Below are 576,716 nucleotides of genomic sequence, written 5' to 3' on the forward strand. Positions count from 1 at the left end.
CTAACGTATTTATGCGCTGCGAAAACACCCTGTCTTTAAGCTCGGCTAAGAATTTTTGGCAACAGCATTTTCAGTGATAACACATAGCAAGGCCTTAACTAATAGCTCTATCTCTTACTAAATCATAGCACAATGTTGGCGAGACCAATGATTGTAGACACCTTCATCATTGTCTCTCAAGGTACATACCAACCCAAGTGTTCACTGAGTATGACCTTCTAAGACTATTCTTATCTTGGGTTCCCAACCCTCAAAGGATATCGGTCCTCTTGCCTACTCGTATATTGGATGCCCTACACATCCTCTAAGAGCGGTGGATTTCTGATGATTACCCAATCCTCCATTCTTTCCTCCAACTAGAAGACAAGAATTTTGTGTCTATCTGTTCACACCTAATCTTCAACGGTTGGGTAAACAGGAACGTGAACAGTCATCCAGAAGATGAACTGATCTGTCCATTTTATGTATATAAACAATAGTTATCTAATGAAATAATCAGTCAGTTTTCTTCTGCCCATTTTGGAGTTACCCTGGCCTGACATGGTATCAGAGCGCAGGTCCCAGATTCCTTGTAACTCCCTTATCTCTGTCCTGAGCGCTCCTCTGTCCTGAGCGCTGCTCTGTCATGAGCGCTGCCTCTGTCCTGCGTGTCATTAATTCTCTGAGCATCGGTTAACAGTCATTGATTGTCCTGCGTTTCATCCGTTTCGCTGCCTCTCCACCGCTGCCTCTCATTGATTGTCCTGCGCATCTGCTGAGTAAACGTTTCCAAGCAAGTCTTTCTTGCTGTCCGAAGAATCCCGCTACCATAGTATCTAAATACATCGACTGTGTGAAATTCCGTCTTTTCCAGTCTCCTGTGGATTATGTGCAGAACCTGTTAGGATCACGGAATTCTGGTTAGGAGCATGGCCTGATCATGTGTTCGTTCATGGCCGCATGCCTTTTTCTCTGTAATTCCGAAATAGCTCTTCGTTTTTCTGCCTCCTGGTCTTAGTTTTCTCTTTCTGTTTCAAGAGAAAGTTATCTAATGTGCTTTTCATGAATTGTATGCGGTCCTCGACTCTGCACTGCAAATATATTCTCCTTTTGCAGCAAAGGCGAACATATAAAAACTCTCAAAGTTTAATATTTGTTTCAGTTAGGTTTTCCGCACTAATCCTGATAAAACCTGAATACCATTTGGGGCGACATGGTAATATTGATGCACAAAGGTGTTTTCAACCGCTGAGTCAGGAGGGACAGCGACAACTGCTGCAGGGTTCACTTGCTGGGTCGTCATGTTTCTGAGCTGATCTGTTGAAGCAACTTTTGGACGCATTTAGTCAATACATTATCTTCAGTTTGGAGATCTTTGAAACCATCTTTTTGCATGCACTCTTGGCGTTGTTGGAGCCGACTTGTCGCGGAAACTTGATACCATCTTTGGAGCGGTATTAAGAGAGCACGTTGGAGCAGTTTTTGAATCATTGTTTGGTATTGTTTTAGTGCCTAATGTAACGAATCTATGGCTATTTTTTTATAAGCTTCAGTGGTGGTAGTTGCCTGATTTGATGCGATCCCCAGCCAGAGACTCAAGAGACTCAATGTGCTGTAACAGTGAAGACTGTGAAGATTAAAACGCGCAGTATCATTCAAAAGTTTTATATATTGCGCTGCTTTCATAATAGTTTTGCATTGATATATATTGAAGTAATATATCCCTTATGCGTTTTGCATTGATATATATATTGAAGTGATATATCCCTTGCGCATTTTTTTTCAATTTCATATATATTGATATATTGAAGTGATATATTAATAGAATGAAGTGATATATTGAAGTGATCCATTGCGCATTTTTCAAAACATAGTAATATTGCAGTGATATAAGAAATGTTGATGCTTCTATCAAACGTTAGAAGAAAATAAAGTGCATAAGGCTGTGGCATAAGGATTTTTTCAGCAGAAGTTTTTTTTTATCAACAAAAGTTTTTTTTTTAGCAGAGACATTCTTTTACAGAAAACATTCAATCATTTCTATGGTAGGAAAAGTTCTCACTGGCAAGGAGAACTATCCTGAATGGTCCCGGATGGTAAAACACACCCTCATCTACAATGAGTTGTGGAAGGGAGTGTGTGTCGGAGAAGAAGACAAAGACCCTGTGCAGCCTACATCAGATAAAGAACTTGTCATTTGGGAAAACAAGAACAGCAAAGCCTATGCATTGATCGCAGCATCTGTAAATGAAGAAGTAAGTCGTCATATTTCATCCTATTCCACTGCCTTTGAAGCTTTACAAAAGCTGAAACAACTCTATGATTCACATTCTGCACTTGAAGTTGTTTAGCTCATGATTAAACTCTTCACTCTTGAACTAAAAAATAATGATCCTCTTGCTCTTGCATCTGAAATAAAGTCTATAATGCATGATATTAAATCCACTAAGGTTGAGCTGGATATCTCTCTTATTGCCTTTCTCAAAGCACTCTATCCTACTTACTCCAATTATCTTGAGTCATTACAAGCAAATGGAAATCTTAAAGATATAACCTTTGACTCTCTTGTGAAAACGTTTGCTGAAAGAGAGAAAGACTTTGGAAAGAAGATAGTCCCTGAATCTTCTGAAGAGACTGTTTGCCTTGCTCATAAAGAAAAGCATCCTGCTCAAGATCCTACAAGAGGAAGAGGTGGACGAAGAGGAAGAGGAAGATACTTCAGAGGCAGGGGGGCAGACATTCTCAAGGAGAAAAGGCAGATCTGCATTGCATTCGCTGCAAACGAAATGGATCACATGATGCTTCTACATGCAAGCTACCATGGGACAAAATTGAGCAGAGAAGAAACCAGCAGAAAGGTAAAACTAATGACACAGACAAAGGTAAAGCACCTGAATCCGCTCAATATATTGAGGCACAATGTAACATTGGAGTAAATGAAGATTTGTTTAATGCTTCACTTGCTTCTTCGAAAAATGATTGGTTGCTTGATTCAAGAGCAACCTGTCATATGACTCATAGGAAAGATTTTTTTGAAGATTTCATTGACAATGTTGATGGAGCAGTATACTTTGCAGATCAGTCAAAAATCAAGCCATCAGGGCTTGGCACAATCAGGCTTAAACTGCCTGGTCTTCCAGACTTTCTTCTGGATCATGTTCTATATCTCCCACAGCTCAAGAGAACTTGTTGTCCCTGGTCCACATCCGCCAGCAAGGTCACTCCATTTATATGTTTGATCGAAAGCTTGAGGTAAGAAAGGCATCTGACCACTCACTTGTCATGAGGGGTATAGAAGAAGAAAGACTTCTTAAACTGCAAGGAACCTCTGCTCATGCACAACATTTCTCATATATTTCTCATCATGAAGAAGGTACACTTCCGTCAAGTTTATTATGGCATGCTAGATTTGGACATTTAAACTATGATAGTCTTCGCTTGTTGAAGAAAAATGGTGTTGTTGGTTTGCCTACAATTCCTAGAAAACATAAGCAATGTGATGCTTGCATTCTAGGAAAGCATAGCAAACAATCTTTTCATGATTCACATTCAAGAGCACATAGGAATCTTGAACTCATTCATTCAGATTTATGTGGTCCAATGCCTGTTCCTTCTGCAAATGGAAATAAATATATCATGAAATTTATTGATGATTACACCATAATGTGTTGGGTTTATTTATTGAAGAACAAATCTGATGCTTTTCAAACATTCAAGAATTTTCATAAGTGGATTGAAAATGATGCACAATCTCATATTGGGTCTATTCGCACTGATAATGGAAAAGAATATACATCAAATGAATTTGAAAACTATCTTCGCCAACATGGGATCAAACATTAAACAACTGTACCTTATAATCCCCAACAGAATGGTGTAGGAGAAAGAATGAATAGAACAATTTTGAATATGGTACGATCCATGCTTTTCTTCAAAAATGTAAAGATAATGTTTTGGGCTGATGTTGTTCTATGTGCTGCATATATAAAGAATAGATTTCCATCTAGTGCTATAAGAAACAAGACTCCTTATGAATTGTGGTATGGACATGTTCCTTCGGTAAAACATCTCAGGATTTTTGGTTCCACCTGTTATGCGTTAATACCAAAGGTACATAGAAACAAACTTGGTGCTAGAAGTCGTAAGTGTATCTTCCTAGGGTATTCAAACACCTCTAAAGCATACCGTCTCTATGATGAAGTAAATAAAAAGTATGTTGTATCTAGAGATGTCATTTTTCTTGAATCATCCAAATCTGACAATGTTGTTGAGTGGCAACTTGATCGCTTGGATAGATTCACAAAAACGAAATCATTTCAAGAGTTTGAAAATCAGATTCCACATCTTGAAGGGGGGATTCCTATACTAGATCAACATGTGGAATCTTCTTCTGATGAACAATCTCCCTTGCATGAAACTCCAACACTGGATGATCCTTTAAGTGATGTAATTGATAGAATTGGGAGACTCAATCTTGATTCAGTCCCAACTCAATCAACAGAGCAGCCTGGACCATCTCAGAAAGGTCCCCCAAAGTGGCTGACAAAGACACTTGAATGTGTTCATCCTGATGAAATTGGAAAAACAGGAACCAGAAATACAAACCGACAAGATGGAGGTGATGTAGATAACTCTAATTCACCTGTTGATATGGATGTTACTTATGATTGTGAATTAAACTTGTCTACAGATTTTGAACCAACTTCCTTCAAAAAAGTTGCTTCTCATGATGAATGGAAAGAAGCGATGCAGAAGGAGTATGATGCCCTCATAAAGAATGGCACTTGGAAGCTGGTTGATCCTCCATTTGGAACAAAACCAATTGGCTGCAAGTGGGTCTACAAGAACAAGTACAAAGCTGATGGCTCACTTGACAAGCACAAAGCTAGGCTTGTGGCAAAAGGTTTTGCACAGAAGGAAGGGGTCGATTATGAGGAAACTTTTGCCCCCACAGCAAAATGGGCCACCATCCGGACACTCTTTGCACTAGCTGCTCAGAACGGTTGGAAAGTCCATAAAATGGATGTAAAAACTGCATTCTTGAATGGAGATCTAAAAGAGAATGTTTTTATGTCCCAGCCTGAAGGATTTGTTGTGAAAGGACATGAACACAAAGTATGCAAACTTGTGAAGTCCTTGTATGGCCTCAAACAAGCACCACGAGCCTGGTATGAAAAACTAACTGAGCATCTTTTGAAACTCAACTTCAAACATTTTGATCTTGATGATGCAACTTTATTTGTCAAGAAATTTGGCAAAACAGTTGTATATCTTGTGGTATATGTAGATGATATTTTAATGATAGGGAACAATGAAAGCTATATTGCATCCATAAAGAAAGAATTAGGAAAAAGTTTTGAAATGACTGATTTGGGCTATGTTCATTACTATCTTGGCATTGAAGTAACCCAACATCCAAAATCCATATTTCTTTCTCAAAAGAAATACATTGGAGATTTGTTAAACAGATTTGGCATGACAGAGTGCAATCCTCTTTCTACTCCAATGGAAAAAAACTTGAAGCTCACATCTATTGAAGGAAAGGAATTTGAAGATGCAACAAAGTATAGACAGCTTGTAGGAAGTCTCATCTACCTCACTACTACCAGACCAGACATTTCATTTGTTGTTGGAATCCTCTCCAGGTTTATGCAAAAGCCTTGTGAGGGACATTGGTCTACTGCAAAAAGAGTTCTAAGGTACTTGAAGGGAACTCAAGACCTTGGAATCAAGTATACACAGGTGGACGACTTCAACTTGATTGGATACTCTGATTCAGACTTCGATGGAGACAAAGAAACTGGGGTATCTATTTCAGGATATGTTATGTGTCTTGGATCAGGAGCTGTCTCCTGGAGATCACGCAAACAATCAGTTCCAACAGATTCCACAACAGAAGCAGAATACGTGGCAGCAGCTGAAGCAACGAAAGAAATTGTGTGGCTCAGGAAAATTCTTGAAGATTTGCAGGTAAAACAAGTACAATCAACTCCACTCATGATTGATAACACCTCTGCAATAAATTTGACCAAGAACCCAAAGTTCCATGATCATACTAAGCACATCAATACTAAATATCATCTGATCCGACATCATGTTGAGGCCAAAACAATCCATCTCTGTCATTGTTCCACAAATGAGCAAATTTCAGACATCTTCACCAAAGCACTTGGAAGAGAAAAGCTTGAAAGATTCAGAACGATGCTTGGACTCACCAACATCCCTTCAGATTAAGGGGGGGAATGTTCACACCTAATCTTCAATGGTTGGGTAAACAGGAACGTGAACAGTCATCCGGAAGATGAATTGATCCGTCCATTTTATGTATATAAACAATAGTTATCTAATGAAATAATCAGTCAGTTTTCTTCTGCCCATTTTGGAGTTACCCTAGACTGACACTATCTATCCCTCTCAACTAGGGAAGATATGCCCAAGTTTCCTCTGACCAAGAACTTTCCCTAGCCCTTTGTAATCAGTAACTTTTTAGAACTCCCTCTTAGCTAGGGACTCATTCATACATCAGAAACTTTTTCTTCGTGGGTCCTTTAGCTGCTCGATCTCCTTCTTTTCTTGATGTCATGAAACTTTTTGTTGAACTTCTTCTTTGTAGGGCATCAACCATCGATCACTTTCCTTCTTAGTTTGTCATGTCATTTCTTCCTTCATGGAAAGTGGCTTTCTTGATACATGTCTAGATCTTTTGTCATCTGGCTACTCCTTTGTCATGTTGCTTCTTTTCTGGAACATTCACCGTGTGAATTGTTGAGATTTTCTGTTTTAATCAAATAGGCAAAAATCTCTGAAGGATGACAACAATAATTATTCAGTTCCTAGATTAGCTCCAGGTTGTTGGGAGGGAGTTAATGCCTCCTATATTTGATGTGATGGAGTTATGAGGCTGTTAGATTGTCTATGCTATATAACAGGCAATCATTCGTGTTAAACTCACATGGACAGCGAGACAGATGGAAAGATAAATCATTGAGTACAATTTTTATTAAAAATAGATGTACATTTATAGTACAATAGGTGACTCTTGGGATTCAGATCCCAAGGTCTCTTGGACTGCTTTGTCCATTCAACTTCCACGCTAACCCTTTAGGATTAGGTGTCCAACATTCCCCCCCTTAATCCAAAGGGTTATGTATGAGTCCAAGAAAAGAGCTGTAATACAAAATGTGCAAAGAATGCATGGCAGCACTAGGCTGATTGTGCTCTATGAAATGTTGGTATAAAGGGCGGTGGTTTAAGGATGACCACCAACACTGGAACGCTTAGTGCAGTTCCCGGAACTCTTCCAAAACTGGCAAGAAACTGAAGTTTTCTGCTAGAGGAAGTGATCCTATTGTTTTAAAGAGGGAAACCTTCAACCATAAAAGGGAGGTCTCACCCCGCATAAAAGGTAAAACTTCAACCTGAAAAGGGAAGTCTCAACCTGTGATAGTTTAAGGATAACCAACAACTCTGGAATGCTTAATGCAATTCCTGGAACTCTTCCAAAACTGGCAAGAAGCTGATGTCTTCTGCTAGAGGAAGTGTTCTCAATCTGTGATGGTTTAAGGATGACCAACAACTCTGGAACTCTTCCAAAACTGGCAAGAAGCTGGAGTCTTCTTCTAGAGGAAGTGTTCTCAATCTGTGTTCACGGGCATCTTTGTCTCTGGCTACAACTCTGAAACTGGTGTGGCAGGTTGTAGCTCAGGCTCGCTTGATGTGACTTTGAAGCTTGTAGATGACCATCATTTCCCCCCCTGTCAGGTACAAGGTGAGAAGATGGAGAAAACTCAGCTGCAATACTGTTCAATACTCTGGAACAGGTTCTGACATGTGTTTGGAATATCTTCTTGGCTGTTGATGCCCATTGCCAAGAAGCGATCCATCCAAGATGAATCTTTGTTCTTGCAGGTCGTTTGTTTTTGAAGCATCTGTGTGAAGAATGGCTGGTTTTATGACAGTGCTTACATGGATGAAGATCAAAACAGTGATCTTTCAAATGGCCAACTCGGTCACAGTGTTGGCATTTCACGATCTGTTGTTTTTTTTGTTGTTGTTGCTGTGGAAGAGGGGCAGAATCTGGAACAGCTGAAGGTGAGCTGCCATGAGAAGCAGGTGAACTGTCATGAGGAGCAGGTGAACTGTCATAAATGAATCCAGCACTCTGAAACTGAATGGGCTTGGCATAGTCTGGAATATGAAAGGACAAGTCCTTGTCATATCCAAGACCGGTTCTGTGCTTGTTGTGGACAAGCTGTTCCCAAGGTCTGATGATGGGCTTGGGAAGTGCAGACTGAACCTCTGCATCTGCATGTAACTTTGCTGCTTTATCTGAATGAACTGTAACATTATTGACTTGTTGTTTATGGGAGTCTGCTTCATTGTTCTGAACATAAACATGTTCAGAATGATGACTCCACTGGTGTAATTCTTCCTGCTATAGCTTTGTTTCAAGCTGCAAAAACTCAATATTCTCATGTGCAGTTTGCAGAGAGGTTTGGATGTCAAAGAGAGTTTCTTTGTTAACTTTGACCATCTCATCAACAGTGGAATGAATTAGGATATTCAATAACTTTAATGCATCTTCAAGTCTGGCCATTTTTCTTCAATGTCACTTAAAAAACACAACTGAGTAAGCTGGATGTTACCAAGAATGAACTGGAGCATAACATCACCAATGCAAAAAAAAATATAAATGTGAAGATGAGCGCTGTCCTCAACTTGAAACTTCAGAGCATCTAGCTGCTATGGAAATCATGCAAAATCTCTACAAGAAACGTCTTCTGCACTTCAGGAATCTAAGTGGTTGAGAATCAATTTGGAAAAATGGTTGGATGATGAGTACTGCCGTGAGATTTCCAGTGAAGAGATCAGCGAGCGGTGTGAAAAAGTCTATTACTACTGCTTAATGGAAAAGCAAGCAGACCTTGGTGAGATTTTGATGCATAACTTAAAAACATTGTCTTTCAAAGAAAGTTTTCATAGAGCGTTTTCAGCATCTAATGCTGCTCTGGTAACACCTTATAATATACCAAAAATATTTTAGAAGTATATTGAGGATAATAAAGAATGGTTTTACATGAGACTAGATTCACAATTTTAAGCTGCGGGACTGCAGAGCATGGCAAACCAGGAATATGGAGAACCCAAAAAAAATGGAAATGCCTCTGGTCAGCCACAACATTTTGCATTGAAGGGATCACCTTTACCAAATCAATCTGAAAGGATGATGTTTTAGCACAACGCCTGACTTATTCTGCATATGTTACTCACAGCATCTTCTGCACATCATAACTGCCGTTGAGGGAGTTCATTGCAAATAATCATTTCTCACAATGATGCATCGATGAACAAATTTCGTTGATTTCTCAGTATATTTATTACTCCACTACGGTACAATGTTTCTGTAGTTTCCAGCCTCGTTCTCCTGAACTGAAATTGAAGGTAAAGAGCTCGAAATGATCATAGACGGTGAAGATATAAAAGCATGCACATGTAAACTCTGTAAACACTATCTGCCTTTAGAGGCATAGCATGCCAAACTGTTTCTTATTGATGTTCAACACTAGACTGATTTTTGACACCTCTGTCAAAAACAACGCTGAAGACGAGATAAAAGCAGCAATTTGATTGTCTCGCACCACAAAACATGGAAAAGATACGAATCGATTTCTCTGTATATCTCGATTTTTTTTTTAATACTTGGCCTCCACACACAGCAATCCCACACAGCTCAGCTTTCGGTAATATGAAGCTGGTCTACAACGATTTCAGCAACATCATCCTAAAGTGGGTTCACAGTATTTGAAGCGGGTTCTGCTGCCGCTGTCGCTGCCTCCAATCTTGGATCAAGTATTGGTGGATACTTTAAAGATATAGCATAATAAAGTTTGAAATTCACAAATCCTATAAGAGTCTCATAAAATTCTACAAATGTCAGCATAACACGAAAATCAACATCCCCGGGGAGAACTTGTTGCAGAACATGTGGTGTGAGCCACGTAATGTTTTGACCCTTGACTTCTGCCTGACGGATACAAATGTCTTACGCAAAGAATGTGTTCTGGAAATGTAGGCCTGCCACTCCAGACTTAATCTTCGACAGCTGTGGACACGCTCAGCAGGAATGTCATGTGTCTTGTCTGCGGGCAAAACTGGATGCGATACGTTCAAGGCATAACTTTCCTCCGATCATAGAAACAACCCTCACGATCTCATTCTTAAAAGCATTGATGTCCTCGGTCTGCCTTCAATAAAATGTAGTCATCATACCATTCAAACACAAGCAGTTTAAATGCACCAGGTCACGACCTTAAAAAGACATTCAACACAACACAATTTCCCTGAAAGACGGCAGATTCCTTTGGCGGTCTTAGAGGCCTCGACTCAAATGGTCGCATGGGGATACCGCAACTTAATGTCTTATCATATTTTCAGAGGACCACAGCCTGGAAAAAGTAGGCCAAAGGATGCCATAGCCACAACTACAAAGATGAGAGGAATACAATGATCCACGTTTAATTTTCTTACCGTATGAGCAGGTCATCGCACAGCAAGGTTATCGGAATCAAGTTTCTCGACATCTTTGGCATCAAAAAAATTCAAAATGCCCACAGTCACTGTTTTCCACTGTAATGGCTGAATTCAACGAACTTCAGGCTAGCGCTCCAATTGAAGGTTCCAAAAGCATTACATGATCTCCAAAAAAGGAGCTCAACGCACCACATAAGCCACCAACAACACATTACCCATTTACGGCCAGCAACATTTGAACATGGCCATCGTACATGGACTTCAATGCACCATTCAAAGATATGTATATAATGTAGGTTCCAACAGATCGTGGACCAGCATACGGCATTCAAAATTATTCAATGCACAAAGCCTTCACAATATTCACAGCATATACGACCTTCAAAAAAACATACACGGTCTTCAAAACACGTCTTGAATGAGCTGCAGAAGTTATGCATTACCAGTCATGATTTGCAGAGATTCCATTCAACAGTGGTTCAAAGCATGTTTCAATGACCAGCCTTTGATAACATAGCAATGACTCATTTAATGCAGCGACATTCCACACATAGAATGAACCATACGCTGCTCCCTTCAACGCATACAAATCAGAGAGAACGTTAACAAATTTCAAATGATGGCAGCAATGCGTTTCAGCTGAGCCTTTGAATAATCTTCAGTGGAGACGGGTTATGGAGCATCCTGAGAACAACGTTTCTGATGCACTGGCTCTTTCAAAGGAAACCGACGCTCAGGTGTGGACAGAGGCAATCAGTGCGCAGAGAATCAGTGTCAGGCAGAGGCAGAGCGGCCCAAGACAGTGCAGCGAAGAGTCACCTACTCGTAGACGTTTATGAACAGTGAACGTTTATGGACAGAGAACGCAGGACAGATGTGTTATATGGCAGAGGGCCAGGACTACTCAGGACAGAGGAATGGCAGCGCTGAAACAGGTGGCTCACAGAAACAGGTGGCTCACAATGGAGCAGGGCAGGAGATCGCCCGCTCTGATACCATGTTAAACTCACATGGACAGCGAGACAGATGGAAAGCTAAATCATTGAGTACAATTTTTATTAACAATAGATGTACATTTATAGTACAATAGGTGACTCTTGGGATTCAGATCCCAAGGTCTCTTGGACTGCTTTGTCCATTCAACTTCCACGCTAACCCTTTAGGATTAGGTGTCCAACAATTCGGATGATTTGCTAAGAGAGAGTGTGAGGATTTCATGATGTAATCTCCTAATTTGATTAATATATTCCTGATGCCTATGTTTGGTGGACGTAGCCCAGATTGGTTGGGTGAACCACGTTAATTCTTGTGTTTATGTGCTAGATAATTGTTGTGTGTATTTATGTTTGTTGTGCACCTGATCCAACAATTGGTATCAGAGCATGTTGGAGGAGCCGCATTGCTGGAGGTGGAGCACTGAGTTGGTTTGGTTGCTGGTGAGTAGATCGATTGCTGCCTAGAGGTGCTGCGTGGCTCAGGCAGCGTATGTCTGCTGAACAAATGTTGCTGGAGTGCTGGTTGACCACCAAAGCACTGGAGATTGCTGCCTGCGTGTTTACAATTGCTGCCTGCGTGGATTAAACATTTGCTGCCTGCGTGGACCTGCGTATGGACAACAGTATGACGCAGTTTTTTTTTGCAAAAACGTAGTCTTGATATGCATTAGAAACGGTGTGTTGAAAATGGTATGACGCAGTTGGAGATAATGCGTTTTTAAAACGATAGTTTTAAACAGAAGATGGTCTGGTTAATGCGTGGGTATGTGTGTAAAACAGTGTGTATATATAACACAAGATGGTCTGGTTAATGCGTGCTGGTGTTTATTTAAAATCTCAGAAAAACGCAGTGTGATTTGTTAAAATCTGTAGTCTCTGTTATAAAACGCAGTGTGATTTGATAAAACACATTTGAATTTTGAGTGGTGCGTGTTTTGAATTGACTTGATTGGTGCTGGCGCATTGGAAAAGGTCGAATCACTTTGAATGTGTGGTTGTTTTGACTGGTGCGGTGACGGTGAATATGTATTGAACCAACAATTGGTAGAGATATATATATACCGTGGATATATCTGTTTGACTGGTTGTGCGTTTTTTTTTTCCATTTCAAAACACTTGCGTGGGTATATATTTATATATTTCCAACACGGTGGATAGTGGTGTGTGGGAATATATGTTAAAAAAAACAGCGAGGTTATATACCATGTTAAGGTCATGGCAAGTGTAAATAGTGGAGTACGTATGATGGTATGACATTATGTTTTTTAAATGGTATGACACTATGTTTTGTAAACAAAAAGGGGAGTTATAAGGGTTATGTCATATGTTTTGCAAATTAAAATGCTTTAAAAATGTAATGGGGTTTTAATATTATTTGTTTTTTGTTTTATTTAAAGACAAAAATCAAAGGCATAGACAGGTTTTTTTTGTGTAAAATCAAAGGCAAAGGCAATTTTTTTTTTTTTTGCTGGTTGGATATTGGAGATTACTGTGTTTTTTGCTGATACAAGATGGCCAAAACACAAAGTGCCCGTTTTGAAATTGAGAAATTTAATGGCAAGAATAATTTTGAGATCTGGAAGGTGAAGATGCACGATCTGCTGGTTCAACAAGGTGTGGTGAAAGCACTGTTGGGGAAGAACAAAAGGCCTCCTTCCATGACGGAGGATGAATGGGATGAGATGGACGATAGAGCTCTGAGCGCAATTCGGTTATGTCTAGCGGACGATGTTCTGTTTAACATTGTGTCAAAGAAAACCGCCGCAGGCTTGTGGTCAAAGCTTGAGAAGCTCTATATGACGAAATCTTTGACAAACCGAATTCTTCTGAAACGGCAACTTTACAGTTTGCAGATAAAAGAAGGTACCTCAATTGCTGATCACCTGAATGTTTTTAATACCTTGTTGGTGCAATTAAACATTCTAGATTTCAAATTTGATTCAGAGGATAAGGCAATAACTTTATTATGTTCTTTGCCTGAATCCTGGGATCACTTTGTTACTTCCATAAGTTTTAGTACATCAGAAATTCTTGAGTTTGACGATGTTTTTGGAGCCTTGTTGGCTGAGGAGACGAGGAAGAGGTCGAATGCAGACACCTATACATCAGAGGTAATGATGGCCAGAGGTCGCTCACGAGAGAGACACTCCGGGGGAAAGCATAGTGACTCTCGCTCAAAATCCAAAGGAAAGAAGCCAAAGGTGAAGTGTTGGCATTGTGGCAAGGCTGGACATCTGAAAAAGGATTACTGGAAGCGAAAGCAAGCTACTATAGAAGGCTCTTCGACAGAAAAGAAGGAAGCCAACACCACGGATACAGGTTCAGTATCAGGTTCAGGTATGAGTGATGAAGTATTGTCAGTTAATGTTTCAAAACATGATCAACATTGGTTGTTAGATTCCGGGGCATCTAACCACATGTGTATACATAAAGATGGTTTAAAACATATAAATCAATTGATGATGGTGTTGTGTACATGGGTAATGATGTAACATGTAATATTGTTGGGATTGGAAGCATACAACTACAAATGTTTGATGGCACAACCAAAAGATTAACTGATGTGAGGCATGTACCATATTTAAGGAAAAATTTGATTTCATTAGGAGCACTTGATTCAAATGGATATAAAACTGTAATTCAAGGTGGAGTTATGAAAATTTACAAAGGCATCTTACTAGTTATGAAAGCTAAGAAAGTAGGAAATCTATTTCAGTTAGAAGGTAGAACTGAGTCAGATCATGTGTCTGTGTCTGAACATGACAGTAGTTCCATTCACTTATGGCATCAAAGATTGGGGCATATGAGTGAAAGAGGATTGAAAATTTTGGTTGACCGAAAGTTACTTCCTAATCTAAGATCTGGAAAATTGGATTTCTGTAAACATTGTCTGTTTGGTAAACAAAGTAAACAAAAGTTTAAAACAGGCAAGCATACTAGTAAAGGGATACTTGATTATATTCATTCAGATGTTTGGGGTCCAGCCCCTACAGCGTCATATGGTGGCTCATCTTATTTTGTATCATTCATTGATGACTTTTCTCGGAAAGTTTGGGTCTTCATGTTGAAAAAGAAGTCTGATGTTTTTACAGTTTTCAAGCAGTTTAGAGCATTGGTAGAAAACAGCACTCGTAGAACAATAAAATGTTTAAGAACTGACAATGGTGGTGAGTTTTCCTCCAAGGAGTTTGACAGCTATTGCAAGGATGCAGGGATCGAGAGACATAAGACCACGGTTTATACTCCTCAGCAGAATGGAGTTGCTGAACGCATGAACAGGACTCTTCTAGAGAGAGCAAGGTGTATGTTGAGTAACGTCGGGTTGCCGAAGGAGTTGTGGACGGAAGCAGTGGCAACTGCTTGTTATGTGATAAACCGATCTCCATCAACGGCAATAGACTGCAAGGTTCCGCAAGAGGTATGGACAGGACACCCTTGTGACTATTCTAAACTCAGAGTGTTTGGTTGTGATTCATATGCTCTAGTGCCTAAACATCAACGAACTAAATTAGATCCGAAATCGAAAAGGTATGTCTTTGTTGGGTATGGTGATGGAACAAAGGGATTTAGATTGTGGGATCCTACTACCCACAAAATCATCATCAACAGAGATGTAAGGTTTAATGAATCCTCTCTTGTACAGTTAGATGTAGATAGAAGATTGAAACAGGATGATGTATCTGATTTCCAGCATATTCAGTTTGACAACATTTCTAATGATAGTCATAACGACCATAGTTCAGATTCTAGACATGAACAGGTTTCATAATCAGATTATGAACAGGGTTCAGATGGAGGACATGAACAGGTCTCAGATGGTGATCATGAAGAAATTCCTACAGTTGATAGACAGCCAGTTGTGGAAGCACCAGAAACATTCTTAAGGAGATCTACAAGGATCAAATGTCGTCTGAGAAGGTATGATGATCATGTTACTTCAGTTGCTTTGATCGCTAATGATGATGAACCTTTATGTTATCAGGAAGATGTAGAAGGTTCAAATAGTGACAAATGGAAAGCAGCCATGAAGGAAGAAATGATGGCCTTAGGTAAGAATCGTACGTGGGATCTGGTTGAACTTCCCAAAGGCAGGAAAACTGTGGGATGCAAGTGGGTGTTCAAGCTGAAACGGGGTGTGAATGATACGGAAGACAAGTACAAAGCGCGACTGGTTGCAAAAGGGTTTTCTCAGAAAGCTGGTATAGACTTTCATGAGATATTTTCACCAGTGGTTAAAATTGTTTCAATTAGAATTGTGTTAGCATTAGTGGCTTTGTTTGATTTGGAGTTGCAGCAGTTAGATGTTAAGACTGCATTTCTACATGGTGATTTAGATGAGGAAATATATATGGAACAACCGGAAGGGTTTGTTCAACATCGCAATGCGAAATTTGTCTGCAGGCTCAAGAAGTCATTATATGGCCTGAAGCAGTCGCCTCGGCAGTGGTATAAGAAGTTTGATTCTTTCATGTTGAGTCAGAAATATGTTAGAAGTGAATATGATCATTGTGTTTATTTCAAACAGTTAAATAATGGCATGTTCATTATCTTAGTGTTGTATGTTGATGATATGCTTTTAGCAAGCAAAAGCATTGAAGAAATCAACAGGTTGAAGACTCAGATGGCAAGGACGTTTGATATGAAAGATCTAGGAGCCGCAAGACAGATTTTGGGCATGGAGATTTTCAGAGACAGGAATAATGGTAAGCTGTGGCTATCACAACAGAAGTATGTTGAGAAAATACTTTTGAGGTTTGGTATGGATAATGTGAAGCCTGTGTCGATCCCTTTAGCTTCCCATTTTAAGCTTTCTTCGAGTTTATGTCCTAATACAGATGAAGAAAAGGACTATATGTCTCGAATTCCTTATGCCAATGTAGTAGGATGTTTGATGTATGCGATGGTGTTTACGTGACCAGATATTTCTCATGCAGTTGGGGTTGTCAGCAGGTACATGGCAAATCCGGGTAAAGAACACTGGTCAGCAGTAAAATGGGTGCTTCGGTACTTGAGAGGCACAAGTAGTTATTGTATTTCTTACAATAAGAGTAGTGAATTTGTTTGCAGATATGTTGATTCTGATTTTGCAGGTGACTTGGATAAGAGAAGGTCAACTTCAGGGTACGTCTTTACTCTTGCAGGTGGAGCTATAAGCTGGATGTCAAAGCTACAGAGCATTGTTGCTTTGTCCACTACTGAAGCAGAATACATTGCTGCTTCTCATGCTTGCAAAGAGGCGGTTTGGTTGAAAGGTTTGCTTGGTGAGTTTGGTAGGTTACAGGATAACATCAGGTTACTTTGTGACAGTCAAAGTGCAATACATTTGGCTAAAAATATGGCCTATCATAGTAAGTCAAAGAATATTCCAATCAAATATCATTTTGTAAGATAGGTTATCACTGAAAGGGGAGTTTCTCTTGAAAAGGTGCATACAAAGGAGAACTGTACAGACATGTTCACGAAACCAGTTTTGTTGGAGAAGCTACGCTGGTGTTTGGCTTCTCTTGGCTTGCAGAAAAGATAAAGTAATAATAACAGGGCATCAGGTGAATTGTTTTCAAGGTGGAGATTGTTGAGATTTTCTGTTTTAGTCAAATAGGCAAAAATCTCTGAAGGATGACAACAATAGGGATTCAGTTCCTAGATTAGCTCCAGGTTGTTGGGAGGGAGTTAATGCCTCCTATATTTGATGTGAGGGAGTTATGAGGCTGTTAGATTGTCTATGCTATATAACAGGCAATCATTCGGATGATTTGCTAAGAGAGAGTGTGAGGATTTCATGATGTAATCTCCTAATTTGATTAATATATTCCTGATGCCTATGTTTGGTGGACGTAGCCCAGATTGGTTGGGTGAACCACGTTAATTCTTGTGTTTATGTGCTAGATAATTGTTGTGTGTATTTATGTTTGCTGTGCACCTGATCCAACATGAATGCTTTGTAGTGCTTGCTCTTTTAATACTTTATTCTAGTAGCCCTTCATGACTTCATCCCGATGTGACTTCAAAACTTAAAAAGTAATTTGTTGGATGAATTTTCATTATGAAATCATGTTGAGTTGAATCAATAACCTATAACTTGATATCTCCAAGGCCTTCCTAAATGTCAAGGGCACTTTGATTTTTTTCTTCCTTTGTCAAATTTCTCGTTCCTTCTTTTGGGATATATCTTCAATGAGTTTGTCAGGTAATGATTCCTAGTGACCATGACCATTTCTTCATATGTTTCTTCATAGATTTTTCAATCAACCACCTCATACTCGTTATGAGGGCACTTCTTCATATTGACCTTCAGTGATGTGTAGTTCATGCCTTTGAGCATGTTATTAGTGAAAGAGATCTTTCTATTCTTGATCATGTTTTTAGAACTATTCCCCATGATTCAATAATACATATGATGACATGACTTAAACATAGATGCATACATACCTCATCTTAGTTCTTCTTTTGATCATCTTAGCTTCCTTTGTTGGTCCTTCTAAATTGAGATTGCCTCAATTTCTTTTGCTTCATCTTTTCTTGCCTGCATATCATCCTTTCTTGAATCCCATGAATGGAACTCCTATTGAGACATCTGCTCCTTTATGAATCTTCTATTGAAGATTCTGTCAGAGGATCTTGATGACCCTTGTCCTGCAAATGCTTCTTCCTTGTTGATGATGGAGGCTTTCTAAGATTTTATCATGATCATTTTCTTTCATCATGGATGAGGTTATTCACTAGCTACATCCTTCCTACATGAATACCTTGAGCTATTTCTATATCATGCTCCTATATTCTAGAAGATGCTACTAAACCATGCATTCTATCCTATTTCTATATGCTCCTATGATACTCAAAACTTTGAAAGAAGATTTATGTAAAGAAGTTGACTTAGTCATAGTAGAGCTCTGGAGGGTCCTCCTTTTTCTTCTTCTTATATTCTTCTTTCACTTCTTGAGTCATGTGAGATTCTTCTCTTTTTCTCTTATTGTTTTCCTTCTTAAGCTTGGGATAATCCCTTTTATAGTGACCATATTCTTGACAACCAAAGCATTTAACTTTGGACATATCTCTGTTGCTTGTCCTTTGTGGACCAAATTTGCCAAATTTTCCCTTTCTCTTGGCCATGAATGCTTGCTCCTCTGATCCCACATCATCTTTGGTTTTGAGTATAGTCTCCTCAATTTTCCATAGGGATCAAAGTTCAGTTAATGGGGTAGATTCCTTCTTGGCATATATACTTGATGTGAATTTTCCCTAATCCTCAAGTAGAGCATTGAGTACCATAGTTGTCATTTCTCTATCAGACATGACTTATCCTAGTTCTTGAAGTTTATCTCTCATCTCAGAGATTTTCATGAAGTAGGGAGTTATTCCTTCCTTTGATATCTTCATCTTGTATAATTCATTGCATAGTGATATCACTTCTCCAGTTGTGTTAACCGAGAATATCTCTATCAATTTATCATAGATTTCTTTTGATGTTTCAAATTTGGAAACATAAGGAATGAGAGAGTCCTTGATGGATTCTATTAGAATCCTTTGAGCTCTTGTTTCATCCTTATTGTACTTTGCTAAGGCTTGAGTTTGTTCCTTAGCAAGGATAGTGATATCCCCTTTGATGTGGTCTAGAAGTTCATTCTCCTTGAGAAGTAAATCAATCCTCTTCTTCCATGCAAGGAAATTAGTAGTCCCAACCAATTTGTTGCTTTCCTTGCAAAAATACATTGAGATATGTTCAGAAGGGGACATAAAAATACTTACTTGATAGTGTTCTTTCTTCCTTCTTGACAATTTGATGATTTTCCTTCTTGGATATTGACGATCTTCAAATTGCCTTCTTCAAAGAGACTTGCTTGATGATGAAGACTTCTTGAAGAGTGAGGCTTGACTTGGAATGCTCTTCTTTTGAAGATGATATAACTTGATGTAGGTCCTTATTTTAATGGATCTTCTTGTAGGTGCCTTTATATGAAAGGATTCTCTTCTTACTTTCTTGATGGATAGTAGATGGTAGACCTCCTTGTCTTTGATGTATTTGATATTTTTGGCTTAATGCTTCAACCTTGTATGTGTTCTTGAAATTCCCTTCCTTAATTTGTCACCTTAGCTCTGATTTCATGTTGAAGAATCTAAAGCAAAGTGGTTATGATAGAATTCTTCTAGCAATAATAACAATTTGTGAAGCACTCGTACTTTTCTTGTTAGCTTGATCTTCTTCTTATTATTAGAGTATGTCCTTTTACTTCATCAAACTGCTACCAAAATACAAAAGATAAGAACACAAGATGTTAGCTCTTTGCTAGGACAAAACCTCTCTCTCTGAGAGAGGCAAGCCCTTTCTCAAATTTCTCTTATTAAAGCCTCTATTGATAAATGCCAAACCCTAGACCCTTGACAAGAATATCCTCCAAGCACAAGTCAAGTCTTTGTCCTTCTTCTTCTGGCACTTTGTTCTCCTTCTTCCGACACTTTGTCCTCCTTCTTTTGGCACTTCGTTCTTCTTCCAGCAACTGATACTAGTTCTAGATATGCTAGCTCTAGAAGAGATATTCCTCTTTTATCCTTAGTGGACTCTTTCTTGGGATATAGTTGCAAGTCTGATATGATAGCGGTGCAACCCTGTTTCTTCGCACGTGTGAGGGGATTCTTTAGGTGAATGTCCTCTTTCTTCTTCACTTGAGTGAGAGGCATTATAGACCTATTTATCTAGCCCAAACAACGATATATATATATATATATATATATATATAGTAGAGGGTTGCTATGACAGTAGAGAGACCCTCTATTTTTGCGCACGTGTGGTTGTAATAGGCCTTAGAATAGCTCTCTAAGGTTCAATGTTCCTTCTCTTTACTTTGCTGCACTAGAGGCTCCTTAATTAGACTTTTCTTCACCCTTAAGTCGTCTTATTTCTCATTGATTTCAGAGGTGATGATACTTGTCATTGGATGAGTAGACAATGTCTATATACAGAGGTTTGTCCCTCCTTTAAGTCAACTTGTAGACTTTGCTTGGAGGAATATCTTAGACTCTAATACATATTTATACATAGGGTAACATGCCCTTACGGGTATTCAATATTTCTTTTCTCTTTGACTTTCCTATATCACTTTGACATGTGTTAGAGAAATCCAATGAGCAAGAAACTCATTGATATAAATAACAAAATTAATATTTCTTTTTCTTTTATAAATACAAAGATCACAAATGCATTTATGAAGACTAATCCTAGTTACATTTTCCTCAACACCTCTTTCATATTTATGTGGTAATATTGCTCTTAATGCTCTGTTGTTTTTATTTGTATTTGCTAGATAATAGGCTTTGATGATTGATCTGTGCACAAGTATCTTATACATATTTCTAGTTTTTAAAATATCATTTTGATTTGATAGAAGTAGCACGTATCTCTATTTCTCAATGATTTTATGATCATTTTGAATCTATGTTAATCTAACAATCAGATCTAAGTGTGCAGAATTTATCATTCAGGATTTGGGCGTTTGGGGAAGTCTTCAGCCAGACCAACTAACTCTCAGATTACAAAATCTAAAGAGCCTACTATTTTTTATTTCTGAAGTCATCTTACAAAATATTTTATTTGCAAGGTTTTTCTTGGGCTTGTGCCTCTTTAAAATTTCCATTTTATTTATAAATTTGTGCAAAATTGTTTATATCTCACTAATAGAGGGCTTCGATCTACAAATACGCTAGATCTATAGAAGATTATTGTAGACTTGTAAATTTCAAAGTTTTTAATTCATTGCGGTTTTGGGTATTTCATATTTTTGAATATACATGTTTTTGGGGTTTTCTATATTTTATTTGTGCAGGGACAGATCTGAAGATTGCAAGCGATTTTTGTGGACTCTGGAGATAGATCTAGGCCCTGGAGGGCATCTCCATTTTATGTGCAAGTTGAAAAGAAATTTCACAAAGATCATGGGCAAATTATTTTTTATGGCCTTGAGGCCCTGTGCTAGCCATCTCTAGCCCCCTTTCTCCCTCCTCTTTCCTTTTCGGCCTCCTTTTCTTCTCCTCCCTATCCCTTTCTCGGTGTCCCTCATTTCCCTCTCGGACTCGTCCTTTTCGATGCCTCATCTCTAACCTCAAGCCACTCTTCTTTCACTCCCTATCACCATAAATTTTTCCCTTAAAAGTCCCAAAAAATTTAGCAAATTTTTAACAAAAAAATCCAAGTTTGGCATTTGGATTTGAAAATTTTGAGTGACTTGGGCAGCTCGTCTCCAAGTGTCTTCAAGCCCCTAAGGGTTGACTGGTGCACATCTTCTACACCCTTACCTTATTTCATTGATCTAATTAAAGCAAGACTAATACTAGCATAGAGATTCAATTCGTTGAAGTTTAACAACAAATTTATTTTGCATCTTTTACTGTAGTACATTTCAGAAATAGAATTAGTTTTGAGAACTTTTGCATGCTAAATTGACAAATTTCTGAACATTGTTTCACTACTTTTTCAGTAATGTATTTCTAAGTTTTAATATCAAATGCATCACTAGATTGGAAATAGTTAGACTCAGAAATTTTCTGAATTATTAGTTATCAATTTGTCATTTGAAGTTTATGTTGTTACACAGAGAAATTATGAATATTGCATGGTAATAAGACCATTGGTTTAAAATATATTGTTGGCATTGTCATTTATTTTAAGAGCAGATTACTAGATTGATATTTCACTGATGTGATTTGAGTTTAAACACTTACTTTAATTTCTAAAGTACATTTGTTTTTTACATGCTCATTTAGGAAGGACTAATCTAGTTTTACTTATGAATCTAATGATCTCTGATTGAGTACCTCATACAAATGGATTTTTGAATATAAAGTGTTTTATTTCCAACATTTTACATTGAGTACCTCATACAAATAGATTTTTGAATACAAAGTGTTTTATTTCCAACATTTTATATTGGTTTCCTATTATGTTTTCAATAATTACTTGTGCAGACTTCTTATTTTACATTGTCAGTATAAGTAGTTGTTTTCACATTAAGATCATTTTTTTGAGCCTCTTAAGTTAAATAACAATCATGACATATTTCAAAAATAACTCTTTTTTTAGGCCCTTCTTCTGCCATCACATCTTTTCACTTTGCATTTGCATACTAAGCTAGTTTTTGCACATTATAATTTTACTTCCAAGCATAAGCTTGATCGATAGAAACATTAAGGAATCAAAATTAGAATAGACATTTAACTAAAATTGACCAAGTTCATGCATTTCACATAGCTTTAAGTTTTGCATTTGCATATAAGATAGTCAAATCATTTAGCAACAATTTCACATCCATTACTTGGACTTTATTTCCTTTGAAGATAGTTGACTCCACAAGGCACTGGTATCATTTTCCTCAAATCAAATTGAATCCTTCAAAATGTATTGGTTTCTTAATTTTCTCCTAGATTGGTTGGTTCCCAACTAATCTTCTCTCATTACATTTCCATAGGTTGTACCCCCCTTAGTCTGCTATTGGGAGACAACTCAAACAAAGAGATCGGGGATCAGTGTGACAACGCCTGATTGTAGTCGTTATCGCGGTGCCCAAACATTGTGTGCGACAACAAGCCTTATACTTTATGAGGATATCTGACATTAGGGATCAACTTCAAGATCTAGGAGAAGTAATGTCTGACAGAGAAATGACTACAATTGTACTAAATGCACTACCGGAGTAGTGGGTATCTTTACTTCAAGTGTTTTTGGGAACAAAGAAGTTACTCCATTCCATGAGTTGTGGTCACTATGCAAGATTGAAGAATCCAGGTCAAAGGAAAACTCTAATGTGGGATCAAGTGAGAAAATGCAAGCATATGTTGCAATGACAAGAAGAAAGGGAAAATTTGGAAAGTTTGGTCCTCACAAAAGAAGAAGAACATGGCTAAATTACAATGATATGGGTGTCAAGAATATGGGAAGTATCAAAGAGATTGTCCTAAGCTCAAGAAGGATAATAAGAAAAGAAGAAGAGAAGCCCATATCACCAAGGAAGTGGAGGAAGTTGAAAAGTAGAAGTCCAAGTAGGAGGAAGTAATAGATCTCCATTGTTGAGATAGTCTTTCTCTCCTAGTTTTTTTCTAGTTTTTGTTTCTAAGTTTTCCTGATGTAAAGTAAAAGCATGATAAGATGCATCCTTGCATCATAAAAGTATTAGAAGCAAGAGCTCGTGACATCATCATAGGGAAACATGAAGGATAATTGGAACAAAAATCTATGGAAATCAACTATGAAGGATATAGCTCTTGGGAACCTCATTAGAAACATAAGTGGCACTTATGGAAAGGGAAAAGTCATCTAGGACAAATCTCATATACATCAGCCAAAATGAAACATCTGTTGGATGGGGATACTCAAGATCCTCAAGATTTTCTAATGGAATCTTCATTGGAAGGTTCATCAATCAAGAGAAGAAGTAAGTTTTTCATCAAGAATTCCCATTTCTAGAATTCATGGATGATGGTATGATGATATAAAAGGTAAAGAAGATCAAGGGATAAAGTTGTTGCAGGAAGTCTGGATGACCCAAAGGAGAATGAGGTGTGTATGCTTTCATTTAAATTTGGAGCCATGTCACATTGTTGCGAGTAATATGGATAAATGTTCTATCTTGAGAGCATGATCAAGGGAAAAAGGATCTCCTCCTCTGAAAGGATGCAAGAAGGCACGGGTCATACATTGTCTAGATTAAATCAACATAATATGTCCTACTCTGAAAAATGAGGTGGCTAACAAAATTGGAGGAACTATGAGCAAAAGTTCTTGCAAGAAAATGTGTCAAGAAATAAAGGAAGATATCGTGGAATGTGCAACTATGAAGGCAATCAACATTCAAGAACTGAAAATTTTGACTATGATATCTGCTAGAAAAATATGAATATTTTGAAGAAAGTCTGAAAAAGATGGAGACCCTTGAAAATGGATATCTTTGATAGATGTGTCAATATGTATGCAGCATGTTGACACAAACTAGAAGATGTCATGATGAAAGACCATCATAAAGGTAATTTTGATTTTATTTCCTATTTTTGAATGATATTTAGATGGGCTTATGCAAGGCCGCCTAGGGAAGAGCTATGAATGTCTTCCAACGATGATGATCGTTTAGTAGGATGAAAGATCCTTGAGGAAACATGGCATGAAGTAAGGCTAGATATGGAATGATGGATCACTTTCCAATGAAAGGAATGATGACATGGCTCAAAGATGAAAGTGATGGATGGTCTATGCCCTATGTAGAAGTCCCAAACATGAAGACTCTTGAAAAACACAAAGAAGTTCATGACATCGTGAGGAATTCTTCAAGCAACTGGTTGTCCCATCATCTATACCTGAGTTGTTGCAGCTAATTAAGAGGGAGCCTAGAAACAAGTTTTTTACTTGGTAGAAACTTGGAAGCAAAATTCCTAAGCCAAGAGGGAGCTTAGGTACATTCCTTCCGAAGGAATGAGTACATACCTTTATTGGAATATATATGTCCTCCCTAATTAATAGGGAGAGATAGACACATAATTCTTTTCTTCACTTGGGAAAACAGAATGAAGGATTGGCTAAACATCTGGCATCCGATGCTCTTTGAGGATGTGTTAGGGTATCCAAGATAGGAGTAGTCGTAGAGAACCAATATTCATTGAGGACTTGGAATCCAAGATAAGAATAGACCTGGTGGAACACACTCCGAGAACCCAGGTAGGATATATTCCGAGAGAGACACTGATGAAGGTGTTTATACATCATTGGTCTCGCCAACATTGTGCTCTGATCTTGTGGAGAGATAGATTTGTTAGTCAAGGCATTGCTATGTGATGTTGTTGGTTGGTATGATGCTATACAAATGGATTAACAATCTGATTCTTCTTATGAGAATTCTTCAGATGAAGAATGACCAAGTACCATTATGAATACCTCCCTAGTTAAGAGTGTGTTGAAAAGTGTAACTAGGTTCAGTGGTCATGACGTGTAATTGTGATTTTATGTAATTGATGAAAAGAAGAAAAATAAAATTATTATTGTAATACTTGTCTCATGGGTTTCATGAACAAGGAATTTTATTTTTTAGTGATGGCTCCCATTGAGCACCTCAAGGATTTGTCATCTAGTCATAAAAGTCAATTTGGATCTATGTCATGTATAAAGGACCCTTCTTGTGCATGCTGCATTATGTATGTCACTAAATAAGTATGAAAGTCTTCCAAGACAAGCATAAGACATCTCCTTCAAGTCGGCTTAAAAAAAGGAATAATGTACACTCTCTAAAGGACATGTCGGCTCATTATAATGGGAAACTACTATTTATAGCTAGCTCAGCTTTCATTCTAGACACTGATTTCGGTCTTGCATCTAAAGTACATCAGGCAGTGCAAGAAAGAGAGACATTAACCTCTCAGCTAGCGTGGGAAGGAGGAGAATACGAGTTGTTTTGGCACTAGTTTTTGGTTATTTTTCCTCACGCGTGTGACTGATATTAAGGGCTCTGCCTTAGGGTTTCCATAGTCAGCAAAGAAGCCAAGAAGATCTCCTTACCAGCATACCTGCTAGCCGAGGTCACAAGATTGAATCTCCTAGTCAAGTGAAGAAGGCAAATGCCTCCAAACAGCCCACACGTGTAAATTATAGGGGTATAGATAGGCCAAGAGTCGTAGATCGGTGGAAGGGACCAAAAATTTCAAAAGTGCAGAAATTTTGACTTGCAATGACTACAGAAGGAGGAAACTGCTACAAGTTTGTTTCAAGAAAGATCTCATAAAGGAAGGTTTATGACTTGGTCTTGGAGTGGCAAATAGGTCAAGGGTCTTTGTCTTGGTATTCGTCAATTGAAGCCTCTATAAGAAGAAGAATTTGTTAAAAGTTTCCTCTCAAGTGGGAGAGGTTTCAGCCCTGTTTGGTAGCCTATATTTTGTGTCTCTTGTCTCTTATGGTTTATGCATTGGTAGTTGTTTGATGAAGAAAACATTATGAAAACATAAGCAAGAGAAGATCCTAATCTAAGAAATTAAAAAGAACTCACAAACAATTATCATAAGAAGAGAAATCACCTAATACTTTATGCTCTAGATTTCTCAACATTTATATCCAAGGTTGTTTCTATTTTTGTTGTTCGTAAGTGTTACCCAAGGTTTAAAGACGGGTTTGGGAAGTGCAAGTTGGACTTTTGTGTCTTCATGTAAATTTACTCTTGAAATGGCCTTATTGACCTTATAAAGGGTTGGTTGTTGATGGGAAGTCTTTCTCTGACTCAAAGAATTGTTTTGAACAAGAACTAGTTCAAAATGATGACTCTTACTTTTGTGTCTTCATGTAAATTTACTCTTGAAATGGCCTTATTGATCTTATAAAGGGTTGGTTGTTGATGGGAAGTCTTTCTCTAACTCAAAGAATTGTTTTGAACAAGAACTAGTTCAGAATGATGACTCTTATGTTGTAGTTCATCTCCTATAGTTGGCATATATGCTAGAGAAATTAAATTTTCTCTTGTTCATCTTGTAAACAAGCTTGAATATTGGAGAGTGGCATTGCTAATCTTGATTGTACTTTCTTCAATAGAATGTATCGGAGTATGCAATAACTCTAATAACCCCTCAATTCTAGCCATTTTACAAAAATTCAAGTTTATCAAATGAAGGTACCAAAAATGCACCCATCACAATGCAATTTAGTGGTTTCTGTGGTTTCTTCTCAAGTCAGCTATCACTTTCTAGATTTTTTTCCCTGTCTTCAAATAAAGATACTCCTATGTTTTTAGAGCACCTTCTAATTGCCACATTCACCTACATTATAAAAATGAACAGGAGCTACACCCCATAACTAACAATACACATAAAGCCATACATATCTTACATATCTTGCACATTGCAACAAAGAAAAGAACCTAAGATTGGGACTAAGATCTCAAAATAGTGTGCAGGTGAGGAAGTTGTATCAAGGAAGCGAGTTGTTGTTGTAAACTTTATCAATTTACTCCTCTTAGACTGGTTGGTTGAGTGAGAATGAAACTAGGTTGAAGCACAATCCAGCAAATGTGGCCAAATATGATGCACAATTAAGGCTATCATAGATTATTCTTCTTTGCTATCCACTTAAAATGGTGAGCAATTTTGAGAGAGGACAACTAGAGTCCACTATATCTCTTTCCTTCATCATGTCCACTAGCTTTGTTAGCTTGCTAAAACAGGGTGCTATATCAATGTTTAACCGTAGAACATGACGGCCAAGGGTTCAATATCAATGGCAATAAGTATCAATATTTTCAATGGAGTCCCATTCAACTTGGTATTGTGTAAGGATATGAAACATCTTAGCGAACAAAGAACTAGTCCATGCCTTTACCTTAAGGAAATATTTAACAAATATGAGTTACGGTACATTGTTGTGGGTATTTACCATGGGCCAAATCTCCAACCTCTATTCATTACTCTGAATGGCCCCCATTTTAGAACAAAGTGAACACCTCATTACTATAATTGAATGGTTGGAATTTGACCAAGACTGAATTTCACACTCAACATGGCTCAATAGATTGTCATGAAAGTTTATGAACAGTTTTGCATGCTTGATAAGAACGTTGCCATGAAGATCTATCACACTTGCTAAAAATGGATACTCTTAATCCTTTACTTAGAGCAAGTAGTAGATGACATCTATTGCTTATATGTGATAAACGCCAATATAAACACAAACGGTAACATGAACAAGTGTGAATAAGTTTTTATTGGGGTACAAAAAAATATATTTCTTTAGACTCGGTCTTCACAACTAAGGACCTTGCAAGTGAAATTATCCTCTTCGAATCTCCCAAGAGACACCACAAGAATTTCTCGTGGATGTTGGACCTACACTCAGAGGATGACCTAAGTGGTCATCTCGATGCCAAAATTGTGGACTTGGTAGCAAAGTGTTGTACTATAGATTCTCAGGTTGACAAAATCTTCAAACTATACCCTTGTCTTCACATCGAACGACAACCTTGCAAGTATTCCCCTTTAAACCATTGCCTTGGGAATGAAGGTAGACTCTAAAAATGAGAATATGTAGTGTCGAGAAATCTTGTCAAGGTCAGGACAACACCAACAATGGACAAATAGCAGAGTAATGTCTCCACAATGATCATATCTTGCAAGAGTTCAAAGAAATGATCAGGGCTTATCTGGATACTGGAAAGGTAACATCAAGGAGATGTTGAGACAATTTCTCCCAACAAGAGGAGCGATGCTCAAAATGGAATCAATAGAGTTGTAATGGAATGAGCAAATGAGATGCTTCAAGAAAGGTAAACAATGAGCAGAGATGGCAAGTCAAAATTAGGCGTAGAGACACTAAGGCACTGAGACACATAGTAACAAATGTTAGAGCTGCATCTAGTTGGCAAGGATGGTGCAAAGCCATTTCTGCTTGACATGGATGGAATAGAGGAATGTTATATCAGGGCAAAATTATCTCTGCGAGTACAACAAACATAATTCCGGCATCTCAAAAAAATTAATTGTGGACAGGGTTGAGGCAATTCCAATCATCTTGAACACTTTAAAGGACCAAAAGATGATAAAAAAATTGGAAGATGTCAACCACACTAGAATAATCTCATTTTTTCTATCTTAGCATCAAACAAAGGCATCCAAGGTTTTGACAAGCCAACAATCCAGTTGCACCAGAAGAAGTAATGCTCAGCCTTGCGCCGCACTTTAACGTTGCCCTAATCATAGGAGTTGCTTGTACGTTACACTATGGAACTAGCATGGTGTGGCTAACGAAATTAAATGTTACAATTTGAAGATACCAATGACACCAGTACACAGAAAGCATGTAACGATTCCTTCAAGGGGAAGTGGTGATAGAGCTCGACGGATAAAGAAACAATTAGAGTTACACTGAGTGAGAAAGATGAGCAAAGATCTCAAATGTAACACATTGGTGATGACACCCAAGTCAAGGACCACAAAACATGTAGTTAAAGAAGGCCACACACCACACTGCAATCTTCAGCAAGGCAAGAATACAACTTGCTTTGTTACTAAATTGAATAGATGAGCAAGTCTCTATAAAGGGGTAGGGGCCCAATAGAGGGTAACGCCACCCTTTCACTCTTGAATTGCCCAGTTTGAGTAGGTAGAATTGATAATTGATACGCCAGGTTTTGGAAATAGCTTATAGTGTAATAAAAAGAGACTAATCATTACATAATCTACCTAATTGAATATCACATATCCATATATTATGGAACAAAGGTAATAGAGCGGCGCAGGTTGGCGCATTAAAGGTGCCTTAATCACCTCTTTCTCCAATTTGTATCGCCTCTTAATCCATCTTTTATTAAGTGGACAAAATAGATAGGCAAAATTTGATAACTCATGTAAGTGCATATTACTCACAAGATGTACATATTAATACAATTCATTGACCCTTGGTTTTCACCTCCCAAGAGGCCTCTTGGACATCTATGATGATTGGCCTTCACTTGAGGCTTTTCACCTTCCATTTAAGTGAATGAGCCAAGTTACCGAAGAGGATTATGCTCCCAAAAATTATAATGATAAATTTAGTGCTTTTTGGCCATAGAAGGGCCCCATCCTTCTTGGCCACTTGAGCAAGCCCACAAAGTCAATATTAGTGCTGAAACATTGTGGAATTGGCCCAAAATGGTCTTGAAACACAACTAGCCATAACACATGGCATTTCCCAAATCATGAAACATCGTATGGTACGGCCAATGACATTTCAAGGCCAGTCCAAGCATGCTTCGGAATTTCATGGGGTTTCGAGTATTGGTATCAGTGTTGATAATATCGGTATCGGGAAAATATCGGCGAGGGTCCAGAAAATATCTTATCGGCAATATCGGCGAAAATATCGGCAAAATATCGGCAAATATCGGCAAGCATAAAAAATGCATAATATATTCAGATTTTTCAGATTTTTAAACATATAAAGCAATAACAACATGAAATAAACACATTGGCACATAAATATGAAGAAAACACTGATATATATGATGTCAAATAGAAATGATATATCAAAGGCGATACCAAATCCTGTTGATCCCTGATAATTGTCCATTCAAGGACTCAAATGTGGAGAACCAATACAAAATAACATCACATATATAAAAGTATCTCATCATCATGAGTTACATGTAGCATAACAAATAAAACTAGCAGTTATCTATCTACTGCCCTCTCCCCCTTTTACGGGAAAACATGATGGGCTGTTTGCCAGGCCTGCCCCTAGTAGTAGAAGGCCCTGACCCTACCTCTGCACCTAATGTCAAATAATGAGCGCTAGGCATGGAGCTATGCTCTCCTATATCTATAGCAGCTGGTGTTGATGCTAATGCTCCCGTAGTGTCCTCCTCCTCCTGCTCCTCCTCTAAGTGTTGCTGCTCCTCTGACTCCGAGTCCTCCTCTTGTTGCCCCTGCTCTAATGGATCATCTGTCACTGGCTCTAACCATGAAGGTGACTCCTCCAATATGGGCTCCTCAGACTCCACCCTCTACGGAGACAATACATCAATATTGTCTAAGGAAATGGCATCTGGATCCATTGGTGATTCTATTTGCCTCACTCGAAGTCGGATGTTGTAATGCACATACACCAAATCGTTGAGGCGTGCGAACTCCAACCTGTAAGAGTGTCAAAAAAAGTAATGAGTCTTGACACTTGAAGGTCATAAATTAAAAATTAAAAATTACAATAAGTGTAATTGCTCAACTAAAGGCTTGAGTTCAAAGTTATACCTGTTGTGCTTTTTGGCGTGTATTTTCTCAAATACACTCCAATTGCGCTCACACCCTGAAGAGCTACATGTTTGACTCAAGATTCGTATAGCCAATTTTTGCAAATTTGGTGCCCTTGCACCATAGCTTCGCCACCAAATATATACAACAAAATAATGAAATAAAAAATTCAAAAAGTTAAAAGTTAAAACATAATTAAATTCAAATTTCTAATTTCTAATGAGTGATGACTTGTCACTTACGTGGCATGAAGAGGGCCCTTTCCCTAATGGCATCATCAAAGCCAAATAGGCCAACACAATCCTGATAACACTGTAACTCGCGATTGATTTTGCTACGAAGCTCAAGATTAGGTACCATCCTCTGAATACAGGAATGGAGCCCTTCCATCACCTCGCCATCAAAATCAAAGTTGCATTTGTATGAAAATGCGGGGTTGAGGAAGAGTGCTGCTGCATGAATGGGTCGATGAAGCATCCATGTCCACCGACTATCGATCACATCCCATAACATCATCTACCTATCAAGGCCAGCAGAACCCTTGTTTGCATAATAGGAACGAATGGCCTCCTTGGCCCTCTCCATGCCCTCATACAAATAAGGCATTGCAGGCTTCTCTTCATCCACCAATCTAAGAACCTTTACTATAGGTTCGCTAACTGCACATGCTTCTTCTACTCCACGCCAAAATGCCTCAGAGTACACCATTTTTGCAATGGCTATCCCATCAGGTCTCCTGTTGTATCTACAATTACGCCAATCATCAGACACAAACATTTGCTTCAACTCGAACTGACATCGAAGCAAAGACTGAAGGGTAATAAAGGTTGTGGCAAAACATGTGATGGCAGGACGCTGCAACTCCTTGTTTCTAGTGAACCTCCTCATAAGGCTAAGAACAAAAGCATGGTTATAAATAAACTTGGGGATGCTCCTAGCCATATCAACTGCCTCCTTGATGAAGGAGAGTTTCCCCATATCCTCAAGCAACAAATCAAGACAATGCGATGCACATGGAGTCCAGAACAATGTGGGATGCCTCTCCATAAGCATTCTGCCGGAAGACACATAATTAGCTGCATTGTCTGTTATGACTTGCACCACATTCTGCACACCAATCTCCCGAATGAACCCATCTAACAACTCACATATCGTTGCTGCATCTTTGATATGTTCTGATGCATCCAACGATTTAATAAACATGGTACCTTTGCGACAATGTACCAAGAAATTTAGAAGGGTCCTACCCTTCCTATCTGTCCAACCATCAGACATCACTGTGCATCCAGTGACTTCCCATGTCTTTTTCAACTCCGCCAATCTAAAGTTGATGTCCTGTTTTTCTGCTTGAAGAATTGGCCCCCGCAACTCCTCATATGTGGCACTTTTGTACCCTGGGCCCACAACAGCAATAGCATCACACGTTGGCTGCCAAAATGGATTGGTTTTCGTGATGCTGAGAGGTAAGTCGCTCCAAAAAATACACCTTCCCATGACTCTATCTGCTTCTTGCTTCTCCTTTTCTTTAACAAGCGATTTTATGCCAAGTTGTGCTCCAGCGCCTGTTCGTGGAACAAAAAATGATGACCTCGCACTCACACTAGCAGTAGCATGTGATGGTGTGCCAATTGTGGAGCCCCTCCCACTAGGACCACTAGGCCCACTACCCTCAACACCAAAATCAGGAGAAGATATCCCGAAAGATCTACCTGCACGTTCAGCTTTGTTTCTTTCCGCCTCTTCCTTCTTTCTGTCCTTTTCTTCAATTGCCCCAAGAGCTTTTTGTATAAGCTTCAGACTAGAAACTGTACAAAGCCCAACATCATGTCCACTGAGTCTAGCAAGATGCTATTTCAGTCGTGTAATCCCACCTGTCATCTTGTCCCCACACAATTTGCATGTAAGATGTGCACGATTTGTCCCACCATCAGGGCTCCCATACTCCCAAAATGGGTCCAAGGCTTTTGGCATATTTGTATTTTGTAGTGGGCTAACTCAAAAGGAAACCTAGAGCACCAAAAAAAAATTGGAATTAGTAACTTAATAAGTAATACGAAATTTTCAAATTACAAATAACCACATCATTTTACAAAACAGTTTTAACTTGACTGTTGAATAGAAGTGTAATACAAGTTGACTGTTGAATACTCTTGAACAAAAGAGTATGAACATGTTGTAACGTGAGGTATCCAAATGGCACATGAAACACATAGCAAATTGGCATGGAATGAGAACAATTTCTTTCAGAATTATGCCAAGCATGGGAAAAATATATAACTGTTATAACTTATAACTTATACGACTGTTGTCACGTTGTGCATAATTATAAATCACAAGAGTCCAATTCCAAAACCACACAATGCAACATTCAGAAATTTTAAAAACATACATCGGGTTATCTTTAAGAAAACATGTTCTCATACATGATCCAGTGCAAAAACAAAAAGAAAACAACACCCACAGAATTCTGACCCATGTAATTATAATTAATAATTATCATGTGTTGCCATATATATTATATGCCAATATGGTAATGGGCCCTATTAGGATTGCAAAACATTTACGGAATCAGCTGAACCCAGAATAGTTGATCACCAAATGGATTCTCAAAAATTAGAATCATCTACATCTTAGAACTGTGGTATCAATAGCACACTGCCACATAGGTAAAAGTGTAAATTTTTCAATCTTAATTTCAATTCACAAAGTTGCACGCATTGGCATTCCTTAAATGACATAACGGTGCCTAGCCATTGTTATAATTCCTTGAAGCAGTTAATCAACAAAATATTGAAAAGGAAACGCAGAGATTGCTACATTTGAATATACAATGGAAGGAGAGTAACATTTATCATCTACAAGGAAAAACAGGACCTTATTCAAATATTTTTTGAAGCAGTTAGTGCAGGATCGTTGGGTACCAGTACCACACGAAGCACATACTCAAGAGTCAAAACGATGCTATTCATCATAAGTGACATTGCCAATGTGTTGGGAACACAGTCTTAAATCGGACTTTTTTCTCATGCGTATTAATTTGAATTACTCTTTCATGGTGCAAGTCAGATTTCTTAAAAATACGTACCTATATTGGCAAATATTGGCTTCAAACCCTCCTTGGCAGCGACCTTCCAGCGCTCAGAAAAAACCAAAATGACTTCAAAAAGACCAAAAATCGATTTATATAGCCCGCGCGTATTGTTTTCAGGGTCACCCGCAATATTTAAGGTCGTCGCGCGATATTTTCAAATATATCGCCGAAATATCGTAAATCTCGCGCGATTTTAAAACTGCAAAATATCGCGATATTTGGTCGGCGATATTTCGTCTGGCCGAAAATATCACGATATTTACGAATATCGCCGATATCTCGGCGATATTATCAACACTAATTGGTATGGAAGCTGAGTTGACATTTCTTGCAACATAGGAAATTAAATCTGACTTCCATGAGCCTTGAAAGTTGTGTTTTCCCCAAATAAATTCAACCACTTGCCTAATTCAGTGAGTATCTAATAACTTGCAGCTTATTATGCCTTTTTCTGAATGTCCGAGTGTTTCGAAACATTGGCTACTGAAATACTCGCCAACACCATAAATCCCAAAGGATAAGTTGAACCTACAAAGTGCAAGCTTTCATGACAAGTATACAATGTCACAGAGATGACAATGACAACACCATAAATCCCAAAGGATAAGTTGAACCTGCAAAGTGCAAACTTTCATGACAAGTATACAATGTCACAGCGATGACAATGACATCAAAACGTTCAATATTGATCCAAAGATTGTCAAATTTCAGTTACAAACACACTTTTATATTCATATGGCAATATGTAAACAAATATATTTCTGAATAGCTATTAGTTTTTCATAGTTATAACCTGTGTGCACTATGAATGCACAAGAGGTACTCATTAAATACAAGATATGATACAATATGACAGAATGTCGCAATCATAAACACCACAGTACTTTGAATGATTTAACATATATATTTTCAAATGAAAAATAAATAAATATCAATATAATAATGATAATTAATGAATCAGCCTGATTAAGATAAAACACCGCATTCAATTTAATCACTAGATGTGACTGCAAAAGCAACTTGTAAATCATTTGAAGTCCCACATATATACATCTTCTGATGAAAATCTCTTTCCAGACTACCATTTCCATACTGTCTATGACCTATATTATCATCGAGTGAAAACACAACTTCCCTCGATAAGGGCTCATGCCCATTCAAGAAATTTCCCATACTCAAAACCTTCCTCCATGATTGACTAGGTGAAGGTGGAGAGAAAAGAGCTGCCACGGAATCTCTTTCATACCTCCCTACAGACTGCTTGATACGGAACTCCTGTAAAGTTTAAACAAAGAAATCACTCACAAAGGATTACTTCAAAAATCATTTAGAACATTTATCAAATTCTACAAATAGAATTTTAAACACACAAAGGCGGCATGTAGGTGTGCTGGTCGGGTGGATACCTCATTAAGATTATTCACTTGAGTAATGCATTTCTTTTGTGTTGAATGCTTAAGGTGCTCGTCGAAGATTACTGTTGCAAGGCGATGGACATGACCAAGTTTTTGGTGAAGTGATGCTGCAAAAATGACGAGTCTTTCTATTTCTTCAAAAACAGAACATAACCGTTGCAGCTGACCATGGAAATCTTCCAATTCTTCACATAATTGTTGTCCTATTACAAAAGTAAAATGACAAATGAAACCTCAGCTTGCACATGAAAAACTTGAAAAATTAGGAAAAAATGGCAACCTGAAAATAATTGGGAAAAAAATCAGAATTTTTTAGGGAAATCGGCGAAATTTGCAGCATGATCATGGCAACTACAAAGAAAATGAACCCATAGCTGCTAACATAGATGACTCAGGTGCATATTGGAATGCTATTAGCACAACCACAACTAAAATGTATTGTTCTTGCATACACAGTTGAAAGAATATGGCAAGGAAAATATTTATGCAACTAGACAATATCTAAATCAATGTTATCAGAACTGTAAGTTGTGAGTTTCAATATATTTTCCAGTTTCATAAATTTTCCCATCATATGTATGTGTATGTGAATATGGTTAGCTAAATATGCGCAGCAGTCTGCACACAAGTTCCAGTTGAAGCCACCATCAAAACCTTCCTTGCTTACCTATATAACTAAAAACATTGATGAGTGTTCTCATGCTTGCAAAGGGAAAGGCAATTATATTAGCCCTATCAATCTATGGATCGAAGAAGCTTGCAATAATACAGGTGAACCATGGTATTCCTTTGATTTTCTTCCACATAACGAAGATTTCCCCGCAGATTTGATTCAAACCATGAAGGAAGTTCCGAAGTACATCTATCTCAAGTTTGGCATTTCATTATTTTGCTTAACAAACAAGCACAAAGATAAAACCAAGGTAATTATGAATTTATTTGTCGGTTGCATTGGTTATATGATTTTACCTGACATTTTTTACTTCTTTTGATTAGATTAAGATAGGATGAATAAGCTCTTTAGCATGTACATTAGATTAGTTTGGATGTTCTTTTTCATTTATCGCAATTCCCTTTTTGATAAGTTAGATTGTGTCTTAGTTTAGATACATTCATTTTGATTTAATCCCATTGCCAGGAAGGGATTTGATTTTATGTCCTACTCCCTCAGTAATTTATCTCTATTTTGTGAAACAATTTCAGGTTACAGGTAGAAGATTCAGGGGTTTTCACATCCTCCCAGATGGAACACTTTTCCTGCACTTGGAGCCAATTGATACCCCTCATTTCAGCAGGGTTACATACAGATATTTTTCATTTTGCATATCACCATTATAAGCTCAAGGATACAAGTCAAAGCCTTGTAGACCATATGAATCTTTGCATTAAGGTGACCTAGGCCTTTTTATGATCATCCATACTCAATCCATTTGGGATAACTACCTAGTCCCTTCATCCCAAATAGGATTGGAGGGCTTTGGATGGATCTCATTGGGACACATGGTTTATGGTGTTTGGCTACAAATGAGGTGATTTCCCTTGGGCTTGATAACTGCTTGTGATGTTCTTTTACTTTTCTTGACTATTAGCTTCTTCTTTTCTTATTATTATGTTATTTTATCATCAAACAGCTACCAAAACATGAAGATAAATAGTACATAAGGACACAAGATATAGGCTACTAGCCAGAGCCAAAACATCCTATCTTGAGAGAAAACCCCACAAATCTCTTCTCTTCTTCTAGATTCTTCAAATGACGAATTCCAAGACCTCTAGACCAAGACCAAGTCAGACCTTCTTGATGATGTGCTTCTTCTATCCAAGTCAAATCAAGTATAATCTCTTCCAACAGCATAACTTTGACCCCCAGCTTCAGATTTTCGGCCCCCACTACAGGTCTGAAATTTTTGGCCCCTTGCAACCAGTTGCAACTTCGCACGTGTGGGAGAGTTAGGGCTTCTAAATCTTCATCCTTCCTTTGCTTGCACTGCTTCTTCTTCTATGCCTTATGAGAGATCAAATTGTGTAATCTTCTTCGAGCATCGACCCTTTCCTTGCTACTTGAGAACTTCGACCTTGATGCTGCAAAAACCCTAGCTTCCCTTCACACGTGTGAAAAAGAGAGAGTGCAAAAACCCAAAAACTTCATATTGTTTCTTCCTTCTTCCTTCGCTTGCCTTCTTCTTGTCCTTTGCTTGAATGACGAGTGAGTGAGTGAGTGAGTCCATAGGTGGTCGAATGCTCTCTTATATATAGGGTTCCAAGGAGGACAGCATGCCCTAATTAGGCTGACTTCTTCTTTGCTAGGCCAACTTGGTCTTGGAGAGGTATTTTGACACTTGTGACTCAAAAAAAATTCTTTTACAAGATGCCCAATGGGGTCTTTTACATATGACAATAATTGTTTGACTTCTTGACACAATAACAAAACCTAGAAGCACTCAATGGGTGCTTTGACCTAAAATAAAATGACCTTGAGTGTGAAACCCATGCTACAAAAATAATAATAGTAATTTCTTTTTTCATTTACAATATACAAGAATCAAGAATACATATGAATACCAAACCTAGTTACATATTTCAATACTCCCTCTTAACTAGGGAGGTAATCATCATGGTACAAAGACATTCTCATACTGAAGAGATCTCATAAGAAGAGTTGGATTTGTAAGCCATCTCATAACTATCTTATCATCTTATATCAGTGCATCTTATCATAACAACCAACATTGTCACATAGCAAGGCCTTGACTAACAACTTTATCTCTCCGCAAGATTAGAGCACAATGCTGGGGAGACAATGATTTATAAACACCATCATCATTGTCTCTCAAGGCACATACCCCATTCGGATGTTCACAAGGTATGTCCTTCTTGGACCATTCCTGTCGTGGATTAACACATCCTCAAGGAATTCCCTCTTCGATTACTCTTACCTATTGGATGTCCTACCTCCTCCTCAAAGATTATTGGAAATCAGATGCTTACCCAATCCTCCATTCTTTCTTCAAAAAGTGAAGACAAGAACAATCTATCTATCTCTCCCTCTCAACTAGGGAGGAGATATCAACCAATCTAAGATTGTGTCTCAAATACACAAGCTTCTTATTAGGAAGATATTTTGTCAAAATATCAACTACCTCCTCATTGGTGGAGATATACTGTAGCTGGAACACCCCATCTTGCACCAATTTTTGCATGTAATGATACTTGTTTATGTGCTTCGCCTTCCCATGGAATATGGGGACTTCTAACAATATGATGCAGTTGGTGTTGTCACAATGTATAACTAGTCCTTCAAACAAATCAAATAATAGCTTCCTCAACCAAATAGCTTCTCTACTAACTTTGCATGTTGCAATGATCAGCACTACTCAAAGCAATTGATTCTTGCTTTCTACTCATCCATGAGATCATTGAGGATCCCAAACTAAAACATCTTCCGGTAGTGCTTCTTCCATCTGTCTCGACTCTCACTGCCTCCCCAATCAAAATCCTTATATCCTATCAATTCGATATCATTTTTCTATCATACTTCAGGCAATAATGTATTGTTCCTTGCAGATATCTCAATATATGCTTGGCCTTTGTCCATTGGTCATGTTTAGTCTCTATCTGAAATTGACTGTGAATATTCACTGCAATGCAAATGTCTAGTCGAGTGTTCACAAGATACATCAGAGAGCCAACCAATTGTATATAACTTGTAGGATCCACAAGGCTTGAATCGGAACTTCTTAACCTCTTCAAATTTGTGATCATGGGGGTTGTCATAGGTTTGCAGTCCATCATGCCAAACCTTTGTAGCATCTTAATTACATACTTTCCTTGACCTAGATATATTTCACCAGGTTTTTGCCAAACTTCCAACCCCAAGTAATAGTGCATCAACCCTAGATCCTTCATATCGAATTTTGTTGCCAATTGTCTCTTGCATTCTTGAATACGACCTTCCACACTTGTTATGAGAAGATCATCCACATATAGAAGAATGATCATTGGTTCATCCTTCACTACTTTGATATAAATATTTGGATTAGCAAAACTCTTTGAAAAGCCCAATATTTGTAGATATGTGTCCATTCCAACATACCAAGCCCTTGGAGCTTGCTTAAGGCCATAAAGTGCCTTCTTCAACCTGCAAACGTGAGTTTCTCTATTATGTACTTCAAATCCCAAGGCTACCAAAGAAACCAATATACACTTCATCATCAATGGTATCGTTCAGGAATGTTGTTTTGACATCCATTTGATGGATGTTCCATCCCATAGATGCTGCCAAAGAGACCAATGATCTTATAGTTGTGTATCTAGATGTAGGTGCAAATGTCTCTTCATAATCAATGCCTTCTTGTTGAGAGAAACCCCTAGCCACAAACCTTGCTTTGTACTTGTCAATGCTTCCATCTGTTGCATGCTTAATCTTGTAGAGCCATTTGGAAGTTACCATAGATTTGTCATTCAGCCTAGGAACGATTTCCCAAACTCCATTTTTCATTATAGATTGATATTCTTCATTCATAGCATCTTTCCATTCTTGATGATTGACAACTTCTTCAAAGGTGGATGGTTTTGCTTCAATTAACTTCGTCATATAAGTTGCATACCCTAACTACCTTTTAGGCTTCTTGCTTTCCCTGAAAGTACCTTTACCTGTAGCACGTCCTTCTGCTTCTTGGAGAGTAGACTTCAACCAAATTGGTCTCTTCTGATTTTCTGGGATTATGACTTGTTGCATGGGTTCACTAGGACCTTCTTCTTCATGTTTGGAATCTTCTTCTTCCCTTGGACATTCTACAAAAATAGGTACTTCTTCATCATCGGAATCAATTGGGAGATCTTTAGACTTCTTATATGCAATGCTTTCATCAAAGATCACATCTCTTCTTACTTCAATTCGATGCCCCTCCTTTATGTAGATCCTATATGCCTTTGAAGAGTTACTATAGCCAACAAATATGCCCTTCAAGCTTGTAGGATCCAATTTCTTCCTTTTATCTTTTCGAATGTGAATGTAGATAGGGCAACCAAATATTCGGAGATGATCTACACATGGGCTCTTTCCAGTAAATGCTTCTTCAGGGGTCATGTTGTCAAGTGTTTTGTGAGGACTTCGATTTCGAATATATACAGTTGTTTGGAGGCCTCTCGCCACAGGAATTGAGGTAAGTCTTGATGATGTAACATAGCTCTAAAACTTTCTTCAATTGTCCAATTCTTCCTTTCTGCTACTCTATTTTTTTCTAGATTATATGGAACTATCAGCTCCCTCTTAATTCCATCCTCCTTACAGAAAGCTATAAGTTCCTTTGATGTGTATTCTCCTCCATTATCGGATCTTATTACCTTTATCTTTATACTTCATCCTTGGACTTAAGTAAATAAATCCAAGTTTTCCTTGAGTTGTCATCAGTGAAAGTTATATAGTATAGATGACCTCCAAGAGATTTGTAGACATAGGACCACAGACATCAAAGTGAATGAGATCTAGGATTTCTTTAGATCTTGAAGCACTGCTTCCAAAAAAATTCTTTACATTTTTCCCTAATGCACATCCCTTACAAATTCTTTCATGATCCTTCTTTAGTTTAGGGATGTCATTCACTATTGTGTTTAGAGTTGGTAATATTTTGTAATGAAGGTGTCCATGAGTCTCATGATTGAAGAAGATCTTGTACTTTGATATTGATTGATTAGAGCAAGAATGATCTCAATAATTTTCTTCTGACGAAAGAGCAACTCATCAGTTAGAGGAAAAGGTATCATCTTCATAGGGAGTTGCAAGCAAAATTTGACATGAAGGATTTTGGATTGATAACTACTACTTGGGACTTGAGGTTTGGTAGAAAACTAATGAAATTTCCTTGGGCAAGGGAAGCATGTGATCAAGATCCTCCAAAAGTTTGGGATGATGAATTGTAGACCTATGGAAACTTCTATTAGGAAAATATGGGGAGTTTTGACATTGTTGATCCATCAATGTACTGGAAACTGATTGGTTCTCTAATGTATTTGATTTGATTACTAGGCTGACAAATGTTGATGATGAGAAAAGTATCACTGATGGTTGTTTCTACTCGAGATCTGCTATGATTTCTTGGAAAAGTTGGAAGCATGATTTTGTTGCACTAAGCACTGCAAAGGCATAATATATGGGAATTTGTGCAGTTAGCAGTAAAGCAATTTGCCTCCGTAAAATGTTTAATGCACAATTTGATGGCATGTTGGATTCAACCACGATACTTTGTAATAAGCAATATGAAGATTGTTAGAGAACCTTGCTTTTCATGGAAGGTCGAAGCACATTCTGATTTGGGATATGACACAGACGAGAGCCGAGAAGCTACAATGGATCTCCAAGAATGAACAGGTAGTTGATGTAGGGAAAGCTTGAGTACTTCCGAGAAAATCTTGGGCTTGTGGATAACTCCTCATAGATTTAGAGGGAGTAAGGATGGACATCTATTTCTCCCTATGTCATGTACTATACTAGGACTAACACCCTAAGTCAAGTACATAGACCTAGATAGGGAAAATGGTAGATTGGATAAGCATCCTGAATTGACATTCTTGTGCCATGTACTCTGGCCAATTAGGATTTACTCCCTAAGTCAAGTAAATTGACCTTGTTTAAGAATGGTCAGGTGCACCGGCATTTCCTTATGACATGTAGGAAATGGTCCTGTGGAGGACATAGTCTAGTGAACCTAGGTGGAGTATGTGCCTCAAAGAGGCAGATGCTTGGTGACCTATTGAATGCAATGTTTTAAGACTCCGACTCCGACTCCGACTCGGCCGAGGATCGACTCCGACTCCGACTCCGAAACGGTAATGACTCAACCGGCTCGATTTCAATGACTCTGCCGTTGTAAAAAATACATTAAATATTTATTTTTTTATAAAAAAAACATAATTTTAAAGATTTTAAACATAATTTTAAAGATTTTCATTCATGTTTCCAAACACACAGCATTATAATATAGATGGAAGACAACATATGATCAAAGTAGGCTCATGAACCAATCCATTATATCAAAATGGTACCCAATGGCAATACATAGTCAACTGTCATACATGATCGAAGACTCAAAACAAAAAACACATAACCAAGGAGGCTAGAAATGGCCTCTACAACAAAAGTAAACTGTGACAGTGACCAGACTCCAGTACTAGTACTACAGTACTACTGGCTAGTAGCTACTGTCAGAGGAGCCAAGATCATGTCGATCAATCTCTAGATCATCATCATCAAAGTCAAACAAGGGGCCCTATGGCTCCTCCTCATCATCATCATCCCCAATTGCAACTGTAGAAGTGGTACCACTAGCAGGCTGTGCAACTACAGCAGATGCAAGCTGAGATAGAGTAGATATGCGGTTGCGCTTCTGTCATCGCTGAGCAGAGGAAGCACCTACAACTGGAGTCCTTGCTGGCTGTGAGACTGAGTCTGGTGGATTGGGATCTGCATTCAACTGAACAGGCTGAAGTTGAACAACATGTTCAAGTTCAACTGATGTCTCCATATCTAAATCTAAATCAAGATCCTCATCAGGATCAAACTCTGCTGGACAACTCTCCACTACCCAATCTGATGTTGGATCAATGTCTTCCAACACAATGGGATCTGAATCAGGTCTTTTGTTCAGCAAATGGTTTCGTCTGAGCCGAAGGTTGTATTGGACATAAACTAGATCATTTAACTGTTTTTGATCCAAACGGTTTCTCTTCTTTGTGTGAATCCTCTCAAAGACAGCCCAATTGTTCTCACACCCAGATGCACTGCAAGTTTGACTCAAAATACGAATTGCAAACCTTGGCAATTCAGGACAATGGCCACCAAAGGCCTCCCACCATTGTGCTGCAAAAAACATAGGAGTGTAATGAGTTAGCTCAACAAAATTACAAATTATATCTAACTTTCAAATTATAAACGATTTAACAAACTTTAAAAAAAAAGTAAAACTATTAAGAATTTGAAAATTGAAATTTTTGTTTACCTGGCTCATCTGCTTCTCTTGCAATCTTTGCTAGGTTCTTCCCAAAGGTACCTGCTGCATTGCTGAAGATATTGGCCTGTCGGTGTATCTCCAGCTGATCAGACTCCAATGGGATCATGCGTTCAATGCAATCAACCAGTCCATCTCTGACCTCCCCCCTCAAAACTCCTGACTCCTTAGCTTTATAATGATACCGTGGGTTCAAAAAATACCCAGCTGCATGTATAGGGCGATGGAGTTGATTGTTCCATCTTTCATCAATGATTGCCCAAATGGGCCCATACTTTGCCACTCTATCCTTGTATATCGTCTTTATTTGCTCCTTTGCTTGATCCATAACCTCATAAATGAAGCCTATAGCCAACCTTTCCCCATCCACCAACCGCAACACCTTAAGTAGTGGCTCAGCAAGCTTCACACTCTCTGCTACCTTTCTCCAAAAAGTTTCTTCATGGACTTTCCTTTTCAATTCTTTGCCTTCTGGTTTGTTAGACAAATTGCTTTGATTCCATTCATCACTGGAAAACATCTTTTGCAAGTTTCTATGTTGGGAAAGCATAGATTGCAATGTCAAAAAATGTGTAGCAAATCTAGTGATGGCAGGCCTAATAATATCCTTGCCCCCAGTGTGTTTCCTCATGAGGCTCAAAACCAATGTATGATTGTAGATAAATTTTGTTATGCTTTTGGCATGATCTATAGTGTTTTTGACCCAATCTAATTTTCCAATATCCTCAAGCATGAGGTCTATGCAATGTGTAGCGCATGGGGTCCAAAAGATGGTCTTGTGTTTTTCCTCTAACAGTTTACCAGCAAGAACATAGTTAGAGGCATTATTTGTGATGATTTGAACAACATTAGCCACCCCCACCTCCTCAACAACCTGATCCAATAGCTGAAACAACAAGTGGCCATCTTTTATCTTATTAGATGCATCAACTGATTTTAAAAACATGGTTCCCTGTGGGCAGAAGACAAGAAAGTTTATGATGGTACGGTTTCTTTGATCAGTCCATCCATCTGACATGATGGTACACCCTTTTCTTGCCCATGAGTCCCTGAACTCTTGCAAATACTCATTAATGGATTGAATTTCTTTATGCAAACGGAACCCCCTTAGCTCATGCATAGTAGGGCCTTTGAAGCCTTTTCCAGCAGCATGTATGGCATCAAACATAGGCTCATAATATGTTGAACGAGCAGCATTAAAGGGGATATCAACATCATGCCACCATCTAGCTATGTAATCACAAGCAGTCTCCCTCAATTCTTTCTTCCAATGGTCATCTAAAGTGGGCTGCATTTGAGTTTTACTAACTTCAGGACCATGTGCATCTGATGGAGAGGAGGGAGTGAAATAACTTTTGATAGTCACATCACCCTTTTTCATTGACATTCTACCCTTTCCCTTATCTTGAACAGAACCAAAAGAGGGAGGAACATGTCGGAAAGGGTTGGATGTATCAGTTTGAGGGATAGAGGAAGAACCCTCAAAATCATAATGGGGGTTGGTAGCCATCATTTTTTGTATCTCCCTCTTCGTCCCAATTTCAGCCTGTATGTCTCTTTGCCTAGCCTTATCTTCTTTAAATTTCTCAAAGCTGGCCAACAAATTCTTCCTAATCTCCCCAATTTCTGGTGAGGTACATGGGGTAATTTGGCCTCTAATCCCTGCTAAGTGTTGTTTCAGCCTATTAATGCCCCCAGGACCTTCCTTAATTTTCCTATGGCAAAATTTGCATTGCATTTGACTATCAACCATTTCAACATATGCCCAAGCAGGATCTCTTGCTCTAGGTGCCATTTTTTGACTAGGAAATGAAAGCAAACAATCTGAAAATGAAAAAAAAAAACAAAAACCTTGATTCAATGTTCATTTATTTGACAAAAAACACTCTCTAAGATTTCTAGATATGCACCTAAAATTTACTAAGCAAAAACAGATTTATAGAGGTGAAAAAAAATACCTCCAGGCACAAACTGCCTCCTCAAGCTTGCTCCAAGAATCAGCTCCTCAATGCTGCTCCAAATGGCTGCCCAAGAAGCTCCTCACTCCAGCTACAATGCTCCTCCAAGACTCCTCACTGCTGCTCCAAAACAAGCTCAAGAACTGCTCACTAACTCTCAAAGAATACTCTCACTCAAATGCATAAGATTGCTGTGAGTGAATGAGAGCACTTGGATGTGTTAAATAGGGTTTGGGGGGGGGGGGGGAATGGACCCCAAAAATCATTTAGCAAATTCATATACCTATTTGGAGTCAAAACCAACCAAAAAACCAATTAAAAATCCATTAAACTTTTATAAATCCGTTGTAATACGTGTTGTTGGGCAGTTTCATGTGACTCGGCCGAGTCATAACGGAAACGGCCACTCAATGACTCGGCCGAGTCATGGCTGACTCGGCCAACCGGACCGTTCCAAAGGTCGTTTCAACGCTGGAGTTTGTGGCTCGGATCAACCCGGCTGTTTCGGTTTCGAAACGGCCGTTTCTTAAAACAGTGATTGAATGCCTCTCAGCATTGTGCTCTAATCTAGTGAAGAGATAGAGCTTACTAGTCAAGACCTTGGTAATTTGACAATGTCAGTTATGATGATGTTATTATTGATGATGATATTCAAATTGGTTTGTTTCTTATAGAAGTCTTCAACTTGAGAATATCCCGATGAGTCAATATGAATACCTTCCTAATTAACAGGCAGTGTTGGAATTATAGCTAGGTTTGGTCTTCATAATTATGATCTTGTAAAGAGTTCTAAAAAAATGTATTCAAACCGACAAAAAAATTAACTTTGTCATGTCCCATTTGGACATTTAAAAGAAAAGAAAAATTAAATTTCATGTGTCTTTCGGTCAAATCCCAGTTGCTAAGTCAAACCTCTGTTACTTTTTGTAGCATCGGATGTGTTCTGACCACGAAATTTGGTGGAGAGGCTATTGAAAAGTGTAACTAGGTCCAGTCTTCGTAATGACATGTAATTGTGACTTTTGTAAATGATGTAAAGAAGAAAATAAAATTATTTTGTAATGCTTTCTTCATGGGTTTCTTGAGCAAGAGATTTTATTTAGATGGCTCGCATTGAGAGCCTTAGGATGTGTCATTAAAGTCAAAGGGTCAATGTCATGTATGAGGAACCCTTCTTAGGGATATAACAATGTATATGAGTCTATAAAAGTGTCTAGAAGCCCTCCAACGACAAGCACAAGTCCTCTTCAAGTCGGCCCCCAAACGAAGTAAATGGCACATGTCGACTCAACTATTTGAAGACACAACCCTTCATAAAGACAGCTTGGCTTATTTATAGGACAACCACTATAAATAGGCATGTAGGCTCTTTGCATTTCCACAGCTCAGTATTCACATCTATCTCTTTAATTCGGTTGAATAGAACAGTGATAAGTTGGGATCACAGTTCGGATGTCAAGGAAGGAATTCAGATAGATAAGGAAGGGACAACGAGGATTTGGTTTGGGCTTACCACAGAAAACAAAAGTTCGGATTTTTTGAGTGAAGGTTTCGGTACTACAGCAGCTCGACCAAGAAGATATATGCTCCAATTCGATGCTAGAGAAGACTACAGTTCGATGATCCAAGGAGGCTACAGTTCAAATCTCTTTGAAGTGCGAATAGGATTACAATCAAGAGGAGTTCGGATCTCTCTGAATTCGATGACAAAGTGCAGAGAACAATCTCAGTAAGGGTCTCACAGAAGTAAGGTCTCGGTTATATGACAGCAAGGAGATCTCACAGTAAAGGAGATCTCAATGTGAAGACAATGATAAGATCTCGGTGATGATAAGAAGGTCGAAGTGGAAGAGGAGACAAGAAGAAGAGTGATTATCAAGAGAACTTGTGTCTTGGTCTTGGAGTGGCAGATAAGTCAAAGGTCTTGGTCTTGGTATTCGTCAATTGGAATCTCTATAAGAAGAATTTGTGCGGGTTTTCCTCTCAAAGGGTGAGATGTTTTGGCCCTGGCTGATACCCTACATTCTGTGTGTCTTGTCTATTTATATTCATGCATTGGTTACTGTTTGATAAAGAAGAACAATACTAATCTAAGAAGAAGATTCTAATCTAAAGAAGTAAAAAGCATTCACAAGTAGTTACTAATCAAAGAGAAATCAACTAATGCTAATGCCCTAGATTTCCAAACATGGTATCAGAGCTAAGGTGACTAAGTCAAGAAAAAGGCATCTAATCAAAGAGGCACTCAAGGATCGAGTTTCAAAAAAGGCATCAAAGCAAGTCGAAGGATATCAAAGTGAAAGTTCAAAGATCTACATTGAAGAATCAAACCCTAGATCAAAGAAGATAGTCTACTTCAAAAGAAGCCTTGGGATCATCAATCAAATAATCAAGGCCCAAGCCTTATTTCTACTCAAGGAAAACAGATCTAGAAATCAAGGCAACTAGAAGTTTACACAAGCAAAAGTGTTGGATCCTATAGTCATCATCAAAAGACCACAAAGACCCTCATCAAGTTGAAGAGATCTACAAAGCAAGGTAGCCCAAAGTACAGACGTCCAAGAGAAGCACTTTAAGGACGAAGATCGCATCATCTTGAATAAATTCGAAACCCTAGAAGAATTTCTGATCTACACTCATTCACCATCGAGGAAACTAAAATATCTTGAAGGTTGTTCATCCATAAAAGGCTAGATCGAAAGGCGTTGTCATAAAAAGGGCAATCTTCTCTTTATTAAAGCAAGGATTTCATTTGGAAGAAGATCATCCAAAAGGAGGCAGTCTCCCCTTGTTGAAGCAAGGACCTCCTTATCCTTAAAGAGTATCCTCTGAGAAGCATCAAGTCATCTGTTGGCCCTCGTTTTTTATCAAATTTTGCTTATTAAAATCCACCTAATTTCCATCATTTTCCACATTATATCATCCAAATACACCTTATTTTGATCATATTATGCATATTCAGGTATATAAATTAAGTTTTGCAATTTTTAGATGTTTTTACAAAAATTGGATTTTAAGTGCATTTTTGGACAGGGTCAGAAATTCCCATAATGGCTTCATTGATGTCATACTTGCAGGACACCTGGGCACGAGTTGAATGCATTTCTAGAAAGCTTGGGAACTAAGATTAAACGAATTCCTATTGGTTCGGTTAAACTAGGCTTAAACAAGCCCGGTCAACTCTGGTCAAACATGACCTGCTATCCAGAAAATCCCTAGGAAATAGGCCAAAATTAGTGATTTTTGGAATTTTTCCAAATTTTGTGTAACTGAATGAGTGGATTCGACCAAGATAGATGGGATTATGATAAATAAAGTTGTTAGAGACTTTTTAGTCAATTTTGTTTATTATTTCTCTATTTAAGCCAAGACTATTGAAGGCTTAAGGAGGTAGACTTTATGTAATCTGATTTTGAGACTCTTTGAAGACTGAAAGTTAATTGAAGAACCTGTTTCATTTCAATTTGTTGTTCATGCTTGGTTGATTTACTGAAGTTGTTGCAGCTAAGATTTCTTCAAGTGTGCAAGGCAAGGGAGGAGGGCCCCCACACCAAGCTAAGTGCACTTCTTAGTTAAATTTTCATAGTTTTCATAAATTAGTTCTTGTTTCAAATGTTTTTAGATGTGTGATGATTGTTGAATGAATATTGGTTTAATTCTAATCTAAATATGAAGGGACACACAGGAATTTAAGTTAAATTCTCCTTCTATTTGATCTTGAACTAAAACTGAATTTCATTCTCCTTTTCTTATTTGAATTTATTTCTACATTTCTAGTTTGAAGCAAGAATTGTGAAGGAGGACAACCTAGTCCTCCTTAGTTAGGAGCCTCTTCTTTTACATCTTCTGCATCATAAACTATTGTTAATTAGTGCTTTTGGATTTCTCTTCATGAAAATAGTATTGTAGGGAAGGACAACCTGGTTCTCCTAAGTTAGGAGCCTCATCACTCACATATTACATAAGTGAATCAGAAATTACTTAATTAGATTTTATATTTGTAATATGCATTTCTTCCAATCTTTATATTTCATCTTCTAACATTAACTATCATTGGAATCCATAGACTTTGGACACGTTTCTAAGTTCTACAAACCCAAATTGATAATTAGATACTTGTGTTAATTTGCATAGTAAATTGACCCAACATTTTGGCACCGTTGCCGGGGAAGCATACTTCAATATAGTCAATTAGGAAGAGTTTAAAAAAAAACAATAACAACATAAAAGCAAAAACACTTTTCATTATGGTTATTTATGTTTAGACATAGAAATTAGAAAAGTAGATTCTCAAAACAAAACCCAAAAAAAAAAAAATACAAAATCCATTTGCAAGACAAGATCTAAAAAAATGATGTTAAAGAAGTCATTTAGAGAAGGAGGGTATGCCACCACAAGGATCTTCTTAAACCCTTGTCCACAATTTAGAATGGTCACTAGGGAAGAATATTCATTTCAACATATAGAAGAGGAACAAAGCATCCATGAAGATGATCCTCAAGAAGAGAATCTAGAACTTTCTTCTAGCTATCTTTGTGAGGAAGTGAATGAGTCATGGATCACATGCAATGAAGATCAAACATTAGAGCCAGAAATTAACGAATTTCTAGCATGTATATCACAAGATCCCTTGTGCATACAAGATTTTGAACAAGTACCACAAGAAAAGTTTTGTGCTATGACAATTAACAAGAGCCAAGCAAACAAAGATCATCTTAAAACTTGGTTTCAACAAGTCATTAGGTCACAACACTACTCCATTTTTCAACATTCTTTAGCATCAAATCTTTATGATCAAATAATTTTTCATGTCCAAACATTCATTAAAGTATATTTTTCAAATTTGGATGTGAGTTTACTTATGATCTTATTACGAAAATGGATGCATTGGAAATTCTCTTATACTTGAGAGAATGATTTATTTTTCTACAATAGAGTAGGATAGAATAACATAAATAAATAAATAGGTAGAATGATTTCACAATAACACTTTTGGTTTAAATTCTTATAAATAAAATTTCACATCATTGTTCAATACTCATTTTGAAAGGACTACATGGCAAAATGCAGTAAAAACAATCCTATTTTGGGTAACCATATAGGATCATTTTGAAATCATGTTTTTTAATATATCTCTTGAAATCTAGTTTTTGAATCCATTTTGAAATTTTCAATTTATATCACAAATAAAAATGTGATCAAAATCAAAACTAGGTCTCAAGTGAAATGTTGATGATAGAGTTAGTACAACCTTGATTTGAGGTGTCTAATGGAAACATTTTACCTAATATTCATAGGGAAGATAGCCCTTGGAATATAGTTTCCAAATCAATTTGAATCACCTCAATCGGGTATCATATGAAAAAATTATTCTTAAAATACTAACTACTTCTCGAAAAATTTGCATGGTGACAATTCTAGGTCTTGACTATTCATTGGCATATTTAACATACCAAATCATCCTCTTTTCAAAACCTGTTTATATGGGAGATAGATATTCAAGTCTAGATTAGTACACAATTTGAATCATCCCATTTGGAGGTCAAATGAAAAAGATGCCACATTTAATGACTGCATGTCTTCAAATCAGCATAGTAAAACTCTGCCTCCTAGGGACGTTCATCACCAATTTTGTGATATCAAGCCTAAGAATTTTTAAAACCTGTTTCTACTGGGAAGACAAAAAAGAATCTACTTTAATCTCCAAGTGGAATCACATCGATCTGATCTTTAACAAAGAAGTTACACTTCAAATAGTGATTGTTGGTCTAGTAAAAAATTCACAAGCAGCTCTATCAAACATGGTACTCTTTATCATTTTTAGCATATCATTTCAAACCATTTTGAAAACCTGTTTATACTGGAAGTAGCTATATGAATTCACTTTAAATTGACTTTGGAATCACTCTAATTAGACAAAAAAGAAGATTTTATGAACGAAATACTGCTAGGAGGTATACGCTGGCCACCATTCCTCAAGGGGTAAACAAATGCAATTTCTTTGAATATCATGTCTGGACTTGCCTTTATGCATTGCTTGTAATTATTATACATATTTCTTGGAACAAGACAAACTGTACACCTCTCTTCCTCCATCATCTAATATTGTATTGCATGTAATAAACCTTAACACACAGTAACTAAAATCTTAAATACACACAGTAACTAAAATCTGAAATACAGAAGCCTGAACATTAAATCGGTACATACCTTAACTGCTGCTGATCCTGCTTCTGTCTGGTGAATCTGCTGCTGGTGATGCTGTGGTTAATTTGATCAAATTTTCGAGAGGCCAATACCTCCCAACCGGACGGAGCAAACCTAGCTGCTCAATCCAGAAAGCTTCTCCACAGAAGCTCTCTGTCCCTCCGTGCCCAGAGCCTCAGACCACTCAAAGCTCTTCAATGGATAATCCCTTTCTCCCAGTTTCCTCTGGTGGATTTATGCTTCTCATCCTCTGCTGCCCCTCTCCCCTTTTTCCCCCCTGCATCGGTCCAAAATAGCGATATATATAGGCAGGCTTGGCGGTGGCCACCCTCCTGCTTTCGGCCACCGCTCTTCTCCCTCTTGACACCCTCTGCATGCAATTCAATTCTCTCATATCCTGTCCTGGCAACGCCGCTCTGCTATAACTTCTCAGCTGGTTGGGCACGCCATCATTAATGGTTTTAGTGATGGTTCTGGTAGGTTATCGCATACATCATGAATCTATTTATTTAGCTTATAGCATATGGACTTTATATATAATCTGTAAGGTTTCAATTATATACTTTATATATATCTCTATTTATAAAGTTTCATTTACACTTTATAATATTTACATTATATAAGGTTCCTTATATATATACTTTATTTATATAAAGTTCCATATATATATATATATATATATATATATAACTTTTACATTATATAAGGTTCCATATATATATATAGATATACTTTATAACTTTTACATTATATAAGGTTCCGTATATATATATATACTTTATAACTTTTATTTATAAAATTCAATTATATATTTTGTAAATTTAATATATATATATATATATATATATATGATAAAGTCTAATTATATATTTTATAAAATTTTAACTTATATATGTTTTAAATTTAAATTGTATTTATAAACTTAACATACTTATAGTTTAAATTTCCTCACAATTGGTTTTATTATAAGTTTAAAACTTTATAAAATGGATTAATTTAGCTGGGTTGTTACATACTCCCCCCCTTCTGAGAACTTCGTCCCGAAGTTTAGAGTTTTAGGGTCAAGGTTTTTGATGGACATGACCTTTTCTATCCCGGTCCCCAAGCTATTCAAAATCATCCTATCCTTCCTAATCTCTTCCACTCCCATCCTATCCGTCCTCTACTGGAGTATGTCGTGGCGTCAGTTTCACTGATCTAACCATTCATAACTCTAAGGTGACAGCGTCGGTTATACCGACCTGATTCTCAGTAGGCATCCGGCAGTCATCATCACACGTCTAGGGGAGCGTGACTCGCACAGTCCTCCCATGACCCCAGGGTTCGAAGGATAAACGGTGGGTAACACCTCCACCCCTCCCAGTAAAATTTGGCTGATACCTTATCATAGAATCACTTTGAGCTTTAACTGATCTGAGGTTCTGTCATCACGTGGTCATCTCGAAAATTGGATCAATTATCTGCAATCTTACACTTACCCAGCATTTGTAAAATGTGCATCAGCATATTCGAAATAACTTATGTATTATCTACATATGATACTACAGCATAACAGAATTTTGTCATTTTCTATGCATGTATTCTGACTTTTCTTTAGGATGTATTCACTTCCTGTCTTCTATTTCAGTTGCTCATTTTTGACATGCATAAATAAAACAAATTTATATTGTTTCAATTTCTACTAGAAGCAAAATCCTTTAACGGCCTTAACTTTACTTCAACATTTATAATTTAGTAAAATAATCACATATATTGTTTTGGTATCCATGTACCAGCAGGAATTAAACACATATTATTTTGGTATCCATGTACCAGCAGGAATTTAAACATATATTATGCCACAAAGTTTCATGTTTATCACTAATCATTCAAATGTTTTTGGGTCTCTGACAGTAGTGAAGTAAATATATACTAAACAGTGTAAAGTTCTTCAAAATGGACATAAACTAGGGTATCTCTGACATATGTCCTCTGTATTCTCCCAAGTTGCTGATCCAGAACTATACTTGTCCCATTGGACCTTAACTTGGTCCACCAGACGGTTCCTTAACTGTCGAACTCTACGTTCCAGTATACGTAAAGGTTCGACCATTATGACTCCCTCGTCCGATACCTGCAATTCTTTCCACTGGATGTTATGAGATAGATCAGCTACATAATGTCTTAATACAGAAACATGAAATACATTATGAATTCTATGCAGGTGGGCTGGCAGGGCAAGACGATAGGCAACAGGTCCAACTCTTTCCACGACTTTAAACGGTCCTATAAATCGGGGTGACAACTTTGTCCCTTTTCCGAATCGAATAGTACTTTTATTTGGTTTGGTGCGGACGAAGACCTGATCCCCTACTTCATACTTCCTATCAGTTCGGTGAGCATCAGCATAACTCTTTTGTCTATCCTGTGCTTCCTTTAATCGTTGTCTAATCTGCCTAACCTGCGCTTCCATTTCATAGATTAATTCTGGTCCTATTATCACTCGATCTTCTAACCTGTCCCAACTTAACGGTGTTCTGCAAGGTCTGCCATATAAAGCTTCAAATGGAGACATCCCAATCGAACTGTGGTAATTGTTGTTGTATGTGAACTTGACTAAGGATAAATACTTCTCCCAGTGAGATTGCTGATCCATTACATACATTCGCAACATGTCTTCAAGTACTTGATTTACTCTTTCAGTTTGCTCGTCAGTCTCAGGATGGTAAGCAGTGCTTAAATTTAGCTGAGTACCTAAGGCTGTCTGCATGCAAGTCCAGAATCTGGAAGTGAATCGCGAATCTCTATCGGATATAATCTTCTTAGGTACTCCATGAAATCTGATAATTTCATTTATGAATACTCGAGCTACGTCGGCAACATCAAAAGTATCTCGCACCGGAATGAAATGGGCGCTTTTTGTTAATTTATCCACCACTACCAGAATGGCATTGTGTCTTTGAGAAGTAAGAGGTAGTCCAGTGATAAAATCCATAGAAATGGTCTCCCATTTAGACATAGGAATGTCGTGAGGTTGTAAGAGACCCGCTGGGTGACGGTGATCTGCCTTTACTTGCTGACATTCCAAACATTTTGCAACAAATTGAGTGATATCACGCTTCATGCCTGCCCAAAAGAAGAGTTTCTTGGTATCCGCATACATCTTCCCTACTCCAGGATGAGCACAATATACTGCTTTGTGAGCTTCCCTAAGGATGGTATCTCGAAGGTCTTTATCCTCAGGAATGTACATCCTTCCATGGAATCGTAGGATCCCATCGCTTTCTAATTCATAACCCGCAAATTTAGATTCTTTTGCCTTAATTCCCTCAAGACTTGCCTTCACCTTTAAATACCAGCTGTCTTTTATAAGGCGGTCCAGTACTCGTTGTCTTAAGTCTACTTTAATGGGTATGAGAGAAAATATCCGAGGTCTTCTGCTTAAAGCATCGGCTACTACATTTTCTTTTCCCTTAATATATGATATTCCGAAGTCATATTCACTTAGGAATTCACTCCATCGCCTTTGCCTGGCATTTAAATCTCTTTGGGTGAACAAATATTGTAGACTTTGATGGTCGCTTTTAAGTGTAAAATTTCGTCCCACCAGATAGTGTCTCCAGATCTTTAAAGCTAGCATTACAGCGGCCAATTCTAAATCGTGAGTAGCATAGAGTTCTTCATGAGGTTTTAGCTTTCTGGAAGCATAAGCTGTCACTCCCTTATCCTGCATCAACACTGCACCCAGTCCTTGCTTGGATGCATCAGTACATACCGTAAAATCTTTGCCCATATCAGGGACCCTTAGGATTGGTGCACTGGTGAGTAGTCTTTTGAGTTCAGAGAATGCTTTATTACATTCCTCGGTCCATTCATACTTAACACCTTTACGCTGAAGGGTTGTGGTTGGCTTTACGATTTTGGAGAATCCCTCCACAAATCTCCGGTAATAACCTGCTAAACCCATAAAGCCTCGTATCTCATGTGCATTTTTCGGTATTGGCCATTCCATGATCGCCTTTACCTTCTCAGGATCTACTGAAATCCCTTCACCTGATATGATGTGACCCAAATAATGAATCTTTTCCTGAAAAAAAGAACACTTGGATAGTTTTCCATATAACTGACGTTCTCTAAGGCAGGACAATACTAGCCGCAAATGCTCTTCATGTTCTTCTTCATTCTTGGAATAGATGAGAATATCATCTAAAAAGACTTGCACAAATTTATCAAGATACTGACGGAAAACACTGTTCATAAGATTCATGAATACGGCTGGCGCATTTGTTAATCCAAATGGTACCACAGTAAATTCATAGTGCCCAAAACGTGTTCGGAATGCTGTCTTGGAGATATCATTTTCAGAAATCCTTAGCTGATGATACCCTGATCGAAGATCAATTTTTGAAAAGACAGAAGCCCCTTTCATTTGATCGAAAAGATCATCGATCCGCGGCATAGGGTATTGATTCTTTACTGTAACTCGATTCAAGTCTCGATAGTCTATGCATAATCTTAAGGACCCATCTTTCTTCTTCACAAAAATTACAGGAGCGCCCCAAGGTGAGGTATTGGGCCGGATAAGCCCTATATCGAGTAGTTCCTTTAACTGGATTTGCAATTCCTGAAGTTCTGGAGCTGTCATTCTATAAGGCGTTTTTGAGATCGGTTGGGTACCTAGCTTTAATTCGATAGTGAGATCCAGTTCTCTTACCGGGGGTAATCCAGGCAGTTCCTTTGGAAATACGTCCGGGAACTCGGCTAACACCGGATATTGTTCTAAGGATGGCCCATTTTCCTGGCTTACTTCGTGAATTACATAAGCCTGACAACCCTTTCTTAAACAACGCTTCACCTGCATTGCCGAAATGTAGCGTAAGGAAACCTCCCTCTTGATTCCTTGAATTTGGATTACTTCGCCTTCATCATTTACACCTAAAATCCTTTTTCCATAACAGTCCACCCAAGCTTGGTGAGCTTCCAGCCAATCCATACCGATGATAAGGTCATACGTCCCTAAGCCTGTGACATAGACTTTTAGTTTAGTCGAACAGACCCCTAGGTCAATTTTGCATTGATCCACACTCAAGCCCACGGTTTGGAGTTCTCCTGAGGCCATTTCCACTTGTTGGAAATCATTTTGTCTACGAGCTGCCAACCCACATTTGTTTAATGCATATGACGAAATGAAACTATTTGTGGCACCAGTATCAAATAAGATTTTGAGTTTTACGCCATTGATAATACCTGAAGATTCCACTACAGTGGATTGATGGGCTGCTTGGTCGTGGTTGACTACTGCGTGAATTCTATGATTACTTCGATTGGCTGATATCGGCTCCTTCCCAGTCCTTTGCAATATATTTGATGAAGCTTCTGGGCAGTTACGCTGGAAATGCGGCCCCCCGCATCCCCAACAATTGAGCTGCGCTGATCCTCTTGAGTCAAGGTGTGAATTTCTAGAGAACGAGCCGCGTCCTCCCATGTTGATTCCTCTCGCACTCCTTCCTCTACCGGTAGTCCCTCGCGATGCCCAAGGTCTGGTGTTGGACGATTCCGCGGCTATAGTGTTTACTGCCATGGGAACTCTTGTCCCCACACTTGGGGTAAACCTGTTACCGTAAGGTGGTCTCGAGCTACCTCCTCTGAAAACGTTCCGGGGAGCCTTCCCTGGAAACCCTGATTGAAAAGGCCCTGCTGGCCCCATATCCTTTTTGATCCCAAGGTGCTCTTCTGCATAACGGCTACATTCGACTGCCTCGGCTACAGATGGTGGTTTCCACATACTTACCAAGGCTCTGATGCGAGGGTTTAACCCAAATATGAAGCGTTCAGCTTGTCGTTCATCAGAGTCTAAGTAGGGAATGTATTTTACCAGCTCCATAAACCTTATTTCGTACTCTTCCACCGTTTTACTTCCCTGAATTAGTGTATGAAAGGCTCTGGCTTGCTGTTGTTGAAAGTATGGAGGTAAATACTTTGCGCGGAACTTTTCCTCAAATAGTTCCCAAGGAACATTATCCGATGTAAGGTGCAGCTGCTTTTCCAGATTTCCCCACCAAATCAAGGCACTTTCCTTTAGTTGAAACACGGCAATTTTTGTTTTTGCTGAAGGTGAATATTCTCTTAACCGGAAGCACCGGTTCATCCCTTCCAACCATGCCTCAGCGCGTTCACCAGCTCGACCTCCCGAAAATTCTGGGAGTCTAATTTTCTGAAGCTCCCTAGAGATGTCTTCTCTCGATCTTCTGGGCTCCAAATTATCTGGTTCCGCTGAACTGGTGGCTACATGCTGAAATTCCTCTTTGTTTTTAGCCTTAGCTGATTCCTTTAGTGTCTCCAATAAGGCTTCCAAAGAGTTCATTATCACAGTCAACTCTGGCGTTGGAGCGTTTGATGTTGACGGTTGCCTTGGTGGTGACGAGGGTGATGGGGATGGCGATGGCGACGGTGGTGGCATTAATGGTGATGATGCTGCCTGGTCACGTCGTCGTCGCTCATACGTCCTTACCATAGTAATGGTCCCTGAACACAAAAATAAAATTTATATATATAAAAAAATTTGAGGCGGATAACCGAATTTTAACACACGATTTTCTTTGCAACTTCACATTTATAAACGGGTATAGTTTTGCTATTTTTACCCGCTAGGCGGATCTTACTGGTACCGAGGTCAAGGAGGGTGGTCTCGCGACCTCCTTGTCCTAATGCAGGGTATTCTATCCTAGTATGAATAATGCAGAAGTATGGTTATAGACTCCTAACAATTGGGACTATTTCTCTGTCTGGGATGTGATTTGCTTCAGTGGAGGACTCACATGAATAATACTGTAATGATTTCCTCAACTTGGATATGGTGAACAAGGCAAGGAGCATTAACATTTTAATGAAACAATAATATTCCTTCTCTTACAACATTATTCTTTCAACTATATTTAGCCGTCATTACCTTAAAACATTTTATTTTGAACCATTGATGCATTCTCGTTAACAAACACTTGTTCGTAATTTATTATCCTTTACTAAACAGATGACTTCAACATGTCTATTTCTTTTATCGAGTGCATATAGCTTTTAAAGTTTCCATACATCTTTGGTGGGTTTAGTGACATTTCTCAACAATTTCATGCTTTAAATGGATGCATTTGAACTAATCTCAATTTGCCAATGTTAACTCGGTTTGTTTCCTGAATTTAACCTCAATGTAAGGTATATTCACTTCTTAGAGCAGTTTTCTATGAGTTTGCTTCTTGCAAAGTTAATCCTTTTCACGCAGAATACCCTCCAGCATTCCCCTCTGCCCACTTCAGCGTATGCTAATTTATAGAAAATTTACACATGAACGGTACTAATTCCACAAGGTATGTGTCCATCTTTGGCAAAAATGTTTGAAATAGGGAAAAACATGTTCAATATAGGACGTCTGATTAATCGATTTGAATATAAAGTAATAGCCGCCAGGTGGGTATATGATGTGAATAACAATTAAATAAGATAGTGAGAGTCTATATTTACAAAGGAAAAATAGTGGCAATAGCAATGTTTTACCGGTAACAAGAGAACAGAGACAACAATAAAGCGATGCTATAATGCTTTAAAAGAAAATTGCTGAATTTGAAACAGAATGGTGTGTCAAGAACATTCTATTCAATGTGAAGAAAGCTCAAATTCAATAAAAAAAGAATGAATAATCTAGGGACGTGTAGTGGAAAGTCTCTGAAACAGATGTGTTAAAGAGTAAATAATTAAGATATCAAATTCCCGCATTCTTTCTCAGTTTTTACTTTTGACAATGAACATTGTTCCTCCAATGGTAAAGTCTAGCTTCAGAATCCAAATCTCTCAGGTTGAAACCAACCTAGATCCCAAAAAAAATTTACCTTCCAACAATGCAATTTACTACTGACATCCGCAATGCAATGAAAGCCTAGTAAAGTACAAAATTTTACCCGAAAGTCCGCAAATAGAAATATTCACTTTCCTTTGCTCAGTCCCCGCAGGTGGTAGTTAATGGTACCCCAAGGCTTCTTCTCCTTAACACATTTATCATCGTTATCGTTATATTGATAGGGTGCTAAGCAAGACAGAAATGATACCATTTCTACTGTGTACGGTGGACGATTTTGGCAGAATTTTTTTGGATTTATATACAACCCTTTCCTTTTCCGGCCCATATCCGATGGAAAATGCTACGCACAGATGTTATAGAACCCTTCCACTAGATCTGTAGCCAAATTTTCCTTTAAATGGGCATATTTTTAAAGCCCCGCGGCCATGGATTCTCTCTGTTGAAGGCTTCTTACGGGCCTACTCCGAATCCCTCTCGAATCTTCGCAGTCCAACGAAATCATCGAGACTTGAATCGCGAGTTTAAAATTTGATAAACCCAGTTTGATATAACTGAGTTAATTACTAACCGTCATGTGTGTATCCCACGAAAATGGATTTGTCAACCAATGCCGCACATGCAAAAGCAAAAGAATCCTCTGGACACGCAAACGTAAAACTACGATTTCATCCACGCCGTATTGAAGCTCTCGCTAGAGAGACGAGAGAAAAAAAAGAAAAAACGAACGAATGTGACGGATGGGGAAACATCTCTTCAACGAAAAGAGGCTAATTTAAGTTTATTGAATGCCGACTGTCGACTCGATTTTTTTTTTCGGCTCCCGTTTATCTGAATTAATCCGGTCCCGGTTTTCGTACAGACGGAAGCCAGGTATGGTGGCTATCATCAAACAACAGCCGCCGGGACAACAAAAGGGTACAGAATCGATGCCAGATACGGATTTGTAAGGGCCGTGATGAGAAATTGCAAGAATTTGAGATTTCAAGAGCGTGTTTTACAGGTGTAGGCCAATAAGGTGCCGCAGAGTTTAAAACTAGCTCTGATACCATCTGTAATAAACCTTAACACACAGTCACTAAAATCTTAAATACACACAGTAACTAAAATCTGAAATACAGAAGCCTGAACATTAAATCGGTACATACCTTAACTGCTGCTGATCCTGCTTCTGTCTGGTGAATCTGCTGCTGGTGATGCTGTGGTTAATTTGATCAAATTTTCGAGAGGCCAATACCTCCCAACCAGACGGAGCAAACCTAGCTGCTCAATCCAGAAAGCTTCTCCACAGAAGCTCTCTGTCCCTCCGTGCCCAGAGCCTCAGACCACTCAAAGCTCTTCAATGGATAATCCCCTTCTCCCAGTTTCCTCTGGTGGATTTATGCTTCTCATCCTCTGCTGCCGCTCTCCCCTTTTTCCCCCCTGCATCGGTCCAGAATAGCGATATATATAGGCAGGCTTGGCGGTGGCCACCCTCCTGCTTCCGGCCACCGCTCTTCTCCCTCTTGACACCCTCCGCATGCAATTCAATTCTCTCATATCCTGTCCTAGTAGCGCCGCTCTGCTATAACTTCTCAGCTGGTTGGGCGCGCCATCATTAATGGTTTCAGTGATGGTTCTGGTAGGTTATCGCATACATCTTCATGAATCTATTTATTTAGCTTATAGCATATGGACTTTATATATAATCTGTAAGGTTTCAATTATATACTTTATAATATCTCTATTTATAAAGTTTCATTTACACTTTATAATATTTACATTATATAAGGTTCCTTATATATATACTTTATTTATATAAAGTTCCATATATATATATATATATATATATATATATATATATATACTTTATAACTTTTACATTATATAAGGTTCCGTATATATATATATATATATATACTTTATAACTTTTATTTATAAAATTCAATTATATATTTTGTAAATTTAATATATATATATATTATAAAGTCTAATTATATATTTTATAAAATTTTAACTTATATATGTTTTAAATTTAAATTGTATTTATAAACTTAACATACTTATAGTTTAAATTTCCTCACAATTGGTTTTATTATAAGTTTAAAACTATATAAAATGGATTAATTTAGCTGGGTTGTTACATTGCAGGCAAGTGCTATGTTTTTGCAAGGTCCCCAGAAAATTTGAGAGGTCAATTTCATAGTGAAGGATTTTCAAAATCAATTTTTAAAAATTCATATCTACGAATATGAAATGAAAGTATTCAAGTGAAAATGAAGTGGGAATTCACGTGATATTGAGTTCATCCAATGAAACTCAAATTTATGAAGCTTGCTCTTAGTTGCTGACCAACAACACCAACAAACCCTACAACATGAACTGAGATCGAGAAAAAGGCATGAAGCTAATCATCAGAAGAAATCAAGTTTTGTACCATGAAAAGTCACATCCATTGCCAAAGAAGACTTTCAGAATCCATATTGTTCATTATTTCATCCATCATCCATATTGTATGTTAAGCTCCGCGATCATGCATGTTGAAGTCCATACTTATTATCTATCCATTTACTACTAGATCATGACTTCAACCTAACCTATTTTCATAAGCTTTTCATACTTCTCTACTCCATTACACCCCACCTCCATCTAGAAAAGAAAAGGATAAAAAAATATAAAAAGATCAAAAATAAGAAAGGAGTTTGGTTGTGAAAATCCAGGAAACTGGCACAATACAAACTCGAATTCATATGGGAAAACCAACTAGTTTGGCCAATATGAATTCCCCAATTTCTTTTACTTTTTCTTCAGTCATTTTGCAAGATCATTCTCCACAAGACTTGAGGACAACTCTCAAGATCAGCAAGGGAGAAGATTCATAAAAAGCAAATCATGCAATGGTTTGATAAGGGACTTGAATAAAGCACCTGCATTCGCATTTATTAGTTAAGGGACATGAATAAAGCACCTGCATTCACATTTATTAGTTAGGGACCTAAATAAAGAAACTGCATCCACATTCATCAGTGAGGGACCTAAACAAAGACAATATAAAAGGGACCTGAATATCAGATGCAGAAACTAGTGTCTACATTCCATCAAAGAATATCCTTGAAGAACCAACAAAGGACATCATCAGTTAGCATTGACATCACGCCATTATGGAAGTACAAGTATAGTAAGCTATTATCAGAAATTGTTTAAAATTAATTTAGCTTGGATATGCATCTTGTCATTCTACATTGACATCCTATAAAGTTCATCATAATCATATCCATAACACCATCATACATCATCATAACCCTACCATTACCTTACCATACATTTCACTTAACCTACATTAACCTACATTAATCCATATATCCCTACATTTTCCTATAAGCATTTTTTATCCAAAATTGAGGACAATATTTTTGCCCTTAAGGAATTCTTTTGTTGCCTACAAAACAAGCAAGGGTTAGTGAATGATGCAATAATATATTTCTTTGATCTACAATGATATGCTTTCTACTCTATTTATAGATTTGAAATGACCTTAAATGGTCATTTCAACAAGAGTCATATTAAAAGAGTAACAAATGCATTATTTGTTAAAAGAACAAAGGGGATGAATAAAATATGACCAAAAAGGACTTGAAAAACCAATGAAGGATTATGCAATGGAAGAAAATGATAATATTCAAAGTGCATTTCAAAGAGCATCATGAAGAAGAAATATGCATAAAAAATAAAAATGATATAAAAAAAGAGAACATTTGTATTCACAAATGGAATGGGGAATTTACAATAACAAAATTATATGCATGAGGGCACATAAAAATGAAAATTATGCATATAACCTAAGATGGTGAATAGAAGACGCATAAGAAAACCAACATATGAAACCTTTGAAAATCGATTTCAAAATCGACTTGGCACAAAGAATGGTCAGAAAAAAACGACAAAAGGTGGATAACTATTAAGCCACGGTGGAATTCAGTTCAGAAGATACAATTCCCAACGTAGAAGCTTAGGGAGGTAACAAAGGCTCAAAATTCAAAATGTTGCACATTTCTGTTCCAAGAGCGCCATTCATCAACACAGAACCAGAAAGGGAGATATAACAAAAAAAAAATCGAAGTTTCTGAGGTATATGGTGTTGAAGAGATCTGGAGCATATCCTTGAAAAACGCTGAGTCTCATTAATTACACTAGCAAAGTCCGAAATTAAGTTGTAAGTTACAAATCTCGTGAATCACGGTGTTTGAATTTAATTGGGAATGAAAATGAGTTAGCTTTTAAACAGCGGTCAGCGTAGATATCAAATCAAAATTGAGGTGTGTTGTTGGCAGCCTAAACTAGAATCTGAAACTCCAAGTTACAACGTTGACAACATAAAAATCGAGCTCTTAAGGTTATGAACAGAGTGTGAGCCAAAACAGAACTCAAGCTACATTGTTGTTGAGCGAATTTGGTGACTCAGCTATGAAATGTTTGAGTGTTGGAGTTAAACCATTGGTAAAAAATAAATCGTAATTTCCAAGAGCAGAGACGGAAAGTTGAGTTTGAATAGGAAATAAAATGCAATCAATTTGATTTTTTTAATAATATCCAAAGTCTGAAATTTGCATTTAAATAACTGGCAGTGTAAAATCTCAGTTGACAATGTAATATACTCTGAGTTGGCAAGTGTTGGTGGCAGTCTGAGTTTCAATTGCATGGTGGCATCAAAGATCTACATTCAAGCTCCAGCACCAGGTGGGTGATAACCAACACAAAACTCCAGTCACATTAATTCAGTTCGAATTGCATGATGACGGTTGCAAAAAGCACCGGAAATTAATTTCTTCCCTAAATCTGATTTTCTGAAGAGGCAGTAAACTCCGAAAATTGATTTCAACTTTGAAAAAAGCCGGTGTGGGTAAATTCAGAAAATTGATTTCAAATTTTTTTTAAAAAGCGAGAGTGGTAGTAATTTTTCCAGAAGATCGATTTCAAGACAAAGAAGATAATAAAAATTATCTTCATTCTCAGAATTTTCAATTCGATTTCAATTTCTGAAGAGACATAAAGGTTAATTGTTCATTTCTAGAACATTCAATTTCTGAAGAGACAGTGTTTGGTAATGTCACCTGTAGATAATTAGTAAAAATTGGAAGCAGTTGTTCAGAACTTTTCAAATTTCATTTCTAGAATTAAACTTCATTTCCAAGAATTCGATTTCATTTTCAGAATTCAGGGGCAGTGATCCAGAGGTCATTTTCTGAAGAAAGAGATGGTATTTTCCAGAACATTAATAGAGGTTTTTTTTTTTTTACAGACATCAAAATAGAGTTTTTGATCCACAAACAGAAAAAACAAAAGTAAAATCTCATAATCAAAACGTCCAGTTCTGAAATTCGAAATTTTTAAGAAGCCACTATTTTTCGTTGTCTTTTTTGAGCAAACTGAAACGAAATTTGAAAAATGAAAACATGGGTTTTCTTCAGAACAAGCCCAATTAGGATAATTGCAGACAATTTTCTCCAATTCATTGTTATTTGGGATATTTTCCTGGTTCTTTCAACCCTCATTTTGTAGATTGTGTGGAGTGTTTGAGTTCAGTTAAAAATCAAGGTCAGAGATTTGATTTAAATTGGTTGTCAATGAAAACTCCAAGTCCAAGTTACAATTACATGGTTTGAAAATCTGAAGACTCCAATTATCTAATTGACAGCATAGCCCAAGTCTGTTGGTGGCAACATAATCAAAGTCTGAATTAACATATGTCTGGTGGTAGCGTAGGTTCAGATCGAAGTTCCAAGTGTAAGATTGGCATTAAAAAAAATTCAAGTACAAGACCCCAGTTTCATTCTTATTTACACAAAATGCCAAAACAAAGCTCGTGCACGATGGTGTTAAGTGGTGTTGGTGAGTGCACAACAGTGAAAAAATTATGAATGAAATTTTTGAAAATAAAGTGTTAGTTGCCAAAGAAAAGAGAGGTGTCAGAAGACTGTAAATTCACTTATATCTCTCCCAGAAATCAATTTTTGAAAGAATTACAACACAGATATTGCTTCTTGTTCCAAAAATCAATTTTTGAAGGCATTATAACACAGAAATTGTCTCATGAATATTCAACAATGAAATTTTCTTAGCATTTCAGCCTAGGAATTTGACAAAACCAAGGGGATTTCAAGGGAATGGTTGAGAGAACCATGAGCAGAACTGGCTCTCATTATTCAGAAATACTTTACCGTGATGGAATATCCACAGGCAAAATAGCAAGAAGGTCAGCATGCAGAGGTAGAAGATCAAAGAGGAGAAAGCAAGCACGAGGACATGCTTGAAGATCAGCAAGGGGGAGATGTTGGCCCTCGTTTTTTATCAAATTTTGCTTATTAAAATCCACCTAATTTCCATCATTTTCCACATTATATCATCCAAATACACCTTATTTTTACCATATTATGCATATTCAAGTATATAAATTAAGTTTTGCAATTTTTAGATACTTTTACAAAAATTGGATTTTAAGTGCATTTTTGGACAGGATCAGAAATTCTCGTAATGGCTTCATTGATGTCATACTTGCAGGACACCAGGGCACGAGCTGAGCACATTTCTAGAAAGCTTGGGAACTAAGATTGAAAGAATTCCTATTGGTTTGGTCAAACTGGGGTTAAACAGGCCCGGTCAACTTTGGTCAAACATGACCTGTTGTCCAGAAAATCCCTAGTAAACAAGGCAAAATTAGTGATTTTGGGGATTTTTCCAAATTTTGTGTAACTGAATGAGTGGATTTGACCAGGATAGATGGGATTGGGATAGATAAGGTTGTTAGATACTTTTTAGTCAAGTTTGTTTATTATTTCTGTCAGGCCAGGGTAACTCCAGACTTTGCAGATAAAACTGATTGATTATTTCATTAGATAGCTATCATTTATATACAAAAATGGGACGGATCAGTTCATCTTCTTGATGACTGTTCACGTTCCAGTTTACCCAACCGTTGAAGATTAGTTGTGAACATTCCCCCCCTTAATCTGAAGGGATGTTGGTGAGTCCAAGCATCGTTCTGAATCTTTCAAGCTTTTCTCTTCCAAGCGCTTTGGTGAAGATGTCTGCAATTTGCTCATTGGTGGAACAATGACGGAGATGGATTGTTTTGGCCTCAACATGATGTCGGATCAGATGATATTTAGTATTGATGTGCTTAGTACGATCATGGAACTTTGGGTTCTTGGCCAACTTTATTGAAGAGGTGTTATCAATCATGAGTGGAGTTGATTGTACTTGTTTTACCTGCAAATCTTCAAGAATTTTCCTGAGCCACACAATTTCTTTCATTGCTTCAGCGGCTGCCACGTATTCTGCTTCTGTTGTGGAATCTGTTGGAAGATTGTTTGCGTGATCTCCAGGAGACAGCTCCTGATCCAAGACTCATAGCATATCCTGAAGTAGATACCCCAGTTTTTTTGTCTCCATCGAAGTCTGAATCAAAGTATCCAATCAAGCTGAAGTCGTCCACCTGTGTATACTTGATTCCAAGGTCTTGAGTTCCCTTCAAGTACCTTAGAACTCTTTTTGCAGCAGACCAATGTCCCTCACAAGGCTTTTGCATAAACCTGAAGAGGATTCCAACAGCAAATGAAATGTCTGGTCTGGTAGTAGTGAGGTAGATGAGACTTCCTATAAGCTGTCTATACTTTGTTGCAACCTCAAATTCCTCTCTTTCAATAGATGTGAGCTTCAAGTTTTGTTCCATTGGAGTAGAAAGAGGATTGCACTCTGTCATGCCAAATCTGTTTAACAAATCTCCAATGTATTTCTTTTGAGAAAGAAATATGGATTTTGGATGTTGGGTTACTTCAATGCCAAGATAGTAATGAACATGGCCCAAATCAGTCATTTCAAAACTTTTTCCTAATTCTTTCTTTATGGATGCAATATAGCTTTCATTGTTCCCTGTCATTAAAAGATCATCTACATATACCACAAGATATACAACTGTTTTGCCAACTTTCTTGACAAATAAAGTTGCATCATCAAGATCAAAATGATTGAAGTTGAGTTTCAGAAGATGCTCAGTTAGTTTTTCATACCAGGCTCGTGGTGCTTGTTTGAGGCCATACAAGGACTTCACAAGTTTGCATACTTTGTGTTCATGTCCTTTCACAGCAAATCCTTCAGGCTGGGACATAAAAACATTCTCTTTTAGATCTCCATTCAAGAATGCAGTTTTTACATACATTTGATGGACTTTCCAACCGTTCTGGGCAGCTAGTGCAAAGAGTGTCCAGATGGTGGCCCATTTTGTTGTGGGGGCAAAATTTTCCTCATAATCGACCCCTTCCTTCTGTGCAAAACCTTTTGCCACAAGCCTAGCTTTGTGCTTGTCAAGTGAGCCATCAGCTTTGTACTTGTTCTTGTAGACCCACTTGCTGCCAATTGGTTTGGTTCCAAATGGAGGATCAACCAGCTTCCAAGTGCCATTCTTTATGAGGGCATCATACTCCTTCTGCATCGCTTCTTTCCATTCATCATGAGAAGCAGCTTCTTTTAAGGAAGTTGGTTCAAAATCTGTAGACAAGTTCAATTCACAATCATAAGTAACATCCATATCAACAGGTGAATTAGAGTTATCTACATCACCTCCATCTTGTCGGTTTGTATTTCTGGTTCCCGTTTTTCCAATTTCATCGGGATGAACACTTTCAAGTGTCTTTGTCAGCCACTTTGGGGGACCTTTCTGAGATGGTCCAGGCTGCTCTGTTGATTGAGTTGGGACTGAATCAAGATTGAGTCTCCCAATTCTATCAACTACATCACTTAAAGGATCATCCGGTGTTGGAGTTTCATGCAAGGGAGATTGTTCTTCAGAAGAATATTCCACATGTTGATCTAGTATAGGAATCCCCCCTTCAAGATGTGGAATCTGATTATCAAACTCTTGAAATGATTTCGTTTTTGTGAATCTATCCAAGCGATCAAGTTGTCGCTCAACAACACTGTCAGATTTGGATGATTCAAGAAAAATGACATCTCTAGATACCACAAACTTTTTATTTACTTCATCATAGAGACGGTATGCTTTAGAGGTGTTTGAATACCCCAGGAAGATACACTTACGACTTCTAGCACCAAGTTTGTTTCTATGTACCTTTGGTATTAAAGCATAACAGGTGGAACCAAAAATCCTGAGATGTTTACCGAAGGAACATGTCCATACCACAATTCATAAGGAGTCTTGTTTCTTATAGCACTAGATGGACATCTATTCTTTATATATGCAGCACATAGAACAGCATCAGCCCAAAACATTCTCTTTACATTTTTGAAGAAAAGCATGGATCGTACCATATTCAAAATTGTTCTATTCATTCTTTCTGCTACACCATTCTGTTGGGGATTATAAGGTACAGTTGTTTGATGTTTCATCCCATGTTGGCGAAGATAGTTTTCAAATTCATTTGATGTATATTCTTTTCCATTATCAGTGCGAATAGACCCAATATGAGATTGTGCATCATTTTCAATCCACTTATGAAAATTCTTGAATGTTTTAAAAGCATCAGATTTGTTCTTCAATAAATAAACCCAACACATTCTGGTGTAATCATCAATAAATGTCATGATATATTTATTTCCATTTGCAGAAGGAACAGGCATTGGACCACATAAATCTGAATGAATGAGTTCAAGCTTCCTATGTGCTCTTGAATGTGAATCATGAAAAGACTGTTTGCTATGCTTTCCTAGAATGCAAGCATCACATTGCTTATGTTTTCTAGGAATTGTAGGCAAACCAGCAACACCATTTTTCTTTAATAAGCGGAGACTGTCATAGTTTAAATGTCCAAATCTAGCATGCCATAATAAACTTGATGGAAGTGTACCTTCTTCATGATGAGAAATATATGAGAAATGTTGTGCATGAGCAGAGGTTCCTTGCAGTTTAAGAAGTCCTTCTTCTTCTATTCCCCTCATGACAAGTGAGTGGTCAGATGCCTTTCTTACCTCAAGCTTTCCATCAAACATATGAATGGAGTGACCTTGCTGGCGGATGTGGACCAAGGACAGCAAGTTTCTCTTGAGCTGTGGGAGATATAGAACATGATCCAGAAGAAAGTCTGGAAGACCAGGCAGTTTAAGCCTGATTGTGCCAAGCCCAGATGGCTTGATTTTTGACTGATCTGCAAAGTATACTGCTCCATCAACATTGTCAGTGAAATCTTCAAAAAAATCTTTCCTATGAGTCATATGACAGGTTGCTCCTGAATCAAGCAACCAATCATTTTTTGAAGAAGCAAGTGAAGCATTAAACAAATCTTCATTTACTCCAATGTTACATTGTGCCTCAATATAGTGAGCGGATTCATGTGCTTTACCTTTGTCTGTATCATCAGTTTTACCTTTATGTTGGTTTCTTCTCTGCTCAATTTTGTCCCATGGTAGCTTGCATGTAGAAGCATCATGTGATCCATTTCGTTTGCAGCGAATGCAATGCAAATCTGCCTTTTCTCCTTGAGAATGTCTGCCCCCCCTGCCTCTGAAGTATCTTCCTCTTCCTCTTCGTCCACCTCTTCCTCTTGTAGACTCTTGAGCAGGATGCTTTTCTTTATGAGCAAGGCACACAGTCTCTTCAGAAGATTCAGGGGCTGTCTTCTTTCCAAAAGCCTTTTCTCTTTCAGTAAACTTTTTCACAAGAGAGTCAAAGGTTATATCTTTAAGATTTCCATTTGCTTGTAAAGACTCAAGACAATTGCAGTAAGTAGGATAGAGTGCCTTGAGGAAAGCAATAAGAGGGATATCCAGCTCAACCTTAGTGGATTTTATATCATGCATTATAGACTTTACTTCAGATGCAAGAGCAAGAGGATCATTATTTTGCAGTTCAAGAGTGAAGAGTTTAATCATGAGTTGGACTACCTCAAGTGCAGAATGTGAGTCATAGAGTTCTTTCAGCTTTTGTAAAGCTTCAAAGGCAGTTGAATATGATGAAATATGGCGACTTACTTCTTCATTTACAGATGTTGCGATTAATGCATATGCTTTGTTGTTCTTGTTATCCCAAATGACGAGCTCTTTGTCTGATGTAGGCTATACTGGGTCATTGTCTCCTTCTCCGACACACACTCCCTTCCACAACTCATTGAAGATGAGGGTGTGTTTTATCATCCGGGACCATTCAGGATAGTTCTCCTTGCCAGTGAGAACTATTCCTACCATAGAGATGATTGAATGCATTCTGTAGAAAAATACTTTTGATAAAAAAAAAACTTCTGGTGATAAAAAAAACTTCTACTGATGTACAGTGAAATTGTACTCAAAAAAAGGGCAAATACTTTACTGTTTCTTCAAAGCCCTCCAAAGATCCTCACCATATTACATATGTACAGACTATGCATTCAAAACTCAAACGCTGGTTGATATATATATGTTGTTCAAAACGTTGGCTAGTTAATATATATATGTCAAGGTACTTTCACAAATAATGCTTTTAGCCGCTAGCACTTTTTGTTACATGGCAATCAACTCAAATTTTCACAACTAACATTCAGTTTTCACATGCCATATGATCAAAGTTTTCTAAACGGCAAAATAGATTATTCTGTAAACGCATACCCCGCATCTCCACCAATATATATATAGTTTAATGGGACAGCGCATCAAAACATATGCTAATCAATGTACATATACCATTGTTCAACATTCTCAATCCTCTGCTTTTCTTTAACGTCTCATTTCCAAGAAAAACAAAAATGTTGGCGGATGCGAGAATGAAAATGCGAAAATGGTGACTGGTAACCAAAAGCTGGTGCCTGATTCTCATGTGCTCCTTCAAGATTATACTAACATCGGAACTGTATTTTTCAAGAAATTTTCTGAAACCCTCGAATCTAAGAATTTGTAGATGGCACGTCAAGCGAAAGAGCACACAGCCCAACAAGAACAAGCCAGCTCTGTAAAGCCAGGAAAAGAGAACAGCTACAAATATAACCCAGTTGCTTAGAAGCCGGCCATGGATAACGGGAATTGAAACAGTTGCAGATGAATACCAGAGACTTTTATGGACGAGTTCAAGGCAAAAAGATGGGAAAAGAATCCAACCCAATAATCTGAAAGCCTTGTCAAGCTCTTTCGTGTATCCTTGTTGAACTTGAGGAGTGTCGTCACAGAGTTGTGTCAGGCCAATCGACTGCGTTTAGCTCTTCCAGCGTTCAGCATAACTCTCCCAGCGCAACTCTTGGTTTCATGCAATAATTGATGAGACCTGCATAAGCCACCAGAAACCAGAAACGTTTCAGGCTACCACCTAATACGTGGAGCAAACTACCAGGACAGCGTTAATAATTTCCATGAAACGCTAGGACAATTAGGACAGTATGGAGGGGCATCGTTGGCAGTGTCAGGTATTCATGTGCGGAGAGGCAGCGAAAAAAAGGGTATAACCGACACATTCATGTGCAGAGAATCAACGTGGTTGAGATGCAGGACAGAGGCAGTGCTCAGGTATTCATGGGCAGAGAATAAATGAGAGGAGTTACAAGGAATCTGGGACCTGTGCTCTGATACCATGTCAGGCCAGGGTAACTCCAGACTTTGCAGATAAGACTGATTGATTATTTCATTAGATAGCTACCATTTATATACAAAAATGGGACGGATCAGTTCATCTTCTTGATGACTGTTCACGTTCCAGTTTACCCAACCGTTGAAGATTAGGTGTGAACAATTTCTCTATTTAAGCCAAGACTATTGAAGGCTTAAGGAGGTAGACTTTATGTAATCTGATTTTGAGACTCTTTGAAGACTGAAAGTTAATTGAAGAACCTATTTCATTTCAATTTGTTGTTCATGCTTGGTCGATTTACTGAAGTTGTTGTAACTAAGATTTCTTCAAGTGTGCAAGGCAAAGGTGGAGGGCCCCCACACCAAGCTAATTGCACTTCTTGGTTAAATTTTCATAGTTTTCATAAATTAGTTCTTGTTTCAAATGTTTTTAGATGTGTGATGATTGTTGAATGAATATTGGTTTAATTCTAATCTACATATGAAGGGACACACCGGAATTTAAGTTAAATTCCCACTTAAATTCCCCTTCTATTTGATCTTAAACTAAAACTGAATTTCATTCTCCTTTTCTTATTTAAAGTTATTTCTGCATTTTTGGTTTGAAGCAAGAATTGTAAAGGAGGACAACCTAGTCCTCCTTAGTTAAGAGCCTCTTCTTTTACATCTTTTGCATCATAAACCATTGTTAATTAGTGTTTTTGGATTTCTCTTCACAAAAGTAGTATTGTAGGGAAGGACAACCTGGTTCTCCTAAGTTAGGAGCCTCATCCCTCACATATTACATAAGTGAATTAGAAATTACTTAATTAGATTTTATATTTTTAATATGCATTTCTTTCAATCTTTATATTTCATCTTCTAACATTGACTACCATTGGAATCCATAGACTTTGGACATGCTTCTAAGTTCTACATACATGGATTGATAATTAAACACTTGTGTTAATTTGCATAGTAAATTGACCCAAAATCATCTTCATCGATCATCATCAATAAAGGAATCAAGTTGAAGATTTCATCTTCACTTAAACAAGTATCTTTTATTCTATAATCTAAATCTGATAAAATGACTTCGTTCTACAAGGAGATCTATAAGCTGGCTGGGTCTGTGAAAATTCGGAAACCTGAATCCTATTGCAGCAACCGGAAATAATTCTCCTAAATGTTAAATTAATTTTTAACAATTTATTTATTGTTTGCTACAACAAACACTGAACCAATCACACTGCAACCTACACAAATAAACTACGGAAGAACTAAACGGTGGAAGAAATATTAGCACACACACAACATGACACAATTATTTTTGGACCGATGTCCCTGGGAAAACCCAACTTGGGAAAACTGGTGCAGCCGCTGAGGGTTTTATTATTATGCAACGATGAAATAATCTGAGTACAACTCGATGCCAAAACTGGAAATCCTATAGAGAAATACTAGCAAGAAAATTCTAGTGAGGAAAATTCCTCACTCCACAGGGAAATCCGAGCTCTGACCTCAGATCAAGTTGAGTCGTCCAAACTGGCTCTATACAGCTACTGCGTCACCCTAGCGCAATCCCTTCTGCACTCAGCTCGAACCAGCGTCTCCTCAAGTCGTATGATCTGTTGTTGTCTAGGAAAATGTCTCGCTTGGCCTCCGGAACCTCTGTCCACCTTCTAGTACTGAAACTCGGCTTTCCCAAGAAAATACTGAATTGCCTCTAGAGGCTACTACAATGCTCTGTGTCAGTCTCACTGTGGCACTCTTGCCTCTCTGCAAATGCACTCACCAGAACTGGAATCCTTCCATTGGCTTCACTGTCCCTTCCCCTCTGTCACTACTTCGATTTTACTGGCTCTCTCTCCAACAATTGATTGTTGTTACTCAGGAAATCGATTTGCTCATGAAATCGAACTGTTGAAGTGACTTCACCAAGCCCCATTGACTTCTTCTTATAATCCTCCGTTGATACTTCAACGACCAAGATTAGATCTTAATCGATGGTTAGGATTAACTTGAAGTCGATCTGTGTGATTTTCTAAAACATTCACAACTTGACTTAATTAATTCTGATTAATTAGTCATATTCCCTAAGTTTAGACGTAGGAAATATTTAAAAACTGACAAATAATCTAATTAATTCATTTCTAGGCGGAATTTACATAAACGATTTCTGGGTTTTGGAGATCTCATGCATTCAAGGCTAGAACACATCTGATGCTACAAAAACTAACAGGGTCATTGAACTTCCTTGTATGGAAAAGAAGGATAGACGTAGTCCTCGAAGAAAGTGAAGTCATTTCAATGGAAAAGCCTCCACACCACTCAAAGGTCAAGCATTGTCTAAATACATGGAAAGGGATCAAAGGGCTCAAGCGACTCTTATGAAATCTGTCAAAGGTACCCTCATTCCCTATATAGCTAGATTGGAGACATCAAAGAGATATATGATAAGCTAGTAAAACTATTCTCAGAAGATACGATAAAGAAGGTCATATTGCTTAGATCTTATCTACACAAATTGAAGGTATCAAAGGATAAAACGTTATCTTCATAAGATCTAAATTACAAAATCTGGGATGAGATAATCTTCATTGTTCTAAATACACTAACTGATGAACAATGTAACAAATGTCTGTAGGATAAGAAAGTTATTCCATTCAACAACTTGCGATTTCTATGCAAGATAGAAGAATATAGTTTAAGGGGAAAAAGTATTCAAACATTTGTCGAAAGGAAAGAAAAACATAACTAAGATTGAATCTGAAGCTTAAGAAGGGCAAGAACAAGGAAGATAGAGAAGAAGTCCATATCACCAAAGAAGTGGAAGAAGTTGAAAGAGGAAAACCATTAGAAGCAACAACTTGTGACATTACCATATGGAAAAATGAAGGACAGTTGGAACAAAATCTATGGCAATCAACTGTTAAGGTTATAACTCTTGGGAACCCCATTAGAATCTTAAGAAAGAAGTCATCCCAGAAGGGCTCATCAAGTCAAAAGGAAACATCTATTGGATAGGGATATGAAAGATCTCCAAGATTCCCTGATAGAATCCTCATCGAAGGGTTCACCGATCTAGAGAGGAAGCATGTGTTTCATCAGAAACTCCAACTTGTGGAATTCACGGGATGATGATATGATGACATAAGAGATGGAGCAAATCAAGTGGTTGAAGGTCATCTCAATCAAGAAAGCAACTGAAAGAAGCCTAGATGACCTAAAGGTAAATGAGAAATGTATGCTTGTATTCAATATTATAAAGTCATGTTATATGGTTGCAAGTAACATGGATCACTACTCTATCTTGAGAAGCATGATCAGAGGAAAGGAATTTCCTCCTATGAAAGGATTCCAGAAGGCATGAGTCGCACTAGATGAAATCAACATAATATGTCCTCATATGATGTATGAGGTGGAACTCTGATTGGAAGCTCCTGAGAATGAAATAAAATGTGTCAAGAAAGGAAGGAAGAGATTGTGAGATATGCAACCATGGTAAAGGCACTCAAAGTGAAAATTTCTAACCCGAAATTCTACTACAACACTGATTTATTTCACCTACTTATTATTCACAATAAGTTATTTACGAAATCCCTTCAGCAAACATTAACAATAAATTCTACTATAGTTATCACATAATTACACAGAGAAAAATACATGCACAAGAACCAATCACATCAACACAGTTGTTTTTGGACAATTATACCGAGAAAACCCCAATGTGGGAAAGTCGATGCAGCAGATGAGGGTTTTATTAATCTTCAACAACAATCGCTTTCCAAGGAATGATTTTAGAGAGAAACTGAGAGAAAACACGAGACTTTCCCCTAGAAACTTTCTAACATCCTAGAGACCCTTCTCCCACTTCAGCTTCACCTCTACATCACTCTACATGGTTCTGCATCCCTTTGTGTCAGCCTACGTGAGAGTTGTGTCGCCCTCTACGTTGTCTCTCAATACCCCTGTGTCACCTCCTCCTCAGTCATTGATTGCTACAAATGCCCTTCTCTTCCTCCAACCTGCAAATCTCCTTCTAAAATCGATCTCCTTTTCTTTGAGAATCGATTTTCCTTGGGATACTGAGTATCTGTCAGTGTCTCTCCAAATGATCCTCGAGTCTTCTCTTATACTTTTCTTGTTGATGAATCAACGACTGAGATTAAGTCTCTAATCAATGGCTAAGATTAAAACAGACTTGATCCTCGTCTCTTAGAAGCTTCTCACCCTTATCTTTATTAATACCCATTAATATTTTTATTTTCCTAAGTTTAGATTTAGGAACCTATTAAAAATATTAATTATTTCAATAACTCCTCATCCGAATGGAATTTCTCCAAACGATCTCTGGGTCTTGGAGATCTCATGTGCCTTAGCCTCTCCACCAAATTTTAAAAGCTAGAGCACATCCGATGCTACTCAAAATCAACACTCCCTCTTAGCGAGGAATCTGCTCTAGCAATGCTTAACCATAGAAGCATCACACTGATCCTCCGCATCGGTCCTTTGTGTTGATGCTTGGATTGCTACCCCACATCTGTTGCATTGTTGCTTCTTGTATTGTTTCCCATGACACTGTCGTTGCCACTGCTACATTTGTACTGCAACTCCCTCTCAACCTGTCGCATCATGTTGCCCATAGCATTGCCACTGCTAACTGCGGCACTGCAACTCCCAATATTTATCCATTTCTGCTACTGAAATGGATTCTCCACCATCCCCATCTTCTCCCTGAAATAAACAAACATTGTTCTTCCTAGAGCCTTGGTAAGGATGTCTGCCACCTGTTCTCTTGTAGGAGTGTACTTCAATTGTACTGTCCCTCATTGGACATAGTGTCTGACAAAGTGACACCTGATATCAATGTGCTTCAACCAATCATGAAATATTGAATTCTCAGATAGCTTGATGCAACTCTGATTATCACACAAAATCTTGGTCGCTTCCATCTTTCTCCTAAATAGATTCACCAGCAATTTCCTATAGCATATGGCTTCATACGAACTTGTGCTAGCTGCCATATATTCTGCTTCAATTGAGCTCAGAGCCACGGATTTTATTTCCTACTACACTAGGAGGTCATTCCTGATCCAATGTTGAAACATTACCCAGTTGTACTTTTTCGATCTACTAAACTTGCAATCCAATCTACGTCAGTGAAGCCACTTAGCTTGATGTCATTGCCTTGGGTGTACAATAGTCCATGCTCGATTGTTCCGTGTATATACTTGAGAACATGTTTGGCTACTGCCCAGTGTGCCCTTTTGGGTTCCACCATGAACTGACTGCGAGTGTTGACAACGTAACAAATGTTTGGCCTGGAATTGGCTAGATACACCAGGGACCCTATAAGTTGTTTGTACAAGGTGGGATGAACGTCTTAATCTTCTGATGCATCAACCTTATTCTAGTTGGTGATCATTGGAGTAGCCATAGGTCTACAGCCCTGCATCTTGAATCTCTTCAAGATCTCTATAGCATATCTCCCTTGTCCAAGGAAGATCTCACCCTTCTGCTGCCAAACTTCCAATTCCAAAAAATAATGCATTTGTCCCAAATCTTTCATGTCGAATTTTGTGGCAATGTTCTTCTTGCAGTCTTTGATGAGCCTGGATGATCCTGTCAGGAAAATATCATCCACATATAACACTTGGATTAGAGGCTCATTCTCTATGACAAGATAGTATAGATTAGGATATGCGTCACTCTTGACAAACCCCATCTTCTGCAAGTAGCCATCAATTCGACTGTACCATGCTCTAGGTGCCTATTTAAGGCCAAACAAGGCTTTCTTTAATCTGCATACACGAGATTTCTTCTCATGTGTCTCAAATTGTTCAATGTATACTTCTTCTATCACGTTGTTCAAGAATGTCGTCCTGACATCCATCTGGTGAATCTCCCACCCCATCTGTGCTGCAAGGGATATCACGGTTCTAATAGAAATATACCTGGCTAATCGGACGAAGGTTTCTTCGTAGTTTATCCCTTCCTTCTGAGCATACCCATTAGCCACAAACCTGGCTTTGTATTTCTCCACACTACCATCTATAACATATTTGACTTTGTAGATCCATCTTGAGCCTACCACTGACCAGTCCTGAGGACTAGGTACCACTTTGTTGATTAGTGGTAGCATCGGATGTGCTCTAGCCATGAAAATTGGTGGAGAGGCTAATAAGGAACATAAGATCTCCAAGACCCAAAAATCATTCTGAGAAATTCCATTTGAATGAGGAGTTATTAAAATAATTAATATTTTTAATGGGCTCCTAAGTCTAAACTTAGAAAAATAAAAATATTAATGGGTATTAATAAAGATAAGGATGAGAAGCTTCTAAGAGATGAGGATCAAGTCTGTTTCAATCTGAGCCGTTGATTATAGACTTAATCTTGGTCGTTGATTCGTCAACAGAAAAGGTATAATAGAAGACTTGAGGGTCACTTGGAGATACACTAGCAGATACTCAGTATCTCAAGAAAAATTGATTTTCAAAGAATGAAATCAATTTCAGAGGGAGAGTTGCAGGGTGGAAGAAGAGGGGGTGATTAGCGGTAGCCTAGGAGCTCAGAAGAGGTGACGCAAGGACTCTGAGAGACAGCACAGAGGGAGATGCAGATCATAGAGATGCAGTGGATGACACAGAGAAGGAAATAGCAGCGCAGAGCCACGCAGAATGACATAGGACTTGACACAGTAGGGAAAGGAAGTCCTCCAGGGTGTCAGAAAGTCTCGGAGAGAAGTCTCAGTGGTTTTCTCCCAGTGTCTATGAAATCTTTTCTGTAAAAGTGATTGTTGCTGAAGATTAATAAAACCCTCCTCTGTTGCACCAGTTTTCTCGCATTGGGTTTTTCCGAGGACAATTGTCCAAAAATAATTTTGTCAATGTGTTTGATTCTTGTGCATATTTTTGTTTCTGTATAATGGTGTGATATCTAAGTCACAGGACACGTCCTCCAAGGTCCCGTGTCCCGTATTTTACGTGCCGGACATGAAAACGACCCTAAAACGTGTCGAAAACGTTTTTCATCGTGTCATGTAAAATGTAAAACGTGTTGTCCTGCATCTGGAAAAAGCGTATTCCGTTGATAGAAAACGTTGCCTGCGTACACTGCAATTTTTTTTTAAAGAAACAAACAATTTTTGAGTGGGGTAGCTTAATGATCAAATCTAGGCCCTAGTATTGATATGTTATTCATGGTAATGTTAAATTCTTAAAGTAAAAGTGACATTCTCCTTAATCTTCATTTTCATCCTTTTACTTAAATTTTTAACATTAGCATGAAATGACTTGGGATGTTTGAGAGTGATTCCGGCCTCATTGGATTTCATATGGAGAAAGTAGAATTTTAGATTTCATTCAAAATGCAGCAGACTTATCAGTTTTTCAGGATTTTAGGATTGGGAGATTGTAATGTTTCCAGGTGACACCACCTGCCCGGTCTACCCCTGCCACCAGTAGAGGACGTGTTATACCTCCTATAGCTCCTACTTCTAGTTCTTCAGCTTCTAGAGTATAGCAAACTCCACTAGCACTAGCATCTACATCTAGAGGGAAAGGGGAAGCTGTGGCATTTTCTCGCAAGAGGGGCAGAGGAAATCAATAGGATTAGACTTTAGTTATTTTCTTATGTGCTTGTAAGTTGTACATGAACAATGAACATTGAAATTCAAGAATCAAGACCAAGCATATCACATTCTAATTTCTAAATGGTAAATTTTGATTCTATTTATTTTATTAAAGTGAACTATGAACTTTGAGAAGTAATTATATTTTAATTTGATTAGATAAGCTGCAACCTGCAATTTAATATGGATAAAAAACTATATTTCGGTATATATATATATATATATATAAAACGTGTCCCCTGTGTCCTGTTTCCAAATCACTGTGTTTCGTATTGAAGACTCGTATTTACGTGTCCTTCGGTCTCGTGTCCTCGTGTTATGTGACTTAGTGTGATATCTGCAGTAGAATTTATTTTAATATTTACTAAAGAGATTTCATAAATAACTTATTGAGAAATAAGTAGGTAAAATAAATCAATTGCTGCAGTAATAGAATTTCTGTTTAGAAATTTTCACATGGTATCAGAGCAAAGATTTGGGGACAGGAAGGGAAAATCAATTATGGGTCAAGGGCATGATGCAGAGGCATCCATGTCAGGAGACTCGTGCAGATTTTCAGAAGAATGCACAAGAGATAGAAATTTTGATTTCTCTATGCTAGCTTCCAGATTGGAAGAAGAAGTTGATTCCGTAGCAAGCTCTACATCATCAGGGGTATGGTATATAGGCAGTGGATCCTCATGGCATATTACAGGAATTCGGGAATGTTTCTCAGATTATCAGAAGGAAAGAATGAATTTTCAGATCACCATGGGGAATAAGGCAAAGTGTACTCCAGTAGGGAAAGGTACTATAGTTTTTCAAACAGAAACAGGTGAGCGGTTCCAAGCTACCAATGTGTTGTGTGTGCCAGGACTGGGGATGAACTTACTTTTCGTATCCCAACTTCAAAGCAAGGGTTATGACGTTTTCTTCATTAAGAAAGTATACGTCAAACACATGAGTTGGAAAAAGAAAGTACAGATTGGAATCAGAAGTAAGAGGTTGTACAAGTTGGAGCTAGAATCACCAATGGCACTGATAGGTAGTAACAGAGACAAGGATTTGAATGAACTATGGCACAGAAGAATGGGACATTTACACCATGGGGCTTTGGGAATTCTCAGGAAAACTGTGATAGGAGTTCCTAGATCTTAGTACTGAACGAGATGATGTATGCAGAGGGTGTGCTCTGGGGCAAGTATGCCAAAGTAGCGTCTCTTAGAAGTAGCAATAAGGCCAAGAGTGTTCTAGGATTGATACACTCAGATATCTGCGGACTGATGTCCACAAAAGCTCTTAGTGGTGCCGAATACTTCGTCTGTTCGTCGCCTTCATCGATGACCATTCCAAAAGGACTTGGATCTATTTTCTAAAAACCAAGGATCAGGTTTTCTATCGATTCAAAGAGTTCAAGGCTCTAGTGGAGAATCTGACAGGAAAGAAAATAAGTGTTTCGCTCAGACAATGTTGCAGAGTATGTCGACAAGGACTTCACCGATTTTTGCGCTAGGGAGGGCATCAGAAGAGAGTGGGCAGCACCCTACAAACCAGATCAAAATGGAGTAGCAGAAAGGAAGAACAAGAAAATTGTAAAAGCAGCTAAGGAAATGATGTATGATCAGGATATGCCAAAATTCCTATGGGCAGAGGCATGCAGCACTGCAGTCTATGTCCAGAATAGAACACCTCATAGGGCATTGGGCAAGATTACTCCAGAGCAGGTCTTCACCAGGAAGACACCTAAAGTTAGTCATTTCAAGGTATTTGAGAGTTTAGCATATTGTCGTATACCCGAAGAGAAGAGGAAGAAGTTAGATCAAATTGCAAAGAAAGGATATCTTCTGGGATATAGCAAGGATGCCAAGGCATATATAATATATCTTTCAAGGAGTAGGAAGTAGTAGTTCGGCGAGATGTGAAGTTCATAGAGGATAGGTCCTTCTGAAAATCTTGAGAAATGCCTTCTGAGGAGCAGCCAAAAGATGAGTCGTTGGTCAAACCACTTCAACCAGCGGAAGCCAATCCCAGAAATTCTCCTTCAAAACAGGAGGAATCACAGGAAGAAGAGCTAACAGATGTACCTACTACCAGAGGAAAAATGAGCTAGGAACTCTGACAGATTCTACAGGATGCAGAAGATTTCATTGGTGCACCTAGGAATAGTAAAAGGAAGTGAAGACAACTAGACACTGAGACAGATATCAGGCCTTAGCAGCTTAGGTTGGGAAACCCTCTAGTTTTCAGAGGCCGTTTAGCATCAAGTTTGGATGGATGCGATGGTGGAGGAATACAGCTCTATAATGGCGAATGATGTCTAGGAAGTAGTACCTAGGCCTTAGGACAAATCAGTGGTAGGTTCGAGATGGATCTACAAGGTCAAATACGCTGTAGATGGCAGTGGAAAAATACAAAGTCGAGTTTGTGGCTAAGGGGTATGCTCAGAAGGAAGGAATAGACTACAAAGAGTCCTTCGCCCCAGTAGCCACGTATACATCTATTAGAACCGTGATATCTCTTGCAGCACAAATGGGGTGGGAGATTCATCAGATGGATGTCAAGATGACATTCTTGAACAGGGTGATAGAAGAGGAAGTATACATTGAACAGCCAGAAGGCTTTGAGACACATGAGAAGAAATCTCATGTATGCAGATTGAAGAAAGCCTTCTATGGGCTCAAACAAGCGCCGAAAGCATGGTAGGGTCGAATTGATGGCTACTTGCAGAAGATGGGATTCATCAAGAGTGATGCAAATCCCAATCTCTACTATCTGGTTGTAGAGAATGAGCCTCTAGTCCTAGTATTATATGTGGATGATCTCTTCCTGACAGGATCATCGAGGCTCATCAAGGACTACAAGAAGAACCTATCCACAAACTTCGACATAAGGATTTGGGGCAGATGCATTATTTCTTATTTCTTGGGGTTGGAAGTTTAGATGCAGAAAGGTGAGATCTTCCTTGGACAAGGGAGATGTTCTATAGAAATCCTGAAGATATTCAGGATGTAGGACTGTAGGCCTATGGCTACTCCAATGATCACCAACTAGAAGAAAATTGATGCATCAGAAGACAAAGATGTTGATCCCACCTTATACAAGCAGCTCATAGGGTCCCCGATGTATCTGGTCAATACCACGCCAAACATTTGTTACGCTGTCAACACCCTCAGTCAGTTCATGGTGGAACCTAAGAGGATGCAAAGGGTAGCAGCGAAACATGTTCTCAGATATATACAAGGAATAGTCGAGTATGGACTGTTGTACACTAGAAGTAATGACATCGGACTGAATGGGTTTACTGATGCAGATTGGGTTGGAAGTTCAGTAGATCGAAAAAGTACCTATGGGTACTGTTTCAACATTGGATCGAGAATCAGCTCCTGGTTTAGTAGGAAACAGAATATATGGTCGCTAGCACAGCTTCGTGCGAAGTCATATGGCTTAGAAAATTTCTTGTTAAACTATTTAGAAGAAGGATGGAGGCGACCGGGATCATGCGTGATAATCAGAGTTGCATCAGGCTCTCTGAGAATCTAGTATTGCATGATCAGTGATAGCACATTGATATTCGATGTCACTTTGTCAAAGACTATGTCCAACAAGGAGCAGCACAGATGAACTACACTCCTACAGGAGAACGGGAGGCGGACATCCTCACCAAGGCCGTAGGAAGAACAAAGCTTGTTTATTTCAGGGAGAAGATGGGGATGGTAAAGAATCCATTTCAGTAGCAGAAATGGATAAGTATCAAAGGATGCAGTGGAGCAGTTAGCAATGGAAGTGCTATGGGCATCATGGACAGCATGTTGAGAGGGAGTTGCAGTCCAGAGGTAGCACTGGCAGTAGAAGAGCCATGGGCAGCAATACAGGAGGAGTAGTGCAGAGGATGTTGGGAAGCAAGCCAAGCATCAGCACAGGTACCAATGCTGGAGGATCAATGTGATGTTCAGTGTTGGAGCATTACTAGAGCACATTCCTCGCTAAGAGGGAGTGCTGATTTGTGGTAGCATCGGATGTGCTCTAGCCATGTAAATTGGTGGAGAGGCTAAGGCACATAAGATCTCCAAGACCTAGAATAGTTTTGAGAAATTCCATCCAGATGAGGAGTTATTAAAATAATTAATATTTTTAATGGGCTCCTAAGTTTAAACTTAGGAAAATAAAAATATTAATGGGTGTTAATAAAGATAAGGATGAGAAGCTTCTAAGCGATGAGGATCAAGTATGTTTTAATCTTAGCCGTTGGTTAGAGTCTTAATCTCGGACGTTGATTCGTCAACAGGAAAAGTATAAGAGAAGACTTGAGGGTCATTTAGAGATACACCAGCGAATACTCAGTATCTCAAGGAAAATCAATTTTCAAAAAGAGTGAAATCGATTTCAGAGGGAGAGTTGTGGGGTGGAGAAAGAGGGGGTGATTAGCGGTAGTTTGGGATCTCAGAAGAAGTGACGCAGGGACTCTGAGAGACAACGCAAAGGAAGACCCAGATCATAGAGACGCAGTGGATGATGCAAAGAAGGACAAAGCAGCAGAGAGCCATGCAGAATGACGCAGGGCTAATGCAGTATGGAAAGGAAGTCCTCCAGGGTGTTAGAAAGTCTCGGAGAGAAGTCTCGGGTGTTTTCTCCTAGTGTCTATGAAAATTTTTCCTATAAAAGCGATTTTTGTTGAAGATTAATAAAACCCTCCTCTGCTGCACCAGTTTTCCTGCATTAGATTTTTCCGGAGACAATTGTCCGATAATAACCATGTTGATGTGTTTGATTCTTGTGCATATATTTGTTTATGTATAATGGTGTGATATCTGTAGTAGAATTTATTTTAATATTTACTGTAAGAGATTTCATAAATAACTTATTAAGAAATAAGTAGGTAAAATAAATCAGTTGCTGCAGTAATAGAATTTCTATTTAGAAATTTTCACGCACTTCCCAGACATCATTGACCATTATAGAACTGTATTCCTCCACCATAGCATCTACCCATACTTGATGTTGAACGGCCTCTTGAAAACTAGAGGGTTCCCCAACCTGAGCTACTAGGGTCTGGTATCTGTCTGGTTGTCTTCGCTCCCTTTTATCATTCCTGGGTGCACCAATGAAGTACTCTGCATCACGTAGAATCTGTCGGAGTTCCTGGCTTGTTCTTCCACTGGTAGTGGGTACATCTAACAGCTCTTCCTCTTCCTGAGTTTCCTCCAGTTCTGAAGCTTTTCCTTTCGCAGAATTGTTGGTACTAGTTTTTGCTGATCGAAGTGGTTGGACCAACGGATCGTCTTTTGACTTCTCCTCGGAAGGCATTTCTCGAGATTTCTTGAAAGCTCTGTCCTCCATGAACTTTACATCCCGCCGAAATACTACCTTCCTACTCCCTGGAAGATAGACTCTATATGCCTTAGCATTCTCATTGTATCCCACAAGTTATCATTTCTCAGCAGTTTGATCTAATTTCTTTCTCTTTTCTTCGGGTATACGACAATACACGAAACTCCATAAATCCTGAAATGACTGACTACAGGAGTCTTCCCGGTGAAGACCCTTTCAGGAGTGATTTTGCCCAATGCCTGTGTTGAGTCCTGTTCTGGACATAAACTGTCGTGCTGCATGCTTCTGCCCACAAGAATTTGGGCATATCCTGATCATACAACATTGCACTAGTTGCATCCACAATAGTCCTATTTTTCCTTTCTGCTACTCCATTTTGCTCCGGATTGTAGGGAGTTGTCAACTCTCTTCTGATGCCTTCCCTAGAGCGAAAATCGGTGAAGTCCTTGTCAATGTACTCTCCACCATTGTCTAAGTGCAACACTTTTATCTTCTTTCCTGATAGATTCTCTACTACAGCCTTGAACTTTTTGAATCGACCAAAAACCTCATCCTCGGTTTTCAGAAAGCAGATCCAAGTCTTCCTAGATCGCAGATGCCTGATTGTATCAATCCTAGAACACTCTGAGTTCTATTGTTACTTCTAGAAAACGCTGCTTTGGCAAACTTGCCTAGAGCGCACCCTCTGCATACATCACCTCGTTCGGTACTTAATTCTGGAACTCCTGATAGTGTTTTCCTGAGAATTCTCAGAGCCCCATGGTGTAAGTGTCCCATCCTCCTGTCCTATAGTTCATTCAAAAATTTATCTCCATTTTACCTATCAATGTCATTGGAGATTCTAGATGTTATCTATATAGCTTTTTACTTCTAATTCCAATCTGGGCCTTCTTTTCCCAACTCAGGTGTTTAACATATACTTTCTCCTTAGTGAAGAAAACGCCATGGCCCTTGTTTTGAAGTTGAGATACAAAGAGTAAGTTCATCCCCAATCATGGCACATGCAACACATTAGTTGCTCGAAGTCGTTCTCCTGCTTCGGTTTCAAAAACTACAATACCTCTTCCTACGGGGGTACACTTTACCTTATTTCCCATGGTGATCTAAAAATTCATTCTTTCTTCCTGATAATTTGAAAAACAATCTCGAATTCCTGTCATATGCCAAGAAGCTACACTACTCAAAGGAGGTAGATCTTGCTAGGCAAGCGACTTCTTTTTCTAGGCTAGAAGCTAACATAGAATAATCATGATCCATGTCCTTCGTGCTTTCTTCTAGAAATTTGCATGAGTCCCTTTGAGTTGATGCCTCTGCATCATGCTCTTGAGCCATAGCCGATTTTTCTCTCTTATTGTTGGATCTCTGCTCTAATACCATGGGAAAATTTCTAACCCGAAATTCTACAGCAACAACTAATTTATTTCACCTACTTATTCTTCACAATAAGTTATTTACGAAATCCCTTCAACAAACATTAAAATAAATTCTACTACAGTTATCACATAATTACATAGAGAAAAATACATGCACAAGAACCAATCACATCAACACAGTTGTTTTTGGACAATTGTCCCCGAAAAACCCAATGTGGGAAAACTGGTGCAACAGATAAGGGTTTTATTAATCTTCAGCAAAAATCGCTTTACAAGGAATGATTTTACAGAGAAACTAAGAAAAAACACCTGAGACTTTCACCTATAAACTTTTTGACACCCTGGAGACCCTTCTCCCACTTCAGCGTCACCTCTGCAACACTCTGTGTGGTTCTGTGTCCCTCTACGACACTCTGCTTGAGAGTTGTGTCTCCCCTGGACTGCATCTCCCTCTGCATTGTCTCTCAATACCCCTGCCTCACCTCCTCCTCAGTCACTGACTGTTGCTGATGCCCTTCTCTTCCTCCACCCCTCAACTATCCCTCTGAAATCGATCTCCTTCTCTTTGAGAATCGATTTTCCTCAGGATACTAAGTATCTGTTGGTGTCTCTCTAAATGATCCTCAGGTCTTCTCTTATATTTTTCCTGTTGATGAATCAACGGTCGAGATTAAGCCTCTAAGCAATGGCTAAGATTAATACAGACTTGATCCTCGTCTCTTAGAAGCTTCTCACCCTTATCTTTATTAATACCCATTAATAATTTTTATTTTTCTAAGTTTAGACTTAAGAACCTATTAAAAATATTAATTACTTTAATAACTCTTCATCCGGGTGGAATTTCTCCAAATGATTTCTGGGTCTTGGAGATCTCATGTGCCTTAGCCTCTCTACCAAATTTCAAGGCTAGAGCACATCTGATGCTACCCAAAATCAACACTCAACATCCACAAGACCAAGGAGATTTGACTAGGAAATCTCGCGGAAAGATATGAAGACTCTAATGGAAGTCTGGAAAAGATGGAGACCCTTGACAATGGATATCTTTGAGAAATATGTCAACATGTATGCAGTATGTTAATGCACATTGGAATATCTCATGATGAAAGACCATCATAAAGGTAATTTTGATTTAAGTGTTCATTTCTTATCTTTGAACAAATATCTGGATGCGATTATGCAGGTATGCCAAGGGAGGAACTGTGGATGTCTTCCAAGAGGACCATGTAAGATCCTTCAGGAAAATATGGCATGAAGAAGGAAGCATGACATGAAGAAGGCCAGATGAAGACTAATGGATCACTTTCTGATGAAAGGAATAATGACATGACTAATCCACGGATGGTTTGTGCCCTATGAAGAAGCAACAAAAGATGAAGGCTCCTTGACAAAGAAATTCATGACATCAAAGGAAGGAACTCTTCAAGCAAATGGTTGAGGAGCTGTTGTAGCTCCTTAATTAAGATGGAGCTTGAAAACAAGTTTCTTACTTGGAAGAAACTATGAAATTCCTAAGCCAAGAGGGAGCTTAGGTACATTCCTTCCGTAGAAATGAGTACATTCCATTATTGGAATTTATATGTCCTCCTTAATTGAGAGGGAGAGATAGACACATCATTCTAGTCTTCACCTAGGAAGACAGAATGGAGGATTGGTTAAACATTTGGCGTCCGACGACTTTGAGGATGAGATAGGGCATCCAAAGATAAGAGGAGTCGTAGAGGACCAAAAATTCTTTGAGGACTAGTTATCCAATATAACAATATTCCAAAGTAGGTCATACTCTGTGAACACCCGGGTGGAGTATGTACCTTGAGAGACAATGATATGGTGTCTATAAATCATTGATCTCGCCGGCATTGTGCTCTGATCATGTGGATAGACTTTTTAGTCAAGGCCTTGCTATCTGAAAATGTTGGTAAAACATGATGCTAAACAGATGGGTTACCAATCCCATTCTTCCTTTCAAAAATTCTTCAAATTGAGAATGACCAAGTACCATTATGAATACCCCCCTAGTTAAGAGGGAGTGTCGAAAAGTGTAATTTGGTTCGGTCTTCATAATGACATGTAATTGTGACTTTTGTAAATTATGTAAGGAAGAAAATAAAATGATTTTGTAATGCTTGCTTCGTGGGTTTCATGAGCAAGAGATTTTATTTAAATGGCTCCCATTGAGAGCCTTAGAATGTGTCATTAAAGTCAAAGAGGCAATGTCATGTATGAAGAACCCTTCTTGGGGATATAACAATGTATATGAGTCTATAAAAGTGTCTAGAAGCCCTCCAACGACAAGCACAAGTCCTCCTCTTCAAGTCGGCCTCCAAATGAACTAAATGGCACATGTCGGCTCAACTATTTGAAGACACAACCCTTCATAAAGGCAGGTCAGCTTATTTATAGGACAACCACTATAAATAGGCATGTAGGCTCTTTTCATTTCCACAGTTCAATATTCGCATCTCTCTCTAAAATTCGGGTGAACAAAACAGTGATAAGTTCGGATCACAGTTCGGACGTCAAGGAAGAAGCTCAGATAGATAAGAAAGGGATAGCAAGGATTTGGTTTGGGCTTATCACAGAAAACAAAAGTTCGGATTTTCTGAGTGAAGGTTTCAGTACTACAACAACTCGAACAAGGACATATATACTCCAATTCGATGCTAGAGAAGACTATAGTTTGGTGATACAAGGAGGCTACAGTTCAGATCTCTCTAAAGTGCGAATAGGATTATAGTCAAGAGGAGTTCGGATCTCTCTGAATTCAATGACAATGTGCAAAGGACAATCCCAGTAGGGGTCTCACAGAAGTAAGGTCTTGTTATTATGACAGTAAAGAGATCTCAGTGTGAAGACAGTGATAAGATCTCGGTGATGATAAGAAGGTCGAAGTGAAAGAGGAGACAAGAAAATGAGTGACTATCAAGGGGACTTGTGTCTTGGTCTTGGGGTGGCAAATAAGTCAAAGGTCTTGCTCTTGGTATTCATTCGTCAATTGGAATCTTTATAAGAAAAATTTGTGCAGATTTTCCTCTCAAAGAGTGAGAGGTTTTGGCCCTGGATGATAGCCTATATTTTGAGTCTCTTGTCTATTTATGTTCATGCATTGGTTAATGTTTGATGAAGAAAACCAATAATAATCTAAGAAAAGGAAGATTCTAATCTAAAGAAGTAAAAAGCATTCACAAGCAGCTACTAATCGAAGAGAAATCACCTAATGTTAATGCCCTAGATTTCTCAACAGAAGCTAGAATACATGAGATCTCCAAAACCTAGAAATCGTTTTTGGAAATTCCACCTAGAAGTGTCTCAAATAGATTATTAACTATTTTTTGAATATTTCCAAAGTCTAAACTTAGGGAATATGGTTAATTAATCAATATAAATTGAGATAAGGTGACAATAGTCTAGAAACTCACACAGATCGATCCAAACATAATCCTAGGCATTAATTGAGTTTTAATCTTGGTCGTTGGTGCTCCAACAGTGGATTATATGAGGAGGTCCATGGGCACTTGGAAAAGATACACCAGAGTCACTTGGAGAATTTGATTTTCCAGAGTAGCAGCAATTAGTTGCCGGAGAGTTCAAGCTTAAATGAGGCAGCAGAGATAGTGAGGGGCAGGGACAGTGATTCATAGGAAGTTTTCCAGATTTGGAGAGGCAACAGCAAGAGGGTCGAGTTATGCAGTTGCTTCGGATTGGCAGTTCAATTTAGCTGAGAGAAATTCGTTCTCAGTTCCAGAGGCTAGCCAGAGATTCCAGAGTGTCAGAGAGACATTTCTCTTAGTAATGGCAAAAAGAATGACTCCATCAAAGGCTGATTGGAGGCTCGACGTCAAAGGGTCTGCGCAAAGCAATGCAAAGGCTGACTCAGAGGGTCCAGGAGGCTGAGCTTTGTAGGGAAGTTGTGCCGAGATTGCTTCTGGAGGAAGGGTAATTCCTTTCAATAATTTCGCCTAAATTTTTCTTGTTGTGGGTTGCAAGCTTCAGGGATCTAGATTGTACTCGGATTTTCATTGTTGTATAATAATAAAAACCCTCACTGCTGCACGGGTTTTTCCAAGGACATTTGTCCAAAAATAATGGTGTCATATTTTGTGTGTGCTAGTATTTTCTCAGTTTCCAACGCTATTAATTTTCTGTGGAATTTTATTTATGAAGGTTGCCGCGTGTTTGTTTCGCTGTTTCCGTAGCAATAAACTGAATGATCAATTTATCAGTTAGAAGAAATAATACCAGTTACGGCAATAGGATTTCAGTAGTGAAATTCTCACAACCTCCAAATGACAAGTCAACTCGGCCTTTAAAGGCACCTTTTTGGACAGGGAAACCATAATATACTAGCATCATTACTCCACCATTTGACAACAAATTCACACTTATCTATAGAAAAAAATTGGGTCTGTGTGTTAATTTTTGTTAACAATGGTATGTTCTACGCTTAGCACAATTACTTCAATGTTCCTTTAGCAGCCCAATGACAATTTCCAATTTAGTTTCTAATAGAAATCACATTGACAGTGAAAGTACATAGAACATGAAACAAAATGCAAAAGACAACCCAAAACAAGAGGACACCAGATTTGGTAGATGCTAGGGAAAAACACCAATGTGGGGAAAACCCTTTGATCAATTCCTCTTATTATTATATCAATTGTTTAGCAGAGAGAGAAAATAAAAGGTCAAAGTTAACTTGCCAAATCACAATCAAAGCAACCCTGTCAAATCTGCAGTTAAATTCAACCCTAACAAGAAAGTTAAAGATGGTGAACGCAACAACAAATCTTCCTCTTTGGAGCTCTATCATACCCAGTCAAACTCGAGCTAATCAGATGGTCAAAGTAAGCCCAAAACAATGTTGAAAATTGCAGTCAAACTTGGTCAACTATGCAATCAGGTCTACAGTCAACCCTGAAGTCAAAGTTCCCAGAAATTCTCGATTCCTGTGCCAAATAATACGGCCTGCCAAAAATGAAATTTTCCCGCAAAAATCGCAGTCAAAGTACCCGGTCAACGCTAGTCAAACCTTGCAATAGTGCTCAAAATTTCGGCCCTACAATCTGTCTGAAATTCGTCCTCCTTTGCCACACGTGAGAGAGAAAGAGAATGCCCAATAGTTGTACGAACCAATGATAGGAGAGAGAAGAATGTGTGAGTGATGATGAGGCCAAATGAGGTGAAAGGTCACTATATTTATACAAGTCATTGAGGGTGAAGAGACACATCGATTGGGCTTCACGAGCTTACATGATGATGTGGCTGACCTGAACAATTTGCACGTCTAGGCATTAATTCAAAAACGCACTTTTTCTTGTCCGAATTGGATGATCTTTATATCAATTTTGGTCCTCTCGTAAAGAGATTTAATGCAATCATCATCTCCATCAAATGAGTTGTATAAAGTGCAATTTGGCCCTAGTTTCCAATTTTAACACTGTAGCATGCGAATCTGTAGCACTATTCTTCTATGACAAGTGAAGTTCCTTAAGTATATTCTTTGTGATTAAGTGAGCTACTTGAAGCACTATTATTCTATGACAAGCAAAGTTCCCGATGTACATGTTTTGTGGTTAAGCAAGCTACCTAAAGCAATATTTTTCTGTGATTATGTAAGCTTCCTTAAGCTATAATCTTCTATGTTCATGCGAGTTTCTAGAGCATATTATTCTATGATTAAGCAAGTACCTGAGGCACTTTATTTTAGTGGTATATGGCATTTTGTGGACAGATTTATGATCAGTCTTGTGAACAAACATAAGGAGGGTTGACATGGCACTTGGTTAATAGGTCTACTAGTCAATTTGTTTATGACTTGGATTTCTCTCTTACTGTTAATGATTCTATAAGGAAAGGATTTTTGGGTTTTCCCCTTGTAGGTTTTGCCCTAGTAGCTGGCCTAATCTCTGGTGTTTTTCGTCTCTTGTGCACTATGATCTCTATTGTCAGACATACATGGAATGTGAACAGAATATGAATGATAAATCAATGAATTTCTTTTCTATTGACAACAATATATATTTATATTACATTCATATGACCCTTGGTTTCATATTCCAAGGTCTCTTGGACTTCCTTAGACTATCTAGCTTCCACACCAACCCTTAGAGGATTAGGTGTCCAACATTCCCCCCTTAATCAGAAGGGTAATGTATGAGTCCAAGAAGAGAGTTGTAATACAAAACGTGCAAAAATGCATGGCAGCACTAGGCTGAATGTGCTCTCTGAAATGTTGGTATAAAGGGAGGTGGTTTAAGGATGACCACCAACACTGGAACGCTTAGTGCAGTTCTCGGAACTCTTCCAGGTATGGCAAGAAGTTGAGGTCTTCTACTAGAGGAAGTGCTCCTAATGTTTTGAAGAGGGAAACCTTCAACCTTAAAAGGGAGGTCTCACCCCGCATAAAAAGAGAGAACCTCAACCTGAAAAAGGGAGGTCTCAACCTGTGATGGTTTAAGGATGACCAACAACTCTGGAATGCTTAATGCAATTCCTAGAACTCTTCCAAAACTGGCAAGAAGTTGAAGTCTTCTGCTAGAGGAAGTGTCCCCAATTCTTTGAAGAGGCATCACCAACTGAAGGCATGCTCAGGGGCATCTTTGTCTCTAGCTACAACTCTGAATCTAGTATGGCAGGTTGTGGCTTAGGCTCACTTGATGTGGCTTTGAAGCTTGTATATGACCATCATTTCCCCCTATCAGATACAAGGTGAGATGATGGAAAAAACTCAACTGCATGGTTGTTCAATATTCGAGAACAAATCCTCGTGTATGAGCGAAATATCTTCTTGGCTGTTGAAGTCCATTGCCAAGAAGGGATCCATCCAAGATGAATCTTTGTTCTTGCAAGATATTTGTTTCTGAAGCATCTGTTTGAAGAATGACTAGTTTTATGACAGTGCTTACATGGATGAAGATCAAAACAGTGACCTTTCACACGTCCTTGTCATATCAAAGACCAGTTTTGTGCTTGTTGTGGACAAGCTCTTCCCAAGGTCTGATGATTGGCTTGGGAAGTGCAAACTGAATTTCTTCTTTTGCATGCAAATTTGTTGTTGCATTAGGCATTGAATGTGAATCTTCCTCAACCTTACTGATTTTATCATTTGCTGGTTGTTGATGGGTGTTTGTTTTAACCTTGAACAGAGAATTGTTTTGAGCAGAAAACAATTTAGAATGACAAATCTGTTCAAGCTCATCTCGCTAGCACTTGGATTCTAGTTGCAAAAAATCAATATTTTCCTATACATTATGTAAGCAAGTTCGAATGTCAACAAGAGAAGCTTTGTTGATTCTTACTATATCATGATCAGAGGAATGTATCAGAGTTTTTAAGAACTCTAATACTTCACCAATTCTGGCTACCTTATCCATTATCAAAATTACACTTAAAACTGATCACAACTGTAGACCCATATAATTCAGCTCATCTTCAATGCACAAATATAGACCAAGACATATGGAGAGCTCGATCAACATACAATATATTCGATGCTGAAATTAGGCACAAACTTCAACGCAGAGAGTAATAATGTAAATATCATATATACTCACATATGAACCAGCAATAGAGGCATATGAATGGACCAGCGCACATATGATGAGGTTTTAATCAACGCACAAAGAAGGAGATGAATCAATAGATTTTTAACGCACCTCCAGGAGTTCGACCCCAACACATTTATAACTTCAATGTTGCTCTGACTCACGGCTTCGAATATGCTAAAGTAGTCATTATTCAACTCAAACTCTCCCCATGGTTGATGAGGTATGACAATCTCCGGATAAGGTTGTGCAAATGAATGAGGGAGGCCAAAAAACACTAACATCTCAAACAATACTGATCAGGTTATGAATGAAGGTATTTGCAAACAAAATATCAACGAACAATCACAACAGCTCCACCTCAATGGTCAAGAGTTGCTTCGAAGGGACACCTGCCCTATTTTGTCCTCAGCCACGTCGTATCACAAATGCATTGGAAGGCGATTGAGAATCAAAGTTGATTTATCCCTGATGATGAAGATTCTTGAAGACAATGCTGCAAAATCCACTGGGCGACAATGTTGGTCCAGGAACGAGTCAGTGCCAAGCCGTCAAAGAGCAGAAGTGCATCTTTCCCTCCACACATCCGAAGCGCTTAACACTTCCAAACTTTGAGTCGCCTCAACCGAAGCAAAATGCTGGGAAAACAATCCCGCCAACGCAATTTACAGGTTCCACAGATTCAACCCCAAGATCTCCAACGGAACAAGAATCTTGCAAGGCAGATCGCCATGGAAAATCCTCAAAACCTGCAAAGTCTTTTTATACCCCCCCCCAGAAGCAATTCGGCGATTTAATCCCTAGTGCAGGGGGGGTAAACGCCCCGAAGGAAACAATGAGGTCAACCTGGACCTACAATAATGAATCCATTGAGCTTGAGGAAGACGAAATGATAGTTTTTAGAGGCAAATTATCTAAACTCAGTACATCAAGATTATCATCAAAGAAAGCCAGGGATAAGTCAAGCTTTTCACAAGAAGACCTCATGAGGCTATAACCCCAAACCAATACAAGGCTTAGATCTACCCCAATTTGGACTCATCATGTATATCTAAGTATAATCGCTCCTCCTGCGCTAGCTGTGGCAATCCAGATTCTCAACTTAATGATACCAATGGAGTAACAAGCTATATGAAGATGATACCTACTTCTTCTCCTGCAGGCTCTTCGCCCATCAGAGTTTTTCCGATACGAGCCGAAACCCATCAACAACCTAAGTCGTGCTTCATGACCCCAGCTGACAGGGTTCAAAACCTTGCTAACAATTTAGCTCGAGACAGTATAATCAAGTCCAGGGGCAATGCAAATTTCAATCCACGTAGTTCTCTTCGAAAGTGGTATGACCCTTCAACGCCAAAGAAACGAATCAGTTTTTATGCATCAAATATCGTTTGTTCTTCTTCTCGGGGCAGGTATTCCGGCAATTACTTTATGAAGATTGCAAGAAGAAGAAGGCCAAGATGGCTGAACCAAAATTAAATCCAAATAAATGCAGGCCTGTGGCTAAACCAGAACTGAATCCAGCACTAATCTAGCTGAGAGAGGTCAGCCGAACAGCGTGCGGCATGAAATAGGCATGCACACAATAATGGCAGTGCGGTATGGGTTAAAACTATTGGTGTGTATGAGGGGAGTCGACTGTGAAATCAACGGTGACAGACTGGACAGGTATTTTCAAATCATAACCATCTGGAAACGCAAATGGTATAGAAAATGTGGCTTCTCAGACGTGGCTATGTTTAGCACCTCCTCCACAAGCATAGCTCTCTCTCCCAACTGCTTAACAAGTCCGGCTCCAATGCATGGAGAGAAACAATGCAGACTTACAACCCATATTTTTTAACTCAATGGTTAATACTAACAGTCTCAATGCACAATTTTCAAGATTCCAACTAACACTCAATGCATACACATTCACAAAGAGTAATGAAACGATCTGCTAGAGCACCCAAGTGCAGCATAGCAGCATTAGAATATTTCTATAAATAGGGAAATGGCAGACAAATTCTGGAAAGAATGCAGCACTGACAATCTCTGAAAATGCCCAGGCCTAACCTACGCTCTGATACCATGTCAGACATACATGGAATGTGAAGAGAATCTGAATGATAAATCAATGAATTGCATTTCTATTGATAGAGATATACATTTATATTACATTCATATGACCCTTGGCTTCTTATTCCAAGGTCTCTTGGACTTCCTTAGACTATTCAGCTTCCACACCAACCCTTAGAGGATTAGGTGTCCAACAGAATGGTTAAATTGATAAATGCTTAATAACTAATAAAGAAAGCCTAAAAAAATCACTAAACATCTTCGCAAGTAATTATCTAGATTAGAAATTCTAGCTTGCAAACAAATTTCAACACAGTGCCACGTGTTGGTAATGGTCAAGTGTTAAGGTTGAAGATTTCCTCTCCACATAGTTGACCTGAAGACTAGCGACACTTGCATAGAAGTCGCTCCTAGTTGGATCCAAAAGCTCGTGGAGTATGTTATACGTAGATGGAGGAGTTAATTTTAGATAACAATGGTATGTTCTATGCTTTAGAGCAATTTACTTCAATTTTTCATATTATCCCAATATCAATTTCCAGATTAGCAATCACATAAACATTGATAGTAAATGTTAATAGAACATAAACAATAAGCAGAAGACAAGCCAAAACAAGATGACACACTATTTGGTGGATTTCAGGGGAAAACCCTTTGATCAAATCTTCTTATTATTCTTCAAAAGTTCAGGAGAGAGAGTACAATATACAAAATTTACTTGCCCAAACACTGTCAAAAATGTCCAATCAAACTGCAGTCAACAGGATGCCCTAACCAAAAAGTCAACACTGGTCAAACCAGCAAAAAATCTCCTCCAATTCAGCTTGGTCAAACCCAGTCAACTCGGCCTCCAAAGATAGTCCAAATCAGCCCAAAACAATCCTGAAAAATTTGGTCAAACCTGATCAATGCACAGTTAACTTCTGTGGTCAAAGGGTTGCAGTCAACGCTAGTCAAATTGCCCAGAAAATCTCGGTTTCTGTGCCAGAATATGCAGCCTGCCCAAACAGAAATTCTCCCACAAAAATTGCAGTCAAATGAAGTCAAACACTACCCGGTCAACATTAGTCAAAGTTGGTTGCAACTCGGTCAACGCAGAGAACAAAAATATCCAGTCAACTCTTCACATGTGTGGAGAAGAACAAACTACCTAAAATTCATGCGACCCAATCAGATGAAGAGAGAAAGATGTGTGATGATGAGTGACCAAATGAGGAAAATGACTCCTCTATATATACACAACATTGAGGGTGAAGAGACACATCGGTTGGGCTTTATGAGCCTACATTTGACTTCTGGCTAACCTTGACAATTTGTCCATAGAAGAAATAAATTCATAATTCCATTAATACTTGTCAGAATGAGATGATCTTTAGATCAATCTTGCACCTCTCGAAAAGAGGAATCCAATAAAAATATCAACTCCATCATATGAGTTGTTCAAGGTGGAGTTTGGCCCTAGTTGCAAATTCTAACACTCCCTCTCAACTAGGGAGAACTCCACCTGCCAAAACATCTGACAATCTGTACCATCTTTGTCATCCTTGCTCTACTCTGCTCTACTAAACCATGAAGAAATAATGAATAAAAAATGGTCGATAATGTATCATACCACTCTCCACTAACCCAAAGTTGGTCTCCATTCATCCCAGATCAACATCAAACATCCTTGCATAGGGAGTACGGTAGTACATGATGTGTCCATCGGTAGTACTATGGTCCCTATCCACATTTCCCAACTCATTGGCCAGATGAGAGGTACTTCCCATGAGTCCCGGACTGCATGGGTAGGATGCATCAGCAGGAGAATGTGAACCACTCAGCCTGCACATATGCCATAGGAGAAGGTGAACCACTCATCCTATGCATATATCAACCATCAGTGGGTATCACAGGGGAAGGTGAACCACTCACCCTGTACACAGCGCACCACTAGGGGAAGGTGAACCACTCACCCTATGGTCACTCGTAGCTCCAAGAAGTACACCAAGCTCCCCGGAGCTCCCAGAGCTCAATATCCAACTCAATCGAGACACTCATAAGAGAATCTCTCCACAACTCCAAGTCGTTCACGGAAGGTTAAGAATTTGACCTTCCCCAAGGGCTTCAGAAGAATATCTGCGATCTGTTCATCAGTCCCAATGTGATGGAGCCTTATTGCTCCTTGTTGTACCATATCCCGGATAAAGTAGTACATAATATCAATATGCTTGGAGCGGTTATGAAACACGGGATTCTCAGAAAGACGAATTCCACTTTGGTTGTCGCAGTAGATCATGATGGTATCCAGCACATGCCCAAATAGCTCTCTAAAGAGCTTTCTCAACCAAACAACTTCAAAGGAGGCCATACTAGCAACAATATATTCGGCTTTGGCGGTGCTCAAAGCAACTGACTTTTGCTTCCTGCTCATCCAAGATGTCGAAGCACAACCAAGTGAGAAGCAACATCCCGATGTGCTCTTACGACCCACCACACTGCCAGCCCAGTCAACATTAGAATAACCATGGATTCTCAAATTCCCGGCAGTGTATCTCAAACCATATGTGATTGTGCCCTGGAGATATCTCAAGAGATTCTTCGCAGCAATCCAATGTATGTGATGAGGCTCAACCATAAATTAACTCAATGTATTCACTGCAAAACATATGTCTAAACAGGAGTTCACCAAGAACATCAAGGCACCCACGAGTTGACAATACTCAGAAGGATTTCCCAAATTGTGACTTGCAGCACTTCCACAAAACTTCTTGAAGTTAAGTTCCATCAGAGTAGTCACAGACTTACAATCCACCATCCCAAATCTTTTAAGTAACTCCACAATGTATTTTCCTTGGGAAAGGAAAATCTCACCTGCCTTTTGCCAGACCTCCAAGCCTAGGAAGTAGTGCATCAATCCTAGGTCCTTCATCTCGAATTCGGAAGCCAACTCCCTCTTGCATTGATAAATAAGAGGGTTTGCACCTATTAGAAAGAGATCGTCCACATAAAGTACCAAGATGAGAGGTCTATCATTTTCAACCTTGAAATAAAGGTTCAAATCAGTTTCACTTCTTGTGAAACCCAGCCCCATTAGATAGTTGTCGATCCTCTCATAGCAAGCCCAGGAGCTTGCTTCAACCCATAAAGGGCTTTCTTCAACCGACATACATGTGTCTTTCGATCTAAAACTTCGAACCCCTCAGGTTGTTCGATATAGACTTCCTCCTTAAGTGAACCATGCAAGAAGGCGGTCTTGACATCCATTTGATGTAAATTCCATCCTTGAGAGGCAACAAGGGAAATGATTGAACAGATGGTGATATATTGAGCAACTGGTACAAATATCTCATCATAGTCCACACCTTCCTTTTGAGAGAAGCCTCGAGCAACAGACCTGGCCTTTAACTTTTCAACACTTCCATTAGCTTCATGATTGAGCTTGTAGAGCGATTTCGAGGTGACAACAGATTCGTCCTTGGGTCAAGGGACCAAATCTCAGACATAATTCTTCATAATCAGCTCATACTCTCCGTTCATAGCATCCTTCCAAACTGGGTGCTTCACAGCGTCTTCGAATGTGCAAGGCCCAATTTGAACAATGGTGCTCATGGCAGCTAAGTACCCTTGGTACCTATTCGGCTTCTTACTTTCACGAAATGTCCCTCGAGGTGCAATATGTCTCTTGGCATCTTCGAGAGTGTCCCTAAGCCATGAGCGTCTCTTTTTTTAAGAGGAGGGCTCATGAGGAGGTGGATCAATGGGATCCATTGGTTCTTCAACATCGGGCATCGACTCATCCTACAGTTCTCCCTACTTTCCTGTATCTGCTTCTTTGTCCTTCCTGGGAATAGGAAGGTTCCTAATCTTCCCAAGGGCAGCATCTTCATGGAAGGTGACATCTGACTTATTCCCACTTCTCTTTGACCAAGCACATAGATTTTATATGCCTTTGAAGTTTCATTGTAGCCCACAAAGGTTCCTTTCTTCCCAGATGCATCTAATTTGCTTCTATTTTCTTTTGGTGCATGAAAATACATGAGGCTACCAAAAATTCTAAAGTGAGAAACATCAGGTTTCTTACCGGTGAAAACTCCTTCAAGAGTTTTGGAGTCCAATGCTTGATGAGGGCATCAATTCTGAACATACACGGCAGTGTTGGCAGCTTCTCCCCATAGGAACTTTGAAAGGCCTTGATCATGAAGCATGGCACGAGTGGCTTCTATAATAGAACGATTCTTTCTTTCAGCAACACCATTTTTCTCAAGAGTATATGCAATAGTAGTCTCCCTCTTAATTACAGCTTCTCTATAATAGTTATTGAACTCATTTGATTCATATTCAGTACCATTATCGTTCCTCAAAATTTTGATATTCCCTGTTTGATTTTCAACCAAGGCTTTGAAAGAGTAGAACCATGTGAACACTTCATCCTTCTTCTTCAAAAAATAAATCCAAGTTTTGCAAGATAAGTCATCCATAAAGATAGCATAATATAAATATCCTCCCAAAGATGTCACAAGCAACATACCAGATGGATCAGAATGAACCAATTGCAAAATGTCAATAGTCTTGCTATCACTTGAGAGGAATAATCCCTTTGTATGTTTTCCTTCGGCACATCCTTTACAAACACCTTCATGTTCTACTTTAAATTCGGGCATACCTGTCACCATTTTCCTTGCATTGGGTAGAACCTTATAATGTAGATGAACAAACCTCTAGTGCCATAATTTTGATTGAAGAGATGTGTCACAAGACATAGCTCCCAATGGACTTCCTCCAACTTGATATAGGTTGTCAACCCTGAATCCAAGAGTAAATGCTTCTTTGAAATTTCTTTTCCAAACACGTACCTTTCCATCAATGAATGCCACCTTGAATCCTTTGTCCTCCATCACCGAGATAGATATCAGGTTCTTCTTTAGATCGGGTACATAGAGTACCTCTTGTAGATGAATGATGTTGTGTTGATTCAATTGAAGAGTAACATTCCCAACTCCTTTCACGAGATAGGTGGCATTGTCTGCAAGAATGATTTCCAAATTTGTATCATTTTCTATCATATTTGAAAGAGCTTCCTTATACCCAATGAAGTGCCTCGAGGCACCACTATCAATTAACCAATTTCCCAAGGTATTTGGAGGGGAGGCAGTAGAGAGGGAAGATATAAGATAAAATTCTTTTTGCTTGTTATCTACAACATTAGACTCATCATACCTGGAGTTTCTTGATCTTTCGGGAGGTCAATCATTTCCATGTTGAGTGGCAGAGTGGCAGGAGCATTCCTTTTTCCTTTGTTGTTGAACCGGCCATTCCTTTGATTGTTGTTGCCCCTGAAATTGTTGTAGTTGTTGTTGTCATCATCCCGAGGTGTATCCCTTCTATTAGGACACTTTCTAGAATAGTGGCCAAACCTGTTACAAATGAAGCATCTACCCTTTCTTCCATCTTTGAATCTCGGTCTTCCTTGACATTGCTTCTTTGAACCTACATTGTTCTTCCTTTTAGCATGAGCGGAGAATGCAGTAGGATCATTCCTATTTGAAGGCATGTCTCTCTCTATCATCCTTGTTTCTTCTTGAGTACATCTAGTCAACAATTCATCAAAACTTGGAATCCAGTCATTGTTGAGGATAGTAGTGTTGAACACATCCCATTCACGAGGGAGACCTCCAAGGGCAATGAGAGTGAGCTCCCTGTCAGCAATAACTTCTCCAATTGATAGAAGATCATTTTTTATTTCAGTAATCCTCATGAAGTAGGATTGGATATCTTCTCCTCTTCCCTTCTTTATGTCCTTCAACTTGTTCTTGAGAAAGAGAACTTGGTTTGCATTGTTAGATGTGCCCAAATCGGAGATGTAAGCAACTAAATGCTTATGAATAGAATCCCTAATGATCTTCTTAGCTTTGACTTCACCTTTCTTGTACTTAGTCTTAGCGGAATCCGACGTATTTGAAGGAGGTTTAGTAATCTTTCCCTGCACATAATCCATAGCGTCATGCTCTTCCAAAGTCAAATCAAGAGACATCTTCCATGCATGATAATCAGACTTATCATTGAGCTTGTCATCATATTTCAACTAAGATGAGGAGGCCATTGAATCTTGTCCTTGTCCAATAAATCTCAGTGATTGATTTTCTCATTTTTGCTTGGTCTTTGTCTTCACCTCAGCTCTGATACCATATTAATTTTAGATAACAATGGTATGTTTTATGCTTTAGAGCAATTTACTTCATTTTTTCTTATTAGCCCAATATCAATTTCTAGATTAGCAATCACATAAACATTGATAGTAAATGTTGATAGAACATAAACAATAAGCAGAAGACAAGCCAAGACAACAGACACAATATTTGGCAGATGCCAGGGACAAACCCCAATGTGGGGAAAACCCTTTCATCAAATCTTCTTATTATTCTTCAAAAGTTCAGCAGAGAGAGTACAATATAAAAAATTTACTTTCCCAAACACTATCAAAGCTGTCCAGTCAAACTGCAGTCAACAAGATGCCCTAGCCAAAAAGTCAACACTGGTTAAACCAATAGAAATTCTCCTCCAATTCAGCTTGGTCAAACCCAGTCAACTCGGCCTCCAAAGATAGTCCAAATCAGCCCAAAACAATCCTGAAAAATCTGGTCAGACCTGGTCAACGCACAGTCAACTTCTGTGGTCAACGGGTTGCAGTCAACGCTGGTCAAACTGCCAGAATATGCGGCCTACACGAACATAAATTTTCCCACAAAAATCGCAGTCAAATGAAGACAAACACTGCCTGGTCAACGTTGGTCAACGCTGGCTGCAACTCGGTCAATGCAGAGAACAAAAATATCGAGTCAACTCTTGGCACATGCGGAGGAGAACAAGTTGCCTGAAATTTGTACAACCCAATCAAATGAAGAGAGAGAGAAATGTGTCATGATGAGTGACCAAATGAGGAAAATGACTCCTCTATATATATACAACGTTGAGGGTGAAGAGACACTTCGATTGGGCTTTATGAGCCTACATTTGACTTCTGGCCAACCTTGACAATTTGTCCATAGAATAAATAAATTCATAATGCCATTTATACTTGTCAAAATGAGATGATCTTTAGATTAATCTTGCGCCTATCAGAAAGTGGAATCCAATAAAAATATCATCTCCATCATATGAGATGTCCAAGGTGCAGTATGGCCCTAGTTCCCAATTTTAACAGGAGGCGACAAAGTCTTCTTAACTCCAAACTCATGTCACTACCTCGATTGCAAGACTGACTTAATAGTGAATGAAATTCACACCCTGACACTTGAGAAGTAAGATTGTAGCCAAGGTAAGCATATCTCAACAACCATTCCCTTATTCAAAAAATCCAAAAACTTTTTTATTTTATGTTTTATTAAATATTTAATAGCTTGAATTTGTTAGATTATATCTCAAGTTTAGCTAGTAACCCTAGGATTTTGAGCATAAATTTTAAGTTTGGTCAAAGGTAATGTTATAGGATCCTTCTCCCACCCTGCACCCCCGGATCTAGAGGCGGATTCTCATCCTGGAAGGATCCACCATTGATCCTCAAGTAGAACCGCAGATCCAAAAATCAGAGCCCCCCGTATGCCTTTTTGTCGCAATTCCTGGAAACATGGAACCACAGTGACCTGATCCACAGTGATGGAACAGATCGGCCAAGAATTGCGAGTAAATCTACTGCAAATCACATGCAGATCTGGGAGAAAGGCAAACAGTTCTACGGACTTGATTTTTTCTCTTTTCTTTTGGACTTGACTTGGGTTTTCAAATTGTTAAGCGAGGAATTATGCTTCCTACACACTCCCAAGGTGTCCCCTTGATGCTCCCTAAAAGCTTCATAAATGCTCCCTAATGGTAATGTTAAATTCTTAAAGTAAAATTGGCATTCTCCTTTATCTTTCATTTTCATCCTTTTACTTAAATTTTTAACATGACCATGAAATGACTCAGGATGTTCGAGAGTGGTTCCAAACTCATAAACTTCATATGGAGAAAATAGAATTTCATATCCCATTCAAAATTCAGTGAACTTAACAATTTTCAGGATTTCAGGATCAATGGGATTGTGGCATTTCCTTAAATTATATCATGTATGAGGGTATGTAATTGGCATTTAACCAGGAGCACCAAGCCCTATATGTACTCTAGTGTTGGTGGTGTTGATTGTTGAACTCCTTTATCATGGCCTTAGCAAAAATGTACCATTCACTCAAGCCAAAATCATTGATCAAGAATGTCAAGCATTCTCTACTAAAGGCTTGGATTAGGTCATTTGATCAAAATTGGGCAATGTTGACTAGTATCCATAAGAGAATCAAAGTAGACGCAAAGGCTAGACAACAGGAGAATAATCTAGATTCTAGATGGTTGATGCTTGAATAATTAATCATTGATTGACATTGGATGCCATATCTATCTTGATTTATGTACAAATATGCATGTTTTCATAGCTTCTACAACTAATTTGGTATTTTGGATGTTGTTTTGAATATTAATGCTAAAAAATATAAAAAAAATATGTATATATAATAGATGCTTCTGAGACACTTTGCTTCCTAGAGTTTTGGAAAATGATGCTTTTGAGATGCTTTGCTTCCAAGAGTTTTGGAAAATGATGCTTCCGACAATTTGCTTCCAAAAAATATCCCCGCTTCATCTTTGTGTAGAAATTTCTGTTTTCCCACCCCGGTTTTCAGTTTCTCCTTATTTCTCCCATGTAGTTAAATGCTCATTCCCATAACCATACATTTAACAGACTGAAAAAAATAAATATTGTTGAAAACACAAATTCCGGAAATTTTTCAGAATGCTGGAAATTGCAGAATTAAAAATCAGCAATCAAAAACAGCCATTAAAACACTGATATTTTTGGTCAACTTGACCCTGGAAAAACCCCCTACAACTCTTGGGGAAAACCAGTTTGAGAGCTCTTCTTTATTTCTGAAAATTGTCTTTTTACAGTGAGAATTATTCAGCAAAAAATCAGCAAGCAAATTTACAACTTATCTCCTTTCCCGTGCCTCATAGCAATCTGGAAATTACAGCAAACAGGACAGCAATAAATGTTGTACGGCCTCCGTTTTGTGTGCAAAAAAATCAGCAAACTGCTCCTCAATTTTTGTGCAAAAATCTGCCTTTCACTATGTGTTGAATCAGCTGTACAAATCAGCTCAACTGCTGCCTTGGAATGTGTGCCAAGCTGTTGTCTCCTTCTCCTCCCTACTCAGAAATCTCTCTTGCTCTCTTGCTCTCCTTCTCCCAATCTGCTCATGAAAGAATGAATGACCTTTTCCTCCTTTTCCTCCTTTAATATAACTCCAAGTGACTTTTGGGTGATCCAAGTGACTTTTGGGTGATCTCTAAATCCAATGGCTGAAATAGATTTAGATCAATGGCTGAGATTAAATGCTCATTTAAATCTCACTTTCTATTTTTTAATTCACTCCACTTTAATAAAGACCCACTTAGTCATTTATTTCCAAAGTCACTTTTCCTTTCTAATTTTTCATTTACTTTATAAAAGTTATTTTAAAATTAGACTTAGTAACTTTATCAATTAAAGTCACTTTTAAATTAGATTTAACTTTATAAAATTATAAAGTCACTTTAGGAGAAAAATTAAATTCTTTTGGACACTTTTCCCTAGGCCAAAGATCAAAGCCCAAGGGAACAACCTGTCCTCCGGTACCAAATTTCAACACTCCCTCTTACCGAGGAAGGTGTTCCTCACCACACCCATCTTGTCTCTGAAGTAGACAAGCTTGCCCCGTGGTAAGGCTTTGGTAAGGATATCTGCAACCTGCTCATCAGTGGAAATATACTCAAGCTTCACAGCTCCCTTCTGAACATAGTCTCTGATGAAATGATATCTGATCCCGATATGCTTTGACCTGTCATGAAATACTGGATTCTCCGTGAGTTTAATGCAACTCTGATTATCACAGTAAATCACTGAAGGTCTCAACGGCTGACCAAATAAGCCAAACAACATCTTGCGAAGCCAGATAGCCTCACAACTAGCTAGACTGGCTGCCATATACTCTGCTTCCGCTGAACTCAGTGCTACTGACTGTTGCTTCCGGCTGAACCATGACACTACTGCTGAACCCAACCCAAAACAGCACCCTGAAGTGCTCTTCCTATCAGAAGCACAACCTGCCCAATCAAAATCAGTGTATCCTGCCAATCTCACTCCATCTCCCTGCCTGTAGTCCAGACCATAATCCATTGTCCCCTGCAAGTACCGCAAAAAGTGTTTTGCAGCCACCCAGTGAACCTTCCTAGGCTCACACATAAACTGACTCATCGTGTTGACTGCAAAACAGATATCTAGTCTAGTGTTGACCAAATACATCAAGGAACCAATCAGCTGCCTGTACAATGTGGGATCCACCAACTCGGAATCCGAAGCATGAAGCTTCTTCCAGTTGGTGATCATCAGTGTCGACATGGGTCTACAATCCTCCATGTGGAATCTGCTAAGGATGTCCACAATATACTTCCCCTGCCCCAGGAAGAAATGCCCCTCCTTCTGCCACACCTCCAAACCCAAAAAGTAATGCATCAAGCCGATGTCCTTCATCTCAAACTCCGCCGCAAGATCTCTCTTGCAGTGCTCTATGAGTCTCTCTGCACCTGTAATGATCAAGTCATCCACATACAGCACCAGAATGAGAGGCTCCTCGCCAATCACAATAAAGTAAAAGTTCGGATCTGCCTCACTCTTTGTGAAACCCATCCCCTGCAAATATGCATCTATCCTGGAGTACCAAGCTCTGGGAGCTTGCTTCAGGCCATAAAGGGCCTTCTTCAATCTGCACACATGGGACTCCTTCCCATGCACCTCAAAGCCCTGTGGCTGCTCAATGTACACCTCCTCCTGTATGAAGCCATTGAGAAATGCAGTCTTCACATCCATCTGGTAGATTTTCCAACCCATCTCTGCTGCTATCGATATAATGGAGCGGATCGAAGTATATCGAGCCACGGGAGCGAAGGTCTCCTCATAATCAACTCCCTCTACCTGGGAGAACCCTCTAGCCACAAACCTCGCTTTGAATTTCTCAATGCTGCCATCTGCAGCATGCTTTACCTTGTAAAGCCATCTGGAAGTAACCACGGATTTGCCCTCAAGCCTCGGCACCACCTCCCAAACATCATTCTTCATGATAGAAGAATACTCCTCCTACATGGCCTCTCTCCAGACCTGCTGGCTAGCTGCCTCCTCATAGCTAGAAGGCTCAAAGTCAAGGATGCTGGAAACCATCGCCATATAGCTACAAAACCTCTCAGGTGATCTACTGTCTCTGACCGGCCTCTTCGGCTCAGCAACAGATGTGGCATCTCTCAAGGTGTCCTGAAGCCACTTGGGCTTCCTCTTCCCTGAGCGCACTTCTCCCACCGGAGAATGAAACTCCTCCTCCTCATCATCATCAGTAGCCTGAACTCCTGACTGTCTGTCTGTTGTCCTCCTGCCTGCACCTGAACCTGTAGAAGCTGAGGTACCGTGTGAACTGTCCATCAATGGACTCCCTAGTGAACTGCTCTGTGAACTGCTCTGCATGCTGCCCGGAGCACCACCCCTCTGGCTCGGCGAGCCACTGCTCACTGACGGACCTGACATCCTCATAGATGTACCTCCGGATCCTCCTGATCCCTACCCACTGGATCCCTGCGACTGACTCAACTGCTGCTGAGGGTCTGGCTGATCCAGATACTCTAACTCCCGTGACCTCCTAAAGGCCCTGTCCTCCTCGAACTTCACATCACGTCTCACAACAACTCTCCTCTGTGCAGGAATGTAAATCCGAAAGGCCTTTGAGGTCTCACTGTAGCCCACAAAGATACCCTTCTCTGCGGTGGGCTCTAGTTTGGTCCTCTTCTCCTTGGGTATATAGGAGTATGTTATGCATCCAAAGATATGAAGATGACCAATATCAGGCTTCTTCCCAGAGAAAGCCTCCTCCGGAGTCATGTGCCCCAAGGCACGATGCGGGCTCCTGTTCTGCAAGTAAACAGCTGTGTTGCAGGCTTCTGCCCACAAGAACAATGGCAACCCCTGATCATGTAACATGGCTTTGGCAGCCCCTATGATGGATCTGTTCTTCCTCTCTGCAACTCCGTTCTGCTGGGGGTTGTAAGGAACAATGAACTCCCTCCTAATGCCTGCCTCCGCACAATAGTCAACAAACTCTCCAAGGGTGTACTCTCCTCCATTGTCCGACCTCAAGGACTTGATCTTTCGACCTGTCTGAGTCTCCACAAGAGCTCTTAACTCCTGAAACCGCTTGAAGACCTCACTCTTGGTCTTCAAAAAATAAATCCAAGTCCTCCTGGAGTGATCATCAATGAATAACACATAGTACTCATATCCACTCAAGGAAACATGAGACATCCGACCGCTCACATCAGAATGAATCAAATCAAGTATCCCCGTCACTCTGCTGTCACTGCTGGGAAAAGGGGATTTGGCAAACTTGCCCATCGCACAACCTGTGCAAGTATCAAAGTGATCAGTACTGAAATCTGGCACACCTGTAGTGATCTCCCGCAATGTCCTCAAGGCTCCATGATACATATGTCCCATCCTGCGGTGCCAAATCTCACACAGCTCAGAACTGCTAGCTCTGCTGTCGGTACTACTGCTCAATGCCAAAAGGGTTTGGAATGCAAACTTGTACACCTTTGCATGGCGTACACCTATCACTCTAGCTGAATCAGCTGGAGTGCCCCTGAGATACATCAACACCTGTCCTCCCTTGAACAGTACCTCATATCCTCTGTCCTCCAAAGCTGAGACGGATATGAGGTTCTTCCTCATCCCTGGCACATAAAGAACCTCTGACACCTTCAAGGGAGGTTTGGACTCCCTCTGAAATGTCACTGTCCTCACCCCGACTGCTCTATCAATCTGTCATCACCGAGTACTACCTCAATATCAGTGCCACTCTCTGAAAGCTCTGAGAAGTACTCACAGACTCCTGTCATATGACGTGAAGCCCCACTGTCCACATACCAGATACCTGAAGATGCTCCGCTAATCGAGGGAAAAGCATGCTCCCTCTGAACCTGTGTGGCAGGTGATCCTGCACTAGAGGACTCACACGTAGTGAACGCAAACTCTCGGTCAAAACGACCAGCAAAGTCCTCAATATCTGCTGAAGCTGCCACGTCCTGGTTCTTCCCCTTCTTCTTCTTCTTCTCCGGACACACAACTGCATAGTGTCCCATCTTTTGACAATTCCAACACTTCACCTTGGAATAGTCCTTCTGTGTGTTCCCCTGTTTACCTTTACCTTTGCCTTTGCCCCCACCACTGCTTGTGGAAGCCTGCTTCTTCCCTTTGCCTTTCTTGCCTCCTACCACCAGTGCTACATCCTCATCCTGCTCAACTGGCTTGGCTGCCCCAAGCTGACCTTTCCTGATCTCTGTCTGAATGCAATCATCCCAAAACCTCTACCATGTGGGAAGGGTCTCACGTGCACAAACCCCATCAGCAAAGTTCAACCATGAACGGGGGAGGCCATTCACTGCAATCTGCACCAACTCAGTGGGTGGAATGGCCTCTCCAATCGCTGCAAACTCATCTCTCACATTAGTAATCTTTGTGAGATATCCAGCTGCACTATCATTACCCATCTTAATGTTCTTCAGCTTCTCCTTCAGGACCATCTTCCGGTTCTCATTGGTACTCGGGTAGAGATTAGACAATGCTGTCCACATCTCATGGGCATTGCTCTTTCCTCTCACATGAGGAATGCAATGGTCTTTGATTCCGTCTAGAATTAGCCTCTTACCCTTATTGTTCTTCTTTTTATACTCAGCCAACTGAGTAACATCAGTAGGCACAACAACAGGGTTCTGTGCGGCATGCACCATGATATCCCAGACTTCTGCCTCCTCAAAGATATTCTGCATTCTCTCTTTCCAAACACTGTAATTTGTATGCCCATCCAACCTATCCTCCACCCTCAATCCCAATGACATCCTGCTATCCTAAAACTGAAAAATAGCACTGCTGTAGTAAAGATAAAACTGTTGTTTATGAAAAAATCAGCTTGCTGGAATTTTCTCAGTGAAAAATCAGCGACTGTAATTTTTCTTTTTGCTGTCCCAAACTGCCCTTCAGCACTCAAGCTCTGATACCATGTAGAAATTTCTGTTTTCCCACCCCGGTTTTCAGTTTCTCCTTATTTCTCCCATGTAGTTAAATGCTCATTCCCATAACCATACATTTAACAGACTAAAAAAAATAAATATTGCTGAAAACACAAATTCTGGAAATTTTTCAAAACGCTAGAAATTGCAGAATTAAAAATCAGCAATCAAAAACAGCCATTAAAATACAATAAAACACTGATATTTTTAGTCAACTTGACCCTGGAAAAACCCCCTACAACTCTTGGGGAAAACCAGTTTGAGAGCTCTTCTTTATTTCTGAAAATTGCCTTTTTACAGTGAGAATTATTCAGCAAAAAATCAGCAAGCAAATTTACAACTTATCTCCTTTCCCGTGTCTCACAGCAATCTGGAAATTACAGCAAACAGGACACCAATAAATGTTGTACGGCCTCCGTTTTGTGCGCAGAAAAATCAGCAAACTGCTCCTCGATTTTTGTGCAAAAATCTGCCTTTCACTATGTGTTGAATCAGCTGTACAAATCTGCTCAACTGCTGCCTTGGAATGTGTGCCAAGTTGCTGTCTCCTTCTCCTCCCTGCTCAGAAATCTCTCTTGCTCTCTTGCTCTCCTTCTCCCAATCTGCTCATGAAAGAACGAATGACCTTTTCCTCCTTTTCCTCCTTTAATATAACTCCAAGTGACTTTTGGGTGATCCAAGTGACTTTTGGGTGATCTCTAAATCCAATGGCTGAAATAGATTTAGATCAATGGCTGAGATTAAATGCTCATTTAAATCTCACTTTCTATTTTTTAATTCACCCCACTTTAATAAAGACCCACTTAGTCATTTATTTCCAAAGTCACTTTTCCTTTCTAATTTTTCATTTACTTTATAAAAGTTACTTTAAAATTAGACTTAGTAACTTTATCACTTAAAGTCACTTTTAAATTAGATTTAACTTTATAAAATTATAAAGTCACTTTAGGAGAAAAATTAAATTCTTTTGGACACTTTTCCCTAGGCCAAAGGTCAAAGCCTAAGGGAACCACGTGTCCTCCGGTACCAAATTTCAACACTTTGAATCTTTCAAACACACATATTTCATTATTCATAGGTATATTGAGCTTGTTTTAGCATATATGCATTAAATTATACTATATAGCCATATATTTTCAGATTTTGCAAAAATCCAAGGTACAAGGGTTTCTCCAAGTAAGTTCCACTTGTGATACTTACCAAATCTGTTATTCAAGTTAATATCATTAATTGAGACTATTTTAAACATATTCCAATAGCTAAAAGCTTAATGTATAAGCTGGAGTTTATTTCTAGGTTTTTATTTGATGGAATTTCATCCCAAACCTTTGCAGATATAAAGCTTAAGCAAGGCCTAAAATGATATAACATTGTCATCCTAGTTTCCCCACCCCTAGATTATCAATCTAGAGTGTTTAGGCACATGTGGGTGGCCCTGTAAAACGATTACCATGTTGTTTTCCTACGTTTTCCTGAAGATTTCAGATTTGCAATCATAGGACAGCAAGCAAAAATACACAGAAAACCTTCTTACCAAATGTCCAATTCAAGAATAACTTATAGATTTGGTAAATAATAAATATATTAAATTTTCACTCATTTGAGCTATTTGCATATTGTCTATCTTCAGTTTTGAGAGAATCATCTTGTTGGTCTATATTATTTTCTTTCATAATTTACATTTTCAGATTACTAAAACAGTGAAAAGTTAACTCCTATTTTCAACCAATACACCAATCAAGGCATTAGTCAATCAGTTGTTAGATGATGTTGTCTCATATATGTAATCCTCCCATAGCCATTCAAGTAGGAGTGGGAATTCATGCCGAGGTGACCATGGACACTTTTTCTACGTGTTCCATCTTAGTAATTTGTAAGGAAAATGGCAAACCTACTAGTTTGGCTGGTAACAGGATCCTCTACTAGACATCCCCATAAATTGGCATTGATGGTGTTTTGACTCGTTGTTAACACTTCTTCTGCAAGGACATGTTCAAGCACCTATAGCTTCATCTACAACATGAACAGAAACAACCTGAACGTAGATCAGGTAGAAACCTTGATTTATTTGCACTACAACTTGGCGTTGTCTCATAATTATCCAGCAGCGTAGTATGGTAGAACAAATTTCTAGATTCAGGAGTTTTCTCTTTATGTTCAAAACCAACAACATTGTGTGGGGGCCATGTAGTTGTTTGCTGTGTCTAAAACCACTTTAACCTTCTTCCACTTCTCATCCATAGATCAAAGAAAGAAAAAGTTTCTTGTGGCAAGAAGAAAACTTCATAGATACTAGATTTATTTGTCTTTTTCCTGTCTATAATTTAGTCTCTAGAACTTAGTACTTTGCCTTCATTACGGCCTATTTTGCAAACTTTATACGACAGTTTAAGTTTGAAATTTTAACCTACTTACAAACTGTTGACTGCATCTTACTTTGATAATGAATATGATTCTATAATTCATTCCATGCTTACTATTATTCATTACTGTTTCTTGATGACCAATGTTATATGCTGAAACTTGAAGGTTGAGATTAAGTTTGATGATTGATCATTTGATGATAATGCTATAATTGCTAGATGATTGATGTTACACGTGTACTTAATGTGGAAATTTCTAAACTGTGATTCTACTGCAGCAACTGATTTATTTCACCTACTTATTTTTCACAATAACTTATTTATGAAATCCCTTCAACAAATATTAAAATAAATTCTACTGCAGTTATCACAATAATTACACAGAGAAAATACATGCACTAGAACCAATCACATCAACACAATTGTTTTTGGACAATTGTCCCCGGCAAAACCCAATGCGGGAAAACCAATGCAGCAGATGAGGGTTTTATTAATCTTCAGCAACAATCGCTTTTACAAGGAAGGATTTTACAGAGAACTGAAAGAAAACACCTAAGATTTTCCCTTTGAAACTTTCTGACACTTCTCCCACTCCTGCGTCACTCTACGTGGCTCCGAGTGGCTCTGCATCAGCTTGCGCGAGGGCTATGTCTCTCCTCTAGACCGTGTCGCTCTCTACACTGTCTCTCGCTGTCCCTACGTCACTTCCTCCTCAGTCACTCACTGCTGCTGATGCCATCCTCTACCTCCACCCTGCAACTCTCCCTCTGAAATTGATCTCCTTCACTTGAGAATCAATTTTCCTTGAGATACTGAGTATCTGCCGGTGCGTCTCCAAATGATCCTCAAGTCTTCTCTTATACTTTTCTTGTTGATGAATCAACGGCTAAGATTAAGTCTCAAATCAACGACTAGTTGAAATTTCTAAGTTTGACATGTCAGAAATCCCTATTGCATTATTTGGTTTATTTTCTCCTACTCGTTCTTTTCATTAACAAGTTATTTATAAATATAAATACCGAAAGTAAACACAAATGCAGCCTTAACACATATACAGATCAGCAACTGAAATGACAATCACACGAGGGACACCGTTATTTTGGGGCAATCATCCCTAAAAAACCCAATGCAGGAAAACCGGTGGAGCCGATATGAGGGTTTTATTATTATGCAGTTTCTGAATACAACTAGGGTGCCAGAAATGGCTCACCCAACAGAGAATGCCCTCGGCAGAAGTACCTCTCCTCGGAGACAGATATTCCGGCTGATCAGTCATCGGATGATTGATCCCACGGCAACTACGGCAGCTCCTTAGCTGGACAGCGAAAGATGCTCCAAGCTTCTCACTACTCTGCGTCACTCTGCTAGGGACTACATCACCCTCTCAACTCCAGTCTACCCCATGAAAATTTCCAGCGCTGCCTCTTGGCCCTGAGTCAGCCCTACTAGCCTCTGCGCAGCTACTACTGCCTTTGTGGCAGCTACTTGGCTCTCTGTTGAGCATAAACTTTATGCTTCTTCAATTTGCATGATTTCCCCGCTCAATGGATTGATGACCGTTCGCTACCAATGAGGAATTGCTTTTCATCCCACATCAATGTGATTGGATTTGCACCAATGGAAACCATAAATTTCATCCCCGGTAAGGTTAGATGATGAATCTTTACTTGATTACAGCGGGAAAATTCTTCTGTTATTCCGTTGTAAGAATTTCCCAGTCTGTTTAAGTTTCTGATCCAAACGAGTCGCACATACACGTCAGCCCTCTAGCCCTTTGCGTCACCCACGCTGGCCTCCTCAACCTCTGCGTATGTCCCAGTTGTCTCTACGTAAACCTTTCTAGGCTCTATGTTATCTCTCTGACATTGTCTCTACCTCTATGCTATGTATTCTCGTCCTCATGCTGAACTGCCCTTCGTTGCAACAGATCACTGGTTTGATTCTCTCAGCAAACCCCACTCCATAAAATTGAGCTAACTGATCAATTTGGTGTATCTCCAACTGACCCTCAAACCTTCTCTTATACTTTTCCTGTTGAGTCTTCAACGGCCAAGATTAATTCCCTAATCAACGGCTAAGATTAGATTTGGCTTGATCCTTGTCTCTTGGAACCTTCTAAACCAAAATTATATTAATAGACATTAATATTTTAATTTTCCTAAGTTTATACTTAAGACCCCATTAAAAAACATTAATTATTATAATATCTCCTCATCCGAGTAGAATTTCTCCAAATGATTTCTAGGTTTTGGAGATCTCATGTGTTGTAGCCTCTCCACCAATTTTCATGGCTAGAGCACATCTGATGCTACCATAAATCAACACTCCCTCTTAGCGAGGAATGTGCTCTAGTAATGTTTCACCATGGAAACATCACAATGATCCTTCGCACCGGTACATGTGTTGATGCTTGGCCTACTGCCTCACATCATCTGCACTGTTGCTTCCTGTACTGCTTCCCATGACCCTAACACTACCACTGCCACTACTACATCTGTACTATAGCTCCCTCTCAATATGTTGCTCATGTTGCCCCTAACACTGCCACTGCTAATTGCCGCACTGCAACTTAGTCACCGAGAAGTAGGTAACTGACTTCTCCCAAATACTGACATCCCGGTCAATTTGGAAGCCTCGTGATGTTGAAGCTACCTTAGCTAAAATATTGTGCTCCCTTTGCCGCCACTGCGCTGCTGCATACACCTCTGTACCTCTCACACTATTATAACATCCGCTACGTTGCCTCATATTTATGCACCTAAGCACTACCTTGCTGCTCCACTACACTTTGCTCCACCCAACCCCTGTCATTCTGCTACTGTCACTAAAGGCTCTCGTAGCCGGATATGATCCAAGAGTTTGGGCACCTCAAGGATTCTGCCCCTAGTATGTAGTCCTCCTTACTATAACTCGATGTCTCGCCACCTCTTCACTAGAGGTGCATAAGCACTGATGGCACAATCATCATCAGCCTTGACCTCTTTCTCCGCCTTAGTTGGAGGTGCCTTAGAATCGGAAGCCTCTCCCTTGCTTTTCTTCTTGGGACATTGGGATGCATAATGTCCCAGCTCCCCACAGTGGAAGCACTTCACCTTGGGGATGTCCTTCTTCTTCCTCTTCCCTTGTTGTCCCGCAAATGCTAGAGTTGCATCCTCCTCCTCCTCTTTCTTGATTCAACCTCCCTTGCCACTACTCCCCGCCTTGGTCATCCTCTTGATCTCTTCATGGCGAAGAGTTGCCCACATCTCCTCCCATCTTGGAAGAGTAGCCTTGCCCAAAATACTTTGGACAAATGTCTTCCACTCCTCGGAGACTGTATTCAAGGCAGTCCTAACCATAAATTATGGATCCAGTGTGGACCCCACAGAAGTAAGCTGGTCGCGGATCTCCTGCAACCTGAGAAGGAATGGATCTATCTACTCTCCCTTCTGCATCTGATACAACTGCAACTGATTCTCCAAAAGCATCTTCCGCTGCACGGAAATGCCCTGATACAAGGTCTTCAAAGTATCCCACATTTCATTTGTTGTATTCTTTTCAGCAATATGTGGTATGACATGATCTTTGACCTCGTCTAGGATCATGCACTTCGTCCTCGCCATTGCATCCTCATACTTCTCATTCTCAGCTAGGTCGACCGAGATAGCCATGGTTCTCAAGGCAAAGTCCTTGACGCAATGTCGATCTAGGACTGCCAAGATCCTAGCCTTCTAGATGACAAAGTTCGAAGCCCCTTCCAACCTGTCTTGATCCCTCAATTCGTTCACTGCGATTTCAGCTCCTCTTCTGGAATCCCTCTAAGTTTTGACTTCCCCCCTAGAAATTTCAGTCTAAGTCTTGATTTCCCTCCTGGAAAACCTCTAGCCAGCTATCGAACCGCTCCTCTCCAATCCTCCTTGCAACTACAACTTGGATCTGGATTTCTTGGCTTGAAAACGGTCAAGGTAGCGACTCCCTCTACCTTAGTTTCGTTTCCTTAGGTACTGTTATGTTCTAACAGAACCAACACCCCACCAGCTTCTCAATCACAATCTGCACACAGCTCCCCAAGCCATGGCAACAAAAGAAATTGAGCCTTTCAGGCTCTGCGCAATCCCAGCAACGGCAGAATTTGCTCCTCCTGGCCACATTGTTGATTCTTCTTGGCTAAAAAAGATGGTTGGGCACTACGTAGGTCTGACCTGCCCCTTTCTACCTCTGCACTGACCCTCCTCCTAGCTCGAATTGATGACGCAGGCCCTCTGCGTCATTTCTTCTCTGTTGCTTCTGCTTTGAAACAGTGTTATCTATGGGGACAGCTGCTACTGTCGCAAATTCTTCAGATTACTGTTGGTGCCTTCAGTGCTCCTGTGATTTGCAATGCTCTGATACCATGTTGAAATTTTTAAGTCTGACACGTTAGAAATCACGACTGCATTATCTCGTTTATTTTCTCCTACTTGATCTTTTCATTAACAAGTTATTTATAAATATATACCGAAAATAAACACAAATGCATCCTTAACACATATACAGATCAGCAACTGAAATAACTGAGACAGTCACAAAAGGGACGCCGTTATTTTCGGACAATCGTCCCCAGAAAAAACCCAATGCGGGAAAACTGCTGCAACAGATATGACAGTTTTACTATTATGCGGTTTCTAAATACAACTATGGTGCCAAAAATGGCTCACCCAATAGAGAATGCCCTTGGCAGAAGTACCTCTCCTCAGAGATAGATATTTCTGTCAATCACTAACTAGATGATCGATCCCACAACAACTACAGCAACTCCTTAGTTGGATAGCGAACGCTGCTCCAAGCTTTTTGAAGTAAAAACATCGTAATAAATAGAAATAAGTAAATATGTTATTAATAATTGAATGATGATGATTACATTTTTGTGAGAGGCCCAGGCTATATACTGCCCTAGGTGCCTCTTGGTGAACGCCCTTTTGCTTAATAAACTACACTAACTATTTTTTACATAATATTAACAAAGATCATGCCCTTTTTCTTAATAAACTACACTAACTATTTTTTACATAATATTAACTAATTTTTACATAACATTGCCTTCCTCTCAAAAGAATGCTTTGTCCTCAAAGCATACGTAACGACGGATGTTGTTGACAAAACACTTTGGTCTCCCAAGAAGCTTCTTCTTCGGGTAAGGTCCTTCCACTTGATCAAGTATTCCTTGATTGTACGATGTCGAAGCTTCCTTTATCTAGTAGATAAAATACCTTCTAGTTCTAGAATGACCCTTCCCTCATCATCCAGGGATGGAAGTGTTGTTTGCACAGATTGATGGTCGCCTAGTGCCCTTTTAAGGCAGGAGACATGGAAGACGTTGTGAACACGGCTTTTCTCTAGAAGGCTTAAACCATACGCAACTTTGTTGTTCTTTTTGTTGATCTAATAAGGTCCATAGAACCAATTTGTTTTTTCCCTTCTGTTTTAAGGACAATTTTTGTATGGTTGGAGCTTTGACAAACACCCATTCTCCGACTTCAAACTCTCTTTCGGTTCTGTTTCAGTCTGCCTGCTGCTTCATACGATTCCTCGCATTATTTATGTTTTCTCTCCATATTTGGACGATTTTTTGGGTTTCTTCTAGTTGATTTTTAACAGCAGGTAGATTTGTCTGGACAATAGCTAGATCCTTCCATTTTGGGGGTTCATATCCATACAAAGTTTGAAATGACGTCATTTTTGTTGACGTATGATAAGTAGAATTATACCACCACTCAGCGAGATGCAGCCATTGAGCCCACTTATTTTGTTTTTCTATAGCGTAGCGACATAAGTAGGCCTCCAAACATTTATTGACAACCTCTGTTTGTCCATCTGTTTGAGGATGATAAGCGAAACTCATATTTAGGTAGGTTCCTATGTGGTTAAACAACTCCTTCCAGAAATTATCCTTGAATATGGCATCCCTATCACTCACAATGACTTTCGGAAAACCGTGTAATTTATATATATTTTTGCAGAATATTTCAGCGATTTGTTTAGCTGAGTATGATTTTTTTATTGCCATAAAGTGAGCATATTTGGTGAGTTTGTCGACCACTACGAAAATCTTGTCCTTGCCTTCAGATACTGGTAACCCTTCAATAAAGTCCATCGAAATTTCTTCCCATTTTTGATTTGGAATGTTTAAAGGTTGAAGTAATCTAGGTGTCGTAATATTTTCACTATTATTCCTTTGACATGTGCCACACTCTGCTACATACTTCTGAATATCGCGACTCATTCCTTTCCAAAAGAAGGATTGACGTGCATTGTAGTAAGTCTTAAAGAATCCTACATGTCCGGCCGACGATGGATCATGTGACTCCTTGAGTATCTTAAATTTAAACTTGGAATTTGCATTTAGGTAGATTCTTCCCTTGTACCATAGAATATCATTCTTCCATTCAAATTTTCAGTTGTTGGGAAGGTTATTGATTATCGTCGTTATTTCTGGATCCTTGGCATACTCACTTCGAATCTTGTCAAGCCATTCAGGAACAACAATCGAGATTGCAAGTAGTGTTGGTTCTTCGTCTTTCTTGGATAGGGCATCTGCTACTACATTGTCTTTTCCCTTTTTATGTAGTATTTCCATGTCAAAGGCGGCAATTTTTTCAATCCATTTTTGTTGTTCTTCGGAAAGTGTTTTTTGTTGAACGAGATACTGGAGACTATTATGATCTATTCAAAAGGAGAACTTACTTCCCAAAAGATATTGCCTCCACTTAGCTAGCTGCTAGTGTGTGCATAATAGCAAGCATTTCTTTGTTGTATGTGGACTTGAGGCATTCTCTTTTATTGAGCTTCCTACTTTCAAAAGCTATTGGATGCCCTTCTTGCATTAACACTGCACCTATACCGAATCCGAAAGCATCACACTCAATGATAAACGGTTTAGAAAAATCTGGTGTTGCCAATATGGGGGCGTTAGACATAACCTCCTTTAATTTTTCAAAACACTTTCCTGCTTCCTCATCCCATAGAAATGAATTCTTCTTTAAAAGGTTTGTCAGAGGCGCAGTTATATGTGCATAGTTTTTAATAAACCTTTGGTAATATCCAGTCAAACCTAAGAACCCTCTTAACTTGGATACATTAACAGGTTTGTTCCATTCTTTTATAGCTTTGATTTCATTAGGGTCCACCTTTATGCCTTTGTGGGATATAATGTGTCCAAGGTATTCTACTTCTTCCTTTCCGAAGGTGCATTTGGATTTTTTTGCATAAAGCTGATGCTCTTTTAGTAGTGTAAGAACTTTATCTAGATGTTGTAAGTGCTCCTTCCAAGTTTTACTGTAAATTAAAATATCGTCAAAGAATACTAATACAAACTTCCTAAGATGTGGACGAAATAATTCATTCATAGTTGCTTGAAATGTTGCTGGTGCATTGGTTAACACAAACGGCATTACTTTAAATTCATAGTGACCTTCGTGTGTTCAGAATGCCATTTTTGGTATGTCTTCCAATCTGATTCTGATTTGATAGTAGCCTGACCTTAAGTCCAATTTTGAGAAGTATTTTGCGCCATGTCGCTCATCCAACATTTCGTCGACAAAGGGAATTGGGAACTTGTTTTTAATTGTTATGTTGTTCAATCCTCTATAATCAATGCATAGCTTGAATGAACCATCCTTCTTCCTTACCAATACCACTGGAGCAGCATACGGACTTTTACTTTTCGAGATGATCCCACACATTAAAAGGTCTTGGATTAATCTCTCAATTTCCGTTTTTTGGTGATGTGGATATCGGTATGGCTTGATGTTGACGGGGTCTGACCCTGCTTTGACTTCTAATGTATGCTCAATTTCCTTATTAGGAGGAATCTTCCTAGGTAGGTCTTGAAATACTTTTTCATGCCTCTGAATTAGATCTTGTATCTCTGGTGATTCTTCACTGATCATATTTGCAGATAACATTTCTAATTGGTGACATTGTACTACATAAGCGAGTGCTCCTTTTCGAATCATCTTCATCATTTGAGATGATGATACAATTTGATTCTCTGGTGCTCGGAATCCGTGTAATTTGTACCTCTGACCTCCCCGTTTAAATCTTATAAATTGTACTTGATGGTTGGCAGCATAAGTGCCTAGAGTTCGTAGCCATTGGATACCTAAGACTACATCTACTCCACCTAATGGTACAGTGAAGAACGGAGATTCTAAATTAAAGTCTTGAATCTGCAATTTGACCTTATGGCATTTCCCTACCTTTTCAATCTTCTTACCGTCAGCTACCATCACCTTCATGTTTGGTAAGGGAAATGAAAAAATATTGAGTCTCTTTGCCACGCCTGCATCTAAAAAATTATGTGTGCTACCAGAGTCGATGAGAACCACTGCGTTGTTCTTCTTTATATGTAATTTCAACTTTAAGGTCTGAGGTTGTGATATACCTATCATAGGCTATAGCTGATAGTGACACTTGCCAAATACTTCTGTCATCTAATTCTGGTGAGAATTCTGGGGCATCTTCTGTTTCTTCTATGTCAGACTCCTCGCTGTTTGAATCATTAGTTGCTTCACAATTATATAGGTTCTTCGATTCTTTTCCTTTAGTACACTTATGTTTGGGGTCCCACTTCTCACCACAGCGTTTGCATTTGCCTTCTTTTATCCTTTGTATTTCCACATTAGATTTTTCATCTTCACAATGATGTGGTGGAACATATCTTGTATTATTTGAATCCACAGACTGGGGCACTCTTCATCTTGAATATATTTTTTCCGGTTTTCGTCTTGCTACTTCTAATGACTTAATTTCATGATGGTCAAGTTCTACTTGTATGATTGAACTAGATGAGACTCTGATAACCAAGGTACTCGTGTCACTAAGGTTTCCCATTCTTGAGTGTACTCATCCACACTTTCATTTTGTCATAATTTGATGAGTGATGAAAAAAACTCTTCTTCCCTTACACCTTGGAATCTTTTAAAGAATGCATCTTTAAATTTCCTCCAACTGGTGGCGATTGTCGTCTTCTTCCACCACATATACCAATTATATGCTTCTCCTTCCATTTTCATGGATGCGTGCCTAATCTTTTCGTCATCATCGTTGATGTCATAAATCTCGAAATATTCTTCTGCTTTCTTTATCCATGCAACACTGTATTTTTCGTTTCCATCGAATTTAGGCATCTTGACTTTTGCCCTCTGCTGATATGTCGCTAATGGTTGAGTGAAAGAAGGATGTTGATTGGTAAATGTAGCCCAGAGTTGCTTATTTGAAAAAGTTGCTTTACTATTTTCTTGGTGGGGCATCGTTGATTTTTTTGGAGATTCAACTTTTTCTTGAGAATCTGTTGATTTTGTTGAATCTGATGAGTTGTGCTCTTGATTTCCTTCATCTTCTTGGAGTAGTTGTTCGGGTATAATATTCATCTTTCTACACAAGTGGTTCAGTAATGTTAAGGTCTGGTTTTGATTCATTTCTGATTGGATATGGTGTTGCCCCATCTGTAGTTCTATTCGATTTGTTGTGTCCTGAAGCCTCTTGATATCGTCAGAGTGCCCATTAAACTTATTCTGGAAATCAGCTAATTTTTTATTGAAATCATCGGAGTGGTTAGTAATCCTATTCTCCAATTCAATCAATTTTTTATTGAAATCAGCCATTGACATCGACATTGAACGAGTTTGTGGGGGTGTAAATTTGTCTGCCAGCTTAAAATTTTATTTTTTATTTTTTATTTTTTTTAAATAATTAAATTATAATATATGCGTATATAAATAAATAATATATAATATATGTAATATAATATATAATTATTTTATATAAATTAGTTAGATATATATATATATATAAAACAAAAATTCAATATCGAATTTAAATCGAAATGAAATGACACGATGGTTTGGCGGCAGACGTGGCCCGATAACGAGGTTAAGGAATGGTGCGGACATTGGATGGGAATAGCAGTTGGACGGCAGATGGCAGGACAGAAACAGCAAGAGACACGACGATGGACAATGGCAGAGGAGTTTGTGGACGGATGGACGTAGGGTAAATGACAGGGACAAGAAGGCAACGAAACACGCGGGGAAACAGTGTGCAGCATATGGTCAACGGATGACAAAAACGGAGAGACGGGCGGATGGACAGCGGGGACGCGGTGCCACAAGCACACCCGAAGCCAGGGTAGCAGCACGACAGCGAATATGGACACGGATAGGGGGGACGGGAATGGCAGTTGCGGTGGTTGTGGATAGGAGCGGTCACAGTGGTGGAACCAACCTTTAGGAATGTCGTATAAGATTTAGGAATGCCGAACACAGCTCCGATACCAGATGAAGTAAAAACTTCGTAATAAACAGAAATAAGTAAATATGTTATTAATAATTGAATGATGATGATTAAATTTTTGTGAGAGGCCCAGGCTATATACCGCTTTAGGTGCCTCTTGGTGAACGGACATGGCCTTTGATCATGCCCTTTTGCTTAATAAACTACAATAACTATTTTTTACATAATATTAACTAATTTTTACATAACACTTTTCCACCATCTCCGTCACTCTGCTAGGGACTGCGTCACCCTCTCAGCTCCAGTCTGCCCCACGAAAATCTCCAGCACTGCCTCTTGGCACTGACTTATCGATTTGGTGTATCTCCAACTGACCCTCAAGCCTCCTCTTATACTTTTCCTATTGAGTCTTCGACAGCCGGGATTAAGCCCCTAATCAACAGCTAAGATTATTTGATCCTTGTCTCTTAGAACCTTCTAACCCAAAATTATATTAATGCACATTAATATTTTAATTTTCCTAAGTTTATACTTAAGACCCCATTAAAAATATTAATTATTTTAATATCTCCTCATCCAAGTAGAATTTCTCAAAACGATTTCTAGGTTTAGGAGATCTTGTGTGCTTTAGCCTCTCCACCAATTTCATGAATAGAGCACATCTGATGCTACCATAAATCAACATGGCTAAAATTAAAACAGACTTGATCCTCGTCTCCTAGAAGCTTCTCACCCTTATCTTTATTAATACCCATTAAAATTTTTATTTTCCTAAGTTTAGACTTAGGAGCCCATTAAAAATATTAATTATTTTAATAACTCCTCATCTGGGGGGAATTTCTCAAAACGATTTATGGGTCTTGGAGATCTCATGTGCCTTAGCCTCTCCTTCAAATTTCAAGGCTAGAGCACATCTGATGCTACAAAAAATCAACAATCCATCTTAGCGAGGAATGTGCTCTAGCAATGCTTCACCATAGAAACATCACACTGATCTTCCACATCAATATCTGTGTTGACGCTTGGCCTGCTGCCTCACATTCCCTACATTGTCGCTTCATATACTATTGCCTATGACACTGCCACTACCACTGCTACATCTGTACTATAGCTCCCTCTCAACATGTTGCATCATGCTGCCCATACCACTACCACTGCTAACTGGTGCACTACAACTCCCAACACTTATCCATTTCTGCTACTGAAATGGATTCTTCACCATCCCCATCTTCTACCTGAAATAAACAAACTTTGTTCTTCCTAGAGCCTCGATGAGATGTTTGCCACCTATTCTCCTGTAGGAGTGTACCTCAACTGTACTACTCGTTGGACACAGTCTCTGACAAAGTGACACTTGATATCAATGTGCTTCAACTAATCATGAAATACTGGATTCTTAGAGAGCTTGATGCAACTCTGATTATCACAATAAATCCTGGTCACTTCCATCCTTCTCCTGAATAGATTCACAAGCAATTTCATAAGCCATATGGCTTCAGACGAGGTTGTGCTAGCTGCCATATATTATGTTTCAGTTGAGCTCAGAGCCACGGATTTTTGTTTCCTACTACACCAGGAGGTCATTCCTGATCGAATGTTGAAACAATACCCAATTGTACGTTTCCGATCTACTGAACTTCCAACCCAATCTGCGTCAGTGAACCCACTCAGCATGATGTCATTGCATTGGGTGTACAATAGTCCATGCTCAATTGTTCCTTGTATATACTTGAGAACATGTTTGGTTGTTGATTAGTGCGCCCTCTTGGGTTCCACCATGAACTGACTGAGCGTGTTGACAAGCGTAACAAATGTCTGGCCTAGTATTGACCAGATACATCAAGGACCCTATAAGTTTCCTATACAAGGTGGGGTCAACGTCTTTATCTTCTGATGCATCAATTTTCTCCCAGTTGGTGATCATTCTTGTAGCCATAGGTCTACAGTCCTACATCCTAAATCTCTTCAAGATCTCTGTAGTATATCTCTCTTGTCCAAGGAAGATCCCACACTTTTGCTGCCAAACTTTCAACCCCAGGAAATAATGCATCGATCCCAAATCCTTCATGTCGAATTTTGTGGCTAGGTTCTTTTTATAGTCTTTGGTGAGCCTGGATGATCCTGTCAAGAAAATATCATCCACATATAATACGAGGATTAGAGGCTCATTCTCTAAGACAAGATAGTAGAGATTAGGGTCTATGTCACTCTTGACGAATCCCATCTTTTGCAAGTAACTATCAATTCGACCATACCAAGCTCTAAGTCCTTGTTTAAGCCCATACAAGGCTTTCTTTAATTTCCATATATGAGATTTCTTCTCATGTGTCTCAAAACCCTCTGGTTGTTCAATGTATACTTCCTCTTCTATTACCCCGTTCAAGAATGTCGTCCTAACATCCATCTGGTGAATCTCCCACCCCATCTGTGCTACAAGAGATATCATGATTCTAATAGAAGTATACATGGCTACTGGGGCGAAGGTTTCTTCGTAGTCTATCCCTTCCTTCTGAGCATACCCCTTCACCACATACCTGGCTTTGCATTTCTCCACATTGCCATCTGCAACATATTTGACCTTGTAGATCCATCTCGAACCTACCACTTACCTGTCTTGTGGCCTAAGTACCACTTCCTAGACATCATTGACCTTTATAGAATTGTATTCCTCCACCATAGCATCTACCCATGCTTGATGCTGAACAGCCTCTTGAAAACTAGAAGGCTCCCCAACCTGAGCTACTAGGCCCTGGTATCTGTCTGGTTGTCTTCACTCCATTTTATTATTCCTAGGTGAACCGATGAAGTCCTCTGCATCCCATAGTGGGCACATCTATCAGCTCTTCCTCTTCCTGAGATTCCTCCTATTCTGAAGCTTTGTCTTCAGGAGAATTTCTGGTGCTAGTTTCTGTTGGTCGAAGTGGTTGTACCAACGTATTGTCTTTTGACTGCTACTCAGAAGGCATTCTCGGGATTTCCCGAAATCTTTGTCCTCCATGAACTTTACATCCCGCCGAATTACTACCTTCCTACTCCCTCGAAGATAGACTCTATATGCCTTAGCATTCACGCTATATCCCATAAGATATCCTTTCTCAGCAGTTTGATCTAGTTTATCTCTCTTTTCTTCGGGTATACGGCAATGCGCTAAACACCCAAATATTTTGAAATGACTAACTTCAGATGTCTTCCCGGCGAAGACCCTTTCCGAAGTGATTTTTCCCAATGCCTTGTGCGAAGTCCTGTTTTGGACATAAACTGTCATGCCGCATGCTTCTTCCCACACGAATTTGGGCATATCCTAATCATACAGCATTGCCCTAGTTGCTTCAACAATAGTCCTGTTTTCCTTTCTGCTACCCCATTCTGCTCCGGATTGTAGGGAATTGTCCGCTCTCTTCTGATGCCTTCCTTAGCACAGAAATCGGTGAAGTCCTTCTCGACATACTCTCCACCATTGTTTGAGCGTAACACTTCTATCTTCTTTCCTGTTAGATTCTCCACTAGAGCCTTGAACTCTTTGAATCAACCAAAAACCTCATCCTTGTTTTTCAGAAAGTAGATCCAAGTCTTCATGGAATGGTCATCAATGAAGGTGACGAAGTATTCGGCACCACTAAGAGCTTTTGTGGACATCGATCCGCAGATGTCTGAGTGTATCAATCCTAGCACACTCTTAGCTCTATTGTTACTTCTTGAAAATGTTGTTTTCGCATACTTGCCCATAGCGCACCCTCTACATACATCATCTCGTTCGGTTCTTAGTTCTGGAACTCCTGATACTATTTTCCTAAGAATTCTTAGAACCCCATGGTGTAAGTGTCTCATCCTCCTGTGTCATAGTTCATTCAAATATTTGTCCCCATTGCTGCCTATCAGTGCCATTAGTGATTCTAGCTATAATCTCTACAGCTTGTTACTTCTAATTCCAATCTGGGCCTTCCTTTTCCAACTCGGGTGTTTGAAATATACTTTCTCCTTAATGAAGAAAATGACATAGCCTTTGTTTTCAAGTTGAGATACGAAGATTGAGTTTATCCCCAATCTTGGCACATGTAGCACACTGGTTGCTCGAAGTCGTTCTCCTGCTTCGGTTTGAAAGACTATAGTACCTCTTCCCACTGGGGTACACTTTGCTTTATTTCCCATGGTGATTTGAAAATTCATTCTTTCCTCCTGATAATCTGAAAAACATTGTCGAATTCTTGTCATATGTCAGGAAGCTCCAATGTCTATATACCAAACCTTAGAGGAGGCAGAGCTTGTTAGGCAAGCGACTTCTTCTTCCAATCTGGAAGCTAACAAAGAATAATCGTGATCCACATCCCTTGTGCATTCTTCTGGAAATATGCGTGAGTCCCTTTAAGTTGATGCCTCTGCATCATGCTCTTGACCCATAGTCGATTCTTCTGTTCTGTTGCCAAATCTTTGCTCTGATACCATGTGAAAATTTCTAAACTGAAATTCTACTGCAGCAACTAATCTATTTGACCTACTTATTCTTCACAATAAGTTATTTACGAAATCCCTTCGGCAAATATTAATATAAATTCTACTGCAATTATCATAATAATTACACAGAGAAAATACATGCACAAGAACCAATCACATCAAGACAGTTGTTTTTGGACAATTGTCCCCAGAAAAACCCAATGTGGGAAAACCGACGCAGCAGATGAGGGTTTTATTAATCTTCGGCAACAATCACTTTTGCAAGGAATGATTTTACAGAGAACCGAAAGAAAACACCTTAGACTTTCCCTTTGAAATTTCCTAACACTTCTCCCACTCCTGCGTCACTCTGTGTGGCTCTGAGTGGCTCTGTGTCCCTCTGCGTCAGCTTGCGTGAGGGCTACGTCTGTCCTCTGGACTGTGTCTCTCTCTGCATTGTCTCTCACTGTCCCTGTGTCACCTCCTCCTCAGTCACTGACTGCTCTTGATACCCTCCTCTACCTCCACCCTGCAACTCTCCCTCTGAAATCGATCTCCTTCACTTGAGAATCGATTTTCCTTGAAATACTGAGTATCTATCGGGTGTCTGCAAATGATCCTCAAGTCTTCTCTTACACTTTTCATGTTGATGAATCAACGACCGAGATTAAGTCTCTAATCAATTACTAAGATTAAAACAGACTTGATCCTCATCTCTTCGAAGCTTCTCACTCTTATCTTTATTAATACCCATTAATATTTTTATTTTCCTATGTTTAGACTTGGGAACCCTTTAAAAATATTAATTATTTTAATAACTCCTCATCCAGGTGGAATTTCTGTAAATAATTTATGGGTCTTGGAGATCTCATGTGCCTTAGCCTCTCCTCCATATTTCAAGGCTAGATCACATCTGATGCTACCAAAAATCAGCACTTAATGATTGAGGTTTAATGATCGTCATTAATTTAGTATTTACATCAATGTTTTCATGTTTTCTGCAGCTAATTTAGCATTATTCGTATTTTTTTAAATGTGTATGCATCAAAATATATTACAATATTTATTATATAAAAAACACTTCCTTAATACTTTGCTACTGGAAGCTTTTAAAATCGTGCTTCCCACTCCTTTTCCCCAAATCCAACAGTTTAGGTTAAAACCATGTACAAAACCATGGGAATTCGCAATGCCATCACTTCAAACAATTTACTTACAGAATGCATTGTTCTTTGACTAACAAGGCCAGCCCTACAAACTTTTAAATGTTTTAAACATCTCAACATTACGTCCACTTTTATGAAGTGCTATAAAAGTGTTTGCACCATGCAAGATTTAGGCATCAGTCGGCTACACCAACTTATGATGCTAATGTTCTACTTCATCATTTAACAGTCATATCCTAATTGATCCATCAGACTACAAACTAGCTAACCCTCGTGACTTAGAGATATGCACCCTTGGTCAATCCATATAAAACATTCAATTAGATAAGATACAAACATGACAATAAACAAAGAACACACAAACATGAGCACTAATTACACCAGGATTCGTTATGGAAATGCAAGGATTACCTTGCAAGGGTTTCAGACTGGAAGCAATTGTCAGATATAATTGTTCAATCTTTGTCATCATTTGACGCTGCCCACCAAATTCTGTCTTATTCAAAGTATCTGCTGCACCACTGAAAGCAGTGCAAATCACCTGACCGAGTAGTTGATTTGGTCTTAATGTTTCTAGGTAGTGTAGAACCTGACTCCAAACAACAATCCAAAAATTAGCACAGGAATAAGAAACATCAATAATAATGAGTTCAAAAGGTTCCATACAAGGCCATTCAATAAATCTACGTTCATCTCCCAAAATGTGTGTCACAAGGAAAATGATGTTAGAGGTACTAATCAAAAGAAGAAACATTTATTACTCTCGGTAGTATTAATATGAAGATATCACTTTGACTGGGGAACAGATCAGGACAAAACATATTCCATATTTTATAATAACCCTAGCACCAACAAATGATGATCACGCTCCTCATCAATTTTCAGGGTTAAGTTGATGGAAATTGTTTCACTACAGATACAAACTTGCCCAGTGAATTCTACTTTTTGAAATGTGCTAAGCAAAATCAGGAGAACACATAAGTCACATCCACATGTCAAGAACAATAATCACTGGTTTCCTATGGATCAATTGTTTACGAAACAAAACTATTTGGCAGAACCCAAAGGTCCTTCGAAAATAAAACATTTCAAAATTCAGTATGTTTTGTAATATTGCATAAAGAAAATCTGGCCACAATACTGACATAACAGATAAAAACTATCTAGAACCAAAAATGACAAATAGGAATACATAAAACGTTGAATTTGATGGTGCCTGGGGTTTTGAAACATGCTTCTAGGGGATCGAACTGCATATTAGATGGGGCAGCATCTTTCACACTTCAACTATGTCACCCCCTTTGAAAATGCATGGTTCATTTTGCATCTTCATGGGCCATTCTTCTCTCACCAGCACTGCAGGGATCATTGGAATCCAGAAACAGTTTGACAGAAAGCCTTATTCCTAGACCAACATGGAACACACACACAACAATTGAGGAAGGAAGCACCAGAGCATGATATAAAGCAAACAAAGGCATTAACGAATATCAAGGGTTGAATGGTCCATTCAAGGAGATAGCTAAAGCATGCTTGAGGTAAGAGAAAACCCTAACAGATGACTTTAGACACATCTGGAGGCATGTTTCACCTTCTGGGGTAAGGGAACATCATCTGCTGCTTTTCTAAATATTTGGAGGCAGACTCTCCACAGGAGTTGCTAAGTGGCATTATGATCATTTGCATTCATTCAAAGGCAAAAGCAGCTAAACATCCCCGACACAGAGGGCATCTTGGAGCATGACATATGGCAAACAAAATGGGCAAGCAAGGAACACCCTACTACCTAGCTTAGAGTGATGCCACATGGCAGTAGAAACAATTAAATGGTCAAATAAGGTGTGCTGATGAAAGGCATTCCACTCAATGGTTGAAAAGAAATGTTATTTAATTGCTTGATCAAAAATCTATTCCCTAAAGAACAGAGATCCTCTTCAATAGAACAATTAAAGCAAAGGACAGAGATCCCCTAGTAGGGTGCTCTCCTCCAGTTATCTGAATCATGTAGATCAGGGCATGATTCAGATAACTGGAGGAGAGCACCCTACTATCAGGGTCATAGCTCTAATTTATTATTATTTTATTCAATAGGGTTTAATATGAAAAGTATAAATAAAGAAGAGATTCATTTGCAAAAGTCATGGTTGGAGCTGTGGGAGGTTCCCTCCAAGGTTAGTTCATGATCTATCGCTGAATTTGTAACTATGGTCGGTCTTCATAATGTATATTTGGTCACTTGATGTATTTATTATTGTAAAGCATAGTTTAAATGCTAGAGTCAAAGAAAATGTCTTTTGAGTCAAAGCCCCATTGTGACATTTTAAAGAAGAAAATTTGAATTTTTTGAATAGTAATCTTTGGCTCCAAAATTTGTCAAGTTGGTCTCCCTCCAAGTCAAGTCAACCTAGGCAAAAGATACACCCCTTCGGCTAAGGTAGATCACTATATAAAGGCAGCTTGACCTCATTCTTCCACCACCAATTCACACTCTCTCAAGAAGACAAGGTTCTGGGCATCCTAGCAAAGATCAAGAAGGACAAGAAGGATGCATTAGCTCTCTTTCTCTCTCTCTCTCAAGCTTGCACATGTGCATAGATTCTCTCTCTGATGGTTCGCAGATATTTTTGGCAGTTTCTATCGCAGAAAGCCGAGTTTCTGAAGCAGTCACAGAAAGCCAAGTTTCTTAAGTTGATGCGGAAAGCCGAATTGTTGGGCAGATCAGTAGAGCGAATTGTTGGATCAGATTGGGAGGCTTGACTTGGAGCGCAAGACATGTTTGCCCATAGGTCTAGGTGTGTCTCTCGTTGAACAGAAGAATTTCTCTATTGAAAAGCTTGTTGGGTTCTTCCTCTTGGTTGGTTTTCCCAAGGTAAATCTTGTCTCTTCTTTGTGCATTGTGGACTCTACTGCTCTACTGTTCTTTATGGTTGAATTTCTGAAGTATAATTGTTGAATGATATATTAGAATAAAATAAAAGAAGATCAACATCAAAAGTAATTATCAGCATTTCAGAAATATTGTGCTAGTCTACATTGCACTTAAGAAAATCAACATGGGATCAGAGCTTTGGTGAAGAAAGGGACTTTGAGATCACTTTTGAAGAAACCCTACCATGAGATTATCATTGTTGAAGTCACTGTTCATTAGCATCCATGGCCTCCTCTATGAAATCTGAAAACAAGTTGGAAGGAGCCTCAAACTTTAGGGTTTGGAAACTTAGGGTCGATATCATTCTTGCAAAGAACAAAGTATTGGATATCGTGACAGGGAAAATTGTGGAACCAGCAGATGCAGTAGGAAAGAAGAAGTTTAAGGAAGAGGATCTCAATGCTATGAGCATCATTGTGGACTCCATTAGAGATAACCGTGTCCCCTACATTGCAAGGTTGGATACCTCTATGAAGATGTATGGTGCCCTAACAAATCTATACACTAACAAGAATGTTGCTCAAGCCATTAGTTTAAAGAACGAACTTTGTGATGTGACAATGACTAATGATGACACAGCTGCTTTATATTTTGTAAGGATTTCTCAAATAAAGGACCAAACTGCAGCTATTGGAGAAACAATTCCTAAGAATGAGTTTGTGACTACAACACTCAATGGTATTCCCACATCATGGGATGCATTTGCAACAGGTATCAGCAACAGCAAGGAAACACCCTCATTTGAAGAATTGTGGGCCTCTTTTGCTCAAGAAGAATCAAGAATCATATCAAGAGATAGGAAGGAAGAAGCTACTCAAGCACTTGCAGCTCGGTTCAAGAGAATTAGAGGAAAGAAGAAGAGTGGCTTTCAGGGAAAAGGAAAGAAGAAGGACATGCCAAGAATTCAATGCTATGGTTGTCAAGAATATGGACATTTCAAGAAGAATTCTGCTAAACTAACTAACAACAAAAGAGGAAAGGAAAAAAACATGCTTATGTAGCCATTGTTGAAGATGAACACCCAAAGAAGCCCAAAAGTGACAAGGACTTCTACTTTTCTGCTCTAACAGGTTCTATTGCAGATGATGATGACATATGGATGATAGATAGTGGTGCATCAAGACACGAAGATCATGGAAATCTTACCAGCATAATGGAAAAGAGGTTGTCTCAAAGGGTAGAGCTTGGAGACAATAATAGCTATGCAATCAAAGGAGTTGGAAAAGCATCCATAGAGTTGGAATCTGGTAATAATGTACATCTCACCAATGTTCTATATGGAGAGGCATCATTGACAGTTGTGTATATTCTCTAGAAGGAAGCTAGAGGTTGGACACAAGAGAATCTTTGGTTGACCTCTCTATATCCATGTTCTTAAGGATAAGAGGAACAAGCTAGAACCTTCAAGGAAGAAAGGCATATTTGTTGGTTACAGTGAATCATCAAAGGCCTATAGAATCTACATTCTAGAATCGCGAAGGATTGAGGTTAATTGGGATGTCACTTTCGATGAGAAAGTTGCATATTGGAAATCTACCGAAGTCTCCATGGATTCCTTAGATGAAATAAAGGAGGCTTCAAGAGAAGTGCATTCAAGTTCTATCGAAGGTCCTGTAGAGCTAGAAGGGCCTCATGAACTAGTGGAACCAATTGTTGTTCCAGAGATCATAAAAAGATCAGCATGGCCTAGATCTAGATTAGAGGAAGAAGAAAGGCATGCAAATCTTGATGGCACATCCAAATTAATTAAGAAACCTAAAAGGTTTTCCAGTTATACAGCTCTCATGACTAATTTGATTGATGCAGAACCTTCCACTTATGAAGAAGCAACTAGGCACCAAGTGTGGAAGGAAGTTATCAATAAAGAATATCAATCAATCATGAAGAATTACATCTGGGAGATTATGCCAAGGCTGGAAGGGGAGTATGTGATAACTTCCAAGAGGATACACAAGATCAACCATGTTGTAGATGGAAGTATTGACAAGTACAAGGCGTGATTCGTGGTTAGAGCATGCTCCCATAAAGAAGGAGAAGACTATGATGAGACATTTTCTTTGGTTTCCAAGTACACCTCCATTAGATCCATCATCTCTCTTGCTATTTCGATGGGATGGAAATTACATCAGATGGATGTGAAGACTGCATTCCTCAATGGTGTGATTGAGGAAGAGGTGCACATAGAGTAGCATCAAGGCTTTGAGGTGCATGGGAAGGAGTCTCATGTTTGCAGGTTAAAGAAGGTCTTATATGGACTCAAGCTAGCTCTAAGAGCTTGGTATGCTCACATTGACAACTATTTTACAAGATTGGGATATACCAAGAGTGATGTTGATCCAAACCTTTACTTTAAGGTTGTAAAGAATGCACCTCTGATCCTATTCTTATATGTTGATGACTTGTTGTGGGCAGGTGTCGAACCTTTGATTATTCAATGTAATAAGCAGTTGGCTTCTAAATTTGATATGAAGGATCTTGGGTTGATGCATTATTATTTGGAATTGGAAGCATCAAAAAACCTAGCGAAGTCTTCCTTGGTCAAGTAAAGTATGTGATTGAGATTCTTCAAAAGTTTGGTATGATGGATTGTCAGTCCATGGCCACTCCCATTGTGACTAACATGAAAAAGTTGGGTGGTTCTGAATGCATTAGGTAGACCCATCGATGTACAGGCAATAGATTGGTTTGTTGAAGTATTTCGCTAACACCAGGTTGGACATCTGCTTTGCTATGAAGACCTTGACCTAGTTCTAGGTTGAACCAAGGCTTGAGCATTGGAATGTAGCGAAGCACATTCTGAGATATCTACGAGGTACTGTGAACTATGGTCTGAGATATTTCGCAAACAAGGATGTAGAACTTCAAGGATACGCGAATGTTGATTGGGCAAGACTGTTGATGATAGGAAGAGCACTTCAAAGGTATGCTTCATTTTGGGCTCTGCCATGATATCATGGATGAGCGAGAAGTAGAGGTCTGTCCCACTCAGCATTATAGAAGAAGAATACATTATAGAAAATGAAATGTGTACAAAATCAATGTGGATTCAGAAGTTGTTTGTAGAATCATTTGATCAAGATTTGGAACCGACAGTGATATATTGTGATAATCAAAGTCGTGTGAAGCTTTTAGAAAATCCCATGTTCCATGACAGGTCGAAGCATATTGATATCAAGTACCACTACATCTGTGACATGGTACAAAGGAGAGCGATTAGGCTCAATTACAACTCCACCATTGAGTAGCCAGTTGATGTTCTAACGAATTCATTACCCAGAAACAAGTTTGTGTTCTTCAGAGGCAAGCTAGGGCTTGTGGAGATTGCCCCTCTCATTGAGAGGGAGTGTTGATATGACACCGGCATGGATGGACATTCTCCTGAAAGGGAAAATGGTCTGAGAGGCTCAGAGTGCTCCCCAGGAGGGGTGAGGAAGTGCTCTGCAGTAGGTGAGAGGAAGTGCTCCCCAGGCGGGTTAAGCGAGTACTCACCAGGTGAGTTGAGTAAGTTCCTCTTGTTAAATTTTCTGATTGTTCTATGTTGTATCAATTACTTTAGCGCAATTTACTTTTTCATTAACAATACATCCAATTATTAGCCGTATAACCAATCATAAATGTAATTGAAGAAAGACAATATATGCAGTGACAAAGAAGACAACAACACAACCATAAGAGGCAATAGATTGGTCCAAGACCAGGGAAAATCCCCACAAGGGGGAAACCCTTTCAAATCTTCTTCTTTAATAGATAGTCATAAAATGTTTTCAATAGAGAGTACAATGAGCCCCATACATATGTTTGCAGCGGATACTAATAAATCATATCTACAGATCTATATAACAGTAGATAAACCCAAATCTACCAGATCGCTGAAGCAAACTGAAAAACCCAAGAACAAAACCTTGGACGCTCTCAGCAAAATTGTCTGAGTTGAGTAAGTTCTTCTTGTTAAATTTTATGATTGTTCTATGTTGTATCAGTTACTTTAGCGCAATTTACTTTTTCATTAACAATACATCCAATTATTAGCCGTATAACCAATCATAAATGTAATTGAAGAAAGACAATATATGCAGTGACAAAGAAGACAACAACACAACCATAAGAGGCAATAGATTGGTCCAAGACCAGGGAAAATCCCCACAAGGGGGAAACCCTTTCAAATCTTCTTCTTTAATAGATAGTCATAAAATGTTTTCAATAGAGAGTACAATGAGCCCCATACATATGTTTGCAGCGGATACTAATAAATCATATCTACAGATCTATATAACAATAGATAAACCCAAATCTACCAGATCGCTGAAGCAAACTGAAAAACCCAAGAACAAAACCTTGGATGCTCTCAGCAAAATTGTCTGCGTGTGTCTAAAACTCTTTGGATGCTCTCTCTGCCACTATGTGAAGGTGTTCGTAGCTGCTCAGACGCTCTCCCTGCCACTATGTGAGGGCCTCTGTAGCTGCTCAGAGGTTCTCAAGAAGACCTTGTGCATGTGTCCGGGGTCAAACCCACAAAAGCTGCTCACAAACCCTCGAACACACTCTTCCAGTTGTTATGCGTGCGTAAGGGACGGCCTAGACACTCTCAACACTACTTTGTGCGAGCATCTGTGGACCGACACCTTCAGATTTGCCTCTGAACCCTTAAATGCTTCCTTAAGCCTTTGTGCCAGCGTCTAGGGCTCTCTGGACGCTCTCATAAGCCTATGTGACAGCCTCTACGGACTAAAATGCCCATTTTTGTGCCAGTGTCCGGGGATCAGAAAACCCTAAGTCAAAGTGAACCTCACGCCTTTGATTTCGGACCCTTGTGTGAACTTCTTCTGTCAAACTTGTGCAAACCAAGACAAAAGAGAAGAAAAGAAGATGTCTTCATCGTTGCGATGAAATGCGCTTGAGGTCACTTCTATTTATAGGCTTTGTTGAGGGTCTACATGGGGTTAAGGCCGACCTAAGCAATTACCCAGCGGTTAGGGCCAACCCACTCCATAATGCATGTATGAATAAAATAATTCAAAACTTAACTTCCACTTGACCAAATTGGGTGATCTTTAGGTCAAGTTTGGTCCTCTCAAAAAGAAGAATTTAATGCAAGCATCATCTTGGTCATCTGAGTTGTCCACTGTGGAATTTGACCCTAGTTACAAAAATTAACACTCCCTCACAACTACGAAGAATTCCACATGCCAATATATGCCAATTCATCTTCACATCATCCTATAATGCTTTGATTGTTTCTACTCAACTCTATCTGCTGAAACTTTCTCGAATCTAAAAGAAGAAGAATCAGGGAGCAATAGCTTCCACCCATACCAAGCAATACGATAATTCATCATACAAGGGAGCAAATCCTCGACCCTGGAATCTCATCAAGGAGCTTACCCTTACCCCGAAATCTCAAAAGCGGAGTAACTCTCAACCTAGTCCTAATGCCTACCAATCTTGCCAACAATGACTCTCAATAGTCATGTGGTTGAACACCTGCATCATAATCGCCTTGGGTTGTACACGCCCAAGTACACTCTCAACTCATTGGGAAAACGAGGAGCGGTATTCCCAACTGTTAGAAATAATACTGAGAGGGGGGCTGAATCAGTATTATCAAGTCAATTATTTTTCATTTCATAATCAGATTTGCATACGCTACTTCAGTTAGTGAAAATGGCGTATATACGCAACTACAGTTAAGGAAACTCGTGTATAACTTGCAGACTTGTAATTTAATTTACTCTTCAGATGTTGATCATTAATCTGTGTCAGAACCATATAAACAGTAACCAGGAACAGCAAACAGAACAGACAGTCACACACAAGAACACAAGATATAAGGTGGAAACCCAATGTGGGTGAAAACCACCTCCTGCTGCAATTCGTCTCTATCTTCTTTCAATTAGAAACTTCTTTTAACAATGGATCTATACTAGTGCACTCTTACACTAGTACGCAGGCTTCTACCTGCAAAAGGCTACAACCTTCTCTCGTTTTCCAGCTTCTCCTGGAAGGGAGTTACTATTATCACCCCAAGAAACTCTCCTAGGTTGTATATCAGAGATGCTCGAGAACATTACAAACTCAACAAAAAGTTGGATAAATGGTAGATGAATGAAAGAAATGCTGCATATTCAAGCCAGATAACCACTTCTACTATGCTTAACCCCAGACATGGGTGAACACCTCCATACTACAAGGCTTTTAACCACCAATTACTCACAGTTTGAGATAAAATGTGAAGATGGAGAAGATTGATCACACCAGCAGATACACAGGACCCTAAGATGGCCAGTTGCAACCAGTTAAAAGGTCTGTTGATCTATTTCTTAATGCACAGACAGGAAGACAGCTCTTTAGCATTAAAACAATAGAAACCTGCATGCAAATTCAAAGATACAACTAAATTCTAACACAGAGGTGGGATGACAGCCCCTCTAATGCTAAACATTAACAGCACATGAATAAATGCAAACAGGCACAACCTGGAACAAGAAGAAGAAGTGGACAGTGAGCAATTAACAGCAAAAGAAGCTTGCATTAGCTGAAAATGAAGACCAGACACTGCAGGTATCACAGCAGTTACAATCTCCAGAAGTTGAAACTTACAGCAAGATAACACTCATCAACCTATTACATCTTGTTTTTTTATATATATAGAGTATGTTTACAAAAAATCTCTATTAGGCCCATGCGTGGAGGGGTCATAACTAACCACCAACCGTATTTACAATTAGATATGAGTCTTTTGCTACAATCTGAATGTTTTAATGGACATAATGACATTAACTGGTACTTTGTTGTCCTTCACAAACAGATGAAGTATTAACTGAATAAATTTCCATAACTGCTGCATGGTTGAACTGCTCGAGGCAGTACTTTCTCATCCTTGACCGTGCTACTCTTTAACTGTGGTAACTGAGGAATTCATGCACTGAAAACCGGATCATCTCTTGCTTCTTCGCACGCATGAAACAGGTCGAAAACACTTGAAAATCCATTGAAAATGAATGAGGAGCTAAGAATGAATGCTAGTCGTCGGATCACTTAGATGGACGGCCGAGATCTGTTGGCGGGCAGCTTTGGGAGAGAACAGGAGCGCGATCGATTATAGGCCGTCGGATCTGACAAATCGGACGGTGGAGATCGGATCTAGGGGGCTTTCGGGAGGCATGTGAACAAATAAATGATGGTCGTTGGATCGCGGCGGGAATGATCCAATGACTGACAGGAGGCGGAGATGGACACAGGTTAACGGGCGGGGAGCCATACCGGAAGGGCGGTAAGCGGTTTCCCTGCACCGCTCTTTGGGAATGGCAGTTTACGTACAAGCAGGTGCGATCCAGTGAAATAACGCCGCGTGGCAGGCAGGTCGGCGGGGAAAACCACTCTCCCGCAGGCTAACAGTCGCGCGGTTTACGGGGTGAAGGCTTGCGAATACCGTCAGATGATAAGGCGGGATGATCGGACGGCCGAGAGAAAAGGCACGGTCAACGCACATGTTTGGTTGAAATAACAGGTGATGTGACAGGTAAGGGGTCTGCCGATAGGTTATGTTTTGACAAATGCGCATAGTTATAAGTGTTAAAACCTTTAGCGTCGGGGACTAAACAAAATGGTTTATACATGGTTTATAACGGGTTTATACAAATTATCGGGTTTTATAAGGTTTTTAAACATAAATGAAGCCTGGGAGCCCGAAAAAGGGTTTATGAGGGGTTATGGGAGAAAAACAGGGATAAAGGGGGTTTAAAGGGGGATGAAGAAAATTAAGAGGAAGGGTGAAATGAGGATGGCGGGAGCTATAAAGGAATAATGCCAATGAAGGGAAATGACAAAATAAACAGCTGCAAACCCTCTGCAACCCAAACCAGCACTGTCTGACCTGATTTAGTCCATCAAATGCTCAGACATGTAGCAGCGCTAACATTTGGCTCCTTCTGGGAATGAGATCCTCCCTGTGAGGTCTCAAGAACCTGCAGATTAATGCCTTTCCAGCTGAAAACAAGTTAACCAAAATTCCTAGTGTTCCATTGGGCATGGAGTCTACTGCAACTATACTAAAGCTGAATAAAACACAATATTTACAACTTTTAAGGCCCAAAGACCCTAAAACACAATAATTTTCAGAAAACGCCCATTAACTAGGCCATTAAAAACTAGTTCTCCTCCCATACTTTTTAGTATGAAGGTGTTATTCCCTTGAATCTGAGAAATGATGAAAGGCCCTGTCCAGAAAGCATCAAACTTCCCATGATTGCCTTTCTTTTTCTTTAGTGCATCCCATTTCAGAACCAAATCTCCAACCTGAAAATTATTTGCTTTCGTCCCTTTGTCAAAAGCTTCCTTGATCTTTCTCTGATGTGTTGCAGCCTTTTCCACCAGCTGTTCTCTAATCTGATGTAACTCTGTCAAATCAGTGATCCTTCTTGCCATGTTTTCTTCGTCATTCTGCTCTTCTTGAAGGAATCTTGCCACAGGAAGAGTTAACTGAATTGAGAATACAGCCTCAGTGCCATACACCAGCTTGAATGGAGAACTCCCTATGGATTTCTTAATGGTCACTCTGTCAGCGCACAGTGCATACTTGAGCTTTGAATCCCAATTCTTTTTATTGTCCTCTAACAGCTTTTTAATTATACTGATCAGAATTTTATTAGAGGATTCTGCTAGACCATTTCCTTGAGGATAATATGAAGTGCAATGAATCAATTTGATGCTCATTGAATCACACATTTCCACCAGTTCTTTTGTAATAATTTCTCATTTCCCACCCCGGTTTTCAGTTTCACTTTATTTCTCCAAAATAGTTAAATGCCCTTTCCCTTATCCATACATTTAAAACTGAAAATTAAATTTTGTTGAAAACACAAATTCTGAAAATTTTACAGAATGTTGGAAAATGCAGAAATATAAAAATCAGCACATATAAAGAGCCATTCAACACATTTATACACAGTAATTTTTTGTCAAGGTGACCCTGGAAAAACTCCCTACAACTCTTGGGGAAAACCAGTTCGAGAGCTCCTCCTTATTTCTGAAAAATGCTTTTTACAGTGAGAAATATTCAGCAAAAAATCAGCAAGTAAACTTTTACAACTTAGCTCGTTTCCCGTGCCTCACAGCCAACAGGAAAAACTTGCAAACAACAAACTCTAAATAGCAATAAATGTTGTACGTCCTCCTCGATTTCTGTGCCAATTTTCAGCCTTAAATTCTGTTGTAGGATCTGCCTTGGAAAATCATGCAAGCTGCCAGAAATTTTGCTGTACGATTTCCTCGATTTCTGTGCCGGAAACTATTGTACGGCCTCCTTGAAAATCGTGCCAGCAAACTCAGATTTCTGCTCCTCGATTTCTGTGCAAACTGCTATACGGCCTCCTTGAAAATTGTGCCCAAAAATCTGCCTTTCACTGTATGCTAACTCAGTTGTACAGACTTGCTGGAATGCTGCCTTGGAATGTATGCCAAGCCGCTGCTTCCTCTTCCTCCCTGTCCAGAAATCTCCCTTGCTCTCTTTCTCTCCTTCTCCCAATCTGCTCATGAAAGAATGAATGACATTTTCCTCATTTTCCTCCTTTAATCTAACCCTAAGTGACTTTTGGGTTATACCTAAATCCAATGGCTGAAATAGATTGAGATCTACGGCTGAGATTAAATGCTCATTTAAATCTCACTTTCTATTTTTTAATTCACCCCACTTTAATAAAGACCCACTTAGTCATTTATTTCCAAAGTCACTTTTCCTTTCTAATTTTACATTGACTTTATTAAAGTCACTTTAAAATTAGATTTTAGTAACTTATCACTTAAAGTCACTTTAAAATTAGATTTTAGTAACTTATCACTTAAAGTCACTTTTAAATTAGATTTGACTTTATAAAATTATAAAGTCACTTTAGGAGAAAAATTAAATTCTTTTGGACACTTTTCCCTAGGCCAAAGATCAAAGCCTTAGGGAACCACCTGTCCTCCGGTACCAAATTTTAACACTCCCTCTTACTGAGGAAGGTGTTCCTCACCACACCCATCTTGTCTCTGAAGTAGTCATGATTGCCCCGTGGTAAGGCTTTGGTAAGAATATCTGCAACCTGCTCATCAGTGGGAATATACTCAAGCTTCAGAGTGCCCTTCTGAACACAGTCTCTGATGAAATGATATCGGATCCCGATATGCTTTGACCTGTCATGAAATACTGGATTCTCCGTGAGTTTAATGCAACTCTGATTATCACAGTAAATCACTGAAGGTCTCAACGGCTGACCAAATAAGCCAAACAACATCTTGCGAAGCCAGATGGCCTCACAACTAGCTAGACTCGCTGCCATATACTCTGCTTCCGCTGAACTCAATGCTACTGACTGCTGCTTCCGGCTGAACCATAACACTATTGTTGAACCCAACCCAAAACAACACCCTGAAGTGCTCTTCCTGTCAGAAGCATAACCTGCCCAATCAAAATCAGTATAACCTGCCAATCTCACTCCATCCCCCTACCTGTAGTCCAGACCATAATCCACTGTCCCCTGCAAGTACCGCAAAATGTGTTTTCCAGCCACCCAGTGAACCTTCCTAGGCTCACACATAAAGTGACTCATCATGTTGACTGCAAAACAAATATCTGGTCTAGTGTTAACCAAATACATCAAGGAACCAATCAGCTGCCTGTACAATGTGGGATCCACCAACTCAGAATCTGAAGCATGAAGCTTCTTCCAGTTGGTGATCATCGGTGTCGACATGGGTCTACAATCCTCCATGTGGAATCTGCCAAGGATGTCCACAATATACTTCCCCTGCCCCAGAAAGAAATTCCCCTCCTCTTGCCACACCTCCAAACCCAAAAAGTAATGCATCAAGCCGATGTCTTTTATCTCAAACTCCACCGCAAGATCTCTCTTGCAGTGCTCTATGAGTCTCTCTGCACCTGTAATGACCAAGTCATCCACATACAGCACCAGAATGAGAGGCTCCTCACCTATCACAATAAAGTAAAGGTTCGGATCCGCCTCACTCTTTGTGAAACCCATCCCCTGCAAGTATGTATCTATCCTGGAGTACCAAGCTCTGGGAGCTTGCTTCAGGCCATAAAGGGCCTTCTTCAGTCTGCACACATGGGACTCCTTCACATGCACCTCAAAGCCTTGTGGCTGCTCAATGTACACCTCTTGTATGAAGCCATTGAAAAATGCAGTCTTCACATCCATCTGGCGGATCTTCCAACCCATCACTGCTACTATCGATATAATGGAGCGGATCGAAGTATATCGAGCCACGGGAGCGAAGGTCTCCTCATAATCAACTCCCTCTACCTGGGAGAAACCTCTAGCCACAAACCTCGCTTTGAATTTCTCAATGCTGCCATCTGCAGCATGCTTTACCTTGTAAAGCCATCTGGAAGTAACCACGGATTTGCCCTCAGGCCTCGGCACCACCTCCCAAACATCATTCTTCATAATAGAAGAATACTCCTCCTGCATGGCCTCTCTCCAGACCTGCTGGCTAGCTGCCTCCTCATAGCTAGAAGGCTCAGAGTCAAGGATGCTGGTAGCCATTGCCATATAGCTACAAAACCTCTCAGGTGGTCTACTCTCTCTGACCGGCCTCTTAGGCACAGCAACAGATGTGGCATCTCTCAGGGTGTCCTGAAGCCACTTGGGCTTCCTCTTCCCTAAGCACACTTCTCCCATTGGAGAATGAAACTCCTCCTCATCATCATCAAGAGCCTGAACTCCTGACTGTCAATTGTCCTCCTGCCTGCACCTGAACCTGTAAAAGTTGAGGTACCGTGTAAACTGTCCATCAGTGGACTCCCTAGTGAACTGCTCTGTGAACTGTTCTGCATGCTGCCCAGAGCACCACCCCTCTGGCTCGGCGAGCCACTGCTCACTGACAGACCTGACATCCTCATAGATGTACCTCCAGATCCTCCTGATCCTTGCCCACTGGATCCCTGTGACTGACTCAACTGTTGTTGAGGGTCTGGCTGATCCAGATACTCTAACTCCCGTGACCTCCTAAAGGCCCTGTCCTCCTCGAACTTCACATCCCGCCTAACAACAACTTTCCTCTGTGCAGGAATGTAAATCCGAAAGGCCTTTGAGGTCTCACTGTAGCCCACAAAGATACCCTTCTCTGCAGTGGGCTCTAGTTTGGTCCTCTTCTCGTTGGGTATGTAGGAGTATGTGATGCACCCAAAGATACGAAGATGACCAATATCAGGCTTCTTCCCAGAGAAAGCCTCCTCTGGAGTAATGTGCCCCAAGGCATGATGCGGACTCCTGTTCTGCAAATAAACAGTTGTGTTGCAAGCCTCTACCCACAAGAACAATGGCAACCCCTGATCATGTAACATGGCTTTGGTAGCCCCTACGATGGATCTGTTTTTCCTCTCTGCAACCTCGTTCTGCTGGGGGTTGTAAGGAACAGTGAACTCCCTCCTAATGCCTGCCTCCGCACAATAGTCAACAAACTCTCCAAGGGTGTACTCTCCCCATTGTCCGACCTCAGGGACTTGATCTTCCGGCATGTCTGTGTCTCCACAAGAGCTCTAAACTCCTGAAACCGCTTGAAGACCTCACTCTTGGTCTTCAAGAAATAAATCCAGGTCCTTCTGGAGTGATCATCAATGAATAAAACATAGTACTCATATCCACTCAAGGAAACATGAGACATCCGACCGCTCACATCGGAATGAATCAAATCAAGTATCCCAGTCGCTCTGTTGTCACTGCTGGGAAAAGGGGATTTGGCAAACTTGCCCATCGCACATCCTCTGCAAGTATCAAACTGATTAGTATTGAAATCTGGCACACCTGTAGTGATCTCCCGCAATGTCTTCAAGGCTCCATGATACATATGCCCCATCCTGCAGTGCCAAATCTCACACAGCTCAGTACTGCTAGCTCTGCTGTCGATACTACTGCTCAATGTCAAAAGAGACTGGAATGCAAACTTGTACACCTTTGCATGGCATACACCTATCACTCTAGCTGAATCCGTGGGAATGCCCCTAGGATACATCAACACCTGTCCTCCCCTGAACAGTACCTCATATCCTCTATCCTCCAAAGCTGAGACGGATATGAGGTTCTTCCTCATCCCTGGCACATAAAGAACATCTAACACCTTCAAGGGAGGTTTGGACTCCCTCTGAAATGTCAGTGTCCCCACACCGACTGCTCTAACAACTCTGTCATCACCGAGTACTACCTCTATATCAGTGCCACTCTCTGAAAGCTCTGAGAAGTACTCACGGACTCCTGTCATGTGACGTGAAGCCCCACTGTCCACATACCAGATACCCGAAGATGCTCCGCTAATCAAGGGAGAAGCATGCTCCCTCTGGACCTGTGTGGCAAGTGATCCTGCACTAGAGGACTCATACGCAGTGAACCCAAACTCCCGGTCAAAACGAACTGCAAAGTCCTCAACCTCTACTGAAGTTGCCACGCTCTGGTTCTTCCCCTTCTTCTTCTTCTCCGGACACACAACTGCATAGTGTCCCATCTTTTGACAATTCCAACACTTCACCTTGGAATAGTCCTTCTGTGTGTTACCCTGTTTACCTTTACCTTTTCCTTTGCCCCCACCATTGCTTGTGGAAGCCTGCTTCTTCCCTTTGCCTTTCTTGCCTCCTGCCGACAGTGCTACATCCTCATCCTGCTCAACTAGCTTGGCTGCCCCAAGCTGACCTTTCCTAATCTCTGTCTGAATGCAATCATCCCAAAACCTCTCCCATGTGGGAAGGGTCTCACGTGCACAAACCCCATCAGCAAAGTTCATCCATGAACGGGAAAGGCCATTCACTGCAATCCACACCGACTCAGTGGGTGGAATGTCCTCTCCAACTACTACCAACTCATCTCTCACATTAGTAATCTTTGTGAGATATCCAACTGCACTATCATTGCCCATCTTAATAGTCTTCAGCTTCTCCTTCAGGACCATTTTCCGATTCTCATTGGTACTCTGGTAGAGATTGGACAATGTTGTCCACATCTCATGGGCATTTCTCTTTCCTCTCACATGAGGAATGCAATGGTCTTTGACTCCGTCTAGAATCAGTCTCTTACCCTTGTTGTTCTTTTTATTATACTCAGCCAACTGAGTAGCATCAGTAAGCACAACAACAGGGTTCTGTGTGGTATGCACCATGATGTCCCAGACTTCTGCCTCCTCAAAGATACTCTACATTCTCTCCTTCCAAACGTTGTAATTTGTATGCCCATCCAGCCTATCCTCCACCCTCAATCCTAATGACATCCTGCTATCCTAAAACTGAAAAAATAGCACTGCTGTAGTAAAGATAAAACTGTTGTTTGTGAAAAATCAACTTGCTGGAATTTTCTGAGTGAAAAATCAGCAGGCTGTAATTTTCCTCCTTGTTGTCCCAAACTGCACTTCAGCACTCAAGCTCTGATACTGTGTAATAATTTCTCATTTCCCACCCCGGTTTTCAATTTCACCTTATTTCTCCAAAATAGTTAAATGCCCTTTCCCATATCCATACATTTAATAACTGAAAAATAAATTTTGCTGAAAACACAAATTCTAGATTTTTTATAGAATGTTGGAAAAAACAGAAATATAAAAATCATCACATATAAACAGCCATTCAACACATTTAAACACAGTAATTTTTTGTCAAGGTCACCTTGGAAAAACCCCCTACAACTCTTGGGGAAAACCAATTCGAGAGTTCCTTATTTCTGAAAAATGCTTTTTACAATGAGAAATATTCAGCAAAAAAATCAGCAAGTAAACTTTTACAACTTATCTCTTTTTCCGTGCCTCACAGCGAACTGGAAAAATTTGCAAACAGCAAAATCTGAACAGCAATAAATGTTGTACGCCCTCCTCAATTTCTGTGCCAATTTTCAGCCTTAAATTTTGTTGTACGGTCTGCCTAGAAAATCGTGCAAGCTGCCAAAAATTCTGTTGTACGATTTCCTCGATTTCTGTGCCGAAAACTGTTGTACGGCCTCCTTGAAAATATGTTGTACGACCTCCTTGAAAATCATGCCAACAAACTCAGATTTATGCTCCTCGATTTCTGTGCAAACTGTTGTACGGCCTCCTTGAAAATCGTGCCCAAAAATCTGCCTTTCACTGTATGCTAACTCAACTGTATGGGCTTGCTGGAATGCTGCCTTGGAATGTGTGCCAAGCTGCTGCCTCCTTCTCCTCCCTGTCCAGAAACCTCTCTTGCTCTTTTGCTCTCCTTCTTCCAATCTGCGCATGAAAGAATAAATGACCTTTTCCTCCTTTTTCTCCTTTAATCTAACCCTAAGTGACTTTTGGGTGATCTCTAAATCCAATGGTTGAAATAGATTGAGATCTAGGGCTGAGATTAAATGCTCATTTAAATCTCACTTTCTATTTTTTAATTCACCCCACTTTAATAAAGACCCACTTAGTCATTTATTTTCAAAGTCACTTTTCCTTTCTAATTTTACATTGACTTTATTAAAGTCACTTTAAAATTAGACTTTAGTAACTTTATCACTTGTAATCACTTTTAAATTAGATTTGACTTTATAAAAATTATAAAGTCACTTTAAGAGAAAGTTAAATTCTTTTGGACACTTTTCCCTAGGCCAAAGATCAAAAGCCTTAGGGAACCACCTATCCTCCGGTACCAAATTTCAACATCTTTTGCCCTAAATGCTGCTGCATTGTCTATGACTAATTTCTTTGGACAACCAAATCTAGTGAAGATGTTTTCTGTCAAAAACCTTATGACCACATTATGATCAGCCTTCCTTGTAGGGACTGCTTCAATCCATTTGGTAAAATAATCAGTGGCTACCAATATCCATTTATGCTGGCCGCTGGAATGTGAATTGATTTCTCCAATAAAATCCAAGCCCCACTGCTGAAAAGGTCCTTTTGCAACTATTGGTTTTAGGGGCAGGGATTTCAACTGTGGTTTTCCTTCAAATCTTTGGCACCTGTCACAAGATTTAACAAATAAAAATATATCAGAAAATAAAGTGGGCCAATAGTACCCAGCTCTGAGAATTTTGTGTGTTGTAGTCTTCCAATAATGATGCCCTTCACACATGCTGTTATGAAACTGTTGCATAACTTCTTCTGATTGTTCTTTGTCCAGACACCTCAAAAATATTCCAGATGGATCCCTCCAGTAGAGCAAATTTTCATTGATACAATATTTTGCTGCTCTAAATTTTAAAGTTCTAGCTTGACTTTGAGTAAATCCTAAAGGGATTTCTAGCTTCAACAAGAAATTAATTGATTCGGCATACCAATTACATGAAGCTAGACTCTCGGCCACTGACTGCTTTCTCACTGTTTCAGCTGTTTTTTCTTTCTTCTGTCTGACCATTTTTTGCAATTGTGCATAGGAAATCAATATCTAAAGACCTGCAATTTTCTTCAGCCAATAACTTGGCAAGCCCCTGACCTCTGAACAGCTTGGTGGGCTTCAACTCTATATTAAATTCTATCATTTTTGAAATCCATTTTGCCCTTCTTCCATCAACATCAGGGTGTGTAAGGACAACTTTTATTGCAGCAGAGGGTACATATGCAATTATTTTTGAATGCAATATATAAACTCTAAAAGCCTTCAAGGATTTAATAAGAGCATAAGCCTGCTTTTCAATAATATCATACCTCAGTTCAGCATCCCTCAAATTCTTGCTGAAAAACGCTACTAGATGTTCTGAACCTTCTTCATCTTGCGGTAATAAAACAGCTGCAATGGTGTCTTCAGAGACAAATGAAAAAAATATGGAACTCCTTGCTGTAATCTGGACTTATTAATGTGGGAGCCTCCATAATAGCCTTCTTAATGGACTCAAAAGATTGTCTTGCTGTATCAGTCCATCTTACCTCTGATCCTTTCTTCAACATGGAGGTTACATGCTTCACCAATTCTGCAAAATTCGGAATAAACCTCCTGACAAAATTAATTTTGCCCAGAAAGGATTGGATATCTTTCTTTGATCTAGGGACAGACAAATTATGTATTGCTTTGACTCTTTCTGGGTCAATCGAACACCTGCAGCAGACACAACATGTCCTAACAGCTTGCCTTCTTCCAAAGCAAATTGTGATTTTTTAGGATTGACTGAAATTCCAAACCTCCTGCACTTCAGAAACACTTTTTTCAAATGATGTATATGATTTTGATGGCCGTTGGAGTAAATTGTTATATCATCAAGGTAGATGAGGACAAATTTATCCTTCTTCCCCACAAATGCTATGTCCATAGCTCTCTAAAAGGTGGCTCCAGCATTCATCAATCCAAATGGCATTTTGGCATACATAGAAGTGCCCCAAGGAGTGGTGAATGCAGTCTTTTCTTGATCATCTGGGTGCACAGCAATCTGATTAAAACCTGAGAATCCATCCAAAAATGACATCACTTTGGCACCTGAGACTTTTTGCAGCGAATGCTCCATCTTTGGTAAAGGATAGTTGTCTTTCTTGGAGCATTTGTTTAAATTTCTGAAATCAACACAGTCTGATTTCTCCACTCTTCTTCCTCACTACTACCAAATTGGCCACCCATTTTGAATATCTAAGAGGGACTATGATCTTGGCAGGCAGCAGTTTTTTAATTTCCTTTTCAATCAATGGAAGAAGCATAGGATTTATTGGTCTCAGCTTCTGTTTGAAAGGAATAGTGTCATTTTCCAGAGGGATTTTATGCTGAATTATGCTCTTATCATAAGTTTTCATGTCACTATACTCCCAGGCAAACACATCAGCAAATTGCCTCATTAAATTGCAGTATTCAGCACTTTGATCAGCAGACAAATGAGTGGACAAATTTACATATTTAGGCTGACCTGGACTTCCTATATCATGCTTACAAACTGCAGATTGGTCTTCTTTTTGGGCAGCTTTGTAAGGCACATCATTTTGGTCAAACAGTCTTTCAAGAGGAATTAGGCCCTTAGGAATATGATTGCTAGGAAGCTGGACTATGTTGTCTTTACCAATTTTATTTCTAAACTGGGGTTGGTGATTTTCTAACAAGGCATCATTCTCTTGGTCAATTTGCATTTCTGAAAATTCATCAATGACTTGAAGGAACCTATTTATCTCATCATCATCATCAAAAACTTTCCAATGATGGACATTATCAGGCAAGGAAGGTCTGTACTTCATTTGGACTTCATAAAGTAGCTTGGGAGGCATGGGAGGTATAAATAGACTAGCAAACACAGCAAGGGAATCAGCAAGCTAATTTTGGGCTCTAAGAATATATGAAATACAAAAATAATCAAAAGAATCTTTGATTCTCCATACCTCATCTCTGTATGCTTTTAGCCTTGGGTGCTTTGCTTGAAATGTTTTATTTACTTGCTGAATAATCAGATCAGCGTCCCCAAATACCTTTATGTTCCTGATTCCTCTGTCTTTTGTTGAATTAATGCCCAACAACAAAGCCTCATACTCTGTTATGTTGTTTGTGACTTGGAAAATCAGCTTAAAAGACAGTTGAATGCTTTCTTGTTGTGGAGATACTAGTACCACCCCTGCTCCTGCAGTCTCCCTGGAACATGCTCCATCAAAGAACATCTCCCAAACCTGACTTCCTTGCTCTTCCTCGGCCTAAACTGTTGGTTTCCTAATCTGCAATGAGGCCTTCTGAGATTCTTCTATTTGGAGAATACATGCTCCAAAATCAGTGTCCACAGCATATATAGGATGATTTGTAGGATTCTTTTCATCACTGATGATGTATGCCAACTGTGCTTCTCTGTACAATCTCCTGCTTTCTCCTCCAAAAACTGGGACAGTGGCATAAGATAGATCATTCTGTAAGGTCCCGCCTAGTCTCTTAATCCACCCTCTGGATAGCAGCATGCCAAACTTAGGAGGGACATCTGCTATCACAATATCCATCATCATACTCTTCATGGACAGCTAAGTTAAGGTAATGGCCAGATCTTTAATCAATCCAAAACATTTCACCTTCCTTGAATCAAAATAAAATAAATCATGATAGGGTCTGGTGATATCAAGGCCTAACTCTTCCATGACAGCTTTAGGCATTAAATTATCGTTGGCTCCTGTGTCTAGCAGGTAATTATGGAGGATTTTATCATGAATGTTTATCATTAATGGTCAATGAGACATAAAAAGATGGAGAATTATTATCAGCAAGTTCAATCATAGGGCTAAGCACAATGGCAGGCTTGTCATCTTGCAAATTAACAGAGTCGGTGAAAGTTTGTTTGGTTTCAAGCTCAAGGGCTTCAAGGATAGGCTTCCTAAATATTTCACTCTTCACCAACTCAACCAGAGGCACAGATATCTTCAATTTCTGAACTTCTGACTCAAAGCTGAAAGAAGAAGATGACTTATCAGAACTTTTTACATCTTGAACTGGAGCTTTGAGGATGACTGGATCAGCTGTTGGTCTTCTTTGCTTGATATTTTGAGGTTCTGTTTGGACAGCAGCTCTAAGGGGTCCACCGATAGGTTATGTTTTGACAAATGCGCGTAGTTATAAGTGTTAAAACCAATGTTGTGAAAAGCGCGAGCGGAATTAAATCGGCGTCGGGAATGAAGCGGAAAAAATCGGAAAAATCGGGAAAAAAGCGTTTGGTACAAAAATATTCATTTTTTTCATTTTTTTTTAATTTTGTTAATATCTAAACCATCTACAACATAAAATAAATACATTAACACATAAATATGATAAGAAAACTAATATATAAGATGTTTAATATCATTTCTAGCGCTAAAATCACACATAACATTGAATCATGTCCTGAATAGTAAGTCCTGACTCCTGAGTCCCAGCTCAGCCTCAAAATATCAACAAAAAATATGATAATGTATCTCATCATGTCATAATGTCATAGACTCATATACAATAAAATGAAAGTCTAATCCTATTGATTTCCTCTGCCCCTCTTGCGAGAAAATGTCACAGCTTCCTCTTTCCCTCTAGATGTAGATGCTGGTGCCTGTGCTGGTGGAAATGGCAGTGGAGTCTAATGTGCTCTAGAAGCTAAAGAACTAGAAGTATGAGCTACAGGAGGTAGACCACGTCCTCTACTGGTGGTAGTGGTAGCCCGGGCAGGCGGTGTCACCTCCTCCTCCTGCTCTTGCTCCTCCTCCTCCTCCTCCTCCTGCTCCTCGCCCCCTCCACTACATCCTGCACTAACCAATAATCAGCAGAATCCATGAGAGGCCTCTCGGCCTCAACCCTCCATGCAGCAGTGGTGTCAATCCCATCCAATGAGATGACATCCACATCAGGTGTCCTCTCAAGTTGCCTCACCCACAATCGAAGATTGTAGTAGACGTAGACCATGTCATTAATTCGTTGGGACTCCAACCTGTACAAAGATCATGAAATAATAATTAATAATTAATATTATAAAAAAATATTGTTTAATGAATTCAAAAATTTATTTGGAAATTTGCAATATTTTAAATGTTTAAGTGTTAACCTGTTGCGCTTCTTGTTGTATATTTTTTCAAATACACTCCAGTTGCGCTCACATCCTGAGGAGCTGCATGTTTGGCTGAGGATGCGTACGGCAAGCTTTTGCAAAAGGGGTACTCTGCCACCATACATCTTCCACCATGCATCTACAACAAAATTACAAATAAAATTTTAAATAAACATAAGAAAAAAATGGAATTTGAAGAGACAATGAAATTTGAAACAAAGTTACAAACTAAAAAATACCTAGCATTTTAATCGTCCTATCAGTGACAGCTATCTCAAAGCCAAATGTGCCACCTGCCATCTTATATGTCTCAATTTGTTTAGAGATCTCTATACGTTGTTCTGAAGATCGCACCATCTTCTGGACACAGGATAAGAATCCATCCATGATCTCAGCATCAAAATCAAACCCACATGCATAAGAAAATGCAGGGTTCAGGAAAAGCCCAGCAGCATGAATAGGACGATGGAGTGTGTTGTTCCATCGCTCATCAATCACTCCCCATAGAAGGAGTTGTTTCTGAAACCCATACAAATAGCCCATTGTGGGCTTCTCACCATCAACCAACCGAAGAACCTTTACCAAAGGTTCAGTAACGACGCACACCTCCTGCACTCCCGCCCAAAAGTCTTCCTGTTATGAAACTAGTCTGCATACGGCCTCTCCTTCTGGTTTGCGGCTCATTGACATAGCACACCACTCCTCTGAAAGAAACATTCTCTTCACATCCCACATAGAATTCACGAGGGATTGAAGAGATATGAAACTCGTGGCAAACCGTGTAATGGCAGGGCGCACCAACTCTTTGTTGTTGGTGAATCTTCTCATCAAGCTAAGCACAGATGTATGATTATATATAAATTTTGTGATGCTTTTTGATGAGTCAACAATATCTTTGACAAAGGGAATTTTCCCTATGTCCTCTAACATCAAATCAATACAATGGGCAGCACAAGGTGTCCAAAATAAAGTAGGATGCCTGTCCATAAGCATTCTACCAGCAGCAACATAATTTGCAGCATTGTCCGTTATGACTTGGACAACATGTTGTTCACCCACCTCCAAAATAAACACATCCAGCAAATCACATAAAGTTCTTGCATCTTTGATTTGATGAGATGCATCAACAGATTTGATAAACATAGTCCCCTTGGGACAACTAACCAAGAAGTTTATAAGGGTTCTCCCCTTTTGGTCAGTCCAACCATCTGACATAACAGTGCATCCTGTTTGTGCCCATGATGCCCTAAAATCCTCCAATCTTTGGGTGCAGTCACGCTTTTCATCTTGAAGAATCCGGCCTCTGAAATCATGATAAGAAGGGATTTTGTACCCCGGGCCAACACTGGCAATAGCATCAACAGTAGGTTGGAAAAATGGATTATTCCTTACAATGCTGAAAGGAATATCACTCCAGAGGAGAAATTTTGCCATCAACCTGTCAGCTTGTTCTTTTTCAATTCTTTTTAGCATTGAACCGATAGATGGTTGTGAACCAGGTGTGGTTCGAGGAACAAAAAATGATGATGCAGCTACCGCATTGACTGATGTTGCAATAGAACCAGTGCCACTTGGCCCACTTCCTTCAGCTGACCTTTTTAGTTGCCTTTTGAGTTCTTCTTTGGCCTCTCTAGTGTGCTCTAATTCTCCCAATGCTCTCATGGCTCTTTGGATAAGTTCAGGATTTGTAGTTATACAGGGGCCCACATCATGTCCAGGGATTTGTGCAAGGTGAAACTTCAACCTGTACACCCCCCCGCATATGTCCTTTCCACACAACTTGCAATTGAAGTTTTGTCTATCATTCGGAGCTTTAGGTTCACCATATTCCCAGAAAGGATCCAATTTCCTTAGCATGTTTGTTTTTTAATTTTGAATTTGCAAACCTATGGGAAAACAAGGATTAGAAAATAGGAATTTAGGATTACCTGTTTGAGCGTTGCCCCTTATTTGGAGGGGCCACATCCATCTGTCCCAGTTGCTCTTTGAAGACCAAACATTTTCCCTTTAGTAATGCCTTGGTGACAATATCTGCAATCTGTTCATCTGTCAATATGTGATGGAACCCGACAGCTCCTCTCTGCACCATGTCTCGAATAAAGTGATATCCAATCTCAATATGTTTGGACTTGTCATGGAACACGGGAATTTCTACCAAACATATTCCACTCTTGTTGTCGAAGTATATCACTGTAGTATCAAGGACCTGCTCAAATAGCTCTCCAAAGAGCTTTCTCAATGAAACTAGTTCGCAGCTAGCCATGCTAGTGGCAATGTATTTTGCTTCGGCAGTGCTCAATTCTACATACTTTTGTTTCGTGCTCATCCAAGATATCATGGCAAATCCAAGGCTAAAACAGCATCTAGATGTACTCTTTCTGTCGATTATATTTCCAGCCCAGTCAGCATCAGTGTATCCATGAAGTTGAACATTTCCAGCAGAATATTTCAGGCCAAGTGTGATCGACCCATGCAAATATCTCAATATGTGTTTGGCAGCTATCCAATGTGTGTGGAAAGGCTCAGTCATGAATTGACTCAATGTGTTTACTGCATAGCATATGTCTAGATGGGTGTTCACAAGGAACATCAGAGCCCCAATCAGTTGTCTATACTTGGATGGATTTTCCAAGTCTGGTCCTACAGCTTCTCCACATAACTTCTTGAAGTTCATTTCCATTGGTGTAACCATGGATTTGCATTCAGTCATTCCAAATCTTTCCAGCAGCTTCACAACGTATTTTCCTTATGAAAGGAAAATCTCACCAGGCCTTTGCCACACCTCAAGGCCTAAAAAGTAGTGCATAAGACCAAGGTCTTTCATCTCAAATTCAGAGGCTAGCATTCTCTTACACTCGATCATCAGAGGCTCACTACCTGTCAAGAATAAATCGTCAACATATAAAATCAAAATCAATGGCATACCTTGGACTACCTTGAAGTAAAGGTTGGGATCGGCATTGCTTCTTGTGAATCCCAGCTTCACTAAGTAATTGTCAATGTGTGCATACCAAGCTCGGGGAGCTTGCTTCAAACCATACAATGCCTTCTTCAACCTGCAAACATGTGTTCTTTGATCTTCCACTTCAAATCCCTATGGTTGTTCAACATATACTTCTTCCTGTAACATGCCATGAAGGAATCTGGTCTTACATCAATCTAATGAAGAGTCCATCCCTGACTCACAGCAAGGGCAACTATAACACAAATCGTTGTATATCGAGCCATGAGAGCAAATATGTCATCATAATCTTCTCCCTCTTTCTGAGAGAATCCTTGAGCTACGAACCTTGGTTTGTATTTCTCAATGGTGTCATCAATTCCATATTTGATCTTGAATAGCCACTTTGAAGTCACAACAGACTTCCTATTTGGTCTACGTACAACATCCCATACATCATTTTTCACAATTGATTCATATTCCTCAGCCATAGCATCCTTCCAAACTTGTTCTTTTATAGCTTCTTCGAATGAGGACGGTTCAGCTTGAATCATAGTGCTCATAGCTGCAACATATCCCTAATAACTGCATGGTTGCTTCCTTTCTCTGAATGATCTACGACTGGGAACGTTTATTTCAGCATTTTGTAAAGTATCGCGGAGCCAAAATGGTATCTTCCTAGTAGGAGGATCACTTGCAGGAGGATCAAATGGATCCATAGGTTCCATGGGATCATCATCAATATTAGACTCGGGTACAGAAATACCATCTAGAATATCCCAATCATCATTCTCTTCCTTGGGAGGAGACGAAGGAAGATCTCTTGCTTTTCCAAGAGCTGTATCTTCATCAAATGTTACGTCCCTGCTAATTTTGACCTTCCTCTAACCAAGAATATATATTCTATATGCTTTGGAATTTTTACAATAACCCACAAACGTACCTTTCCTTCCTGTAGCTTCCAATTTGTTCCTTTTGTCCTTCGGCACATGAAAATATATGGGGCATCCAAATACACAAAGATGGCTAATATCAAGTTTGATACTTGTGAATATTTCAAGGGTCTTGTTTTCTAACTCTTGATGAGGCACCCTGTTTTGAACATACACAACAGTAGATGTAGCTTCGGCCCAAAGGAACTTTGGCACCTTTTGATCATGGAGCATAGCACGAGCAGCTTCTAATATAGACCTATTCTTCCTTTCAACTAGACCATTTTGTTCATGAGTATATGGCACAATTGTTTCTTTCCATTGTCGGATCTGACGACTTTGATTCTCTTTCTTGATTGATTTTTGATCAAGGCTTTTAATTCCTTGAATATTTCGAAGGCTTCATCCTTGTGCTTGAGATAGTATATCCATGTATTTCTTGAGAAGTCGTCAATAAAGGTGATGTAGTAGAGATGACCACCAACAGAATGTACAGGCATTGGACCACATAGATCAGAATGAATGAGATGGAGGATGTCATTTGTCTTGTTCTTACTAGAAGGAAATGACACCCTTGTTTTCTTTCCACTCGCACAACCTAGACAATCTCCATAATTATGAGCTTGAACATCAGGAATACTTGAGACCAATTTCTTCAACTTCGGAAGTGCATCATAGTGTAGATAAGCCCGTCTGTGATGAGTGGAGTTGTCTCCAAGAATGATCTTCAAACTTAGTCTCCCTCTCTACCAGATTAGAAAGGATTTCTTTGTATCCAAAGAAATGATGAGTGGCCCCACTATCAACCAACCAACTATCCCACGAATCCAATGGAAAAGAAATAGTAAGAGTAGAAATAAGAATGTATTCAAATTTATTTACAACATTACTTTCATACCTAGGAGCCCTTGACTTCTTTCGAGGAGGATGATCTTCTTCACAGTCGCTTCAGGAGTCCTTCTTCTTCTTTAATATCTTCTATCACGGTTCTTTCTTTGATTGTCTTTTCTTCTTTTGTTATTGTAGTTGCCTCTAGTGTTGTAACATGGTCTTTTTCTCCTCTCGGGACAGTCACGAGCATAATGACCTGTCTTATGGCAATTGAAGCATTCAATATGAGATAATGATTTTTCATTCCTTCCTTTTGTATTTTGAGAAGGAGGCTTCCTTGATGGACCTCCTTTTGCCTTCTTCCTTTTGTCATGAGTGATATATGCAGCGGGCTCTCCCTCTTCATGTTTTTGAATCCTTCCTCTTGCTATCATCCTCGATTCTTCTTGAGTGAGCTTCCCAACAATTTCATCAAATGACGGAAGGACATTATGTTGCTAATTGTAGTAATGAAGGTTTCCCAAATAGGAGGGAGACCTCTAAGAGTCAAAACTACTAGCTCCCTATCAAGGACATTTTCACTAACTCTCTGCAATTGATCTCTAATGCGAGAGATCCTCATAATGTAGGATTGAACAACTTCTCCTTTGTTCGTGTTAGTTTCCTTGAGTTGATCTTTCAAGATGATGATCTCATTCAAGTTTTTGATTTCATACATGTCAGCTATCTTGTCATACATATCTTTAGACTTTCTTAAATTCCCAACATATACAAGTAAATGATCTTGTAAACCATTAGCTTTAATTTGCTTTGCTTTGGAGTCACCTTTCTTGTACCTGTTCTTGAGGGAAGCGGAAGTATTTTCTAGAGGCTTGGGTATCCTTCCTTGGATGTATTCCAGCACATCATTGTTGTTAGCTATGATCTCCAATCTGACTTTCCATGCAATAAAGTTTGATGCATCACCCAACTTTTCATGCTCCTTGTAGACAGAGGATGACATCTTGATCTTGACTAGGCAATCTTCTTTCTAAAAATGAGAGCTTCAATGCTTGTCTTCTTTTGGGCTTGTCCTTCACCTTAGTTCTGATACCATGTTAAATTTTCTGATTGTTCTATGTCGTATCAGTTACTTTAACCCAATTTACTTTTTCATTAACAATGCATCCAATTATTAGCAGTATAATCAATCATAAACGTAGCTGAAGAAAGAACAATATCTGCAGTGACAAAGAAGACAACGGTAGATTGGTCCAAGACCAGGGAAAAACCCCACAAGGGGGAAACCCTTTCAAATCTTCATCTTTAATAGATCATCAAAAAAAAATTTCAGCGGAGAGTACAATGAACCCAATACATATGTTTGCAATAGATACTAATAAATCAGATCTACAGATTTATATAATAGCAGAGATAAACCCAGATCTACCAGATCATTGAATCCAACTGAAGCCAACTGATAAACCCAAGATCAAAACCTTGGACGCTCTCAGCAAAACTATCTGTGTATGTCTAAAACTCTTTGGACGCTCTCTTTGCCATTGTGTGAGGGTGTCTGTAGCTGCTCGGACGCTCTCAGGAAGATTCTCTCTCTTCTAGTTCACAGATTTTCTAGGCAGTTTCTGAAGCAGTCACAGATAGCCAAGTTTCTGAAGCTGTTGTAGAAGGTCGAATTTTTGGGCAGATCAGTAGAGCGAATTGTTGGATCAGATTGGGAGGCTTTACTTTGAAGGGAAGCCCAGGTTTGACAATAAGTCTAGGTGTGTCTCTTATTGAACAAAAGAATTCCTCTATTGAAAAGGTTGTTGCATTTTGTTCCCTTAGTGGGTTTTCCTGGGGTACATCTTGTCTCTCCTTTGTGCATTGTGATCTCTATTGTTCTATTGTTCTTTATGGTTGATTTTTTGAAGTATAATTGTTGAATGATACATTGGAACAAAATAAAATAGAGTCAATATCAAAAGTAATTATCAATATTTCAGAAATATTGTGTTAGTCTACATTGCACTTAAGAAAATCAACATCTATTGGGAGGAAGAAGTTAATGGGCATTTCAATGTGAAGCTCTTCACCCATTTCCTGTATTCTTGAGTTGATTTGATGGTAGAAAATTACTCTTATGTACATATTAATAATATATGGATAATAAATATAACACAATAAATAGACTAATAAAGAGTAAATAGAATAATAAATACATATGACTCATCACTATTCATAAAAACACTACTTATATTTATACTAGGGGTTTCTAGCCACTGTGTCATCATCGTCTCAATCATTATTTAATATATTTTTATATACATGCAGAATTATTCTAGCACTCATGATAAATAAGAATCTATGTAGTACATTTCATGTTATAGCCAAAAGATTTGGTCATTTTGTGGATTAAAGTCCTCAAGTCCCTCGACCTTCCAAGTGCCAACCCCAACAACCACCTACCATCACAGATCCTAAATGGAGGAAATATACAAGAAGATGCAAGATATGAATGGAATTCAAGATTTCGTAAAATAATTAGCAAGGAATTTTGGCATAATATTCAAGGATAATGTTAACGAAGAAAGTGAAAAACAGTCAAAAAAAGTGTATTTTGAATCAATGGAAGTCCTAACATTATGTCCAATGAAAATCATTCAGAGGAGGTGGCAACCTTTCATCCCAAAAAGAGCCCACATGCAGCTTCATGATACTCGCTCATAAGGAATTTAACAGCAACATAGATCAAAAGGCAACATTTAAGGGCTAGTGAGAGGACTCTTAACATGAGTTAACAATAATTCCAGAGGATTCTAGAAAAGTTAAATAGAATTTTTTCAAAAGGTCAATAGAGCATGTGACAGTTGAGTTGCACTTAGCAGATATTGTGAAGACTCCATAGCCCATGACACAGAGTGTAAATCAAATTTTTTTCAGAGTTCAGAAGTCAACATGCCCTTCCAGCGCATTTCTCTCTACTCTTTCTTCAGTTCGTTTTCAAATTCCACAATCCTGCAGGGACTTGTAAAAACATTGCAAACATGATGACTAAAGCAATGTAACAAGCCTAGGAGACCTAGGACTTGATCAGCAAGTAAGTACACCCTGGAAAGTCTTTTTCACTTAGCTAATTATTCTTGTTTTTTAATGATGAATAAAAAACTGAGTTTCTCCACTCACATACACCCCCAAAGCTGGGGTGAAAGCTTAAAGGTTGAGCCCTAAGTCCATTTTAGTGTCTATGGCCGATGTATATTACCATGCTAGGTCATATCTGAAATTCCACGAAATTTGACTTGTCTAGATAGGATTTTTTAATAATTAAAAATTTCCAGCAGGATGGGATATTTTTAATTATTTTTTATGTAAAATGTAATAAAGTGATGCCAGAAGATGTTGAGGGTGTATGAGTACTCAAAATTCATCCTCTCCACCTCAACATTCTTCTAAGACACACTTTGGGGGTCAAAAAGTCACTTCTAGCCCCTCAAAACCCACTTTTCCTAAGTCTAGTGGGAAAATTGGAAATAAATTGCCAAAAAATTAAATAAGTGGAGAAATAATAAATATTTCCACATGACAAATGAAGTGGAAATGACATGGAAATCAAGTCAAGTCAAAGATTAGTCAAAGGACAAGTTTAAGGGTGATTTGGCACACACATTATCAAAGAGTTTTGTCACTCCAAGCAAGCTGAGCTAGTAGCCAGATTTGAGGGATCGAATTGCCTTGTTAGCAGTTCGAATCTCCTAGAGAAGGCAATGCATGGGATGAGGATCAGTTGGAGGACTCGATTGAGAAAATTATGGAGTTGTGTTACCATTCACACTTGCATGACTCCACACTTGGCACCAGACTTTACTCGAAATCACATGCAGCAGCTAAGTGGCAGCTGACACGCAAAGATATGCACAACGACATGAGGAGATGTGTGGCACTTGATTGGAAAGGTGTCAAGGCATAATTTCTTTTTGGGGATTCGATGGGGGTTTATCTCACCTATCACCTACCTTCATTCACACATGGCAGTTCATCAAACTCGCATTCCTTGACTCTAAGATAGGTTGTCTTCCAAGGGAATACACACGGCACTTACGAACTACTCAATCTCACACTTGGCATTGGATCTCATCTCATGCAATTCAATTTTCCTCATTGGCATTGTCATCTTCTCCACTTATCATTGGACTTCATTGGGATCCTCTCCCATTCCTGTATAAAGAGATCCATTGGGCTCTCTCATTGTACTTTGTATCTCTGCTAAACAATTGATATCCAATAGAAGAAGCATTAGATAGGGTTTTCCCCTTGTGGTTTTTTCCCTGGTCTCATTATCTGTGTCTCAGTGTGTTCTTTGTTGTCTTCTATTGTGCATTTGGTTTATGTTCTATCTACAATTGCTTAACTATTATTGTAGCATAAAGAAGTTTTGTAATAAGTGATTGTTACAACATAGAGATTCTGATTTGCAACATCCCAAAGCTAAGCCCTCATCTCTATAAGAGGGCTCTCACACAACTAATAATAAAAATTATTTCTTCTTTGGGAGCTTGGGGATCCTCCCCTTGGCATCCCACCCTTCTCTCTTGCGAAGGAAGGATATCTTGAATGTGTTTGTTGTGATCTTTCATCCCATTTCACTTTATTTCTTGCAACTAGTTTAGCTTCATTTTCTTTGATTTCATGCTAATCTTTATGATCTAAATTCAATAATGCGCATTTCCTTTTGAGCTACTTGATTAATCTTATGCTTCATCTCATTTTGGTTATCATTGCAAGCTACTTCTTCAACACCAAAAATGTGTAAGTTTCATCTCATTTAACTTTCAATACATGCTAATCTTCATTTGCTTATTTACATGTTAGAACCATCAATAATCTAATTTTAATTTCCATTTCATTGTCTTTCGCATGCTAGTTTAGTTTCATCTACATTCCAAGATTTATGATTTCAAGTTTCGTCATGATCATTTGATTGCTAACTCATTCACAACATGTCTCATTACACCTCATTTGCTCAAGTTGCAATTTGTTACTTTACTTTGAACATCATTTACAATTGCAATTAATCATTTTGCTCACTAAAATTAACCTCCGACATAAGTTGGATGTTATAGACTAGGACCCCTTGCACGATACTCTTTTCCAAAGTTTGTGAGAAAGGTAAACACGAGACCAGGCAGTTCAGATTCGGCTTGTCCAACATTGGAGCACTGGCACGTAGGTTGACTCGCTGGACTAAGTGGATACTCATTAATGAAGCTAAGCTTTTCCACTTGAGGCCCCTTGCAACCATCCCTATCCTTACAAGGGTAAAATTTTAAAGAGGAAGCTCCACCATATAATAGGTAGAATAGGCCTAATAAAATAAATCAAGAGCACTCTACATCACTTTACTTTCCTTGCAACATATTTCATGTTGATGTAATCTTGAAGATCAAGTTTTATTTACAAATATCATTCACTTCCAAGTAGCATTTCAGATTTTGCAAGTATTGTGGTTTTACTTTTACAAACATTTACATTCTTGTATTTGGAACAATTCATTTGAAGTTTACTTTTATCTTTAAGTATTTGGAGCTTATTTACTTTTCTTGGAGTATCTTTCATTTGAGCGACTTTTCCTTCAGGTATATTTCACTATTTTGCCAGGGAACATGGGTTCGAGGATGGGGACGGGTACGTCATTTTTTGAAACAGGGTGTGTGGGTTGGTCAGGGATATGTTATAATTTATATATATATAATATATAAATATTATATTTTATAAATTATAATATATATGAATTTACAAATTTTTCAACTTTAAACAAGAAAACTAAAATATTTATGATTTAAACTTTATATATTTAAACATGCACATCATTGAACAATCAACATTCACAATGATATTTCAAAATTTCTAGTTTGATATCAAGTGCAAACTGGAGTTTACATATTAATAAGAATCATGATGTATGTCCATTGTCATACTACATTCAAAATTTGCCTTGAGGCATCTCCAAACAAGAACTAGGAAATTCTAAAATACTAAAATAAAAATAGCTAATAGTGAACAATGGCTTCCTCAAGCCACGTCATCAGCATCACTCAAATCTTCAGTTAGCATGCCCTCCAAGTAGGAAGGAATCACTCTCATCATGAGGCTCCTACTCATCCATAGCAACTAGAGGTAGCTCAATAAGGCCATCTGGTTGTATCTTCTTGTCCGCACACATAGCATCATCTATGTATTGGTCCCATCCGTTGAAACGACCCTCCTTGTACCCAGGGCCTTTTCGAGATATGAGACTCAGTGTGCTATGAACGTACACTAAGTTCTTTGCCTTATTTAAGCCCAACCTATTTCTCTTTACTGAATGCATAAAGACATAAGTACTCCAATTCCTCTCGCAAGATGAAGAACTAGCTACTTGGAATATTAGGGGAAGCTCATTAAATAAAATGAACCCCAAAGAACCCTAAAGAACCCGATTTTGGGGTTCCAAGTATCCAGGATCAAGGTTCTCTGTACCTGTCAAGACAAAAGAACCCAAATTTTTTTAATGGAGAACCCAGTTCTTCATTGAAGAACTCGGTTCTTATGGGTTCTTTTCAGTGGAACCCATACCCGAATCCGGTACTTGGGGACGAGAACCCGGGATGGGTTCGAGAACCCCACCCCTGGGTTTGCGAACCCGTGCGACATAGATATGTCATGTGAGAACGTTTTACTTTCAAGTGCAAATTGTGTCTTTACTTGTGTTATTTGTCCATTACATGTTCTTGCTTTACAAGTAACATTTCCTTCCTAGAGCATTTATTTTCCTGCTAGTATACTTCCTTGGCACTAGTCTTATCATTTCAATTCTTGCAAAGAATCTCTCCTATTGATGTCATTGCTTATCTATTTTCTTTGCATATTTGATTATCTATATATGTTCATGGTCATATCATTTACTTGTTGAAGTAATCACATGTTTTAATTTGATTGTTGATGTATCTCGTGGTTAACTAATCTTTCATCTCCTAGAACTTGTTTAGTGTCACTAACCAAGCCTTATATTTTCTTTAGGGTCTACCCCTCTTGGCTTCATCTAGGAGAGAGCCTAGACGACGTAGTTGGGAATTGGGTGACAAACCAACTCACAGCTTGCCTCCAAGGCCACACTAAATGGAGTTAAGCATTTTCTCCACACTAACCTTAGGTGTTTCTTTCACCAAACCTATGCATTGACCATTAATGTTATGTGGGTCGTGAACTCTCGATGCAGTGATATTGCTGGTTAATTAATTCATGCGCTGGTGTTGAAGCTTTACTCGGAATAGAGCATTGAAATAGTGGTACACATTTTGAAGTTTATATGCCTGCTCCTAATCAAAACTCTATATACGTGTTGGTCTAAATATTTATATATGATTGAATTCATTATATATATTTGTGCTGGCATATGTATAATTTTGGGTGCGTTGAATGAATACCATAATGTGGTGTATGGAAAGCATTGAAATAGTGTGAGGCAGATGCGTTGGTCTTATTGAGCCATATGCGTGGGTCCATATTTAAATATGCAGCGTATGCCCTGGACTATGGAATGTGGTTATAAATATGACCTTTGCTATGTGTTGAAGGCCGTGCAAAAACGTTGAGAGTTAAAAGTCCTGGCATGTTGGCTCATTTCTGTTCAAGCTACCTACTCTGACCATTAATGTTATGTACGTTGTGAAGTCTGGGTGCAATCATATTGCTCGTTGATTCATGCATTGGCGTTGAGCTTGAAGTCTAAGCAAAATTCACGGGAATACAAAACGTTTGAAGGCATATATATCCACGTGTTGAAATGGAAAATCGATTTTCCTTGCGTTGTGTCTCTATACGCCGGTTAAAGAAATTCTAAACGTTTTGAATGTCCCTGTGCCTGGTGATCTCCATGTGTTCGATTGTTGCAGTTGTATTCTGCGTTGAAGAAAGACCAATTTTAGCCATTATCCTGCCATCCTGACATTCCTGACCTCTGAAATCCGCAGGTCTCTATTTTTGGTTGTCGTTTCTATATCCTTCGAAATCCACAGGTCACCATTTTTGGTCTCTGATTCACTAAACTACCATACCAGAGTCAGCTGGTCGCTCTGCGTTAACCATCTCTGCTCCAATCAATACGCTCTGCGTTAACTCCATATACGCTGCTCCTGCTCCACATCTTGAATTCCGCTCTGCTCTACATCTTGAATTTCGCTCCCATACAATCGGTCCTCCAGTAGCGAAATTGCATACAGACCTGCACGAGACCGTTTCAAAATTTGCCCAACCAAGTGGTGTCTCCAGAATTCGGTGTCTCCAGGAAACCTATCAGGCATTGCGGTGTTTTCAGGTTCTTGGCATCGAAGCGAAGAATTCTGACCAGACATGCCAACTGGCATTTGAAGCACTGAAATATTCTTCTGCACAAATTAAAGACATTTATTATGCACTCAAAATCAGTGAGATATTGAAGTGTCCATTTAGTGATGCCGATGTAATCAAGGGCATTGCATCAAAGCTGTTATCACACATAAAGGGTGCTAAATCTTTGCTCGACTACTATTACCCTCTCAGTTGTTTGGTCTCTATCAAGAATCAAGATTTGGCATCTGAAAAGTGGCATTATTCTGGAGGATGCCAGCGGTATTTTTCAATCGATCAAGAGTTTAAGTCAAAATGATGGAACATGGTGAATACATCAAGTGAGGGTGAATCTAGTCCCCATGTTGCTGGGCTTGCCTTAGAAACACTTGCTGGGGTTGTAGCATTGGCAGATTCTAACATTGAACAAGCTAAGATTGGATTGGTCCTCTTTGGGAATAAATAACTCAACAAACTTGCCAATTATCCGAGGGAAACATTCACGCTGCTGTTGACAGTGTAATATCGCTGAGCAGAGGGACAATGTAAGTCGGTCTAAGAGAGAGTCTCAGATATGCCGTGGTTGAGCAATTGCTGAGAGAGCGAAAAATGATCGTATGAGTGGGCGTGAATTGTTCCTTTCAGATTCAAGCTTGTTTGTTGATGCCGAGGCTTACGAAAAGTACAATAGGGAAGACGAAGAAGATTGGGCCAAGGAGGTGAAGAAGAACCCAAGTCATTCAAAGGCAGAAACCTCAACTTTTGGGGTTACAACTGAAGAAGAGGAGCAAATACTAGCTGAAGATGATGATGAATTGGACCTTGATGAATTGGACGAGCTAGAAGCTAGCATAGCAAAGACTACAATGGCGGAAGTCACCGTGTAAAGCTTAAACTCGAGCGCTTTCAACGTAATAGGTATTGCAGCACCTTTTGGAGGTAAAACAAGCTCTCCTGCTCTATGAGCGTAGATTACAGTATCTCCATTCCAACCATCACTAGCAATTTGTGGAAGGAAGTCAACATCTTGAGCACGCACACTACCACTTAAGGTTATAGAATATGATTCTTAGTTTCTCACGTACTCGGGAGAAATTGCAACCAGGCCACTCAATACAAGGCTCTCCACTCGCGCTGGTGCCATAATGATTAGAAACTAGAATTCAGAACATTACACGCCTCAAGTCCAAGAGACCATCATTTATTAACAGTGAAGTCCCAGAGAATCTATATTAATAGTGAAGTTCGAATCTGCCGTGGTGCATTGAATGTTTATGTGGAAGTATTGATTCAGTCTCTCTCTTTGAAGCTTAAATTCCAGTTTAAGCTACATACATATATTTCAGAGACCACATATTCGTTGTGCATCAGTAGTCTGTACAGTTTAGTGTTTGTTTGTTCAAAATTTTGAGTCAGGAGGTCTTGAAACACACGGCTGTAAGGTTTTTGGAAGTTTGCATATATTCATCAAAGATTCGAGACAAAGGATTTGATTTGAGGAGCTGAAATTTAGCGTGGAGGTTTTGATTCCATTGCTAATTTTTGTGCAATCTTTAAAGATGGTGGTAAAAGATACGCGAATCGTGAAGAAGTGTTGAAGAAAATTGCAGACAAGTTGTATAACGGTTTGGTCTCTTTATAGAGACATCGCCTCATTGCTGCAGATTTTTACTTATATCCAAGCCACTTTATTAATTTCCATTTTTTCTCTAGCTTACAAAAAAAAGGCAGAGCTGCTTCAATATTCTTTTTTTCGTAAGTCAAAATGGCTTTAATTTATGATGTATTAGATTTATTAAATACTTTGATACAGTCCAATGATGATGGGATGGTAAACATCAACAAAGACACTCTCTATGACATTCAGACCTGCCTGCATAATGCACAGGAAAAGATCGATTTTTTGCAGCTTGAATCACAGCTACAGCAAGAAGAGCTACATCAAAATAGACATCATTCTGAACCTGTTTTTATTCAGAACATTGAGACAACCACCCATCAACAGCAAGTCAATAATGTTACAGTTCATTCAGATTTAGTATCCCATAAAGCAGCAAGGTTACATGCAGATGCAGAAGTTCAGCTTGCACTTCCCAAGCCCATCATCAGACCTTGGGAACAGCTTGTCCACAACAAGCACAGAACTGGTCTTGGATATGAGAAAGACTTGTCCTTTCATATTCTAAACTACTCAAAGCCCATTCAGTTTCAGAGTGTTGGATTCATTCATGACAGTTCACCTCCAATTGTTCCAGACTCTGCCCCTCTTCCACAGCAACAACAACAACAGATTGTGAAATGCCAACACTGTGACCGAGTTGGCCATTTGAAAGATCACTGTTTTGATCTTCATCCATGTAAGCACTGTCATAAAACTAGTCATTCTTCACACAGATGCTTCAGAAATAAACGTCCTGCAAGAACAAAGATTCATCTTGGATGGATCGCTTCTTGGCAATGGGCATCAATAGCCAAGAAGATATTCCAAACACATGTCAGAACTTGTTCCAGAGTATTGAACAATCTTGCAGTTGAGTTTTCTCCATCATCTCACCCTGTATCTGACAGGGGGGGAAATGATGGTCATCTACAAGCTTCAAAGTCACATCAAGCGAGCCTGAGCCACAACCTGCCACACCAGTTTCAGAGTTGTAGCCAGAAACAAAGATGCCCATAAACATGCCTTCAGTTGGTAATCTGGAACACTTCCTCTAGTAGAAGACTTTAGCTTCTTGCCAGTTTTGAAAGAATTCCAGGAACAAAATTGAGAAACACTTCCTCTAGCAGAAGACTTCAGCTTCTTGCCAGTTTTGGAAGAGTTCCAGGAATTGCATTAAACATTCCAGAGTCGTTGGTCATCCTTAAACCATCATAGGTTGAGACTTCCCTTTTCAGGTTGAAGTTCTCCCTTTTATGCGAGGTGAGACCTCCCTTTCATGGTTGAAGGTTTCCCTCTTCAAAACAATAGGAGCACTTCCTCTAGCAAAAGACTTCAGCTTCTTGCTAGTTTTGGAAGAGTTTCGGGAACTACACTAAGCGTTCCAGTGTTGATGGTCATCCTTAAACCACCGCCCTTTATACCAACATTTCAGAGAGCACATTCAGCGTAGTGCTGCCATGCATTTTTGCACATTTTGTATTACAGCTCTCTTTTTGGACTCATACATAACCCTTCGGATTAAGGGGAGGAATGTTGGACACCTAATCCTCAATGGGTTAGTGTGGAAGCCAAATAGACAAAAGGAGTCTAAGAGACCTTGGGATGTGGAACCCAACGGTCACATAATGAATTATAAATGTATATCTCTTTCTCATATTTTATCTTTCATATTCTATTACTGCCCATGTGTGTTTAACAGGAAGGCCAAATGAAGTTCCTCATCTGCCAAAATGAATAGGAGGACTCTAATAACAGTGATGAAGGTGGTGGCCTCTTAATCTCCAAGAAAATAACTTGTCGTACTCCCAAGTGGTTGATGGGGTACCAAGAACATCCTCATGGGTCTTTAATTGAATTGAACAAGTTTGTGCTCCATCTATAAGGGCTAGAATAATGATGCAAGCCCTCCCTTGTCTCCCTAGGCAAGACAAATGCCCATCTGGGCCCTGGATCAACTGCCATGTGTGTGATGCAAGTGTGTAGCCAATGTTGCATGAAACGCTCTCCCCCCCCAGCAAGGATCCAAACCAAGATCTGCGTCCCATATGGATCTGTGGGTGAACCACTGTTGGATTTGCGGCTCAAAAATTAGGAACTACAGTTCGAGCCGACAAACACAGTTCTTGGAGCTTCGGAATCGTGTCATCCCTATCCATTGTTCTCGATTTTCGAACTACGGATCTGCCTCAGATCTGCATGGATTGGGCACAGATCCCAAGCGAATCCAATTCCCGATGAGTGCTTCCACGACGGCTGACTCAAACATTTTTTTCTTCAACGTGAGTTGGCGGTGGGTTCAGGTTGAGTTACAGAATAATATATGGGCATAAAGCTCATTTCCTCACTCTTGTATTTTTGGAGAGCTTGGAGAAGAGAGGCTCGAGGAGAGCTTGGAGGAGTGAAGGAGGAGGATCTTGGAGGAGTAAAGAAGGGCTTCCATCAACAAGAGCTAAAGAGGTAAGTGCAAACCCCAAACTCCCTCATTTTTCTGTCATTGTTGTTTGTAATTTTTCTCCTCCCTCTCCTACTCTTTCCCATTCTTTCTTCTTGCTCATTTCATTGCAAGTTGTCCATCTATAGTCATATTCCAAAATGGTGTTCTTTTGGCTTCTATGTATCATTCCACTTTTGGTTTCCACGTAGATTGTATTTTATTAAAATAATTAATATTTTTAATGGGGTTCCTAAGTCTAAACTTAGGGAAATTAAAGTATTAAAGGGTATTAATCAAAATATGGGTGAGAATGATTTAGAAGGCAGATCAAGTCAATTTTTAATCTTAGTCGTTGATTAGAGACTTAATATCGGTCATTGAAGTCTCAACAAGAAAAGTATAAAGAGGCTTGGGGTTCATTTAGAAACACACACGGAGAGAAGGAATTGATCTAGAGTTCGATTTTTGGGCCTAGGAGGCTGGGAACTCGAACTAGGTGATCATTCTACCGCTGAGGGGCAGGGATAGTTCGAGAGTACTAATAGAGAAGCGACACAGCTGGGAAGGTTGACGCAGTAGACAGAAGAGACACCGTAAGGCTGACGCAGGGCCTACACAGGGCCACCGCAAAGATAGCTGGGGTTAGCCCGTTTTGCTGTCGGATTAGCCGGAATCTGCCGGGTGAAGTGAGGTAAAACTCACTCAATTTTTTTCGTCATTGTATTTTCTCTGTCACTGGATTGCCAGGAGGGCATCCAGCATTGTATTCAGAATTACTGCTTAATAATACAAAACCCTCAGAACTGTTGCACTAGTTTTCCCACATTGGGTTTTTTCAGGGACTATTTTGTCCAAAAATAACTGTGTCCTATGTATCTTGTTCTTTGCTCAGTTTTTTGTTTCATGTAATCAAAATTAAAGTAGTGTAGGCTGCAGAAGTAAATTACTTCAGTATTCAGAAAATAACTTGATAATGTATATTAAAATCAAGTAGGAGAAGTAAATTCAGTGTTACTACAGTAGGGGTTCCTTGGAGTAGGAATTTTCACATGGTATCAGAGCAATGATTTTGAAACAAGAAGAGCAGATCCAACACTGAGTAGAGAGGCCTATAGCTACATTTGGCAGCAATTCAAATCCCCTTGAAGGGATTGCACAGTCCTTGCCGGGAAAGCAGAGATTCCAAGGAAATCTCTCTCTAAGAGAGTCGAAAAAGAGGTACGATTTCTAGTTAATGAGTTTGCAGAAGCAGAGGGAGTGATGCAGAGCCTCAGCGTAGTGCTTGAAGGGCACAATTTCTGTCGGGGCAAAAATCCATCGGAAAAGAGCGAAGGCGCATAGAAGGAGAATTTTCTCCTCAGAGAACTTTTCGCCGAAAAGTTCGAATTTCTCACTTGCTAAAGAGCTAAGCAATTACTAGAGGAGTCAATTCAACAGTTTGGGTGAGACGACATCGCATGGACTCAGAGATCAGGACAAGTTGGAAGGAGCTTCCAACTATGTCATATGCAAGACCAGAATCTTAGCTGTTCTGGAGGAGTACGATCTCGAAGCATACGTCAAGAGTGTTGTGGTTGTTCCTGTTGACAATGATCAAAAGAAGAAGTACAAGACCGAGCAGGGGAAGGCGAAGAGGTTCATACTTGATGGAGTTCGAGACCATGTGGTCTCACACTTGTAGGGCAAAGATACAGCCCAAGAGACGTGGGAAGATTTGTCTTACTTGTATGCAGGCTCTTCCGAACAGCGAAAGATGTACCTAGAACAAAAGTTGCAGTGAACGTTGATGCAGAAGGGAGAAGGAGTTAACTCTTATCTTCAACATCTTCAAGACACCAGAGACCAGCTTGTTGCAGTGGGGTCTACTCCTCAATCTACCGTGGTGGTAAGGACAGGCCTGAATGGAGTCTCGAATGAATGGAAAGTCTTCGCCCAAAGAATATTGGGCAGGGAAAGACTACCTTCATGGGAGGAGATGTGGGCAGCACTTCAATAGGATGAATTAAGGAGGGACTTGGTAAAGGTCAACCTCAATGGCAAAGTGGCACAAAGACCAAGGAAGAGGAAGAGAACGTAGCTCTAGCATCAAAGGCACAATAGAAGTAGAAGCGAAAGGACATTTTGAAGGTGAAATGTTTTAGATGTGGTGAGATGGGCCACTTTGCATCTCAGTGTCCTTTGAAGCAAAAGGATAAGGATGAGAAACATTATCCTAAGGTTGCTCCAGCAAAGATTGACGAAGATGAGTTTGCCATGAGTGCTCACGCATCTATAGGAGGGAAATGGGGCAATATTGAGCTATAGTCGGGAGGGCTACATGTGGGCAGGATCCTTAAGGAGTCCACCTCTTGGATCAATCCCATGCTACGGGAGCCCGAGATTCAGCAGTAGCGAGATGGACTTAGTGTCAGATGATGTAGTGGATTATTTGGAGAGACAGATGCAGTAGCTTGAGACCATAGAGTGATCTGCACAGAGCAAGGTTGGCAACAGTGCAGATCGCACAGTGCAGAAGTCAGCAGCAGCGTAGAAGATTCAGAGGGCTAGAGACTACTAGCAATCAAATTCGAACGTTCATGGTATTATGCTGAACACAGTTAAGTTCAATAATTTTGGATGCTTTTCAGTTGCTTCTCTTAGCAACTGAGTTGCAATATGAATGTAGTGTTAGCAGTGGCAGTGCTAGAAGCATAGCAGATGCAACATTTGAGAGGGAGTTATAATACATATACAACAGTGGCAGTGGAAATGTCATGGGTAGCAGCACAGTTGCAGCAGCAGCAGAGTGTTGGTGGCAGCAATAGTGCGGAAAGGAGATGCTTCAAAGACAGAGCAACATGCAGTTGGACATTATTGCTAGAGCACTTTCCTTGCTAAGAGGGAGTGTTCTTTTTGGTAGCATCGGATGTGCTCTAGCCATGAAAATTGGTGGAGAGGCTAAGGTACATGAGTTCTAAAGACCCCAGAAACACTTTGGTGAAATTCCACCCTGATTGTATATTATTAAAATAATTAATATTTTTAATGGGGTTCCTAAGTCTATACTTAGGGAAATTAAAGTATTAATGGGTATTAATCAAAATATGGGTGAGAATGATCTAGAAGGCGGATCAAGTCAAGTTTTAATCTTAGTCGTTGATTAGAGACTTAATCTCGGTCGTTGAAGTCTCAACAAGAAAAGTATAAGGAGACGGCTTGGGGTTCATTTAGAAACACACACGAAGAAAACGAATTGATCTGGAGTTTGATTTCTGGGACTAGAAAGCTAAGAACTTGAACTAGGTGATCATTCTGCAGCAGAAGGGCAAGGATAGTTCGGGAGTCCTGACAAAGAGGCGAAGAGAAGCTAGTGGAGGCAATGCAGCAGCTAGGAGGACTGACATTGGGCCAATCTGGGCCCACGCAGGCCTGACACAGAGCCAAAAGGGCCAACGCAGAAGCAGTAGTTTCCCTCCACGCAGAAAACCGAAACTGTCGGGAAACTATCGAAACTGTTGGGAAGGTGGACGCAGTAGGCAGAAGAGACAGCACAAGGCTGACGTAGAGCCTGAAAGGCTGATGCATGGGACTACACAGGGCCAGCGCAGAGATAGCTAGGGTTAGCTAGTTTTGTTGTCGGATCAGTCGAAATCTGCTGGGTGAAGTGAGGTAAAACTCACTCAATTTTTTTCGCCATTGTATTTTCTCTGTCACTGGATTGCCAAGAGGGCATCCAACATTGTATTCAGAATTAGTGCCTAATAATAGAAAACTCTCAGAGTTGCTACACCGGTTTTCCCGCATTGGGTTTTTCCAGGGAGTATTTTGTCCAAAAAAACTGTGTCCTATGTATCTTGTTCTTTGCTCAGTTTTTTGTTTCATGTAATCAAATTTAAAGTAGTGTAGGTTGTAGAAGTAATTTACTTCAATATTCAAAAAATAACTTGATAATGTATATTAAAATCAAGTAGGAGAAGTAAATTTAGTTTTGCTACAGTAGGAGTTCCTTGGAATAGGAATTTTCAAAAGTAGGAATATAAGGGAAGAAGAACAAGACGATAGTGGTCCCCATATGAGTGACCCAATGCATGATGAGGAGGAAGGGTTTGAAGAGGACACTGAAATGCTACAAGGGAAAGTTGTGTTGATTTGGGGTAGCATCAAATGTGCTCTAGCCATGAAAATTGGTGGAGAGGCTAAAGCACATGAGATCTCCAAGACCTAGAAATGGTTTGGGTAGATTCTACCCAGTTAATGAGATATTAAAATAATTAATATTTTTAATGGAGTTCCTAAGTCTAAACTTAGGAAAAATAAAATATTAATGGGCATTAATATAAAACCGGGTTAGAAGGTTCCAAAAGACATGCATCAAGCCAAATCTAATCTTAGCCGTTGATTATGTTGAAATTTCTAAGTCTAACTATTAGAAACCCTTCATGTACTTTTCTGATTTATTTCTGCCTACTTGTTCTGTTAAACTAACAAGTTATTTACCATGTAAATACTGAAAATAAATACAAGTACTTGCTCAACACATTACAAATCATCAACTGAAGGAAACAAGACAAGCACACAAGTGACACCATTGTTTTTGGACTAATGTCCCCAGAAAAACCTAATGCGGGAAAACCAGTGCATCTATCTGAGGGTTATAATTATTTAACAGATTCATAATACAATCTGGGTGCCAAAACCGGCTCACCCAACAGAGAATAATCTCGGCAATAGTACCTTTCAGTCGGAGACAAATATTCCGACTGGAACCCCGGATAAACAATCCCACAACTCTCAGCTCCAATCTACTACACGAAAACCCCCAGCGTATGCCTCTATGAACTACGTCAGCCTCTCTGGCCCAACGTCGGCCCAATAACCCCTACATCAACCTCTGGAGGCACTGCGTCAGCCTCTAGAGCCTTCGTGTCACCCATTGTTTTAAGATCTGGCCGACTTAGAACCGACTCGGTCGAGTTGGTCCGAGCCGGAAAAAAAAAATTCAACACGGCAAAAAATTCAGTTCGGTCGACCGAGTTATGACTGACCCAACCGAGTCATAGCATGACTCGGCCGACTCGACCGGATCCGTAACTACTCGACCGAGTAGCTGACAGTGGCCAGTGAACCATAAAACACGCCTTTTTTATTTTTCTAAGTGTGGGGGACTCCAAAGGGGTTTATGAATTAGTTTGCTGGTCATTGGGGTCCATTCCCCTCTCCAAAACCCTAGTATTTGATCATATTGCCCTACTAAGGCTATGCTATTCATGGTAATGTTAAATTCTTAAAGTAAAAGTGACATTCTCCTTAATCTTCATTTTCATCCTTTTACTTAAATTTTTAACATTACCATAAAATGACTCAGGATGTTTGAGAGTGGTTCCGGCCTCATTAGATTTCATATGGAGAAAGTAGAATTTTAGATGTCATTCAAAATCCAGCAAATTTATCGATTTTTTAGGATTTCAGGATGGGGGGATTGCAATGTTTCCGTTGACTTTTGTCATGTATTAGGGTATGGAACTCGTATTTAATCAAGAGCACCAATCCCTCTATGTACCTTGATGTTAGTGACATTGGTTGTCGAACTCCTCCGGGATTCGCTCCCAAACCGGAAGCTTTCGAAAATGTCACTCTCGCTCCTGTTTTCGCTCCCGCTCCCATGTACCACTGAGCCAGATGATGTTGGCAACTCTAGCAGTACCCAATAGTACTGGTCACAGACTTTTGTTGTAGAGGGCATTTCTAACCTCCTTGGTTATGTGTTTTTGTTTTGATCTCTATATCATCATCGTGTATGTATTGGACAGTGCAATGGGTGCCATTTTAATATAATGGATATATTCATGAGCCTACTTTGATCATATGTTGTCTTCTAACTATATTCTAACGTTGTGTGCTTGGAAACATGAATGAAAATCTTTAAATTTATGTGCTTTTATATAAAATATTCAATGTATTTTTTACAACGACCAATTCATTGAAATCGAGCTAGCCGAGTCGATACCGAGTCGGAGTCGGAGTCGGAGTCGGAGTCGACCCTCGGGCGAGTCGGAGTTTTAAAACATTGGTGTCACCCACACTAGCTCATTGAGGCACTGCATAGCTCCTGGTTGCCTCTGCCTAGGCCTTGACTAGCTCTGCGTGAGCCTCTAACTGGCTTTGCGTCCCTCTCTCCCGGTTTCTGCTCTGATTCTCCCGATACCCTCTCTGCCTCTCTGCTTTTGTATTCACTGCCCCTCAGTTACAACTCTAATCACTCCTTCGATTTTCTCAACAAGCCCTGCTGCAGAAAATCGAATTCTTGATCAACTCTGTGCATTCTCCAAGTGACCCTCAAGCCTCCTCTTATACTTTTCTGGTTGACAAATCAGCGGCCGACATTATGTCCCTAATCGACGGCTATAAGATTAACTCTAGCTTAATCCATGACTTTTGGACCCTTCTAACACAGTTTTATATTAATTCACATTAATATCGTATTTTCCCCAAGTTTAGACTTAGGGACTCCATTAAAAATATTTATTTATTTTATATCTCCCAAACTGTTTAGAATCTGCCCAAACCATTTATGGGTATTGCAGATCTCATGTGCCATAGTCTCTCCACCAATTTTCGTGGCTAGAGCACATCTGATGCTACCCCAAATCAACACTCCCTCTTAGCGAGGACTGTGCTCTAGTAATACTCCTCTCTGAGTATCACCCTGATCATCCGGCATCGGTCCCTGTGCCAATGTTAGGCTTGTTGCCCCCATCATCTGCACTACTGCATCATGTACTGCTACCCATGGCCTTGCCATTGCCACTATTGCATCCATATGGCAGCTCCCTCTCATCTTGTTGCATCGTGCTGCTCATAGCACTCCCACTGCTAACTGTTGCACTACAACTCAGTTACTGAGAAATAAGTAACTGATCTCCCAACTCTGACATCTTCGTCAGGGTAAAGACACCCATGAAGCTAAAACTCCCTCTGTCGCTGACAAGTGCTCCCTCTCTGACTCCTGCGCTACTGCAACAACTCCATGCATCTCGCACTGTTGCCTCACTTTGTCTTGGGACTCCTGCACTGTAGCTCCCTCTGTCGCTTCAGCCGCATCCGTCTCTACCGACATCCGCCAGTACTCCTACTCCTCTTCAGGGCTCCCATAGCAAGGTATAATCCAAGAGGCTGGGTACCTCAAGGATCCTGCCGCTCATCGCCTGTAGTCCGTCTGACTACAGCTCGATGTCTCCCCACTTCCGCTCAAGTGGCATGTGAGCATTCATGGCACAATCATCATGTCTCCACTTCCTTCTCAGCCCTTGCTAGCGCAACCATGGTCTCGAAAAGCCTCTCCCTTGCTCTTCTTCCTTGGACAGTGGGTCGCATCATGACCCAGTTCCCCACAGTGGAAGCATTTGACCTTGGAGAGGTCTTTCTTCTTCCATTTATCCTGCTTTCCCTCAGATGCTAGGCCAGCATCCACCTCTTCCTCCTTGATTTTGACCGCCTTGCCGCTACTTCCCGCCTTAGTCGGCCTTCTAATCTCTTCTTGGCGAGGAGCCACCCACAGTTCCTCCCAATCTAGAAGGGTCGCCCTGCCCAGTGTGCTCTAGACAAACACCTCCCAATCTTCTGAGACTACATTCAGGGTTGTTCTCGCCATCAATTCTTGATCTGGCGTGGCCCTTATGGAAGTCAGTTGATCCCGGATCTCCTTCAATTGACCAAGGAAGGTGTCGATCTGTTCTCCCTTCTGCATCTAGTATGACCGCAGCTGATTTTCTAGTAGCATCTTCCTCTACACGGAAGCATGCCGATACAACTTTGTTAGGGCCTCCCACATCTCATTTGTCGTATTCTTCTCGGCAATATGTGGTACTACATGCTCCTTGACCCCGTCAAGGATGATGCTCTTGGCCCTCGACATTGCATCCTCGTACTTATCGTTATCAACCGGGTCAACAGGGACCACTAGTCCTCAAGGCAGTTGCTTGAGACGGTTCCTGTCTAGAATGGATAAGATTCTGGCCTTCCAGACTACGAAGTTTGAGGCTTCATCCAGTCTGTCCTGGTCTCTTACCCTGTTCACTACCATCTCGTTACTCCTCTACTCTCCTCCTAGAAGTTCTCGGTGTGACTCCCTCTAAGCCTCGATTTCCCTCCTGGAAACCCCTCTGCCAATGTCGAGATGCCCCCACTCCGATCGTTAGTGCAGTTGCACTATTGATCCGGATTTCTTGGCTAGAAATCCTCAGTAGCAACTCCCTCCACCTTGGTCTTGTCCTGTTAGGTATTGTTTTGACTACAGTACCCCACCAACTTCACTCTGCAACTCACCCTAAACCTCTAACTAGCTCTGCGTCCCTCTCTCCCGACTTCTGCGCTAATTATCCCGGTACCCTCTCTACTTCTGTATTCACTGCCCCTTAGCTACAACTCTGAACACTCCTTCGATTTCCTCAACAAGCCATGCCCCAGAAAATCGAATTCTTGATCAACTCGGTGTGTTCTTCAAGTGACCCTCAAGCCTCCTCTTATACTTTTCTCGTTGAAAAATCAACGGCCGAGATTAAGTCCCTAATCAACAGCTAAGATTAACTCTGGCTTGATCCATGACTTTTGGACCCTTTTAACACAGTTTTATATTAATTCACATTAATAATCAGGCCCAAACCATTTCTGGGTATTGGAGACCTCATGTGCCTTAGCCTCTCCACCAATTTTCGTGGCTAGAGCACATCTGATGCTACCCCAAATCAACAAATTAGAGATGTAATCTCGGTCGTTGAAGGACCAATAGGAAAAGTATAAGAGGAGGCTTGAGGGTCAATTAGAGAAAACACCAAAGTGATCAATCATTCGATTTGCTACAGCGGGGTTGATAAGAAAAGTCGAATCAGTGATCAACAGCGAGGGGCAGTGAGTACTGGACAGAGAGGCAGAGACAGTGCCGACAGACCAGCACAGAGGCAAAGAGCGAGAAGCGGCAGCAAGAGCAGGCCAGGCAGAGCCCAGTAGAGACAGCGCAGATGCTAGAGGGACTGCGTCATCCACGCAAAGAATAGTTGGAGTGACGCAGAGGGTCCCAGAGGTTGCGCAGTGCCTCAGAGGGTTGATGCAGAGAGGTTTTGGGCTGACGTAGAGGCCAGAAGGGTCAGCGCAATGCTTCCGAGAGGCTGGAGACGGTTTCGTGGGATAGGTTTTCTGAATACCTGTTTCCAAATAGAGAGGTATTGCTGCCAATTGTTTTCTCTCTGTCAGGTGAGCCAATTAGCACCCAGTTGTACTCAAGGAAAAACTGCATAATAATAAACCCTCAAAATAGCTACACCGGTTTTCCCACATTGGGTTTTTCCGGGGACATTTGTCCAAAAATAATGGTGTCACTTGTGTGTTTGTTTTCTTTCAACTGATGATCTGTAGATGTTGAGACTATATTGTGCTTATTTCGTTATTTACATGTTTTAAATAACTTGTTCGAATTTAACAAGTAGAAGAAATAAACCAGAAGAATACAAATTAAATTTCTAACGGATAGACTTAGAAATTTCAACAAGTTGCATTGACACCCTTGTGGAATTATGTGACCAAATTTGAAAGGGGGAAAAGCTGGTGGAAGCTACAATTTTTTGTGTCCTCATGGTTGTCATGGAGGAAAACCATATGTTCATATACTCGTGTGAGGAGCCATCTTTGTGGGGTGTTGGAAAGTGACGACAAAAAGGGTGTCGTGGGGATGGCAATTTGCCCTAAGGTTTCATTTGAACAAAGAAGAAAATGCATCCAAATAGAGGAGGTTGCACAATGGAAAAACAAAAAACTCATTCTAAATCAAGTGCAACCTCTAGATTTCGTAGCTCAACTCCTCACGGTACTTCTGCAACCTCTAGAAGTAGAAGAACAATAGGGGATTTCTTGAATGTTGTTGGGAGGGATGATGTGGATGGAAAGATACTTCGGTTTTTTGTGTTTCTAGTGTACCATTCAATGTGCTTCTCTCTCCCTATTGGCATGATATGGTTAAGGCCATCAATGAAGCCCCAAATGGATACAAGAGCCCCAACTATGAGAAAGATAGAACAATGTTATTAGAAAGAGAAAGAGCAAAGGTTCAAAGATCTTTGACATGTTTTACAAAAGAGTGGGTGGATTGTGGGGTATCAATTGTATCATATGGGTCGAGAAATGTTAGAAACCAACATTTGATAAATGTTCTTGGTGTTCCTACTAGTGATGCAGTGTCTATTGCATTTCATGACTCCTCCATCAGTGCAACTTCCCAAAATATTGCAGATCTCTTATTGAAATCAATCAAAGATGTTGGTCCTAATAATGTGGTTCAAGTGATCACTGAAAATGCAGCAAATTGTAAGGCAGCAAGAAAAATTATTCAACTTACCCATCCACACATCTTTTGGCATGGGTGTTGGGTGCACACATTGAACCTTTTGATGCATGATATTGTGAAGCATAAAGAACGTGGATGGATTAATGAGATTTACAAAAGAGGGAAGCAACTCATTAAATTTATCATAGGGCATTCAAGGGTAAACTACTCTTATGGCAATTACTCCAAGTTGTAGTTGCTTAAACTTGCAAAAACAAGATTTGCAGTTATTACCTCACCTTTAGGCGGCTAGTTAAGGTGAGACAAGCTTTAACTAATATAGTGACCTCTGAATCATGGGATGACATTAACACTAATAGAGATGGTGCTAATGTAGCCGAGGACACTATTCTTGGCAATTACTTTTGGTCACAAATTAAATATATTTTGCAATTCACCAAACCAATTTATTACATGATCAAGTTTGCAGATTCAGATCGGCCAATAATTGGGGAGGTTTATGAGAAAATGGATAGCATGTTGGGGCAGATTAAAGACATTGTTGAGCCTAGAGATGTCACCTTGTACAATTATATTTGTGCAGAGGTGGAAAAACGATGGGATATGCTAAACATTACATTGCATACCTTAGCATATGTTCTGACACCTAAATATTATCTCCATCATGGCTTTCAACATCAGCACCTAGATCCAGAGGTTCTATAAGGTTATATGAAAGCATTGGATAAATTAGTCCCTGATGAAGAGAAGACTGCCACGCTACTAAAAACATTTGAGCAACTATACGCTTAGCAACGGTCCATTTGTGAGCATGGATGCAATTAGAGATTGAGAGAATCTATCCTCTCTTGAGTGGTGGAACATGCATGGAGGTGCTACTCCACTTCTACAAACTTTGGCATTGCAGGTGCTATCACGAGTGGTAAACACTTCTTCCGCAGAGAAGTGTTGGAGCTCTTATTCTTTTATCCATAGTGTTAAAAGGAACGGGTTAAATTTAGACTTGGTAGAGAGTTTGGCTTATGTTCACTACAACTTGTGATTGTTGTCCCATTATTGTGATGATGAAAAGACCAATAAAGACCTTAAGGTTCGGGACAAAAATCCAGAGGAGGCCAATTTGAAGGATGGAGTGTTGTGATTAGAGCAATTGTAGGATGCTCTTATCCAGGATGATGATGATCGAGTTAAGATGCCAACCCCATCTGGTCCCTTGTTTCCCAGGTTCCATGCTTCAACACCAATAGCATGGGCTTCATCTTCATCAATTCCAGTTCCACAACTTTCAAAGCCACCATCTTCACCATCTTCTTCATTGCCACCACGTGGAGGCTCACGACGTGTTCATGGTGGAAGGAGGAAATATTAGTAGATATAGCCACCATCTTCACCATCTTCTTCATTGCCACCACGGGGAGGCTCATGTCCTGTTCGTGGTGGAAGGTGGAAAGATTAGTAGATATATTCACAGTTTACTACTTTTGTCATAGATTAGACTTGTAGTCTTGTTGTGAATTTGAACTTTTTTGTCTTACTCTTCCTAGTTCAGTGTGTATTTGAGTCTTGTTGGTGGCCAAGTGGCCTATTTTCTAAACATTATTATTTGGATTTTGGACATGACACATGTTGACAGTTGCCCACTTGCTAGATAAGTTACTTGAATGTTTGATGATTTTATCTTTTAAAAGTTTTATGTTTTTATGATATGCTTAAAAATTTGATGTATGTTTGTAATTGCTAGAATCTACATGGTTGATGCCCGAATAATCAATCATTGATGTACAATGGAATCATGAATGTCATATCTATCTTGATTTATGTAAAAATATGCATGTTTTCATGTCTTCTACAACTAATTTGGTATTTTGGATGATTTTTTAATATAAATGCAAAAAAATATAAAACATTTATAGAGTAGACACTTTGCTTCCTAGATTTTTTGGAAATGGTGCTTTCGCATCCCTGCTTCCAAAACACGTCCCCACTTCGTCCCTACTTCATGCAACATTGGTGGAGGCTCTCAATGCTCACCCTATAAATGCCATTAAGAGAGTCTAGAAGGCTTGGATCCTGATACAGAAACCGAATCCCAAGATGAAGACCCATCTACAATCCTGTATAAGATCCAATGCGTCTCCTCGCCTTCCAGTACAACAATTCATTAGTTCAATTGAGCAAACGAGGTTACGAATCATGGAACCAAGTGCGCACTTCACAATGGCATGCCCTTCTGTAATGGCCTTTAGAAGGTACAGGTGTCCTCATGTTCCAGAAGGTTAAGCAAGGACTCTATTAGGTGGTTTCATGTGATGGAATGGAGTGGGGTAACAAGGAAGGATCCAAGCCACATGCCATGGTACAAGGGTAGCTCTAATGAGGGACATACTTGGGTGTATAGATGTAGGATGGAGAAATCGTGGTATATGAATTAGCCCGGCCTTTGTTTTTCCACCCTTCTTATACCTTTCTCCTTTTATTGATTTTTCTTTTATAACCGCTCAGGGTTCCAGGGAATGAGAGCATGATGTGAATTAATATAGAAATCAACACCTCCTTAAGGTTGGGCAATTCATTGCCCACCAGGGGTCGAGACAATCATGGGTTCCTTAATGATGCAGGGGGGCTCATTTAGAGGCCTTAGGAACTAGGGTGATGGCCATGATAATGGGTAGAGCTAATGTTTTCCTTTTGCTCACGAGCGAAATTTTTATGTCCCGACCATCTTTTGCATTTTATTGTACATTTCCTATTGTAAGTGGCCAAATTATGCTTTTAACTTTCTTTTTAGTTGCATCAACCTCTAAGGCATCGTTCCAAGCCCAACCCAAAGTGTGGACAAGGGGAGGGAGAAGCTAACTCCTTGTGGACCAAATGGACAAATGTGGAGCCAGATGGGAAATACGTGAAAAAGGGGTTATAATGAGCAAAGGGGGAGTGATGTATGTGATGTAGGGAAGCGGGACCACCAACCAAAATCGAGGTTTCGCATGTAGTGCCACTCCTAAAGCCAGTAGCCAATAGAGGAGATCCCACGGGACTAGGATACAATATTAACCACAAGTTGGACAAGAGTACTGACCAAGCCCATTCTTTCCAATGAATACCCCCACTAATCCATGCCTAGAAGTATCCATGATAAGTAAACAAAAATACCCAACTACATTATGAAAGTCATAATTTCGAGGTTGGAAAGCCCACTTTCAAACATACGATCATGACAGATGGGCAAAGGTGCATAATGGCTGGCTCAGGGGGTGGAGATGATGGCACATTGAGCTATCTGGTGGCTACAAGGGGTTGTTGGTTGCCGACTGAAGACAATCTAAGAGAAAAATTTCTCTGATGGGTGTCACCTACAGGTGGTGGGTAACAATTCCTTTATATTATATAATATATATCGTGGTGGAGGTTGGAGGTGTAAGGAGGTAGTTGAAGGGAGGGAAAAATGGTTAAGAGAGGAAGGAACAAGGGTAGGGGACATTAGGGAGGACTCAGGAGCATGATAAGGAGAGAAGCAGGGGAGAGGAAGTGTTGTTGAGTAAGGTTTGGGAAAGAATAGGTGGTAGATAAGTTTTGAGGAAGGTTGAGGAGGGTGAATGAGAGGCCAGGGAGGCTAGGGAATATGGAGAGAACCTGGGGAGAAGAAAGGGCATCATGGCTGCACATTGATAGGGGAGGGTCACGTGACAATGCACTAGAATGTAGACTCTAGAGCCAGCTGAAACTGCTTATTGCGGAAAACACACTAGACTATGCTTTGATGGATTATTCTCACCATAAAATTCCAGTTCATCATGGGACAATCATATGCACATATGATATTTCTCGAAACAAGGTCTTCAGCTTAATCTCATACAGAGCTGACATTTCTGTAAATGGTTTCACTTCAACTAGTTGTCTCTGTTCTCAACTAAAGAAGATACCCTCCTTTTGAAGGATGTAGTTGAATAGAGATCTCTCTTTCTGATAATATATAATATCTACCAGCACAGTATTTGTCATGGTGTTCAACAATGTCTAAAGACCTCTTGGCAATAATACTAAATAATTCATTACAATAAGATTCCTGAAGGTTATTAATTTTGTTTATTAGAAAGCTGACTTGTAGAATATAAGGCAGGAATTCTAACAAATCATCCAATATTCTTAGGATAAAATACAGTATACCCTTTAGCAATGTGCTTTTTAGGATCAACATTAGGAATGGAAAGATTCTGGACTTTGAAATCTTAGCCAAATAAAGTGCACAAGCAGAATGATCCAGAAGTTGGTACCATCTTACTTTATGAAAATCCAGATAATGTAACCTCCCTCAACAAGATTCAAACTGTTTCTTTTCATATTATTTTTACAAGAAAACAAATTCAAGCAGGTATGCTTCTTCTAAGCTATAGACTCCAAAAATTATAGTTCTTGGGGATATGTAAAGACTGATTTATAGTACCTTTTCTCCTTCTCGATCAGGATCAAAAAGAGGCTTTTGTTCTGAAGCTGGCATTGCCTGAACATTATTCCAAATCTGATGCCATGAATTTCCTGCTTCAGACATACGTTCCGACAGTCTCCCCTTAGGAGGCCAACTATTTTTTATCTCACTATTTTCCTGCCCTATGCATTCATGACCTTCCATGGTTTTGTCTAAAGAATCATCAATCCAGTCACCTGGTGAATGCCATCTGATGAAATCTTCAAATACTGCCTCTGGATTTGCTGCTTTAAAAGCTGCCATATCTGTGAAAAATGCAAAAATAATAAAGCATTAAAAAAACACTCATCTAATGTGCCCGGAAGCAGCATATAATAATAACCAAGAATAAACGACTATTTTAAGTAACAACATTCCCGTAAGCACACCCCTTGATAATTAATTGCTAAAAATACTAGAATTTATACTTCACTTAGCATAGAGAAGGAAATGGACAAAAAGGACAATCACTCTAAAGTGGACTCAGAAATTATAAAACCAACTATAGATAGCACATGCACCAAGGCCCATGTTGTATCCAGGAACAAACAATTCCATGGAAATTGTTACTGTAATTGTTTATAAATAATATAAAAATAAATAATGAGGATAATTGTAATAATGATTAGTTAATTAGTAATTAGTACTGAAGAGGCATGTCTAAATGGGACATGACCTTCCATGAAGAGGCACTGCTTAGTATATAAGCAGGCCCCTCACTCTCATTTGTATCATCATTCATTCGAACATTTAATATATAATCTTGTATCTTCAGTGGAGATCTACATATCCCAAGTCTTCTGAAGTACTTAACTTGAAGAACGAACTTTGTTCATTCCAGTTTGAAAACCCCATCCATAAAAATGAAAATGGATTGTCTATCTTAAACATTGGTGCTATACCTGATTTCCTTCCCTAGTCAATGCTGCCAATAATTAATGACTAGAATTTCATATAAACATCATATAACCACAGCTTAAAATATTTATAATATAATATTTAAATTATTTTTGTTGCAATTTTATAACCTACCAGTATTTTATCTTCATCTTAATTCCTGTGCATTTTTAGAGTATTTGCCTCACTTTCATCTTGCTTACTGCCTTAGAACCCTTATTCCACTGTCAATCGTATCTCTATTGTTCAAGGACGAAATATGCTGACTAAATCATGTTAGAACATTGGAAAATAGCTGCTCAAATGAGCCATTGTGAATGTTTATCCCGTTGCAGGAAGCATGTTGGTGCGTTAAAATAGACAACACCCCTTGTCCACCAAGCATTGGACAATACACACGTAATTGTACTTTATTACAAAATTCTTAAAACATTTTAATGACAGAGACAAGAATTTTAAATTTAATGTTATATACAAAAAATATTATGAATAACAGCAAAAATAAGCTAGCTTAAAATGATAATAAAGAAAAATAATGATAGTAAGAACAATTAATATAATAGCAATTAATGCCCACGGGGCACAGAATAGACGGTGATGGAGTGCACTGTTAAGTCACTCCGTGATGTGAAGGTCGCTGGTTCAAAACTCCATGGACAAAAATCCAGTCATGTTAAGGGTCGGTGTCGCCCAGGTGGGAGCAATCCCTGGCTGATTGTGATGGCTTAGATGTCCCTGGGCCGTGGTTTCTCAAGCCACAGGTCAAGCCTGATGTAATCTCTGATGAACTCAGACCACTTGACAAACAAACAAAAAAATATAATAGCAATTAGTAAAAGTCAACCCATTACTTGGGCGAAAAAATAAAAAAATCATACCCGGTTATAAAGTGTGCCAATGTGTTCCTTACACATTTGTTCGGGACTTCACTTTCTGAGGGATCATATTTTAAATTATATTCTTCTCATTTATAGAATAAATTCATGAGTTTCATGCTCTGTTGGTGTTAGAGCTTAGTGGCCATCGGGACCCAAAGAAAAAAAGATGTTGTACACCTTCCAACCAGCCACAGCTGCTACCATACAACCTTTCCATTGTCGTTGTAGAATCTCGCCACCATCATCATCATATGATCCAGTTATACACTTTAGCTGTTGCTTCCATACAATTATACTCATATTGAAAATCGCAATGATAATTAAATGTGTAAAACATTTAAATTCATACTGCAATCATTCGTGTTATGATTAAACAGTACATCAGCATTAACAAGTGCATACAATAAATCCATACAATATCAATTACTTATACAACAACAATTATTGAACCATACAACAGGATTTCAAAGCAGTCAAAATTGAGTGCAGGATTTCTCCCCCCAAAATTCGAAAAATGGGCAAACAGCAAACTTTATTTCCAAACTAGAGAAACTAGATACTATCACAGGTTGTACACTTCAAAGCATGATGAATCGAAAATTAACTTTCAAGTAAAGCCTAACCAATTAGAACAAGTTGTACACTTCAAAGCATGATGAATCGAAAATTGACTTTCAAGTAAAGCCTAACCAATTAGAAAAAGGATTGTTCAAAACCATAGTGAGTTGCAACAAGAAAACACAGATAACAAAATCTAGATAGTAAAAATCATAATGAGCTATACGATTTCATAACAAATCTTTCAGCCAAAGTTGCTTCTCTAGGTATTGCCATCTCACAACCAAGTTCTCCAAGCACATCTAATCCACCACCACATCCTTCGAGTGAGAGAATCCCAAAACAAAACATGCCCCCTAGTGGTTTAGCAATCACCAACCAATATTTGCATACTTGATGAGAGCACAACTAAAATTATCAAAGTTTGACAGAAGTGAAAAACAAGGCATGGGATGCTTTAACAAGGAAGAAGTTTTTGAAATAACAATATCAATAACAACAACATTAAAATCAAGTATACCTCCATGCGACTAGAAGCAGACGCATACAATTGATACATGTGGTGGAAAAGGTTTTCCTTTTCGATTAGCTTGATTACATTCGAGGACAGTTATTTTTAAAATTTTCAAGGTATCTAAAAAGAAGACATTTTTACAGAAATCACCAAACTACCACAAAAAAGAAATGTGGATGAGTTTACAAAACTAGTAAACATTGGTTAAGTGAGTACTGAGAATATAAACATAACACCTCATACAATCATAATTGAACTAAAGCCATACAAATTAAAACTACATGATATTACAACCATGGAAACAACAAGAAGTAAGGCAAAAGCTGTAGGAAAAAGGTTTGAAAGGTCATCAATACAAAGATTTGACAAGGTTTATTCATCATGAAAGTATAGCAAATGTAGACACTATAGGGACAAGTGGTTAAGTGGACATAAATGCAACACTCAAAAATGATGTAGATATGAAGCTGAAAAGAATCTAACACGTCTAGTAACAACTCAAGGAGAGGAGGAAGTAAAAACGAAAGAAAATAGTTGATAAGGATGTGGTAAACAAAGGACTCTAGGTCATAGATATGCATCCAATCATTTATATCACTGCAAAATTATAGATGGGAAGGAAGTAGAGGTTCCCACTGAAGAGGACATGATAAACTCTAACGAAAATAATAAATTATAGGTGGGAAGGAAGTAGAGGTTCCCACTGAAGAGGACATGATAAACTCTAACGAAAATAATAAATTATAGGTGGGAAGGAAGTAGAGGTTCCCACTGAAGAGGACATGATAAACTCTAACGAAAATGATATCTTACCAAATGTGTTATTAGCATCAATCACGTGCATTAGGCAAACTTGTAATAAGGACAAATTGAAGGTCCTTAACAAGGTTATAGTCCAAGAGGAAGAAGTGCAACCACCTATACTATGATATATTCCATCTCATCTGAGGAAAAGTGGTACTATATGTTACAGTCAAGATAGAAATCCCAGGATATCACTTATGAAAATTACACGAAGAGTGGAACCAAGGAACCTAAAATTCAACGGAAGCATAAAGAGTAAAAACATCACAATCTTAGTAGACTTTGGAAGTAAAAGCAATTTTGTGGATATAAATATTGCAAAACAATAAATATTTTTGTATATCCTGTGAAGCATTTCATTATTACAATTGTTGATGGTCAACAAGAAAGAGAATTAGGATTGTACCATCGGGTCTTTGTACAAATACAAAACTTGGAAGTACAAATTGGATATTACACTTTAACACTTAGTGTAATCGACATGGTGTTAGGAGAAGTATATTTCATTCAATTGAGAACCTATGCCACAAACCTCCATGAACAATTTATGGAATTCAAATAGCAATTGAAGAACTATAAGCTATCGGTTAGGAAGCCTAGATCATAAGAACAACACAATATATTAAAAGAAAAAGAATTCAAAGAAAACCTAACTACACATTAAGATAATACATCAAATGGCTCCCCGATGGGGCTGCGGAGCCGGCAATGCGTGGTTGTGTCACCACATGACTAAATCCAAATGTTCGAGGTGGGGGTATGGGCCTCCTGGTCCTTTCAGGCATTAATAGCCGTGGGGAGTGGTACAGTGGAGCGGGTGGTTAAGCGTGCGACAAGCATTCTTGAGAATGTTGTCAAGGGTGGCGGGGTGAAATACGATGGAGCAATGGTGATCCTGGGTATTTGCATCTGTGTTTGCATTCGCGTCTGGAGGAAGGTGACGGGCTGGTGGTTGGAAAGGCATGGCGAGCTGGTAAACCTGGTTTTTGTGGGCAGAGAGCTCTGGTGATGTGTTGGGGAGGGTGTCAGGCGCAGGGAAGAGGGAGGCTTCCATTGCTTGCGAAGTTGTGTTCTCTGGTGTGTTCGGTGTATTCAGGTATGGAGAGTCCCTGCTTTGGCTCTAATGGTTAATTGGCAGTGTAGCAGTGGGATAGGGTGGTCGGGGTCAATGGACCGGCCTTCGTTCTTTGACAATGGAAACCGGCCCACCCTCGTGGCATCCCTGTCCATCCGCAGCAGAAAACCAGGAGGGCCTGCTACTGAGTTTGGTTTGTCGAATTCTGCGGGTGGAAGCTCTTCAAATTTCTATTCTAATTTGGTAATAATTCGCTTAACTCCGGAGGGCGCCATTTTCCCAGAGGAAGCTCAGGAGACGTGGCATTTGGTGGATTTTGTTTTGGCTAATTTTCGTTTTATGCAAGTGCGGTCCAGTCGTGTTCAATTTGGAGCTGGAAGCTCTATGCAATTCCCCATCTGGGTCGGCTGCCATGAAGACCTTATCATGGAAGGCTTCCTCCTCTGGTCCTCTTGCTACTAAGGAATCGCCTGCCCAAGCATTCGTTCTGGCTCTGCCTCGCTGTAGTGGCAAAATAGCTAGGAGCTCATGGCAAGGTGTTGTCAGGTCATGAGGTCGTAGAGGTGGAGGACGGTTGGGGCTATGCCGAGTGGGAGGCGTTAGGAGAGGTGGCAAGTAGGGGATGAGTCAAGGGGATGCGAAGAACAATTGCGGACAGATGATTTGGTGTGGTGGACGTCAAGGTGGAGTGAAAAGCGGCCCGGGAGCGTCTAAAGCTCAAGAAGGGCAATTCCACCACTAGTGTTGTGGGGAAAGTTGTCGAGACCTCATTGTTAATCTAATGAATTGAATGGATGTTGTTGAACGCATCTGGAGAGAAGAACATGCGTTGCAGATGGCAACCTTGGAGCGGCTTCACTACTTCCAAAGTCAACTTAGGGAGCGTGTAGTTGTGGTGTGGAGAGGTCAAAATCTGCTCTCAAAGAAAGTTGAAAAGTTGGAGACCTGGATGGCGCACTTCGAAGGGTATGTCCAGTGCGACTTTCGCCCTCCACTGCCTCCTGGAACTACCCCAGACAACCCTGCATTCATTACTTCTGGTGACTAGTATGCTTTCTAGAGTATTTTTTGTTTTAGCTGTGTTTTGGTGCCTATGGCCTAATCGGTTTTGGTTTTTGCCTTTAGAGGCCCTTTTGTATTTTTGTCATATGGTGAACTTTTTGGTAAACAAACCCGATCGGGGTGAGACCACTTGTTTTGACAGCATCTTCTATGTGCTCCTTTCTCCAAAATTAATACAAGATTGACTTACAAAAAAGAAATACAATCAAATGGCATAAAGACTTATTCTCAATGTTGCAAACATTGGCATCAGAATAAAATCAGCAATCGTCTGGAAAACCAAAAAATCATAACAATCGCAAAAATAATAGTAAAAATCGGCAAACATAGGCAAAATTAAGATACCATCAAAATATCGTTAAAAATCAGCAAACATCGACTAGGCCAAAAAATTGCAAAATTGAGATAAAATTGGGATATTTGGAACATTGATCATTCTTCATAAAACAATCCTAAGTCAAGATAAACTACTATATAGAGACGAACTCATTATCCTTGCTTTGAGGAAAAAACAATTCTAAAAAGGTAGACAATGTCATATACAAAAAATAATAGGAATAAAAGCAAAAACAAGCTAGGCTAAAATGATAATAGAGAAAAATATTAAAATAATAAGAACAATTAATACAAGAAATCATACCCTTTGGTAAAAGGTACCAACCAAGGTGCCCCCACACCCCCCCGCCCCAAAAAAAAAAAAAAAAACTCAAATTTATTTGTGCTTTCAATTTGTAAGAGCATCTTTCTATCAATTTAAAACATTTAAAATTAAATTCTTCTCATTTTTTGAATAAATTCATGAGCTTCGTGCTCCATTTAACATCAATAAAGGAATGAAACATCAATAAATTTTACTTCTATAAATCTGAGGCTTCAAATCAGTTTTTTCATTCTTTGTTTTTCCCATCACTTATTGCCAATGAATATGCACAGGTCGTCTCAATCTACCACTACACACCTATCGATAGTCTAGGGCTAAAATCAAGCGCATATGTCTTTTGAAGAATAAATTCGAGAGCAGCATTGCCCATAAACACTTGGAGCATGTCAAATATCATCATCAAGGCATCGCCCGCTTTGGTTATAAGGTAAAAGACAATATTGAGATAGGCATATACTCTTGCACAAAAACTTATCCCTCCCCTCAAGACACGCATATCCTACAAGCTCTGGGATTATAGGTGATATCACGTCTTTGTGAGAACTTTCCATGAAGGGATGGAAATCCATTGAGATGACGAACGGACCCCTCCTGTAAACACTCCATCCCTCAACCAAATCATAGATGTACAAGAAACCGTCTCACATCCATCCACTAGATCAATAACTCCTTTGCATACCCAACAAAGAATTCCTCATCCAATGACTTAAAACCAAATAAAAAATTAATAAAACCATGAAAGAGTGGTTCACATGACCCCAAAACAATAAAACATATAGATAAAACACAATATGATAAGAGGAAACCCAAACACGAGCATTTCATTTGTCATTTAGAAATTGGAATCCATCTCACTCTGACTTGGAAAGCATCCACTTATGTCTTTTTGGAGCCACAGGCCACTGCTTGGCGCAAACATTTGGACTTGGAATCTACCATCCACTGCTTTCTGAAGTTTTCAATTGCTATTTGAAGTTCAACAATCTATTTGGAGGAAATAGTTTGGCATTTAAAGTAGATTTTCTAGTTAGCACCGATTTCGTTACTCTTTTTGGCGCTTGGACTCATTATTCAACTTTTCAAGTGTCGCAAACTCCCCCATACACATGCATTCTCCAATACCTAGAAATCATTTTGGGAAATTCCACCTGGAGACAGTTTTATTAAAATAATTAATTATTTTTAATGGGTACCTAATCTAAACTTCGGAAATTAAAATAATTAAAGGGTATTAATCTAACTATGGGTGAAACTTTTAGAAGAAGACGGAGATCGAATCAAAATAATATAAGCCATTAATTAGAATCTAATCTAGGTCGTTGGTTCTCAACTGGGGGATTATAAGGACATCAATGGGCACTTGGAGAACACATCGAATAGAGATCAGAAGATAGAATTTCTGAAGCAAAGCAGCTGCTAGAGAGAAATTTGTAGTGATCTATTGCAATGAGGGGCAAGGATAGTATTCGATGGTGATTTTTCCTGGGCCGGAGAGTACAAGGCTGTTAAAATTGGCAACTAGGGCCAAACTCCATGTGGGTCATCTTATTAATGGAAGATGATATTTTTCTTGGATCCCTCTCATCGAGAGGTGTAGGATTGATCTAAAGATCATCTAATTCCGATAAGTATTGATGGAGATATGAATTTATTTGTGTTATGGGACAATTCGTCAAAGTCAGCCAGCGACCAAATAAACCCCACTTGTGCTCAACGTTTTAGTATACATAGAGGTGGCCTTCAAGTCATTTCAACACACTTGGGATCTCTTACTCTCTACTTGTCTTTGGGTTTTAGTAGAAGGAGAGATCCTAAGGGATAATGCTACCTTAATCCAGAGGGCAGAAGCTGGAACTGTTAGGAACAACCGAAATTGTAGGAACTGTTGGGAAAAGCCAAAACTGTCAGAACTGTCGGGAATAGCCGGAACTGTTGGAACTACCGGGAACAGCCGGAACTGCCGAAACTATCGGGAATAGTCGGAATTGCCAGAACTGCCGAAACTGTCAGGAAAAGCCAGAACTGCCGGAATTTTCGGTAATAGCCGGAACTGTCGGGAATTGCCAGAACAGTCGAGAAAGTTGACGCAGAGGGCAGAAGCCGAAATAGCCAGAACTGCTGGAACAGCCGAGAAAGTTGACGCAGAGAGCAAAAGCCGGAATTGCAGGGAACTTTCGAGAACTACTGGAACAGGCGGGAACGCTGACGCAAAGCTCAAAAGCCAAAACCACTGGAACAGTCAGGAAAGCTGACGCAGAGGGCAAAAGCCGGAACTACTGGGAACTGTCGGAACAGGCGAGAAAGCTGACGCAGAGGGCAATAGTCGAAACTACGGGGACAACCAGAACTGTCAGGAATAGCCAAAATTGTTGGAACTGCTGAAACTGTCGGGAACAGCGGGAACTACCGAAACTGCAGGAACTGTCGAGAACTACCGGAACCGCTGGGAACAGCCAAAATTGTCGGAACTATCGAGAACTGCGGAACAACCAGAGCATCTGTCTTCGAAAGAGAGCAGCATGCAAGGGACAACTAACTAACATTGGGGCAGTTGTATGGTACTTAGCAGCAAATACACCAAGCATGCAATGTTACAGCTAGCATGCAGGGACAGCTAGCATGCAACAACAAGCAAGCAAGATGCAGCCAACACATAATTCAGTATGGCAACATGGTGCAGCAATGACACATAATGCAATACAGTGATGGGTACAGTCATGATTAATGAAGGTTGATGAGATCCAGCATAGCGATAATGGGTGCAGCATGGTGTAGCGCGGTGAGGTGCAGCATGATGATGAAATGCAACACAACGATAGGTGAAGGAGTCACCTTGGAGAATCAGTTGAAGCAGCATGTCTTCAACTGATCTCATGTATCATCTTCTTAGAGATGATCTATGCTCTTATCTAGATAAGTAAAAGTGTTGACTTCTATTGCAAACGTACTCTCTCTCTCTGATGAACTATTGAAGAACATATAAGAATAATTGATCAAGGGTTTCCCCATATTGGGGTTTGTCCCTAGCTAGCGCCACATCTTGTGTCCTCTTGTCTTGGCTTGTCTTCTGCGATTTATGTTTATGTTCTATCTGCAATTTACTTTAATGCTGATGTGATTGCTAATCTAGAAAAGGTATTGAGCTATTTGTGAAAATTGAAATAAATTGCTCTAGGCATAGAACATACCTAAAATAAACAAAGGCAGAGAGGGCAGAACAATGTCCAGAGAGGTTGACGCTAGCCCACCCAGAGATGACGCAGCGGCAACGCAGAGCCTGAAGGGAGATTGAATTCCTGCTAAGGAAATCGAATTTTAGAGATCGAGAAGCTGAGAGCTAAAGTTTCCAGCGAACAGAGGGTCAGAAGGATGAGCACCGCAGTGCCTAGTAGAGGTGAAACAAAGACCGTGTGGGGTTGATGCAATTTTGTGCAAAGGTTGATGCAGAAGGGACACAGAGGCTCAATTCCAGCAGATCAGAGCCAGATCTCCAATGAGAAGGTGAGATCAACTCACTATTTCGTTTTGTCCAGTTTCTCTTTGTATCGGATAGCCAATTGGGCATCCAACAACTTATACTCAAAATTACCACTGCATAATAATAAAACTTGCAGAGGGTGACACAGAACCCAGGAGGAGGTCACGCAATGACTACATTAGCTTGTTGGGCCAGCGTAGACCCTGAGAGGCTCGAAATAGTCAAGTGTCGGGGCTGGAGGAGTAGAGCAGATTCGATCTGAGAAGCTGGTGGGATGTTGTTGTTGTTGTTGTTGGTACAGAACAGTGTCTGTGGAGACAAAGCCGAGGTAGAGGGAGACACTGCCTTGACAAATTTCTAGCCAAAGAAATCTAGACCCAAGTTGCAGCAGCAAAGGAGGATTGGAGAGGAGTGATTCGACATTTGGCAGGAGGATTTCCATGAAGGAAATCAAGACTCTGAGGGAGTCTAGAGGAGCTTTTTCCTTAGAGGGTTTCTTGCGCCAAAGAAATCCAGATCCAAGTCTTGCTGGATTAGCAGCAGGAGAGGGAGAAGAGAGCCAGTCTTATTTTTTGAGCAGAGATGGTGGTTAATGGACTAAGGGATCAAGACAGATTGGATGGAGCATCCAATTTTGTCATCTCGAAGGTCAGGATCCTAGCAATCCTATACAAACATCGCATCAAGGACTATGCCTTGAAAGTAGTAGTTGTTCCGGTCAACGCTGATCCGTTAAAGAAGTATGAGGCCCAAGCGAAGGCTAAGTGCATGATCCAAGACGAAGTCAAAAATCATGTAGTACCACATGTTGACCACTACGTGTCAACGACCCATAGCAGTACACCCCCTTTTGTTTCCGCAAAAGGGATAGCGCTTGATTGATATGTCCATGCCATTCAACTATCATCATCAGCGCGATCAAGTTATGTTGTAAACCCAGTCTACATGTGTAAATTGTAAATAATCTTAGCATATGTGTGTCATGTATGTAAATGCCTAGGTAAACCTGATTTTCTAGTGATGATCTACGTTCTGGAAGGTTTTTTGTCTCACCGATCCATGATCGGCAGAGTTTTCCTTCAGCCTAACCCCAAAGCCGAAATGGATTTTGTCATTAGAATCTTAAGGGAATCCTAGTATGCTAGGTCGAGTCTATGTAAAAGTAATTTGAAAATAATTATAACTATTTGGTTAGGTTATTACAAATTGCTTGATCTGCTAGATTATATTTGTGTCACATCACTGGGTGGTCCATGAGGGTCTATGTCAAATGGGTTTTCCCCCTTGAGATGTAAAATTGTAAAAGTCATGATGTAAAGTGTCTTGAGGGTTAGAAAATAATTAATCCCCTCATAGGTCCTAGGTCCTAGGTAAAATTCCCAAAGGCTAAGTTCGAGGGTCCATAAAAATAAAAAAATAAAAATAAAACAATAAAACAATAGAATAATAATAATAATAAAATACTAAAAATAAAAATAAAAATAAAATAATAATAAGTCAAAATTTTGAGGAAATAAATGCAAAATTTTAATTTTTTAATATATTAAAATGCATTTAAAATTTCGACAGATGAGATTAAAAGAGATTTTGATCCTCATCGACGGTCGAGATCACTTTGACATGGATCACTCAAACTAGCCGTTGGGAATTTTTTCTTTAAATAGGGTGTTAGGGGTCATTTGAGATGATTCGATCTGTGAGACTTGTGCTAAAGGAAGCTCTCTTATAGTCATTTTTTCATGTGCAATAAAAAAAGACTTTGGGGTTGAAATCTTGCTGGTGTTACTCTTCTAGAAATGCTGTAAGATGTTTCATTTCTGTGCATGATTTTAATTTCAGCCATTGATAATAGCTTTATCAAGAGTGATTTTAAACACAGGTATCTTGTTTAGTCGCAAGGGTTTGAATGGTAGTTAAATTTCTGAATATGGTGGCAAGTATCTCCATTAGATCTGGATTTTAATATCGTTTTCTCCCTTGTTGGTAATGGTTGAAGTAAGTTGTGCAGGAAAATCTAGATTTCGAAGATCAACGGGCGTTTGGGGAAGTTCTCGACTGAACCAGCCAACTCCCGAGAAGCACTTTCTAAAGATCCCAGCTAGTTTTGATCCTGGGCCTATCATTTGAATTTTTCTTGTGAATGCATGAAGGGTTTTCTTAAGCATCTCACAATAAATTTAAAATTTTGTGGCATATTGACAAATCTGGCTATTTAGAGCCTTTAAGTTGTAAATATTGTAATTGTTTAACTGGTTTTAGGGTCTTAGTTTTGTTTCTTGCACATTTTATTTCTGGGTTTTTAGTTTTTGTTATTGCAGGTTGCAGATTGAAAAAAAACATTTTGTCTGAAGCCAGATCTAGGCCCTGGAGGGTAAGATCTAGCCTCGGGATCAGTTCTGGCAAGAATATTTACTTCATATCTGGACAATTTTGTGGGGTTTTCATCAAGCAATCCGAAGCAGAGAGATTTAAGATTTTAATTAAGTTTTCTGAAAATCATTTGTTCAAGGATTTCTGAGCCACCGGTTTTAGTTTATCTGCTGCCCAAGCTGTTGTACCTGCGTTTTTCGAAACCCCTCCAGGCGTCCTTCAAGCTGCAGCTTTGCCATCCAATCAACACAGTCATTACCAGCACGCTGCCCATCCCCGCCATCCTCAAGTCGTCGTCCACACCCACGCATCTCCTTCTCCTTTATTGCAACGCTTCCATTCACCTACTGTTGCTCACATTTTATTTCCTCCACGCTAAAACCTGCATCCACCGCAGCCCTTGATCCCTCACCCAGTGCCAGGATCCCTCACGCAGCAGCCGTCCCTTCATAGCTTCTCCGTTCCGGTTAACCATCTCCAGCGTCCCTCCCTGTGTGCATTCCTCCTTCACTCATTGCCTCTCCACGCCATCCATGCTGCCATCCATCCCTCAGCGAGACGCATTGCCATACTCCTGCGTGTTCCTTCCATTCTTCACGCGTCACTCATTTCACGTTGTCTACCCTTTGATTCTCCTCACGCAGCAAACCCATCGAGCCACCCTCCGCTCAATCTCCAACCTGTGGCAGGCTTGTCCCTTCTTGCTGCATCAATTCTTTGCAATCGCTCACTTGCCCACCCTCATCAGCTGCAACAATGCATGCCTTCCTCCATCTATTCCACGTGCTCTAACCTTCCCACCCGCAAAGCCATTTTCAATAGCTGCCTCATCGAACCACCATCATTGTCCTCTGTCCGTTGTCGAAAACTCTCCGCCGTCACAAACCTGCAGAGACAATAAGAGCACATTTCGATTTTTTGTATATACGATCTAGGGTTCTACATTTAGTTTTATTATATGCGTTGGATGTATGTATATTGTTATAGTTAGGACTTAAGGTTAGCATAGTTAGTTTTAGAGTTAGATTTTGTTAGGTCTTAGTTTAGAGTAGATTTTAATTTTATTTAGATTTTAGTTTTGTTCATTTTAATTTTAAATCTAGTACTTTATATCATTAAAAATGATAATAATAATAATAATAATAATAATAATCCTTTAAAAATGCATAAAAACTAATCTTAGGGTTTTGATTTATTTCTATGTTCAGATTTTCTAAAAACAAAATTTGAAAGAAAAAAATTTTGTGGTTTTTGATATAGCTAAAAGTGCTTAAAGATTTTGTTTGAAGATTAGCTATCTGAAAGTGGGGATTCATTTATGAACTGGTTAGCACTTTGTGGTCATCCAAAGTATTCTATCTTTTGAAAATTTGATTGCTGGAGCTTTGCTAAGTCATTGAAATTGATCGTTATTGCTTGAATGTTTTAATGCTCATCGTATGTTAGACATTTTAGTAAATATTTTCAAGCAATTATTGAAAGATTTGTTCATTTTTATATTTTCTAAGCAGCGAATCAGTTATTTGATTTCCACTTCATCTAGCAAAGACACTAGTACTAAACATTTAAAGATCTAACCCGGTTTTAAAATCAATCAAGTGTTTGTTTCCCTCACTGTGTCTCCCAAGCCAGCTGATTACCAGTGGGTCTTCCTTTATCCCATAGGGTCTACCCCCCTTAGCCTAGGGAGACAGCTTAAACAGAGAGATCGGAGATCAGGGTGACAGCCCCCAGTCTGAGCGTTGTCACGGTACCTAGACACTCTGCGCGACAACACCACACATTGTTAAGAATTTAACAGCAAGGGAGATGTGGGAGGCACTGACCACCTTGTACCAGGGCACTTACGTCCAACAGAAGATGCTATTAGAAAATCAGCTGAGACAGTACCATATGCAGAAGGGAGAAGAGATAGATTAAAAGAATGTTGAATGAATTAATTTCGAATGAGCAAACAGCTCAATGATAATACAGAGATATTTACAATAATAGAAACATCAAGTTTCTATGTAGAATATGGAAACACTCAATTTCATCTAAGAAACTGCTAAAAGAATACAAATAGCAATAGCTAAAAGGAATGAGCATTAAATACTAAATAGAAATATTCTAATACCCTCCCTTAATGCTCAATCTATTTACAACACCAATAGATCCTCTGAATTTTACAAATTTATCAGGACCAAGAGGCTTGGTGAAAATGTCGACAGGCTGCTCTGTTGTGGAAACATATTGCAACTGAACTGAGTCGTCTTCAACAAGCTGGCGAATGTAGTGGCAATGAGTTTCCACATGCTTTGTTCGTTCATGAAAGACTGGATTCTTGGCAAGTTTGAGCACTCGCTGATTATCACAAAACAAAGAAGTAGGCCCTGTCTGGGAAACATGCATATCTGCAAGCATGCGTCGAAGCCAAACTGCCTCACTGGATGCCTTAACTGCTCCCCGATACTCTGCTTCTGTTGAGGAGAGAGCCACTGCCTGTTGCTTCTTACTAGTCCAAGTAACAGCACCGGATCCTAGATTAAACACATACCCAGCTGTAGATTTACGGTCATCAACCGAACCGGCCCAGTCAGAATCAGTGTAACCACGGAGTATAGGTTTGGAACTTCGAGTGTATAGGAGACCATAATCAGAAGTGCCACGCACATATTGTAGCACACGCTTTGCTGCTTGCCAATGATCAGCTTTAGGAGCTGACATGAAGCGGGAAATGTAGCTCACTGCAAAACTGATGTCAGGTCTGGTAGCAGTAAGGTAGATGAGACTGCCCACTAATTGCCTGAATAAAGTTTCATCCACAAGGGGAGAGGATGATTGTGTTGAAAGTTTGAGCCCTGGTTCCATAGGAGTCGTGGCCGGTTTGCAATCCTGCATTCTGAACCTGTCCACAAGATTTTTGGCATACTTGGACTGAGAGAGAAAGATCTGATTTTTAGTCTGCCAAACTTCAACCCCCAGACAGTAATGAAGAAGTCCCAAGTCAGTCATCTCAAAAGTGTTGCATAAATCTTGTTTGATCCCATGGATCAAATGTGCAGAGCTGCCAGTAATGATAAGGTCATCCACATAGACGACCACAAACAAGATATCATCACCAGTATGCTTGATATACAGGTTTGCATCAGATGGACTCCGCTGAAAACCCTGATCTGTCAGGTACTGATCAATTTTCATGTACCAAGCCCGAGGAGCTTGTTTCAATCCATAGATTGCTTTAGCTAACCGACACACTTTCTGTTCTTGACCAGCAACCTTGAATCCTGGAGGCTGCGTCATGTAGACTTCTTCTTGGAGATCACCATTTAGGAAAGCACTCTTTACATCCATCTGATGAACTTTCCAATTGAACTGAGCTGCTAGGGCAAGCATAAGCCTTATGGTACTCATCTTGGCTGTAGGAGCAAAAGTCTCCTCATAGTCAATGCCTTCCTTCTGTGAGAACCCTCGAGCCACAAGACGAGCTTTATACTTGTCTATGGTTCCATCAGCTTTGTATTTCACTTTATACACCCATTTGCAACCTATGGGTTTTTTTTCTGCAGGAAGATCAAAAAGTGTCCATGTGTGATTCTTGTGAAGGCTCTGGAATTCGGCTTCCATAGCCTGTTCCCACTCAGATGTACCCTTAGCCTATGAATAGGTTTGAGGCTCAAAAGTACTGTGTAGGTTAGCCATAAGAGCAAAATTGACTGTAGACTTTGTCTGTTCTTATGTCTAGAAGTTCTACCTTCAAGGAGCTCATCATCCCGGAGATCACCAATGGTTTTAGCCCACCATTTAGGCCGAAGAGTAGAAGAAGCAATATCAGGAGTAGAGGAACCAATATCAGGAGGAGGTGGAGAAGACTCAAGAGCAATAGGGTCCGCAAGAGGAGGGTTATTTTCTGGAGGAAGCTCAGATAGAGTATTATCAAATACTGATGCTACATCATCCCTCCCATCAGGTGGACCAACCGGAAGAAGAACACTGTGAGGCTGATCCTCAGAACACTGCACAGAAGAAGAAGACTGAAAGAATCCTCTGTCTTCATCAAATACTACATCCCGACTGAAGCTAAGACGACCAGTGGCTATATCTATCAGCCTATAGGCCTTGTGATGATCACTGTACCCTGTCATCATGAGTTTCTGGCTTTTGGAATCCAACTTAGAGCGCTTAGCAGCTGGAATCCAAACATATGCAACTGAGCCAAATACTTTGAGATGACTGATCTTAGGCTTACGGCCAGACCAAACCTCTTCAGGAGTCTTCCCTGTAACAGCCTGAGTGGGTGATCTGTTAAGAAGATAAACAGCAGTAAATACTGCTTCAGCCCAGAATTTGTTTGGAACACTCCTGTGTTGTAGCATGGAACGAGCCATTTCAACAACCGTGCGATTGCGACGCTCGACAACACTGTTTTGCTGAGGAGTGTAAGGAGTGGTTAATTGACGTTTGATGCCATGAATATCACAGAAGTTGGCAAACGCTGAAGAACAAAATTCCCCCCCATTGTCGGTCCTAAGGGTCATGATGTTACAGCCAGATTCTTTTTCCACTAAGGTTTTAAACTTCTGAAAGGTACTAAGAGCATCAAATTTATTTTTTAAAAAATATACCCACATCTTTCTACTGAAATCATCTACAATAAGTAAAAAATATTTGCAAGCAGTGATAGAAGCTGTATTCATAGGACCGCAAATATCAGCATGAAGTAACTGAAGTACCTTAGATGCGCGCCAAGATTCTCCATTTTTGAATGAAGACCGATGTTGCTTTCCCGCTTGACAGGCGCTGCATACCCCCAACTGCTGAGTTTGAATGTCAGGTAATCCAGACACAAGTCCCTCTCGAGAGAGCTGAGAGAGATACTGCATATTGAGATGCCCATATCGCTGATGCCATAGAGTGCTGATATGAGAGATACGTGCTGCTAGAGCCACTTCTGGAGATTCACCCGTGTCAAGTAGCCTGTATAGACCATGGTCCTCTAGGCCAACAGCAACTGTTAAACTAGTCTCCCTGTCAATAATGGAGCACTTGTGGGCACTGAACACTACATCAAGTTGAGGAGAATTCCTCATAATCTGGCTGACAGATAGCAGATTAATTTCCATACCAGGAACATAGTATACATTCAGAAATATAAGTGTGCGCCCACCAGACTGAATTTGAACTGTACCTCTGCCAGCTACTGTGTACTTTTCACCTCCGCCAAATACCACGGAATCACTGAAAGGTGAGAAGTCAATAAACCAGTCACGCCTGTGAGAGAAATGACGTGATGCGCCAGAATCAATGTACCATGCAGAGGAAGGAACAGGATCTGAAGACCTTTTAGCCATAAAGGCGTAAAAGGCAGACTCTGTCTGCTCGGAATGTTCTGCAACATTTGCTGTCTGATGTGGCCCTCCCTGTTTCCTCTGTTCAGAAGCAATCCTCTGTCGGCAATCTTTCTTCATGTGACCGAACCTGTGACAGTAATTACACTGCACACTTTTCTTCCTAGCAGGATCAAAAGGCTGAGAGGTGCCTTTCTGCTGAAAGGACTGAGAGGACTGATATTTTGCAGAAAATGCATTTTCCGAGGACACTGATGAAGCACTACTACCAAACTATTGTTTCCACCGATCCTGCTGCAGAAGTTTGGTACATAAATCTGGAAACTTCAGATCAACATTTGTGGTGGTAATGTTGAGTGTTTCTATGAAGTGTTCATAAGATTTCGGTAGACTTTTCAAAGTAATGACTACCATATCTTCTTCCTCCATGGTCCGACCAATGGCTTCGAGCTGATCTCGAATGTCTTTAATTTTGTTGAGATGTTCCTGTAAAGACATATGTTCGTCCATCATGATGGAGAACAACTGATTTTTGAGAAAAAAAGCTCTGCTTTTGTCAGATGTCTCGTGCAGTTCTTTCAACAGTTACCAGATTTCGGCAGCTGTCTTGCCAGAAGGAATCTGAGGTAACAGATCATCAGTGACAGAGAGCTTGAGAAGCATAACAGCCTCTCGATTTCGATCATCAAATTTATCTTGATCGGTACCGGCTGTACCGGGACGAAGCTATTTGCCCAAAATGAGCTGATCAAGATGCCTGTATTCAAAAATGGTCAACATTCTTTGTTTCCAAATGTTATAGTTGCTGCCATTAAAGCGTTGATTTCCTTCTAACATCAGATTGGTGAGCGTGGCCATTTTCCAAAAGACAATACAGAAGTCAAAAAAAATATATATATATATCTCCACAGTCTAGAAAAGGTAGCAATAGAACAGGTTCCACTGCTGTAGCTGTACCCTTACACTGTTGTAGCAATAGAGTAGGTTTCACTGACTATACAGTCCTGAATTTTCAAAAAAAACGCTGTCTCAGGCTGAATTTTTTCACACTCTGTTCTAGAAAAGAATATGTGCAAGTGTCAACACCATGCTTCAGATCTATATCAGTCCACAGATATGTCGGCTTCAGCTTTTATAAGTCGGCACATTTCTCAACACATACATATAAAGCTTGGACTGATACGTAGACTGAAAAATACGTACACTGAAAATACGTAGACTGGGTTCTGGTCCCACCGCTTCCGCTGCCAAAATACTTGAGCCAAAATACGTGAGCAAAAAATACCGGGCGTGCCAAAATACGTGAGCCGTCGTTTTTAAAAAAAACCAGATGCCGTCAAAGTTTCACGTTGAGCAAAAAATTACCGGGCTTTAATTTCAAGGCGATTTCAAGAATTGCAAGATTGCATGTATCAGTGGATAGAGCTTCTGTTTCCTAAGCAGAAAGCCGTAGGTTCAGAAAAAAATAGTGCAGATACGATTCAAGGAGGGCAGGATTCTGCGCATTCTGTTCGGCTTCAACGTTTGTCATGCACTGATTTTGGTCGCGTCGGGAATTGAGTACCCCAGAGCTGAATGTAGTCGGGTTCCTATATTAGAAATTACACACAAAACTGCCTTCACACACAAAACTGCCTTCGCTCTGTTCGGGAGCTCAAGAACGAGCTTAGGAGACTCGCCAATTAGATCGCGGAGGAGGAAGATGATTTCTGTGAGATTGAGGTCTTCGATTGCCTTTCCAGCACCGTCAGCGCTCTCAGGCGCCTCAAATTTGATCTCGAAGAGAAGAATTCGAAGAAATCATCGAAGCCGAAGAGGCCTTTGTCGAAGATGGCGTGTATGACGAGAAATCACAAATCGACTTTACCCAGACGAAAAAGCACAGCAGAATTGCTAACTTGTAAACCCAATGCCGAAACAGTCCATAGAGGAATCGGAGACGAGATGAGTGCAAATTGGCCAGCCAGAAAACGAATCCCGCTCCTACGAAACGGTCACCGCCACAAGATTAATTCCTCAAAAAAATGATAAAGCAGGAGAAGAATCCATTTCTGTATCGAGATGGACGACTGTAAGCTTTTATCACAGTGAGCAAAGCCGAGGCTAAGACTCAGTGAAGGCTACCTGGCTTACAGAGGGCTCGACCTTAGAAAGGACTCAAGAGATTAGGATGCAGAGAGAATAACTGTTCAAGAAATCTCTTAACCTCGCTCTGATACCATAAAAGAATGTTGAATGAATTAATTTCAAATGAGCAAACAGCTCAATGATAATACAGAGATATTTACAATAATAGAAACATCAAGTTTCTATGTAGAATATGGAAACACTCAGTTTCATCTAAGAAACTGCTAAAAGAATACAAATAGCAACAGCTAAAAGGAATGAGCATTAAATACTAAATAGAAATATTCTAATATAGATCCCTTCCTCCACAGGTTGCAAGGGATTCACGACCAGTTGACTTCTATGTGGTCTACACCAGATCCTAAGTTCCTGGTCAGGACTGCCTTAAATGCAATCACTAAGGACTAGGAGACAGAGCGACTCTCCCTAGTTGGGAGGAGATGTGAGCAGCGCTTCGACAAGAAGAGATCAGGAGGTTGACCAAGGCAGGGACTAGCAGCAAAGGAGCCCGGGTCAAGCAGGAGGAGGAGGAGGCAGCTCTCGCATCATCGAGACAGCAAGGGCAGCGACTGAGAATGAGGAAGGATATTTCCAAGGTCAGATGCTTCAAGTGGGAACTTGGACATTTCGCTACTCAGTGACCCCGAAATAAGGGCAAGGAGGAGACTTCTGACTCGAAGGTTGCTCCAACGAAAGCTGACAAGGAAGGCGAGGATGACGATTGTGCCATGAGTACTCATACGCCTCTGGAGAAGAAGTGGGGCGACATGGAGTTGTAGTTGACAGGACTACATGACGGGCAAGATCCTTGAGGTGTGCAAACTCTTGGATCACATACAGCTACAGGAACCCCTAACGAGAGTACAAAAATGACAGGTGTTGGTTGCAGCGAGGTGTGATGGAGCGACAGTGTCAGAGCTAGAGTGCCAAAGTCTGAGGCAGCGCAATGAATGTTGTAGCAGTGCGAGAGGCACAAATCAATTTGTAGCAATGCAGTAGCAGCAAAGGGTCAACGCATATTAGCAACAGAGGTAGCTTCAGCATCAAGAGGCATCCAGACTGACCAGCATGTCAGTTTTCAGGTGAAGTTTCAGTTGTTTACTTCTCAGCAACTGAGTTGCAGTGTAGCAGTTAGCAATGGCAGTGTTATGGGCGGCATGATGCAGCACGTTGAGAGGGAGTTGCAGTACATATGTAACAATGGCAGTGGCAGAGTCATGGGCAGCAGTACAGGAAGCAACAGTGCAGTTTATGAAGGGCATCAGGCCAAGCATCAGCAACACAAAGGACCGATGCAATGGATCAGTGTAGTACTTCTATTGAAAAGTGTTACTAGAGAATATTCCTCGCTAAGAGGGGGTGTTGATTTTGGTTAGCATCAGATATGCTCTAGCTCCGAAATTTTCTAGAGGGGCTAGAACACATGAGATCTCCAAGACCCAGAAATCATTTGTAGAAATTCCACTTGGATGACTAGTTATTAAAATAATTAATATTTTTAACGGGTTCCTAAGTCTAAACTTAGGAAAATAAAATATTAATAGGTATTAATAAGAATATGGGTGAAAAACTTCTAAGTGACGAGGATCAAATCAATTTTAATATTAGCCGTTGATTAGGGACTTAATCTCTGTCGTTGATTCATCAACAGGAAAAGTATAAGAGGAGGCTTGAGGGTTAGTTGGAGATACACTTGAGAGATCATTCAGTTCGATTTGTCTGGGGTGTGGTTTGCTGAGAAAATCAAACAAGTGATCTATTGCAGTGAGGGGTAGTAGCAGAGAGTTGGATCCGAAGGGAGTTCCGAGCCAACAAGTACCAGAAAGAGAGGTAGCAGTAGCATCAGAGAGGCAATGCAAAGGCCTGTGCAGCCGAGGAAGGGGCTCACGCAGAGCTGACGCATGCCAAGAGGGTTCTTGCAGTGGCAGTGTTAGATAACTGAGGGAATTTCGAGATTTTGCTGGGTGTTCGATATTTTGAGCCGGGAGGGCTGAAGTCGATGAACCTGAGGGCAAATCGATCCAACAGAGAGGTGACGCAATCTCCCAGAGGCAAGACGCTAGCCCACACACAGCAAATTGTGTTGGGATTTTCACAGTGCTTACCGGAGTCAGCCATTTAGTGGATCAGTTGTGACTTAGAGAACGAGGTAAACCCTCGGATGTATTTCTTACTGTCATATTTCTCTGAAAGGTTAGTCGGTGTGAGAGGAAACTTGTTGTACTCAGATTTTGCTTGCTAAATAAAATAAACCCTCTATATGTTGCACTGGTTTCCCCGCGTTGGTTTTTTCTAGGGATAATTGTCCAAAAATAATGGTGTCCCTTGTGTATTTGTCTCGTTCTATTTCAGTTCATGATCTGTATGTATGTGTAGTCTGCAATAGTGTTATCATTGCTATTAAAAACAAGTAGGAGACAGTAAACCACTGATTGAAGTAGGATTTCTGATGTGTAGATTCAGAAATTTTCACACTTCTGCATCGGAGCTTCCAATTGATGCAATCCACGACGTACATTAAGAGAATTCAAAGACCGGCATTGGCATCAATGACAACACCCTTCAACATACTTAACTCAAGACTTGCCCCCAAGGCCACACCAAGTGTAGTTAAATATTTTCTCCACTTTAACCTAGGTGTGGATTTAGCCAGCAACACAACCAATCGTCCCTCATTTTGTCAAACATATGTCCAACACATGTCCTAGCATGTCACATCATAGACATGCAAGATACATATATGTGGTCCTACCAACAATGATCATCTAATATACCTACCTGTAATGTACCAAAGCTAGAATATGTTAATGCAAGCCAAGTTCCAACAATTATTAAAAAAATATTTGATGAATTTGGCAAACACTAGTGAACAGATATTGTGAAAATTCTGAAACCCGGAATCCTACTGCAGCAACTGACAATATTTCCTCTATTTGTTAAATTAATTAAACAAACTATTTGCAGTTTCCTACAAAAAATATTGAAATATGTACGCTGCAACCTTCACAAACAAATACTTCAGAAAATAAATGCTGGAAAATTAGAGAAATTCTAGCATACACATAAAAATATTGACACAATTATTTTTGGACAATTGTCTCCTGAAAAACCCAACTTGGAAAAATCAGTGTAGCAGATGAGGGTTGCTTTATTAATTCTTTAGCAAAAATTCATGTACAACAATTCGAACATCAGAATAGAGGAAAAATACTGAGAGAAATTTAGTGACAAATTTCTCACTGTCCACAGCGACTCCTTGACCCCAAGATGAACCCCCATAAGATGGGTTTCTGCGTCACCCTCTGTGCAATAATTGTGCACAGCTCAAGTGGACTGCGTCTCTCCTCTTCCTGTCTCTTCCGGAACTCGTTCTGCACTTCCAGGATCACTGCTGATACCCTCTCTTGCTCCCTTGCAACTCCCCCTCTGGCTCTATCTCCTTTGTTGAACTTCATCCACTGAGAAAATCGATATGCCTGGGCAATTGAGTATTTGTTGGTGCGTCTTCTCCAAGGCCCATCGAGTTTCTTCTTATAATCTCTCATTGAGACATCAACAACCAAGATCAAAACATAATCGATGACTAAGATTAATTAGAACTCAATCCATGTCTTCATCTAGAAGATTCTCACCATGACTTAATTAATACCCTTTAATTAATCATATTTCCTAAGTTTAGACTTAGGAAACATTAAAAAATGATTAATTATTTTAATTAAGTCTTCTCTAGGTGGAATTTCCAGAAACGATTTCTGGGTTTTTGAGATCTCATGTATTCTAGCCTCTTCACAAAATTTCAAGGCAAGAACACATATGATGCTACAAAAACTAATAGATATTTCGTCAAACACTTTGCAGACAAAGTAATAAACACTTTTAGCAAGAAGATATGATGGGAAAATCCAGATTTTTATTAACTTGATTGGAAGCTCTTAGAATGCCAAAACCAATGATGAACCCGAAATCGATCTCTAGCAATAGTGTAGACAAACTTGTCCCACAAGAAGAATAGGTACAGCCTGGCAAATAAGGAATTTGGCCCCTCCGATAATTCCTCCTCCAATAGATAGTACAACTCAGCCTCCAGGTAGAAGTGAACTTGTACATCTAAGGAAGCAACTCGGCCTCCCGAATATTAGCAATCAGCCACTAGGAAAATGATGCTCGATCTTCTTAGTAAATCGACCCCTCTGTTGGAATTTTTATGTTTAACTGTTAGAAATTTTCCCTGTACTATCTGATTTATTTCTTCCTACTTATTATTTACTTAACAAGTTTTTTACCATGTAAATACTAAAAATAAATACAAGTATAGTATCAACACATATAGATCATCAACTGAAAGTAAAAAAACACACAAGTGACACCATTGTTTTTGGACTAATGTCCTCGAAAAACCCAATGCGGGAAAACCTGTGCAGCCATTCAGAGGGTTTTATTATTATGCAGTATCAGAATACAACCTAGGTGCCAAAAATGGCTCACCCAACAGAGAATGCCCTCGATAGTAGTACCTCTCAGTCAAAGACAAATATTCCGGCTAAATCACCAGATGAACGATCCCACAGCAACAATGCAACTTTTGTTGCTCTGCGTCACTCTGATAGGGACTGCGTCACCCTATCCAGCTCTCCAACTCCCAGTCTGTCCAATGAAATTCTCCCAGTGCTGCCTCTAGGCCTTGCATCAGCCTCTCTAGGCTCTGCGTCAGCTTCTGGAGCCTCTGCGTCAGCCCCTAGGCCCTCTGGTCTCACACGCTAGCCCTCTCTAGCTCTGCGCAGCTCCTGGCTACCTCTGTGTGGCCACTGGCTGGCTCTGCGTCAACCTCTCCCAGCTTTGCATTGATCCTCCTGGTACGAAATCTGCCTCTCTATTATGTATTCACAGCCCCTCAGCTGCAACTCAAATCACTCACGCAATTTCCTCAGCAAACCCTGCCCCAGAAAATAAAGTTCTTGATCTCTCTCGGTGTGTTCTCCAACTGACCCTCAAGCCTCCACTTATACTTTTCTCGCTGGTCCATCAACGGCCGAGATTAAATCTCTAATCAACGGCTAAGATTAGATTTTGCTTGAGTCATGACTTTTAGACCCTTCTAACACAGTTTTATATTAATACCCATTAATATTTTATTTTTCCTAAGTTTAGACTTAGGAACTCCATTAAAAATATTAATTATTTTAATATCTCCCAAACTGTTTAGAATCTGCCCAAACCATTTCTGGGTCTTAGAGATCTCATGTGCTATAGCCTCTCCACCAATTTTCATGGCTAGAGCACATCCAATGCTACCCCAAATCAACACTCCTTAGCGAGGATTGTGCTCTAGTATCACCGTGATCATCCAGCATCGATCCCTATGCTGATGCTAGGCCTCCCTGCCCAACATCCTCTACATTGCTGCATCATGTACTGCTACCTATGGCCCTACCATTAGCACTGCTGCATCCGTACAGCAACTCCCTTTGCATCCGTGTTGCTGCCCATGGCCCTGCCACTGCTGCATCTACACTGCATCCCCTCTCATCATGCTACATCGTGATGCCCATAGCACTACCACTGCTAACTACTACACTGCAACTCAGTTACTGAGAAGTAAGTAATTGATCCTCCCAACTCTGACATCTCTGTCAGGCTAGAAACACTCCCGATGCTGAAGCTCCATCTGTCACTGACAAGTGCTCCCTCTACTGACCTCTGCGCTGCTGCAAGAACTCCATGCATCTTGCACTGTTGCCTCATCCTACCACGGTACTCCTGCATTGTATCACCCTCTGTAACTCCATTCGCATCTGTCTCTACGGATAGCCGCCAATCCTGCTACTTCTCTTCGGGGCTCTCGTAGCAAGGCATAATCCAAGAGGTAGGGTACCTCAAGGATCCTGCCCCTCATCGTCTGTAGTCTGTCTGACTACAGCTCGATGTCTCCCCACTTCCTCTCAAGTGGCGCATCAGCACTCATGGCACAGTCGTCATCTGTCTCCACGTTTTTCTCCGCCATCGCTGGCGCTGCCTTGGTCTCAAAAGCCTCTCCCTTGCTCTTCATCCTCGGACATTGGTTCACATAGTTACCCAGTTCCCCACAGTGGAAGCACTTGACCTTGGAGAGGTCCTCCTTCCGTTTCTCTTGCTTTCCCGCAGATGCTAGAGCCGCATCATCCTCTTCCTCCTTCTTGATTTTGAACCGTTTATTGCTACTCCCCGCCTTGGTCAGCGGTTTGATCTCTTCTTGACAAAGAGCTGCCCACAGTTCCTCCCAATCCGGAAGGTTCGACCTGTCCAGTAAACTCTGGACAAATACCTCCCAATCCTCTGAGACTGTGTTCAGTGCAGTCTTCACCAACATCTCTTCATCCGGTGTGGCCCCTATAGAAGTCAGTTGGTCTTGGATCTTCGTCAATCTCCCGAGGAAGATATCTATCTGCACTCCCCTCTGCATCTGGTATGACCGCCGTTGATTTTCAAGTAACATCTTCCTCTGCACGGAAGTATGCTGATACAACTTCTTTAGGGCATCCCACATCTCATTTGTCGTATTCTTCTCGGCAATATGTGGTACCACATGATCCTTGACCTCATCAAGGATGATGCACTTAGCCCTGGCCATTGCTTCTGCATACTTCTCATTTTCAGTCCGGTCAACTGGGATCACTATCATTTTCAAGGCGAAGTGCTTGATGCGATACTTGTCTAAAATGGACAAGATCTTGGCCTTCCGGACTACGAAGTTGGAAGCTCCGTCCAGTCTATCCTGATCTCTCATCTCATTCACTGCCATTTCGTTGCTCCTCTTTCGACTCTTCCGAGTCTCTCAACTTCCCATCTGGAAGTTCTCGGTTTGACTCCCCATGAGTCTCGATTTCCCTTCTAGAAACCCCTCTGCCAATGTCGAGATGCCCCACTCCAATCGTTTGTGCAACTACACCACTGATCTGGATTCCCTGACTAGAAATTCTTGGCAGTAACTCCCTCATCCTTGGTCTTTCCCTGTTAGGTACTGTTCTGACCACACTACCCCACCAGCTTCGCTCTGCAAATTACCCACAGCCTCCTATGCCCCAGCAATCTGAAGGTCTGAGCCTCTAAGCTTTGTGCAATCTTGGCACTGGCAAAATCTGCACCTCCTGGCCACAGCGTCGATCCTTCCTAACTGAGAAAGATGATCGGGCACTGCATAGGTCAAGTCTGCTCCTCTCTGCCTCTGCGTTGATCCTCCTCCTAGCTCGAACTGATGACGCAGGCCCTCTGTGTCACCGTTTCTTTGCTGCTTTTCTGTTAGGAACAGCTTCTGTCACTCGGGACAGATGTTTCTATTGCTACTGCTCTGCTCGGATGATGCCTTCAATTACCCTGTGATCTGCAACCACACTCTGATACCATGTTGGAATTTCTAAGTTTAACACATTAGAAATTCTTCATGTACTATATGATTTATTTCTTCCTACTTGTTCAATCACTTAACACGTTATTTACCATATAAACACTGAAAATAAATACAAGTACAATATCAACTACAGATCATCAACTGAAAGTAAACAAACACACAAGTGACACCGTTGTTTTTGGACTAATGTCCGCGGAAAAACCCGATGCGGGAAAACTGGTGTACCTATTCAGAGGGTTTTATTATTATGCAGTTTCAAAATACAACCCGGGTGCCAGAAATGGCTCACCCAACAGAGAATGCCCTCGGAAGTAGTACCTCTCTGTCGGAGACAGATATTCCGACTAAATCACTGGATGAACGATCCCACAGCAGCAATGCAGCTTTTGCTGCTCTGCGTCACTCTGATAGGGACTGTGTCACCCTATCCGTCTCTCCAACTCGCAGTCTATCCCACGGAATTCTCCCAGCACTGTCTCTAGGCCCTGCGTCAACCTCTCTGGCCTTGTGTCAGCCTCTCTGGGCTCTGCATCAACTTCTAGAGCCTCTACGTCAGCCCCTAGGCCCTCTACATCTCACACGCTGGTCCTCTCTGGGCTCTGCGTCAACCTCTCCCAGCTCTGTGTTAATCCTCCTAGTACTAACTCTACCTCTCTGTTATGTATTCACTGCCCTCAGCTGCAACTCAGATCACTCACTCAATTTCCTCGGCAAACCCTGCTCCAGAAAATCGAGTTCTTGACCTCTCTCGGTGTGTTCTCCAACTGACCCTCAAGCCTCCTCTTATACTTTTCTCGTTGGTCCATCAACAATGGAGATTAAATCTCTAATCAACGGCTAAGATTAGATTTGGCTTGATCCATGACTTTTGGACCCTTCTAACACAGTTTTATTTTAATACCCATTAATATTTTATTTTTCCTAAGTTTAGACTTAGGAACTCCATTAAAAAAATTAATTATTTTAATATCTCTCAAAATGTTTAGAATCTGCCCAAACCATTTCTGGCTCTTGGAGATCTCATGTGTTATAGCCTCTCCACCAATTTTCATGGCTAGAGCACATCCAATGCTACCCCAAATCAATACCCTCTAGTAATGCAAACTCGCCCTCCATCAAGAAATAGAAAATCTCAGCCCTCAACCTTCGAAAGATAAACTCGGCCTCCACAAGGAAGAAGAATCTGGCCTATGAAAGAAGAAGAATTTGACCTCTAGGAATATTTGAATTTGGCCTCCAACAATAGGTGAACTCAGCCTACCAAAGAGTTGAACTTGGCCTCCAAAAGAGAAATGAACTCAACCTCGCCAACGAGGAAACTCAGCTTACCAAGGGAGAGAAAATCACCCTCTAAAAAGAAACAATTCAGCTCCCAAATATAAGTGAACTCAGCCTCCTTCAAAATATGTAATTTGGCCTTCCCAATGATGATAAAATTCGACCTCTACAAGAGATCGAACTCAGCCTTCAAAGATAGATGAATTCGGCCTTCTTCAGCACAAAGAAATTTGGCCCTCTTGTCTGGATAAATTCGGCCTCCTTGAGCAAGGAATTTCAGCCCAAAAAACCACCTGCAAAAAAAATTAACTTTGCCTCCCAAAAATAGCAACTTGATCTACGTCAATTCACCTGCAATTAGCATAATGCAAAAATCTAAATGACTTACCCCATGAGGTAACTAGGGTGGCAATTGAAGTCCACCAAAATCAGCTGAGAACCAACTAGGTTGACACTCAAAGTTCACCGAAACTGTTACAGAGCTCCACCTAAAACCCTTGTGCAAGGCTCCCTTTAGCCCCTATCAATCAAGAGAATAACCACTAATTAGAATGTTGAGAGAATGGTCTCCTTTCTCCTTTTAAAAGATTTTTCCAGATCTTCTCCAATCTTCTAGAAACCTCATTATTATGTTATTGATGAAGTCATTTATTCTTCCTCAAGTGACTTTTGCCGCCTTTTATTTAATAATATTAATATCAAAGTGAAGTTGGGCAAAACTCCTTTGTCCCCTTAGTAATTTTCCCCTCCTAACTAGCCTAAATGAGACAATTAAGCAAGCAGGAATGATGAGTCCATGCTTAAGTAAATGGGGACATTACACTACCCATCCTAAAGTAACATCCCATAGAAAAATAGGAAGGAAGAACATTAATGTTAGGGTCCCACCCTAACCCCCTTATTTATGTAGTAGGATCGAGTCATAGTTATAGTTAAGTAAGGAGTCAATAAAGCCCATATTAATAATTGTAAGTGGTTAACCCGCAATTAATGACGAGACCACAGTTAGTTGCAAATGGGCCATGGTATTAAATAGATGGTATTAATAAGAACCATGGTATTGATCCATGGTATTGCATGTATGAGTCATATATAAAGGATAGGGACTCCCTGCGAGGAGCATCGTGTCTTAATTTGTAATCGAGCTCTGCGCTATTGGAGGTTGCCCCCTCGAAGAGGCAAGTGAACATTGCTTTCTGAATAATAAAATACTTGCTGTTGTTTCTCACTATTCTATGTTCTGGGTATATTTCTTCGCATATTCTGTATTCCGGTATCGTCTTGCAGGTTAAGAGCATAACAAGTGGTATCAGAGCTCTTTCCAGGGCCGGTGGGATCTCCATTTCTTAGCAAAAAAAAAATTTGGCTAGAGACGTGTTCCGGCGTCTTTAAACCACGAGATCTGTCGTTGAGCGCATAAACCTGCAGATTTGGGGAGGCATGCACGCAGGAAATACAAGAGGTGGTCACGCTTGTTGGACTCCCTTGTAACCCCTGTGGGTACCCCTTCGAGTAGTAGCGCATTAGACAGAACCGCGCACGGACTGTCTTCCAAGTACCCTCTGGGTATATCGGAAGCCCCCTAGCTCCTTTGAAACCTCGCCATAGATAAACCGTCGGTCGTCTTGCTACTACAGTACACCGAGAACAGCACTCGGAGAGATTACTCGCCCGTACGATAGGGTAGTCGGGTTGTACGGCTAAGGGTACGGTTGATCCTCCTTAGTTAGAGCCCTAAAACATTGGGCCGAGTACTACTGTCAGACCCTTATGTATATTGCGATCTGTAGCACCTGACACTCCTCGAGACCATAGTTCCCTTTTCTATCTCGGGATCACGCATAATCTCTGCCAGATCAGATCTCGCAAGTGGGGTTGCAGCAGCAACAGACATCAGTCCCGCAGTTCCAAGTTAGCAGACCAGCCTTTCTGATCCATCAGATCCGCAGCAGCAATCGGTGCCGCCGCTCAGAGCTATCCGATCAGCCATTCAGATCTCTCAGATCCACCAAATCTGAGTAGTTGTGTGGGGTTCCTATACCGGGGCGTGATTTTCGCAGGACTTTTGGCAGCATTGACATTTTGGGGATTCAGCTACTGCAGTATTCCTAAGCAAGGAGTAAAACTCCGTTAGGAGTTTTTAGACAAAGAGGAACAACAACAAAAAAAAAGAGAGAAAAAAAGTCTGAGACCCCCCGGGGCACTTATTGGTGATCTAGCCCATAAGAATCAGGACGACAAGCTGAGCAAGGTGGTACCATTCAAGTGTTAGTGAAAAAAATTCAGGCGGTCCCAAATTTCAAGTACATCGGATCGGTGCATGGTAGAAACTAGAGCGCAAGCTATGGCCAATGAGAAGATCGACAAACTTGAACAATCCTTGCAAGCCCTCCAAGCTCAACTTGACAGACTAACTAACACACTCTTTAAGGGCAAGGAGGAAGCCTGCGAGGAGGCGTATATTGGCAATGGACACAGTGAGGGTGAGTCTAGCCACTCTCTTCACCTCTGGGGCACCCACCAACAATCCCGTCCGCGACCTCCCAAGTTGGATATGCATAAATTTGATGGTTCTCACCCGGCCGCATGGATAGCACAAATGGAGCAGTATTTCAATCTGAATAACATCTTAGATAATGAGACTCAGCTTATGGTGGGGAGCATGTACTTGGACAATGAAAGATGGCAATGGTGGGAATGGCATCAATGTTGCAATGGAAGTTTTCTGACTTGGGCCACCTTCAAAAAAGCTCTTACAGAGCGCTTTGACCAGGAATCTTCTTTTTTGGGTCATCTCACTAAGCTCTAACAAACTGGCACAGTGGATGAATATATTACAGCCTTTGAAGCCTTAGCTTTCCGCACTAGGGATCTCTCAAATGCGTTCTACATGGAATGTTTTATCAGCGGTCTTAAAGAGGCCATACAAGCCCACGTCCGACTAAACCACCCTCCCACATGGCCGGAGGCTTGCAAGGTAGCTCGTAATGTGGAACGTGCGTTAGCAGCCCAGTCCATTCACCCAAATTTCACCGCCAAGGGTCGCCCCCCACAGGCTCACAGCACAGCTCAAACACTTAAGGTTCAAAAGGTGTCACCTGTAGAAATGGCCGAAAGAAGAAAACAGGGATTATGTTACTATTGTGATGAAAAATACTCCCCAAGTCATAAACGCAAGGAGCCTAAATTTTTTCAAATTAATGCCACTGATTACAGCTCATCGGAGGAAGCCCCACCACTTGAGGAACCGGAGGAGGTAGACGAGGACAACCAAAAGGACAATGTCCCTGATGAACCAGTTATTTCGCTGCATGCTTTGGCAGGGATTTCTTCACCTCAAACTCTCAAAATCAGAGGTTTTATTAAACATTGCCCAGTAGTAGTCTTGATTGATAGTGGAAGTACACATAATTTCATCCATCAAAAAGTCGATGAAGCAGTGCATTGTTTTGTACGAGCAGTTTCTAACTTCCAAGTCCAAATTGTGGATGGGGAAACAATGAAATGTGAAGGCCGCTATGAAAATGTCAAACTTCAAATGGGGGATTATCAGTTGAAGACCCACATGTTTACCATACACATGGGAGGGTGCGACATTGTCCTCGGTACTGAATGGCTTCGCACTCTTGGGCCAATCACAATGGATTTCCAGGAGTTATATATGAGCTTTAAGCAAAACAACTCCATGCATACCCTCCGTGGACTCCAGGCGGGAGCTCCCTCTATCATCAGCTCACATAGGATGGAAAAATTGCTAAAAAAGGGCCATCATGGAGTTATAGCTCAATTTAATGCCATCTAGGCCGTCAAACCCAATTCTCTGCTGATTCATCCTGAGATGCAACAGATTTTAAATAACCATCTGCCAGTCTTTGACAATCCTCATGAGCTTCCACCCTCGCGAGGGGAACATGATCATAGCATCACCTTGGTTCCAGGGGCCCAACCACCAAATGTGCGCCCATACAGATATCCGTTCACCCAAAAGAATGAAATAGAAAAAATAATCAAGGAATTGTTGGAAGCAGGTGTCATTCGTCCCAGCATTAGTCCTTATTCATCACCGGTGGTCATGGTGCTCAAGAAAGATGGGGAATGGCGGATGTGTCCAGACTTCAGGGCCCTCAATAAGTTGACAGTCAAAGATAAATTTCCGATCCCGGTTGTTGATGATTTGCTGGATGAACTCAATGGGGCTCAATTCTTCACTAAGTTGGATCTTCACTCAGGCTACCACCAAATTCGCATGAAGGAAGATGACATTCCAAATACTGCTTTCAGAACTCATGAAGGCCATTATGAGTTCCTGGTCATGCCATTCAGTCTTTGTAATGCCCCATCTACTTTTCAGAGCCTTATGAACCACCTTCTCAAACCATATCTCAGGAAATTTGTCCTTGTCTTCTTCGATGACATCCTCATCTATAGTTGCACTTGGGCCACACATCTTCAGCATGTAGATCTGCTCTTGCAACTGCTCCGCAAGCATAAATTATTTGTTAAGATGTCCAAAAGTTCTTTTGGCATGGAAGAAGTCGAGTATTTGGGCCACATTGTGGGGCGTGAAGGTGTCAAGGTGGACCCCAAAAAGATCCAGGCAATGTAGGATTGGCCTCAACCTAAGACCTTGAAGAGCCTAAGAAGATTTTTGGGTCTCACAGGCTATTATCGCAAATTTGTCCGCAATTATGGTCGCATTGCAAAGCCCCTCACTCAACTCCTCAAGAAAAAATCATTCTTCTGGAATGATGATGCACAACAGGCATTTACAGCTCTCAAAAATGCCATGTGTTCCACTCCAGTCTTAGCACTACCTGATTTCACCAAATCTTTTGTCATTGAATGTGATGCTTCGAATACGGGTATTGGGGCGATCTTAATGCAAGAAGGTCGATCCTTGGCCTTCACAAGCCAACAACTAAGTGGGAGGAATCTGGGACAATCTACCTATGAGAAGGAAATGATGGCCATCTTACATGCAGTAGATACCTGGTGACCTTACTTACTAGGGCGACGTTTCCAAATATGCACAGACCATCACAGTGTTAAATATTTTTTGGAGCAACGCCTATCCTCCCCACAACAAAATAAATGGCTCGCCAAAATGCTGGGATATGATTATGAGATCATTTACAAGAAAGGGCGTGAAAATAGTGTAGTAGATGCATTATCTCGCCAATTTGAGGAGGAAAGTACCCTGCTCGCAATTTCCCTTCCCATTCCAGAATGGATTGAAGAGGCTCGCAGGGAATGGTTTTCACATCCCTGGCTCTCCAAACTCATTACTTAATTGCAGGCAGATCCAAATTCCACCAAGGGCTACTCGTGGCAAGATGAGATTCTTTGTTATAAGGACAGAGTCGTAATATCACCAACATCCACCCTCAAAAGCCGCATTTTGGCAGAATTGCACTCATCCCCCATTGCAGGACATTCAGGCTTTCAGAAGACATATGCTCGCACTAGAAGATCATTTTTTTGGACAGGCATGAAAAAGGACATCCTTACTTTTGTAGCGGAATGTGATGTCTGTCAACGCCACAAAGGGGAGACAGTCAAAGCATCAGGCACACTACAACAGTTGCCCATCCCAACATCTATATGGATGGAGGTTTCTATGGATTTCATTACAGGTCTTCCAAAGTCAGGAAACAAGTCAGTCATCATGGTGGTTGTGGACCGACTTACTAAGTATGGTCATTTCTGCGCCCTACCCCACCCATTTACACCGACTTTGGTCGCTCAATCTTTTATGGATCAGATCTTCAAATTGCATGGCATGCCCACTTCTATTGTGTCTGATCGTGACCCGATCTTCACCAGTAATTTTTGGCAGGAACTCTTCAGGCTACAAGGCACCCAACTAAAACTCAGTACTTCTTATCATCCACAAACGGATGGTCAAACTGAAGCCGTCAACAAATGTCTGGAAACCTACCTTAGGTGTTTCACTTCAGAAAAGCAACATCTATGGGTACAGTGGTTGCCTCTCGCTAAATGGTGGTATAACACCAACTATCATGCCACCACCAAAGTGACTCCCTATGAAGCAGTTTATGGTCAACTCCCTCCTTCCCCTACTTCTTATATCAAGGGGTGCGCCAAAGTACAAGCAGTGGATCAACTCCTACAAAACCGCACAACCATGCTCGCCCATCTTAGAGAGAATCTTCATCAAGCTCAAAACCACATGAAGCAACAGGTAGATCAGCATCGCTCAGAGCGCCAATTTCAAGAAGGGGATCAGGTATTTTTGAGGCTGCAACCATATAAGCAAACTTCACTCAAAGACAAGGGTTGTCATAAACTATCTCCAAAATTCTACGGACCATATCAAGTACTTCAGCACATTGGAGAAGTGGCCTACAAGCTAGCTTTGCCACCCACTGCAAAAATCCATCCAGTTTTCCATGTCTCATGCCTCAAGAAAGTGATTGGGAACAATTGCAGAATTCAAACCAGTCTACCTGAATTGGATGAAGAAGGGTCAATCTAGCTCCAACCTGAACAGGTCCTAGACACACGAGAACGGCACCTGCGTGGCCGCATGATCAGGGAAGTCCTCGTCAAGTGGAAAGACACCTCTCCGAAAGATGCAACCTGGGAACCAGCCACTATTCTTCAACAGTTTCCACAGCTTCAGCCTTGAGGACAAGGCTATTCTTAAGGGGGAGGGCATGTTAGGGTCCCACCCTAACCCCCTTATTTATGTAGTAGGATCGAGTCATAGTTATAGTTAAGTAAGGAGTCAATAAAGCCCATATTAATAATTGTAAGTGGTTAACCCGCAATTAATGACGAGACCACAGTTAGTTGCAAATGGGCCATGGTATTAGATAGATGGTATTAATAAGAACCATGGTATTGCATGTATGAGTCATATATAAAGGATAGAGACTCCATGCGAAGAGCATCGTGTCTTATTTTGTAATCGAGCTCTGTTCTATTGGAGGTTGCCCCCTCGAAGAGGCAAGTGAACATTGCTTTCTGAATAATAAAATACTTGTTGTTGTTTCTCACTATTCTATGTTCTGGGTATATTTCTTCGCATATTCTGTATTCCGGTATCGTCTTGCAGGTTAAGAGCATAACAATTAAAGAGATGGGTGGAACCCTATTATAGATGACCAGAAACTAATATTGGATGAGTAAAATCATCACAAGTAGAAACCCACTAGGCACTGAGTTTACTATGGCTATTACTTAGCTTTGATATGATTCTACCACACCAATGAGGTGTCGAAATGCACCTGCTTTTATCATAAAAAGAATGTTTTCCTATATTTTTAAAACTGAAGAGAAAAAAAATTTAATGTGTTTTCCTTGCTGAAGTAATGACAAACAGGAGTGAAAATTACTATTTGATAATTTGGAATTTTTCACCCTCATGTTCAGTCAAGAAAATGATATTTTAATCAATATTCAGCCACTAATGAACCAAGTTCCAGATTTTAGGAGAAGGCAATATAAAAAAGAAATATACTATATATTCCAAACCAGAAAACAAATAAAAAATAAAGTCTCTCAATCAGGAACAGATATTATTGTTTACCTGAGGCTAGAATTTCTTTTTCTAGTTGAGCATGTAAATTTTTCCCCTGTAGTAAAATAACAGGAACGATAGATTAGTTTTCATGGAACTTCAAATTGCACATTGTATATTTAAGAATGCTTGGGCAGTTCTGTATAACATCGGACTTTCCAATTCCAAAAAAAATGAATAGAAATATAAATGCAAGAAAAAAATGGCAAAAGGCTTACGAATTGAATGAAATTTGAATAAAGTGAAATATCTCAATGGTTGGAAATGATAAAAGCATTCTACGCTGACCATCTCTAATGAATAAGAGCATTCATAAAGCACTTCTAAATTTTGTTTAAGAGCACAACATAAATCAAAGTTTCAAACTACATAAGCTAAAAGTGTATCCGACAAAACATAATGTGAGATATGCAGGCTAAAGGCTTAATTAGCGAGTTATAATTACTATACAAGACTTTTACATCCCAAACTAAGCAAATTGACTTTACCCCATATTTAAATGCTGATGACTGTTGAATCCAAAATGACATTGTAGAACCTAAGGACATGTCAACCTACACTAGAATGGTTTAACAAGTAGTAATAGAACTGAGCCTGAACCAGGGTCAAATGCCAATCTATAATGAGAACATTTACTGAAGGCTTTATTCTGAAGCTGTGTATTGAGCACTTTTATTCTAATATTTTTTTTTATAAGTAAAATTATCCTAAGACTAAAATCCTTTGACATTGAGGAGTTAAATAGCTAGGTGGAAGAAGATGACTGGGGGAGAACCCCACTTGTTTCCTTTTTTGGTTTTGTGGGTAGAATCAATCCAAGGTTTTCAACTACTTCAAGAGACAGCTTCATTAATTTTATGATTTCGCATTTTACAGCACACAAAGGACGGAAGTTGGAGACGTCACTTGTAAGAAAGGCCGCCCCTTTGGAAGTTTGAACATTTTCAAGAAAATTAAGCCACAGTGGGGGTTTTCGCAAGGACCAAACCCACTCTCTTGATTAAAGCCATCTGTTGACCAGTCCGTGTCAACGACCCCATAGCAGTACACCCCCTTTTTAGCAAAAGGGATATCGTCTGATCGATGTGCCTGTGCCATCCAATTATTATCATCAGCCTTATCATAATGTTATAATGTAAACCCATTCTACATGTATATGATGTAAATAATCTCAACAGAACCGTGTCATGTATATAACAACCTAGGTAAATCTACCTTTCTAGTGATGATTTTCATTCTAGGAGGTTTTTTGTCTCACTGATCCATTCTCGGATGCTCGTCAGAGATTTCCTCTCAAGTCTTACCCCAAAGTTGGAATGGATTTTGTCACTAGAATCTTAGGCGAGTCTTAGTTTTCTAGATCGAGTCTATGTAAAAATAATTTGGGAATAATCCTAGCTATTTGGTTAGACTATTTTATTACAGATTACTTGGTCTGCTAGATTATATTTGTGTCACGGAAATGGTAATCTGTGGGGGTCTATTACAAATGAGTTTTCCCCCTTATGATGTAAAAATATGAAAAACATGATGTAAAATGTCTTGAGGGTTGGAAAAATAATTTATCCCCTCATAGGGTAATTAATTAAATTTTCTGGCCAAAAATTAATTAAAATCCTAAGTCAAAAATTTAATTAATTCTGGGTCCTAGGTAAATTTAAATTCTCTAAAAGAAAAATTCGTCAGTCCTAAAAAATTAAATTTTAAAAAGTCCTAGAACTAAGGTAAATTAATTATTTTGCTAAATTTTAAACCCTTGACCTTTGGGGGTTAAGTCAAAGTCAATTTTTTTGGGAAACTAACTCAAAAATTTTATTTTTGAGTTAATTAAAATGCATTTAATTAAAAATTTCGAATTTCCCCAAATATTTAAATATTTCAACAGATGAAATTAAAAGAAATGTTAACTTTCATCAACGGTCGAGATTGTTTTGACGAGGATCGCTCGAACTAATCGTTGGAAGATTTATCTTTAAATAGGAAGTCATTTGTCAACTGATTCATCTGATCTTTGAATTGTGTACTAAGCTCTCAAGCTCTCTTGTATACTTTTTTGTAATTAATGCAAAAGTCTTTGGGGTTTGAACGTGCTGTGGTTTTCCTCTTCATGAATATATGTTAACATTGTTTTAATTTTTGCTTAATGTTATGTGAAAACTATCAATCAATAGCTCTCTTAGAATAATCTAAATACACGTATCTTATTCAGTTTGTTAGATCTAGAGTAACATTTTTAATTTTGATTGAATTAGTAGGTATCTCTATTTCTTCAGAATTTTATTGTTATTCTATTTCTCTACTTGATTTGATAGTTGATCTAGTGTTTGCAGAGGATCTTTCAAGTTCTCATTGAGCATTTGGGGATAATCATCGGTTGGACTAGCCAACTCTCAACACATATTTTCTGAAGAGTCTAGTTCATATAAGCTCCAGGATTTATCTAACGATCATTTTTCCTGCAGGATGTTTTTGGGCTAGTACCTCTCTAGAATTTCAAAATCTTTTAAATATTTTGTGGAAAAAATGACAAATCTGGCTATTGAGAGCCTTAGATTATCAGATCTAGGAGCGGAGTTGGACTCGTACTCTTCAAATTTGATAGATCTGTAAATTATTTGTATAGATCTGTAAATTATTTGTATAGATTTGTAATTTATTTGCGTAGATCTGAGATTTGTGTACCATAATTTTGAATTCTAACATTTGGGTTTTTGGTATTTTCTCTATTTTTTTATATATTGGATCTTGGGCATTTCAATTTTTGCCTGTGCAGGTATAAATTTGAAAATCAGCCAAGAAAATCTTCAGATTTGAGCTAGATCCAGACCCTAGAGGGCGAGATCTAGGCTCAAAGATTGTTTGCAGGAATAGATCTAAGAAATCAGTCAAGGAAATCTTCAGATCTGAGCTCAAAGATTGTTTGCAGGAATAGATCTGAGAAATCAGCTAAGGAAATCTTCAGATCTGAGATTTTTTCAAGGAGATCTGGGGGATTTAAACATATCTAGACCCTGGAGGGCAAGATCTTGTCCCTAATATTTTTGCAAGGCCATCCATTAAATTTTTTGCAATAAATTTGAAATTCTGGAACAAAATAATTTTTCAAAACAAGGGTTTCAAGTTTTCGGGCTCCTAAGCCCAGATCTGCCTTCTCCTAGCCCAACGCTAGCCCTATTGGGCCTAGTGCTAGCCCTCATTGGCCTTAGACTCCCCTTCCTCCATTTTTTATCTGAATATTTAAAATTTTGAAGCTGATCATTGGTAGTTTTTTGCAGAAAAATTGGCAAAATTTGTGTTTCAGGTATTGAAATTTTTTTGGCAACTTGGGCAAGTGATCTTCAAGGCCTAGGCCCTAAGGGTTTGATCTCTAAAGTTACCAGTGTTGAAAAAGTCGGGAAAAAATCGGGATTAAATCCCCAAAATGCGATTTTTTTGGTTGGTCGATTTTTTGCCGATTTTTTCCTAGTTGAAAAAGTTGGGATTAAATCGGGACTTCTTTCAAAAAATCGTGAATGAGGTAGTTTCTTTAACGATTTTTTTTTTTTTTGAAAAATCGGGATTTTATTGAAAAAGGTCGAGATTTTTAAAAAATGAATATTTTTGTATTTTTTTAATTTTACCGACTTTTTGCCAACTTTTCCAAAAAACTCCCAACTTTAACGACTTTTTCAACTTCTGGACCCTTGTTGATTTAATCCCGACTTCGACTTTTTCCACATTGCTCTAAACCCTATTTTTCCTTATTGTTGGCTGCAGCAGTCATATAGCTTTCTAGCAGTGGAGAAAAACACATCTAAGTGGTTTGAAATTAACTAAAAAAATTGTTAAATACATTAATAAGTCATTTATGTTTAATGTGTATCAAAAATTTGGCCTAGATCTACATTTTGGGCGACTGTTATCTCTGAATAATTCTGTTTCTGAAGTCTGAAATATAACAATGGCATATTTTCATGTGGGTTAGCCTAAAATCAGTGCCTAAATTGTCTAATACATTAAGGAATTAATTTTTTGAGTCGGGCATTTATCATTAGGCCTATTTCATGTTTTAATTGTTGGTTGTAATAAGTATATCGGATCTCATATAATTCTGGAAATCACATCATAATAGGCTGAAAATTTTTTATAATTCTTGTGGGCAAGTTTGGAAAATTTTCGGTAAATTTTTGCCATAAAAATAGCATTAATAGCTTACTGTTTTCATTGTCATATTACTGCTATCATAAAGTTTTTCTTACTGCTGTCATAAAAACCAATTATGAAAATTAAGTACTCTATCATGGAATTGTGATAAATTGCATATCTTTTGTTTCATAGACCGAGTATTTTTTGAGCATCTGATATTAATTTGTGAAGACGCTTTTGTTCTCTTTGAACTGGATATTGGTGGTCGCTGGCTACATTGTTTTCTATTTCGGCAGTTTTCTATTTTTGCAGTTTTTTGGGTCCTAAACTATTGCAGCCATTCTGAAGCCCAAAACTATGATTTTTGGGGAAATGAGCAAACATGTAGGCTACAGCGAACATTTGCAATTGAAAGTTGTTGTCTTGGAATAGACCTTTCTAACAGCTATCGTGGGCGCCAAACAAAGATCAAATGGCAAACTTACAACCCTAGGAAGTTGACGTTCCAACTAACCCCAGCGACACCCACAAGCTTTTAGCGCTTCATCTCCTAGGGTTAGGTTTTTGGAAATTTAGGATTTAACACTATTTCTTAATGATAAAAAGGCTTGAGAGCCTCATTGTAACCAAGTTCAAAAGGCATGTAACCATCACATCTTTTCTCAGAGATAAGATACCATCGCCCGAGCTAGTTTGTTTCCCTCCTTCATGTAAACAGTTTTCAGCAGTTGCTATTTATTAATTGAAGTTTTGTTTTGTTGCATCTCTGTGTTTTGGTTTAAATTTGTTTTTCATTTTGTTCCTTGTAAAGTCTAAATCAGTGGTATCATAGCGGTTTGCTCTTTCTTTGTTTTTCTGTGCATGTCCCCAAGGAGGTCGGGGTATAAAGAGTTGGAACTTGCACTAGTTGAACCCTTGCAATGTCGGCTTCGCCGACCCCGATAGTCTCCCATGGCAAAAGAAAAGAAAGGCAAGGGAGCAGGAGATCCTTTCAAATTGTTGCTCAAAGAAGTCCTCAAGCAACAAAGGAACAAGACAATGGATAATTTTTCCCAAATCCTTCGGTGGGTATCAACAGGCGAAGCGTCTTCATCCAACAGTCACTTCAAAGGGGTCGCCCCCTTTAAGTTACAAGTTAACATTGACATTCCTATATTTGAAGGTCAGATAGACGTAGATGCTCTAGATAAATGGTTAAATCTACTAGAAGGATACTTATCGGTCCATAATTTTTCCGATAGGGAAAAGATTACTTTTGCACTCCCCAAAGCCCCCCGCCCCTGACCCCCACCCCCATGTCAAGGACTAGAGGGAAATTTACTATGAGCAGAGGGACCACGAGGAACCCTCACTACTTTCAACCGCACCCTCTTGGAAGTCTTTCTGAGATGACATCAAGGAACAACATTACCCTGTCGAGTGCTATGAAGATAAGTACATAAAATGGACCACACTACAGCAGGAAAGGGACCAAGATGTGTCAAATTTCAACAATATTTTTCATACCCTATGCACGAAGTTGGGTATCAAGTATTTTAAGCAGTATCTAGTACTCAAGTACCATGGATATTACCACAAATACATCCAGGTATAAATGGAGTTCCAGGACATCTCCTCGCTTGGCGGAGCATACCAATATTTTGTCAAGATCGCTCAGAAATTTATACAGAAGAAGCAAGACTTTAGATCTGCAAATCCAAAGCGAGTAGAAGGCACCTCCAAACTGCAAAACAAAGGATAGAGCCAAGATAGAGTGACCCTAGACAACCCCATTGAAACCACAAGCAAAGAATAACACCACAAAGATGAAGAAGGACACAGGAAAGTGGTGTGAGTGCCACAAGAGCCCCACCCACAACACAGATGAGGTGTCAAGGTCGCGCAGAAATTTAAGCAGAACTAGCAAGACTTTGGATTTGTTAAACACACATGGGAAACATAGAATAGGAAAGATAAATCATATGAGTACAATTTTTATTAACAATTGATTTACATTTATAGTACAATATCTGACCGTTGGGTTCCACATCCCAAGGTCTCTTGGACTCCTTTTGTCCATTCAGCTTCCACACTAACCCATTAGGATTAGGTGTCCAACATTTGGTATCAGAGCCAAAGGTCTCGAGTTCGAATCACACCCGGCTCGCGCTTGGGGGGAGATTGTTGGGCATTGGATAATCCAGCACTCCCCGTGTGTTTCGTGACATGGACTAACCGCCTCTTGAGGATCCGTTAACTCTGGCGATGCGTCCGTTTACTAACACCTGCAGGTTTTGGTGTAACGGCAATCGTGATCCAAGAAGAGAGTTGTAATACAAAATGTGCAAAAAATGCATGGCAGCACTAGGCTGAATGTGCTCTATGAAATGTTGGTATAAAGGGCAGTGGTTTAAGGATGACCACCAACACTGGAACGCTTAGTGCAGTTCCTGGAACTCTTCCAAAACTGGCAAGAAACTAAAGTTTTCTGCTAGAGGAAGTGATCCTATTGTTTTAAAGAGGGAAACCTTCAACCATAAAAGGGAGGTCTCACCCCGCATAAAAGGTAAAACTTCAACCTGAAAAGGGAAGTCTCAACCTGTGATGGTTTAAGGATAACCAACAACTCTGGAATGCTTAATGCAATTCCTGGAACTCTTCCAAAACTGGCAAGAAGTTGGGGTCTTCTGCTAGAGGAAGTGTTCTCAATTGTGTTCCTGGAACTCTTCCAAAACTGGCAAGAAGCTGAAGTCTTCTGCTAGAGGAAGTGTCCCAGATTGCCAACTGAAGGCATGCTCAAGGGCATCTTTGTCGCTGGCTACAACTCTGAAACTGGTGTGGCAGGTTGTGGCTCAGGCTCGCTTGATGTGGCTTTGAAGCTTGTAGATGACCATCATTTCCCCCCCTGTCAGATACAAGGTGAGATGATGGAGAAAACTCAACTGCAAGACTGTTCAATATTCTGGAACAAGTTCTGACATGTGTTTGGAATATCTTCTTGGCTGTTGATGCCCATTGCCAAGAAGCGATCCATCCAAGATGAATCTTTGTTCTTGCAGGACGTTTGTTTTTGAAGCATCTGTGTGAAGAATGACTGGTTTTATGGCAGTGCTTACATGGATGAAGATCAAAACAGTGATCTTTCAAATGGCCAACTCGGTCACAGTGTTGGCATTTCACGATCTGTTGTTGTTGTTGTTGTTGCGGTGGAAGAGGAGTAGAATCTAGAACAGCTGAAACTGAACTGTCATAAGGAGCAGGTGAACTGTCACGAGGAGCAAGTGAACTGTCATGAATGAATCCAGCACTCTGAAATTGAATGGGCTTTGAGTAGTCTGGAATATGAAAGGACAAGTCCTTGTCATATCCAAGACCAGTTCTGTGCTTGTTGTGGACAAGCTGTTCCCAAGGTCTGATGATGGGCTTGGGAAGTGCAGACTGAGTTTCTGCATCTGCATATATGACTGCTGCTTTATTGGAATGAACTGTACCATTATTAACATGCTACTGATGAGTGGTTGTCTCAATGTTCTGAACAAAAACAGGTTCAGAATGGTGTCTATTTTGATGTAGCTCTTCTTGCTGTAGTTGTGATTCAAGCTGCAAAAAATCGATCTTTTCCTGTGCATTTTGTAAACATGTCTGAATTTCTGAGAGAGATCCTTTGCTGATTTGTAATGTGTCATCAACAGTAGAAAATATCAGAGTTTTAAGGAACTGTAATACTTCACTGGTTCTGGCCATTTTTCCTTCAATGTCTGATTTACACCTTAAAAAACTGATCACAACTACTACTCAATGCAGAAAAGTAATATCTACTCACAGTACACAGAAATATCCTCTATAAATGTCAGCAAATGATCAGTGTGCAATATAAAGGATTACAATCAGTTCACCAAAATCTTTATGCAGCAGTGGAATCAAGGAACCAATGCACTATAATGAGTTTTAAATACAATGCCACAATTGGGGCAGCAGCAACTGCAAACTTGTTTGGATCCTTCAAATACTCCTTCACTCTTCAACGTATATCAACACTTTAGTATCAGCTAATGAGAAGAATATACAGCCACACAAATAGTCTCTAAATGGCATCCAAATTGTGACAAACTCATTCTGGTATGGTAGAAATTGACCCAGAATACCAACAGCCAGCAGCAATATATTAAGTAACTAGATAACTGTGTTTTGAGCTCCTCCAAGTACAAATACTTTATAATTCGGCTCAGATCAGGAAGATGAACTCAGCGAGGCGAGCTGTAGTTTTGAATCGGAAACGGGAGTTCAGAGAAGCCTTTAGAGATGGAGATTCAGTTACCATTGCATTGTCATTTGGTTTCTTGTGTGTAAATTATGTAGAGGAAGAAGCCAGATAATCAATTCGGTGCAGAGGTTATATAAGAATACTGATATATATAGCAGTGGCACCCATAAATAAAAAAATTTTCTTTTTAATCTGAATACACAGTCAACAAAGGTCGTTTGCTTCCTAATAGTGGCCAAATAAACAAGGTGAATAAAATATTGGAACCTGGTTGCTTAGCTTAATTTGCAGCCCCTATATCTCTTCAAACTCGGCTTCTTTACACTAGCAATCTGCCCAGAGTTTATCTTTGATGTAACACACAGCCCCACTCTATCTTCTGTACAGAACGTTCCGCAAATTGTAGATTTGGACCTCTTTTGTAATGCTTGAGAGCAAGCAACACTTAATTTCAATATCAAAGAAAAATTGATGCTAACAATCACTCAAACTTAAAGCACCAAAAATTTACAATCCAAACTCAATCGGTTCAGTCTTATTTAGGCATGGTTACCATTTCCATTCGCATTTGAGCAGTTAGGAGGTGGATTCCTTTTCGTAACACCATTAACAGGACCATTCACAATGCCATTTCCAACACCATTTGATACAAGCCCATTATCAGCACCATTTACACCGCCATTTTCAAACACATTCCCTCCAGGTGATACAGGAGTTCTGCTACAATCATCCACATGAGGACTTCGACTCGAAATTGAAATTGCAACAAACCAAAATAGAATATAACAGGGAACCAGACAAATATTCAAGACTTTCAGATGCCTGAAAACCTAGAGCAAATGCAGAAATTTCTTATAAGATATAACAGAAACTCCGCCGATATCAATCTTTCACACAAATCTAATGTTTATTCAGCCAAGCTATAAAGCGTAACAGCCTTATATATCTGATTGTAGGACTCCGCGATCGTTCCTCCAAGTTACAAAAACAAAATATTGAAACTGTAGTCAGTTGAAACTAAATCTGAACATGCAGATTGCAGGGGGCTCTTCCTCAGCCATGGAAGAAGATAGCCCAAGCTTGATAGACCGCCTGGACTTGGGCGCGGCAGGCCAAATATTCAATTACCTGGATGATCCCATGGATCTTGCTCGCCTGGCTGCAGTTTCCCGTTCCTGTCACCGAATTGTGGTTGAAAGTAGATGCTTTAAAGACCTCTGCATCAGGATCTGTCCAGAAGTATCCAGGTTTAATTCTGTGATGGAAGAAGACAAAATGAGCAGTTCTGGAGGACCAAGCTCAAGTAAAGATTTAGCATGGACAAATTTGAATATGGAACATAGAGTCTATGGAAAACTGGCCCATGAACTTATTGGATCGCCTGTGGGGAAAAGTTGCATACGGGAGCCTATTTATTTTGGCTGTCGAATTATAAGGATTGATGTAGTCAAAACGCCAAGTCTGATAAGCATATCAGTTGGTATACGAGCAGCGCGATGATGATTATGAAGGAAAGTAGCCATAATAACACCTCTCGGGCCATGAAACTATAAGAAACTATCCTTTAAACTCCAATTCCACTTAGTGCAGGGGTTTCACATTTACAAAACATAGTCTCCTCCTGCCAATTCAATTAAACCTTCACTGTATTAGTGAATCACGCAAGCTCGGCTCTTCGTTCACCAATGGCACAACGCAGCATGGCGGAACAGGTTTGAAACCCTCAACAAGTGAAAAAGATTACGAAGCTCATCCGACTTGTACCACAGTTTAATGCTCGCCCTCAAATTCTACGCATTCATGTCGAGAAGTTACGCAGAGAGGAACTACGCTGAGAAGAATTGCGCTAACTTCAAAAATGGAGTCGAGGAATGCCAAGAGTCACTTGAAGTGGAGAAGGTATGGTAGTATTTGAGAACCGGGTATGGAGGCCGAATGCGAGGACTATGTATGGCAGTGGTAACATAGTAAATGGAGGTCTAGCACTGTATAATGGGAGTAACTGTTCGTCGGAACCATGATGAGTGGTATGGTGGTTTGAAGCCACAATGCCAAAACAATGGCGGTTTGATGCTAAAACATGAGATTTGCCAAACACAGTCAAGCCAACAATGTGTAACCCACACTCGTAGGAGGAGCGATATTACCTTATTTTGAGAATTCGACAATCAATCCTGAGCACACCAACATTCAATACTCCACAACTTTCAACCTAGTCCACGCTCACCTTGGTCTCCACGCTCACGGCAGCAGCGTCGGATAGAGAATAATGGCAGAGGAAATGGCATTCGATGCACAGGACGAGGAGCGTTATGTGTAGTGTTAACTAGGCAGGGTATTTTTCTATTTCAAGACGTGTCAGAGAATAATCACAGTGTTGTTATACCAGCGCTCCTACCACAGCGTTGTTTACTTAAAAACGCATATGACAAAGGGCGCAGTCAATAAAATTGACAGACAGGCATCTCAGAACCGCTTGGACAGCGCTGGCAATGTCAGGAGCAGCTAACATCTAGCTGAAGAAATATTCGTAAGAAAATATTCCTGAGATGCAGAATTGATGGCAGAAATGACTGCACAGAAAGGCCATAAGACAAATGGCTCACATTAATTATGCAGGGCAGGAATACGCCCGCTCTGATACCATGTTAAACACACATGGGAAACATAGAATAGGAAAGATAAATCATGTGAGTACAATTTTTATCAACAATTGATTTACATTTATAGTACAATATCTGACCGTTGGGTTCCACATCCCAAGGTCTCTTGGACTCCTTTTGTCCATTCAGCTTCCACACTAACCCATTAGGATTAGGTGTCCAACAGGATTTGCAAATCCAAAGCAGGGAAAAGGCACCTCCAAACTACAAAACAAAGGACAAAGCCAAGGTGGAGTGACCTTAGACAACCCCATCCAAGCCACAAGCAAAGAATAACACCACAAAGACAAAAGAGGACACAAGAAAGTGGTGTGAGTTCCACAAGAGCCCCACACACAACACAAATGAGTGTCGCGCCAAATAGCCATTGGTGGCCTAGCTAAAAGCTGGAGAGTCAAATGAATGTTTCGACTCTGAGCCAGAACCCAACAAGGGGAAGTAGATTATTCATGCAAAACCCAGTGCCAGTGTTGCCACCACCAAGGTCCTGAAGATTGAGCCCGAAGATCTAGAGGAGGGGGAACATCTCTTCCACTCATAGATGTGGGTGAAGGGTTCCCCACTACAATTAATTATCGACAATGGGAGCCAAAAGAACCTCATATTAACAGAGGTCGTTAAGCGGTTTGGCCTACCAACCACAGCACACCCGCAGCCATACACCATCAGGTGGCTCCACCAAGAATGAGATCTTTGCATCAGCCAGAAGTGTCGCCTTCCCTACAACATCAAGCCCTTCACGGACAAAGTATTGTGTTATGTTGCTTCTCTTGAAGTTTGTGATGTTTGTGTATGAGTCTTGACCTTGCACTGTTATTATTACTTTGAGCAGAAAAGCATACATGATACCAGAGGTAGCCTTGCCTGTTGTCATTTCTTTCATCTCTACTAAACAATGCAATAAGATCATCTCCAATATCAAGAAATTTGTTTTCCTTTTTATTTGCTCTCAAAGTAAGGGGAAGATCGTGGCCACATCCATGGCCCCCCAAAAGGGTTCCTTTGCGCAACGAAAGCAAGTTCATTAGGTCATAGAAGAATACAGGGACATGTTCTCCTCACCCACAGGGTTACCTTTTGCACTGTCAGGTCAAGCATTCGATCAATCTGACTCTCAGAACACCTCTACCCAATGGGACAATATATCGTCGCTCTCTTCTGGAAAACAAAGAAATCAAGCGGCAAATCTAGGATTTTCTACAAAAAGGGCACATTCGACCAAGTTCCTCACCATCTGGGAGCCTAATTGTACTCGTACAGAAGAAGCATGGGACCTAGAGACTCCACATTGATTATCGAGCACTGAATAAAATCAATATCATGAACAGGTATCCAATCCCACAAATTGATGACCTTCTTGACCAATGCAAGGGGGCCAAGTACTTCAGCAAGATTGATTTGAAGTTTGGATATCACCAAGTTCCAATAGAACCCACACATGTATGGAAGACTACATTCAAATCCAAGGAAGACCTTTTTGAGTGGTTGGTCAGGCCCTTTGTGTTGACTAATGCCCCTGCAACTTTTATGAGGCTCATGGATGACATCTTGAGGCCTTTAACCAACTCGCTTGTGGTTGTATATCTATGCAACATCCTTATCTTCAACAAGAGTTGGGAAGACCACTTGCAACATATTCACCAAGTCCTTCAAACCCTGTGTCGGCATGAACTATGTGCCAGCTTGGAGAAATGCTCCTTTGGCATGAACCAAGTCCAATATCCGGGCAACATCATTGATGAGCAAGGCGTGCATGTGGATGCGGCTAAGATCCAAGTCATTTGGGATTGGCTAGCCCCAACAACTCTAACAAAGCTTCGCAGCTTTTTGGGCCCTGCCAATTTCTATCAAAAATTCGTCTTAGAATTCTCTCATATCACATGGCCTTTGAATCAAGTTACCAAGGGCAGAGCGAAAGCAAAGTTTTTCTGGTCTGAGTCCCAACATATGGCATTTGTTGAGCTGAAACACTGCCTTTGCTCTTCACCAGTACTCACATTGCCAAACTTGTGAAAACCATTTGAAATTGAGATAGACGCCACCAACTATGCTATTGGTGCAGTTCTCATTCAGCGAGGGCATCTGATGGCCTATCACAATGAGACACTCTGATACAATTTGGAAATATCCCACTTACGATAAGGAGATGTATTCCATTGTATAGGCTTGCCAGCAATGGAAACATTACATTATGGGGAAGGAGACGATCATCCACACAGATCACTAACCTCTTCAGTTTATACAGACACAAGGTAAGTTGCAGAATGATCACCATTAGAAATGGTCCACATATCTGCAACAATTTCATTTGAACATTAAATACAAGAAGGGCAGCACCAATAACGTTGCAAATTGCTTCAGTCGACCCCCATTTGTGGTACTGAGTCCTGACCACTATTCTCAACTCTTGTGGGCACAAGAATTCTGGATGGTCGCAGTTGTACAAAAATGATCTAGAATTCACCACCACATACCAGATGTTGATGGATGGCAATCAAGTAACAAACTTCCACCTCCAGGACACATTGTTATGCTACCTGGAGCACCTTTGTGTTCCTTCAAGCGAGCTTGCCAACTGATTTGGGAGGCACACTACAATTGAGTCACAGGACATTTTGGTGTGGACAAAATAGTGGCAATACTGCAGAAGAATTTTTATTGGCCAAAACGATGACAACGTGTTGGAAAATATATCAAATCTTACACTACCTATGTCATCACCAAGCCAACCATTAAGAAGTAACGCCTATACGCTCCTCTGCCTACTCCTAGCCAACATTAGGAGTCCATTTCCATGGATTATATGTTTGGCTTTCTTTCTACCAAGCATGGTAACGACTGTGTATTTGTGGTCGTTGATAGATTTTCTAAGATGGCTATATTAGTTGCTTGCAAGAAGAATATCACAGCAGCAGACACAGCCAAACTCTTCTTTGAACGAGTGTGGGTGCATTTTGGGATCCCACATACCATTATAGAAAATGGGGACAACCGGAACCTAAGCGAATTCTAGTCGAGTCTCTGGTCGTTGTTGGACACCAAGCTCCCCAAGTTGAGGGCATTCCACCCCCAGACTGGTGGCCAAACAGAGGTAGTCAACAAGATGATAGTGCACATACTACACATGTACAACTCCAAGCATCCACAGACTTGGAATGAGAGTCTTCTCTATGTGCAACATAGCTTATAATAGAGTTCTCCATAGCTCAACTGGCCACAGCCCCTTTCAAGTGGGCCTAGCACTGTTGAATTTCCACGACCTTGGGTCTAGGTTAGAGTCTTAAAATCATTGACTTCACCAAACCAAGAATCTCAACCATAAACTACTTTGCACAGCAGAAATATAAAGCAATAGATCGGAGGTTCCAGCAATCCCGCATATCCGTGACCGCAATTGTCAGAGATCCACAGTACAGTATATATCGGCGATCGAAGTTCCATGGCAATCGCAGATCGGCGATCACACTCAAAGCAGCATGACATATTGACGCATCACATGTCAGATGTCCGATATATCGGAGGTCCTGTATCGGCGGGCTCACACATCAACGACTGGAGGTCCATGGCACATAGCATATCGACGATCTGTGGTCAGAGGTGAATCGGTGATCGCAACAGCACAAGACATGTCACAAATCACAATCAACAATAAAACAAATGACACCCTTCCAAAGTTCCAATTGCGATTAAAAGCGTCGACATTTGAGCCGACAGTGTAAATCACTGGGAAAGGCCAAAAACGATTTACAAAGGATTTCAGCAAAAAACCAAGGGCAGGCGGGCCTTTTCTCTCTCCTCTAGAGGGCCACGTGGCAGAATACTATTGATCCTGATAAAGCCACATGGCGTCTGACGTCATCATGACGTGGCAGTATAGAGGACAGGTGGCAAGCAGATCTGGCATTTTTAGGGGTCCTATGGGAGCATATCCGGGTGATATGTGTCACCACTCAGGAAGTGCCACTTGGCATTGATGAAGTCACATCGACAATCGCAAATCGAAGGTTGAGGCTTATCGCCACTTTGTAACGCAGTGCACACATGGGAAAGTGCGATAAAGGGGCTCCGATAAGAGGGCTGGACTGCGGTCACATAAAGAGCCGAGGAACCAAGGGCGAAGACTGAACACAGAGGGCTACTCGGCGATCGGCGATCAACGATATTGAAATATCGCAACTCCAAGTTAAATCCTCAATTAGAAATCACCGATAAGGGAGCTCCGATATAAGGGTTGGCCCACGATCAATGGGAACTCAAAGAACCAAGGGCGCAGGAAGAGGCAAAGCACGAAGAGCTATCGGCAATCGGTCGATTTGAATGTCGTACCCCTATGAAGTTTGTGATATGGGACTTCTCTGATATTGCATTGTGGCGACACTAATGGGCACATCAGGCTCTGATAGTGTAATACAGGGAAGTCTAAAGAGATGGATGAGTCAGCAGTCGTGATTTCGCGACACCACCAAGGCCACCACAGTTAATTAGCGACTAGCTCCAGAGGTAGGAATTCAAGTGGTTAAGGTGAAAGCGACTGAAACCGAGCGAGCAGACAGAAAGGCACATTGAGGCAAAGACGTGGCCTGAGCAGAGGCCATAACAGGAATGGCGTGGAGATATTTTCCTCCCATCATCATTCGAATTTTTCCTTTTTATTTTATTCTGCAATTGTTGTATTTCAAGAAAGGAATCAAATCCTGATTGTAATCATTTGGGCAGCAGAGCTCTCATATGCTGAGATAGCTAGTCGATCAGACAGTTGGAGCTCTAGCTGAGATATTTTTGTAACTATTTTTCAAGCTCTCCCTCTCCTTATAAAAAGAGGGAAGAAACACTTAAAGCAGGTTCCGGAATTCTGCACCCGCAGTGGTCCAAATTCTGTGATTCCACTTTGGTTCTAATTGCCTATCCATGAGGGACTTGAGCTATAAATTGTTGAATGTAAATGGGCTGGTGGATGGGACTCATTTTGAAGATTAATGAAACTCTTTGGTGATTCCAATCATGGCAATACGCAGTATGATTTCCCCTCTATAAATCTCATTTCATTTATGTTTTTCTTCTACTGAAATTGTGTAATGAAGTTGTTGGTCTCATTCTCTCATGGTTATATGTATGCTTCTAAGTAGTAACAATACATGTGGTAATTACAAATTTACTTGTGTTATTCAATAGCCTACATTACCTGTATAGAGGACACGTGGCAAGCAGATCTGGCATTTTCAAGGGTCCTATGGGAGCATATCCGAGTGATATGTGTCACCACTCAAGAAGTGCCACTTGGCATTGATGAAGTCACATCGGCAATCACAAATCGGAGGTTGAGGCTTATCGCCACTTTGTAACCGCAGTGCACACATGGGAAAGTGTGATAAAGGGGCTCCGATAAGAGGGTTGGACTGTGGTCACATAAAGAGCCGAGGAACCAAGGGCTAAGACTGAACACAGAGGGCTACTCGGCGATCGGTGATCAACGAAATTGAAATATCGCAACTCCAATTTAAATCCTCGATTAGAAATCACCGATAAGGGAGCTCCGATATAAGGGTTGGCCCACGATCAATGGGAACTCAAAGAACCAAGGGCGCAGGAAGAGGCAAAGCACGGAGAGCTATCGGCAATCGGTCGATTTGAATGTCATACCCCTATGAAGTTTGTGATATGGGACTTCTCTGATATTGCATTGTGGCGACACTAATGGGCACATCAGGCTCTGATAGTGTAATACAGGGAAGTCTAAAGAGATGGATGAGTCAACAGTCGTGATTTCGCGACACCAACAAGGCCATCACAGTTAATTAGCGACTAGCTCCAGAGGTAGGAATTCAAGTAGTTAAGGTGAAAGCAACTAAAACCGAGCGAGCAGACAGAAAGGCACATTGAGGCAGAGACGTGGCCTGAGCAGAGGCCATAACAGGAATGGCGTGGAGATATTTTCCTCCCATCATCATTCAATTTTTTCCTTTTTCTTTTATTCTGCAATTTTTGTATTTCAAGAAAGGAATCAAATCCTGATTGTAATCATTTGGGCAGCAGAGCTCTCATATGCTGAGACAGCTAGTCAATCAGACAGTTGGAGCTCTAGCTGAGATATTTTTGTAACTATTTTTCAAGCTCTCCCTCTCCTTATAAAAAGAGGGAAGAAACACTTAAAGCAGGTTCCGGAATTTTGCACCCGCAGTGGTCCAAATTCTGTGATTCCACTTTGGTTCTAATTGCCTATCCATGAGGGACTTGAGCTATAAATTGTTGAATGTAAATGGACTGGTGGATGGGACTCAATTTGAAGATTAATGAAACTCTTTGGTGATTCCAATCATGGCAATACGCAGTATGTTTTCCCCTCTGTAAATCTCATTTCATTTATGTTTTTCTTCTACCGAAATTGTGTAATGAAGTTGTTGATCTCATTTTCTCATGGTGATATGTATGCTTCTAAGTAGTAACAATACATGTGGTAATTACAGATTTACTTGTGTTATTCAATAGCCTACATTACCTGTAGTAATTACAGATTTACTTGTGCTATTCGATTAACCTGTAGTACTTGTATGAGCATAGATTTACTTATCGTGTTTGGTGATAAATGTACCCATGAGGTATATGGCGTGAAACCTTAATTTGTGCTCCGCAATTCCTGTCATTCAATCTCTTTTGCCTTCCATCCTTCTGTCGGAATATTGTTGCTTAGGATTATGTTTTGTTTACAACCCTATGCATCTATTTCCTTCCTTTCTCTCCTCCGCTTCACCTTTCTTTCGGAATATTGTTGCTTAATATTATGTCTTGTTTACAGCCCTATGCAACTATTTCCTTCCTTTCTCTCCTCCGCTTCACCTTTACTACAACGCCAATTTTAAGTTGCTTATTGTTGTGTGTCGGCCACCAGAACCAAACATTTCCCTTTGAGATTGTTCTGTTTTACCCCCTGAGAATTTGGATCCATGTATTGGCTTGAGTTTACCTTAATGAAGACCTATTGAACCAAGCCCCCCTTTTTATCTTTTCAAACTACATGACAATTGGAGTGCAGTAGAAAGCCCCATTGATAATCTTCCAAAACACTTCTCTCTTTAAGATGTCTTAGGCACTAGCCTACAATCAACCCAAAGGTTGTCTCTAGGAAGCTTTCTATATCTCTTGTAGCACTGTTGCTACAGGTGCTAGAAAAAGCAACAACACATACAATCATAACAGATGGGCGAGGGCACATAATGGTCGGCTCAGGTGGCATAGATGGTGGCACATCAAACTATCTGGTGGTTACAAGGGGTTGTTGGCTACCAACTGAAGACAATCTAGGAGAAAATTTCTCCTATGGGTGTCACCCACTGGTGGTGGGTAACATCTGGCACCAACTGGGACATGATCTCTCAATAGAGTGCAAGGATTTACTCGAATGGGGAGGTCATGAGAACACCAACAATCTCTTGGGACCACAAACTTGTTACTTGCACATCAAAAACCAAACACACGAGGCAACATGTTTTTGTGGTGTCTTATGATTGCCCATGCTTTTGTTAGGCCATAAAAATAAAAGAGAAATAAAATTTTTAATTAAATGCAATTAGAATCTAAATGCACCTAATCTAGCATGCTAAAAGAATATGATATTAGTTCTAATGCGAAAATCAACATCCAATGCATCCTACTCTAATATGCATATTACATCATACAAATATTAAGTGTAATCATAGACCCAATGCAACCAACATATCATCCAGTCAATATGAGAACAACTACCCCTCTGCTCACTCATGCAATAGATCCAAATGCAAGGGCAGAAATGGCTATATGGAAGGTCACAAGGGAGGAAAGTGGGAAAACAGAATAACCACACATAGAGCATCACAAGGGAAGAGGGAACAAAAGGATGTAGTCTACTCCACAGGATCCTTTCTTCCAACCAAAAGATAGAGATATCAACAATCAAGCTCATAAACCAACGATGGATGGCAACTTCAGGCATATCATCCCCATCATGGTCCTTATCATTCATATCGCGCTTTATGGCCACCCTACGGATGGTCATGTTTGGATAGAATGGGAGATTGATGGGATGGGAAGACATAACAAGCCGGTTGCTCATGATGATCATATTCAAGCAAGCCAAAGGATTCTTTACTACAAGAGGGGTTGAGGAAAGGGTCCATATGCAAGTCAACTACAAGCCTAGGATTGCGAAGAAGGGCAAGGGTCCTATTGATATCCTCATTGTCAGTGTCATAGATAGGAACCTTCTCAAAACGATTACCATGAACGTCCCATTTCCCTTCTTCAATATGTAAGTAATCACTGATATCAATGTTTGAAGGGGTTACAAGGTCACCTTCTCCAAGGTCTTCAAAGAGGGGATTATCAGAAATAGTATCCTTGGAAAAGGTAGGGTTAACTTCAACTTCACTTTCCATAGACTCAGCCTCCCTATCACACGTGTTCTGAAAATTATCTTCATCACCCTTTTCGTCATGTGGACCCAGGGAGGACCCTCCTTCATGCTCATCATCTAGATTCCCAAGGTCACTATGATTCTTGATGAAGGCTTCCTCTTGAATGTTTATTGAAGGGCACACTTGAAAATGTCTAAGAAAGCCATCAAAGAATTCCTCAATAGATGAGATGCCCCTAGGGTCATGATTATGCAACCATGAATGATGAATATGGAGGGATCTCATGAACAACAATATAAGGACATCCCAGTGGACCACTTTAATCTTTGAAGTATATATAAGGACTCTTGGATCATACAATATTTTAATCCTCATGGAATTTTTTACATTATCTCATTTATTTTGGATATTTATTATGTGAACCAAATTGACCAAACCAGTTTTTAACAAATAGATTACAGAGAGTGGAAGTCATTTCAATAAAGCCAATAACACAGCTGATATGGATCGTGGCCTATAGATAAATAAGCAAAGAAAACAGGTTCTCATGTATTGATATCCTATCAGGCCAAAATGTGAAAGATCATATATGTACAAAGATGCCAAAACATTTGGTTTTTTTCTGTTTTCTCTTAACACGTCATCATATTCAAAATGTAAGGTTTATCCATGCTTCAGATCACATAAGAATCTATTAGTCAAAACAAATATAAAAGTGTATTACAAGTGTAAAGTTAATTTTGTAATGCCCCCGACCACTTAGGAAGCATATGACAGAGTTCGCTAGCCTAACATGGTTCTCGTAGGCTAACGCAAGGAAAATTTAATAAGGGGACTTGATTCACCTAGGAAAACATTATAAAAGTCTACGGGGTGAAAAGGGAGACACTTCCTAGGCAAGTGAAAAATAACTTCAATTTTATAGAGTGAAAAGATTATAAAGTAACTTTATAAAAGATTAAAAGGGTAAAGTGGTGGAAAAAGTGCCCACAAGTTTATAAAAGAGAAAAAGTGAGGAGACTCCTCATTCTTGCACTATTTTTTGGAAAAAAAGAGCCCTTGAGAATCTTTGGGAGAGAAGCTTAGGTTTTGAGAAACTCTGGCCACCATAGCTAGCGTTGGTGTTGAAATTAAACACCATAATTGGTTCCAAGAGTGAGATCACATAGATTTCACCATTGTGCTTCCATGGGGAAAAAGATTTTCAGAAAATATTGATGTAAAGAGCTTTTACCAGTTGATTTTGATCCTATGATATTGTGTTTATCATATTTCTTGATAGATTGGAAGAAACCATGAAGAGTCTGCTACAATATCATTTCAGTGGGCCGATTTAGTGAATTAAAGAGGGTTTTGTGTCAAAGGCTTCATACTTCTGAAGGAAACGAGTTCTTGAACCATTTTGGAGGACCAAGCACCATTGTTGGCTGAAGTTTATGGGTCAGATTCCTCTCTTAAATAGGGTTGATTTCCTTCACTATTCTCAATTGGCGTTTGGGCCCAACTAAGCTGGTTGGGTTCGCCATAAATCGCAGGGCCAAGTTACTCATCATTTGTTGGTCAAGTTTCCTGGTGTCTTGGATAGGTTCACTGCCAGAGAGAGGACAAATGTATACCTTTACCAGCTGGCTCAATACACTGTAGAGAGGGGACGAGTAGCTAAACCTCAAGGACAAGTTTTGTTGTAGCTAAAGAGGTCGAGTTCTGTGTTTACAGTGACCAATTTTACTCACAAAGGAGGGTCGAATCTCCATTCCTGTTGTTGACCAAGTGTATTGTGGAGAGACACTAAAAGGAGGACAAATTTCTCTCTGTGTATACTCGAGCTATTGCAAGTATTGCTTCTGGAGTTGCGTACCATATCAAAGGTAAATTCCATGAAAATTTCTGAATCTACACATCACAAATCCTACTGCAATCATTGGTTTGTATCAAAGGCAATTTCTATGAAAATTTCTGAATCTACACATCAAAAATCATGCTGCAATCATTGGTTTATCATCTCCTACTTATGTTTACATTCAACAAGTTATTTAATTATTTAAATAGTGATGAAAACACTATTGTAGACTACACATACATACAGATCATGAACTGAAATAGATTGAAACAAATACACAAAGGACACCGTTATTTTTGGACAATCGTCCCTGGAAAAACCCAATTTGGGAAAACCAGTGCAGCATATAGAGGGTTTTTATTATTAAGCAGATTTCTGAATACAACTAGGGTGTCAAATCTGGCTCACCCAACAGAGAATAAACCAAGCAAAAGTACCTCTATCCGGAGACAAATGAACAAACCCCACAGGTGACTGCGTTGTTCCCAATGCTGGGCAGCAATGGCTGCTCCAAGCTCTGCGCTGGAACTGTGTCACCTCCTCTAGGAGTTGTGTCACTGAGAACCCTTAGCCTCCACTACTTCAGAGCTCTCCCTCAACGTCAAAGCTCTCCCTCTGCATCACTGCGACACTACGTCAATGCGTCAGAGCTCTCCCTCTGTGTCACTGCGTCAGAGCTCTCCCTCTGTGTTGTATCTCCTGGTGCTTCTTTGCCTCTCTGCTATGTATTCTCAGCCTTGGACTGAAATCCCTCTACCAAACTACCCCTCTCATTGTAATAGATCACTTATTCGATTTTCTCAGCAAACTATGCCCCAGAAAAATCAAACTGACTGATCTTTCAAGTTTATCTCCAACTAGCCCTCAAGCCTCCTTTTATACTTTCCCTGTTGATAAATCAACGGTCGAGATTAAATCCCTAATCAACAGCTAAGATTAAAACATACTTGATCCTCGTCACTTAGAAGTTTCTCACCCATATTTTTATTAATACCCATTAATATTTTTATTTTACTACGTTTAGACTTAGGAACCCATTAAAAATATTAATTATTTTAATAACTCCTCATCCAGGTGGAATTTCTCCAAATGATTTCTGGGTCTTGGAAATCTCATGTGTTCTAGCCCCTCCACAAAATTTTGGAGTTAAAGCACATCCGATGCTACCCAAAATCAACAATTTCTGGGCTGTGTGGTTGGAGGTACCATTACTGACTCAAGCAAGAGGCTGGACTGATAAACTAAGTTTGTAGGTGCAACTGTTCCATTCTGGCTGTAAACCAGCTGCAAATTCATCCAAAGACTTTGAACTTTCCAGAACTCATTTCCTTGTGATATTGAGTTAATATTGTTGCCGTTCATGCTTATTTTTGTCACTACTCAGACTTGTATAAGTACTAAGAGTATTTCTGGGCTTAATATAAATCAGATATGGTTGTTATGAAGTAATTACATGTATGTAATGGTCACTGTGCATGTTATTTGAATTAAAGTGCATCTACACCAGTGTGTCTCCCAACTATTTGACAGAAATCCCCACTGAAAATTTTATTCAACAGCTCAGAAAATTGTTGAAAAATTACAGTACTTCCAGTGACGCATCTTACAAACTTACATCGAGGGAATCACTGAGGGCTTCAATTGCCTGTTGTCGTTCTTCATGCATATCCTGTGTCATTATCGGTATATCCTGCAGTAACCATAATAAAAATTTTAACTCTACTGCATGATGTTGACATGATAACAAGATTTGAAATACTTGTTATTTCTTATGGCCTATACATACTGAAATTTATATTCAAAAGGTTATCTGTCCATGTTCTAAAGCTCCAACATTTGAACTCTTCAGCATGGTTAGTGCTATAAGACCTGAGTAAAAGGAACATGCATCTTCTGGCAGGTCTTCAACAACATCAGATCTCTGGCTGGTCCAGCTGAGCCCCTTCGTCCTTGATGCAAAGATCGATTTTCAGAATCAGATCGTGTAGCTTCATTATGGTTATCCAAGTAAGACATTGATGCCTCAGAATTCCCAATATCTTTCACACCTTCAGCAGGCCTGAAGCTGTAAACAAATTTTAACCTCATTTAAGAAAATAAATTGTCTCTATTAATATAGTATTTGAATAAAATTATTGGCACACTGCCAAGAGTTCCTGGTGCATGAAATGATAATATTAAACTAGAAGAATTCACGAAGCCAAATTCAATGATGTTATGTTTCGTAAGAAATTAAGAATCTCCCCACACATTGATTCCTTTTCACATAAATCAAAGAAAATAATTTTCTGGAGCTACTGCATATTAAGAATGTCCTATTTGAGCCACAAAGCTATAAAAATGCCAGAGCTCCTTCCATTTACAACAGGAAGCAACCAGATATAGTCTCCCAAGCCTCACAATGATACAATCAATACATGTGCATATGGAAGACAATTTCCTGGTTTTCAAAATGATAGAGGCCGTTTCTGTTAGTCATGTTCACAAAAGAACATGTATAAATGTCTAGTGTTGAACAAGCAAAATAATTTACAAACTTCACAAGATCAAAGATATCCCAGCTGTAACATTAGAGAAGAAATTTCAGAAGCCAGTAAAACTCAAAGTGGAAAAACCAGACTCAGGAATAACTTGGAGGTCAACAAATCAGAAAATCAGGAAAAAAATCAAAATGAATTGGCAAATTAAGGTCAAGCAGGAGGGGTAAATCAGAAAAATATGGAAAATCAGCAAATTCCAGTGATTTTTCCATAGTTGTACAAGAATTAAAACCTTTGTTCAGCTTGAAAGTAGGAGCTTTTTGTACACTCACTGCATTGTAAACTCAGTTCATGGACAAGCAATTAGCCTCTTGTAAAGAGATTACCTTCATTTGTCTATCCCCAAATCATGAGGCAAAGATTTTAAATAAGACTCGTATATGAAGCACATGAGTCCAGAGAAAACTGAAACAAATAAAGCAACAAAAATTATTCTCACTTGTATATTTCACCTGCCACGTTCTTTATGAAGTATATCGTGAGAATTATCCTTTCTTGCTGTATTCCTTTCCAATGGTTTGATCTCTACCTGCTGCATCATTGTAGTACAACAACATCAGATAATAAACCATAATTGCTAGCAGACATTGAAAGAAGTTCATGCAAAATAAGAACGAAATTACAATACTGAGTTTAGACAGTTTTCTACAACATTTCAAGTAGTATTGCATAACATACACCATTATCTACAAACCTTTGCATCCTCTTTTTGGTCAGAGTCTTTGTCTTTATTGCGTTTACCATGTTTTTTTTGCTCCATAATTTTCTTATTGATACATACAGCAAGCTGATATGCCATGAAAACAGAAAAATGAAAGTAATCAGAAAAATAAATGCACATGCATCCTGTCATACACATGTAGTACTAGGACTACAATAGCACAAAATTTAAATACTACATAACTCTTTCTGCAGACAGATGGAACAATCCAATCACCATGGAAGCATAAATAGCTATGTTGCACAAGTTTCTGGAATGGGGAACGTTAGGAACTTGGGTATGGGTGTCGGGAACAGCTAGAAGTTTCCCCAAAATTTACAAGAAACAGCTTAAAGGGAGCGGCAATGTTATATAATAAAAAATAAAAAATAAAAATAATTATATAATTTAAAATTCTTATATTTTTAAAAATTTTAAAACTAACTTTTAATATAATAATATTAAAGATATTAATAATATTCATTCAATCATAATTAAAATTAGTTTAGAATAACATTCAAAATTCAATGAAACATGTTTTATAATGCCCTTTAATTAAAACTAACCAATTATGTGTACCTATTTTTGTTTTTTAATTATAGTAGGCATTGTTTTTTATTTAATAAACATTTTATTTTTATTATAAAAAGGATACATGTATTACAAATATTCCTTATACAGTAAACAAAATCTTAAAATTTTATATTAAATATAAAATAATTTTAATGATAAAAAAATAATTTCTTATTATATAAATGTTTTAAAATCAATTTATAGAGATTTTGAAGCATCAAAACTGATAGCTTGTTGACTTAAATGTTAAAAATACACGAGAGGTATTTGTAATAATAATTTATTATATAAAAATGTATATGTGATTATTGTTACAATGAGGACCCACATATATATACCTAAGCAGGTGTCCTTTCGTGACTTGGCATGTCTTTTAGACATGCATTTTCACTTAACGTAATGACTATTTAACCTAATCAATATTTCATTATTTACTATTTACATTCATTTTATTTATTTTACTTGTTATGAATTATGTTCATGACATAGCCCCTTCCTTCAAAAGCTTTAATGCTACAGATTTCCTTCACTTAGTTTTTGTCGTCTCGATGTGTATATTTTGGCCATCCTCTCATCTTATAGCTCATCAATAATATTCTCTTGGATTTTTTTTTAATGACTTTAATTTTTAAATTTTTGTTTTTTTTAATAACTCTATTATTATTATTATTATTATCTAATTACTCTTTTTTTTAATAATTGTTTTCTTAATTAATATATATATATAGATATTAAATTTGTTTGTATTACTGTATTAATGTTGTATGAGCCACGAAATGACACACTCCGTTGACCGAATGATACATTTGTTGACCAAAATGACACACTCCGCTGACCGTAATGATACATCCGCTGAACGAAATGAATTATGACACACTCCGCGGGCAGAGAATTTACAGGAGAAGAATCAACGGAAATGTTGTGCTGATGTGGTAGCAGTCATACTCAGGTCGCAGCAATTGGAAGGGAAGGAGTTGGATTGTCGACTGTCCAGGGTCAACAGTGCTGCGGGTGTTGTCAACACACGCTGGGGTGTGGCCGAGACTAATGACTGACTGAGTGGACGGGTTAGGTTGGGTGACAGATAGGTGGGTTTTTCATGGGAACTGTTCTGATAGCAGGTGTCACAGCGGCATGGGCAGTGAATAGATAATTTTCCCAGGCAAGAACGAGAAGATTCTGGCCTCTTGTAGATCCTATATTCATAACCAGCAAAGCCGGGAGTTGTCATATTCCAATTTCTTTCTAAATGTAGTAATATATCCTTGGGTTCAAGTGTTTCCAATTTTCGATGTTTTGGCAAACTATAAGCAAAGTTGGTCACTTTATCAACAAAATCTTCTGCTACCTCTATAAGAATATCTTCAACTTCAGAATCTAGCTTTTCACTAGGGTCAATCTGGGCAACTAACTCTCGGATGCTTCTCTTGCCAAGTATCCAACTACTTGTTTCAACTGCTTGATCATGACTTCAAGCTGGGATTGTATTTCTCGGTGCCAGCGTACTAGAAGGTTGGGCTGCTGCTGATGTGGGGGGCTTTTGAATTGTCAGCCCTGGTGTTTGGGGCATCTATTGTTGTTGTTGCACACTGTGCAAAGGTTGTGGTAGACGATGATGTTGATATTGTTGAGAATGTTGCTCCTGCAACTGATGGAGTTGCTGCTGTGGTTCCATGGGAAGTGACCATTGCTGTGTTTGAGTATGTTGTGACCTTTGTGGCAGGCGTTGCTGCTTAAGATGTGATGGGTAGGAGGATGAAGTTAAAGGCATGCCAGATGGGTGCAAAACTGGGGTGAATGTGAAACAAAAGTGGGTTGTGAGTTCATTTTATTTGGAGGTCTTTTAGTTGATTCAATGCTAACTTTGGCATATTCTGGCATTAAACTGTCCCTTGTACCATATGGAGGCTTCAGGTTTAACTGGCTTCCTCCAAACTTCAAAGAAGTGCTTTGGTCCATCCAATAAGAGTCTTCTGCCGGTTTGAGCATTTCCTTCTCAGCTTTCTCAAAATTCTATTCAACTCCAATTTCAGCAGCAATTTCTTTCAAAAGACATAATTTTATCTTTGTTCTCGGTGCTCTGGTTGATAATTTCTCAAGGATCTGCCTGTTAACCCCATTGTCAAGACGTAGCTCAACTGTAGTCGTAGTGAACTCAGGACCATACTTTGCGGAGAATTTTGAACTAACTTCTTGAAGCTTTGGCAAGTCTGCATGCCTCGGTGTAGCAAAAATTAAACTTGCTATGGCTTCTTTCAAACCATTAGGGCATCTCTTTTTCTTTTCAATGGTGATGATTCTTTCAGTCACAAGATAGAAAAAACCTTCAATGAGAAAATAAGCATCCCATGTGTTCTGCTCCTTGAAGACATGCTCCATGCACAGTAGCAGAATTGGCCAGTTCGTGTGGCTCTCGTTTTCTTTAGTATACGCTCTAGCATTTAGGGTTAACTCTAGTTCATTCTCAGACTTTGCAGATTTTGTTTGCATAGATTCTTTAGGCCGAATAAATTTGTCAATAGGCATCAAATTGCAACTTTTTTTTTTGAATCTCTGGCCAATGTGGTTTTCGTAGCTCCCTTTGGCAATATAGACACTTCATGACTTAAAGGCTTGCCATCTTCAGAATCATCAATGTCTTCTTCAACATTTTCCTCATTGTTATGATATTGTTCATCTTCTTTTTTCTCAAGATAATCCTCATCCACATCATCTTCATTACTACTCTCGTAATTATGATATCTAGATTGTCTTTGCACATCTGGTGGACCCACTTTAGATGCATTTGACATCACTCCTTCAGAATCCTCTTCATTTTCAACTATCCCAGATGAGCTTCCTGACCTTGTTATTAAATTATATCCATTGTCACCTTCATCTAGATCATCATCTTGATCGATATCACCATCTATTACATCTTCATTTTCATTATCAACATTCTGATCAAAATCTTCTTCCCCTGCTTCACCTTGTTTTGTTTCTTCATTGTCGCTATCATCTTTCTTACTATTGATTTCCTTTCGACATGCTTTAACTTCTGCACATCATTTTTCTAATCATTGAAATACTTCTTGAATTTTATTAAATTGCTCAACACATTCAGGACATGAACGTAATGACACATTGTGTGGCGAACAACGTTCAAAGACATGCATGATTATATTATGTGCCATGGATTTGATACCACTAAAGCATCAAAACTGATAGCTTGTTGACTTAAATGTTAAAAATACACTAGAGGTATTTGTAATAGTAATTTATTATATAAAAATGTATATGTGATGATTGTTACAATGAGGACCCGCATATATATACCTAAGCAGGTGTCCTTTCGTGATTGGGCATGTCTTTTAGACATGCGTTTTCACTTAACGTAATGACTCTTTAACCTAATCAATATTTGATTATTTGCTATTTACATTTATTTTATTTATTTTACTTGTTATGAATTATATTCATAACAAATTTAAGCCACCATTATATTTTAAAATCAATTTATAGAGATTAGAGCAACGAATAAATTGAGCACTGTAGAGTTTATATATTTACGGAGAATTAAGGAAACAGATAATGCAGGTATAGATTAATGGCATATTGCATTTAAAAATTATCTAATTGAACATGTTGGAAATACTGAGAGGGGGTTGAATCAGTATTTCTTTTCAATTGTTACTTTTACCAGTTAGATCACTTATATTTAGAACACAAAATGAACAATAAGAATAAATTCTTTTATTAATTTCTTTTTTACAATAAATAAGTACAATATATGTAGGGCTCCAACCCTAGATGAAGACACCAATCTTCAATCTCCCAGGCTCCAATCTGTATTTGCCAAGCACCAACTTGGACTTCCAAGGCTCCAACCTTGTCAATTTAGAGGCACCAACCTCAACGGCTCCCAAGCCTTTATCTGGTTCAGGCTCCGACTTGGTTTCTTGAGGACTCCAAGGCACCAAACTTGTCCTTTTCTGAGGTTCCAACCTCTTAGGCTCCAACCCTTGCTTTACTTTGTCAAGATATATTTAGTTGTACTTCACAACTCCGAATGTCTTCTTCACCAAGCCCTATCAATCCTCAGCAATGCCTTCACTTAGTCTCCACGTCACATCATCAATGACTACCTTGTTCCTCACAAGAAGGTGTCACCACTGCTCTTCATGTCACCCAAACAAAATTCACCAAGGCTATTCCATGAGGTCTTTAATCATGCATCAATGTCTTCACAAATGCCCCCAAGTCAGCTTCTAGATATCTTCACAAGGTCTTCAATATGTTTCCCCAAGAACTGAAGCCTTCTCCAAGGTGTGCTCCAAATCTTCAAGAATGCTAAACAAAGGTCCAAGAGATAGACTCCAAGGATGTCTTTCACAAAGCTAAATGTCTGCCTCTTCAACCTAATTACTAGCTTAACTAACTATTATTTAATTGCTCATGGTATATTAAAAGTAAAAGAAAAACAAAAGGAATACAAAATCTCTTTACGTGAATGGTAAGTTATACTTTTTACGTGAAGAGTGGATAATATTATTTTGATTCTTCATTAAGTGGTTTACAAGCCCGTGGTTTTAGAAACCAATGGTAATTGTCTGTGGTATTCTAAAAGTAAAACAAAAACAAAAAGAATACAAAATATCTTTATGTGAATGGTCAGTTTTACTTTTTACATGGAGAACATTAACCGAGTCAAAACTACATAAGTGAACATATATTTTATAATATACGCCAGAGGTGAATAGCCACGTTTCACTAAGGTTGTAACTTTTCAAAAAGAAAAAAGAAAAAATATTATAAATAAAATATATATAAAGAGAAGTATTATATTATAAAGGGGTATTTAAAGAAAAGTTCACGTCATAAAATTATTGAAAATATATATAAGTACAAAGCGGGTATTATTATAAAAGGTTTCATAAGGAGAAAATATCAGTTAAGAGTTAAGAGTTTACGTTAAAGTGAAATTGAATTAAATTTTAAAGAGTTATATGAAAATTAAAAGACAATAAGATATTTAAAAGAAGCCAATTGAAACAATATTTAAATATTCTTTTTAATGTACAAAAGGGAAAAAAAAGCATAAGTAGAATCATATAAAAATAATACAAAAGAGTTTTGAAATATTTTTTTTGACTTTAATGGTTAATTTGTATTGAAAGGCGGCAAAACAGCTGCCGCGTACTTGTTACACAGAATTCATTTGTTACCCATTATTTCTTGTCACTCAGGCTTTCTTATTACACAGAGAGGGTTTTGCTCTTTGATACAGCAGGTCCATGAAGATGCTTTGAAACTGGACCGCCCTTTGGAGGATTTGTTTCGCTGAATCCATGCTTGGAGGTTCTTTGAACTGCTGGACTTGTCTGGACCGCCTTTTGATGTCAGAGAAACCACCAATTTGCCGGGATAGAATTTGCTCTGTTCATTTTGCTGCTCTGTACAAGCGTTTAGGACCAATGCCTGCTCCTCGTCCTTCCACTAAATCCACGGGCAAATGAAATACCAACCGCCTTCTGGATGAACTAAAGAAGGAGTGAGCATAAAAGATTCTGCGCCGCTGTTTGGGGTTGCGAAAATGGGCTAATGCTACAGCAAAGCCTCGGAGCTCAAACCAAAAGCATTGGTCTCAGATACAATTGAGATTCTGAGACATTATCAGAACGTTACCTCCTACAGTTTTGCAGATTGTATTTGCGCCACAGAACAAGAAAGGTAGAGAATACAGCCGCTCATCATCAGGAGAGAACCGAGAACAGGAATCTTTGGTTATGTACCAAAACACCATGCATTCCTTGATAGGGTCATCAAACTCCACCACTGTAACAGGGAAATGCTGGTACACCCTTTCATTCAATATTTTGTGGGGTGCATCTGCCTTCAAAAGAAGTGCTTCTGACACTACCTTTGATGCACACACATTATCCAAGTCATCGCAAGAAAGAACATCTTTCAGTTTGGGAGTGGTCATGTTTGGAAAACGTATCAGTTTGCAAAGGTTACTGCCCAAGATTTCTCTCCTTTGTTCATGATGAACCCTTCCTGTAAATAGAACAGCTTGGATTGTTGTCTACTTATCTTCAGAAATTCACACTCTGGCATATGCTTCTGCTGAGGTCTGAGCTTCCAGTGCTACTGATAGGGACTGAGCTTCCAGAGCATCAATCTTTTCTGTATTGATTGCCTACCAATGGAGCCTGGTGCTAGTGAAGGCAAACTGAATCAGTAACAGTCGATCAGGGAACTAGTTCAGGAATAGCCTGTTGCAGAGCCAATGTTACTAGTTCAGGTGCAGATCCCCAATGCATCAGAGTGAACAGATTTTCTGAGAGTGAAGGTCTTAAGAAGATTATGGGATGATGCAGAGAGATTCTTCAGAATTGACTGAAAGGGTTCTTTGGCTACGGGCTGAGCCAAGATTGGCTTCCAGATCGGCTTGTGAATTCAGTTGCCTCAGGATATGATAGAAGGAAATTTTCCGAAACTTGGCCAGCATGGATCTAATTTTCTTGAGAATGAGGACTAAATGGATCTGCGAAGGATTCGAAAGTGAGTTCATCGCTTGAATGATAAGTCTGGAGTCTCCGAAGACCGTCAGAGACTGAATGTTCCGATTAAGAGCCAGAGAAAGCCCCTGCCACAAAGCCAGAGCCTCAGCTCTGTTGTTTGATTCGAATCCCAGACCCCAATGATACCTGAGCAATGTAGAGCCATCGGGATTCAGAAGAATTCCACCCCCACCCGCAGCCCCAGGGTTGCCTTTAGAGGCCTCGTCGAAGAATAGACAGTGGTCATCCAGAGCAGAACGCCACTTAAGAAACTCCTGTTCTTCCAGGCGAATTTCCCACATAGCATGGCCAGAGGCCGGAGTAATAGGATTGGTTTGTTTATTTGGAACAATATCTTTCAGCCAAAGCTCCTCCTCACTGTCCAGAATCGCTTCATTCCTTAAAGCCGGTATAGCATCCAAAGTCTCTCCCAAAAGAGCTTTAATTTTGGAGATAACGTTGTTTGAAGTGCAGGTTTCACCTCTGAATAATCTGTTATTCCTTTCCAACCATAACTTCCAGCAGGTGAATTTAGGGATCCACATCCAAGCAGTCTTAAGCAGGTTTTTTTTATTGAGGCAGAACGAAGATAGCTTGGCCCACTCGTGAAGCAGTTTTGGCATATTTCTTGGCAGCTCAACCTTGTCAGCCCTTGATCTCAGAACCCCCTTCCAAACTGCTTTGGCAAAAGGGCACAACAACAACAGGTGATCAGCTGTTTCTTCCTCTGACATACACAAAGGGCATCTGGATGGCCCTTCCATTCCACGTTTTCTCAGGTTATCTCCTGTGAGAATATTGTTGTGAGCTAACGTCCAGCAGAAGAAGTCTACTTTTGGGAGCGAAGGGAAGCCCCAAATGAAATTCCATTGCGTTGGGTCAGGAGGGACATTAGGAACAGCAATCAAACTTTTGTAACCTTCAGCAACCGAGAAAGAACCAGAATGGGAGCCCCACCCTCTTTTGTCCTTGGCTGTTGCTGACATGGGGGATTTTCCTTGGAGTTTGTCTAATAGTAATGAAGCTTCAGTTTGCAGACGATGTGGAACCTCTCCCAGATTCCAGCTGTCCCACCGTCTACCAGAGTCCTCCGTCCAGGTGGATATGTCCCAAAGGGTTTCCATATTGTTGGACTGTAGCCATAATTTAATATTTGCAAGGCCTTCTATATGGTTCAAAGGCTGATCTCCTAGAATCTGGTCTTCCCAAATTCTGATTTTTTTCCCATTACCTGGGATCCAGTAGAGCTTGGGACTGAAATGCTCCAGAGCAGCGATACAAAGCTTGAAAATTGGGGAACCTTTGGTGGTTTTTGGCGGATGATCCAAACATCTCAAACGCTGACCTTGAAAATATTTCTTCCACAAGACTTTCTTGCTCCAGCTTATTTTCCCAGCCACAATATTCCACAGGATTTTAGAGCCTAGAGCGAGATTTTGTGCAGCCAAATCTCTCATTTGCAGACCTCCTTCCAGGATTGGCCTCTTAATGGTATCCCAATTAACTAAGTGAAGTCTTCTTTCATTATTTTTCCCCCCTTCCCAAAGGAATCTCCTCAGCATACCATCCATTTTACTGAGAAAGGTTTTGGGGGCAAGAAGAATGGAGTGCTGAAAAAGAGGCATGCTTATTAGGACAGATTTTATAAGAATTATTTTCCCAGCAGTGTTCAGCCAGGAGGTTCCCCAGGCTTGTATTCTGAGCTTAAGCTTGTCTAAGAGGGGCATCCAGTGGGCAACTTTAGGAGTGGATTTGAAGATTGGAATCCCAAGATATTTGAATGACTCCCAGGTCTGACAGACTTTCATCTCAAGGAGCCTAGCTATGTCAGCCAGATCTTTGACCGAGCAGTTCCAGCCATAGATTGTGCTTTTTGAATAGTTTATCTTGCTGTCGGAGGCCTCCTTATAAATGTCCAGTTCCTTTTTAAAAGATCTGGCCGAATTAATGCTCGCTCCACCAAGGAGCAGAGTATCGTCGGCAAATTGGGCATGGTTTATGTCTTTAACATTGTGCACCATTCTGAGGCCTGGCAGAGTTTGGACTTGCTGACAAAAGTCTAGCTGGAAACTAAGCACTGAGGCTTGGATAGCATAGAGGAGAGGGGACAGCGGACAACCTTGTCTTAATCCCCTAGATGCTTTAAAAAATTCAGTAGAACGACCATTTACCAACGGTGCAATCCAAGGAGAGGCAATGCAGGCTTTCACCCAATTTATGAAGGTTATTGAGAAGCCCATTTTCGTCATAACAGTGAACAGGAAGTCATGCCTCACCCTGTCAAAGGCATTTGCCAAATCGAGTTTTATTACCATTCCTTTCTCTTTTCTCTGGCCACTTGAATGAACTGCCTCTTGAACCAGCACAATATTATCCAGTATCTTTCTCCCTTTGATGAAGCCTCCTTGATTCTCCGGTATGATGTCCGGCAGAATATTCTTGAGTCGAATGGATATTATTTTGGTAATCAGTTTATAGCTAGTATTACACAGCGAAATGGGACGAAATCTACTAAAATCTGAAGCTCCTTTCTCTTTCGGTAGCAATGCAAGGAAGGCTGAATTGGTACTGCCTCCTATCTTTGAGCAATATTGGGACTTCCTAACCATTCTCAGGAGGTCTTTATTGATAGTTGACCAGCAAGACTGAAGGAACCTAGCAGTGAACCCATCAGGCCCTGGCGCCTTATCCGGTTCCATGCAATCCAAGGCTTTCTTGAGCTCATCCATGCTGATCGGTGCAGTCAGCATATTATTGACAGAGTCTTGCACACAGAAGGGGATTAGATTATACGGATAGGCATGGGGATCTATAGGTGGGTCAGCAGGCGCTGAATAAAGATCTTTGAAAAAAGAGAAGGCTGCTCTCTTGATGCCTTCAAAATCTTTAACCACTGCATCTTGGGAGCGGATTTCTGATACATTTTTGAATTTCTTGCGAGCTTCGGCATGCTTGTGGAAAAAACTAGTATTTTTGTCACCGGCCTGTAACCATAAGTTTCTGGATTTTTGTCTCCAATACTCCTCTTCGTCCCTACTAGCTTTATGGAGGGCTTTTTGCAACTCAACTTCTTTTTGGAGCAGACTTTGGGTAATAGCAGAATCCTCCATTGATGATTGGAGGGCAGCAAGGTTTTCTAAAGACTCTTTTCTCTTGGCAGCTGGTGTTTTCAGAGTTTTAGCCCACTCCTTGAGCCTTCTCTTAAGAGCCCGCAACTTTTCTTCCCACAAAAAGAAAGGGGATCCCAGAATTTTCCGGTTCCAGACTTTAGAGACCACCTCATTGAAACCCTCTTGCTGAATCCACAAAGGGCTAAATCTAAAGGGAATGGGGCCAAGAAAACCATCCATGGAGAGCTCGAGACTAATGGGTTTATGATCGGAAGTGCAGTTAGGAAGAATTTTGGATGAGGCCATTAGACCACTAGTAAGAAAGGAGGCTTGGACGAGGAATCTGTCCAAACGAGCAGCTATATGGCTGGGACCTAATCTTTTGTTAGACCAAGTGTATTTCCCAGCTGATGGTTTGATATCCTCCAGATCCCAGCCAATCATTATATCTTCTACCCATTCTCTAGCTGGATCCCTTACAGGAGAACCACCTTTTTTCTCTTCAGCGGCTAGAGTAACGTTCAGATCCCCTGCAATAATGATGTTTTCTGGATTGTGCAATAAAAGAAAAGACTGGAGCGAGTCCCAGCAAATTTTTTTCTCCGCTGGAGAGACCGGAGCATAAAGGTTGAACATACTTACTTGTTGACCAGAGTCTTTGTGGAGGAGCTGAGTGAAAATCCAGTGCTGGCAACTTTCTTCTTGAATCAAGTCATATTTGGAGCTGTCCCAGAAGGAGGCAATCCCACCAGAGGCGCCTCTAGCACTGACAGCTCTACCAGGGCCTTTGCGCCAGAATGTTTTGCTGGAATGGAGGAGGAGAGTGTCCTCCAGCTTTGTCTCCTGGATGAGAAGGATTTCAGGCAAATGCAACCTCACAATGTCTTTCAGGGCATCTTCTTTTAGCCTGCTACCTAATCCTATGCAATTCCAGGAAACGTATTTCATTATTTACTGGGTTGGGAGGGAGTGGCTCCTTTTGGAGCCCTGTTGTGCTTGCGCCCGGATCTGGTGTTCATCATTCCTTTGAGAGTTTTCTGGGAGCCTTGGAGAACATCCAGATAAGTTTTCTCCTCTCTCTGTTTCTTCTTGGATTTCCGGCCCCTGGTCGATTTGATAGGAGAAATTTGTGAGCTGTCTAATTTGGAGTCTCTTTCTTATGATTCTTCCCCTGAGTCTGATGCAAGGCTAATGTGCTCGTCGTTGCCTGCGTTTCCCCCTTGATCTAACTCTGTTAGGGGGACATTTGTTTCTTCTTCGGTTTCTTTCCCTTTCTTCGACTGATCTTTAGTTTCTTCATGGTTCTCTGATGCATCCACCTTTTCCCCTGAGGAGGGGCCTTCATTTGAGACTGGTTTGGTCTTGTCATTGGTCTGGGGATTCCCCCTTGGTCCTGTTTTCTTCTGTTCGTTTGGCTTTGAGACTACCTTGCCCTTTTTTATTTCTTTCCATCCTTCTTCTTCCACTTTGTCCCCTGATGGTGCTTTGGGGCAGTTTCATTGAAAGTGACCGTGCTCATGGCAGATTCTGCACTTAAAAGGCAGTTGCTCGTAGTCCAGCTTCTGGAAGTGGTGCCAATCTCCAACTGTAAGTTTGATGGCTTCCGGCAGACCAACTTCCAAGTCAACTTCCACGCAGATTCTGGCGCAGGTGTATTGGCCCTTGTTATCAGCTTTGTCGATGAATCTGCCCAGTCTGTTTCCTATCTTTTGCAGGGATTGGAAGCTCCAGCAGTGTATTGGCAGGTTGGGTAGCCGAACCCAAACAGGGACCTCCTTTGGGACATCAACTGAAGGGTCGAAGTCGGGGGTCCATTTATTCAGAAAGAGACCTTGGTTTCCCATGAAATATGGACCGTTTCTGAACACCAGATCTCGGTCTTCCTTGGTAGTGAATTCGAAGATGAAAAAACCTCTACCGACCGCATAGCAGATCACGTTGTTGGGCAGCAGGGGCCTCCAGTTTCGTTGAACCCATTCATCAGTCGATTTTGTTGTTGGCCAACGACCCATAAATTGCCCCACTAAACCTCTGTCAGCCAAGGCAAGGGCGATTTTGATCGGTTGATCTTCCGGCAAAGCAATTTCTGGGATTTCATCAAGCTTTTTGATGAACTTCGGGACTTCGGGATGTGGTCGTTTTTTCCCCTTCTGCGATAGCAGGCTACGGAAGGCTTCTGTTGATGATGATGGAGGGGTGGGAGAGGGCTCCGCACCCCCTGGTGCACCCATGGCGGTGGGCAGTCCTGGCAGCGATCGCTGACCTAGACGGTTCGCAGATCAGAGCGCGAGCGTTCGCGGTGTTTTCCTATTGTCCATCGTTTTGAAATATTAAGGATAATAGGAAATTGGATTAAAAGAGCTTTGAAGAATTATATATATATATATATATATATATATATATATATTAAAAAGGCACTTTTAAAGAAGGCTTGAAGTACAAAGTCCAAAGGAACTTTAAATATAACACCTTAAGTCATCACGACAAAATAAATGGGATCAATCATTCAAAAAAAATGATGGAGCTCAATTCTAAAATGATGAAGAGAGAAAGGTTTTCCTATAATGGTCTTCCAGTTACAGATCATAGAGTAATTACATTAAAAGGAAATATCCAAGGAAGAGAAGTTAATGTCGCCATCAACCCAAGCAATGATAAAAATTATATCAACATCAACTTGGCAAATCAACTATTAATTCTAGATCTAGGCATTGGTGTAAAGAAAAATAGTTTTGACCAAAACGAGTATAAAATTAGTGATCTACAAGTGACAATAGGTCATTGTGACTACATATCTCAATTTCATGTTGTAAGGACGGATAGAAACATTGACATCATACTCGGTCAACTTTGGTTTAAGGATTTGGGTACATTCATGTTAAACATAAAGAAACAAGTTTTGACGTTTCCTTATAAAGGGAAGATGGTCATGTTTTGAGACATAACAAGTAAATCAAAATCAATAAAATCTTCATTAGAAGACCTTAAGGATATCTCAAATTTGATGTTTCAAGATAACGAAAAACTATATCAAAGAAGCAAAAAGAGCTTGAAGAAGTCATCTGCAGCAGAGACAGAAATTTCGCGCCTAAGAGATCACCAAGAAAAACTACTCGAACAAGTCAAGAAAGCTAAAGCATCAAAGAAGGAACTCATGGAGTGTTTATTAGAACAAGAAGAAGAAAAAATGCGTTTAAAGAGCCTTAACCAAACATTAGTAGAGCAAATCAAGTGTGTAAAAGACAAGAAGCGTGAAGGCCAAAATAAAGTTGACTCAGAGAATGAGGAATGCTTAAGTCTCAAAAATCATAATCAAAATCTGCTAAAACGGAGTAAAAAACTTAAGGACAATAAGAAGCCATTGATGAATAAGTTCAAAGAACTTGTCGCAAAGGAAGGATCAAAATCTCGCAGTTCAGGGAAATGCAAACTAATGCAGAAACTTCTTGATAAACATATTTATTTGTAAAAATATTTTATTAAAAGATGAATTGACAGATGATAAATGATTACAATGGGGTTCCTGGCTTATATACCGCCATGGGCACCCTTTGGGAAAGGGCATGATCTTATGATCGTGCCCTTTCGTCTAACTAAACCTAAAATTAACTAATTTTTTACATAACATTGCCTTTCTCTCGAAAGAATGCTTTGTCCTCAAACCATACGCAACGACGGATGTTGTTAACAAAAATGCTTCATTCTCCCAAGAAGCGTCTTCTTCGGTAAGTCCTTCCACTTGATCAGATATTCCAAGATGATCAAGGTCCCACATTTTAAAAAGTCTTGGATTAATCTTGAAATTTCCATTTTTGGTGATGTGGATATCGGTATGGCTTGATGTTGACGGGGTCTGATCTTGCCTTGACTTCTATTGTATGCTCAATTTCCCTATTAGGCAGCATCTTCATAGGTAGTTCTTGAATTACTTTTTCATGATTCCGAATTAGATCTTGTATCTCTGGTGACTCTTCACTGGTCATATTTGCAGATAACATTTCTAACTGGTGACATTGTACTGCATAAGCGGGTGCTCCTTTTTTACTCATCTTCATCATCTGAGATGATGATACAATTTGATTCTCTGGTGCTTGGAATCCGTGTAATTTGTACTTCTGACCACCCCATTTGAATTTTATAAATTGTACTTGATGGTTGGCGGCATAAGTACCTAAAGTTCGTAGCCATTGGATACCTAAGACTACATCTACTCCTCCTAATGGTACCGTGAAGAACGGAGACTCTAAATTAAAGTCTTGAATCTGCAAATTGACCTTATGGCATTTCCCCACCTTTTCAATCTTCTTACCGTTAGCTACCATCACTTTCATGTTTGGTAAGGGAAATGAAAAAATATTGAGTCTCTTTGCCACGGTTGCATCTAAAAAATTGTGTGTGCTACCAGAGTCGATGAGAACCACTACATTGTTCTTCTTTATGTGTCCTTTTAACTTTAAGGTCTGAGGTTGTGATATACCTGTCATAGCAGATAGTGACACTTGCGAAATACTTCTGTTATCTAATTCTAGTGAGAATTCTAGGGCATCTTCTGTTTCTTCTATGTCATAATCTTCACTTTTTGAATCATTGGTTGCTTCACAATTATATAGGTTCTTTGGTTCTTTTCCTTTAGCACACCTATGTTTGGGATCCCACTTCTCACCACAGCGTTTACATTTACCCTCTTTTATCCTTTGCATTTCCACGTTAGATTTTTCATCTTCACGATGATGTGGTGGAACATATTTTGTATTATTTGAGTCCACATACTGGGGTATCCTTCGTCTTGAATATGTTTTTTCCGCTTTTGACCAAAATATTGGTTCGGATTTCTTTTCAGCTGTTTTTGCTTTCCGTCTCGCTAATTCTATTGATCTAATGTCATGCATCTCAAGTTCTGCTTGTAAATGGGTTTTGAGTCTCGAGACGTATGACTGAATTAGAGGAAATTCTGATAACCCAGGTAATCGTGTTACTAAGGTCTCCCATTCTTGAGTGTATTCATCCACACTTCCTTTTTGTCATAACTTGATGAGTTTTGAAAAGAACTCTTCTTCTCTTACACCTTTGAATCTTTTAAAGAATGCATCTTTAAATTTCCTCCAGCTAATGACGTGTGTTGTCTTTTTCCACCACATATACCAATTATATGCTTCGCCTTCCATTTTCATGGATGCGTGCCTAAGCTTTTCGTCATCATCATTGATGTCATATATCTCAAAGTATTCTTCTGCTTTATTTATCCATGCAAACATTGTTTTTTTCATTTCCGTCGAATTTAGGCATTTCGACTTTTGCCCTTCGCTGATATGTCGCTAATGGTTGAGCGAAAAAAGGGTGTTGATTGGTAAAGTTATCCCAAAGTTGCTTGTTTGTAAAGGTTGTGTTACTCACTTCTTGGTGGGGTGTCGCTGATTTTCTTCGGGATTCAACCTTTTCATGAGAGTCTATTGACTTTGTTGAATCTGATGAGATGTGTTCCTGATTCTCTTCATTTTCTTTTAGTAGTTGTTCGGGTGTACAATTCATCTTTTTACATAGAAGTTTCAGCATTGTTAAGGCATCTCTGATGTTTACTTCTGTTTGGACATGTTGATTTTCCATCTTTATTTCTATTCGATTTGTCGTATCGTGAAGATTTTTGATTTTGTCAGCCTGATTTTTGATATCGTCAGCCTGCCTCTCAACCTTGATCTAGAATTCATCTAATCTTTTACTGACTTCATCGTGGTTGTTACTTATCCTATACTCCGCGTCCAACAATTTTTTTGGAAATCCGCCATTGTCATTGTCGACATTAAGCGGGTTTGCGGGGGTGTGTATTTATCTGCCAGCTTAAGTTTATTTTTTTTAAATAAATAAATTTAATTAATTAATTTAATTATATGACATAAGTTTTTTTTAATTAAATTAACTTTATATATATATATATATATATATATATATAAATAAATTAATGTTATATAACGTTATGTATATTGAAAATATATATTGGACGACCGTTATATATATTTGGAAATAACGTTATATATATTCGAAAATATATATTGAATTTTCATTTTTCGTTGACCGTCACGTCCGTTGGTGGGGTCACCTCCTGCTGATCGTTCAAAACCTTTAAGCGGAAATCACCTAAGTGTTGGGGCTAAACGGGGATTGTATGCGCAGAGAATTGTATGGACGTGTGTGTGCGGAGGGAATCAGGCAGTGACACAACGTTGATAGGTCAAGCTACTGGCGGAAGGGCGGACAGACAGCGGACTGCGCTAATGCAGAAGGTTTTATTGTATGCGCAGAGAGTATTGTATGGCAGAAGGTGTGTGGACAGGCCTTGAGCTAACAGTAAAGTGTTGCACTGTAGAGTGGTTGGTTGTAGATAGGGAGGTGGAGTCAACGAATGGAAAGGCGTGTGCGCATGGGAATCGTGATTGGTAGCGGATGACTATAGCCTGAGGAGCGAACGCGCTCTGATACCAATGATGCAGAAACTTCTTGATAAACAGATTTATTTGTATAAATATTTTATTAAAAGATGAATTGACAGATGATGAATGATTACAATGGGGTTCCTGGCTTATATACCGCCATGGGCACCCTTTGGGAAAGGGCATGATCTTATGATCGTGCCCTTTCGTCTAACTAAACCTAAAATTAAATAATAAACCTAAAATTAACTAATTTTTTACATAACACAAACCTTATTGAAGTAAAAACATACTTAGATGTTGTCGTTCAAACAGAGAACACCCCAAATAAAGATTTAGTAGTTAAGTCAACAACAACAATGTCTGGTGGCAATCAAAAAACTGCCATAAAAACATTAAAAGAGGTTCAAACAAGAAAAACTCCTCATCTACATCTGAATCACAAGAGTAGACACCTTAATCAATCTACAAATATGCATCACTTAGAACATAAACAACAAACTTATGTTACAAAGAATACTAAAGTGAGCTCAATTCAGTCTATTGATAACAATTTGCTACAAAATTCCAGTAATCAAAAGATTCCACAGAAGGTTAATCTAGGATGGTCTGATCCATTCTCAGTAAGACAATTTTATATATCACTCCAAGGCTCATATCAACTTGTATCGACAAAGATGATTGTTCCGAGACAAGAAGGCATTCGTAGCAGAAAATGATATCAAGCAGAAGATATTCGTAGCAGAAAAGAGATCAAGCCTTTCTTCAACAAGCTTTGAGGACAAAGCTTTTTGAAGGAGAAGGCAATGTTATGAACTATGTTGCCAGGAAACGTGGGTGCGGGGACGGGGACGGGGACTGGGACGGGGACGGCATTTTTGGAAACAGGGTGCGTGGGTCGTCGGGTAATATAATAATATTAAATTTTAATAATTATATTTTATAAATTATAAATTTATAATTAATAATATATATGAAATTTGAATTTGTATATTTTTTCAACTTTAAACAAGAAAACTTTAATGAAAATCATTTAAACATGCACATCATTGAACATTCAACATTGACATTGAAATTTCAAAATTTATCACCAAAAAACTGTTCTTTTGAATCTTTTCCGTGTAACCATGACACTGTGATAGCTATGTGAGAGAGCTCAAGGCTACTACTAACATGGAAATTCAAAATACATACTAGGATAAATGCTAGACTCAGCTATTTTGGTGAAACTTGGGACAGATTTTGTCACACACAGGCTTTAAAATAACTATGCAGATTAGGTTCATTTGCAAGGATGCCTATCAATGAATCAGTCTGTGGTCGTACAGACCCTTCCTCCTACACAACCAAGGAGTGTTAGCATTTCTGCCTCCTGCTCTAATTTCAAGACAGTTTCTCTCCTTATTGAAATTGCTCATTCTGGTTGGAGCTTGAGCTTGTAACTTTGCTTTGAATGTTTAGTCTCCCCCATATAAAAACACAATTTTTTCATAGGAGATTCTTCTCAACCTGATAGTGGTCTAGAATTTTCTTGATGTCTAATCATCCACCTGCCCCATGCATGGTGTGCTCTGTGGTAAAGCAATCCCAAAAACAGTGGCAGCCTTACCCTTCCATAAAACACGCTTATTAGTCTTTGTTTCCCAATAAAATGCACAGCAACCATCTGATGGCTTGAGGGATAGTTTGTCTTTGAGTGCGAAGCTCTGCCTGAATATTAATTATCTAACCATAAAACATCTTCGTAGTTTTTAGAGATTACTTGGTGTACAAGTCTGTAGAGACCATATATGATTTAGGCATATTTTCCTAGTTTTAATCTTAACATGATGTTATCAGAATGCTATGAGAAATTGGCAGATTTTGATACTTAATTTAGCCATTGTCCAAAATAGCCCTTCGCCATTTAACAGCATCAGCTGATTACAGCTTATGGCTGCTCTCAATGCTACTTTCTATTTGATTGAAAATGTATGAACCTGTATGTGTGCATTTATAGTTTATAATTTGATGGTTATTTGGCTCGGGAATGACTGTTTCATTCCAAATTGATTTACAAGAATTCTTAAAAAACAAGACTTGTAAAAAACTTTAAAAACCGGGTGTGGTTACCCGTGCAACACAGGTTTTGATGGTAAGGACCGTGGAAGAATGTTTCATTCCAAATTGATTTACAAGAATTGATTTAGGGTTTTCTAGGTTTTGTTATAAGTTTTACCTTTGTTATAAGTTTTTTTTTAAATTTCAATAAAAAGAATTATTTGAAAATTAAATTTTTAATATAGCTTTTTTTATGAAGAACCCAAAGAACCCAACCCGAAGAACCCGAAGAACCCAAGCACCCAAAGAACCCAAGAACCCGTTAAAGGAAAAGAACCCAATTTTTTTTTTGAAGAACCCGGTTCTTCTGGGTTCGTCTGGGAAGAACCCGTACCCGAATCCGGTACTTGGGTGCGGGAACCCGGGACGGGTTCCAGAACCCCACCCCCGGGTGCGGATACCCGTGCAACACAGGTTATGAACATAAATTATATAAAAATAAATAAAAATAGATAATAAATAATAAATAATAATCATAATACTATAAATATAATAATAAATAATAAGTAAATTAACTAATGGTTGGTTAGTTAATAATGAAAAAACATGTCTTAGAGACATGCTTGTTCGTGAAAGGGTACTTACCTGGCTATATATACAGGACCCTCATTGTCATTTGTACTCATCTTACATCAATTTTTTATATAATATACAATTTACATTTACTGTCCTACAATGGATGTATTTGTCTACGAAGTATTTTAATATTTACGTTGCGTATACGACTTTTGGTCAATACACCACTACGCTTTGGTCAACCATCTGATCTCTTCTTGGTGAAGAGCTACCCACATCTCCTCCCAACCTGGAAGAGTAGCCCTGCCCAAAATACTTTGGAAAAATGTCTCCCACTCCTTGGAGACTGCATTTAGGGCTATCCTCACCATGAATTTGGATCCAGTGTAGACCCTACGAAAATAAATTTGCCATGAATCTCCTGCAATCTGAGGAGAAATGGATCTATTTGCTCTCCCTTCTACATTTGATACGACCACAATTGATTTTCCAATAGCATCTTCTATTGCACGGAAGAGCCTTGATACAATGTCTTCAAAGTATCCCACATCTCCTTTGCTGTGTTCTTTTCAGCAATATGTGGTACGACTTGATCTTTGACCCCGTCAAGGACCATGCACTTCGCCCTTGCCATTGCATCCTCATATTTTTCATTCTCAGCTGGGTCGACCGGGATAGCCATGGGTCTCAAGGCAAAGTCCTTGATGTGATGTCAATCCAGGACTCCCAAGATCTTGGCCTTCCAGATGACAAAGTTGGAAGCCCCATCCAACCTATCCTAATCCCTTAGCCCGTTCACTGCCATTTCCGCTCCTCTTCTGGACTCCCTATGAGTTTCAACTTCCCTCTTCGAAATCTCCCTCTTGATTTCCCTGCTGGAAATCCTCCCACCAAATGCCGAACCGCTCCTCTCCAATCCTCCTTGCAACTGCAACTCGGATCTGGATTTCTTAGGTAGAAATTTGTCAAGGTAGCAACTCCCTCTACCTTGGTTCTGTCCCGTTAGGTACTGTTCTGCTTCGACAGAAACAACACGCCACCAGCTTCCCAACCACAAACTGCCCACAGCTTCCTAGGCCCCGGAAACTAAAGAAACTGAGCCTTCCAGCTCTGCGCAATCCCAGCAAAGGCCAAAACGCTCCTCTGGCCAACTGCGTCAATCCTACCTAGCTGAGTAGGATGACATGGCTCTTCGTGAGCCTCTTTTGCCTCTCTCTGCCTCTGCCTTGGCCCTCTCCTTGGCTCGAAATGATGACGCAGGCCCTCTGCACCACTTCTTCTCTGCTACCTTCTGCTTAAGAGAAACTTTGTCTCTTGGGATAGCTGCTATTGTTGCAACCCTTTGATACCATGTTGAAATTTCTAAATGTGACACATTAGAAATCCATACTGCATTATCGGGTTTGATTTCTCCTACTTGTTCATCCCATTAACAAGTTATTTATAAATATAAATACTGAAATAAACACAAATGCATCTTTAACTCATATACAAATCAACAATTGAAATAATGAGACAAACACATAAGGGACACCATTATTTTTGGACTATCGTCCCCAGAAAAACCCAATGCAGGAAAACCGGTGCAGCAATTCTGAGGGTTTTATTATTATGCAGATTCTTGAGTACAACTAGGATGCCAGAAATGGCTCACCCAACAAAGATTGTTACACGATATTAATACCTCTTCTCGGAGACTGATATTCAGCCTCTCACCTCTAGTCTAGCCCACGAAAATCCTTTTGGTGCTTCCTCTTGGCCCTACGTCAACCCTACTAGCTTCAGCTCAGCTCCTGAAGCCTTTGCATCAGCCTCCTGGCTCTCTGTTTCAGCTCTCTAGTCCTCTGCGTCACCCACGTAGGCCCCTCAACCTCTACGCAATCCCCAGTTGCCTCTATGTAGCTCCTACTGCCTTTGCATAGCTCTAGTTATCTCTGCGTCAGCCTCTTCGGTCACTACGCTGACCCTCTAGCACTATCATTGCCTCTCTGCTATGTACTCATTGCCCCTCGCTACAACAGACCACTAGCTCGAATTTTCTCAGCAAGCCTCGCTCCAGAAATCGAACTGACTGATCAACTTGGTGTATCTCCAACTGACCTTCAAGCCTCCTCTTATACTTTTCTTGTTGAGTCTTCAATGGCCGAGATTAAGTCTTTAATCAACGGCTACCATTAGATTTGGCTTGATCCATGTCATTTAGAACATTCTTACCCAATTTTATATTAATACCCATTAATATTTTAATTTTCCTAAGATTAGACTTAGGAACCCTATTAAAAATATTAATTATTTTAATATCTCTCCAACCGGGTGGAATTTCCCCGAACCATTTATGGGTCTTGGAGATCTTATGTGCCTTAGCCTCTCCACCAATTTTCATGGCTAGAGCACATTCGATGCTACCACAAATCAACACTCCCCCTTAGCAAGAATGTGCTCTAATAATGCTTCACCATGGAAACATCACATTGATCATCTGCATCGGTACCTATGTTGATGCTTGGCCTGCTGCCTCACATCATCTGCACTGCTGCTTCCTGTACTGTTGCCCATGAAACTGCCACTGCCACTGCTGCATCTATACTGCAGCTCCCTCTCAACATGTTGCCTACACTGCCACTGCTAACTGCTGCACTGCAACTCAGTTACAGAGAAGTAAGTAACTGATCTACCCAAATACTGACATTCCAGTCAGTCTGGAAGCCTCATGAAATTGAAGTTGCCTCTGCTGCTATATTGTGCTCCCTCTGCTGCCACTGCACTGTTGCATACAACATTGTGCCTCTCGGACTGTTGCAACCTCCACTGCGTTGCCTCAGATTTCTGCACACAAGCACTGCCTTGTTGCTCCACCCGAACCCTGTCATCCTGCTATTGTCGTTGGGGGCTCCCGTAGTCAGATATGATCCTAGAGTTTGGGCACCTCAAGGATCCTACCCCTAGTATGTAGTCCTCTTGACTACAACTCGATCTCTCCCACCTCTTCTTTAGAGGTGCATGAGCATTCATGGCACAGTCGTCATCAGTCTCTACTTCTTTCTCCGCCTTAGCCGGAGCTGCCGTGGAGTCGAAAGCCTCTCCCTTGTTTTTCTTCCTGGGACACTGGGATGCATAATAGCATGATCTTTTTCTCACCCTTTTGCTGTTGAAAATAATTAAAATATAGAGATAATGGCTTGGTCTCCCAATGGATTCTTACTATATTTTAAGCACTTTAATAGCATGATCTTATATTCACCCTTTTGCTGTTCAAAATAGTTAAAATAGGTAATGGATTGGTCTCACAATGGATTAAAAAATGTCACAACCCTTCTCTCAGCGGCAATCTCATTTGATAATTTATGATTTTATGAGATTCTCCCTTTTGAACCTGCAGTTAATTCTTCCTACTCAATTGGTGGTTCCAATGTCCATGGAAATAGCCATTCAAGTGGTGGCTATTACAGCTAGTCTTGCAATTTCCCCATGCATAGTATTCAAACGATTTTTTCCAGTGGCTGTGGCAGCAGTGAATGGAATGAAATGTTTGAATGGTGACTGATGTTAAACTACTGTGTAATTGGATAATACTCATTTCTCCCCGCAACAGCATGGTGTGCCACAATCTTCTCTCACCATGCATGGGTACCATATGCAGTTCACCCCCAACAAAATTCTGTGGCACTTCTACTGTTGGTCAAACCTGCGTATTTTTCCCAGCGTGTATGGCTTGTTGAATCTGGAGATATTTCCTCAACGGTGGATCAATGAACATAAAGGAAATCGATGACTATTATATATACAACATTTACTCAACACTCAATTATTCGATCTCCGTGCACTCTTTTCCTTTTTCTTGATGTCTGATAATTGACTTTCTGAATTTGCAGCAGATAGTCTCTTCCCATATAGCAGCAGAATAAAAAAATTTCCAACCGAATTGTGAATTTTGTATTTTTTTAATGGCCTAAGGACTAGTTGCAGTTAATGAACCAGAGATCAGAGAAACTCTGAAAATTTTAAGTGTGGCCAAAAGTGTGTCAGACAAGGTCTGAAAAAGGTGTGGCCAATGGCCAGATCAAACTTTCTCTGATACGAAATGAAATGAACAATCATTTATAGAATATGAACAAGATTCATTTTACTGAATATCCAATCTGGGAGAAAAAAGACATCAGGTTACAATCCATATAGAACAAGTAATAAATATGTTTAATAGTGAGTTGATGATAAAATGCCAATTGACAGTGTACTTACAGCATTGACTTGAGAGTCGACACAATGGTTGACAGTCCATTTCCCTTTATTAGGTCACATATTTTAGACAGGATGTGTCCTTTCATTTACTATTAAATATTACAGCTATTATTATTTACTGATATTTATATATTTATGTTCATTACATAATCTCAGTGCTCTTGTCCCTTGATTTCTCTTGATTTGCTTATGTAATTTCTGCTATGTTTATTGAGTTACATTTTATCATTTGGTAATTAGGTTATTATGTAGTGGCATATTTCTGATCGATAATATGCTCAAAACCTTTCTTCAACATGTCAAAGCTTGTTTTTCTAACAAGTATCCTCATCATTCTCCTAGAATAAAAGAACATCACTGCCAAACAGCGAATTTTGTGTTAGATCATAATGGTTTAAGTCATTTTTCACCATTTTTAAACCTGATTCATCAAGATTCCTGCCATAGACAGATACACTGGATCTAGGCCAGGTCTATTTCTGTAGGTCTGGACATGCATCCAAGCCATATCTGACGTGTCCAGCCCGAATGTATATGAGATTTTTATGAAGCAGGATCCTGGGTGGTTACCGAGGGTGGGGAACCTGGCAACATAGGATAATGAAAAGTAGCAATGGAATATACAGATACTATCTACTTTCTTATAAGTCCATTCAAATAAATAAGACTAGTTGTGATACACTATCTTTACCAGTTCTGAAGAATGATGCCCTCCTTTATTAGTACAGATTTATGAATATGTTTCAATTGACTTAGGATTAGAAACGTTTCAGTCTCTAAAACAAGTGAGATTGTCAAAACCATAACATCCAAAGCACTCATTCCAGAAACATCTTCAATAACACAAGCTATCAAACAAAGAAAAAAAATAACTTTTACATACAAATTCAAAAATTTAGAATGTAGAATAATAGCATACCATCTGTAACTTTTGATACACTAAACAACAACTGAGGTCAATGGTTCCATCATTTGACATCATTGGTAAGGGCTGTAACTCTTCCCAACACCAGCGTACCTCACGCACGAATTCTACCCAAAGTACAGAAATGGCTAACATGCACATAAGACAGAAGCAGGATTAAGTCATGAAACAGGATTAAGACATGCCAAATATCATTCTTCTTCCTTTTATTTATGAATCTCTATATAGCTTCAAGATGAGCTAAATGTATCTAAATCTAGTGCATCACATAAAAAATAGATGATATAGAGCGAATAAGTTTCTAATCTACAGAACCTTATGGAAAAGTTAAATTTCAATGACATATTATGAACATCTTTACATACCTCGTATGTTGCAACTTCCAAACCAGAGAGAATGTAAAGAGAATTGTGTGAACAATGATTCAAGTGGAGCACCTTTAATATTCCGTGTATATTTATGACCATTCAGACTAGATTTCTCTTTTGGAGGCCCTGCAAAACAAGTGATCTGCGTGAATTTGCCTGGCTGAATGAGCATCTAGATTTAGAGATCAAATGTAATAGTTTTTAAAGCCATGGAAGGCCACAGAAGATCTCATCATATCTTCAGTACATGGCCGAACCAAAGCTATAAAAACATCCTGAAGTTTGAACACTTCACAATTCATTCAAAATTAACTTCCAGACTGAAACAGAACATCCAGTCCTTCACTGTTTCTGCATACTCTTCTAAGATAGAAATTACACATTTATGTCTCCAATTTAAGCAATTAGTTAGAGAATTAATAGTAATAGAGGTAAACTGTCAATATTCTCTGCTGTCAAAGTCAACATGCAGAAATACATTTAAAAGAGGTGACAGGAAGCAAGCTTGAAATTATAAAATGCAAGTCTCCCAGCCAAGCAAAGTAATTAATTTAGAGAAATCATTGGAGTAGAAGGTAACCTGCTGATATTCTTCCGTTAATCCAAGTCAAAATGCACAAATACATTAGCAACTGAAGGACACATACTACAGTAGCAAAATCAATAAATATGTTTCGCCATGAAGTCAGTATCTTGCATACCTCGTTGAAGACAGCAAATTTACCACTAAATTCTGCAGTGTCCTTCTGCCTGTCATACTTGGCAAAAGAAAAAATTGCATCTTGCTGAATTAAAAAATAAAAAATGATTTATCATAGACTCCATAGTATGTTTTCAGACATCATACCCACACCTACAAAAAAAATGTTAATTTTATCTTTACACTGTATAGTATATTCTTCCTATTGCATTCACTCTCAGCTGTGAAATGGTTTTTTCACCATGGGATACAATTCAGAAATGTTTTTATTTCTCAAACATCCCAATAAATGGTGAGAAACAGATTGAGTCATTTTGGGGAAAGGGGAAACTGCTTTCAAAAGTTCCCAAGCTGGTTCATACATCTAAGCTGTTTCCCACTCTTTATTTTTCATTTCTTTTCCTTTTGATAGGTCTCACTGTAACCTACCAGTAAAGTGACTTGCTTCTTGGTACTTCAAAGTCTGTAATATCCCCAATTTTCCTAAGCCACTTAGGAAATATTACACTTTTTGACAATTTTGAAATTAGCAACAATTTTTGGTATTTTGACTTAGAAGGAGAATCGAATTTTTGGTGGGTTGTGGGGGGCACACGCAGGGAATTCGCACTCCCTTAGGAAAATACACTTGTGGAGAGAAGGAAGGAGAGGGAAGGCGTACTAGTGGAGAATGGGGCCCACGAGGAGAGGAAGAGGGAAGCACTCATAAATAGGAGATGAGGGCCATCATTTGGGGGTTTTTTTTGTCAATCTAAAAATGATAGTACTGTTTGCTTGAGTTGTTGAGCCAAGTCAACATTGTGCTGTTCAGCAAAGGAGGTTTCTGGGTGAGAATCTCACCTCCATCTTCAGTGGACTTCGAGTGCCACTCTAGGGGAGTTCATCTACTCAATTCCAGTGTTGTTCCGGAGGTGATTGTTGGGTAATTCAACCCATTTTCTGAGCAGACTGGGCAGGTGAAAATTTCGCACTCCTTGGAAGAAGGGCTTACACTGTAGCTTTGGTCCGGGAGATTTGTGGAGTTTTTCTTGCAGAATTTTTCCAGGGAAATTTGAGAGTTTGCAAGCCAGAGTTGTGGAGATTTTTGGAGGGCGTAATTGTGTTTTTAGGGGCCTGCGCAGAGCTGGAGAAGCGGTGATTTTGTGGTAGCTTGGGGAGCTGGCATAGCTAGCATTTCTTGTTGGGAAAACTGCCTATCAGCAAGAGCCATTTGCTTCACCATTTCTCAGTTGTTGGTGGGAGGTTGCAACCCATTTCTCAGCAGTATCTACCTTGTGGGACGCAGAGCATGAGAGCCAAGGAATTCACAATTTTTGGGCCTGTTGGGCGGGTTGGAATTTGGCCGTAAGCTTTCTAGATTTTTGTGGGTTTTATGAGAGGAGGCTAAGATTAGTTTTGCAGAATTTTCTGAGCACTCCTGAGGGCAGAATTCCTAGTTCCACTCGGCAGTGAGCAGTAGAAATTATTGGAGGACACAGTTTACTATGGGACTATTTCAACCATTTGGGTTCGCGAGATATTTCTAGGATACGTTGAGCTGGTGGACGAGTGCCTGTCGCTAATTTCTCAGAAATTTTGGAGCAGTTTGGAGGGCTAAATCAGCAGTTCCTTTCCAGCAGTAGCACCAGTGTTTCTAGGTGGATGCAGATTTGGTAGTAGAGCCATTTCCAGCATTTGGGTACCATCATATTCACCTAGGATCTCGCCTTGCTTGTTGTAGCAAGCCCAAGTTCTATCTTTCTTATTATTTGATGTACTTCGTTCTCCACATTAATAAAATGGCTCAGTTATTCGCCCTATTTCTTGTGTTTTATTTATTTGCTATAGCTTAGTTCGTGCATCTATTATCTGCTGTAAATTTCAATTTGGAATACTACAGTGGTATTGGAGCATGATCTTGGCCAGTGTTGGGGAAGCTAGCAAGACCATGGTAGTGTCAGGTATGTATGCACATTGATTGGTGGAAGTATGGACATCCCAATGACGTAAGAAAGATGGAGTACACAGAGGATCCAGGAAGAAAACCACAAAAATAATGAGAAAATATTTGAATTAGAAGGGATGTGGGCCTAGTTTTGTAGCAATAAGGGGATAAACAAAGACCATCTTCATCCTTACAATAGAGACACCAAAGGTGCACAGGCCATGAGGGAGAAGCCATTTACACTATGTGAAGCAAGTCGAAAAAATTAGGGCACCAAGCCTCCTCAAAAGGAGTGGACATAGGGTAGTTAGAGGGTGACCAAGGGGCACTTCTGCTGGTGGAGACCTGGTATTAGATATAAGGAGCCTGAGGAGGAGGTTGAGCATGAGGCAGAGGACACACAAGAGTGTGAGGAGCACATTGATATACCCAGTGTGGCAAAGGAGTCACCATTGTTGGAGACCTCTTTGATAGCACCAATTGACACCTTGGTGGAGAGAGTAGAGCATACACCCATAAAGCCATCTGTTGATGAGGTGTCATTCCTAGATGGGGTTCCAGGAGACACAGAGGTACCCGGAGCCATGATTGAGTTCCTAGACAGCAGCCACCTACAACAGCATGGAGAACACATAGAGGGACATGAGCTAGTCGTGTACGGGCAGTCTGTGACTCATGTTGAACCCATGGTGGAGGAGGACAAGCAGTCATCTTTTGGACCAACCATCGATTTAAAGCAGATAGATGCACAGACCATCAACAAAGCTATGGTACTTCCAGATAGTAGCTCTCTTTGGGCTTATATAGATGGGGCTTGCAACATTGTTAGGCTACCTTTGCACAACGGAGAGAGAGATGAAGAATTACCCCGACAAATTTTATGTGCCAACCAGACCAGTGAGATGAGGCGACATGAGTTGCGTAGGGGGCAGCATTCGCAGGATGGGGCGCTAGTTTTGTGTACGGGAGTTCATGCTTTCGATCCTTCCCCTAGGGTTGGATGGCGAGAGATCCTGAGTTGGTACCCGAGGGAGTGGGCTAGGCATATGGAGTTGGTCATAGGCCAGAGTGAGGGTCAACAGGCGTGATCAGGCATCGGGGATACTGGAGGCCCAGGTTAGCATTGGGATCCCAGTGGGACTACCTACCATTTACCCGATACGCAGATTGACTATGACATTGGTGGCATAGTTGACCCAATGGTCGAGCGCACACATTCGCTAGAGGAGTTTTAGTTAGCACCAATGGCCAGTGAGTTTGTGAGTGGACTCCATGGGTCATCTTGGTATGTTGGTTATGCATGGGGTAGCGGAATGATCAACACACTCTGGCAGGAGATTGTTGGAGGAGGTGGCATTGGCATGCCACCAAACAGTGCCTTGTATGACGTTGGCAATTCTCCATAGTTATGTGGGGCAGAGACGACACAGAGGAGCAGAGTAGTGGTGGCATCACTATTGGTACCTAGGGAGATTCTTAGTTGCAGCAGCAGTAGATGAGAGGGAGTTGCAGTGCAGATGCAGTGTTGCAACAGTACAGCCATAGTTTTAAAAACCGTTCCGGTCCAACCGGTTACCGGCCTAACCGGCCGTTGGGAGGCTCACCGGTCAGAACCGGTGAAAAAACCCGGTTAGAAGCCCCATGTGCCCGGAAAATTGACCTAACCGGTAAAAAACCGGCCGGTTTAGGTCAAAACCGGCCGGTTTATTGCTAACCGGCCGGTTTTGTCCTAAACCGGCCGGTTTATGGACAGCCCATTGAAACATGACAAAAAACGCAGTTGTTTAGTGGTTTAGGGGTTATGATTTTCATGACTTTATCAATAGGAATGATACATGTTCTAGATACTTCATCTCTCAAACCTTACTACAATTTTCTAAGTTCTTAAAATATCACTGCAATTCGGGAAAATTGAAATACCATTGTAATTCAGACCTTTGTAATCCACTGAAATCTTCAGACCTTCTTTAGTATCATTATAGTTTCGGACCTCTATTAACCAAGGAAGATTTTGTACCTCTGCAATGTTATTAGGCCTACAATCTTCGGACTTCTATACGAAGTTACTGTGATTCTTGGGTTTCTGTAATACTCCAGACTTTGGATCTTTGTGATTCTTGGGTCTCTGAAATACACCAGACTTTGAACCTCTATGATTCTCGTGTCTCTGAAACACCTCAGACTTTGGACCTCTATGCAGACCTATTTTAATTTAGGGGCAGACTTTTTGTCTGTCATTTGGTTCTCTTCTTTTGTATAAGCTTCTTGCTAGTCTTGTTATACTTGATCTCCAAATGATCAAGCTACAGATGAAATAGTGATATTTCCAGCTACCAAGGATACAAACCATAGCTTTGATACCATGTTGGAAAATGGTTAGGGCAACATATTAAACCTAACATTTTCCTTAGATGAAATTTACTTGTGATATTAATATCTTCTTAGTGGTTTAGAGCCTCATTGCTTATGTATTTTGTCGATGATATGTATTGCACTCGGTGCCATTTTGATATATTCACCTTTACATGGTATATAAATGAGCAATCTTTGCATATTTTGTCTCTATTGGCTTGGAATCATGCTTTTAAATCTTAAAAATAGTTTTTTTCATTAAAAAATAATTATTTAATGTATTTTTCTAAAACCGGTTCGTTTAGACCAAACCAGTCCCGATTAGACCGGTTCCGGTCGATAAACCGGTTCATTAGGTGGACCGGTCCGATCACCGGTTCCGGTTTTAAAAACACTGAGTACAGCAGGGTCAACAGTAGCACATATGCAGTGTATATTAGAGTTGCGTAGTAGTTGGTGGGCAACAACAGTCAGACATCAACAGCGTGACAGGAGATGATGCAGAGACAAGGTGTTGCTACAGAGTGTGTTGCACTAGAACACATTCATCACTAAGAGGGAGTGTTAGTTTTTGCAGCATCGGATGTGTTCTAGCATCTGTCTATTCTAGCTAGAATACATGAGATCTCCAAAACCCAAAAATTGTTTTTGGAAATTCCGTCTAGAAGTGTCTCAATTAGATTATTAACCGTTTTTTTAATATTTACTAAGTCTAAACTTAGGGAATATGGTTAATTAATCAATATTATTTGAGATAAGACAAGAATCATCTAGAAACTCACACGAAACGATCCATAGATGATCCTAGCCATTGATTAAGTTTTAACCTTGGTCGTTGGTGCTCCAACAGTGGATTATAAGAGGAGATCAATGTGGTGATGGAGAAGATACACCAGTGCAGATACTCAATTGCCCTGGCTCTATCTTCTCTGCTAAATTACTGTCACTAAGAAAATCGAACCTGTTGAGTAGCAAGTGAAAGAGCAGGGTAACAACATTCTAGGAGGAAGTTTTCAGTTCCAGAGGAAAAGGAGGGAAGGACGAAATCCCCACAAGGTCTACGTAGGCACTACACAAAGGGTAATGCGGTAATTTCGGAGGCAAAAATTAGTTGTGGGGTGAGAGAAAATTCTCACAACAACTTTGCCAGTATTTTCCTCAGATTAGATTGTCAGATGAGCATCTAGATTATTGTACTCAAAATTGTTGTTGAAGAATAATAATAAAACCCACATCTATTGCATCGGTTTTCCCGCATTGGCTTTTTCCAGGGACAATTGTCCAAAAATAACTGTGTCAAAAATTCTTGTGTTATAGAATTTCTCCGTTTTCAGTATTTTATTTTCCGCAATATTTGTTATGGTGAAAATTACAGTTGTGATTTCGTTCATTGTTTGTCATAGCAAATAAACTGCATAATTTTATTTACAGTTAGAAGAATAATTTCCATTACTGCAATAGATAAAAATTTCATAGTCAACACTCTTGCTTTATAAAATTAAGGCCAAGTACCAGATGGACAATTGTTGCTTTGATGCTTTACTAACCTATATGAAATGCAAATCCTAAATCCTAGATGTGATGCAAAGCTCTTGGTTAGTTTTAATTAAATGCCTAATCTAAGTGTGACCTCCCCTTAATTGTTTTGAAGGTGGGCTCCTCCACAGTAGGTTGTGGGAAGGAGGCCAACAAGAAGCAAGCAAGGGCTTGATTAACGATACCTTATGTTAGGTTCCTATCACCCAATGCTTCTGGCACTGCATAGACTGTGGCTCTGACGACTGCAATGTCACCGTGTTAACCACCGAAGAGTTGCCAAGCCCCTCAAGCTAGATGAGAAGGGTGGCCCTAGAGCTCTGTCAACCAAGCTTATGCATGAAGGTAAGTTTTAGATGCAAGACTAGCTTAGAATGATATGCAAGGTGAAATAAGTGAATGATTCTTAAAGTAAGATCGTGAATGCTTTAAGCACTTTAGTTATGGTTAATCTTAAGTTATATCGACAAGTACTTATTTATGATATTCAAGAGACAAAAGCCAATTTTTCAAAGTGCCACCAAGAGATACAATTCAATATGAGATGTAAGAGACAATGAGAGTGCAAATATTCTTAACCAATACTCTTCAATAATTGTATTCACCAACCTTCAAGCTAAACCTTAGATGCCAAATTTTGATTGCTAATTAGCCAAGATCCACAATATGTTTTGACCAAATAGCAAGAAAGAAAACCAGAGCACTTATCTGCTTTCAACAATTACCCAATCATTCAAAATGATATGCCAATGACAATTACCGAAAGAAGCAATAAGACTTGTAAATGCCCTTACAATATTCTAACACAAGACGCCAATGTTTGAGAATATCAATGATATTATCGATGCTCAATTAGATACTTCCAAGTTAAGTCAATGATGTCAAGTAAAAGAGCGCAAGATTACTTATTCACTCAAGATGATAACCCAATTAAGTATTATATTTAGCAAGTCTCTTAGAGCCTAAGTGCCAATGATGATTACTTGAAAGAATTAGGAATCAATGTTCAATGAGCTCCTAAGCTTATTTAACAAGATGACATTAGTACTTTTAAATGTAAGCTTCCCAATTCAAAGCTAGCAACCCTTTTCACAATTGTGTATGAAACCATGAAACAAGGAACAATTAAAATTTCTTATGCTGCTTGTGTTGCAGAGCTTGCAAAATCAATGAATGATTAGGGCAGCAGTAAGTGATTTCATGAGAACGGAGAGCTAACAGTGAACTACTTTTGTGCCAAATGCATTAGACAGTCCCAAAATTACTTAATTTTTCAAGAGCACACTCAAATGAAGATGCACAATGATGCTCAAGTCATTGTTGTGAATCAGACCTTATAACAGAGATAACAGTCTTAAAAAAAATCAGATTTTAGATATCATTTTTTGGGATTCAACTGCGTTAAGTAAGTCATTCATGTATGACCATTTCCATGAGCGGTAGTCGTAACTGACTAATTTCTCATGATTTTTGAATAGTCCACTTAGCACTCATTGCATCAGGTAATGCTCACAGGGGTGAAGAAGTGGGATTGAAAATAGTGAAATGAATCACATAACGTCAATCGTCACTTCTGGGGCTTGCACCCGGTAACCAGGACTTCCCGGGAGGTCACCCATCCCAGATCGCCTCTGGCACAAGCGCGCTTAACTATGGATTTTTCCCCACAATCAAGCCCACTTAGCTTGCTACCCCATTTGCAAAACCTTAGCAAGTATTGTGCCTCATGAACCATTCAAGTAGAGTTCCCTTTACTCTTTTGAATTTAAGTATTAAGGGGTTTTCGCAGTGCATTATATTAAATATCATTTTTTGGGATTCAACTGCATTAAGTAAGTCATTCATATATGACCATTTCCATGAGAGGTAGTCGTAACTGACTAATTTCTCATGATTTTTTAATAGTCCACTTAGAACTCATTGCATCGGGTGACCTCCCGGGAAGTCCCAGTCAATGTTGCACTAATCGCCAAAAAAAAGATAAAATCAGGGTTTTTTTTGCCGATTTTTATGAAAAATCGTGATTTTTTAAAAAAATCGTGGGAAAAATAAATAAATAAACTTTTATGAGGAGGAGGAGGTGACCCAAGCTACCCTTGTCACCAATAGAGAACGTGGTCTACATCCTGTAGCTCCTAGTTCTTCAGCTTCTAGAGCACAGCAAAGTCCACTACCAACTCCACCGACATCTACATCTAGAGAGGCAAAGGAAATCAGTAGTATTAGACTTTAGTCATTTGGTTCATTTCATTGTATATGACATTATGACTCATGATATGAGATACATTATTATATTTTTTGTTGATAGTTTGAGGCTGAGTTGGGAGTCATGAGTCAGGACTTACTATTCAGGACATGATTCACTGTTATGTGATTGGCACTAGAAATGATATCAAACATCTTATATATTAGTTCTTTTATCATATTTTTGTGTCAATGTATTTATTTTATGTCGTAGATGCTTTAGATATTCAAAAAATTGCAAAAAATGAATATTTTTGTATGTTACGATTTTTTCCCGATTTTTACCCATTTTTTACGATTTTTTCCCCGCGCCGATAATATCCCGATAACGATTAGTGCAACATTGGTCCCAGTTATCGGGTGCAAACCTCAGAAGTGATGATTGACATTATGTGATTCATTTCACTAGTTTCAATCCCACTTCTTCACCCTTGTGAGCATCACCCGATGCAATGAGTGCTAAGTGGACTATTCAAAAATCATGAGAAATTAGTCAGTTACGACTAACTCATGGAAATGGTCATATATGAATGACTTACTTAACGCAGTTGAATCCCAAAAAATGATATCTAATATAATGCACTGCGAAAACCCCTTAATACTTAAATTTAGATTTTTTCAAATACAAAGTGCCAAATTTATTTAATCAATCCCTTAATGTTTGAGGAAATTTGTGGATTAATTTTTTTGTGTGTTTTCCTTAGTGTTTTATCATTGTTGGAAAATGATTGGCTTGCTGTAATAACAGTGAGGAAAGGAGATTTTAGAAGACAACACTTTGAGGCCCAAGGCCTAGAAACCTGACTAGAAACATGACCACCAATCCTCCAAGACCTGAAACACCTGTAACCACAACAATTTATCCAAAAATTTATCGCATATGAAATATTAGCTCAGAAAATCATATGATTGCCCAGTGAATCGAGAGAAGAAATGATGAGGGATTTTCAAGGTTGATTAAGCCAAAAAGAAAGGCAGAGGCTTGACTTTACAATAGAGGGTTGCCTAGGGTTTGAGAGAAGCCCAAAAGAGGTTGCAGCAAGCAGAAAAAGGGTTTAGAGAGAGTGATAAGGCTACAACAGGGGGAAAGGAAGGGAGATGAGGGCAGAAAGGCCTAGATGATGGGTAGAGAAGAGGCATATTTAGACATATATATAAAGATACTTATTTGTGCAAATACTCCTTGATGACAGTATCAACTTGATGCCTTCTTGATTTTGACGATGTTGGTAATAGAAGATGTCTTCTTCCAAAAGTGATCGTTGGCTCAAATAGAGGGAGATCACCAGATTCCTTGATGATGATGACAATGCTTCTTCTTGCTTCCTTGGATGATAGTATAGAGTGTGGTGGCCTTCCCAAGATACTTCAAATGTAGGGTCTTTCTTTGATTGAGCGGATGATGGGTCCTTGAGGTCTTCTTTCTTTTGAAGATTGTAAGCTTCCCAAGAATGCTTTGAGTGTAGAACTTTTCTTCGGATGAGCTAGGGTTTTGAGTTCTTCGCCTTATTGTTGCTTCTAGATGGTGTGATCCTTGAGTAGTCCTTCTTAATGCTTCTTAATTTGTTCGGCCCTTATGAATCCCTTCTTGATGATTCGATGTCTTTGATGTTTCCTAGATGATCTTTAAGTTGCCTTTCCTTGATGTAGTCACCTTAGCTCTAATACCATGTTGAGAAATCTAGTGGCAGCTACATTAGGTGATTTCTCTTCTTTTGGTAACTACTCGTGATGTATTTTTACTTAACCTAATTAACTACTTCTTTCATTTGATTATTATTAATATTCTCTTCATCAAACAGCGACCAAACCATAAAGAACAATAAGACAAAGGACACAAGATATAGGCGATCAACTAGGACCAAAACCTCTCCAAATAAGAGGAAAACTCACAAGAATTCTTTTCTTATAGAACTTCAATTGACGAATTCCAAGACCTAGACCCTTGACCAAGACTCCTCTAAGACCAAGTCAAACCTTGCCCTTTTCTTGCCAAGTCAAACAAAGTCAATCTTGCCTTAATACTGCTATAACTTTTTCTTTGTCCTCAACTTCGACCTTGCAACACCAAACTGCAATTTTCGACCTCTCTTCCTGTAACCCTCGGCATCCTGCAACTTTTTGCAACCTTCGCACATGTGATGGGATTAGGGCAATTTTAGCCCTTCTTCTCCTTTGCTTGCCTTGAGTTGATCTCCTTGTAACTTCAGCTTGCAAGAAGGATCTTCTTCTTACCTTGTTTCGGCCTTCTTGAGGTGATTGTACTTATGTTCTGCTGCAGTAAATTGAGCCCTAGTCTCCTTGCACGTGTGAACAAGAATAGCCCAAAACAGTCCTTGCAAACTTCGCTTTTCCTTTCCTTGAATTCTTCTACCCTTCGCTATGTATCTTTTCTCTTCTTGTGCTTCCACGAGATGCTTGAGTGAGTGTGTTTAAGGGTGATCGACTAGCCTCTTATATATAGGCTTCTTGCTCATGTTTGTGGGTCGACTTGACACTGTCCCTAGGCCGACATGTCCTTTTGATAGGCCGACTTGCTTCTTTGGAGGGCCGACTTGATTGTAGCACATAGACAAGGTCTTGGAGGGTCTTTTGACTCAAATATTTTTCTTTACAATATGTAACATGCCCAAGAAGGGTCTTTCATACATGACAATGACTCTTATGACTTGTTGACTTAATGACAAGCCCTAGAAGTTCTCAATGGGAGTTTGACCTATAAAATAAATTTCTTTGAGCATGAAACCCATGTCTCAAGAACAAAAATAATTTTATTCTTTTTCCTTACATCAATTACATACAAAGCATGATTACATGTCATCATGAAGACCGAACCTAGTTACATATTTCAACAGGAGGGTAGTGAGATATATGGTGTTGGGAAGCAGGACTACGCAACCAAAGTCAAGGTTTCCCACGTAGTGCCACTCCTAAAGCTAGTAGCCAATAAAGGAGATCCCATGGGACTAGGATACAAGATTAACCACCAAGTTGGGACAAGGGAACAAGAGTACAATCCAAGCCCATTCTTTCTGTCGAATCCCCCCACTAATCCATGTCCAAATGTGTCCAAGAAAAGCAAGCATAAACACCCAATTACATAATGAAAAGCCATATCTTTGGGTTTGGAAGGCCCACCTTCAAACATACGATCATAACAGATGGGTGATGGCACATAATGGCTAGCTCAGGTGGCGGAGAATGGTGGCACATCGAGCTATCTGGTGGCTGCAAGGGGCTGCTGGCTGCCAGCTGAAGACAAATCTAGGAGAAAAATTCTCCTATAGGGGTCACCCACTGGTGGTGGGTAACAAGGTCAACCTGCCCTAGTTCAATCTTCTATGAAACTATGCATTTATAGGGCTTTTGGATAAGGCTATCTATATTGTGATTGTGAAGATGACTTCTAGAATCTATTTTGAGACCCAATTGTAACGGATTTCATATTCTTAGGAATGTAGTTTGAATATTGTCATTTTTGATACACTAATTGGTTAAGGTATTTCTCCAAAGGAAAAACAAAACTCACACACGCACGAAGATATATATATATAATCATTCTATATGGATTTTAACTTAAGTTAGGCTCTAACACCAATGCATATAGCAATGGTTCATATACAATATCGAACATAACGACAATTAAGTAAAAACCCATATAGGATATACATATAAACCATTAGACATAAAATAGTCATTAAAAAACAATAAATTAGAGTTTGTATGGGGGGGAAAAACATGTCAAATGTGTTCAACAGTCATTGGACCTGCATGAGAGTTAAAATATAGGCATGGCTCATGGAATTTTTTCTCAGGCAAGGAAGAAATGATAAGCATTTTACATGTATTTTGTTTCTTATTATTTGAGGTACTCACACTAGTGTAATATGAATATCATAATGTCTCTGCCATTAGTAATGGCATGTAGCTACTTACACATAATCAACCTATACTTAGGCAAGGAATAGAATTAGTGATTGAACCCCAAACATTAATGTAACAATAGTGTTTAAGAAAAGTTATTGATGTACATTAACTCTGGAAAAGTTATCACAAAACATTAGTGTAACAAAAGCATCTAAGAAAATTTAATGGTGTCATATTAGCTCCAGAATAGCTATACAATTTATCTGAACTTACATGGCAGGGCAATGAGAACCTTAGGTATAAAATCTCTTAGAGCATTTTGGTCTGCCCCAAAAACATATTAGCAAAACACATGGCCTCATTATGCAGGCTTCTCGTGACTCCTCTAATAAATTAGCAAGGAATGTAATAACATCTAATATCAATTGGCTATCCAGTGAATTTCCATGCACAGAAAACACAGCTGTCATATCTCATAGAATCAAGGGATTAGACATGAAAAACAATGAGATTTCAGATTTAGACGGCATTAAAAAATCAACAAATGTGTTCCAGCAAATATCATGACAGATAATGTCCAACTAAAATACATGGCCAACATATGTACTCATTAGTTGATTAAAAAATAAAAACATTAGAATCCCAAGCCCAAGAGTGGTTATCAAAAGAAACACCATTCAAGACAATCATGTAATCAACTAGTAAGTGAATTCATGACATAGGCAACCAAAAATTGGGAGAGTCAGGATTCAGGGTAGCTTTTATCACAGATATAGTTCAGCAAAGGTTGTGTCTAAAGAACCATATTGCTAATATCAATCTTAGATCTTGTTCTACTTGATCTGTTATTTATCTCAACAATCTCATTAGAAGAGACTAGATTTGCCCTTGACACACATATAAGAAAAAAGCTTTTCCCAGATTTCCTGTCTGATTTCCTAGTTTATCAATGTAATTACATTATTGCCACTAAAATATCCAGCTTTCTGCAAGGCATAGTTGAGAAAACACAAAAGAGAAGAACTGTTAACAAAAGCAATCATTTATTTTAACATTTACACATAGAAACCTAATCAAAAACAAAAAGAACAATGTAATTGATTACATACCTTCATGGAAAAGATCTTTAAGTACTCGATCAAGAACAGTAGGTGGAGGAACAACAACTGATGCTGTTACACTCTGAATGCGTGGATTTTCAGCTGCAAGTAAATACAGCAGAACATGCATGCTTATTGAACTAATACACTTCAGAACCACAATGGAATAATCAGCATTCATGAATAAAACAAAAGATAAGCAAAGGTAAACCTGTAACAAAATCCTCCACAAATTGCCCCTCGAATGAAATGCAAAATGCTTCCACCAGAGCACACAATCTTGATGCAAATCCAACTGGACTATTTTGAATGAAATTGTTCCTGCAAAGTACAATCACTTTGAATGCACTTCCAAACAATATCCATATACAGAATAGAGCATAGGTTCCAATCCTACAAAAAATACTAAAAACATTCCCTTCACACAAACAATGGTAGATCAGACATGTTAAGCTTGTTCTACCATATTAATACCTGGATTAGCGAGTTTCGTCAAAATTGGAGGGTGTTAAGTGACATCTCTAGAGGATTGAGGTAGAGGAAGAGTTTAGACGAGGGAGCATATGGTGCTACTAATGATCAAGATCCCAAATATAGCTATCCTACTCGATCCCGCAGACCTTGGGGCATGGATCAGTGGATCCCTGGATTGGACATAGATTTGGATCTGGACCCACCTATATGTGGTCAGGATCCACTTCAGAAGGGATCCCTCACTAATGAGACATTCCAAGGGATTTGCTGACACCTAAACACCATAGTTCTTGTGGATTATGATCAGTGGAAGGGTGGAGTCTCTTGGTGATACATTATGTGGTTTTGCCACTGCCTTGGTAAAATTCACAGCTTATTGTGGAGAATTCCATCTATGGTGAAATCACGGCAGTCAGTCTTGAACCTCTCATTGATCATCGCAGTGGTTAAATTTACTAAACCAATAATGCATAAATCATCAACACTCCTTCCCATAGGTTATTTTGCATTGGGGCTGACATGGGATAGATACCATATAAATGATTGGTGATCATTCTGATTGGTTATTTTGTATTAGGTGTGACATGAGAAGCCATACAGCTAAATCATTCAATAAATTTGCATTGGGGTTAACGCTAATATATTTGTGCATAGCCTTAAAATTTACTTAACCATTCTAATAACTGAGTTTAATCAATAGCCCCAAGGGGTAGCTCAACTAGTCAAGTCCCCGTTGTTAAGTACCTCGCCAATCGGGAGGTCACAGGGTCAATTCTCCTCAACGCCCTTGGGGTTAGAACTGTTGATTTGTGGTAGCATCAGATGTGCTCTAGCCACGAAAACTGGTGGAGAGGCTAAAGCACATAAGATCTCCAACCAGTTTGGGAGATATTAAAATAATTGATATTTTTAATGGAGTCCCTAAGTCTAAACTTAGGGAAAGTAAAATATTAATGTGAATTAATATAAAACTGAGTTAGAATGATCTAAAAGTCATGGATCAAGCCAAATCTAATCTTAACCGTTGACTAGGGACTTAATCTCGGCTGTTGAATTGTCAACGAGAGAAGTATAAGAGGAGGCTTGAGGGTCACTTGGAGAACACACCGAGTTGATCAAGAATTCGATTTTCTAGGGCAGGGCTTGCTGTGGAAATCGAAGGAGTGATCAAAGTTGCAGCTGAGGGGCAGTGAATGCAGTAGCAGAGAGGCAAAGATAGTACCTAGATCATCAACGCAGAAACCAAGAGAGGGTTGACGCAAAGCTAGTTAGAGGCTACGCAGAAACAGCCAGAGGCCATGCAGAGGCAGCTAGGAGCTACGCAGAGCGTGAGGAGGGTCAGCATGGGAGACGCAGAGGCTCCAGAGGCTGACGAAGATCCCAGAGAGGCTGACGCTGGGCCAGAGAGGCTAACGCAGACCCTAGAGGCTGACGTTGGGAGATTTCGTGGGGCAGATTGGAGCTGAGAGTTGGATGGGGTGACGCAATCCATATCAGGGTAACAAAGAGCAGCAGAAGTGTTGCAGCGTTGTTGTGGGATCATTCATCCGATGATTTAGCCGAAATATCTATCTCCGACTGAGAAGTACTACTGCCAAGGGCATTCTCTGTTGGGTGAGCCATTTCTGGCACCCAGATTGTATTCTAAAACTACTTAATAATAAAACCCTCAAATATTTGCACCGATTTCCCCGGATTGGGTTTTTCCAAGGACATTAGTCCAAAAACAACGGTGTCACTTGTGTGCTTGTTTTTCCTTCAGTTGATGATCTGTATGTGTTGAGACTGTACTTGTATTAATTTTCAATATTTACATGGTAAATAACTTGTTAATTAACAGAACAAGTAGGAAGAAATAAATCAGTAAGTACAGGAAGAATTTCTAACAGATAGACTTAGAAATTCCAACAAGGCCTTGCTAGTCTAGCCGACGGGCTTTAAAAGATTCCATTTGGGGTTGATCTGCCCAAATTTTCCTATGGGAAAAAAAAAAAAACTAAATTTAATCTTTCAATACCATAATTCATATAACCATAATAACAATTAATCAACCATTTTTATAACTTTAGTGCATAGCTTTATGTTCAACTTATGCTTACATTGAGAGGGGGGTGAAACAGTATAAGATTCTTTTTCTTTTTTTAAATGAGCACTCATCAATCATTCATCAACTTCAAAACATTAAATGCATGTAAAATAAAACCACATTACACAAAGTTTAACAATGAAACCCTTCCATGAGAAAACCACAAAAACTTATCTTTATAAATGTCTGTAGGCACCAACCTACTCTTACAACGCTGGTGGCACCAACCTACTGGAGACACTGACCCCCTTGCTAGAGCAACAACTTAGCAAGATATTGTGTAGGCAACAACATACAGGAGACACCAATATCCTTGGCTAAACACAAGCTTAGCAAGACCTGTATAGGCACCAACCTAAGCTCTTCATAGTTCATACACAAAGTACTTCTATCTTCACGTACATGCTTCATATTTCATGCATTTCACAGCACCATCATACCCTTAACTTTCATGCTCTAACACCTCTCCTTCCTTCATAACACAAACATAGCTTTAAAGTTTAAACCCTATTCATATTTAGCCTTCATGCCCTGGTGAACCTCATAGTATCATTCTCAAAAATATAATCCGAAATTACTACAATTCACAACATCACAACCCCAAAACAATGCGCTTCATAGCATTGTAGACCTTAGTCTTGTTACCCGCCACTAGTGGGTGACACCCATGTGAAAATTTCACTATTGAAATCCTATTGCAGCAAATGGTGTTATTTCTTCTAACTGATAAATTAATTATTCAGTTTATTGCTATGGCAACATCGAAATAAACACACTGCAATCTTCACAAATAAAACTGTGGAAAACAATAGCGTTGGAAATTGAGAAAATACTAGCACACGCACATTAAAATGACACCGTTATTTTTTGACAAATGTCCCCGGAAAACCCAACTTGGGAAAATCGGTGCATCGGTGAGGGTTTTTATTATTATGCAGCAATAAGAAATTATGAGTACAATCTGGATGTCGAAATCTGGCTATCCTGTAGTGAAAAATTCTGGCAAAAAATACAAGAGGCAATTTACCCTCACTGCGAGCAATTTCGACACTAGATAGCCTCTGAAAAAAAGTCGTCCAACTAGGCCTGTGCAGGCTCCGCGTCACTTTGAAGTTGTTTGTTGCTACTGTTGCCCGAATTAACTGCTAATCAAGTCGTCTTGCCTGTTTTTGGCTCGAAAAATTCTTCTTCGACACTCTAGGACTCCTTCCCGGCCCCTGGAACTGAAGACGTCTTCCCCTCTCAGCAAATCAAATTGCTTATGAGGCTTTTATGTTGCCTCTACGCAGCCTCCTGGAGAAATCTTAGCCTCTCTGCAAATGCACTCGTTGGATTTGGAACACTTCCTCCAGCCTCACTGTCCATGTCCCTCACTCACTGTTTCAATCTCTGGCTCTCCAACAGCGGACTGCTGCTACTCTTGAAATCGATCTGCCCATCGACTTCATCTTATAATCCATTGTTGAGACTTCAACGACCAAGATTAAAACTTAACCAATGGCTAAGATCATCTTCAAGTCGATCTGTGTGAGTTTTTAGATGATTCTCACCTTGACTTAATTAATTCTAATTAATTAACCATATTCTGTAAGTTTAGACTTGGTAAATATTTAAAAACTAGTTAATAATCTAATTAAGTCATCTCTAGGTGGAATTTCCATAAACCATTTATGGGTCTTGGAGATCTCATGTATTACCTCTCCACCAAATTTCGTGGCTAGAACGCTCCAATGCTACAAAAACTAACAACCCATACGAGAAATTTTCTCCTAGATTTGTCTTCGGTCAATAGCCAGCAAACCCTTGCAGCCACCATATAGCTCGATGTGCCATCTCGCCCACTTGACCCAACCATTATGTGCCCTTGCCCATCTATTATGATCATATGTTTGAAGGTGGGCCTTCCAACCCCAAAGGTATGGCTTTCCATTATGTAATTGGGTATTTTTTCTTACTTATCATGGGCACGTCTAGACAACAATTAGTGGGGGGGATTTGGTGCAAAGAATGGGCTTCGTATGTACTCTTGTCCCCTTGTCCAACTTGATGGTTAGTCTTGTATCCTAGTCCCATGGGATCTCCTTTAACTAACTTTAGGAGTGGCACTAAATGGGAAACCCCGACTTTGGTTGTGTGGTCCCACTTCCCGACATAGCCATCACCCTAGTTCCTAGGGCCCCTATTGATCCAGGTGGATGTTGGTGGCCACCTGCCTATTCCACTTGGACCCTCACCATTGTTCTTTCAGTTTCTTTTTCAATTTCCTTAATCGTAGCGCAGTTTATTATTTTTGGCAGTTTTTCAGATCTTGAACTTCCGGAGCCGTTTTGACGCCCTAAACGACGTTATTTTAGCAAAATACCTTTAGCGATTGCTATGGAAATCGCATCAACAATTGTGGTCCTCGAAGAGATCTTTCCAACGAGGTATCATACGCGTCAAACGGAGATAATATGACCAAGTTACAACCCCGGGAAGTTGGCTGTCCAACTAACCCCAACTCTTGGTGTTACATCTCCTCGGGTTAGGGTTTTGGTTGTTTACGGTTTTATCTTATTGTTCAAAAATGAAAAGGCCCTTGAGCCTCATTGTAACTCAGTTCAGAGGCATGTAGCCGCCACATCTCTTCGTAGAGATAAGCTACCATCACCCGAGCTAGTCTTATTTCCATTATGTTTGTAAGCATCGTTCAGTATTTGATATTAATGAAATGAAGTGTTATTTCTGTTGCATATTTGTATTTATGGTTATATCTGTAATTTGTTGCATTCCTGTTTAAATCCGGATCACCTATATGAGCCCCCTACATCATTAAGGAACCCATGATTGTCCCAACCCCTGGTGGGCAATGAACTGCCCATCCTTAAAGGGGTGATTATCGTTATATCTTACACATCATGCTTTCATTCCCTAGAGCCCCGAGCATTTATAAGAAAGAAAAATCAATGAAAGGAAGAAGGCATATGAAGAAGGGTGGAAAAACAAAGGTCAGGATAGCTCATGTACTACGATTGCTCCCTTTGAATTCTATATACCCATGTGTGGACTTCCCTTATTGTAGTTTCCCTTTTACCATGGCATGTGGCTTGGAGCCTTCCCTTGCTACCCCACTCATTTCCATCATTATATCACATGACACCTGCCATTCGACGGATGTACCATGGACCTATCACTCCCTTAGAGGTTGAAACCACCTAATAGGATCCTTTATTAACCTCCTTCTTGAGCCTGGGGATACCTATACATTCTAAAGCCCATTTGGAAGGGCATGCCACTAAGAAGTGTCCACTTGGGCCCCTGATTTGTAAGCTCATTTACTCAATTTCACTAATGAAATTGTTGTACTCGAAGGTGAGGAGACGCATTGGATCTTATACAGGATTGCAAGTGGGTCTTCATCTTTGGGTTTGGCCTCCCTATACAGGATCTAAGCCCTCTAGAGGGTCATGATGGCACTTATAGGGTGAGCGTTGAGAGCCATGGGCCTCCCCCATAGTAGAGCATTGATTGCCGCGCCATGGGATCCTTCATCACCACATTTGACTTGCTCATGTCATACTCATGTAAAGATGATGATGCACTTGGACCACATTGCCTAGCCGACCACTTGCTTGTACTAGACACTTGGCATATGATCCAGTGGCCCAGATGGCGTTTTGTCTCACCTAGGGAGACATGGGAGGGCTTGTATCGTCATTTTTTCCCTTATGGATGGAATATTGACATGTTGATCCAATTGGAGACCCATGAGACCATTCATTGTGCCCCACAGTCACTTGGGAGCACCATAGATGTTTTGCTTGGAACGAAGGGGGAACCCCCTTGGTCATCATCATGAGAGCCCTCCTCTTCAATTTGGAACATGGAGGACTTATCTAGGCCTTCTTATGGCCATATTGCACCATTTTTCTATCATTTCGGCCTCATTAGGAAGGCTTGATCTATTTGGTGGGCTTGTCACCAATTAGATTGTTATTTTTCATAGAGTCATTTTAGGGGCTCATTAGGCTAATTTGAAAATTTGAATTGTTAGAGGCTCATATAAATACAAGTGAGGCCTCATTTGTAAATCATCGTCGCTTGGATTTCTATTTCTCTTGTGAAAAAGAACTCAGGCCTACAATTGAAGGACGAATTGGATGTTTTGGATGCATTTAGATGTTTGGAAACTTCGCTATCAAATTTTGGAGCTTCTCTTTGATGTTTTGATGGATGGATATATTCGCTTTCTCTTGTAAGTGTTATTTCCATGTTATTTTCTTTACAATGCTACATGATTAATGTATGGAATGTTTGTCAAGTCTTATTGTGCCCTAATTGAAATGTGAATTCTTGAAAACACTGGGATTTGAAGTATTGCATGCATTACATGTCAAAGATTAAGTGAATGAATGTTCCTAGAGGTCTAATTGCACATTGCATTGCCTTGAAACTCCATCAAACATTAAATGAAGTATAAATACCTCTAGTAGTTATGTTGTTGCATCATTAGGGCGAAATTTTGAGATCAAAATAACTCTTGACTCCATTCTCCCAATTGTAAGGCACTGGGTCTCGGAATCCTTGGTGATCACCCTTAAACACTTTTTACCTTTCTTCACCTTTTTTTGCCCTAACCCTAGATGTCCCCTAGGGCCCAGTGCGAAATGCATTAGGTTGGCCCATTTGAAGAGTGAGTTGGTCCACTACTGCATTGGGGTCTCCCCTTGGCCCCCTCAAAATTTGAACAAATTCCTCTGGCTAGATTTGGAGATATCCCAAGCCCTAGTTCCAACATCATATTTAACTCTAGGTTTCTTGGGTTAGTGGCTTTCTATAGGTTAACTATACTTGAAAACTCATTTGAAGTTAACCATTCATTGGCCTATCTTACCTTTACTTGTCTTAGAGCATCTTATCCCTCATTGATCCATCAACCCTAAGCCTAGTTTGGGTGACCCTAGGGTCTCTCTTGTGGTCCCAATCATTGAATGATATCTATATCACAAAACCTTGAGAGAGATCCTTTTTCTTCTCTAGGAAACCTTGATCTAGGCATAACTCTTCTATTGAATACTCTTTCACCTAGGTCTAGGCCTCCTACCCACGAGCCTTTCTTGGAGAACCCTTCTCTTGCTTTTGAAGCAAGCAAGCCATCATTTGAGCCTCTCCTTTGAATGGGCTTTATAAATCACATTGTACATTGTTATTGACCTCATCATTCTAGTGATTACCTTCATACCGGGACTACTCCCATCGGTCAAAGTCTGTAAAGCGTAGGGAACATTGGCTGAGGTGACAGTGGGTCCTTGTCCTGTTGTTTCCATTTGGTCTAGTAGTTGTCCCTTAGTAACCCCTTCTAGGACTCCCGCTAGATTGTGTGGTAACAAGTCTTTCATAGCAAAACCTTAAAACTTCAAGAAAATTCCTTGGACTCCTTTAACGCACCTTTAAACCCCAAGAATTCTCCTTAGCTCCTCTTGCACACTTCAAAGATCTCTTGCACACTTGTATTTGATCTTCTTGCCTAAATACACTTAAAATAAGCCTATTTATAGTGTTTATGTGTTCACTTAACGGGCCAACTTGTAAAAGCTAACTGAACCAACCTATACTTTCTAGCTTGTCTGACCTGACAAAATATTTCATATATCCTCATTCCTATGGAGTTAGAGGTAATGCCATTTACCATTGGAAAGGTCTTAGAATAAGCTTTTCAACTGTATATCCTATGCTCTCATTTATGTTAGGTAATTAGAGTAAAAGGGCATTGAAAGATAGGCTATCCAAATTAGGCATCAAAAGTCCAAAAACAATATTTCCAACAATCTCCTGTGAAAATTTCTAAATAGAAATCATATTGCAGTGATTAATATTATTTCTTCTACTTATTATCTCAGAAATAAGTTATTCACAGTGTTCTTACGGCAAATATCGAAATATATTCTACTGCAGCCTTCACAATTAAAACATTGCAGAAAGTAAATGTAAGGAAAAATACTGGCACAAATACAATCACAATGACACAGTTATTTTTGGACAATCATCCCCGAAAAAACCCAATGTGGGAAAACCGGTGTAGCAGATGAGGGTTTTATTATTCTTCAGCAAATTCTCATGTACAAATTACAACCAGCAAAATAGGAATGAGAAATTTTACAGACGCTTCCTGACAAATTTCTGACCCAGGTGAAGCACTTCTTCTTCCCCGGAATCCTTCTGTGTCTCTCTGCGTCAAACTTCTCACACTGGCCCAACATCAAGCTGCCCACGCAGGCTCTGCGTCAATCTGCCTCTGCGCTGCCTCTTTTTGCATCACCCTGCTCCTGCTCTGTGTCTTGCACTCCCTGAATATGTTGATGCCCTCTCTTCCTTTCTCACCTGCAACTCTCCCTCTGATTCGATTTTCTCTTGCTGAACTTCGACCAGTGAGAAAATCGATCTTACTTGGGTAACTGAGTATCTGCCTCTGATGTGTTCTCCAAGTGCCCATCAAGCCTCCTCTTATAATCCTCTCGTTGATCAATCAACGGCCCAGATTAGATTCTAATCAATGGTTAGGATCATTTGACTTGATCTCTACCTTCTTCTAGAAGTTTCACCCACAGTTTAGATTAATACCCGTTAATTATTTTAATTTCATAAGTTTAGACTTAGGGTCCCATTAAAAATAATTAATTATTTTAATAAAACTGTCTCCCAGTGGAATTTCCCAAAACAATTTCTGAGTATTGGAGAATGCAATCTTTATGCTACCCCAAATCAACATCTCCATCTTGCAATCTTTATCTTGAACATCTATAGTCTCTTCTTGTCTTTGAAATTAATGACAACAATATTGTATAGTTATTATTTTATGTAACTGTGCAATAAGTCATATATTTGATGTAGTTGTCAATTTTATATATATATATATATATATCCAAATCCTAGCTTTCCAAAAATCTAGAAGTTTTGGATCTGGATTCTGGCAATTTAGCAAGACAGGCAATGATTTCGATTACATGTAGTTTTTTATTCTAGTAACTTAGCACTCAATGTCCATGTATTTTTTTCAAATATATGTCATGATTCGTAATTGTTGCCAATTTTATGTATTCATCCTTAGTGTTTGCATATTGTGTGTATGTGTGCATAATGTATCATTTGATGGCATCTTATACATCTTATATAGATGTAACTTTACTACCTATAACTAAGTAAAAAGCTTACCTTCTTGTCTCATCTAAACATGGGAAGACATAATTATTCCAAGATAAGTGTCTTGGCCTAGGCCACTACGGTCTACTAGGGATCAAGATAGGTAGTGTAATCATATCACCTCCATAATTAACATTTTCCACAATTCCCTTACATTTTCATCTCATCCAAAAAACTTTGCATTCCCCAACTTATGAATAGGTTGTCAAATGTCACCATAAAATGTTTGAATGGAGGAAAAAATCATGCAAACCAATGTCAAATCAAACAAAATAAAAGAGGAAGAGGTGAAGAGTAAAGAAAATGAAAGAAAAGATGTGTACTACTTCAATAAAAGGCCCACCCCTTAAAAATTAAGGTGTTAATTGACCATCTAAAGAAAACAAACTAGAAGTTTAAATAAAAATAAGAGAAACGAAAAGAAAACAGTGGTGAAATAGCAAGAAAACTAAATAAAAATATTCTCTTTCAAAGGTTATAAAACAAATAAATGAAGATTCCTACTCAAAAATGAGTAGTTGGACCTAAGACAAGCCTAGCACATATCTTCATGACTTTGAGGGTTATAAGTTTTCCCTAGTCCCTGTTGACTGCTAGAGTGGCACCTAATGATTATATGAAGACTCCACGCTCAAGGATGATCCAGAGGACAGTTGTACCATCATATATCATCAATCAACAAAGTTTTTTAACTCTACTTCTATCTTCTCATCATCTTTCCTGTACCCAGATTCCACACCCTGCGAGGAATTGTAATAAGTGATACTAATAATGATGAGTTTTTGAGTCTGTAATAGGCCTAGAATGTTGAGACTCGATTAGAAAACGAGTACACCTTGGAATGTTTTTTTATCCGGTTAATTATCCCTTATTTTTCAGAGGCGGATAATTTTCTGGGTTTTTTCACTCATTTTTTACTTCAAAGCCGGGGTGACGGTTAGAAAGTTGAGCCCCTAACACATCTTAGTGTCTAGAGTCGATGTATATTACCATACTAGATCACACAAAAAAATTTGTGGAATTTGGCTAGGTCTAAGTAGGATTTTTTAATAACTAAAAATTTCCCGCAAAACGAAACTTTTTAACTATTTTCTATGTAATGGTGTAAATAAGTGGCCTTAAGAAATGTCTGGGGGGTGTGACTACTCAAAATTCATTCTCAAAGATCCAGCATTATCCTAAGATTCATTTTGAAGCTCAAAAAACAATTTATAGTCCCTCAAAAGCTAATTTTCCTAATGACAATGGCAAAAATGAAAAAAAAAATTCAAAAAATTGAAAAATTGGGAAAATTTAGAATTTTTTCCACAGTCAAAATAAATCAAATTTTGACATGGAAATTGAAAAGAATATCAAAGGTGATGTAGCAACAATGTGGGGCCCACCACATGGAGGAAAGTCAAAGTCAAAGTTCCGAGTGGCCAGTCAAATGGTCCAACATTGAATTAAAGAGGCAACGTTGAAATATTAAGTATTGCTAATAATTTACATGTGATTTAATTCAAATTAATGGATTTTATTTAAGCCAAATTCTTATGTTAAAAGTGTGAGTGGGGAGTGGACCCCAACCCACCCCACCCTCCAACTCTACGTATGTTTTATCAAAGGCAAATAATGCACATGCCATAAAATTCAAAGTCAAAGCGTTGTCTCATGTACGATGTCAGCAAAGAAACTCAACGCAACGAGCAACTAAAGTTAATAACGTAGCACATGTTTTGATATCAGTTTTAGTGGGGACAACTCTGCCACATGGGACAGTTCTTGTCCCCCTCCATTCCATGCACACCAAAGATATAAGCTGCCAGCAAATTAAATCATACGTAGCAGTTAGAGGCAACCATATGTTGATGATAACACACAAATCTGATTGGCATTGATTTGGTACACGTGGGGCACATGATCGTTGTATTTGATTTATGGCTAATTTAGTGGGATATTGCTCCCATTCATTTCCACAGATTTCACACTTGGCAATAATAAGATGCACACACAGGCCAGCAAAGGGATACGCTGCCCATTTTTTATGCCACCTACAACAGATTTGAAGATATTCGATGGACAGTCAAAGAGTCAACGTTGCCACCTATAGTTAGCGGTATTGCCACTTGTGATTTGATTTTCTACATTGGGATTGTCAATCCATCTCCACTTGTCATTGGAATTTTCCTTGGGATCATCTCCTATTTTCTTATTTATATGAGTCTTGAGCTCTCATTTGTATATTTGGAACAAGCTATTGGGCTTGTGGAGACTTTGCTGAATTTTGTATTCACCTTTCATATATAAAAGAGACTTTGGGGTAATATTGTGTTGGTGTTCTCTTTCCATTACTTGAGGTTGTATTTCAATTCTTGTGCTTTACATTCTACATCTATGTTGGATTACGCTAGTTATCATTTTGCTACTTGTTTGGATTAACATATGCAATCTATCTTGTATGGTTTTTGGGTTAGAGAAATACTCTAGGAAGAGGAGCACTAGAAGATTTTTGGTGAAATCTCTAGCCTTCTCCTCCATTGTATAATCTAATCCCTTTATGATTGCTGACATTTTTTTTCCAAGTGTGTAGAGATCTTTAGATTTGGTTGAAGGATTTACTTGGGTGTGGTGTAACTCTCCAATAGACGAAATAACTCCCAAGATCAAGAAATAAAAAGACCCAATCGGTTTGCCTCAAGGATCTCATCAAACGATGTTGAAAGAGGGAGTTTCCTTTCCTCTAGCCTATTAAGATCACAAAAAATTAAATTAAATATTTTTCTTGATCAATATCTTGTGCTTTTAAGGATTTTATTTGCTACCTAGAGCATGGTTTTAACTAGAAAAGTATGGAGTTCACTTGCATGTCTTGATCTATTTCTTTTACACTAATTGTAGATTATCATTTTGACTCTTTCATGTCATCTTTGTCTTCTTTTCAAGATTATTTTGGCTTTCCGTTTGAAAGCATTTCACTTCATTTTAAGCAAATACAATTTCATTTCTTAAAGAGCAACACTTTGAAGCAACTGGTTGTTTATGTATTTCAGACTTATCTTGTGTATTGATGGTTATTGCTCATATTAGTTTTTTGCTTATAAATCTTAACGAAATAATTTGTTTAACTCTAACAATTCTCTTAGAAACTCACATCTATTTTTAACTTAACTTTTCATTAGGGACCCCCCCCCTTAGCTAACCTAGGAGATAGCTTAAACAGAGAGAGAAGGGATTCAGTGTGACAGCCCCTTCTCTGAGTTCCATGCCACCAACCACACCTTGTGGGGTTGAAGGCTTTTCTCACTGACTTGTAGGTAGGTGTAGGTGGCAGGGTCAACATCTGTTGACTCCGTAGCCGGGGACAAGCTTTCTTGTCCCTGGGAAATTGACTAAACTTTTGGTTTTAGCATTTTTGAACTTTAGATTTAGATTCTTGCTCAAGTGGCGACTCCACTCAATCCAAATTTTGCAAGAGTCTCTACTAGGAGAAATTCAAGTGGTCTAGTTAGCCCCTCTCCTGATCTTGAAAGGGTTTTTAGAGAGAGGTTGAATAGACTATCTCATAGTAGAGCTCTTGCTAGTCTTGGGCAAGAGGCTATTTCTAATATTCATTTGCTTTTTCAAGAACAAGTAGAGCCTAGCATCATGAATGATCTTTTTGCTTCTTGTGACTTCACTAACATAAATGGCTATCCTCACAACATCTATGACAAGGCTATTGAAAAGTTGCCTTCCTTTCAAGGTCACAATGCCATTAGTGCTACTTCACATGTGAAAAACTTTAATGTTTGTATCTTTAGATGGTGTAACACTGCTAACTATGAGGATGTGAAGATGAGACTTTTTGTTTTATCTTTAGAAGAGGATGCTCTTGATTGGCTCACTGAGCAACCTGCTAACTCATATAACTCTTTACAAGCCATTCTAACTGCATTTTTAGATAAGTTTGGAGAGAAGAAAGAAAATAAGCACTTGACCAATGCCATTTAGCAACATGAAGAAAAATGAGAATGAAACCATGGAGGATTTTAACAAGAAATTCAATGAATTAGTAAAAAGCATGTCTGCTACTGTTAAACCTCTTGATGAATTTCGTTTATGCTCATATCTAGATGCTTTTGGGGTTGACACTGCCTATGTGTTGAGGAGGAAGGAGCCTACGAATCTAAGTGTAGCTCAATCTGAAGCCTTGAAGATAGAAAGGGCTAGAAAGCAATCAGGAAAATATGAAATTCCTGGTTTCAATAGAGGGCCATCAAAATCAAATGATTCCAAAGGCAAGGCCAACGAAGAGACCACACATGATCCTATTAAAGAATTAACTCAACTCATCAAGAGCATGGACGAAAATCACATTAAAGAAATGCAAGCCATGCAAAATAGGTTGGTGACCATGGAGAGATCACAAGTGAAAAGATTACAGTCTAGGCCAAATGATAGATGGCAAAAGAATAAAGGCCCTCAACAGGAGCATAGGCATCCAAATCCATTGGAATCCACCAACATGGTAGATCAGATTCCCCCTTTTTGTAGGCCATGTAATCAGTGCCATGAAGAAGCCACATGCCCATATGTGAAGAGAATCATGGAAAGTGGCCGGTTAGGAGATGAACATGTAGGGACAACTGGTCAAATCAATATGTTCTCCATCGAGGATCAGGGATACAACATTGAGAGAAATCAAGAGATTGACCATAGGCCTAATAATCTTGGGGTTTACAATATGATTACAAATTTTGACGAAGTCACTAAGATTTTTGGGGGAAAACCTACATCTAGACAGATTCTTGTTATGGCAAACCGAGAAGGGATGACTTATCAGAGAAGGGATATCCAAGACTAGAATAATCACAGAAATTTTTCTCCTCCTATTTCAGAATTGAATTTTGACTTAGGCAATTAGTTTAATATTGCAAAGGTTTCTATTCCAGTGACATAACTTTTAAAGATACCATCTCAAAGGGCCAAGTTACTAAGTGCCATTGAAGTTACTCAAAAGGAAGAAAAGCCTAGTGATGAACCAGAAGATGAGGAAATTGTATTGAAAAGTATGAACTATTATGTGGGGAATGAAGATCATCTACTATTTTATGTTTATTTGATGGTAAATGATCGCCTTTTACACAATTGCATGCTTGATTCAGAGGCTTCATCAAATGTCATTACCAAGAAAGTCATGGAGCAACTGAATTTAAAGGTATCTAGGCCTTATCACAACATATGCTCAATGGATTCTAAAATAATTTAAGTGTATTGGATAATTAATGATTTACAGGTTTTCCTAGTTGCATACACAGATAGAATAATGACTATAGATATTGTTGTAATAGATGTTCCTGATTCATGGGGAATGCTCCTATCAAGAAAATGGGCATCAGATCTAGGTGGCAGCCTTCAAATGGACTTATCATATGCCACCATCCCCATGCCTAATAATACCTTTGTCAAACTTGATCAAGGTTAGAAAAAAGATATCATGTTGAAGATCCAAGGAAACCCAACAATGTGATTATCTATAAATCATGCCAGACAGGAAGTGATGCAGTGTTGACAAATTTTCTTCCCCCCTTAACAGAACAGATTCAAAACGAAGAGGTTAGGCATATCTCAAAAAGTTTGGGTACTTCAAATCTTCCATCAAAGCATTTTCAAGACAAAGCAGTAGGATTGGAAATAAATGCATCATCATCATCACAACTAACCAAGAAGAAAAAGAAAAAAGATATAAAAAATGAACCACCAGTTTTGAGCAGGATCAAGCCTCAATGCCTCAATAGTTGGAAAAGGAAAAGGAAGAGGTTTGGTATATTTGATGGCCACAAACATGTTAATATTGGGGCAAGTGATAGTCCTAAGATAGTCAGAATTGGGCAAGGCACATCAAAGAAAGAGCCTATGGACTTGCCTGTGAGTAGGCAGGTTCTCAAGATGGATTTCATTGAGGACATCTGATGCTATGGGGCATCTTTTTGTATCATATTTCTAACCTTATCCCTTGTCATTTTTGTTTAATTAGTTTTATTTCATGAATAAATTATCATTTAGGCTCTTAGAATAAATTTCAATTTCTTCATCTCTGTACTTGATTTCATTTAATGATATTTTGAATGAATACTGCTAATATATGTCTTTTGTCGGTGGATACAGATTCCAGGTTCTTGCACACTATCACTTCATATCTAGCATGCATCCCCATATGGAGCCAAATGTTGGCCGCTGGAGTGGCACCTAATGATTATATGAAGACTCCACGCCCAAGGATGATCCAGAGGACAGTTGTACTATCATATATCATCAGTGAACAGAGTTTTTTAACTCTACTTCTATCTTCTCATCATCTTTCCTGTACCCAGATTCCACACCCTGCGGGGAATTGTAATAAGTGATACTAGTAATGATGAGTTTTTGAGTCTGTAATAGGCCTAAGATGTTGGGACTCGATTAAAAAACGAGTACACCTTGGAATGTTTTTTTATCCGGTTAATTATCCCTTCTTTTTCAGAGACATAATTTTCTGGGTTTTTTCACTCATTTTTTACCTCAAAGCCGGGGTGACGGTTAGAAGGTTGAGCCCCTAACACATCTTAGTGTCTAGAGTCGATGTATATTACCATACTAGATCACACAAAAAGAATTGTGGAATTTGGCTAGGTCTAAGTAGGATTTTTTAATAATTAAAAATTTCCCGCAAAACGAGACTTTTTAATTATTTTCTATGTAATGGTGTAAATAAGTGGCCTTAGGAAATGACTGGGGCACGTGACTACTCGAAATTCATCCTCAGAAACCCGGCATTATCCTAAAACCCATTTTGGGGGTCAAAAAACAACTTATAGTCCCTCAAAAGCTGATTTTCCTAATGACAATGGCAAAATGAGAAAAAAATTCAAAAAATTGAATAATTGGAAAAATTCAGAATTTTTTCCATAGTCAAAATAAATCAAATTTTGACATGGAAAATGAAAGGAATATCAAAGGTGACGTAGCAGCAATGTGGGGCCCACCACATGGAGGAAATTCAATGTCAAAGTTCCAAGTGGCAAGTCAAATGGTCCAATGTTGAACTAAAGAGGCAATGTTGAAATATTACGTATGGCTAATAATTTACATGTGATTTAATTCAAATTAATAGATTTGATTTAAGCCAAAGTCTTATGTTAAAAGTGTGAGTGGGGAGTGGACCCCACCTCACCCTCCAACTCTACGTATGGTTTATCAAAGGCAAATATGCACATGCCATAAAATTCAAAGTCAAAGCACTGTCTCATGTACGTTGCCAGCAAAGAAACTCCACTCAGCCAGCAACTAAAGTTAATAACACAGCACATGTTTCGATATCAGTTTTAGTGGGGACAACTCTGCCACATGGGACAGTTCTTGTCCCCCTCCATTCCATGCACACCAAAGACATACTCTGCCAGCAAATTAAATCATACGCAGCAGTTAGAGGCAGCCATATGTTGATGATAACACACAGATCTGATTGGCATTGATTTGGTACACGTGGGGCACATGATCGTGGTATTTGATTTATGGCTAATTTAGTGGGATATCACTGCCATTCATTTCCACAGATTTTACACTTGGCAATAATAAGATGCACACACAGGCCAGCAAAGGGATACGCTGCCCATTTTTTATTGATTTATGGCTAATTTAGTGGGATATCACTGCCATTCATTTCCACAGATTTTACACTTGGCAATAATAAGATGCACACACAGGCCAGCAAAGGGATACGCTGCCCATTTTTTATGCCACCTACATCAGATTTGAAGATATTCTATGGACAGTCAAGGAGTCAAGGTTGCCACCTACAGCCAGTCATCTTGCCACTTGTGATTTGATTTTCTACATTGGGATTGTCAATCCATCTCCACTTGTCATTGGAATTTTCCTTGGGATCATCTCCCATTTTCTTATTTATATGAGTCTTGAGCTCTCATTTGTATTTTTAAAACGAGTTGTTGGGCTTGCGGAGACTGCTGAATTTTGTATTCATCTTTCATATATAAAAGGGACTTTGGGGTACTATTGTGTTGGTGTTCTTCCATTTCTTGAGGTGATGTTATTTCAATTCTTGTGCTTTACATTCTACATGTATGTTGGATTATGCTAGTTATCATTTTGCTACTTGCTTGGATTAACATATGCAAGCTATCTTGTATGGTTTTTGGGTTAGAGAAATACTCTAAAAAGAGGAGCACTACAAGATTTTTGGTGAAATCTCTAGCCTTCTCCTCCATTGTATAATCTAATCCCTTTATGATTGCTGACATCTTTGTTCCAAGTGTGTAGAGATCTTTAGATTTGGTGTAACTCTCCAATGACGAAATAACTCCCAAGATCAAGAATAGGAGGACCCAATCGGTTTGCCTCAAGGATCTCATCAAACGATTTTGAAAGAGGGAGTTTCCTTTCTTCTAGCCTACTAAAATCACATAATTTTTATTTTATATTTTTCTTGATCAATATCTTGTGCTTTCAAGGATTTTATTTGCTACCTAGAACATGGTTTTAACTAGACAAATATGGAGTTCACTTGCATGTCTTGATCTAGTTCTTGTACACTAATTGTAGATTATCATTTTGACTCTTTCATGTCATCTTTGTCTTCTTTTCGAGATTATTTTGGCTTTCAGTTTGAAAGCATTTCACTTCATTTTAAACAAATACAATTTCATTTCTTAAAGAGCAATATTGTGAAGGCACTGGTTGTTTATGTATTTCAGACTTATCTTCTGTATTGATGGTTATTGCTCATATCAGTTTTTTGCTTATAAATCCTAAAGAATAATCTGTTTAACTCTAACAATTCCCCTAGAAACTCAAATCTCTTTTTAACTTAACTTTTCATTAGGGACCACCCCCCTTAGCTAACCTAGGAGATAGTTTAAACGAAGAGAGAAGGGATTCAGAGTGACAGCCCCTTCTCTAAGTTCCCTGCCACCAACCACACCTTGTGGGGTTGAAGGCTTTTCTCATTGACTTGTAGGTAGGTGTAGGCGGCAAGGTCAACAGTCCCCTTTTACAAGTTACATCTCCCTTACCTATTCCTAACCAAAAAAACTTAGAGAGATACTTTATGTCCTACTCTAAAGGCACGTGTAAAGAGAATGAGCTTGTACCTATTGATTTGGGATAGCATCAAATGTGCTCTAACCTCAAATTTTGCAAGGATGCTTAAGCACATGTATTCCAAAGAACCCAAAAAATATTTTGGGAAATTCCACCCATAAGTGATTTTATTAAAATAATTAATATTTTTAATGGGGTTCCTATGTCTAAACTTAGGGAAATTAAAATATCAACGGGTATTAATCTAATCATTGGTGAAACTTCTAGAAAAAAACACGGATCAAGCCAAAACGATTTGAGTCTTTGATTAAAATTTAATCTAGGCCGTTGGTTGTCCAACAGGAAGATATAAGAAGGGGCTTGAGGGTCATTTGGAAAACACAATTAGAGATCAAGAAAATCGGATTTTTGAAGTGAGAAGTTCTCAGGAGTAAAAATCGATTGAGGAGATTTCTTGCAATAGAGGGGCAGTGAGAATCTGGAAGAAGGAATTTTCAGAGAGTGCGAGGCAGAGAGATAACAGAAAGACGTCCAAAGGAAGGTTGACGCTGGCCCACATAGTGCTAATGCAGAGGCAGTGCAGTCCTTGAGGGGAAGTCGAGTTTCTTGCTGAGGGAAGTCAAGTTTCAGTTACCAGAAGCTGGGGTGTGACTCCGAGAGTCAGAAGTTCGATTTTCTTAGCCAGCAGAGGATCTGGAAGGGGGACAACATAATACCCAGGAGGGGTGACGCAGAAACTTTCGAGAGTGATGTAGTTCTGCGCAAAAACCACGCAGAAGGTGACGCATAGCCTCCAGTTCAGCAAGATCAGTCACTGATTCTCCTAGTGACAGGGTGTGATCATTTCACCAATATTTTGTTCAGTATTCTCTCTATATCAGATGGCTAGTTGAGCATCCTAGAATTTTACTCATATTTTCTCCTGCATAATAATAAAACCCTCAAAGTTGTTGCACTGGTTTTCCCGCATTGGGTTTTTCCGGGAACATTTGTCCAAAAATAACGATGTCCTATGTGTTTGTGTTTCCTTGCTCAATTTCTATGTTTCAGAATCATATTTAATTTGGTGTAGGTTGCTTCAGTAATTTACTTCAATATTTCATGAAGAAATCTGAAATAAGTTTGTAATGTAACTTACGATCTTGGTGAAGTAGATTCAGCTGGTTGCAGTAGGATTCCAGAGATTGTTGGACCTAGGAATTTTCACATGGTATCAGAGTTGTTGATGTGAAATGAGGAAGAGAAGATCTAGCACTGAAGCAAGGGCCAACTAGTTGCAGCAAGCAGCAGTTCAAATCTCTTGAGGGATTGCGCAATTCGAGCCAGGAGGGCTATAATTTCATGGGTGTATCTTTCTGAGTGAGCCGACAGAGAGGTAAGACTGCTGGATTGAGAACTTGTCGAGGCAAAGCGAACCACACAGAGATTCAGCGCAAAGCTAGAGGGACGCAGTTTTCTGCAAGCTGAGTGTTGGGCAGAAAAGTTGTCGAAAGGAAGAAGCAGATCACATAGTGAGAGAACACTTCCTCAGTGATTTCTTGCCGAGGAAATCAGTATTTCTCATTTGTTGAGCAGCAGAGGAGCAACAGACTTACCAACTCCATTAGGGAATGTGTAAGCCAACCTAGAAGCTACGCAATAGGAGAAAAAGGGAGTTGTTCGACAGTTTTCAAAGGATATGGCAACCAGTGGCTTGAGGGATCAAGATAGGTTGGACAGGGCTTCCAACTACGTCATCTGGAAGGCTAGAATGTCTTTCCTTCTAGATGAGCATGCCCTCAAGACGTATGTTGATAGTGTGGTAGTTGTCCCTGCAGATGCAGATCCGCTGAAGAAGTACAGAGCTGAGATGGCGAAGGCGAAGAGGATGATCCTGGATGGAGTCAAGGATCACATGGTGTGCCACATTGCTAGCAAAGGGATTGCTAAGGAGATGTGGGATGCCTTGGCCACATTGTATCAGGGATCTTCCAAGCAGCAAAAGATGTACTTAGAGTAGAAGCTGAGATCTGCTCAGATGCAAAAGGGAGAACATGTGGATCCATTCCTCACAAAACTGAAGGAGACCCGTGATGAGTTGTCGGTTGCGAGGCACACACCTTAGGATTCGGAGTTAGTGAGACTGGCTCTAAATTTTGTCTCGGATGAATGGAAAGTCTTTGTCCTGAGTATCATGGGCAGAGCAGCATTGCCAAATTGGGAAGGGATGTGGGCAGCTCTGAAACAAGAAGAGATAAGGAGAGTCCTACTCAAGGTCAAACTTAACAGAAGCAACAGCAACAGTGGGTCGAACCCAAAGTAGAGGAGGCGGATAACGCAGCCCTTGCATCGAAGGGACATCAGGGGCAACAGAGACGAAAGAAGGACGTCTCCAAGGTGAAGTGCTTCAGATGTGGCAAGATGGGCCACTATGCATCGTAGTGTCCTTTGAAGAGAAAGGGCAAAGATGAGAAGCATGATCCGAAAGTTGCAACCGCGAAGATCGACGAGGAGGAGTTCTCCATGACAGCCAAGATACCTCCAGGAGGGAGGTGGGTTGATATAGAACTGTAGTTTGATAGAGCTACAGATGGGCAAGATCCTTGAGGATCCCACCTCTTGGATCATCTCGTTGCTACGGGAGCCCATGATCAATAGTAGCAGGATGGAGGAGTTTTCAATTGGTGCCATGGAGTGTTGATTCAACAGATGCAGTAGTTAGTAGCGCCAAAATGTGAGCAGTGCAGAGCAGAGAGGCAGCAGTGCATGGAGGCACAATGTAGAGCTTCAGCAGCGCAGTGGCTTCAAAAGATAGCATGGGACTAGCAGCAGTCAGGATTTTAGCACCAAGGTGTATCCACTAGATACTTGTCCAATTTTTGGGTGTTTTCAGTTGCTTCTCTCAGCAACTGAGTTGTAGTACGGATGCAGTGTTAGCAGTGGCAGTGCTAGCAGCATAGCAAATGCAGCATTTGAGAGGGAGCTGCAGTACAGATGTAGCTTTGGCAATGGCAGTGTCAAAGGCAGCAGTACAGTAGCAGTAGCAGCGCAGCAATTGGAGGGCAGCTGTTAGACATCAGCAGCGCAAAGGACGATGCTTCAGAGTCGGAGCAGTATACAGCATCAATATATTGCTAGAGCACGTTCCTCGCTAAGAGGGAGTGTTGATTTGGGGTAGCATCAGATGTGCTCTAAGCCTCAAATTTTGCAGGGAGGATTGGTCACATGTATTCCAAAGAACCCAGAAAACGTCTTGGGAAATTCCACACAGAAATGATTTTATTAAAATAATTAATATTTTTAATGAGGTTTTAAGTCTAAACTTAAGGAAATTAAAATATTAATGGGTATTAATCTAATCATGGGTGAAACTTCCATAGAAAGACACAGATCAAGCCAAAACGATCTGAGCCTTTGATTAAGTTTTAATCTAGGTCGTTGGTTGTCCAATAGGAAGTTATAAGAAGCGGCTTGAGGGTCATTTAAAAAACACATTTAGAGATCAAGAAAATTGATTTTCTGAAGTGAGAAGTTCTCAGGAGGAAAAATCGATTGAGGAGATTTCTTGCAGTAGAGGGGCAATGAGAATCTGGAAGAAGGAATTTTCGGAGAGTACGAGGCAGAGAGATAACAGAAAGTCATCTTGAGCAAGGCTGACACTAGTCCACACAGTGCTGATGCAAAGGCAGCGCAGTCCTCGAGGGGAAATCGAGTTTCCTACTGAGGGAAATCGAGTTTCAATTGTCGAAAGCCGGGGTGTGAGTTCGGGAGGCAGAAGTTTGATTTTCTCAACCAGCAGAGGATCCAAAAGAGGGACAACGTAATACCCAAGAGGAGTGACACTGAGACTACCGAGAGTGACATAGTTATGTGCAGAAGCCACACAGAGCCTCCAATTCAGCAAGATTAGTCACTGATTCTCCCAATGACAGGTTGTGATCATTTCACCAGTGTTTGTTCAGTATTCTCTCTATATCAGATGGCTAGTTGAGCGTCTTAGAATTGTACTCAGAGTTTCTCCTACATAATAATAAAACCCTCAAATTTGTTGCACCGACTTTCCTGCATTGGGTTTTTCCGGGGACATTTGTCCAAAAATAACAGTGTCCTATGTGTTTGTATTTCCTTGCTCAGTTTCTATCTTTCAGAATCATATTTAATTTGGTGTAGGTTGCTTCAATAATTTACTTCAATATTTCATGAAGAAATTTGAAATAAGTTTGTAATGTAACTTACGATCTAGGTGAAGTAGATTCAATTGGTTGCAGTAGGATTCCAGAGATTGTTAGATCTAAGAATTTTCATAGTACCACCATGGTTTGCTTATGTAAGTCCAAATGATTAGCTTATGTTATTTTTGCTAAACTAGATTATCTATGTCTTCGTGCCTTACATCTTGTTTGGAGTTTGATTCATCATGATAGGTTGGAGCGCTACACACTAAAAACCATGCACACTGCCTTGGGATCCATGGTAGTATGCATGCCACATCATCATAAGGAGTCTGCATCAACAAATTGCCTACTTGCCAACATATGGAGCATGCATGAGCTACTTGGAGAAATATTCTCATAGATGCAAATAGCTAGAGCGTTAGATTTCCTTAAAACCCAGTAACAAATTTGCAATTTTTAAAGTGTAAAACCAGAAATACAAAAGCCTATTGTTGTGGAAACTTAAATTACAAATACAATGAGTTTTCTAACTTAGTATCCACAACGTAAAATTAAATAAATCAGAAGACAAACACATTCAACACATCGTACACAAGACATAACCAAGAAACCCCCAACTCTAGGGAAAACCTGCAACTTTGTGTGTTTTTTACTTATCTTCAACAAAAGGGAAATCTTCATAAATTTATAGCAAGGGAAAACTCCCCTTTCTCTATTGGAAAACAGTGATCAACTCTGAAGATAAATCGATCTCCCTACTGTGAACTTGATCTATCGTATGGCAACACAGATCTGCCTATCTATGCACACATGCTAGTTGCATGGACACGCAGATCTCTCTTCCTGTGCATATGTGCGAGCAGAATAATTGTGTTGAGATTGTCAGAGTAGCTTAGCCCTCACTCAATCTCCTTATTGGTCGGTAGAACTTTGTGATCTATTGAAAACCTAGTCTATCCCTTCGCTGATCTGACACACTACTTGTGCTCAACTAACTAGCCACTTACTCACTCTATTGTGAAAATTTGATTACCCGAATCACCACTGCAACAACTGATTAAGTTCTTTCTATTTGTTAATTACTGAACAAATTATTTACTGTTTCCTACAGTAAACACTGAAACTAATACACTGCAGTCTTCACCAATTAAATTATAAGCGGAAACAAAAAATTGAGCAAGAAAGAAATACACAACACATTACACCATTGTTTTTGGACAAAAGTCCCAAAAAAAACCCAATGCGGGAAAATCGGTGCAGCAGCTGAGGGTTTTATTATTAAGCAGTAGTAATTCTGAGTACAATTCGGTGGATGCCCAATTGGCTCTCCGATACAGAGAGACACTGGGAAAAACAAATATTGAGATGATGTCACCCTGTCACGGGAAGAACTGGCTCTGATCTCACTGAAAATGAGCCTCTGTGTCCCTTCTGCATCAGCCTATGCGTAGAACTGCGTCAACCCCACGCAGTCTCTGCGTCACCTCTATTGGGACTGCGCTACCCCTCCTTCTGATCCTCTGCTAGTTGGAAACTTCAGCTCTCAGCCTTCCGATCTCACACCCCGGCTCCCAGCTTCTGAAACTCGATTCCCTCAGCATGAATTCGATCTCCCTCTTAGGCTTTGCGTTGCCACAGTGTAGCTCTACGTGGCCCAACGTCAGCCTCCCTGGATGTCGTTATGCCCTCTCTACCTTGTACTCTCCGGCCCAGGAAAAACTTCCCTCTGGAAACTATCCCTGCCCCTCACTACAAAAAATCACTTCGAATTCCTGTTTCGACAACTGTTGTGCTTCATAAATTCGATCTTCTCATCTCTACCCAATGTGTCTTCCAAATGCCCATCAAATCTCCTCTTATAATCCTTCTGTTGAGAACCAATGGCCCAGATTAGATCCTAATCAATGGCTTAGATCATTTTGGCTTGATCCTCGTCTTCTTCTAGAAGTTTCACCCACAGTTTGATTAATACCCTTTAATTATTTTAATTTCCTAAGTTTCAACTTGGGCCTCCATTAAAAATAATTTGTTATTTCAATAAAACTAATATGTGGAATACATGTGTCCAAGCCTCCCTGCAAATTTTGAGGCTTAGAGCACATCTGATGCTACCAGAAATCAACACTCCGTCTTAGCGAGGAATGTGCTCTAGTAATGCAACCTCTTGAAGCATCACCCTTCTTTGTAACATCTCCCTCTGCGCTAATTATGTCTGACATTGCTGCCCACCAACTACTGTGCAAATGTTGCATCTGTACTACTGTTGACGCTGACACTACTACTACCAACTCTGCATCTATACTACAACCCTCATAATTTCTACATTTGTGTTGCTACTGGTACTGCCACCGCCAACACTGCAATCTTCTCCAACTGCTGCACATGAGCAAGAATAAGCAATCTATTAATATTATGAATAACCAATGTATTTATTACAATGAGATTCACCTCTCTTATAAACCAGTTCAAGATGTCTAATTTGCCCAAAATCCTAAAAGCTAATAATAATTGAAACCCTAACAATTATAGCCGAAGTCACCAAGGTTTTGGAGAACCAAAAGATTGCACTAGCCTTGGGATGAGGCATGGTATGTTATTAAAATTGGCAACTAGGGCCAAACTCCATGTGGGTCAGCTTATTTATGGCAGCTAATATTTTTATTGGATCCCTCTTGTCGAGAGGTGTAAGATCAATCCAAAGATCATCCGATTCTGATAAGTATTTATGGAGATATGAATTTATTTCGATTATGTAATTATTATCAAGCCGACCAGTTCTTACATAGGCTCAAGAAGCCCAAACGTCATGTCTATTCAACCTGTACGTTTTAGTATAAATATAAGAGGATTTAATGTCATTTAGAAACACTCTCAAGGTGATCTCCTCTCCACATCTTGGGATTTTGGAGAAGGAGAATCACTGAGAAGCAGCCCTAGCAGCAAATGATGCCCTAATTCTACACAGGAAGATGATTCGTTGTTCATCTCCATACGCTGTTCAGGAAATGATACATGGTGAAACCCTAGCACAGCTAGGAAATAACGCAGTCATGGAAATACATATATATACTGTTAATAATAACGCAACTATGGCAATGGAGATATGCTATATGGATCGCAGTCATATAGAACAGTCATATATATTATGGGACGCAATGATGTATGGAACGCTCATGGTATATACGTTGGGCAGTCATACGCTGACTATGTATACGCAGGACATGAAGGCCGCAGTCAAATGGTGAAGGCAGCATTCAAGGTGAAAGCGTAGTTTAAGAGATAGCGTGGGCATCAACGCAGTCAGAGATACGCAGAACGCACCAACAAATAGCGTGGTTTAAAAGATACGTGGAACGCATCAACAGATAGTGTGGTTGAAAGAAATACGTGGAACGCATCAACGCTGGCCATACGCATAGCTGTACGCAGGCTATGATACAACGCTGCAATATATTTATATATGCAGGCAAACAACGTAGAGATATATATATATATATATATATATATATACGATGGCATCATATATATATACACAGCAATAGAGAAGATATTTACACACTCAGGCAACATATATACATACACGCAGTCAATATATATACACGTAGTCAATTTATATACACGCACAATATGCAGATATTCGTGGGCAATAGGAAATCAGAACCACAGGCATGTTACTTTGATACTCTGTCTACATAACTACAGTCAAGATCTGGTGAGAACAAATCCCGATGGATCTATAGATATCACTAAGTCACGATCTCTTATAAAGAGGTCTGAAATGAAAATGGATTACTGTAGATGACAGCATGATTGTGTAGTTGGAGACTGTATGGAGGATTTCGGAACTATAGCCTAGCTGCTTTGCTAGGCTGCAAGCCATAGCAAGTAGCTAAGGCTGATATCAACAAAAGCAAATTGTTGCAGCATGATGAAGCAATGAGGAGGCAAAGGCAGCAGCATGATGGGCAGCACTATGAGATCATGTGCATGGGCAGTACAATGATACATGGAGCAGAGGCAGCAGCATGATGATGATGCACATTAGTTTGAGCAGCATGATGATGGATAAGGTCATGGACATGGGCAGCATGATGATGGATAAGGTCATGGACATGGGCAGCATGATGATAATCATGATTAGTACAGCATGGTGTAGTATGCAGTGGTGCAACTAGAAGACCAGATGCAGCATGATGATAGGTGAAGGAGTCACCTTGGAGAATCAGTTGAAGCAGAATGTCTTCAACTGATCTCATTGTTATAGGAGATGATCTATACTCAAATCTAGATAAGTCAAAGTGTTGACTTCTGTTGTAAATCATAGAACATACCCAAATTAACATATGTACATGAACTTCATCTTTATACATACATATGAAGTTTTCATCTGTCCAAAATTCTCTATTGCAGATTTCATTTTCAGTCATCTATTATTTCTTCATGATTTTGCAATTTCCAGCACCTGTATGTCTTGCTTGTTAAGAATTAACATGAGTCAGACAAAACAAGTGAACTGGTGGAAAAGGCCTTAAGCCATTCTGTCTTCTGCGATGTACTCAAAGTTCTCGAACACCGGTAAGCTCTCAAACACTGGCAGCAAAAGTGGCAAGACAAAGACCGAGGCAAAGACTGGATCAGTCTGGCGTTGCTTGTTTTGGCTTTGTAGATATGGCTGCCAAATGAAATTCTGAACCTTCAATCCCTGAAATTGTTCAGTGGTTTAAAATTAATATTGAAGAGGGTCGAGTAGATTTGCTGCTGTATTCTCAGCTTTCATAAAGTGAATATCAGATCTAGTTTATGCATGATAAGATCGCCCTAGAGGAAGAAACTTGTTGGCAACTTGGCACGCATTGGTATCTCCTCTTTTATTTCTTAGTGGACTGGAGTTGTTAAGAGGTGAACTGATATTCAATGTTGTCGATGTTTTATGTAGATTTCATAACAGCCCTACGACTGAAAATTCACAGGATTAAGATGCAGGAAACCTCTAGTAAAGAGATGGTTGTATTGATTTCCCTAGTGTGGAATATTTCTACCCAGTTCACCCACCGATTCAAGATTTGTTTGTGTGTGAATCAGTCCAATCAACCGTTCTAATAAGACTGATTTTGAACAATGCAATTTATTCGTCTATTGTATCTCTTGTGGAAAATCGAATTAAAGATGAGGAGAATCTATATCAGTGCCTTCTCATTGTTAGATAGGGCAGATGATGCTTCCTTCTCCTCACTCTCTACTTCTTCATCTTGATCAAGTGGAGCTTTATCTCTCCTTTTATTTTTCCACTTCAATCTGTGATCTATTTCACATGCCTTCAGCTTTTATCTATTTCATTTATTTCACTTTCAGAGTGGTACACCATTGAATTCTTGAATATTTTTATTAATGTTCTGCCACTTAGTCACATTGAGCTACTTTTTTTTATCATTTGTTGAATATTAATAAAAATATTTTTCTTATGATGTATCATGTAGGGCACTAACATGCAGACTCATTACATCTATTATTCTTCTACATGTTGACAGATTTATAACAAATTGTGATCAAGAAAACTTACACATCCATGATAGTTATGGGCACAAGAAACCACTTATCGGCTTCAAGCACAGAGGCATTTTCAAATTCAGCCATCTCAACAGAACTTTCAACCACCTTATCTGCCCATATGGTGATTAACTCAAATCCTGCATCAACGGAAAGTCAAAAAGATTACAAAATGAACCAGTAATTTACATGGAATAAAAATTCCCTCACCACATTTATTTTGTAGGTAGGACCCACAGGGGATTTGAACCGGTGACCTATTGCAAGGAGTGCCTTAATAGTGCAACCATTCACCGTCAATCCAAAGCCCCATGGGCTATACCCCACCACATTATTATCATATTTAACCACATGACAGGTAATTAGAAACCTGAAATCCGTAAATGTTCTTTAGGCATAGCATCTAACAATTTTTCATCTGTATACCTAACAACATAGAATCTTAGATGTCTAAATAGCAGAAGGTATATCAAATGAATGAAACATAAATAATTCACCACCTTTAATACCATTGTCAAAGAATGTTCCAAAAAGCATGGAACAAAAAGCAAACCCAATAATGAAGAAATACAGATCAATTAAAAAACGTATATCATTTTCAAAGCTAAGAAGCGAGAATGAATCATGAGCATTACTAGCCAAAGCAAACCATGTTATGGCTAAAACCAGCAAATATTGTTCGTAAGGAAAAAATTAGTTGTATAACAAAAAGACTAAACTAAGCCACTAAAACACTAGACCTAAAGCCAAACCACTGACTTAACCCATGACTAACTTTGAACTTAGTATGACTAAAATATATTCCATAATGTGCATTATGCAGTGTCCAGAAAGGGTGCCCGCTCCTCCTCTTGCTCTCGTGAACATTTGATAGCATCCACATAGTGATTTTTTGGTGGCATTAGCCTAGGAAATGACATTAACCCCTCATTTAAATAATTGAGCATAAAGAACCTTGAAGAAAACTTGGGGATTTAGTCAATTGGTGATAATATACTCAAATCAGGTCCCTGTTTTGCAATGGAGTATACATTTACATGTGATATGGGCCAAATGTGAATGCCATGCATGATGCAATTGTCAGGGATCAAAAACTCTGCAAGAAGTTAAAAAGGGGGCATTGGCAGCCCCTTCCTAACCGTGCATATCACTAAGCAGTGTGCGGGCAAGGACTGGTGCCAGATCACTGAAGATGATGTTGATGCAGTAGATGACGAATATGATATCTCATGTAACCTCCTCTATAGCTGCTACAAGACTAATATGATGTCAAATAAGCCTCCCAACCCCAGCGGAGCAGACAAGATCTATTTAGAGTTTCTTCCCTTCAACCTCAGATGGTAGGAGAACTTAGCTTCCTCACTCTTACAGCCCCCACAGAGTCATACAATCCAATCCCCCCATTGTACTGGAGGACTCCAACAACAATCTTGTGCAACATCAGTCACCCCCTTTGCCATCAGATATTTCTCTCTACTTCTTGACTAGGATCGAGTTGTCCAACTCCTACCTTGGACATTTTCACTTTATATCACCCCATATATGCTACTATTGTGTACACTTCATTTTCAGTCTTAGATAAACTTAGTGCTTAACCTAGGCTATACTTTCAGTTTCTTGTATTTTTCTCTCTCATTATATAGGAGCTATTTTTGCACTCCCACATTATATTAACACTAGATGTATCCTTTAGTCCCACTGACCTACTTTTGTGGTCATTTGTTGGACATTAAAAAAATATCTTATCTTATCTTATCGATGTGGTAACAAGCTTCAGCCCTCGATCCTTTTGGATCACATGTGCATGGTTTGTTGTGATGCAAAACAGAAAATGCCATTATCTATGTTCTCATGAATATTTTTCTTGTTTTTTCCCTTCTTCTTGCACACATTTGTTTTTGTTTACTTTGTTTTCTCGTCGTTGAACCCATAACTTTAGACGAATCTATGTTAAATATTTTCGCATCGCTGTTGGGCCAGTCAAAACTTTAGCCTTGTTCCCAGATCAATCAACACCTTGGCATTGTTGTTGTGCCATATTCAATAGAGTCCAACTCAGATCTTTCCTCAACAACTTCCCATAGTGTTGGAGAATCAAGTTGGACAATTATTAAAACAATTCTCCTATCCTTAATAATTGCTTGTGAACTTTGTTAGCTTCTTATTATTCTTTATTAGATTATTTTCATCAAACAATTATCAAGACCATAAACCATGAAGATCATAAAAGAAAATGGACACAAGAAGTAGGCTCCAAGCCAGGGCAAAAACCCTCGAAAGAGAAACCCAAAAAGAATCTCTTCTCTTCTTATAGAATCAAATCAAATGAGAAATCCAAGACCCAAATGCCAAGACCAAGTCCACTCACAAGCCCCAAGTCAACCCTCCTTCCAAGCTTTTCCAACAAGTCAAAGTCTCCACAAGTCAACAATGGTCAAACCCTTCCAAAATTGGTCAAACTTCATATTTCGGCCCCTACAACAGAATTTTGGCCTCCTACAACAGACCTGCAATTTTCGGCCTTCTTGCAACTCTGAAATTTCGCACGTGAGAGGTTTTCTAGGGTAGTTTCTCTCTCTTTTGACTTTGATTTTCTTCTTCTTTTGCTTTGACTTCTTCTCTTGACCTTTTCATTGATTCTAGCTCCTTGTTGCACAAGAGATCGAATTTTCTTGGATGACTCCCAAATGAGGTCAAATTGTTCTTATATATACACATAAGAGGAGGTCGAATAACCCCAAATAGGGCTGCCACTTTCTTATCAATGTCCAAACGGGACTTGACTCCAAGACTTATCACTAACATATTTTTGACTTGACAAACCCTAGAAGCATGAAGAACATGCTTGACCTAGAAGACAAATCAACTTGATCATGAAACTCATGCTTAAAATAATAATTTATTTTCTTCTTTTTACAAAAATATACAATGTCATAAGTACAAAAGTAATAATGAAGACAGAAACTAGTTACATTCTCCAACACTCCCTCATAACAAGGGAGGTATTCATAATTACATAACCGGTACAAGGATTCTCTCAAACTGAAATATTCTCATAAGAAGAGTCGGATTGATAAGCCATTCTCAAGCATGTACTTCATAACTAGCGTTGTCAACATAGCAAGGCCTTGACTAACAAACTCTATCTCTCCACTAGATTAGAGTAAAATGCTAGGTGGATTTATGTGAGACACCACACTACCTCTTAAGGCACATACCCCCTCTGAATGTTCAGTAGGTATGTCTTTTTAGGACTATTCTATTCTTGGATTCCTAATCCTCACAAAATATCGGTCCTCTTGGACCACTCTTATCTTGGATACCCTACCCATCTTCAAAGAGTGTTGGTCCACAGGACTACTTCCTATCTTGGATTCTTCATTCTCAAGGAATATAATTCCCATATGCCTTTCCAATCCTCCATTATCCTTCCTAGTGCCTTCACTAGACTTAGAGTTGTTAGTCTTGGTCTAGTGCATGACACATGGAAAATATGATGTCCATCATCACTCCCTCTCAACCAAAGAGGAGATCCCCATTCCCTCTTGATCAGGGAATAGATCCTTGCTCCTTGTCAAACATTTAAGGATTCTTACTCCCTCTCAAGCATAGAGGAGATTCCCTACATCCCTTCAACTAGGAAGATATAGCCACAAGCTTTTTAGCTTGTCTTAAACTTCATAGTATTGAAAATTGGCAGCTCAGGGATGAATTTCCTTATCTAAAATTTCATTTCTAACAGTTCTGGAGTGACTTTCTGAAATTAGAAAGTCGTGTCTACCATCTCAAGTACGAATTTCCAAAAATAGTAAATCACCTTGCATCAATTGGTAATCTCAACTTAATCATCAATATTATTATTATTACTATTATCCTCTTTATGATAATATTATATTATTATTAAAAAGAAATTCAAGCCGCTCGATCATGGGACTCAATCATGTCATGTGTAACTCCACTCAATTAATGCATTTGTTACTCTCTCTCTCCCTTAATGGATTCATTGCACTCCTCTTACACTCTCTTACACTCATTAAAGAGACATCATAAAAGATTCCTCTTATGCACTCTTTAATGCATATGTTACACTCTCCCCTTTATGGCATAAGTTACTAAGGCATGCGTACCTCTCTCCTTTATGGCATAAGTTACTAAGGCATGTGAGATTCCTCCATCTAGGCATGTGTTGTCTTCCTCTTAATGACATAAGTTACAAGGCATGTGTTACATCTTCATAATGGCATGAGTTACATTCCCTAAATGGCATATGTTACTCTTCCTCAAGGCATGTGTATTATTTTTCCTTTATGACCAGAGTTTGTTGCTCCTCGTATATATGTATCTCATATCATCTCAACTCCTCACTACTTGTGCATTGTGAATGAAAGATTCGAACTTGAGATAGAGAGTTGGAGAGATTTGAAGAAGATTGTGTGTGTGAGAGAGAGAGAGAGACTTGGAGAGTAAGAGCAAAACTTGAAGGTTGATTCAGTGTTTGCATCAACTGCTACTACCATTGATCTTCATGCTACAACTTTTTCATATTTGAGCGAACTTACTCATTTTCTTGATCTCTTATTATACCTTGTATCTCTACTGAACAATTGATATCTAACCAAAGAAGAATGTGATTGAGTTTTCCCCTTGTGGGTTTTTCCTTGGTCATTTGGACTAAATTCTCTATGTCTCATTCTGTTCTTCATTGTCTTCTATTGTGCATTTGATTTATGTTATATCTACAATTGCTTGACTAATATTGCAACATAAATAAGTCTTGTAATAAGTGATTGTTACAGCATAGAACATCTGATTTTCAACATATTCTTCATATTCTTCAGCCATGTGAGCTCCACTCCTTTCCTTTATTTTGTAGTTTTTCTTGTTTGGACAATCCCCCTTAAAATGTCCAGATTCATTGCACCCAAAGCATTGTATCTTGGACATATCTTGTTTTCCTTTGGACTTTCCAAACTTTCTTTTCTTCTTCTTGGATTTTACAGCGAAAGCTTTAGACCTTTCATTCGGCTTGGTGTCATCTTTTGCCTTCAATCTTGTTTCTTCCAAGACAAATTGGCCCATAGTTCATCAAAGCGGTAGTATCTTTTCTTGAGTAGACACTAGTCACAAAACTGCTCCATTCAGATGGCAAAGCATTTAGTACACAAGTAGACATCTTTGAATAAGAGATGACTTCCCCAAGCCCTTGCAACTAGTCCCTCAATTATGAGATCTTCATAAGATATGTGGCCATATCTTCATTTTTTGACATCCTTGATTTATATAGTTGATTCCTTAAGGATATTTTTTGACTTGAGGTACTTATAGAGTACAATTTTACCAACTTATCATAGATAGTTTTAGATGTACTCAAATCAGCAACAAAGGGAATGACATGATCATTTATAGATTCAATAAGAATCCTTTGTGCCCTCACTTCTCCCTTCTTGTATCTTGCTAATTCTTGAGTCTTCTCTTTTTCTAGTTCAATAACTTCGCCAAGAACATTGTCCATGACTTCATTTTCTATGAGCATTGTTGACCATGTACATGTCAACAGTTCCAAGAAGTAGAGTATAAAGCAATGGATCAAAAATTTTAAGTCATTATCATCATTGTAATTCCAAATTCTATTATTTTTATTGTAAAATGATTCTAGTATGATTATTAATCCATGTAACAACACCTAGGTAAGCATGTGATTCTTGTCAAAGGGTTTCACTCTAGGCAGTTTTTTAACCTCCCTAATTATTTGTGTTTTTAGACACGAATAATTAGCAAAGTTTTTCTCCCATATATACCCCAAAGCTAGGGTGGAACTCATTGATGAGGCAAGGTAAGTCCTAGTGATATCGAGTCTATGTATTTTATCATACTATATCATGTGTCTCGTGTCGCAGAATTTCGTTGTGTCTAAAGAGGTTGTGTCTATGTGTAAAATTCCCCTTCTAAGGGTTGATTATTGTAATATCTTGATGTAAAAGTGTGTCTAGAAATATTTTTGGTGAATGGTTCCTCATAATTAGAACACCATTACCAAAATATTTTTTAGACCCACTTAGAGGGTGGAAAAATATTTGTAATCCCCACTTGAGTCTATTATTAATTTTCTAGCAAAATAAAAATAAAATTAGCCAAAAATTGTCAAAAAATAAAATGAGAGGAAAAATTAATTACTCTCCAAGTGGAAAAATTATCAAAAAATTATTGAGGCTATTTTTCAAAAGGGAAAAATTCAAGTCAAAAATAAAAAGCCTCATTTCCAAGGCAGGATGGCCCAGTCAAAAAATTTGTTGGACCGAGGAAGACTATTTTCCCAACAATTCAAATTTTTTGCACCAAGCAGTTACCTATTTTGCACAGGTAACGACAATTTTGTTTTTTGAAGATCCTCCAGTGGTCCACAGGTCAAAGTTTGATCCTTCCAACCCAGTAAACAAGGAAAATCGAACTCTTTTGGAGATTCGAGCCAACTAATCAAGGATTCAAAAAAAAATTATGAGGATTCAAGCCATGGATTGAGCTACTAGCAGTTATTTTCCACTTGGAGGGGTTTATCCCTCTCATTTTCTATATAAGGAAGCTTTCTAGCTCCTAACTTCAACTTCAACTGATGATGTATTGAGCTAAGCTCTGTTGGATTTCTTTTGATAATAAAGCATAAGTCTTTGGGGTTTCAATTCAAGGTGTCTCTCTCTCAATGATTTATGGTATGTGTTGGATACTCTTAATGCTCTAATTGTGTAATATTGAATATTGTTGTTTCAATAGCCAATAGTTGGATCATCTATTAGCACAGGTATCTTGCTTTAGGTGTTGGGTTCTAGAGAAACATTTTATGCTCACTCGATCTAGCAAGTATCTCTAGATCTTGAGGGTTTTAAATGTGTATCTAAACCCCTTTTGAAACTAACAATTTATCTTTCAAAGTGTGTAGAGATATTCAAGTGATTCAACCCTTGGGAAACCCCCAAATACATACACTTTGAGGAGACCTTAAACTTGTGTGGCTTCTCAGATTGATCTAACAATTTATGGTGCAGGGTTTTGGTCAATATATTAATTAAAAAAATATTTATCTATCTCATTCTCAAAAATCTACTTGGGCTATACAAGATTTATTTGCTAATTAGAGCTTAAATTTTATTGTATAGTGTAAAAAATTTGTGAATATAACCCTACTAACCCTTGTATTTTATTTTTCATTTTGTAAATAAATTTTTGGGGTTTTATTTTCAAATTTCTTCTAGATCTTGTAGATGGTTCTATTTATCTAACTTGCAGGTGCCAAAGATCAAAATTTTCAAAGACAAATTAGAAGTTAGAGGGTTTAAGCCCTCAACTAGCTTAGACAGCTAGGGTATGGGCACCTTGTTTCTTTTGGAGGAGTCGTCCAGCCTAAGGAGGGAGAGTGTTCTCCTTTTGAGGGTGGATCTAGGGTCTTGAAGCCCTAATCTATAAGACCCGTATCCTAAAATCTCAACGCCTAGTCTCCTTGTGGGAGCCACTAGCGCCAAAGGGCCTAATTCACTACATAGACCGAGTTTCTCATAAGATTTGACATCTAAAGTGTTTTTTGCAGGTGGATTCCTTGTGATTATAATCATTTTTGGGCTTGAATCTAACATTTTTTGCTCGTATAGGAAAACTGCAAGAAGATTGGAGGCTAAGAGCAAAGGTCGCAGGCCTAAGAACCCTAAAAGATCTAGTTGCATCCCTCTTTGGGCTCTTGGAACCTTGACGTAGACCTTGGAGAAGGCCTTAAGCCCTAATGCAAGGGTTTGGGAAATTTTTTCTTGATCATATTTGCTTGACCTCTGATCTAACTAATGTTTGCAGGCCTAATCACAATTTTGGGAAGTGTTTGAATCAGTTTCTCAATGACTATTTGTCATTGTAAATCTCTGATCTCTAAAGGCTTAGTATTTGGTTTTATTTTTTGGCTAACCTTTGGTTTTGTAGGCTTCTATTCATTTGGAAAAGGTATTATAAGGGTTATTTATCTTACTGCTATATCATCCAAGATCTTCTAGCCCTAGTAGCAAGGCCCATGGTCATTATCTCACTAGGCCGCAAGCTTCTAGAGGCCTTCTAGGCCTAGCCACATACGCTTGAAGGTCTAATATATCATTATATTTGGGTTTGAAGGCTAATCATTTGCATTTGTAGGTGTTTGGAAGGGTGACAAGCCCCTTTGGTGTCTCAACTTGGCATACTCATTCCTGGAAGAAGGCTTCAAGGCCTCAAGGGTTCTATCTCTTCTTGCACTCACTCTCTTCTTAACTGTCATAAGCATTTCCATATCTGAAGTAACATAACAGTGGCATAAAGATCACTAAGATCTAAGCCTAAATCAAGTCCTAAATCAACCTAATAAACTTAAAAAGTCATCATACATTAACTAAGGGCTTAATCATTATTGTTTTGACCATATCACAAGTGACTTTTGGGACTGTTTTCATAGTGACAGTGGACTAATCTGATTGGCATACGTGTTCATTAAAATCTAGTACATCTCCTTAATGGTCATTGAAAGATATAATCATTAGTTAAATGATTGCATTAGTCTCTCTTTGGCTGTGAGGATAAGCATACTAGCTTTTGCTTCCTTGCACCCTTGCATCATTATATGAATGCCATTTTAGCACTACATCATTAGTTAATTGTTTGCTAGTCCCATTATCGACATTGTATACCATTGTCAGCAATCTCATTACTCTATTGGTGCTTGTTGCTATTGTGCTTAAAGAAACATTGCAAGTCTCTATTGCTTCTAATTGTCTCATAAAATAAGCATAAGAGAACTATAACAAGAACTATAATTAACACATTGATGAGCTCTAATAAGCACCTTGGATCATCGAGTAATTAATATTGCTAATCTTGTTTCATTGGGATAATCTCTAAGCGTTCTCTAAAGTGATTCATTTATTGCTATTATCATATTGTGATTTCAAATTGATAAGTAATTTTGAAATATCTTAGTTGCAAGTGGTCTAATATTGTCGTATTGGAGTATATTATATACTTGTAATCTCATTGAAGCATTCTAACATCATTTGCATTTTCATTCGAGGTTGGAAGTGCATATTTAAAATTTACCTCCAAGCATAAGCTTGGTTGTAAGACAATTAAGACCACCTTCTTCACCCAATTTGAGAAGTCTAGACCCTCATTCGTACTTAACATAGGTGATCTTACAGTTCTCTTGTGGGCAATCCCTTGTGGGAACAGAGGCATCTAGGTCATTAGAACTCCAAGAGAGGTATCATTAATGAGGCCTTAGCCTCCTTCCCTGGACTTCTCTCCACAACTTGCGTTTGTGACTAGCTTCAAAATAACTGAGAGGAAGGATTCACCTAGACTAGGCATTTAATTAGAAATAACCAAGGTTTTGCATCTCACATTAGATTAGATCCTGCACTTCATCTAGGATAGATTTTACATCTTGTGGCAACTGTCCATTCAGTAACTTGATACATTAATCTCTATCGTGAAAGTACTTTCTAATTTCAAGGCACTGGTCTATCATTTGTTCGTTAAGAATCTAATTTGATTGTGCTTATTAATCTTACTCGTCACATAATTTTAAGTCAAGTTGCTAGGACATTCAATTGTATCCCCTAAGCTTGTTGGCTTCAAACGGGTTTCTCATCATTCCATCTGTAGGGACTACCCCCCTTAGCCTGCATCTAAGAGATAGCTTAAATGGAGAGCGCAAGGATCATAGTGACAACCCCTGCCCTGAGTGTTGTTGCATAAGTTGTACAATCCAGGCGACCAAATCAATCCTCTTTTTCCATGCAAGGAATTTTTTTGATCCAACAAGCTTGTTGCTTTCCTTGCAAAATGAATCCATTTGATTTGGTAGATTGAGACATGGAAGACAATATGGTACTTACTTGTCAAACAAGTGTCCTTGATGATGCCTTAACAATCTTGATGCTTTCAAGAACCTTCAAGAGACTTAAAATATGTCCTTCAATAGCAAAGAATCTTCAAGAGAGAAAGATAGATGTTCTGCTTCAAGATGATAGAGTGCACCGGAGAGCCTTCAATGAGAGCTTATAGTATTCTTCCTTCTAAGTCAATAGATCCTCTTCCTTGTGTCCTTAGCAAATGATTCCCTTTGACAAACAACCTTCTTGTATCCCAACAAGAATGATCTTCAAGCTGCCTTCCCTTCACCTTAGCTCTGAAACCATGTTGGAGAATCAAGTAGGGAAGCTATTAAAACAATTCGCCTATCCTTAATAATTGCCTGTGAACATTTGTTAGCTTCTTATCATTCTTAATAAGATTCTTTTCATCAAGCGATTACGAAGACCATAAACCATGAAGATCATAAAAGACAATGGACACAAGAAGTTGTTAATTTTTCTTAGGGTTATATTGTTCTTTGTTGTTGATAATTGCAATTTTATACTTCTATGCATTCACCCCATAACGTCATCACATCATTAGCAATTATGTAGAAATAACAATATCATCTACAATGTAGTGGAACAATAAAAGGAACATTAGAATAAGAGCATGCAGAACTAGAGACACCAGGATTTGGTCGGAGACCAGGGCAAAACCCCACAAGGGGGAAAACCTAGAATTCAATTATTCTTCTTTTATTAGATATTCATCAATTTTTCAGCTGAGATACAAAGTACATCCATAGTAAGATACATCATCACATCATCGGCCACATTGTATCATACGAACCATTGTCACTGGGCCATGCCAACCATTGTCATTGGGCCTAGCTAACCATCGGGCACTGCTAACTATTGGGCACTACTAACTGTTGGGCACTGCTAACTATTGGGCACTACTAACTGTTGGGCACTGCTAACCATCGGGCAATGTTGACCACTAGGCACTGCTAACCATCGGGCAATGTTAACCATTGGGCAATGTTAACCATCGGGCAATGTTGACCATTGGGCATTGTTGACCACTGGGCCCTGCTAACCATCAGACGTTGTTGACCACTGGGCACTGCTTACCATCAGGCCTTGCTGACCATCGAGCACTACTAACCATCGGGCCTTGCTGACCATCGGGCACTGCTGACCACTAAGCACTGCTGACCATTAGGCACTGCTAAGCACTAACCACTGCTGACCACTAGGCACTACTGACCATCAGGCACTGTTGACCACTAGGCACTGCTGACCACTAGGCACTGCTGACTACCAAGCACTGCTAACCACTGGGCACTGCTAACCACCGGGCACTGCTAACCATCGGGCACTGCTGACCACCACGCACCACTGACCATCGGGCATTGCTGAACACTAAGCACTACTAATCACTAGGCACTACTAAACACTAGGCACTGTTTCTCGTGCCACTAGGCCATGCGGGCCATACCACCACCATGGGCTCTCGTGCCATACCAACCGTGGGCGAACTATGCCATACTAACCGAGGGCGAACTGGGCCATACCAACAATGGGCAATCTGGGCCATACCAACTGTGGGTGAGATCATACTTATTTGGAGTGAGATCATGGCCATACATATGATACATAACATACATATATTGTTGTGTAAGATCATTCATATACAACTGTGAGCCGAGACATACATCGCAGAGCCTTCATATTGCCATATATCACAAAGTTTATATCGCAGAGAGAACACACATGCTTTGTATCAATGCCAATTATATCGAAACCATACATACTTGTATTATAGAGATGTCGAGACCAATATAACACTATGAAACAAGATCGCAGAGAATGCCAATATGCAAAGACGCCAAGATGCAAAGAGTCTTGTGGTAATGCGAGAGACTGTATGCGAGAATCCTTAGATGTGCGAGATTGCATCCCTGTAGCAACAAGATAGACCACCACTAAAATGCCTTAACAAAGCTCCTTATCCACCACAAAATCTCAGATCAAAAGTGCAGGAGTGTATGTCCCCAGTGAAACATAAGGAGGTTTATTTTATAGGCAATCGGATGGGTGCAAGGGAACCTATATTGGAGGAGTCACCCTGATCTTAGAAAGACCGACTTGAATCTAGGATAGAAATTTTCAAATTCAAAAATATATTTTCACATAATTTTGATCACTTGCCCAAACAAAATAATAATTTCTTTTAACCAATTGAATTAGGGCTTCTTCTAGGAATTTCTCTCTGGCTGCCAATTTCAACACTCCACCTCACCTAGGGAGGAATTTCCATCTGTATCATAAGCCCCATATATCATAGTTACATCATGATGTATTTCGAGAGAACATATCTCACTCATAAGAAAGACGAATGGTTGTATCATTGATAAGACCCATATCATATTGTCACATTAAAGAAGAGGAATCCATAACCAATGGTAAGGGAGATCATCCCTTCAAACCCTAATTATGCATAATCAAAGCTAGAGGAGATCAATCCTCAAATCCTCCTAGTCTCGATGACATATCCCACAGCTATCTCAATAAGATATCCATCTCATCACATGTCGTCCTTTGATCATCAGTTGAACAATCTCGATCTAAAGAAGAAGAAGAAGAATCATCATAGGGGGGAGCTCCAACTACCAACCTATTAACCCAATCATCATCATAGGGGGGAGCTCCAACTACCAACCTATTAACCCAATCATTATCATAGGGGAGCATCCTGCTTCCACCCTATATCCAATAATCAATTCGGTCATCTGAAAAAGAATCATCATAGTCATCAAGTCATATCTCGTCTTGGCTCATTTTTTCCCATCTTTAGTTGTTGAACAATCTTAAATCTAAAGAGGAAGAATCTGACATCATAGGGGAGCTAAAGCTACCATCCTCTATCCAATGACAACAAATGAGATCCATATACCAGGCCAGGATCACATCCATCCTATTGTTAGATCAATAGGCGAGATCAAACTTGCCATAGAAGGTAATGATAACATCCATCCTATCGTCCAGTGACAATGAACGAGATCCATCTACCAGCAAGGATCAAATCCACCTTGTTGTCTAGTCAACAAGTGAGACCAAAATTGACATATAGGGTAGAGACCACAACCATCCCAATGTCTACTAATCTTCCCACGTTGACCTCAAGAGTCAGGTGGTAGAACACCTACCTGCATCCTCAATACTTGAGCAAGATACCACTTGACATGCAAGGATCACACCATCTCAAGTCATCTCAGCCCATTGGCCAAATGGAGAGGTAATCCCAACAAGCCCCGCTTATGGGTAGGATGCATACTAGGGTATATTTTGTCTAATCATGAAAGGGGGAGATACCTAACTTGTCATAAATAACAAGGATCATGCACACCCTAAGGTGACAATAGGTGAGATACTATTTACCACAAAGGGTTAAGATCACAACCATCCTATTGTTCAGAGATACCTCAACCCTAAAAGCTCCCAGGCTCAATCCCTGTCCCTGTGAGCTCAAACATGGGGGAGGAGCATAGCTCAGTGTTCTCGATCAGCCTGGACCCTTACCTAGGAGGGTCACATCCATCAATCCACGTTGCTTTATGAAGATCAAAGTGCTCATATCTGGTACCAGTTTAAATAGCTCACTGAAGAGTTCTGCCATACTGCCTCATATAGTACTTTCGAGTAGCAGTCTTTTGTTTTTCCTGTTCATATAGAACATTAAATCAAATATTATGTTAGAGCAAATACATATCATAAAGAAAAGAATACCATATTCATCCTTTCTCCCTCTCACGCAAGGAGGCAGAAACCACAATCCTAAGCTAGCAACATTCTCTTAATCCATGAAGATATCTCTGTCACAGCTATATATGTTCAAACTCTATTTGGCTTGGGGTGCATCAATGCAAGGATCAATTAGATCTAGCAACAATAATCCATCAATGCAATCTAGTATGCCATGTTTCTGACAAAACACTTCTACATGAGAAGAGGTTCATGAAACTGCTTGGGGTAAACCAGTCCTGTTAGCAATGAACTGTTAGTGTTAGCTCTGCTACATAATCCAACATTTGAGGATCAAAGGTAGTCCTGATTGGGTTGTTTGCGCACAGAAGGATGCCCAAAAATGGATACAAAGTGCCCCAAAAGCCTTCAAAATCCTCTTAAGGCCTCCACCGATCGAAATGGTTGCAAAGGAAAGCCCTTGGGATCCGCTTTAATCTCAGCCGTTGGATCTGGCCAATCAACGATCCAGATCGCTTCGGCATATTGCAAGTCAGGGGGAGGCAGTGGCAGCGACAATGGAGACCTTGTCGATGAGCGATCGTCGATATCGCATCAGCGTATCGTATCGGCACTTTTAAAAAGAGGCAATGGAGATGGTGATCGGCGATTTTGTGAGGACCTTCGATCGCGTATCCGGGTCAACGGCCAAGATCACATCGGCATTTTGCTATCGGGGTTGCCAAAGGGACAGAGCCTTCACATATGATATGCTTCCGACCCGATAAGCCGGACCCAACAGCGGTGTTAATTCCTTCTGATAGATTATCGGGTCCGCGGCAATATCGCTATCGCCGCTTTCAAAGGGGCGGGCTTTAACATGAGTTATGTTGCGATGCGATGGGCCGGACCCGACAGACATACAATACTCCATTTCATATTATTTCGGGTCCGCACCCTTCGCATTTTTAATGTTTTTTTATGTATTTTCCTTGTATAAAGAAATTACAAAGGAGGCCTTGGGCAGGTGCCAATTGTGCTGGAGTTTGGACCCGATGGGTCGAACCCGATATTTTATGAATCATTTCTTATAAAATTTCAAATCCGTGCTTAAGCCATTTTCAATGGTTTTGGGCACATTTTATGTGTATAAGGAAATATAAAGAAACAGAGGATTGGCTGGTTAAGATATGCATTGTGACCCGAAAGGCGGACCCGATAGATGATTGAACCATGCCCGAACCTTTTAAAGTCAAGGTTGAAACAGTGATGGGTGGGAATGAATAGTGAAGCCAAAGTCATGATTGAGCCGTTTTAATGATTCAGCAGTTGTCATTAATCAAAAGTATTGCCGAGGAGGAAGCAGGACACCGTTTATCAGATCAGTGCATTCAATGGTTATGGCTCCTTTGGTATTTCATGCCACCTGCTCAAAGGAGGACTGCAGAGCAACAGAGGGCTCAAATCCATTTACAGCACAGCCAGATTTGTATCAGAGGCCCACTCCTGAATGTAAATGTGGTTGGTGACCATTTATTGGCTCCTCCACGCATAGCTAACAGAGAGATTGTGTAATGAGACACCATATATACTGAAAAAACAAATGTAATGGGGGATGAGTGTTAGATGAAGGTGACTCTGTTGTAAGGTTCAACTTCTGGAGACTGTAACTACTTTGTAACCTGCAGCGTCTGGTCTTCATTTGCAGCTAATACAAGCTTCTTTTGTTGTTAATTGCTCACTTTCCACTTCTCTTTCTTGTTTCAGGCTGTGCCTGTTTGCATTGATTCATGTTCTATTAATGTTTAGCATTAGAGGGGCTGTCATCCCACCTCTGTGTTAGGATTTAACATGTATCATCGAACGTGTATGCAGGTTTTTGTTGTTTAATGCATAGAGAGTTGTCATCCTGTCTGTGTATTAGAAACTAGATTTACAGACCTTTTAACTGGTTGCAGCCGGCCATCACAGGGTCCTGTGCATCTGCTGGTGTGGTCAGTCTTCCCCATTATCACCTTATCCTCAAACTGTGAGTAATTGGTGGTTAAAATCCTTGTAGTCTGGGGGTCTTCACCCATGTCTGGGGTCAATCATAGTAGAAGTGGTTATCTGGCTTGAATATGCAGCATTTGTTTCATTCATCCACCATTTATCCAACTATTTTGTTGAATTTGTAATGTTCCCGAGCATCACCGATATGAAACCTAGGTGAGTTTCTTGGGGTGATAACATTAATTGGCGTCGTTGCCGGGGAGAAGAGAATCGAAGCTTAGCTTCCCTGGGAGACGACACAGCTTCAAGCTTTGATGACAGACAAGGTTTGAACACAGATTTTGGTTGTAATCATCTGTCTGGCGACTCCACTGGAGGAAGGCCATCCTTTGGCGACTCCACATTGAAGTTTTGGCGCAGTTCATGAAGCATGCTCGGAGAAATCTTCAGAAATCACTAGCTGGCCAGTGCCTGATCCTGAGAAGATTGTTAATCGAAGAAAACTTTGCAGACGGGAGCATCAGGATCAGGTAAGCCTTAAAGAATTTTATGTGTCTCTGTTAGTGAAGTTCACCTTCGGAGATTCATACAGCTCCCGTTTATTCATTTCCTTTCGGATCTCTATCCATAAAAGCATTCTATGTTGTCCATCATTCTCCTCGGTCTCTGCTATCCTTTTCATTGATTCATATCACTTAGTTTACCAGTATCCCGTTACAATACCTCAGTCATGGCAGGCCAGCAAGCCCTTTCAAAGATAGAACGAATAATTGTTGCTAGTTATGGACCCTTAGTCTTGCCTACACCTTTAAATGCCATGCCTGTAGGAGATTATCAAGAATTTATGCCAAAGTTTACTGGTGCAGAAGGAGTATCAGCTGAAGAGCACCTTGAGTCATTTTATTTTTATGCTGATAACTTGGATATCAATGAAGAGGATGTTTGGATGAGGGTTTTTGTTCAAAGCATAGATGGGGAGGCTAGAAAATGGTTTAGAGATTTACCCCCTAGGTCCATTGCAGACCTTGATGCTTTAGATGATGTATTTTTAAAGCACTGGGGAAATAATAAAGATCTGCTCTTCTATCATGATGAATTTGGGAACTTGCAGAGAGAAGATGGTGAGCTGCTGTCTGATTTCAATATCAGATTCAATCATTTGTACAACAGAATGCCAGCAAAAATAAAACCCACCCCTACTACTGCCATGATTACTTATTCTAATGCCTTCGATTCTAGGTTCTGCCTACTATTAAGAGAACGAAGATGTACTTCTTTGGCTGATATGCAAGCTGCAGCCTTTGAAGTAGAAGCAAATATTATGGCTGCAGAAAAACTTGAAGGTGATGATGAATGCAGAAGTCAGGGAGGTGGATCCTCATCATCCTCAGAACCTGAGATTGATAAATTAGCTAGGATGATCGAGCTTTTGACCTCTGAAGTTTCCAAATTAAAGGCTGAGCAGTATTCTAAGGAAGCAGGAGCTCCTTGTTCCATTTCTCTTCCAGCTCCAAATCTATATAAAGGAGCACAGGAGCAATTGCAGATTTTGCAGAGAAACAGAGATGCAAACGAGGATCAAAGGGTGAAGACCCTTTGTCAGAATATAGTCAGGAAAGAAGATCTGTTTGAAGAAAAGGAGGAGGTCCATGGTTTGAGAGGTGCTCCTTTCCTAACCAGAGCTGCATATGAAGAAGCAATAGCTAAAGGAACTGCTCGTGAGCTTGTTGTAGCTGCAGAACAACAAGCCGATCAGCAGCAGCAGATGGCAGCAGATCCCTTCATCCTCAAAGAATCTGAGCCCGAAGCCAACTTAACTTCCCATGACTATGCAGATCTGCCAATTTTACAACCTGCTGTGGTCCCCAGCCCAGTAATCAAGAAGGGAGAAGAATTTCCCCCATCATCTTTTGTTTCCTTGTCTGCTCAAAAGGAAAGCCCTCATTGCTGCCCCTTGAACACTGAGGCAGAACATAATTCAGTGCTCAAGGCTGAGACTGATCACCTCAGTTTTGATGTTTTAATACCTGCTCAGTGGGTCCCCACACAAATTGAAAGGGCAGCTTGCCAGATGACAAAGGAGGAGGATGCACACTTTTGGGATTCCTCCTTGGATGAGGATTGTTCTATGAAAGATGTTGGAGAAAATGATGTTTTTGTGTCCCCTGCACAAGAACATTGTGGTTCACCATTCATATTAGTTGTGCAGACCAAAGATAACACAGACAAGTATACACCAGAAACGAGTATTCAGCTGGTATACAGAGGCTCCCATGAAGAACATCCAAGGAGGAAAATACACAGAAAGGGAGTGAAATTTGATCCCTACCTACCTGTCAAGCTCAAATGTCCTAAACTCTTTGAGGTAGAGGATCAAATCAATCCAATCCTGCTGATCTATGATGAACCGGGCTGAAAGCAGGAGAAACAATTTGGTTGCCCTGCAAATGGGCAAATTTTGAAGTTTAAGTTTTCAGGTTTTTATGTTTGTAATTAAGTTCTTTTTCAGTTTTATGTTGTATGCTTAGTTGACTCCATGCCCAATGGACACTAGGCAAGTGTTTTTTTTTTAGCTGTTTTTGTATGAAGGCATTGGTCTGCAGGTTCTTGAGACCTCACAGGGAAGATCTCATCCTCAGAAGGAGCCCGTGTTAGCTCTGCTACATAATCCAACATTTGAGGATCAAAGGTAGTCCTGATTGGGTTGTTTGCGCACAGAAGGATGCCCAAAAATGGATACAAAGTGCCCCAAAAGCCTTCAAAATCCTCTTAAGGCCTCCACCAATCGAAATGGTTGCAAAGGAAAGCCCTTGGGAGGGCAGAAATACACTATCGGGAGGCGAAAATACCCCAAAAAACCATGTAAAAATCAAAGTTACAGGCTTAAGGATCCGCTTTAATCTCAGCTGTTGGATCTGGCAAATCAACGATCCAGATCGCGTCGGCATATTGCAAGTCGGGGGGAGGCAGTGGCAGCGACAATGGAGACCTTGCCGATGAGCGATCGCAGATATCGCATCAACGTATCGTATCGGCACTTTTAAAAAGAGGCAATGGAGATGGTGATCGGCGATTTTGTGAGGACCGTTGATCGCATATCCGGGTCAATGGCCGAGATCACGTCGGCATTTCGTTATCGGGGTTGCCAAAGGGACAGAGCCTTCACATATGATATGCTTCCGACCCGATAAGCCGGACCCGACGGCGGTGTTAATTCCTTCTGATAGATTATCGGGTCCGCGGCAATATCGCTATCGACGCTTTCAAAGGGGCGGGCTTTAACATGAGTTATGTTGCGATGCGATGGGCCGGACCCGACGGCCATACAATACTCCATTTCATATTATTTCGGGTCCGCACCCTTCGCATTTTTAATGTTTTTTATGTATTTTCTTTGTATAAAGAAATTACAAAGGAGGCCTTGGGCAGGTGCCGATTGTGCTGGAGTTCGGACCCGATGGGTCGGACCCGATATTTTATGAATCATTTCTTATAAAATTTCAAATCCGTGCTTAAGCCATTTTCAATGGTTTTGGGTGCATTTTCTATGTATAAGGAAATATAAAGAAACAGAGGATTGGCCGGTTAAGATATGCATTGCGACCCGAAAGGCGGACCCAATAGATGATTGAACCATGCCCGAACCTTTTAAAGTCAAGGTTGAAACAGTGATGGGCGGGAATGAATAGTGTAGCAGCGTTTCACTGTTTTAAAGCCAAAAAGTCATGATTGAGTCGTTTTAATGATTCAGCAGTTGTCATTGATCAAAAGTATCGCTGAGGAGGAAGCAGGACACCTTATCAGATCAGTGCATTCAATGGTTATGGCTCCTTTGGTATTTCACGCCACCTGCTCAAAGGAGGACTGCAGAGCAACAGAGGGGTCAAATCCATTTACAGCACAGCCAAATTTGTATCAGAGGCCCACTCCTGAATGTAAATGTGGTTGGTGACCATTTATGGGCTCCTCCACGCATAGCTAACAGAGAGATTGTGTAATGAGACACCATATATACTGAAAAAACAGATGCAATGGGGGATGAGTGTTAGATGAAGGTGACTCTGTTGTAAGGCTCAACTTCTGGAGACTGTAACTACTTTGTAACCTGCAGCGTCTGGTCTTCATTTCCAGCTAATACAAGCTTCTTTTGCTGTTAATTGCTCACTTTCCACTTCTCTTTCACTGTTTTAAAGCCAAAAAGTCATGATTGAGTCGTCTTAATGATTCAGCAGTTGTCATTAATCAAAAGTATGGCTGAGGAAGCAGGACACCGTTTATCAGATCAGTGCATTCAATGGTTATGGCTCCGTTGGTATTTCACGCCACCTGCTCAAAGGAGGACTGCAGAGCAACAGAGGGCTCAAATCCATTTACAGCACAGCCAGATTTGTATCAGAGGCCCACTCCTGAATGTAAATGTGGTTGGTGACCATTTATGGGCTCCTCCACGCATAGCTAACAGAGAGATTGTGTAATGAGACACCATATATACTGAAAAAACAGATGTAATGGGGGATGAGTGTTAGATGAAGGTGACTCTGTTGTAAGGTTCAACTTCTGGAGACTGTAACTACTTTGTAACCTGCAGCGTCTGGTCTTCATTTGCAGCTAATACAAGCTTCTTTTGCTGTTAATTGCTCATTTTCCACTTCTCTTTCTTGTTCCAGGCTGTGCCTGTTTGCATTGATTCATGTTCTGTTAATGTTTAGCATTAGAGGGGCTATCATCCCACCTCTGTGTTAGGATTTAGCATGTATCATTGAACGTGTATGCATGTTTCTGTTGTTTAATGCATAGAGAGTTGTCATCCTGTCTGTGTATTAGAAACTAGATTTACAGACCTTTTAACTGGTTGCAGCCGGCCATCACAGGGTCCTGTGCATCTGCTAGTGTGATCAGTCTTCTCCATTATCACCTTATCCTCAAACTGTGAGTAATTGGTGGTTAAAAGCCTTGTAATCTGGGGGTGTTCACCCATGTTTGGGGTCAATCATAGTAGAAGTGGTTATCTGGCTTGAATATGCAGCATTTGTTTCGTTCATATTTATCCAACTATTTTGTTGAATTTGTAATGTTCCCGAGCATCACCGATATGCAACCTAGGTGAGTTTCTTGGGGTGATAACAGTTAGCACATAAAATTAATTAACAAAGACAACGTCAGATGATCATTAATACAAGTCTAGAAGACTTGTTTTAATCTGCAATCATGGGTCTCCTATTTATCCACCTCAAAACCTCTGAGATAGCCTCCATTTTACAATTATTATGCAAATAATAATAGATTTTGTGATCTCATCAAGGGCTTCTCCCTCTGAATGGGAAACCTCTACAATCATCATCTATCTTATATATCATGCATCAAGACTATCATATATCATTTTACGAAATCAAACTATATCAAGTTCTCATATATATATATATATATATATATATAAGAGTTTCTTGGGGTGATAACAGTTAGCACATAAAATTAATTAACAAAGACAACGTCAGATGATCATTAATACAAGTCTAGAAGACTTGTTTTAATCTGCAATCATGGGTCTCCTATTTATCCACCTCAAAACCTCTGAGATAGCCTCCATTTTACAATTATTATGCAAATAATAATAGATTTTGTGATCTCATCAAGGGCTTCTCCCTCTGAATGGGAAACCTCTACAATCATCATCTATCTTGTATATCATGCATCAAGACTATCATATATCATATCACGAAATCAAACTATATCAGGTTCTCATATATATATATATATATCATAGTTATGACAAATCATCAGTTGCTTCACCGTCACATATGTACATTTTATCAAACATCCATTAAGGGTTAATATATATCATAGTTATGGGTCATGACAAATCCTCAATTGCTTCACCATCACATATGTACATTTTATCAAACGTCCATTAAGGGTTAATGGTCATAGCATCACTTCTTAGGTCAATGATCAATAGGTCAAGCACCCATTGTGTGCTCTAGGGGAGTCAAAGTCATAATGTAAAAACCCTTTGAGGATTCATGTATCAAGAAGAGAAAAAATATTTTTTATGTAAAATAATTATCTAGAATGTCACCAAGACCAAGTCGACTAGTCCTCATCAAGTCAGCTTAGAGAGGCCTAATCTAGCCCCAACAAAAGGTATAAAAGGACTTCGACCTCCTCAAAGACTCACTCAACACACACATCTCTTTGTAGGGTTCTGCGATCAAGAAATAAGTGTGAGTGTCCTAGAAGAGGACTAGAAATACAGTGAAGAAAGAAGGAAGGCTAAATTTGTCAAGTTCAGTCCACACGTCAGAGGTTTCTATGGGGACTAGAGTCTCTACAAATCCGAACTTTGTAGAAGAGAGTAGAAAACATTGTTGAAGAGCAGATCTCTTGGTTGGATAGTTGGTCTGGCCTTGGTGTGTTGATCTAGGGTCTATGGTAAGTAGTAGTTCTTTGGGTTTCCCCTATTGAGGGGTTTTGCCCTGGATTGAGCCTATCTTTGGTGTTCCTCTCATTGCTTTTGTCATCTTCTATGTTTGGCATTTTTCTTGATGATGAAAGAACATAATAATCTAGAAGAAGAACTAATAAAATATTACAAGAACTTGTCAAAGCTAATGAAAAATCAATTGTAAAACCTTAAACATTTTTTCCTAGATTTCTCAACACATTTGAGAGAAGCAACTAATAGAATATTCTTCCTAAGTTTTATTTAGGAAAAGAACATTGATTGATTATTTGATTAATGTAGACTTTGGGCTAAAGTTTTTCTACGGATAAATAATTAATAATTTAAGTGACTTAGATCTAATCTCCATTGTTGATCAAAGAAAGCTAGGATTTAATCCTATCTATCAATCACTTTGGAGATTACAGATTTGTCCCATGGAGAATTATAAAAACGGCCCAAGGGAAAAGATGAAGACACAACTCAAGTAAATATTATTAGAAAGAGATTTTCTAAATAATTTGCAAGGGTAATATTGCATATTTTTTGTGAGAGATTCACAAGAGCTAAAGAAAAAGGAAAAAGACAACAAGAAAAACTTTTGTAGCTGAATAAATTAAAGGACCCATATGTGTGAGACAGCCAACTATTTTTCTGCAACAAGGAGGTTGCACGTGTGAGCCATGAGGTTTTTCTGAGCTGGCCGTCTTGAAGAATGTAATTAGTATCGGTCTTCATGATTGTACATGTCAAAAGAAAACTTATTATTAAAGAAAATGACTTATTAAAGCATGGGTTTCATGCTTGGGTCTATGTTTTCTAAGTCAAAGCCTCCATTGAAGGCTTCTAGTTTTTGTCTTGAGTCATTAGAGTCATTGTCATTTTTATTAGACCCTTCTTGGGCTTTTGTATCGCGTAAAAAGAATTATTTTTTAGTCAAAAAGGTTATTTGTCACCTCCACACAAAGTTGACCTTGTCCCCATGAAGTCGGCCTACATTAGGGCAATTCAACCTAGCAAAAAGGCTATATATAGAGAGACAATTCAATCCATTTGTCACATTCACTAAACAAGTTCGATCTTCAAGAGAGGCAAAAAAGAGAGCGAAGTAGATGAAGGAGGACGAAATTTGTTGGGAAAACCTAATTCGAGTTTTTGGACTATCTCTCTCACACGTGCAAAGTTTCTAGGAAGTTGTTGGGGCTGAAATTCTGTGTCTACTGTAGGACCGAAATTTTGTTATTGGGGGTCAAAGTTCTACTGCTAGAGAGTCAAAATTTTGGATTGAAGTTATTGTTGGGGAGCTATTACTTGGAGACTTTGACAGGGATCAACTATTGAAGTGAAGGGTTGACTTGGTGGTTGGAGGAGATATTCATCTAGGTCTAAGAAGTCTTGAAGATTCTCATCTTGATTTGAATCTATTGAAGGAAGAGTTTGACTGGGTTTTCCCCTTATAGGTGTTTTGCCCTCGCTAAGCGCCTACATCTTGTGTCTGTGTTCTTGTGGTCTTCATATACATATAATTTGGTAATTACTTGATGAAAGATAAACTAATAAAGAAGTAAAAGAAGCCAACATAATTCACAAGTAATTATCAATAAAGAGGAATCAAACCCTAATTCCTATAAGCATTGATTTCACAACATGGTATCAGAGCTAAGGTCGAAGAAAGTTGAAGATCACTTTGTTGGCTTGGAAGAAAAGGTTACTCCCTTTGTGGCAAGTTACTTGAAGATGGGGTTTAATATCATAAGAATTGTAGGAAGTTGGATTGTTAGGATCATCTACAATCTATCTAGGAAAGTCAAGAGTGAAGGATTCTTGGTTGCACTTACAAGTACTCTTGATGATGAAAATTCATGGATCATTGATAGTGGAGCATCAAAACATATGAGAGGAGAAAGTGGTCAACTTCATACTCTATCAAGGGAACCATCATCACATGCAGTGGAGCTATTCGGCAACAACAATTATGCAGTCAAGGGCTTTGGATCTATATCGCTAAAGCTGAAAAGTGGAGCAAAGCTACACCTCAACAACATACTCTATGTCCCAGGTCTAAAAAAGTATTTACTTTCCATTTCTTGTTTAGAAGATAAAGGAGATAGGTTGCCTTTGTAGCTGGTAAAGTTCTGGTTTGGGGAAAGGATTCAAGTATTGAAAAGGCAAAGGTTATTGGAGTTCGTGAAGGAAGACTATAAAGAGTTATAACACCATCTCCTCAAGCCCTAGTTCACATGGAGATCAACCCTATCGAACTATGGCATAGAAGATATGGGTAGATTCATTACAATATAATACCCTCTCTTAGTCAAATAGTAAAAGGCATCCCTGACATCAAGGAAGATCATGGAGTATGCCAGGGATGTGCTCTGGGAAAGAATACTAGGAAACCTTTTACAAGCAATGAGACAAGGTCTAAGGAAATATTAGACCTCATTCATCTCGATGTGTGTGGGCCAATGTCTAACAAATCGCTTGGAGGCCATCTTTATTATGTGACCTTCATTAATGATCACTCTAAAAAGACATGGCTTTATCTTCTCAAGACAAAGGGCGAAGTATTTGAAAAGTTCAAAGAATTTAGATCCGAAGTGGAGACCTTACCGAAAGAAAGATAAAGCCTTTAAGATCGGACAATGGAAGGGAATACATTTCAAAAGCGTTGATTGCATATTGTAAAGGAGCAGGTATTAAGAGGTAGCTCATTGTTCCCTACAACCCCGAACAGAATGGAGTTGCAGAAAGGAAGAATAGAACCATTGAAGAATACATAAGGACCCGATTAAGCGGAACCCTCCACCATTTTACTAAAAGATAAGTATTTTATTCTTTATTTCATCTCTTCATGTTTAGTTTCCTCCTCACATCAAGATTTGTTTGTATTGTATGCTAATAATCTTTTCTTTATATTTTCCTTGGTAGAAAAAATTGTAAAATAGACAAAGGTTATGGAGGAGACTTCAAAGGATAGACTTAAAGCATGGAAGAAGTTTTGTTGCTCTCCAAGAATTGAAGTTCTATAAGGTTTGTTAAAGAACAACTGAAGGTATGTCTTAGATTACAAATTTTCAACAAGGTTCTCTTCATAGAAAAGGTATGTTCATTCTCTTTTCAAATTTGCTTTACATTACTGACATTTTATGTCTAAAATTTTGAATCTTAGTGATTCTTGTTAGAGTGATTAATCATTAGATTGAATCTACCCTCGTTATTTTGATCATTCTTGTGAAACCCTAACCTTTAGGTTTCACTATAAAACCCTAGCCTATTGATGCTAAGGGTATGTCAATGTTGATTATGAAACCCTAGCCTCTTTAAGGGTTTATTGATAAAGTGTATAACATATGATGAAATCCTATTCTTTTGAAGTTTAGGGATTTGATAATGTTAAGATAAAAACCCTAGTCCTTTAGGGTTTGTTGTTAATGTCTAAATGAAACCCTAGATCATTAAGGTTTGGTGATTTAGGGTTTATGAACAAAACCCTTGCCATAGTTATAGTAAGATCCTAGGAATGAAACCCTAGGTGTATATACTTTCGCATGACTGAAACTCTAGACTGGTCAAAAATGTTCTATATCTAAATTTGATGTATTAATATTTGTATCCTGGATTTACCTAATAGGTATAAATATTGAATGCTAGTGCATCCTAGATATGTATATGTGAGTATGTTAACTTAATTATTGATACTCGTGTTTTAGTTTGTGAAATCTAGGGTTTGCAACAAACCCCTAGTAGAGATTGATATTCTAGGGTTTGCAACAAACCCTAGTAGAGTCTAACATGTAATTCTAAAAGTATATTTTTGAAACCTTAGATGTATAATACTTTGAATGGATTGTTATTGCTAATATCAAAGGCTTTGTGTCTCGAAGATGGAGTCTAGGGTTTATGGCAAAACCCTAGAAAGAGATTGAATTATAGTATGTAAAATGTAACCCTTGTTGATTATGAACCTAACTAAGTTTAGACATTTGATGTCTAAAATGTTTTGATGCTTCCATTGTAATGACATGAGTTTAATATAGTTGATTTTGTGTTTTTGTTTGGTTGTACTCGCTATTAAAGTTTTGCAAGTACATAATCTTCAATACGTTGAAGATGTTCGTAATTGAAGATGATAATAATGATGAGCATGATGAAGGAAGCTATAAAAATTATGATAATCAAGATAACCTTGATGACATGAGAAAGAATGAAGTATATTCGATGATGTTATTCTGCCTAAGTTGAGAGGGAGCATGGTTAGAAGAAAGGGTACATCTCCCAGTTAAGAGGGATGGCATATTATGACAGTCATAATGAATACCTTGAAGAAAGAATGAAACTGTAGAATGAATGAAAGAAGTACAGATAGATGTTCATGAAGTTGCAAACAAAAGAATTGAGAAGTTCTAAGGTTGTATTTGGTGTTGCTGAAGAAATGATAAAAGAAAGCTTCTGACAAATTGTATTTGGATAATTTGATATAAGTAGCATCAGAATGATAAAGGACCTCGAAGGTTTGTGTTTACATGTATATATTTGAAGGTTTATTGCTAATTGGGGTTGTGATTTTGCAAAATCTCTCCGTAAAAAGGTCGAACATTTGAAGCATGCTTGGAGTGGTGGATATATATCTAATTTAGTTTATAAGGAGAGACAAAGCATCTAATGGCAAGATGCTTGGGAGGACATATGGTCGGCCTATATGTTGATGTCTAGGTCCCAAAGAGGGAGGGTGGTGTTGGTCATGGAGCTCTGACCTTGGATACGCACCTAGATCCATGGGTTGGTGGTAGAGCTTAAAAACCTGATGGTACCTAGACTAGATAAAGCTTCAATCCCCATAGTCCCACCCGGTTAGAATACCCTAGTCAAGTATCTAGTCCGCAGCACTGAGTGTGCTAAAACTCTTCGTAGTTATATCATTTTGAGATCTTCCATGTACTTGTATACGTATGTAATTATGAATACCTCCCTAGTTAAGAGGAGTGTTGAAGAATGTAACTGCCATCGGTCTTCATAATTGTACTTGTCAAAAGAAAATTTATTATTAAAGAAAATGACTTATTAAAGCATGGGTTTCATGCTTGGGTCTATGTTTTCTAAGTCAAAGCCTCCATTGAAAGCTTCTAGGTTTTGTCTTGAGTCATTAGGGTCATTGTCATTTTTATTCAGTGTTTCTAAAACCAAAACTAGTGACCGGACCGGTCCACCTAATGAACCAGTTTACCGACCGGAACCGGTCTAACCGAGACTGGTTTGGTCTAAACGAACCGGTTTTAGAAAAATACATTAAATATTTAATTTTTAATGAAAAAACTATTTTTAAGATTTAAAACCATGATTTCAAGCCAATAGAGACAAAATATGCAAAGATTGCTCATTTATATAACATGTAAAGGTGAATATATCAAAATAGCACCGACTGCAATACATATCATCAACAAAATACATAAGCAATGAGGCTTTAAATGGCCTCTAGAGTGCAAAAACAAAGCCTACAAACTATGGGGCCAATGGCCTGCTACAAGACTCAAGTCTACATATATGATAGTACTATAATAGTGATCAACATTATCACTTGAAACTTCTCATGAGTCATCATGATCAAACTCGGTTGAGTCTCGACTCCCAAACTTTGCAGGTACAAACTTCTCTATTGGTTCAGTGACTTGAGTCTCAAACTTCTAAAGGTATTCTGCCCTAATATGCCCTATTATTTCATTTGGTGCTCCACATGGCTTTACATGGCCTCCTATCCCAGCCAAGTGTTGCTTGAACCTGTTAATACCCCCTCCTTGAATGGATTTTTGGCAATATTTGTAGATCATTTTGCCATCAATCATATCACAATGAGCCCATGCAGTATCTCTGGCTTTTGTAGGCATGATGACTACTACTTAGCATAAACTCTGTTGTTCCACAACTCCAGCAAAAACCCAACACTCTCCAAGCTCCCAATCAAACTCACAAACACTCCAAATGAGATGTGTGAGACAAATGAGAGGGAGAAGGGCCTCTTAAAGGCTTGGAGAGGGTGTTTTTGGAGGGAAAGCACCCTTAGTTTCCCTCCAAAACCCCTAAAACACAATAAAAAAGTCGCTTTTTGGGCTTAAGGTGGGCGTGCCTCCTAATCGACCGGTTTAGGAAGGAACTAGCCAGTTCTGTCCTAAACCGGCCGATTAGGACTGGTTTTCTACAAAAAATGGCGAAGTGCCCCCTCTGACCGAGTTTTTTGGCCAGTTTCGACCGATGGGCCTACTAACCGACCAGTTAGACCGGTAACCGGTTAGCAAGGCCGGTTTTGAAAACTATGTTTTTATTAGACCCTTCTTAGGCTTTTGTATCATGTAAAAAGAATTATTTTTGAGTCAAAAAGGTTATTTGTCACCTCCACACCAAGTTGACCTTGCCCCCATGAAGTCAACCTACATTACGGCAATTCGACCTAGCAAAAAGGCTATATAGAGAGAGACAGTTCAATCCATTTGTCACATTCACTAAACAAGTTCGATCTTCAAGGAAGAAAGGCAGAAAAGAGAGTGAAATAGATGGAGGATGAAATTTGGGAAAACCTAATTCGAGTTTCTAGACTATCTATCTCTCACACGTGCAAAGTTTCTAGGCAGTGGTTGGGGCTAAAATTTTGTGTCTACTACAGGACCAAAATTATGTTATTGGGGATCAAAGTTCTACTGCTAGGGAGTCGAAATTTTGGATTGAAGTTGTTGCTGGGGAGTTGTTACTTGGAGACTTTGACAAGGATCAACTATTGAAGTGAAGCGCTGACTTGGTGGTTGGAGGAGGTATTTGTCTAGGTCTAAGAACTCTTGAAGAGTCTCATCTTGATTTGAATCTACTGAAGGAAGAGTTTGACTAGGTTTTCCCCTTATAGGGGTTTTGCCCTGGCTAAGCGCCTACATCTTGTGTCTCGTGTTCTTGTGGTCTTCATATACATATAATTTGGTAATTGCTTGATGAAAGATAAACTAATAAAGAAGTAAAAGAAGCCAACATAATTCACAAGTAATTATCAAGAAAGAGGAATCAAACCCTAATTCCTATAAGCATTGATTTCTCAACAGGCCATCCCCATACGTGTAACGCGGTAGGGTTTTCCAAGCCAAATGTGTGACGCGGCAAGGTTTTCCAAGCCGCACGTGTAGATGCAAAGGGGCTTGAAGAGGCGAAGCGGGTTGCTAATTTTGCTAGAAGAATTTATCTCAAGTTTTACGGTAATTTCCTTGTAAACTTTGAGGACCTTTTCTTTGGTTAAGGAGCCCATCATTTCTTTGAGAAATTAAATGATGAGAAGTTGGAGGATTAATTTCTGTTGCTATCTTGTCTAATATTTTCTCAGTAATTTTCTATTTTAAATTCTGCTGCAAAATGTTGAGTTAAAGGTGCCAAAGTATTTTCTATTTGTAGTTTTCAGAAATAAATTTACTGCATAGAGAAAAAAATTGAGGGTAAAAGAACTGTATGAGACAGTAAATCTGAAATTGGCACTTAAAATTAACAATTGGCACACAAAATTTTAACAAAATCATATTCACTACTATACTCAAGTATAGGATGGAACATGCAACAAAAATTATCTCCAAAGGAATTTTAAGGACACAATACATTTGACACCACACAGGATTTCATGCTCTTCATCATAAACAGTTGGCCCTAATTCTGGATTAACAACTTATTACATAACATGTTATGAGAACTGAGGAAACTATCTTGTCACCTTTAGAATTCGAAGCTTCTACTGCTAGTCTAATCTATTATCAAAACCTATACTTCAAAAGGGTGAAAATGACCTTTACTAATTAGTAAATAATGAGGCCCATACCTTTAACTGGATCTTCTGCAGAGTACCACTCAGACCAAGGGAAGTCATCATCCCATTGTCTGTTGTTGAATAAATCACTTTCCATGCTCACTCTAGTCTCTGTACTTCGAGATTCATTCTCCTCATGCTTTTCAAGTTCATGTCCCGATATATGTGTCCTATACGTCAATCTCATTGTGTAGTGCACTTGGATAATTGGTGCAAAAGAATCAGATGAAGCAAATGCCTTCAAAAAATTACAAACAAAAAACAAATAATGAGAAAAGTGGTAAACAATTCATAGATTAACAATTATATGAAAATTTTCATAAAATATAGTTTATAATCCTCTTTTCCAAAACTGCAAGGTCACTTTGTGCACTGACAAGAGCACAAACTACATTAAATGCTTAAGAGCAAGAACGACAATCAGTTTGCTGCCGGAGAAATCTGTAACAAAATGGATCTTAAAGAAAATAGCAATCATGATTTTTCAGTGCCACCAAATCAGCCTTTACACATATAAAACTACTCACTAACATGACAATATCTTCAATAAAGCAATCTGCCTTTGGCAATTTAAGAGGACATCTGCCTAGAGATTACTAACCATAAATTCATGTTCGATGAGCCCATATATATATATTTCTATCAACTGCATGCACTAACACCAATGGATGAATAATGGGCAATTCTCAAAAGGGGCATGATAACACATTTACAAACAAAATTTAAAACCTTCATCAATGTTCATATATGGGGCAGGCAGAAAAAGGATAGCATCAGGTCCTCTATAGACAAGATTAGAAAGGTGTTCTTTATATTTGACTGAGGTTAAGCATCATATATCAAAAGACCAAAATGTTTGGAGGTTGACACCACTCAAGGTACACATTAAGAAGTACTCATCATTTGGGGTTTGAATAAGCTCTAGTGTAACACTTATACATCCTTGTTTAGTGAAGCACCCCTTGTGGGGCAGTCTTGGTGGCCTAGGTCTATGGTTACTTGTGTAGACCTCATCATGTTTTACATTCACCTCCCTCTCCTACCTTTATGTAAAAGGAAGAGAGAGCCTGTCATTAATCACTAAAACTCTTGTAAGGGAGCAACAGCTAGGGTCTATGATGTAAGCTCTAAAATATACATGAAGATAGATGTTTGTGATTGGGATGCACTAGAATCTTTGCATTTGTGTGATTCGAGGAACAAAGACCTAGGGTTTGTGTGATGTATACCTTAGAGCAAGAACATGAAGTCCTAGTGGAGTAAATAAGTCTTGGAGCTTGGTTTTATGCTTAGTTTAAAGAAGACTTGAAGCTTATGTTGGTGTATTCTTGATATTCCATCATAAAGTTATCTAGAGGTCTTGGAACTTGTGCAATGAAAGAGAAGAAAAGTTAGAGTTTGACAGATGCAAACCCTAGATGGACAAGAAGTTTGGAATGCTAATGCTATGATTTGTATTGAAGCCTTTAAATTTGCTCAATGCAGAAGGCCAAGGGTTTGAGTAACAAACCCTATAATAAGACATGAGCATTGGAGTGGGGAATCTCCTAGAAGACTTGTGTGATGCAAGAGGAAGATCAAGGGTGGGCTTGTTGGTGTTGAAGCCAGCTTGTTGTCGAACCTTTGGAGATAATAGGAGTAGCTTGGAGTGATGACTTATTAGACCATGTTTGTTGGTTAGGGTTTGTTATTGATGGTGGATACCCTAGCCTGGGGTTGGATGCCACTGGACTGGCCTCCACACAAACAAAAGGTGAACAGACACACAGAACCGAAGCAACAGAGCCATAAGATGAGACAGACCAATTGTCATAACACCATAATGTGAATAGTTAGTTAAATAGATACAATTGATAGAAGAGAGTAGGGCAGAAAAACCCATATTTAGGTGAAGGGGCAGAAGAATTACCAATTTTGACATAAAGAGCTCATAGAGACCTTCCAAATGCATCAATTTTACTGGAACCCGGCTCCCGATGCGATCTGCTTCAAACCTTCGAGTCAGTGTTGTATCCATGTTCTGAATGCCTTTATATGCCTTGCGAGTTGGATCATGCACTGGTACAAATGATGGCCAGATCCTGATAGCACTGGTACAAGTGCTATGAAATTTTGTATCAGATGGTCATCAATATGCATCTAGTAGAAATCCAACAGGTACACTTTTACATACAACCAAAACAATGAAAAAAATGCAGCATTCAACCTTAGAAAACTGACACCCTATATCCATCTCAAACTAAGAAAATTATTGAACGTGGCAACAAATAACGTCAAAGGAATTCTCCAATATTGCATTGATAGAGTTTCTTCTGCGACTGTTTAAAACTCACAAATATGGACCCTATTGTATTATCTCTTTGAGAAACCTCTACTTGTAATCTGATACTTTCTATTTGAGCTGACTAGTCATTTTTACCAATCATCACTCAATTCAGATATTTGTTCAAATGTTAGCTATGACATTTTGGTAACAGTAACTATAATATTATCCTTAACAATCCATCAAAACATTTCTATACAACCTCTGCTGCCTTTTTATTAGTAACCTTCTCAAATATTTCATGGTAATCATTTTGTTTCAGTAAATCTCACTTTACTGTTAGGTCCTCTTCAATTCTTATCATCAGATTAGAAAGGTACATAATATCTTATTGAAATGAGGTTGACAAGGGTTTTGTGAATAAAGTTTCTAGAACCTGACCCAAGAAAAGAGTTTTCTAAAACCAAGATCAGAAGAGGTTTAGCAAGGCCAGCCTCTGCCAACCCCAAGGGCATCTAATTTGCAGACTATATCCTCTAAGTTTGCAACTTACTCTAGTCAATTTTGATTTTTATCTGTTTTACCTGTTCTCTGGATTTTCTCAACAGAAAGAGTCACAGAGTGTTAGTGTTTGTAGCTCAGACAGGTATTTCCATGAGGGTGTCTACTTATGAAAATCTTCATTAAAAGTATCCTATGCTCTTTCAGAAGTTAACTTTATTAATTAATTAATTAAGTAAATATTTATTTATTAAAGTGTCATTTAATTAATAAAATGGGTCACATAATAATTTAATTAAAAGAAAGTCATTGATCTCAAGGTTAGATCTCAACTGTTGAAGGTAGGGTTTTTTGCTCATGTCAAAATTATAAAAGAAAGAGAGGGCAAAGGACAAAGACAGGCAGAGCAGTCATTTCACAAGTCACATGATTGAAGAAGAAAATCAGAGATTTGATTTTCAGCCATTGGTGAGGATTTCAGCAGTAGTTTAGCAAGAAGGCATCCAGTCAACAGCAAGGAAAAGAGCAGTGATACAGCCCAGCAAAGCAGGCTGTACAACCGTCTGTACAGACTCCATACAGTAGTATGAATTGGAGGGCAGGATGCCTTGATTTCCATGCAGACTGAAATTTTCAGGTTTGTTGCTTGTTTGATTAATTTCTCAGAGCCATTTTCCCATAAAGGAGCTTTTGTAAGTTCTAAAGATAATTTTTAAATGATGAACTTACCTAGAAGAGCATAACTAAATTATGCACTGTGTGATTGCTTTTCTGGTTTTCGTTGCATGCATGAGGTTATAATTCCAGCGAGTAACTAGATCTAATCTGTTTGCTTCGACCCCTGGTTTTAGGATAATTTAACACACAGTACAAGTTAACTATAAGTACAAATAGTGTTGGAAATACTGAGTGGGGTGAATCAGTATTTCTTTTCAGTCAGTTAATTTTAATCTTCAGAGCATTCATATTAACATTAACACTAGTTTAAACATAAATGAACATCACATCTGTAAACAACACTATTCAACAATGCATGACATCAATACAGTACACCAAGATTTTTAGGTGGAAACCCTTCCGGGAGAAAAACCACCGAACGCTTCTTAATATTTGTCTTCAATAATTTACATCAATTAGGAAGTTCCAACTTCCAAAATTTTCAGCTCCAACTGAAAGACGCTCCAACTGGAAGGACGCTCGAACGCCCTGGTTTACCAGCTCCAACTGGAAGGACACTCCAATGCCCTAGTTTACAGGCTCCAACCTAAACGATGCTCCAACACCCAACGCCCTATGCAGGCTCCAACCTGCCCCTAGCACCACCTTGCCACCCTAATTAGCCGGTGGACCACGTTTCATATATTTTCAAATTGGATCCATCTGCACTCAATATCAGTACAAGACAATTTGCAATACAATCTTTGTTCAACAACAGATCTTCTCCTCATCAAACCCTAGCACCAATCAAATCTACTTTTGCATCAAACCCAAGTAGCATAAAGTCTGTCAAGTACATTTGTCAAATCTGCCTCTACTCAACCTCTAACTGTCAGTACACATACTGCAGCTAAAACCCTAGCTCAGCAACCTCAACACTCTCACTGTTCAATCATGTCCTTGAAGATGCTCTATTGATGCCTGAAGATGTTTGCTTCCATGATCTGCTCTACATATATTGGTGCCTTCTTACTATTGAAGATGAGAACCCTTCACATTCCTTGATCACTGATAGTGATGCAAGTACAGCCACAGGTAGACTGAATTTTGGTGGAGTCATAAATTTGTGCCTCAGATAATAAGAATTAGACTCCAAACTACAAATGATGTAAGAGTGATAGCCTCCGCTTCTTATTGCAGATGTATACTTCTAATGTACTTGAATAGAAAGCCCTTTAAACTTTAACATATAGCTTTCAAAACATAATATGGATATACCTCTTGTCTAATGGGAGAAAGCCTATTTATTAGTAAGCCCTCAACCTTCCTCTAATTGCCAGATCGATTGTATGGGACCGGATTGGGGGGTAGAAAAAGTGCATCTATTAGCGTGCCTACGGGGGCTCCGAGGTCAGTTACTCTAGCCTTTTAGCCCTACCATTTATTTCAATCTTATTCTTAATAAACTTGTATATAACCACGTACAAACAGGGAATGGGGGCTTTCTATTAAAGGTATCAATAACTTTTACTTCTACTTTTGATATTGTCTTGAAAATTTTGTTTCATAACCTACTATAGGGATTCAGTCATAAATGAGGAACTTTGCCAGCATACCTCATATCTCTCATAAACATAAGACACTATTCCACAACACTGGTTTTAGGCTTTTCTTTTGAACTTGTTCAACGTCACAATCTCAACTATGGCAATCTTACATCAAGCAATCAATCCTTCAGTGCAATGCTTTATCACTTGCACAAGTCAACAATGGCAATCTTACATCAAGCAATCAATCCTTCAGTGCAATGCTTTATCACTTGCACAAGTCGCATTAGCAATTTTATTCTACCTTTGCACAGGTGTGCACTTCAAATTTATATCATTTTGCACCCAAACTATGAACAAAATTATATAGGTTAAGTGCACCATGCACAAGACAATCTTCATTATAAAAATGCCCAATCCATATGCACTTCAATTCAGATCAAAGATATGATTTACACTTCAGAATTCCAGGATGCACCAGATTGATTATGCCCTAGAATCACAGTAATATAAAACAAACTTTACATAGAACTTACGGTTTTATTCATGGCTACAATTCAGATTGCGATCATAATTAAAAAGTTGCAAGGTTAAACCAGTGGTTATTAGAACTGTGCCCAATGCAATTTCGAGCGTATTGAATAGTAACCATACGTCATTAATTTCTCAATGATTGCAAAAGTTCTATCATACACCAATGCGCATTGCGAGATACATGGCGTCTTTCCTGTTGACTCAGTTGTACGTATTGTCCATAGATGGTCTCAGAAAGGGTGCGAAGGGCAACAAATATCCTTCAATTACCCCACAAAAAATAGCCTTTAATACAATGCATATTTTCCTTTAGAAATATTAAGTCCAACTAGTCTTGAAATGCAAAAGACATACAACAATCTTTCACCAAATATCTCATAAACGTGGTGATATTCAGAAGGATAGGACCACAATAGACTTGTGCTTATATGTGATTAACCTAAAAAGGAAATGTAGAAACCCAGAAATATGCCATAGTAATGAAGGTTGAATAAGCTTCATAAATCAGCGAGTCAGCCTCTATTGATTTTAGGTATGTTCTATGCTTAGAGCAATTTATTTCAATTTTCACAGTTAGGTATCAACATTAAATTAAATTGCAGATAGAACATAAACATAGATCGCAGAAGACAAGCCAAGACAAGAGGACACAAGATGTGGTGCTAGCTAGGGACAAACCCCAATGTGGAAAAACCCTTGACCAATTCTTCATATATGTTCTTCAATAGTTTAACAGAGAGAGAAAGAGATAGTACATTTACAACAAAAGTCAACACTTTGACTTATCTATATAAGAGCATAGATCATCTCTAAGAAGATGATACATGAAATGGCTAAACTCAGTTGAAGACATGTTGCTTCAACTGATTCTCCAAGGTGACTCCTTCACCTATCATTATGCTGCACCTTGTCATCATGCTGCACCATGCTACACCCATCATCACAATGTTGGACCTCGTGACCATGCTCCACACATCATTCCATTGCACCTTATGTTGTCACTGTTGTCCCATGTGCCATAGCTGCACTATGCTAGCCATTGTTGTCCCATGTGGCATACTGTTGTCCCACTGTTAGTGACATTGCCATTCCATGTTTGGCATATTGCAGTCCCATTTGCTATGCTCCAACAAGCACCATTGCCTAGTTATCCCATTTACCATGTTGTACTAAGCACACTTACCTAACTATCCTATTTGGCATATTGTACCTTGTTGTTGTCCTAATGAGTTTGCAGCACCATGCTTGTTGTTGTCCCATTGTAGCCTTGTTGTACCATGTCATTTCTTGTTATCCTATTGCTTTCTCCACCAAGTGACCTTGCTGTCCCATGTATCTAGTTGCCAACACACCATATAAACGCTGCTCCAATAAGCATGTTAGCTCACAGTTTTGAGGCCTGTTTGGTTGGAGCAAACTAGGTCTAGTTAGGGCACACAACAGTCCTTAACAAGCCTTCTTTTCGTGCCCAAAAACACTCCCAAGAAATGTGTTTGCCCTTCTTTAAGGGGCCGAGGGTGGTTGCTTCAATTCTGGGTTGCCCTAGCCCTTGTCTACCCTTCGGCCTGCCTGTAATTTACTGCGGCACCCTACAGCAAGACTATGTAGGGTTGCGGTTGCCTTTCCATGGATCTGCACCCCTCCAAAGTGCCCTCAAAAATTCCCTATGATTGTGCCTCTTCCTGCAAGGGAACTCGGCCCTCCTTCAACACTTTGGACCCTTGAAATAGACCCAAAACAGTCCTCCTTTTACACGTCACTGCCTCTTCTTGTTGCAGCTACCACAGGGAATTATCCTCCTTCAACGAGCTCTCTTCCTCCACAAATGGATGCGTAGAGTTGTCATAGGCTAGGGCTTGCTAGGACTACGGCTAGGGCTACTAAGACCTCCTCCATAGCTGTGTAGATCCTCCTCCTTAGGACTGCGTTAGGGCTTGTAGAGATTGCGTCTAGGGCTTCATACTAGGGCTCCTCTCCCTTCTGCGATTTAGAGCTTCCTCTCTTAGATTTTTCTTCCTCTAAAACCCAGAACAAGTGGAGAGAAATCAAGAGTGAAGTGTGTGTAAAATGGCTCTCAAGTCATCTCCTTTTATACTAAAACATTGATCACATGTGGAGTTTATTTAGTTGTTGGCCAACAAACCACAGGAGTTTGGCCCTAGTTGCCAATTTTAACAGTGTCACCCTGCTTGGCATTTGGATCAGCTTCACAATGAGGTCTGCAGGGGCTACACTGCAAGTTAATAATATCAAAACGAAATCCCTTAGAAAACCCGGATCAAAGATTAAACCAGAGAAAACCTTTCATGAATTCGACCTCCTTTTAATGATTTCCAAAACTACTATAGATCTAGAATAGGTATCCTTGAGAGAGCCGACTTGCACAATTTGGAGCGAAGCCAAAAATAAAATTCAAATTTAAATTTGAATTTGACTTGGAGCCAAAACTTTGGACCAATGTAGTTTAACCTTTTGGGAATAATTTGACTTATGAAAATAAATGAACATCATTTCCAAACAAAGATGACTTCAATAATAATTAATGAAAATCCTTCTATGCCCATGAGTTGGACATATGTCTAATGACGGGTTGGCACATCATCTTGTCTTCAAGTTTATGGCCACAAGAAGGGGGCTATGACCTTCTGAAGGGCATAACTTTCAAACAATGAAGAGTTAAAAAGCATGCCATATATCGTTGGAATTGGCATGACGAGGATCATCAGCTGATAGTGGTCACGGAGGCAAATTCCCTGATCGTTATCCTCAAAATCTTCAAAAAGAGCAGGGATTCTAAGGTTTTCCAGGCTAACTTGTCCTTTGGAGCTTCCAATTGATGCAAACTAGGTGAATATTAAGCGCTTTCAAGAATTGATGTTGGCATCAATGACAACAACATCAACAAATAGAATCTGAAATTAGAATTTTATTAAGGGTCGTGAATGACCAATTGTAAACGGGACTAAATGAAAAACATGCATGTACGTTAAACCAAGGAGGGAAAGCTTGATGCAACGTCTAACATAAATATATCTAAATTATGTAAAGATCCTCGGTTGTGAAGAATCAGATATATCTAAATTACGTAAAGATCCTCTTGTAAGAAAAAAGAAAAAATATTTTATTTGAGTCAAACTGTCATCCACAAGACCAAGTAAGCTCTAGAAAAGTCAGCCTAAAGAGGCAACTATTGACCTCCTGGACAGTTATAAATACAAGACACTTCGACCTCATTCATTTTCTCACTCAACACATCAATTTATGTGCCAAAGAAAATAAGAAAAATAGTGAAGTCAAAGGAGAGAGAAATTCAGGTATTTTGGCTTGTTTCTGTTCACACGTGTGAAGGTTCTACCTTTGCACAGGTGTGCACTTCAAATTTAAATCATTTCGCACCCAGACTATAAACAAAATTACATAGTTTAAGTGCACTATGCACAAGACACTCTGGTCTTCATCATATAAATGCCCAATCCATATGCACTTCAATTCAGATCAAAGCCATGATTTACGCTTCAGAAATCCAAGATGCACCAGATTGATTATGACCTAGAATCACAGTCCAATAAAACAAACTTTACATAGAACTTACAGTTGTACTCATGGCTCCAATTCAGATTGCGATCATAATTAAAAAATTGCCAGGTTAAACCAGTGGTTATTAGAACTGTGCCCAAAGCAATTTCAAGTTTATTGCACAGTAACCATACGTCATTAATTTCTCAATGACTGCAAAAGTTCTATCACAATGCTTTGCCTTTTGACTTAGCTGTACGAACTGTCCATAGATGGTCTCAGAAAGGGTGCAGAGAGCAACAAATATCCTTCGATTAGCCCACAGAAAATAGCCTTTAATACAATGCAGATTTTCCTTGAGAAATATTAAGTCCAACCAGTCTTGAAATACAAAAGACATACAACAAACTTTCACCAAATATCTCAGAAACATGGTGATCTTCAGAAGGATAGGGTTACAATGGACTTGTGCTTATATGTGATTAACCTACAAACGAAATATAGAAACCCAGAAATATGCCATAGTAATGAAGGCCGAGTAGGCTTCATGAATCAGCGAGTCAGTCTCACCCTCTTTGGCAGTTGGATCAGCTTCACAATGAGGTTTGAAGGGGCTACATTGCAGATTAATAACATCCCAACAAAATCCCTTAGAAAACCCAGATCAAAAATTAAACCAGAGAAAACTTTTCAAGAATTCGACCTCCTTTTAAGGATTTCCAGGACTACTCTTGGCCGCAAAAGCTAGATACCTCAGATCAGCATTGAATTCTTGCCTTTTGAGGAGAGACGAGTGCCTATATATGGATCTAGAATAGGTATTCTTGAGAGAGCCAACTTGCACAATTTGGAGGGAAGCCAAAAATAAAATTCAAATTTGAATTTGAATTTGACTTGGAGCCAAAACTTTGGACCAATTTAATTTAACCTTTTGGGAATAATTTGATTTATGAAAATAAATGAACATCATTTCCTAACAAAGTTGACTTCAGTAATAATTAACAAAAATCCTTCTATGCCCATGAGTTGGATAAATGTCTAATGACGGACTGGCACATCATCTTGTCTTTGCATTTATGGCCACAAGAAGGGGGCTTTGATCTTCTCAAGGGCATAAGTTTCAAACCGTGAAGAGTTTCAAAGCATGCCATATATCGTTAAAATTGGCATGACGAGGAGCATCGTCTGGCGATGTCATGGAGGCAAATTCACTGATCGTCATCCTCCAAATCATCAAAAAGTGCAGGGCTTCTAAGGTTTTCCAGGCTAACTTGTCCTTTGGAGCTTCCAATTGATGCAAACTAGACAAATATTAAGAGCGTACAAGAATTGATGTTGGCATCAATGGCAACAGCATTCAACAAATAGAATCTGAAATTAGAATTTTATTAAAGCTTGTGAATGACCAATTGTAAATGGGACTAAAAGAAAAGCATGCATGTATGTTAAACCAATCAGGGAAAGATTGATCCAACGTCTGAGATAAATATATCTAAATTATGTAAGGATCCTCACTGGTGAAGAATCAGCATATATCTAAATTATGTAAAGATCTTCAGTTTTGAAGAATCAACTTTTACAATTTCACAGACAAAGGGCTAGCAATACCAAATGGCAACTAACCTGTCACAATTTGACAAAGCAATTGCAACAGCACTTAGAAGCTTGGTGGCCTCTGGTGCATCAAGGACAACTCCACTCATACTTTGTGGAGCAATTATCTGAATGAAACAGAGGAAACATAAGTGAAATTATAAACCATATTGGGTGAGTAGATGAGTAAACCATATGAAAAAAGTGACTTCAACAATTCTATCTAAATTATTTTATATACTAAAAAATCCAAAACAGAATGAGAACATATGGCAGGCCGCAGAATTGTATGTTATCATAATTCACCACAGAAATTCCATAATATAAACAATGTAAAAATGACAAGGCACGAATAACTAGCTGAAATCAATACCTGAATGTTTAAAAAATTCAAGATATTTCATGTATCTAACTTATTTAAATCAATAAGTAATCACTGCCAGAAATTCAACTGGGAATTTTAAAACTGTGAAGGAGTATTTTATGAGTCACAATTTGAAGAAATACACCTACATCTCTTGTATGGTAAACCGGCATTTCCACTTATAAGGAAATTCGGGCATTTTATGAATTTGTTAAACTCATACAAATTTGATCGAGCATATCAAAGAAGGTAACACTTTCCTAGCAATGAAACAACTGAAGAAACAAAATTCCCAAGCAAACCGTGAATAATTCTTCTTGATTACCATTCAGATCATAGCAATTCTTTATCGACAGATATTTTTTAAATTTTGGAACTGTAAATTTCTTTTGTCTTGACTTTTAACCATTTGATTTCAGTATGCCAGGTTTGATTTTTGTCTTTTAAATATAAAATTTCTTGTGTATTGTACATCAGTAAGATTTTTGATGCTAACTTGATAGGTCTCATCTATCGATTCCACTAAAGAAAATACAAAAAAAAAAAACAAAAGTACACTACAAGAGGTAATTGCCCTGAAGAAAAATTAGGGTATATTGGCAACTCGAAATCTTTGGTATTTGTATGATTGATAAGCAATTCTCTGATTTTTAAAAAGTCACCGTCCTATTTGTCCAAGGTATGGCTTCTTAACTGACCCTCGTGGATGAGGAAGTTAGTATGAGAAAAACTCTCTCACAATGTAACTAAGTTGAAGCATTAAGGTCATTAGGTTTGATTAGATACATTATGAGCATGAACTATATGGTTTTAAATTTTGTAGCTCAAGAAGGTACTTCTGCATAGGCTTAAGTGGCTAGGCATGCAGAAGTCGCCCACAAGATCTCCCTAGGATACTTGCTCTAGGTTGAAAAAGTTGCTTTGCAACTTAGGAAAAGTACATAAGTATTATGTTGGTTCATTGAGATAAAGTAAACTTAGGAAAAGTAAAGTAATTTTCCTTGATAATTTTGTTTCAATCTCAGCCATTGATCTCAAATGAGGCGAAATCTAATCTCAGTCGTCAACTACTTTGGAGATTAGTCTTAGGGGTTTAGGCTTTTAGCTCAATGCAAAGTTATAAAAGTAAGGTTAGGAAGAGGAAGAAGACACACTATACAACAGTACTAGCCTCAGGAGGAGGATGAGTGTGATACACCAGAGTATCGGGTCCAAGTAAGTACAAGAGGGAGCCTGGAGACCCAGATCTACCAAGTAAATCGAGCACCAATTTAGGACAGATCTGCTAGATCAGATCTAAGGCATTTTTATTTTTGTATTTTCTCACTTGGGTCATTATCCCAAGACGAGAGCCCAAGTAGGTTCTAAATCATTGTTAATGATGAACTAATTTGATTAAGCAGATTCTATTGTGTCATTGCAATTGAGATCGGTATATTTGCTTATGTTAAATTTTATTATGTTAGGAACCAAGCTATGCATTTAAATCAGTAAATCAATTGTTTTGCTAGGAATTTTAGGTGTAGGGTGCTAGGTTTGCAGTAACTTTAACATTCAGAATAAAAGCTTTGAAGCAAACCGATCTCATAAACACAAAAGCCATGGTTTGTACGGGATCGTTGGGCCAAGTTTGGCCGTGATCGTGAAAAGGCGAAATTTTTTGTTTAGGGCTGAAGAAATCAGCACTGAGTTTGAATTTCTTTTTGCAGTCGAACAAGCTCAGAGCAGTGGTAATTTAAAGAGATAAAAAAAGAGCATGATCATTGTTGCGTAGGCAAGGACAAATTTATTTTATTAAAAAAGAAAAAAGAGTAGGTGAGTGGGTAGTGGGTGGCTGACAAGCTTGACAGGCCACCTACCCACTAGGGTAAGGGCTGCGACAAAGTGACAAGCTCGGGGAGCCAACGGAAAATTAGGAAAGCCAACAGGAAGTGAAATAGGTCCACGGCGTAGAGAAGGTCAACTGTAAATGAATCACAGCAAGCACCAACAATCTAAGTGGAAGCAGCCGAAACAAAGTCAGGGTGGCAAGAAGATGGCTTGTGAGTCGATGAAGCTCAACACGACCACAGGAAGCAACAAAATTTAAAAAATTTAAAGGAGAGATTGTGGCTGACAAGCCAGCCACCGACCGAGTAGGCAATCAGGACCGATAGCGCCAAGAAACAACACATAGATCCAACAAAATGCAACAAAGTAGATCGAAGGGCTACTTATAGCCTTCATGTGATGTGAATGGGTGTCTCTCTGGGCAAGCCAACATGATTTCTTGGAGGGCCGACTTGGTCACTTGTGGAGGCAAAAATACAATTTTCAAACTTTCATTTTCCCACTCTTGATAAGGTCATGAAAAACATGCTTTATAAAAATATTCTTGTGAATACAAAAAAAAAAAAAAAAAATATATATATATATATATATATATAGATATATATATATATATATATAGATATATATATATATATTTTTCTTGAAAGCATGAAGAACATGCTTCAAATAATTTTCTTTTATCACAAAATATATTATTGCAAGTACAAATAAACATTACGAAGACCGACCATAGCTACAAAATTCAACAGCTAGGAGGGAGTGTTGAAGCTAGAGGTAGCTTTAGAAGGTCTTCCGCATATGTAATGTTCTCTATTAATTAATTGTCCAAGGAAGGATGAAGTAGCCTGTCCAACCCCATAGGCTATAGTCAATGATAAAGGAGGAAACCTATTATTTAATGTTGTGGGGCAACATTGGGTAAATTCAGGGTAATTGGGGCAAATCTTGTGGAAAAAGCCAAAATTGGGGCTAAGTGGAGGGAAACTTGTAGCCCCTCACATTAAAATAAGGACAAGAGACCCCATAAGGAATCTATAAATAAGAGAGGAGAAATCATTTTATCATCATTGTGGATCTGATATTTCCGTTTAGTGAGTTGATGCTCTAAGAGTTTTAAGACCCCTTTTTCCCTTGTTGGTTTTGGTGGTGTTTATACCATCTAGCCAATCCCCTCTCTTCTTGACTCTATTACAGCATGATATCTTGAGACATCTCTGATATGGTTTTGGCAAGAAAAAAGTGGATTTCCTGGTCAACTAAGTCTTGGTTTGAGGCAGTGAAGGCTATCTCTATGGATATCCTGAGGCTTACTTGGTCACCAAAGTTTTGGTTCAAGATAAGGTTTTCTCTGTGGATCATTGGCACCGAGGCCTGATGTGGCCATTTTAGGATAGAAAGACTCTTATTCAAATCAAGAGGAATGAGAGCTTATGTCTCAAGGTTTTGACCTAAAGAAAACTAGGGCACCAAAACTCTCATTGTAAATCATCAATGCCCTCTCTGTTATAATAGTCATTGGAATAAATGTTACATGTCATGCAGTGTACCTCACAAAGGATTATTAAAGGGTAGATTTGGCAGCGGGCTCTCTTGGGCTCCCTCCTGAGGTAACAAGCACCTTGATCTAGTTCTCCTGTAGCAGAAGGGCCAAATTATAGATAATTTGGCAGCTAGAATCTATCTAAAGATTTCAGATCACATCTACAGCAGTTGGGGACTCTCATCACAATAGTTTACACAATAGTAGACAGCGAAGTGGTTCAAGAGCTCCTTGATAAGAATAAGCAGAAAAGGAGTTGGATTGCGCAACAAAAGAAGATTGAGGCAGATAGTCGGTCCACCAAATAATCCAAAGGCTTCATAATCAATTGTCCTGTCAAAACAAGAGTCATGAGTAGGACAGCAGAGTACTCTTGGGAGCTATTACAACATCCCTGAAGTATTGTAAGGATCATAGTCATTTATACGGCAGTAAGGGTGGACCAGTACAATATTAATTGGTTAAGAAATATTAAACTACAATGCACTTGTGGATTGGTTTTATTGTATAAGCTATTGGTAGAGTGAAATACCTGTGTGCACTCAATATTGTCACTGTTATATGCAACAAGGTCTACCGGTATAGGAGTGGTTGTAAATTGAAATGGAGGTAAACAATTGATGTATTGTGCAAACTAAAGCTTAACTACATTGTTCTGTACTCTATATCACCTTTGTTGGATTTAAAGGGAATATTATAGAATTTATCTTGTAATCTTGTAATCCTAAGGGCATAAATTCCCTAGGGACATTACAGCATAGGCTTGGTATCTTGGCATGTAGGAGACAATTTATTGCCTCTTTAGGTAATTTTGTGTTCTTTACTAAGTCTAACTTAGGAAAACTGCAATAATTAAAGTCAATTAATTATTGTGGACTATTAAGTCATTTTCTAAGGATAAGCAATAAAATTATTAAAGTGACCTAGAATAATCTCAACCACTGATCTCCTAGATCTTCTACAAGGGAAATTAGAATTAGGGACTTGGGGTTAATGAAGATTAAAAATGAAAGTCTAGGGAGAGTTGAAGCCACAGACAAAGAAAGAGCGATTTTCTCAACAAGGAAAGAGCGAATTCTTTGGAGCGAGAGGCTTAGTTCGACTGAGGAGAAGGAAGGAGAATACACGGATAAATTTAGGAGTGTTGCAAGAGACTGAATTGTTGAAGTGAGAATGAGGCGTAGTTGTTGGAGAGGCCGATTTGCCAGTGCCAATTTGTGAGCAAGCAGAGGTTGAGCGAGGGCAAGGCACAAGAGCTGATTTACTAGTGAGAGGTGGGCCAATTTTCTCCAAGCCAAATTTCTTCAGTGGCTAGTTTTCAGTTGGCCAAATTTCCTTGGGCCAAATTATTTCAGTGGAGCCGAGTTGCAGGTTCCAGTTACTATTTTTTCTTTGTAAATTCTCTGTGGGTCGAAACCCTGATTTTCTAGATTAATTAATGAAAGAGGATTGTTGTGGTTGTTTATCTATTGTAATGTATGATTGATCTCTCTGATTTTATTTCCACTGCATATAATTTTTTGGATTTTAAAATACCAGTGATTTTATTTTTCAACAATTTAGAATTTATTTGGTTAATAAAATAAATTGTTGGGGATAAATAATTGTTGCGAGAAAATGAATCTGGGCTGGTATTTGGAGATTTGACATATAATACAAGCTATATTTCTTTTCATGCATGGATTTATTTCTCCTATCAGGAAGAGATAGGGCAATTCTATCTCTATCCCTCCCTAGTATTTGACATCCATTGTGTGAGATTGTTTCAGGTTTACAGGTATTTGAAAATTCTGGGATTCTCAACCGATCCCGAGAAGAGTACATGACCTGAAATTGGAGCCAATTGTTACAACCAAAATCCTCTGCAGCGTACTATACAGTTTTTTGCTGGAGACAACACCTTTACAAGCCTATATGTGTACAATTTATTTCCCTGTAAAGACCATGTGGGATGAAGTGTACAAGTGTTGGCTATGAGGTATCCTAAATCCCCCATGTGTACAACAAGATGAGCTTAATTTCTTACATGTAGAAACAATAGTACACAGCATTCAAGATATATCATATAACATTAGTGTTGCATGGCAGAAAAGCATACCAGAAAATCTTTAACGCCAAACCACAACTGTAGAAAGTGTAATCCATCTCTCCATTGGTCAATGTCACCTGAAGTAATGTTGCCTTCAGATTTAAAACAATGAACTGCTTACAAACATCATTTGGTGAGGAGATATACAAGAAATTAAATAAATGTGATTCCATTAGTGTAAGTGCTCTGTTTTATGCGTAACTCATACTAACATGACATCATAGTCCAGGTTAGCAGGATACCTTTGCTGTTATCAACTTGAAAAAAATACTCTAGGCAGTATGGTTTTGTCTCATAGGTAAAGTCAGCCTTAATATGACGCAGATTCCTTGAGCCTTGTACTATCTCTGCTTGTACCTAATTATAGAACAAGGACCCTTGTTAGTAAAAGCAATCTATGTGAATAAAGAATCCCCAAACAGGAGTGAGAGAAGCACAGTCATATTTGCACTCTCAAAACGTAGTAGCCCTCTAATAGCCTCCTACAGGTCATACATATTACAACCAAAACAAGCTAAAAATGCCAGGAGCACGTCATTTTGAAATTTGGCAACTATTTATATAGTAAATATGTACTTGAAATTAGTCTTTGAAGCTTTTTTTCCCAAAAACCAACCTAGAACAGCCTAAAGATAAATCAGGCCCTAACAAAATTTCTCATACCACTCCAGCATACAGATTCCATCAATAACATAGATAGTATAATCTTCTAGAAAAACTAAATAATCCTTCAAAACATATTTGGCCCATATATAAATTCTCATAATGGAACTCAGATAGCAATCCCACCAACTAAAACTGGATAAGATGTGGTCATTAATTACAAATCCATCACGATAGAATGAAGAAACCATCTGTCAAAGGGATTGACAAGTGGCTCGGGCTTGCTACTGAAATTAGACTCTCAAAATCTACAGAGCCACATTATGCTTAAAAGATCAACCTATGGAATTATAATCTCAACACACACATGGAGTTCAAACAAACAGGCTCATAACAAATACTGCCTCCAGCTCAAGAGGCTATAGTGATAAAATTATTCTTCATATGTTTCTTTTGTTCAACTGTGGTTCACGGGAACTGAGTAGCCGCTACTTCCACATGTAATAATCCGGGCAGATCCACCCAAAGGAATCTACCCGCTGACTTATCAGTTCAGGCCTAACCCCAAGGGCGTTGAGGAGATTTGACCCCATGACCTCCCAATTGGCAAGATACTTAGCAATGGGAACTCGACCAACTGAGCTATCCCTTGAAGCTAAAATTATTCTTCATATGTTACAGTTGAAAAAAAGAGGATTATTCATATATTATATGATGTTGGAACTATACCGAAGTATAACATTTACAAGTCCAAATAGCATATTATACCAAAGTGAATGTTCATCCACCAAGTGGGTAATCTTAAAGTAGGATATGTTATATGATGATGAGAGACTCAGACAAGGGCTGTCACCTGTCAGTTTCACACCAATAGGATTGCCTGAACATACATAAGTGGCATTCTTCAATAGACTTAACTTAGCATACATTTAGTATTGATACCACAAATATCATTCTGCAATGTGAACCCATTAGCTTTGAATGTTACAGCAATACACACCAAAAAGTTGAATGTTACATATTTTCCTGTTGTTCCACTTTTAGATTCCAATGATGGCCTATCTTTTGTTATAAATAGTTGTGACCACCAGTAGAGGCATCGACATCCTTTGCAATAGCAAGAAGATATTATTGATGCAACTACAAAAGAACTTCACGCCCCTGCCAAATTATGTTGAAGCTCAGACAAAACCAGTAAGCACAGTCCGAAATAGAACAAAAGAAACTAGAAATTAGTACAAAATAGTGTAGAAAAACAGTGTATTTTAACTTTCAGTTGATCACAGCTGCAAAAGGGACCACTCTGACCTACCAGAAGAGCCACAAGTCAACTCTAACCCAGGAAACCAAACTTGAATGAATGATACGCCAGCTTTATCTAAGATAAGGGGGTCATAAAGGAATCACATTCACCTATAGACAAGCTGAGCGCCTAGCTTTTTTATAAAAGCAAAATCACACACTTCTTTGCGATGGAATGAATACAGTAAAGGAGTATGAGTCTAACCATACCAAACTAGAGTATGAGTCTAACAGAGAATACAAAGACCAATGATAAAGTTTCTTAGACAATAGGTCCCAAAAAACTCACAAGAATATAAAAGATGCAAAAAGTAATCGAAAATTTTATCTCCCAAAAATTAATGACTGTTTGAATCTGATGTTCTTCAAGTAATCTTTGCAAACACTTTATTTTATTCAAGGAGACATCTGTTGAGGACATTATACATGATGATAAATAATTCAATGAATGATATGTCTGGAAATCAACAGTTTAAGATAGAGAACAAATTCTCAATTATAATCAAGTTCTAAAAAATACACCATACCAGATTTTTTTTCAAGCCATCGTCATGCCACTTACGACAAATCTTCTCTATATTTGAAATTAATCTGTAACCATCATTAAAATCAAATTAGAATTTCTTGTCAGAAGGAATTACAACTATACTTGGTAGAAGCCCTTCATCAGCATAGAATATGAGTATAACCAGGATAGTAAAACATATTACAAAAATAACTTAGAAATTTATTACATTAAAAATCTCATACCTTTCCCATGCAGATGCAGTAGTGAAATCATTAAAACCTTCTACCTGCAATGACAAACAACCGAAGGCATGTTGTTATGCACAAAGTGTAAGTAACAAACACAACATAAAAAGCTCCAGATAACAACCTAAACCAGAATAAAGCCAAAATATTTTAAAAATAAGTGGCGGGAATATTTTTCTATCATCCCCCCTACACACAAATAATGGTGTCCTTTTGAAGGTTTTGGACTTGATACGTCATAGTCAATCCAGTACTATCGTTTCAAATGTGAAGAGGAAGGAAGGAGGAAGATCAGTTGAAGTACACAAAGAAGTTGGGGGAGACTTCTTTAAGTCTGTTTTTCTGTTTCAGACTAGTGAAAAACTCCTTGTCCAATGAAATAAGGATAGGGTTTTCAACATAGGAAAGAATGAAGGGTCTCTAGCATACTCTCCTTCCTTAAGCCCTAGTCTCTGACACAACCTTTCCATAACAAGGGGATCCCCACAACTTATAATCCAGTCCAGACTTTAGGAAAGCAGGTTGTGGATTTGGCAAAGGAGTAGAGGCACATAACAGGTTGTCAGTTCAAGCATTAAAGACTCAGCAAGCACCTGAGTATGAAGCCCTTAGCCTATTGGTTGCACATATCACATCCTCGGTGATGCAGTTAAGAAAGGATGGAAGAACAAAAGTTACAGAGGCATGGAGCAGCTCAGAGTAAGTAAACCAGTGTGCTAACAGCATGGAAACTGTTACCCACCAAAATGGGTAACTCCTCGGAGAAAATTTTCTCCTTTCTGATCAGCCAGCCAACCAGCAGCCCAATGATGATACACAGATAGCTCTCCAACCATGCTCCGGTCAATTCTCTCTCCCATCTAGCATGCTTCTTGAAGGAAGGTGGGTCATCTATCAAAAATGTACACTAACCATTCTCCTTCCTGATCAGCCAGCCAACCAGCAGTCCAATGATGATACATAGATAGCTCTCCAACCATGCTCCGGTCAATTCTCTCTCCCATCTAGCATGCTTCTTGAAGGAAGGTGGGTCATCTATCAAAAAGGTACACTAACCATTTCTGTAATCATGTGCTTTCATTTAATTTTAAGGGCTGCCTAATGTGGATCACTGGTTGAGTTGGATGATTGACCACTCTTGACTGTATCCTTGTTCCCATAATTCACCTGGGAGGCTATCCCTTGCCCCTAGTCCAGTGTGACTCCTAACATCTTTGCTCTCCATTGTTTAGGAGGGGCATGAATAGGAGGCACTCATTGATATAGTGCCCGACATAACCCATACTTGTCACTTTCCATCTGTCCTTGATATCCACTTGCATTCTTTGGGTTGATTGTCATTTATCAACAGTACTGGCACCCTTTATCCACATATCTAAGTCAAGGCCCAGAAATTTTACCCTAAGGGTTGACATACCTAAAAGAAAGATAAAAGCATATATAGCCACAAATAAAAGAAAATGGAAAAACGCAAAAGATGGCTTAGACTAAATAATAACTTAATAAGAACATGGGCAAAAGCCTAGCCTGAGCTCTACCTACGTCATTAGCAACCACCCAATTCCTAAGCATATCATGCTCTCTCAAAATCAAAGGAACTCATAAATGTTCCAACTCCGATGAGCAATAAACCACTACGTCTTTAAGGGGTATTGAACAAGTGTTAAGCAAGTTGGTCACCCAAGTTATGCAAGAAACAAAATAAATACCACTGAAGTAAAAGGTGCACCAAAGGGGTGGTAAAAGTAAGCCAACAAAAAGGGTAACTCAGGCGTCCATGATTGCTCCCTCTTATCATTATTACACTCAAGATGTTGGACCTCTATGAATTGGCACCAAGGCGATCACATCTTCCTTAAAGTCTTTCCTATCCCATGAACACACCTCACATACACCTATGGACTGATGGGCCTACCTAGGAATCATCATTCCCCTTGGGGATGGAAGCACCTAATAGGGCTAATTGTATAATCATCCTTCACACAAAAGTGGTAACTTGCATACAAATCATCAGCTAGAAATATATTTGAAGGCAAGGCTTGTGGGAAACATTTTTGTGCCCTTAACATTGAATATGATCAACTATGAAGCATGATACATTAAAGGTTTCTTTACCTAATGATGTTGATCTCACTTGATCTTGAGGGTATGTTTTAGGTGGTTTATCATAAATCCATTGATATCCCTTGGGGGATGGCTTGGCCACTTCTGCAACACCATGAAGGAGATGTCTAGACCATCATCATAACACTCAGGACCATTGCAAGGTCAACATTGGCCCTCTAAAGCTAAGCGTTGAGACTTGACAAGCCTCCACATAGACTTATGGCCCCTTCCAAACCACCAAATGCTGAAACATTGATCCAAGAAGTCAAATCACTAGCAAGATTGATAATGTACCACACAGGACCCAAGGCTAGCAAACCTCTTTTTGATGCCAACAATATGCCCTAGGGTTTCCATGTCACCTATGCAAGTCCTTGGAAGGTAACACAAGGCTTATTGATGATGGAGTCTTTGATGAGGGGATGTAGCTTGCAGATGCACCTATTCACTTTGAGGACGCATCTTGGAGTGAGGAGCATTTTTTGGACCCGCTTGTCACTTTACTTGATGGAGATACTCATTTATTGAGGAAAACATCATGTTGGAGAACCTTTTTCTCCCACATGTGTGGAGAAGATATGGCTCTCCAAAACTGGAAATCACTAGGAAATTCCTCCGAAATTTCTCTATTGTTGCTCCCTCTAACTGTTGCTTCGATTCGAGCTCTTCTTCCTGCTAAATCACTGCATTGGATAGCTCAATCTGCCCAAGGAACTTGCTCTCACTCTTACTTGATGTGCTCAAGTGTGTCCATCTCCATCCCCATCGATTTGCTCTTATAATCTCTCATTGGACCACTAATGGCCATGATTAGATCCTCATCAACGGCTAAGATCATCTCAAACTCAATTCATGTGAGTTTTTAGAGTTTTCTCACCTTTCCTTAATTAATTAATATTAATTAACCAATTTTTCTAAGTTAGGCTTAGGAAAAATTTAAATGATGGTTTATTAATTTAATTAAGGCGTTTCACAAGCTTATCTCGTGAAACCTCTGGGTTTTGAAGATTGCGTGATCCTTAGTCTCTTAGATACAAACTGAGACTAGAGCACTTGTCTGATGCTACAAACTAACACTTTCTCTTAGCGAGAAAGGTGTTCTCTCCCATAACATCTTCCCTCGCGCTACTAATGTCTGACCCTTGTAACATCATGTCACTATCCATCAAGCCACTACGCATACTCTGATGCATCTGCTAGCCCTATAGCTAAATCATCCTGCATCTGTGTTGTTGTTGACACTGCACTGCTGCCAACTCTGCCTGCGCTGCAAATGATCTATGGATCCACTGGGTCTCTATACTGGCTCTGTAACTTTCCCTTGAGTCTCCGACTGCAACTAGTATCTGCACTGTCTACTGAGTAATTGTTTGCACTCAGTTGTCTCTGCACCCCTCTAGTAATTGACTGCTACTAGTCTCTACAACTATCTCTCAAGATCTGACTAGGCCAACTAACACTAATCCTCCTACTATTGAAAATTGTGGGCTCTCATAGCTAAGGTAATGATCCATAAGGAAACACTTGTCTAATGTTGTCCTCCTTGGACCCTACCAAATCCTGCAACTCAGAAGCCTCGCGCTCCTCCTCCATCTGGAGGTATAGCTGCTACTAATGCAAACTCCTCCATCTGGAGGTATAGCTACTACTAATGAAAACTCCTCCATCTTGGAGGTTAACTCATCTAGGTTTGCCAAAGTTGCGGTCTATTGCTCCCCCTTTTCGTCCTTCTTCTTGGAACATTGGATGTTGTAATGACCAAACTCACCACACCTGAAGCATTTGATCTTCGGCAGATCTTTCTTCTTCTTCTCTCCTCCCTTTGAGCCTTTGTCCCAGGCTAGGACCTTTCTTCGCTTTTCTTTTGCTAGCAAGGGCTACATTCTCCTCCTCCTCCTCAACCTTTGGCCCTTTGCTACTGTTATTAGTAGTACCCTGGACAAGACAGAGCCTAAGCTCCTCTTGTGTGAAGTCACTCCATAGGCATTCCCAATCAGGCATTTTGTCTCGTCCAGTAATTCCCTAAACAAATGTGGCCCACTTTTTGGTAAACCCATTTAGTGTTATTCGCACAAGTTCACTTTCCTCTGGTTTCTCCCATACAGCTACTAGCTCGTCTCGGACATCTCAAATCCTGGTGAGATATGGAGTTATACCCTCACCCTTCATCATTTTTGTGGTCCTTGACTCCTCCTTGAGAACCATTTTCATGTTCTCTAATGGATCCTGGTATAACTTCATGACAACATCCCACATCTCCTTTGTTGTATTGTTCTCTGCAATATGCGAGACAATATGATCTCGAACTCCATTGAGGACCATCCTCTTTGCTTTGGCCATATCCTTCCTGTACTTGTGAAGGTGGGGATAGGATTTGTCGATACAGTTATGATTGTTGTCACGAACTCCTTCAGGCCATGCCCATCCAAAAGGAATAGCATCCTAGCCTTCCAGACACCAAAGTTTGAGGCTCCATCAAGTCTATCCTGATCTCTGAGACCTGTTGTGGCCATCCCTATGAAACTCAAAAACTAGGAAATAAACAGGAATCTCCTCCCTTTCCTGCTCGACCTCTTTCTTGGCTACTCGCACTCCCTTCTAGAATGCACAAATTTGCTACTGTTTGCCTCTGAATGTCCTTCTCCGGTCTTCACACTACCTGCTACCTCAACTAGTCAACTCACTCAACCTTCCAGAAGTCCTCCGGAATCTGACACATGATCTATTGCTCCTAAAGCTCACAATGGTTGAGTGGCAAAACTGCTACAACTTACTGCAACTGGAAATCACGAATATCCTCTTGGAAACTAGATTTGGAAACCCTCTAAGAAATTTTGGAAATTCCTCTTTCTCTGTGTGCTTTTTCTCTTCCACCCAGTATTATATGTTGCTGCAAAACTAGTTGCAAACCAACTGCACCCAGATCTGCTCAACGAGTTGACTGATCTATTCACTGGAATCCTTTATCCGGCAAATCCACAACTTGCAAATTTCTACTTGTGAGGTTGATCAAATTTTCCTACACTTGCAACTAGAAAATCAAACCCTCCTGCCTCTGCAATTCACACTTCCTGGTGGCCTGCGCAGATTTGAGAAATTCGTGCTCCCTCAAAACCTGCACAATTTCTCCTTCTCGCTACCAAACCTCTGATCTAATCTTCAATGCTCTAATACCATGTGAAAATTCCTTGAAATTGCAGCAACTGGAAATTTATTGTTCTAACTGATTAATTATGCAGTTTATTTGTTATGGCAAACAACAAATAAATCACATTGCAATTATTCAAAATAAAATTACACTGCGAAAAATAAACAGGAAACTGAGAAATAAATGCACACACACAATAAAAGTGACACCAATATTTTTGGATAATAGTCTCCGGAAAAACCTCGAAGGGAGAACTGGTGCAACATATAAGGGTTTGTTTTATTATGCAGTGACAAAAATATGAGCACAATATCTGGATGCCAATCTAGCTATCCTCTAGCAAATTTCCTAGCAACAGTGATTTGGAGAAAATTTCTCCCTTCTACAAAATCACTGAGCCTCCCTCTAGCCTACTCGCACTGCCAAATTAGCTATTTGCACCAATGTGGAAAAAGTCGAAGTCGGGATTAATTCGGCAAGGGTCCAAAAGTTGAAAAACTCGTCAACGTCGGGAGTTTTTTGAAAAAGTCGGCAAAATTAAAAAAACACAAAAAAAAATTATTTTTTTTTAACATTTAGAGTATCCACAACATCAAATAAATGCATTTTCACATAAACATGTAAAGAAAGCTAATATATAATATGTATATGAAGTCTAATGCTACATCACATATCAAAATAGTGAATCAACTCCTAAATTTTGAGTCCTATCTGAGCCTCAACTCTCAAGAGTCAAAATATCAACAAAAAATATAATAAATGTATATCATGAGTCATCTAAAAGTCATCAAGTAATCAGTCACTGAGATCCTCTTCCCCTTTTAATTTTTGTTTCCGCTAATTGTATTAAGAAATAAGTCATGCATTTATTCAGTAGATTGTAAGCTGCTTATTTTCCGAGAAAACATTAGATGTTAGATTACTAACCTAGCCTTGGCATCTATTATTCAAAAACTCTTGGAGGTAAAATCCACTTCTGATACATAACCTTTCCCCACATTTACAGGGAATTCACCACTAAATAAGATTCCCTTTCAAAACGTGCTCTCATTGCAGGAAGGATCTTTGCTGTCACAAGATTTCACAGGTACTTTGTTCCTGTCTGAAAAATGGGTTATTTTTTGAGGCACTGGTTTTGTTTTTTTTGGACAGGTTGTTGCTATTTGATCTTCATGACCTCCTCTTTGTTGTTTCTTCTGGAAGCATTCAACAACTGTAACAATGTTTTTGATGGTGTGGGGTTCTTTCTACGGAAAACTGTTGTATGCCTGTCCTTTTGGTACTTTTGTAATCTTTTGAAGGGGCAGTGGCTGTTAGAGTCTGGATCACTGAAAGCCTGGATGCTTAGCCAATGTATACTTTGCTTTCTAACTAGAAATATGAAGTATAAAGATTTGTTTTTCCTTGGAAAACAAAAACATATCTTAACCTCAAAACTAACAGACTACAAATGAGATTGCTATGCTCGCAAGAAGTATGACAAACAATACAATGCAATAACTTGAAAATGCATGGATGGAAGCTTCAATTTACAATTTTTTCACCTTTGCGGCCTCTTTATCCGCGGCCTAGGAAGGGAGGCAGACTTTTTGGGTCGACTCCCGATTAAATCAGGAGTATAAGGAAAAAATCGCGATTTTTTCCTTTGTGAAAAAGTCACCAAAAAGTCGGGGGATTAAATCGTTTAGTTCAAAAAATCGCGTTTTTAGGATTAAATCGGGATCTTTTGCAGACTTTTTCCACATTGGTTCGCACTCCTGGCCTGCGTAGTTCAAACAACCTCTTGGAACTGCTCCAAACCGCAGATGAATGATAAGCATGAAAGTATGTCTATTATTAACAAATGATATACATTTATAGTACATTCACATGACCTTTGGTTTCGTATTCCAAGGTCTCTTGGACTTCCTTAGACTATTCAGCTTCCACACCAACCCTTCGAGAATTAGGTGTCCAACATTCCCCCCCCCCCAATCCGAAGGGGTATGTATGAGTCCAAGAAGAGAGCTGTAATACAAAATGTGCAAAAATGCATGGCAGCACTAGGCTGAATGTGCTCTCTAAAATGTTGGTATAAAGGGCGGTGGTTTAAGGATGACCACCAACACTGGAACGCTTAGTGCAGTTCCCGGAACTCTTCCAAGTCTGGCATGAAGCTCAGGTCTTCTGCTAGAGGAAGTGCTCCTGATGTTTTGAAGAGGGAAACCTTCAAGTGTGAAAGGGAGGTCTCACCCCGCATAAAAGGGAGAACCTCACCCTGAAAAGGGAGGTCTCAACCTGTGGTGGTTTAAGGATGACCAACAACTCTGGAATGCTTAATGCAATTCCTGGAACTCTTCCAAAACTGGCAAGAAGATGAAGTCTTATGCTAGAGGAAGTGTCCCCAATTCTTTGAAGAGGCATCACCAACTGAAGGCATGCTCAGGGGCATCTTTATCTCTGGCTACAGCTATGAATCTGGTATGGCAAGTTATAGCTCAGGCTAACTTGATGTGGCTTTGAAGCTTGTAGATGACCATCACTTACCCCCCTGTCAGATACAAGGTGAGATGATGGAAAAAACTCAACTGCAAAACTGTTTAATACTCTTGAACAAGTTCGGACATATGACTGAAATATCTTCTTGGCTGTTAAAGCCCATTGCCAAGAAGAGATCCATCCAAGATGAATCTTTGTTCTTGCACTAGGCTTGTTTCTGAAGCATCTGTCTGAAAAATGGGTGGTTTTATGACAATGCTCACATGGATGAAGATCAAAACAGTGATCTTTCATATGGCCAACTCTGTCACAGTGTTGGCATTTATCTATTGTGGCTGTTGTGGAAGAGGACCAGAATCTGAAATAGTTGAAGATGAACTGTCATGAGGAGCAGGTGAAGATGAACCATCCTGAAGAAATCCAGCACTTTGAAATTGGATTGGCTTGGAGTAGTCTGGAATATGAAAGGACACGTCCTTGTCATATCCAAGACCAATTTTGTGCTTGTTGTGGACAAACTCTTCCCAAGGTCTAATGACCAACTTGGGAAGTGCAAACTGAATTTCTGCATCTGCATGTGACTTTGTTGCTTCATTGGGTACCAAATCTGAATCAACTTCAACATTATTGATTTGTTGCCTATGGGAGTCTATTTCAATGTTCTGAACAGAGACAATTTGAGAATAATGACTATACTTTTCTAACTCCTCTTGTTGTAGTTGTGATTCAAGCTACAAAAATTCATTCATGTGTATGTTGCAGGCATGTTTGAATATATGTGAGAGTATCTTTGCTGACTTTAAGTGTGCTTTCAGCGGTAGACACAATTAGAGTTCTCAATAACTCTAATAAAGTGGTAATTTTGAATGTTGAACAGGATCTATCGCTTTTGATTCAACCCTTATTCTTCCATCAAAAGATGCATGCCTTGCAGCATTAGGTGTCCCATTTCTGACAAGACCCTCGTTAATGGACCGCTGAAAAGCCCTATTTACAAATTCATTACTTTGTCTACGGGGCATCCTCTTCCTCTCGGGGGTCAACTTCCTCTGAGGGGTCGCCTTCCCCTGTAAATTTGAAGCTGAATCCCCCGTTCTCTGCACAATATTTGTTGCGGGCTTAAGCGTATGATTAACGGTATGGCCATTGGACTTCTCTCTGGATGAGAAAGAATCCCTCTGCATGGAAACAGATAAGCTGCGCGTTGAAGGCCAAAGGCATTCCGAACCGCGTCCTCGAGTGTGTTTGCCAGCATCCAACGACCCATTAGCTACTTTTGAATCTGCCACCGGGGTAGGTGATGGAAATGGGCGTCTCCTATCTGCAGACTGTGCTCATTTAAGAGTGAGGGCATCTGGTGTTGGGAGAATTAGACCAACAGTGGGAGATGGGTACCGTCTGGCAGAAGTTGTCGGAGGCCCAGAAGAAGATGTAGTGGTCTCGTTAAAATTGGCAACTAGGGCCAAACTCCATGTGGGTCATCTTATTTATGGCAGCTAATATTTTTCTTGGATCCCTCTCATCGAGAGGTGTTGGATTGATCTAAAGATCATCCGATTCCGATAAGTATTCATGGAGTTATGAATTTATTTGCGTTATAAGACAATTCGTCAAGGTCGGCCAGCAACCAAATAAACCCCACATGTGCTCAACATTTTAGTATAAATAGAGGTGGCCTTCAAGTCATTTCAACAAACTTGGGATCTCTTCCTCTCTCTACTTGTCTTTGGGTTTTAGTAGGAGGAGAGATCCTAAGGAATAACGTTGCCCTGATCCAGAGGGCAGAAAGTCGAAACTGCCGGAAAAGCCGGAACTGCTAAAAAAGCCGGAAAAGTCGGAACTGCCAGAACTGCCGGAGCCGGAACTGCCGAAAAAGCCGGAACTACCAGAAAAGCCGGAAATGCCGGAAACAACCAGAACTGTCGAGAATGCTAGAACAACCAAAACTGTCGGGAACAACTGGAACAGTCAGAACTGCCGGGAACAACCAAAACTGCCAGAATTGTCGGGAACTGCCGAAACAGTCAGAGCATCTATCTTTGAAGGAGAGCAGCATGCAAGTGATATCTAACTAACATTGGAACAGTTGTATGGTACTTAGCAGCATATACACCAAGCATGCAATGTTACAGCTAGCATACAAAGGACAACTAGCATGCAACAACAAGCATGCTAAGGACAACAAGCAAGCAAGGTGCAGCCAACACATAGGTCAGGATGGCAACATGCTGCAGCAATGGCACATAATGCAGTACAGTGATGGGTACAGTCATGATCAATGAAGCGTGATGAGATGCAGCATAGTGATGATGGATGCAACATGGTGCAGCGCAGTGAGGTGCAGCATGATGACGAAATACACCACAACGATAGGTGAAGGAGTAACCTTGGAGAATTAGTTGAAGCAGCATGTCTTCAACTGATCTCATGTATCATCTTCTTAGAGATGATCTATGCTCTTATCTAGATAAGTCAAAGCGTTGACTTCTATTGTAAATGTACTCTCTCTCTCTCTCTCTCTCTCTCTCTCTCTCTCTCTCTCTTGAACTATTGAAGAACATATAAGAAGAATTGATCAAGGGTTTCCCCACATTGGGATTTGTCCCTAGCTAGCGCCACATCTTGTGTCCTCTTGTCTTGGCTTGTCTTCTGCAATTTATGTTTATGTTCTATCTACAATTTACTTTAATGCTAATGTGATTGCTAATCTAGAAAAGATATGGAGCTAACTGTGAAAATTGAAATAAATTGCTCTAAGCATAGACCATACCTAAAATTAACAGGGCTCCTCAGACTTGAAAACGGCGTAGCTCTCGAATTCCTGGGCTGATTGATTCTCAAACCCTTCGTTGTCCCGGAAATCATTCTTATAATTCTTGCGCACTAATGAAGACAAAGAGGCAGAAGAAGTAACCTTCTCTTAAAACCATGATAACCGTTCTTTTCTGTATTGAGAACTCGAATTAGGGATCACATTGACAGGCTATCAAATGATGAAAAGCTCGAATTGGGGATCTTCTTACTAGTATCACTTGATGATGAGCCCCCACATTTCCTGATTCGAATCTTGCGAGCCTGCTAAGCACCTGTTTCCTTCACTTTTCCTACAGTTCTCACGGCCGACTCGCCCACAGAAAGCGCCTGCTGTTTCACGTGGGAGATATAATTCTCACCTCTATTTTCGCTCAAACCCTCATAAGAATGGTCAGTATTTTCATTAAATCTTGATTTTGAGTCCCTGGGATTGCTCTTATTACAAGACACAGGCTCGACTTCCTCCTCACCCCCGCTAAACAGATTGTAGGTCTGAACTTCAGGGATTTCCACCCGTGTCTTACTAGATTTGAACCACACTGCATTGGCGATCGGCTTCTTGGCGAGACTCGAAGCCGAAACCCCATGGCCATCATTGAAAGGGTTTGTGTAATTTTTCTCTGCGATGTCTTAATCATCTTGGCATGACTCGAACCCGAAATCCCATGGCCATCGTCGTTGAAAGGGTTCGAGTATTTTTTCGTTCATGAGGCTGAAGTCTGAGGTTACTTGGCCTCTTTGTCGTCTGAATCGAAGGGATTTTGAGAGCCGACATCATTTCTTCTTGCTATTGGTTTAATCTATCAGAAATCTCTAATCTTAACTAAATTTGGATGTGACTTCCCTGCTCTGACGCTTGCGAGGAATATCATTGCTTTTCTGAGAGAGTGCCAAGGAAACTTTTGTAGCTTCACAACATTCGCTACCCCTAGATGAGGTGGCTTACCATCAGTTTCACTGTCCTACTTAGAACCTTCAGGGCATCCACCTAACAATGAGGACTCCATGTCACATCCAGTCATCTATGGAAGCCCACACTGTGATCAAAATGCACTGCAATAAAGTCGATGAACATATCCTCATAATAAAAAACATTAATGAGTTTCAAATCTTGAATGAAGTTGCCAATCCAGCGCAATCGCTCTAGTTTCTACCACTTCAACTCCCACAAAATTTACAAACTAAACTCCTGCGACCATAAACATATTTTGAAATAATTGTTGTAGTACTATCCGTTTCTAAAATTCTTGCACGAATTTCAGGGTTGATTGTGCATGTCATTACTTAGATTGTAGTGGGTGGAGAAACACTTGTTTGAATTCGCTGATTTTGGCAGACTTGACTGGTATTTTCTGCACATAGAGTAACGCCATTTTTACAATGTGGTTTTCCTTTAACAAATCGATATTCTTAGTCGATGATGCCACTAATAGGGTTTGAGGTACATGATATTTCCTGGTTAAATGGGCGTGGGCACCAGAAAGGTGTTGATAGGCGCTTGGATTTAGGGAATCAATGAGATAAATGGTCCCGCAGAGAACTCAACGAGATTCATGCTGAGAGGTCAGTTCGACAGGCGCATGACAAGGGAAATGGATGAACAGATACCTTGTGAGAGGGCACAAAAATGAAATAGGAATGCACACAATAATAATGGCAGTTCTGACAAGCAGGAAGGAAAAACTGACATACGAAGAGAGAGGCCACAAAACTAGTGGCTCAAATTGGAGCAGGGCCAGATTGGAGCAGGACCAGCAATCGCCCGCTCTGATACCATGTTAGACACATTCATGGCAGAAACAGCAGATGAATGATAAGCATGAGAGTATGTCTATTATTAACAAATGATATACATTTATAGTACATTCACATGACCTTTGGTTTCATATTCCAAGGTCTCTTGGACTTCCTTAAACTATTCAACTTCCACACCAACCCTTAGAGGATTAGGTGTCCAACAGTCTAGCCTTCTCCTGCCACTGAAAATTTTGCTTTGCCTTCCAAAATGACTTTTCGGCCTCTAGCAACTAATCCAACCTCACTTCCCGACAACTCGCTCTACTAATCTAGCTAACTCACACCATCTAGATAGCTTCTCTGCAGAATATTTCGACCTCCTCTCTATTGACTCTCCATAATTGGAAATCACTAAAAAATTCCTCCGAAATTTCTCTGCTGCTGCTCCCTCTCACTGTTGCTTTGGGTCAAGCTCTTCTTCCTGTTGAATCACTGCACTGAATAGCTCGATCTGCCCAAGGAACTTGCTCTCCCTCTTACTCAATGTGCTCAAGTGTCTCTATCCCCATCCCCATCAATCCTCTCTTATAATCTCTCGTTGGATCACCAATGGCCATGATTAGATCCTCATCAACGGCTAAGATCATCTCAAACTAAATCTGTGTGAGATTGTAGAGTTTTCTCACATTTCCTTAGTTACTATTAATTAACCATTTTTCCTAAGTTAGACTTAGAAAAAATTTAAATGATGGTTAATTAATTTAATTAAGGCGTTTTGCAAGCTTATCTTGCAAAACCTTTTTGGGCTTTGAAGATCTCGTGTTCCTTAGTCTCTTAGACACAAACCGAGACTAGAACACCTGTTTGATGCTACAAAAACTAGCACATCTAGTGAAGCAACCCACAAATCAAGAAGAGAGCAGTCTCTTCAGCACGTAAATTGATGAGCTTCAGTGCAAATTTTGAGGCACACACAGGCCCGAATTTCAAGGAGAATAAATTGGGCCTGAGGCACAAGATTTGAGGCGAGGTAAGTGTTGAACAGTAGCACGAATTTCGAGATCTAACAGAGCTAATTCTGTGGCCCAAAATTCGAGGGACAAAGATCAGATTCTAGCATGATTTTAGAGGGCATTAATTGTTGTTCTATGACCTGAAAATTGAGAAAGAAATTCTAGGCAGCGATGTGAAATTCAAGGAGCTGAGAGTCTGATAGTGGCACAAATTTCCAAAACAATGGCTCGAATTTCTAGGAGGTTGGCCCGATTTTCAAGGGAGATATAAGTAAACTTGATGTGTATTTAATGTTGTAATAAATTCTCTGAGAAAAGCAAAATAAAATCCCTCTTCCAACTGGTTGATTTTCCAGGGTCGTGTTGACCAAAAATGAGTGTCCAAAATTTATGTGCATGCTTGTGAATTTCTTATTAGCTGAAAGTGAAAGTGAAAAGTAGAGGTAGTCTCAAGTGTTTCTATTGAAATTTTATATTCATGTTTAAATCAACATTAACCATGGGATGTGAGCATTAAACATGATGCGTAAAACAAATTGAAACTGGGTTGGGCTACAAGACACAAAATTTTCAATGTCAAACTTGGGAAAACTGCCTAGAAAGAGCTTAAGTCAACCCGCAGTCAAACTCCAGAGACGAGCCGAATTCGGCCTCCTGCTCCTGCCAAGAAAAATCAGTCTGCTGCCTAGAAAACTTGATCAACTCAAGAAATTTGGTAAAAGTTGCTTTACAAGAACTTGGTAGTAGTTGGTCAAAGAGAGTCAAACTTCATAATACTTCTCTCCTTCACACATGTGAACAGAACCTCAGAAGATATGATCTGAATTGCCCTTCAAGTGAGGAAGTTGATTGGCTATATATAGTGGTTTGATGAACCCGAATAGGTGTGTCTTTTGGGGCTGGCTGACTTAAACTTCTTGTAGGGCTGACTTGACTTTTAGAGACAACTTCAATTCAAATTTTCTTCTTTTATATTTATTTTATGCGTCGACTTGGAGTAGTTGGCAATACCAACCACATCTACCACAAAATTCAACACCTTTCCCCTTTTTTGACTTCATGGAGATTTAATTTTTAAATTTTGTCCTCCTCTCCCCTCTTTATTGGCCAGAATATTTGCTTCTAACCCTTCATTATATCTAGTCCTCTAGTGAGGCTGTCATTTCTTCATCTCGGTAATTGATCTTCAATAAGCTCAAAATGTAGAGCTTCAATTGTCTCATTTGGGGAGAATTTCATACAAGCATATGTATAGTGCATAACTATTTCAAATTGAACCACATAATCATATATACCAACTAAATAGTGAGGAATATGAATCTTATTTCAAGTGGCTACTATTATGGTAGTATACCAATTTTGAAGAGGTTGATTATTCGTGCTTATTAATCTTATGTCTTGAAAATTGTTAGAGAAAAAAATCTTGCTGAGGGAAATGAACTCCTTGACAACATTGTATTCTTTTTGGCACACAATGCTCTCCAAAAAATCATAGAAAGTAATAGCAATTCCTGACTAAATGGAAATCCTTATTGTCCTCTTGTACTTCCAAATAATCAATTATACAATCATTCTGGGAAAACAGGGCACAATTCATTTTAATCCCTTATGCATAGCATTCACCAATTACATGCTAATAACCATGTGCCAAATTGGACCTCTCGAAGCTTTATTAGGTGGATAATTGTGCATCTACTCCCTTTGTGTATTTCATACCTATTACAAATGTTTTCAAATGTAACATTCTTCCCAACCATGATCTTACAATGTTCTGAAGTATTCTGGTGCCCATTTTCATCATCAGTGTGTTTCCTCGCATTTGTCAATGATATAAATTAATGACAGATGATCAAACAATGTCTCCCATATTCAACATCAAATCATTTATTCATATGATGTAGATGCATACATTTAGTGGATTTGGATTGAGGACCTTGGGTTGTAATAGCATATCCTTCCTATGTTGTTACCTAAGTTGCACATACATTACTATCTATCTCGTGACATTGGTACTTTTGGAGAATCTTTTTGTACTACACGTGACTCCAATTGTTCTCATGATGTTTACCAAGATATAGATCTACTTTGTATTTTCCCATGGCTATGAAGCCATTCTGACATGGATCCACCATGTATTCTTTTGTGGGCATGGTTTTGCATTTGATATATATACTCCATGGGCTCACAATGTACTTGATTGGCGGCCATGCTTGTTTCTACCTAGGCATCAGTATTACCACCTCAAAGAGAGTAATATGATATTTTAGTTTTGTTTGTAGGTATTACCACCTCAAAGAGTGTAAAATGATACTTTGGTTTTGCTTGTAGGCATAGGTATTACCACCTCAAAGAGGGTAATATGATACTATGATTTTGTTTCAGAACCTGTGTTTGTTGTACTCCACCTGCTTTGGTTTATAAATTTCTTGTTCATTTTATAATGTAATTCAGCAATCAACTTCCCATCAGCCCTCCTACATTAAGGATCATCTATTATAGCATTATTTGATCACCACTAACCACAAATGCCTTGTTGGCCAAGATATTATCCATTGCTTGTCTTTGTTCCACATGAAACATAGTGTAAAGTGATTTTTAACCTTATAGCCATGTTTGTCCTTTACGAAACATGAAGATATCCACAATTATCCTTGAAGTAAGGCACAGGTGTCTTCCAAAGGATGCAAAAAAAAAAAAAATGCCCATTAATTATGTGCTCCTAAGTGAGGTTTACTGGATTCATACACCTGTACAACCCTAATTCTTGTTGCCAGCCAACTTAACCACCTTCGGATAGTATATATTGGGTTAAAATGTTGGAGAAGGGCACTGACCATTCTCCCTTATGCTGAAGCATTGTCTTGAGAATTTAGCCCCGGATTGTTATGACCATTCCCTTCTGTAGAAACCTTTATTTTCCTAGAATTGACTCTTCTGTCTAGAATTGGGATTTCAAACCTTGTTGATTTTCCCATACATGAAGTTTGAAGCAAAGTTGAACTGTATAAGTGGTCCAGCCCAGACTCCGGTGAGGAAAGTGCTGGCAACAAATCACTTTACTACAATAAAGTAACTAGACTCGACTAGGAGAATGACTCATCAAAGCCAAAGAGTATGAGCTAACTTACACTAGGGAAACACTACAGAGTTTGTCAGCAAATTGTTAAAAATAATAAATTTTGGGGGAAAGGTATATTTTTCAATAATATGGGAGTCCATGGGATTGTGGTCTAGTGGTTGAGATTCGAGAAGAGACATTGTCATAATAATGACCCAAGTTCAAACCCCGGTGAGCACAGAGCTCTGATCATGTGAGTGAGTTGGCTGAGTTTGACAACCCCTACGTTAAGTGGGATGTTACAGCCCTGATCATGTGTATGAGTTGGTTCAGTTTGACAACCTCCACGTTAACATCGGTGAGCACAGAGCCCTGATCATGTGTATGTGTCGGCTGAGATTGATAACCCCCACGTTAAGGTGGGCTTTTACACCAAAACAACTTTACCGTGTCTGATATAGTTCAATTTTTCATTAATTAAATTCAAAGTCGTTTCAACGTACGTACATGATAGCGCGTTCTACAAAAGGCCGTGGATTCGGGATTATGGACAGGTGTGTTGGTTGTCAGCTGTGAAATCGTGTAAAAAATCAAAATGAGTTATTTATTTCGTGTCTGCATACACAGATGATTCAGTCTGCCTGCAAGACTCGCGAAGAGTCTAATAACACTGGATTGGAAATAGTGAACGCTAAAAAGAAACCAAATCGTCAGTGCCACACAGGGCAATGATAGCCACAGACAATCACCCAAAATCGACGTATGCAAAACGCGTGCAACAAAACCATCCAAAAAAGGCAAGCGGATCCTTTTGGGGACAGATGGGTGCGGGGGAGGTGATTTAGAGAGTTTACTCTGAGTCACCGGGACCGTTAGTAGTGAATCCGTCAGGAGATAAAGTGTGATAATCGAAAATTCATAAGCACACCGTATAATTCTGACAAAACATGGTGAGAAGAGAGCGCCTGAAAATGGTGTTAGAATAAAATTATGCATTTCATAAAATCAGTATACTGGACGGATGACCCAATATCAATGTGAATTATTTGTCGAAGTCATAGATTCACATTTTTCAAATTTATGTTATTCAGATCTGCAACATTTAGGGCTTTTGACGACAAATTCAGTCAAATTGAATGATATGTGGCCGAAATATGGGAAATTGAAAGGGGAAAAAATGCCGTACCTGGTCTGCTGCCGCTTCTTCTCTAACTGAAGAAGAAGCCATCGAATATTCAGAGGTTCGTGTCGAAAAATACTACTGCTCCATATCACCGCTGTGAATACGGAAAGAACGCCAACTGGAATTTGGATTGGACCCTGTCAGATCCTTGCGTTGTATATATGTGTTTTCAATTCTCGAGCCTTTACCCCATTCGATTCCTTTGAAAATCACGATGTCAAAGTGTTTATAAAGCGTCCAAAGATCTTAATTCGTGACCGATCATCAAATATGTAGTGAGCTGTTTATCTTCGTAATCAACTTCCTTACGAACAAGTCATTGATTTGTTAATCACAAAATTAAATCCATCTATTTTGTAGACATACACATCTATTTGGTTTATGGTGATACTTTGTCTTAAAAAACTTTTGCTAGGGTATGATGATTTATTATTTATGGTTGAAGTGATTATATGTGGTTTTCGTTAAGTGATCAATTTTTAGTATATCTAGCTTATAAGTTATTGGATATATTTATAGTGTTATAGTATCTTAGGTCTTCCCATATTACTCCAAAGAGTTATTGATTTACAATGGTAAAAAAACGAAGTGATTGCTCTTTGTAGGTTTTCTCTATTGTGTATATCTATATATAACTAAGTTGAATAACAAAAAAGTAGATAAAGTTGTTAAGAAAGAAGTAAATGAAGAAAGTTGTTATAGAACAAAACCATTAACACAAGTAGACAAAATATGTCAAAAAAATAATCTATAGACCATTATCAACTATAATCTTTGAAAAAATCCTATTGATGTATACTTTGAGAAAGATGCCTAATATAGGTTTTAATTTACAAATATATGAACTAATGAAAGAGATATGTGTTGATTGATGGCTTCATCTTGTCCATCATTTGACGATCGATATTCTTCATTGAAGTCTTCTTCAACTAAGTACACTAACATTTTATAATTAGAGGCAATCGAGTGTAAGCCTTTGTTAACATTGCAACCCATGTTTCTTGGCATGAAACATTCTACTTCGAATATTTGGATTTGTCGTTTTTACTAAACCACGATATTCATGACCAAGGCATTATGAGAAATACATTCGTGGTGTTCATTTTCATGAATTTTGGTGGTTACTTAGAAAATTGAGATTCTAATGCAATTGATATATTCATCATGTCTGCAACGCACTTTATAAATTCTTGAGCCTCCTTGTAATCCATCTTCAGGGACCAATGTCTAATCATAAGGGAATTATAAAGAGCCCAAAATTGCAAGTTCCAAAAAAACAATTGTAACGCCCCTCATGGGAGGTGTTACTTTATCCTAAACTGGCCTCCATGGTCTCATTATAAAAATGGGGGTTATAAAATTCCAACTTCTCCAAAGCTTGCAGAATTAACTTCGGAGTATACCTCGACATAACCCAACTAGTTGACCAAACACAACCAATCAACATGACAAAACTAGTCAAAATAACCCAACCAGTTGACTTAACACGACTAGATAGGATCAGTGAAAACGACCCAACTAGTTGACTTGGCACGACTACACAAGATCAGTCGAAATAACCCAACTAGTCAACTTACCACAACTAGCCAACCTAACACAAGCAGTCGACTCAACACGACTAGCCAACCTAACACAAGCAGTCAACTTAACATGACTAGTTGATACCCTAATCCTGGCCGACAAAAGCACAATGCTGACCGCCAGTTGAAACCTTAGTCTAGGCCAACCATCAATAAGATTAACGCATATAATTGGACAACGACCTCATAACTTCGATCTGGGGCAACAACAAAGAATATGTGCCATGCTTTTCAGGGACCCCTACCCTACACCAACATATTTATACATGTAAGTAACAAACAAGCCACAACATCATTAGTTGATAACCTCATATCAAATGGGTGCCCCAACAATCTGGGTCTACCTATGATGGGCCCTACGCTGGTTATTGAGCACTCATAGTGGAAATCTGGCACGTTTCCATTCATGCACAAAGTGTGAGTCGTCGACTCAACTTGAGCCTCGACCAACCATAAATTTTGAGTTCCCTTTGGTCAATTCAAGGTGAAGCTACATTGGCTTTCCCCACTATTGACTTATGCCTTAGCCTCTTTCCATGAACATCTAACGGTGTAACAACCTTCCCTCTCGACCAAATGTCGACTTGGCTTTCTCATCAACTGGATCCCTATAGATATGATCTGACTAATATACTATATGATGCATTATACTCAATCCCTACTCGGAAAAGACAATCACGATATTAAACATGTTGAGAGTCGTAATATCCATAACATACTAACCAATGGAATTCACACATTGCAACAACTTAGTAAACCACATCAAGCAATCACATAGGACCATATTAATAGCTATGTGCTACATGAATGTATTGACTAAAACAAAGGCCTTTGAGCCACCTTCAACCATGAGAGTTATCCATATACATAAAGCATCTCATCACAAAAAGACAAGAATACCATACACACACACACACACATACAGTCATCATTTAAATGCACTGAATACACAAGTAAGCACTTATCTTATTATCTTCAAATGATTGGCAACTGAAAGTGGGACTCCAACTTCCACCCAACCGTAGGCTAACTGTATTGCAATATTTCTTGCAATTGACCACTCCTTAAACAAAATCAAAGCCTAAGGAGGTAAATTACTCATGAGTTCTCAACCAATCACACCTGACAAAGGTCCATTTCTTAGGTGATCTCACGACAACTCCTCATTTTAACCCATGGGGCGTCAACCAATCATACAACCACTACGTTTCAAACAAGGCACAATGAATCTCAGTTCAGTCATGAAGATGGATTACATATGCACAATGGGAGGTTTAACACCTAGATTAACTACTATAAGAGTAAACAGCTCACTTAGCCAGGTAGTTTATCAGTGGGTGCTAACTCCAGTGCTATCAACCCCAAGACTACACTTGATGTATATCGGCCCCAACTAGTACCAGAGTGGCTCAACCTAGCCAGTAATTTCTCAACCCAACAGGTTCCCAGTGGTTTAATAACCTTGAGGCAAGGCATTTCTTAGGTGGTTTATCAGCGAGTAAGCCCTCACAGGTTTATTAACTCAACAAGAACTTAAGTATCTCCACTCCACTTTGAACTCTCTCTGGCACACAACACAGGCACATACATTGGCCTTAGTAAAACAACACCTAAGCACATACACAAGCCTCATAATCACAACATGTAGGCACAACACAAGCCTTAGTAAACAGAGGAAATATGTCTCTCGAGTGTAGAATAAAGGTTATCAAGGAGTCTGAGTCTTCTGGGCAGCCACACCAGCTACCAAACTCACTTTGTGTTCTTCATCCTATTCTTAGGCACTCTCTCCAGAGACCTAAGCATCCATATAGGAATTCGTTAATCTTCAAATGCTCGACCCCTCCAAATTATCAACTCCCTTCTCCTCTTGTTTCCCCGTTAGGATTTTTCTTCCCTAACTTTTTCTTACATGTTGACCTTGTCAATAAAATCTACGAGGGAAAGTCTAAAGACTCGTCCTCTTCTCAAGATGATCGTATCCTCCATTCAACCATTACACAAAAATAAACCCAACCAACAAGGATTTAGGTGATGGAATAAATGCAAGGCTTAGGTTTACAAGCAATCTCCTCCTTCTCAATTCTCAAAATCTATGTCCACTTCTCAGCTAGTCAGTGTGTTACAATTCCACATAATTTATATAAATTACAAATCATAATGATATTTACAAGAGGGTTAGCTACAGGGGTGTTCACAAACCCCATGCCCTTAGAGGAACACCATTCATGATGTTCTACATTCGAACACATATTATTTAAAAGAGATTTATATACACAACTCTTCCCATTCATTTACATACACATTTACATTTACAATCATATTCAAATTTTCTTAATTAGCAAACAAAAAATGGGCATAACACCCTCATTTGTTCATCCATCTCTCATGTGCTCTGGTCCAAAGTGTCTCCACCACACCTTGACCTACTCTATTGCTCGATTACAAAACACAATTTGCCTCTGGTCTAGAATGCATAGGGCTCTAGCTGGAATTCTCCCTAGATTCCACTTGTATCACAAACCAGTCAACAACATGATTAACATCATGTACATACTTTTTCAGCAAAGATGTATGGAAGACATCATGTGCCTTCATCATGGGTGGCAATACCAATATATAGGCCACTAGCCCCACTCTTTCCAGGATTTGGAATGGCCCACAAAACCATGGTGCCAACTTAGCACAAGACCCAATCCTTAATGAGCCTTTCTTTGGTCTAATACAAAGATACACATGATCTCCCACTTTAAATTCATGATGCACTCTATGTTAGTTTGCATAGCTCTTTTGCCTATCCTGAGCTCTCTTTAAATTATGTCTAATGGTTGTCATTTCCTACTCCATCTCTTTTAGCATATCAAGCTCGATATGGACCCTATTTACTGGATCACTCTAGTTGATAGGATTATTGCACTTTTTACCAAAAGAGCCTCAAATAGACTCATGTTTAATGACTCTTGGTACCCATTGTTGTAAGAAAACTCCACCAGTGGGAGAAACTCTTCCCACTTCCTTGAATGGTGCATGACATACATCTTGAGCATGTACTCCAACACTTTTTTTGTTCTCTCAGTCTGTCCATATGTTTGTGGATGGTTTGTTGTGCTAAAATCCAACTCTGTCCCTAAACCAACAAACAATTCTTTCCAAAATTTAGAAGTAAATTTTGCATCCCTATCCAAGATAATTTTCTTAGGTACTCCATGTAACCTCACTATCTCTTTTATGAAGAATTGGGAAATATCACTTATTGTATTGGTAGACTTGACAACAACAAATTGAGTCGTCTTGCTCAACTTGTCCACTATGACTATAATGGCATTATGTTGCCTAGTTGTATTTGGCAAACAAGTGATAAAATCCATGGAAATGACCTCCCATTTCCAATCTAGAATGGGGATTGACTGTAGCAATCCTACTAGATGTCTTGATTCTGCCTTTACCTGTTGGCATTCCAAGTATTTTGCAATATACTTAGGCACGTCCTTTTTTAGTTCTAGCCAATATTATAACCTCTTTATGGTTGTTATCATCTTATAATAGCCAGGATGACCAAAGTATGGTCTTTTATGATACTTGTTGTCTTCTAAAGTCTACACCTAAGGCAAAACTCTCAGAGTAAGGGTTGTCACTTCGATCCCTACTCACTCTGTTTAGACTCTCTCCTAGCTAAGTCAAAGGGGGTAGCCCCTTAGGATGATTGATTATGTAACACCCTCCTCCCACATCTCCCCAAGCAACTGGCTAGCCAGGGTAAACATGCGACGAGAGGCCACTATGATATGATTCGACCTCCTAAGTCACGTTAAGGAAATGGAACCGACGGAAACACACCATACATACATTAGTCATCGGCTACAAGACCCTCAAGAACCAATCCAATACTTTAGACAACTTTCCTTGGGGTCCCACTGAACTTTTGGACAACTTAAGCCTCACTCGCTCTCATGTTATAGGCATGAGGGTGACTTAAAACCCAAAGTCGCTCTCACAGGCTTGCTTTCCAGTGACCAGAGACCAAATATGTCAGTGTTGTGCCAACGACTCTGGGATTTGAGCCACTTTTTTAGGCACATAGCCCATGTCACTGCCCAGAATTGAACCATCTCTTCATATCAGTAAAATAACATGGAAATGGCAATAAAAAAGCAAATACTTGTTCAAGACCTTGACTAGACCCGTACTAGCCATGACAGGAATTTCATCAAACATATTGCGAATATGTAATCTACAACTGTAAATAATAGTTCTGAGCATAGGGGTCTCATACTTAGTTGAGAATCGCTAAGAACCATTGATGCCTCAACACATCAACTGTTATTCCATCCATTAGGTCATAGATACATTGATCATTCAATTACAAGTAAAAACATGATCCACACACGACTCTTTTCATAAAATGCATACATAACCACCATAATAGGGACATAAATATCAATGAAATCACAACCATATACACCACATATAATCCGTCATGATACTCATAGAAATACCAGGAGAAATAACCTTTCATTAATGATGCAAATCCAAACCCGGGATGGGACTTCCACGTTCCACCCAACTGTAGAATGGTTGAGCCAAATATTTCTTTAGGCATTCACCCTTGTGCCACATTCCAAGCATGAATGTGAGAGCTCATAGAACACATCAATCAAAACTCATCTAGGGCTTCTAGAGGACCTCAACTCCCAACAAACAATAATTCCACGTCATGGTCGGACATCACAAACCCATCATCAAATTGGTCTCCATCCAAGCCTTATAGGGCTTCTAGAGCGTTTGTCTAACCAAGGCCTCTAGGACTAGTAACTCAACCCATAGCTTATTCAGGGCTTCCAGGATTAGTAACTCAACCCACCTAGGGTTTGTAGAAATTTTGAATAATATGACACATATTCAACAGAGATTATCCTGATCATACAATTTAAGCGGAACATGTATAATACATAATCTCCTCTACGTTGATCATCAAATTACAGAAGCAGAAACATCCACAGGCACACATAGAAGCATCAATCAAACTCATAAACACAGTATGTATCCCGGGGAAAGCATCTCGCTAAAAACCCCACACTATCTGTATATCATATTGATTGAATCATGTAACAATACAAAGCATAATACTTCTCACAAGTATCTCCACCTGTTACACACAATACAACTCAGATTTGATCTCCAAATCTCTCCCGCTGCTTGCCTGCCTCCACTGCTCAAACCTGCTCGAGAACTGATGAGAATAGCTTCCCAAACTCGTTTTTCACCTGCAAAATAGTCACTCACTCTTTGTGGACGTGAGCAAAGGCTAAAATGTGGGCCAAATACGTGAGCAAACTCATTGGCATACTCAATCCCTTGATTGTGCAAGATCTGATGCACAACTATAGTCACAACTGATAGCAATATGATTCTCTACCACTTGTCCCTGTTGAACTGAACATGCACTGACATGCAACTGAGTTAACTGATGTATTCTTTAGTTGTATTATGAGTTAATAATTAGTTTAACAACTCATCATTAGTCTATCTGCAGTTAGACTAACTACAACTAGTTTAACTAAGTCAAACTGAACACAACTCCATCAACTGTACCTCCAGTCCACTAAACTCAACTCACTTGAGTTCTAACTGAAGTCATGCATGCAAATATTAGTCATCCCATAGGTAACCACGTATTTCCTTGTGGGATCCGCATGTACCACATCCGTAGCTCATTCTGAAGTGCTCCAAGAGAATAAGATTAAGTTTATAGTCCAAATATTATTGTGAGATAATAATATTTGACTTTTCTATTTTTGACAGCTAGTCTAAAAATAGACTTTGATCACTCACACTGTGATCACTCACACTTTCATCAAAAATAGAAGTCCATCTATTTTTCCCAACTTGATCAATCATCCATAAACATAGACATGATCCATATGTCTAAAAATAGACTTGCGCCAAAAATAGCCTGCGGGCCCACTTAGTGAAGGCGACTCTTTTCACTAAGCTCCATCATCTTGTTGCAATCTCAACAAGAATTTCTTGTTGCACACTTTTCAACAGGGTTTCCAGAGCATTTTTCCAACCAAGGCTTCCAAGACTAGTAACTCAACCCAAGTTGTTACAGGGTTTCCAAAGCGTTTGTCCAACCAGGGTTTCTAAGACTAGTAACTCAACCCAAGCTAAGGAAACATGAGAATCAGCAAAAAAAAAACAATGAAAGTAACCCACAATCACCATGGCTATCCAAGAAATGGCAAGGCTAGGCAATCCCCTATCAATTCCGACCATCCTCCATGCCAATGACAAATCGCAACCAAAAATCCACATGCATATGCCATGCATGCCAAAACTAGTGAAGAAATCATACATGCAACTCGATACCTGCAAGAAAATATGATGTAGTTGTTGATCACGATGCCTTCTTGCGCTTTCCTACTCTTTTGTTGCCTTCTTGCTCAAAAAATCCAAGTATGCCACACCCTCCAAGAGTGTTCCAAGAAAACTTTAAATCTCTAATAGTATGAGAGAGAGAGAGAGAATAATGAGAGAGCTCCAAAACTAAATTGACAAAAAGTTACCAACTAATGCTCAGGAGCCTTTTTATGAATGACGCCTCTATTTTCTTCATTTTCCATTATTTTCCTTCAATTTCCTCCTCACATGCAACTTGTGACCTTTCACCTCCCTTTTCTCCTAATTTCCATTATTTTCATAAACTAATGTGCCAAAAATTCCAGCTTGCCTTTCCAGAGCCTTAGTCATTGCATTTTCCAATTTCCTTAGCCATAAACAATCACAAGTGATCCCCATCACTAGGATTTTGCCCAACATTCAGCTTGGAATAAGTGTCCCATCATCCGTGGTTATTATTTTTCCTTTTATTTACTTTTATTACATGGAATTTTCACCAGGGTTGTTACAGAACCCTCCCCCTTGGGGGAACATCATCCTCAGTCTTCAACAACACCTATAACCACAAAACTGTTGTAAGCAAAATATATACTATCAATGGAGCTTTATAACCTGACTTGATGCAATATTTACAATGATCACCCAGCTAAGAATCAAACCAACATTATAACATGACATCATAACAACATACTGCATAGTGGAGCTTTATAACACAACTCGTGGTGGTATTTACATCCATATACATATGTACATAAACCAACATAATCAAAACATATACCAAAACATATACCAAAGCATATACCAAAATCACACCAAGCCAAAACTGCTTTGCCTCAACCGACAAACAAGGAAGGATACATAGCACGCATCTCATCTTCCATCTCCCATGTAGCTTCATCGGTACCAAAGTGCTTCCACTGCACCTTAACTTGCTTGATTGCTCGGTTCCGGACCATGAGCACCTTTTCTGCAATATGCATTGAGGCTTCAGTTGGAATTAACCATCTGGTTCCACCTACAATACAAACCATCAATCACACGATCAACATCTTTAACATACTTCTTAAGCAAATATACATGGAAAAAATCATGGACTTCCATTGTCGGATGTAGTGCAAGTCAATAGGATATTGGCCCAATCCTTTCAATGATACTGAAGGGTCCATAAAACTCTGGTACTAGCTCGGCACATGATCCAATCCACAAGGAGATCTTCTTCGGTTTTATGTGCAAGTGCACTTGTTCCCCAACCTGGAACTCCTTGAACAACTTGTTCCTATATGCATAACTCTTTTGCCTATCATGTGATGCCTTCAGATTATTTTTTATCACCTGCATTTCCTGTTCCATGTCCGCCAACATATCTGGTACAATCAATACCTTGCTAACCGATTCACTCCAACCGATGGGAGTGTTGCAACCCCGCCCATATAATGCCTCAAAAGGATTCATAGTCAGTGATTCATGATAACCATTGTTGTATGCGAACTCAACCAGCGGAAGATACTCTTCCCACTTTTGGTGTTGATGCATCACATACATCCTCAGCATGTCCTCTAGTATCTTATTGGCCCTCTTTGTCTCTCCATCTATCTGCACATGATAAGTCGTGATGAAGGCCAACTATGTGCCCAAACTTGCAAACAACTCCTTCCAAAACTTGGAAGTGAACTTCGCATCCTGGTCTGACACAATCTTCTTCGGGACACCATGCAATCTGACCACATCTCAGATAAATACCTATGCTACATCACTAGCTGAGAATGTAGACTTCACCGGAATGAAATGTGCAACCTTTGTCAACCTGTCCACAATAACCATAATGGAATCATGTTGTCTCACTATCTTCGACAAACCTGTAATGAAATCCATGGAAATAACCTCCCATTTCCACTCTGGAATCGTGATCGGCTATAGTAGTCCACCTGGATGCTTACATTCTACTTTCACTCGCTGAAAATCAAAACATCTAGCCACGAACTCTACTACATCCCTCTTCAGATTCGACCAATAATAAAATCTCTTCACTGTTGTCAGTGTCTTTTGATACCCTAGGTGACCCGAATACAGTTTCACATGAAACTCCCTCAAGATCACCTTCTTGAGCTCACTGTTATCCGATACATATATCCTATCTCAAAACCTGACCAACCCATCTGTTGTAAGACAATAATCTATACCTTGTGCACCTGCACCTGTACCTGTACCATCACATGTACATGTACCTGTACCATCACCTGTACCTATACCTGTGCTATGCTATAACTTGTGCACAATATCTATATATCTAACATCCTGCTGACCTGCCCATAAGATCCTATCCTGTAAGTCTTTCCCATAGGAGCTCATAGTTGCCAAGTGATTTACCTGTACTCGTCTGTTGAGAGCATCTGCCACCCTATTCTCTTTACCTTTGAGATATCTAATCTCAAAATCAAACTCGTTGATCGTGGCTAACCATCTAGCTTGCCTTCCGTTTAGATTCAGCTGGTCAAACAAATACCTCAACCCAATGTGATTGATCATAAGTACAAATATCCTACCAAGAAGATAATGTCTCCACATCTTCAATGCATGTATGATCGCTTCCAACTAAAGATCATGTGTCGAATAGTTTTGCTCGTGCTCATTTAGCTTTCAGGACTCATAACATACCACCTGCCCATCTTGCATAAGGACTCCACTAAGCCCTCTCTTGCAAGCATTTTTGCATACAAAAAACTCTTTGTCCGGATCTGCAATCGGTAGCACTGGTGCATGTGTCAACATCTACTTGAGCTGCTCAAAACTAGTCTCACACTCCTTTGTCCATAAGCAATATGTGAGAAGTTCTTGATGAACCTCCTATAATAACTTGTCAAACCCATGAAGGATCTCACCTCATCCACACTCTTAGGAGCTACCCACTCCATGATGGCCCTTACCTTCTTTGGATCTACTGCAATGCCCTCCTTGGAGACAACATGCCCCAAGTAGTGTACCTCAGTCTAAAAGAAACTACACTTGTTGAGATTAGCATACAACTGATGCTCTCTCAACAACCTCAACATTGTTTCTAAGTGCTCAACATGCTCTTCCTCATTTTTAGAATATACTAGTATAGCATCATTGAACACAATAACAAACTTATCAAAATATGGACGTAATGCACTATTCATCAAACACATAAATGTAGTTGGAGCAATAGTTATGCCAAATCGAAAAACAATGAACTCATAATGCCCATACCTAGTCCTAAACGCAGTCTTGTAAATGTCCTCCTATTTGATGCATACCTAGTGGTATTTAGATCTCAAGCCAATCTTTGAGAACATTGTTGCTCCCTTCCGCTGATCAAACAAGTCACCAATCCTCGGCAAAGGGTACTTGTTCTTGATAGTCACTTTGGTCAATTGCACGTAGTCCGATCCAGGTGGATATTGGTGGCCACCTGCCAAGTCCACCTGGACCCCCGCCATTTTTTCTCTCAGCATTTTCAGTTTCCTTAATTGTAGCACAACTTACTATTTTTAGCAGTTTTTTCAAATCCTAAACTTCCGGAGCAGCTTTGAGGCCCTAAACGGCATTTTTTGGGAAATCTAGGGGCAACATGGGTGCATGGACCGATGTTGCCCTTCCCAAAGTGGTAATGCTCGGATAGATCTTTCTAACGAGCTATTGTACACGTCAAACGGAGATCGTATGCCAAAGTTACGACCCCGGGAAGTTGATGTACCAATTTACCCAAACGGGGCCCACAGTTTGGCGTTTCATCTTCTAGGGTTAGGTTTTGGAATGTTAAGGGTTTTCCATTGTTTCTCAACAATAAATAGGCCTTCGAGCCTCATTGTAACACAGTTCAGAGGCATGTAGCCACCACATCTCTTCTCAAAGATAAGCTACCATCGCCCTAGTTGGTTTATTTCCATGACTATTTGTAAGCATATTTTAGTATTTTACATTAATGAAATGAAGTATTATTTCTGCTGCATATATGTGTTTATGGTTATCTCTGTAATTTGTTGCGTTACTGTTTAAGTCTGGATCAGTGGTATCAGAGTGGTCTGCTTTTCTTTGCATTTCCCCAACGAAGTTGGGATATAAGGAGTTAGGGCTTGAACTGGTCGAACCTTTGCAAGACCAACCTCGCAAATCCCAACGACCTCCCATGGCGGATGAGAAGAAAGACGAGGGATGAGAAGATTTCTACAGTTCTGCACCAATGCTCACATTACCAAACCTGCAACAACCATTGGAGATTGAAACAAATGCCTCTGACTCTACTATTGGTGCAGTTCTTACTCAGCATGGACATCCAATGGCTTACCAAAGTGACACACTTTCAGACACAGTCCGAAAGTATTCCACTTACGACAAAGAAATGTATTCCATTGTGCAGGCCTGCCATCAATGGAAGCATTACATTCTGGGGAAGGAAACGATCATCCACAATGATCACCAACGTCTACAGTTCATACAGACACAAGAGAAGTTGCAGAATGATCGTCATCAGACATGGTCCACCTACGAACATTAAGTATAAGAAGGAAAACACCAATAATGTCGCTGATTGCCTCCACCGACCATCAATCATGGCACTAATCACTGTGCTCGACTCCTGTGGGCACGAGAAATTAGGGTGGCCACATCTTTACAAGAACGATCTTGAATTTGGCAGCACATGCCAGACACTCATGGAAGGGAAGCAAGTTCCAAATTTTCACCTTCAGGATGCATTGTTATGCCACTTGGGACACATCTGTGTTCCTTCAAGTGAGCGTGCCAAGATGATTTGGGAGGTGCACTACAGTCGTGTCACTGGACATTTTGGATAAGAGAAGACAATGCTGCTATTACAAAAGTAATTTATTGGCTGAAACTTCGTGAGGATGTTGGGAAGTACATTAGATCCTGCACCTCCTATGCCATCTCCAAACCAACCATCAAGAAGCAAGGCCTATATACTCTGCTATCAACTCCTATCCGACCTTGGGAATCTGTCTCCATGGATTACATGTGGGGCCTTCCTTTTACTAAGCATGGCAATGATTGCGTTTTCATCGTCATCGACAGATTCTCTAAGATGGTCATCATGGTGATCCAGGTGGATATTAGTGGCCACCTGCCAAGTCCACCTGGACCTCCACCATTTTTTCTCTCAGCATTTTCAGTTCCTTAATTGTAGCACAACTTACTACTTTTAGCAATTTTTCGGGTCCTGAACTTCCAGAGCCGTTTTGAGGCCCTAAACGATGTTTTTTTGGGAAATCTAGGGGCAACATGGGTCCATGGGCCGATGTTTCCCTTGCTAAAGTGGTAGTGCTTGGATAGATCTTTCTAACGAGCTATTGTACGCGTCAAACGGAGATCGTATGCCAAAGTTATGACCCCGGGAAGTTGATGTACCAATTTACCCAAACGGGGCCCACAGTTTGGCGTTTCATCTTCTAGGGTTAGGTTTTGGAATGTTAAGGGTTTTCCATTGTTTCTCAACATTAAATAGGCCTTCAAGCCTCATTGTAACATAGTTCATAGGCATGTAGCCACCACATCTCTTCTCAGAGATAAGCTACCATCGCCCTAGTTGGTTTATTTCCATGACTGTTTGTAAGCATATTTCAGTATTTTACATTAATGAAATGAAGTATTATTTCTGCTGCATATATGTGTTTATGGTTATCTCTGTAATTTGTTGCGTTACTGTTTAAGTCCGAATCAGTGGTATCAGAGCGGTCTGCTTTTCTTTTCATGTCCCCAACGAGGTCGGGATATAAGAAGTTAGGGCTTGAACTGGTCGAACCTTTGCAAGACCAGCCTTGCAAATCCCAACAACCTCCCATGGCGGATGAGAAGAAAGACGAGGGGGCAGGAGATCCTATCAAAATCTTGCTCGAAGAAGCCCTCGAGTGACAACGGAACGCAATGATGGACAACTTTGCCTAGATCCTTCAGCGGCTACCCAGAAGCGACGCATCGGCTTCCAGCAGCTACTCTGGAAATGCCACACCCTTTAAGGTACAAGTTAATTTTAAAATCACCATATTTGAGGGTCAAATAGACGCAGATGCCATAGATAAATGGTTAAATCTGCTAGAGGGTTATTTTTTCTGTTCATGAATTTTCGAGTCGAGAAAAGATTGTTTTCGCTCTTCTCAAAGCAGCCCCCACGTCAAGGACTGGTGGGAAACCTACTGCGAGGAGAAGGATGAAAATACCGGCTCACTATTTTTAGCCGTACCCACCTAGAATTCATTCCGGGATGCCATCAAGGAGCAGTACTACCCTGTCGGAAGCTATGACGATGAATACATAAAGTGGACCACGCTGCGGCAGGGAAGGGACCAAGACATGCCGGAGTTCAAGGATTCGGAGCATGGCTCGAAACGCGTTGACAAAGATCTCTTTTTATATGTGATTTACGCCGAAGCTCTTCTTACAACTGTTATGGATCACAGAAGTCTCAATTTAACAATTCACCAATCTTTTCCATACCCTTCAAACAAAGTTGGGTATCAAGGATTCAGAGCAGCATTTGATACTCAAATACCGCGACTGCCTGCACAGGTGCATCCAGGAAGAAATAGAATTCCTGAACATCTCCTCGCTTGGCACAACATACCGATATGCTGTCAAGGTTGAGCAGAAGTTTAAACAAAAGAAGCGAGACTTTGGATCTACGAATACAAAGCAAGGGAAAGGTGCCCCTAAACCACAGAACAAAGGACAAAGCCAAAGTGGGGCAACCCAAGACAACCCGTCAAAGCTACAAGCAAAGAACAACACCGCGAAGCTGCAAAAGGACACGGGAAAATGGTGTGAGTTCCATAAGAGCTCCACTCACAACACAAGTGAGTGTCGAGCCAAGCAGTCACTGGTGGCTGAGCTAAAGGTTTCAGAATCAGATGCATGTTTCGACTCTGAGCCAGAACCCGACAAGGGGAATGACAAAGGGAAGCAGATCATTGATGCGGATCCCAACGCCACTGTTGCTACCACCAAGATCTATAAAGATGAACCCGAAGATCCAGAGGAGGAGCATCTCTTCCACTCCCAGATGTGGGTAAAGGGCTCCCTGCTAGAGTTCATTGTCGATAGCGGGAGCCAAAAGAACCTCATTTTGGCAGAGGTCGTGAAGCGGTTAGGCTTACCGACCACAACACATCCACAACCGTACACCATCAGGTGGCTTCACCAAGGACGAGATCTTCGCGTGAGCCAGCAGTGTCGCCTTCCATACAACATCGAGCCCTTCATAGATGAGGTATTGTGTGACATTGCTCCTCTTGAAGTTTGTGATATATTATTAGGACAACCATACTTGTGGAAGCGACATACTGTGTATGAATCAAGGCCCTGTGTTGTTATTATTACATTGGGAAATAAGTTGTACATGATACCAGAGGTAGCACCGCCTACCGCCATCTCTTTGATTACTGCAAAACAATGCAGTAAGCTTATTTCTAAAACCGGGAAATTTGTTTTCCTGATGATACGCCCTCAAGGAAAGAAGAAGACGGTGGCCACGGCCTCCAGACAGGGCCCCTCCGCACGACAACTACAGATGGACAAGGTCGTGGAGGAGTACGAGGACATATTCACCTCCCCCACAGGGGTTCCTCTGCACTATCAGGTCAATCACTCCATCGATCTGACCCCAGTGACGCCGCTACCCAATGGACCTGTTATCACCCCAAGAAACTCTCCTAGGTTGTATCTCAGAGATGCTCGAGAACATTACAAACTCAACAAAATGTTGGAAATGGATGAATGGAAGGAATGATGCTTGTTCAAGCCAGATAACCACTTCTACTATGCTTAACTCTAGACATGGGTGAACACTCCTAGACTACAAGGCTTTAGACCACCAAGTACTCACAGTTTGAGGATTAGGTGAACATGGAGAATACTAACCACACCAGCAGATGCACAAGACCATGTGATGGCCGGCTGCAACCAGTAAAGAGGTCTGCAAATCTATTTCCTAATGCACAGACAGGATGACAACTCTCTGGCATTAAGTAAACAGAAACCTGCATAACACATTCAATGATACATACTAGACTTCAACACAGAGGTGGGATGACAGCCCCTCTAATGCTAAATATCAAGAGCACATGAATAAATGCATAACAGGCACAACCTAGAACAGGGTAGAAATGGAAAGTGAACAATTAACAACAAAAGAAGCTTGTATTAGCTGAAAATGAAGACCAGACGCTGCAAGTATCAAAATAGTTACAGTCTCCAGAAGTTGAACCTTACATCAAAACAACAACCATCAACCCATTTCCCAGATTACATTTGTTTTCTGGGTATATATAGAGTTTCTTTACAAAATGTTCTGCTATTCTAAGCAGGGAGGTGTTTGGTCAATTTAGTGTTATCTAAATTGCTATTTATAATGTCAATCCGGGGTTTGTAAACTGACGAAGTGAAGTGTACTATATGTACTAGATAACTGTTTCCTTAATCTTTTGTCGTTTTTGAGTTTTTTAGTTTATTTTTGGATTTATCTTTCCCTAATGTGTGATGGTGAGGGTGAAAGTGAAGTATGAAGTATGGATAGTGATGGTGGTTTCTACGGTGATTTTCTCAAACTTGAAAGTGCTCAAGAAGAAAGCTAAACTAAAATCAATTCTTAAGAGAAAGTGAATGCATCAAAAAGTGAACTAATGACAATGGCCCAGTATCCTTGTTGCTGAATGAAAAGAAAGTAAAAACTAAACTTAAAGCAACTCAAACCAAAAGCAAAGCAACTAATTCACACTACTCAAACTCTTTAGATCCTTTACCCTTCAGCTCAATCTACCTTGTGGGAAGTAATCATGAATAAGTCAAGCAATATTCTCTCTAAATGGCAAGAAATTAAATTGCATAAAAGAAACTAATCACACTACTTTAACTCTTCTGGTCCTTTACCCTTCAGCTCAATCTACCTTGTGGGAAGCAACCATGAATAAGTTTAAGCAATATGATAACTAAATTGCAAGAAATTAAATTGCAGAAAAGAAACTAATCACACTACTTCAACTCTTCTGATCCTTTACCCTTCAGCTCAATCTACCTTGTGGGAAGTAATCATGAATAAGTTTAAGCAATATGATAACTAAATCACACTACAGTTAGTGATATTCTGATTTCTTGCTAATAGAGTCACTTCACTATAGAAAGAAACCATAAATTGATGAGCAGTATGATATCTAAATAACAAAGAAAATAAGTAAGCAAATCACAACTTGGAAAAGACAGTGCTGAAATTAAACTTCAGAAAATGAAAGAACTTCAGAAAATGAAAGTTAGCAGGAAGGACAAGATGATCTCATATGCCAATAGTTATCAAAAAGATGAAAATTTGCCCGGGCTGCCTAAGAAAACCTGCAGAAAAGCACTGATCAGTTGACAGTTATAAGAAAACAGAGATGAAAATCTAAACAACAGTGAGTTAAGAAACATCAAACAGTATGTTATGTACAAGCTAATGATACAAGAACATAATAAAACCAAATGACAACTTTACAAGGCTTCAGCGCGCAGGGGCCCTCTGCCACTTCAGCCGGTCAACAAGTAATCACACGAATAAGCTCAGAAAAGTCTCCTCATATATTAAAACAACAATATGTATAAACAGTGGGGTGACAACACAATAGTTCAGAATTTACATATCAAGGAAAAACTCCTTTACAACGTTCATCGACGCGTTATTTATAATGACAAAATGCTGAGACTAGCTAACTAACTCCTACGCTATTGACTGTATTGCCAAAGACACGTAGATCCCTTCAGCCGAGATCTAGCGTAACTGTCATCATGTCTATTAAATCTCTGGAGTGGTTGTTGTTAGATTCTGGTTACATAAGTGATCTCCAGGTGTGCTGGTGTCTTCGTGAGCTGAGGACTGTGCCACGTAACGTTCACGTGCTCAAAACAGAGACGTGCCACCGCTGAACTCTTTGGTTGGCTCTACCTTTGACCTTCGTTGACCGTGACCTTCCATGGATGATTTGGCTGCTTCGAAGGGACACGTTCCATGTATCCGTCGCCTGGAGCTTGCCCATGTGGCTCGTTTCTTCATAGGACACCTGTAGCACAACTTTTAACAAAATAACTGCGGAATCCTGTGCTGGCTGTGGAAACCTGTGCTGGTTGCGGAAATTGACAAGTTTCTGCAGCTGCATGAACAAAAAAACTAAACCAAACAACAGTCATAAGTATAGTCAGAAAACCATGTAAAGAACTCTTTTTAAACTATAATGCAATGATTTAGCAGCTGGGTGGATGCAATAAGTGGAAAAGGAAGGTTGAGAGGGTGTATATGAAGGTGCAGGTTTGAGGCTCAACAGGAGGGGTCATAACGGACCACCAACTGCTTTAACTCTCTGATGGCATCTCTGCTACAATCTGCTTGCTTTAATGAATTAATTTGACATTCTCTGGTGCTCTGTTGTACTCCTCTAGCAGGTGGAGTGTCGTATGAAAGAAGCCCCATAACTGATAAATTCTCTGCTCTGCTCGAGGCTGGTCCTTCTCGTTCTCGGCCATTCTGTTTCTTGAATGCAGTGGTTGGAGATGAAATGCATCGAGTACTAACACTGGCCCCCTTCTTCCTTCGGATGCACGGGACAGGCTATGGACGCGGACAATATGGTGGAGGCATGAGTATGACGGGAACAAATATCAGTCGTTGGATCGCGCAGATGAACGACGGATATGACTCGGCGAGAGATATCAGGAGGAAATGGGAGTGGACAAACGTGAGCCGTCAGATCTCTAGTGGACAGATCCGATGGCCATCGGGCAGGAAAGATACATGGGAGATAATGAGCGGGGGCGGGCGAATGGGCGGTAAGCGGTATGTATCGCACCGCTTTTGGAGGGTGAGCGGTAATCATTCAAGGGCGAGCGATGCGAGTTATCGGGCGACGCGTGGCAGACAGGAACGAGCGAAAACCGCTTTATCGCGAGCTAACGCGTGGGCGGTTTGTGAACGCGGGAGGAGCGGATGCCGTTGGATCGAATGAATAGATGGCAGAGATCTCTTGGCAGGAGGTATCAGGATACATGAGAGTGAAAAGGGCGTGGGCCGTTGGATCTTGTCGGGACTGATCGGACGGCGGAGGAGCGATCGCAATATCGCATCGACGGAAGTCAAGGGGTTTGGGCCTTATACACACATGGATGCGATTGCGATCGACGACTAAACCCAGACCCGATGCTACATTACAATATGGCTTAACCTGTCATTGCATCCGTCGCAGATCGCAAGCCGAGAAGTCTTGCCATATGAAAGTGTCGATTGCGATTGCGATGTGGCATGTGGGACCTGAGGGAAAGCAGGTTTATCCAAGGTTTTTGGAAGAAAACGGAGATAGCGGGGCTATGGGAGTATAAGGAAAATGGAGGAGAAGGAAAAAGACTGCTGTGAGCTCCCTTTTTACATAAGCACACGACCAAACTAGTATTTGGTGCTCCAAATGCTAAAGTACGTAGAAGAGCTAACAGGACAAATTTATTGGCGCTCAATTATGGAGAATGATGAAATCAAGAGGCAGATTCAGGAGTTGTTGCAGAAAGGTCACATCCGTCCGAGTTCATCACCTTGTGGGAGCCCGATCGTGTTGGTACAGAAGAAGGATGGGACTTGGAGACTCTGTATTGACTATTGGGCGCTGAACAAGATCACTGTCCATAATAGGTACTCGATCCCGCGGATTGATGACCTCCTGGACCAACTAAAGGGGGCAAAATATTTCAGCAAGATTGATCTGAAGTCAAGATATCACCAGGTACCAATCGAACCCTTTGATGTGTGGAAGACTGCCTTCAAAGCCAAGGAGGGCCTTTTCGAATGGTTGGTTATGCCTTTCGGATTGACGAATGCTCCTGCAACCTTCATGAGGCTAATGGATGACATCTTGCGGCCATTCACCAACTCATTTGTAGTGGTATACTTGGATGACATTCTGATCTTCAGCCAGAGTTGGGAAGAGCACCTCCACCACATCCGACAAGTTCTCCAAACACTGCGGCAACACAAGCTATGTGCCAATTTGGAGAAATGCACTTTTGGCATGACCCAGGTTCAGTATCTGGGATACATTATTGATGAACAGGGGGTGCGTGTGGATCCAGCCAAGATCCAAGTCATTCGAGATTGGCCATCTCCAACCATTCTTACAGAGCTCCGTAGCTTTCTAGGTCTTGCCAACTTCTACCACAAGTTCGTGTTGGGGTTTTCTCATATCACTTGGCCCTTGAGTCAAGTCACCATGGGAGGAGCAAAAGCAAAATTCTTTTGGTCTGAATCTCAACAGAAGGCATTCATAGAGTTAAAAGATCGCCTCTGCACAGCACTAGTGCTCGCGTTACCAGATTTACAACAACCATTTGAGGTCGAGACAGATGCCTCTGACTATGATATTGAGGCAGTCCTTACTCAACACAAGCATCCAGTGGCATATCACAGTGAAACGCTTTCAGACATAGTCCGGAAGTATCCCACTTATGATAAAGAGATGTATTCCATTGTGCAGGCCTGTCGAAAATGGAAGCATTACATTTTGGGGAAGGAAACGGTCATCCACACAGACCACCGACCCCTACAGTTCATACAGACCCAAGGGAAATTTCAGAATGATCGCCATCAGAAGTGGTCTACATACCTGCAACAGTTGCATTTGAATATCAAGTATAAGAAGGGCAGCACCAATAATTTTGTAGATTGTCACAGTCGACCACCGATCATGGCGTTAACCACTGTGCTCAACTCTTGCGAGCATGAGACTTCTGATTGGCCACTTCTCTACAAAAGCGACCCTGAATTCGGCCACACATACCAGACACTCTTGGAGGGTCGGCATGTTCCAGGTTTTCACCTTGAGGATGCCCTGTTATGCCACCTGGGTCACCTTTGTGTTCCTTCAAGAGAGCTTGCCAAGATGATTTGGGAAACACATTACAGTCGAGCTGCCGGGCATTTCGGGGTCGAGAAAATGGTGGCAGTACTGCAAAAGTATTTCTATTGGCTGAATCTTCGACAGGATGTCGGGAAGTACATCAAATCATGTACTGCCTGTGCCATTGCCAAACTGACCATCAAGAAGCAAGGCCTCTATACCTCGTTGCCTACCCCTAGTCGACCTTGGGAATCCATCTCCATGGATTACATGTCGGGCCTTCCTTCCACTAAGCATGGAAATGATTGTGTTTTTGTGGTCGTCGACAGGTTCTCGAAGATGACCATTATGGCGGCCTGCAAGAAGAATATCACAGCAGAAGCCACTGCTAAACTCTTCTTTGAACGAGTGTGGGTGCACTTTGGGATCCCACAATCTATCATCTAAGATCGGGACAGTCGGTTCCTCAGTACATTTTGGTCCAGTATTTGGTCAATGTTGGACACCAAACTCACTAAGTCCATAGCCTTCCATCCTCAAACTGATGGCCAGACAGAGGTTGTCAATAGGATGATTGTACACATTCTGCGCATGTACAACTCAAAGCATCCACACACATGGGACGAGAGCCTCCCCTATGTTCAGCACAGCTACAATTGAGCTCTTCATAGCTCGAATGGCCACAACCCTTTTTAGGTGGGCTCAGGATTCCAGCAACTATGCCCCATTGATGTGGCCATGCCACTTGCAGCGACTCACACAGATTCGGCTCATGTCCAGTCCGAAACAGACAAGGCAACCAGCTTCATTAAGCACATCCAACATATTCGCTAGCAGGTCCATGACATTCTGGAGAAATCAAATGCCAAGTACAAGCCGCGACATGATCATCATTTGGTGCCACACAAGTTTCAGGTGGGCGACAAAGTCTGGTTGCATTTGTAAAAGGAACGCCTTACTGGAGCCTATCCGAAACTGAGACCAATCCACTATGGTCCTTACACCATTACTAAGGCTGTGGGAGGCAATGCATTTAAGCTCAGCATTCCCCCATTCCTTCGCCTACACCCAATGTTCAATGTGGACCGCCTTCGGCCATACTTTCCACCATTGCTAGACACATCCGACATTGCACAACAGCTCACGCCCACAGAATTAAATCTAGATTGCATGGAACAAGCTGCAACTGATTGGATCATGGATACACAGATCAAGAACACTCGCCAACAGAATATCCAATTGTATCGAGTTGTCAAAGTAGGCCAACTCCTTCACCAGGGCAAGTGGCTCACCACGGACCAAGTTCAGCAAAAGTTTCCTCATCTCATGGAGGAACTCAACGCAATGGGGACCATTGCTTCCTAAGGGAGGAGGAATGATCCAGGTGGATATTGGTGGCCACCTTCCAAGTCCACCTGGACCCCCGCCATTGTTTCTCTCAGCATTTTCAGTTTCCTTAATTGTAGCACAACTTATTATTTTTAGCAGTTTTTCGAGTCTTGAACTTCCGGAGCCGTTTTGAGGCCCTAAACGATGTTTTTTGGGAAATCTAGGGGCAACATGCATCCATGGACCGATGTTGCCCTTCCCAAAGTGGTAGTGTTCGGATAGATCTTTCTAACGAGCTATTGTACGCGTCAAACGAAGATCGTATGCCAAACTTACGACCCCGGGAAGTTGATGTACCAATTTACCCAAATGGGGCCCACAGTTTGGCGTTTCATCTTCTAGGGTTAGGTTTTGGAATGTTAATGGTTTTCCATTGTTTCTCAACAATAAATAGGCCTTCGAGCCTCATTATAACATAGTTTAGAGGCATGTAGCCACCACATCTCTTCTCAGAGATAAGCTACCATCGCCCTCGCTGGTTTATTTCCATGACTGTTTGTAAGCATATATTTGAGTATTTTACATTAATGAAATGAAGTATTGTTTCCGCTGCATATATTTCTTTATGGTTATCTCTGTAATTTGTTTCATTACTATTTAAGTCTGGATCATAGTCAATGCATAATCTGATAGTACCATCTTTCTTCTTCACAAACAATATCAGTGCACCCCATGGTGATACACTTGGCCTAATGTATCCCTTGTCCAACATTTCCTTCAACTGTAGCTTTAAATCAACTAACTCAAGTGTGCTCATTTTGTAAGGTTCTTTTGATGTTGTAGTTGCCCCTGACACTAACTCAATAGAAATGTCTACCTCCCTATGAGGTGGAAACTCTGTAATGTCCTCAGGGAATTCATCCTTGAACTGTTGTAAAACTGGGTACCTACTCAACACATCTGCATCTTCAACTTCCTTACCCTTATCACTAAAAATGTGCACTACGAATAACTTACATCCTTTCCTGTGGCTACGCTTTGTTTGCATAACTGTCACCATCCTAACCAATGTAGCTTTCTTCTTACCTTGTAAGACTCTTGGTTCTCCATTATCATCAGCACACTGAATAGCTTTATCATAATAGTCTACCTTGGTTCTATGAAGAAACAACCAGTCCATGCCCAACAACATATTGTATGAACCCAACGGTAATACATTCAAATGTGTTGCGGTAGGAATACCATTCAAATCAAATGCACAAGCTCTTACCCAATGATGAACTCGTTTCTTCGTACTTGTAGCCAACTGCACTAACCAATATTTTGCATGTAATTCCTTACTCAAACCACACTTATCCACCAAGCCAGGACTAACATAGCTATAATTAGATACAGGGTTAATCAAAATGGAAATAACTTGATCACAAAGCTTACCATCCATCTCAATGATAGATTCTCGATGCTCTACCTATTTGTTATCCAATGTGGCATCGATACGTGAATACTCTTACCAACATCCCCAACAGTTAATGCCTCCTGCGCATTGTATATCTGAGGTCTACCACCCTGATTCTATGGACAATCTCTCCTGCGATGGTCTTTGCCACAAGTCCAACATTCTGTAGGCTTCCAACATGTCTCGTTGTTCTGTTCTCCTTATTGAAATTCTTGTCCCCTATCTGATGCATTGAACCACTTCGATGGTGAAACATTCTCTTTTTACCCGCTTCTTGTCCCATTTCCCTTTGTTCCTGGCATTGCCTTTCCAAACTGGCTTCGTCTCAGACTTGCACTTCGATTGTTCATAGCAATGCTTTAGCTTCTGGATGGCTTCCTCTGATGACCTAGGATCATCGAACTCAATCCTATCTTTGAATGCATCTGATAATCCCCTAACGAATCTCTGGATCTTAGCCTTCTCCTCCTTGAGGTAAGGCACATAGCTCAACAACTCCAAGGACCTGCTAGTGTATTCATCATCTGTCATGGATCCCATTTTTATCTCATAGAATTCCTTTACTCTGTCATCAAATTATCTCTTTGATAAATACTTCTTCTTGAATAGCTGCTCAAATTCACTCCACGTCAAATCTTCCTCATTTATACCTCTGACATTCTTCATGTCTTCCCACCAAATGTCTACTTTTCCACTAAGACTAAAAGTAGCCACTCTAGCTTTCATTTTCTCTGAATAGTCATGCAACCTGAAGAACTTCTTTATGCCTAGCAACCATGCCTCTGCATCTTGTGATTTATTTACCTCTCCATCAAATGTAGGTGGCTTCACTTTCCTAAACTTATCTGGAAAATACCCCTTATCACTCCTCTTGTAAGGATGATACCGATGACGATCATAGTGCTTATCTGAATTAGAACTGGAATCATACTTGTATCTATCCCCTCTCTTATCCAGAGTGTCCAACAATCTACCATCTCTGATTGTGTCATATTTATCTGATATGTGACCACCATGTGATCTACTACCATATGCCCCATTAGTCTTATCCTCCTACTCATGGCTAATCCGAAGCAGTCCCTATCGCTGCAAATCTGACAAGCTTTGAAGTATGACTGCATTTACCTCTACTAAATTTTCTTGTGCCTGTATGATTCTGTCATTATCTGGCTTACAGCTCCTTATTTATTCCTGTAAGATTTTCAGTGCAACTGCCAAATTGGAAGAGTTCCCAACACCATATTGCTCTTCGGATTCATAGGGAGAGTCTTTGTAGTCAACCATCTTACTAGCTATTTGATATTTATTCCTGCAAGGTGTATCATGTCAGCAAAATCAAATCACAATAAACCAATGTACCTTAGCATAGCTCGGGGAGGATACCTTGTCTGCAAGATCAACAAATCAGCGTGATACATGTATAACATAATCATGACAGCACATAGAAACATGAAAAATAAGTATATGACCATGCAACTGTCATTCTAGATAGGGTCTAGTCATCAATGCATGACCTCAACAACAACACACCACAACCTCATGCATGAAAACCACCATATACACTTGACCACATGCAACCATGAACATTCAAAGTGATGCATAACCATCAACACATATGCATAAACATGTATGATCAAGCATGAATGAACAATACTTGAAATCAAACCTGCAAGACTGATACATGCAACTGAGAATACAAGAATGTAACCAATCATGCAAGAATGTGACCAAGCATACTGCAACGATACATAAATTGATATGTAACCAGTCGTACACTCACAACGACACATTCCTCAACAAAACATAAAGTTTCACATGACGACATCACTTCAACCATGAACAACATCATGCAAATGCAACAAGCACATGGAATTCAAGTATGAGAGACACACATGCAATTGACATGCATGCATGACCAATACATAGCCCATCCAGTCCGAGGGGTGAACCATGCTCTGATACCACCCTCTAACACCCTCCTCCCACATCTACCCAAGCAACCGGCCAGCTGGGGTAAACATGCAACGGGAGGGCGCTATGATATAATTCGGCCTACTAAGTCATGTTAAGGAAGTGGAACCAACATAAACACACCATACAGACATTATTCATTAGCTACAAGACCCTCAAGAACCAATCCAATACTTTAGAAAACTTGCCTTGGGGTCCCACTGGACTTTTGAACAACTTAAGCCTTAGTCGCTCTCATGCTATAGGCATGAGGGCAACTAGAAACCCAAAGTCGCTCTCACAGGCTTGCCTGCGAGCGACCAAAGACCAAATCTGTTAGTGTTGTGCCAGCGACTCCAGGATTTGAGCCACTTTTTTCAGCCCCATAGCCCAGGTCACTGTCCATAATTGAACCATCTCTTCAAATCAGTAAAATAACATGGAAATGACAGTACTAAAGCAAATACTTGTTCAAGACCTTAACTAGACCCCTACTAGCCATGACAGGCATTTCATCAAACATATTGCAAATATGTAATCTATAGGTGTAAATAGCAGTTCTGAGCATAGGGATCTCATACTTAGCTGAGAACTGCTAAAACCATTGATGCCTCAACACATCAACTGCCATTCCATCCATTAGGTCATAGATACATTGATCATTCAATCACAAGTAAAAACCTGATGAGAGCCACACACGCTTGCTGTCATAAAATGCATACATAACCAACATAATAGGGACATAAATGATCCACGAGGATATTGGTGGCCACCTGCCTATTCCACTTGGACCCCCAACACTCTCTTCCAGTTTTCCGATTTCCTTAACAGTAGCACAATTTACTATTTTTGGCAATTTTTTGGGTCTTGAATTTCTAGAGCCATTTTGGGGCCCTCAACAACGTTTTTAGGGAAAACAGAGACACTGAAAATGTCCCAAGCCAACTTGCAATTTTGTTTTTTCCTTCTCTTTGAGATCTTCGAAACAAGGTATTATGATAGCCAAATGGACATCGTATGCCAAAGTTACTACCCCGGGAAGTTGATGTACCAATTTATCCAAAAGGGGCCCACAATTTTGGCACTTCATCTCCTAGGGTTAGGTTTTTGGATGTGTAGGGTTTTCCATTGTTTCTCACTAATAAATAGGCTTTGAGCCTCATTGTAACATAGTTCAGAGGCATGTAGCAACCACATCTCTTCTCAGAGATAAACTACCATCACCCGAGCTATCTTATTTCCATTCTGTTTGTAATCATAGTTCAATATTTTTCTATTAATGAAATGAAGTGTTTTTCTGCTGCATCTCTGTATTTATGATTATATCTGTAAGTTATTTCATTCATGTTTAAGTTCGAACAAATTAACTTCGATATTCCCATACTTGAAGGCCTGATAGACGTAGACTCCATAGATAAATGGCTAAATCTGTTGGAAGGATATTTTTCAATTTATGACTTTTCCAATCTGGAAAAGATTACTTTTGCACTTCTGAAATCTACCCCACATGTTAAGGACTGGTGGGAAACCTACTGTGAGCAAAAGGACGAGAGTGAACCCTCACCGTTTTCTTCTGCACCCTGTTGGGTCTTGGAAAATGTCATTTATTTCCATTACACTTTCACTATTATGTCCATTATATCACCTCCATTTCACCTCCATTTCACTACTATGTCGCCACATTCATCTCACTTTCATTATCATTGGGCCACATTTATGTTTTTCCAAACTTTATTAATTCTAAGCCTTCTAAGTGAATTTGTGGTTAAAAATTAGAAAATAATGTGCATATGCTTATACCTAACAAGTGGGTTGAGATTGTTGACATGTGTAGGTCAAAAGGAGGCTTCTAGAAAACCCTTATGTGGCACTCTAAGGCCAAATTCGAATTTGAGTGGAGAGAATCATGGGATCATGAGGATATGTGTCACATCTCTTAATTGTATTTAAACTCTAAGAAGACATGTGTCTTATCAGTTCCTATTTTGATTAGGACTCTAGAGGTAGAGGGAGAGATTCATGGACTCTCATTAATGATATGGCTTCTCATCTTTTTCTATAAATAAGAGATCTCTCTCTTTCATTTGTGAGATGGCTTTGGAAAGCTTTGGAGAAATTTGTTGTACTTTGTAATTTTGAAGAATTTGAATAAAGCTTTGATGTTCTCAACATGGAACGAGATGTGAAGTAGATGTTATGGAGCACATTAGAATGTAAGGTAGAGTAGATTTTATTTTGTAATTTTGCTTTGATTTCATTATGTCATTTGATTGCTTTCAAGTTTGATAGATTAGATTTTTCATTCATGCAATTTTAATTCATGTAAGTGTGTTCAACCAGTTGATTGTAGATTAGTTTTTCTTTACATGTTTTTGCATCAAATAGTGACATGAGATTTACCTCTCTGCTGACTTTGTTTTTTTTAGCTTTTTAATTTCAGTTATGCTTTGATTTCAGTCTTATTCATTTGCTTTGTTAGTTAGTTTAGATATCAACTTGCTCATATCATTGACGTTATCTCCGAAAGCCATAGCTTAGACTACCTGGTGAGGTAGCAGACTATGAATGATGTGATTTGATTTTAGTTTTACTTTTCTGCAATTAGATATCAACTTGCTCATATCATTGACGTTATCTTCGAAAGCCGTAGCTTAGAGTACCTGGGGAGGTAGCGAACTATGAATGATGTGATTTGATTTTAGTTTTACTTTTCTGCAATTAGATATCAACTTACTCATATCATTGACGTTATCTCCGAAAGCCATAGCTTAGACTACTTGGCGAGGTATCAGACTATGAATGATGTGATTTGATTTTAGTTTTACTTTTCTGCAATTAGATATCAACTTGCTCATATCATTGACGTTATCTCTGAAAGCCATAGCTTAGACTACCTGGCGAGGTATCAGAATACAAATGATGTGATTTGATTTTAGTTTTACTTTTCTGCAGTTAGATATCAAACTGCTCATATCATTGACGTTATCTCCTAAAGCCATAGCTTAGACTACCTGGCGAGCTATCAGACTATGAATGATGTGATTTGATTTTACTTTTATTAGTTTGAAGTTTTTGATTTGTTTGAGTGCAATAGCTTAACTTTTATTTCCGTATTTAGATAAGCAGCAGAGACAGTGGTTTCATGATCAATATTTCATCTTTCGTTTGATTTAAGTAGCTACATATTTACACTTTTGTTCAAGCACTGATTTGATAAATAGCATGTTTTGAGATCTTTTGAAGTGCTAAGTTTTGGAAGTTACCATTAGGGACATAAACCTTGTCTTGAAATCTCTATCCATACTTGACCTTAAAATTATTCTTAAGACCTTAGAATAGGATTTCCATTTGCATTAAACACTTTAGGAGACCAACAAGAACAAAACCCCAAAAACAACATAAACTATAAAACAATGAAGTAAGAAAAATGTTAACTAAGCACATATGGTGCACCACACTTCATCAATTTACGATACTTGGATTGATAATTTATGTAGAGCAATTTAAGACATTAAATTGAATAGACACACCCACTTAGGATTCTTTCCAAGATGCCATCAATGAACAATATTACCATGTCGGGAGCTATGAAGATAAAAACATAAATTGGACCACGCTCCGGTAGGGAAGGGACCAAGATGTGTCGGAGTTCACAAATATTTTCCATACCCTTCACCCAAAGTTGGGTATCAAGAATATTGAGCGACATTTGGTGCTCAAGTACCGCAACTGTCTACACAGTTACATCCAGGACGAGATGGAGTTCTTGGACATTTCCTTGCCTGGCACGGTGTACCAGTATGCTTTCAAGGTTGAGCAGAAGTTTAAACAGAAGAAGCAGGACTTTGGATCTGCGAATCGAAAGCAAGGAAAAGGCGCCCCCAAGCTACAGAACAAAGGACCAAGCCAAGGTGGGGCTACCCAAGACAGCCCACCGAGGCCGCAAACAAAGAACAACAACACGAAGACAAAGAAGGAAATGGGAAAATGGTGTGAATTCCATAAGAGATCCACTCATAATACAAGTGAGTGTCAGGCCAAGAAGTTATTGGTGGCCGAGTTGAAGGCCACTGAATCATACGCATGCTTCGACTCTTAGTCAGAACCTGATAAGGGAACTGACAAAGGGAAGCAAATCATTGATGCGGACCCCAGTGCCACTGTGGCCACCACCAAGATCCAGGACATTGAGCCTGAAGATCTAGAGGAGGGGGAACGCCTCTTCCACTTACAGATGCGGGTGAAGGGTTCTCCGTTTCAGTTCATTTTCAATAGCGGGAGCCAAAAGAACCTCATTTCAGCAGAGGTAATGAAGCTGTCGGGCCTAAAGACTACATCACATCCACAACCATACACCATTGGGTGGCTTCACCAAGGACAAGATCTTCGCGTCAGCCAGTAGTGTCGCCTTCCCTACATAATCAAGCCCTTCACGGATGAGGTACTGTGTAATGTTGCTCCTCTTGAAGAATGTAATATATTGTTAGGACAACCATACTTATGGAAGCGACATGCTATATATGAGTCTAGACCTTGCTCTCTGATTATTAAGTTAGCCAACAAGTTGTATAGGATACCAAGGTAGCCCTACCTACCGCCATGATTCACCCTCAGGCCAAGAAGAAGGTTTTGGCCATGGCTTCTAGGTAGGGCTCCTCTGCATAGCAGCAACAGAGGGACAAGGTCATGGAGGAGTACAGGGATATTTTCACCTCACCTACAAGGGTACCTCTGCACTGTCAGGTCAAGCACTCCATTGATCTGACTCTGAGCGCGTCGCTTCCCAATGGGTTGATCTATCGGTGCTTTTTTTTGGAGAATGATAAAATCAAGAGACAGATTCAAGAACTATTGTAGAAAGGGCACATCAAGCCAAGTTCATCATCCTGTGGGAGCCTGATTGTATTGGTACAAAAAAGGATGGGCCCTGGAGGCTCTGTATTGACTAGCGGGCATTGAATAAGATCATTGTCTAGAATAGGTACCCAATCCCGTGGATTGATGACCTTCTTGACCATATTAAGGGGGCCAAATATTTCAAAAATATTAACTTGAAGTTAGGTTATCATCAGGTGCCTATTGAACCCTCTGATGTGTGGAAAACTGCCTTCAAATCCAAGGCGAGCATTTTCACATGGTTGGTCGTGCTGCTTGGATTGACAAACGCTCTGCAACCTTCATGATACTGATGGACAACATCTTGCGGCCCTTCACAAATGCATTCATGGTGGTGTATTTAGATGACATCTTGATATTTAGCCAGAGTTGGGACGAGCACCTCCACCATATTCGACAGGTCCTTCAAACCCTACGACAACACAAGCTGTGTGCTAACTTGGAGAAATGCACCTTTAGCCTGACCTAAGTTCAATATCCAGGGCACATAATTGATGAGAATGGTGTACATGTGGACCCATCCAAGATACAAGTCATTCAGGATTGGCCAACCCTGACCACTCTAACAGAGATTCGCAACTTTTTGGGTCTTCCCAACTTCTATCGTAGGTTCATCTTGGGGTTCTCTCATATCACTTGGCCTTTAAGTCAAGTCACTAAAGGCGGAGCAAAAGCAAAGTTTTTTTGCTGTGAAATCCAACAATAAGCGTTCTCTGAGTTGAAGAATCGCCTCTGTTCTTGTTGAAAATAGCAACAAGAAATGCTAAAAATAGCATTACTAAAGATAGCATTTAGGATATTCCAATTTTAATTTGTCCTTCAATTAAAATTTGAATTTAGTCTCACTAGCTATTTGAAAAATAATTAATTAATCCATCTTGAGTTAATTAGTTGGAGAAATTCAAACATGAAGTCTTTGTGAAGTCATGCAACAAATATCCCTTGATTGAGGAAGTTATACCATAATCAAGGAGATAAGGATGAGTTGTATTTGAGTTGTAATTATTTAGCTCAGTTAACTGAGTCAAGTCCAGTTAGATTAGTTCCAAACAATTTGTGGAACTGATCTTGTTCAAATCGATTAAGCTTCCACAAGTTTGATTGTAGAAGTAGATTAAGTATTTTGATTTAGTACATTGCATAATCAAATTAATCTACAATGAGGATTCTACATGGTATCAGAGCAAAGGTGATCAGAGTTGTGAACGACATACTGAGAAGGGAAAAGTCCGAAGTTTGAAGTTCTTGATTGCAGGTACAAAATCGATTTCTTATCACACCTCAAATTTCACCAATGGTGTTTAATGGCTTGAGACTTGAGTACGCACTAGATGGCAGCTCAAATTACATAGCATGGAAGGATCGCATGGAAGCAGTATTAGAAGACAATGGTTTGAAGGATTTCATTGATTAAGAAATCCCCAAGCTAGCAACAACCAATGCCTAAGAATTGGCGGTATGGAAGAAGTGTGCGGTGAAGGCGAGGAGGATTCTTCTGGAGGGAGTTCGAGACCATATTGTCTCGAGTCTCCATGGGAAGGAGACTCCATTTTCAATGTGGAAGACATTGAAGGACCTATATCAGAACAATAGCGACCAGAGGAAGTTGGCGCTCAAGGACAAGCTTCAGAAAATCAAGTGTGAAAAGGGCGACACTATTTCTACATATCTGAAGAAGCTCGCCACCTACAGAGATGAGCTTGGAAGTGTAGGAATAATGACAGTCGATGATGATATGGTGAGTCTTGCTCTCCTCGGTCTTCCTAAGAGCTGACATAGCTACCAGTACTCAGTGAATGGAAGAGAGAACCTGTCGGATTGGGAACCACTGTGGTCAGATTTTATGTAGGAGGAGATCAGGAAGAGCACCAGAGATGGTTCTTCATCTAAGCTTGATAATGAAGAAAATCTAGCCTTAGCCAGTAAGGCAAGGAAAGGTAAAGGGAAGGCTTCCCATTCCAAATCGAGTTCTTCTCATGGTGGGAAGAAGATTGACAAATCTAAAGTGAGATGCTTTAATTGTCATGAGGTGGGCCATTATGCAACTAATTGTCCACTGAAGAAATCCAAGAAGGGATCCTCCAAAGGATCAGAAGGTGAGGCACTGGACACTCAGTTCGGATTGGATTTACCCTCATCGCATGTATGGTTTCATCGATGGGGGGTTGTGTTTGGTATCTGGATAGTGGAGCCTCATTCCACATGACCAGCGATAAGAGTTTATTCAGTGCCTTGGAGGAGAAAGACCTCAAGATGCGCATAGAGATGGGCGATAATGGAAAGTACCGTGTTTCAAGTGAAGGTATGGTTGTTTTTCAGAGGGAGCATGGAGCTCTTCTCACCCTGACTGATGTAAAGTATGTTCCTGGACTAAAGAAAAACTTGGTATCGGTCGTGATGTTGGAAGATTGAGGCTACGATGTAGCCTTCAGTAAAGGAAAGGTGTTCCTGAGACACATAACCACGGGTCAGACCAAGAGGATTGGGATTCAAGTGAAGAATCTCTACAAGCTGGAGGTAGATGACTATGCTACATTGAGTTCGAAAGCAGAATTGGTGCAAAGCCAAGAGATTGGCGAGTTATGGCATAGCAGGTTGGGCCACTTGCATCATGGGGCCTTGAAGATAATGCAATAGATTTCTACTGGACTTCCCAAAGGTAAACTTGAGCAAGTGGAGACATGCAAAGGTTACACCTTGGGAAAGTATGCAAAGTCTTCCTTCCATGATCTAGACAATCGAGCTAAAGAAATCTTGGAGCGAGTTCATACATATGTGTGTGGACCATTCTTGACAGCCTCCACCACGAAACAAAGGTATTATGTGATTTTCATTGATTATTTTTCTCGTAAATGTAGATCTATTTCATGCAGAACAAGGATCAAACCTTCTCAAAGTTTTGTGAGTTCAAAGATTTGGTTGAGAAAGAATCAGGGAGGAATATTAGGGCCTTGAGAAGTGTCAATGGTGGAGAGTATGTCTCTCAAGAGTTTAAGGACTTTTGTGTAGCAGAAGGAATTAAACGGGAGTTAGCCGCACCTCATAACCCACAACAGAATGGGGTGGCTGAGAGGAAGAACAGAACGATTGTGGGGGTAGCTCGGGTGATGCTGCATGACCAATGCCTACCACTTCATTTGTGGGTCGAGGCATGCAACAGAGTGGTCTATTTTCATAATAGAAGTTGGCATCGCATACTTGGGATGAAGACACCAGAGGAAGCTTTCTCCAGGAAGAGACAAGATGTGGGTCACTTCAGGATCTTTGGCTCATCGGTTTATTTCCATGTGATCAAGGATGCCCGAAAGAACCTTGAGCCGACAACTAAGTTGGGGATACTTGTGGGGTAAACTAATACACCCCACAATTATTGGGTGTACTTGCCTACCAGTCGGATGACAATGGTTCGCAGAGATCTTAAGTTTGATGAGCAGAAGGCCATGCGAGTTTCCCTTGAGAGGGAGCTCCAACTACAGGCTGTGGAGGAAATTTTGGTTCCTAAGGAGGAGGAGCCTCAAATTGATGTAAAGCAGCTGCATGCAGAGGTTCCAGGATTGGAGACATCCACTCAAGCAGAGTCTTCCAGAGATGGGCGGAAGCGCATGAGATAAGCTGATAGATTGTTGTCAGATGCGAGAGAGATTGTGGGAGAACCATCTTCTCAGTGCAGATATAGGAGGTCACCTGATAGGTACACTGGATACATGGCCCTTGTTGCGGAATGGGTTGATACCGAGCCATCTTCCTTTGAGGAAGCAGTGCAGTAGCCGATTTGGGTTGATGCTATGGTGGAGGAGTATGACTCCATAGTTCGGAACAATGTTTGGGATGTAGTTCCAAGACCGGAGAACAAGTTAGTTGTGAGTTCATGTTGGCTTTACAAGGTAAAGCGAGTTGCTGATGGTAGTGTGGAGAAACATAAGGCAAGATTTGTTTCCCGTGGTTTCTCACAGGTCGAGGGGATCGACTATGATGATACTTTTGCTCCTGTAGCAAGGTACTCATCTATCATATCGATGTTGGCACTGTCAGCACAGATGGGTTGGAAGATCCATCAGATGGATGTGAAGATTGCATTCCTCAATGACAAGATTGAGGAAGAGGTGTATATAGAGCAACCGGAAGGATTTGAGACCTTCAATCGTGAGTCACATGTCTATCGACTCAAGAGAGCTTTGTACAGGTTGAAGCAAGCACCTCGTGCTTGGTACACCAAGATCGACAACTACTTCACCGGGTTGGGCTTCACAAAGAGTGACGCGGATGTGAACTTGTACCACATCATGGTGGAAGGTAAGCAATTGATCATTGTTCTTTATGTTGATGATCTGATATTGACAGGTGATGATCAGTTGATCATGTCTTGCAAGGAGGACCTTGCAAGAGAGTTCAAGATGAAAAACATGGGTCTCATGCACTACTTCCTTGGCATGGAAGTGTGGTAGAAGGATGGGGAAGTGTTTGTGTCTCAAGGCAAGTATGCTAATGAGATACTCAGGAGATTCCACATGGAGAAGTGCAAGCCCATGCAGACTCTTCTAGCAGGTAACTGTAAGAAGGAGGATGCTACTTCAAGAGAAGTAGTAGAAGCTATTGTGTATCGGCAGCTTGTGGGTTCACTGATGTACTTAGTGAACACATAGCCAAATTTGTGCTATGCGGTGAACCAACTGAGTCAAGCTATGGTTCAGCCTACCAAGTTGTTTTGGAAGGCGGCTAAGCATGTTTTGAGATACCTTAGAGGCACATCTCAGTATGGATTATGGTACAGACGAACAGAGGGAGTGAAGCTACAGGGCTTCACAGATGCAGATTGGGCAGGGAGTCCATCAGATCAGAAGAGCACATCAGGAGGAATTTTCAACCTTGGTTCAGCTGCAGTTTCTTGGTACAATAGGAAACAGAGGTCAGTTGCACTTAGCTCAGTAGAGGCTGAATACATGGCTGCAAGTCAGGCAACATGTGAGGCCATTTGGATGTGGAAAATTCTAGTTGGTTTGTTTGATCAGAGGATGGATCCAACTATGATCTATTGTGATAATCAGAGTTGTATCAAACTCTTTGAGAATCCAGTATTTCATGACAGGTCCAAGCACATCGACATTCGGTATCATCATCTCAGAGACTGTGTGGCGAGGAGGATCATGTTGTTTTAGTATATTTTGACCAAGGAGCAAGATGCTGACATTTTGATTAAGGCTTTCTCAAAGTGTAAATTTGAGTTCCATAGAGACACGATCGGGGTGGAAGATAATCCCTTTCTTGTTGAGAGGGAGTGCTGAAAATAGCAACAAGAAATGCTAAAAATAGCATTGTTAAAGATAGCATTTCAGGATATTCCAATTTTAATTTGTCCTTGAATTGAAATTTGAATTTTAGTCTCACTAGCTGTTTGAAAAATAATTAATCAATTCATCTTGAGTTAATTAGTTGGAGAAATTCAAACATGAAGTCTTTGTGAAGTCATGAAACAATTATCCCTTGATTGAGGAAGTTATCCCTTAATTAAGGAGATAAGGGTGAGTTGTATTTGAGTTGTAATTAGTTAGCTTAGTTAACAAAGTCAAGTCCAATTAGATTAGTTCCAAACAATTTGTGGAACTGATTGTGAGTTCAGTCAGTTAATGCATGCATGCATGAAACTAGTGTACTCCAGATAACTAAATATTCTCTCATAAATAACTCATGCATGTTAGTTCAGACAAAGACCCAGTTGAGATTAAAGGCAGGGACAATGTACTATTAGTTGCTAGAATTTTTCTATAAGAAAATCTCTTGCATGCAGAAGGAATTCATTCCTGGAGGATTGAGCAGTTTTACAGTGTGTTGGAGTAGTGTGTGAGATCAGTGTCACACAAGGTTACAACAGGAACACCCAGGGAAAATAACGCAAGGAAATAGGAGGCTTGGAGGACATAGGGAAAGGCATATGAGTTGTCTAGTTTGTCTATGAGCAGTGAGAGGGATTGTATTGAGAGCTGCATAGCTGTGAGAGCTAAAGCTTTGTGTAATCTTGAGATATTTCAACTTGTATGATAATACAGATAGCGGGGTTTTTAGCTGAGGCTTTCCCTAAAGTATTCTTCTGTGTTTCATGTGTGATTGATTCTTTTTCTCTGTTATATGTGTTTTGTTTGATCTTGCTCAAATCGATTAAGCTTCCGCACGTTTGATTGTAGAAGTAGATTAAGTATTTTGCTTTAGTACATTGCATAATCAGATTAATCTATAGTGAATATTTCTATAGTTCTGCACCAATGCTCACATTACCAAACCCGCAACAACCATTTGAGATTGAAACAGATGCCTCTAACTCTACTATTGGTGCAGTTCTTACTTAGCATGGACATCCAATGGCTTACCTAAGTGACACACTTTCAGACACAGTTCGAAAGTATCCCACTTACGACAAAGAAATGTATTCCATTGTGCAGGCCTGCCATCAATGGAAGCATTACATTATGGGGAAGGAAACGATCATCCACAATGATCACCAACCTCTACAGTTCATACAGACACAAGAGAAGTTGCAGAACGATCGTCATCAGACATGGTCCACCTACGAACATTAAGTATAAGAAGGCAAACACCAATAATGTTGTTGATTGCCTCCGCCGACCATCAATCATGGCACTAATCACTGTGCTCGACTCCTGTGGGCACGAGACATAAGGGTGGCCACATCTTTACAAGAACGATCTTGAATTTGGCAGCACATGCCAGGCACTCATGGAAGGGAAGCAAGTTCCAAATTTTCACCTTCAGGATGCATTGTTATGCCACTTGGGACACATCTGTGTTCCTTCAAGTGAGCGTGCCAAGATGATTTGGGAGGTGCACTACAGTCGTGTCACTGGACATTTTGGATTAGAGAAGACAATGCTGCTATTACAAAAGTATTTTTATTGGCTGAAACTTCGTGAGGATGTTGGGAAGTACATTAGATCCTGCACTGCCTGTGCCATCTCCAAACCAACCATCAAGAAGCAAGGCCTATATACTCTTCTATATACTCCTATCCGACCTTGGGAATCTGTCTCCATGGATTACATGTCGGGCCTTCCTTTTACTAAGCATGGCAATGATTGCGTTTTCATCGTCGTCGACAGATTCTCTAAGATGGTCATCATGGTGATCCAGGTGGATATTGGTGGCCACCTGCCAAGTCCACTTGGACCTCCACCATTGTTTCTCTCAGCATTTTCAGTTCCTTAATTGTAGCACAACTTACTATTTTTAGCAATTTTTCGGGTCCAGAACTTCCAAAGTCGTTTTGAGGCCCTAAACGACGTTTTTGGGAAATCTGGGGGCAACATGGGTCCATGGGCCGATGTTTCCCTTCCCAAAGTGATAGTGCTCGGATAGATATTTCTAATGAGCTATTGTATGCTTCAAGCGGAGATCGTATGCCAAAGTTACGACCCCGGGAAGTTGATGTACCAATTTACCCAAACGGGGCCCACAGTTTGGTGTTTCATCTTTTAGGGTTAGGTTTTGGAATGTTAAGGGTTTTCCATTGTTTCTCAACAATAAATAGGCCTTCGAGCCTCATTGTAACATAGTTCAGAGGCATGTAGCCACCACATCTCTTCTCAGAGATAAGCTACCATCGCCCTAGCTAGTTTATTTCCATTATTGTTTGTAAGCATATTTCAGTATTTTACATTAATGAAATGAAGTATTATTTCCACTGCATATCTGTGTTTATGGTTATCTTTGTAATTTGTTGCGTTCCTGTTTAAGTTCGGATCAGTGGTATCAGAGCGGTCTGCTTTTTCTCTGTTTTTCTTTGCATGTCACCAACGAGGTCGGGATATAAGGAGTTAGGGCTTGAATTGGTCGAACCTTTGTGAGACCAGCTTCGCAAATCCTGATGGCCTCCCATGGCAGATGAGAAGAAAGACGAGGGGGTAGGAGATCCTATCAAAATCTTGCTCGAAGAAGCCCTCGAGCGACAACGGAACGCGATGATAGACAACTTTGCCCAGATCCTTCAGCGGCTACCCAGAAGCGACGCATCGGCTTCCAACAACTACTCTGGAAATGCCACGCCCTTTAAGGTACAAGTTAATTTTGAAATCCCAATATTCGAGGGTCAGATAGACGCAGATGCTGTAGATAAATGGTTAAATCTGCTAGAAGGTTATTTTTCTGTTCATGAATTTTCGAGTCGGGAAAAGATTGTTTTCGCTCTTCTCAAAGCAGCCCCCCACGTCAAGGACTAGTGGGAAACCTACTGCGAGCAGAAGGATGAAAATACCGGCTCACTATTTTCAGCCGCACCCACCTGGAATTCATTCCGGGATACCATCAAGGAGCAGTACTACCTTGTTGGAAGCTATGAGGATGAATACATAAAGTGGACCATGCTGCGGTAGGGAAGGGACCAAGACGTGCCGGAGTTCACCAATCTTTTCCATACCCTTCGCACAAAGTTGGGTATCAAGGATACGGAGCAGCATTTGATACTCAAATACCGCGACTACCTGCACAAGTACATCCAAGAAGAAATAGAATTCCTGAACATCTCCTCGCTCGGCACAACATACCGATATGCCATCAAGGTCGAGCAGAAGTTTAAACAAAAGAAGCGTGACTTTGGATCTTCGAATCTGAAGCAAGGGAAAGGTGCCCCTAAAACACAAAACAAAGGACAAAGCCAAGGCGGGGCAGCCCAAGACAACCCGCCAAAGCTGAAAGCAAAGAACAACGTCGCGAAGCCGAAAAAGGACACGAGAAAATGGTGTGAATTCCATAAGAGCTCCACTCACAACACAAGTGAGTGTCGGGCCAAGCAGTCACTGGTGGCTGAGCTAAAGGTTTCAGAATCAGATGCAGGTTCCGACTCTGAGTCAGAACCCGACAAGGGGAATGACAAAGGGAAGCAGATCATTGATGCGGATCCCAATGCCACTATTGCTACCGCCAAGATCCAAAAAAATGAACCCGAAGATCCAGAGGAGGAGGAGTGTCTCTTCCACTCCCAGATGTGGGTAAAGGGCTCCCCGCTATAGTTCATTGTCGATAGTGGGAGCCAAAAGAGCCTCATTTCGGCAGAGGTCGTGAAGCGGTTGGGCCTACTGACCACAACACATCCACAACCGTACACCATCGGGTGGCTTCACCAAGGACGGGATCTTCACGTGAGCCAGCAGTGTCGCCTTCCATACAACATCAAGCCCTTCATGGATGAGGTATTGTGTGACATTGCTCCCCTTGAAGTTTGTGATGTATTATTAGGACAACCATACTTGTGGAAGCGACATGCTGTGTATGAATCAATGCCCCGTGCTATTATTATTACATTCAGAAATAAGTTGTACAAGGTACTAGAGGTAGCACCGCCTACCGCCATCTCTTTGATTACTGCAAAACAATGCAGTAAGCTCATTTCCAAAACCGGGAATTTTATTTATTTATTTTATCTATATATATATATATATATATTTTTTGATGATATGCCCTCAAGGAAAGAAGAAGTCGGTGGCCACGACCTCCAGACAGGGCCCCTCTGCACGATAGCTACCGATGGACAAGGTCGTGGAGGAGTACGAGGACATCTTCACCTCCCCCGCAGGGGTTCCTCTGCACTGTCAGGTCAAGCACTCTATCGATCTAACCCCAGGTGTGCCGCTACCCAATGGACCAATTTATCGGCGCTCTGTTATGGAGAACGATGAAATCAAGAGGCAAATTCAGGAGTTGTTGCACAAAGGTCACATCCGTCTGAGTTCATCACCTTGTGGGAGCCTGATTGTGTTAGTACAGAGGAAGGATGGGACTTGGAGACTCTGTATTGACTATCGGGCGCTGAACAAGATCACTGTCCGTAATAGGTACCCGATCCCGCGGATTAATGACCTCCTAGAGCAACTAAAGGGGGAAAATATTTCAGCAAGATTGGTTTGAAGTCAGGATATCACCAAGTACCAATCGAATCCTCTGATGTGTGGAAGATTGCCTTCAAAGCCAAGGAGGGCCTTTTTGAATGGTTGGTTATGCCTTTCGGATTGACGAATGCTCCTGCAACCTTCATGAGGCTAATGGATGACATCTTGCGGCCATTCACAACCTCATTTGTAGTGGTATACTTGGATGACATTATGATCTTCAGCCAGAGTTGGGAAGAGCACCTCCACCACATCCGATAGGTCCTCCAAACACTGCGGCAAAACAAGCTATGTGCCAATTTGGAGAAATGTACTTTTGGCATGACCCAGGTTCAGTATCTAGGATACATTATTGATGAACAGGGGGTGCATGTGGATCCAACCAAGATCCAAGTCATTCAGGATTGGCCATCTCCAACCACTCTGACAGAGCTCCACAACTTTCTAGGTCTTGCCAACTTCTACCGCAGATTCGTGTTGGGGTTTTCTCATATCACTTGGCCCTTGAGTCAAGTCACCAAGGGAGGAGCGAAAGCAAAGTTTTGGTCTGAATCTCAACAGAAGGCATTCATAGAGTTGAAAGATCGTCTCTGCACGGCACCAGTGCTCACGTTACCAGATTTACAACAACCATTTGAGGTCGAGACAGATGCCTCTGACTATGCTATTGGGGCACTCCTTACTCAACACGGGCATCCAATGGCATATCATAGTGAAACACTTTCAGACACAGTCTGGAAGTACCCCACTTATGATAAAGAGATGTATTCCATTGTGCAGGTCTGCCGACAATGGAAGAATTACATTTTGGGGAAGGAAACGATCATCCACACAGACCACCGACCCCTGCAGTTCATACAGACCCAAGGGAAATTGCAGAATGATCACCATCAGAAGTGGTCTACATACCTACAACAGTTCCATTTAAATATCAAGTATAAGAAGGGCAGCACCAATAATGTTGCAGATTGCCTCAGTCGACCACCGATCATGGCGTTAACCATTGTGCTCAACTCTTGTGGGCACGAGACTTCTGATTGGCCACTTCTCTACAAAAGTGACCCAGAATTCGGCCACACATACCAGACACTCTTGGAGGGTCGACATGTTCCAGATTTTCACCTCTAGGATGCCCTGTTATGCCACCTGGGTCACCTTTGTGTTCCTTCAAGCGAGTGTGCCAAGATGATTTGGAAAGCACACTATAGTCGGGCTGCGGGGCATTTCGGGGTCGAGAAAACGGTGGCAGTATTGCAAAAGTATTTCTATTGGCCGAATCTTCGACAGGATGTCAGGAAGTACATCAGATCATGTACTGCTTTTGCCATTGCCAAACTGACCATCAAGAAGCTAGGCCTCTATACCCTGCTGCCTACCCCTAGTCGACCTTGGGAATCCATCTCCATGGATTACATGTCAGGCCTTCCTTCCACTAAGCATGGAAAAGACTGTGTTTTTGTGGTCGTCGACAGGTTCTCGAAGATGGCCATTATGGTGGCCTGCAAGAAGAATATCACAGCAGAAGCCACTGCTAAGCTCTTCTTTGAACAAGTGTGGGTGCACTTTGGGATCCCACAGTCTATGATCTTAGATCGGGACAGTCGGTTCCTCAGTACATTTTGGTCCAGTCTCTGGTCAATGTTGGACACAAAACTCACTAAGTCCACACCCTTCCATCCTCAAACTGATGGCCAAACAGAGGTTGTCAATAGGATGATTGTACACATTCTGCGCATGTACAACTCAAAGCATCCAAGCACATGGGACGAGAGCCTCCCTATGTTCAGCACAGCTACAACCGAGCTCTTCACAGCTCGACTGGCCACAACCCTTTTCAGGTGGGCTTGGGATTCCAGCCACTATGCCCCATTGATGTGGCCATGCCACTTGCAGCTACTCACACGGATTCGGTTCATGTCCAGTCCGAAACAGACAAGGCAACCAGCTTCATTGAGCACATCCAACATATTCACTAGCAGGTCCATGACATTCTGGAGAAATCAAATGCCAAGTACAAGCAACGACATGATCAACATCGGGTGCCACACAAGTTTCAGGTGGGTGACAAAGTCTGGTTGCATTTGCAAAAGGAACGCCTTTCTGGAGCCTATCGGAAACTGAGACCACTCCGATATGGTCCTTACACCATTACTAAGGCTATGGGAGACAATTCATTTGAGCTCAGCATTCCCCCATTCCTTGGCCTGCACCCAGTGTTCAATGTTGACCGCCTTTTTCCATACTTTCCACCATTGCTAGACACATCTGCCATTGCAGAACAACTCACACCCACAAAATTAAATCCAGATTGCATGGAACAAGCGGCAACTGATTGGATCATGCACACACAGATCAAGAACACTCGCTGACAGAATATCCAACTGTATCGAGTTGTCAAAGCAGGTCAACTCCTTCACCAGGGCAAGTGGCTCACCAGGGACCATGTTCAGCAAAAGTTTCCTCATCTCATGGAGGAACTCAACGCAATGGGGACCATTGCTTCCTAAGGGGGGAGGAATGATCCAGGTGGATATTGGTGGCCACCTGTCAAATCCACCTGGACCTCCACCATTGTTTCTCTCAACATTTTCAATTCCTTAATTGTAGCACAACTTACTATTTTTAGCAGTTTTTCGGGTCTTGAACTTCCAGAGCCGTTTTGAGGCCCTAAACGACGTTTTTTGGGAAATCTCGGGGCAACATGGGTCCATGGACTGATGTTATCATGGACTGATGTTGCCCTTCCCAAAGTGATAGTGCTCGGATAGATCTTTCTAACGAGCTATTGTACGCATCAAACAGAGACCATATGCCAAAGTTACGACCCCGGGAAGTTGATGTACCAATTTACCCAAACGGGGCCCACAGTTTGGCGTTTCATCTTCTAGGGTTAGGTTTTGGAATGTTAAGGGTTCTCCATTGTTTCTCAACAATAAATAGGCCTTCGAGCCTCATTGTAACACAGTTCAGAGGCATGTAGCCACCACATCCCTTCTCAGAGATAAGCTACCATCGCCCTAGCTGGTTTATTTCCATTATTGTTTGTAAGCATATTTCAGTATTTTACATTAATGATATGAAGTATTATTTCCGCTGCATATCTGTGTTTATGGTTATATATGTAATTTTTTGCATTCCTGTTTAAGTCTGGATCACATGGCGGCCTGCAAGAAGAGTATCACATCAAAGGCCACTTCTAAGCTCTTATTTGAGCCAGTGTGGGTACACTTTGGGATCCCACAGTCCATTGTCTCAGTTCAGGACAACAAATTCCTGAGTGCATTTTGGTCAAGTCTCTCGTTGATGCTGGATAGGAAACTTACTAAGTCCATGACTTTCCATCCCCAAACTGATGGCCAAACAGAGGTTGTCAACAGGATGATCGTACACATTCTACACATGTACAACTCGAAGCATCCACACACATGGGATGAAAGGCTCCCCTATGTCCAACACAACTACAACATAGCTCTCCACAGATCAATGGGCGCCATCCCCTTTCAGATAGGGTTGTGATTTTAGCCATTATGTCCCATTGATGTGGCCATACCACTTGTACCTACTCAGGCAGATTCGGCTCATGTCCAGTCCGAAGCTGATAGGGCTAACAATTTCATTGAGCGCATTCAATACATCCGCCAACAGGTCCATGATATATTAGATAGATCCAGTGCTAAGTACAAGCAATGACATGATTAGCATCGAGTGCCACACAAGTTCTAGGTAGGTGACAAAGTTTGGCTACACTCAGAGAAGGAGCGCCTCATTGGACCCCACCGCAAGCTTCTCCCGCTCTGATATGGGCAATTCACCATCACCAAGGATGTAGGGGACAATGCTTTCTAGCTTAACATTCCATCGTTCCTTGGTCTGCACCCAATGTTCAACGTAGACCGCCTTCGACCATACTTTTCACTATTGTCGGACACATCTGATGTTGCAGAACAACTCACACCAACAAAGCTAAACCCTGAATTCATGGAAGAGGCCCCCATTGATAGGATCATGGACACATAGATCAAGAACAATCTCCAACAAAAGATCCAACTATATCGGGTTGTTAAAGCTGGCCAACTCCTTCACCAAGGCAAGTGGCTCACTAGGGACCAAGTTCAGCAGAAGTTTCCCCATCTCATGGAGGCACTCAACGCAATGGGAACCATTGCTTCCTAAGGGTGGAGGAATGATCTAGGAGGATATTGCTGGCCACCTGCCTATTCTACTTGGACCCCCAACACTGTCTCTTTCAATTTTTTGGTTTCCTTAATTTTAGCACAATTTACTATTTTTGGCAGTTTTTTTGGGTCCTGAACTTCCAGAGGAATTTTGGGGCCCTAAACGACATTTTTAGGGAAAACAGGACACCAAAAGTGTCTTGCTTTCAGCTTTCTCTTTGACATCTTTTAAACGAGGTATTATGATAGCCAAATGGAGATCATATGCCAAATTTATAGTCCCGGGAAGTTGATGTACCAGTTTACCCAAATGGGGCCCACAATTTTGGCACTTCATCTCCCAGGGTTAGCTTTTTGGACGTTTACGGGTTTCCATTGTTTCTCAATAATAAGTAGGCCTTTGAGCCTCATTGTAACAGAGTTCAAAGGCATGTAGCCACCACATCTCTTCTGAAAGATAAGCTACCATAGTCGAAGCTATCTTATTTCCATTCTGTTTTTATTCATAGTTCTGTATTTTTCTATTAATGAAATGAAGCGTTTTTCTGTAGAATCTCTGTATTTATGATTATATCTGTAAGTTTTTGCGTTCCTGTTTAAGTTCGGATCAGCGGTATCAGAGCGGTCTTCTCTTTCTCTGTTTTTCTTTGCATGTCCCCAACGAGGTCAGGGAATAAGGAGTTAGGGCTCGATTTGATTGAACCATTGCAAGATCAGCCTTGCAAAACCCGATGACCTCCAATGGCGGAAGAAAAGAATGACGAAGGAGCAGGAGATCCTTTCAAAATGTTGCTCGAGGAAGCCCTTGAGCGACAGAGGGATGCGATGATGGATAAATTTGCCTATATCCTTCGATGGCTACCCACAGGGGATGCATATTCATCCAATCGCGACTTTGAAGGCGCCACTCCTTTTAAGGTACAAGTTAACTTTGATATTCCCATATTTGAAGCCCTGATAGATGTAGATGCCGTAGATAAATGGCTAAATCTGTTGGAAGGATATTTTTCAGTTCATGACTTTTCCAATCAGGAAAATATTACTTTTGCACTTCTCAAAGCCGCCCCACACATCAAAGACTGGTGGGAAACCTACTATGAACAAAAGGACAAGAGTGAACCCTTGCCGTTTTTAGCCGCACCCACTTGGGATTCTTTATGAAACGCCATTAATGACAATATTACCCAGTCGGGCGCTATGAAGATAAATACATAAAGTGGACCATGTTCCGACAGGGAAGGGATCAAGACGTCTCAGAGTTCACAAATATTTTCCATACCCTTAGCACGAAGCTAGGTATCAAGGATACTGAGTAGCATTTGGTGCTCAAGTATCGCGCCTGTCTACACAAGTACATACAGGACGAGACGGAGTTCCTGGACATTTCCTTGCTTGGCACGACGTACTAGTACATTGTCAAGATTGAGCATAATTTTAAACAGAGGAAGTGACACTTTGGATATATGAATCCAAAGCAAGGAAAAGGCACCCCCAAATCATAGAACAAAGGACCAAGCCAAGGCGGGGCTAGCCAGGTAGCTCGTCGAGGCCACAAGCAAAGAACAACATCACGAAGACAAAGAAGGACACGAAAAAGTGGTGTGAATTCCATAAGAGCTCTACTCATAATACAAGTGAGTGTCGGGCCAAGCAGTCACTGGTGGTCGAGCTGAAGGCCTCTGAATCAGACGCATGTTCCGACTCTGAATTAGAACCCAATAAGGGAACTGAAAAAGGGAAGAAGATCATTAATGCAGAGCCCAGTGCCACCGTGGTGACCACCAAGATCCATAAGATTGAGCCTGAAGATCCAGAGGAGGGAGAATGTCTCTTCCACTCACAGATGTGCGTGAAAGGTTCTCTGCTACAGTTCATTGTCGATAGCGAGAACCAAAAGAACCTAATTTTGGTGGAGGTCGTGAAGTGGTAAGGCCTAAAGACTATAATACATCCACAACCATACACCATCAGGTGGCTTCACAAAGGACGACATCTTCGCTTAAGCCAGCAGTGTCGCCTTCCCTACATAATCAAGCCCTTCACGGATGAGGTATTGTGTGATGTTGCTCTTCTTGAAATTTGTGATGTATTGTTAGGACAACCATACTTGTGGAAGCGACATGTTGTATATGAGTCTAGACCTCGCTCTGTGATTATTACCTTGGCCAACAAGTTGTAGAGGATACTGGAGGTATCCCCACCTACCGCCATCTCTTTGATCACTGTAAAGCAATGCAGTAAGATCATTTACCAGACCAAGAAATTTGTTTTCCTTATGATTCTCCCTCAGGGCAAGAAGAAGGTTGTGGCCATGGCTTTCAATCAGGGCTCCTTTGCACAGTAGCAACAGATGGACAAGGTTGTGGAGGAGTACAAGGATATTTTCGCCTCACCTACAGGGGTACCTCTGCACTGTCAGGTCAAGCACTCCATCGATATGACCCCAGGTGCAACACTACCCAATGGGTCGATCTATCGGTGCTCTATATGGAGAACGATGAAATCAGGAGACAAATTCGGGAACTATTGTAGAAAGGGTACATCAGGCCAAGCTCATCACCCTATGGGAGCTTGATTATGTTGGTACAGAAGAAGAATTGGATCTAGAGGCTCTGTATTGACTACCAGGCGTTGAACAAGATCATTGTCCAGAATAGGTACCCAATCCCATGGATTGATGACCTTCTTCACCAGCTCAAGGGGGTGAAATATGTCAGCAAGATTGACTTGAAGTCAGGCTATCACCAAGTGCTTATCGAACCCTCTGATGTGTGGAAGACTGCCTTCAAAACCAAGGAGGGCCTTTTTGAATGGTTGGTCATGTCGTTCGGATTGACGAACGCCCCTACAACCTTCATGAGACTGATGGAAGACATCTTGCGACCCTTCATGAATGCATTCACTGTGGTGTATTTAGGTGACATCTTGATCTTCAGCTAGAGTTGGGACGAGCACCTCCACCATATTCGACAGGTCCTTTAAACCTTGCGACAACACAAGCTGTGTGCTGACTTGGAGAAATGCACCTTTGGCCTAACCCAGGTTCAATATCTGGGGTACATAATTGCTGAGTAGGGTGTACATGTGGACCCATCCAAGATATAAGTCATTCAGGATTGTCCAACCCTGACCACTCTATCAGATCCCTGCAACTTTTTGGGTCTTGCCAACTTCTACCGTAGGTTCGTCTTGGGGTTCTCTCATATCACTTGGCCTTCAAGTCGAGTCACCAAGGGTGGAGCAGAAGCAATGTTTTTTTGGTCTAAAACCCAACAACAAGCGTTCTCCAAGTTGAAGAATTGCCTTTGTTCTGCACCAGTGCTCACATTACCAGACCTACAACAACCGTTTGAGATTGAGACAAATGCCTCTAACTATGTTATTGGTGCGGTTCTTACTCAGCATGGGCATCCAATTACTTACCAAAGTGAGACACTTTCAGACACAGTCCGAAAGTACCCCACTTATGACAAAGAAATGTATTCCATTGTGCAGGACTTCCGTCAATGAAAGCATTACATTCTAGGGAAGGAAACAATCATTCACACAGACCACCGACCTCTATAGTTCATACAGACACAAGGGAAGTTGCTGAACGATCGCCATCAGAAATGGTCCACCTAACTACAAAAGTTCCATTTGAACATGAAGTATAAGAAGGGAAACACCAATAATGTCATTGATTGCCTCAGCCAACGATCGGTCATGGCACTGATCACTGTGCTCAACTCTTGTGGGCATGAGACATTGGGGTGGCCGCATCTTTACAAGAACGATACAGAATTCGGCAACACATACCAGACACTCCTAGAAGGGAAGTAAGTTCCAAATTTTCACCTTCAGGATGCACTATTATGCCACCTCGGACAAATATATCTTCCTTCAAGCAAGTGTGCCAAGATGAATTGGGAGGCGCACTACGATCGTGTTGTTGGACATTTCAGAGTAGAGAAGACAGTGGTGGTATTGCAGATGTATTTTTATTGGCTGAAACTTCGTCAGATTGTTGGGAAACACATTAGATCCTGCACCGCTTGCGCCATTTCCAAACGAACCATCAAGAAGGAAGGCCTGTATACTCCTCTAACTAATCCTAGTCAGCCTTGGGAATCTGTCTCCATGGATTACATGTCGGGCCTTCCTTCTACTAAGAACGACAACAACTGCGTTTTTGTGGTCATTGACAAATACTTTAAGACGCCCATTATGGCAGCCTGTAAGAAGAGTATCACAACAGAGGCCACTGCTAAACTCTTCTTTGAGTGAGTGTGGGTACACTTTGGGACACCACAGTCCATTGTCTCAGATCGAAAGGCAGATTCCTTAGGGCATTTTGGTAAAGTCTCAAGTCGATGTTGGATAGAAAACTTACTAAATCCATGGTTTTCCATGGCCAAACAGAGGTTGTCAATAGGATGATCGTACACATTATATGCATGTAAAACTCGAAGCATCCATACACATGGGATGAAAGCCTCCGCTATGTCCAACACAACTACCACAGAGCTCTCCACAGCTCAACGAGCCACAACCGCTTTCAGGTAGGGCTGGGATTTTATCCATTATGTCACCAAGGCTATAGGGGACAATTCCTTCGAGTTTAGCATTCCACCGTTCCTTGGTCTGCATTCAATGTTCAATGTAGAGCACTTTCGACAATACTTTCCGCCATTGTTGGACACATCTGACATTGCAGAACAACTCACACCAACAAAGCTAAACCTAGACTGCATGGAACATGACACCATTGATCAAATCATGGACAAATAGATCAAGAACACTCACCAGCAGAAGATCCAACTATATAGGGTTGTCAAAGCTGACCAACTCTTTCACCAAGGCAAGTGGCTCACCAGGGACCAAGTTCAACAGAAGTTTCCCCATCTCATGGAGGCACTCAATGCAATGGGGACCATTGCTTCCTAAGGGGGGAGGAATGATCTAGGAGGATATTGGTGTCCACCTGCCTATTCGAATTGGACCCCCAACACTATCTCTTTCAATTTTTCGGTTTCCTTAATTGTGGCACAATTTACTATTTTTGGCAGTGTTTTGGGTCCTGAACTTCTAGAGCCGTTTTGGGGCCCTAAAAGACGTGTATGATAGCCAAAATAAGATCATATGCCAAAGTTTTGAACTTCTTTGAGATCTTCAAAACAAGGTATTATGTTAGCCAAACAGAGATCATATGCCAAAGTTATGACCCTGGGAATTTGATGTACCAATTTACCCAAATGGGGTCCATAGTTTTGGCTCTTCATCTCCTAGGGTTAGGTTTTTGGATGTTTAGGGGCCAAAGTTTTGAACTTATTTGAGATCTTCAAAACAAGGTATTATGTTAGCCAAACAGAGATCATATGCCAAAGTTATGACCCTGGGAATTTGATGTACCAATTTACCCAAATGGGGTCCACAGTTTTGGCTCTTCATCTCCTAGGGTTAGGTTTTTGGATGTTTAGGGTTTTCCATTATTTCTCAATAATAAATAGGCCTTTGAGCTTCATTGTAACAAATTTCATAGGCATATTGCGCCACATCTATTCTCATAGATAAGCTACCATCGCCCGAGCTATCTTATTTCCATTCTGTTAGTAATAATAGTACAATATTTTTCTATTAATGAAATGAAGTGTTTTTATGACGCATCTATGTATTTATGATTATATATGTAAGTTGTTGCCTTCCTATTTAAGTTCATATCAGTGGTATCAGAGCAGTCTCCTCTTTCTCTGTTTTTCTTTGCATGTCCCCAACGAGGTCAGGGCATAAGGAGTTAGGGCTCGATATGCTTGAATCATTGCAATATCAACCTCGCAAAACTAGATGACCTGCCATGGCGGAAGAAAATAAAGATGAGGGGGCAGGAGATCCTGTCAAAATGTTGCTCTAGGAAGCCCTCGAGCGACAGAGGGATGCGGTGATGGATAACTTTGCTCACATCCTTCGACGACTACCCACAGGCGATGCATCTTCATCCAGTAGCCACTCTGGAGGTACCACTCCATTTAAGGTACAAGTTAACTTCAATATTGCATATTTGAAGGCCCGATAGATGAAGATGCCGTAGATAAATGGATAAATCTGTTGGAAAGATATTTTTCAGTTCATGACTTTTTCCAATTGGGAAAATATTACTTTTGCACTTCTCAAAGTGGCCCCACACGTCAAGGACTGGCGGGAAACCTACTGTGAACAAAAGGACGAGAATGAACCCTCATCATTTTCTGCCACACCCACTTGTGATTATTTCCGAGATGCCATCATGGAACAATATTACCTTGTCGGGAGCTACGAAGATAAATACATAAAGTGGATCACGCTCTGGTAGGGAAGGGTGCAAGATGTGTCAAAGTTCACACATATTTTCCATACCCTTCGCACGAAGCTAGGTATCGAGGATACTAAGCAGAATTTGGTGCTCAAGTACCGCGATTGTCTACACAAGTACATCTAAGGCAAGATGGAGTTCTTGGACATTTTCTCACTTGGCACGACATACTGGTACACTGTCAAGATTGAGCAGAAGTTTAAATAGAAGAAGTGGGACTTTGGATCTGCCAATCCAAAGCAAGGAAAAGGCACCCCCAAACCACAGATCAAAGGACCAAGCTAAGGCGGGGCTACCCAGGACAGCCCGCCGAGGCCACAAGCAAAGAACAACACCACGAAGACAAAGGACACAGGAAAATGGTGTGAATTCCATAAGAGCTCCACTCATAATATAAGTGAGTGTCGGGCCAAGTAGTCACTGGTGGGCGAGCTGAAGGCCTCTGAATCAAACACATGTTCCGACTATGAATCAAAACCCGATAAGGGAACTAACAAAGGCAAGCAGATCATTGATGTAGAGCTTAGTGCCACCATGGCCACCACCAAGATCCATAATATTGAACCTGAATATCCAGAGGAGGGGGAACGCCTCTTCCACTCACAGATGTGGGTGAAGGGTTCTACGCTGTAATTAATTGTCGACAGCGGGAGCCAAAAGAACCTCATTTCATCAGAGGTCATGAAGTGGCTAGGCCTAAAGACTACACATCCACAACCATACACAATCGAGTGGCTTCACCAAGGACGAGATCTTTGCGTCAGCCATCAATGTCACCTTCCCTGCATCATCAAGCCCTTCACAGATGAGGTACTGTATGATGTTTCTCCTCTTGAAGTTTGTGATGTATTGTTAGGAAAACCATACTTGTGGAAGAGACATGCTGTATATGATTCTAGACCTCGCTCTGTGATTATTACCTTGGCCAGAAAGTTGTACAGGATACCGGAGGTAGCCCCGCCAAACGCCATCTCTATGATCACTGTAAAGAAATTGAATATGATCATTTCCTAGACCAAGATTTTTTTTTTTCCTTTTGATCTGCCCTCAGGGAAAGAGGAAGGTTGTGGCCACGACTTCCAAGCAGGGCTCCTGTGCACAACAAAAGCAGATGTTCAAGGTTGTGGAGGATTACAGGGATATTTTCACCTCACCTACAGGGGTACCTCTCCACTATCAGTTCAAGCCCTCCATTGATCTGACCCCAGGCATACTGCTACCCAATGGGCCAATCTATTGGCGCTCTATTATGGAGAACGATGAAATTAGGAGACAAATTCAGGAACTATTGTAGAAAAGGCACATTAGGCCAAGCTCATCACCCTATGGGAGCCTGATTGTATTGGTATAGAAGAAGGATGGGACCTGGAGGCTCTGTATTGATTACCGGGCATTGAACAAGATCAGTGTTTGGAATAGGTACCCAATCCCGCAGATTGATGACCTTCTTTACCAACTCAAGGGGGGCAAATATTTTAGCAAGATTGACTTGAAGTCAAGTTATCACTAGGTGCCTATCAAACCCTCTGATGTGTGGAAGGCTACCTTCAAATTGAAGGAGGGCCTTTTTGAATGGTTGGTCATGTTGTTCGGATTAACGAATGCCCCTACAACCTTCATGAGATTGATGGACGACATCTTGCGACCCTTCACCAATGTAGTCATGTGGTGTATTTAGATGACATCTTGATCTTCAACAAAGTTGGGACGAGCACCTCTACCATATTCAACAAGTCCTTCAAACCCTACGACCACACAAGCTGTGTGATAACTTGGAGAAATTCACATTTGCCCTGACCCAGGTTCAATATCTAGGGTGCATAATTGATGAGAAGGGTGTACATGTAGACCCATCAAAGATACAAGGCATTCAGGATTGGCTAGCCCCGACCACTCTATTAGAGCTACGCAACTTTTTGGGTCTTGCCAACTTCTACCGTAGGTTCATCTTGGGGTTCTCTCATATCACTTGTCCTTCAAGTTGAGTCACCAAAGGCGGAGCAAAAGCAAAGTTTTTTTGGTCTGAAACCTAACAACAAGCGTTCTCAAAGTTGAAGATTCACCTCTGTTCTGCACCAGTGCTCACATTACCAGACCTTCAACAATCATTTGAGACTGAGACAGATGCCACTGACTATGCTATTGGTACGGTTCTTACTCAGCATGGGCATCTAGTGGCTTACCACAGTGAGACACTTTCAGACAGTTCGAAAGTACCCCACTTACAAGAAAAAAATGTATTCCTTTGTGCAGGCCTGCCATCAATGGAAGAATTACATTATGGGGAAGGAAACAATCATCCACATAGACCACCGACCTCTACAATCCATATAGACACAAGCGAAGTTGCAGAACGATAGCCATCAGAAATGGTCCACCTACTTACACAAATTCCATTTGAACATTAAGTATAAGAAGGGAAACACCAATAATGTCACTGATTTCCTTAACCGACCATTGTTCATCGTGCTGATCACTATGCTCGACTCCCGTGGGCACGAGACATAGGGGTGGCTGCATCTTTACAAGAATGATCTACAATTTTGTAGCATAGACCAGACACTCCTAGAAGGGAAGAAAGTTCCAAATTTTCACCTTCAGGATGCACTATTATTCCATAGGGGAGACATTTGTGTTCCTTCAAGCGAGTGTGCCAAGATGATTTGGGAGGCGCACTACAGTCATGTCACTGGACATTTTGAAGTAGAGAAGACACTGGTGGTATTGTAGAAGTATTTTTATTGGCTGAAACTTCCTCAGGATGTTGGGAAGTACGTTGGATCCTGCATCGCCCGCGCCATTTCCAAACCAACCATCAAGAAGAAAGGCCTGTATACTCCGCTACCTACTCCTAGCCGGCCTTGGGAATCTGTCTCCATGGATTACATGTCGAGCCTTCCTTCTACTAAGCATGGCAACGCTTGAATTTTCGTGGTCGTCGACAGATTCTCTAAGATGGCCATCATGGCGACCTGCAAGAAGAGTATCACATCAGAGGCCACTGCTAAGCTCTTCTTTGAGAGAGTGTGGGTACACTTTGAGATCCCATAGTCCATTGTCTCAGATCAGGACAACAGATTCCTGAGTCCATTTTGGTCAAGTCTTTGGTCGATGCTAGATACAAAACTTACTAAGTCCACGACTTTCCATCCCCAAACTGATGCCCAAAGAGATTTTGTCAACAGGATGATCGTACACATTCTACGCATGTACAACTCGAAGCATCCACACACATGGGATGAAAGCCTCCCTTATGTCCAACACAACTAAAATAGAGCTCTCCACAGATCAATGGGCCACAACCCCTTTCGGTTAGGGCTGGGGTTTCATCCATTATGTCCCATTGATGTGGCCATACCACTTACCGCTACTCAGGCAGATTTGACTCATGTCCAGTCCGAAGCCGACAGGGCTAACAACTTCATTGAGCACATTCAAAACATCCACTAGCAAGTCCATGATATATTGGATAGATCCAATGCTAAGTACAAGCAATGCCATGATCAGCATCGGGTGCCGCACAAGTTCCAGGGGGGTGACAAAGTTTGGATCAATTTGCAGAATGAGTGCCTTGCTAGACCCCACCACAAGCTTTGCCCACTTTGATATGGGCCATACACCATCACCAAGGATGTAGGTGACAATGCCTTCGAGCTTATTATTCCATCGTTCCTTGGTCTGCACCCAATGTTCAATGTAGACCGTCTTTGACCATACTTTCCACCATTGTTGGACACATATGACGTTGCAAAACAACTCACAACAACAAAGCTAAACCTAGACTGCATGGAACGTGCCACCATTGATCGGGTTATGGACACACAGATCATGAACACTTGCCAACAGAAGATGCAGTTATATCGGGTTGTCAAAGTTGGCCAACTCCTTCACCAAGGCAACTGGCTCACTAAGGACGAAGTTCAACAAAAGTTTCCTCATCTCATGGAGGGACTGAACGCAATGGGGACCATTTCTTCCTAAGGGGGACAAATGATCCTTGAGGATATTGGTGGCCACCTGCATATTCCACTTGGATCCCCAACACTGTCTCTTTCAGTTTTTTGGTTTCCTTAATTGTAGCACATTTTACTATTTTTGGCAGTTTTTTGGGTCTTGAACTTCCGGAGCCATTTTGGGGCCCTACACGATGTTTTTAGGGAAAATGAAGAGACTAAAACTATGATATATAGGCTTGCTAATTTGATTTTGGCCTTCCCTTTGAGATCTTCAAAGCTAGGTATTATGATAGCCAAACGTCGTATGCCAAAGATACGACCCTGGGAAGTTGATGTACCAATTTACCCAAACGGAGCCCACAGTTTTGGCACTTCATCTCTTAGGGTTAGGTTTTTGGAAGTTTAGGGTTTTCCTTTGTTTCTCAATAATAAATAGGCATTTCAGCCTCATTTTAACAGAGTTCAAAGGAATGTAGCTGCCACATCTCTTCTTATAGATAAGCTACCATCGCCTGAGCTATCTTATTTCCATTCTATTTGTAATCATAGTTCAATATTTTTCTATTAACGAAATGAAGTTTTTTTTTGTTGCATCTCTGTATTTATGATTATATCTATAATTTGTTGCATTCCTGTTTAAGTTCGAATTAATGGTATCATAACAGACTGCTCTTTCTCTGTTTTTATTTGCATGTCCCCAACGAGGTCAAGGCATAAGGAGTTAGCGCTTGATCTGGTTGAAACGTTGCAAAATCAGCCTCGCAAAACCCGATATCCTCCCATGGCGAAAGAAAAGAAAACCGAGGGGGCAAGAGATCCCTTCAAAATGTTGCTCGAGGAAGCCCTCAAGCAATAGAGGGACACGATGATGGATAACTTTGCCCAGATCCTTCGACGACTACCCACAAGCGATGCATCTTCATCCAACAACCACTCTAGAGGCACCACTCTTTTTAAGGTACAACTTAACTTTTGATATTCCCATATTTGAAGGCCTAATAGATGCAGATGTCGTACATAATGGGTAAATCTGTTGGAAGGATATTTTTCAGTTCATGATTTTCCACTCGGGAAAATATTACTTTTTCACTTCTTAAAGCAGCCCCACATGTCAAGGACTGGTGTGAAACCTAATGTGAACAAAAGGACGAGATTGAACCCTCGCCATTTTCAGCCACACCCACTTGGGGGATTTTTTCCGAGATGCCATCAAGGAACAATATTACCTTGTCGGGAGCTGTGAAGATAAATACATAAAGTGGACCACGCTCCGGCAGGGAAGGGACCAAGATGTCTCGGAGTTCACAAATATTTTCCATACTCTTTGCATGAAGCTAGGTATCGAGGATACTGAGCGGGATTTGGTGCTCAAGTAACGCGGATGTCTACACAAGTACATCCAAGGCGAGATGGAGTTTCTAGATATTTCCTCCCTCATCACGGACCGGTACGCTGTCAAGATTGAGAAGAAGTTTAAACAGAAGAAGCGGGACTTTGGATCTGTGAATCCAAAGCAAGGAAAAGGCGCCCCCAAACCACAGAACAAAGGACGAAGCCTAGGTAGGGCTACCCATGACAGCCCGCCGAGGTCGCAAGCAAAGAACAACAGCACAAAGATAAAGAAGGACATGGGAAAATGGTGTGAATTCCATAAGAGCTCCACTCACAATACAAGTGAGTGTCGGGCCAAGCAGTCACTGGTGGCCAAATTGAAGGTCTATGAATCAGACACATGTTTCGACTATGAATCAGAACCCGATAAGGGAACTGACAAAGGGAAGAAGATCATTGATACAGAGCCCAGTGCCATCGTGGCCACCACCAAGATCCAGAAGATTGAGCCTGAAGATCTAGAGGAGGGTGAATGCCTATTCCACTCACAGATGTGGGTGAAGGGTTCTCCGCTAAAGTTCATTGTTGAAAGTGGGAGCCAAAAGAACCTCATTTCAGCAAAGTTCGTGAAGTGGCTGGGCCTAAAGGCTACAACACATCCACAACCATACACCATCGGGTGGCTTTACCAAGGACAACATCTTTGCGTCAGCCAACAGTGTCACCTTCCCTACAACATCAAGCCCTTCATGGATGAGGTCTTGTGTGATCTTGATGCTCTTGAATTTTGTGATGTATTGTTAGGGCAACCATACTTGTGGAAGCGACATGCTGTATATGAGTCTAGACCTCGCTTTGTGATTATTACCTTGGGTAACAAGTTGTATAGGATACTGGAGGTATCCCCGCCAACCGCCATCTCTTTGATCACTGCAAAGAAATGCAGTAAGATCATTTCCCAGACCAGGAAGTTTATTTTCTTTATGATTTGCCCTTATGGCAAGAAGAAGGTTGTAGCCACGGCTTTCAAGCAGGGCTCCTCTGCACAACAACAACAAATGGACAAGGTTGTGGAGGAGTACATTAAGCCTAGCAATAGGAAACTTAGTTTATACACTCCACTTCCGGTACCTTCACAACCATGGGAGAGTATCTCAATGGATTTTGTAGGAGGTGTTCCAATATCAAGGAAAGGTCATGATTACTTGTATCTAGTTGTAGATAGGTTCAGCAAGATGTGCATACTAACACCATGTAAAGAGAAAATTATAGCTGAACAAACAGCTCATCTTTTCTTCCAAAACATTTGGGTTCATTTTGGTCTTCCTACTTCTATTGTAAGTGATTGAGATTCTCAATTTGTTGGGAATTTTTGGTCAAATTTGTGGGACATGATGGACACAAAGTTGAAGAAGAGTACAACCTTTCATCCAAAAAAATATGGAAAAACCGAGGTGGTCAATTGAACAGTTATTCATCTTCTTAGAGGATATAGCAGCAAACATCCCAAGTTGTGGAATGAACAATTGCATTACATAAAACATGCATACAATAGGGAAAATCATTCTTCCACAAACACATCGCCATTTGAGGCATGTTATGGGTACTTTCCAAGATCATCATTGGACTTCATCTTTGATAAAGATGTCGCCATCGATGGTCACAGTGGCATCGATAAGGCAAGGAAGTTCATAGAGAAAATTCAGTTGATAGATCATACAGTGCAGGAACAACTTGAGAAAAGTCAAAGCAGCTACAAAGCAAGGCATGAAAAACACCTAGTTGATCACAAATTTCAAGTTGGCAATGAATTTTGGTTATATATTAGCAAAGAGAGACTTCAAGGGGAAGGTAAAAAGCTTAAACCAATCCGTTATGGTCCTTTTAAAATTCTGGAAAAGATTGGTAACAATGCATTTAAGCTTGATTTGTCTCCTTGTATGTAAATATACTTTGTTGTTAATGTTGAGAATTTGAGATTGTTTGAGCCTCCTTTGATTGATGATCAAGGAGAGCATGTTCAGCTGCCATCAGTAGATGATTTCTCACCAGAATATCTCGATGAGCTTCAACAAGTTCTCATACTTGATAGGAGAATCAGAACTTCGAAGAGAGGGGATGTCAAATACCTTAGAGTGGGACTCAAGGGACAAAAGCCTTCTCAAGCCAAATGGTTGCAGACCGAGAAGGTGAGGGAGTTGTACCCTCACCTGCTGAACAATTGATAGTATCTTTTTGGGTCCAAAAGGTTTATAGTGGGAAGGAATGATCAGGTGCTCAGTATTTAGCTCAAAAATCAAAGTTCTCATAATGTCTCAAAACCTAAACAACTGCATCTGTCTCAGAAAAATGATCCTAACGCAACTCATTTTGTTGAAAACCGAGTTCGTATGAGAAATTTATTGTGTTCTGATCGCTTTGCTAAATAGGCGAAATTTGTAAAAAAAATGCCCAGTCACTGCACAGTCAGTAGTCCATACTACTGACGTGGTAGGTGACTAGGCATGGTCAATGGTGGTCAACGGTGAATCACAGGTGGACAAGTGGCATTGTTTCATTGGGTTGTATAGGTGGTGTGTTGGCGCAATTTGATTGGTTTATTTATGGACCAATGGAAGAATGCCACATGGCAAGCCCAGAGGCCGCCACGTGGCACCTCCCAAAGGCCTTGACAGTCTACACAGTGGAAAAAAGTCTTATGGTGAAGGTCGGGGTCAAGACCGCAACCTCTAGCATACTATCCACAAGTTCTAACCACCTCCGCTATACCGTGTTGCTTACCCCTTATGATCTCCGCATACATCTAAACTTTATTAATGTTGGATCAAGTGGTTAGGAGGGCTATCCCTCTGCATGTGAACGCCAACCCACAAACCACATGGTTACATTTAGGGTCTACCCCGACAGACAGTTCAACAACCATCACTACAACGATCTCTGCATGTGAATGTGATTATTGTTGCATCAAACAATTAGCGCGGCGGAAAGTTCACCATACTCCATGACGATTAGTGGTCTTGACATGTGAACACGGTGAATGTAACCCCAAATGGTTAATCGCTATGACAATTCCGGCATACCATTACTCCAAATGGTTAGCATGTGTCCAGTCTAGCAGTAGTTAAGCTTACGGTTAGACTAATCTGTGTGATTAGTGCTAAACCATAACTTAAACTCAACTTAATGCTAATTAACCCTCAGTTTAATTTGGCGGAGGTTTTGGCGGTGCCCCCAATTTCGGGCCTGCCTCCAAATTTAGCATGTTAACTAGAATCATTCCAGATTTAGTGGAACTTTTCTAGGAAAAGACTGACTGAGTCATAGAGAAGGCAATTTTTTACCAAATTGAGCTCAGGAAGAGGTGTTCTTGGCTAATTTGGACATTCTGAACACATTGGTGCAAGTATCAAGAGTCATAGATCTTTGTAAACAAAATTTTTCCACATTGAAATAATACAGGGGCCCAAGCCATGGAAGCTAGACCAAGGAGATGTAGCCTAGGAGGGGTGAACTCCTTCATCAAAATACTGTGTTAAAGTGTCTCTTTGATGGTTTGTTGTTCTTTGAATGTATGTTGTTCAATATTTGTTTTTGAATCTATTTCACTCATGAATGTCATTTTAAACTTAAGGAAATTTACATGATTGCATACACAAATAGCTAATGAAACCTCAACACAAGAAGCAATAAGAAAGCACATGTTTAGAAATCTATAATTGATATTTGCACAACAAAAACTAATCATTCAAAAACATATCACTAAAGATACCACACCCTTAGCCACAGGGTTTCCTTTATTCTCCTAAGATGATCCCTGCAAGCCTTTCTTGTGCTCATCTTCATCAATTGCCACATCCTTAAACGCATCATCATTTGTCATAAAGTCCAATATCAACTGGTCATCATTGAAAACACAAAAAATAGTAACGTTATTAGGCACCGATGGCTTATAAATAATCTCAATTCAGAATCCATCTCTCAAAGGTGATAACCTAGCAGTAGCGTTAACTAATGTATCTGTGACTGCATTATGAACTCAAGAAATAGAATTAATATTAATATCTTGGAAATATGAAATGAGACGCCATACCTCTAGTTGGTAACTTCTAATATTAGGTGACACACAATGAATATTGTTTCATACCTGGTGTATAACAATTTTTGAGTCACCTATTACGTTGAGTGCTTCCACTTTGAGGTCAATGGCCTTCTTTAAACCCAAAATGAGTGCTTCATGTTCGACAACTTTTTTAGCGCACTCAATTTCCAAGTGACATGATATAATTTTTTTGTTCTTTTTTGGGTATATCAAAATACAACCAGCTCCATAAGTGTTTTCGAACCGTCAAAATTCAAAGTCCAAATGTCTGCAGCAATAGGGTTAGTTCCTACACTATTATTATTTACATCTATATTACAAAAATCATAAGCACCAGTTGGATTGCAAGGAAGGAGTTCCAACTATGTATCTGGTGGTACAAGGGACGGTTGCACAAGATAAAATTTGTGATCGTAGAAAACAATTTCCTAAAATCATTTGAGCATAATTGATAGGTTGATTAGGAGCTTCAAGCATTGTGACAATATGTTTCATGAAACGTTCAGTCTCAACTCAGATTTGATTATTCTTTCCCTTATACGGAAGCCACAAATGCGAACAGTTTGTAGCAAAATATCCCAACAACTTTCTAGACAATCACTACTCAATAGTAAGCCATAAGCTTCTACAATGACAATATCAATACATTGGTGAACTCTATGGTTTGATGATAAACAAGTATAACATTATTATGCTCACCAACTTCCTGTACTAAATATCTATCTAACTGAATGATTCTGGCATCATTCTTTTCCCATTTATCATTAATTTTCTTTGAAACAAATAAAGGCATGACATTTGTAGATGCACCATAATCAACTAGGAAATTATGGACATTATAGTTAAAGATCCCAAAAATCAAAAGGAAAAGGGGGAAGTGGACCTAGAATCTAATTTATTTGCATTAACAATTGATTCGAGGATTGTTGGAATCTTACCGGGTGAGGCTTAAGAAGCAAAAAATGTTCTCCCTGGCGGAGGTTGAGATGCAAATGCTTGGATGATCAATTCACGCTGCCCTGTTATATTGGCTAGTTCATATATGGAAATATTTGCATGATCCCTCTTAATATCTTAAAAAATATTGTAATCAATATCTTCATCTTGAGAAAGGTGTGATGAATTGGTAGGTGGTGTAACTTTGTTTGGTAACTTAGGGGTGGAAAACTTGTTTTTATTATTTCTAGAAGCATTATTCTTTGATTGTGTACTCTTGGATTTATTCTGAGTGCCCTGAGTATGATTTCTAGGAGGTAACATCCTTCTTAAAAATTTATTTCTCACATCTTGCTCAGGCACCAATCCTTTTCTCCTCAAGTTATATTGCTTAGCAGGTTCTTGACAAGGAGCATCATCCGGTGGGGGCTCGCCGACACCTTGTCTATCATTGTTGAATATAAGATCAAGAGTGAAAATTGCATCACCAACATTTTATTTTTCCTCTATTGAGGTAAGTTCATTAGTCTCTTGTGTCTACTTATAATTCTCTTATGCTGTCAAACTTTCTATTGTTGAGATTGCAACAAGATGATGGAGCTTAGTGAAAAGAGTCGCCTTCACTAAGTGGGCCCGCAGGCTATTTTTGGCGCAAGTCTATTTTTAGACATATGGATCATGTCTATGTTTATGGATGATTGATCAAGTTGGGAAAAATAGATGGACTTCTATTTTTGATGAAAGTGTGAGTGATCACAGTGTGAGTGATCAAAGTCTATTTTTAGACTGGCTGTCAAAAATAGAAAAGTCAAATATTATTATCTCACAATAATATTTGGACTATAAACTTAATCTTATCTCTTGGAGCACTTCAGTTTGAGCTACAGAAGTGGCACATGCAGCTGTCAGAAGGAAATACGCTTTTCTTATGAGTCAGTTGAGTTGTTGCATGCATGACTTCAGTTAGAAATCAATCAGTTGAGTTTGGTGGAGTTGATTGTGGAGTTGATGGAGTTGTGTTCAGTTTAGCTTTGTTAAACTGGTTGTATTTAGTCTAACTGGCAAATAGACTAGAGATGAGTTGGGTGAATTAGTTATTAATTAATTCACAAGTTATTAACTCATAATACAACTAATGAATACATCAGTTAACTCAGTTGCATGTCAGTGCATCTTCAGTTCAACAGGGACAGGTGGTAGAGAATCAGATTGCTATTAGTTGTGACTATATTTGTGCACCAGATCTTGCACAATCAAGGGATTGAGTATGCCAATGAGTTTGCTCACGTATTTGCCCCACATTTTAGCCTTTGCTCACGTCCACAAAGAGTGAGTGACTATTTTGCAGGTGAAAATCGAGTTTGGGAAGCTATTCTCATCAGTTCTTGAGCAGGTATTGAGCAGTGGAGGCAGGCAAGCAGTGGAAGAGATTTGGAGATCAGATCTGAGCTGCATTGTGTGTAACAGAGGTGGAGATACTTGTGAGAAGTATTATGCTGTGTAATGTTACATGACTCAATCATTAATATACAGATAGTTGGGGTTTTTAGCGCGATGCTTTCCCCGGGAAACATACTGTGTTAATGTGTGAATGCTCTTGATGTTTTATTGTTATTGATGCTGCTATATTGTTGATCAACGTAGAGGAGCTTATGTATTGTGTATGTTTTCCGCAATAGTACATGATCAGGATAATCTCCATTGAATATGTGTTAAATTATTCAAAATTTCTACATCTATAACATTTGCAATCACAACATTCATGTTTTGTTTCCATTGACGGCATGTTTTCTCTGAATGAGTTTCTTGATGAAAGATATAGTAGTTATCCATGCCCAAGTTATCAACATTGAACACAACATTGGAGCTTTGTGTAGACTTAGCCGATTGATTGAAATTCATTTTAAGAAACGGCTTAAAAGACTTATTACTATTAGAAGTCGCATTCGAATTCTAATACCTCATTGGTTAACAACTTTAAGGATTTTGTCAAGTTGTCCATATCAAAAGGATATTTCTCTTTATATTTGGCAGAAGAGACTTAGGACTTCTTACTTGTGTCTTTGGAATCTTTGGAATCTTCATTATTAGAAATAACCCCATATACCTTATGTCCTTCTCAACGGTGATTGCTTTTGCAAAGTTAAGAGTGAAAGTATCTTTCGCAGCACACTTGACAAAAATAGAACTGTTAGTAAGCAAGGAAACAATATAATATTCTTTAGAAATAGAATCATGTGGTTATACATCAGTGCGGAATTTATTCAAAATATGTGTAAATATTTCATTGAAATATTTAACATTTTATTTTTCCCCCATCTTAAGGTGTTTGTGTTGTTTTAGTAACATGGTTGGAGTTCCATCACCAACAAACGTTTCTAAAAATAATTGTTTGAACTCCCTCCAATTATGGATTGAATTAGGTGGAAGGCTATGGTACCAAATGGATGCTCTACCTTCTAGTGTATACAAAAATCATCTACAAGAAATATCAACAAAATGAACCTATAACATTTGTGAATGTAAGTAGAAGTCATCAATATGGTCTTCGGCCTTCTCTTTCTTACCAAGATCATACTTTGTAAGCAGCTTTTCTGAGTGTTTTGGAAAGCGATGGAGATTTCCCATAAGAGCAAGCGGCCCCTGGGCCTTCCAATCCAATTGGTCACCGTCCATGTCTTCATTTTCCTCCTCCTCTTCACTCTTCAATTTTGAAGAGTCTTCTCCTTCACCATTCAAATCATTATTCTCTGGTTGTTCATCTTCCCTTGGTTGTTCCTCATCAGAAAAATGAAAATCCTCCCCGTCTTTGTCCAAATTTTCCTCAGTGGGTGGCGGGAGTTCTCCTTGATAAATAGAATCTTTAAGTGAAATAACTAAATCCTCAAGAGTATCAGTGACCAATTCTTCCACTAAAGAGACCAATACACCACGGTGAGTTGTCTCTTTCCTTGATTACTTATGAGGAAGAAAATATGTGACAAGTAATCCAGGAGCTCTAGAAAACCGATGAATAATGGGTCGAAGTGTCCTAATTTAGTCATAAGTAACTTATATGCATGCTCGGGACCTTGGCGAGATGACTCTTGTTTCTCATATATATGAGTTGGAGTTGGACTCAGACAATTACTACCTTGCAAGGAAGGTTCTTTGTGAGAATGTGGTGACATGTCAGCAATAAAAGGGTTTCCCTCCTTCTAGAACCAGAACTATTGACGGTGTTGGATATTTTCAACAGTAAGGGGGTCTCCTAGTATGAAGTCCCAATTACACCTCACATCATTTGGAGTAGGAGCCCCAACCAAAATGTTCGGCTGGTTTCCATAATCTTAAAGATTTTCCTTGGCTGCAATAAATGACACAAGCGAAATGCATGTACTTTTGAGATAAACAAGTATGTTAACCTTGTGATGTATTCACTTTTAAAGTGGATAATGGTTCTTTCATGAAACTAAAAGGAAAGTGAGTCTTTAAAATAAAAGTAATAGTACTATCCTAATAAAAACACACACATATATCTGAGTATATCATTAGTAATCTTGAAAAATAGTTCACAAAGAAACCACAATCATGAAAGGAAAAGACACATGATTCAAAGATGCATACTAAAGCCAACGAAGTAGTTTATTTACATTAGTATGTAATAACATAAACATACACCGCAAACAATGAAAGAGTAGTTTCACAATCATTCATGGCATATGCATAAAAAGTGTGTGAGCGCCAAGAGATTCAAATTCTTGAGTGAAAGTTCCAAGATACACCATTACAACAATGCAGCATTGGTTCCAATAGTGGAACATTAAGCAACTATGTGCTTCTCAAAATCCTAATCTTCTCCCCTATTCCTAGCTTGAGAAGCCAAGGTGAAAAGTCCTTTGCTCAAGATATGAGGATGTATATATAAAAAATGAGGTGACTCTCTACCTCCCTTGTCTCTTGATCCTCATGACTCTTGAGCTTCGATGTGACTTTTTGAACTCCTATGAGACCTTTGGAATTATACATGACTTTTCACATTCTCTGTGTGACCTTTGGACTTCCACACACTTTACATTTCTCATTTTTGAAAATTACAAAATTATATCCACAATGATGTGGAAAAATATAATGATACATGTGGCTCTTTGGTGACACTTGGACAAGCCATGACTTGGAAATGATGACATGGACTTCATAGTAGAGTGCTTATTCCAATATTCTCTTCTTGCTACCATCTTTGTATCTTTGGAATAAGTCTTGTGTGCATTTCATCTTCATCCTCTAAGAGGTTGGATGATATGGAGTCTTCCTTGTCATCTTGATCCTTAATCTTTTGTCATGATCTAGCGTCCCTTTGTCTTCAACATAGTTACTGATCAAACGAGAACTATTACCTCAAAACGATGACTCTAGCCCAAAAACCTCCAAAAAAACATGGAAAAATGGGCTAAAAATGAAAATTGTTGATGTTGGAATAACATTTTTTTTAGGGTATATTTTCAACATTTTCTAAAAATGACAGTAAGAGCCAAAATTTTTTGTGCAAAAAACACCCTGAAAACGAAAAGTGTTGATGTTGGAATAACGTCTTTTTCTTTAGGGTACATTTTCAACATTTTTTAAAAATGAAATTAAAAATAAAATATCATGACTCTGAAAAAACTATAAATTTCCAATGATCTTCAAGCATGAAATTAAAGATAAAATATCACATCTTTGAAAAACCTTAAAATTCTAACGATTTTTAGTCATGACATTAAATTTAAAATATCGCGTATTTGAAAAACCTTAAAATTCCAACATTTTTCAGGCATGGTGCTAAGAAAACTTACTTATAACTGTTTTCAACCATAGCATTAAAGATGAAATATCACGACTTAGAAAAACATTAAAATCTTGGCAATTTTTCAACAATGAAATTAAAACCAAGGATTATGACTAAAAACAATCTTAAGTTTCCAAAATAGTTCAAGCATGACATTCTGGAAAACTTTTATGACTAAAAAAACTTCAAAAATAAACACCTAAATGAAAGAGTTATTATACCAAGAGTAATTTTTTTAAATGCTAAATGTATAGCGATTTTAAAATCTTAGCCTAAGACAACTTGATACATTGAAAAAAAAATCAACCATCAAATTGAAATGCAGCGTAGGTGAACTCGACCCATTGTAATGAAAACTTAATGACCAACAATGGAATTGACACATTGTGGGGGCAGACTCGATTCATTATAACAGAAAATTTAAAATCAACTATCAAATTGCACATAATGGTATTGGTTGCTAGATGAGAATCGACACGGACCCTACAAAAAATAAATAAATAAATAAATGAAAAATACAAATGAAAACAAAAATTCAAATATTAAAAAAAAAAAGCACAAAAAATAATACTATATATATATATATATATATATAACAATAAAAAAGCACCAAAAAAAAAGAAGACAAAAAATCAAATAGAAAAAATATATAGAAAAGACAACAACAACAAAACTAAAAAAACACTCAAAATTAACGTGTAAAATTTAAAAATTTAATTAAAAACTAAAAATAAAATAAAATAAAAAGGGGGGAAAATATTTAAAAAATAAACATAATTTAAGAAAAAAAATAAGTTAAAGATTAAAGAAAAATAATCAAAAATAAATTTTTTTAAATAAATAAAATAAAAACCAAATAAAAAATAAAAGAAAATTAAAAAAAAAATATAATATCAAGAAATAAATTAAAAAAAATAAAAACAAAAAACAAAATCTAAATCAATATTTTTAAGTTAATATATATATAATAATTAGCAAATAATAATAATAATAATAAAATTTAAAAAGCTGAAAAAATAAAACTAAAAAATAAAATAATAATAATAATAAAAAGAAATATATATATATATATATAATTTTAAAAAATATTAAAAGAGAAAGATCTTGGCCAACCCTCCCTGCCCACCCTGCCCACCCTGGGCCGGTTGGGCCGCGGGGTGAGCGAGGAGGGAGCGCGGACTGGGGTGGGAGTAAGGGAGGGTGGAGTAGGGTTGGCTAGGAAGGAAGGGAGGGCGAGGTGGGATGGGCCGGGATGGGTTCGTTGATTCTAGAAATTCAGGAAAATTAAAAATATTTATGAAGCTTCCTCTTCCAGAAGCTTCCAAGGGTTCTTTTAACCATTTACCTTGGATAACAATCTCGATTCCTATATGATCCTGTTGGATACCTATACCAATAAGTTTCATATTTCATGATTGGCTAAGAAAGGTCCAAATATGCTCTGCTTTGATGATGCAAAGATCCCATATTTCCAAGAGAAGACAAGGTGTGTATATAGCTTGATATGGACTCAATTTCGATGGATGGTCCAACAACCTAATCTGGATCATGCCATGTTTTAAATTTTCAGTTGTAGAATAGAGAAAGAAGTCTGTCCAAACTGTTTAATCTTGGCAGACAAGTAGCTTAGGTAGAGAAGTAAGGCTCCCAACTGCTTAATCTGGGACCTTGGAAGCAATAAGGGTAGAATTAGATAGAAAATCAAAAGGAAAAGCCAGAGAAAAGAAAAAGGCAAATAAGGGTATGCAAGTCTAAGTGCACCCTCCAAGAAGAAACAAAAAATTCTAGGCAAATAGATGGGTAGGCAGATGGGGTTGCAGAAGTGTCATTCCTTACAATTGAAGATGTGCTAACCTATTTCACAAAGCAAAATCAATGGACTGAGAAGGCCTTCTTCTCTATCAGGTTGCAGCAAAGCAAAGAAGCATGTCTAACTTCCCAATTTTCCCCTTTTCCATTCATTACTAACATCCCCTCATCAGTTGAGATTCATGGAAGAATTTGTGGTTTTATGGTGGTTCCTAGTCCTTTAAAAGCCACATTCCTTGTCTAAAATTCTTTTCATTTTGATCTACTCCCTAAGCTAAGTTATTTTCAAATAAACTTAGTAATATCACCCCTCATCCACTCTTTCATCCACATTAATCCCTAACTTCTATTATATAATTCCCCTATGTTACCCTTTCCCTACTATTATAACACCATGGTGTATAAACCCCCAAGCATTGTATAAATACCCCTCCCCTTGGTATTATAGCCATATGTCCTCTGTCAGGGATCAAATGGACATCTGGTCAGTTTGAGAAACCTAAGACTAACCCCCTTCCCCCTTCTGAATCCATTTTGACCCATTACAGCTTCATTTGCTAAGAAAAACATATAAAAAACCCTTTTACCCATAACCCGCTTCATTTGCAAAAAATCGCAAAAACCCACTTTTCCATTTTATCCAAAGTATTGGCGTGGTAATATTTTTATTTCTATTTTACATTGAAAAACCATATAAACCCGCCGAAACCCAAAGTCCCGCTGGGCACGCCGTTCGGAAGAAAATAATATTTTATTACCTCCCCGCTGCCGTATCGTCCGCACTGTTCAAAGACCCGTCAACCGTCCGATCGGGTGCCTTTGATCGGACGGCCATTATGCATATCGGGTTGGGCACGACGTCCGAAGATTAGTGCCCGAGAAACTGTAAGAGGGTGACGTTAGGCCTTTGCCACGCGTCGCCCTCACAATTTCTCGGGTCGCCCTCTGACAAAACCCCGACCGTATCTAAGGCGGTCCGAGAAAAAACCATTACCGCTTATCATTTACCGCCGGTTCTGTTATGCCTGCGTCATCACCATGTCGGACCCACGTCAGTGCCACCCCGCCGTCGCGTCAGCACTCTTGTCCGCCCCTGCGCTGATATGCCTGCCACCTCATTATCCCCGTGGACCAATCACAGCTTGCCACATCACCCGGTGACGTCATGCTGACGTCACCCGACCTTGACCCCACCTAATGACGTCATGCTAACGTCATCCCAAAAACGCGCCAATATGCCAAAAATCCATATTTTAGCCAAAAATGCGTGTTTTGACCCACTTTTGCCAAAGCAACTATTGATTTTCCTGCATGCATTTTACGACCAAATCTGCGCCAACCTACACAACTCGATTCTGAAACCGTGGGCGCCTCCGTCGCACCTGCATTTGCAACTGTTATCGACAATTCGCAAGGTATTTCTCAAAATTGTTCCCTGCACCTAGTTTTATCCATATTTATGCAAGCAAACTGTGTATGAGAGTGTAAAACACCGAAATCACCATTGAGCATCCAGTGACCTGCACTCATTTCCAACTAGCAAGGCAATAAACCTTCTGCCAAGCCCGCATTTGACCAAATTAACCTGAATTCACAGGTAGTTCGCGCAGTCGTGAACTAGAAACCTCCATTACATAAATTCACCATAGAAACACTCTAGTCACTCCTGCTACTGTTTTTATCAGTCCTATAAACGATATTTCAATTGCTGTTTGCTCAATTTGCCCTCTGTTCCCTACAATTCACATTTATGTTGTAAAGAAACTCTTCTGCGTTCTTCTGCTCACTCAAAACAGTTTACATACCATTCAGAAGCCTTACTAGCCATGGAGACACCAATAGCCTTGAATATCCAGCCTCTGAATGCCCCTCAAAGGGAGTTAGAATGGAAAGCCCTGGGAGATGTAGATTATCAGATGATAGACTGGTTCCCAATGGGTTCTAAGTTTAATATCCACATGATAAATGAATTGAAATCCCAACACCTTGGTGGAGCTGATATTTTAGGGATTTGGGACTCAAATTTGCCCATTTACAACCTCCCTCAAGTCAATGCCCTTCCAGACTTGATCCACAAGTGCCAGGAATGCTATGATCCATGCCAAAGAGCTTTTCTCAGTCCTACAAGCTCAATCTTGTTCCATATCACCCCAGAAACCATAAATGAGATGCTGCATTTCCACTCTGCAAGGCCATTGACCCCTCTCTCCATGCTGGACTTAGTAAAGAAGGGGAGTAATTTGTCAAGTGCCCAGATCATCAAAATTAATCAGTTATTCATACAGCCAAGCTCTGAAACTATGAGGACTCCTCCCATTGGATATCACTACCTGAATGACTTGGGCAGAATGCTGGTGGATTTGATCAGCTACGTTCTGGGGTACAGGGGAATTGAGGATGTTGATGACACTATAATGGCAATGCTGTCCATATTTTCTCCTAGAAAGCCTCCAGCTGTACACTATGACTATGCCACCTATATTGCAGAAAAGATCCATGAACAGCTAATGAATCTACAAAGGGAAAGGGTGTTCAGATACACCTCATACATCTACCACCTGTTCTTGTTTTATCAACCAGACAGTTTCTCCATTCCCCTCAAGAAACTTAATGCCCAGGGGAATCCAAGGTCAGTTGTGTTTTGGACTTCAGTTTTTCATGATGTTTCTAAATCACCATACACATACTGTGAATTCATAGACCTATTCATTCACCCAGCTATGACATTGCTGTATGGTGTCCCTCCTCCAAGGTTGACTGATGACATGCAAAGAATTCTACATCTCTCCAAAGCCTATAGCATTGGTGATTGGTATTTTTACCAACACCACACAGTAATCAGAATATATGGCTGTGAATTGGACCCTTACAGGCTGCCAAGATATGTCCCTATAAGACTTTTTTCCCTAGAATACTTCAGGCAGTTTGGAAATGCAGACTGCTTCCATTTCCAAAGTAGGAATAAGAAGGTGCAGCTGAAGGTAAGGAACCAGCTAGGCCCTTTTCTATACAATAAAAGAGAGGAGGGATGGAAGGAGGCAGATATGATCTTAGAGGGCTTCAAATTGCAAACCAGTTTCAAATGGACAACTTATGACCCTAATCATTTTATCTCCCTCAGAAGGATAAAATACATATTGGGTAACTATTCACATGTTAGGCTGCCTCATGTTGAAAAGTATGCAAATTCTTTAAGCTGGAAGAAGGCACTCTAGAAGAGCCAATCTCTAGAGAGCAGATGCTAGAGAGAGAGGCTAGGAATATGCAAAAAGAGGCTGACTTGGAAACTTGTGGACATGTTTCCTTATCATATCAAAGGCAACTTGGAGCATCTGCCTCTTCTTCAACAACACATCAATAAGCTGCCATGGACACTCAACAGACATCCAGCAAAGGCAAAGAAAAGCAGGTGGAAAAAAAGCAACCACCTCCCCTGACTGAAGAGCAAACAGAAAAAGAGGTGGAACATCAAGAAGAAGTGCAGCAGCAGGAAGTACATCAATAGCAGCAGCAGGAACAACAAGAGGAACAAAGACAGGAGCAGCCTGTACAGCAAGAGCAGACAGTGGAAGCCCCAAAATCCACTGAGCAACAGCCACAACAAACTGTGCCTCCAAGGCAGGAAACATCAGCTGAAACATCAATCCTCCAAACTCCACAAAAGGAGGATGTAAGCAGAAAAAGAGACAGAGAGACTCCCCTTACAACATCTACAACTTATGGGGAGAAAAGACAGAGAATAAATCCGTTCTCAGAGGAGGAAATGCCAATGGGACAGTCTTTGGGCATGGGCCCACCTAGCAGGGAAGTATCCGCAAGTTCCTTCCAAGAGGAACAGAACAGAACAGCGGGAGGAGAAGTCAGCTCCTCAAGCCAGCAGAGAGAAGGTGAACTGAGCATCAAACAACAGTTCATAGACATAAAGAGGAGGAATGAGCCAATAAAGATACAACTATACAATCATTTGTTGAAAATGGCTCCCACTAACCAGCAAAGACTGATGTCTGCGTATGATGTTAGTGAAGGAAAAATGATCATGAGTCATTTCTTGCCAGCAGTAGCACAGCCCCAGTCTCCTGCAGATTATATAAGGACCAATCTTGAGGTCCTTGCCAAGGACATCCACCCAATGGACAAAATTGAATTACATAAGGAAACGGATGAGATGGTGTATGCCTCCTTGGTAGACAAAACATTGGACAATTATAGGCTAGAAAATAGCCTTAATAATACAGCTGCACAACTTGAGTTGGAGAGAGCATCCTCTCAAGCAAAGGACAACAGAATTAGGTCCTTAGAAGATATAATTATAGAAATTGGGCATGATCCCAAAGATATAAAGGGCATACAAGAGATATTGAAGTTGAGGGATGCAGATATGGCAGCTTTGAGAAGAAAGATCAAAATCTCAGCCACAATTCACCCTCAAACAGATGAAGTTGCCCAGCAGAGGCATGATCAAGATGCCACAGCTTTGCTGGTGTCTCTTTACAAGCAACTAATTCAGACTCAAGAAAAGCTGGGAGAATCAGAGGCTGCACAGGCAGCACTAAAGGCAGCTTTGAAGCAAAGAGAAGAAGGTCAGACCTCCCAACCTCCTCCTGAAATAATTAATCTGGAGGAAGCTGCTCCAACCACTGTTCCTCCTCCTCAACAAACAGAACAGGCAGCACCATCCACCTCAAAACCACCAGCAACAACAGAGCAGGCCCCAAGCCTGGACATGCAAAAACTGAGAAATGAGATTCAGGCCTTGGAAGCACAAATGACAAAACTAAATGAGGCCAGGGAGAAATTAGCCAAGGTAAATGAAAGATATGACAAATCCCAGCAGACTGTGGTAGAAAAGGGCAGGGAAATAAAAGCCCTCAAAGACAGGATAAAGGAGCTAGAAAAGGAGCTCCAACTGGATAAAGTGGTGGCCGAGATCAAGACAGTGCTATGGGCCAATATTGGCCAGTCTATTACTGACTAATGGCAGTATATATATATTTGCCCCTCGCATAAGCTTGGAGGGGTTGTTGTTGATTTCTTTTGAAGAAGTTCCTATGCTGTAATCTTCACAAAGTTTAATAACAGAAGTAATGGAATTTCTTAAGTTCTGAGTTGTTTGAATGCGTTCACGGTGTTTGTTGAAGTTGGCAGGATCCCTGTGCATCTCATATACAATAAGTTTTCTGTAACTCTCTTCTTTTTGTGTTTCAATCTTTTACAACCCATAAATGTTTCTAAGTTCTAAGTATTTAGCAGCAAAGAAAAAGAATAGCCTTCAAGATTTATTCATGCAATACCCTGAGCTCAATCTATGTTGTTAATGAATGTTTTTCCTCAGTTATAATCTTGATAAGTGTAATTCTTAATTTCTACACTTTCAGAATATATCTTTCACAGTGACCCTTGCTTCAGGAATTCAAGTTTGCTCCTGAACAATATATTTCACTTTCACAACATTAGTTTAATGGAGAATTCTTAATTGCTTTTCATTGGCTAAACATGCATCATCATACATCATCACTTAAACTTTAAATTTTGTTTGTTGAGATACCCAATAGGCCCTACAGTCTGAACATTCCCACTGAAGCATTTCAAACATTTCACAGCTCTAGACTCCATTGCCCAATGAAATACAACTGTCTAAACATTACATTTTAGGCATTGAAAGACATCCTTCAACCAAAACATAAACAAAAACCTGAGCATAATAGCTAGCCTAAAACACTGTCATAACAGAGACAAATCATAAAGAGAGAGCCCTCTCTGATTACAGTTAGGCTAGAAATTGTAATCCAAAGATTGGTTAGTGGTTACCCCGGTCGTATTCCCTTGGGAGTCATAGGGAACAACCTGGGTGCTAACATAATTGGCGACTCCACTAGGGATAAGCATACTTTTCAAACCGTTGTCTATTCATAGACAGTGGTTCTAAAAAGGCTTAATCAGTCCCTTAAACAATCCTAAAATATCTCAGAAAATACCAAAAACAAATACTGAAGCTGGCTCCTAAAAGGGAAAACAGGCACACTAGGTCAAACCCTGACCCAAATCCACCAGCCGTGTTTGAGAATCCCAATATAATCCCTAGAATCATTAGGAAGCAGCAAAGGCAGGAAGATCCTATTGATTTGACTCCTGAGACAGCCCACCTAGAGCTAGTTCCAACCCCAATCAAGGTTCTATTTAGGTCTACCCCTGTCTCCCCCAGTTCACCATCTACATCTCAAAGCCCTCCTTTCACATCTTCACCCACTGCACATATCCCCTTGCACAACACTCTAGGTGCTGCTACACCTCTTACCCCTGTGGTACACACCGTTCCTTTTATCCCAGTTGCTCCTGTAAATCCCCCAAACCTTGTGAAAATGGCTAACAGATATGCACCCTTGCAGCTACCAGCTAATGCTGCAGCTCTACCCCAAGACTACCAAACTAAAATCTCATATTTTGACTCCACTGGCCACTTTACAGCTATTCAGCATGCAAAAAGGATGCAAGACCATTTTGAGACCTATGAAATAGATGATGACAGTGTGAGAATGAGGATGTTTGTTCAAAGTCTGACTGGAGATGTAAGAACTTGGTTTAGATCCCTGAATGCAAATTCCATCACAACTCCTGATGAGATTTATCAAGCCTTTACTAGCAGATGGGAGAAGAAGAAGGATCCTCTGCACATACTTGGTGAATATGACACTATCAAAAGAGGTCCCCAAGAGACTGTTTTGGAGTATTGTGCAAGATTCAACAATGTATACAACGCAATCCCACAAAATTTAAGACCTCCTCCTGATTTAGCCTTGTACAAATTCCCTGATGGTTTTGACCCTGACATGGCATATCAATTGAAGGAAAGAGCCCCTGAAACCCTAGAAGAGGCTCAAAAAGTTGCTGTCACAGTAGAGGCTAACCTGATTGCCAAAAGAAACAGGGCAAGATTGGAAAAAAGGACCACTTTTAAAGAGGAACCCTCAGCTTTTGATCAAAAATTGGATGCAATACTCACTGGTATGAAGAGACTGGGTGACAGAGTAGAATCAGTTGAGAGAAAGTCATCATGGGAAACACCACAAAACAACCCTCCTAGGAATCCAAATTTTAGAAGAACTCAAAACCAAAATGTTGGCAAGGCCAGTGCTGACCAAGACATAAGACCCCCTTTTCAAGAAAACTATGCTGAAACTTCCACATCAAGTGAACCCAATGAAGATTCTCAGTTTAATTTAATGGGTCTAGATGGTGAAAGTCAATTCTTTTTGACACAAGAAGACCATGAGGATGAAGTAATCAAGCTGTTCCCAATCAAATCAGGTGAGTCATTTGACTTCAAACAAGGCTATGACACAGCTGTTTATGAAGTCCATAAGCAATACAAGCTTAGGAGCAGAACTGTAAATGTAACACAGCCTGAAAAGATAAAAGATAATCAACAGCCCAAAAGAACCATAGTTACAGAGCCAATTGACCCAACAGATTCTCTTGCAAAAGAAGTAACCATTGAAGAAGTCACTGAACCAGCTTCTTCAAAACATCAGCCCATGGATGCATCATCCTTGCACCCTAACCCAAGTGTCATCCCTCAAGAGATGAGCAAGAAGGGCAAGCCTCAAAATTAGGATAAGAATCAAGAAGAAGAGTTAGTGAACAAGGAAAGAAATGTCATCCACAGCCAAAAGACCCAATCCGAAAAATCCTTTGACCTAGAAACTGAAATTAGTAAATTGAAGATAGCAATTCCTCTCTCAGAATTGGCCAAACACAGCATTTACAAACAACAAATCAGGAAATCCCTCCAACTTACTAGCAACAAAGATGATGTTAATGTGTTGGATGATACCCCAGAGCTACTTTTTGGCCCTGAGGTGGATGGAAAGACAGCAGGTGTAGGCATTTTACCTTTCTATGTCAGCCTGCATGTTCATGACAAAATACTACACAATGCAATGTTTGACTCGGGTGCCTCTCACAACCTGATGCCCAAATCAGTCATGGAAAGACTAAACCTGGATATTACCAGACCATACAAGGACCTGTTCTCCTTTGATTCCAGCCAAGTCAAGTGTTTAGGCCTAATAAAAGATCTATGTGTGTCTCTTGTTCAGTACCCAAACAAAACAATTCTAATGGATGTGGTAGTTGCTGACATCCCACCCAAGTATGGGATGCTGTTATCAAGGTCATGGGGGGCCAAACTTCAAGGTTCCCTACAATTAGATATGTCATATGCTACCATCACTGTCTTTGGGCAACCAAAGAGATTGTACAGAGAAACATTAATGAAATACATGGTCAGCAGTGAAGAAAAGCCGCAAAACTTTCCCATATATGCTGTCCTTTCAGACATAGACTCATACATTCTCTTCAATGATAATACAACTCTCCCAGATAATGAGGTTGAACCCAAGACACTCATACAAGAGGAAGACACCAATGAGCAAACTGCTACCCAAGAAACAATGATTAAGTAAACATTAAACACAGCTGCTGCTCAAGAAAGTGAACAGGTCCCATCAAGTGAGGAAACTGCCCTAGAAAACACACAAGATGGCAAACCAGAGCTTCGACTTACAGTTCCAACACATAAGGAGGTCACTAAATTCTCCCTGGGACCAGAGATCCTATGGTTCCTTGAATTTGATGGGTCAGTCAACAAATTAGGGGCAGGGGCTGGAGTTTGGATACATAATAAACCAGACAGTCATGCAGAAGGCCGAGCCTATAGACTGAATTTCAGGTGTACTAATAATATGGCAGAATATGAAGCTCTTTTACTAGGCCTCAAGCTAGTAAAATTCTTACAAGCCACAAAAGTCTCAATCATGGGAGATTCGGATTTAGTCATCCAACAAGTGAAGGGAAACTTTGTCACCAATGACAAAAGACTGAGATCTTATAGATCTGCTGCTGCTGAACTACTGCAGTCCTTCACTGAATTTCAAATAACTAAGATTCCCAGAACCCATAACTTGCATGCCCACAGTTTAGCCACATTTGCAAGTACCTGCAAGCTACCTTTTGAGCCTCACCACTGTTTTACAGCTGAGGTAAAGCATAGACCTTCTGTCCCAAACAATGTCAGAGACTGGCAGGTATTTGAAGATGATGCACAAATAAACAACTTCTTGACCTTGCAACAAGAATTTGCAGGGCTAAATATTGACACTGAAAGAGCAAGTCAATCACAAATACTTAAAAGAGAAAGTCAATCACAAATACAGTGTGAACAGACTAACCACCCAATCTCACCCAAAACAGCAAAACAAATGCTAAATCCAACTATTTTCAACAAAGAGAACATACTACAAATTCAACAAACCAATCATGAGGAAATAGCTGTGGTAGAGGCTGAAATCATAGAGCTAAAAGACAATTTTCTCCCAACAGGACTAACTCCATTAGAAGACATCTTTGACTCAAATGACATCCCTAGAAAACCAAAAATGCACCCCCTAAATATAGCCATTGAAGAATGCAACATTGGCACTATTGATAAGCCCAAGATAATAAAGCTATCTGCATCTCTGCCTCCTGAACAAAAACCCAAATACATTGACCTTTTCAAAGAGTTTCAGGATGTCTTTGCATGGGGTTATGAGGATTTAAAATCCTATGACACCTCTGTTATCCAGCATACTATCCCTCTCAAGCCTAATCAAAAGCCATTCAAACAGAAATTGAGAAGGATCAACCCCATGCTTCTCCCTTCAATTGAAAAGGAATTGCAAAAAATGTTTAAAGCAGGCATTATAGCACCAATCAGGTTTTCTGATTGGATTTCAAATTTGGTCCCCACAAGAAAGAAAACTGGTGAAATAAGGCTTTGTGTTGATCTTAGAAACTTGAATCAAGTGTCCCTCAAGGACAATTACCCCTTGCCCAAGATGGACCACATTCTTCAACGAGTGGTAGGTGCCTCAAGGATCTCATTACTTGATGGATTCTCAGGTTTTAATAAGATCCTAGTACACCCTAATGATCAGGACAAAACTGCATTTACAACCCCCTGGGGAACTTTCAAATATGTAAAAATGCCTTTTGGATTGAAAAATGCAGGGGCAACGTTTCAAAGGGCAATGGATATTGCTTTTGCCAAAGAGATTCATGACTTCCTTGTCATTTATTTGGATGACCTCACACCCTTCTCAAAATCTGACCAAGAACATTTGAAACACTTGAGGCAGATCTTCTTAACATGCAGGAAATATGGAATTTCATTGAATCCCAAGAAATCCCTGTTTGGTTTAGAGGAAGGTAAACTATTGGGCCACATCATTTCTAAAGATGGCATTAGGATTGATCCAGACAGGATACAAGCTATCTTACAAATGCCCCACCCAAGAAATATCAAAGAATTGCAAGGATTTTTGGGAAAAATCAATTTCTTGAGAAGGTTTATCCCAAACCTAGCCGAACTGATCAGATTACTGAATAATATGCTAAAGAAGGATTCAAAAGTGAAATGGACAGTTGAAGCCAATCAAGCCTTTGAAGGAATAAAATTGGCCCTTACCCAAACCCCAGTCCTAACCAATCCTCAGTTTGATAGGGAATTTATCATATTCTCTTTTGCTTCCCAACACACAATTGTTGCTGTCTTGTTACAAAAAGATGACCAAGGAAATGAGAAACCCATTGCTTTCTCTAGCAGAGCTCTTAGAGATGCTCCTCTAAAATACCAAATCATGGAGAAACAAGCTTATGCTTTGGTCAAAGCTATCAAAGACTTTAGGATTTACATCCTCTATTCACATGTTATAACTTATGTACCAAGTCCCATTGTCAAAAACATTCTCACCCAAGAAAATTTAGAGGGCAGAAGAGGAAAGTGGATTCCCAACATTTTGGAATTTGATATTGAGATAAAACCTACAAAACTAATAAAAGGGCAAGGTTTGGCCAAACTAATGACAGAAGCAAACTTCCAAGCCTTAGACATCAACCAGCTGGACAGTGAACCGGAGCTGGCGACTCCAAAGATCAATGTAGCCTTTGAACAATCCCCTTGGTACTCTGATATATGTTATGTATTACAAAACCTGTGTGCTCCCCCAGGATTGTCCAGAACTAAATGTAGGTTCCTAAAAATGAAAGCTTCTAAATTTTGTGTTATGGATGGAAATTTACTTTGGAAAAACCATGAAGGGATATTGTAAACTGCTTAATTGAGAATGAGACTAACAATATCATGAAAGAGTTTCATGCAGGTGACTGTGGTGGACACTTGTATTGGAAGTCCACTGTGGATAAAATACTGAGGGCTGGTTACTACTGGCCCACCATGTTTTCTGATGTCAAGAAATTCACCACCTCATGTCATAAATGTCAAGTGTTTAAGGGAAAGAGACAGTTACTGCCACTTCCCTTAAGGCCTATTGCAACAGAGAGACATTTTCAACAATGGGGCTTGGATTTCATTGGGGAAATTCATCCCTCATCCTCAGGCCAACACAGATGGATTCTAACAGCTACAGACTATTTCACTAAGTGGATTGAAGCTGCTCCGTGCAGATAAGCAAATGATTCAACAATCATTCAGTTTTTGGAGAATAACATATTGGCTAGATTTGGCTGCCCTGACAAAATAATAACAGACAATGCTGCTGCTTTCAGATCTAAGAAGATGGTGAATTTTTGCCACAAATTTCACATTACCTTGGGCCATTCTACTGCATACTATCCCCAAGGAAATGGCCTTGCTGAATCATCAAATAAAAGCCTGGTAAACATCATAAAGAAAGTGCTAGAAGAGAACAAAAAGAATTGGCATAAGAAACTGGTGAATTCCTTATGGGAAGATAGACTAACAACCAAGAGATCAATTGGGGTCAGCCCATATGAGTTGGTTTATGGATTAGAAGCCAAATTCCCTTCATCACTAGGAGTTCCTGTTATGAAACTTCTTCAAGAAAGCCAAGCTGAACCAAATGATATGCAAAGAAGGATCAATCAAATAATATGCTTGCAGCAAACTAGAGATCAGGTCTACAGCAGAGTTCAAGTTTTACAAGAAAAATTAAAGAAGGCCTTTGACAGAAGGACTAAGGCAGAAGATTTCAACATTGGTGACAAAGTCCTCAAGTGGGATTCAAGAAGGGAAGATAAAGGAAAACATGGAAAATTTGATTCCCTTTGGAGAGGACCGTTTGCTGTCCAAGCAGTACAGGGAAACAATACTTATTTCCTTAAAAGTCTTAATGAAACTGATTTGGATGAAGGTCCTGTGAATGGCAGGATGCTGAAGCACTATTTTGACTACTACCCATAAGTGCATTCTAAGTCTCCATTGTACATATTCAAGTGTATATATTACTTTCTGTAGAATGTAAAAATGCAGCCTCTCAAGTTTTATTAACTATCAGCAAAAGGCAAATAGGTTTAGAGATCCACCAAGGTGGGAAGAACACAATTTTGGCATTTCAAAGCAGCATACTTCAAGTTTGGTAAAAAACAGTCAAGGGCCAAGGCATTCTGACCTGCTGTTCTTGGTCTTTCAAATGGAAAAACCATCCCCATGTGGAGCCACTGTTGGATACCTATACCAATAGGTTTCATATTTCATGATTAGCTAAGAAAGGTCCAAATATGCTCTGCTTTGATGATGCAAAGATCCCATATTTCCAAGAGAAGACAAGGTGTGTATATAGCTTGATATGGACTCAATTTCGATGGATGGTCCAACAGCCTAATCTGGATCATGCCATGTTTTAAATTTTCAGTTGTAGAATAGAGAAAGAAGTCTGTCCAAACTGTTTAATCTTGGCAGACAAGTAGCTTAGGTAGAGAAGTAAGGCTCCCAACTGCTTAATCTGGGACCTTGGAAGCAATAAGGGTAGCATTAGATAGAAAATCAAAAGGAAAAGCCAGAGAAAAGAAAAAGGCAAATAAGGGTCTGCAAGTCTAAGTGCACCCTCCAAGAAGAAACAAAAAATGCTAGGCAAATAGATGGGTAGGCAGATGGGGTTGCAGAAGTGTCATTCCTTACAATTGAAGATGTGCTAACCTATTTCACAAAGCAAAATCAATGGATTGAGAAGGTCTTCTTCTCTATCAGGTTGCAGCAAAGCAAAGAAGCATGTCTAACTTCCCAATTTTCCCCTTTTCCATTCATTACTAACATCCCCTCATCAGTTGAGATTCATGGAAGAATTGGTGGTTTTATGGTGGTTCCTAGTCCTTTAAAAGCCACATTTCTTGTCTAAAATTCTTTTCATTTTGATCTACTCCCTAAGCTAAGTTATTTTCAAATAAACTTAGTAATATCACCCCTCATCCACTCTTTCATCCACATTAATCCCTAACTTCTATTATATAATTCCCCTATGTTACCCTTTCCCTACTATTATAACACCATGGTGTATAAACCCCCAAGCATTGTATAAATACCCCTCCCCTTGGCATTATAGCCATATGTCCTCTGTCAGGGATCAAATGGACATCTGGTCAGTTTGAGAAACCTAAGCCTAACCCCCTTCCCCCTTCTGAATCCATTTTGACCCATTACAGCTTCATTTGCTAAGAAAAACATATAAAAAACCCTTTTACCCATAACCTGCTTCATTTGCAAAAAAGCGCAAAAACCCACTTTTCCATTTTATCCAAAGTATTGGCGCAGTAATATTTTTATTTCTATTTTACATTGAAAAACCATATAAACCCGCCGAAACCCAAAGTCCCGCTAGGCACACCGTTCGAAAGAAAATAATATTTTATTACCTCCCCGCTGCCGTATCGTCCTCACTGTTCAAAGACCCGTCAACCGTCCGATCGGGTGCCTTTGATCGGACGACCATTATGCATATCGGGTTGGGCCCGACGTCCGAAGATTAGCGCCCGAGAAACTGTCAGAGGTTGACGTCAGGCATTTGCCACGCGTCGCCCTCACAATTTCTCGGGTCGCCCTCTGACAAAACCCCGACCGTATCTAAGGCGGTCCGAGAAAAAACCATTACCGCTTATCATTTACCGCCGGTTCTGTTATGCCTACGTCATCACCATGTCGGGCCCACGTCAGTGCCACCCCGCCGTCGCGTCAACACTCTTGTCCGCCCCTGCGCTGATATGCCTACCACCTCATTATCCCCGTGGACCAATCATAGCTTGCCACATCACCCGGTGACGTCATGCTGACGTCACCCGACCTTGACCCCACCTAATGACGTCATGCTGACGTCATCCCAAAAACGCGCCAATATGCCAAAAATCCATATTTTAGCAAAAAATGCGTGTTTTTTCCCACTTTTTCCAAAGCAACTATTGATTTTCCTGCATGCATTTTACGACCAAATCTGCGCCAACCTACACAACTCGATTCTGAAACCGTGGGCGCCTCCGTCATACCTGCATTTGCAACTGTTATCGACAATTTGCAAGGTATTTCTCAAAATTGTTCCCTGCACCTAGTTTTATCCATATTTCTGCAAGCAAACTGTGTATGAGAGTGTAAAACACCGAAATCACCATTGAGCATCCAGTGACCTGCACTCATTTCCAACTAGCAAGGCAATAAACCTTCTGCCAAGCCTGCATTTGACAAAATTTACCTGAATTCACAGGTAGTTCGCGCAGTCGTGAACTAGAAACCTCCATTACATAAATTCACCATAGAAGCACTCTAGTCACTCCTGCTACTGTTTTTATCAGTCCTATAAATGGTATTTCAATTGCAGTTTGCTCAATTTGCCCTCTGTTCCCTACAATTCACATTTACGTTGTAAAGAAACTCTTCTGCGTTCTTCTGCTCACTCAAAACAATTTACATACCATTCAGAAGCCTTACTAGACATGGAGACACCAATAGCCTTGAATATCCAGCCTCTGAATGCCCCTCAAAGGGAGTTAGAATGGAAAGCCCTGGGAGATGTAGATTATCAGATGATAGACTGGTTCCCAATGGGTTCTAAGTTTAATATCCACATGCTAAATGAATTGAAAGCCCAACACCTTGGTGGAGCTGATATTTTAGGGATTTGGGACTCAAATTTGCCCATTTACAACCTCCCTCAAGTCAATGCCCTTCCAGACTTGATCCACAAGTGCCAGGAATGCTATGATCCATGCCAAAGAGCTGTTCTCAGTCCTACAGGCTCAATCTTGTTCCATATCACCCCAGAAACCATAAATGAGATGCTGCATTTCCACTCTGCAAGGCCATTGACCCCTCTCTCCATGCTGGACTTAGTAAAGAAGGGGAGTAATTTTTCAAGTGCCCAGATCATCAAAATTAATCAGTTATTCATACAGCCAAGCTCTGAAACTATGAGGACTCCTCCCATTGGATATCACTACCTGAATGACTTGGGCAGAATGCTGGTGGATTTGATCAGCTATGTTCTGGGGTACAGGGGAATTGAGGATGTTGATGACACTATAATGGCAATGCTGTCCATATTTTCTCCTGGAAAGCCTCCAACTGTACACTATGACTATGCCACCTATATTGTAGAAAAGATCCATGAACAGCTAATGAATCTACAAAGGGAAAGGGTGTTCAGATACACCTCATACATCTACCACCTATTCTTGTTTTATCAACCAGACAGTTTCTCCATTCCCCTCAAGAAACTTAATGCCCAGGGGAATCCAAGGTCAGTTGTGTTTTGGACTTCAGTTTTTCATGATGTTTCTAAATCACCATACACATACTGTGAATTCATAGACATATTCATTCACCCAGCTATGACATTGCTGTATGGTGTCCCTCCTCCAAGGTTGACTGATGACATGCAAAGAATTCTACATCTCTCCAAAGCCTACAACATTGGTGATTGGTATTTTTACCAACACCACACAGTAATCAGAATATATGGCTGTGAATTGGACCCTTACAGGCTGCCAAGATATGTCCCTATAAGACTTTTTGGCCTAGAATACTTCAGGCAGTTTGGAAATGCAGACTGCTTCCATTTCCAAAGTAGGAATAAGAAGGTGCAACTGAAGGTAAGGAACCAGCTAGGCCCTTTTCTATACAATAAAAGAGAGGAGGGATGGAAGGAGGCAGATATGATCTTAGAGGGCTTCAAATTGCAAACCAGTTTCAAATGGACACCTTATGACCCTAATCATTTTATCTCCCTCAGAAGGATAAAATACAAATTGGGTAACTATTCACATGTTAGGCTGCCTCATGTTGAAAAGTATGCAAATTATTTAAGCTGGAAAGAGGGCACTCTAGAAGAGCCAATCTCTAGAGAGCAGATGCTAGAGAGAGAGGCTAGGAATATGCAAAAAGAGGCTGACTTGGAAACTTGTGGACAGGTTTCCTTATCATATCAAAGGCAACTTGGAGCATCTGCCTCTTCTTCAACAACACATCAGCAAGCTGCCATGGACACTCAACAGACATCCAGCAAAGGCAAAGAAAAGCAGGTGGAACAAGAGCAACCACCTCCCATGACTGAAGAGCAAACAGAAAAAGAGGTGGAACAGCAAGAAGAAGTGCAGCAGCAGGAAGTACATCAATAGCAGCAGCAGGAACAGCAAGAGGAACAAAGACAGGAGCAGCCTGTACAGCAAGAGCAGACAGTGGAAGCCCCAAAATCCACTGAGCAACAACCACAACAAACTGTGCCTCCAAGGCAGGAAACATCAGCTGAAACATCAATCCTCCAAACTCCACAAAAGGAGGATGTAAGCAGAAAAAGAGACAGAGAGACTCCCCTTACAACATCTACAACTTATGGGGAGAAAAGACAGAGAATAAATCCGTTCTCAGAGGAGGAAATGCCAATGGGACAGTCTTTGGGCATGGGCCCACCTAGCAGGGAAGTATCCGCAAGTTCCTTCCAAGAGGAACAGAACAGAACAGTGGGAGGAGAAGTCAGCTCCTCAAGCCAGCAGAGAGAAGGTGAACTGAGCATCAAACAACAGTTCATAGACATAAAGAGGAGGAATGAGCCAATAAAGATACAACTATACAATCATTTGTTGAAAATGGCTCCCACTAACCAGCAAAGACTGATGTCTGCGTATGATGTTAGTGAAGGAAAAATGATCATGAGTCATTTCTTGCCAGCTGTAGCACAGCCCCAGTCTCCTGCAGATTATATAAGGACCAATATTGAGGTCCTTGCCAAGGACATCCACCCAGTGGACAAAATTGAATTACATAAGCAAACGGGTGAGATGGTGTATGCCTCCTTGGCAAACAAAAAATTGGACAATTATAGGCTAGAAAATAGCCTTAATAATACAGCTGCACAACTTGAGTTGGAGAGAGCATCCTCTCAAGCAAAGGACAACAGAATTAGGTCCTTAGAAGATATAATTATAGAAATTGGGCATGATCCCAAAGATATCAAGGGCATACAAGAGATATTGAAGTTGAGGGATGCAGATATGGCAGCTTTGAGAAGAAAGATCAAAATCTCAGCCACAATTCACCCTCAAACAGATGAAGTTGCCCAGCAGAGGCATGATCAAGATGCCACAGCTTTGCTGGTGTCTCTTTACAAGCAGCTAATTCAGAATCAAGAAAAGCTAGGAGAATTAGAGGATGCACAAGCAACATTACAGGCAGCTTTGAAGCAAAGAGAAGAAGGTCAGACCTCCCAGCCTCCTCCTGAAATAATTAATCTGGAGGAAGCTGCTCCAACCACTGTTCCTCCTCCTCAACAAACAGAACAGGCAACACCATCCACCTCAGCACCACTAGCAACAACAGAGCAGGCCCCAAGCCTGGACATGCAAAAACTGAGAAATGATATTCAGGCCTTGGAAGCACAAATGACAGAACTAAATGAGGCCAGGGAGAAATTAGCCAAGGTAAATGAAAGATATGACAAATCCAAGCAGACCATGGCAGAAAAGGGCAGGGAAATAAAAGCCCTCAAAGATAGGATAAAGGAGCTAGAAAAGGAGCTCCAACTGGATAAAGTGGTGGCCAAGATCAAGACAGTGCTATGGGCCAATATCGGCCAGTCTATTACTGACCAATGGTAGTATATATATATTTTCCCCTTGCATAAGCTTGGAGGGGTTGTTGTTGATTTCTTTTGAAGAAGTTCCTATGCTGTAATCTTCACAAAGTTTAATAACAGAAGTAATGGAATTTCTGAAGTTCTGAGTTGTTTGAATGCGTTCACGGTGTTTGTTGAAGTTGGCAGAATCCCTGTGCATCTCATATACATTAAGTTTTCTGTAACTCTCTTCGTTTTGTGTTTCAATCTTTTACAACCCATAAATGTTTCTAAGTTCTAAGTATTTAGCAACAAAGAAAAAGAATAGCCTTCAGGATTTATTCATGCAATACCCTGAGCTCAATCTATGTTGTTAATGAATGTTTTTCCTCAGTTATAATCTTGATAAGTGTAATTCTTAATTGCTACACTTTCAGAATATATCTTTCACAGTGACCTTTGCTTCAGGAATTCAAGTTTGCTCCTGAACAATATATTTCACTTTCACAACATTAGTTTAATGGAGAATTCTTAATTTCTTTTCATTGGCTAAACATGCATCATCATACATCATCACTTAAACTTTAAATTTTGTTTGTTGAGATACCCAATCGGCCCTGCAGTCTGAACATTCCCACTGAAGCATTTCAAACATTTCACAGCTCTAGACTCCATTGCCCAATGAAATACAACTATCTAAACATTACATTTTAGGCATTGAAAGATATCCTTCAACCAAAACATAAACAAAAACCTGAGCATAATAGCTAGCCTAAAACATTGTCATAACAGAGACAAATCATAAAGAGAGAGCCCTCTCTGATTACAGTTAGGCTAGAAACTGTAATCCAAATATTGGTTAGTGGTTACCCCGACCGTATTCCCTTGGGATTCATAGGGAACAACCTGGGTGCTAACAGATCCTACCTTGGATACTTCACCTATAGCATGCACACAATATCAGGGATGTCTTACTTCTCAACACAATACAGGCCCAAACTCTTCTCTGCAAATTGTGGTCCTCCTCACCTTGACCTAGTGATCTTTATAGTCTCCATGACTCTTGCAACACCAACCTTCTTCACGCATTTAATTAGTTGTCGACCCACTCATCCTCTATACTCCTTGGTACTGTAATATCAGAGCCTTAACATATCATAAATCTATTAAAACAAATGTTACAAAGTCAATACATTTCGATGCCTTTAGCCCCTATATGCTTAACCTCTTTCTTGTTTACCCACCATAGGACCATGTGTTAAGACCGACACCTTAGCGTTTAGGTGTTAAGGCCTTTAGAATCCTATTGGTGGCCTACATCTTAGTGTATTTTCTCTCTGCCTTTGGTCTTTCTAATTGAAATCACCACACATAGTAACTTTTTCAAAATGTATTTATAATGGAGTTTTGATATTTCCTTCCCTGATATGCTCCATAGCATTTTAGGTGCTAGGCCTGCTTTGTACCCTTGGTCACCTGGCTCTTCTATGATCAACCTCCACTCAACATCAAAGCTCCCATGGCATCCTAAATTTTCAATTTTTTTTACATTGGAGTTCCAATATCTACATCCCTGAAAAACTGACATCCGAATACTTTCCACGCGGCATCTTTACAACACTGCTTGCTCTATACCCTTGGTCCTTTGGGTCCCCATGACCATGTCCCAGCCAAAATTAGAGCCCCTTTCATTGAAACTTTTTCAAAAGATATTGGACAAGAGTTACGAGATATCTGACTTCCGATATACTGGCCTCTAAGATGATATCATGTTGATCTAATCATCTCCACGTGGTGCCTCCTTAGTGGGGACATGTGTCATGCAAATTTGGCCCACTATGACACCCGAAAATGTCGAAACTAACTGCCACGTCATGCTGATGTCACCTACCTCATTATCTTCTAAGGGCCAATTACCTATTGCCATGTGTCCTATAGGAGGAAAGAGAAAGGGTATTAGGGGTCCTTGGTTTTGCAAAAGATTTCTTTTATAAATCCATGCTTCTCACTACCTTGACGCTTCTAAAAAATGCAATTACTTAGGAGTTATGAAAGTCCGAGGCTTCAAAACCTCCAGTCTCCGATTTCGGCCACTCCAAGGTCCGACCTCTCGAAGTTTTGGGGTCCAATGTTCAAACCTTTCGATATTGGGCTCCGATATGACCAACCTTTGGATATCAGTTTCTGATATGTCGCCTACTCCTGTCTTTGTCGATATCCAATGTTTTGATGATCAGCTCCCAAAATTTCAGCTCTCCCTTCTCATTTCGACTCCCTAATTTTGGTTCTCCCTTTTGTATTTCCCTTTAGTCAACCAAGATTCCATAGTGAGTCCCAGTTTTTCTATTTTTCTGATATGGTCATTTTCAAAATCCTCACTGGATTTTTTTTAAGATTCAGCCAATCCATTTCCCTAGGGATAGTAGGTGGTGGAGTGTCCCATGATAATGTTGTACTTTTGGCAGAAAGTAATAAACTTGGATGATTTAAATAATTGAGCATTTTTAGTGATAATCTTCCTTGGACAACCAAATCTAGCAAGGATATTCTCCTCCATAAACTTAATCACCATTGCGTTAGTTGAATTTTTGGCTGGGATGGCCTTCGCCCATTTTGTGAAATAATCAGTGGCTATAAGTATATATTTGTCTAGACCATTAGATGGTGGATGTATTTCTCTAATGAAGTCTAGCCCCCATTGCCTAAAGGGATCCTCCACAAAAACAAGGATAAGGGGGAGAGGTGCTAACTTTTGCTTCTCTACAAAAATATGACATTTTCCATAAGACCTAACATAAGCATGAACCTCATCTAACAATTTTGGCCAATAGAAACCAACTTTGAGGATTTTATGGGATGTGGCTCTCTAGCTGTAATGTTGCCCACATACACAATTATGGAATTCATCAATCACCTTAGGAATATCCTCTTCTACCAGACATAAAAGAAAAATCCCCACCGGGTCCTTCCAGTATAGCTACCCATTTGAGATAACAAACTTCTGAGATTGTAGCATCAAGGCTATATATTTAGATTTGTCAAAATTCAAGGGGAATTTCAAAAAAAGTAAATAATGGATGAGATACTTATACCATTGTGAGACAAGGTATTTCAACTAGATATTTTGTGTTGAGGTCTCGATATTTTCCTTGCCTCCCCTTTGTCCTTATTTTCCAATAGATTTATGCCCCAAGTCCTGGGAATTACCCTCATACAATATTTTAGTTAATCCCTGCCCCTTGATCAGCATAGTGGTTTTGGTATCCATATCATATTCTTAAATCTTAGGAATCCACTTCCCTCTCTTACCTTCATTGTCACCCTACATGAGAATGTCTTTCACAGCAGTTGTAGGAACATAAGCTATTATGTTTGACTGCAGGATGTAAATTTGAAAGGCCTTTAAAGCTTTCACCAAGGCATAGGCCTGTTTCTCTAAGATACTATACTTTATCTCCACATATCGCAACACCTATCTAAAAAAAGAAATTGGTTGTTCCTGTCCTCCATTATTTTCCCGTAATAAAACTGTTACCATTATGTTAGGAAGGCAAAAGAGAAAATGAGGAATGGCCTCCAATAATCTAGGCTAGCTAAGACCGTGTTGTCACTTAATGCATTATGGGTTTCAATTGGTCAAGGTCCCAAGATCAGTGAAGTTTGGATCCACTTTCCCATGCCACAGAAGATCTCATAGCTTAATCAGATCCTCTCCAGTGCCTAGTGCTTAGAAAGAGCTTCCTAATAGTATATAGAAGTCCAGAAAAGGACTCCTGGATCAGAAGTTAGAGTGTGTTGAAGATTGTCTTTGGAGAGCCCAAAAAAACAAGAAAATGGATAAGTATGAGGGCATCCCGCAATCCCGCATCTCGCAAATTGACAGTCCCACAGTCACAACAGTCTCGCATGGACCCCACAATACCTGATGGGCCATCCTTAACGAATTGCGAGGGGGAGGATCGCTGATAGTGTTAAAGCGTCGACGAGGGTAGAGACCAATTTACAATAAAAATCAATGAAAAGCAAAGGTCAGTTTGCCCCCTTCTCACTCCTCCATGTGGCGAAATGTGGTAGATCCTGCATCCCACAATCTCGCAATATTAGTGGATCGGCAGGGTTTTGACGTAAGAGACCTTGCAGGGGCCAATTCTGCGATACAATGTAAAAGTCTCCTGGGAGACCAACTTTATTTTACATAGGAAACCTATGCAAAAACAGGGTTAGGTCGGCCCCCTCCTCTCTCTCCACATGGCGATACTATAAATCCCGCATCCTGCAATCCCGCAATATAGGCGGATCGGTAGGGTTTTCTTTCCAAGACCATGCGAGGGCCGATTCTGCGGTATAGTGTAAAAGTTTCGAGAAAAGCCTAAATTCATAAACAAAGGAAATTCCTACAAAACCAAGGCGAGTGGCCCCATTTCTCTCTCCTCCATGTGGCAGTACGACAAGTGACGTGACAGTATAAAGGGTGACGTGGTCATATGAGGGACACATGTCACCTAGTTTGAGCGTTTTCAAGGGTGAAGTGGAGCCATTTCTGGGTGCCATGTATCACTACTCATAGAGTGACACGTGGAAGCAATGACATCACCCCGCAAATCAGCGATCGCAACTGTTAAGGGGAAAAGCTAAAGGTAAGGTGCCTGCAATTGCGATATGTGAGGGATCCTCCTGGAAGTGATATGATATGTGTTATGTTGTATAAGGATTTCACGTCTACACTGTCAGCCCCCACTAAGGAAAAAGGTAAAGGGTACCCCTCTATTGCGGTGCGATTGCGATGTCCTTGGTGGGCCCGATCTCATAGATCGGCGATCGCATTTGTCTAGGGAAGAAGCTTAATGTAAAGCATGAGAATTCGTTGATATGCGGGATTTTTCTTTACAAAAGAAAAAGGCTCCCAGACACAGGTCTGATGGCCTTAGCGCCTGAGGGCTAAGCCCCTGGTTCCAGCCCCCAGTCATATGAGGAAAGTCACACGAGGGGGTATAAAAGGGGGGCTAAGGGGGAAATCAAAAGTCCATGTTTTAGTTTTTTAGAGGAAAAAATATTGCACTTGAGAGACTGCGTTGTTAAACTGTAATACATATCACCCACTACATCAAGGCACTAACAGTGAAGGACATAGTTTTAATGGGCAGATGGGCCTGCAACTAAAGACTTAAATGGAGCATGGCGCAGCGATGGATCAGTACACAAGACTCGGGAAGATTAACGGCTCAGCATGGAGCCCAATCCCTCTACACAACAAAATACCACAAATACAAGCACTTACAGTTTACCCAACCCCTACTCCATAGAACCAAGCATTCGAGCAGTAAAGGCAGAAGCGACGAGGTCAGTTCAGTAGTACAAGAGGCCATACCATGAGCAAATTATAACCTGACGCAAAGGCGATCACAGGATGGGCACAAAGACTCTTAATTTACTTTTTTGTCTTGTTATTTATTTATTTTTGTCCTGTAACATGCCTTCCTTTCAATGACGTTTTTTATTTTGTAATGTTTTGGGCCACAGAGCCATCTCTGACTGCAGCAACTAGTCGACCTGACAGCTGAATCTAGACTATAGATATTTTGTTGTAATGAATTTTCTTGCTCCCCTCTCCAGATATATAAGGGAAAGCAAGACTTAACAAAGGTTCAGAAATTATATAGAAAAGACTAAGTGCCATTTTCAGGTTATTTTTCTTTGTAACTCAGATCTTTTCAAAATATCAAGGGTGATTCCCCCCTTCAAGTATTACAATATGTGTTCCTTCTGTTAAATCTCATTCTATGTTCATATTTCTTCTCTGTATTCATGCAAATTATAGCTTCTATAAATGTTTCAAGCTTCCTCATATATCTATTTGTATTGATATGTGAATGTAAGTGCCTGTAATTATATCACAGATTCACTTGTCTCAATACTGTTGATGCATATACCTGTGTGGGCTATTGAAATAATATATTTAAATTTGCAACGCATGAATCATAAATTCAGCCCTTCCTTCATCCATTATTTCTGCTTGTAACTCAAATAAGTATAGAAATCCTTAATGCCTCAAGCTCTATGTGTTAAGTGTAGAAGTCTTGAAGTCTTATGCACTATGTGATGGGTTTCTCCTTCTCTTTGTCCTCTCTCATCTTCTCTGCAAAAGATTATTAAGATGTAAGCCCTTGAATTACTCATCCTCCACAATTTTCATGCATATTCCTGAGATCTGAGAGGAAGTACCGGAAATTCATGTTTTATTTCTTTGGATAAATGAACCAACCCATTATATATACATATAGAACATAAGTGATGTCTCTAGTTTCCTGTAAATCATTTGATACAGAAAAATCTGGATGTGCCGAGACACTGATCTTATAAGCAATCCAAGGTTGTATGTAGGAGCTACAACATCTTTTGGCGTCATTTTCGAGGAGCTTATTGAAATATTTTTCCCCCGAGATACAACAAATTGAGCACCCTTCGTGTAGGTGAGCGAAGTCTATTTTGATTGCATTCGTATCAACTTGGTGACTCCACACCCCCCTCATTATCATTCATAACCCTGGCTTTTAGAAGGCCTTGTAATTGCTCAGATACATCCCAACAAAAAGCCCCATTTGTATCTGACCCTGAAAAAATAATTTACAAGAAAACTTGGAAAGAGAAAACTCCCCCTAACTGTGCTACCATCTCACTAGCCTTTGAAGCACCCTCATCCAATTCTCAGCCTGTTGTTGCTCATTATTCGGGACTTACTCCTAAGGTCCTGACATACCCTTTTTCCCCTCCAAACATTGTGGTCTTGACCCTAGTTCCTCAAGAAAATTTTAATCCCCCTCCACTAATCCAGATGGCTCTTCCAAGATTTTTGCTAAATAAGTATGCACCTCTTGATCTACCTCATCCCTTAAGTGTCATGCCCCAAGATTACCTCAAGCTTTTGCCTAGATTCAATGGGGAAGATGACAACCCAACATAGAGACACATAGAAACCTTATATGCCTTTTCTGAGAACTTGAATGTGGAATAATTGGATGTGGTCATGAGACTTTTTGTACAAAGTCTTGATGGAGAAGCCAGAAAGTGGTTCAAAGGCCTACCAAATGCCTCCATCACTACCTGGGAGGAGTTGGAAAATGCTTTCACCCAGAAATGGGGAGAAAAGAGGAATCATGAGTACCTCCTCACTGAGTTTAATGCCATAAGAAAAAGACCGAAGGAGGATACTTCAGAATTTATCAAAAGATTCAATAAGCAGTACAATAACCTTCCAGCTGACATAAATCCTCCTCCAGCTATAGCTCGTGTGGTTTTCTTGGGATCCTTTGAGTCTGACGTTGGTTTTACCTTGAGAGAAAGGAAGTATCTCACTCTAGACCAACTTCAGATTGATGCTCTCAAAGTAGAAGCAAATCTGGCCTCGGCATGGAAGTCAAGGGTAAAGCAAGAACCTACTAAACCCAAAAGAGGGAAAGAAGAGGCATCCTCCTCTGGTAAAGATACAAAATCATCAGACCTGAAGTGGGACAATCTATACAAACTCATCGAGAGTTCATCACAAAAGGTTGGAAAGCTTGAAATTGAGAACAAGAACCTCTCCAGAAAGAATTCTCAAGTCAACAACTGGGGCTATAACCCGCTATATAGAAGACTTCCACTACAACTACTTCCAAGGGAAAGAAAGGAACATCTTGATCAGATCCCTCACCCCTTATACTTGGAAGATGGTCTTGACGAACAATCGTCGGATACACAGGAGATGAAGGGAAATATATATTCTGGATTTTCTAAAGAAGATTATGAGAATATGCTCACTAAGAGGCCAGTCATGATAAAGAAGCAGCAATAGATGAGGAACATATAGATTATTATTGAAAACAGTTTGTAGAGTTCATGCAAACACAACCCCAACATAAGTATAATCTAATATCTTCAAAGAAGAGGACGAGAGAACCAGAACAGCAAGGGGAAGCTGCTCCCCAAGTGGTTCCTCCAACACTAGACAAAGGGAAAGGTAAGCTCCATCCTGACCCACCCAAGATAGGAGTCTCTACAGATAAGGAAAGCAATGGTCCTAAGGGGCACACAGAAAAGGAGGCACTTGTTCTGCTGACAACTGCCAGCGGGAAGGGAGAAAGAACAAAGCCAGGAGATACAGAAAAGGCCCAACCCACATTCAATCTCCAGAAGGAGCTTGAAAAGGTAAAAATTCATGTTCCTCTGACTGAGCTTCTAAAGCAGCCTCATTACAAAGCTCAAGTCTCTCAATTCATGCATCCATCCACCTCAACATCATCCCATGATAGTTTGAACCTCCAAGAGGAGAGGCCCATGGTTGTTTTTGGGACGCATGTGGAAGAGTTGGACCCTTCTACTGCGCCTTTCTATGTGACTTTGGTGATCCATGACCTTTTGTTGCATAATTGCATGTTGGATTCTGGGGCCTCACACAACCTCATGCCACTATCAGTAATGGAACAACTTGGTTTAGAGATCACCAGGCTATACAAGGACATGTAATCCTTTGACTCAAGATATTCAAGTGCTTAGGCATGATAAAGGATCTGGTGGTAAACCTGGCTCAGATCTTGGTGAAGAGTGTGGTAATGGATATAGTGGTGGTTGATATACCTCCTCATTTTGGAATGCTCTTATCCAGATCTTGGGGTTCCAAGGTGGGTGGCTCTATCAAGCTAGATCTGACTTATGCCACCATTCCCACTTTTGGAGGTGAGCAAAGGAGGTTGTACAGAGAATCCAGGTTTGTGAAAACCGTGACCCCAGCTAAAGGCTCAGAAAACTCCCTAGTGCATGGGAAGGATAGCGACATATCCTGCCTATTCTTAGAAGAAGATGAGAACCTATTAGAAGAAGCATCAATACACCTAACAAGGTAGTTGAAATACCAACACTTAAATGAAAACGAAGTATGGAAATTGTACTTCGACAAAGCAAACTCAAAAGAGGGAAATGGAGCTGGAATATTGTTGGTATCTCCGGAAGGCAACATGATACCCCTCTCATTCAAGGACAAATTTGGTGCGACCAACAATGTGGTGGAGTATGAAGCATTGCTCCTAGGGTTACAAACAGAAAGAAATATGAACATTGAATGCCTATCGGTCTATGGAGACCCTGAGCTAGTCGTAAGGTAGATCTGAGACCAATTCCAAGCCAAGCACCCCAGGATGAGGACGTACCGAAATGAAGCATGGGACTTAATTGAAAATTTATTCCTGACCTTTAACATCCATTTTTTTCCCGGGGAAGAAAACAGGATGGATAACTCTCTTGCAGTAGCTGCAAGCACTTTCAGGCCCCCACAGAATCCACTCCTCAGATCTGAGATAGAAGTCAAACAAAGGCCTTTAATACTTGATAATGTCAAACATTGGTAGGTATTAGAAGATGACGATCAGGTAAAAATATTCATAGAAGTTTTTGGGGATTTTTCCCACTCCACTATCAATCAAGAAGAAGAAGAAGCAGAACAAGAAGCCACTTCATGGAAAGACACAATGACTAGGCAAAACAAATTGCAACTAAAAGGGAACACCATACCTCATGGACTTTGTCCACTAGAAATAATATTTAATAAAGATGACATAGCTTCCAAACAAATGGCCCCAGATAAGGATGAGCAAGTTGAATACTGCAACATCGAATCAGAGGAGGAACCCCATATGATCAGGTTTTCCAAAGGAATCCCCTTGCAATACAAACAAAGGTATTTAGATCTATTCAAAAATTACAAAGATGTATTTTCTTGGTCTTATGACGAGTTGAAATCATTTGATACTAATATTATTCAGCAAAATATTCCTTTGAAGAGTGGGATAAAGCCATGCAAACAGAAACTCAGACAAATAAAGCCACTCTTACTCCCCTCCATTGAAAAGGAGGTAAGGAAGTTGCGGAAGGCCAAGATCATAGTACCTTTAAGATAATCTGAGTGGGTGGCTATTTTGGTCCATGTTCGGAAAAATAACGGAGAGATAAGGTTATCTGTGGACTTTCGAAATCTAAATAGGGCATCTCTAAAGATAACTACTCTCTGCCCAGTATGGATACTATATTACAAAAGGTAGTGAGTGTAGCCAGAATTTCCATGATGGATAGATTCTCTAGATATAACCAAGTGGCAGTCCACCCTGAGAAACATTCATGTACGCTCGCATTCCATTCGGTTTGATAAATGCAGGGGCCAAATTTCAGAGAGTTATGGACGTAGCTTTCATAGGCAAGCAAGCTAAATTTGTGGTAGTCTACTTATAGATGACATCACAGTCTTTTCCAACACTGATGAAGAGCATATCCTCCATCTAAAGCTCACCTTCGAGAAGTGCAAGAGGTATGGCCTTTCTCTGAATCCTAAGAAATCTATGTCCTCCCTCAGTGAGGGGAAGCTACTTGGACACACAGTAGTGTAGGAAAGAGTAAACATTGATCCTGAATGAGTCAAAGCCATCATCCTTATTCCATTTCCCAGAAACAAGAAAGAAGTCCAAGCCTTTTTGGGGAGGATAAATTTCTTAAGGCGATTCATACCCAACTATGTTGAGATAGTCAAAGGTATCACATACATGCTCAAGAAGAAGAATGAAGTTAAGTGGAGCTTTGTCCCCCGTGATTCTTTCACTAGGATCAAATAAGATTTGGTTGAGGCCCCAGTGCTGGTCAACTCCGACTATTCAGTGCCTTTCTACATATTTTATTTCGCTTCTCCACATACCATTCTTGTTGTGTTGTTACAGAAAAATAAATAGGTTATGAGCAACCCATTTCCTTTTTCAGCCAAGTCCTAAGGGATGTTGAGATCAAGTATAATATATTGGAGAAACGAGCCTATGCACTAGTCAAGGCGCTAAAGTCATTTCGTATGTATGCGTTGCAATCGAAAATCACAGCCTTCGTCCTAACGACTGCAGTCAAGGACATCCTGGTGTAGGGAAACAATAGTGGCTAGCTAAAATACAAGAATATGAGCTAGAAATAAAGCCTACCAAGCTCATAAAAGGCCAAGGGTTAGCCAAGACTTTATCTGAATCCAACTGCCAAGCTCTAGGGATAAACCTGATCACAGAGGAAGGCAGACCAGAGGATCGCCACAGTGGAATTAAAACAGTTGATCAGGAGATCTATGCCAAGTATGAGGGATCACCCAGGTATAAGAACATTGTTCATTACCTCTTATTCCTAAGATTCTCGTTGGGGCTGGATAGATATAAATACCAGAGTCTGAGATTGCAGGCATAGAAATACATCATATCTAATAGACCGCTCTACTGGAAGGACTCGATGAGGGTATTACTACTATGTTTGGTTGAGGAAGAAGCCCATGAAATGATCGAGGATTTCCATGGGGGATTCTGTGGAGGACACTATAGTTGGAAGAAAACAACACCAAAATTTTCAAGGGAGGATTCTACTGGTCCATGTTGTTTGAGATGTTTATTCTCAGGTCAGGTCATGTCAGAAATGCCAATTGCTTGCTAAAAGACAGAAGTTTTCTCCTCTCCCCTTGATTCTTGTGCACGTAGAGGATCCTTTTAGACAGTGGAGATTGGACTTCATTGGAGAAATAAGCCCACCTTCTAGTGGCCAACACAAATGGATTTTAACAGCCACTGACTATTTCACCAAGTGGGTAGAGGCTATCCCAGCTAGAAATGCTGCTGACTCAGTAGTGATAAAATTCATGGAGGAGAACATACTATCCCACTTTGGGTGTCCTTTTAAAATTATCATTGATAATGCATAGGTATTCAAATCTTCTAAGTTCACCAACTTCTGCCACAAATTCAATATCATTATTGGACACTCCACTACATACTACCCTCAAGGGAATGACTTGGATGAGTCTTCTAGTAAAACTATGGTGAGGGTTCTAAAGAAGACCATCACTGAAAATCAAAGGAACTGGGACTCCCAACTAAATTTTTCTCTAATCGTGTAACACCCAAACGATCCACTGGGAAATCACCTTTTGAGCTAGTATATGGCAAGGTTATTGTCTTCCCGATCCAATTAGCAATGCTAGTAGCTAAGTTTCTACAAGAAGCTGAGGAAGAGACAAGCATCTTCAATAGAAGGATAAATCAACTAGTGGAGCTTCACAACAACAAAGAGCAGGTGGGGACCAAATTGTCAAACTATCAGCAAAGGATGAAATCTCTGCTCGATAAGAAGGCTAAGGATAGACCTCTTTAGCAAGGAGATTTAGTTCTCAGGTGGGATGTTCGATGAGAAGACAAAGGAAAGCATCGGAAGTTTGATCCGCTATGGTTTAGCCCCTTCAAGATTGCAGAAGAAAGGGGAAATAACACTTACATGCTTGAAAATTTGGATGGTGAACTATTGGAACTGCATGTAAATGCTCAGTTCTTAAAATTTTATTTTCAAAATTAGAGATATATGTCTCTTTCTCATTGTAAATATTCAATGCGTGTGTGTTGAAATTGTTATTTGAATTTTTCAGTTTATTATCAAAAAAGTCCTTTTTCACAGAATTACATTTTGTTTAAGAATAATACCATGCCTAATGGAAAGAAAGGCTACTGGTTTGCAGGTCCTCAGCACTTTGCTAGCAAGGCAATGTCCCCAGTTAGAGCCAATGTTGTCACTCACTGCATTATGGGTTTCAATTGGTCAAGGTTGCCCAAGAGTAGTGAAGTTTGAAGCCACTTTCCCAGGCCACAGGAGATCTCAGAGCTTAATCATACCCTCTCCAGTGCCTAGTGCTCAGAAAGAGATTCAGAATGGTATATAGAAGTCCAAAAAAGGATTCCTTGATCAGAAGTTAGAGTATGTTGAAGATTTCCTTTGGAAAGCCTAGAAAACCAAGAAAATTTCTAAGTATGAGGGCATCCCACATCCCGCAAATCGGAAATCCCGTAGTCACAGCAGTCCTGCATCCTGCATGGCCCCCACAATACTTGATGAGCCATCCTTAATGAATTTCGGGGAAGGAGGATTGCCGATATTGTTAAAATGTTGGGGAGGGCAGAGGCTGATTTACACAAAAAATCAATGAAAAAAAAAGGTTGGGTCGCCTCCTTCTTACTCCTTCATGTGGCGAAATGTGGGAAATCCTACATCCTACAATCCCACAATATCAATGTATCAGTGGGGTTCTGACTTAAGAGACCTTGCGGGGGCCAATTCTGCGATACAATGTAAAATACTCGGGGGAGGCCAAATTTATTTTACACAGGAAACCTGTGCAAAAATAGGGTCATTTCGGCCCCCTCCTCTCTCCTCCACATGGCATTACGACAGTACGGTAAATCCTGCATCCTGCAATATCAGCGAATCGGCAGGGTTTTCATTCCAAGACCATGCGAGGGCTGATTATGCGGTATAGTGTAAAATTTTCAGGAAAGGCCGAAATTCATTAACAAAGGAAATGCCTGCAAAACCAAGGCAGGCAGCCCCCTTTCTCTCTCCTCCACGTGGCAGTATGACGAGTGACATGGCAGTACGGAGGGTGACGTGGCCATATGGGGGACACGTGTCACCTAGTTTCGGTGTTTTTAGGGGTGAAATGGGGCCATTTCTGGGTTCCATGTGTCACCACTCATAGGGTGACACATGGCAGCGATGACATCATCCCGCAGATCGGATATCACAACTGTTAAGGAGAAAATCTAAAGGTAAGGTGCCTACGACTGCGATATGCTTGGGATCCTCCCGGATGCGATACGACATGTGTTATATTGTATAAGGATTTTGCATCCAAATTGTCGACCCGCACTAAGGAAAAAGGTAAAGGGACCCCCTCTCTTGTGGTGCAATTGTGATGTCCTAGGTGGGCTGGATCCTGCATATCGGTGATCACAGTTGTCTAGGGAAGAAGCTTAAGGTAAGGTACGGTAATACACCGATATGCAGGATTTTGCTTTACAAAAGAAAAAGGATCCCAGACATGGGTCTGATGGCCTTAGTGCCTGAGGGCTAAGCCCTTGGTTCCAGCCCTCATTCATATGAGGAAAGTCGCACGAGGGACTATAAGAAAGGGGTGCTAAGGGGGAAATCAAACGTGCACGTTTCTCCTGTTTTAAAGGAAAAAAGATCGCACTTGAGAGACTGCGTTGTTACACTGTAATACATATCACCCACTACATCGAGGCACTTATAGTGCAGGACAGAGTTTTAAAGGGTAGATGGGCCTGTAGCTAAAGACTTAAATGGAGTATGGTGCAGTGATGGAGTAGTACATAGGACTCATGAAGATTAATGGCTTAGCATGGAGCCCCATCCCTCTACACATTAAAAGGCCACAAATACAGGCTCTTACAGTCGACCCAACCCCTACTCTACAGAACAAGGCATCCAAGTATTAAAGGCAAAAGCGACAGGGTCAGTTGAGCAGCACAGGAGGCCATACCATGAGAAAATTATAGCCTAAAGCAGACACGATTAAAGGATGGGCACAGAGACTCTTCATTTACTTTTCTATCTGGTTATTTACTTATTTTTGTCCTGTAACATGCCTTCCTTTCAATGAGGCTTTTAATTCTGTAATTTTTTGGCCACAGAGCATCTCTGACTAAGACAATTATTCGACCTGACTACTGACTCTAGACTAGAGATATTTTGTTGTAATGAATGTTCTTGATCCCCTCTCTAAATAAATAGGGGAAAACAAGACTTAACAAAGGTTCAGAAATTCTATAGAAAGGACTACACGCCATTTTCAGACTATTTTTCTTTGTAACTCAATTCTTTTTTAGAATATCAAGGATATGGTGGTGATTCCCCCTTCAAGTATTACAGTATGTGTTCCTTCTATTAAATCTCATTTTATGTTCATCTTTCCTCTTTGTATTCATGCAAATTATAGCTGCTAGAAATGTCTCAATCTTCCTCATTGATATATTTGTATTGATATGTGAATGCAAGTGTTTGTAATTATATCATAGATTCACTTGTCTCAATACTGTTGATGCATATATCTGTGTGGAATATTGAAATCATATTCTTAAACCTGCAACACATGAATCATAGCATTCATCCCCTACTTCATCCATTATTTCTACTTGTAACTCAAATAAGTATAGAAATCCTTAATGCCTCAATATCTATGTGTTAAGTATAGAACTCTTAAAGTCTTATGCGCTACATGATGAGTTTCTCCTTCTCTTTGTCCTCTCTCATCTGTTGTGCAAAATCTTATTAAGTTGTAAGCCGTTGATTACTCGGCCTTCGCTATTTTCATGCATATTTATGAGATCTGAACTTCTGAGGAAGTACAAAAAATTCATGTTTTATTTCTTTGGATAAATGAACCAACCCATTCTATATACATATAGAACATAAGTGATGTCTCCAGTTTCTTGTAAATCATTTGAGACACACAAATCTAGATGTGCCTAGGAACTGGTCTTGTAAGCAATCTAAGGATGTCTCTGGGAGCTACAACAAACTGGATCTTCTACAAAATCTTTTTTAATTCTAGAGAGTGACTCTCGAGCTTCTATAGTCCACTTGACCTCCCTATCCTTCTTCAACATCTATGTGATTTCTTTGACAATCTCAACATAGTTTGGTATAAATCTTCTTAAAAAAATAGCATGCCTAAGAAAACCTAAATCTATTTTTTATTCCTTCGTAATGGAATATTAATAATAGCCTCCACCATTTTGGGATCAATATTTACTCCTTCCTTTTTCACAATGTAGCCCAATAGCTTCCCTTCACTTAAAGAAAATTGTGATTTCTTGGGGTTTAAGAACAGACCATACCTTCTGCATTTTGCAAATGTGAGCTACAAGTTCTTAATGTGTTATTCATATATTTTCAACAAAATAGTGATGTCGTCCAAGTAGATCTCTACGAATTTTTCCCTCTCTCCAACATATATTATATCCATCGCTCTTTGGAAAGTAGCTCCAACATTTATGAGGCCAAAAGGCATTCTGGCATACATAAATGTTCCCCATGGTGTAGTAAAAGTTGTTTTCTTCTGATCCTCGGGGTGTACAATGACTTGGTTGTATCTTGAGAAACCATCCATCATGGGCGTTCCAGCAGACCCTACCATTTTCTGCGGAATATAATCCATTTTAGGCAGAGGATAGTTATCTTTTAGCGAGGCCTTATTCAAATTTCTGAAATCTACACATAGACTTATTTCCCTGTTCTTTGTCTTGATTGGGACTAGATTTTCTACCCAATCTTACTACCTCAAAGGCATAATAATCTTAGCCTGTAACAATTTCTCACTTCCTTTTCAATTGATGGGAGTCACATAGGATTAATCTGCCTGAGCTTCTGCTTATATGGCTTCACTCCAGTTTTTAAAGGAATTTTGTGTTGTATGACACTGGTGTCAAAAGTATTCAAATCATCATATGACCAAGCAAACACATCCATGTACTCCTTGAAAAGGTCAAGATATATTTGTTTGTATTCCCTTAGGACTCCTTTAGCTAGCTTGATGACTCTAGGATCTTCTTCTATTCCAATATTACAATCCTCCACCTATTCCTCAAGCTCTTGTTCAGTTGGATTAACAACCACATAATTTGAGTTGAAAAGCCTTTCTAATGGAACAAACCATCTAAGCATGGTATTTCTCTTTAGCTGCAATATCTTGTGACCAACAATGGATTTCTCCCAACCGGCTCGTGGTTCATATGCCATCTTCTCATCCTCCTGATTAATCATCGAGTTTGAGAAGTTTGGCCAATAGTAGGCCAAGAAATATTAAATGGGGATGTAGGTGGATGTTTTCGAGGGATACAAATAACCTCTGGGAATTCTTGAATCTTTGATCAACGATATTGGTAAACTTACCAGAGCAATATAATCATAATTTCCTTCATGAAAATCATACATAGGTCGGGATTTAAAATTCTTCAATCATCAAAATAATTCCCCAATAACCTCCATGAAGCGCTTGATTTGTTCTTCATCCTCAAACACCATCCAATACTTCACATTGTCTAGCACTGAAGGCCTGTACCTAAACTCGACTTCAAATCTAAGAAAGTGGTTTTTAGGAGGCTTAAAATTGCTAACAATGATCGCCAAGGATTCAACTATCCTATTATGCTCTTTCGGCAGGAACTAAATATTGAAGGATAAGAAAAAGTTTTCAATCAAATTCCATACTTTGTTCCAATAGGACTTTAATATTGGATGCTTGGTTTGACATTGATTTTTTATTTTCTTCACCACCAACTTTGAATCCCCAAACACATTCAAGCACCCAATGTTAAGGTTTTTAGCAGCTTGCAACCCCAACAGCAAAGCTTCATATTCAGCAACATTGTTTGTGGCCTCAAACTCTAGCTTGAAAGAGAGAGGGATCAAGCTACCTTCTAGAGATACCAATAACACACCTGCCCCATTTCCTTCCCTAGAATAAGCACCATCAAAATAAAATTTCCATACTTATCATGTTCCAATGGTTTTTTACTCAACTAAGCAGAACATTCCACCTAGGTGTCTCTTATAATTTGATCATCTTCTTCTAGTAACAGACAAGAGAAATATTTCTCTTTACCATACACAGGAGCATTGTTCAAGAAATTTGCTTTTGTAACTATCTTCACAAATCTAGATTCCATGTATAATCGACGCTCCTCTCCACCAAACACATGAATGGTAGCATATGTTAAATCTAGATTAATGGAACCCCCACCCCCCCCCCCCCCCCCAATTTTCATTCCCCGTGACCTAGAAAAAAACATACCAAATATTGTAGGGATGTCTTCAATTACAATATCCATTACTACACTTTTTACTTGGATTTGATCCAGATTTACCACTAAATCCTTGATCATACCTAGGAACTTTACTCTTTTGGAATCAAAGGAGTATAGATATTTGTATGATTTTGTTCTCTAGTACCAACTGTTCCATCACAGATAATGGCATTAAGTTATGAGATGCTCTTGAGTCAAGCATACAATTATGTAGTGGCAGGTCATGAATTACCAGGGTGACATAGAATGGGGCAATGGAAGAGTCCTACTCCTCCCCGATGGGTCCAAACACAACCATGGGCCTCTCTTCTTGAAGGTTAAGACTATCTTGTAGGGTAGTAGTGGCGGGTGAACTCATAAACTAAGGCACTTGAGCTTTATAACTGAGTTGTTTCAATAATTCAGTCAAAGGGTTAACTATCTTGACTTTCTTCAACTATTTTTGAAGACAAAAGGCAGAGAGATTCTTATCAATTTTAGCAGACTCGACAAGTTCTTTTTTGTGTAGAGTTACCTTCCGAGATCATCACATCCATCATTGTTTGAATCAACGTTTCGAACCATTCATCGTGGCTCATCATGAGGATAGATCAATAAGTGTATAAGACACATCTAAATGGAGTGTATAAATAAAGGTAAGAGATAGTGATAGAACATGAATGATGGTAGCCGACCATGTCTTAGGGAAGGAAAGAGAAAATTAGGTTTCAATAATATAATATTTTAATTTCATACTAAATGATAATTGTACAAACTTTCTTATAATATTTGTTTTAGTTAAATATATACTATTGATAATATATTATTATCGTTCTTAATTAATACTTATTAAAATGAAAGGTTATTTGTTTAAATATTTAAATACTTATTAAAATGTAAGGTTATTTGTTTAAAGATTTAATGATGATTTATTAATTAGATTTAATAATACTTGTAAGTAATTTTAAAAATGATAATTCTTAATTCTTAATAATTATTACAATTAATAATTTTATTTTGATTAGAATTAACTTAGATTAAATTTCATATTAAGATTAAAATAAAAATAATTTTTAATTTAGAATTTTATTAAGAATATTAAAAAAGTTATTAATTTTTTTTAATCTTAAAAAATTTAAGTTAAAATCAAGATTAAAAATTAAAATTAGGGTTAGTCATTATTCCAAAAGTGTAAGGTATTGAGAGAGAAGCAAGGTTAGAAGTGGAGGTGAAAGATTAAGTGAAAAGAGGGAGGTTAGGAGAGGGCGGATTAGGAGGTTAAAGTAGGAATCCAATTGTCACTTATTTTCCATCCTTCATCTCTGTTGAGGTTGTTAGGGTGTTTACCTATTTCTATGGCTTCTCTAAATTTTCTATGGTGATAATGATTGTTTTTGGCCACCACCTTAGAGTTTTCAATACAAACATGATGATTGGTTTTATTGGAATGTTCATCCAGAGCAGAGGTTTTTAAGTGGTTGTGCTTTATGTCAGCAGCATGTTCTTGAATCCTAGTTAGGATAGATCGACCGGTTTCCCTTATGTAGGTTTTGCCGCATGAACAAGGAACCATGTAAACTCCTTTGTGGAATTTGGGCTCAACGAGATCCTTGACCGATTTTAGGCATTTGCTAATGGTGTTCATGGGTTTGAAAGTGGTTCTAATATTGTTCTTTTTCAAAATAAACACAATTTTGTTTATTGTGCCTAATATGTAGGGGAGGTGAACCTTACCCACATGATCATCCAATGGTTGTTTGTTTTTAGGATTCTCAGCATTCTTGAAGGCTTTGATCACTTGGTGTTTTTTGTATCCATTCTTTTCAAATACATCCATCAGATGGTTTTTCTCTTTTTCAAAATGATCATGATCTGAAAAAAGTACAGCCCTGGTTGCTAAAGTGTTGAGAACCCCAATTTTTTGGGATGGATGATGGTGAGAGTTGGCATGAAGGTATTGTTCCTTGTGGGTTTTATTACTATAGATCTGGTGAGATATGGAACCATCTTGGTTTCTATTGATTGGGATATCAAGAAAGGGAAGGCTGCCATTTTACTGTGTTTCCATAGTAAACTTGATAGAATTATATTGATTGTTTAGGTGTTGCAAGAAAATGTTTAATTTTTCTTTTCCATGAGGCCAAATAATGAAAGTGTCATTGACAAATCTTTTCCAAAGTTTGGGATTTAAAGGGGATGATTCAATGGCTTTCGTTTCAAATCCTCCATAAAAATATTGGCAATGATATGAGAAAGGGATATCCCATAGCTACACCGCAAGTTTGTTCATAAAATTCATCTTTAAAACTCAAGAATGTTGATTTGAGACAAATTTCAATTAATTTGGTCATGTTAGAGTTTGTGATTTTGTGGACCAAGTTCTTTTTTCTCATTATATATTGGCTTTATCTATGGGGGTAATTTCTCTATTTTGGAGGCTTCTAATTCATTTGGAATGGGATAGGAGGATTCTTTCTTAGTTGGTGAAACAAGGTTGAGTGGTTTCTTCCCTTTATCTGCTGGCTCAGGGGGGCTTGAGCAAAGAGTTTCTTCATCCTGGTCTTGCACCCTAGAACTTTTCCTAGATGATATGAGATCATAGTTCCTATGTAACTGGGCTTGCATGAAATCAACAAACTCCTTACAATAGGTATTTATATCATCATCATCCAGTAAGGCATCCAAATCATCCCCTCCTTCACATGCTTCTATTTCAATTTCTCCCTCTTAGAGGAAAAATAGTTGATTTTCTTGCACTTCTATGGTTTATTCAACATTCTCTTCAGGATCATCTTTTAGATACATAAGAGGTTGAATATGATTTTGTTGATCCTTTCTCTCCCTTTGTAAGAGTTGCAAAAGTGGCCTCCCGTGTTGGGGATTAAAATTTATGTTGGGAGTTGGTTGACTTTGTTGAGGGGGGCTCTTGTTTTACAACTCTAGTTTTACGTGTTTGTTAGACAAATTCCTTATTAGTTTTTTCATCTCGTTTACCTTTTGTTCTTGGGTTTCTTTTGCATAGCCTAAAAAACTGGCCTCTTCCTTTACCCTCCTCTTATCACCATATTCAACTGTCCCTTTCCACTTTCTAGTGGAGGTGAAATTTGCTTCAACTTCTAGGGCATTCATTTGGGCTTAATCTAGAGTACGTGACTTTCTTTCTCTAATGGTAAAACCAAATTGTGGTTCAAAAGCCCTGGCAAAAACCAATTTGGAAGCAACCTGTGGGGGTTTAACTTTGGCGGGAAGACTATTATATAATTAATTAAACTTCCTTATAAATTCTAAGACATCTTCATTATATTTTTCTGTATTGCATTAAATTATGTAAGGATATACAAATGGTCCCTTCTTTCCCCCCATTTCTGCATGAAAGAGCTCTCCATCTCCTCCCATGTATTAATTGAAGCATCTCGTAGAATCTTGAACCATTTCTTGGACTCTCCATCCAAATACTAAACAAAGAGTCTTAGTGCTACAACCAGATGTTCTACATTCAGATTCTCAACAAATGCATAGAAGGTTTCTATATGCTTCTGGGTTAAGATATCATCCTCTCCCGTGAATCTGGGTAGGAGTTTAAGGTACTATTGTTGCATCCCAATCATAGGTTGTGTAAAGTTGAGAGGAGCATATCCATTAAGTAGAAAATTGGGGACAACCATGTTTTTCAATGGAGGTGGTAGAATATTTACCATAGGGCCTGGTTCAGGAGTTGTATGGGGTGTAGCTAACAGGAGCTGAGACAGAATGTTAGCAGTCCTCTAAGTCAAACTCTTTATGGGGATATATGTGATTTCTTCAACTCTCGGGAAGGTATGGAAAGTGAAAAGAGTTGTACTGACAAAAGCCTCTTCAGATTTGACTCTTGAGGAAAATGAGCTAAATGGTTGGCAACTTTCTTATGAATATTCCAAGGCTTTAGAAGAGGACTTATAGTAGTTTATCTCAGCCTTCTGAGAGCTAGAAGTTGACACTTCAGGGAATGAGATCACAGGATATGAAGTAATAGAGGCCCTCTCTTTTAGAACCCTCCTAGATATGACTTTTTTAGGGTTGAATACATGGGAATTTTTCTGTTGAGAAGTGTCAGAGTGAGGGTGAGTCGTTTTGAAATCCAAGGTAATCAAATGAAGTTTTAAATAGTGGAGTCGCCAAGGTGAGATATATTCAACCGACACCCCCTTTTTTCACCTAACCAAGGGGTGTACAAGTGTCGTACCGAGGGAAAATATTATGATTTGTCCCACGGCAATGATGCCAAAATATGTTGTGGTTCCTAGAGACAACCCCCGTCGAGTTGAGGAGAGGTCAGTGCCTAGGACATCTTAATGTCTCTTGAAGATAAATTAGTGTTTCTCAAGAGATAAATGTAAAATGATTTAAATATGGTTCAATTACCCTTCTCAGAGGAAAACTCAATATATGAACCTAAGGAATATATCATTCCTAAGAATAAATGTTCAGATTTGGTGGCTTACTATCTGCTATTACATAACATAGATAAAGATACAATCCCATAGGTACCATAAACTATTACATAACATAAGCAAATATGTGATTTAAGAGTGAATCCAGCAGCTACAAATTACACAATTTTTGAAGAAGAAAAACACACATGAAGTGATATACATATGGAGAACACATACTACATATTCCAATGCTTGGAATCACCATAAACTTGCTCATTAATATTCAAGGATGAAATACATGCTACACGCCTAAAGTTATGAAATTTGTAAACAAATACAATGTCTGGAACCAAGAAAATTGAACCTTACCTATTAAGTTTGATTCGGGTGGATATTGATAGATACCTGCCTATTCCACCTAGACCTCCAGTCAGTTTCATTAGTTTCCTTGTTTATAGTAGATTTTATTATTTTTAGCAGTTTTTTCAGATCTTGAACTTCTAGAGTAGTTTTGACCCCCTAAACGGTGCTTTTTTGAGGTTTGCAACAAAGGTAAGGGCTTATAGAAAATCCTATAGTACTCATAGAGATATTTCCAATGAGGCATCGTACACGCCAAACAAAGATAATATGACCAAGTTACAACCCCGGGAAGTTGGCTACCCAACTAACCCAAATGGGGCCTACAAACTCTTGGCGTTCCACCTCATAGGGTTAGGGTTTTGGTTGTTTAGGGTTTCCTATTATTGTTCAATAATAAAATGGCCCTTAACCCTCATTGTAGCACATTTCAGAGGCATGTAGTCACCACATCTCTTCTCAGATATAAGCTACTATCGCTCAAGCTAGTTTATTTTCATTCTGTTTGTAAGCATATTTTAGTTCTTTGATGTTAATGAAATGAAGTGTTATTTCTATTGAATCTCTGTATTTATGGTTATTGTTATTGCATAGATTTACCTCAAGCTGAGAAAGGTAGGATCTAGGGACAACATCAAACCACACTTAACTTGGTAGCTAGCCCTACCAAGTCGGGAGAGGGCTCTCTCCGGGTCAATCTCAACGAAAATATGATCAACAAGGGCTTGAGATGACTGTTATGTTGACTGATTTTAGGCTAGGTATGTGTGAAAAAGAGTTTAATTGAATAAAATGATGTTTTTGTTGGCTCAAATGGAAAAGCAGAATTTTGGGTGCGGGGAATGAGGCTTAGTTTTGCAGAGATCTCAAAGGAGCAAGGTAGGAAAACTGATTTGGCACTTTAAATTGAATGAGATGGAGAGATTAGACAGGTGAGGAGTTGAAGAGGGAAAGAAAGCTTTGGGATTCTCTTCAAACATCTGAAAACATCAAAAGCTAAAGCAAACCCTAGGTAGAGCACTGCATTTTCAATGGATTCTACCTTTTCCCTTGTTTGTTTTAGTTAAGAAGAAACAAGATAGATAATGGCATACATAACACATAATTAAATTCACAATTACATAAGAAAGCACTATGCCAAAACAAAATGCCACATGAATCCAAAAGAGTGCTGCAAACCCTGGTCTCAGTTCCTTAGCCAAAATGCTGATATGAGTATACAATGAACCTCCTAGCTTTCTCTAAAGTCCAACCATGCTAATGATTGAAAAACCACATAATATAGACAAACCATAGCTCATCCTAGCCTCTAAGTTTCAAGCTCACATGTTTAGGAGTTGTTCCAACTAATTCTAAACTGAGAACTAGAAATCAGGCAATGGAACAACATGCCTCTAGAAACAAGGGAATTGATTCATTCAGTTTCAAACAACTTTTTAACAGATGAATCTACCTCCATAAGTGAAAATTTGACATTTTTACATCATGATCCATCAATGTACATTAAATTACATCACAAATTTGACACTAAGAAGGTGAAAAAGTAAAACTGGCAAAAGCTAGGCGAAAAACAGAGCATTCCTGGTCAAACTGGGCCAAATTTCCTCTATGCGCCGCGCCAAATTCTCTATGTGTAGCACCTGTTTGGAGCCACTTTTGAAGGCCTTCCTGGTGTCCAAATTCGCTCCAAGTGTGCTTGTTGGAAAGGTTTACCTGTCTACTTTCCAACCCAAGTGGAATTTTCCAATTTGGCTCCATTTTCCCCTCCAAAATTTAGTTCTCCCAACACTGCTTCCTGTGTGTCAAAATAGGGGCAGTGAGGTCATTTTTTGAGTGTTTTTGACCTTTTTGAGGGCTCAAAACCTGTCCAAATTTCTTGGCCATTGGTAGGAAAGCATATTTTTTCATGCCAAATCCAAAAATTCTAAGTTTTTGTCATTTGGAGGCTCCTATCAAAAGCGAGCGCCAGGTGGCGCGACACATAGAGCAGAAAATCCTTTTTTTTGTGCCAAAAATTCCAAAAATGCAAAAAGTGCCCCAATTTTTTTGAAATTTGGGCTGAGTCTTCTTCATCAAGAATTGTGTTGGGCCAAGGAAGCCTCAACCAATATCTGAAGTCCTTCATGCTCCTTTTGCCTCCTTGATGCTCTCTTCAATTTTGCCTTCAAGCTCCTGATTTTAGCTTGGCACACCATATTCCTTGACAAATAATGATATGCCATGTTTCTCAACATATTATTCTCATTTATGGCCTTTTCTATCATCCTTTCCCAAGTGCAAGTTTGTCCTCTCAAGCCAAGATTCCCGGTCATTTTCAATCTCTTGCTCATATCCATGATCACTGTGTCTTTCCATTGTTTTCCTTTGGTTTTGAAAAATGTGGTTGTATATGGATGGTTTTGTGGATAGTAGTGTGAAAATTTGGTGGAGGAATTAAATGGTTAGAGTGTATGGAAGAGAGTATAAAAATGTATGTGTGAACAGAGTTTAGGGATGGGAGTAAGAGTTTTAGGGATGTGAGTAGGGTTTATGGATATGGATAGGGTTTGGGGATAAGGGTGAATGAATTTAGGGATATGGGGGATAGTGAAATGGGTTAAAGAAACTATAAAAGAAGTGAGGGAATAAAAGGTGAGGGAGTGATGGCAACAAAAACAACTTTACAAACCCTAAGCAATCATGTTTTGAACAAAAATTGCAAGGAGGTAGGGTTTTGAATTTTTTTTCAGTAAATCATCATAAACATCTTAAGACACACTTTAATTGGCATTTTGAGAGTTGTTGACTTACTTTGGACTGGAGGAAACCAAGAAAATTGAGAATATGGATGAATTTGTGGTGAAAATGGCTTGCAGCTCTATGCGCCGCGCCACAAACCCAATGCATCATGCCACCAAACCCAATGCGTAGTGATTTTTACAGGAGACTTTTGGAGGCCTTACCAGTGTCCAAATTGGGCACAGGATAGCTTGTTGGAAATCTTATTGAGTCTAATTTCCAACCCAACTGGAATTTTTCAATTTGGACTTCATTTTCCCTGTCAAAAATCAAATCTCACAACACTGGTCAAAATGTGCAAAATGAGACTGCCTAAAGGCAGAGTGCTGTTGCAGTCAACTTTTGAAGGTCTTCCTCAACTCCAAATTGAACTCATGATAGCTCATTGGAAATACCTTTGTGTCTAGTTATCATTTGACTCATCAAGAAAGTCATTTGGCCAACCAAGCTAGGAGAAAACGTGATTTTCCCAAGGTGACTTCAGAGGTGCATCAATTCTCCCGAGGCAACTGTATTTTCACATTTCTCTAAAACCATGACACCTGTGTAAGAAGTGAAGGAGGTTTTTCTTCCTTGGCCTATTTTGGACAAAAACCTCTCTCAGTTTTCCCAAATTCATCTTTTCTTGCTCAAAAACATAATTGGAGTAAAACTTATCCCGATGTGTGGAACTGGGGATTTGTCGAAATGAACTGAAATGAAGGGGAGAAGGGGCTTCTGAATTCTTGAGAAAATTTTTGGAAGTAGGGAGGGATGAGGTACAAAAGGGAAAAACACAGGCCTAGCCTAGAACATTGTCAAGTTGTAGCAAGAGACTGGGGTTTGTTCGAAAATGAGGAATTTGAGGGATATCAGTGATGGGAAGTGTTTAATAAGGTACATTAAGGATAGGGGAAGGTGTATGAACATCAGGATACAAGTTTTGCTGGTGATTTGACCATCCAGGAGAAATTACCTTCAAAACCCTAGGAGAGGGAAATGAACCTTACCTAGGTGCAACTGAAGCATGAACAAGGTATAAAATGACCCAGTGGAACTTGACATGATGATGACAACCCTTTGAATGATGGTACAGTTAGCTGAATGGTGAAATGGACCGACATTTGGACAAATTTGAAAGGAGTAAAAGCAAACCCTAGGCCTAATACCTAGTGACAAAATTTTGCTTTGAAGACTCACTGAAATGACAAAAATTTGACCTTTGACACCTTAAAATCATTTTGTAAGAGCATGTTTGATCACTAGTGGAAGGCTGCAAAGACTAACACTAACATTGGCTCCAATGGGGATGGTAGCTCCTTGGAGGTGCCAAGAACCACAGATCTTTGGGAGAGCAGACAAGTGCCTTCATCCATTGGGCAATGGAGTCAATAACTTCAAAATACCCAAAAACCAATTACTATGAAACTTTGACTCAAGACTCATAGTTGAACTGACTAATTCAAAGCTAAAACAAGACTTTCAAAAACTAAAATTGGACACTCAGTTGAAACTATCTTTAAACTGAACTGACTAAAATAAAAAATGACTCAATACTGACTTAACTGAAACAAGTACTTACAAAGCTTTTAAATGGAAACAAACCATTGAGATTTGAGGGCTTCAAATCATGATAACAACCACCTGCCTAGTGATGAAATATGTACAATCATGTGAAGTGGGCCTTCCAATGTAACCAATCCAGCAGATGGCTACATACTAAAATTCTGCTCTCACTTTCCCCGAGCAGGTAGAACGATGTACATGTAAGAAACTCACAATAACAATTGAAACCAAGGCTTATGATAATGAACCAGGCAACATTCATCTTCTCTAGTGCTTTCAAAAGAATGTCGAAAGGATCTTGAAAGTCCGGAAGAACTAGCTTGGCTTGAGATCCAGCAGCAAAAATACAAATACTCCCTTCATTCTGATCTGAAAGAACAATTGATTGACGAGTGATAGGAAAGCATAGAGAAGTATAAGCTTCTGCCATCTGAGTGTTAGCTGTAAATTCCTCGAGCATAAAAAATTCTGGCATATTGTCTCTCTCAGGCTCATATTCCTCAACTTCATGGTCAAGGTTATTCTTAAACAGAAAACAATCTTCCAGATTATCAAACATGACAGCCTTATCATCTTCATGAAAGAAAAAATTATCTATTTGCTGATCTAGAAATCTAATTTCAAGACTATCATCATTTTCAAAAGAGGAAGAAGCTTCACTCACACCTCCTTGATCATGTGCACACTGCAGACCTGCATTAGCTTGGGCTGGAACCCGACCTTTCAAGAGTAGATCTATTTCATCTTCAGACAAAGGAGATCATGCTTTTTGTTTTCTTTTGCTCAAACAATGATTGTCTTCATGAAATAACTTTTCAAAACATGAAAAACCCGACTGAGAGTCCTCTATTCCCTAATCTTCTGAAATTTGAAAACATTGTTGATCATCTTCATATGACATGGCAATCAAATTATCATTTACCACTGAGTTATCGAAAGAAGATTTTTCACTTACTTGAACAAAGATCTCATCTTGTTTTTGATAAAATGACTGGATTACCTCCTCATGCAGGCTTGGTTCTAATGAAATGAGAACACTTGGGTCAATAACTCTATCTTCTTCATTCCAGATGATCTCAACAGCAAAGCTCTCCTTCATGGAATTCAGACCAAGGTACTTTTGATCATCACGATATGAATCTAGATCTGAAATAACCGACTTGACTTTATCACATTCTGAAATTTAAACTTGACTTTCCTGCATACTTGTTATAGACAATTTTGTGCCTTACAGCAACAAGCATGAATTGTCAATAATCCAAGGGATCCAAAGTTCCCTAAACATGATGTTCCTACCCCTAGAGGAACAAGGTCAGCAAACCAACAGCTCTCAGATTAGTTGTCCACCTGAAAACACTCAAAAACAAGCAACCCTGAAATCAAAGCAGGTGCTCCACTAGGTTTCTGCGCTGAAACTCAGTTGCTCCATGGTGTACCTGCGTTGCAAAGCAAGTGGAACAAAGGCCACCTGCGCTGAGCGAGAAAGGACAAGTGGCACAGTGAGTCATTACTTTGGAATCTTCCAAAAATGACACTTGGATCAGGGATTTCGCCTTGTGATGAGTCAGAGGCTTTGTTTCTCCAAGTGGAAGCAAGGTTCACCAAGTGGACTCAAGAACTGAAGATCAACTGAAGATTAACTGAAGAGAGAGAGGACACAAGGCAGCTACACATCAGTTGCAAGCTGACTCATCCTTTCTCAATTCATCTATATATTGAGCTCTCTCCTATGAGCTCAGGGGGCTGGAATTTTGTGCAAAGTAATGATATGCTGTTGGTTTCACTATTGAGTTATTGGGTGATTGTTTGAGAGAGGTGAAGAAGAGCAATTCTTTTTGCTGGGAGGTGTTGCTGGGTTGGAGCCTTCAATGGTTGTAATACTCTCAGAACCTTTATTTCTTCATTAATAAAATCTATTGAGGTTCTTCTATGTGCTCTTGTTTCAATTATATATTGTGATGATTGCATGTTTGGTTTACACTAATCCATGAACCAGTTATGATTGCATGCCTCTTGTAGTTTCCTTCTTTGTTATTTTTGTAGGATCTCATTGTAGCTGGGCGAGCAGAAGAACAAAGAGCTAGGAGCAAGCGGCCAAAGAGAAGAGTTTGGATTCGACATTAAGCGCAAGGCAACGGTTAGTGCTTTCTCCATTCTCTTTTGCTTTCATAAAGAAGTAAACCTTAAGTAGTTTGTTTTACAGTTGTTGCTAAGGAACTGTCACCCTTAGAGTGGGATAGGGTCATCCGAGTCGGATACTTTTCCCTACAACAAACTGGCGACTCCACTGGGGATCGTATCCGTTTGATTGTGTTTGTAGTATTTTGCTATTCATTTCCTGAACAAAAGAGTACCAAATCGAAAAGCTTTTGACTATATCAAAAGCGAAGTAGAGGGCAGCTACTCTAGCTCATTTCTGAGCAAGTTCATGATTTGAAAAGCTGATCTACAAGGATCCTTGTAAGCTCTTAGTGATAGCTTTGCACCTTCTTAATCATCCCTTTGAGTGTGCTTGGCTGATTGCTTCTGATTTGAGAAAAAACCGTGCATTTTTGAGAAAATTATGACCCGGAAACTGTGAAAACGCAATTCTCGTTTTCCAAAGCAGGTAGTACACAGGCTACCTGCTTTGCAACGCAGGTCCCGAAGGGGCTACCTGCGCTGAGAGCCAGTTTGGCTGTGCAGAGCCTGCGTTGGCCCAAATTTGCTTAGTGCATTTGGGGTTTCCTCCTTTCTCTTGCCTGTTTCCACTTAGTTTTGCTGCTAGGTGTCAGTCTTGTGCCTGTTTTGAAACCAATATTACTTGCCATCATTCTGCCTCTGTTATATAACGAAATTGTACTTGTTCTTTGTATTTCTTACTCATTTACAATTTCCCATAACGAAAAGTAAACTAGTCATGCTTTTGGCCTCTTAGATCTGAACCTGTGTTAGGCGTTTTGTTGGACTAAAGAGTTAGCTTGTTTGCTGTCCATAGCTGATTAGTCATTTTACTTTCGTTAGTATGGTTTGATTTCATGTATTTCCAGTGATTAAGCAAGTGAATCTTAAGGTGTCTTTTGATTTTGGACAAACTTGTTTACTTTCGCTTTAAATCGAAATCAAAGTTATATAACCACTTTCTTTTTGTATCCATCCACATTAAGAAAGGGAAAAGAAAATACATGCATTGTGCATTTTGCATTTGACTGTGTGCTTGACGATTTAGGAAAAATTTGCATTTTAGTGTGTGCTCTATGATCTGTGTGAAAATATTTACCTTTCTTTTCCCTCAGTAGTTAAGGTTTTCAAAGTTGAAAGATTGAAAAGTTTGCTTCTCATCTTAGACTGCATTCAGGGATTTGTTATATACATCTCGTGGTGATCCTTAAAGGCAAACTGATAAGCAAGATCAACATTAAAATAAATCCAATTTACATAACAACGCTTTGTAACATAACGCAAACACATAGAGGTCTAGGTAGAGACGTGTTCCGGCGTCGTTAAACATAGTGACTGTCGATCTCTACGAAGGTGGGTGATTCCTCCTGAGAGTCGGTGGCACTAATACGGACTTGTGCTCCCACGTACCGTCGCGTATATATTGGGAGACCCCTATAGGCAATTATCCTTTATCCATAGGAAGCCGTGTCGACCGCCCTACTGATCGCGATGCAGTGAACACAGCATTCACGAAGATCGACCACCCGTACCGTAAAACGTATTCTGTGGTTTCGCGAAAAGTTTGGCACACCCTCTGCCTAGAACTCCAGAGAAGTTTCTTTTGGCCTTTTTCAAACTCTATAACTGAAAAATTCCATCCGAGCATTTGTCACTTCGGGCTCGTTAAAATATCGAAGGCGACTAGAGTCATCTTTAGCTTTTTCTCGACTCTTAAAACATGAAAAAGCAAGTTTGTGTCTAAAAGCGTCGTTAATAAAATTTATTTTAAGCGGAACAAAATCACCTGTTATTCCCACGTTGATCTTTCAGTTGAAAAGTATGGAGCCCACCAACCAAGGAAGTAACCTTGGTGGAAGTCCAAATCCCTTCTCCTCTTGGGGAGATGTTGGTGCGCCTCATATGGCAACATTGTCACTTCCAGATTTGACAATCGGCCTACCTGTATGGCTCTTTTCAACTAATGTAGTCCAGATCGCCACTAATCCTGAGCAGTCGAATCAACCGTCAGAACAGTCTAGAGCTACCCACCAACCTTCCACTTCTTACAATTCTTCCTCTGATCCTTCATCTTCACAAGGTAGAGCCGGCAAAAGTTAGCCTCCCATGGAGAAGAAGGAAAAGAAGAAAAGAGAAAAGAAGCAGAAGGGGCCTATGGCGAAGGCGACTGGGGGCAAGCAAAAGACAGCTGACAAAAACCCACACACTGCACCGACCGGGCCTAAATCGCCATGTGTCATTTGCAAAGGGGCCCACTTCTATCGTGATTGTCCTTGTATTCCCCGGATACTAAGGGACTGGTCCCCAAGGTTGCACAATCTGGTAGCATCAACCTCTGGTAGTCATGTTGATTGCAGTCCGTCAACTAGCGAGAGTGAAGGACGAAGAGGGAGACCAAGATCACCCTGTATATTGTGTGAAGGCGAGCATGCCATCCACCGATGTCCATTCTTAGATGAGGCAAAGAGAGTTTTAGAAGATCGTCCGGTTTCACCGTTACGACTTCCTCCTGGATACCAAAAACTCGCGCCTAATCCCTCAATAGTTGAAAATCCAGCTGACCCGCCCAAGTGGTCAGCTGAAGTGTCGGTCATTGAGAATGAACCTACTGAATCCAGACCAGACGAAAGTCTAAAGGTCGAAACGGCAGTTGACCCGGTTCTTCCTTCAGAGGTTTCATCGTCCAATGACTCCGTCATTGAAGACCCATCTTCAAATGACACCCTCACTGAAGAGGATAAGGATGACACCGTCCATATTCTTTTCATCAACACAGACTCTGATGAGCATCAGGGCAATGCGCCCATTCCTTTATCGCAGGAAGGAACATCGTCAGGGTCGTATCCGGCCGTATATTCGGTCCCACCACCAAGCAACCTAGTTGTATCCTTTGATTGGAATCAATTAGGCAGACCCCGGTTACCAGCCAGTATCCCATTCAGAATCATAGTCCAAATCTACAGAATGGTGATGGCTGGAACTATCATTGATGAAGGGGCATCTGTGAGTATCCTTTCCTCTGTTGCTTGGAAAGCACTGGGTTGCCCAGCGCTTTTACCTGAGATGAGAAATCTATCAGGTTTTGATAAAGGAACCAGTCACCCGTTAGGGATTCTCCCCAATGTTCCAGTTACATTGAAAGGGAAGACAGTTCATATGAACATCATGGTCGTCCAGGGACCCTTGGCATATAACTTACTCCTTGGACGAGACTATATATATTGCATGGAGGCAATAGTGTCCTCGCTCTTTAGAGTCATGTGTTTTCCGCACGAAGGAAGAATGGTCAAGCTCGTAGACCAACTTTCATTTCCAGGATTACGCATTGCAAATAGTCAAATACCATCCCTTAACGGTTTATTCACTCAAGGAATGCCACCACCCCCGGTTCTACTTCCCGATGAATGCGAGTAATTCGAGAAGAAAAGAATGGGGACCCAGGGGGCATGCACCTTGGCCTGCCTCGGGCAGAGAAAACCTTAGGTATAAAGTTAATTTCCGCAGAAGAATGGACTAGTCCGTACCCCGTCCAAAAAAGGAAGAGAGGGTTGTTCTAGGATAAAATTCTTTTGTCAAAGTTATGTTGAAGCGGAAGAATCGCTCCCTTTGTCTAAAGAAGTGGGCTCTCCTAAGGAGGGGATCTATTTGTGGCAGCAAGAAGGCACCATCTTTGAATGTCAAGCCTCACCCATTAAAACAATATGTTTTAAAAGAGAAGTAGGGGCAGTCTTCAAAGAAAGAGAGGAAATTGCTGCAACAAGTAGTCACCATCCTTAGCAACCTAATGATAGACATCGCCGAAAAGAGAGTTTAGTTTGTGGCAGCAAACAAAACCATTTTTCGGATAATAAGTAAGAGGACCTCTCCCCCGTAACACCAATGTTTTATCTGTTGCGATCTTGCAAAAATCAAAAAGTGAACTGATGGGAAGACAAGTACCACCGGCACCGAAAAATAACGAGAAGACAAGTATCGTTAAAAATATAGCAAGACGACAAGTAGAAAACAAAGGTGGGACAGAGGAGAAGAAGAGCCTTGAAATTATACTTTATACCTGGGGGCATGCAAACCTTTTGGAGTGCAAGCACGGGACGACTATTTATTTTTTAAATTTTTAGGTCCTCCCTTTAAACCTGTAGGTCTAACCCGTTAAACTCGTAGGATTAGCCGTTTCCAGCTTGCATAAAGAAAGGATGAAGGGCAAAAGTTAAAACCTGCCAAATTGGAGTAATTAGTGAGGTATCGCTCCTTAAATAAGATTACCTCACCTAAAGCATTCCTTGTATTAAGACTGGTATAAATCGAGCAGTTTTAGCAATGTTCATGCTTGTTAAAAAATAAACGCAAGAATCGAGCAGTTTTGTACAGAGTTCATGCTCGTTAAAAAATAAACACAAGTTGTGAGCAATCTTTCCCTGACAGTTCAAGCTCATCCAGAAAAAATGAACCGGTAAACAACCTCGAGAAATGTAACCTTTGAAAGCCATATTAAAAGCCCTTGGTCGTGTTTATATGCCATCACCTCCATCCGTTCATTTGGCCAACCGTTCACCTCCATATGTTTGTTTACCCATTTTGAGGAACAACTGCGAAGAGTGATTTCACTTAGCCATCCTTGTGACACTGCCGTGATTGGAGAATTCCAACCTGTACCTGGAATCTGCTGCTATCCCTGTTCATCACTCGTTCCTCAAAAGACGAGTCTTCTTTGAGCTCTTTTCACTGACTCGTAAAATATGAAAAGTTTGCCGAGTTTTGGCCTTCCAGCTCGTTAAAGGACAAGAAGAGCCATCCCTCCTCTAGATTTTAATCTTTTTGGACCTGAGGGATTATTACACAAAAAGATCGAGCGCTTGTTTTGTTCGGCTCGTTAAAGAAATCGAAAATTTATCCCTTCTGTATTGTTTTATACTTTTTCGGACTTAAGGGATTAGAAGACGAAAAAGGAATTTTGGAGTTAACTTTTCGTACCTTTTCAGACTCTCTAAAAATGAAAAGGACCGAGTTTTCTTTGTCGTTAGACTCGTTAAAATGACTAAATAGCGACAAACTTGTCTTTAGACGAGAACGAGTTTCCCTATCGCTAGGCTCGTTAAAACATAGCGATGGGCTTGCCCGAAGGGCAGGTTATAGAACAAGCATATGTTATCCTCCTCAAGCTTGACAAAAATAAAGAGGTACTGGTCAGCAATGACTGGGGAAAAATTGGGAGAACCTCACAGCATTAATGGTAGCAAGTCGCTCTTGAACATGACACTTTGTCCTCCGTATCACATCGCGTTGGGTTGTTTCATTCACCGGTCTCATAACCATGGTCCTCGCCACACCATCCACAATTGGGGTAATGCTACCAATCCATCACATCAGTGTCGTTATATGTTCAAGAGATGTGGTTCTGTAAAGAGTCAACCGTGTTCCACCCACTGCCATACATTATCCTTCATCCACTTCATGACCGCCACCCTGAATCATACATCACAGTTTGTTTTCACCTCATCACAATCACTAGCTCCGTTCCGTGTCACTGATGTGGGATTCATTAAGGCCCTCCTTTGACGGATCGCTCCTTGTCGACATCAGCTCATTATCCAAGGAGTTGATCTAGGAACACCCCCCTCAGTACTTTGAAGCTTGCATGCCTCAATGGCAAGTTTCTCACTTCCGGCGACAGGTATACATCAATGACCTTCGACCAGAAGATTTTGCATGGTGGTCGACGCCAAGTCCTTTATTCCCACCATGTGGATTGTACTGCCGTACCTTGAGGGTCATCATCCTTATCGGTGACTCCTCTCGCGCTTGTTAACGGTTACATCATTGACCGGTAATCAAGTGATGTCTTTCCATGTTCGACTTCAAGAAATTCTCACGTGGATCGACTTGTACATCGAGTGAAGATCGGAAGAGTTTGAAGACCCCGGATCTAGTTTCATCCATCCGGGCTGTGATATATATTCAGGACATAAAGACATTTGATATGTACATCTTTACAGCAGATGATCATCCTCCTCAAAGGATGATAATTTCAGCAGAGAATTATCGGTCTACAATCAGACGATCGTCTGTTATATGTACCAAAATGTATTTATAAAGCTGAGCATGGGAATGCCCGCCTCAGCTAGATCATGAAAATGTATGAAAAATAATGTATTGTATTGTATCTTATTACAGGACACTTCTCAACAGATTGAATGAACTTCGGATCCTCTCAATAAAGCATTTCACCCGATAAACGACCTCATACTTTAGGGGGCATCTGTTATAGACAATTTTGTGCCTTACAGCAACAAGCATGAATTGTCAATAATCCAAGGGATCCAAAGTTCCCTAAACATGATGTTCCTACCCCTAGAGGAACAAGGTCAGCAAACCAACAGATCTCAGATCAGTTCTCCACCTGAAAACACTCAAAAACAAGCAACCCTGAAATCAAAGCAGGTGCTCCACTAGGTTTCTGCGCTGAAACTCAGTTGCTCCATGGTGTACCTGCGTTGCAAAGCAAGTGGAACAAAGGCCACCTGCGCTGAGCGAGAAAGGACAAGTGGCACAGTGAGTCATTGCTTTGGAATCTTCCAAAAATGACACTTGGATCAGGGATTTCGCCTTGTGATGAGTCAGAGGCTTTGTTTCTCCAAGTGGAAGCAAGGTTCACCAAGTGGACTCAAGAACTGAAGATCAACTGAAGATTAACTGAAGAGAGAGAGGACACAAGGCAGCTACACATCAGTTGCAAGCTGACTCATCCTTTCTCAATTCATCTATATATTGAGCTCTCTCCTATGAGCTCAGGGGGCTGGAATTTTGTGCAAAGTAATGATATGCTGTTGGTTTCACTATTGAGTTATTGGGTGATTGTTTGAGAGAGGTGAAGAAGAGCAATTCTTTCTGCTGGGAGGTGTTGCTGGGTTGGAGCCTTCAATGGTTGTAATACTCTCAGAACCTTTATTTCTTCATTAATAAAAGCTATTGAGGTTCTTCTATGTGCTCTTGTTTCAATTATATATTGTGATGATTGCATGTTTGGTTTACACTAATCCATGAACCAGTTATGATTGCATGCCTCTTGTAGTTTCCTTCTTTGTTATTTTTGCAGGATCTCATTGTAGCTGGGCGAGCAGAAGAACAAAGAGCTAGGAGCAAGCGGCCAAAGAGAAGAGTTTGGATTCGACATTAAGCGCAAGGCAACGGTTAGTGCTTTCTCCATTCTCTTTTGCTTTCATAAAGAAGTAAACCTTAAGTAGTTTGTTTTACAGTTGTTGCTAAGGAACTGTCACCCTTAGAGTGGGATAGGGTCATCCGAGTCAGATACTTTTCCCTACAACAATACTGTTTTCTTCTATGGACAGATTTGAAATAAAACCTTCTCTTTCATATTTTTCCACAACAGTAAGATCTTGATCCAGCTGCAAATTTTCCTAATCATCTTGATAAGTATCACTCTCTTTATGCTGCTGAAATGGATTTTCATACAAGGCTTCCATGATCTCATCATCCATGAAGTCATCCTCTTCATAAACTTTCTCAAGATTTTCAATAAAACTATAAACATGTTTGCAACAGTTCTGAACTAAATTTAAGGATGGATAAGATTCTTTATACCTTTCAAAGAACATGGCATGAAAATCCTTTAAACAGTAAATACAAGTAGGCGGCAAACTTTCATACCAAGATCAGGCTTCACCTTCCAGAGTGGCCATGAATATCTTCATCAAGCAATCTTCAGGAAAATCAACCTTCAACTTGCGTATATGCATGTGAAATCTAACCAGATGTAAAGCAGCATCATTCTTATCATCATCTTTAAACATAGGCAAATTCCTTTGCCAATTTACCTTCGGAATTTTATTTGGAAAACCTGGAATGTGATCTCGGCTCATGGGAGCATACCATCGAGCAAGCAAATCCATTTTGATAACAATGAATTGACCAAGAAATTTTTCAGGCTACTGGTTCTTGAAGGGTAGAGTCACCATAAAAATTCTGAACCTTGGGATTCTTCGACACTGGAGTCGCCAGGTGAATGATTTCAACCTTCATATTTGTCTGACTGTTGTCCACCATCAACAATCAGATCTAACTTGATTCATGTACTGGGGCAATTTTCAAGTTAGATGTTCTGTTTATAAGACTAGACCGGAGATTGACTGAAGCAACGTTTATCTACTTTCGCTAATGCAAAGCAAGAGCATTTTGAAGGCTACATGGCATAACTGCAGGCTCCATTTGTAGTTTATAAAGCAAGAACACTAACAAAAAAATAAAATTTTCTTCCCCAGTATGGTCGCCACTATGTTAGTGCCTATATTTACCTCAGGCTGAGAAAGGTAGGATCCAGGGCCAACATCAAACCACGCTTAACCTGGTAGCTAGCCCTACCAGGTTGGGAGAGGGCTCTCTCTGGGTCAATCTCAGTGAAAATATGATCAACAAGGGCTTGAGATGACTGATATGCTAACTGATTTTAGGCTAGGTATGTGTGCAAAAGAGTTTGATTGAATAAAATGATGTTTTTGTTGGCTCAAATGGAAAAGCAGAATTTTGGGTGCGAGGAATGAGGCTCAGTTTTGCAGAGATCTCAATGGGGCAAGGTAGGCAAACTGATTTGGCACTTTAAATTGAATATGAGATGGAGAGATTAGACGGGTGAGGAGTTGAAGAGGGCAAGAAAGCTTTGGAATCCTCTTCAAACAGCTGAAAACATCAAAGCTAAAGCAAACCCTAGGTAGAGCACTGCATTTTCAATGGATTCTACCTTTTCCCTTGTTTGTTTTAGTTAAGAAGAAACAAGATAGATAATGGCATACATAACACATAAGTAAATTTACAATTACAGAAGAAAGCACTATACCAAAAAAAAATGCCACATGAATCCCAAAGAGTGTTGCAAACCCTGGTCTCAATTCCTTAGCCAAAATGCTGATATGAGTATACAATGAAGCTCCTAGCTTTCTCCAAAGTCCAACCATGCTAATGACTAAAAAACCACATAATATAGACAAACCATAGCTCATCCTAGCCTCTAGGGGTCGATCTCACATGTTTAGGAGCTGTTCCAACTAATTCTAAACTGAGAACTAGAAATCAGGCAATGGAACAACATGCCTCTAGAAACAAAGGCACTGATTCATTCAGTTTCAAACAACTTTTTAACAGATGAATCTACCTCCATAAGTGAAAATTCAACATTTTTACATCATGATCCATCAATTTACATTAAATTACATCAAAAATTTGACACTAATAAGGTGAAAAAGTAAAACTGGCAAAAAGCTAGGCGAAAAACAGAGCATTCCTGGTCACGCTGGGCCAAATTTCTTCTGCGTGCCATGCCAAATTCTCTATGCATAGCGCCTGTTTGGAGCCACTTTTGAAGGCCTTATTGGTGTCCAAATTCACTCCAAGTGTGCTTGTTGGAAAGGTCTGTCTATCTACTTTCGAACCCAAGTGGAATTTTCCAATTTGGCCTCCATTTGCCCCTCCAAAATTCAGTTCTCCCAACATTGCTTCCTGTGTGTCAAAATAGGGGCAGTGAGGTCATTTTTTGAGTGTTTTTGACCTTTTTGAGGGCTCAAAACCTGTCCAAATTTCTTGGCCATTGTTAGGAAATCATATTTTTTCATGCCAAATCCAAAAATTCTAAGTTTTTGTCATTTGGAGGCTCCTATCAAAAGCGAGCACCAGATGGCGCGGTGCATAAAGTAGAAAATCCTGTTTTTTTCTGCCAAAAATTCCAAAAATGCAAAAAGTGCCCCAAATTTTTTGAAATTTGGGCTGAGTCTTCTTCATCAAGCATTGTGTTGGGCCAAAGAATCCTCAACCAATATTTGAAGTCCTTCGTGCTCCTTTTTCCTCCTTGATGCTCTCTTCAATTTTGCCTTCAAGCTTCTAATTCTAGTTTGGCACACCATATTCCTTGACAAATAATGATATGCCATGTTTCTCAACATATTTTTCTCATTGATGGCCTTTTCTAGCATCCTTTCCCAAGTGCAAGTTTGTCCTCTCAAGCCAAGATTCCCGGTCATTTTCAATCTCTTGCTCATATCCATGATCACCGTGTCTTTCCATTGTTTTCCTTTGGTTTTGAAAAATGTGGTTGTATATGGATGGTTTTGTGGATAACAGTGTGAAAATATGGTGGAGGAATGAAATGGGTAGAGTGTATGGAAGAGAGTGTAAAAATGTATGTGTGAACAGAGTTTAGGGATGGGAGTAAGAGTTTTAGGGATGTGAGTAGGGTTTAGGGATATGGATAGGGTTTGGGGATAGGGGTGAATGAATTTAGGGATATGGGGGATAGTGAAATGGGTTAACGAAACTAGAAAAGAAGTGAGGGAATAAAAGGTGAGGGAGTGATGGCAACAAAAACAAATTTACAAACCCTAAGCAATCATGTTTTGAACAAAAATTGCAAGGAGGTAGGGTTTTGAAATTTTTTCACTAAATCATCATAAACATCTTAAGACACACTTTCATTGGAATTTGGAGAGTTTTTGACTTACTTTGGACCGGAGGAAACCAAGAAAATTGAGAATATGGATGAATTTGTGGTGAAAATGGCTTGCAGCTCTATGCGCCGCGCCACAAACCCAATGCGTCGCGCCACCAAACCCAATGCATAGCGCTTTTTGCAGGAGACTTTTGGAGGCCTTCCTGGTGTCCAAATTGGGCGCAGGATAGCTTGTTGGAAATCTTATTGAGTCTAATTTCCAACCCAACTGGAATTTTTCAATTTGGAGTTCATTTTCCCTGTCAAAAATCAAATCTCCCAAGACTGGTCAAAATGTGCAAAATGAGACTGCCTAAAGGCAGAGTGCTGTTGCAGTCAACTTTTGAAGGTCTTCCTCAACTCCAAATTGAACTCATGATAGCTCATTGGAAATATCTTTGTGTCTAGTTATCATTTGACTCATCAAGAAAGTCATTTGGCTAACCAAGCTAGGAGAAAACTTGATTTTCCCAAGGTCACTTCAGAGGTGCATCAATTCTCCCGAGGCAACTGTATTTTTGACATTTCTATAAAACCATGACACCTGTGTAAAAAGTGAAGGAGTTTTTTCTTCCTTGGCCTATTTTGGACAAAAAACTCTCTCAGTTTTCCCAAATTCATCTTTTCTTGCTCAAAAACATCATTGGAGTAAAACCTATCCCGATGTGTGGAACAGGGGATTTGTTGAAATGAAGCAAAATGAAGGGGATAAGGGGCTTCCAAATTCTTGAGAAAATTTTTGGAAGTAGGGAGGGATGTTAGGAAGTAGGGGAAAGTGGAATTTCAAAGCTTGAGTGAGGGGAAGAGGTCCAAAAGGGAAAAACACACACCTAGCCTAGAACATTGTCAAGTTGTAGCAAGAGACTAGGGTTTGTGCGAAAATGAGGAATTTGAGGGATATCATTGATGGGAAGTGTTTAATAAGGTACATTAAGGATAGGGGAAGGTGTATAAACATGAGGATACAAGTTTTGCTGATGATTTGACCATCCAAGAGAAATTACCTTCTAAACCTTAGGAGATGGAAATGAACCTTACCTAGGCGCAACTGAAGCATGAACAAGGTATAAAATGACCCAGTGGAACTTGACATGATGATGAAAACCCTCTGAATGATGGTACAGTTAGCTGAATGGTGAAGGACCGACATTGGACAACTTTGAAAGGAGTAAAAGCAAACCCTAGGCCTAATACCTAGTGACCAAATTTTGCTTTGAAGACTCATTGAAATGACAAATTTGACCTTGACACCTTAAAATCATTTTGTAAGAGCATGTTTGACTACTGGTGGAAGGCTGCAAAGACTGCCACTAACAGTTATATCTGTATTATTTTTGTGTTCACGTTTAAGTTCATACCAGTGGTATCAAAGCGGTCTTCTCTTTCTATGTTTTTCTTTGCATGTCCCTGACGAGGTCAAGGTATAAGGAGTTAGGGCTCGAACTAGTTGAACCTTTGTAAGACCAGCCTCGCAAACCCCAACAGTCTCCCATGGTGGAAGAAAATAAATACGAGGGAGCAAGGTATCCTTTCAAAATATAGCTCAAAGAAGCCCTCGAGTGACAGAGGAACGCGATGATGGACAAATTTTTCCAGATCCTTCAGTGAATGCCAACAGGCGACACATCTTCATTTGGAAGTCACTCTAGAGGTGCCACTCCCTTCAAGCAACAAGTCAACTTTGACATTCCCATATTTGAAGGCCAAATAGATGAAAATGGCATAGATAGATGGTTATGTTAGGATATTCCGACACATAGGAAATAATTAAGTACAACTTGGTCTAGTATAGAGTTAGGTATAGAGTTAGGTAAAGTGTGTTTCTTTACCGTTGTACATTTTGTAACTTACAATCTGACGGTCATGATATGTAGTGATCCGACGGTTCATTCTCTCCTCAGTATTACCGACACTTGATCCGTGGCTTGACACCCGATTGGTCCATGATTTCTATTTAAAGCGCATGGAGGGTCATTTGTAGGGTAATCCGTGCATGAGAGAAGCATATGTAAATTTTCATTCTTTTATTAATAAATTGCCTAAAGTGGCCACCTTGGCTCACGCCGTGGACTGTTTCCCTCTTTGAGGTTTTAACCACGTCAAAAATACTGGTGTATTGATCTGCGATCTGGTTGTGAGCGGTGTCCTTTGGTGTTCTATCTGAGGAACTTACATTGTAAATTCCTACATGGTATCAGAGCTATTTGAGGGCCGCGTCTGTTGGTGATCCAAATCTGAAGCCGGTAGAACTGCATCCGACTGCTGTTTCCTAGATCTACTGTTTCTGACTGCTTTTGGGCCGAGAGGACTGCTCTGTTGTGTCGGGAGCATCTGTTCCAGTGAGGAACCCCTTTCGTTTCACGCGAAAAGTTTTCCGGTAGCCCTAGCTGCGTCATTTTTAAGATCTGGAGGTATACAATGTTTATTTGCAGTTCACTGTTATTTTCTCTCTGTTTATTTCGGTTTCGGTTTATTTAGCATTTTTTATTACCGGATCTATACCTTTCATTTCTGCGTATGCTCTTTTCCCTGCGACTCTGTGCGATCTGGGCAAATCAGAAACAGAAAGGAAGGATTTTTCTCATGAGTATGCTCTTTTCCCTGTGCCTTAGGGTGATCTCGGAAAATTAGAAACATTGAGGAAAATATTTAGTTTCCGGCCAAAGCTAACTTTGAGCCGCAAGGTTCATTTTTGAAAATATTTACTTTTTTGGCTAAAGCTAACTTCGAGCCATAAGGTTCGTTTTCTTTGCATGTCCGTGTTGATTTTTGTGTTTTTGTTTTGTAGGGAAAAAGAGCCTTCTCAAAGCAAGCACGCAACCCAAAGCATCAACCCCCCCCTCTCTCTCTCAAATTTTTTGTATAGCTTAATCGGTTCAAAGCTATTTTAAGAGAGTAGAGGTCTTGGGTTCAAGTCTCCATTTTTTGGGGGCGGATTTTTTCATTTCCGCACATTCCCGCACTTTGTCGGCGACTTCATCAAGTTTTTTCAAAAAGCCATAACTTCTTCATCCGGAAGCCGTTTTCAGAGCCGTTTTTTTAAACCAGCCTAATTTTTCGAGATCTATCCATTGGAACACTTATTTTCAGTATCTTTAGCTTTAGTTTTCGTTGAAATGGAAAGTCAATACCAAGTTACCCTTGACAACACCAACTACTTCCAATGGTTGTCCTACATTGAGGATTTACTTAGAAGTAAAGGTCTCTACAGAATAGCCTCAGGCCAAGAAAAGAAACGAAAGGATGAAGATAAGGCTGCTAAATGGGAAAATAGGCAAGATCAAGCACGTGGATTGATAGGGATGTCTATTTCTCCAGATCTTAGATTCCATATTGCAGAACTTGATACTCCTGATGAAGCAATGAAACAAATCAATAAAGTTTTTGGGATTAAAAATGAACTTAGAGCCCATCAACTTGAAAATGAGTTGCTTACATTGGACCCTAATAATTTTTCTTGCATTGAAGATTTCTTGTCCAAATTCAAGACCCTTAGATATCTCTTGGAAGGTGTTAAAGTTAAGAAAGAAGATAGTAACCTTATCTATTCCATTCTTACTAAGTTGGGACCAACCTACTCTATGTTTGTTTCCAGCTTCCATTCTACAAGAGAAGCCTTCATTTCTCAAGGAACAGACTACAAGCCCCCTTCCTTTGACTCTTTTTGTGATTCTTTAATAAGAGAACAAGAAAAACTCTTACACCTTGGTCTTCTTAATCTTGGAAACTCTTCCAAGAAAGCGTTAGCCGCCCAACAACAACCAAATTCAAAGAATCCTAAGAAGTCATATCCTAAAAAGAATGGTCCTAAACCAAACAAGGGTCCTAAGCAATTTCAGCCCCAAAATGAAAAATCATTTCAACAAAATGATAAGACAAATAAAAACAAAGGGAAGAAGACTGATAGACATTGCAATTTTTGTAATCGAGATGGCCACTTAGAATCAAAATGCGTTAAGAAGATGGAAGCCTTGGAAGCAGCAATGAAGAAGCATAACATCCATTTGGGGCAATCTTCAACTTCAACTTCATCTTCAGGAATGGCACTTTCTGCATGTGGTTGTCAAGCATCTCGGTTTGGCTATGCATTAAATGTATCTTCTTCTTCTCATTCTCATGAGTGGCTCATTGATTATGGAGCTTCTTATCACATGGCCAAAAACAAAGCCATGTTTTCTTCTTTAAATGATTGTAACACCAAAAATATATATGTTGGTGATGATAGATCTCTTAGTGTTGTAGGGACTGGAACTGTTCATTTAGACAATGGTCAGTTTAATGATGTATTATGTGTTCCAACCTTATCCTGCAACCTTCTATCTGTATATCAGATAACTCATTCAGGTGAAGGTAAAATCGTTGAATTTTCACCTCATGATGTTGTAATCAAGGACCTAAGAGATCCTAAAAATATTTTAGCTACTGGAATTGCTGATGATTCTACAAGGTTGTATAAGTTTCAAAACTTTGGGTCATCAAATCTTCCCTCAGTATTTGTTGCTCATAACGATGAAGTGAGCAAACTTTGGCATGAGCGATTTGGTCACTTAAACTATCGCTCCCTTAAGCACCTTTGTAAAGAAAATATGGTGACAGGTCTTCCTATGGTATCTTGCAGAGATGGTGTTTGTTCCGAATGTGTACTCGGAAAACATCATCGGGACAATTTTGAAAAATGTGCCTCTTGGCACGCCTCAGCCCCTCTACAGCTTGTGCATAGTGATTTATGTGGTCCACTTCCAGTTGTGTCATTCTCTGGTTGCAAGTATTTCTTAACTTTCATTGATGATTTCTCCAGACGCACTTGGGTATACTTATTAAAACTCAAGAGTGAAGTATTTAACACATTTTTGGCCTTCAAGGCCTTTGTTGGAAAACAATCTGGACATCAAATTCTTAAGCTAAGATCTTATAATGCGGAGAATATGTTAAAAACACATTCATCAACTTTTGCACTGAGAATAGAATTCAAATGCAACATACTGTTCCATATACTCCACAACAAAATGGTGTAGCTGAAAGGAAGAATCGCACCTTAAAGGAAATGGCTAATTGTATGCTACAATCTAAAGGACTTGGTCTTAGTTTTTGGGCAGAAGCAATTAACTGTGCAAATTACATAATAAATCGCACTCCTACTAAGGCTTTAAAGAATATCACTCCAGAAGAAGCATGGAGGTCAATCAAACCAGATGTAAGTCACTTTCGTGTTTTTGGAAGTGAAGCGTGGGCCCATATTCTAGATGAAAAGCATAAAGCTTTAGAACCTAAGAGTGAAAAATGTACTTTTGTTGGATATTCTGAAGATGTCAAAGGCTATAGACTTATTCCATTTAAGTCCAAAAATGTTATCATTAGAAGAGATGTAAAATTTGATGAAAATATATCGGCGTGCGAGCCTAGTCCGGCGGATGTGCCACCTCTCCCTATCTCTTCTACTTTTGAAAACATTTCTTCTTCAGATGATGAAAGTGAGGATGACAATCCTCCCCCACCATCTCAGGATCCTCCTTCAGCTCCTCAGCTTCCAAAATGGGTTCGTGCTACTCGAGATGCAGCAGGTGATCTTGCCGGTGATCTTATCGATCAGCGACGTACACGTTCTCAGTTCGAGAGAGCCTCTTCTTTACTGGCTCAAGCTCCAGTAAATTATGATCCTGACACCTTTGCAGAAGCTTCAGGCCATCCAGATTGGGAAGCAGCTATGAATGAAGAATATCATTCATTGTTGGCAAATGATACATGGGATCTTGTTCCTTTACCAAAGGGACGAAAACTTGTTAGATGCAAATGGGTTTACAGAACCAAGTATGGACCAGATGGGAAAGTTGATAAACATAAAGCTCGTATTGTTGCTAAGGGTTTTTCACAAGTTGAAGGCATTGACTACACTGAAACCTTCTCCCCTGTTGCCAAAATGAACTCTATCCGCCTTGTTCTTTCCCTTGCTGCCTCTTTCAAATGGGAAGTCCATCAGATGGATGTTAAATCTGCCTTCTTGCATGGGGACTTGCATGAAGAAATCTATATGGAACAACCCATTGGCTTCATACAAACAGACTCCAGCCTTGTATGTCAACTTAAGAAATCCCTTTATGGTCTCAAGCAAGCTCCTCGGGCTTGGTATGCCAAAATGGATAGCTTTCTTTTAGAATCTGGCTTTTCTAGGTGTCATTCTGACAATACTGTCTACACCAAGAAAGTGGGCAACTCTCTTATCATCCTTGTTCTTTATGTTGATGATCTTATCCTTACTGGTAGTGATCCCAACCTTATAAACCATGTGAAGTCTAGCCTTAAAAGGAAATTTGAAATGATAGACTTAGGACACTTACATTATTTTCTCGGTCTTCAAGTCTTGCAATCCAAGGAGGATATTTCCCTTTCCCAGTCCAAGTATGCCTATGATATTCTACGCCATTTTCACATGGAAGACTGTAAGCCAACCCATTCTCCCTTCCAGTCTAGAGTCAAACTTTCAGTCACTTGTACTTCTCCTGAAGTTGATGCTACCTTATACCGTCAACTTGTAGGAAAACTTCTGTATCTAACCCATACTCGTCCTGACCTTTCCTTTGTTGTTGGCCTTGTTGCTCGGTTTATGCAAAACCCACGTGAAAGTCATTGGAAAGCAGCTAAAAGAATACTTCATTATGTTCGAGGTACAGTTCAGTTTGGGATTCATTACAGTACCGAAGCAACTCCTCTATTGGTTGGTTTCACTGATTCCTATTGGGCTGGTGACCCTGATGATTGGAAGTCTACTGCCGGTTATGTGTTCACTCTTGGTTCAGGACCTATTACATGGGCTTGCAAGAAACAAGGTGCCATTTCTCTTTCATCAGCAGAAGCAGAGTATCGTGGTGCCGTAGAAGCTAGTAAGGAAGCCTTGTGGCTTCGTCAGATCCTGTTAGAGTTTGGCTTTCAGCAGCAGCATCCGACTACACTTTGGTGTGATAATCAAAGTTCCATTCAGCTATGCAAAGATCCAGTCCAACATCAGCGTAGCAAACACATTGAACTGCACATGCACTTCATCAGAAAGCTCATTCATGACCATGTTCTTGAAGTGCAATATTGTTCAACAGATGATCAAGTTGCAGACATCTTTACAAAGGCTCTCACAGAGGCGAAGTTCACTAAACTTCGATTTATGGTTGGAGTTCAGGAAGTTGTCACTAAGGGAGCATAGGCTCTAGTGCCTCCTTCCTTCTCCTATTGTGTCATATTTGTAAATCCTTCAATCCTATCCCAAGTTGTTCTTAAGGGGGGATGTTAGGATATTCCGACACATAGGAAATAGTTAAGTACAACTTGGTCTAGTATAGAGTTAGGTAAAGTGTGTTTCTTTACCGTTGTACATTTTGTAACTTACAATCCGACGGTCACGATATGTAGTGATCCGACGGTTCATTCTCTCCTCGGTATTACCGACACTTGATCCGTGGCTTGACACCCGATTGGTCCATGATTTCTATTTAAAGCGCATGGAGGGTCATTTGTAGGGTAATCCATGCATGAGATAAGCATATGTAAATTTTCATTCTTTTATTAATAAATTGCCTGAAGTGGCCGCGTTGATTCAGGTCGTGGACTGTTTCCCTCTTTGAGGGTTTTAACCACGTCAAAAATACTGGTGTATTGATCTGCGATCTGGTTGTGAGCAGTGTCCTTTGGTGTTCTATCTGAGGAACTTACCCTGTAAATTCTTACAGGTTAAACATGTTGGAAGGATATTTTTCAATTCATGGTTTTTCCAATAGGGAATATATTACGTTTGCGCTCCTCAAAGACGTCCCCCATGTCAAGGATTGGTAGGAAACCAATTGCGAACAAAAGGATAAGAGAGAACCCTCACTGTATTCAGCCGCACCCACTTGGAATTGTTTTCGAGATGCCATCAAGAAACAATATTACCACGTGGGGAGCTATGAGGACAAGTACATACAATGGACTATGTTGCAGCAGAAAAGGGATCAAGATGTGCATGAGCTGACGAATCTATTCCATACCCAATGCACAAAGTTGGTTATCAAAGATTTAGAGAAAAATTTGGTGCTTAAGTACTGCAGTTGTTTTCACAAATACATTTAGGAGGAAATGGAGTTCCTCGACATCTCTTCACTTTGTGCAGCATACCGATATGCTGCCAAGATCAAGGATAAATTTAGACATAAGAAGCGAGATTTTGGATCTGTGACTATGAAGCAAGGGAAAGGCACCCCCAAACTACAGATCAAAGAAAAAAGCCAAGGTGGGGTGACCTAGGACAACCCGCCGAAGATGAAAACAAAGAAAAACACCACGAAGATAAAGAAGGACACATGAAAGTGGTGTGAGTTCCATAAGAGCCCCACTCACAACACAAGTGTTGGACCAACAAGTCACTGGTGATCGAGCTAAAGGCTTCTGAATCATATCCATGTTCTAAATCCGAGTTAGAACCCGACACGAGGAATTACAAAGGGAAGCATATTATTGACACGAAATCCAGTGCCACCATTGCCACCACCAAGATCTAGAAGGATGAGCCTGAATATCTACATGAGGGGGAGCGCCTCTTCCATTCCCATATATGGGTGAAGGGTTCTCCTCTACAGTTCATTGTTGATGACGGGAGCCAAAAGAACCTCATTTCAGTAGAGGTCATGAAGCGGTTGGTCCTACCGACTACAACATCTGTATCTGTACACCATCAGGTGGCTTCACTGAGAATGAGATCTTCGCTTTAGCCAGTAGTTCCACCTTCCCTATAACATCAAGCCCTTCAAAAATGAGGTAAAGTGTGATGTTTCTCCTCTTGAAGTCTATGATGTATTATTAGGCCAACCATACTTGTGGAAGTGGCATGTTGTGTATGAGTCTAGGCCTTGCACTCTTATTATTACTTTGGGCAATAAGTTGTACATGATATCGTAGGTAGCACTACCTACCTCCATCTCTTTGATCACTACGAAGCAGTGTAGTAAGATCACTTCCCAGAACGAGAAATTTATTTTCCTTATGATTCACCCTCAGGGAAAGAAGAAAATTATGGCCACGACCTCCAGACAGGGCTCCCCCATGCGACAACAGTAGATGGACAAGGTAATGGAGGAGTACAGGGACATCTTCACCTCACCCACATGGGTACCTCTACATTGTCAGATCAAAAACTCCATCGATTTGACCCCAGACGTGCTGCTACCCAATGGACCAATCAATTCACACTCTGTTATAGAGAATGATGAAATCAAGAAGCAAATTCAGGAGTTGTTGCATAAAGGGCACATCAGGCCAAGTTCATCAACCTGTGGGAGTCTGATCATGTTGGTACAGAAGAAGGATGGCACCTGGAGACTCTGTATTGATTATCGGGCATTGAACAAGATCATTGTACAGAATAGATATTCAAACCCACGAATAGATGACCTTATGGAACATCTCAAGGGGGCCAAATATTTCAACAATATTAACTTCAATTCCTTCTATCATCAGGTACCAATCAAACGATCCAATGTGTGGAAAACCTCCTTCAAATCCAAGGAGGGCCTTTTCTAATGGTTGGTCATGCCTTTTGGGTTGACGAATTCTCAAGAAACCTTCATGAGGTTAATGTACGATATCTTACGACCCTTCACCAACTCATTCGTGGTGGTGTATTTGGATGACATCTTAATATTCAACCAAAGTTGGGAAGAGAACCTCCACCATATTCAACAGGTCCTCCAAACCCTGCGACAACACAAGTTGTGTGCAAATTTGGAGAAATTAATTTTTGGTATGACCCAGGTTCAATATTTGGGGTACATCATTGATGAGTGAGGTGTGCATGTGGACCCATCCAAGATACAATTCATTCAGGATTGGTCATCCCCAACCACTCTAACAAAGCTCCGCATATTTTTGGGTCTTGCTAACTTCTACTGCAAGTTCCTATTAGGATTCTCTCATATCACTTGGTCGTTGATTCAAGTCTCCAAGGGATGAGTGAAAGAAAATTTATTTTGGTCTAAATCCAAACAAAAGGCAATTTCCAATATGAAGCATCACCTCTGCGCTGCACGAGTGCTCATATTACTAGACCTGCAACAACCATTTGAGATTGAGATAGATTCCTCTGACTATGTGATTGGGGCAATTCTTACTCAGCAGGGGCATCTATTGGCATGTCACAGCGAGACACTTTAAGACACAATCTGAAAGTATCCCACCTGTGACAAGGAGATGTACTCCATTGTGTAGGCCTGCTGACAATGGAAGCATTACATTATGGGGAAGGAAACGATCATCCACATAGACCACCGAACCCTGCAGTTCATACATACACAAGGGAATTTGTAGAATGGTTGATATAATAAATGGTCCAGATACTTGCAACAGTTCCATTTGAACATTAAGTAAAAGAAGGGAAACACCAACAATGTTGCAAATTGCCTTAGCTGACCGCCAGTCATGGCACTGACCACTGTGCTTGACTCTTGCGAGAATGAGACTTCGGGGGGGGGGGGGGGGGGACTTTTTACAAGAGCGATCCAGAATTTGAAAACATATACCAACCACTCCTAGAAGGCAAGAAAGTTCCAAATTATCACCTCCAAGATACACTGTCATGCCACTTGGAACACCTTTGTGTTCCTTCAAGTGAGTGTGCCAAGATGATTTAGGAGGTGCACTACAATTAGGTCACTGGACATTTCGGGGTAGAGAAAATAGTGGCAGTACTTTAGAAGTATTTTTATTGGCCGAACCTCTGACAAGATGTTGGGAAGTACATCAGATCTTGCACTACCTATGCCATTGCAAAACTAACAATCAAGAAGCGAGGCCTATATACTCCTAAGCCTACTCCCAGTCGACCTTGGGAATCCATCTCCATGGATTACATGTCATGCCTTGCTTCTACTAAGTGTGGAAATGATTGTGTTTTCGTGGTCATCACAGATTCTTTAAGATGGCCATTCTGGCGGCCTGCAAGAAGAGTATCACAACAAAAGCCATTGTTAAGATCTTCTTTGAATGAGTGTGGATACACTTTTGGAACCCACATTCCATTATCTCAAATAGAGACATCAGGTTCCTAAGTACATTTTGGTCAAGTATCTAGTCGATGTTGGATACCAAGCTCACTAAGTCTGTGGATTTCCACCCCCAAACTGATGGCCAAATAGAGGTCGTCAACAAGATGATCATACACATTATGTGCATGTACAAATCGAATCATCCATGCATGTGGGATGAAATCCTCCTCTATGTACATCACAACTATGACATAGTTATGATGTACATAGTTTCCCTTTCAACATTTTCGTCTTTATTTTCTGGTATTAGAGCATGCATGACTCCTAGGCTTTGCAGATTTTCTTCATTATGGATGATTTGTGTATTTGACTTGAAATGCTCATCTATATTAGAAGAAAACGAAACCAAGGTCGAGCTAATTTCTGCTTGGTCAGATATAGGAGGTAGGAAATACTCATCATAATCTGAAGATTCTTCATCTGTGAGCTCATCCTCGAGATCACACTGTAGACATTTAAGATGAAATCGCATATTGAAATCCCTTACGGGTTCATCTTGTTTCCGTAGATAATCAATTTTATCATATACCTGGTCGTAGTCATAACAGTCAAATTCCAAGATGAAAGTCCTAACGAATTGGTCCCAACTGTGGATTGATGCAACTGGGAGGGTTCTGCACCATTTTCTAGCTTCCGCTGTGAATGTAAGAGTAAAAATCCTGCACAAAACGCCTTCATCAATTCTCTAAATATCAGAACTCGAAACTTTTTGAATGAACTGAAGGGCATGATTAAATGCAGAAGAATTATTCTTACCGTTGAATTTTACCTGAGACAAGAGCCTTACCGCATCTGGTGGAGTGTTGGAAGAGGTAGGAACATGGATGCAACTCCAAATAGGAATTCTGTGAGCAGCCATCCTATTTCAAGATTTATAATTTAGAAAACATTCCAACAGTCACTATGCTCAGGCCCTCGTTCTAGCGCCAAATATGTTGAGGGCCCCGAAATCGGGTCAACAACAAGGGGGATACCCACCCGGTCCGGAACCTGGTTGGCGGCTCCTTGCCCGTTTGGTGTAGCGGGTCCGACTGGGGATAATGGGACCAGCTTCCCAATCTAAAGGGTGTGTGTGTGTAGAGTTTGATTATGTTGATTCTGGAAGTACTTTAGAGCTAACTCAAATCTAACTTATAAACTAAATCTATGTTATTATAATCCAATGAAAACAACACATCTACGCTAACCCGGGATATAACTCTTCTATCATGCGATCTAAAAAGATTTCGAACAATAACTGGTAATAAAGATCATTCAGCTATCATAAGAATATAAATCAATTAAGATGAACCATTCTGCATAAAAAGTTAGGCAAAACAGTTGTGAACAACATATCGCATAATAAGTCATTCATATGTCAAGCACAAACAAATGATTCCACCGTACAGAAGTGCCAAATGGTAACCCAAACATCCATACATTAACATATAAACAACTGAAACTGCATATCACTTTAAGAATATAAGTAGAAATTCGTCAAGAGTTAAAAGTACCATTTATGACTGATTTTCACTCACAAACTTCAAGCAATAACGATTCATCTCTACTTACTTCTAACATCTACCAAGAGTACAGAAGTGCAACATCAATAACAGACATTAAAATGCAAACATAAATAAATCTCGATCCTTCCATTCATCAAAACCTCCTCTGAGGGTGCAGAAGTGCATGTTCCGAGGACAAGTTTTTGACAAATTTCTGGACCCTTCTCCAATGCAATGAGAAGGGTTAAAATACTACTTCCTAATTCTAATAATAGTATCATTACAAAATTTTAGGATACGGTTTTCAAATGACCGTCCTTTTTCTAATTTAGTTAAAAGGAAAAAACAACATTCTAAATGAAATCATTTGTGAACTTGGTCTTTGAAGCTGCAAGTGTCCAGCATAGGCTTGAGAAGAGTCGGCTGGCTGATTTCTGCACTGAGCTGGGCTGCGAAAACAACATCTATGAGAGCTGGCGCTACCTTCTCGGCTGCGTTCGTAATGCACTTCACCGTCATCCATTGGCTGTGCGGTTTAACCAAGTACGTCCAGTAGCCTTCCCAATTCAGCCTAGCCAATGCTTGGATTGCTTTCCCTTTTGCCTGCGCTTTCTGCCTCCATTCTGTCTCCAGTTGCAACTTGTTTGGTAGGTACCCCGGGGTGGTTTCTGTAATTAAATTGGCCCTGTGTAAATTCTCATTTACACAGTCGATAAGAATGCTTGCCTGTGTCGCTGCTGTCTCTGCTGCTTGCTCCGCCTGCGTGATTTGTTCGTCCCATTTATTAAAGAGCAGCTCCTTATGATTTTCATTAATCCTGGGTGCCCCTGCTTTTTTCCCTTCCTCATCATCTTGCCAAGTCAGATATTCTGTCACCCTCTTGTTGTTCTGATCATAGTCGCTCCGCAATTCCACCACCTGACTGGTGATTTTGTTGCTCAGCTCACAAAAGTGCCTCCACTGTGATATTTTACGTCCCAACTCTTCTTGTTGCTGCAGTAGTTGCTCGTTCAAGCCGATGGACTCTGAAATAAACTCTGCCAGCTTAGGCTCATCTTTATGCATTTCTTGCACCGTTTGTAGTTGTTTTTTCTTTTTCTTCAAGACTTTTTTGATAGCCTATCTGCATCTGTTGAAAGTCTTCTTGTAGCTTTTCGAGCTGTCTGGAAGCTTCAGTGTTCGTGTTGGCTTGTTGCAACTGTTTTTGTAGTAGTTGTATATGATTTTCTTGTTCCTTTAAAAGTTGTTGAAATTCATAGGCCTTGTCAATATTTGCAGAAGCATATGCTCCTGCAATCTGAGACAGCTTCGTGAGATTTTCGGTCAGATTACTATTTGGGTCTTTCCACAAGACATCCAAATGTTCAGCATTTTGAGACAGTGTATTCTCAAGCTTTCTCTTCTTTCTCTGTCTCCTTACAACTGCTTTGTGTTGGGGACTATAGAATACATCCAGTGAGGGAATTTCTTCTACGTTAAGTAGAAGTTCTAAGGTTGGAGCGATAGGAAGGTGTTCAGCTTCTGTGGCGCTACTGACCATGGTCGAAACGACTTCTTGCACCACCTGTGTATTATTCACAGGTGTTTTCGGGACTTGCCCTTCAATATTGATCAATTCATTGAAGGTTTCCCACTCTTTATCTAGCTCTGTCGTGACAAGTGGTGCTTCGATGACAGGAGGGGGGGACATCTCTTGGTGGTGAGGAAATAACTTGCTGCTGAGACATTGTACTCGACTGAGCTGTGTCTTTGGTTGTTTCTTTGTTTTTTCCTTGTTCGTGACCAGACTCTTCAGGATACTCAGATACTTCTTGGTCGGCGTTGGAATTAGATCTGGAAGTGCTGGAGTTTTCACTGAGGCTGATGCTCGGAGTCGGTTCTCTAGTAGGTATTCGCAGCCTCTCTAGTGGAATACTAGCCAACCTTCTTTCTCTGTATAACGTGAATTTCTGGAGGTCACCTGAAGACAACCTCGACTGAGCTTCGTGCAAAATTTCTTTGAGCGAGCTCTTATTCTGAAAGAGATCATCAAACAGATCTTTCTTTCCAGAGAACACTCTTATCTTGACGTTCGTTATGAATTCTTGGGCCACATCATTTGGGTCGAATGGCCTCGCTGGGAACTTAAAATCACAACGATCGCAATATCGCAGATCGCAGGAATTTGATGTTCACCCAAATCTTGCCTGGCTCATTTCTGCAATATGCGATCTAGTGATCGGCGTTATCGCAGATCGACGAATCTTTAAGTTTTTCTTTATGAGCGTTACCAATTTGCGATGCGATGTCATTATTAACACGAGGATGTTGCGCATAAAAAGGGAAATGAAGGTGTTTCCTATCCTTTTGCAACGCGACCTTAAAGGTTTTCTCTTTTATCATAGACTTAGGCTTTAAAATATCCAAGAGGCTTTTTCTAAGCGTATGATTGTGACTTCAAAAAGGAACTCTTGCTTTTCCTAAAAATTAACTAAGGGTCCCCATTCATTCAGTATCATGGTTGATACTTAATTGAATAAGGGGGGGTGTTGCTGGCTACAACAGTGGTGTTTTGAGAAATTTAATAGTTATTTGATGGATTCTATGATTTCTAAATCGAAACAGATCATTTTGACCAAAGAGCATATTTTTATCACTTTTTGTGGCTTTGTAAGCTTATGAAAAAGGAACCCCCTAGAGTCCTCTTTCAGCTCTTTTCAGACTCCCAAAATATGAAAATATCTTCGAGCACTTGTCTTTTCAAACTTGTCAAAGTAAATGAAAAGATGTTTGCCTAGTATAAGTTTAACCCTTTTCCGAACTGGGATAGCCTTATTTACGAAAAGGAATACCTTATTCGAACATGGCTAAGAGGTTCGCATGAGTATCGTTTTCTACCTTTTCGGACTCGAGCCAAATTTATGAAAAGAGACATTTGGAGTTTTCTTTTTCACCGCTTTTTCAAACTCTCTAAACATGAAAAAGATGTCGAGTTTCACCTTTGTTGGACTCGTAAAAACATCAAACAGTGATGGACTCATCTAACATGATGGGACCAAACCACTCCTTCTCAAGATTATTTAAATATACTTAGAGGGATTCATCTAAAGGATGAACTTACGATCAAGAATATGTTACCTCCTCAAGCTTGTTACAAAATAAGTAGGTACTAACCATAAATGTTTGGGGAAATTGGGAAAATAAGGTATTCCATTACATCTATTAATGGAAGCATTTCTCTCTTGAAGATGGCACTCTTCCACTTCATCTTTGTCATTGTTGGGTTGGGAAATCTACTTGTATGTTTGGTTCATCACACCATATCAAAGACTTTAATTTTGGTTTTGGGTCAATGTTGCCAATTCCAGTCAGTGTCACCGACATTTTCAAGAGAAGTGATCCAGTTCATATTTGCTACGATACTCTTAAGCCTCCATTCCATTTCTACCATTCATGAACTAGTTCCACATCAGCATCATTGTGTCTCAAATAATGATACCAATTTTGTGTCATTGATGGGGGATACATCAAGGCCCTCTTGCAATAGACCTCTTTTTCTCGACATTAGTTCATTGTCCAGGAAATTGACTTAGAAACTGTTTTCAGTACCTTGGGGCTTGCATACATTAATGGAAAGTTTCCTCACTCTCGACAACAAGTTTTCATCATTGACCTTCGACCAAAATATTATGTGTGGTGTTCAACTTCAACTCATTCATTCACACCACACTTGAAGTACCTTGAGATCCATTAACATCATCATTTGATTCTCTCATCTATGTTAACGACTTACATCATTGGTCAATAATCATATGGTGACTACCATGTTCGAATCCGGCTCATTTATTCACTAGGTTAGACTTGTACATTAGATGATCGAGTGAATGAGATCGAAGACCCCATATCTATTTCCATCCATCCAGGTTGTGATCTAACATCTCCAGGCTAAAAGTTCATGTAATAAAAGTTAATAAAGGCAAAAATAAGACCACGGTTAAGGGACACTTATTCCAAGCCAAAAGTTGGGCAAGATATCCTAGTGGGCAGCGCTTGATGTGTTTATAGATAAGGGGAAATTAGCAAAGGAAATGGAAAAGACTTTGGAAAGGAAAAAAGTATTTTGGCACATTTATTTATGAAAATAAAGGAAATTAGGAGAAAAGGAAGGTGAAAGGTCACAAGTTGCATGTGAGGATGAAAATGAAGGAAAATAATGGAAAACTAAATAAATTAGAGGCCTCATCAATAAAAATATCTTAGAGCATCAGTTGGTAGCATCTTGTCAGTTCATTTTCAAAATTAGTCTCAGAGAGGAGAAGAGCACTAAGAGGATAAATAGATCAAGCAAGCAAAGGAAGGAAAAGGGAGGAAAGCAAAGATCAAGTAAGGAAAGGTTGGAACAAGCAAGCTTTAGAAGGAATACTTGTAGGTAACAGATTGCATGTAGGATTTCCTAGCTGGTTTTGACATGCATGGTATGTGCATGTTGGTATTTGGTTCTTTTGCTATCAGTGGCATGGTTTTGCTAGGTTTTGACAGTGGTTTTTAGCCTTGCCTTGCTATTTCCGGATAGCCATGGTGTGATGGGATTGTTATCGGTTTTGCACTTTGAAATCGTTGGAAGGTTTCAGAATCCAAGGCATATTTCATCATAGGAAAATTTCCAAAGGCCTAAGAATCCCTTGACCAGTAATGGCGGGATACACGGTAAATCCTGAGGGTGGAGACAGGAAAATTCCTCAAGGATGGTGAAGTAATCCAGAGGCATTCAAAGTTCAGTTTGGTTCTGTGATCTCAGGGTTAGGTTAGCTAAGATCACAATATTGTGAGGGTGGAGGTGCTTTAACCTATGGATTCCCTTGGTTGTTTTAGATGGTTTATCCCATGAGATCCCACATTCATGCTTTGAATATGGCATGGGGTGACTAGCTGAAAGAGAGATTTGGCTCAACCATGTCTATGGTCGGTGGTACGTGGAAGTATCGAACCTGGTTGTCTCTTCCTGTAGTATACCTGGGGGGATAATATCAGGTACAGGGAGGGAATAATGTAATGAATAATGTAAGGATGAGAAATAAATGGGACATAATTAATAAATGAAGTCGTTACCCACATTATGTAAGGGAGCACAAGTAGTTAGGAAATAATGTGATAAGCCCATGGTATTGAATGTATGGTATTTAGAGACCCATGGTAATTACGCATGGCATTGTATGTATGAAGCCTGTATAGAGGCTAGAGACTTCCCATTGAGATATGTCGAGTATTGTTTTGTATTGACAGACATTAGCTTGTGGAGTGATATCCTTCCTTAAAGATTAGCTGTATGTTGTTACCCTACCTCAATGGTTTTGATATTAATAAAGGTATGAGGTTCTATCATATATTGTGTTATTTATTGGGAATATTTTTCATTGTTATATATTTGCAGGCCATATATATTACAAGTGGTATCACAACACTTTCTTGGGCAAAGAGGGAGATAATTTTATTTTGTTTCCATTTTTTTAAAAGAATTTTTTGGGCAGTGAGTTTGAAGATCATATCTGAAACTTTTGGGGCAAAATTTACAATAGAAATTTACATACCTTAATTCTTTGGGAAAAAATAGCCAAATTCAAAAAAACAATCGGTTAAATCGGATTCTGGATTGGGGAGATATCATTGATTTAAAATCAATTGTGTTCTAGGAACATTTCTTATGATAATTCATGGACGACGGATTTGAGCTCCTCTTGAAAAATCACCCAATTGCAACAACAACAAAAAATCGGTCGAATAGGAGTCTAGATGAGGGATATATCATTGATTTAAAATTAGCTTTTTTTTTTTCAGAATTTTTTGTGATAACAGGACAATTGCAGTGCGAATCTGAGTTTCCATAGTTCCCAGATCAAGATTTTAATCACATGGGAAGATGCAGAATGGCCATTCCATTTCCGAAAATATGTTATATTAAGGTTTTGAACCATATTGATCGAGTTGTGACCATTTAAATTTTTTGCATAAAGTAAGTGATTTTCTTCAAAACCCTTACTCTATTTTAGGGGATCTAGCAAGATAATGTTTTCAGGAAAAGATGATGGAACTACTATTGAAGAATTCCTAAACTGGGTGAAGTCATCATCTAAATTTTGGAAAGAGGTAGCATGGTTTAATTTTAAAGATGAGGAAGCCATATGGTGGAACTTGCTTGACACAAATAAGTTGGTAATCCTTCATGATGAAGAATTTGAAAAAGTCCTATTGGAAAAATGGTTGCATGCTAAAAGACAGGATAATGAGACACATAAGGGGTTATTTTCTAATGGTATCTCATTATTACATGTTCATGAAAGTATTCAGAAAGAGAACATCATTGTGTCAATCATTCCTAGTTGCAAGCATAATTTTATCAATGTCAATTTGGCAAAAAATTGCAAGTCCCAACAAAACATATTGAAAATACATAGGTTGATAATGAAGAAGTTCAAATTTATAAATATTTGAAAATTTCTATGGATAAGTATGTGTTGCATTTTGATTTTCATGCTTCGGATATGGATGATGTGTATATTTTTTTGGGATACCCTTGGATGGAATCTGTTGGTACTATCAATATTAATGTGCAGAAGAAATTCCTGAAGCTCAGGTATAAAAATAAGAAAATTACATTATAGGATATTTCCATCAATAAACAGGTAGAGCCCAAAGAGGCCCAAGCAGAGAACATTGCAGGTATTGACACATCAGATGAGGAGTCTGTGGTGGAAAACAAGCAACAAACACAAGAACCACAACAGGTACATGATACCACTCAGGCTCCGTTAGGTCGGGAATTGAAGACAACAACACCAACAGTCAAGGTTTCAGCATATTACCACTCGCACCACCCAATAAGAAAACAACCCACAATATGGCACAAGATTAGCAACCAGAACAGGGGAAACTGGAAGACACATAGAACAACAGTGCAAGCTACCCACAACACATCCCCACATGGGCACCAGAAGAACCAGTTTCAATCTCAAGTGAGTGAGGCAATGGTTAAATCGAGTTTTCACCTTTCTCTTGGACGACTAGATGCACGTGCATGGTACCAATGGAATACTCTTTTGAGTAGATCTTATTATTTGTGTTCTTCTCGTGTTTCGAGGATGAAACATGTTTAAGGGGGGTGGAATGTAGTATACCAAGGGGGGTAATATGGGGTACAAAGAGAGGTACCCAAGGGAATAATGTAAGGATGAAAAATAAATGGGCCATAATTAATAAATAAAGTGGTTAACCCACATTATGCAAGGGACCACAAGTAGTTCGGAAATAATGTGATAAGCCAATGGTATTGGATGTATGGTATTTAGAGACCCATGGTATTGTATGTATGAACCCTATATAGAGGCTAGAGACTCCCCATTGAGATATGTCAAGGATTATTGTATTGACAAGCATATGGCTTGTGGAGTGTTCTCCTTCCTTAAGGAGTGATTGTATGGTGTTGCCCTACCTCGAGGGTTTTGATATTAATAAAGAATCATTTCCATTTTATATTCTTGGATCGATATTGTTATTACTTGGGAATATTTTCCATCATTATATATTTTCAAGTCAAATTTACTACACTTGCCTATGTTTAATGAAAGCTAAGTTCTCTTGCTTTTGGTTGGTAAATGCACTTGTTATTATGTAGCTTTAATGGTTGTTATCTTATGGTTTTTTTTATGCTTATATGTTAGTTATAAGAATGGATATATGATTGGTTTTAGTCATGGATATTTTCATGTTTTTACTGGTAATTGGGAGAATAATGGATGCAATACCTAATTGATGTTAAGGCAGCTAATGGGAGAGGGTGGCAATCCTTCTCGTTAAGTCTCATATGAGTTTTCAGTCCCTTATGCTCAGACTTGCATTCATGACATGCAGGTTGCCTATCTACCAAGTGTTTTACGAAATGTCAGTCTCAGTTGGGGATGGTCAGGTCTAGTCATGGTTTTAGTTTTGGTTTATAATCAATGTAGTAATGTATTTTATGAGTTCCAAAAGTTATATGGATTTCTTGGCAGAGGCTTAGCCCCAGCCCTAAAAAACAACCTTAAATTTCATAGTCACTAGCACAACATTGAGTAGCAAAGTCCATAGTTGCATGGAGGCAGGCCTATGGGAGTGACTAGGGGTTTCTAGTCACATGGAGGGCTTGAAAAGTGAGTGATTGGGGCTCTAGATCAGGCAAAACTTAAGTTGGCTTAGGGGATAGACACCTGGAGGGGTTGGGTTACTCCTGGAGGGTCCTGAGGCACCTAATGGAAGTCAGTAAGGTCTGTTTTGTCAACTCCATTTCTTTAAGGTCACATAAGAGGTTGAGTCTTGTCATAGCAACCCATCATCTCATGTTTACCACGGGTAAGACAGTGAAAGTGGTTATATGTGAGGGAAGAGGTTCGTTATAGGTGGTATCAAAGCAGGTTGTGTTCTCTTTGGGAAAAGTATGATGTTTTCGAGATCGTGTTTGTCATGCATGGGGCCAGGGTATACCATTGGTATGGTCATTCATGATAATGTATATTGATGTGTTGTTATATAGATATGTTTATAATTATACATGTACATGCTAATGTGGACTAATCTTACATATGAGATAAGCCTTCCCTGAATGCAAATGGGGTATGGATTTGATTTTGGTATCTATTTGGTTTATTTGACATGATATACTTGCAAGAAGAAGATAATCAAGGATGATGAGGAAAATGGTAGATTATAGTTCTCGTTACTCTCCCTACCAATCAGTTGAGCAGCAAGGAGATGAGCATTCTCTTGGTGTAGCAGATACCTTAAGGAGATTGAGGGCGAAGATCAGAAGTTGTAAGGAAGATAATGACATGTTGTTTGAGGCTCAGGAAATACTTGCAAGGGCTTAGGAAAATAAGATAGTGGCCAATGCAACGATTCTTCATAGCTTGTTAGATTTGCAGAAATAGGGACAGATGAGGATCGGTCAAGAGTAGGAGGAAAAAACTAATGGAGCCTATGGTAGTAGGTCTTGGTCCGAATACGGGTTGGATAGAGGGGACACAGTTGAGGTGGCAGATCATTGGACACACCTAACATGAGGACTGTTATGTATGGGCATCATTCTAGTTTCTCTTCCAAGAGATATCATCATAGTCATTACCATCATCATCGTCATAGGAAGGGTGACTATTTTCCATATGAGTTAAAGAAATTCAAGCCTCCTATAATTGATGGGGAGATGAAGAAGTTAGAAGATACAAAGGCATGGTTTCTTGGGATGAATAAATTCTTCAGATTGCATAGCTATACAAAGAGCATGAAATCCAAGATAGCCACTTGCAATCTTAAAGGGAAAGCAAACATTTGGTGGGAGGATGTGAAGAATGTTAAAGGTATTCGGGAGGATGACTTCACTTGGGATGAGTTTGAGAGGCTATTCAAGAAGAAGTACCTATCAGAGAGGTACTATGATGCCAGAGCTAAGGAGTTTCATGAGTTGTAGATGGGTTCCATGACAGATGATGAGTATGATAGCAAGTTCCTGAAGCTGTTGAGATATGTGCCTTACCTCAAGGAGGATAAGGCCAAGGTTCAAAGATTCATCAATGGGTTTCCAGTAGCATAAAGAGACTGAATTGTGTTCGATGAGCCTAGATTGCTAGAAGAATCGATTGAGAAGATGAAGCATTGTTATGAGCAGTAAAAGTGCAAAGTTGAGCCGAAGCGTGACTTGAAAGGAAATGAGAAAGCTAAAAGAATATGGCCATCAAAGAAGGGAAGACCTCAAGATGCAGGTGAGAAATAAAATGTGGTTCCTTACAAGAAGATCAATACATTTGAGAAGGGACATGGATCGCAGCCTCGAGAGCAGCAGACTAGAGGTGATGGTAGAGCACCAATGCAGTGTTGGGTATGGGGAAAATATCATCACAAGAAGGATTGTCCATTGTACCAAGGTGGTAGACCTCAGATCTATAGTGCTCAGAGGTGAAAATAGTTGGGGATGTTGGTCATATCATTCCTCATATTTATGCAGTTGTGGACAATATGTGGGTGGATCACCAAAAATCTATCATTGATATGGATGGTAAGCTTTTTGATCAAGTTATTTCTATTTTGATTGATCTTGGATCTAATTATAGCTATGTTAATCCTGACCTGGTGGGTAAGTAGGGCTTGAGAAACAAGTGCATGAAAAATATTGGTTGGTGTAGTTGGCTATAGGTACTAAGAAGAGAGTTCACCATTGGGTAAGAGCTTGTGCATTTGATTTAAATGGTATGCCTACAACAACACATTTGAATGTACTGCCATTGGGATCGTATAGCATGATTTTGGGTATGGATTGGTTGTACCTTCATAAGACCAAAATGGATTATTATGATAAGGCCATTGAGTGACTGGATGATAATGGAGAAAAGAGAATTATGTAGGGAGAGAAGAAGCCTACATCAGTGAGGATGGTCACCGCTATGCAGGCTAAGCACAATTGCAGAAAAGGTTGTGTGATGTTTGCAGTGCTTATTCTTGTGACAAGGGTAAAGATGTTGGGGATGCAGAAATATTCTAGAGGTATCTTTTATTGCATCAGTTTCGAGATATGTTCCCACTAAATATTCCAGAGTTACCTCCTCATATGGAAGTGGACTTTTCTATTGAGTTGGTACTAGGGGCAACACCATCATCAAAGGAACCTTATAGGATGAGCATGCTAGAGTTAGTAGAGTTGAAGTTGCAGCTGAAGGAAATGCTTGACAAGGGATACATTAGGTCGAGTGTGTCACCTTGGGGTGCACCAGTATTGTTCGTAAATAAGAAGGATGGTACTCTCAGGTTGTGCATTGATTACAAGCAGTTGAATAAGGTGACAATCAAGAAAAGGTACCCATTTTCTAGGATCAATGATTTGTTTGATTAGTTAAAGGAAGAAACAGTGTTCTCAAAGATCAATTTTAGATTAGGATACCATCATGTACGCATCAAAGAAGAGGACATCTACAAGACCACCTTCAAGACCAGGTATGGGAATTATGAGTTTGTTGTAGTTCCATTATGTTTGACTAATGCCCCAGCTACATTTATGTGTTTAATGAATGGTGTGTTGCATCCTTATCTGGGCAAGTTTATTATTGTATTTATTGATGGCATATTAGTATATTCTAAGAATGAGGAAGATCATGTTGAGCATTTACAAACAGTGTTGATATTTCTAAGAGAGCATCAATTATATGTTAATCTTAACAAGTGCAGTTTCTTTCAAACAAAGATACACTACTTGGGACATGTTGTTTCCAAGGAAGCCATAGCAATAGATCTAGAAAAGATAAAGGCCATCACGGAGTGGGTATCTCCTAAGAATGTGTAGGAATTCACATCATTTATGAGATTAACATGTTATTATAGGAGGTTCATTAGGAACTTCTCACGCATTTCATATCCTATTACATTTTTGCAGAGAAAAGGTAATAAGTTTAATAGGACATAATAATGTGCCACTAGTTTTGAGCAGCTGAAGCAGTTGCTGACCAATGCTCTAGTTCTTAAGATCATAAATTTGGATAAAGAGTTTGTAGTGTGTATACATGCTTGTAAAAGAGGACTTGGTGGATTCCTTATGTAGGAGGGTAAAGTGGTATGCTATGAGTCCAGGAAATTAAATGAGCACGAGTAGAACTACGTGACTCATGATCTTGAGTTGGAAACTATTATTCATGCTTTGAAGATGTGGAGGAATTATCTTCTTGGCAGAAGACTTTTACTAATGAGCAATAATAATGGTTTGAGGTATCTATTTGACCAAATGAATCTGAATGCTAGGAAAGGTAGATGGTTGGGCACACTTAGTGAGTTTAACTTTGAGATCCGATATATTAAGGAAAAGGAGAACAAGGTTGCAGATGCTTTGAGCATGAAAGTACAGGTGAATCATATAGTAGCTATGTGTTCCTATGGGAAAGACTTACATGATCGGATCTTACACTCAGGACAATAGGATGACAGGTATATGGAGCTCAGGCACACGTTACAACATCGCACAGGTACAGGTACAAGTGTAGGTATAGGTACAAGTGCAAGTGTAGGTGTAGGTACATGTGCAAGTGTAGGTGCAAGTACAAGTATAGGTACAGGTGCAGGTATAGGTGATCAGGATGCAGACTATCATCTCACGAAAAATGGTTTGGTAAGATTCAGGGACATGATCCATGTGTCAGATGGCAGTGAGCTCAAGAAGCTTATATTAAGGGAGTTTCATGTCAATCTGTACTAGGGTCACCCAAGATATCAAAAGACATTGGCGGCAGTGAAGAAGTTATACTATTGGCATAATCTAAGAAAGGAAGTGGTAGATTTCGTGGCTAGATATTTGGATTGTCATCAGGCAAAGGAAGAATGTAAGAATCCAAGTGATCTACTACAACCTATTCCAATTCCAGAATGGAAATGGAAGGTCATTTCCATGTATTTTATTACAAGTCTTCTGAGGATAGTGAGGCAACATGATTATATCATGGTTGTGGCCGATAGGTTGAGCAAGGTGGCTCACTTCATTCCAGTGAAGACTACATATTCAGTTAGTGAAGTGGCATGAGTCTTCATCAGGGAGATTGTGAGATTACATGGTGTTCCAAAGAATATTGTGTTGGACAGGGATGCCAAGTTCACTTCCAAGTTTTGGAAGGTGTTGTTGCAGGTTTGGGGATAGATTTGGCCTTCAGTACAACTTATCATCCACAAACAGATGGACAGACAGAGAGGATTAAGAGGATCCTAGAGTACATGTTGAGGATGTATGTGATTCACCAGTAGAGGAGATGGGAGGAGTACCTTCCATTAGTTGAGTTTGGATACAACAATGATTATCTGGAGTCACTCAGGATGAGTCCTTTCAAGGCACTATATGGGTGGAGTTGTAATACTCCCATTAGCTGGAGTGATCCAGTGAACAAGGTACTTATTGGACCAGACATGTTGGAAGACATGGAACATGAAATGCAGCTTATAAGGAAGAATCTAAAGGCAACACATGATAGGCAGACGATTTATGTAGACCAACACAAGGCATTTAAGGAGTTTCAGGGTGGGGAGCATGTGTATTTGCACATCAAGCCCAAGAAGAGCTCCTTGAGGATTAGATCATGTGCCAAGTTGACATCATGGTATTGCGGGCCTTTTGAGATCCTTGAGAGGATTGGACTAATGCACTATTGAATTTCACTGCCTCCAACAATGAAAGCCCATTATGTTTTCCATGTTTCATTGCTTAAAAGGTATATAAAGGATGTTGATCATGTTATTGATTGGTTTGTATTGCAGGTGGAGAAAGAAGGAGAATTCCAGCTGAAACCTCGTGGATATTGTAGCGGAAATAACTCATGCTTCGGAACAGAGCCCACAAGCAAGTTAGAGTGCAGTGGAAGCACTTTGAGCCCAAAGAAGCTACATGGGAGATGACGATTCAGATGCAGGCTATGTATCCTTCATTGTTGTCGGTTGAGGAAAAGCAATTTTGGTATTTGTACATATTTATGTATGGTTTCTATTGTAAATACCGCCATGAGCTAAGTTATAAAGCTCCAATAAGATATATGATTGCTATATTGTCATGTTATCATGATGATTTTTGTTTTTGAGCAGGTTATTCATTGTAAATATTGCATTGAGCTAGGTTATAAAGCTCCATGGGTAGTATGTTTACTTTTCAGCGGTTTTGCTTAGGTATAGGTATGGTTTAACACCGAGGACAATGTTCCCCAAGGGGGAGGGTTTTGTAACAAACCCGGGATAAAATTTCATGTAATAAAAGTTAATAAAGGCAAAAATAAGACCGCAGTTAAGGGACACTTTTTCCAAGATGAATGTTGGGCAAGATATCCTAGTGGGCATCACTTAATGCATTTATGGCTAAGGGGAAATTGGCAAAGGCAATGGAAAAGGCTTTGAAAAGGAAAAAAGTATTTTTGGCACATTTATTTATGAAAATAAAGGAAATTAGGAGAAAAGGAAGGCGAAAGGTCACATGTTGCATGTGAGGAGGAAAATGAAGGAAAATAATCGAAAATTGAAGAAATTAGAGGCCTCATCAATAAAAAAGACCTCAGAGCATCAGTTGGTAGCCTTTTGTTAGTTCGTTTTTAGAATTAGTCTTAGAGAGGAGAAAAGCACCAAGAGGAGAAGGAGATCAAGAAAGAAAAGGAAGCAAAAGCAAGCAAAGTAAGGATAAGGAAAGGAAAGGAGAGAAAATATCAAGCAAGGAAAGGTTGGAACAAGCTAGCTTCAGTAGGAATGCTTGTAGGTAATAGATTGCATGTATGATTTCCTAGCTGGTTTTGACATACATGGTATGTGCATGTTGGTATTTGGTTCTTTTTCAATCAATGGCATGGTTTTGCTGGGTTTTGACAGTGGTTTTTAGCCTTACTTTTCCATTTTCGGATAGCCATGGTGCGATGGGATTGTTCTCAGTTTTGAGCTTTGGAATTACGCAAAGGTTTTGGAATTCGAGGCGAAGGTGGTCACAAGAAAATTCCCAAAGGTCTAGGAATCCCTTGATTGGTAATGGCAGGATACACGGTAAATCCTTAGGGTAGAGATAGGAAAATTCCTCAACGATGGTGAAGGAATATGGAAGCATTCCAATCTCGATTTCGTTTTGTGATCTCGGGGTTAGTTTAGGTGAGACCACAGTATGGTGAGGGTGGAGTTGGTTTAACCTTTGGATTGCCATGATTTTTTTGGATTGGTTTATCCCATGATATCCCACATTCATGCTTAGAATATGGCACGAGGGTGAGTGGATGAAAGAAATATTTGGCTCAACCATGTCTATGGTTGGGTGGTACGTGGAAGTCCCGAACCTAGTTGACTCTTTCCTATATTTAATGAAATATAAGTTCTCTTTCTTTTGATTGGTAAAAGTACTTGTGTCTTTAATGGTTGTTATCTTTTGGTTATTTATGTGTTTATATGTCAATTATAATCATGGATTATTATGCAACCAGCTCACAAAATAGAAGAAAATATAAATCAATGCCTTCAAAATCAACCTCTTTGAGGGGGAAACCTCCTTAACATTACACAAATTAACAATTCTTGGATGATACAAATGAAAAAATCTTCTTTCTTTATATAGGAGTCTAATGGGTCACAATATAATCAAAGCCGACATAACAATAACAATATAAGGGCACAACAATAACAATAGTGGGCTTATATGGGGCACAATAATAATAATATGGGGACAATAGGGGCATACCAATAACAATATGGACTACAATGACAATAGTAATGGGGGAATTACTAGTATTATAGGGACCTAACATGCCCCTCTCCTTCAAAAAAGTGTTTTTCTCAATGCTTGAGTAGTTTTGGATGCTTCTGTATGAAATTTTCACCCTCCCATGTGGAATCTTCAGCGGGTAAGTTCTTCCACTTGATGAGATACTCTAAAATTGATCGATTATGTAGCTGTCGAGTTCTTGTTTCTATGACTGCTTCAGGTTCCAATATGATTTTTCCTTCCTCATCAAGTTCTAGAAATATTGTTTGAACTGGGAGTTTGTCACCTATAACCTTCTTTAAGCATGAAACATGGAAAATTGGGTGCACTCAGGAAGCTACAGGAAGCTTCAATTTGTATGCCATAGTACCAATCTTCTGCAACACCTTGTATAGACCATAATACTTTGATGATAATTTATTATCCTTCTTAGCTAGCTTGAGGGACATTTTTTTATATGGTTGTAGCCATAGGAATACCCAGTCACCTACATCAAAACTTCTTTCACTGTAATGTTGATCTACCTGTTGTTTCATTCTATTCTGCGCCAAAGTGAGGTTATCCTTTAAGAGTTGGAGAACCTGTTGTTGATGCTCGATGTGATCTTCCACTGCTTGTATATTAGAATTTTATCTTAAATATGATGTGATGGACGGTGGATGATATCCATAAAGTGCCTTGTTGTAGTATGGAAGGAAGTGTTATACCACCATTCAGTCAGAGGTAATCATTTGACCCATTGTGTCTGTTTATTAGATACAAAAGCAACGAAGATATCTTCCAAACATTTGTTTACTATCTCAGTTTGCCCATCGGATTGAGGATGATAAGATGAGCGATAAGTTAACTAAGTACCAAGACAAGAAAATAATTATATCCAGAAAATTTCCAGTGAAAATGGGATCTCTGTCGCTTACAATAATATTTGGGTTTCCATGTAGCTTTTTAATTGTTTCCATAAATGCAGTAGAAATTGTACTTGCTTTAAATAGATGAGATAATGGAAAAAAGTGTGCATACTTGGTAAGTCTGTCAACTACCACCATGATGACACTCTTTCCTTCGGACTTGGGTAAACCTGTGATAAAATCCATTGAAACCTCCTCCCAACATTGGATGGGAATGTATAAAGGTTGTAATAGACGTGGGGTCTTAATTGTTTCAACTTTATTTTGTTGGCAAACCAAACATTCTGCCACAAACTTTTGAATATCTGATTTAAGGCCATCCCAAAAAAATCCTTCTGAACCCTGTGGTAAGTTTTTAAAAATGCTGAGTGCCCTCCTAAGGGAGATATTTGCAATTCCATAAGAATCTTTTGTTTGAGTTGGGAATTCTTACATAGGTATAAGCGATATTTTTACCATAACGAATCATTTTTCTAGCTAAATGTGTCAGATGTACTGGAACCTTGTTGTAAATTTTGAATAAGTGCCCACACTTCTTCGTCATTCTTCCATTCATCCCTTGCTTCGTTTATCCAATCTGGTTGGATAATAGAAATGGTGCAAAGCAATGCTTCCACATCCTCATCCTTTCTTAAGAGTGCATCTGCCACAACATTTTTCTTCCCTTTTTTGTAGATGATTTCAAAGCCATAATCCAACATATTTATGACCCATTTTTGCTACTTTTCTAGAGATAAGATTTGTTCTAAAAAGTATTTAAGTCTATCATGATCCATTTTTACCTTGAAGTGTCATCCCATTAGGTAGGGTCGTTGTTTCTTAAGTGCATGTAGTATTGCCAACATTTCCTTATCATAAATAGCTTTGTGTAAACACTTTCCTTTGATTGGATAACCTTCGAAAGTAATGGGTCTTTCTTCTTGCATTAAAACAACACCAGTTCCATTTCTTGAGGCATCACATTCCACATTAAAGGTTTTTGTGAAGTCCAGCATAGCTAAGACCGGTGCTTGGCACAATGCCTCTTTAAGATGTTCAAAGGCTTTTGTTGCATCTAGAGTCCATGAAAATGCATCTTTGGTGCTACTATTCTCCCATAATTCTTAACAAACTTGCGATAATACCCTATCAACCCGAGAAATCCTCGTATATGATTTATGGATGTGGGGATCTTCCATTCCTTAATGGCTTTAATTTTGCTAGGATATACCTTAACACCTTCATGAGATACAATATGACCTAGATATTCCACCTCTTCTACTCCAAAGAAACATTTGGAGATTTTTGCATATAATTGTTTCTCCTCCAATAGTTTGAGAACCCTGTCAACATGTTGAACATGATCCTTCCAAGACTTGTTTTAGATTAGTATATCATCAAAAAATACTAACACAAATTCTCTAAAGAAGGGTTTGAAAATGGAATTCATGAAACCTTGAAATAGAAGGTGCATTGATAAGGCCAAAAGGCATGACCAAAAATTCACAATGACCCTCATGAGTTCTAAATTTTGTTTTCGGAATGTCTTCAATCTTCATTTTGATTTGATGATATCTTTAACGAAGATCCAACTTGGTGATGTAAATTTATCCATGCAATTCATTAATGACAGGAATGGGAAATTTATCTTTAGTAGTGAGCTTTTTGAGTTTCCTATAATCTGGACGCATGCGCCATGACCCATACTCATGATGCACCAATACCATTGGAGCAGAGAAAGAACTTTAACTAGGTTGAATTATACCAACCTCTACCATTTCTGCAACCATACATTCAATTTCACTCTTTTGGGCATAGAGATATCTGTAAGACCTGATTTTTGGAGGAACACTTCCTGGAATCAAATGAATAACATGATCATGATCATGAATAGGTGGGAGGCCTTTGGGAGTCTCCAATACCTTGGAATGATTATCCAAGACTTTTTGGAGATCTAGAGAAATAATTGATTTCAATGTTGAAACCTCTAGCAAACATAATTGTGCAATTATACCTCGTTGTTCTTTCTTTAGAATCTTTGTCATTCTGTTAGAGCAGATTATTTTTCCTAGTTTCCCTGCGATTCCCCTTAATTCAACTTCCTTTCCTTCCAAAGAAACTTTTGTGAAAATTTCTTGAAAATTAAAAGCTAATGTACCCAATGATTGTAGCCATTGGACTCCTAGTACAACATCAACACCACCCATTGGAATGGAAAGAATTGGGCTATTCAATACATATTATCCTATAAATATCTTGATATTATGGCATTTTCCAGAGCAATTTATGGTTCCTCCACTTGCAACCATCACTTGAAACTCTGGTGCTAGATATAGGAAGCAATTCAATTCCTTGGCTATCTTACAATGAATAAAATTATGGGTACTGCCCAAATGAATCAACACTATTACCTTTTTCTTCATGATATGTCCTTCTATCTTGATAGCTTGAGGAGTGGTAATTCTGGCCAATGCATTACCAGATATAGTTAGATTTATTTCTTCTTTCTCTAGAGTTTGTTTATGGTCTATATACTCTTCTTTTGATGTTTCCTGTTCCTTTTCTTCCTCCTCTTCACAATCTATGTAAAATAATTTATTCTCAACACACTTATGACCTTTAGTGTATTTTCTATCACAACTATAACAAATCCCTTTTTCTTGCTTTTCTTCCAATTTTTGTGGCGTCAACCTTGTAGGTTGTGGAAGGCTATGAGCAACAACACTTCCATATTTATAGTTGTCAGTGGTAGGCTTCCTTGTTTCCATAATTTTGCTTTCCATTATTCTTGCCAACCTGAATGCCTTCTCCAATGAATCAGGTTCCCAAAGGAAAACCTCATGTTGGATGTTATACTTTAAAGTCCCTATGAACACATCAATCCTCTGCTCCTATGGAATATCTTTTACCCTTATATCCAATTTTTGGAAGTCCTCAATGTGCTCCATCATTGAACCCTTTTGTTTGAGATTGATCAATTGGATAAAAAAAGTGTTACTTTTTGTATCCTCATAATGTGCTATCATTTATTCCGTAAATTTCCAAAGTGACAATTTGTTTACGAGAACAAAGCCATCGATACCGTACAAACTAATTTGGTTCCAAATATAAAGTTGCAATGTGTACCTTTTGTGTGTTTTGCACATTATGGAGATCGAAATATTGTTTCATCTGTAGTATCCATGTTATGGGATCCTTGCCATCAAACTTCCTCATATCGATCTTTGGAACTTGGTGGGTCTTTGTTCCAACGTTAGAGTCTACGAAATCGTGATTAACATTTCTTTTATTCTCATCATGAGTTTCCTCTACTACCTTTTCTCCATTAAGAAGGCTTTCTTGTAGAAAATTTGTCAAACCTTCCATATCTTTCTTCAAATCTTCAATGTTGTCATTCTTCAAATCATCATTAACATTTCTTTTGTTCTCATTATGAGTTTCCTCTACCGCCTTTTCGCCATTAGGAAGCCTTTCTTGTATCAACTTTTTCAAACCTTCCTTCCAACCTTTCATGTCTTTCTTCCAATCTTCAATGTTGTATTTCATACCATCTATCTTAGATTCCATGTCTTTCTTTAAACCATCCATCTTAGCTTTTGTTACTTTTTGTGAGAGTGAAATTTGTTGCACTTGGTCTCATAATTTAGATATATCATGTTGCGTTTCTTTCTCTTCTTCATGAGTCATGTTAGAGCTTTTAGGTTGTTTACTAGGTGTTTCCATTTTCTTTCTTTGGGGCGTCGATTAATTATAATAATGCTTCACTATGCGCTTTGAATTCCTTCAAACTAATTTTTCAAACCAAACTTAAGCACAAAAAAAAAACTACACACATTTTTTCACTTTGTAGGGGCTCAATATTGAATTTGTTTTATATCTATAATTTCATATCTCCAAGGTCTAAAATTGCATCCTGCGGTAGCCCTCTGAGTCCTATTTCTAACCATGCAAGTCTGATCAAGATTGGATTCTCGAAGGAAGAGTTATGCCAAATCTCCCATGATGACATGATTATAGACTAGTTCAGTAGAGCAAACTTGTACGAAGTGCCACTTCTCACTGTTTCGACCTTAGGACCTGAATCTGATACATAGAAAACTAAAGGCCGTCCTCTTTCTGTAACTTCTCACGAAATTTCAGTCTGATGCTCAATCAAAAAAAAAAAAAAAATTATGACTATTTTCCCTAGGTAACATGTTTGAGATATAATTCGGGATCCTGTAAAAAGCCTAACTTCCTTGGATCATATCTCTGAAAATATAACGAGAAAAGATTTGAAATTTAGACCAGAGAATCACAGAGATTTAGGCTCAAATGGGTTTTTTGTTTAGCTTCGGTAACGTCGCAACAAAAAAAAAAAAGGTGGGGGGGTTATAACGAAAATTCCACGATGACCTGTTTGGACCAGCGAAACCCTAGAATCCAAAGCTCGGATACCAAATGTTATGCAACCAGCTCACAAAATAGAAGAAAAGATGGATCAACACCTTAAAAATCAGCCTCTTAGAGGGGGAAACCTTGTTTACATTACACAAATGAACAATTCTTGGATGATACAAATGAAAAAAACCTCCTTTCTATATATAAGAGTCTAACGGGTCACAATATAATCAAAGCTGACATAACAATAATAATATAAGGGCACAATAATAACAATAGTGGGCTTCTATGGGGCACAATAATAACAATATGGGGACAATAGGGGCACAACAATAAAAATAAGGGCTACAATGACAATAGTAATGGGGGAATCACTAGTATTATAGGGACCTAACATGGATATACGACTAGTTTTAATCATGGCTCTTTTCATGCTTTACTTGTAACTAAAAGAATAATGGATTCAAGACCTAATTGATGTTAATCCAGCTAATGGGATAGGGTGATGATCCTTCCTGTTAAGTCTCATATGAGTTTTTAGTCTCTTATGCTCATACTTCCATTCATGACCTGAAGGTTGCCTATCTACCAAGTGTTTGATGGAATGTCAGTCCCGGTTGGGGATGGTCAGGTCTAGTCCTAGTATCAGTTTTTGTTTATAATCATTGTAGTCATGTATTTTATGAGTTCTGAAAGTTATATGGATTTATGGGTAGAGGCTTAGCCCCTGAAAAATAGCCTTAAATTTCGCAGTCGCTAGCATAGCACTAAGCAGAAAAGTCCATAGTCGCATGGAGACCGACATATGGGAGAAACTTGGGGTTTCAAGTTGTATGGAGGGCTTGGGGCTCTAGCTCAGGGAAAACTTACGTTGGCTCAGGTGATGGACACCTAGAGGGGTTGGGTTACTCTTGGAGGGTCCTGAGGCACTTGAGGGAAGTCAGTAAGGTTTATTTTGTCAGCTCCACTTCCTTAAGGTCACCTAGAAGGTTGAGACTTGTCATAGCAGCCCTTCATCTCATGTTTACCCCGATTAAAACAATGAAAGTGGGTAGATGTGAGGGGAGAGGTTCGTTACATGTGATTTTAGGATTAATACAAGATTACAAAGTATGATGGATATGATCATATTGGCAGTCATCCCATCATGTGTCCACACTTTGTTATCATTGGAGGTGAATTCTTGATCATTGTACATGTAATGTTATATTACGTGTTGAGAATGGGTATGCTTCCTTCAACAAGATATCATGATCAAAATGTATTGTAACAAATGATGATCTCGATTGGTTGTTCTTGATCTGAACTTGTCACAAGGTAAAGCACTTCAATCATCAGCTGATGTTTCTGAATTTGCGCTTTAGGGGGCAATTTGTTATCAATAGGCCTACAAACTGGATCAATCCACATCCATGAACATGTTGTCATCATACCTACACAAAATGATAAGCATGACCTTTCCAAATGCTTGATTTTATGGATCTAACTGCTCCAAATCAGTTCTTTTAAGCCCTAGCACACCCTACCCCTTTAGAGCCCTGCGTTTAGGAGAAACTTGCTCCTTTCTACATGAGTGCTAATTAACAACAACTTGCTCCTTGTTGGGGGTGCGCTGATTCTAGACATTCAGGAAAATTAAAAAGATTTATGAAGCTTCCTCTTCCAGAATCTTTTAGGGGTTGTTATAACCATTTTCCTTGGATAAGAATCTTGAGTCCTATTTGATCCTTCATTTGAGACTTCACCTCTTATCCCTTGAGCTCATCCTCCCATCTCAAGCGGATATCAATCCTAGATTGGTAAATGCATAAGAATTTTTAAACTACCACACTCTCATATATATTTACTCCCATCCACAACACCAAGGTTGGATTTTGTAGACTGATCATGCCCTCATGCAACTTCCTTGAATCTAAGAGAATCACCATCTTCATGCATTAGGGTGACAATGGGGTTTGCTTTGAACAAGGAAGAACAAGTCAACTTGGGGACTTCTCTACAATTTCAACATTATTCTTGGTTGTAAACTCTCTCTTATTTCTATTAATACAAAGAGTATGTTTTTTCCTATATGTGTTATGTTATGTTTAAATTCATATATTTCAATGCCTCATTGATTAATTAAATAGAGTAATTGAATTATGTTGCATAGATGTTGTAGATCCTTGGCTTGTTTTGGTTGTATGTGCAGGTTATGATTATAGCATTTGGCGCTATGATTGGAGCTTACAAGATGGGAGGAAAGTAATGCTTACGATGGACTCCAAATAAACCTCTTTCCCATTCTTCAATTTCTCTAAGGAAAAATCTATATTCTTTCCTTTTTGTTTTTCTAGGCCAGTCCACCTGGTCTAAGGAATATACTTTTGCTTACAATTGTAAATTTTTCATAACAAATTGGAGACTCCACTGAGGAGGAAGGAACAGGCAGATCTAGGATCACCTAGAGTTTTAATGGCTCAATATGAATTCCATGCTTCGATACAATGAAGTTGTGAATTTGACTGGAGTTTACACAAAACACACACTTGTGCGATTAAGTCGTCCAAATATGGTTTCACAATATGTTTAATGTCATTGAAGGCATAATTCATTGCCCTAGAATTTTCCAATCCGAAAGGGAGATTTCGATATGAAAATGTGCCATAAATGTGACTTTATGTTGGTCCGCTGGGAGAATGTTGATTTGATTGTAGCCAGAAAATCCATCCATAAACAAAAATATTTCACAAACAACACAATCATCAACAATTTGGTTGATGAACAGGGTAGGATAATTGTCCTTAGGAAAAGAACAATTAATGTCCTGGTAATCGACACACACACAAATTGTTCCTTGTTTCTTCATGATAGGAACAATGTTCGACACCCAATCAGTTAGAGGTATTGGGTAGACGAAACCAACATGTAAAAAAAATTCAACTTCGGCTTTAATAGCAGCAACCTTCTTGGGAAGGACCAAACAGAGGCATTGCCGAATTGGTTTAGCATCAGGATATGTCTTGATTTCATGTAAAATGATGTTCAGATCAATACCTGACATCTCTTCATGACCAGGTGAACATGTCTCTAAATCCTTGGAAAAGGGATTTTTAGGTCTTAACCTCATTGAGAGAGAAATATGCACCAATATGTACAGTCTCGACAATGTCAAGTTTGATTGAAATATTGAGAGGGATAGTCTCTTCAATACTTGACAAATTATTCTCATAATAGATATCATGAATGAATACATAATTCACAGACATCTCAAAAACATTGGGCTAATAGAGTTCACTTAAATTGACCTAATTTTACCATGTATCAGGTTTTTTTAATCTTTTGGTGGCATTTTGAGCAGGTTAACAGTTCTTTGACGTAATTTATGATGTCTGAATTGAAACAGATCATTTTAACTAAAGAAAATACTTTTATCGATTTTTTGGGCTCTGTAAACTTATGTAAAAGGAATCCCCTAGATTCCTCTTTCAGCTTTTTTCACACTCCCAAAATATAAAAATATTGTCGAGCACTTGTCTTTTCAAACTCATTAAATGAAATGAAAAGACGTTTGCCCAGTATAAGTTTAACCCTTTTCCGGACTGGGAGAAACTATTTAAGAAAAAGGAATACGTTAGTCGAATATGGCTAAGAGATTCTGTTGAACATCTTTTTCTACCTTTTCGGACTCCAGAGACAAATTTACGAAAAGGGACCTTTGGAATTTTCTTTTTCACCTCTTTTTCAAACTCTCTAAACATGAAAAATGTGTCGAGTGTCACCTTTTTTGGACTTTTAAAAACATCAAAGAGTGATGGACTCGTAGAACATGATAGGACCGAACCACTTCTGCTCAGGATTCATTAAATATACTTAAAGGGATTCATCCAAAGGATGAACTTACAAATCAAGCATATGTTATCCTCCTCAAGCTTGTTGAACAATAAAGAGGTATTGACCAGAAATGGTTGGGAAAATTAGGAAAATAGAGTATTCCATCTATTAATGTTAACGAGTCGCTCTTGAACATGACACTCTTTCACTTCATCTCCGTGGTTGTTGGGTTGGGAAATCTACTTGTGTTTTTGGTTCATCACATCGTATCAAAGCCTCCCTTTTAGTTTTGGGTCAATGCTTCCAACTCCATTCAATGTCACCGATATGTTCAAGGGAAGTCATTCAGTTGATATCTGCTATGATACACTTAAGCCTTCATTCCATGTTTGTCATTCCTGAACTAGTTCCACATCAACATCATTTTGTCTCAAATCATGAAACATGTTTTGTGTCGTTGATGGGTATACATCAAGGCCCTCCTACAATGGGTCACTTCTTGCTGACATCAGCTCATTATCGATGAAGTTGAATTAGAAACTCCTTTTAGTACCTTTGGGCTTGCAATGGAAAGTTTCCTTTCTCTCAGAAATAAACTTTCATCATTTGCCTTTGACCAAAACATTTTGTGTGGTGTTCAACTTCAACTCATTCATTCACACGATATGGATTGTACCGCGGTACGTAAAAGATTCATTAACATCATTAGTGGTTTCTCTTGTGTATGTTAATGGCTTACATAATTGGACGGTAATTAGAAGGTGACTACCATATTCGACTCCAGTAAATCTGTCTATAAGAAGCTAAATTAGTTGAACAACTTTGAAAATACAAGTTTTAGAAAAATAATGGCATTGTGAAAATTTAGAACTTGAAATTGTGGGTCTAAGAAGGAACCTGAGAAAACAAAGGCTCTAAATCTTATATTTGCTAAAGGATATGAGACTTTAGAAGAAATCAATAAAGTGCAATGACTAAGCAAGACATGCCTTGGATACAACCCAAATGGTTAAACATCAAAACCTGTGAAATCTTCTAAAACAGGTACAGGAAGTATGTCGATATGGTAAAAGGAAGTAGTCATGATATTATAGAACTCAACAAAAGAACGAAGGATCAAATCCTTACCATGAAAAAAAGGAAAGCTACTCAAGAAGGTATTATACTCCTAGGTATTCTTACTTCAATGGTCAATGCTTCACAAGTCACAATTTTGGCCATAAAGCAGTTCATTGTGATGTTTATAAAACAATTATGACTAGAGAAGCAAGAAAACAATAGAATTCAATCAGGACTAAGAAACCTTCTTATAATGTTTTCTCACCTCTTCAAAATGAAATTGATTGTTCTATTTGCAATAAATTTGGTCATGAAGAAATTGGATGCAGAAGCAGGTTGAAGTCATATTATCAACGTGAACAGAAGACAATACCACCCAAGGTATGGAAAAATATAAATATTGCCTCTAAAAATTGTGGTCTAGCATTGTTTGCAGAAGATTAAGAGAACCTATTGTACATCAACAACAGATGTTCAAATCATATGCCAGGTGACAGAGATAAGTTTGTTTCTTTTAATGAAATTAAGAAAGAAAATAATGTGACTTTTGGTAATAACTTCCTTGCTGCTATTAAAGGGAAAGGATTTGTGATTTTAAAGAAAAAGGTCAAGGCTAGGAATGTATTATTTGTTGATGGGTTAAGACATAACTTGTTAATTGTTAGTCAAATGTGCGATCAAGGGCATGAAGTTATTTTTAGATCAAAGAATTGTGTGGTAAGAAATCTGGATACATGTAAGATCATAATCAAGGGAAAAAGAACTCCAGGTAATGTTTATGTCCTAGAGGGAAATAAAGAGCACTATTTTTTGAGCAAATATAAAGAAAGTTGGATTTGGCACAAAAGGTTGGGGCACCTCAGCTTTTCTCAATTATACAAATCAAGCAGGATGGGAGCAATTCGTGACTTGCCCAACATTTCTCCACCTGAAAATAGCATTTTCAAATCATGTCAATTTGGTAAGCAATCCAGAGTTCAGTTTAAAGCTAAATAAGGTACTTCAAGTAAACCCCTTGAACTTTTTCACACTGATTTATGTGGTCCTATGAGAAAGAAGTCTCCTCGTGGTAAAAAATACTTCATATTATTCATTGATGACTTTACAAGAATGCGTTGAATTGGTTTAATAAATTATAAAGATGAGGCATTTGATAAGTTTAAAGTATTTAAGGCATTGGTAGAAAATGAATTAGATCTAAAAATCATATGTTTTAGAACTAATAGAAGAGGAGAGTTTATATCAGATGAGTTCTTAAATTTCTGTGAACAACATGGCATCAAAAGACAATTTTCCATGACTAAAACTCCTCAACAAAAAGGAGTGGCATAAATAATGAACAAGACAATTCAAAAATGGCACATGCCATGCTTGATGAATCAGGAACACCTCAAACCTTCTGGGGGGGAGCAGTACATATAGTCATGGATATACTTAACAAATCTCATGTTCGAGTAAACAGTTATAAAACTCCATATGAACTCTGGTTTGGTAAGCCTACAACTGTCAAACATTTTAGAATTTTTAGATGAAAATGTTTCATAACGAAAAATAATGATGAGCTTGGAAAGTTTAAATCTAGAGTTGATGAAGGAATCCTCCTTGGATACTCTTCTAGAAGCAAAGGATATATATGTTACAATAAAGGGCTTCAAAATATTGTTGAATGCATAGATGTTGTGATTGATGAAGCATCCACGAGTATAAAAAGGGAAGCACAAGCAAATGACAAACCTGTCCCTACTTCAAACCAAAAGGTTGTAGGATAAGGAGAAATATCAACATAATAACAAGGAAATTATATATCGAAAAAGACACCATCATGCTATGTTCAAAAAAATAATCCTGAATCTCAAATTCTAGGTGAAAAAGGAAGCAGGAATACAAACTAGAAGAACTTTTGTTGGGACTTCCAATCACTTAGCCTTACCATCCACAATTGAACCTCAAAATGTAAATCAAGCAAACAAATATGAATGTTGGGTTAAGGCAATGCATGAAGAACTTGATCAAATAACAAAGAATCATACATGGGAACTAGTACCAAGGCCTCATGATAAAAATGTAATTGGAACAAAGTGGGTGTTTAAGAACAAACTAAATGAAAATGGAGAAGTAATTTGAAACAAAACAAGACTTGTATGCAAAGGCTATGCTCAAAAAGAAGGGATAGACTTTGAAGAGACATTTGCTCCTGTAGCTAGACTTGAAGCCATAAGAATGTTTCTTGCATTTTCTAGTTTTCATAACTTTAACATTATATCAAATGGATGTTTAATCTACACTTTTTAATGGGGATCTAAAAGAAGAAGTTCATATTGAACAACCTTAAGAATTCATTCTTGGCAATGATAAAAATATTTTTTTCAAACTTAAGAAGGGATTGAATGGGTTAAAAAAATATCCTCGTGCATGGTACTATCGTCTTGACAGGTATCTTCAGCAACAAGGATTCAAAAAGCAATATGCAGATAACAATTTATATATCAAATTTGATGAGAACAAAATTTTGATAGTAGTAATTTATGTAGATGAAATCATATTTGGAAGTAATGTAGAATATATGAGTCAAGAGTTTGCTTCAGTTATGCAACAAGAATTTGAAATGGTGAACTAACATACTTTGTTGGTCCTCAAGTTCAATTAACTAAAGATGATATCTTTCTTTCTTGAACAAAGTATCTCAAATAGATTTTGAAGAAATATGGAATGGAAGATTGCAAGTCTATATGCACACCAATGGTAACAGTATGCAATCTTAGGCAAAATGATGATTCTCCTTCAGTTAATCAACCATAATACAAATCTATGATTGGAAACTTGCTCTATCTTATAGGTACAAGACCAGACATTATGCATGCAGTTGGCATAGTTGGACGATTTCAAGCAAATCCTAAGGAAACTCATTTCCAATCTATTAAGAGAATATTCAAGTATTTTCAAGGCACTCAATGTTTTAGTCTATGGTATCCCAAAAACCCAGAATTTGCACTTCATGCTTACATAGATGCAGATTAGGCAGGTAATGTTGATGATCGCAAAAGTACTAGTGGAGGAGCATTCTATTTGGGACCTCACTTATTTTCTTGGTTCAGTAAGAAACAAAGTTCTATCACTTTATCTACTATTGAGGCAGAATATGTTGTTACTGCATCTTGTTGTACTCAACTTCTATGGATGATCCAAACATTGCAAGATATTCAAGTCACTTGTCCTCAACCTGTTCCTATTCTTTGTGATAATACTAGTGCCATAAGTATCTCTAAAAATCCTGTCATGCACTCAAAAAGCTTGAACAAAAGGTCAAACTAGAATGTGTTCCTTCAAAGGAAGAAGTTGCAAACATATTTACAAAACCACTTCCACGTGATTCCTTTGAATATATCAGACATAAATTAGGAATGATTCCTACCTCTTCGCTCAGCTAATTGTTTTAATAGGCATGTCATGTTTAGGGGGGTTATGACTGTAAACTCCTAAAATTTACTTTATATACTTGCATGGTAAGAAAGATAGTGATGTATATACGTGGTTTCTAAGTTAGACAGTCACATATACTCCTTGGTATAGAAAAGGAGTGGCACAGATTCAGGGGGAGCTTCCTATATGCTTTCATCATTTCAATATTAGTAGTCTAGCTCTGACATTGGTTTGCTGCAATCTATTGGTGATGCCCTTATGATGTTTAAAAAAGAATGGTTGATTCATATGAGATGATCTCATGTTGTTGTTGTTTAGATAGTTATTGATGTATTTGTTGGTTGATGAGATCGATATGATTAGACTTGATGGTTGGCACAAGTTCAGGGGGAGAAATTGATATGATTCTAATAGTGCATTGTTGGCATTATGATTTCTTGAGTACTTCTTGTTGTGTGATGGGTTTATAATGAGTTCATATCATTGTCACTCTATGCTTCTTGATGATGAGGATGTTCATGTTGTTGTTATCAAATTTTTATGTTGCAGATTCCTATATGGTGAATGATGGTTGTTGATGAATATTATGTTCTTGATACCTCATGGTGGAGGTCCCTATTTTTTGTTATAAGTGTCTTATATGTCTCTTGATGAAAAGGCCATGAAAAGAACCATGTTGTAATCATTGTAAAATTTAGTCATGTATGGGCTATTGGGATAAAGTCATGATATGTATGTAAATCCCATTATTTTGGGCAATTGATGTAATATTTGGTAAAATATCTAACCCTGCTATGTTGAGTGATTGATTTAATCATGAGTCATTGGTGATAAGAAAGGCCATATTTGATTGATTCATAAAGCCTTGTGTTTTTATCATATATCTTTAGAGGGTCCAACATAGGCTTGAGGGGAGCATGGTCAATATGCAAATTTCATGTTTTATATTCAGCAGATCAACCCTACAACAATCAACACTACAAAGGAAGCACTTCATTCAGCCTGGTTCAACCCTTTTCCCTTGATGTCAAAGGGGGAGAGAAGCTTGGTGTTTGGAGAAGAATGCTTGGAGAGAAGCTTGGTGTGTTTGAGAGAAGACTTAGTGTTTGCAGGTGGTGTCCAAACACCAAAATAGTTTCCATCAAGTCCAAAGGGGAGATTGTTGGAATTATGGCTAATGTGTTGTCCATGATGGAAACCTGACTAATAAATATGTCAACATTGTGATAACATGATGTCATGCAGTTTGGTACAGATGCTACAGATGCTATAAATAGATAAATGACAGCTCAAAGACAGATGGATGATAAAGGTGAAGTTTGAGAAAGTATACACAGATCCTATGAAGAAGGGTCGCGTACATACACATGTCTTGTAAGTGAAAGTAGGGTATAGAATCCGAACCATGGTAATTTGGATACCAGGGGTCATTACCATGGTATTGGCCCATAGTAATTGGAGCAGTGATAGTTATTTGATCCCGTGAAAGAATACTAAAAACATTACCAAGAGATTTACCTAAGGTATTTGCTAAGGTTAAAACTATAGAAGGAGATGGAGATCAAGGTATTATGTCTACAAATAATGGGTTATTCATGTGTGATCTGATCTGAAAACAAGTGTGCATCAGGGAGCAAGGAGAAGACTCAAATCTAAAAGATATGAAAGTATGTTGACATATATGCTTGATTGATTTATCTATTGCAAATATATAAGTAACTAACAATGATAAATCTTTGGTGATAATGATGTTGTGGTGTAAATGAATTATTCAGAAGTTTGTAGTTTTAACAGTAAAGGTTGTGGAGAGTGAAGTTGTGTTTGCAGTGAAAGTTTTCATATCTGTATGCAAGCTTGTCGTTGGATAGTCATGTACATAAACGAATCTGGTTCTATATAGTTGCATATAAGTTTTGTGAATTTATTTTGTATGTTAAGATATGTATGCAGTTGTTATGCATGGTGGTTGCGTACATACGTTGATGTGTTTCATGAATGTCGTGTATATGTTCTAGGGTTTGCAGTGTTAATAAACGATGACATTTGATGAGTTATGTTTTGTTTTTTGTTGTTTGTCAATGAAGCCTTGATCATGTTGATCTTTGTCTGACAATGTTGATTTGGTTGAATATGGAATGGAATATCGATTGGTAATGATGCTACAACTTGGTGATCTATGAATGATTCAGTACTTGATTCAGTGGTTGGTTCAGTATGACAGTAATTCAGTTTGACAGTATTTTCAGTTGTCAGTGATTTGAGATCTGTATGTAGATTTTATGCAGAGGAAGTGCATATATACGCAGGTTATATTAAGAACAGTCACATACATATTCTGATGTTTATTTGTTCTGGCTAAGTTTTGCATTTAGTGGTTTGATGCTTCATAGATTCAGTTGGTTTATAGTGCTTTAGTGATTTCAGATTCATTATTTCAGTTTGTCATTGGTTTGGGTTATTATTGGTGTGGGTCCAATATGAAATTTTTATGAAAGGTGGCATACAGGTTGTTTGATGATTGGTTGACTGATGGACCCAGTCTGAAACATTATAAAAATTGGTCCACAAGGAGTTGAGGGTTGTGTTAACACCCAAGTTGTTCCCTATGACTCCCAAGGGAATACGGCCGGGGTAACCACTAACCAATCTTTGGGTTACAGTTCCTAGCCCAACTGCAACCAGAGAGGGCTCTCTCTTTATGATTTGTCTCTGTTATAATTGTGTTTTAGGCTAGCTGTGATGTCTAGGTTTTGTTTATGTTTTGGTTGAAGGATTTCTTTCAGGTCTTACGAGGTAATGCTCTGATTGTGAGTTTCCATTGGGCGATGGAGTCTAGATGCTGTGAAATGATCTTAAATGTTGAGTACTGTTCTAACTGCAAGGCCTATTGTGTTCTCGACAGACAAGTTAAAATTTGAGTGATGATATATGTCAACCAGCAGAAATCTGTTAAGAATTTTCTGTTATGTTGGTGAGATGAAAGAGGACGCAGAGCCCAGGAGCAAAGTATGAATTCCTGTGTCAGTGGTCAATATGAAAGATGTATTCTGAAAGTGTAGCAGATTAAGAATCACACTTTATATAGATTACACCTGAAGAAAACATTAATAAACAACACAGACTGAACTCAGGGTGCTCAGTGAGCAAATCCTGTGAGTTATTCTTTTTCTCTGTTGATTAATATTGGAAGTCAGATAGTGTATATGGAACTATAACAAAATAAACTAAACATGGAGAAAGTTACAGAAACTTATTGCATGATAAGATACGCAGGGATCCAGCAGTCATGAACAGGCACAGATCATCTTCAACACATCAAGCATCCACGAAATTCCATTGCTTTCCTTTATTGACTTTCAGAAAACAATTACAGCATAAGAGACTCTTCAGGAGAAATTTCCAACAACCCTTGCTATATCATGCGAACGGGTTTATATAGTAATATGTATACAAAATATCTCAGGTATTGAGTCATCTGAGAGAGAAAAAATATCTTCAGCAGTGTTCAGAAAGTAGGCAAGAAGTTATTACAATGTTAAATGCAGCGTAAATGCCTTTTATGTCTGTCAGAGAGTTGTTTTGACTTTTAAGAGTCACTGAGTCGGCTGCATTACTCTGTATTAATTCTGGAGGTACGCATTTACTTTTGCCTACGCAGTGAGTTTTTGGATTTGCCAGCTGTGGTTCTCTTTTTCTGCTTTGTTGGCCGCTACACCTGCTGAGTTGGCTCAGCTTTGAATTTATGATGCCTGCTGACTTTGTTGACTGTTCTTTTCATCAAAATTTGTAGAAGAAACAGAAGTTGGTGACTGAGTCACTATTTACAAAATTCTCTGGATTGCATCTGTCCACCATTCCTGTGTAGGGAGCTGATGCCTGAGAATAGCCTCCATTGTCTCTTCAGCTTCTGTATATTTGAAAAAATTTGGGGCTACATCAAACAAGTGATTAATTTCATTCATCACAAAAAGTAGATTTTCTATCTTACTATAGAAAATCTGTCCTGTGATAGGCCCTGTGTCTTCTGAAGTGCTGGCCTTCTCATTGACCTGTGATGAGGCAAAAACATTTACTCTTTTGGCATACTGTTCATGGGTGAATAATTTCCCTCCGCTGTTCAGCAAGCTAGGGAGTCCTTTATTCTGCAATACCTGGAATCTCTCCATGAACCTGTTTACCTCTGTTTGCATATCCTGGGTTCTTCTGTCCAATGTTTGCACCAGATTTCTTAGAGTAAGAACCCTCTTGATCATTTGAATAGTCTCAGTTCTATTTGCAATTCCCATGATGGCCAACTGAGAACTTGTTTTGTGATTGAGCACATTGATCATTCTTGTAGCAATTTCAGGCATATTTCTCAATAAGGCTCTTGATGTTATGATTTCTCTCTGTGTCTTTGGAATGAGCTCTAGTTGCTCATGGATTGTCTCAATGTATGGCCATTGGTTGTTGATGGATTTACCAATGTTGGACCATATCATTGCTCTAATCTCAGCTATAATTTTATCTAGCTTGAGCTCATTCTCGAGCTCCTTGATTTTATCTTTAAGGGCTTTGATTTCCCTGGCCTTCTCTCCCACTTCTCTTTTTGTTTTATCATGCCTTTCATTTACCTTGGCCAGCTGTTCCTTAGTTTCATTCAGCTCTGTCATCTGGGCTTCCAAAACTTGTATTTCATTCTTTAGCTTTTGCATGTCTAGGCTCTGATCTGTGCTGATGGGTGCTGCTGAAGTAGATGTGGCTGGTTGTTCACCCTGCTGAGGTGGAGGTACAGTAGTAGGAACAGTCTCCTCAAGATTTATGACCTGTGGAGGGGGCTGAGATGTCTGCCCTTCTTGTACTTGTTTTGATGATGCTTGTAGAGGTGCTTGTGCAGCTTCATATTGCCCCAATTTTTCTTGTGCCTTGATAAGCTCTTTGTAAATGGAAATTAGCAGGGCAGTAGAATCCTGCTCATACCTTTGCTTTGCTACCTCATCAGTTTGTGGATGGATAGTGGCTGGAATCTTGATCTTCTTTCTTAGTGCAGCCATGTCAGCATCTCTAAGTTTCAGGATCTCTTGTATCCCTTTGATATCATTGGGATTGTGCCCAATTTCTACAATGATTTCCTCCAGGGTTCTTATCCTGTTATCTTTGGCCTGAGAAGAGGCCCTCTCTAGTTCCAGCTGGGAAGCTGTGGCATTCAGACTGCTTGTTAATTTATAATTGTCCAAAGTCTTATCGGCCAATGCAGCATACACCATTTCTCCAGTTTGCTTATGCAGCTCGATTTTGTCCATAGGGTGTATGTCTTTGGAAAAGACCTCTAGGTTGGTCCTAAGATAGTCAGCAGTGGATTGTGGCCGGAGTGCCGTGGGCATAAAGTGACTCATTGTCAATTTGCCTTCACTTACATCAAAAGCAGACATAAGCCTCTGCTGATTGGAAGGAGCCATGTTCAGCAGGTGATTGTACAATTGCACCTTAATAGGGTCACTCCTCCTCTTAATGTCTATAAACTGCTGCTTGATACTTACTTGTCCTTCTTTCTGCTGGCTAGAGGAGCTGACCTCCCCTCCCATGGTCCTGTCTTGTTCCTGCTGGAAGGAACTTGCTGAAGTTTCTCTGCTGGGTGGGCCCATGCCCAATGCTTCTCTTATTGCTATATCATCCTCTGGAAAGTCATTGAGTCTTTGCCTTTTCTCTCCTTGGTCTATAGAGGATGTCAAGGGAGTCTCTCTGTCCCTTTTTCTGAAGACAAATGTATCCTCCTTTTGAGGGGTTTGGAGGACCGAGGCATCAAATGTAGTGTCTTGTCTTGTAGGCACTGTTCTTTCAGTGGTTTGAGTAGTCTCCACTGTTTTCTTTTGCTGGGCGAGCTGCTCCTGCCCTTGTTCTTCTTGCTGTTGTTGCTCCTGCTGTTCTGATTCTTCTTGCTGCCCTTGCTGCAGCCCTTCTGCTTGCTGCTGTTGTTTTTGTTGATGTTCCTGCTGTTGCTCCTGCTCCATCTCTTTCTCTGCCTCCATTTCCTTTTCCTTTCCCTTTTCTGATACTTTTCCAGCAACTCTTGTAGTTTGCTGTGGGGTGTTTGAAGAGGAGGTTGCTGCTCCAATTTGTGTGCTTGGCAGTGAGGGGACCTGTGAATAAAACTCAAGGTCAGCCATCTTCTTTTGGTTGTTTAGAGCTCTTTGATTAAGCTCTTCTTGAGTCACATTTTCTTCTAAAGTTCCTCTTTTCCACTTGCTTTGGTTGGCATATTTTTCTAAGTCAGGAAGGCTATAATGACCATAAGCAGATAATTTGTATTTGAGTCTCCTCATTGTGATGAAATTGTTGGGGTCATAGGGTTTCCATATGAAACTGTATTTGAGACCAAATCCCCCCAATATTGAATCTGCTTCCTTCCACCCTTCATCCCTTTCATTATAGAGGAAATGGCCAAGTTGACTTTTGATCTTTAGCTGTGCCTTTTTACCTCTGCCCGAGAAGTGGAACATATCCACAAAGCCGAACTGCCTGAAGTATTCTAAGGCAAATAGCCTCATAGGCACAAATCTGGGTAGTCTAAATGGGGGCAACTCACACCCATATATTCTAATGACGGTGTGGTGTTGGTAAAAATACCAATCCCCAATACTGTATACTTTTGATAGCTGAAGGAGTCTTTTCATCTCATCTGTCAATCTGGGAGGAGGTGAACCCAACAGTAGAGTCAAGGCTGGATGGATGAAAAGATCAATAAATTCGCAGTAGGTGTATGGAGAATGGCTTATTACATGAAAAACGGATGTCCAATACACAACTGATCTCAGATTGCCCTGTGCATCTACTCTCTTCTTTGGGAAGGAGAACTTATCATGCTGGAAGTAAAGGAGCAGATGATATAGGTAAGAGGTGTATCTAAACACCCTTTCTCTTGACAAATTCATCAACTGATCATGCATCTTGTCTGATATGTATGTGGCATAATCATAGTGGATTGGTTTCTTTCCTGGGGAAAACATAAGCATCATTTGTATAACTGTTTCATCCACATGTTCTATTGAATCATATCCCAGGATGGGACTGATCATGTCAACCAGGTCTTGGCCCAATTGGTTGAGGTAAACACAGTTGATAGGAGGAATTTGTAGAGTGTCAGCCTTGTGAACAGCTGGTTGATCTTAGTAATTTGGGCCTCTGTGGTTCTGGCTCCCTGTACTATTAAATCAGCTAGTGACAGAGGGACCAACTTTTGATCTGTCCGGAACTGCAACATCTCCCTGATGGCTTCAGGGGTAATGAGGAACAGAATTGAGCCTGCAGAGTCTAGCACTGCCCTCTGGGATGCATCATAGTGTTCAGCAACTATGTGCACAAGCTCAGGGAATTGATTAACCTGAGGAAGCTTGAATATTGGGAGGAATGAATCCCAAATTCCCAGGATGTCTGTCCCCCTCTCATGTTTGATCTTTATCTCATTTAGTATTTGCAAATGGAACCTGCTTCTGCTCAACATTTCCTCTGTTATCTTGTAGTCCAAGTCTGCCAATGCTCTGGTGTCCAATGTTCTATTAGGGACATTCAGGGGAGCCACATTGAGGGCTATAGGAGCTACAGGGGGGTCCATGACTCTTCTTTAGGATTTTCTGCCTGTTTAGGGACTGTGTTTTTATGCAGAGTAACAGCAACAAGGTTTCTTTGCAGAGAATGATGGTTTTGTAAGTGAAAGGTGGAAGTAAGGCTGCAGCAGTTGAAATACTGCCTCTGTGTGATTATGTGGGTGGCGGAAATGTTCAGAGAATACTCTTTTGCGGTGTATTTGTCTCCTGCAGGTGACGGGTTCACGATTGCGCGAACCAGTGACAGTTTTCTTTTGAATTGCCTACAATTGTCTTGGCAGAAGCTTAGTGACGGCTCTGGTCGAGTTTAAATGGCAATTCAGTGGTTTTTAACGGTGAATTTCTGCTCTTAAGGTCTGCTACTCATTGACATGCGAAATGTAGCGAAAATGGAGTTTTAGAGCACGAATGAGCAATACCTGTAAATTTGGATCGGTCAGAGCTTGCTGGCGCTGAAGAAATGGACGTTCTGGTGGTCAGGAGACAATTTTCCGCGGCTGGTGCAGGTTTAGACGTAGTTTGCATGCAGAACAAAACAACGACGAACGCACAAAAATGGCAAAAAACACGAATTTTTGGCTAAAATAGACCTTTTGGTGCTTTTGGCGCGAATCCGTGCTGACGTCAGCATGACGTCATTGGTGGGGTCAAGGTCGGATGACGTCATGCTGACATCATCGGGTGACGTGGCAGGGTCTGGTTGGTCCATAGGGGCAGTGACATGGCAGGACAGGTGGACCAATGGCAGGGCAAGAGACTGACGGGACAGCGTACCTGGGTGACGGAGCGATGACATGTTGATGGTACGACGATGACGTGAGCAGGCGGGATAGGGAAACCGGAAACCAACAGTGGTTTCGTATCGCACCGCTTCCTGTACGGGGGCGGTATCCGTTAGTTGTACCTCCGACGCATCGTGGTGAGGGCGCGTGGCAGCAGAGTGACGTCCTCAAAATACGAACGTCGGGAGATAAGTTTCGGGCAGCGGATAAGCCCCGACGTCATGGTGACCGTTGGATCTGCGGAGGTTGATCGGAAGGCTGATATGACAGGGGGATAGTACAGATATCTGTCGGATGTCGGAAGGGGTCCGACGCAATCAGGGCCGTCGGATCTGGAGGGCCTGATCCAACGGTCGTCGGGGAAGTGACATGGGCGGTGTATACGGAAGCGGGCGGAGGCAATAAAACATGTTTTGAACGCATTTCTAATGTATTTTGAAAAAACAATTATATGCGCTTAACCTTGGTTATATGGCAAAAAGTGGGTTTTTGATGCTTTTTGCCCTTTGAAGCGGGTAAAGGTGGGGATTTAGGGCTTTTTATGGGTTTTTTATGTGCAAAAGGGGTAAAATAGAGGAATTGGCTTATGAAGGGGAAGGGGTAGCTGGCATAGGTTCATCAACATGACATGGTGTCATTTGATCCCTGACTCAAGACTTTATTGGCTATAATGCCAAGGGGGTGGGTATTTATAAGATTTTGGGGTTTATACACCTTGGTGTTAGTAATATTAGGGAAAAAGGTGATATAAGGGATTTATATAATAGGGTTAGTGTTAGTATGGAGGAGAGGGTAAGTGGATGTGGAAACCATTGAGTTTATATGAAACAAGCTTGGTTTCAAGAGTAGATCAAAATGAAAAGATCTTTAGACAAGAAATGTGGCTTCTTAAAGATTAAGAAACAGCATGAAACCTTAGTCTTTTCCATGAATCTCAGGCTAGTGGGGAATGTTAGAAATGAAATTGGAGGGGAGTGAGGGAAATTAGTCATGCTTTCTGCTGTAATCTTTTGCCTTGCTGCCCACCATCACCATTCTTGCAATGATAGGGATAACCTTTCTGCAACCCCAACTACCTACCCAGCTACTTACCTAGCATTTTTATTTCTTCTTGGAGGGTGCATTTGGACTTGCAAACCCTTACTTGCCTTTTCTTTTCTTTGGCTTTTTCTTTTGCTTTTTCTATCTACTTCTACCCTTATCTCTTCCAAGGTCCCAGATTAGGCTGTTGGGATCCTTTTCTTCTCTACCTAAACTAGTTGTCTGCCAAGATTAAGCAGTTTGGACAGACTTCTTTCTCTAGTCTATAGCACAAAATTGAACACATGGCATGATCCAGATTAAACTGTTGGATCATCCATCAAAATTTGAAATAAGGTCATCAACATTGAAACACTTTACACACCTTCTTGTTCTCTAGGAAATATGGGATCTTTGTGAACTCAAAGCAGAGCATATTTGGACTTTCTCTTGCCAATCATGAAATATGAAACCTATTGGTATAGGTATCCAACAGTGGCTCCACATGGGGATGGTTTTTCTTTTGAAAGACCAAGAACAGCAGGTCAGATTGCCTTGCTCTTTAGCTGCCCATACCAATCTTTGAAATTTGCTGCATTAATGTGTCAAAATTGTGTGCTTCTTTCTTGGAAGACCTCTGATTCTATTTGCCTCTTGCTGGTTGGTGAATCACTTAGAAAACTGTATTTTACAATCTAAAACAGAAAACAATATGTACATCTGCATATATACAATGAATCCTTAGTTTCCACTCATGGGGAATAGTCAAAGTAGTGCTTCAGCATCCTGCCATTGACAGGACCTTCATCCAAGTCAGTTTCAGTCAGACCTTTAAGGAAGTAAGTGTTGTTACCTTGTACTGCTTGGACAGCAAATGGTCCTCTCCATAAAGAATCAAATTTTCCATGTTTTCCTTTCTCTTCTCTTCTTGCATCCCACTTTAAGACTTTGTCTCCCACATTGAAATCTTCTGCTTTGGTTCTTCTATCAAAGGCCCTTTTTAATTTTTCTTGTAATATCTGCACTCTGCTGAAAACTTGTTCTCTAGTTTGCTGTAAACAGATTATCTGATTGATCCTCCTTTGCATATCATTTGGCTCTGCTTGACTCTCTTGCAGAAGCTTCATAACCGGCACTCCTAGTGATGAGGGAAATTTGGCTTCTAATCCATAGACTAACTCATATGGGCTGGTCCCAATTGATCTTTTTGTTGTTAGTCTATCTGCCCATAAAGCATTTACTAGTTTCTTATGCCAGTTCTTTTTGTTCTCTTCCAGCACTTTCTTTATGATATTTATTAAACTTTTGTTTGATGATTCAGCAAGGCCATTTCCTTGAGGATAGTAAGCAGTAGAATGGCCCAAAGTAATGTGAAATTTATGGCAGAAGTTCACCATCTTCTTGGATCTGAAGGCAGCAGCATTGTCTGTTATTATCTTGTCTGGACAGCCAAATCTAGCCAGTATATTGTTTTCCAAAAACTGAATGATTACTGAATCATTTGCTTGTCTGCATGGGGCAGCTTCAATCCACTTGGTGAAGTAGTCTGTTGCTGTTAAAATCCATCTGTGTTGCCCTGAAGATGAGGGATGAATTTCCCCAATGAAATCCAAGCCCCATTGTTGGAAAGGTCTCTCTGTTGCAATGGGCTTCAAAGGAAGTGGCAGCAACTGTCTTTTGCCTTCAAACAGTTGGCATTTGTGGCATGAGGCTGTGAATTTCTTAACGTCAGAGAACATGGTGGGCCAGTAATAACCAGCCCTTAATATCTTGTCCACAGTGGACTTCCAGTACAAATGTCCACCACAGTCTCCAGCATGGAAATCTTGCATGATATTGTTAGTTTCATTCTTTATTAGACAGTGCAGCAATATACCTTCATGGTTTTTCCAAAGTAAATTTCCATCCATCACACAAAATCTAGATGTTTTCATTTTTAGGAACCTACACTTAGTTCTGGACAGTCCTGGGGGAGCACACAGGTTTTGTAACACATAGCAGATATCAGAGTACTAAGGAGATTGTTCAAAGGCTACATTGATCTTTGGAGTCGCCAGCTCTGTTTCACTGTCCAGTTGATTGATATCTAAGGCTTGGAAATTTGCTTCTGTCATTAATTTGGCCAAACCTTGCCCTTTTATCAGCTTTGTAGGTTTTATTTCAATGTCAAATTCTAGTATATTGGCAATCCATTTTCCTCTCCTGCCCTCTAAGTTTTCTTGGGTGAGAATGTCTTTGACAATAGGACTTGGTACGTAAGCCACAACATGGGAGTAAAGGATGTAAATCCTAAAGTCTTTAATAGCTTTGATCAAAGCATAAGCTTGTTTCTCCATAATTTGGTACTTTAGAGGGGCATCTCTAAGAGCTCTGCTGAAGAAGGCAATAGGCTTCTCATTCCCTTGGTCATCTTTCTGTAATAAAACAGCAGCAATAGTATGTTGGGAGGCAAAGGAGAAAATGATAAAGTCTCTGTCAAACTGAGGATTGGTTAACACTGGGGTTTGAGTTAATGCCAATTTTATACTTTCAAAGGCTTGTTTTGCTTCAACAGTCCATTTGACCTTTGAATCTTTCTTTAGCATATTGTTTAATAATCTGATTAGTTCTGCTAAATTCGGGATAAACCTTCTTAAAAAGTTAATTTTTCCTAAGAATCCCTGCAACTCCTTGACATTCCTTGGGTGAGGCATTTGTAGGATAGCTTGTATCCTGTCTGGATCAATTCTTATGCCATCTTTTGAAATAATGTGTCCTAAGAGTTTCCCTTCTTCCAAGCCAAATAATGACTTCTTGGGGTTTAAGGAAATACCATATTTCCTGCATGTTATGAAAATCTGTCTCAAATGTTTCAAGTGTTCTTGGTCAGATTTTGAAAAGGGTGTAAGATCATCTAAGTAAATGACCAAGAAGTCATGAATCTCTTTTGCAAAAGCAATGTCCATTGCTCTTTGAAACGTTGCCCCTGCGTTTTTCAATCCAAAGGGCATTTTTACATACTTGAAAGTTCCTCATGGGGTTGTAAATGCAGTTTTGTCTTGATCATCAGGGTGTACTAGGATTTGATTGAAGCCTGAGAATCCATCAAGCAATGATATCCTTGAAGCCCCTACTACTCTTTGAAGAATGTGATCCATTTTGGGTAAAGGATAGTTATCTTTGAGTGATACTTGATTCAAATTCCTTAAGTCTACACAAAGTCTAATCTCACCAGTTTTCTTTCTTGTAGGGACCAAATTTGAAATCCACTCAGAGAACCTGATTGGTGCTATGATACCAGCTTTGAACATTTTATGTAATTCTTTTTCAATGGAAGGAAGGAGCACAGGATTGATCCTTCTCAATTTCTGTTTGAATGGTTTTTGATTAGGCTTGAGGGGAATGGTGTGCTGGATGACAGAAGTATCATAGGACTTTAGATCCTCATAACCCCAAGCAAAGACATCTTGAAACTCTTTAAAGAGATCAATATATTTGGGTTTTTGATCAGGGGGCAAAGAAGCAGATAGCTTTATTATTTTAGGCTTGTCAATAGTACCAATGTTGCATTCTTCAATTGCTGCATCTAATGGCTGCATTTTTGGTTTCCTGGGGACATCATTTGAGTCAAAAATGTCCTCTAGTGGGGTAAGGCCTACTGGAAGGAAATTGTCTTTGAGTTGTATGATTTCAGCTTCAGCGCTGCTCATCTCTTCACAGTCAATTTGGTGAATTTGCTGAATGTTTTCATTGTTGAAAATGGTTGGACTCAGTAATTGTTTTGCTGTTCTTGGTGACATTAGGTGAGCAGACCGTTGGAACTGTATTTGTGATGGACCTGCTCCATCAAGTATTTGTGATTGACTTGCTCCATCAATGTCAATATTTAATCCTGTGAACTCTTGTTGCAAGGTTAAGAAATTGTTTATTTGCACGTCATCCTCAAATACTTGCCATTCTTTGATATTGTTTGGAATAGAGGGTCTGTATTTGACCTCGGCTGTGAAACAATTGTTGGGTTCTAATGGGAATTTGAAGGTGCTGGCAAATGTTGCCAAGCTGTGTGCATGGAGATTGTGGCCCCTTGAAATTTTTGTGATAACAAACTCAGAGAAGGTCTCCAATATTTCAATTACAGCAGACCTGTAGGACCTCAATCTTTTGTCATTGGTGACAAAACTTCCTTTTACTTGTTGAATTACTAGATCAGAGTCTCCCATGATGGAGAGCCTAGGAGCTTGTAATGACCTTGCTAGTTTGAGACCTAGTAACAGAGCTTCATATTCTGCCATGTTATTAGTGCATCTAAAATTTAATCTATAAGCCCTGCCTTCTGCATAGCCTTTCTCTTTGTTATGTATCCAAATTCCAGCTCCTGCCCCAACTTGTTAATTGAGCCATCAAATTCTAGGACCCACAGGATATCCTGCTGGACAGGAGATTTAAAATTCTGTTCATGGGATGGCAATGTGAGCATGAGTTGGGGTTTCTTCTCCCATTTGTTTTCTAGGACAATTTCATCACTTGTTTGACAATCTTTGACAACTAGAGGAGGGATAATGTGTATTGTTGGGCTGATTGATGTTTGGTAGGTGCTACTTGTTTGATCAATGTTCTGTTCTTGTATGAGTGTTTCGGTGCTAATGTCATTGTTTGAGAGGCTTGTGCTGTCATTGAAGAGGATGAAGGAGTCTATGTCCGAATGGACATCATATATTGGAAAATTTTGAGGCTTTTCTTCACTGCTGACCATATACTTCATGAGTGTTTCCCTGTAAAGTCTTTTTGGTTGCCCAAAGACAGAGATAGTGGCATATGACATATCTAATTGCAGGAAGCCTTGGAGCTTGGCTCCCCATGATCTTGATAACAACATCCCATATTTAGGTGGGATATCAGCGACTACAACATCCATTAGAATGGTTTTGTTGGGATATTGAACCAGAGACACACATAAATCTTTTATTAGGCCCAAACATTTGACTTGGCTAGAATCAAAGGAAAACAGGTCTTTGTATGGTCTTGTTATATCCAAATTTAATCTTTCCATGACTGCTTTTGGCATCAGGTTGTGAGAGGCGCCTGAGTCGAACATTGCATTATGCAGTATTTAATCATGAATATGCAAGCTGACATAAAAAGGTAAAATCCCTGTGACTATTGTTTTTCCATCTACCTCTGGGCCAAACAGTAATTCTGGAGTGTCATCTAGCACATTTACATCATCTTTGCTATTAGTGAGTTGAAGGGATTTCTTGATCTGCTGCTTATAGATGTCATGCTTGGCTAGCTCTGAGAGGGGAATTGCTATTTTTAGCTTGCCAATCTCTGTGGCTAGGTCAAAAGGTTTGTCAACTTGGGTTTTGGAGTCACGGATAGCAGTCTTTTCTTTGTTCATTAAATCTTCTTGTTGGATTTCATCTTGACTTTGAGACCTGCCCCTTTTACTCATGTCTTGAGGGGTAAAATTTGAATCAGGGTGAGAGGACGAAGTTGCCATGGGCTGTTGTAGTGGGGACAGTAGTTCAGTAACCTCTTCAACTACAATTTCTTCTGCAGGCAAGTTTATTTTGTCATTAGGTTCTGTGATCATGGTTTCTTTAGACCTCTGTTTATCCTTTATCTTGTCTGGCTGATTTACATTCACAGTCCGACTCCTTAGTTTGTACTATTTATGGACTTCATAGACAACAGTATCATATCCTTGTTTGAAGTCAAAAGATTCTCCTGACTTGGTTTGGAATGTTTTGATTTCATCCTCCTCATGGTCCTCTTGTGTTAAGAAAACATGGCTTTTACCATCCAGACCCATTAAGTTAATCTCCGGATCTTCGTTAAGTTCATTAGATGTGGAAGTTTCTGCGTAATTTTCTTGGAAAGGGGGTCTAATGTCTTGGTCAGCACTTGTCTTTCCTATGTTTGGGTTCTGAGTTCTCCTAAAATTCGGATTTCTAGGAGGGTTGCTTTGTGATGCTTCCCATGATGATTTTCTTTCAACTGATTCCACTCTTTCACCCAATCTCTTCATGCTATTTAGTATTGCATCTAGCTTCTGATCAAAGCCCGAGGGTTCTTCTTTGAAGGTAGTCCTTTTCTCCAACTTTGCCCTATTTCTTTTGGCAATTAGGTTAGCCTCTACTGTGACAGCAACCCTTTGAGCTTCTGCAAGGGTTGGAGGATCTCTTTCTTTTAGTTGATAGGCCATATCAGGGTCAAAACCATCAGGGAATTTATATAGGGCTAAATCAGGAGGAGGCCTTAAGTTCTGTGGAATAGCATTATATACATTGTTAAACCTAGCACAATATTCCAAAACTGTCTCCTGAGGACCTCTCTTAATAGTGTCATATTCACCAAGTACGTGGAGAGGATCTTTCTTCTTTTCCCATCTCTCAGTAAAAGCTTCGTAAAGCTGATCAGGTGTTGTGATGGAGTTTGCATTGAGGGATCTGAACCAAGTTCTAACATCCCCAGTTAAAATTTGAACAAAAATTCTCATTCTGACAGTGTCATCATCTATTTCATAGGTCTCAAAGTGGTCTTGCATCTTCTTGGCATGCTGGATAACTGTTAGAGAGCCATTTGAGTCAAAATATGAGATTTTACTTTGATAATCTTGAGGTAAAGCTGCAGCATTAGCTGGTATCTGCAGAGGTGCATACCTGTTGGCCATGTTTATGGGATTTATAGGGTTGACAGGAATAAATGGGACAATAGGGATTACTGGTGTAACAGGGTTAATGGGATGGGTAACAAATGGGGGAGTGGTTGAAAGGGTATGTGCAGTGGGTGAAGATGTGAGAGGAGGACTTTGAGGTGTTGATGATGAACTAGGGGAACTAGGAGTGGACCGGAAAAGAACTTTGCAGGGAGTGGGAATGCGGATAGGTTGATCTGAAATTATATCTGAATCAGCAGGCTTCTCCTGCTTTTGCTGTCTCCTAATGTTTTTTGGAATGGTATTTGGATTATCAACAATGATGGGTTGATTAGGGTCAGGATTTGCCCTAGTATGCCTTGGGTTTCTCTTGGGAGCCAGCTTCTAATTTTTCTTTAGAACTTGTACAGGAAGTTTTATATATGCAAGGACTGGATGAAAGTTTTGGAATGGCTATCTATGTTCCAAAGCTAGGATGAAGATTCCCTAACTAGCTCTTCCCTAAAGCTGTCCCTGTATTACAGAAACAGTTCTAAGGCCTCTTGGCTGGTTTCAGGCTTGCTGGTAGCTTTGGAAGATAGATAGTAATTGAAAAATTTTAAGAAGTCCCCAGTGGAGTCGCCAATTATGTTAACACCCAGGTTGTTCCCTATGACTCCCAAGGGAATACGGCCGGGGTAACCACTAACCAATCTTTGGGTTACAGTTCCTAGCCCAACTGCAACCAGAGAGGGCTCTCTCTTTATGATTTGTCTCTGTTATAATTGTGTTTTAGGCTAGCTGTGATGTCTAGGTTTTGTTTATGTTTTGGTTGAAGGATTTCTTTCAGGTCTTATGAGGTAATGCTCTGATTGTGAGTTTCCATTGGGCAATGGAGTCTAGATGCTGTGAAATGATCTTAAATGTTGAGTACTGTTCTAACTGCAAGGCCTATTGTGTTCTCGACAGACAAGTTAAAATTTGAGTGATGATATATGTCAACCAGCAGAAATCTGTTAAGAATTTTCTGTTATGTTGGTGAGATGAAAGAGGACGCAGAGCCCAGGAGCAAAGTATGAATTCCTGTGTCAGTGGTCAATATGAAAGATGTATTCTGAAAGTGCAGCAGATTAAGAATCACACTTTATATAGATTACACCTGAAGAAAACATTAATAAACAACACAGACTGAACTCAGGGTGCTCAGTGAGCAAATCCTGTGAGTTATTCTTTTTCTCTGTTGATTAATATTGGAAGTCAGATAGTGTATATGGAACTATAACAAAATAAACTAAACATGGAGAAAGTTACAGAAACTTATTGCATGATAAGATACGCAGGGATCCAGCAGTCATGAACAGGCACAGATCATCTTCAACACATCAAGCATCCACGAAATTCCATTGCTTTCCTTTATTGACTTTCAGAAAACAATTACAGCATAAGAGACTCTTCAGGAGAAATTTCCAACAACCCTTTCTATATCATGCGAAGGGGTTTATATAGTAATATGTATACAAAATATCTCAGGTATTGAGTCATCTGAGAGAGAAAAAATATCTTCAGCAGTGTTCAGAAAGTAGGCAAGAAGTTATTACAATGTTAAATGCAGCGTAAATGCCTTTTATGTCTGTCAGAGAGTTGTTTTGACTTTTAAGAGTCACTGAGTCGGCTGCATTACTCTGTATTAATTCTGGAGGTACGCATTTACTTTTGCCTGCGCAGTGAGTTTTCGGATTTGCCAGCTGTGGTTCTCTTTTTCTGCTTTGTTGGCCGCTACACCTGCTGAGTTGGCTCAGCTTTGAATTTATGATGCCTGCTGACTTTGTTGACTGTTCTTTTCATCAAAATTTGTAGAAGAAACAGAAGTTGGTGACTGAGTCACTGTTTACAAAATTCTCTGGATTGCATCTGTCCACCATTCCTGTGTAGGGAGCTGATGCCTGAGGATGGCCTCCATTGTCTCTTCAGCTTCTGTATATTTGAAAAAATTTGGGGCTACATCAAACAAGTGATTAATTTCATTCATTACAAAAAGTAGATTTTCTATCTTACTATAGAAAATCTGTCCTGTGATAGGCCCTGTGTCTTCTGAAGTGCTGGCCTTCTCATTGACTTGTGATGAGGCAAAAACATTTACTCTTTTGGCATACTGTTCATGGGTGAATAATTTCCCTCCGCTGTTCAGCAAGCTAGGGAGTCCTTTATTCTGCAATACCTGGAATCTCTCCATGAACCTGTTTACCTCTGTTTGCATATCCTGGGTTCTTCTGTCCAATGTTTGCACCAGATTTCTTAGAGTAAGAACCCTCTTGATCATTTGAATAGTCTCAGTTCTATTTGCAATTCCCATGATGGCCAACTGAGAACTTGTTTTGTGATTGAGCACATTGATCATTCTTGTAGCAATTTCAGGCATATTTCTCAATAAGGCTCTTGATGTTCTGATTTCTCTCTGTGCCTTTGGAATGAGCTCTAGTTGCTCATGGATTGTCTCAATGTATGGCCATTGGTTTTTGATGGATTTACCAATGTTGGACCATATCATTGCTCTAATCTCAGCTATAATTTTATCTAGCTTGAGCTCATTCTCGAGCTCCTTGATTTTATCTTTAAGGGCTTTCATTTCCCTGGCCTTCTCTCCCACTTCTCTTTTTGTTTTATCATGCCTTTCATTTACCTTGGCCAACTGTTCCTTAGTTTCATTCAGCTCTGTCATCTGGGCTTCCAAAACTTGTATTTCATTCTTTAGCTTTTGCATGTCTAGGCTCTGATCTGTGCTGATGGGTGCTGCTGAAGTAGATGTGGCTGGTTGTTCACCCTGCTGAGGTGGAGGTACAGTAGTAGGAACAGTCTCCTCAAGATTTATGACCTGTGGAGGGGGCTGAGATGTCTGCCCTTCTTGTACTTGTTTTGATGATGCTTGTAGAGGTGCTTGTGCAGCTTCATATTGCCCCAATTTTTCTTGTGCCTTGATAAGCTCTTTGTAAATGGAAATTAGCAGGGCAGTAGAATCCTGCTCATACCTTTGCTTTGCTACCTCATCAGTTTGTGGATGGATAGTGGCTGGAATCTTGATCTTCTTTCTTAGTGCAGCCATGTCAGCATCTCTAAGTTTCAGGATCTCTTGTATCCCTTTGATATCATTGGGATTGTGCCCAATTTCTACAATGATTTCCTCCAGGGTTCTTATCCTGTTATCTTTGGCCTGAGAAGAGGCCCTCTCTAGTTCCAGCTGGGAAGCTGTGGCATTCAGACTGCTTGTTAATTTATAATTGTCCAAAGTCTTATCGGCCAATGCAGCATACACCATTTCTCCAGTTTGCTTATGCAGCTCGATTTTGTCCATAGGGTGTATGTCTTTGGCAAGGACCTCTAGGTTGGTCCTAAGATAGTCAGCAGTGGATTGTGGCCAGAGTGCCGTGGGCATAAAGTGACTCATTGTCAATTTGCCTTCACTTACATCAAAAGCAGACATAAGCCTCTGCTGATTGGAAGGAGCCATGTTCAGCAGGTGATTGTACAATTGCACCTTAATAGGGTCACTCCTCCTCTTAATGTCTATAAACTACTGCTTGATACTTACTTGTCCTTCTTTCTGCTGGCTAGAGGAGCTGACCTCCCCTCCCATGGTCCTGTCTTGTTCCTGCTGGAAGGAACTTGCTGAAGTTTCTCTGCTGGGTGGGCCCATGCCCAATGCTTCTCTTATCGCTATATCATCCTCTGGAAAGTCATTGAGTCTTTGCCTTTTCTCTCCTTGGTCTATAGAGGATGTCAAGGGAGTCTCTCTGTCCCTTTTTCTGAAGACAAATGTATCCTCCTTTTGAGGGGTTTGGAGGACCGAGGCATCAAATGTAGTGTCTTGTCTTGTAGGCACTGTTCTTTCAGTGGTTTGAGTAGTCTCCACTGTTTTCTTTTGCTGGGCGAGCTGCTCCTGCCCTTGTTCTTCTTGTTGTTGTTGCTCCTGCTGTTCTGATTCTTCTTGCTGCCCTTGCTGCAACCCTTCTGCTTGCTGCTGTTGTTTTTGTTGCTGTTCCTGCTGTTGCTCCTGCTCCATCTCTTTCTCTGCCTCCATTTCCTTTTCCTTTCCCTTTTCTGATACTTTTCCAGCAACTCTTGTAGTTTGCTGTGGGGTGTTTGAAGAGGAGGTTGCTGCTCCAATTTGTGTGCTTGGCAGTGAGGGGACCTGTGAATAAAACTCAAGGTCAGCCATCTTCTTTTGGTTGTTTAGAGCTCTTTGATTAAGCTCTTCTTGAGTCACATTTTCTTCTAAAGTTCCTCTTTTCCACTTGCTTTGGTTGGCATATTTTTCTAAGTCAGGAAGGCTATAATGACCATAAGCAGATAATTTGTATTTGAGTCTCCTCATTGTGATGAAATTGTTGGGTTCATAGGGTTTCCATATGAAACTGTATTTGAGACCAAATCCCCCCAATATTGAATCTGCTTCCTTCCACCCTTCATCCCTTTCATTATAGAGGAAATGGCCAAGTTGACTTTTGATCTTTAGCTGTGCCTTTTTACCTCTGCCCGAGAAGTGGAACATATCCACAAAGCCGAACTGCCTGAAGTATTCTAAGGCAAATAGCCTCATAGGCACAAATCTGGGTAGTCTAAATGGGGGCAACTCACACCCATATATTCTAATGACGGTGTGGTGTTGGTAAAAATACCAATCCCCAATACTGTATACTTTTGATAGCTGAAGGAGTCTTTTCATCTCATCTGTCAATCTGGGAGGAGGTGAACCCAACAGTAGAGTCAAGGCTGGATGGATGAAAAGATCAATAAATTCGCAGTAGGTGTATGGAGAATGGCTTATTACATGAAAAACGGATGTCCAATACACAACTGATCTCAGATTGCCCTGTGCATCTACTCTCTTCTTTGGGAAGGAGAACTTATCATGCTGGAAGTAAAGGAGCAGATGATATAGGTAAGAGGTGTATCTAAACACCCTTTCTCTTGACAAATTCATCAACTGATCATGCATCTTGTCTGATATGTATGTGGCATAATCATAGTGCATTGGTTTCTTTCCTGGGGAAAACATAAGCATCATTTGTATAACTGTTTCATCCACATGTTCTATTGAATCATATCCCAGGATGGGACTGATCATGTCAACCAGGTCTTGGCCCAATTGGTTGAGGTAAACACAGTTGATAGGAGGAATTTGTAGAGTGTCAGCCTTGATGAACAGCTGGTTGATCTTAGTAATTTGGGCCTCTGTGGTTCTGGCTCCCTGTACTATTAAATCAGCTAGTGACAGAGGGACCAACTTTTGATCTGTCTGGAACTGCAACATCTCCCTGATGGCTTCAGGGGTAATGAGGAACAGAATTGAGCCTGCAGAGTCTAGCACTGCCCTCTGGGATGCATCATAGTGTTCAGCAACTATGTGCACAAGCTTAGGGAATTGATTAACCCGAGGAAGCTTGAATATTGGGAGGAATGAATCCCAAATTCCCAGGATGTCTGTCCCCCTCTCATGTTTGATCTTTATCTCATTTAGTATTTGCAAATGGAACCTGCTTCTGCTCAACATTTCCTCTGTTATCTTGTAGTCCAAGTCTGCCAATGCTCTGGTGTCCAATGTTCTATTAGGGACATTCAGGGGAGCCACATTGAGGGCTATAGGAGCTACAGGGGGGTCCATGACTCTTCTTTAGGATTTTCTGCCTGTTTAGGGACTGTGTTTTTATGCAGAGTAACAGCAACAAGGTTTCTTTGCAAAGAATGATGGTTTTGTAAGTGAAAGGTGGAAGTAAGGCTGCAGCAGTTGAAATACTGCCTCTGTGTGATTATGTGGGTGGCGGAAATGTTCAGAGAATACTCTTTTGCGGTGTATTTGTCTCCTGCAGGTGACGGGTTCACGATTGCGCGAACTAGTGACAGTTTTCTTTTGAATTGCCTACAATTGTCTTGGCAGAAGCTTAGTGACGGCTCTGGTCGAGTTTAAATGGCAATTCAGTGGTTTTTAACGGTGAATTTCTGCTCTTAAGGTCTGCTACTCATTGACATGCGAAATGTAGCGAAAATGGAGTTTCAGAGCACGAATGAGCAATACCTGTAAATTTGGATCGGTCAGAGCTTGCTGGCGCTGAAGAAATGGACGTTCTGGTGGTCAGGAGACAATTTTCCGCAGCTGGTGTAGGTTTAGACGTAGTTTGCATGCAGAACAGAACAACGACGAACGCACAAAAATGGCAAAAAACACGAATTTTTGGCTAAAATAGACCTTTTGGTGCTTTTGGCGCGAATCCGTGCTGACGTCAGCATGACGTCATTGGTGGGGTCAAGGTCGGATGACGTCATGCTGACGTCATCGGGTGACGTGGCAGGGTCTGGTTGGTCCACAGGGGCAGTGACATGGCAGGACAGGTGGACCAATGGCAGGGCAAGAGACTGACGGGACAGCGTACCTGGGTGACGGAGCGATGACATGTTGATGGTACGGCGATGACGTGAGCAGGCGGGATAGGGAAACCGGAAACCAACAGTGGTTTCGTATCGCACCGCTTCCTGTACGGGGGCGGTATCCGTCAGTTGTACCTCCGACGCATCGTGGTGAGGGCGCGTGGCAGCAGAGTGACGTCCTCAAAATACGGACGTCGGGAGATAAGTTTCGGGCAGCGGATAAGCCCCGACGTCATGGTGACCGTTGGATCTGCGGAGGTTGATCGGAAGGCTGATATGACAGGGGGATAGTACAGATATCTGTCGGACGTCGGAAGGGGTCCGACGCAATCAGGGCCGTCGGATCTGGAGGGCCTGATCCAACGGTCGTCAGGGAAGTGACATGGGCGGTGTATACGGAAGCGGGCGGAGGCAATAAAACATGTTTTGAACGCATTTCTAATGTATTTTGAAAAAACAATTATATGCGCTTAACCTTGGTTATATGGCGAAAAGTGGGTTTTTGATGCTTTTTGCCCTTTGAAGCGGGTAAAGGTGGGGATTTAGGGCTTTTTATGGGTTTTTTATGTGCAAAAGGGGTAAAAATAGAGGAATTGGCTTATGAAGGGGAAGGGGTAGCTGGCATAGGTTCATCAACATGACATGGTGTCATTTGATCCCTGACTCAAGACTTTATTGGCTATAATGCCAAGGGGGTGGGTATTTATAAGATTTTGGGGTTTATACACCTTGGTGTTAGTAATATTAGGGAAAAAGGTGATATAAGGGATTTACATAATAGGGTTAGTGTTAGTATGGAGGAGAGGGTAAGTGGATGTGGAAACCATTGAGTTTATATGAAACAAGCTTGGTTTCAAGAGTAGATCAAAATGAAAAGATCTTTAGACAAGAAATGTGGCTTCTTAAAGATTAAGAAACAACATGAAACCTTAGTCTTTTCCATGAATCTCAGGCTAGTGGGGAAAGTTAGAAATGAAATTGGAGGGGAGTGAGGGAAATTAGTCATGCTTTTTGCTGTAATCTTTTGCCTTGCTGCCCACCATCACCATTCTTGCAATGATAGGGATAACCTTTCTGCAACCCCAACTACCTACCCAGCTACTTACCTAGCATTTTTATTTCTTCTTGGAGGGTGCATTTGGACTTGCAAACCCTTGCCTTTTCTTTTCTTTGGCTTTTTCTTTTGCTTTTTCTATCTACTTCTACCCTTATCTTCTTCCAAGGTCCCAGATTAGGCTGTTGGGATCCTTTTCTTCTCTACCTAAACTAGTTGTCTGCCAAGATTAAGCAGTTTGGACAGACTTCTTTCTCTAGTCTATAGCACAAAATTGAACACATGGCATGATCCAGATTAAACTATTGGATCATCCATCAAAATTTGAAATAAGGTCATCAACATTGAAACACTTTACACACCTTCTTGTTCTCTAGGAAATATGGGATATTTGTGAACTCAAAGCAGAGCATATTTGGACTTTCTCTTGCCAATCATGAAATATGAAACCTATTGGTATAGGTATCCAACAGGTTGCAGCCTTTAATAAGGGGGTAGGAGCTCCCTTTCGGTAGTAGTCGGTAAACGAAATTAGGGGGTTGTAGCTCCCTTCCAATAGGAGCTGGAGAATGAGTGGAGGTTGTAGCCTCCTACAAGTGGTTTCTTGCGTACTAATAGGAGTCTACATCAATACAAAAATGTAATAAAGATTTCTCTTTATAAGAAAGAAGACATAGACAGCGACAATGGTGGTTTTCTCCCACATTGGGTTTCCACCTAAAATCATGGTGTTCTTATGTGTGTTGCTTATATGTTGTGGATTTTATGTTCTTTACTGCATATTGGAAATTTATTTATTTACTGATGCAATGGTTAAAGACAAACATCTAATGAAACACATGAAAAATTAGTAAACTGGATATACATTGTTTTCTTTCTCTAAAGTCACGTACATACACAGGTTGATTTAAGAACAATAGCATACATAATTATGTATATAGATATGAAATTTGAAGAGAATTAAAATACTGATTCACCCACTCTCTCAATATTTTTCCCAACAAGTGGTATCAGAGCCAAAGGTATCGAGTTCGAATCACACTCGGCTCACACTTGCGGGGAGATTGTTGGACATTGGATAAACCATCACTCCTCGTGTGTTTCATGAAATGTGCTTAATTACCTCTCATGGATCCATTAACTTTGTCTATATGTCTTTTTACTAACACCTGCAGGTTTTGGTCTAATAGAAATCATGATTCAACACTCCCACGTTCTCCCTCACATCCTGCACCAATCTATCAGCTTCCCTGGTTCTTTTTCTACCTTCTCTGGATGGTTCTAATTGAGTGGATGTATCTACTCTACCTCCTCTCTTATCCTCCATTTGTGGCTGCTCCAAAACTTCCTAAGGCTTCTTATTTCGAGCTAAAATATCCTCTTCTAGTTGGATTTGAATCTCCCTCTCAAGGGAGCATCTCATTGATTTCTCCTCATCAAAATTTACATCCCTTCTCACAACTCTCATTCTAAGGGAAGGTAAGTACACCCAATAATTATGTGGAGTTTTGGTGTAACACACAAAAACTTCCAACTTTGTTATTTGCTCAAGTTTCTCCCTCGAATCTTGGATACATGATAAAAAACAGAGGCTCCAAAAAATCTGAAGTGAGACACATCCGAATTTCTCCCCAAGAAAGCCTCCTTATGTATAATCATACCAATAATCCGATGAGGACTTTGGTTCTGTAAGTAGACTATTGTGTTACATTCTTATTCCCACAAATGTAGTGGCAAACCTTGGTCATGTAGCACATTCTCACAGCTCCCACAGTGCTTTGGTTCTTCCCATCAACTACCCCATTCTGTTATGGGTTGTGGGGTGTTGTGAGCTCTCTTCAAATGCCTTCTTTGATGCAAAAATCCTTGAATTCATTCAAAACATACTCACCTCCATTGTCGCTCTTGAGAACCTTCACCTTCTTGTCGGTCTCTTTCTCAACTAGTGCCTTGAATTCTACAAACTTTGAGAATGTCTCATCCTTCTTCTGCATGAAGAAGATCCAACACTTCCTTGAGAAATCATCAATAAAGATAACATAGTACTTATGTTTGGTAGTGGAGGTTGTCGAGAAGGGTCCACAAACATCAGAGTGGACTCTCTCCAATACTGCATGTGCTTTTTTTTCTCGATCATGGAATGTGGATTTCACATACTTCCCCAAGGTACAACCCTTGTAGACATCCCACTGATTAAGTGATCCTTTAGGGAGGCTAGTGTTTATTTACTGCATAATTTTTGAGGCATCATGATACAAATGGCCCAATCTTCCTTACTACTTAATGCAACACAATCTTCCACATCAATTTTATATAGGTTCTTCACATGAACCACGATCTGCTTCACCTGTCCAGTAGTTATGTGCCTTAGAAAGGCTTTACCTTTACTGAAGATTACATCATAATTGTGGTCTTCCAAAACTACTATAAAGATGAGGTTCTTCTTTAGGCCTGGAACAAACATGACACCTTTGAGGTGAAGAAGGGATACTGACTCCCTCTTAATTGTTATTGTACCAATCCCAATAGCATTGTGCCTTCCGTCGCCCCCAAGCTCAATATGCATTTGAATATCTTCCTCCTCATGCCACTGAAAAACTCTTTACACCCAATCATGTGGAATGAGGCACCTAAGTCCAAGTACCACACACTCCCTATCAAAATACTGGCCATGCACTTGTCAGGGTGAAATCTAGCTTGAACTGTGAAGCCAATGCTTCACCTGTTGCTCCTCCTAAGTTCTTCTTACTAGACTTTTTGTGTGGGCACTTTGTAGCATGGTGGTAGAATTCATGACAATTGAAGCATTTTATTTTGTACAAGTCTTTCTTCTTGCCCCCTTGACTGGATTCTAGTTTGGTTTGAGATTTCTTCCCTCTACCCTTCTTTCCCTTTCCAACCAATGCAAAATTTTATTCATCCTCTCCCTTGGATGAACTTTCATCTTTAGTATTTTGCCTGATCTCTTCTTGTACCAAATCAAACCATAAGCGTTCCCATTTTGGTAATTTCTCCCTCCCATTCACCAAGTCCTACTTTTGGTAAAGCTTAGAAGACCTAGGCTCATCAGGTCATCTCCTTCAACATTCACACCAACCTCTCCAAGCTCATCCCGAACTTGTGTAAACCTGGTGAGATACTGCAGAATATTATCATTCTTTTGCATCTTGATGCTTTGAGGTTCATCTTTGAGGGCCAGTTCTAGGGTCACTGTTATTTTCAAATAACTCTGTCACTACCTTCCACATTGAAAAAGGAGTTTTTTGTCATGGAGATTTGATACAGTGTGGTCTCGCACTCCATCCAAGATTATTCTCCTCGCCTTAGCTACATCTTTCTTCCATTGGCATATGTTTTGGGCATCATTTGAACCACAAACTCATTTGGAAAGGGTCTAGGATCACTGAACCACAAGCTCATTTGGAAAGGGTCTAGGATCTACAACAGATTTCTTAGAGAAGGCAATGAGCAAAGGAAACTCCCCTTTTCTTCTGGACATTTGGCAGAAGCTAAATCAAAATTTTTTGAAGACAAACATCTGATTTGTTTAAAATCTTCATTTTTCTTGGATTGTTGGGTTTTTTTTTTCAGTTATTTAAATTAAATTTTTGAGTTTTTCTCGTCTTTGAACAAATAAATTAACGATGAACCACACTTACTAGTTCGAAATCATCAACAAATAAATTTTAATGTGATTATTGCTAAAAACACAACTTAATAAATTCAACAAAAAATTGATGATAAACAACACTTACTAATTCAAAACCATCAACAAATAAATTTTAATGTGATTATCACCAAAAACATAACTTAATAAATTCATCCTGAAAATTAAAAATCCCATTTCTACACGAGTTGCCTGTCAGTTGAATTGAATCCTCTTTGCAAAGACAATGGAATATTGTTCTCGAGAGAGAATCGATTTAGGAAATTTTATTTGCAATTTTCCTTGAAGTTTATTTTGGCTCCTTGAGTTTTGACGACATATTTTGGAGCGTATTTTACCTTAGGGAAAATTGGTTTTCTTTGGAACAAAGTCAATTAAATTTTCAAAAGGGGGCTCTGTGATATTTTTGACCCACTAATTCCACAAGCTAAATTTACTAACCTTTCTCGTTTTTCATTTAATGAATTTAATTAATTTTTTAAACATTAAGTTTAGTTTCCTAATTTACTAATCTCATTTGCATTTTACACTAAAGTCATTTTTCAATTGATCTAATTATTGATTTCATATTGTGCTTCATTATATAAGTTACATTTGCTTTACATTGCTCAAAACACCTTTTAAAATTACATTCTAAGTGAAGTGATATCCCTCATTAACTTATCATTAAGTCACTTTGCACCTTAATTTATTGAAGCACTTGTGTTATTTCATTTAGATCTAATTATCATACTTTGTTTCATTGAGTAAATTATTTAATTGATATGTTTGCTCATTGTAACTTTCTTTATGAAGATTGTTATAATTTATAACTTTTGAGACACATCTTGCTTCAATTATATCTCATAGAAATAGTGTGTTATTTCTCACATTCAATTTCATCTGACATTAATTTAGATTTTTCATTTATTCTTCATTGATTATTGATAATTAGAATTGTGGGCTAAATTCATAATTGCAAATTTATTGTGTTTAGAATATCATCTTTTCTCTTTCTTGCAATTGTCTTTTCTTAAGGTTCATTGCTTATGGCTAAGGAAATTGTGATTGTTTATGGCTAAGGAAATTGGCAAATGCAATGGCTAAGGCTTTGAAAATAATGAAAATTATGAGAAAGGGAGGTGAAAGGTCACAGGTTGCGTGTGAGGAAATTGAAGGAAAATAATGGAAAATGAATAAAATAGAGGCCTCATTCATAAAGAGACTTATGAGGATCAGTTGGTAACCTTTTGTCAGTTTAGTTTTGGAGCTCTTTCATTATTCTCTCACTCTCATACTCTTGGAGACTTAGAGTTTTCCTAGAACACTCTTGGAGGGTGTGGCATACGTGGATTTTTGGAGCAAGAAAGCAATGGAAGAGCAGGAAAGCACAAGAAGACATCGGGATCAATAGCTACATCAGATTTGCTTGCAAGTACCAAATTGCATGTATGATTTCTTCACTAGTTTTGGCATGCATGGCATATGTATGTGGATTTTTGGTTGTCATATGTCATTGGCATGGAGGATGGTTGGGATTGACAGTGGATTGCATAGCCTTGCCATTTCTTGGATAGCCATGGTGATTGTGGGTTACTTTCATTATTTGTTTTAGGTTCGTTCTCATCCTTAGCTTGGGTTGAGTTACTAGTCCTGGAAGCCCTGGTTGGACAAACACTTTGGAAGCCCTATAACAACTTGGGTTGAGTTACTAGTCCTGGAAGACTTGGTTGGACAAACGCTCTGCAAGCCCTAGGTGGGTTGAGTTACTAGTCTTGGAAGCCCTAGTTGGAAACACATTCTGGAAGCCCTAACTAAGTTGTGGGTTGAGTTACTAGTCCTGGAGCATTGGTTGGACAAACGCTCTCGAAGCCCTGGAAGGCTTGGATGAAGACCAATCTGATGATGGTTTTGTGATGTCCGGCCGTGAGGTGGAATCATTGTTTGATGGGTTGAGGTGGATGGCCTCTGGAAGCCCTGGATGAGTTTTGATTGATGTGTTCTATGAACTCCCACATTCATGCTTGGAATATGGCACAGGGATGAATGAATGAAAAGAGATTTGGTTCAACCATTATACGGTCGAGTGGAACGTAGAAGTCCCATCCCGAGTTTGGATTTGCGTCATTAATGAAAGGTTATTTCTCCTAGTATTTCAATGAGTATCATGGTGGATTATATGTGGTGTATATGGTTATGATTTCTTTGATATTTATTGATTCGAACTTAAACAGGAATGAAACAACTTACAAATATAATCTTTAATACATAAATACAGCATAAAAACACTTCACTTCATTAACAGAAAAATATTGAACTATGATTACAAACAGAATGGAAATAAGATAGCTCGGGCGATGGTAGCTTATCTCTGAGAAGAGATGTGGCAACTACATGCCTCTGAACTCTGTTACAATGAGGCTCAAAGGCCTATTTATTATTGAGAAACAATGGAAAACCCTAAACATCCAAAAACCTAACCCTAGGAGATGAAGTGCCAAAATTGTGGGCCCCATTTGGGTAAATTGGTACATTAACTTCCTAGGGTCATAACTTTGGCATATGATCTTCGTTTTGCTATCATAATACCTCATTTTGAATATCTCAAAGAGAAGGTCGAAAACAAACTCATAAGTGAGTTTGGGACGTTTTTAGTCTATCCATTTCCCCTAAAAATGCCTTTTAGGGCCCCAAAACGACTCCGGAAGTTTAGGATCTGAAAAACTGCCAAAAATAGTAAATTGTGCTACAATTAAGGAAACCAAAAAACTAAAAGAGACAGTGTTGGGGGTGCAAGTGGAATAGGTAAGTGGCCACCAATATCCTCCTCGATCATTCCCCACCCCCCCTTAGGAAGCAATGGTCCCCATTATGTTGAGTGCCTCCATGAGATGGGGAAACTTCTGCTTAACTTGGTCCACTTGCCCTGGTGAAGGAGTTGGCCAGCTTTGACAACCTGATAAAGCTGTATATTCTGTTGGAGAGTTTTCTTGATTTGTGTGTCCATAATCTGATCAATGGTGGCATGTTCCATGCAGCCTGGGTTTAGCTCTGTTGGTGTGAGTTGTTCTGCAATGTTAGATGTGTCCAACAATGGTGGAAAGTATGGGTGAAGGTAGACTACATTGAACACTGGGTGCAGACCAAAGAACAGTGGAATGCTAAGCTTGAAGGCATTATCCCCTACAGCCTTGGTGATGGTGTATGACCCATATCGGAGCGAGCAAAGCTTGCGGTGGGGTTTAGCAAGGCGCTCCTTCTGCGAATGTAACCAAACTTTGTCGCCCACCTAGAACTTGTGCGGCACCCGATGTTGATCATGGTGTTGCTTGTACTTAGCATTGGCTATATCCAATATATCATGGACCTATTGGTGAATGTATTGAATGCACTCAATGAAGTTGTTAGCCATGTCGACTTTGAACTAGACATAAGTCGAATCTGCCTGAGTAGCTGCAAGTGGTATGGCCACATCAATGGGACATAGTAGTTGAAATCTTAGCCCTACCTGAAAGGGTTTGTGACATGTTGAGCTATGGAGAGCTTTGTTGTAGCTATGTTGGACATATGGGAGGCTTTCATCTGATGTGCGTGGATGCTTTGAGTTGTACATGTGTAGAATGTGTATGATCATACTGTTGACAACCTTTGTTTGGCCATCAGTTTGGGGATTGAAAGTCATAGACTTAGAAAGTTTTGTATCCAACATTGACCAGAGACTTGACCAAAATGCACTCAAGAATTTGTTGTCCCAATCTGAGACAATGGATTGTGTGATCCCAAAGTGTACCCACACTCACTCAAAGAAGAACTTAGCAGTGGCATCTGTTGTGATACTCTTCTAGCAGGCTGCCATGATGGCCATCTTAGAGAATCTATCGACGACCACGAAAATGCAATTGTTGTCATGCTTAGTAGAAGGAATGCCCGACATGTAATCCATGGAGACGGATTCCCAAGTCCGGCTAAGAGTAGGTAGCAGAGTATACATGCCTTGCTTCTTGATGGTTGGTTTGGAAATGGTGCAGGCGGTGCATGATCTGATGTACTTCACAACATCTTGAGGAAGTTTAAGCCAATTAAAATACTTCTGCAATACCACCACTGTCTTCTCTACTTCGAAATTTCCAACGACACAACTCTAGTGTGCCTCCCAAATCATCTTGGCACGCTCATTTGAAGGAACACAAATGTGTCCCAGGTGGCATAACAGTGCATCTTGAAGGTAAAAATTTGGAACTTGCTTTGCTTCCAAGAGTCTCTGATATGTGCTGCCGAACTCTTCATCGTTCTTTTAAAGATCAATGGTCGGCTGAGGCAATCAATGACATTATTGGTGTTGCCCTTATTATGCTTAATGTTCAAATGGAATTGTTGTAGGTAGGTGGACCATTTCTGATGGCGATCATTTTGCAACTTCCCTTGTGTCTGCATTAACTATGGAGGTTGGTGGTCTATGTGGATGATCATTTCCTTCCCCAGAATGTGATGCTTCCATTGACTGTAGGTCTGCACAATGGAATACATTTTTTGTCGTAAGTTGGGTACTTTCGAATTGTTTCTGAAAGTGTCTCACTGTGGTAAGCCACTGGATGTCCATGTTGAGTAAGAACTGCACCAATAGCATAGTCAGAGGCATTTGTCTCAATCTCAAATGGTTGTTGCAGGTTTGGTAATGTGAGCACTAGTGCAGAACAAAGGCAATACTTCAACTTGGAGAATGCTTGTTGTTGGGTTTCAGACCAAAAAAAATTTACTTTTTCTCCGCCCTTGGTGACTCCACTTAAAGGCCAAGTGATATGAGAGAACCCCAAGATGAACCTACGGTAGAAGTTGGCAAGACCCAAAATTTGTGGAGCTCTGATAGAGTGATCGGGGCTAGCCAATCCTGAATGACTTGTATCTTAGATGGGTCCACATGTACACCCTTCTCATCAAATATGTACCCCAGATATTGAACCTAGGTCAGTCCAAAGGTGCATTTCTCCAAGTTAGCACACAATTTGTGTTGTCGTAGGGCTTGAAGGACCTGTCGAATATGGTAGAGGTGCTCGTCCCAACTCTGGCTGAAGATCAAGATGTCATCTAAATACACCAACATGGATGCATTGGTGAAGGGTCACAAGATGTTATTCATTAGTATCATGAAGGTTGCAGGGGCATTCGTCAATCCAAATGGCATGACCAACCATTCAAAAAGGCCCTCCTTCGATTTGAAGGCAGTCTTCCACACATCAAAGGATTCGATAGGCACCTAGTGATAACCTGACTTCAAGTCAATCTTACTGAAATATTTCCCCCCTTGAGCCGGTCAAGAAGGTCATCAATCTGAGAGATTGGGTACCTATTCCAGACATGATCTTGTT

At 39.8% G+C, this 576,716-nt stretch overlaps 1 protein-coding gene and 1 pseudogene across 7 annotated transcripts; both read right to left on the reverse strand.

Moving 5' to 3' along the window:
• Positions 1-35,207: 35,207 nt before the first annotated feature.
• LOC149162279 (uncharacterized) lies at positions 35,208-377,971 on the reverse strand. Of its 7 annotated transcripts, none has more exons than XM_089437188.1 (22): positions 377,765-377,971; positions 360,222-360,265; positions 359,999-360,062; positions 357,809-357,923; positions 357,576-357,679; positions 351,774-351,871; positions 343,042-343,234; positions 341,145-341,370; positions 311,283-311,409; positions 282,981-283,069; positions 282,779-282,871; positions 269,044-269,172; positions 268,673-268,806; positions 244,243-244,335; positions 244,001-244,080; positions 242,878-243,073; positions 242,624-242,698; positions 219,760-219,805; positions 183,774-184,060; positions 128,924-129,101; positions 35,733-35,944; positions 35,208-35,601 (listed from the first exon to the last, which is right to left on the reverse strand). In XM_089437188.1, the coding sequence occupies exons 1-22, from the start codon at positions 377,804-377,806 to the stop codon at positions 35,317-35,319; spliced, it is 2,910 nt and encodes a 969-aa protein (XP_089293314.1). In that variant the 5' UTR covers positions 377,807-377,971; the 3' UTR covers positions 35,208-35,316. The 7 variants fall into 7 exon arrangements, with proteins under 7 accessions (XP_089293314.1, XP_089293316.1, XP_089293311.1 ...); XM_089437190.1 differs by having other exon boundaries at positions 269,116-269,172; positions 282,981-283,090; XM_089437185.1 differs by having other exon boundaries at positions 244,001-244,077; positions 282,981-283,090.
• LOC149162280 (uncharacterized) lies at positions 370,733-372,143 on the reverse strand (annotated as a pseudogene).
• Positions 377,972-576,716: the final 198,745 nt, after the last annotated feature.

Source organism: Pinus tabuliformis, chromosome 5_2 (genome assembly GCF_031772625.1).
Source record: "Pinus tabuliformis cultivar Carrire ecotype Pingquan chromosome 5_2, CPIR1, whole genome shotgun sequence".
Lineage (NCBI taxonomy): Eukaryota > Viridiplantae > Streptophyta > Pinopsida > Pinales > Pinaceae > Pinus > Pinus tabuliformis.

What these genes read in the sequence shown, in the direction of transcription:
- LOC149162279 (XM_089437184.1), bottom strand. Translation starts at nt 377,806, where the DNA reads ATGGCTTCTTCTTCAGTTAGAGAAGAAGCGGCAGCAGACCAG. An exon ending in TCAAGTTGATAACAGCAAAG is followed by an intron (nt 357,680 to 357,808) that starts GTATCCTGCTAA and finishes GTTTGTAAGCAG; the next exon opens with TTCATTGTTTTAAATCTGAA. An exon ending in TTGGCGTTAAAGATTTTCTG is followed by an intron (nt 351,872 to 357,575) that starts GTATGCTTTTCT and finishes TGTTTCATTCAG; the next exon opens with ATAATTGCTCCACAAAGTAT.